General features: G+C 44.6%; 7 protein-coding genes across 9 annotated transcripts; 6 read left to right on the forward strand and 1 right to left on the reverse strand.

The window, feature by feature from the left end:
• The first annotated feature begins 817 nt into the window (after window positions 1-817).
• Window positions 818-105665, forward strand: Shrm (shroom). The gene is made up of 18 exons (XM_089591873.1): window positions 818-1038; window positions 71665-72000; window positions 72281-72614; window positions 72696-72944; window positions 73293-73447; window positions 73526-74326; window positions 74675-75214; window positions 75298-75484; window positions 75565-75864; window positions 75950-76290; window positions 94204-94860; window positions 94982-95523; window positions 97026-97161; window positions 100313-100321; window positions 102028-102230; window positions 102288-102322; window positions 102878-103144; window positions 103241-105665. The coding sequence occupies exons 2-18, from the start codon at window positions 71699-71701 to the stop codon at window positions 103493-103495; spliced, it is 5313 nt and encodes a 1770-aa protein (XP_089447999.1). The 5' UTR covers window positions 818-1038; window positions 71665-71698; the 3' UTR covers window positions 103496-105665.
• Window positions 105666-105989: 324 nt separating this feature from the next.
• Window positions 105990-109380, forward strand: LOC106641072 (chitinase-3-like protein 1). Its single transcript, XM_089592114.1, has 4 exons — window positions 105990-106017; window positions 107475-108145; window positions 108210-108505; window positions 108993-109380. Exons 1-4 carry the CDS (start codon window positions 105990-105992, stop codon window positions 109378-109380), a joined length of 1383 nt encoding a protein of 460 aa, XP_089448240.1.
• A 1458-nt stretch (window positions 109381-110838) lies between these two features.
• On the forward strand, window positions 110839-113149 carry LOC106641117 (chitinase-3-like protein 1). The gene is made up of 4 exons (XM_014355375.2): window positions 110839-110935; window positions 111002-111663; window positions 111744-112036; window positions 112363-113149. Exons 1-4 carry the CDS (start codon window positions 110875-110877, stop codon window positions 112799-112801), a joined length of 1455 nt encoding a protein of 484 aa, XP_014210861.2. The 5' UTR covers window positions 110839-110874; the 3' UTR covers window positions 112802-113149.
• A 24931-nt stretch (window positions 113150-138080) lies between these two features.
• Window positions 138081-403882, forward strand: LOC106638520 (Krueppel-like factor 6). Of its 3 annotated transcripts, none has more exons than XM_089591923.1 (6): window positions 138081-138331; window positions 393696-393881; window positions 393982-394257; window positions 394383-394591; window positions 394669-394904; window positions 403376-403882. In XM_089591923.1, the coding sequence occupies exons 1-6, from the start codon at window positions 138230-138232 to the stop codon at window positions 403549-403551; spliced, it is 1185 nt and encodes a 394-aa protein (XP_089448049.1). In that variant the 5' UTR covers window positions 138081-138229; the 3' UTR covers window positions 403552-403882. The 3 variants fall into 3 exon arrangements, with proteins under 3 accessions (XP_089448049.1, XP_089448047.1, XP_089448048.1); XM_089591921.1 differs by having other exon boundaries at window positions 394009-394257; window positions 394362-394591; XM_089591922.1 differs by having other exon boundaries at window positions 394009-394257; window positions 394380-394591.
• Window positions 403883-438618: 34736 nt separating this feature from the next.
• Window positions 438619-444027, forward strand: LOC106636262 (uncharacterized). Its single transcript, XM_089592115.1, has 3 exons — window positions 438619-440431; window positions 442066-442819; window positions 443283-444027. The coding sequence occupies exons 1-3, from the start codon at window positions 438619-438621 to the stop codon at window positions 444025-444027; spliced, it is 3312 nt and encodes a 1103-aa protein (XP_089448241.1).
• Window positions 444028-454699: 10672 nt separating this feature from the next.
• Window positions 454700-458179, reverse strand: LOC106637698 (farnesol dehydrogenase). The gene is made up of 6 exons (XM_089591997.1): window positions 458026-458179; window positions 456949-457344; window positions 455605-455731; window positions 455351-455504; window positions 455104-455247; window positions 454700-455010 (listed from the first exon to the last, which is right to left on the reverse strand). The coding sequence occupies exons 2-6, from the start codon at window positions 457265-457267 to the stop codon at window positions 454972-454974; spliced, it is 783 nt and encodes a 260-aa protein (XP_089448123.1). The 5' UTR covers window positions 457268-457344; window positions 458026-458179; the 3' UTR covers window positions 454700-454971.
• Window positions 458180-487737: 29558 nt separating this feature from the next.
• Window positions 487738-492223, forward strand: LOC106638235 (uncharacterized). Its single transcript, XM_014351315.2, has 3 exons — window positions 487738-487835; window positions 490911-491297; window positions 491990-492223. The coding sequence occupies exons 1-3, from the start codon at window positions 487814-487816 to the stop codon at window positions 492088-492090; spliced, it is 510 nt and encodes a 169-aa protein (XP_014206801.2). The 5' UTR covers window positions 487738-487813; the 3' UTR covers window positions 492091-492223.
• The last annotated feature ends 19625 nt before the right edge of the window (window positions 492224-511848 follow it).

The following is a 511848-nucleotide window of genomic DNA, read 5'->3' on the forward strand; positions in this document are numbered from 1 at the left end:
TCTTTGCTCAAACTTACGTTCGTGTCGTGGATTAACGCCCAAGGTGCTTACTTTTTTGACGCTCGCTGTGGCGCTGTGCGTTCAACGATCGGCAAAAATCGGTATGGATTGATCTGCCGATTCCGCGCACCAAACTAAGCTATTTTTCTCAGAGAGGTATTCCTCGAGCGTGACAGAGGCTCGCCAACAGTGCAGTGAAAACTAACACACGACGAGCAAAGTGGATAAAGTGCTACGGACGCCCCTGTGACTTGTAACTCACATACCTGCGCACGCGGGGCATACTGATTATCATTTTTTTTTTTTTTTTTCTTATTTGTGTCTTTTTTTTCGGTGCTCTGCTTTCTTTCGGCTCTTTCTCTCTCCCTTTCCGAGATCGGTGCAGCCTAGTGTTCTCTCTCTCTCTCTCTCCGCTGGACGCGAGGGAACGCGGATTAAAAGCCCCGCGCGTACCGGTTTTCCATCCCACGTACATAGTTACAACGTACGTAGGTACCCATATATATATACATACATATATGTAATATCGCACGTACGCGTAAAGGTACTTGCTACAGTGGTGCTGGTGGTGGTGGTGTTGTTGGTGGTTGTGGTGCATAATATATACGTGCACGGCCGGAGAGAGAAAAATCAGTGATCGGCCCGATAGGGTGGGGGAGGGATAAAAAGAAAGAGAGAGAGATATAACTACATGTATATTTATATATATATATATACATTGAGAATAAAGAAAAGGCCGTAACTACAACGGCAGATCAAGTGACTCGCGAGTGGAGAAAAAGACGAGGAGGAGGAGGAGGAGGAGAGATATAAAGAATAAATCGATAAGAGAAACTGCAGCTGCCGATGTTGCTCCACTTGTTGCTTCGGTTGGGTGTTTATTGTAGTATTCGTTGTTATTTCGCTGTGCCTCGGGAAGCTGCAACGTAGTGGAAGAAGCAGAAAAGGAGGAAGAGAAGAAGAAAAGTGCAATATATACCTCCGTATAGACGACCAACACACGGGGCTCTGAATGGAGCAACTTCCCTGAATCAACAGGTAGGTCACGAAAGCGAATGGGGAGGAGAAAAGGGCGTAGGGCGGCGCTACTGCGGGCAAAGCCGAGCTAGGACTCTTTTCTCCCCCCTCCCCCCGTCCCTCTCATCTCAACTCCTGCAGCGGCTTTTCTTCCCTCTTTTCCGCGTACAACAATGGTATATACACAAATATATAATGTTAGGTGTACATGATTATTGTTACACGCCGGAGTCTGCGTGGGGAATGTTTGAGGAACTAAACACGGTGTGCGAAAGTTTTGCCATGTAACGCGCATATACTTAGTGTGTAAGTAATTCTCGCGAATTTTTATGCTCTGATTGTACACCTACGCATGAGCGTTATGTACACGATAATGCTCGGGTCTACCGTCACGTCTGTGTGCGTTATCTGTGGGAATTTACGTTTCAGGAAGCAGGTGTATTGAAAGTATGATGTATATTCCACTCGTTAAGGAACATTTTTTTTTTTTTTTTTTTCGTAATGCGTGCCGTCTGGCGTGTAGTTTACTCGGCAGAGCTGTTACAAAAATAATGTGCATACACATTTGGATGAAACTCACGTAAATTATCGACTCTTCCAACATCGTGGAGTAAACTTTTTTTCTCTTTTTTTTTTTTTTGAAATCCTCATATTTGGTAGATGCTTTAAAATAACAAAGAAAACAAGACAAAAATCAATCCCTCGGTGCGGAGAAAAAACACACTTAAGGCCGAAATTTACGGCTCACCAGCCGTAATACTCGGCGACTTTGACAAAGACACGGGGCGCTCGTTTGAAAACATCACGCGAAAGGAAACCCGTGACTTTTTTGTCAACGATACTTTTGGGCGCTACAGCTGCTATATGATGTACACTGGTGCTTCCTACACGTGTGTATAATACCTGGAGCCTGGAGGCTGATGAAGCTCCACTGGCGGCCAAAGCGTATGTGGGCTCGGTTACGCAACAAGCCCCATCGTATAGAAATTAATCGATTATGGAATCCTTGGGGAGGTGCTCCCGAACTTTTGCGAACCCAACAAAGCACGGAGTCGTAATGTACAACGCATACATGTACAGAGAAAAGAGAGACGTATATCTTTAAAGATGAGATCGCGTATGACATGCAATTGGTGGTTTTATTGCTTGTGGATGGAAAAAAAAAAAAAAAAAAAACCAAAGTCTCGTCGATACTGCCAGAGTTTGACAATAAGCTTCGAGGCATGTACCGAAACCTATATACGTGTTACGTCTCGAAAAGTGGACTCCCACGCCAGGCGTTGCGCCAATATTTCCGAAGAACAGTCGTATAAATGTACATGGGAACAGGGGACCCGGAATAAATACATATTAGTTTGAGGACCGCTTGGAGCGGCGCTGTGTGTACGAAAAGAAGTGCATGGGCGCCTGTAGGGGCAACGCGGCTCCGTTTATAATGACCAACGAAGCGAGGGTCGGTGGTATATATATATATACACGGGGCAGGAGCAACAAAATATTATGCAGCGCGGCGATCCTGTAGAGCACCCCTCTCTCTGTGAGGTATATATGTGTGTACACCCACAATAGGGGACACAAAGTCATATATATATATATATACATCCTCCCCCTAACGTACATGTATATGCTCTGCTGACGACTTGGTGCTTCTGCAGCATCATGAGGCAGAACTGCATCAGCCGGCATATGGATGCAACGAGAGCCATACAGTCAGCATATCACAAGAGCTCATGTATATATACAGATACCTGTGGCTCCTCTCTCTTTCCTTACTTATATATATATATACCTCAGCTTAGAGAGCACACAGGCAGGTATAGGTATATAGAAGAGAAATACGTGTGTAAAATGTATACACGTATATATATATATATATACACACAAGCGGGTTTACACTCCAGGAGAGCAGCAGCCGCTCTTCTCTTCCTCGAGGCGGTCGCCAGTTTCTCACGCCTCGGGTGTATATATGCCCCCCTTCTCCCCACCCCCGCCCAATCTCTCTCTTTCTCTCGTTCCACGTGTATATGTATATATATCCTTTTCTCGCTCGTTCGCTTGTATACGTGCGGCGCCGATTTGATTTTTCGATTTTCGCGATATTGGCCTTTCCGCGAGTGTTTGGCACTCTTATCGCGGAAGGAGGGAGGCGGTGTCGGGCACGGGGAAAAGAGAGAGCAGATCCCCGCGGTTGGACCGGTGCGATTATACAATTTGTCGCGGCTCGGTTTTATTGGAGGCACGGAGAGGTGTTTTTCGTGGAGCTTTCGAGGACCATACCTATACGGAATAAGCTCCTGGAAGGGAGCTGCTTTCGTCGTCTCCGACTCGGTGGATGCACCGGGAAATTATCATATACACACCCACTATGGGGCACGTAGAATTATAGATCACGCGTGAGAGACACTTGTTTGCCGTATCGCGAATTCCAGGCAAACGTAACGTATAATGCATGTGTTCACAGTTGGCTCCGGTTGGCTCAGCTGTGTCTTACTTGTGAGTGCGTTTTCAACCGTTTTTGGATGATTTTGTGGGTTTTAGGTTCCCCTGCTTGTAAGTCCAATGAATTTTAATAGTTTTCCCGAGTGGGTGCAATTGAATCGTCACAGAGCAGCTTTTTTTTTTTTTTTTTTCTCCGCGTTGGGATTCAGTGACAAAACCTTTTGATTTTTCCAATGAGTATACCTACGTTGTCACAATCGAGACACTGTGATTGCGAGGCGAAAATCCATCTTTTCCGTGAGGACCGCCCTGTGGAACAGTACAAGATAATTACACGACTGCTCATCCACGTCCACTTTGCCGGCGTCGCCGTTGACCGCGTAAAAAAAGCCGCTCCTGTTACCGCTGCCGTATACACAACACCGGCAGCCGGTTTTCGCGCTGTATATACTCGCACGTCGAAAATGCCGGGAGAAGAGCATCAACCAAACAACATAAAGAACAGAAAAAGTGCCTAGCTCCGTATACATATAGGCTGATGGTGAAGTGTATACGTTGTACATATGGACAGGCGCGATAAACGCTCTACCCGTATAATATCCCGTGCATAAATATAATACGATGACTGAAGGTGGCGGCTTTGGCGCTCGTTAATGCACACGTATACATATTATATAGGTATAACCGTACATGCACGCGTTGGATGCGCCGGCTCGCGCTTCCGCCTTCACTCGCGCTATCACGTAATATGTATAATACACGTAGCCCCTTTACGTGGACGAGCTAAAATAGCTCAGCTCTCGTATATGTGTATATGTATACTTGATAATTTTACTTATGTGTATACGGTATTATAGGATGTACCTATGGGCGCAGGTGCATCACGTGTAATATTATGTATACAGGGGTTCCTTCCGCCCCCTTTCTTCCATTCCTCCCTTTTTTTCTGCTCTTCTGTATTCCCCCAAGAGTTGGTTTCTGTGTATGTGTGTGTGTGTGTTGCTGCGGTGCAGTGGGCGACAGGAAAGGGAGCTCCACCGGTGCTGAGTAACGACGCACCGTTACGATTCCGCGTGAGACACCCGGAACCTGAACTACGACGACGGCCTCCCTCCCTCCCTCTGTGTTGTCAGCAAGAAAGAGACGCGTAGGCACGGTCCGTCTCTCTCGGATTTCTCTCCCTTACCGGTTTTCGGGTGACGACAACCATCAGACGAGACGAAGAATTTTCGTGCACCTTTAACAGCAGGGGTTGCAGGCGTGCGGCTCTTTTCTTCGTTCCCTTTCCCTTTTTTCCCTTTTCCTCGAAAATTTTTGCAACCGCCGTGTACAGATACGGCACGTCGTCGATTTTTTTTTTTCTTTTTTTTTTTTTTTTTTTTTTACGAGCCAACGAACGAGTTTTCCACCGATTATCGGATTATGATATACTCGTATAAAACACAGCGCCCGAGGTGTGACTCACGCTGATAAGGGATATATTACGCGGACGTAACGAAAGGTATTTTCTTAGTCACGCGCCGTGTAACACTGTTCTCGCAAGGCCAGTTACATTTCATCGGTACATATATACATACACCTACAACGCTCCGGAGAGAGAGGAGTTAAAAAAAAAGTCTTGTACCTATAGCGACAGAACAGCCGAGCAAGGCAAAATGCGGTCGTTTCTGAAATAACGATCTAATTGCACGCGGGCGCTGATCTATACGTATTTTTGGGCTCCAACAAAAAAACAAAAAAAGTGGGGTTCCTTGGAAAAGGAAATCGAAATAATCAAACGGCACGTTGAACTCCAACGAGACGCGCAGCTAAGTAAAAAAAAAAAAGAAAAAAAATTAATTCCCGTCATCTCGGTTTTAATTATCAGCCATACGCGAACGGTATTTTTGGTTTCGCCGAGTACTCACACACCGATCCTCTCTTCTTTTTTTTTTGTTTTTTTTTTTTTCTTTGGATACGAGCTATCGGCTCACGCGAGCGCAAGAGACCCGAGGGAGAGAGGAATCCTTTCCGGTTCGCTGCTGCGGAGGCGTGCGAGGAGAGCGTTTCGTGTATATATGGATATATACATGTATATATATATCCGTGTATGCATTATACACCACCTACGTGCGCGCGTCGGGAAGAGGAATTCGTACGCTCGCGGAATCCGCTGGCTCGACTCGCTCGCGCTTCCTCGTCAGATGACTGACCTCCACGCCGCCCTGGCGATTTTTCCCCCCTTCCCTCGATCCATCTCTTTTGAACTGTTTCGGAAGTACGTGAATATACCTACACAAGTAGGTACACCCGTACAGCACCTTTTTCTTCTCTTTTGGATGATATTCGACATGGAATATAATACTTGACTGCGATGCCAATAAACTCATACATGTATATTATATACTTGTGTATACGAACGCGCGCGAGAAAAAAGGGGGAAGAAGAGCAGCAGGTGCTGAGCGGGGCGCACTGCATTACTTACGGCTGATGCGAACGGAGGAACGCTTGGGTATATCCTTATACCTACGTGTGCCTGCCCGTGTATATATATTTTGTAAGAGCGTATACATAAACGTTCCAAGGCGAGGAGTAAGTGTAGGATTCTTCGGCTGCTGGAGAAATCCAAACGATGCGCCGAGACACGTTCGTGATTTTAGAAGTGAATTTTATGCTGCCCGTGTGCAGTTGGAGGAATTTTTTGCAAGCTCGTTCCCCCTTTCCTTTTTTTCCGTCCAACTTTGGGCGGTCGATAGGGAATTCGATCTATAAAAGAGGCCAGTGTTATAGTTTTAGACCTATGTGTGGATCAACGGGGTTCTTTGATGCTTTTCGCGTCTGTACCAACTCGTGCGAACATCGGACTACACTCTCAATGGACCTAGTTGTAACTGGCTTTTTTTTTTCAACTGTACGCTTACGCAATAAAAATAATAATCTAGACGGTCTTCAATCTTAGATGATACGAGCGTACGTACACAACTCGGGATTGGATTGTTTTGGGCTGCCTTGGAAATGTCAAACGTCTCTTCACATAAATACGAGCGCCAGAGGCCGCGGATACATATTCAAACGATTGGAGGTAATTTTCTCGACAGATAAGGGAACTTTGACCGCGTCCCAGTAAACTCATTTCTTCACCGCCTAATGGACTCTCTGCGGCCAAATGGGTGGTAAATATCCTCCGATAATTACATGCAATTACGACGGCGCGTCTTTTCATTTCATAGCGATGTTCAATCACGTATTTCGCAACGAAAGGCCGTATTGTTTCGATGTACCTGGAAAAGTAATAAAAAAAAAAAAAAAACCCCTGACGTAACACTCCGTTTGATTATTATTTTTAGATTTTAGACGTTCGGCGAGCCTATTATACTATGTATGTATTATGCGCATAACGGACGATCACGGGGCCCATGGGATTCTCCATTCACGCGACCGCGCATGAATGAAAATCCGGCCGTTCATAAATATTTCGACGCATGAAAGCGAAAGAAAAGGAAAAAAAAAAAAAAAAAAAAAAAAAAAAAAAATATTAATCGTTAGAGGCGTGCGCTGTGTACGGTGAATATTTAATCGCCGAGGAATTCGAGGAGGGGGTCCCCGCGTGTACCTATTGAAATCGGCCAAACCCGTTTCTCCTCCGCGCAGTTTTAGGATTTTAATCAATTTTCGTTTGATCGGCCGAGCTATGCGCGTACGTCTGCCTTTTTATTCGCGAGAAATGTAATCGTCAAGATATATAAATAACTTGTAGGTATAGGTACTAAAAAAAAAAAAAAAAAAAAAAAAAAAGAAAAGAAACCGATGAGTAATCATCTCCGGGTGGTGGTGCGACTTTTATGCGTTTTCGCCTGTTTGACTTGGCATGACGAAAAATCCTTATTCGCCCGCAAAGCGTGGGCAGGGGATAAAATAAAATAAAAACGCGAAACAAAGACGGCCAATCCAGCCGATCAGGTTCCACAGCCGCACAAAGATCCGTAATCCAAGAGAGCGCGTGTATATATATACATACGAAAAAAAATCCGCGTGTAGTATCCTTTCATCCGATGGGTACATCGCACACGCGGCAGTGAATAACGTCCACTCTTTATATTAACATCTTTGTCCGCGAGCGCGCATAATTTTTCCCCGCCGACTCGACCATCGTGCGTTTGGCTGCTTTGTTTTTTTTATTCCCTCCTCGTCCTCTTTTCTTTCAAATGCAGGGGTGTACAGTTAAGCAAACACCTACGTGAGCCATCACGGCGCCGCTCGCCAAAAACGGAAGCCGGTATTTCCATAACAGTATTTTTCTCATCGATTGTCAATTACCCATTCTCGGGACGCTTTCAATGGGTTGGACCGACTCGAGAAGCTGTAGATCAAGCACAAATTTTTTTTTTTTTTTTTTTTCTTACTTGCACGGTCAGGCGCGTTTTGAGGTCTACTCTGTGATAGTATACACAAGGTGTGGCCTCTCCCTATACCCATTGTCCATCATCACCATATTTATAACTCGTGTGTTCGCGGAACACGGGCGCGCGTGTATATATAAACATATATATATGTATGTGACACGTGGACGTCTTGTCTAGCTTTGGATTTGTTCAGCGATTTTTAATCCGATTGTCTCGGGTTTCTTGCTCCTTGCATTTCAAAACGCATCACTTGGGACAGAAGGGAGACGCAAAAGAAAAAAGACCAATCTGTGAGTCTGATTCGTTTGGATTGAAGTGCACGTACCACAACCCCCGGGGATTGTCAAACAAGCCCTCGTTTGAAATGTTAAAACTTTGCTTTGCTCGCGTATGCCTTTACGTTTAGTTTTTGTTTATACACGTATATAAATACATATGTATACCTTTGGGACGATAAACATTGAAACGAAGGCGATTTCGCAATTTCCACGAAACAAAATTGTGTACGGGCACTTGGGTAATATCGTGTGCGCCATGCATGTGTACACAAATAAATCCAGCTGGAAAATAACTTTCAGGCCAAAAGTCTTAATTAAAACACACCTGAGAATCAGCTCGACCCAACAGTGCACCCCACAATGCTAAAATGTTGCGGAGGAAAAAAAAAAAAAAATTTTTAATTCTCCTTAAATAAAGCACCCGCGACCGCGCCGAGTCAATTAACCGATAACGTTGCAGTGCGCGGCGCGTAAGACAACAATGGAAGCCAGTAGGTTAGTATACCTTCTCTCTCTCTCTCTCTCTCTCTCTTTGGAAATTAATTCGTCGGTTACTGTAAAAATTTATGTTACATATATACAACGAGCACAAAAGACCGCACATACACACACACACCCACCTATCCCAATTTTAACTAATTGAATGCAAACGATACAAATTTTTTTTTTTTTTTTTCCATTCTCTCCCTGTAGGTATGTGCATGGCGGTAACCCAATTAGAGCTCATTATACCCGTGCACATCGGTGCGCGAACGTCTCAATTTTCCGTGATTACGAAACAAAGGCATCGTCGTAACGTGCACACTTGCGGGCGTATCGATGCCAATGGCCATCCGGAGATGATGATGATGAAGAAGAGCGTCCTATATTTTTGTGAAATCGAGAACTTTGGCGTACGAGATGCACAACGCGCTAGAAGGAGCATGTACCTATACTCTTTATTAGGGTATATTATGTACAACATAATACAGGGAAAAGGATATCATAATATATATATGCTGCGCGGAGTTACGATGCGTGGAAGATAACGGCTTCGCTCTCCCTCTGTGTACCTCCACCAGTAGTAGTAGGAGCCTGTAGGTATAAGAAAGGACGGTGTACACACGAAGACACACACACATGTGAGAAGAGGAGGCCCTAATTAGTAATTAACGAGCGTCTCGAAACGCTTGCCTGATGCTCTAATCTCTGGCGCGGCTGCATCATCGTGCGTTGCGTGCATGGGAGAGGTGCATCGAAAAGACGAGAGGCCGCCTACATTATGTACCTACCTTTTACTCCCTCGTCTCGTATCTCTTTTTTTGCACACAGTATACATACATATACATATACATATACCTACGCGCTGATGCGCCTATATATAGTTACATCATACACAGGGAGGCTCTTGCTCGCTATGACGCCAAACTCGAGAGGTGGACGAGACTCGCCGATGAACTTAACGGTCGTCGATCGGCCGTGGCTACGTACAAGCATATACATTATGAGCTTGCTTCGTTCACGCGTGGAGCCGCGGTGTACTCGTGCATACAGGCAGTACACGCGTAGTATAGTTGCCGTGAATCCTCGTTCTCACGCGCTACTCTCAGCCACAGCTGATGGTGACTCTCCTCCTTATATACACCCTGGGCTGAACGTATAATATGTATACATATATACAATGTGTATCCGTCTATATCCATACACGTTTACACAGTCTCATACGTACATCAGTAGATGAGGTATGGTTTTGGTACGCCAACACCATGGGAGCTTTTGGTTTCATTTTTTACCAGCTGGATCACGATTTTTCGCTCAAAGAAAGAGAAACCGCGGGACGTGGAGTTGTCGAGAGCGGCGCGCATCCGAGTGTCAATATTGATTTGTTGATAAGCCGATTATTGAGTTTTTTTTCCCCCTTTGTTCGGTGTAAATAATACATGTATATATGTGTGCGCGTCGATGCTTGCTTCTCTTTCGATCGGAACGTAAATTTTTTTTTCTTCTCTTTTTCTTTCGTTTTGCGGCGCTGTTCTTTGTTGCCTATGTATGTATAAGTTTGAATTAATTTATCGGTGTACGTTTGCCGGGGGAATTCAGTGCTTACACGGAATAGCGCTTAGAAAAATGCATAATTCACCTGTGCTGTCACTCCGGCATTTCCGAACGCGGGATTATTTTCGAAATGTATCGCGCCACCGCCGCTTGTTTTATAATTGCGGATTGTCCTTTTTTTTCTCTCTCTCTCTCTCTCTCTCTCTCTCTCATTCTCTCCTTCTGTTTAATTTGAAATTATTTAAATAATTAAGTTTACACGTTGCGCGAGTACAGGGTGATGCCGCAAGCGCAGTGTTGCGAGGCTCGTTTAATTTTTGCTTTTCGACCTACTTTTGCTCGAACAGCTCCAATAAATCCAACTTCGTTGCTGTTGTTGTTGCAAACGCGTGAGAATAATTACATGGGGAACTCACCAAAAAAAAATAGCCCCAACTACACGTTCCATTACTCGAGTCATTGAAATTGCGCAGTTTTCAAAAGTACGTTGATATATACAACAACATAATATATTATATTCAGGTAGTCAGGAAGCTATTATAGGAAAGAAAAATCCATTTTGATATGCATAATATCCTTTTTACATGACTCTCTTTCATCGCGTTTTCCTCACATCTCGTGCAACTTGCGATAAAGTGTTTTCAGAGTAATCTTTTTTTTTTTTTTTTTTTTTTTCCCTATAACAGACGAGCCGCTTATCTTTTGAATTCTCTTTTTCTTTTTACGACCCATAATTTCCAGATCTTCGTGGAAGAAGACCCTCCAAAAGACAAAGAGACGCGTATCACTGTTTAAAATGAAACAACACACGCAATTGCTGCACACATTATAATAATAGTAGTATTTTAGTGAAAGTGAAGTTATGCGTGGAATTTTATCGCCACCGCGTGGCTACGTACCCACCAATATATATGTACGTACACAAAATAAGCACACGCGCGCACGAGAATGTGTTACACATCTGGCGCAGATACATGGAACTGCGAGTGCGATCAGCTGTGTGTGTGTGCGATTCTTTAATGATTCGAGTAAAAATTACAAGTTGCGCAAACGAGCCTCGTTCGCTTGTGTGTGCGCACGAGCCATTCAGTAGTAGGTAATGAGGTACGGTCGTCGCAAATAGATCGTATATACCTACACTCCACTGGCCGGCTCCCGGTGGTACAGTAATGAATGCGTACCCGTACCCCGGATGATTGGGAGCTTGACGTTTATTTCCAACTAGTCTGCAGCGTTTTGGCTTTTTTTTCTCTCCCCCCCTCCCCATAACCCGATTAGATACCGCGGCGATGATGAGCTCGTTTCCATTTCAAGATTATTTACGCGGTGATGGATTCCGAGACGTGTGTACTTATGGATGCTCCTTGTTTCGCGGGAGCGCAGTCATTCAGCCTCGCTCATTTGCACAAAAACAAAAACAAAAAAAAACAAAAAAAGAGTATACAACAGCAAAAGGCACTTACGAAAAATAGCTTTGCAGAGCACCTGTGCCGTTGTATATCTATTTCAAAATTGACGTCAGCGATAAATGTTACTTGATTATGCACGCAAAAGGAATTACCATTTACTGAACAAAAAAAAACAAGTCCACGATATAATGTCTCACGGGAGAAAAAACCTGAGATAATCGTCGGAGAGAAGGCCCCTCCAAAAAAAAGGCTAGCTCCCCCCTCCCCCATAAAACAAGTGAGCGAACCGTGCCCGTATCTATACTTTTGGAGCAATATGCTTTATGACAACCATAAACATAACAACAATTCCATCGACATTGTTTCTCCACGTTTCACCATAGATACAGAGAGAGAACCGAGAAAGTCCCAAGAGCGCGCGTTTTACCAGAGACAAATACACACGCGCACATACGTGTATTACGTATATCCTCGCCGATCTTACGGTGTACAAGCGCAAGTCGAGAGGGCGAAATCAAACCCATAACGCCGATAGATAATATACGTTTGTGCCATATTTGCGATTTTTACCTCTTGATGTATTCACAACGTTGCATCACATTTGAATCTCTTGCGGTAACGGGCAAAGCCGAGGGTTGGCGAAACAATATCGAGGGCCCCTCACAAAACGATCATTATACTTACGTTTTCCCGAGGGAGCAGCGAGACAGACCTGGGAGACGCACGTATTTAGCCTTACACGTTTGCATGGTATAGCCCCAGATCGGTATAATGTATATATAGCGCGTGCGGACAAAAAAAAAAAAAAAAAAAAACTTTGTCGTCTTGACTTTCTCCGCAATACGCTCGAGAGAGATCTTTGGCCCATACGTATACACGCAATATCGTTGTGACGATCGAAAACTCGCAAGTACCAAACAAAGACCGCATTTGTTTGTTGTTGTTGTAGGTATACACTTATGTACTTGTAATATCTGTATCTTGGGTACATAATGCTTGTTACTGTGCGCGCATGATCTTTGAGAACGACAAATATTTCATGCGCCGGTTCTCCCCCGATTATGTTTATGTGCCCATACACGATTGTATCGTCGTTCGCTCGGTGCTTGTTTATTTTATTTATTTGCGAATTGGAGCATACATATATATATATATATATATATATATATATATATATATACATGCCGATAGATCGATTTGACTCGCTGCGAATGTAAATCATGGTATATTATCGTGGGTACTTGTAGTTGCTTTTTTTTTGCAACTTTTATACGAGAGTGGTCTCGTTTTGGTCGAGAGGTATATGTATTCAAATGACGCATTTTGTACTGTTTTGTTCAAGAAAAAAATAAAAACCTTATTTTTTCGTACAATCGCATCAGTTTATGTGGTCAATTATATACATGTCATACTTTTTTTTACTAAAATTACAGCATGGGGTTTTTATAATGTTACAATAATGGGAGTAATACCACCAGCTAACATAGTCCAATATCTAGAATAACTGGATATCTGAACGTGTGCTGTGAGTTTAAGACACGAGCTTCGTTATTGGTAAATTCTCACGTGTGATAAAATAAGTAATGCCATCAATAGAAATACTCAAAACAATGTCATACAAATATTTTATAAAGGAGTGACAACTTTTTTTTGTCTCCAACACACATAGGTACAATTTTTTTTTTTTTTTTCAATATAAGGAGTAAAATAAATTTCTCAAGTGAAGAAAAAAAAAAGCGTGCTGTAGAAAAATTGCTTATTCATCGATATCGAAAATAATTTTTTACGAAATAATTGAGTACTCTTTTATACCGAAACTCCCCCGAGACCCATACTCATAGAGCGAAGGACGCTTTTCCACACCAAGAGCTTTCACAACAATCGAAATTGATGGCGCCCCGTAAATTGCCTTTTTGACGCCGGCCTTTCTAATTACCCGTGCCCAGCGCGTTGTGAAACATCGCTATTAATTCGGAAACTCGGTGTATGCGAGCCGAAAAACAAAAATGAAAAGGGAGTCGTTATACGTTGCTACGCGTGCATGGTAGTTACACCTATCTGCCGACTCACATTTGGCCCCTGTCCGGGCCCCAGGAGAAAGGGGGTACATTGTTCATTAATTTGTGACACCGACAAATGGCCTAGCGCGCGTGATCGTAAGCACGTCCCAGATCACGGGGGCCTTGTAATTTATTATAAATACGTGGCACCAGCACTGTCGGGCGGGGAAACTTGCATGTACTCTTTTTGCCCCGCGAAATGCACGCGTTATCTGGAACACGGGCGGCGTTGCGCATCGAAACTGTAACGAGAAAAAGAGAGGGCGTCGAGTGTATCTGGTGCTCTCCACCCTCCCTCTCTTTGAGAAAACGAGAGTCTCGAATGGAAAATTAACATATACGAATGGAGGAGAAGAGGCGACGGGCTGTTTATTTTTACGTCTAAAAAAACGCTGGCTCACGCGGATGCGCATTTGTCCGTACGTGTATGTGTATATACGTTCGTGCACGTAAAATAAGAGTGAAGATTTCACATCTATACACGAAAGGATTGTGTGTGTCGTTGTTGTAGCTGCACCACCGCTCACCGGAGCGCGGCTTTTCTACCTCTAATTTATAGCGACGTGATTACGATGCTATCCGATGTAGTTTTCTTTTTTTTTTTTTTGGCTTTTCGAGAGAGAAGTATTATTTTTCCCGGCGTTTGACCTTAATTTTTACAGAGAGAGAGAGAGATGAATATTTATAAGTACATTTATTTTATTTTTTTTTTTTTGTCGAAATTTTTTAAGGCGTCCCGGCTACCTGAGCCGAAGTCGTAAGAATGTCATTAAACGCCACAAGTACGCTTTTGCTGCTGGCAGGTATGCGATACACTTGAATATGCAGGTACACGGTATGGCTGTATACGTTTCTTCGATATGGTCTCTGAATGGAAAAAATTTGATGCAAATGCGAAGCCTTGCACTGGTGGTATAATATAATGGCAGTGGTATCATCGTCATCGTTTTTTTTTCTTTTTTTTTTTTTTTCTTCTCTCGTCTTCCGTTGCTAGACGAAGTAATCCACTTACTCTGCACTTTTATTCCGGTATGGATGTACATCGACTTCAATAATTTTTATCAACGCGATGCGTTACACAGACTATGATATCCAAACTCTTTTGGATAACATTCATATATTTATTCTCGATTTTTTGCTGTAAATGCGATGCCGCGTCTCGAATTGCACTTCTTGGTTGCAAATTTTTATTAAAAAAAAAAAAAAAAAAAAAAAAAAACCGCCTCTGATCTCTAATATTCGTTCGATTGGCCACACACACACACACCCATATTATAAGGGACGAAAGAACATGCCCATTTCGTAAAAATGTATCATTACTTCAATTTAGCATACCACGTACGGTGTTGCACTTCTGCTCGTTCCATCATTCGATGGCCGATTCTCCTTCACGGACGTTTTCTGCAAAAAAAAAAAAAAAAAAAAAAGAAAGAAAAAAGAAAGAAAAGAAAAAAAAAAGAAAAATACATCTCACCTTTGCTATGAGCTTCGCGTCTGTTACGAGATGAAGAAAAAAAAAAGCAGTCCATCAAGCGACTCATAAAAACACAAAAGGCCTCAAGAAGAGGGCGAGCGAGAGAGCCCATATAGCGAAACTTCAGCTGTCAAAGCCCCTTGCGTGTATACTATATAGAGTCTCGTCTTTAGGCGCGGCTGTCTGGCTCGCTTGCATTTTCCACGGGGTATGCATATAAGCACTGCACACACAACGTGCAAGATCAGCTGCCATGCGAAGCTATGGTATCCCTTTACTCCGTCGAGCTACACAATACAATGCCACCCTGTTTGCTCTTATTTCGGGGCGGCTGCATCAGGAATGCAAGAGGAGAGTATAGTGATGCGTGTATAGGTACATACGTATACATATACATATATATGTAAGGTACGCGCGCGTGCGTCCTTGCGAACGGAGAGGCCGTGTGCAGCTGCAGTGACGCTCGAAGAACGGCCCTGAAGAGGAAGAAGACAGAAGAGGAGCAGTAGATCGAAGAAGAGCTTCACCTTCGAGACTCTCTTATGCACGAGCTTGTATATATATATATATATATATATATCCGAGTCGAGTATTCGCGCGAGCGCGAATTAATGCAACGTCTTATTCTACCTACGTGTATTTATGTGGTGCACCACCTTCCCACCTCCGTCTCGTGTCTCTCTTTCTCGTTCTTCTTTGCAGGAGGAGGAGCGAAAGAGAGACGTTTATGTATACAGCTCGGGACGCTCATTATCGTGGCTGGGCGCCGCTAATTACTTTCCTCTCATGGGACTGCACGCGGGGCATCGTAGACCCCAGGTTTTTGCATTTCAATTTTCTTTTTTTCTTTTGTTTTTTTTTTCCTTCTTGGGTTCTCTATACCGAGAGCGAAAAAGGGAGTGGAGAGCTAGAGATTCGGTCGGTGGATTAGTTATTCCATCACGGAGAGAAAGGGGGGGGGTATAAAGAAGCAGACTGACTGACACGGCTCTCGAAGGGAAAGTGAAAATGATCGGCGCGAGAGGGGGACTTTTGGTCTTTACTTTTGAACCGTACAAGCATAGCCGAGACCCTCGGAATGCGTCCCTTCGTTATTCCCCCCCTCCCCCCATCCTCCGGAAGGATCTTTTCAATACGAATCGATCTTGGATTATCATTTTTTTTTACCTCCGTGTCGGTCGATGAGATTACGATCACGAAGAGAGGATGAAAAAGCAGCTATGGAATTCCTATCTGGAGTAATGAATTTCGGAAGGAGGCCGATGATGCAATAAAATTCCAAAGGCAAGGCTCCCGGGTGGGAAGAAGCTCGTGGCGCTAGAAAAAAAAAAAAAAAAAGGACTGATTTTATTCACACGCGCAATGCACGGGAGGAAACAAAGTCGACCACAAAAGTTGGGGTGAAATAGTTAGATATCCCTTCGAGGAAGAGCTCGATGCGTGCGATGAAATTCCGCGCCTATACATATAGCTTATGGTCTCCCTCCCGGGAGCTTCATCCTACGAAGCAACCCATCGATCCCCCGGCAATTTCAGACGCCGATTTTTTGCGGAGAATAACTCCCGGGAGCCGCGCGCGTACACCTACTTACATTGTACAATGGACAAGTTGGTCGCGAGTCTTTTCGAGAGGAGGACTCACTACTCAGAAGTCGTTAGCTTCATTCTCCCGCAGTGGGTCGGTAATTACTTTCGATCGCGCTGTACCTATGGCGTACATAATATACACTCGCCGCGGTGACAGCATTATCGCACCCACGCTGTGTACATGCGCATTACGAACGTCTATCTCCCTCGAATTTTCGTCGAAGGAGACGATCAAGAAGAAAGTTGGCGAGGACGAACTGATTTGCACATGAATGGCTGCTGCCGAGGATTGATAGGGGAAAAAAAAAGAAGAAGCGCACGGCTCGATGTTAGCGCGGAGGAGGCAATTAGTTTTTGCGCCGTGATTTGTTTGTTGCCTGTCGAATAATGTTTGCTCGGTCGGCGAGTGGAGAAAACCAACGGGGCCGTGTTTACACAAGCACCGATGGATCATTGGGGGCCCAGGGAAAATACACCACCGCGCGTCTTTTGCCAAAGGAGGAGAGGAGGAAAAAAAATTGAGCACAAATTTACTTGTTGGCCGTTTCGACAAAAAGCCAGCTCAGATCTCTTAAAATAGTCGAGATGCACACAAATACACCCCATGCGTATACAGGAGGCATGGGTAGTTGCAGCCGTACCGTTTTATTTTCTATACATAGATTCTCTACAGGTATCGCGTACATCATCGAAACTATTTCTTGCGTCTCTTCTTCCCCGGCAGTAATACAGCATACGCATACAGGGGGGAGGGGGAGCGATTGTCGTGCAGCAACCCCAGCGATCGTCTCTCGTTACTCTATATCGTTTACGCGCCTCGACCGACTCTCGACTGACAACTGACGAAAAAAGCTCCCTTTGCCAGAGGAGGCTAATTTTCCGAAGAATCTTCACTCTGGTTTTATATTTTATTTTTTTATTTTCGGCGTTGTTCCTCTTGGCTCTTTTATTTCCCAGCGACACGGGTCTGGTGTAATTGGCCCAAAGGATATTTCAGGTCGTATACACGTAGGGATCGGGCTGCTGAACGTGTCAAAATGTTTTTCCACGAGTCAGACACGGGTGAAATGGATCGCGATGATTGAAATTCCTTCCTACACGTATACACCTTATACGTAACTACACAGGTGCGAGATCTTATGGTGTAGCCTATATACAGGTGCTCGGGATTCTTTTATGGTGCCCATAAACGAATGAAAAATATACGAATACCGCAGCGGCCAAAGGTTAATTATCCAAGTTCTGTGTGTGTATCCTATACCCTATGGGTATAATTACTACAGGTACCTATATAATATGTGGTATACCTGCGCGCGAGCATCAAAAGAAAGGTATATAGGGAGCGAGCCGCGCGCGCTCCACCAAACAACATTAACGAGCCGATCCACGTGCGACCCCTCGGAGGTACGGCACGTCGGTCTATGATACCCCTCCTAGAGGAGGAAGAGAGAAACAAAAAAAGGGGATCGGTAAGAATAAAAAAAAAAGAAACACGAGAGTACCTATATAATGCAACAGCAGGGTATAGTCAATTACGGGCCGTGAAAACCGAAGCGAGCGTCATCGACCGAAACCGAAAGTCGCCTCTTGAAGAACGAACGAAGGAGCAAACAAACGCCAGATCGCGGCCTTCATTATCAGGCCAGACTCATCGGCCGATCCTCCGTATAATATAACGTACACCGTGCGGGAACACGTATAAATTTCACTCGGTGCTGCTCGAGGCCCATACGTACGTATATAATAACAGAGAGCAAACAAACACACACGTGGCTTTTCAGTGGCAAGGGCATATCGCGCGTGCATCGGCCGCAACTTCGGCAGGATAGAGCCTTCAAACGCTCCGCCGGCACCGTATATTATACAGGAGCGATCATTGTCGCGGTTCGTTCGGATGGGTGAAAGTCTCCCCCCCCCGTTTTTTCCTCCCTTTCCCTTCCCATTGTTCGGCACGTTCCTCCTTTCCGCGGCTCCGTGATGAGTCGTCGAGAGGACAAGCAAGAGTGTCACGGGGGGAGTTTCATCGGCATGTCGCCTCGGCCCATTTTTTTCCCCAAAGACCTTTCGTGTGGGTAGGTGTATAACCCTTACACGTGGCAGTGAACAAAGAGAGACAGCAAAGGCGAGGACGACACACTTGGGATCAATTTCACTTTCGGGATGTTCTTTGCAAGAGCCGCAGGTAGTATACAAGGGGAACCATAAAGCTGCTGCGGGTGAAAGGGGTCGCATGTGTACAGGAGATGCAAAAATCGTGAACCTTTTTTTGTACACAGTCAAGACTATAGCTTTTCAATGAAAAGATTGGCCGAACACGTATACCCTGATGGCAAAAGGGGAAAAAAAAAAGGACAATTATTTGTATGGGGGCATTCATTGCGGAGGAGCGAACAATACCCCCTCGGCGATGGATGCGCGGATCGTTTTGTTCCGCCGCGTAACCTATATAACCGAAACCACCTCTTTCGCGGTGGCTCGACCCAGTAATTGCCCCGCCAGCTGATGACAACTGTACATTGTGTGTGCCTTTTAAAGCTGTGATCTTTACTTTTAATTGTGTAGTGGTCTATATCTATGTTGACTGTTAACTTAAAATTGCTCGTTGTATTTCCATTTTATTTTATTTATCATACTTTACTTGACCATTGCTGTTTTTATGAACTGTTTTTATTACATCAGTGTTGTTGTTATTATGCACATTTTTTATTTTCTTTAATTATTTTTTATCTTTTCATTTATTTATATATTTTATTTTATTATCTCTTTGTTTTATATGATATTTTTTTTGAGCGTTACCTGTGATAGCTGTTTTTACACTTTCAACGCTTGTACAACAATGTATCTGCTGTAATTCATCATGTCAAGCACTATACAGGACCTCTGAGTCCTTAGTGCCAAATAAAGACTTATAAAGACTTACTTACTTACTATACCACATAGGTACAAGTGTGTGTGTGTGTGTTTATCCCGTCGTTGGCGTTTTCCAAAGTGGAAAGTTCACCCGCGGTTATAAATGTGCACCGTAGGTAGGATGCACAAGGATGCTCGGCCACGGAGTTTAAGCGCTGTCGAAAAGTGTCGGCGGAAAAGATAGTAGATTCCTGGGGGCGATTGCAGGCGGGACGATAGCATCGGACTCTTCGTCACGGAAGAAGAAGAAAAAAAAAAAAAAAGGGTCCCGAGCTACCGTGTAGCCGCTCAATTAAGAAGATGAAATTATTATCAAAATCCAAAGGAAGATATACATGCCTATACCTACTTTTATCTCAGCGGATCTACCATCTCGGCGAATAAATATCGCGCAAACGAGTGAGCCTTCCTTCCTTCCTTCCTACACGTCTGTGTTGCATGGCTCGTGTGTGAGGGGACTTTTTTTTTTTTCCTCCGAAGATATGCGCAATTAATTAAAGACGCCGTCGGATCGCTATCTCTCGCTTCAGGTGTAATTGACCTAAGCGACGGAGACGGAGAAAAATTGCCGACCGATGAAGAGTTATGTCCTGGCTGTATATATATATTATATATACGTGCGGATAAAGTTGGATGATTCGAAAAAACGAGGGACAGAATATATATGTAACATTTTTTCTGATGTGTACAACGAAATCTACATTTTGAGCTGCGATTGATTGGCTTAAATGTCAACTCGCTCGTTCCCGGTGCGTGAATTTTTTCAAAACAAAGCGACAGCTCCCTACAGCCAGCCGAGATCTCATTAGGAGACACTCCTTGTATATTCTCTCTTTTTTTTTTTTTTCTTTTGCTGCACAACAGTATATTGGCGTACGCAATAGTATGCCATAAGACTCGCATCCACGCGTCGATCTCATTAGCAGCAGCGAAGTAGTGTCTAATATAAAAGCTACACACCTACAGCATAAAATATATAATAAACTATTGTACGGCAATGTTGCCGCGTAGATCTCAAGTCATTGCACGCGCGATGACACCACAGCAGTGACGATGTATACCATAAATATACTTATTTGTCGTGTCACATAAATTGCGTGTATTTTATAAGCACAAAAACATTTACGAGTGGGTATGGTATTGTTACACGATCGCTCGAAACAAAACACGTGTTCGTCCCTTTAGAGGAGCCAAAGAGGGATCGCGAGAGGAGATAAGGATTTCGATCCAGTCGTCATTTGTCAATAGGAAACGAGCGCACGCGAAAGAAAGAGCCACGGTAATCTCATCAGGTCCATGCGTTTGCTTGCCGATCGCGAGTATAGCATGTTACGCGGGTATTGCATTGTACGTATACACACAGCTTGGAGCTCTCTCCCACACTGCAGGTTGTCCGTTTGAGCGAAACGAGCCTTTCCTCTATTTTACTTATTTTATTTTTTTCTACTTTTGCAGACCTCTCGGATCTAATCTCCGAGCCGAGTAATTAGAGTATAAATAGAGTGTAGCTATATCACGCTAACGTGACGGCTCGACGGTTATCGTACAGCCAGTTACACGCAAATAGGTACTCGAGATCGGCGCGAAAGTTCTTCTCTTCCACCCGATGCTCTTTCTCCTTCGGCGCGAGTCAAAGTGCCCGTCCGTTTGTCGTGCGTTTGCATTGTGATGCCGAGGTGATTTTTACAGAAACGCATTACTCTCTCGGCTGAATGCGAAAAACGGATGACAACGAAAGGCTAAGAAAAAAAAAAGAAAAAAAAAAACAAGGCCCTCCTGATTGCATCACCGTGCGTCGTGTGGTGTATTGATGATGAAAGAAGGTGAGTGGACACGTCAATGTGCCAACGCGGCAATGGGCGATTCATGCAACCCTTTGCCGTCTCTCACGCGGCGGAGGCAAAAGTAAAAGACCCAGCCAAAGATTTGTAAAGACAAAATTTCGAGCCTCCATAGCTCTTTGTCCTTAAAAAAAAAAAACGGTCCGTGGAAACGGGATGTCCGAATGGTATCTCGAAAATGTAAATGACGAGCGACGAGGCGTCCTTTGGTCCTGGTCGCGTGCAAGTGACGTTGGGGGGATGGGTACAGAGAGAAACCAATCGCACAAAGGCCTCCCCCTCCCCGATAAGTATCTCTTGGCGTAAGGAAGGAAAAAAAAAAAAAAAAACAAACGAAAGAACTTTTTCCTCGCCAAAAGAGTCGCCCTGTTGCAATGCACGTATATATATATACACGCGGCACGTGTGGCTTTCGGAACGACGTATTGTCTGGGAGATGGAGAGGGACGCGTGGCCCATTAGTTCCCTTTTCACGAGACGAGAGATTTTCGAGAGAGTTGCCGGCAAGGTGAAAGTATAAGAGAGAGAGGGACCGGCTCGCGTCATCTTACCCCGGCAGGGGCATCAAGGAATATATAAACAAAGGGGGTAAAAAAAAAGAGCGAGCCTCCGATGACCTTGGCGGGTAAAACGATAACCTTAGACCCGCGCATCATACACACGAGATATACTATATGGAAATGAAAATAGAAAGAAAAACAAAAAAAAAAAAAAGAAACAAGGCAGCAGCTGATGGGTACAAGTATTCCGGAGAGATCGCACGACGGTGCTCTTTAATTCGCGACGTGACACGCTGTTGTTGCCGGGGTCGTGAGTTGTCGTTGGCACGGCTGAGAGGAGAAAAAGAGAGAGAGAGGACGGGTGCACGTGTTTTTTCTCGCTCTCGGTCCACGATCACGAACTATGATTTATGGATACCGCGGAGAAAAAGAATCCGCAGAGAGGAAAGTGTACAATATAATGATAATGTACCTTTTGTATAGCGCGTGTTAACAAAACGGGGCTATCGCCTCTTCTATTCGCCGGTGCATGTGCCAAAGAGGGAAAATTGCCGTCTAGGTCGATAAATCGGCTCGGGCATATGTTGCGGGGGGGTACATCGGAGCGAAAGATCGAAAAAGAGAGCATTGCTGGCTGTGCGGGTATATGTATATAAATTTAATTGATCCGACGGTGCGAGCCGGACACACTCGCGCGAGCGGAAATTCGAGAGATCGCTCGCGCGAGCCGGTTTGTGCGTTTTCGGCTTTATCGCGATTACTCGCGCTCGCGAGTTGGGGGGGGGGAAATAAATTTCGAGGTCGGATCGGGACCGGCGAAATTTACTTTTGGCGATTAAAACGAGAAAATCGCGGAGACGAGGAGGTGGAGGGCCTTTTTTCGCGTACCGTTAAATCGGCGTGCATTAAGGTGGCTCTTAAAACCCCGGTTGCGCGTCATTAAGCGCGCGTTTGATCCGAGATATGTCATATTTGAATTAACGATGCGCTCCCGTGCCCCGAAATCCCGTTTTAATGAGCCTTATTATCATAATAAATTTAAACACTTCATAAATTTCTTTTTTTTTTTTTTTTTCTCGGGAGCTGCGTGCATTCCGTTGCGCATCTTCGTTTACGGTAAATAACAATTATATGTCTACTCGCTAAATAATAATAATAATGCTCGTGAATCAAATTTTTCGCAACGAGTTATTGTTTTTTTTTCCTCTACAGATTCTTTTACGGACGTCTGACGTGGGAGTTCCGCGTAAACTTGAAAAATGATGCTCTTCAACTTTTACGGAGGAAAACATGTGTACGTTGTACGACGTACGTCTAAGACACATTCGTTTTGCCCGTATGACAGAATACACGCGTGTACGGCCGTGATAGTCGTAAATCATCGGTTTAACTTGTGAAATTCACTCTCCCAACGTAAACAGATTCCGGAACCGTCCTGTATGTAAATCCACGTATGTATATAATATGATACACACTCGAGAGACGAGATGAAATAATCACAATTTTTACGGATTTCTTCGATAAATTTTACTAAAAATCCATTACGCAACGAGTTCTCTCTCGTGGCATTAAAGCTCATAATTAATATAACTTAATTGATTCTGATTAATGGTCTTTTTGAATGCGTAATTTTCACTTTCAAAAATTATTTTTTCATCATTATCGTTACTACAACCCCCATAAAAGTAATTATAAACCGTAATCGCTCAAATTACACTCCCAACCCAACGTGGACAAAGAAAAATACATTTTTTTTTTTTTTTTTTCATCCCAAGAGCAAAAAAACACCTAAAGTTCGTGTATTCGTGTATGAAATACTACACCTTCCGCTGATTAATGGACACACGCACCGAGTGGAAGAGAAAAAGAAACACATCCTTCATTCCCAGCAACACTGTACTATTTCCTCGAAAGGAGAAATAAAAAAATCGCGTCCCCAAGAGAGAAAGAGAGAGAAAAAGAAGAAACGTCATAGAGATATAACGTGATTTAATAATAACAACAGCCTCTGCCGGAATCCATTCCTTGAACGGTGCAAAAATCGCGGCTGAGAAACAACCAAGGCACACCGAGAGAAGGGACGAAAAGCCAGCAAAAATTTCGTCCTCGAACCCAAACGACCAGGAGAGAAAGAAAATTGCTGCGTCCGTGCACTCGAGGAGGCCGTTTCGCCGTGAGATCCTTTTTACCATGCACAAAACGAGGGGCAAACCTATAGGTATATACATAGGTACGAAAGAGGCGCGAAGAGGCCGATACCGCGCACAATAGACGTCGACGGAGACTCCCCCTCTCACTTTGCCTGGAAATGTCATCGAAGGCTCGTGCGCAACGAGTGGGTATTACGCAAGGCATTGATACACCTAGAGACGCCATGAGATGAAAATTTTGCTCTCTCGATCCTGCTCTTTTTTTTTTTTTTTTTTTTTTTTTTTTCGCGTTCAAGGCGCGCACATTCATCCGATTATTGTCTGCGGCCGTACGGTTCTCAACAGTGTCTCCTTGCGTGGGAGAATTCCGATGTGCCGATGCCGTGGAGCTATCGATATCGATCGATCGATCGATCAACCGCAGCCGTTGTTTGTACACATTGTCCATTGAGCCGTGCGAGGCTCACTTTGTGCTCGCTTGTGTGTGTGTCTATATATATATATATATATTACGTAGATGAAAGACCATATTTTTACGGGCGAATATGTGCTACTAGTTCGAGTCGTGTTACTTGTTGCTTTTGCTTTGTACTCTTGGGATAAAGAAAGAAAGAAAGAAAGAAAAGAAAAGTAAAATCGTCCGAGAACTGGTTGTAATAATATACTTAAAAAATGATTTATCGCACGAGGGTGCTTTTAGAAAATTACGCCTCGTAACTATATTACGAGAGCGCGTGATTACGTGACGCAAGCGTCAATTATCACCGGAGATCTATCGTTCGTTGGGACTGGAAAAAGAGTTTTATTTGGACTGTTTTTTTCTTCTTTCTTTCGCGCGTCAAGAGAGACACAAAGAAATCAGTCACAGTTGAACGTGTGATTTACTTGCTTTGAAGGGAGAAAAAAAGCCGTAAAAATTGCCCACAGCCGTGGATACTCGGCAGATTAATCGAGGAAGAAAAATTTTATCGTCACAAGGCATATACACAGTCGAGATAGCCATCAAGCCCATACAACTTATGATACGCGATCCGGTATCGCTCTGCCCTGGCAATAACACATGTAACGTGTCGTGTTGGTACTCTTTTTTCTTTTTTATCTTCGAGCGAAGCGCAAACCTCACACTTGGCGAAATCACTGCGAGGTAGGTGGACGTGGAAAAAAAAAAAAAAAAAAAAAAAACGAGAAAAGTGCAAAGAGGGGCATAGGGTCGCATGTGCATGCAGTTATCCTATTAAACTTTTTTCGTTACCAACACAAACTTTTGAGGGGCTTCCGCAGCCGATCGCTTGGACTTTGAACACTTGCACTGCTTTTGCGCATTCGAAATGACCGGGGCATTCATTGGGAACGTGTTCGTAATCTCCACGCGCGAAAGATATACATGTGTACATATACCGATATATAATTGTTGACACACGCTCGTTAAAGTGTACATATCGATGCGGCAGATGTTCATTGTATGCAAAGATAAAACGCTCGTGAAATCGTCAACTACATCGGCTTTTTTACTCAAGGTCGGGTAAAGATTTCTGCGACTGAAGTGAACAATAAAAAAAAAAAAAAAAAAAAAAAATTAATTAGCGAGATATTCTTTTTCAAGGCTTATTCTCTCCATCTATTAATATACACTTTGTTCCGCGAAACATCGTCAAACGGGAATAAAACCGTAACATAAAGATACCATGGCAGCTAATAAAAATTGATTTACGCGAGACGAGCGCCCATACGTATGTTTAAAAAAATTCCAATATCAACGTAAGTGCACACAACAACGCCATTTGCTTCGTGATCATCGATAATTCATCCAATGAAAAAAGGCACATTACGTGTGTAAAATAAATAAATCAACTCGATGGTTCAATTTGTGCATGAGTATAGAGTACCTTATCGAAACTGGATCGCTTGGATACTCCGCGGTGCCGAAGCACTTTTAATAATATTTACATGCCACGTCACACCACCATCTTCATGGTACACGATTTATGTGCACGATAACCACGGACGTAGTCTTGTCCCCATAAGTTGCGAGGAAAGTACGGAAAGGCAACGGAAAAAGTAGTTGCTATCCATTCGCGCAAAAAAAAAGTATGTACCTATACTTTTGTACAGACAAACAGAGAAAACGAGCTTGGAAATTTTCGTGCTACGCATAACGGTAGGGGGACAAAAAAAAAATCTCGTGTGATTTAACTCGAGCTCGTATCGTGCACCTATACCACGGTACACGCATCAGCGAGGCATCATCATTACGTGCACAGTATAATACACAAGAGCTTGCAACCTTGCTGCGGGCGAGCGTAAAGTGCCGCTCTGTGTGTGGCAGGTATATAATATAATATGGGTGTAGGTACACAGGCCGATGGTGTATGCGGCAGCGACGGTGCGATGACTGCTAAGTGCTGCTAAAAAATTGCCAGCCGCCCGTCGACAATTACGCGCTCGACTTTCCTATTTTTCACTCTCTCTCTCTCTCTCTCTCTTTAGCGCTTACTTTGTCCAGAGTGTACAGTTGAGAAGAGAAAATAATAATGGCGCGTTTGTGAAAACGATTCATTTTGTCGTGTGTGGGTGGCTCTCATTGGGGGGTCGTAGAGGTGCCGATGGGTTTGACACTGTTGCGCAACAACGTATTATTATACCGCGGGACGGTACAGGGGATTGATGATTCGGATTCGCGAAGCGCGTACGGCTAAGGTCGTTTCGAACGATTCGAGGGGACGTAAAAATATTTTTTTACGACCCTTCGCGTATACCTACACCGAGCCGAGGACGATGATTGTTCTGTTTTCCATCGTGTGTAAATGTGTGCTGTGGATTGATGGCGTTGTGCGAGCAGAGTCGTCAATTGACGTGATGAAAGACACGTGGCACCCACGAGAGCCTCTTTTATTGCAACACACACTCATCGGGGAATAAATTGAGACTTTTTATTCCTTATAGCTCATCCAAAGTGATAAACTTTAAATGTTTTTTTTTTCTTTTTTTCTTCCATTTGTTCGAGTGGCTATATTTTTTTACAACAAACCTTCCATTGCTTGAATCACACGACCCTCGTCAGGGGGTCAGTAAGTCGTCCTCGTGCGCGAACTACTGGCCGATAAAAAGAAAAAAAAAAAAAAAAAGGCAACGCGTCTTCTTTCCATGCTTGCAACAGATCCCCCCGCGGACAATTTAACGGGGCCCGGCGACTGCACGAGAGCACTCACCTTCTTTCTAATACACACACACACACACTCGTGTATCCCTTGGTTCACGCGCGAATATCTGTTAAAGAGTATGAAGCTAGAGAGAGAGGCGCCTCTCTCCAGCGAGAGCTCGAGCGCAAGTTCGAGGGCAAATCGTTTAAGCAAATCGCGCCGGCGCGCTCTCTGAGCTTCCCACGCTTCGTAACACATTTACACATACACACACACGACACAACGACGGCGACGCTATATATATATTTGTACCCTTTGCACACAACGTGCACTTAACGAATCGGACACAAGCACGCCAGAATCTTTCCTTCTTCGTTCATCCTTTTTTTTTTTTTTTTTTTTTTTCTGTTCGCCTTCCCTTCTTCTTACCCCGATGCCTGCGTTCGATCGTTCCTTCGTTTGGCTTGCATTTTTTTCCCTCCAAAGGGGCTACGAGAGGGGGTGCCCGTCGGAATTACGCCTGTCTCTCCCACCTCCTCCGCCGCGTGTAGGACCGGGAAAAATGAGAGTGAGCGGAGAAAATTGCCCATCTGGACGCCAAGGCACGGAATTCTCTGGGATTTCTTTCTTTTTTTTTTTTTTTTTTTTCGTTTGGATGGCGTCTTTTGCGAGTTGTACCATTCGCGGGTCTTGTGGGAGAATACGAGGGATTTTTCGGTGGCGAGGGGTGTATTGTTTCCGTGTAGCGAACCATTTGGTGCCTTCCTTTTGCAAAGGGGCAGTATCGAGTAATGAAAAGCCGAGTTAGGTACTTATACTCACGTGCAGCAATTAGACTCGACCCCTTTGGTTGGTTGCTTCGCCGGTTGGTACATTACATAGGTATACATTTGCCTGGAACAGAAAGCACAAAAAGAGGGCTAAACGTTAAATATGCCTGTGTGTTTTCAATTGCTTGCGATTTTGTTTGGCAAGTTGAAAGGATAATGATTCAATTTCGCTCTTAGTGAGGGCCCCTTTAAACATAGTCCAGTGGATTAATAATCCTAAAAATCCTGGAAAGGACCGACCATTCAAGTGTGAATAATTGCTAAATGGCCAATCAATTAATGAACGGCTGAGCAATGGATATGTCATTACATATATGTGTATATTTTCAGGTATTTATCGATATTATTTATTTCAATACTTTTGAGTAGGTATGTAAAGAAATTATTAAGACATTTATATTATTAGAGATCATCCCCACGTCAAATGAGCACTTGTTGAGCGAACGTAATCGATGTACGAGAAACAATCCTTAGCAAGCTTATTGTAAGAAATGTAAAGGTAATATCATGTCGCAGTACTGCCTGTAAACCAACGTGTTCAGTTCACGGAACAAAGTGTCACGTTTCCGAGGTCATTGTGGGAATAAATTAATATTTATAGTATACAACGAGGGTGGTACACTTTGGCTACGGTTTCCCACGTAGGGGATTGGCCGAAGGCGCCAAAATAGCAAAATTTTCGCCAGTCAATTTTCATAAAACCGTGAGTTACGGTTCCGCCCAGCTCATCCATCCCGTAGCCCTCGACGTCACCGATCCTCGTTGCAAACGAGCTGCGAGACCTGTACAGTGCATTTACAGCAGCTAATCCTTATTGCAGCTGGAACCCCAATTTAGAGACCGACAACAGGGGGGAGGCCAGAAGGACGCAGGCCAAAACGAGAGGAATACTACCGCTTTCTTTTTTTCTTTTCCTTTTTTTTTTTTTTTTTTTTTTTTTCGTCCCAACACATTTTCCCTCCAGAGTCTCGGCCGTGAGTCATCATCCCTCGACAAAGACCCGAGCCGGACTTTTGGTCTCCGGTACGACACACCCACTCTGGAATCCTCTTCTTTCTCGTCCCTATGGTGAATCATACGCGGCGGCGCAATGTGTCGACACGCTGCGTGATTTTTGCACAACCGCGAGAGCACGATGGTCTTTACAATACGCGTCACGTCTTCCAACGCCACACTGCGCGTCGCTACTGCTGCCACTTGCGCAAAGACGACTTTTATTAATCGGCCGCGTCGCTCGGTACAGTGGCGCATTATAGGTCGCATTGGTGCCGCGGGAGTACAGTGATTAATGAAAATTTCTAGCGCTACAAGCGGCACCAGCTGCTCCCCCGGTTGCTCTTTACGTAAAAGCGTACGAGGAATGTGCTCTCTCCTTTTTTTTTTTTTTTTTTCATTGGGAATTCATTTCGAGACGCCTCAAAGTACCTAATATGAGATTGTTTTTTTTCTTTTTTCAAGTACTCTTTGCGTCATAATATCAAATGGTTTTTTTTTAATAGGAAGGTACAGAGATTTGTTTTCCGATGAATGCATAGTCCGAATATGTCACTGATGTTAGCTTGAGGTGGCGAAGATGTTGTCTTCCGAGGTACACGTGGATAAATATACGGTCGATCGTGATTTGTTCATGGCACATAATTATATTGAAATGCTTTGCGTTCAAAAAGTCAACACGGGCATTGAATGGATTTTCAAAGAATTGTATCATCGCGCATATTTTACAAAAGTAATAGCCAATAGTTTCGCTTATTCGCGGAATTATAAATAATACAACTTTATCGCCGAGAACGATAATTACGGTGTATCCTTCGCTGTGGGGGTCGGGGAAGATTGTAAATTTACATTGTACATATATATACCTCTCTCCCGCATCTAATTCAGGGTAAGCAGTCATTCGTTCGGTTCGTAATTTTTGTTTCACACTTACTGTCGGCGTTTTACATTTCTTCGGGATGAGCTCTGCTGCGCCTGTCTTTCTCTCGACACATTGTGTCTTTCAGTGGGTAGAAGAGGAAGGAGAAAAAAAAAAAAAAAAAAAACCATTTTATTTATTGCCGAGCATCGGCGCTCTCGAGCAGTGTACATTGATACGCGTTCTTTATTGCCGAGTCACAATTTATAGAGCAAAACGTGTGTAGTCATTACTTTTTATTGCTCGTAAAATATAAAAATCCTCCTACGAGTTGTTTTTCCTTTTTTTTTTTTTTATGACTACAAAAGATTTTATTGCTAAATCGTCAAAACGTGAAAAAGGAAAAAAAAAACACTGGTTCTGTGATTGTGCATCGCTATTGCGTAATAGTGTAATTACTTGAAATATAATTGAAAAAATAAACCCAAAAAACCCATGTACATCCGAAAGATGGTCAAGATAAAGCGCAGCTTCTTTGGCTCGTTGAGCGCACACACGCGATGTATACCGTATACATGTATATACCTACGTATCGTGCCATATATGAGATTCCGTTCGCGTGATCGATACGTGTATGCACGTACCCACACGGGAGGAAAAGGGGGAGGAGAGGCGCCGACCGGTTATGCATATCGTTCAGCCAGAGATAAAGAGAGAAAGAGCCAATCTATTTATAGTAGACGCTTTCTGAATAATAGCCGATCTCCGCCGACAGCCCCGTAACGCTGTGCGTCACGCACGTAATTAGTGAAAATGTGCTAAGTGAATCTGATGCCGCTCCCTGCGCTTCTTTATTTTGCGTACACTGAACCATTATTTTTTTCCTTTCTCAATGTTGCGCCGCTCAAAGTACACTCGAAATGACGATTTGACCTTGTTTTATTTTTATTACCATTGGTATATATATATCGCGATCTTTGATTCATCTAATAAATTCATACACGGTTACAATGAAAGACAAGCAAAACCTCACGAGACGGCAAATGGCCTGAACTATAGTGATTATAAAAAATCATCCACCGATTGGCCTGTAAAACAATCCCCCGGCAGCTCATCTTATCAATTTATCGAACAGTCGGGTGCGAATAATCAAAGCAAAACAAGCTCTTTCTCTCTCTCCGCTCGGATGTGGAAAACAAAAAAAAAAAAAAAAAATATATACGCACGAAGCCGGAGAGTCTCTCCAAATTCCTTCTTCATCCGAATGCAAATGCGAAATCTCTCTCTCGAGTTTATAATATATGCGACCCGCCGTATAATATATACTCGCGGGCTCCATTACGTTTTATCGAAGCGCGTCACTTCTGAAAAGTGTATGGGGGATCGACGAAATTGACACATCAAGGCGCGATACGCCGCGAAAAATTTCTTATACATACATGTATATATTATGGACGATGCGCGCATCGGAATCTTATATTTGCTCCCGTGCATGCAAGTTACCACATGTATATATATATACAGCACGCGAGAAGGAGCGACTTTCACTGTCATCGTGTATACGCGTGCGCGCGCGACACCAGTTAGTATGTATATATGAGAGATTCGCGTTTGCGCGCACGCGAGTAGCTATAGATTTATACGTGTAAGCGACACATCTTGTGGGTGGGCGTGCCGGCAAGTGTATATATAGCAGTCCCTCGTTTGTTTGTCCCTCCGCGTTGTATGTATATATATATATATATATGAACGATACGCAAGCTGATTACGTGGCTTTTCTCTCTTCCTACGCGCGGGATCCCAATCCTTATGGATGTTGTGTGTTTTTGCTGATGGAGGGAAAAGAAAAAAATAAAATAAATAGATTCGCGTGTCGCTTGATTGGTCCGCAGGCGATTCTTGCATTGTCTGTACAATTGACACCTCGAGCAGCGTGTTGTTTCGGGAATTTTTTTCTTTTTTTTATTTCTCAGGAAACGTGATTGTCTGCGTTTTTTCCCCGAGGAACATATACACCATTGGAAATTCGCGTGGGAGGGGACGCTTTTTTCGGGAGGGACGAATCGGAGCGGAGATTTTAACGAGGCTACTTCCACGCTACACCCCCGGGGTGGAGGGGGCGTGGTCCACGTGGGAGGATCTATTGTTGGGCATCGCGTGGTGTACTACACATGTATATATATATCGCTACACGCTCGAGAAGTTGGCTTCGGTTTTGGAGTTTTTGATTTATTTTTGAAAACATCGCTGCTACCGATCGACCCTCCGATGTAGGCGTGATTTCGTTCAAAGATATACATCGTGCGTGCATAGCAGCAGTGAAAAAACCCCGAAGAGTGATGGACACGCGATCGATCAAACCGTGATACCTACAATAATGAAAAAAAAAAAAAAAAAAGTTACATACCTACCAGTCACGTGTAGCACAATGTAATATAGTAATGAAGGAAAAAAACGAAAAAGGGTTGAGATGGAGAAAATTAAAATCGCTTATTACACTTTGCATCTTTAGGTATGTGCTTCGAATAAATAACTCGAGCGGCGTATCTTGCATCGCGTAAAAACTGAGGGGGGCCCCCCTGTATAGTATACGTGTAATACGCGCGACGGACACAGCGGAGAGACAGTCAATCGGATTCCGATGTCAATTACGCCGCGGTCTCCCTCCCGCTTGGTTGCAAAGTAAAATTAAAAAAGGAAAGAAAAAAAAAGCTCGAAACAACCGTACGCGCTCTCGATTCAGCTGCCGAGTTGAAAAACGTCAAAACTGAAAAAGGAAGGAAAAAAAACCAGCAGTATACAGGTACGGATCAATCGGGACGTGTACGCAGTGTGTATACCGAATGCAGGACGCGTTTAAAAGGTGGACAAGGAGGACTGTATGTATATATATATATGATACCTCGTACACGCGCAGTGGCAATTTACACGGTGGCACACAACACGCGAATGACAATATATTGTGTCGCTCTGTGCGTCTCGTTGAAGGAGCCCATCGCACGCCCGTATGTGTTTTTTCCAAGAGGAAAAGAGAGGCTGAATGAAGAGAGAAAGAGAACAATCTCATGAATGATGCATGGTGATTCATGCGAGGACCACGAATTACGCGTGTATGTATGCTTCTCTTGTCGGTGGGCATGCAGGTATAAATACGTATATGCCTAATGTACGATATGGCGTATGAGATGGGACAAAAAAAAAAAATTGCGATTTAATAACGACACGACGCGACTAGGCCACTGTACCTTGTGCTTTTTTTTTTTTTTTATTCTTCAAACAAAAGAGACAGCAAGCGCAGGTGTCCGAGTTTTGTAAATGACGCAAGTTTTCACGTGGATCAATGATACAGGGAAGAGGCTATGGTTTTCGATTTAATTAAGTCACGATACATCGGTGTATAATAATCACAAAGGCTGCGTGACACGTGCATTCCTCGAGACGATGATGAGCACTCGGTCTTTATTCCTTCCTCCTCCCATTGTGTCCGTCAATTTCCCCCTGTCACTCGGATATGCGCATAATGCATAATATATTTATATACATATACCATACCTTACATACCTACCTCTGATGTGTGAATACCCAACATGTGTTAGGTATATATATATATACGTATTGTGTGACAACACGTGCGTGCGCGCGACGAAATATTATGAATGGATGCGTCAGTCGTGCTCAAAATCAGTGAAAACCACACGAGCAAAGGGAAGAGAACGAGAGATGACTCACCGGGGCAAGACTATAATCCAAAGAGAAAATCAGAGGTCGCGCGGAGTAAAGCACATCGAGAAGAAAAAGGGTGAAAAAGAAAAAAAGGACACGTGTCGCCTTTTTTATACATATGTACAGAGGAATAAATAATAAGTCGTATACTAAATCGGGCTATAGATAGCATCGAGAGATCTTGCAACGAGTGTATAAATATATACATGTGACCCCCGTGACTCCCCGTCGAGGGACGAAAAATTCCTTGCACACCGGTGTTACTTCGAAGTAAAGGTGGTGTATACACACACAAACACACACACACAGCCAACACCATACAATTATACATAGACCATGTACAACGAAAACATTTGCACGCATGGTTTGATTTTTCGCCCATGTACAGCCGGCGGCAGTATCATATCCATCGTCGATCGAAACGGCAGCCGCATTCGGCATACCAGCGCAAAAGGATACATAATATATAGGTACCGAGAGGACCTGCGAGTTATAGTAAAGCCCCCTTCCCCCCCTCCCTCTGGATTATATATATACATATGCGCGTATCTTTGATCCGAAGTAATGATACCTATAGGTATGGCCCGTGGTAAACACCGGTGCGCCCCTGCGTTCGGCTAATTAATAAATCAAGCAAGCCGAATAAGCGGAATGAGCATACATCCTTTAACTCACGTGCACTGCGGTCGCCTCCACCCGCGCACGATATCTGTATAACCACATACATATATACATATATGTACGTGTCCTGTGTCTCTGTCTCCCGTGTGTGCGCAACAAGGGGGAAAAACTCGTTCTGCCGCTATGGTGTATATAGGACAGGAGCAACGCGGCGCCCTTCAAACCACGGTGCAACTATCCGTCGGCGTCCGGTATCCTAGAATGCAAAAAAAAGCCCCACGTACTGGACACCATGGGTGTACGTTGTTACGTGTGTGGGTGCGTGGTATAAGCTTACCTATTACATACACGCGCGCGTGTGTGTGTGTGTGTGTGTGTGTGCATGTAGAGTCCAGCTTGTGTGAATACACGTGCGTTGTTGCATGCAGCAGGCCACGGCGGAATTAGAGGGCGATATTGCTCTCGCTATACGCGGCCCTCCCCCTCGTCGTCCCTCTCTTGCGCGCCTACGCGCGGAATTTACTCGCTCTCGGCGGGGCGTTTCGCGTTCTTTCGCCCGACCACAAAGTCCTGGCCAGTGAAAGTGTGGGTGTGTGTGTGTGTGTCCGAACATTAACCCATATAAGTGGGTGAAAATCTTTAACCGAGCGAAAAAATACTTGTCCCCTCGCGCTCACTTGACTTTTGTTATACGTGCGTGTACGTGTACACCTAAAACACACCTCTATCGTGGAGTAAGAGTCGAGCTTCGATCAGTCGAGAGGATTGCGGCATTCGACACACACCGATTGAAATTACGCTTACGCTCCGGATGAGGTATATGGCATGGGAAAACCCTCTCCCCGTTCTCTCGTTGGTGTGTACAATAATGCTCCGCGTGATGCTCGGCTGTTTAGCGTTCCCTCCTATTTTTTTTTTTTTTTTTTTTTTTTTTTCTTCTCCTCCATCTCCCAGAAAAGCTTGAACGACGTCCGGTCGCTTAGCTATTGCCGCATGTGGCACAGTGACATTGCTCCGTTTCGCGGCTATACGTGGCATGCCAGAGATTGATCCTCGAGATTACCTCGGGTGCCGCAATTACGGAACGGGCGCGCGCACAGGGACCCCGAGTGTGAGAATTGCCCCGGAGGAGCTCGACAAACACTGCCTTTTGCCGTGTGTTGCGTTCGCGTGGGTATATATATTTACGTGGTGGGCTTGGATGAAAAAAAAAAAACAAAATAAAAAAATCGGCAAAGTTGTTCTGTATGTACAAATACCCTGATATCTCTGTACCGATTGTGCGCGAAATATTATAATCGCTTATGATATGCGCGTGGGCAAATTATCCCCCTCCCCTTGCAATGGTGAATCGATGTAAGGAAATTTTCGATGCAAAGGATAAAAATTATAAATCGACCCTATCGAGAAAATGCCGCGCGCTTTGAGAGTATAGGTATAGAGCGAGGAAGAAAATTTCTCGAAACGAGTGTTACAGCAAGTGTAAGGATATATGTAACACAAGCGCGTGCGCGAGTATACAATTATGTAATGGAAAAGAGCAGAGAGAGAGAGAGAAATCACGGTCGTGCAATGTATATATACGTGTCCCGTGTGTTATTAGGGAAATAAATTACTTAATTATATTGTCACTTTGTACTCCATTAGTGTCACATATCTCTCCTCGTTGGATAATATTCACTGTTGATTCAACACTGCTTTCGATCTACGTGTATGTGCAAAGGTATATTATATAGAAAACGGTGCATTAGCATAACTGCTATTATCTCTCGATATACTTATTGAGACGTGCAAGTGCAGCGTTGCTCCATTATTTAATGCATACATACAACTAGTTGCGATAATTGAAGAGTTTTTTTCTTTTCTTTTTTTTTCCAATGTTCTTGTGTTTAAGTACACAAATGGCTTATTTAAGGTGAAAAAAAAAACGGTATGTAGGTCCCGTTGCTCGCAAGACAATTAATTAGGCAAATAATGCACGAGCCATTGAAATAGGAAATAGCGCCCCAAGAGATTCGAGGTATGATTAAAATGTTGTGTACACACACACACAGCCCAACGATATATAGTATATACCTATACGGATAGCGTTACACTTGTGATGTCACTATCGAGTAATATGTAAGAATAAAACAAAGTGTACACTATTACAATCTCAGCTTGGAAAGTTATAGATGTACAGCAGTTACGTGTGCACACCGAGTATTACGTTATGTAGCTTACGAGAGTAAAAATGTTGATTCAGTGCGGAGTGTTTTTTCTTTCCTTCTTTCTTTCCCAAAGGCTTACGCGGGGGAGAGTCGCAAAGTTATGATTGTTCATATGCTCCGCGTTATGCAACTGATGATTTTATCAGTAGAGTTTTGGATTTTTTTCTTTCCTTTTGATTATTAAAGTAACGAGGACGCGAAATATTAATGAAAATTAAAAAAAAAATGCCTGTAACAATGGAAAGTCAAGCAAAGCCGAGGTAATGATTGCACCGGGACAGAAACTCTTTACAGATCATGTATCTCGAATGTCAGTCGGAACGTCTAACTCTTTGATTGAAAAAAAAAAGAAAAGAAAAGGCATCCAGTTAGCGAGAAAATTTCATAAATCTCTGGTTCCCGGAGCCCGCAGCGATAAATCTCTCGGGGCCCACCACATTGTACACCGCGGCGGCGTGCAACAACATAAACAAAACAAAAAAAAAAAAAGAAAAGTGCATGCCCCTCTCCCCGTTCCTTTTTTACGAATACCTAATTAGCAAAATACGAGGAAGGCGTGAAAATTGAAACGCCGAGGTCGAAAACCGGTCGCGAGCAATGCACACCCGTGAAAAATAATTGCGCACGTACGCGAAATAAATAAATCGCTAATCATTATGAAAGGGGGGGGGGAGAAAAGGCTCACCATCCTTAGCCAATAAATAACGACAAAGCCAATCAGCATTTGTGCACGTTGTACTCGGTTATACATACACGATTTTTCCGCTCGCAAAATAAATATTGTAGGTGTACACGTACATATATACGTACAATGCCCCGGGTGCCATTATATGAAGGCTAATAAAAATAATGATGATAGTAACAAACGCCCGGAGCCAAGTATGGGTTACACCGCGAACGTCTCAGCCCCGGTCACGCCGCCGGCTGCCTTTTTCTCTCTCCTTGGGCTCTCGTGGCTCGGGTATATATATATATATACACCACACACCCACCACCAATACGTATGTGTACACACGGGGGGAGGGCTAGAGAGGAAGGTTGGGGCTGTCAATGTTTATACTCTTTTTCGCGAGAAAGAGATGGAGAGTAACGCTCGGTGTTATCGGACCCGCGGAATCTCGTCGCGAGCGCGCATTGCCATATTACACACACACGCGCGCGCGCGCGCGCGATATAGCACTAAGGGACCTCGGGACCGGTATGGTGCCTCCGTACCCACATTACACGCGGGAATATTACGGAGGTGCAGCAGCCGCGGTCGTTTAGTATTTAGGCCAAATTGCGCAAGCGAGACACATAAGAGCTCTCTCCGGAGCTTGGCTCTGCAACGCCGTTGCCGATGGTGGTGTCCGGTGACGCGGCTCTCTACTCTCTCTATACAATGTATACAACGAAATGGGCTTCCTCGCAAAAATCCACACCGCTCGTTACGTTATACCTGCCCCCGTTTTTTGGTTTTTTTTTTTTTCCCTCCGGTCCAAAGCTATTTGTCATCGGACCGATTGATTTTCCGGGAAATCACGCCACGGCTGTTGCTGCAACGGCGCATACCCTCACTTTCTTTATTTTCCTTCTGTCGCACCAATGCTGTTACTTGGGAACGTCACCGCGCATCGATTGTCGATACGCTTGAGAAAGCGGCTGTGAAAAAAAGAATCCGACTGGAGCTCGGAGCCTTGGATGGATTCATCGGGAAAGGACACTGATCAAATTACGTTATTGAAACGAGCAATGGGCGTAAAAATGAATTAATCTTGTCGATGTGTGTGAATTTTGATGTTTTCCCCCGAAAGATGAGAAAAAGAGAAGAAAGGAAAAAACAGTATCCAACATTAATCATAGCGATTAAATCGCGAGACGGTGATATGAAAAATCGATGCTTCCATCCGGGGATATGTAAATCGCGCCGAGGATTTAGCTCGCCCACTCCCTTTTTCTCTCGCTCTCCGCACATCGTCGTATATACACATACACACGTTACACTCGACGGAATTCCATGACGACTTTATTCCCCCATCAATCAACAGATGCGCGTTTATACGAAACAGTTCATCACGTACTCACCTACATAATATATAGTATGTATAGCCCACGAGACAGGCCAATCGGTTTTTAGACCACCTCCTGAGCAAACGCCTCGTTGTTGTTTGCAGCTTATTTAATATTAACACGTCACTCCATTGAAATCCAAGGAAGAAAAAAAGAAATGATTTTGCTCGCTGGTTAGAGCCCCGGTCCCACTTACATGTATATAAGTATTTCTCAAGCTTCAACTCTCGAAGAATCAACTCAGCGAGTGACTAAAACAAACACCCTAACGAGACTTTAATAAACGAGCTGGTGAAAAAAAGGTGTCCCACCAGTTGTGCAAAGACCCGAGAAATCTTATCCTCTGCATCTTTTTTTTTCCATCATTTTTTGCTCTAGGCAATATACGTACGTATACATCTCTTGGCGAGATTGCAAAACAGCTCGAAGGGTGTGCGAGCGAAAAAAAAGAAAAAAAAAAAAAAGAATAAATGACCACGCAGCGTCCACTCGCAAACGGCGTGCATTTGTTTCAAACAGGTTTACTCCGATACCTTTTATTTTTTTGTCTCCCTCCTCCCCCCGCCGCCACCTACGCTCCGATACTTTATTTACACAGGCGCCTCGATCTTGCGCGTACAGCAATATGGATACGGGTGCGAAATAATTCTTTTTTTTTTTTTTTATTCGCGGCACTCGCGTAATCGATAAACATACATGGGCCCTCCTCTCGCGGGATAATTATGCAAATGCGCCGGGCGCTGCAATTGAAATTCCCGACCCCAAAAGCAGGGATTTAACATATCCTCGAGTTTGCTCGTTGTTCGACCACATACACGCGCGCCAAGTGATTAACCGCGCACATAGGGGGCATTTAAGGTGCTCGATAATCGCAAGTACATGTGTATGTATATCCAAGCGTGTACGGCGTATATGTTCGTTTATAACCATAACGGGCTTGCGTCACCTGTTGCCCGCGTGCTTTCGAAAGTTTATCCGATTAAAAAGCCTTTTTCGTCCATTTGCACGCTTGCGATCGGCGCGGGCGTGCGAACGAGCTGATTAATTAAGTTTTAATGAACCCCGCACGCGAGACTCTCGATCTTGGGGTGGAAAAAGGGGGGGGGGCGACAATAAATCCTCGAGGTGTTGATCCTAGTTGCGCATATGGTAAGCGTAAATTAATCGGGGCATGTATAATCACTGCGACCGATTAGATTATACGCTCTCGCGGTGGTTTCCCGGCAATCGATTATTTGTTTTCAATTGTAGGTGTATCTCGCGCTGAGCCGTGTTGTTTCACGACGGCTCATAAATCGCTGTGCGTTAACATTTATATATGTGTATGAAAATTTATTCACATTTTTTTTTCATCCGCACCGCACATGTATACTTGTGTAATCGCCGATTTTCATCGCCGCACACAATGGCTCGGGATACGAAATAACGAGCCAACGTGCACAGGATGCACATATCGTATGTATGTATATATATCCTTTGAAAAGACAGTGCACGCGTGTAAAAGGGCGTCTGGTTATTTTTAAATTCCGCAATAAAACAGCGCGAAGAAAATGCATGCGTACAAACGCGTACGCATGGGGCCAAGGAACGATGAGCCTCTTCGTGTACATTTATATGAGCGACCCAACCCTATGATTAATCACTATCTGTTTGCGCGCCGAGCTGCTGCTGCGCTATCGCGTATTATACACCCAAGACCCCCACACTCTATCTCAAAGAGATAAAAGACCATTTACATATTATACGCTGCACATCCGCGAGTGAGCTACGGGGAAAAAAAAAAAAAAAGAACAGCGAGGGAAGACGGAGGGAAAAATAAACCGGAAAAAGGACGATTTTCTTTCCCCTTCCTTCCTCCCTCTCTCGGAAGGGCTTGGCTTGTGTTAAAAGCCACGCGAGGCGCGTCATTTCATCCTCGGTGCGGATAAAAATCCGCAAACACTGCACATCCTCTCTCTCTCTCCGTCTCTCCCGTGCACTGACGCATGCGGGAGAAATTCCTTCGATTTGCTTCTCGGCTTGCATTGCAGGGCTTGCTGTGTATACATTGCACCGCCCACGCGGCCCCGAGCGCACTCATATTTATTACCTGCGCTCGCCCGCAATATAATACGAGCGTAAACTCGTCGTGCGAGTGTGTGTACATGTAATACCACCGACCTTGAGTGATTCCGAGAGAGAAAGAGAGAGAGAGAAGGACAGAAACGCACTTTCTTCGGCGTGGTTATTTCATGAGTGGTACTCGAAATCCTCGAGGTTCGTACGTGTAGGAAGCGAGAAAAAGTCGATCGCAATCGGCGGATTGAAAAATCTTCCCGAGATAATCGGACGAGCCGGACAAATGGGCCAAAAAGCCAAGGTACAAAACGAGCCACTTGATTAACAACCCCCGGCCCTACGTGGAAATACACATGTATATACCTAAGCCTCGATCGGCTCTTTGCAATATATGTGTATGTATAAGTTGCACGGCCGAACAACGGCACGGCTGATTAAAGATACCAGGAGAGCTCTATCAACATCGGCGCAATACATCAGCCGGCTATACACTGTTTATTTTTAATCAGACCGATATTTCGCGCGCCCGTACGTACCGTGTTACATATACGCCCAAGTATGTGCCCAGGTACACATGGGGGTATAGACGTGCGAAATATTTTATTGTCGCTCGTTGTTTCAGCCCCCCCTTAGCCCCCCTTTTCGTTTCATCATGGCTCTCCAGCCAGCGCATCTCGATTACCCCCGGCGGCTCTCGTGCAGTCGAGAAGGAGGAGTGAACTCAAGGTGTGTGTGTGTAATATGCGCGCGTAGATAAGCGGGAGTGCAACAATGATGGAAGAGCAAGGGGGGCTCGGGGGGGACTTTACCGCGAAAAATAACCTGCTCTATTACAACAAGAGCGCACGTGTATATCTATAATAGCAGTGTTATATACCCACCATACGTAATAAAATATTTGTATGCGTGTACGAGACATTTTGCTGTATTTATAGATAGGTATGGGTAGTCGGGTACTCGTTTGTTGTGCTCTGCTCTCGCATTTAATTCGACGGCAAGTTTCGGAGCACAGAGGGTCCATTTACTCGACCATACCCAGGGAAATACGTCATCTTCTGGATTCAACCTTTGGCGTGTTACAAAGAGCTATCTGTTCGCGTCTTCGATGTGTGCACATCGTGTGGATTATATATTATATCACTCGTGGCAAGGAGAAAAAGTAGAGAGATAGAGAGAGATAAATGGCAGTTCAAGGGGAACGGGAGAGATACAAAAGGCCGCTGTAATGACCGGGCGGCGAGGAGTTGGTATACTATATTGGTGATATAGTTTGCGCAACGATACACAGGGTACAGGGTAGTATAGACATACGATGGCGTACAAAAGGAGAGCAGTCACTCGGTCATTGGCTAAGCGAGCGTGTAATATGCCATCGGGTTAAAGGGTGAAAGGAAGGAGGAGGAGGAGAGGTCACGTACACCTATATACACGTACGTCGGTGGCAATTGATGGGACATACGAAGTATATATGTATACATTATTGCAAACGGCAGCTCATATTTTCGTTACCAACGCGGCGATAAATACCACGCGATAACAACGATGTCAGCGGTTTTAGAGCTTTTTAACAACAGCTAGCAGTGACATAATACCAACGACAGAAAGAGAACTGTCAACGTAATTGCTCGCGATTGTTATCGCCTTGGGGAAAAGGTGGAGCAAAAGAGTGGTCGATAAAGAGCAAAGTATTGTTTGAAGTGATACCAAATCCTCCATGTAGAAGCAAACCACCTACAAATTATTCATGAAAAATTCACCTCTAAATTCACCTAACGGAGTATATATACTTTTTTCGCAAAGAGTAGCTCTTTCGTACGTTATACTCTACGTTACACGGGAGGGGTCGTGTTGTTACGGATCAACGTATAAACGTATCCCACCACAATCCGAACTACAGTACAGAGGGGGAGCAGCTTCTTAGTCGTCGCCATCCCTGAAACCAATTGTTCTTTGATTCCGAGCGTCGGCCGGTCTTTGTGGTCGAATAAAGTGGAACGCGCGGGCGCCCGACGATCACAGGGGTGATGCAATTTTCGCTCTCTCGGCATCCTCTGTGTTACAACGGACGAGGAGGGGGAGGAGAAGAGAAACGGGCCGGCTCCGATGATGGTCGGCCGGGGAAGGTGTAATTGAACTGTTTCGTCTCGCCTAATGGGGTAATTTGGCGAGCCGAGGCGAGCAGAGAGAAAGAAACACACGTACATATATATATATATATATATATATATATATATATATATATATATATACGGTATCGGCGCGGGTGAAATTCGCGCTCGTGTGTGTATGTGCTCTGCATCCTTTGTGCCCACCCTCGTGCCCAGGTGCTACTATATCGTAGTTCGTGCTCGTGATATATAAAAGAGAGCTATGTAGGCCCTCTCGCGCCCAAGAGGCATGGGGGCGCCCTCGGAATGCCATGGCACAGGCCGATGATTTACGTTTCGAGAATTCCCCTGGCCTCCAACTGCATCCAGCACCTTTTTTTCTTTTTTTTTTTTTTTTTTTTCGTTTTTTCCCCCTCCAATGAAAACGCTCCGATAATTTCCCCTCCCTCGGTACGTGTGCTTAGGCATTTTTCGTTACACCTCGCGAGGGGGGAGGTCAAATTAAAAAAAATTCCCGTTGCGAGTTTGCCGATTTACCGTTGCCATCTTTCACACACGCCTGCAAGAGCGGTATATACATGGAATCGAAGAAGGGGGATGAAAAATCCAAGCCACACTTGCACATGGGTTATAGGATATACACGTACAACGTATACACACGGCTCGAAGCTCAAATGAGCGCGTGCACTGCGCCGCTACATGAAAACCCGATGGCCATCAGCCGGGGCCAGACAGTTTTATTGGGCCGAAATGAGATTTCGTGCTCGCCGAAAATAAAATCCATAGCTGATCCATCAGCAACCCGGACGGATGAACCCGACTCTCTCGGCGAGATGCCATCGGCCCATGTACGAAAGACGGCCCCTTTGGGTGTATATTATACACTTTGCGGCATTAGGGTGCGCGGGGGATAATAATTTGCGCTTTGTGTATATTAATCACGGCGGGAGGTGGTGCCGGTGATGGGGTATTATTGTAGGTAGCTGATGGCCCAACAACGGAAACGGCAACGAGAGCACACGGTCGGCTATCCAGCTGCAATCATCAATCTTCGTTGTTAACACCGCCAGGAGGAGGAGGAAGAGGATGCACAAGTCTGTCTAGCTGGAGGGGATCGACGTATCGGGAGCGAATGAGGAGGATGGAAAACGTGCGCATCGCCGCCGTGAAAATGAAGCTTTTAATAGAGAGAGAGAGAGACTGTTCTCGTGACCGGAGGCCCTTACGATGTACAATATATACCCATGCCCAAGTATCAACAAACACAAGCAGTCCTTTCCATCCCCATACATGGGTTATTCGTATATACAGTGGGTGTAAGTTGTATATATGCAGGAAGGGGGGGGGGAAGATTTCCTATCTTGAAGACTCACTTTACACCGCGAGTCGTATATACACACACACACGTATAGCCGCACAGAGCAGGGAGAGAAAGAGAATATAATCGTGACCCGCGCTCCCTCGCTTATTATGCCTCCACCTCCTAGGCTGTGTATACATATATCTACCTCCCTCCTTTGCCTCCTTTGTATGTGCATGTGTAGGTACACGTGCATAAACTGCTCGGGGAACAAGAGGAGCTAGCTTCTTTCTTCCCTATCGCTCTACTTCTCGCTTTCGTTTGTAAGAGAGCCCCCCCTTTGTACGCGTGTATATATATACACGTGGTGTCTATTGTATTGTACCTGTGGTGGAGGAGGATTCCTCTTGGAGAGGGGTGGGAGATCGCCCGTTGATTTCGCTCGGCTGTGAAAATAGAAAATAAAGAGCGGGAGGGAGGGAAAAGCCTCCTTGAGCGCCAAAGCCAAGGTTCTCGCGCGAGGGGGCAATTCACGTCACGAGTACTCGAGCATCGTGAGCGGAACCACCACTATATACACAGCATCAGAGAGCTCGCGCTTTCTCTGTCCGTATATATATATATATATATACATATATGTACCTGTACGACTACGAGAGGCTGCTGCAGTTCTAGCTGCTCGTGGACCAATGATCGCGGCCCGATAGCTCGGCAATGAAGTCCGGGTTCAACGGAAAGAACGGTCACGAAGGCCCTTTGTGTATACATACAATGTGGATGCAGGATCGCGCGCGCGCGCGTGTGCACGGCTATAAAGTCTATTAGGAGGGTATTTATTTCACGGGGTGGACGCTGGTAGGAGAGCTTATGTACTCCTTTGGGTGTCCGCGTGTGTACGTGAGCTTCTATATGGGACATTTTAGCCCTTAAATGGCCACGATAATGTTCGACATGCCCATACAGGTCTATCTATGTTACCTACGTACCTACGCGGCCACGTGCACGCGGTACTACATATTCTCTTCCTATATCCCCACTGTCCCCTGTGTACGTGTGATACACGAGCCTACTACTGAACCTTTTTTTTTTTTTTTACCCCTGTTTCCAATAAAGTCTCATTCACATATACGTACTTATGTACAAAGATTGCAAATTAATTTTTTTTTTTTTTTTTTTTTTAATAATTATTTGTAAGGAAATCAACTAATGAGCTTTGTTCTCCTTTTTCTGTTGCAGGTACGTACAGCAGCTGACAAGTATACCAACCCTAGACTTTCAAACGAGCCGCGTGTAAGTAGCTATACTTACTTTCAAACAACTTAAAATTTGCAACCCTTACATTTCTTGAATGACAAGAGTAGCGACGAACATACCTACAAATACCTGTATACGCGCACTATTCCCGCAGATACGACAGGCTGCGACAAAACTGTAGACACTTACCCTTTCGTCGTACAAAGAAAGCATTTTCAGTGAGTCTGTGATAAAAAAAAAAAAAAAAAAAAAAAAAAAAAAAAAAAAAAAAACACACCAGCACCAAGATACACGATACCCTCGACTGGCAAATTGCAAACTCAAGACACACATGCACCGTAGAGTTACAAAGCAAGAGAGAGGGACAACAATCGTGTAAACGGAGGAGTCGTTAATTCCCGGGGAGAGCGATGCGCAGGTGGTATTCCTCCTTCCACACTGGGCGCTACGGACGTCCGGCTCTCTTGTGCTTCCCCGCTGGCGAGCCTCCCTCATTTATATTACCCATATTACACACTCCCGCGTGACTTGTACCTTCTTTTTTTTTTTTCGTTGGCAAGATCGCGGATATTTATGCAATCGAGGTATAAGAGCTTGCAAGCTGCAACGAAGGGATTGCATTTGCACCGCGAGCTTCTCTTGTTTGCTTCTTTTCACGGGACAGCGCGCGTTTCTAGGGTTACATTGGAGGTCTCTGCGGTGTGAGGTATCAGTGGGGGAGAAAGAAGCATCTTCTTCTTGTGCGTCCGTTTGTCCCTCTGATTGAGTTTCTCGAGCTGGTATCGAGTTTTATTGGGTTATATATATATATATAACTGCGTCGATTGGGCCGGGGCGCTATCGCGTTGCCCGTTGCACGACGCACTCGTCGACGGTAAAACTTACGTGTAGGAAGAAAATATAACGAGCCATGAACGAGAAAAGAAGAAGAAAAAAAAAAACGAATTCATTACATTGGGTATCGGGTATCCCGTATAACATGCACCTTGCGTTTTAACGGAGCGCGTGCGTGATTCCTCAGCTCGCAAGGAGTTCGCGAAAAAAAAAAAAAAAAAAAAAAAAAATGCAATACCCACAAGAGATGCAACACAACTCGTTCGAACGATACTCTGGAGCATAGAATATTATGATGAATCCTGCCCCATCTCTCGCCGGTTAGCTCGTGCGGAATACAACTGAGCAACCGCGAACAATATATTCCTCGATGCGGGGTGCATTAAACTGGAGTCTCCGACGCAGTGCGCACCGCGTGCCTGGCGTACCTTTTTAAATAGGTATACGTACACACACGGGCCGTCGTTCCGCGAATAGATATAATCATCCCCCCGTAGTGGTATATACATATATATATATATTTATATATATATATATACACACGCATTAAGTGCTCGCGAATCGCACTAACCGCGGCTCACCTTTGTCGTCGTCGTTCCCCCGTGATGTCTCGCTGTAGTCCGCGTTATACTCTAGCTCTACTTACACGTGACGATGCTTTTCCCCTCCGAAGCGCACAAGACTCCAATTTCATAGCTATGGCACTCGTCGGCGGCGCATGCGACGTTTTTGCCGAGAGGCACGCGCTCGTGCGAGAAAAGCTGCTCCGTTTCAAGGTGACGCTCTTCCCCGACGATATATATATACACGCGCGCGGCCTCAGATATTTCATGGATTTCCCGGGAATGTATATAATTACCTGCACGGGGGGGGGAAGGCAATTAATGGCAGGTATATACACACAGCTCGGTCGGATATGCGGTTCGTATCGAACGAACGATGTATATACGCTGCTGGTTCAGTCCCATTGATCATCTATTCCTCTCTTGTCCCTAGCTTAGCTGCCATAAAAGTGGAGTAGAGGCAGTTAGTGCGGGATTTATGTAGCATTTCGTGCGCCGTCCATATGATTCATAAGGAGCGAGTTCCTTTGTGAAGTAGCAGCCATACCATGGGGGGACAGCTGTCCGTCCGACGATGCCGAGCTGTCAGTGGAGGGAGGGGGGAAAGTCCGCGGGGAATTCGATTTATGTGGCTCCGTGCACAGTTACATACGTGTACATCCGAGGATTCGCTTGCTCCTTCTTTTTTTCCGCCCCATCGTCGTCTCAGTCTCCCCTCGTTTCTTTAAAAACTACACGACGAAGGACATCCTCGTCCGTTACTGCTGCGCCAGGAAAAATTAATCGAATTCCGATGGGCCGCCTAATGAGCATCTCAATCGAAGCGACGAGCAAACGCGTATTAGCTTGGAAAATCAGCTCATACGTTCCGTCTGTGTGTATATATTATACCCACTGTCTATATGTACGTGCAGAAAATGACAATTTCAAAAAAAAAAAAAAAAAATTACTCGCTCGCGTTTTCCATCACCATATCAAATCTTACGGTGTAGCGATGGTGTATACACAATTCAGTAGCACCGATCGCTTCATCAAAACGTGATAGAGGCACAGCTGCTCTCCCAAGCGCCAAACAGGCCTACATATATATTAGACAAGCAAGCATTACACAGTCGGACCTATCCGCAGATGTGCCATCCGAAACGAGAAAGGCCCTGCATGGGTGCACGTATACGCCGATCGGCTCTCCCACGCCTCTCTCTCTCTCTTTTGAGCTTTCTCTGTGTTGTGTAATTTTAACGCTTTGGACGAGAATGAGCGAAAGGAAGCGCACAGCTCTTCCGTACAGTCATTAGGGGAAGAACAAAGCAAATCTTTTATCGAGCTCGCATATAATCACTGAAACACAAAAACCGAGTGGCTCGAGCTCCGTGACATGATCGATGCTTCTTTTTTCCCAAAACTATTGTAACATAGTAAAACAATACCAGCCAGACAACTCCACGCGGCTCGGAAATCAACGTCCACTCTATCAGTAGAAACTGACGTGTATGGTCAGACGCCGGCCCTGTAATGTGCACTGCATATGATATGACGCGCGATTGGCGTGAGCTGGTACACAATAAAATTCGCTGTCTCGATTCCAAAATCTACGAGAAACGGCAGCAGCTGCTTGGAGGTAGGGGGAAGAAAAAAAAAAAAAAAACCTCCTGAAACAGGATTCCGCGCACCCGTTTCCGGAACCCCGCCATGCATGGTGTATATATACTCGTCTGCTGTACGCGGGACCCGATAAAAGTACACCTACAACCGAAAGGTCTGGTCGCCTCTTTCAGGAAGCCGGTCTGCCTCGCTCGGCATTCTCGCGTTCGTTCGGGTTCCGCGTTCCGCCCCTGTGTGCCATGGCTACATCGAGCCTCGACGACACATCGAGAACACGCGCGGAGGAGATAGCCGCTCCTTTTACACATGCATTTTTCGAGAGAGAGGAACTAACAGGGCGGCGGTAATTAGCTCGCCGGAGCAAAGAGTACGTGGTGATGCCGATAATTCCGCGTTGGTGGTTTACTGTTATATAGGAGAGGAGAGCGATCGGCATTCCCGTTGAGATTGACTTTTCGAGTTGCGGGGGATTCCTCCTCTCTCGGCTCGCCGCGCGCTCAGATTAGGATTAATTAACAAATACGTGGGTTGGCTTTTCAGCATATATATATATATATATATATACACATTGTATACGTACTATCAAGAACTGAGAGGAGGAGGAGGAGAAGAAACGTCCGATCGAGGGGAGTGAAAAATCGGGTCTCCTCCTTCACCGAGTTTTGCGACCTTTTCAAACGAATTCTGTTACAACGGAGAGCAAAAACAAACAAGTACCCCGGTCGTTCCCATCAACGCCGCCGTGGAGTAATTAACTCACCGAGGATGGCCCTCTCTCTCTCTCTGTAGCACTCGCTCGGCGGCGTTTCACACGATACTATACTACACTCTGTGCACAAAGGTATATATATACACGAAGCAGCGCGTCGGGCAATCGATCACCGGCCGATCGATCGTTAGTCAATCTCGCGAAAAACACGCGCCCCGATGGACAAAAAAAAAAAAAAAAAAAAAAATGAACCGCACCGAAAGGGAGTTTTCATCCTCTCGTATCTGCATACCGCTGCACGCTCAATTAATTCAGCTGATGGTTCTTTAGCTCCTCCGCGGTCCGTGGGACGCAAAGGAGAAGGGAAAAAAAAGGACCTCAGCGCTAGACACGGCAAGAAGAAAAGAAAAGGAGGAACATCGTAGTCTGGCCGATGGACGGAGGTTTCGTAACGCCGGTAGCCGGATGGTATAACATATCACTGGAGGTATGGGCTCGTTCCAAATCCGGCGGAGAAAATTGGATTTACGAGCTCGGGCTCTGTATACGCGGCGAACGGTAGCAGCCGTGACACGACGACCGCGACGCTCGCTTGGCCCGAAACATACATATATATATTTCGAATGCACGGCTGTATGGATGGCGAGTACCAGTGGAGACGATGATGGAGAAGGGGCAGGGAGTATAACTGGTCCGTCATCGTCGTCTCGTCCTGCGCGAGAGACGCGGCTGGATAAGAAGAGTATATATATATACACGATGTGACGAGGAGAGGCTAAAGAGGAAAAAAAAAAAAAACACGGTGTATATATAGCGTGATGGCTGACAGAGGGAGAGAAAGAAGGGCGTTCGCCGACAACGACGGAGCCGTGCATTGTGTGTATACGTGAGAATCGGGCTATTTGTCGGGGAATATAAGGAGGAGGAAGCGCGTCGAGTGGTTGCTCTGAGGGGGGGAGGCGCTGTAATTGGAGATTGATCGGTTCAATAATTAATAGTATCTATTGCCGTGTATGTAGGTGTACAGTGGTGATGATTGTCGAATATCGTTTCGAGGAATGCGCCCAGAGTCGTGAATAACTGAGCATGATTATGTGGCACATGTGCATATATGGTTGCCTATACTTGAGTGGTTACGGGGGAGAGGGAGAAAAAAGTGTGGCTACGGGTAGGCAAAAGAGGACGAAAAATGGGGAATGTATAGTGTCCGGGGTACGCCGTGCGCGGGGTTTAATTATTTTCGATGCTTGGATTTATACATACGCTGCAGGCGTGCAACGCGCCCGAAAGAGAATCCAAGGGGCCAAAGGATGTAGAGATTAATTTAGGGGTCGACTGCGTCATCGGAGGGAGGGAGAGAAAAAATACCAGAGCGATTAATCATAACGCTGTATAAGAAGAGATACGTGTATATATGTATACATTTGTGACATATATCATATTTGACGGGCGCCCTACAGTGAGTGTGTGTAAGTGCTGCAGCTGGACCCGATACCTATATATATATATATATATATATATATATATATATATATATATATATATATATATAAACGAGAGGTTTTTCATCGTGAAATTTACTGTTAACCTTTCCTTTACCTGTTGACACTTGGATTTATACATGTATATGAACGCGCGTGTGTTTGTATCAATGCACCGCTGCTGCTGATGCATAGGTGGACTTTCTTTTTTTTCAAGGGGCCCTATAAATAACACCGTTCGGCATTCCGGACTCGCTCTCTTGTGGTTGAATTCATAGGTGGTTGTTGTTCTTTCTACGGTAAAAAATGGATTTTATCGTACCACGGGTTGATTGGTGGGGGAGGGGGGGGGGAAGAAAAGAAAAGAAAATACCAATATGGACCATGCACGTGGCCTATTTTGCAATGTATAGCGAGCGCGTCCAATTAGACGTCGTTCCGTCGCTCAGTCCCTCCATCCTCCTCTCTTGGCTAACAAAAAATCCATCCTTTTCTCGTTAACGGTGCCTACGTATTATATATACGGTATATAGGTATAGCCGGCAGTGTTGCCAGAAGGGAAAAACGCCTCGAGTATATAATATATATGTACGAGGAAGAGCATCAGCTGCAGGCAGGGAGAGGTCAACAGGCAGGCGCCTCAACGCCTGTCAACGCTGCCTATATATCGCGGACAGGGCTCGTAGTTTACCTACTTGCAGCTCCTTTTTTGCGCTCTACTTGGCATTAAATAAGATTATAAATAAAGATTTTTTTAAATCTTTTTTCACAAGACCAAAAAAAATAGAAAATAATTGTTTTTTCGAGTTTTATCATACGCGAGGAATCAGATATTGAGTAGTATTTAAAATCATCAAAAAGTTTATTAAATGCACTACGTAGTTTATTAAATGCACACGATATTACTCAGCTATTTGTATTTTACTATTGGAGCTTCTAGACATTTTATGCGAGAGTAATCCATTATCCCCTCGAGTCCGGCATATTGGATTAATAGAGATATTACTTTGCTTGGCTTATCGAACTCTGCTCATCGAAACCTTTTATTCAATACCCACGTCAAGCGGGTCGTGGAGAAACAGTTAATCTATACCATCATGGGGTAGTTGTCTCGTTGAATTTGGTATTACGTCACTCACCCCATCCTTTTTTTCACTCTTAAAGACCTTTTACACAATATATTCGATTACTATTTGTTGCATTGCCACTGTAGAACCAGCTATTAAAAAATCTGTTGTCGAATGCTTACCTGAAAAAGTGAATCACACGTGGATATAAATCGCTGCTTCTTTCATAATGCATAATAAAGCAGATTCTTGAAGTTTCAGGAGATAGGAAAACCCGTTATTTAAAAAAAGTTTATATACAACCGGAGGAATTAGCCATGAGTGCGCACAATGCACTCATGGATATATATTTAGGACGACGTGTGCTTACAAAGTAAAAAGGGAGAAGAAAACAAAAAATTGTTTTGCAAGCAGGTGCCGTTTATGATCATTTAAGGAGAGGACGCGGCATTGTCCACTTTCGAACTTCCGCCTTTCGCCGTTCGAATGTTTTATCTTTCATTTTACCTTTTCACTTGCGTCACAGCGCGCACACATTGCATCCAGAGTTTGAATTAAAGAACTTTTTCAACTTTATCAGACGCGGGTCCCTCATTCACACACGTCCACCGGCTCTCGAAAATATGTAGGTCTCCTCTTCCACGGACGTTTTTTCTCCACCAACTCTTCCGAACGGGCTATACTCATCATAGCTCACGTTTAAGTAGAGCAAGCCGAATCTGGTAAGACACGCGCCGTCCACGCAACAAATGTAATTTTGTTTTTTTCTATTTTTTTTATTATTCTAGAATCAGATTCTTTCGAGACGCATAAAACTGTTGCGCAAAACAAAACTTCCATACGACTCGACGCTCGCGATTGCACAAATATCGAACAAACGTAACTTTTTTACCCAAAGCGAGCAACAAACAATAGACCAGATGTACTTCCGGTATATGCTCTCAAGATTCCCTTGGTTTATTCACAGTCATCCACGCGATATTGCAATGCACACAAGACTTTTCTCGCAACCCGAGAGCACTCTTATAGATTGTTTTCAACGTCAAACAAACACATCTTCAAAAACCTCGATCGGACACCTCTTCCGCAAACAAATCATGGGCATATCACGCATGTGAAAAATCCTCGCGAGTGCGGTCCATTGTGCCAACCAGAAAATAACATATACACCACATGGCAGCACCACACAGGGTAGGTATACACAACGACGGAACAATAGACGTCATAATTCGCTTGCTCGCGTGTAAACACGCGGCGGTGAGCATCGATTCACTCGCACGCCTGTCTCTTAATAAGCGCATCTCCCGTATATCTATATACTTACCTAAATATGTAGGTAATATATATCCCCGCACAATGTACCGTCTGTCCGATCTGCGAGCGTGCAGCTGATGCTCGCGTGAACTCGACGATTTTATACACATGTAAGTATAACGTTATCCCCCTTTCGCACGCGTGTATATGCTATGTGTATATATGTATATACATGTGAGTGCACGCACTAGGTCGTACCTGATGCACGCGGAGGATCCGTTATATCTTTCTCTTCTCGTCCGCGGGCGCCGGTGCTGCATGAAGAGAGAGAGGAACGTCCCGCGCCCCTCGGGATGTGCGTGCTATTAATGGGCTTCTCTCTCTCTCTTTGCCCGAGGAGAAAGACTTAGGAGGAGGTCGAGGTATTGTCTTTACCGCTTGGAAATTTATGATTTTTTTTTCCACCATACCCCCCCCCCCCCAACCTCTCTGTATCTCGGTGCCTGCAAATTGCGAGCTTGAATAAAAGCGCACGAGCACTGATTTATCTCCTTGACCCAGGTGTGTACCTATGTACATTTTAGATTCTTCCTCCTCTTTTTTTTTTTTTTTTTTTTTTTTTTCTTGGACTTACCGATGGTTCAATTTCGTTTTGTACGTATAGGTATTCACGATGTGCGCGCGTGGCCAATTTGAATGCAATTATAATGTACTAGGCTCCGGAACCCGTTGTTATGGTGGTGTGCCGTTGATGGTCCCGGACGATACACATTGTAATGCCGACTGTCGCGTTTTTACAATGTATCCATGCTTTTCACCGATGAAAGTTCTATTCATTCGAGCGAGCGGATCGGCAAAGGTCTTTGGGTATTGTTGCTCTCGAAAAGATACGTGTATAACAAAGTTTGTCTATTTTTATGCGGTGAAAGAGACAAAAAGGGCCAAAGTTGGACCTTTCATCTGCGATCGACCGAAGAAAAAAAAAAAAAAAAAAAAAAATGCCCATAATACACGTATAAGTGGCCGATCGCGTGGAGTCAATGAACGCCGGCACGGACACATCACGCGTGGAAAATGCAATCGCCTCCCACTACCGGCGAGATAAGCCGATGCCCGTACGTCCTCTCCTCGTCATGGTGAAAATACGCGCGCCAGGGCTCTCTGTGCATCGACGGCTGGACCGTTATTATTATCATCATCTACGGTTTTTCCATATCTCCTCCCTCCCTCTCTCTCTCGGAACCTTCAAGCGATGATGGTATATACTCTCCCATCGTCTGCACCTGCACCCATACGCGTACAAAAATGTTATGTAGGAACAACGCATGTGTACCCATGTGGCCGAGGGGCAACATCATCCGAGATAAGACAGAGGGCCATCTCGGTGTCACGGACGAGCGCGTGTAATTGGAAACACTTTGGCCTGCGCTTTTATTTTTTCATCGGGGATCCGATGCGTCAGCATCTAAAGAAGAATATTTCCAATCGTCAATTTCAACTTGCCGCCCATATAATATATAGTTATGTAGGTACATTTGTGTACCGTTTCGAAACGTATATGCATATATGCCATTCAGAGGGAAAAAAGAAGAAAAGCCGTGCACGAACAGTTCATAATTGTACCTACGCGGCATCGGAGGCGCGCGGAGAACAGCTTCACGTATTACGTGCCATTGTGCTTCCGCCTGCAAATTTTTATAATATCTTCCCAAGCCCCCCTCCAAGTCTCATTTGCACAACTTACGATTCAGCGCTGATTTTATATGCTTCCAGCAATGGGCATCCGTGCCCGTATCGAAAGCGAATGAAGAGGATGGAGAAGAAAAAACAAAGAAAATCACAAACCAAGCTTCGCAATAGCAGCAGTACAGTTAATATGTTTTGCACACGAGGGGCATCGATGGCACGTCGCTAATGAGATGGCCGTACGGGACGACGTTTGTTGTTCTCTCTCTCTCTCTTGGCTCCTTGTGCCCAGCATACAGTTTGAAAAAGTCATTGCCAAGTGCCGCCATCGGACCCCCCCCCTTTCACCCTCTTCGATACTCTACTCGGTTACACACGTACGTTAGAAACGGGCGCCATAATACCCCAGCGACTCCACGCCGTATCAAGTCTGACAATGAGTATGAGCGGTCCGCGGTATGGGAAGCATCTCATTAGCAACATGTTTATATATCCGCCGTTGCTGCTTCATGCGCGCGCGCAACAACGGCAACTTCTCCGACAACACACGCCGGCTGGCATATACAGTACTTACGGCTTCTCTCCTCCTCAATGGTCACATTTACTCCTTTTTTTTTTTTTGTTTGTCCCAACGGCCAAAGACTTATACAATTGTCTATTATGCGCGCTCACGCTATACGAGCTCTCCCCCTCTAGTCAAATAAATTGTGTCTCGCGGCTCTCAAAGTATATACGTACCCACCACCAACCAAAGTTCCAGTCTAATGAATGTTCTGTTACCGGTGCCCCATGGGGAGGGGGATCGATACACTAATCGGTAATTTCCAGTCGATCCCAATGATATTACCTACCTCGGTGATGTTATAAATCTGCCGAAATCTGTGTGTCGGTGAATTACGCAACGACTCGGTAAATCGTTCGCTGCCAATAAAAGTTGGGACCAAAGTGCAGTGTACAATATGCAGTGCTAAAAATACATAGGGCGGCAAACAAGAAAAAAAAAAAAAAAAAAAAAAAAAAAAAAAAAAAAAAAAATAGCAAGAGCGTCGGACAGTGTATAACTCCGAGCGAAAAATATTGTAGGTACTACGTAACGTTACGTGCGGCAAGTACCACAATAAATTTGTAGGCTCTAGTGCGCGTGTAGGCCGGTATATGGGCGCCTGGTGGGTAAATGGAACACATAACCGCGTCCCGAGGAAGTACATCAAAAAGGCACAAAGTACGTCAGCAGCGTTTTGAGCTGCTGCGGGCAGTAATAAACTTTATCTCTTCCCATTTAATTTAAGTAATTACGTTCGCGCAAATAATACCCATATATATATACGTCTAAGATATACGTGTGTATATATACGTATACCCAAGAGCGCGTGATGGATATCAGCTACTTATGGAAAGTACACCGAGAGAAAATATCCATTTCCAGATGAATTATTGAAGTTATTTCACGTGCATATGGCGCCTCTGTGTTTCTCTACACACAGCCAACTCATATATACCTGCACGTACCTTGTTCGTACAACAGTAACAACAAAAAGCCTCTACACGTAAATCAACTGAAAGAGAGAGAGAGAGAGAGAGAGAGAGAGAGATTAGATTTTACAGATTTTCCCTTTCAATGGTGCAGAGAATTTTTCGGGGCATATTTATCACACGATCGCTTGATTCGCACGCCGAGGAAAACAAATACGCCTATGATAATAATAAAAATAATAACACCAGTACATGAATATACATACAACACGCTGTGTTTTCTCTTGTATACGTACATGTATAATGTATTATACATCGCAACAGTCAAAATTCATTAACACTCTCCGAGTGTACATGATAATACACGTGTATTAAATGTTATCAAGCAACACGTGTGAGTATAGGTACACACCTATACATATATTGTACATTGTATTGGGTACATTTCTCTACATGTCGAGCGCGTGTACCTACACGATGTCTAGCATTGACGCTTTGCAAAATGTACTTCACGTATGCATTTGAGTACTCTTATCTTAAGTAGTACAACCCCATCAATAATTCCGATGTAGAGACGATGGGGAAGCCGTGCATTAGCGCTCACGCGTCGAGACTATCATTTTATATATACGCGGGGAACGAAATATACTCGCAAACGCGTTGTTTACAAACGATAACAATAAACAAGAAAAATTGTATCATCGGTCGGTGATGGTACTTATTATTATACGTTGCATTGTACTCTGTATATATATGCGTGTGCATATAATACATGACGTGTGATGTGGGAATATATTTATCTATATGAACGCTGTAATAATGTACGTGCATCACACGCCTAGATGTACTTTATCCTCTATGTGTATACATATACATAAGAGCCATTGCCGTCAGAGAAAGAGAGAGAGAGAGAGAGAGAGAGAGAGAGAGGGAAGTTTCCATGAGAACAGGACACACAATCATAATAAATTCAGCCTGAGTAATTACGATATGAGGCTCGCTCTCCTTTTTCGCTGTAGTACACACATACATATATACATACGCATATACATGGGTAGTTTGCGGTGCACCTACTTGCATCCCTCTTCTCCCTTCTTTCCTTATACTTCTTTCTTTGTTCTCTCTTTGTCTCTCAGGACCCAGACTTGGAGTTGCTTTGGCTCCAGGTGCGCCTGTGTACGTGTGTGCACTGCTGCATACATACCTATATACGTGCTTCGATGCCGAGGAGGAGGAGGAGGAGGTGGAGGGAAAGGGGCCCATAACGGGGTATATAAGCTCACGGAGAAGAGCTATTGCACCCGACGCCGCGAGGGATCTATCTATCTGGTCCTCCTTCTCTTCCCCGTGTGTGTATATATATACACATAGCATGGCTGAAAATTTTTCTCTCTCTCATTCTCTCCCTTTGGCTCTGTGTAGGTACATATATATATATATATATATATATACCTATGCAGCAGGAGCAAGAGCGCGCAGACCTCGTCAATTGTCCCGGGGACGTGATTTCGTTAACGGGTCTGTTGCTGTTGTTGTATGGAGAGATATTGTGCGCGTCTACCTATTGGGGTATCCCACTTTGGCGCAGCTATAGCCGAGGCTGTGGCTATACTCGGACGTCAAGTTCGACAGAATGAGAAACGAACGACATACTGCACGTGGCGTTTCGATTCGCCTACATTCCTCCTTTGGCGTTCCTTTTTTTTTTTTCTTTTTCATTTTGTAGTTTCCGAGTCACTCTTCTTTCGGGTTTTATTTACGGGTAATTTAGCGCACCATTTGATTTTTGTCACATGGGCACTGTGTATCCAACACGGAATGGCACAAAGAACCCATGAGCACCACGTATAAGAAAAGTACAAATTGGGAGGAGGAGGAGGGAGAAGAGTGTAATAATGAAATAGGATCCAGCGAGTCGGCCGCGGTGATCTCTGTACAGCCAGTACTTGTGTACCGTAATTGCTTTGTCTTCTTTTCTGGACTTTCTCTCATGGGTAGGTATGCATATAATATATACATACGTGTCTGTACGTGTCAGAGGAAAAATAGTGCAGACTCGAGGGTGGGCGAGCAGATGCTTACGTGTATATATTATGGGTGTCTTTATTGGCGCAACAACAAACGAGAGTTGCACGCAAATCAACTCTACTACTATTTTTTGTCGGGTATGTATACGTCACGGTATAATATACGCTACAAATCTGGATATTTGATATTTTGCGAGCACAGTGTACCATGAGGGCTTGCATGACTTACGTCATTGGGGAAATACATATACCTACGTGGATAGGTGATACTTGTGCTTATGAGTATTGTAGGACGTGTGCACTCACGGTTATCCTGACGATGAAAAATTGCGCTCTAATGGCACAAACTCTGTTCGACATCGAGAAACAGAAAAATACATTTTTCCAAGTGGTATCAATGAATAATTTGTACCGTAGAAGTAAAGGTACATACACGAGGAGGAAGGTGCATTTGCAAGATACGAAAACTTTATCAATCTTCAGTATATTGTTGATAATGTAATTCCAACAAGATTGTTGCAAAAGACACCTTTTAGCCATTTCGATTGTACAGAGCTTTTCTTTTTAGAAGATAAAAAAAAATCATATTTTTGAAGTCGACTAGCGATTTTTTGTAAACTCCAAATTTTTATACGTGTAATCTTACTAATAGCTATAATACAAGGATTCTCCACCTATCCTCACCATTTTCTCACGCAGAAACGAAGACTCAATCGTCGTCGTCGTAATATATGATTTAAACTTCACTGTACCTACCCTATTTTCTTGCCAATCCAAAATAATACATCTACTCCAGAAGGCAAATTGCACTTCGCAACGAGAGCAGGGGATAACAGTCCGTACGAGCCATTAGCAGTATCAGTATTTCCAAGTGCACATATCAATTTCGCGGGTGTATAGAAAAAGGTGACCAGCAGCAGCATCAGCAGCGCACCGCTGCAGCAACATTACGGAGAAAAACCTTTCGATTTCACGGCTCCCGAGAGAGCGAGAGTGCATCACTCTTATTAAGTACCAGCCACCATTGTGGAAATTATCACCCTCTCCCCCCGTTGACGAGCAAAAAAAAAAGAAAGGCTTATCTGTACACGTACAACACGCTGTTGTTGTTGTTACAGCCGATCGGCTCTTTCGTGCAGTATCTCGTAGGTATAATATTATATTATATGCGTGCAGTGACTAATGGAATGAGTATATATTTGCAGCAATTCGGTTCCCAATAATGAAATCATATTGGATCCTGCCATTTTACGCGCCGTTCGCGCACACGGGTCCATTACACGCGTCAAATGATGTATTATCTATGTATATACCTTTGCCTCTTTCCCACAACCCATAAAGTATATGTCCTTACATGTGACTCGAACACGAGGAACTCAAAGCACTCGTGTGCTGAGATCGAGTTTGTAATTTCGACACGGAAGCACAAATATACATGGGATGTATAATGATCGCCATAGCGATTTCTTTATTGTTTTTGTCGTTGGGGCTTCCAAGCTGATTTACAAGTAAATGTAGGTACAAATGCCCATTTTTTGTACTCTGCACATAAATATGTGGTCTATTTTGTTGTTATATTATGTATACTAAGCATAGTATCAGTCATTGCAACACTGCAAGAAGCGAGAAGTGCGCTATACTCCGTATAGCCGATTGCTCCTTGGTATGGGGGGTTCGGAGGATGGAAAAAACCCGCTCGAAAATTCCCATCGGGAAATGTAGCGCAGTCGAATGAAATTTCGATCGAGTAGCAGGAGTAGTGCATCATCAGGCAAAGAAAGAGGCAATCTTGACGGACACCTCGCCGACGCTTATCATTAGCGTCATCAAAAAGGCTCATTTTCCGTGGCACACTGGCATCGCTTGTATACGGCTACCACCAATGTATACGTACGTACTTGTATATTATATACACGCCGACTTGGCTTCACGAAAGAGAGAATCCAAAGTTTTGACTGGCACCGGTGGAGCAAGTCGGTATATACACACATCCTCACATCTTTCTCGAGATAGAGGTGAAACCGTACACGCTACAACACGTATCTCTCGCGTGTGTGACTAATGAAACATCTAATAACGGGGCACCTCGTGTGTGCGCGCTCTATGTACATGGCAACAATCGGGGAAAGGGGAGTATGTATATATATATACATACGATGTCCAAGGGGAGACGTGTGTGTCAGTGTGGGCGGCCTGCCTATATACCAACCAGCCGGATATCTAGGTCTGTCTAGCACACGCCGACCCACAGAGAGCAGAGACGTACAAAAGCGAGGGAAAAGTGCACGTCGGACGAGGAGAGAGAGCAAATGATGCAGAAATGGCCCCGGCATTTCCCCGCGTGCACGTAAATAACACCAGCGGTGCCGGGACTCGCTCTTGATTTCTCTCTCCGAGAGGATGTGGTTCGAGGTAGCGCTGGCCAGCTGTGGCTAGTTGGCTCGACGCGAGAGGTCGATCGAGATAAAAGCCCGAGGTATATGTATACACAGGCTCGAAGCTAGGGTCCATCTTTCCCCCAACCCTTTTTTTTTTCAACACCGGCGATCGGTCGTGTCGAGGTAGTAAAAGATAAGGGCCAAAACGGGGGAGAGACGGGTGTACGAAAAGTATTCGGTAAGTAGGTGACGAGCGATTACTCCCTCTCTTTTTACGCGAAGGAGCAAGGATAGATTTGTAGGCAAAGCTCTCCGGACTGATTGGATTCTATATACTTGCCCTCCCTCTCTGGGGAAAAAGAGATTGGGCGCACAGCGTCTGGCTGTTACAACTATTACCAGTACTATACATGTACGAGTGATGGATCGGACGGCGATCTAGTTCCCTCCGACTGGCTTTCGGTGCTTTTCCTCACCTGGACGAGCATGTTTTCGACTTTTTGTTTTCTCTTACTCCACACTACAGCACGGTTCCGGAGAGGTATACACGCGGACCAACGTGTTATTCCGATAATTATTCACGAATAACATGACGTTCATATTACCGGAGCGCTCCGTAAGGAAAAAGCTCTCTCTCTCTCTCTCTCTCTCTCGAAAACGACCGGGAACATGCATCAGTCTCTTTCTCTCTTTCTTTCTTTCTCTCCTAGTTTTCCCGAGTTATTTACGAGTTCGGCCAGGAAGATCCGCTTAGCCTCTTCTCCTCCCTCCTCGTGTACTCGAGTGCTATTTCTCTCTCCTTTTTTGCTTAGAGGAGGCTTTGGTGCACCGGTGCTCTCCATGTACAGGTATTGTTATATACATCGTCTATTATGCATGCGGATGGAAATACGGTTCTACTGTATACGCTTGCACGAGCTCCTCGTGTATGATGTGGTTGGGCGGCGCTTTTGCCGGCGGCTTACGTAGCGCCGAAGGATTTTTGATTCTTTGAATCTTCCGCTGAGACAAAAAAGCCGCTCCTCCTTTTAAGCGGTGCAAGAGTTATAGCCGAGTCGGGGGGGTCGCATCGGTAGCTCTCCCTCTTTCTTTGGCTTCATTAGCCGCCACACGAATCGCATGAATATTCAAACTCGCGAGTGTATACACATACATAGCTTGGCTCCGCGGAGCTGGTTTTGCGCTTAAGTAGACTCTCCCTCCGTATCTCCATGCGCCATTGACACTAATGCAACGTGGCCAACGAAGCAGCATGAAAACGTGAAATTATAAATTAAACATTTGCCACACGAATGGATGCTGTGTATGCTGATGGTTTAAAAAAAACAATGGTCGAATTGCACGGCTAATAAGTATATATATACGTGTATGTACGAGTGATACCTGGACCAAAAAGCGGATGCATTGGGCTTTGAAGAAAAAGAAGAAAGGAAAGATCTGTCATTGGAAATTAATGCGGGATTTATTTCAGCGAGATCCTTTGTAGTCGGTCCGTCCGTCTGTCGAGTGTACGTTGAACAAGAGAAAGAGAGGGAGGCCGATTCCCACCGAGAGACAAGTTTGTCGTGACTGAAAGGGTTATTGGAGGTGATTAGAAAGGATCATTAAACAATATAAAAAGAGCCGCGCGTCTCATTTCGTACTGCACCCGGTGGTATATTATACATACGTATGTACGGACGAATGTATTATACATGCATGTACGTAATGCACAATGCACGTATATTTCTCACGCGGTGAAAAAAAAAAAAAAAACGCTACGCTTTTCGATTGATAAAACCGGCGCTCTTTTGCAGGCGAACAGGGAAACAGAGAGGGGGAGCGTCATTGGACTCTCGCGATCGTCTTTGGCAGGGAAAGAAGAAAACAATTCATATAAGCAGTTTGAATAATATACATACCCACGAAAGTTCGCATATAGGTATACGAGCCTGAGGGAGGGGGGGGGGGGGCACTATTAGCTTTGAATTTGCACGCGCGCGAGTATACATTGTTTCGTTTCATATACATACCTGTACGATATATAAGTATTGTACATACCTGCGCCTGCTTATACGAAACCGAAGAATCGCTGCGAGCGGACCGGTAACAAAGGAGCGTTCGAGGTATAAGGGGCGAGAGGGGACTACACCTTAATTAAAACGAAGCTGCGGCACGAATTAATGCCCCCGCACCGCATTCATTTGCCTATCTAGCTTATTGTGCGCGCGTGGAGTCCAACTATGTAATATATACAATGCAAGAGAAATAAATATACATGTATGTATACATATATTTGTATTAGACTCACGTGTGCAATTGTTGATTATTGTATGACTTGATTATCGTATATGCACCGCAAATTTGTATACCCGCGCACGATTTCAATAATAGATGCACAGGTATACAGCCAATGGCGCGGATGAGCGTATTATATCGAGAGCTCATTGTGATGATTTTCAATGGCAGAGTCGAATCAACGGGGGACTTTTACTTCCTGGTTTCTACATTTATTCGCGTTTGTGTATATGTACATCGTACACATACGTATATACCGTCGTCGAGGATAAGAAAAAAAAAAAAAAATCCCGAGTTCTTTCCTCTCCGCGTGCAGTACACGACTAACGCTGTTATCCTTATCGCCGTTACAACAGTTTGTGTACCTTCGCCCTAAAAAAAGGGGAATCGGGGAAAAAAATCACGCAACGATAAAGCCCGAAAAAATTCGCTCGATCGAAGGAATCCGTGGCTCCTCGTCGATAAGAGGAGCTCGGCGAAAGAAAGAGGAAGAAAAGAAACGCGAGCCAAAAATTCCCCGGGGCAAAGTTGCTGATTTAACACCACAAGGGGGTGAGAGAGAGAGAGAAGAGCCGGGAAAATATTTCGGATTCGAGGACACACGCGGTGCAAGAGGTCAATGGCTCTTCTTCTTTTTTTTTTCCCCCTCCTCTCCCCGGCACAATCGAGCTTTTGAGAAAAAAAAAAAAAAAAAAAAAAATCTGGCTGCAGGACCCAGTCGACGAAAAGGCGTTTCTTCTCTCGCGGAATCCTGCACGTACGTTGCATACAAACGCGACCGAGTATTTCTTTTTTTTTTTTCTCTTTGAGAACGAGCGGTACTCGCGCCGAAAATAAAACAAAAAAAAAATCCGCGCCGTCTCGCGATAAACGTTCGATAGCGATGCCCTCTGCTTTGTGACTTTTTCTCCGCGGTGCAAAAAATGAAGCGAGTCACACGAGGATACTTTTTCTTTTTCCCCACAAAGCAGCACTTTGCGTTGTGTGAACAACCAAATGCACCGCTATTTGGGTTTTTGCGCCGCAAACGTCAGACACACACATATACTTGCAAGTTTGCCTTTCGAGACGAGAGAGGAGCAAACTCCCTCTGATTTTAATGCGCCTTTGTGCAACTCTGCATTTGCAGACCGTATACAGCGTGTTGTACGTTTCCGCTTACGTAACTCTTCATTTTCGCGTGGAGGGAGTCCTCTCATCTAATTCATCCCCGGAGAGGCTGCACGCGTGTGGCGCAGCGCTATAATGGATCCCCGAAGCTTTCGCTTCTGTTTGCAACTACCACCCGCGGAGGTAGGGGGAAAGGAGATCGTAATGCACGTTCATCGAGGGGGAAATGGACGAGTGGCCGGCGAGAGACGAAAGCAGAGCAGGAGGGAGATGGGATCGAGCGGACGGTGTGTGTTGAATAATAATCGCGATTAATCATTCCCTTCTTCTCTGTGAAATTGCTTACGTTATACACCAGCCTCGTGCGATCCCGTGTTAATAAGAATCATGCAACCAAGAGCTATCGGAGATTAGTTTCTTCTACTCGCGGAAGCAGCCGCCTCGAGAACTTGCATGTTATTACTTTTGACCACGTGTTGTCATTGTTTTTTTTTTTTTTTTTTTTTTTTTTTTTTTTTTTTTTTTTTTGGGGGGGGGGAGGGTGAAAGGGTGAAAATAAATAAAAGTAAAACAAAGTAGGATACAGGTGTTAGTAATATAATCCCGTTTGGCTGTCGTAGCCAAATAATAAAAATGTCGTGATTCACAGGTACCAAAATGCTTCGATTGTACATAATACGTCGTACCGACACTCGAATATTATTTATGGACCCAATAAATAACCCCAATGCACAGCGGCACCGGCCACACCTTCTCTTTGTTTGCGTCAAGTGCACAGTTATTTCTCCCGCATTTTGTGAAACTGCAGCACAACATCATTATCATTATACCTCCATTATTAATCCCCGAAACACGTATAAATCAAATGCGACCTTATTTCGAAAATAATCTATTAATCAGGCGAATACATAGATACGTATGGTGAGTTCCGTCTCTTTCTTACTTGTTTACAAGGACACACAGAAGCGAAAAAAAAAAAAAAAAAAAACCATACACGCATACTCTATAAAACTAACCGATAAGCCCCTCCTATACTCTCTACCTGGCCGCACGATCTCGTCCAATGTATTACGCGAGCGGCCGCGGGGCACTCGTGGTCGAACTCAAAATATGAATTTCCCTCTCTCTCTTTTTTTTTTTTTTGGACGAAGAATAAACTCCTAATAAAAAAAACCCAGAGCCTTGAAATTAAAGAGGCGATGTGTCGAACCATGCGTAAGTTATGTATTCATACAGACGTTTGATGTATCACCAAAACAGGCCATTCGGATGCAAATTGCCCCGAGCGTCCGGCACTTTCTCCGTGGTATATTGAACCCAGATAAGTGTACACGATGCCCATCATCATCCTTCGCCGGCGACACGTTTCTAAGGCTTCTTCTTCTTCTTCTTCTCCTCGTCATATACACATCCTACAAACACCCGTGTGTATGTATGGACGGGCGCGTGAAATACACATTAATTGGTCATGCACGCGAGAAAAGGAGGGCTCCCCCGCTCATCTCGTTACCGTTACACTCTATACAGGTCCACGCGAGCCCATCGTCGATAGCAACGAACGATAAAGTGTGCTTCCTCTCTCCCCCTATCTTATTGCGCGACAGTATAAACACGGGCTCGATTAATTTCCCTTGCAGGCACAATCTGTGAATCTGCTCTCGCGTGTAGTGGAGCGAAGATAAAAAAAAAAAAAAAAAAAAAAAAAAAAAAAAAAGAAAAGTCCCACGCCAAGATGCTCGTTGTTCATCGCTGTGGGTGCGAAAAATTGACGCGGGAAAATTATATACCAAGGGGGGGGGGGCTTTCGGTGCATTAAAAAAATCCTGCGCGGTGTTGGCATACGTGCAAGAATAAGAGAGACTCGGTCGGTGAGCGCGAGATTACGTATCGGACGTGTATATAATAAATGAATTTGGTGTGAGATAGGGGGAAAAGAGCGCGCGGATTTCTCGGAAACGCAAGTCGTGTAATAATATCATTAGCGATATATAATATCACGATAGCGTTTGCTGTTAGTTCGGGTGTGTGTTATATCTGCCTGTAGGTGTGTACATACATATTATATATATCAATTCATCGCAGTGTACGTGTAAACAACGGAGAAATCTTGCGATTCGCTGTGCTAATAAATAACAAGTGCGTAGGAAGTGAACATCGAAAATTATTGTTGCGCGTACTTATACTGATTTTCAGAATTGATATTTGGCAAGAGATACAAAAGAAATAATTTAATCGCGTGAGAGTATATTGCACCTATATATATGAGGATTTTTTTGCGCGTATGATTATAATGTACATTAAAGATCACACGGAAGTCGGTGAAAGAGGAATTCGCTGTGTACATGCAAATTAAAATCGACGGACTCTCTCGCCACATTACGACTGCACTAACCAACGCTGGTATAAGGTGAACGCGCACAAATATAAATATGATCATTTTACTTCCTAATTTACACACCGCCACGCATTTATGTGTATATGCACGCGGTGTACTGCACAGGTAACACGAGACGACGTTTACCGTCTCGTACCATTTACTGTTATATACCCGCTGCTGTTAATTATACATCTCGACGAGGATCCTTTTTTATCAAGTACACGCTATTACACGTATTATATTATTATATACATATAACACGTTCGTGCGGCGCGTAATTAGTTCTGCCGTTTATCCGAAAATTCATAAAATATCAATTCCAATTCGCGCACGCGGAGAGCTCGATCGTGCGAAAGTTTACGTAAATGCGCGATCCCGAAGTTGCAAGGCGCCCTCGTAACGCGTTGAGATACGTATACATGCACGTGTAGGTGTCCCGAAGTTCAATCGTGTGTGGGTACGTATAAGTACGAGCGCGAGTAAGTATATCCAGTGTTTGTGAAATCGCCGATAAAGCTATCGGATCGCGAGCACGAATTCTCGTATTTACAGCCACACTTTTTTTCTTTGTTGACTTATCGACAATTCGACGGTCGACTCGTGTAATTCCTTCGACAGTACTTATCGCGACGCGGTTTACGAGCTTTTTTTTTTTTCTTTTATCATTTCCCTGCACACTTTTCGGTACTTTCTTTATCAGATGTCAATCAAAGGGTTTTGTCTTACGTGCTTTCATCACCCGAATCCAAATAACGTCGAAGGTGAAACACCACGAAAGTTTAGACAACAGGGGACCAAAGTACGTACAAGAACAACCTTGGGCCAATAAGCCAATAGCTTGTCCCCCAATGGATAGTCGCTTAAACACACCCGCACTCCGTAACAATACCAACGGAAGTGGGCCCCATGTTTTATATCCCACAAGCTCGACTGTCGCATTAAAGCACGCGCTAAAAAGAAAAAAAAAAAAAGAAGAAGAGAAAATTTCTTCGGCCCAGAGCTGCGATGTGCTGTTTTTGTTGTTGAACATACGTGTGTGAAAACGTATAATATATACGTATGGGTGACGCTCGCGCGGGTTACGTGCATCTTCTCCCATGGATATGCGTTATTATGCATGCAGTCAACGAACTCACGCATCAGCGCCGAGTCTCCGCACAGCAGGTAGCAGCCGCAGCATTAATATGATGTAATCTCGCGAGCGAGCTTCTCCTCTTCTTCCACGACTTTGTGTGTACATGGGTACATGTATATATATATGGGGTGCAAAGACACTTTTCCATCTTTCGCACGTTTACGTTGCGAGATTTCGCGGTTTCGGAGAAGCTTTTACGCGTCCGACCAAAGAGTAATTTTTTTTTTTTTTTTCATTGGACACTTTTTTCTCTCTTTCGAGGTGATGAAATGAAGATAGCTGCTGCACGCGCGTCATTATTTTTTGAGTGCAAGTACATAATAGGACAGCGGATAAATACACACGTATATCGCGCCAGAGAGAGCGAATATTCGTTTAATTTGAAAGTTATGGCGTGTTTGCGGGCAAATGTACACATGTGTACGCGCGTTTACGTGCTTAATCGATGTAATCTTCACTTGAGTAATCGACGGTTATTACGTGTTATTTACATTCGCTTCGCACATGCATCCCCACATAAATATATATTCCATACTATACACTTGTAATCCATCCAGCTAATATTTGTCTTTCGACACCTTTGGAAAATAATTGAAAATTAAATTATCCCTCGTATGTTTTAACACGGATAACTTTAACGGAGTTCAAAGTTGCCGAATCGCGCGTAATCGGTTGTACATTAGAAGCAATTGCTTTCAACGTGCATCGACGTTTTTTTTTTTTCATTCTCTGTAAAAAAAAAAAAAAAAAAAAAAAAAAAAACAAGAACACTCCGACCCAAATAATAATCACTAAATTCACAGCCTCCTCTTAGGTAGGCAATTAAAACGCTCGACAAACATCTCAACTCCGTTCGCATGCGTACATACTTATATCTACACGCAGAGGTGATGTACACCCCATTTCTCAGCGCATTTGTTTAACTTGATCTCGATGATCGTCTACTAATGGCTTATGTACAAGTACACGTCAGATACTGCCAAGGTACAAAGGATATACCCTACTTCCGCGCTAAGAGTATAATATATATATATTTATATACTTGTAGCCCCTTTTTTACTTCAAAGTGGTATCATACAGATTAAGAGAACACCACCTCCGTAATGGGGCGTAATATATATCGGGCGCGATAAGCTACATAAACTCGCCACTAATTACCATTACCAACGAACGGACCTTTCAATTAAACTAGTGCTATCGACAAACTCTTCTGCGTATTACACCTACCCTATATATTTACGTGTGCAGGGGGTATAAATATTGCTTAGATGCATTATATTTTAGGCGAAGGATAAGTAAAAACTCCTCTTGGGACCCACAGGGCGTCCAGTACAACCTCGAGTATACGAGGCGCGACTGTGAACTTTTCACCCCGATCCGGCGCAAGAGACCGGAGATCCGCGAATACGAGGACGGGGGGGAGGGGCCCACTTTGCAACAACTCGGCTCCCTAACGAACCACCCAAGTGCGCGCTTTTGTCTCTACGTACGTAAATATATATGTATAGATGTGCAGTAGAAAACTAACGGAGTTAGTTTTGCTGGCGATCACACTCGATTCGCGAATAATCCCATTCGGGAAAACAAATGCGGATCCCGACATTCACATGTGCGCGCGTATGTGTATACATATATGTACGTCGGATCAAGATGGGAAAGCCGCTCCGCCTGTCTCTAATTAATAAAAGGCTCCCGCTGCTATTTACCGCTGCATCGCCCCCAGAGAGATCCCGCCTTTGACTTTGGCAGAAAAATCCAAAGCTCGGTCTTTCCCTTCTTTCTGACGCGAGACGATGTGTGTGTGTGTAAGTACTGTATATATACGGGATAAGGCGCAGCCATGCGGGAGCAAAAGAGAAAGAAAGAAATAAAGAGAGATACGTGAGAACGATACGGAAAACGCGCCGGAGGAAGAGGAGAATGAATACATATGTGTACACGTGCAGTATATGTATACGCATTCGCGCTATAGGCCTAATTACCGAGCTAACGCGTTCCACCGCGCTCTTTAAGTCGCATATTATACCTACACGTGTGTATATACATATATACAAACTCTTCTTCCACATGGTGGCCGCGGGGTGCCCGATACTCGTCTCCTCACAATATTGTATACATACAATACCAACGCGCGCGTCTCGGGGTTTACATATACCCATCCTGTATAAGCACAGTATAACATGTACCGTTGCACAATTGCACGGCCTTGCGAATTGCACGCATATCTCTACATCCCCGATGGTGCGGACAAGTGGTGCTGCTCCCGGCTCTAATGCGCCCCATTATTTCCCCAGCCCGCAAATCGCGGGGCTATAACACGGCCGATGTCGCCCAGCTGAGGCCTTTTCTGTTTTCCCTCGCGTATATGGTATGACGCAATCGCGCCCGCTATTTGGTCCTGCGGTTTTGCGGATCGCACCCGTTCTTCATACCTATACATATATTGCATAGTGACAGCGTACAAAGAGACAAGAGGACGACCGGTAATTTTGGATCGGAGCGATCGACATTGCGAGGAGAATATATACTTTTTTTACGGTCAACACGAGTGTGGGTACCAACATGTATAAGGCACATTTGCAATTTGTCTCCTTCACACGAGCGGGCGTATGTATATACGCGTAGGTACACACTCAGCAACAGGCGCGGGAGGTAAACGCTCTTTGGTCTCTCTCGCAGACGCGCAAAGGAGAGATGGCGCGATTAAGGGTCATCCACCCACCGCGGTAGGGGGAACGGCGCACCGAATCCCAAGGCGACGCGGGACTGTTGCGTAGGTACTTTTTTTTTTTTTCTATCTCCTCGTTGCCTCCATATGCGCTGTTTCCGCGTAGATCGCGCGCATCCGAGATCGGGAAAGCGGAATTTCGCAGTCCTGTCCGCTGCTCGCCTTTTTTTTCTCCCCCACGGTAAATACAGGCGCATCAGGGTTATACCAAGAGTCTACGTGTATACACTTATGTGCGGGAGCTTTGGGATTTATTTCGCGGAGGATGGCGAGCGAGCTTGCGTGTCTTGTGTGTGGGGGGATAGTTTTCCATCCGACGTGAATTTGTGGGCAAGAAAGTGTTCCCGGATCCGGTCGACTCGAGCGGATTTATGCATACATCACGAGAGGGAGAAACATTAGTTCGGGATGAGAGCGCGAATGAAGGTCAGAACCGGCCCACAGAGACGCCAGCCTCGTTTGCATGATTTCCCCATTAATCCGTATTTTTGACACTCTCCAGAAGCGGAGATTAGAGAGAGTTCGTCGAGTGTGGCTGGGCCATTTGGGTAAATTTTACGAAATAAAATGCAGCCGGAACACACGACCGCGAAACGATTTAGAGAACCAGCCTGTTTAAGGATGATGTTGTTTTCCCGGGCTATGCCGAAAGAGGAAAGAAGAAAAAAAGGAGCCACAACAGCTCGCTGTATACATGTACTCCATGTATGATTACTCCGAGAGCTAGTACATGTAGGTACATATATAATATGTACGTGCACACAAGTGGGTAAAGGCGTGCGAGCGAATTCGTCCTTGTTACCTCGCGCGCGCTTACTTAAAACTTACACACGGGTACACCTATGTATACTCACTTGGTGAATTGCTGCTGCTGGCCCCTTTACGAATAACCGATTTACCGTACGAAAACGGAACCGACGTAATGGGCCCGGTCCTCCTCGTCGCCGTCGTCATCGCTCGGGCCACCTTTGCTTCCTCTTGCGCTCCTCCTCTTCTCCGATTATTTTTATTTTTATTTTCCTCCTCGCGCTCGCGGTTGTGTCGTTCGTAAATCGGTCGACGAGTGTGAGTTGTCGTGCCTCAAGAGCATCCAGGACTCTTTTTTTTTTTTTTTTTTTTTCTCGCAGCTCGGGTGATTTGCTACGACGGCTCGTCCAAGTATCAGAGGGTATAATATATGTTACGTTTGAGGTGGTACTGGAGGTGCTTACGTTTTTTGGACCATTTGGAGTGTTTTTCTTTCCTCTCCAAATTTTAATCAATAATCGACAAGATGGTATTTTTTTGATTACCATTGCTCGTCTATGTAGATCACGAGATGCACTGTACATACACATGTGTGCGTACACAGACAGACACATTGGTCAACGTGCAGTTGAGAAGGAGTGTTTATTTCGTACCACTCTATACGAGTCCCCCACCGACGTTCTCTCAGGAAAACCCACACGACTTGTCGAACAAGCCACTTTTCTCGCGTCTCAAAATCATAATAGAGGACCTCGACGACGACTACAACAACGTGGCCAACAACAAACTCGTTAGTCTCTCTTTCTCTCTTTCTATCCGAGCCAGGATCGTCCGGTACGCGCATAAATTCAATAAAACTCGCGCGCTCCCACAAACAGTTGACCCACATGTACGAGCGTTTACGTCCGAAATGAAAAAAAAAAAAAAAAAAAAAAAAAATTGTAGTATGTATGGCTTTGTAGCGTGCTAAAACTGCTCTTTGGCTTACAGGTGTTTCCCGGATGGCGGGGAGGTCGGTCGCAAGATGACGACGGAACTGCAGCCGTCGCCGCCAGGTTATCGCACAGCCCCAGGGCAGGATGACTGCCCGGCAAAGCTGTACCACCACCGCGGCCATCACCTCAATTACATCAGCAGCAGCAGCAGTAGCAGCAGTAGCACTAGCAGCAACGGCAGCAACAGCAGGGCATCGCCCGAGCGACCCGACAAGACGCAGATTGTCGCTGCCCCGGAGACTATTATTACCCCGACGAGCGTCGTCATCGACGCCTACGGCGAACAGGGATACTGCAAGAAGAAAGCTTCGGGGTACAAGAATGACAGTGGGTAAGCGAAGCCTTTCAAGTATACGCTTCACTGGTTATTCATGATCAATTTTGGTTTTTACACGTGGCATCTCGCACTTTTCGAACAATAGTTAAAAATGAGCATCACATTAAAAACTAACGGGGTCAAGGGCCATTTCAATTGACAGAAGCTATGGTGTATAACTTTAATTTTATAATCAATCAATGAAACAAAAGTAGCTCTATTTTTTTGCAAAATGTCGATCGTAACCTTTGCAACAGAAAGAATAATAATAACAATGATAATATTCATAATGCAGGTACAGCGAGAGCCTGGGTTTCGAAAGCTTCAGTCTGGCGCTCAGCGAGAGGGACGCGGCCTCGCCGCCGCCCACGCCACCGGTGCGGGACGCCTCGAGCCTCAAGGCGGTCTGTTACGGACCCGGACACGAGAAGTACCCATCCTGGCCCACGGCTCCCGAGTGCCGTTACGCGAACGGTGGTAACGAGGACGACGAGGGCTCGGCGGTAGCCCAGGCGGGCGGCTCCCACCGATCCAAGTCCTGGACCGACCACACGAACTACCCCAAGGAGAAGCCCGCCCAGTACACGAGACCCCACAACAAGAGGCCTAACGCTACCTTCACGCAACAGGTTGGTTTATTCTGGGGCCATTTTTTCCCATCGCTACTGCCGGACGGGGCAAATTAATTACCGTCCCGTTTCTCGTAACAGCTGAAAACGGTCATGGAGCGGTGCGAGAAGATACCGGCCGAGGCGTTCGAGTCGCGGGGCCGTAGCAGCAGCATCAGCGAGAAGGAGCAGCAGCCAACGCGGCTGTGGCCAAGCGTGGACCGCGAGGGCAAGGCGCTGGGCGACGCCGAGTACGTCGTGCCGTCGCCGCCCGAGCGGGAATCCCTCCAGGCCAAGACCCTCAGTCCCGCGGATCTCGAGGCTTACGTAAGGAGTTACCAGGATCCGCAAGTCTCCCATCAGGTGGGGATCAACATACGTATATGTGTGTAATCGTGTCGAATTTTGCGCGTTTATTTTGTGGTCAAGGGCGCGAGGTGAAAAAACATACCCAAGATGGGCACAAAAAGTATAGTACAATAGAAAAAAACATAACTCACCCTAGAAGATGTAGCTGCGTACATGAGTGTACATATGCACATCGGCCGGTGATGATAAGTTATTTGTTGAACCTGAAAAGATAATTAAAAAACATTACAACTCGCTCGTTTGGAGAAAAAAAAAAAGAGTTTGATGGAATAAAAAAAATGAAGATGAGGAAACGAGTGTGTAATGTGTTTTGGTGTGTATATTTTGCAGGTCGAACTGTATGGCGAGAACGATCTGACGCAAACTGGACTGGAGGAGTACACGACGGTCCAGCACTCCCAGCAGGCAAGTTACGCCCAGTCGGAGGGTTACCACAGCTACGTTTCTAGCGTGGATTCGACGACCACCACCCCATTTTTGGACAGGTGAGAAAAAAACAATTTAATGATACATCATCATCACTTTGTTTTTTTATTTACTTAATGGTAATTTTCATCCAACAGATTGCGAAGGGACAGCGAGGCCGTGGCCCAGAGGCCGTTGACCTCGTGGGAGGATGGCTCCTCGCGGGAGGGCCGCGACAGCGTAGTGACGACCTCGAGTGGGAGCGCCTCGAGCAGCGAGACCCTCAAGTGGCATGGCTCCATGTCCGACGTGAGCGTGTCGAGCGGCATGCCAGCCTCGAGGTCGTCGGGCATGACTCAGGATCGCTGGCATCACGGCTCGATGTCCGACATAAGCAGCATCAACGGGGGCGCGTGTCCCCAGATCATGGCCAACAATGGCAGTGGCATCAAGTCCGGCGTCGACGAGAACGACAAGTGGCACGCGGCGGACTCTATGATCGACGATCACCACCATCACAGCCACACCAAGAGCAACAACAGACTGAGCAGGGACAGCTGGCAGGTTTCGATGAACGACCGGAACAAGGAGCTGGCCAACGTCGCCGCCGACGACGAGAAATCGGCGCCCTGGGACCAGCAGCAACAGGGCAACCACTCGTTGTCCAAGAGCTACCACTCGGTGGCCGACAGGTCGAGCCTCATCGTCGATCAGACGGTGCAGGCCAACGACTGGGAGAACTCGATCCACAGCTCCATGTCCGACGTCAGCCAGACGACCAACGGCAGTTCACCCGGGGCACCGACCAGCAAGCAACTGATAGCCCACAGTGCCAGGGTTCAGACACCGCAGAGGCACCACTCGGAGAGCGTCCTGTATCTGGACAGGGAGCGCAGCCAGAGGAAGCTCTATCCCGTGAGCACCACCAAGCTGGATGAGAACAGCCATTCCGTCCCGAGGTACTTGACGAGTGGAATTAACATCTTTGGTGTCCCGGGAACTGTGATGGAATTCACTTTCTCGGTTATCACGCGAGAGTATAGAATAAGCTTATCGAGGATTGTCGTATCTTATACTTGTAACAGAGCTTATCAGCGAACAAGCATGTTTTATAGATGGCCTGGCTGATGCGATATAAACTCCTCGATTGCAAGAGGCGCGGAATCGCGTTAACTTTCGACGAATACATATACATCCACGCTTTTATTTCGTATCATTTATATAGTTTCCGCGTTTTCAAAACATCCACTTTTGAACAAAGATAAGCTGTGCGGAATCTCGAACATTACGAACACTCGTAATTCTAGATCACCGGCATCGGGGACGGTCCAGCCGACGGTGGCCGAGCGCATAAGCGAGCTGGAGAAGCAGCAACAGCAGTACCAGATGCGCTACACGTACCTCGACCCGGAGAAGCGCCACCGGGTCTCCGACCCCACGCTCAAGGCTATCCAAAAGAAGGCCCTGCTCTCGTTCTACGAGCGCCACCACCAGGCCTCCTGGCGTTCGGAGCCCCACCTGATCCAGCAGCAGGGCCAGCGCCACAGCCCTCCACCCCAGCCGCCACCCAGACCCAGGCCCGCGTCTTCGAGGAGAGCCTCGAGCGCCTCGGACTACGCGAGCGGGGTCTGGCGCGAGAAGAACACCGGGACGACCAAGTCACCACCAACCGGCAGCCCAACCAGCCCTTCTGGACCCACCTCGGACACATCCCTCACGCCCAGACATCAGCACAGCAATAGCTGCGGCAGCCTCTCGACGGACCTACTGGGCCCCGTGATCATCGGCCCGGCCATATCGATCGACGACTGGGTGCCCGAGCGACCGCCCAAAAAGCCCCATCTGAGGTGAGTACACCGCCAATGTACATACATCCCTCATGACCGAAATGGAAACAAGTACAAATGGGTTGTGCCCGTCGTTTCGTTAGGCACGCCTACAGCGACAGACTACCGAGTCCGGATCTACCGCCACCGTCCCCACCCAACGTCACGGACGTCGAGGTGCAATGCTTTGACGACCCGCTGCCACCACCCCCGCCGGAGCTGTCCCAAGTCTGTTCCACGGAATCGAGGCTCCCGTCGCCCGAGAACCCGCACCACGATGAACCGATCAAGGTAAGATACGACCCCATTAACTCAATTTTCACCCAATGGGATAGAGAAGATGATTAAAAATGGGCTCCCTTTTCTTTCAGGAGAGAAACTCCAGCTCGAGGCGGTCCTCGCGCAAGAAGGTGCCGGTGGAGGCGCCCCCGCTGAGTAGTCCGACCAAAGCCACCGTCGAGCCGATGGAGAACGGCTTCGGGTCGAGCAACCGGTCCAGCGGGCGCTACTCATCGGCCCGGAAGATCCTCATGAACGAGAAGATAGCCGCGATGCGGAGATCCTCGGACGAGCGGCTGCCCGACCTCGTGGCCCAAAAGTACAACGACTCCGGGAACCAGAGGCCGGCGCCCCAGGTGCCCGTCACCTCCAACGGCAGCTCCCCTCGCGACGTGAGTACCTCGTATGGTAGCTCATTGAAGCGCCCATCGTGTGCACACGCTAACGGTTGACGGAAACGGGTGACGTGTGTTGCAGATCGTACAGGCAGAACCAAAGATCAAGAGGCAGGACTCGTTCGGGCCGGAGGGGGCCAAGTCCCAGCAGCCGGCTTGGACGCTGGATTGTTCGAGCCGGCAGAAGCCCCGGCCGCAAGTTCCCAACGGGGTCGCGTCGGCTCAGCTCGGGACCAAGAGCTCCGCGAGGGGCGGCCTCTTTGCCAGCAAGTATCACCAGCAGCGCAACTACTTGGCTCTGCCGCCCAAGTACGCGGAGGCGCCGGTCCTCGAGGACTCCCCGCCACCGCTCGCCCCGAGGAAAAAGCTGTCCCCGCCGCCCAGGCCTGCCCCGCTCCACTCGGCCGCTGTTGTCCATCAGGGGTGAGTGGCATGTTTATTTTCGAACCGACGCTTACGAGTGGCTTGTACGTGGAACTGTACTTGATAACACGCAGAGTCGAGGCTTATGGTTTTTCGAGTGGATTTTACCAACGAGGCGCGGGTGGCTTTTATTTTCGACAATGGTATTAGAAAGTATCGTCATTGGCCGAAAAAAAGGAAGCACAAAAGTGTGAGATTGTCCGTCGCAAGGAGAAAGTATACATCCTCGTGAGATGTATACCACCTATCGCGGTCGATAACGCATAACCATATACACACGATATATCACGTCTCTCCTTTGGTTTCCGTAATCTGTCTGTCGAATGGAAAATCTCACAAACGCCAATTACATATACTTTTTTTTTTTCATTTCCCTATACTTACTTCGGGAGCACAAACACGCGCCTCTAAGCGGTGTGGAGTGAAATTAAACAATCGCACGCGCCGAGATGGCCTGGATTCCTCGGGTGATGCGTTGGCGTGCGAGCCAACGATATCGATCTCGCTCGCAGCTTCTCCTTTCGTTTTTCACGCTTCAATCGGACCGCGCCTTTTTTTTCTTCTTCTTCCTCGCTCGATGATCGCTCGGTCTTTTTTGACAGGTGCTTATAAACACACATGTACGAAGAATCGTGAAAAATTATTTCTCACCGTGGGACCTTTGCTGCTAAATTGAAAATTCATTTTTGACGTTACCCGCGCGAGAGATTATATTATGTATATACCCCCGGCATCAATCATCACGGGATCCGGTACGGTGCCATTCATCAGATATAAAACTCATCGCGCATTTATCTCCGATGCCAGAGTCCGATTTGGATGGCCAATAATGCCGATCGAAGGAAAAAAAAAAAAAAAAAAAAAGTTATACCCAAACAGTAACTACGGACCGACACTACTGCTTAGAGCATCAAATCGTGTACGAAAAACCACTCGTCCGACCTCGTAATCCATAAAATCGTTCACAAACTACTCAACGCAACGAGGTAAAAGCAACACACTCGCGCGCGCGAGCCTATCATCATCATCATCATCATCATCATCCAAACGTGTTAGGAGGAGCAATTCTCATCCGGTTGCACACATAACGAATGAATAGTTGTAATGCCGAAGGATGAATTATGCATACACACACACACACACGCATGGATCTCGGAGAGATCGCGGGCATGTATATATTATGCCTTGGTCTCGAAATCGCGCTCTTCTTCTCTCTTGGCGCGGCTATCGCGTTAGGTAAAAAAATGTATGTTTGTTTGTATACATGTACGGAGCAACTCTGTGTTTGTTGCACTCGCGTTAGCACGGGTATGGGTCGCACGTTCTCCTTTCCTGTGTACTTGCATATTATTGTACATCGAGGTGACACCAAAGTAGGAGGGAGGTATGGAGAGCCACTTTTTTTTTCTCTATAAATTACGAGAGATGGCAATTGTGTGTACTCTATACGAGTATACGACTGTAACCTTCGATACTCACGCGCGAGATGATCTTTTTTTTTTCACATGCGGGGATGTATAATTATACAGCTCTAATAAAAGAAATATGTATAGTTTCAGAGTAACGATTTAGAGCCGCGTTATAATTTTCATCAATCATCGCTCGCGAGGAGCAGTTCAGTTTTTTTCAGAGCTATTGTTTTTCAAAGCAATTGCCAATGGACACTTGTACCAATACACTTGCGAACCGAGACAGATTATAGGCTTGGCCCATTACGAGACAATCGGTATACGTAACCTACGCTTCACCGAGAGATACCGATTTTTTCGTCCGGTCGCTTCGACGAGTTGGCGAGACGCGTAAAGGTTTAAAAAGAAATTGGCTGAGAGCAAAGAGTCAACGCGAGAACGACAGAAAGAGAGACTCGCTCGTCACTAAGGAAGACATAAAATCAGCACTGGAGGAAGCGGTCGATCGGGGTGAAAAAAGAAAAAAAAAAAAAAAAAAAAAACAAATAAAAAAAGCGCAGAGCGCCGTCACTTAAAAGACCCCACCAGTTTGGCTAACTTGAAACAAGAGAGAGAGAGAAAAAAAAGAAGAAAGAAATCACTTAGAGAGAAAGAGGAGCGGTATATGTATGGAGAGGAGGAGAGCCATGTATAATAATTGCAAGGTTCGACTGGTTTTTGCATCGCTCGCGTATAGGTATATAGATGGAGGGAGAAGAAGAAGAGGTCTATACAATACATGTATATAGACAGGATGCTACGCATATATATAATAAACACAAGAAGAAGGTGCGCTCAGGTCTCCGGGCTGCCGATCTCCACGGGTCGATAAATTTCTTTTCACCTTTTCTTTTGTTTCCTCCGTGCTCTGATTGGGCGGGAGTTGGCCGCCCTCTCTCTCTCTCTCTCTCTGCTCTTAATCCAAGCACCCATACACCCAATAAAGGCTCGTAGAATAACACGCATACACTATTTATACATTATACATGTACAGCGCGACCGGTTGAACGTCTCCTCGGACGCGTGCTCCTATCATCGCCATGGTCGGTCTTTTTTACAACCTTTCCATCATCATCACCATCGGTAGCGGGTCAGATCGAAAAAGTAAGTGAGCGGCAGACGGAAATCAATCAGATCTCCAATACCCCTATACACTTATAGGTAATAATAACAATAATAGTAATATAGAGATCTCTCCTATGGATACTATTAATATTATTATTTCATCGGCGGCGAGAACTCGCGCGCCGATCGATCAAATCGAGCTCAACGAAAAAAAGTGAACCCCATCATCGTGCCGATTAGTCTTTCGGCGCTCAGATATACGTAACATATTGTATACACGTGTAGATAGAAAAAAACACGTACCACCTATACACCCACTTGGTCTCGGCTCGATAAGCTTGCCTGCTCTCTCTCTCTCTCTCTTTGCTCTGTAGCTTGTGTACTCCTCGCGTGACCTTCCCAAAGGAAGAGTCACAGTAATTTCGCCTCCCCTCCTCCCTGGTGTAACGGTACACCATCCGCAACATCCTCTGCCCCGCGCGGAAGTACAAGGACCCGAGCAACGTCGTCGAGCGTTAAGTTGTCTGTTATGTACATATACGTACCTATACCCGTGAAAATCGTCGCTCCAGTTTCTCTCGTTTCCTCCGTGTACCTCTGCACGTTCTCGTCCTTCCGCTCCGCTGGACATCTTGATAACTGCATATACATAGTGCCCAATGGAGATGCATCGCGATCGACCTTTAGCTCCGATGACCTCGCGTTTCCGGACGCTCTTCCCATACCATTTGCGATCCTTAAGAGCAGTAAGTAGATCACCCCCCCCCCTCCTGCATGTATCTACATGTATGTAATGTGCACTTGTCACGCGGATGTACAGGGTTATAGAATTACACAGTGTGCGTCCGAGGAGCAAACGTCCTCGGACATGCTCCGCGGCGGCGGAAGAAAAGGAACAACGCAAGAGCCAAGGCAAACCGTAATGTGCCGAGGACGCGTTTTCTTCTTCGTTGCTTGTATACACAATATAACTGCATGTACTCTCGTCTAACGCGATAAAGAATAATTTCGCGAGAGAGAAACCGAGCGCTGACTGGCTTCTTGTGTTTCCTCTCCTCGAGGAGGGCAGTGTATACACGTCTCATCTTCCGTCGGCTTGTCTCTTTATGCGGGTATATATTTATATACTTATCTGCCTTTTCTTCTTCGTATGCCGCGAAAAACTCGTTTGTAGAGCACTTGGACGGACGGGACGCAACCGCAACCTCGACGATAACCACGACGCACGACTCGCCCTGTTTATATATACACCTACTGTGCATATAGACGTCAGAGGCTTGATTGCTCTTTACGAGCTCGGATTTGGACACATATGTACGTCGACGAAGAATCCGCTAAAAAAGCTCGGATGGTTGGTATTAGACGCGTATAGGGTAATGTCTCAAGGATTGGAGAGCAGCAAGCAGCGGATATAGTTATTGGAGGCTACGTATTTACAAGTGGTGGGTTGTGTGATAAAGCTTTACGAGCTTGGCTTATAAAGTTTCGTTATTATACTGGAAAGCACGAGAAATATAAAAAAAAAAGAATCCGTCGACTCGTGCACCGGCTGTATCGAGTTTTCATTCGGTAAAAAATGACTGTGGAAGGTATGTCGCATTGGCGTTTATCCCAACACGTATACTCTGCAGATTTGACTGGAATAAAAATTCATTTATTCTCCGTCCCGAAAGTGTTCCACATTGGAGTTGGAGGGACTTCCGAAATAACGACAACTCGTAAAAAGCTCGATTGAATAATCCTGAAAATCGTAAAAAAAACGTCCTACCGCGAGCGTGGGGTGAATATAATGCTATTTTTACGTGCACCCACGTACATGTACGTGTAGCAACCCAGTCACCGTCACGTACATACAGTATAGAGAGAAGTGAGGTGCAGCAGCACGTACTTGCATTGTATAGGTGTACACGTACTTTGTTGTCCGCCGGAGCGGAAGAAGGAAAATGTGAAATTGCCCCTTGCGATGCTTATCTTTTTTGTCCCTCTCTCTCTCTCTCTCTCTCTTTGTCGGTGCACACGCAGTACCTAGGTTTGCCGTACATACGGTCAATTTTTTCGCACGGAAGGGCGGGAGGGGATTTCGCAACGCGAAACATCAAAGAGCCGGATTTTCGATTTTTCGCTCTCTGCCCCGGACAAAGATTTCGGGCTGGCGACTCGGCTGTTTTTTTGTTTTTATCTTGTGTTTATTTACGACAGCTTGGCTTTTGAGGAGTGGCTCGGGCTTTGGTGAGATGAGCAGCGCGATAGACTGGATTTTCGAGTGCACCTTTAATTGCACGATGAGTTGGCTGTCTAAGCCCCCTTGGACACGTAGCGTCAAAAATAAACGGGGAAAAGATTTTCGCGATAGCATTGAAAAGTGACGCGGTCAAAGATCGCGGGGTTTTTGGAGCTTCGATTGAATTTGACAAGGGATAGGTGAAAGACATGTTTGGAAACCGACGAAAGAACCGTAAATTTTTTTATTTTTTTTTTATTTTCTTACAACCTTGTAAATCTTGGGTAAAGTATTTTATCGCGGAGTTTTAGTTGACAGGCGGCGCGGCTTCGTATTGACACAGCTTATACGAGACGAATCACGATAACAACTTGGAAAAAGTCGAACGAAATTTTTTTTTTTTTTTTTTGTTAAGCTTCTGGAATTTCGAGTGACGATGTTTTTTCAAGAAACACGCCCGATGTACAGAAATCGGAGTGTTATTATTCGGCACACATGACGCGAGCAAAGAAGTATTTTCGACTGTTTGCCAAGTGTCCACAGTAATTATCATAACCAGTAGCTACCGGCGGGATACGAGCGTTTTAAACAAAAAAACGAGTACTTTATGCACTCGTCATCGTTGCGGTCGACCAAAAAATGTTTTTTAATGCAAAAAAAATCCAAAGTAGATCCGAGGATCGGAGCTAGAATTTCCTCGCGCTCTAAATAAGTACGGCGTACGAGCGCATAAACATTTTGTATTTACACGCAAGTGGGGAAAAAAAAAAAAAAAAAAAAAAAAAAAAAAAAAAAGGTTTGGTCTGAAATTGCGTCTTACATATCCCATTTTGAGGAAAATCTGCTTTCAAGGACGTTCCCCGACTCGGTCGAAACCACGCGAGCACATTAGCGGTGAAAGAAGCCACTTTGAATAAATCGCCTCTCTCGTGCGTGTTTCTCGACGCGTTTTCCGAAATTTCACTCTTGGACGGTTTTACAACGACGAGCCGCGGCGTCGTATTTTTTTATTCGCCTCTACGCAAAGTACAGCTAGAAATCGGAAAAACCCGCGATATAAGCTCGAAAAAAAAAGTGTTTAAGGACACACGCGTGTACGACGCAACGATGCCAAATAAAGAGCGTATATTGTAATGATGACACAAACCGGACTCGCACGAAGGATCCGGAAGATTGGGGGGGGGGAGGTCAGGAGAAAAATAGAGGCACTCGCAAGGTTACCCAAAAACAGCGGAACTACAGCGATATGCCCACCTACGTATATATAACACGTATACAGACTTATACTCTCTAAATATAATTTTCGAAGCTCCCGCTGGTTCCCTCTACTGTCCCGTGCATGGTGGTAACGGTAATGCAGCTCGCTATAGGAAAGGGGAGGAGAGGAAAAAAAAAAGAGAGACGCAGAAAGAAGAGAAGAGGGAGATAATAACGCCGTATACAATTTACCGGCCTCGCGACCACAAAAGAGAAGAGACACGGTGGAAGCGAGGAGGAGGAGGCCGATAAAGGTACCGTAGCGGGCGAGACGGTCCTTAAACTCGTGTCCGGTGACGTGAGCGAACCAAGTTACTCCGCTCTTTTCTCTCTCTCTCTCTCTCTCTCTCTCTCTCTCTCTCTCTCTCTCTTGGGTTGACTTTTTTCTTCTTCTTTTCGACCACAAGCGTGTGTGCATAATGTCACTGTCACGTCTCTCTTTCTTTTTATCTCTGAAAACTTGACTTTTCGGTCTTTTGTCTGCCGAGCCGCCCGCTTCATGTGGGTGAAGGATAGACGCTACTGTTATACCCGTTTGTCAACTTTCATGTAACGCGTCATCGTCCGCAAGTGTGAGCATATTTGTATCATCATAATTATGTCTCACGTCTATACGAACTGTATATATATTTGTATATATACATAACACGTCAGAGGCAGAATTCCTCCATTGCGCAATGCTTCATCATCATCCGTATAAGATTCGTATTTAGTCGATCTATCAATGACTGATCCTGCACGGTACACTTGAAATGTAGCACAAGATCGAATTGTAACACGTATCGCGTGACGATTAATCTGCGGGTCTTATCCCCCATTTTTTTTTTTTTTTTTTTTTTTTTTTTGTTCTTTTCAAAAGGCACGCAAATGCGGGTGATAGCCAATCGATCGGGTAACAACAAAAATACAAATCTCCAAGTAGATACTTATTATCGGTTCAGCAAAAATGGTACATCCGCGTGAAAAAATACAATGTGCCTACCCCTACAACCCTATACCGCTTTGGGTTGTCGAAACAACCTTTGCGCGAAAAATCCCCATCAAGAGCGTACTTTTAAAGAGTACAAGTAGTCGCCGCAAGCGAGCAGCCATTAGAAAAGCATATCAGGCGAAATGTGTCACTTTTCCTCTAGTTTCCAGCAGCTCGGTTTTTACGCGCAAACAGGCAGCTCGGCGTGCATACATTATAAACGTGCGATACGCGAAATGAAAAAGCTCAGCGCGGTTTTCCGAGGCGGGAGGAGCGAGCCGCAAAAGGCGCGAGATTTTCTCTTTGAGCGCGGGGTGGCATCTCTCTCTCTCTCTCTTGAGTTTAGAAAACTCGTTCGTTCGTACGTTATATTATACATTTTATCCGTACGTATCGCGGTTTGCCTTCCTTTGCGTTACTTTTATACTTGTACAGTGTACCGCTCGTTCGCGGTTACATCGACGCCGATTCGCGATGGACTGTGTTTGCGTCGTCTACAGGTATAATGTGTGTGTGTGTGTGTGTGTACCAACTTGCTCTCGATTTGCCTGCGCGTCTGTGTGTTTGTTTCGGCGAAAATTTTATCGTTTGTAATATATCTTGATGTGTACTCGGTCTCGGCACTTCTGCCGCTGCTGCCGAGGCCAAGTCAGATGTTATCCGCAGCCATACGCGAGACATTCAATGTAAATTTCATTTCAACGTTATTTGCTAATGGATTCACCCTATATGAGGCTTTTTTTTTCTTTTCTTTTTCTTTTTTCGGCTCACTTAATTAGGTATCATAGGATAATTGATAACCACGTGGATGGGTAGGCAACGAGCTCATACTTATGTTTTACCATGGTTTTTAGTGGCTGAAAAATCATCGACCTACTTGGAGTTCACGCTTCAAACGAACAGAATGGCTTTACTTAAAGTTTGTTTATTGCGTCGGTAGTTTTTTCATGTATCATTCGATGCATAAGTAATATTGCTCGAATAAAGGAAAAGAAAATCACCAGATCGAGTCGAGAGTACGTATATCCGCGCTCTCCGTGACAAAGATGTCATGCTCTGTGTGCAAAGAGAGAAAAAAGGAGAGTATATCTTTTACCTATAGGTGCGCTACGGGCTATCGCTACGTGTATCCGTGTGTACGAGCCACGCATGCGGAATACGTATCGCAAAAAAGACGGCAAACAAGGGAGATGTACTTGTATGCACCGCGCGCGCTTACGTGAAACTGGAGTGCACGTAAGTATTTTAGCTGCGCACGTAACCCGGAGAAAAGGGAACGAAGCCCACGTGATGAAGATTGAGATCTCTTTGGGATCTTGAAACGACGTGTCGCAAAAAGTGACATTTTTTTAGGCTTTCCTCGCGATTTCGTTTTACTTGGGTCGTATAAGAGAATTTCTGAAATTTTTATACATTTTATCACTTTCTCGTAGAGAGACCGTCCATCAAGCTGCTGGGCTAGAGTTACTAAAAATAATAGTGCACTCGTATCCTTCCACCAAAGTCATGCATATTCTCATTCGATTTGACGTAAATGCAGAATTGAAAAAAAAAAACAAGCTGATAAAAATTTTTCCCCCAACTCTCCGTACTTGTACATCTTCGGAGCTGTCAAAAACACACATACCTTACATACACAGGGGTCGTACTTTTTTTTGTACACGGTAATCCACTCTCACTGGTTGGACATCATCAAACTGCGTTTTTTTTCTCTTTCTCCCATTTGTCCCATAAAAATATACGACAGATCCCGACGATGCAGGTACGCACACACAACAACGCCGACCTGTCGCGCCGATCATCACTGGAATGCTTATCAGTCTTGTGGCAGTGTCGCTTTGACGCTAGACTGAACACTTCATCGGGTATCGGTGTACGCCCTTCTTCCCTCTGATGATTTTCCCGGTCCCCCCGACAGTTTTTATACGTACACGTGGAGTTCCAGAAAAGAAGCATCATCCGGGAAAAAGAAAAATCGGCTTCCCTGCATACTGCTGGTTCATTTTCCAATAAATCGATAGCGCGCGCCTTGTAATTATAATATCTGGGCAACGCGTGTCGAGAGCCATCCCTCGCTGCACGGCAAATAAGATCAGGAGGGGGGAAAGGGTTGATGCACTTCTTCCTAGTCTCGAGCAAATTACAATGTCATTAGGGCGCTTAATGTCACGTTAGGTGTCAATGGAGAGCCGGTAATCTTCTAGCTAAATCGACTCGTCCACCGTTCGCGCTTTAAACACGCGCTCCTCTCCTTCCAGCATCGTTTAACCAGCCCATAACTACCCCCCCCCCTCGCCCCTCATTTCGCTCCCTTTTCCTTCGTTCATACGCGCGCACCTTCCGTCCTTTCTTTGCCGCTGCACCGACTCTCCCTGCGCTCGTTTGCTCGGTGGCGGTTTTACGGCTGCCAGGGGGTAGGTACTGGCGATCGATACATCCATGTTGATTGGTACGTGAAAATGAACTGCGTCTCTTTGTGAAAAAAAAAAAAGGAGGAAACGAACAAAGCGGGACGAGTATTTGCATAGATAGATGCCAGTGGGATGATGCAGGTCGCGATTTCTTTCTCACAACGGTTCGTTCCTCGAGTACACTCACTTAATGTATGCCTACACACGAGTTTTCATTGTTATGAGGTTGTTTATATTATCACATTGACGATTCGATGACTCTATTTGCCACGTGAATCACGATCGAGTCGAGGCAATCATCCGCTTCATTTTAAAAAATAATAATAAAATATACAAGATTTTTTACCCCCCAGCTATTTTGTTTTTTTAATGAAGTAATAATAATAATAATAATAATAATAATAATAATAATAAAAAAAAGGTTTAGGATCGACGCGAGTCCGTGACCTCTCCATCTCATAAAAACTCGCGTGAACAGTGTACAACACCGCCCATTGTGCCCCTTCCCTCCACTCGAGCCCGTATAATATACCTATACACAGACTAGAGCTCCCCACATGTAGGGCCAGCGAGCTCATTGCACTTCTATAAGGTTTTTTTATGCCTCCCACCCGCGCACACCACATCATCACCGTCTCTCTCTCTCTCTCCCTCGTTCGTCCGTCCGCCTGTGTGTGTACTCCAGAAAATGTATATATACATATACCCACGTGCACGTACACGTACACAGGCGCACGACGCCGCAACAACGCGAACGAGAGAAAGAGCGCCCCGGAGCAGTAACATCCGAACGCTCGCGGCCGAACGTCGCTCCTCCACCGCTCGCTCGCTTGCCGCGTACATATACGTACACGTATAATAATACGCGGGGCTTCTTTTCCTATCATTCAACTTACTTTTGCGTGTTTTTTTCCAACAAAACAAAAAAAACGTACCGGCGTCGAGCAAAAAGTTTGATTATTTTTTATTTTGTGATGAAAATAAAAAAAAAAACAAAGGGGGCGTGAACTGTGCGCGAGTGACGTTAGAGACATGTGCAGGCTAGCGATAGAGTTCCCGTAGCAGCACCAGAGCCGAGGAGAGGTGAAACAATAAAAAAAAAAAAAAAAGGAGGCGATGTTGCGGCCTCGCGGGTGTACGCGTTACGTAAAAATACCTAGCGATCTGTCATGTGTTGTCTATCGAGGCGCAATAGCGGCAAGCCGTAGTGCATCGTGAGGCGGCGCGCGGAAAGGAGCGAAAACAATCGGTCCAGGAGAGGAAAAATTAGCCCACCGATGTTGAATCTCGGAGGCTACAATCTCTTGGCCAACTTCAACACGATGGTTTTCGGCAGCAATAAGTTTCACGTCAAGAGGTAACGACGGCTCCCCCACAGCTTATACCCATCCACGAAAGCGATCGTCTATTTGTTTCTTTTTTTTTTTTTCCACTCTTCCGAATGGTTATAGGGTGTCGCGAGGAAAAATAACGTTTATTTTTAAGTTTTATTAATACCACGGAGCGCGAGTTGTATACACGCGAGCGGCGCGTATCTAGGACAAAACGTTGACTCCGTCGTTGGGTTTGGAAATAAAAATTCCGAAGCGTTGGAAAGAAAGTACGAGTCATTCGAATGTAATCTCGAGCGAGAATAATATAATGCAAATCGAGCGTTTCACTGCACCGCCGTTCCTCCTCGGGTGTACAATGCACGAGTTGGCTGGTTATGGCGTTTGCATCCTCGCAGACGAAAGATTTTGGGTAAAAGTTTCCACGGATCGATCGTTCAGCGGCGGATGATGTTGGACGCAGCGACAGTGGCGTTCGAAACCGAAAGGATGGCGCGAAAAAAACCGGGGAAAGAGCGATACAGGGAGATAAGGTGTAGGAGAGACTCTCCGTTTTGCTCGGCCGATTGGGAAACGTGAGTAGTGGAGCCGGGCGGGGCCGATGTGCTGTTGTGTCTTCCCCCCATTGTCCGTGAAACGGTTTCGTTATTTCGCACCAGCTGCTCCTCTTCCTCGCCTTCCGATGGTTTTTACGAGGTCGTTGGTCCTGTGCGCCCATCCTCTCACCTCGGAATTTTTTATTTTCTTTTTTCTCGTTTTTCTCGTCGTTGAGTACACCGTAGAGCAAAGTTTCGTAACTTTGGGTCGTTTACGGTCTAGAAAACCTTGACCCTCGTCGTACTCCCGGTCGGACATACCCTGCGCAATAGCGCATTACATTTTCCGATACTTTGTTAAGAGTCCCCCGGCGCTGGGTGTATTTTTTGTTACTCCCTGTGCAACGAAATCAAAAGTTCCACGGATATTAGTTTTCCTTTCGTTCCCCTCGTCTCCGATTTCTCACGGTTACGAGTTATTTAATTGGAAAAAAAGCATTTTAATTCGTTACGTAAAAAAAAAAAAAAAAAAAAAAAACAAACGATCGAGTGTCGTGCGTATTAAAATGTTTTTCTTCCCCTCCTTCGTCTCGGCTGTACGTTACCAGGCGCGCGTAGGTATGCATTAGCGTGCCTTCGAGGAAAAATAATGAGAGATGGGAAAAGATTTTTCCGTTAGTTGATTTCATGCATTACGCCCCTCGACGTTTTCAAGGCTTTTAAGAGCAGCGATGCGCGAACCTGCAAAAACACGTCGAAATATGGCACAGCGTAACGAGAATTTTGCAAAAATACGACGATGATGGTATAATATACCTACTGCCTCCGACTTCAATTAGCCGGCACTGTTCTCGGGAATGTTACCGAGGAAACCAGCTATTCCCAGCTGCACCCGCACACACAAAAGCTCCAGATAGAGAGAGCTGGAAACCATTAAAAAAGCTCGCTTCGACAAGCGGAGCTTGCAACGCGGCACAAGTCTCGCGGAAAAGTTTTCTAAAGTTAGCCTCCCCCGTCGAAAGCACGATATCGGGCTCTCGTCCGCGCGCCACAGAGCTTGTAGAGCTTCCACCGACGTAATCCGATAGCTTTTAATCGAGTTAGCCACACAACCAGTCTATAATAAAAAAATAAAATAAAATAAAAATAAAATAAAAAAAAGCAACTTGTTTATAGGTACATCGGCGCTACGTGAAATATGGAACGATATTTTTTTTGTTTTTGTTTTGCGAACTCGTGATTAATTACTCCTCCAAAGGGTAAGGGAAAATCCCGGTAAATTAATTAAAGTATAAAAAGAAGCCCGTAAATGTATACATATATACCTTTATTCGTCAATTAGAGCTCGGAGTTTTTCACCGCTTCAGCGGACCCCGGGTTTTCGAGAACAACCCCAATCAATCGGCTCGGCAAAAATGCCCGAGCCGAAACGTGACTCTATATATATATGTATATACTCGTCGGCTCGCCAAATCAAATTAAATCACCCGGCTCTGACCCCCCCCCCTTCGCCATTGTATCGAGCGTATCAATCAACGCGCGTTACGTGTATCGGCGAAATTTCTAATACCCCAGCGCCGACAGCTCTCATAACGAGGTTTTCCCCCATCGCCATTATCAACGATAAAACTTTCCTGTACATGCGATGGATGATGATGAGCGTCCATCTGCATATAGGTACATACTCTGGTACTGGAGCGCGGTTGGGAAGCCGATACTATAGAGGTTGTAAGTCATCGGCATCACTGGCTCGTCCATCATCCTCAAGCACCAGCGTCGATGGGATGCCTCTTTGTACGGATGAGTTCTCGGATGTGTCGTCTCCTCGACGAATGAGGGCTAATTTGTCGCCGAGCGAGCCGATACTCGGGGGGGGGGGGGAGTCGTCTCTCCCTCTTCCAATACAGCGCCACGCGTCAATCGGTTCGGCGACAAAAGTTAATTTCTCCCGGCGTCCGCGCTAACGGATCGTCTGGCGGCAGATCTCCGATCGAGAGCGAAACGCACCTCCGACTCTCGGTTTTCTAAAATGAAAACACCCGGCCTTCTTTTTTTTCCTCGCTCTCCCGCATCGAAAGTAGCGCCCGGGAAATCGGTACGTTCGGTGGGAAATCTCGTTCGGTGCGCCGATCTTTGCAGACACCGCGAGGAACAATCATCATCGCTGTCGATTGACGCCGGCTCTTATACTATATATACGTATGGCACAGTTTACAATTGGAAGAAACAACATTACATCATTGGTCTTTAATTGTAACGATAAACTGTGTCATCCGTACAAAAAAATCTAGAAAAATATCTGCCCCAGTGGACGGAGCGGCATTACAAAAACGTGGCGCAAGAATAAGTATATACACACAAAAAAGGGAGAATGAACGAAGGCACTGCGGCATCTGCAGCATTATAACATGGTGGCAACGTTTCGACGTCACGCTCGAGCGATCGGCTTCGGACACCTGCTTTTGCCGCATGTGTATATGCGTGTTTCCTCTGTTAGGTATACATATAGGTATACGCCGATGAGCATCGCGTGCATGCACGGTATACCTATGTATGCATACACACATCGGTTCCAGGCACAAAAACGCGACTGTATACGACGGCACACGGGGAAAAAAAAAAAAAAAAAAAAAAAGTAAGCACCTACATAATAATACACGCGATAAAAGCACACATAGGGGTAGATAAGTCGATATTATTGTTATCATTACGTGTATGCTCGTTCTTATTACCATTTCCGCCGGTGCTGGTGAACGAGCGAGCTTAAAATCATCGACAGAGCCTCTGGAAGTATATTGCAATATTATATGCAGGTACACGTTTGTTGTGTTTCCTTTTTGACCTATTTTTTCTCGCTTCGGACAACAATCGAGCTAGTGTCGAGCAGGTCAGAATTTATTGGTCGAGCGCAGCTCGATCGGGAGCGCTGTAAGCATCGCAGAGGATGAGTTTGTTTTCAGCATTTTAAAAAGCGTTTCTTTCGACTTTCTCGCGATGAGTCGTGAACTAGAGAAAAAAACCGAGGGGTTGCCACCTGTGTTGGTTCAACGGATATCTTACACGCGCGAGAGGAGATTGATTCAACGCTGACTAACGTGGATGAGAATATAAATTTGTTATCTAGACGAAAAAAAAAAAGTGAGCCTCTAAAACCAAGTCGTCGTTCGGCGCTTGGAATGTAAATTGCGTATAGGGGAGGATCACTTTTATAGCGCCGGTGCCGTAGGTGCAGCCAAACCTTAAAAATAATCCATCGTCATTGCGATCCGTCTCGGACATGGGTACATACACACATTTGTTCAGTCACCATAATGTTAGCAGTACCCTTGGATTCATCGACAAGTCATTCCCTCGAATAGATTTTCACCTTGACGGGCCCACAAGCCCGGTAGTTTTCAAGTATATACTCATTAAATTCAGCCGGTGTCACGGTAGCGATGACAGCAGCCAAAAACAAGAGTCAATCACCAGAACGAGCCGGAAGCTACACATTGCGTAATGGAAACGTGTCGGGTCTCGATAAGTATTTTTTTTTTTTTTTTTCACGCGGAGCACGTGCGCCATTGGTTTTCGGTAACTGGGCCATTCACACGACGGCGATGACCATTTCCTCGCAAACGAGCGTGAAAACGTCGACGGGTACGCGCTCGCGTTAACAAATGCGCGTGAAATCGACCTACGCTCCCGATAAATCTTCCGACAGGATGTGTGCCCTTGATTTCCTCGCCCCGTATTTTGGTCACACCAAACAAAAGAAGAACGAGGCGTTCGATGATGCTGACGGTGAAGCTTTTGCGTATACATATATGTATGCGCTTGATAGCGAAGAAAGTTACGCGTGTGCGAAATCGCAAACTCGAGCCGATCGTTGCTGGGGGCAAAAATGTGCTGCGCGTGTTTGTATACTTACACAAAGTATTTGCCAACGTCGGAAAGCCAAACGAAAGTCATACCCATGTAAAACATATTATATGTACGCGGATGTGTGTTTCAATCGGGAATTGACGGGCAGTGCACAAAAAATCCATCCTCCTCCGGTGAATATTACGGCAAAAAGTACGCGTGCGAGTTGGAGGAGGAAACTAGATTTATTAGTCGTGTCGGGCTGTCAGCGACGGGAGAAAGAGATATCTTTTTATCGATCGGCCGCTCGCTGCGCCTTCCCCCGGCTGATCCGAAAAAACGAAGCTCGTAAAAATCCTGTCGAAAAATTGAGTTATGCGCCGCGCGCGCTCTTATAAGGCCATTAGAAAGTAAAAATGCCCCCTCAGCCGTGCGTATATATTTCACACGTATAAAAGCTCCCGACGGCGTCGCTAAATCGTAAATCCTCGAAAATCCCTGCGTTTTATTTTTCTTACCCCTTCGTTTTTCAACTTCGCGAAAAGCACACCAGCTGCAGTGTCTACTTGTTTGGGAGAAAATTGGACCTCCTCCTGCCGAAAACTGCTTCATTCATCAAAGCCAAAATCTTGAACCAAGTATTTAAGATGCCAGTTCTTGGCTGATGAGTCATTTTTTTTTTTTTTTTTAATGTACTCGTACGATCGTATGCATAAATTAAACAGAGTCCCTGTTATCGCGGTCGAGTCGTTGGCCCAAAGAATGCCGCTGAAGCATCGTTCAAGTATTTCGTGCTCTTGCGATAACATTTGCACGGACAAACAGTAGGAAGAAAAAATATACAAAGTTGAAAAAAAAAAAAAAAAAAAAATGCAAGCTTCTGTCGTTTCGCAATACGACGACTCCTCGCGAGTCTAAACAAACACACATATACGCAGGCGCGCACGCACTCGATCGGACCTACTTTTGTCCTCGCCGGTGAAAGAGGAGCACACTGCCATAATACCTACACACCACCACTGCTATGCCGCTGCAGCCGAGTGCGGGCAATAATAGTAAGTTTCACTGCTCGAATTTATCGGTCGAGGTCGTTCTTTCTCCTCATCTGTTGTTCATTGTTGAAATTCGCCTTGAATTTATTGTAATCTCCGAGTCTCTGCCCTAATGGACGCTAATGGGAATCCTCTGTACGCATTTGCATCGCTGCCGCTCTTACTCACGTTCGCCTGTCGCTGTACGCAATATGTCATATAAGGTACATTTATGCATTGGTTCGCACAATGGCAAACAAAGTTGAACCGGAAGTGAGTTCCATCACTGCTCGGTTCTAGTCATTTACGTGGGGGGGGACAAGTTCATCCAGCTCGTCGCACGTGATTGTCGTTACGGTCACCTGCAGGCGCTTGGTAAAATTTTTATTCGGCGTCATCCCCCACGGAGATAGAGAGAGAGAGAGACGATTTTGTGAAAGCAAATGCTTAAATAACCCGTTTAAAAAGCCATCCGATTGTGTTTACGAGCGCGATTTTTTGTTGGCAATGCCAACCGCTCCGGTGCTTCCGCTTCGTTGGTAGTACTTACAAAGTTCATTAACACTCGATGGAAAAGTCATACAATCGCGCCCAGGGTGAAACTTAAAAGTTACCCAGAAATGGCGCGAAATGCGTCGATTGTGTGTACAATTATTGTGCGCTCGAGGGACGGAAAACGCGAGTTTCCTCTCTTGAATTTTCACACAGCGAGCGTCGGGCTTTATTATTCCATCGTCGGAGCTAAAAAAAAAAATGTAAGTAGTTGAAACTCGTCGGGTGTACGTGCGCGGAATTTCTCGCGGCCAAAGAGCCGAGGGAACTCGATTCCCTGAGCGTCTCTTTTGTCGGGCACACGAAAGCGAGAAATTTGAGCTTTCAGGTAACCCGGGAAGGAAAATTTTACACGATTGGCGTTTTCCTTGCTTCCCTGGGGACTCTATCTCTATTTTTACACGCGTTTTGCAATAAAACATCGTTAAAAGTAGCGCCGAGGAGTGTTCAATTAAACTGCAAATTTATTTTCTTCCATAAATCAGTGCCTGTAATTACTTACTGTAATTTTTTTCCCTTTTTTTTCTCAACTGGAAATACGTATTTACATTTTCATGCACGTCTCAGTGAAGCCGTGAGTCATGGCACAGGCATCCGAATAAGTGTATGTTTTTTTTTTCCAAACCAAAATTTCACAAAACGCCTTGTTGTTGCTGCACTTTTTATTGTTGTTAGCGATTCTAGCAATTAATAACAACATGGGATTTTCTCAGATTGCGAAACTCTGGATTCACGCCAACTTCGACCTTCGACTCGTAATGTTTTACTTTAATTCATCCCCCCCTTGCTGCACAATGTGCAGTTTATATTAAAAATATCATGTATATTAATTCGCAAAGGAGTCGCTGTTGGAAATACTTGGAATGTACCTTTCTCATCTAAACGAAGCATCGTTCGGCTAGAAATTATTTCTCGTCAAACGCGACACCGAGAGATAACGAGTCAAACGAAATAGTTGGTGTCAAAGTCACCTTCTTTGGGGTCTACTTCACGGAAGTTCGTCAACCATACACCTGATCCCACATGCCTTATCTCTACACATTTTTTTTAAATTTTTCACCGCGTAGATGCAGATACACACTCACTGTTCAAACAACCCATGTAGAAGCGCTAGTCGACAGCTGTTCGCGGATGACTCAAGCTCGTAAACTCGCGCGATACACCGCCACCATTGTATACACACAATGTAGGAGAGATAGCGAGCTACTAATCTCTAAGGCTCTCTGCGTGTGCTTTTTTTTGTTTCAGGAGCCAGTCCAAGGCCTCCTACTTGGCTTATCGGCGCGAGCGCGGGGCCCCGGACTGCGAGGGCAGCTACAAGCGCACCATGTCGCCGAACGCCCGCCTCGACGAGCCCGTGCTCCTCACTGTCACACCGTTGCACAACAACAACAACAACAACAACAACAACAACAACAACAGCCACAACAACAACAACAAGAGTCAGTACCAGCTGAGGCATCACAAGCCGCACTCCAACAGGCACGAGCTGTCCAAGTCCCAGAGCTCGGACGGGCTGGAGCAGTACCACCAGAACCACCGGCTGGACGACCACCTGTCGCGCAAGTCGTTGCACAACGTGAGCACGACCGAGGCCCCGGCGCCGAGTCACCTGGACAACAACAGCAAGGGAAACTCGCTGCCGAATGATGCCGGCTCGCGGAGGCAGGAGCGCCGGGAGAGGCTGTCGCCCCAGAGCGTCGAGGTGCTCAACGACAGAAACAGACAGCTCGAGCGGGAGAGGAGGAAGCTGGCGGCCAGCTGCGAGCCCCAGAGCCGGCTCGTCGAGGACTTTTACCGGGAGACCGGGGTCACGACGATCGAAATGACCTCGCGCAACGTCGAGATCCTCAACCGGAGAAACGTCGCGGAGAAGCAGCGGGTCGCCGCTCTCGAGCCGAGGAGGTAATTTTCATACTCAGGGCCCCTAGGCATCAAGTGAAAAACTCTTCTAGCGCTATAATTTTTTGAAGCATAAATATCCATTAGTTTAATTTTCAACCGATCGTTGATACCGATTTTTCAGTACGATCGGCAGTTCGCACAAGTCCCGGGAATCGCCGACGACCCCGGGCTCGATGGCAACGACGACGACGATCGGCACGACGATGGCAGTGACGGCCATCACGTCCGAGCGCAAGATCTCGAGCCCGACGCAGACCGATCGCAGCGGCTCGAGTTGGGACCGTAAAAGTGGCTCCATCAGCAGTGCCGCGAGCAGCAGCTCGTCGAGTCCGGCCTCATCGGTGCGAATGTCGCCGAGCGAGTCGAGGATCGAGAAGCTATCGACGAGCTCTGGCTCGCCTTGCGACTCGCCCTCGCCGCTCCCGGAGGGCCTGACCCTCGTCCAGAGGACCGAGGTCGTGCTGAGGGTCAACGCCCCGACGAACGACGTGGCCTCGCAGACCGAGACGCCCGAGGAGCTTGGCAAGCAGGAGAGGATCAGGCACGAGGAGGAGAGCCTCGCCAAGCCGAGGAAGAAGCTCCGCGAGGAGATCGAGTGCGAGGAGCTCAGCAGGGACCTGGCCAACCGGCTCGGCCCCGACGACAAGCTCTTACCGATTTTGGGTGAGTTTGGCTTTTTTTTTTTTTCTCCCTCTCCTGTTGACCAATCGCCCAATTAGGTGGGTGATTTATCCCCGCGATAAACGCACAGAGTGTAGTCGTATAAAACTTGAGAAAAACTGCAGACATAACAGTTTTGAAAAATCACCGTCACTCGTTGAATTTCATTGCCGGGCAATCAAAATGTAATTACGCGTTTATAAAACTTGTTTTTTACGAATAAATAATTGTCACTAATTTGAAATTAATTAACACTGCGGAGAAGTTATGTTTAAAACGCGTGGGCTCTGTAAAATAAATTGAAAAAAAAAAAAAAACTTGATTGCGACAATCAAAATTACGCGTCGTTTCAGTATATAATCGAGCGCCGCGCCGATTCGTTTTGCAAAATGTGTGCAGTGATCGTCGTTACGTGTTGTTAGTCGAGGGAAAAAAAAAACAACGAAATCTAACGAGGATTGAAAAATGAAAAGAAAAAAATGTCATTTGTACGACTAAAAAAGACAGATTGCGAAATCCTTCGTGGTACGGAGGTATACACGCGGAGCGCGTCAATAAACAAGAAAACGTCAAAAGCCGGCCCGTCAATCGTTCCCCTTTCCACGTACCCAACAATATGATCCAATAGAGCGAATTATCCGGGCGTGCGACTTTTCTTGGCTTCTTGCCGGCCGCATTTTTCAAAAGCTCCTGTACACACAGAGGGAGAAACAAGGAAAAAAAAAAAAAAAAAAAGATAAGAAAAGAAATAGAAAAGCAGATAATGTGGTAAAGGTAATTGATACCAACATTAAAAACGTAGGGATCGGCGCGCGTTCGTACGGGCGAGGAGGTGCGGGTGAGAAGGTTAATGGCACACAGCGCGCTGGACGCTAGCGTGTCGTTGACCCGCGAGTGCCTTTATTTTATCCTCTCGCCTCTCCCTCCGACCCACCCGATGTACAGGCTCGATTTCTTTTCTCGTCGATGTCAATGGACGATTTGTTCGTGTCTCGCGAGTGACGTATTTTTTTCTTTCCCCTCCGCGACCTGCACGACTCCCCCCCGCCCACCTCTTTCGCTTGGCGCTCGCTTTGTGCATTAATACCGGCGTTCGGAGACAATCCCCCCGCGTTGCGATAGTCCTGATGCACGATCGCTCGATTGTTTCAGTGTTAAAAGCACGAGGTACTTGTTAATGATTGATTTGCAAAATTTGTACAGGTTGGTTGACCATTTGTCATCCATGAGTATACATGGGGATATTTTCGAGCTCAAGGTTAGACGACGGTGAAACGATGAATTTTTATCGCTCCTCACTCCGTAAGGGAGAATATGTCGGGAAACTTACGTGCAAAAGCTTTCGCGCTGTCGCAGTTTATCAGCGAGAGATTAGAAATCGGGTCACGGATTTTCGCGAGCAGCGGTGGATTATACATTTGAAAATAGATACTCTGTGCTTTTTTTTTTTTTGTTACTATCTTTCTCGATAAGGAGGAATTAAGTGTAAATATTTTCCAATTCAGTTCCAGCGCCGGAGCACAAAAAGTCCACGGACTACGTGGTCGACCTGTTCAGGGTGGAGGCTGCCGTCATCCAGCCACGACCCCGTCCAAGGATCGCGGCGGAGGAGCCATTGGTGTCCGACAGCGAGTCCGAAAAGTAAGTGCCTGCTATCGATCAATTGACATTTGAGTCACGAGTACCGAAAAAGAAAAAAGAAAAAAAATCATTCGACTCGCGGAAACAGAAGTAACCCACGTGTGTTGAAAAAAAAAAAAAAAAAAAAAAAAAAAATCACGTGCCCAATAGCCGGGATACCTGTATAAAAGCCCCATCGAACAATAGCTCGGATTCCCCAAACGAATTTCTAAAACGAAAAACCAACTGACGGACTTTCGAATTCCACTCGCGTTCTCTCCCCTTTTACAGCACCGGAGCTTATACGTATATAAATGTAATACACAAAAAAAGCACCTATACATTGCGTGGCATCATCGTACAAGCGCCGGAGACGAAAATTCGACCCCTACGCGCACTTTTTTTCCCTCCGCAATATGGGGTACGGTAAAACGTTATAAGGAAGTCGTGTGCGCCCATAAGCCGGTTCTTCGTTTTGCAAGTGGAACACTTAACTCTGATTATATGGCCCCGCGGTCATCTCTCCCTTTTTCTTTTTTTTTTCTTCTTCTTCTTCGAGCCTTTGCATGCGTGTTTGTATACACATAGCGAGTTACACGCGCGCACGCGTGCCCATTGTTATAATATGTACACTCGTTCGCGCGACGAGATGGCGCTTTCACGTCGGCGCTTGGTCTATAATGGTACCTATAACGCGTAATGAAATGCAGGGCGCATTGCGAGCGCGCTCGCGGGATATAAATCTCGCGGGAATTTCTTTTAAACGAGAGTCGGACGAAAATTATGCAAACGATCCCGCGAACGCGGGACATTACATTTAGAGCGGTTTAGACGCAGAGAGTACATAGTGTGGTGCATACGAGTTTTATCATCGGGGCCCGGGAGGAACTAATCTTTAACATCCAACTACGTCCGACTCACTTTCGGTGTAACTATAAGTTGACTGTTTATGAAAAGGAGGCAAAAAAGCCTTTCTTTTCCTTAACTGTAAAATCATTTTTTTTATTTATTATCATTATGATCTTACTCCTGTATGGTAGTAATTCAGATCAATTATTTTATTTACAATAACCCAATCACCCTCATTTTATTGCGCCACGATAATGCTGAATATATAGCTCGATAAAGACGAATTCAAATCGATCAGGTTATCCATCAATCACCACGCAATCATTTTCAATCAATACTTTAACGAGAACTAGCAAAAGCAGCCCCGTTTACACGTGCATACGGCCCGATAGAGATGCATAAATGAAACCTCACTGTCATTCGTCCCACGTGGACCGACTACGAAGGGACGATCAACGAGTAAACAAACGAATCATACGTAGGCCATAGTTATAACTTGCAAGATTTCATCAAGCTCATTTTCATTGAATACGAGTGTCGGGGCCGGGTCGGTTGCTCAAACTCTCGACGCTCGCCGGTGCGATAGTGACACTTGTGTCTCGAGCGCGCGGGCCCACTTGTGCAGGAAGCCATCACCCGTGATCATAATGATAGTTAAGTGCAGGCACACGGGACAACACGCTCCGGCGACGATTACGGGCGCGCGCGGACTCGCGGCTGCTGCACGACCGTACGTATTATATATGTATACATCGGCACCAGGACGGCGGCAAAGGAGAAAGTGCAGGAGGCACTTTAATACTCACTTACGCAAGCGTGTGTAACCATAAATGATGTTGTCAAGAGAGCAACTCGGCTTCGTGTGTATACTATATGTAAACACACAGACACACGTGGACGGGGTGGGCCGACTATTGTTGCACCAGCAGCCGGTGCCCGATGTCGCGAGAAAGAGAAAGAGAGAAAAATGTACACGTACTGCACGGATATATATACCGATATTATACGTTTCGCGAGCCCGGCCCGCAAGAGCCAGTAGCTTTGGATCGGCCATTCATGCTGCACGTCGTTCCTTGTGCTCGTTCCTCGTGCCCCACGGGGGATGATTCTTTTTCACGCGATCCAGTGATTCGAGCTGACGCTTTCACCCCCGCGATCTCTCCGATGCCGAGCTTGCAGTGAGAGTAGCTGCCGCCCCACGCTGAGCCATGTAAGCTCTTATTTCATTGTGTCTCTTCGGATTTTCGGTACGGGGCTTCTTAGAGCTTCCAATACCTAATTAGTGTCACGAGTACCTATATACCTATATCGACTAACAAAAAATATACTGTTTCCACATCGATGTCTATAACAACAACCCGTGTTGTGTATATACCAAAGGCTCGATTGATTCGAGTAAGCCGATTGAGCAAGCGCGTCCTTTATTTCAATCGGTGGCTATGTCTTTCTCAACACGTGAAAATTAATCACCTTTAAAAACGCACTGTAGCCGTCACGGCCGGACGATTTTCAATTTACGTAACGATAACAATGCGGATGATGCTCTCGATTACGTCTCTTTCGCAATCGGCGCGAGGGCGAGAGAACAAAAGCACGAAACATCACGATCTCTCGTTACATCTCGGCGCAGGGGCTAACCTTCTTCGGGTGTATACATATATATGACAGCGATGGTACGTGTGTTGGTTGTAGCCTCGCGAGCAACTCTGACACTTGTATATACTTAGGTGACGAATTCGACGACGAAAAAAGAAGCAAGTGCGTCCGTATAGTGCACACACAATGAAACAGATTAGAATCGTCGTATAGTGGTATTAGCAGTCGGAAAAGTGAAAGTATACGAGAGAGCGTGAAAACGCGGTATCAGAGGAAGGGTGGGAACAGAGGGGGATCATTCATTGTAGGTGTGTACGAGTGTGCGCGTGTGCACGTCATTGTGCTCGGGCCCGTGTGACATTAGGCCCACGCCGTGGCTTGCTCGCGTCTATATATACAGTGCTTTGATGAAAAATGTATTTCGGATTCGTGAGAAATTTTCCGATCAACTTACCGATTGTACGATTACAGGACTATACCTTCGTCGCCGCGAATCGGATTTCCCTCTTTGTCCTCTTGCATTTGAAAAGGAAGGGAAGGGATTTACCACGCCGCGAACGTTTTCGCCCCCATGAGAACTAATTAATCAGGCTGTGTGATCATTCGCGGATATGAAAGACAATCATCAGCGCGACTGAACATTTGTGTAAGGAATCTGGTCTTGTTAATCGTTACTTGTTAAAACGAGACTCAAAACAATTTGCAGGTGAAACTCGCAGTTTTCCAGAGACGGGAGGTTTTACTTTGCAATGTCATAAAACGACCCTACAATACATGTAGATGAAAAAAAAGGGCCTCTCTCTGTTCTCCTCCGGCGTCGTACAAAGGGCCCAATTATCATTGGAGCTGTGCGCTCGCCCCGATAAAAAAATCCGAAAAACAGCAGATAGCCATCCGGGGGAGGGATAATGCCCTCGCGCAAAGGGCTTCGCGGAAAATGAGCAAAAGCTCTCTCGAGCATCACGGCCATTTAATAACGACTTCCCTTCCTCTCTCTCTCTCTCTCTCTCTGATGTTCCTTCAGTCCTGCCTCTCTGCTTCGACAAAGAAGAAGCACGCACTCGTGCGGCGCCTCAGCAATATGTAATACCCACACAGATAGACAAGGAAAAAGGAGTAGAGAGAGAGAGAGACACGAAAAAAAAGAAGGAAAGAGAGGAATAATGAAAGAAAAGGCATAGAGCTGAGCGCTCGAATCGAAGCAACTCGCGTGTATACATGTAGGTATCTCATGTTGCCGTACAATACCGTTATCCGCGCCTTGAAAACGAGCGATTGATTCACTACTCGTAGCCCCAACGATGACTCACGACTGATGCAACGGATGATAGCCAACTCTGTTTTCAAAATATATAAGGTGAGATGCGAGCTCCCCGGGCAGTGTGTATACATATACGTGTATGTTTAGAGAAGCTATATATGTGTAGAGAGAGCGGAGGTGAAGGAGGAGCTGGTCTAGGCGACTCGCGATGCGCATTTTTCCGTAATTACCCGCTGCAAGCACGATTCGCGAACTATACAGAGCCGGTGCAATTTTCGAGGCGCTTTTTAACATTCCTTCGTGATGTAATTGTAATTATTTAGAGGAAGCGCGGGCTATATAGTCTCGTAGCGTGGATTTTTTTTTTTGCTGCGAACATCTACTTCTTATTTTCTCTCTCTATATCATACTCCGTCTCTCGAATGGTTGGACGTTACTTTTTGACGGCCACACAATAATGTAAATCAATGTGGTAACCCTAAGCTAAACATTGCAGAAGCTACTTGACTATCGTTTGGCTTTTTCATCGGTTTCTATTTTTTTTAATACTTTGCAAATCGATGCGAAACGTTTCGAAATTCGAGTCACAAGGCTACTTCTCTCGTAAATTTATCCTCCGAGCAGTCGCGGTAAAATAGACCCCAGAGAAAGTGAGCCGACTCTTGTGTGTATTTCTTTTTTTTCCTTAAGAAAGCGAAAAAAATACTTCAATACGTATACAAGTGGTGAATGAATTTATCAACTACGTAACAAATAGTTGATTTTTTTCATCATACCATATGGAGTCGTTGAATAAATGAAATAAAAATACTCAGTCTATTGTTGGGAGGTCTAATTTGTCTGATTTTTGTACACAAGCACAAAGACTCCAGATTAATTCATAAAACACACGTAAATGCGGTTACGAACTCCATGACCCATAAAATCAAAGCCGAAAGTGATCCACTACTAGATTTATCCCACAGGAGAGATTTGGTAATGTCTTGTATGATTTGATTGAACGATTATAGACAAGCCATTGAATAATCCCGTCCTTGACCGCACAAAAAAAAAAAAAAATAAGGGAAACATACCGCAAGGCAATACCTTTGTCCATAGAGTAAAGCCCAGAGCAATGCAAGACCACCTGTAGTAGAGCAACAATTAATCGAAACCGCAACAACGAAAACGTCTCGTTTCAGGATCGACTCGATACCATCAACGCCAGTGACGCCATCGGCCACCACAACAACGGCCGACTCCTCAAGCAGTCCGCTCTCGCCCAACTCGGTGTACTTCACGACTTCCGAGAGCAAGGCCCGCTTCCTAACGAGGTACTCGCAGGACGCGGTCGTCGTTGGCGAGCAAGTCACGGCTCAGCCGGCAGCCCCTCCCGCTGCTACTTGCACGTCAATCAACTCGACGTCGACGAATACGAATAATACGACGACGACAGGGGCAGTGGCACCGGACAATCTCGACCTTCGCCAGAAGAAGGTAAGGTATATTACATTTAGCGAGCAAGCGATCAAGTGTCTCTCTGATGTTTGATGGATCTACGATGGCAGATCGGCTGCCAGGATACGCATCTATTATTTCCCGTGCAAACAGAGAGGGGAAGAAGGAGGTCGTGTTATTTTTTTTTTTCCTCCCGAGGCTCGCGTAATACTTCATTTCGAGATTTATGTAACAAAATGAGTCTGCGGATCGGAACGACAAACGACAACGGGGATAAAAAGACGTTAGTTAAAGTTTACTCGCACTCGAAAAACAAGACCACGATTTTTTTGCTCGACTCGATATTTGGACTCGAATAATAGTTACAAGATAGGCCCTCGTACGAGCATTATACCTACGTGTCGTAAATTTATATGATTCTCCAGAGGTTTTGGTAGCACCAACCTTTAAGTACAATGTACAGATAGAATCGCTCGAAATAAAAATCCTTGATCGCACAATAGCTTGCAAAATCGTGGCCTTGAGTGGGCCAAGGTGTATATGTACGTATATCGCGTACGGGTATCAGTAATGGAGAAACCTGTTTGTTTGTAGGAGGAGTTGATGATCAGATTGGACAAGAAACTGGTCGTACTGAGGGCCGAGCAGGAGGCCGTCCGCGAGGAGGGCGAGGTGAACGAGGGGCTGGGCGCTCGAGTAGGCACACGGGTTACCACCGTCGCGAGACCGGCCGAGGCTTCCAAGTACAAGCTGCACGTCGAGGAGGTCGGCAAGATCACCAGTCTACTGCTCGGGCTCAGTGGTCGACTCGCCCGCGCCGAGAACGCCCTGTACGGCATGCCCGCCGATCACGCCGAAAGGGTGAGGACACTTTTTGTACTTGATATAAACATCGATGCAACAGATAAAAAAAAAACAATGTATGCTCATTGTATCGGGAAACGAATGAAATTTCAGAAAGTGCTCGAGGCCAAGCGAGACAAGCTGATCGACCAGTTGGAGGAGGCGAAGATCCTGAAGAGCAACATTGACCGTCGCAGCATCAACGTGTCCAACATACTGGCCAAGTACCTGAACGACGAGGAGTTCGCCGATTACCAGCACTTCATCAATATGAAGGCCAAGCTGATTGTGGAGAGCCGCGAGATCCAGGACAAGGTGAAACTCGGCGAGGAACAGCTGGCCGCGCTCAAGGAAGCCATCGACCTCTAGTTACCTAAGCTCCGAAGCAAATGGTGTGCTCTCCCGCCCCTTAAAGTCCCGAGGCGCGCGTATTCGGCTGCACGAGGATGTCACGGTGGACGAGCGATTTAAGTGTCGTATGCTGTCTGTCGTAATAGAAGGAACAAGCGCAAACAGTAAAATTTGTATAGAAAAGATGAACAACGAGGAAATCGCGTCCCCTGCCGTTTACGCAAGGTCGCGCGGGAGAGAGCCTAGTCCTTGCGCGTCGTTCGAGAGATGTGGCGTTGAGGAAGGTAATAAAAAAAAAAAGCGAGAGAAAAGATCGACGTGGAGTTGTGTTTAAAAAAATCGAAGAAAAAAAGAAAAAACAAACATCCAAGAAGATACAAGAGGAACGTCGTTTTGTGTATTTGGTTAATTTTACGCCTACGCTTGTGAATGCTTGTCCATGGCTTGGTACGCGTTTGTAATTTATTCAAGTGCACGCAATTTGTTTCGCTTTGGAGACAAAAAACTTGAAAAATTACCAGCCGTGGTTCCTCGCGTCCTTGGTTATGTAACAATTAATCTGCAGACAAACCGAGAGTTGTATTTCAATAATGTGTTGTACAGGTTTTTTTTTTTTTTTTTTTTTTCACAATTGATAAAGTGTCTTTTTCATGAGCCAACGACAACGGTCGATAGATTCTGTGTGCAATGAACGTAAATAAGCGAAATGAAAGCGCAGGTACTTGTGATACGAAAGTGAAAAGGACATTCTCTCAAAGAGAGGATAAGATGTGCTGAAAATAAAGGTATATCGAACGACGCTTGTAAATAGAAAATCCGCCCTTTCCACTTTTTTTTTTTTTTTAACTTTTAATTGATTTATTTGATAATAGAGAGTTTTTTACACGTAAGCATAGCCACGCAACGAGTGTGTATTATGTTATATAATTTTTTTTTTTACCCGGATGTCCTAGGGATTCCGTAGACGCTTGTGATCTTATTTACTTTGTGAATATATATTATAATCATTATCATAATAATAATAATTATTATTATTATCACTATTATTATTTTACGATGGATATTTTGTATAATGTAGGCGAACGCTTGAGTTGTTTATAAATTTCCTTTGAGCTTCCCTGAATCTGTTCTGGCGAAATTTTATGCCGTGGTCGGAAATGTTGTTTATCATGTCACGCGAAAACTACTCTCTTTGATTGTCGAGATCGAAGACGAGATTGTTTTTTTTTTTTTTTTTTTTTTTTTTCTTTCACACACAGAGCACAAGAGATCCTCCAAACTTTTGGATTTTGGTAATGAGACATTTACCGGATGCGCACGCAAAAGTCTTTCGCGATGGATCGTCGCTCTCGTGATGCAATTTTTGTTTTTTTTTTTATCTTGGTTGTCAATCGATGTAAAACTAAACTAAATTATTTAACCATCTGTCGTCTTCTTTGTTGAATATAAAATTTATAAATACTTATTCCATGTACTTAAATGTAAATGCGAGATCAATGTTGTTGTTGTTTTTTTTCCAATCCAAGAAAGTGCAAGAGCCTCACATTAAAGACTGAAACGCCAGGCATAGAATTTTGCGGTATAAATAGTCAATCTCTGTTCCTCGTTTCCTGACGCCTGCGAAGCGGGATGGCGAATAGTGTTTTTATTATTAATAATTTTTATCAATAACTTCTTACTCCTCTGTGTAATGTTTTTTCCTCCACGTTATGCCTACGAGTTTCTTAGCAAGACGAAATCTGTAAATAATTCGCGCAACAATGGTGCTCTGGAACGCAATGTTTTACCTTAGTGCAAAACGGCTCGGGGTATAGAGACGAATTTGACGATGTGGTGGAAAAGAATGAGGAAAACGCGCTAGACGAGTAAGAAAAGCAAAGAGTATATTTTGTAAACTTGAAAGAAAGTAATGTTTGGCCCGTTGTAACGTAAAAATCTGTCAATATTTAACTCCACCCCTTCACACGCATACAATTTATTTTGTAAATAGTTAAAAATTAGCTGCGACTTGCATGTAGGTAGTATGCAAAAAAATAATATCTCGTGCCTTTGAATGAGCATAATAACGCGTGTGCGTCCGAATGATATCAAATGTTGACGGCGCAACTGTTAACTTTGCGATGCATTGCGAATCACAATTTTCACTAAAATAGTTACATTTTCTGTCAAATCCGCTTTCAATAAAAATAACAAGTCATAAAAATTACAAGATTTCTCCTTATTTCCCTTTTTTTTTGGTGTAGTCAAGTTTTCCTGCTTTCAATTCATAATAAACATTAATGGCTTTGCATGAATAAATTTTTGTGTTGGTTTTCTTCTATTTTCTTACATTGACATTTACATTATTTCACACACTGACGACCATAAGAAAAATTCATCATTTAGTATAGTAGCGTTGTGACAATGTTTTGCAGAAATAGACTGTTACTAACAATATAGAAATATGTCTGATTAACACTAGATATTGCATAAATTAATGAAATACCTGTTTTTGCAACCGTCAACTGTAATTATGTTTTCGAATAACTACACTCGACATAGTAGAAGTTTACTTTTATCAACGCAAGATACTGTAAACATTATTTTTATTAGCACCAGATATCATACAGGTAAGAAACGTATGCTTTTATAAACTGTAGATTATTATTGATTACAATATTAAATAATATTAAAAAATTATTTATCAACTGGTAGCGCTGGTTCATTGAGATTATGATATCCGTTGCCAAACTGAATTTGATAGATCTGTTTTTTAGCCTTATACTACCTATGTAATATATTTCACTCATGGAATTATCTCGCTGAACTATTGAACGTACATAAAAATAATGTGGGGAATAATACATTATCTCAAGATAAGCTGGGAGTCGAGCGATTCTCAAGATTAAACCACTCCAATGATTTCATAACAATTGAGTTTGACTGAAGAACAAAAATTTTTGCGACTGAAACCAAGTATTGAAAATTCTTGAGACCATCCAGTACTTTATTTATCAACAAACTCACTAGTTACAACAATACTTTACATCAGATGCATATGTTTACTGTTATTAAAAAAAAAAAAAAAAAAAAAAAAAAATCATTGTTTTCAGAGTATAACTTGGTTGAAAAGACACGAGTGTGAGCAATCTTCGTAGCAATAATACAATTACGCATGTTTTTGGTCTTTATCAACGGGAGTGAAAAATTTGAAACACGAGCCTGGGTGAAACGATGAAATCCGATTAATCGAAGCAAAACCTTGGGTTCCCACCGAATGGAGCCAACATTTCATCTCTCGTGCAGCATTACAGCAGTGAATTTGCCCCAGCAAAGTAGCGATTTTATCGAATTTTCCACTTGAGTCACCAATGGAAAATCGACCGTTGAATGGGAAGCGAGGAGCGGGAGGCTTTTATCTGTCATGCGTTTAATTCGAAATGCTCTTCCTGACGATATGTTGCAAGATTGCATGTGCTGTGTTACCATCACGTTTGACATGTACATACCTAGTCTGGTGGAGGATAGAAATTCACGAATAAAAAATTTTCTCGGCAAACAAACTAACATAAAAACCATTGTACATATTATGTATAATGATTTATTTACTACTGATAATTTAAAAAATGTAATATTACAAACAGCGTTACATGCGCGAGAGCGTATTACTATTGGAGTCTTTCGCTCCCGAAAATTCAATTTTATTACTTATCCGAGCGATCGATAAAGAGTTATCGTAGACCCGTCTTTCAAAGTCTGATAACCAAATCAATGAAATCTGTAAAAAAAAAAAAAAGTGCTGTCAACAATCGAGGAAGGGCTCAGTTGTCGATAAACAACGGAATGAGTACATTACCGCGATGAGAGCCAATTTTTTGATAGCCGTATTGGCTCTGGTAGCTTACGTTACCGCTAAAGTTGACAAAAGTAAGTGCCACCGAAATTATTTCAATTTTTGAAGAAAATCTACCAAAGCAGGCTGACCACACAAAAAATTCTTATTTCCCCCGTTTTTTAGAAAAAATAGTGTGCTACTTTGGTAGTTGGGCCGTTTACCGTCCCGGTAATGGTCTGTTTGAGATTTCCGACATCGACCCGACTCTTTGCACTCACCTGGTCTACACGTTCATCGGGATTGAAGAAAACGCAGACGTAGTTATCTTGGACAGGTGGGCAGACCTGCCGGATGGAGGTGGTAAAAATGGCTATGCTATCTTCAATCAACTCCGAGGTACGAGTCCCGATACAAGGACCCTGATAGCCGTGGGTGGCTGGAATCAAGGGTCTCGCAACTACTCGGTGGTGGCAGCCGATCCTACGTTGCGCGTGAAATTGGCCGACAATTTGGTGCGGTTCGCGAGAAAGTATGGCTTCGACGGGCTCGACTTCGATTGGGAGTATCCCAATCAAAGGGAAGGTTCATCGAAAGCTGACAGACGGAATTTCGTGCTGCTGCTGCGAGAGTTGAGAAAAAGATGCGACCAGGCCGGGCTACTACTGACTGCCGCTGTTGGTGGAGCCTCGTCGTCGGCCAAAAAATCTTACATCATACCGGAAATAGTCAAGTACCTCGACATTGTAAGTCTAATGGTTTACGATTTGCACGGAGAGTGGGACAACAAAACTGGAATTAATGCACCTTTTTACCCAGGCTCTTGGGAAACAGGGGACGAAAGACTCCTTAATGTGGTGAGTACAAGTGGATCATGTGAAGAACCTTTGAGATTTTAATACGAAAAATTTGGCTTCACAGAACGAGTCGATAAATTATTGGTTATCCGAAGGTGCCACACGTGAAAAACTCGTCTTGGGAATCCCCACGTACGGACGAACTTTCACCCTAAAAGATCCGAAGAATAACAGGATCGGAGCTCCTACGACTGGACCAGGCAGGGCTGGACCGTACACAAGAGAAAAAAGTAGTTTAGGCTACAATGAAATATGCGAGATGCAGCTCAACGAAGAAGATTGGGAGGTTTATTTTCAAGAAGAACAACGTGTGCCTTACGCGGTCAAGGGCGACCAATGGGTTGGCTATGATAATGTCAAGTAAGTTAATGTGTGTTAATATTTGCTAATAATGAAAAAGTATGTTGATATTTTACCTAATCTACAAAATCAAGATTAGACGTTCATATTAAATCGAGTATTGCACAACTTTACGTGTGTGATAAAAAATTATTGTAGAAAGATTAGTGCTTACAGTGATTTGATACCAAGATTTTATAAAAAAAAGAAAAAGGGCTTTTCAAACGACTCTACAAATACCGTAATCACATTTGACTACAGTTACATAGTAAAATAAATATTAAATTGTATTGAGAATACTATGTACGAGTACTACTTGAGTACAATGTATATGAACTGCCTAATTTGAGAGAATATCTCAGCTAAGCTACTGTTTTCCATAAATGTGTATACAATCGAGGAAAAACTACACAGTTGAACGTAAACTGGCACAACAGTCAAATACACGTTTTGAGCGGCAAACCATGATTTTTTATTTTTTATTTTTTTATTTACATACTTTTTTTAGATCCGTAACTGAAAAGGCCGAATTTGTGAAAACTTTGGGGCTCGGGGGTGCCATGATCTGGAGCATCGAAACGGACGACTTCCGAGGAATTTGTGGTGCAAAGTATCCTCTCCTGAAAACCTTAAATCACATTCTTCGCAACGGACAGGCTCTGCCGCCCCTTCCAACTACAACCAAGGCTCCGCCTCATGCTGTTGAACCCCAGTGCACGTCTGCCGGCTACGTACGTGACTTTTACGACTGCGCTGTCTTTTACCATTGTATGCCCGACGGAAATGGCGGATACAACAAGTTCAGGCTACAGTGTCCAAATAACAAACAATTTAATGAAAAAAATAACTCATGCGACGACCCCGATAAAGTTGACTGCGTGCCAATTTTTTATTGATTCCTTAAGCGTCAACGAAGACTTGGTTTTTAATTAAACTTACTGTTAAAGCAACTATTAATGATGCATGCATTCTTTAGAGCATGGCTATTGGTTCATTTTTTATACCTAATGTTTTATCTGACTCAAGTTAGAAATTTCATCATACATTAAATGTCTTTACTGGCTTTGAGCAAATTTGCTTATTTGTCAATTTTTTTTGTTATTTCACAGAGTTAAAAAATGTAAAAAAAAAATTTCGTTGATTTGACAATGTATGCGCATCTAACCCCCTCCCATTTCTCTACCAATTCACTCTCATTCTCCCTCCTTTTTATTCGCCTCGCATGTACTCTCGTATATACGAAAAATCCAGAAAAGCAATACAGTGAAATCCGATTAATCACCCGATAGGCGTGCATTTCATTTCGATTACATCGACGGGGTGCACATAAGCCCTGAACCGAAATGGAAGGGTTGAAACAGACGCGTGATATGTGCGCTGGCCAAGTAGTTCCATCGAATTTTCCACTTGAGCCCGCTGATGGAAAATCGACACGCGCGGGAAGGATGAGAGTCACAACTACTGGGCGGAACGCGGACAGAAGAGATGTGGAAAGCGAGAGAGAAAGTGCGCGCTTTTAATTCGAAATGCGAGCTTTTTGGCCATAACTCCGGGCCGGCAGAGAGCAAAACAAAGATGATTGGGAAGAGCGATTTTTTGGCTTTTCCTGCGCTTTCATGGATATTCACTCCATGAATTTATTTCTAAAATTTGTATTCGAGTTTTTTTTTTTTTTTTTTTAATTTATTGCGTTTTTGTAAGGTTAATGATTCTTTTTTATAATGTTTCCTTTGTTAGGAAAAAATCGCATTACCACTAAAGGGCCATTCGAAGGCAACACAAAAGAAAATTGGCTGTGGTGGATATTATAAATAGAATCGCACAAGCTTCACAATTAAAATGTGTATAGGTAAATGTGATGATTGTATGCATGATAATTATTAATGCGATGACACTTATTTGTGCATACTTTAAAAAAAAATACTTTTATTGCTGATTCTAAATGGAAAGAATTTTTTTCGTTTTAATAAAAATCAACTTTTTTTCCATACCTCTATAAAAAGTTTAATTTGAGATAAATCGATGCCAATGCTCGTTGTATTTGTGATGTTCTGTGTTTCTTTCTCTTTCAATGATACTTCCACAATATATAACCATTATAATACTTTTTACAATTAATTTATACACGAAGAATACTGACAATTATAGAAAAATAATTTCAATAAATCTGAAATCGATATTGCATTCGTTAAAATGATAATTTTGTGAATAAAAATCGATCGTTTCACAAGACATTTTCAAAGGTACATTTTTCAAAAAACGTCTTTCCAAGATCTTATCAGGAAGTTTTTCTCCGCGGGATATCGGATAAGAATAGGTATAAATGATTACTCATTGTTGACCCGACAGTCAGTTTAAGTGATACCGTGCTATACAACAGCACAACGGAAATGCGAGCAATTGTTTGTGCATTGGCTGCTTTGCTAGTCTGCGCCAACGCAGCCAACGAAAGTAAGTCCCCTACTCGATATAATCGACGAAAGGAAACGTTGACAAAAAAAACCTTGTACTTTGCAGAAAAGATAGTCTGTTACTACAGCAGTTGGGCTGTTTACAGACCGGGCAATGGCAAGGCCGACATTGCCGAAATCGACCCGACCCTTTGCACTCACCTGATCTACACTTTCATCGGTATCAACGAAAACGCCCAGATCAACCTTCTTGACGCATGGGCTCACCTGCCTTCGGGCAAAAATGGCTTCAACCTTTTCAACCAGTTGCGCCAAAGGAGTCCCGGCCTCAAAACTCTCATCGCCGTCGGGGGATGGAACGAAGGCTCCATGAAGTACTCGAAGGTAGTCGGTAACCCCGCGTTGCGCAAAACTTTGGTCAACAACTTGGCGAATTTCGTAAAAGAGTGGAACTTTGATGGATTGGACTTTGATTGGGAGTACCCGAACCAGAGAGGAGGAGTTCCGTCGGACAAGAAAAATTACGTCATGCTGTTGAAAGAGCTGCGAGAGAGGTTTGACAAAGAAGGCCTGCTGCTCTCGGCTGCGGTGGCCGGGGCTAAAAAATCGTCAAGCTTGTCGTACATTATCCCCGAAGTCTCCCAGTACCTCGACATCATCAACGTCATGGCCTACGATCTCCATGGGTCCTGGGAATCGAACACTGGTATAAACTCGCCTCTATATCCAGGCTCGTGGGAAGTCGGTGACGACAGACAACTCAATGTTGTAAGTAGTAATACTATACTCTCTTGTAGGTAACAATTGTAACTTGTAACAATCGATTAAGGCCATGTGATTTGTTGAAGAACGCCTGTATCAATTATTGGATATCCAGCGGTGCTCCACGCGAGAAAATTGTGTTGGGAATCCCCGCGTACGGTCGAACCTTTACTCTGGACGACTCCGGGAACAACAAGATCGGAGCATCAGCGAGACAGGGAGGTAACGCCGGTCCCTACTCCCAGCAGACCGGGCACTTGAACTACAACGAATTTTGCGAATCCAATATGAAGGAAAAATGGCAAATTCATTTCAACGAGGAGCAGCGCGTGCCTTACGCGGTTAAAGGCAATCAGTGGATTGGTTATGACGACGACAGGTGAGTCAGTGGAACCGAAAAAAAAAAAAAAAAAATGATCGAGCTTTGTCCGCATCAACCGACTTATCAGATAAAAACGCGTTACGTGGAATATGGCGTTGTTTTTATTTAATATCCAGCTAGCTTATTTTTACAATGATAAGACTGAGACAATGAAATACTTTTTGCGTACCTGTTTCTCGATGATCGTGGATGACGACGATTGCTTGTTTTATTTTTTTCCAAACGTGAAAAAGTTATCATCGAAGCTTTGCAAATGTCTTGCTGGGTAAATAATAATATCATGATGTAATTAAATAAACATAAATCAAAGCAAATGTTTTTAGATCAATCACGGAAAAGGCGGAATACGTGAATAAATTGGGCCTCGGCGGTGCCATGATCTGGAGCATCGAAGCCGATGACTTCAAGGGCATTTGCGGGGACAAATATCCTCTTTTGAGGGCCCTGAACAAAGTTTTGCGCAAAGGTGTTGCTTTGCCATCAACAACGTCAAAAGCTTCGTCTTCAACGTCTGGCTCTTCCACCGCGACGACAGTCTCGTCATCAACGCAGAACTCGGTATCGTGCAATGATGCGGGGTACGAGCGGGATCCTTTGAATTGTTCTATTTACTACTATTGCCAGCCCGATGGCAACGGGGGATTCATCAGGCACAATTACAAATGCCCGGACAATCTTTACTACGATGAGGACCTACGCATCTGCAACTGGCCCTACCTCGTTCATTGTGCCATCGACAACATCGATGACTTTGAGAATTAAATTTATACTTGTAGTGCTAGCTTTGAAATACGGTGGGACTTTTTTTTTACCTGCACCGAACGATGTCACTCTGCTCTGTAATCTTTTAGTGAATTAAATATTATTCATTACCCATTACCAACAGCTCCAGTCGATAGAGTCGATGATCCATCTTTCATGGTTTGGTGGAAAAAAAAAAAAAAAAAAAAAAAATGAATACACAAAGCGTTGCACCGATGCACGACGTGACAAGCAGCGCAAATAGGGCGTACCATAAATACTTTTCACTTTACAACAAGACGTAGCGATCGTGTACAATGTAAAAACAAGCCGACAACCATCGGAATAAAAAGTCTCTTTTTGCTCTTACGTACAGGTATACGGTTTACACACCACCCACGCAACGAGAGAGCTCGAACCTGATTTCCGATTTTTAGCGCAGCCAAGCGCGAGTGGTATACATAGTAGCGCCGAGTTTTTCTCCGAAGCTCCTCTCGGAGTCCCTTTTCTTACGCGTGATATGTAAAGCACATCAGGAGGAGGAGGAGGAGGAGGAGGAGGAGCTACAATGGCGCAGTAGGTAAAAGCAGCAGCAGCAGTAAAAGAGCGCTCCGAGCGAACGATAAATTTTCCGGATACAGGCGGGTGGGTGCACTGGAAAGGGAGGCTTCATCCCCCGCGGGCTGCTACGCTCTTGCAACCAAGTTGGGGGAGGGGGGAGGGGGTAGTAGAAAGTGGGTGGTTGATACAGGGACGCGTGCTCGCGTATAGCGATTTCATATGCACGCTTGTTTACCGCTAGCTGACGACATATTTATGGGAGCGCCGATGCACCCTCTTTCTCTCTCTCTCCTTCTACTGTACGCAGGAGTTGAAGTATCGGTAGGAGGAGATGGTGCTTCGGTGGGGTTATTATCGGTTTTGTTTTTTGGTCACTCGGGGGATTCCCGGCACCCCCACAGGTTTTTACAAGCGAAATTTAAAATTTTTCCCTCCCTCGACCGATTAGACGGTGGGGAGCTTTCGTAGGTTTGTAATTTGTTTGATCCACCGTGGCTTTTTGTTTCCAACACCCATCCGTACGGCTGTGTCATTAGAGTTTTCACCAAATCGAACACCCATACAACTGGAAAGGGAAAGAAGAAAAAAAAAAAAAAAAAGTGTTTCCATCAGCAAAGGGGAGATTACATCTGTATACGGGGAGGAGAAAAGCAGCCCGTAACTCAGATACGCACGGATGATCGATCAATATTTCCCGCAACTCGCGGATCCATCCACTACGTGGGTAAAAAGAATCCTTTGACGTCTAGCTGTGACAGAAGTACATAAGAGAGATGGTAAGAGGGTTGGCAGGGGATCCAATTGTTATGCATCGTGCAGGGGCGAGAGGAGTCGAAAAATCAAAAAAAAGCGCGCGAGGAATTACGCCCGATGTCGCGAATGAGAGATTCGTCGCGTGTCGTCTCTGCGTCAAGGGGTGGTTTTTTTCCACCCCCAGCTCGCCCGCTGCTGTACATGCGCGGTACAGCTCCTTCCCCCTCATACGGTATGCATGAAAACGGGCTTATTCATCAATGAAGTAATCGGAACAGCGACTGCTGCTGCTGATGTACAGCGTATAGGGTATACGTAATGTATGCGCGAGGCAGCATTCCGTCGTCTTCGTCCTTCGAGTTTCTCGAGAGCGGCTCTCGAGGATGCCCGAGGCGCCGCTGATAAGTCACCCGACGGCAAAATGTGATGCTTTGGCTGAATTAATGCCGCCGGCTGTCGATTAATAATTTACATTAGAAACGCGCGGGCCGCGATTTATGTTGCGATTCAGTTGGACCGGTGGTTCATTTATCACGCGTGTAATGCGATTTTTCGGAAATTCGTCAATTTCATTGAAAAAAAATAAATTCAACGCGGATGGATGCACAAATGATAAAACATAAAATTGCAGAGTGTCCCGGCATGTTACAAGTACGCTTTACTCCTACGTGCCGAGCGAAAGGGGGAAAAAAAAGAAGAGCCGAGGTAGACGATCGAACGACGCGTATCCGGCTGATCGAGTTCTGTCCGGAGCAGCATCGGAACATCCATAAGCAATAATCCCGGACATTAGCATAACCCCCCTGAAAGGTATACGTGTATGCGTTTAGAGGGTACAAGGGAAAGACGAAAAAAAAAAAAAAAGAAAACTAAAAAAAATTTTTAAAAAAGTAGCTTACACGTGGTGCAACGCTGCGTGTATGCGAAACAGCCGAGGCTCGCTGGTACAAGGTACCCTAAATAGCGCCCTTCATACCCCAATACATACAGTATATGATATACACGGCCCAGGCACATATCCGTTATCCAAGTTATTTCACACACGAGTGGCGGATCGATGAGCCTCGCGCAACCTTTAGTTCCAGGGCTACCACGGATGCCGCCGATTATTGTGCGCCGCTCATTCTATCCTCCTTTTCTCCCTTTCGCCTCCGACCCCCTACATTATACTACTATCGCCCATCGTCCCCCCCCCCCAACCCCCGTCCACACGTTCTCCGGAGGGACGACTCCTGCTGGTGTATGCGAGTCCCGCGCTCCACTTTCCCGAACTATATGTGTATAGTTTACTAGCTGACCCCCCTCCTCCGGCTGCATCGTCCATTGGGAATCCGTAATTTTCGTTATCGATCAATCGCTCCGGATCGACGGACTATATAAAGGGCAGAAAAGGAGCGAAAGGGCCCGGAACGCGGTCGCCGTGATCGAGCGGCTCGCCGCAACAACTCTGCTCGACAAATTGACCGTTCTCTTTCACCTCGCGAAATAATGAACAGTTAAAAAAAAGGAGACAAAAAAGAATCATTATATTTCCGCCCATCGAGATATAACGATCCGTGCGATAAATCATCGGGCGGCAACAATGGTGTCGATAAGTCAACGATGATTTAGTGGCCCCCGTGTGTATACACGCACGAGGGATGGGGAGGGGGGGCGCATGCGCATCCATAAATTGAATTGCTCCTAAAGTTTCCTGTGAGATGAAATACGAGGACGACGACGACGACGATGGCTATCTCTCCTTGGTTATTAATCCCAGCAGCGGCGGCTTGAAGAAGAGGCACGATTATTGTAGCTGGTGTATCGACTGTTGGTGACTGGACCTACCCACCGAAAATGGAAAACGAAGACGGGAAAAACGTGATCCACCTTGGTATCGGTGTTCGAAAATAAAAGTGTCCGTCGCAGTTCGTTAATTGCCGAGCCTCGGAGAAAAGGACTAAAATCAATTGGAAGAAAAATCTAGTGGAGCGTATATTTATATATGGGCGCGGAAAATGGCACATTGACGCGGAACCCCCCGCTAGTCGTAAGTGCATTCCAGAACGAAGCGACGCAAATAAACACAAATTGCAGCTCGCGACAATCGAGTGGAGCTAAATCATGAACGACAAGAGAGAGCAGCGAATTAAAATACCGCGAATGGAAGATAACTTTGACAATAACAGCCCTGCATGCACTCCCTTGCCGTGTACCGCGCGGCGCGAGGAGCCCATCCATAAAGCGTCAGAGACACGTCGGAATTTATTAAGGCAAATTGCGCCAAGACCTTTCGCGCCGAGGAGTATTATTATTATACATACAGGAGGAGCAGAGACGGCAAACGACAACGACATAGTCCCCGAGAGCCATAACACTCGAGTTTCGTCTTGTTAGCGCTAGAGAGAGGAAAGGAGGCGGCTACCACTACCAGTTATAAATATATATATATATATACGCATGTACTCTAGTCGTAGCTCCCCCGAGTCTGTAATATATAATATCGAGTCTTACACCTGAGGCAAGAACGAGGGCCATTGTTAATAGGTCGCGTAGCTTGGCCTCTTCCGTCAAAACGAACCGGTGTGCTGCCCCTGACGTATAGTTCTGCGCTCTTCGTGTGCGGAGTGTAACGTATAAGGACCACGGCAAAGTCGAACGGACCAACGATATTTCATTTTCGCGTGTTAAGGCTCACCGGAACCGGAAGCGATGTTTTACAATTAATCCCGAGGTCGTTGCTTCGGGGGACGCTCAATCGGGACTTTAACTGTGGAAAAAATGATGAGGAGTCAGTAGGGCAAGTAGAGATTGAATTTGACAATGTTCTGGGTGGGCACGTGTAATAATGTACATCATAAAGTTGAGAACGACTCGTTACCGGTGTAAGGCAGCTGACGTGGATTTCGTACTCGGAGCCGATGGCGTGCTTCGGTGTAACTTTGGCTTCCCTCGGACGAGCGCATGGATGCGGGTAATGGGTGCAAAGGGGATAAAGCACTGGTGTATAATTTTCCACGGGAGCGCGAATTGTTTTACGACCATCTGGGACTGTATTAATTTTACAGCCCAGTATATACTTACGTGGTGAAATGTCACGGGTCGTAAAGTATCACAAATCGTGTAATTGAATCGTGGTTAATTGAATGCATTTACCTTATGTTAGTTGGTTTTTTACTCTCTCCGAAAGATCTACTTTTTTTCATTGGGTGAGCTTTTATGACGTACACGACGTTCGATCGATGAAAGCTCACTGGCTTGAATGAAAAAAAGATCATTCAAAGAACTCCGTAAGCAATAAAATTCAAATTAGTCCCGCAGTCGACGGTCTTTACGTATGGACGCATGTCCACGCGGGTCCATTAAATCATACTTTTCCATCGAAGCGCCATTATTCATCACCTATAAATGTTGTTCCATAGTAAAGGAAAAAAAATAATACCTACGTTACAAACAACGCGCGACATGATACACCGACTCGGCATCCAAGAGTCCATAATTTCTGCAATTAATTAACATCGCGATATAAATTACATCAACGCCTCTCTCTCTCTCTCTCTCTTCGTCCAGTTAATCCAGTTGAGCAACTCGACGAAATTCCGTGGCATTAATCAGCACCACCACCGTAATCAAGCGCATACCCCCTCCTCCGATACACAATTTACGAAAAAAAAAAAAAGAGCCGTTGCACCTACCAACAGAAATGGAGGTAAAAAATAGAGTATATAATACGCGCGAAAGAGTCGGCAATCGTTCAGTTGCGCAACAATGAATAGATAGAAATATAATAGATACATTGTGTCGCACGTGCGCGATTATTCGCCGACAAGGCCATTGCACGGAGTCAGCACGCGCACAAACGTTAAAAACGCGATTGTATATATATATACGCTTGGCTTTTATTACCGCGTGATAAATCACGGTTTGTCGAGAGAGAGAGAGAGAGAGAGAGAGAGAGACAGCCTCCAACAACTGTACTTACGGTGCATATTATGCGAGCGGTCATGTGGGCCCCTGCTGAGACACCCAGTTTACAAAGAGACGCATTTAGCGGGTATACACGCACATCATTACAATGCTCGTGTATGTACGGTGCAACTATGCGAATGATCAATCAGTTTGCCCGGCGCGCTGTTACACTCGATTTGTTTTGTCCGCAAGGTATACCCACACACGCGAGTTCTCCGTCGAACTGTATACGTATATATCAATGAGGAAGATTTTTTATTGCTGGCTTGCAAATCTCGCGAGCTGCGTGGGTCGGTATACCGAGTGGGACCTCTTTACGATCTCGTACCTGATTTTTCCACACGCGTGCAATAAACCTCCAAGGCAAGCAAAGTGTCAAGGAGCAGCGACGCTCGTCAATAGTGTCGTACCTTGTACCAGCGGAGGAAAGATTCATGGCCCCAAAACACCTTCGCGAGCGCGTAAAGTATACGCGTGACGAGCGAGATGCGAGTCGAGGCATCGACAGACGGGGATCAATTAGCCGAGGGTGCCCCAAACGAGAACTGACTGGTGCGACTGGCGTGTGTAGGGGGGCTAAGCCCACACGTCTCCGTGTCGGATCCTAGCGAAACCTATTTGCAGATTGCTTTTGCGTCGATGGGCGTGTGTCAGTGTGCGTGTTTGTTTGGGTGTACGCACTTTGCGAAACGAGCCACGAATTTCGTGTTGATATGCTCAGCTGCAGGCATCACCTATAACGTCGCCAACGCGGTGCGAACGACTGATTGCTCGATCGTCGGGAAAGACCGGCAGAGTGTACGAGGTGTACGCGCGATGTGCCTCTAGGTACGGTGAGTTGCGAGTTGTGCAGGAGACCGAGGAACGATTGATGCCGGGACTAAACGGCGGTGACGACTGTACGCGTTCGTTATGTATATATAGGCTGTCTTTTCGTGGGGCTGAGCCCCACCGCGTTTTCGGGGAGTTTCTGGGACTGACGGCTCCCATCAGCCGTGGAATTCTTCAAGTTAGAAATTTGGGGAAATCAGAACACGCTTGCTTGCCGGATTGTTGGTTTTGTCGGGTGCGAGTGGAATTTTCGATGGCTGTTTTGACTTGTTCGAGAGCGCGGAAGTTGTTTGCGTTTTTGGGCTCGTTTCGCGAGTGATTTGGAGTTACGAAGCGGATTTTGTTGGAATATAAATTTTGGTAAATTTTAGTATTGGTGCGTGGTGTATGTGTTTTCAAAATTATTTTGTATTTAAATATGTACTTACATGATCCTTGAGCTCCTGATGGTTGGTGAGCGGGTGTCTGCAACAGAAGAAGATCGAAAACTTTAATGGTTTACAGAGATATTACGATGAACTTAATAAAATATGCCAAGCCAGTCCCTCATATAAAACAAAGTACAATTAATTCAAGTGAGTTTATAGTTTAGAGTTAGTGTAACAAATTCTGCGGTGTGCGTACCATTAATACTAAAATGTATTGTAATATAATATGTCTTTAGAAATATAATTCTATTAGATAAGATGCAGTTACTCAGACAGGTAAAATGGAATGACCTATTATGTACATAACTGGGAGGTGTGTATATATATACATATTTTTAGTTGCAATTTTCATGAAAACAATAAAGTTTGAGCGATGCATTCGAAAAAAATGAAAATTAGAAGAGAGAGAGAGAGAGAGAATAGGCTACGTATGATTAGAACGTGTGAAACAGCCGATGCGAAAAGCTCATTTGCATTTCACAGTTTCGTAACTCGAAAAGAGTCGACAAAGCGTCAAAAGCACTTGTGGAAAAGAAAAAAGGAAAGAACCGCGGTAGATTAGAAAACCCAGTCATGAGTCACTCGAGCTCGTAGTTTTGTCATCAGCACGCATACGTGCAACCATTTGGCAAAGAAAACACACTTGGCCGTACATGCAAAGGGGGAAAAGTAAACCGTACGTGTGCAAAAAGGCAAGAGGACCAGAAAGACGGGACTCACTCGAGAAAGAGAGAGAGAGAGAGAGAGCTCCTGTTTAACACGTCTCGTATAATATAATACACGAGTTGCGGGGAGCGCGTTACGTTATCATGAAATTCGTCGGCTAACCATGCATTGACGCATACATGTATACGCGGAATGCGAAAGAGGTTGAAACAGTTGTACCTATACCTACTACGCGTGTGGCAGCGTATAAATACATGTAAAACTCCCAACCGGAGCACATTATTTCACAAACGAAGAACAAGTGCAGCAATTTGCTCGCTCTCCTGCTCACTTCTATATTACATATATATATATGTACTGCAGCTCACTCGTATATATATTCTTTAGTGCGCGAACACGCGTTCCTACTAATGTTTATCCACACGTATTCTTCTACGGCTGCTGTGCTACCCCCCTTTTCCCTCGTCAACTTGCCATTTGACTGATTTTCGTTAAAGTTATACACTTGCGTATATATCTTTTGCCCTGAGTTAACGTTGTTTTGTCAAATTCCTTTTTTTTTTGTTTTGTGCTCTTTCGTTGTTATTGCTTTTCAAATTATGCATCGTAAAACCCACGCTCTCCCGTGCAAAAAAGCAAAGGAGGTCAGCAAAAGAAAAAAAAAAAAAAGAAAAAAAAAAGCGCGAAAATTTGCGCAAGGGAAAAATCCAATCTCTCGTACCTGGTGTACCGAGAGCTCCTCGCAATTAACACTTTCGAAAATACGCGCGAGGCGCGCGGGAGACTCGAAAATTGCAGCTAACGTCTCTTAAACTAGTTTTGCCGCTCGGCTCTCGCTTGTGTACACACACACACACACACACACACACATTCGTGTGCACGTGTATATATGTATGCAAACACGCGCAAGATGGCAGAGCCATTGATTTCGAGGTCCCCGGTGGGTGCGATACAAATTGCGCCCGCCGGATGCCCCGACTGCACGGCGGGGGGAGAAGACAAAGTTGCGCAACTATCCGATACGTGCTCTCTTCTTCGCGTCCTCCATGTGTACACTACGGTATATACGCGCGTGTGTGTGCACTCTATCGCGACTCAATAATCGAGCCAGCTAATTGTCCGTTCGCGTTAGTTGGAGCCCACTCCACCGAGCGAGGAAAAAGGAGGAAAAAAAAAAAAAAAAAAAAATTAATACGCGCGACTTCCGCGGTGAATCACGGGTGTACGCGATACTGCGCCAATACCGTGAGACGTGCGATGCATATTTTTTTTTTTCCCCTTTCTTGCTTCATTCGTTTTTCATTGCTTTGACGAGACGGGTATTGATTAGTGCGGCCCATACGTTGGAGAGGGATTTCTTCCATCCTGCGCTTAAGCTGGATCGCAATGGTTGTCGATTCTTTTTTTTCCCCTTCCGAAGCTATAGAGTTCGCTTACAGTGCACGAGATGATTGTTGATTTTATTTCAAGATTTTAATTATTTCTGTACACCCGACCGACGATCTTGGACAAACAGCTGAAAAACGAGATCACATGAACAACGTACGTGCTTTTTGACAGTGATGGCACCGTAAAGTACAAGTACGTACATACACATACAGGGCAAATTAAAAGCAACGTAAAAAACGCACGTGTGCCCGAGCACGCGTTTAAAATTCAAATCCCCGACGACGAGACCCTCTACAGTAACGCAATAATGATAATAATAATGATACACGAGGCGGGGGCTTCTAATTTTCGTGACACTCGCGCGCGCCCGTCATCGCCAGCTGAGATCATCATATCACCATCACAGCGGCGATGAAGCTCGTAATTAAGGCCCCGCGCCTGCCAGATCAGCGCGACGTTACACGCCCGCGAGCTCCGTACCTCTCTACACTACATATTATATTATACAACACATTACAGACATATAGGAAGAAGGCCTCGTACAGCACGTGTAGGGGAGTAGGTAAAAAAAAAAAAAAAAAAAAATTAAAACTGATTTTTCTTATTTCCGCGTCAATTGAAGCTACAAGGGGCTCCAGTGAGCCTGGAATGCAGGAAGGTATACATCACACGCAGCAGTGTTACATATACGCGTCATACCCCCATCGACGACGCGCGCAACGTACGAGCTCGCTGACGACAGGTCTTTATCCTTCTGCCTTTTTTTCCCTCCTATTTGCTTTTGATTCGGAACTATGCGACACCGAATTCCCGCAACAGCAGCAGTAGTGGCTTTTGACCCCGTGCGTTAACCGGCAATTAAACTCATTGCTCTCTTACATGATGAGGAGAGGGAATTCAATTTACTTTTTCTTTTTTAATTTTGTTTATTTGGGACTACCCAAATTAACATATCAATGTCCATATGACGTACAAGTGGGTTTTTTTTGTCATTTACGATTAGTTAATTAACCTTACTCGTGAAATAACGGATCAGCATAAGTACGAGCTGAAAATAATTAACGAAAAAGACGTGTTTTTGCTCCGAGTGGACGCAGTAGCATACAATTTTACGTGTAATATATACAATAGACGAGGCTCTCGGTTCGTTCGATCGTTTCCTTTTGTTTGTATTAATTAACATTGCCCGCAAAATTATTTCACCAAGTGCATCGATTAAAATAATTAAAATGTAAAATAATCTCGGGTACTTGAAGTTGCGCGTTGTACGCGGCTAAGGTTGTAAATACACAGAGGTACTTCGTTGTGCATTTATTCAAACGGTAATAACGGTAATGTAGGTCACAGAGTTACACGTTATGGGCGTGTGAGGCACATTTATATTCCGCAGCGTCCTCGGGTTCGCGCGTTACTTCCCAAAGTGTGCTTGTACATACTCTTATACCAAAAAATTTTAATCCGTACATAATTATCCGTATAAAATGATTTCTCAAACACGTTTACAACAAAGCTCGAACGAAATTGAAATTTTCATCGACATGATTCCTTCAGCGGCATCACTATATACGCACACCAAAGCCCTTCTCTGCGATGAAAATAAATCTAAAATAAATTTGAAAAAAAAAGAGTTTAAAGCACACACTCGTTACGTCTCTTCGACCCTCCCTCTGAAAACGACCTGATTAACGTCCAGCTCCTGACATATTTATACATCGCGCTCGGCGCTTCGCCCGGAACGATGAAAATACAAAACCAAACGACCCTTTGGAGGAAAAAAAAAAAAAAAAAAAAAACCACCTATACACATGAGAGAGCTGATGAGGAGGGTCCAGCTGAATCATGGAATTTTTTGCGAGTCCATCGGTAAATACAAGCCAATTCGGTTCGCTGTGGCACCCACGATACTCTACACGAGCGCGTCATCGAAGCTCAATTTTCTCGAGCGTGTGGGTGTATGCACGTACTCGATATTCCCGGCACGTTTTTTCTTCTTCTCGATACCCCCGCAGCTCCGAGCTTCTTTTTCGCGCAGCTACACATATAACGCGGCTGGTGGTACAACTTTGGGATCCTCTCACCTGTTTGCTCGTCATTTCGTATCCGCACATACATATAGGCACCACTGTATTTTTTTCCTCACCACCGTCTTCAAACTTTTTATTTTTTTTTCCCCCTACCCCCTTTGCCTGTACATCCCCGTGGCACGTTACCCGATGCTTCTGCTCTGATTATTTATTATTACTTTCCATCGCCGGCTCTGTGTGTACGCGCGCCCGAGTCACGTACTCAAACGCTCGTATTTCTTCATGAAGGCGCGGACAGGGACGACGTGGGCTCAATAAGAAGCGCGCAAGCTTTTCAAGTCAAACCTCACGCCCTGGCGGCTGGTTCTCCCGCGCGATATTAAACTATGCGGGTTATGAATCGTCTAGCATACGCTGGTACGTCTATAGCCGAGACAACGGAAAGGGGGGGGAGGATGACAATTCAACTTGTAGATATTGTAACCGTATATTGTGTATAAACATTGTTTACTATATTATCGACACGTAGACTCATGGAGGTATAATAGCGGCAGTACAGCCATCACCTCTGGCTCGTCCAAATACACTTACTTCCCTTTTCTGTCCGTATAGCCAAATCCGATATTCCCCAATCCCGTCCGGGGGTTCTTCTTTTTTACTTTTCTTCTTCTTCTTTTCGATACATCCCGTTAGCGCGGGGAAAAGGACCGCGAGCGTAAACGACCGGGACAAAGAGAGATCGAGAGTCACCGTCTCCCTTGGTGACGTCAAGTGCAAAACCGACACTCGAGATAGAGGGTGGGGGGGGGGAAGAGGAAGGCAAAGGACCTTTACTCCCTTTAACGCGGCACTCGAGCCGAATTTACGTGCTTAGTGTTTACGGGCGAGAGGGGGAGATAGGGAGGACGAGGAGGTAAGGCGCTGGGTTGGCTCTCTCGCGGCTTATACGGCTAACCCACCCTCCCTCCTCCTGCTAGTGTGCATTAACGCTGAGGTATATAATAGGGAGGAGAGACAATGGCTCGACGCGGAACTACGTCTCTCTCTCTCTCTCTCTCTGCTCTAATGGCACGTACGACGTCCCAGTCGTCGTCGACGACGTTTCGGCTGACTATACGTGTGTACATGTGTGCAGCAGAAGCTGGACGTGATGGCGAACTGCTGTATAACGTTGGCAAGTGTCCTTGAAAATACGGCCAACGCTGCTGATGTCGTCTGGGAGGTTTTGATGCGCTGTGACGTACAGTATCTAGAGCCTTTGTAAGTTCGCGCCCAAGACTCACCTCTCACGGCGCATGAGCAGCGGATATACAGACTATAGTGTTTTTTTTTGTTCCCCGCGTTTAATCCTCTCCTGCTTTTATTCTACTTTTATGGGACCTACTCGGTACAGGAAGAGCCGCGTTGATCAACAGCTAGTTTACTTGGACTGTTTCGTAGGCGAAGGAAAAAACTAAGAAAAAAATATTACGATAGAAGATTATTGGATAAATATACAATTTACCTGCGCTATGAGCAACGTGTAGATATGTTGGATTTTCGTGGGTGAATGTCAGGACAGTGTATCTACACCTTATTTTAAGGAGACAAACAACAGTGATGATAATCGTATGAGTAAGCACGTTTATGATGTAATTAGAGCGTATGAAAAAAAAAAAAAAAAAAAAAAAACGTATTCCTCACCACTCAGCTATGACGATGAGTCGTAACATCAATGACCTATCCGACTCGCGATAGGTATATTCTTAGAAATCATAGTTGAGCCCGTTTAACTTACTTTGTTCGCAACTGGATGTCTAATCGGATCATAAATACGTATCTTACATATGTATAATATATCTATACATTAGAAAAACATTGGAAATGACTAAGCACCTCTGACTCATTGACTCTCGCTACAGATTTTGTATAGCCCTTGTGTCGAGAACCACAACCAAAGCTTTGCCAAAAATTTGCGTTCATCGGTTTTTCCCAAAACGCGTGGCATTTAGAAAGAAAAACGCACACGGGTACATATAAAACACACAAATGGGAATTCATTTCGTACACCGACTGACTAAAGGCTGCGTCATTCATTGGCTGGTGGGATTATCCGGGAAAAAATGGCTCGATATTCAAATCGCGTAACGAAAAGGCCAGTTGCACCGCTGCTCCTCCTTTGATTGTTCGTCCATTTTCATACGCGCTGATTGGAGCCGTGATTGCCGATGGCTGCTGATCGCGTACGCTCCTCCGCGCACGGCGTGTGGGTAATTTTAATTGGAATTACGCAGAGTATAACTCCTGCAAACGGAGATGAATGCCATTCGGGAAGGGGTGTATACATACATGTATATTTGAAATCGAGAAAATTTCTCGCATCACGAATTTATGGATGCATTATTGCCCAAAAATTTTTCTCTCTCTACAGTATATGCACAACTGCAACGAAAAAAATACCATAGGTCCAATTAACCGGATCCTCAAACAACGAGCCGAGAAAAATTCAATTACCGGACCGGTTAACCGGGTCTGTGTTTAACTTTACTGCTCCGATGGACGGGCACATATATTTTTAAAATTAACCTCTTTATTGGCGCGTCCTCGACTAAGAGAGATCCCTCGGCTCATCCTCTTCCCAACGTCTCAATCAGCAACAGCAGGGGGTAGAGTATTTTTCCCCCAAATGGTCCAGCTGAGAGTTCGATCGTACCCAGTCATTTTAACACTCGTAAAAAACCCGATAAGCACAGCCGGCCACGTATTGTTTCGTCTCGCAGGTCTCGAGGGAGGATCTCATTTTATAGGGTCCGAGGGGAAAAAAATACATCTCACATCCGGACGAAGGGAAACGTGAAAAATAGGGCTACGGTCGAAGAAACAAAGGTACCTATATGGCTGAGCACCGGTGCTCAGTGTACGCGTGAAAGATGCGACAGCAATCATCACGACACATCCACGTCGAGCATATTATCATTTAATTCGGATTAGCATCTGAGGGAGAAAAAAAAAGCCCTGTTCCGAGTTGGGTGGCAATTTTTCCATTTGCAGCCCAAGAAGAGAGGAAAACTCGATTACAGGCTCGGCGAAAGACGGAGAGTGTCTGAGGAAGAGCACGTGATAACGCGAGAGGCGGCTCTTTTATTTGAAATAAAGGAGGAGGAGGAGGGAGAGCATCGAGGCTCACGGTGTTACAAATGACTGGTCCCGCTCTGCATATTCAAGCGCTTGCACGTGCACCCGTATATACATTTACACGGTATCGAGAGGCGCGAGCTTACTTTTTTTTTCCCTCCCCGAGCTGGTGTATATATTTGTAGGTATAGGCGAACAAAGAAGAAGGCAAGGACGCAGTGCAAATGGGAAAATTGCGTCGCGTGTTATTTCTGCAGAGCCCCCCCCCACGTCTTCCGTGCATTTTTGTAAAAATTACGCACCTCCTCGGGCCGATACGTGTTTTCGCTCGAAACGGAGCGAAATTGAGACGCCGCGTGCATTTCTCTCGAGCGAGGAATTTTTTAAAAGGCGACCGTGACGATGCGCATCCGCGGTGGGAAGGAATTGTGTTGCATTTTTCATCGTGCGTGAAGATTTCTTTCTCGTGAATTATTGAAATTTATGCTCCATCGGGGCCACCCCCTTCGTATCGCTTTGGAGGAGGAAAGAAACATAAAAAGTGCAGTATAGAGCCGCACGAGTCCGTGATAGTAATACCTCGATAATATTTTGAGCCAAAAACGCATAAACCGTGTTTTCGCTGGGGGGGGGGATTTGTATATACACGTGCACCCAGGGATCGCAGTTGAGAGCACGTCCCACTGGCGGAGAGGACTACCCCTCGGGAAACTAATCGGGTCATTTTTCCGGCATCAGTCGGTGAATATCAACGCGGGCCTCCCCGTGGCGGGGGGGAAAAGAGGGCTCTAAGAACGACAAACGATCGCCGATCCATCTGGCTCAACGCTACCCGCTAACATCCCTCTCTCCCTCGACTTTTTTCTTTTTGCGACGCCACTTTTGCATCATCCCCCCCGTTCTCCGGCGTCACTGATCCGTAGGGGCCGTTCCCACCTTTTCAACGCGCCCGTGGACCTTTTTTTTTCGTTTGTTCCTCTTTCGCGTGTACTTTGGTGGGTAATTTACAACAGGTGTGTCCCTGTAAACAAGGGTAGAAGGGGGCCCGCGACTGTTTAGCCGAGGGTTTTATTGTTGCGCGCGGTTTTGCATTTTTGGGGCACGCCGTACCTAACGTCCCCCGTAAATCACACGGAGCTGGAAAACAAAGGCGTTCCGCTATACATTTTTACTTATCATTTGATTTTTTTTTCTAACTCGGTATGTGTACGACCATGTCACGAGGTGGACTCAGTTTTTTTTATCGTAGAACGACCAGATGATCGAGGATTGGGGAAGGGAACGGAGAAAAGTTGTCAAATAAATCGGCACGAGAAGAGATCAGAGCTTTGGGACTCGTCGCAAACAGCACACATTGTGTAGAAGCCGGAGCGAGGACGATTTCGTGGGATAATTGGAAGCGTATCTGCGTATGGGTGAGTATCGATGAAGTCGAACTCCTTTCCAAGTCCGTTTGGACGCGAAACTAAGGATGATTTTTTCTTATCTCGTCTCTCCTCGTTCGTGCGTTGTTTTTATTTCTTTCTTCTTTGGCTCGCGTGGAAAAACCAAGTTGGTACGCTGATGCTTTTCCGTTCGACTTTGCTTGTTTCCTACCGCAAGTTTCTTCTTCGTTTTGCCCGAGATGTTTTCGTCCGTGATAATTTTTTTTGTTTCCGTCGCCGAAATTTTTTTTACATCAGTGTTTTTGTCAGTGCTCTTTTTTTTTTTTTTTTTTTTTTTTTTTTTTTTTTTCGATGAATCAGAAGTCCACGAGTGTTGACGAAATTCAGTGAAAGGTTAAAAAGAAAAAATTAATTTAAAATGACTTGTTTATGAATATTCTAAGAAATAAAGAACTAAGAATAAAGAACATGATTATTTTTTGATACAATTTAATTGAGTAATGCAAAAATTAAAATTTTCTATGTAACAAGTAACAATTAATGAGAAATGTAAACTTAAGGATAATTTTATTGGTCTCGTTTCCAAATAGTTTCTTTATAAAAAAAACGCTCAAGTGTCGGAGTATTTTTTTTTTTTTTTTTTTTTTTTTTTTTGCAGAAATGCGAAGACACTTTTCTCCCACGCGCTTTGCTCAGCAGCGAAGAAAAAAAAAAGTACCTCCTCCCCGAGACTTTTTCTTTCTTTCTCGGCATTTCGAGTACATATTCGCCAAAAGTTGAAAAAGTTGCAAGTCTACGGCCAAAGATTGCTTTAAAATTGCCCAACAGTTATACGGGGGAGCGATATCCCCGGAATACGAGAAAGGGACGTGTACACGAGTGGATCTTAAGTCTCCGCGCAGCGCCGATGGCTATAAGTGAAATTTCATGCTTAGTTTTTTCTGCTTCCTCCCGCAACACACACACACACACATACACACCACTCGTTCCGTGCACTTTTCCTTTGCCGGCTCGGATATTATTTGCCCGCACACGCGCGCCCTCGGCCGAGAATGGAGGATCATCCTGACCAACCTATTTCTCGCTTTGCCCTTTTTTCCACCCTCGTCCCTGTTGTCCCTTGGGATGTTTTATGCTGCTCGCCGTGAGTGTACGAGAGACGCGCGAGACAAATAAATAAGGAATCAGCAATTTAAGCCAGACGCCACACACTCGTGCTGCTTCGCTTTCACTCGAAGGATAAAAATCGATGAAACAATTGCCCTACAGCTAATTTTTCATTGTTTTATTTTATTTTCACATTACGTGTGTCCTTTTACACGTTTCTTTTCAATTGAGACATGACTGCAATTTTTACGCGACAGAATGTTATCTATTGCAAGTATTTATCAAAACAAATCACGAGAAGAAAAAACTCGACGAAGATTGGTGTGGTAAAGATCGTCTCGATTGACTCCATTAATTATTTTCCCCCCTCGACATTTTTATCAGCTGCAAAAAAATGGAAAATTTGAATTTTTCAGACAGACGACAAAACGGCAAAGAAGACGCGAAAACCCTCCCCACGTGTCTTTACGACAAAGAAAATTTGCCGTGCATATCTTTCCTCGCGCCTCGAGAGAGAGAGAGAGACAGCCTTCCGGAAGTGGCTGTATACGTTTTCCATGAAAAGCCATCACAGAGAAGTGTGACGGGTATCGTCGTGTTGGGCTATACCGTCCCTATATACACGCCAGGATTTTTCCTCGTTCGCGCACGTCTCAGCTCCCATGCCACGATCCTACGGCAGAAAAGAGAGACAGAGCTGCGGGCTAGCTTTGGACGTATCCTCCTCTGCTTTTCTTCTTCTTGGACCCGTTACGTGACTCCCGACCGAAAAGAACCCTGTCTTTCTCTCTACGCTAAAGCCTTTTCTCCCTTTGGAGCGTGGATTTTTCGGTGCGCGCGCTACGTGCGTCGGAACTAATAATCGCGCGATTTTTACCTCCTTTTAGCTCCTTTTCCTGCAGCCGGCTAGCGATAATACCTCGGGGGAAAAAATGAGCAGGGGAGAGACGCTCGCAGCGTGGATTCATCATAATTAGAGCTTGACGCTGAGGGGAAGTTTTTTTTTTTTTTTTTTTCTTCTCCTTCGAGATCAGAAATTGTAATTGATAGCGAGTCTTCGGGAATTTGAATATCGGTATAGATGGTGCTTGGAAACGGAAAAAAAATTGCAGCGTGAGCTGGGGTGGGAATTTTTTAAAAATACGAGTACAGCGAGACGCTTTTGATGATTAGGATTTTTTAAAATCATCCCCGCGTAAAATTAAGTTTTCACAGAGACGTAGAGGTAAAAAGAGAGTGAGAGAGTTGGACGTCGCAATCAAGAAAATGACCCAAGATAGAGGCCAATTTCCTTTCATTTGGCCTTCCCTCTCCCACTTCTTTTGCCTCCAACTGGAAATTAATTCGGTCCCTGCCTTTTATTATTTCTTTTTCATTTTCCTTCCCCAAGATTCTCTTTATCTCTTTTGTGGTACTATATAATACTCCTTATCACACTCTAGTGATTTTTTTCCTTCTCCGCTTCTAATTAAAGAAACCGTGCTGTTTGCGTAATTACATTGTTAAAATTACGCAAAAAAAAGAGGAATATGAAAACGGAGCTGTTGTAATTTTTTTATTTTTATAAATACATATTTCATGAGTACATCACTTTTTACGCTGTAAAAAAATTCCTTGAAATCATAAAAATATTTACTATAATATAGTTCCAAGTAACTAATAATCTCTACAATATTGTTTAAACGAAATTTATATAATATTATTCTAGCAAATATTTTCTTGGTTCTAAAGAACTTTTTTTTTAGTGATATTATTCTTGGATTGCAAAGTTAAAATGTATACCACTTCCGCGACGAAAAAATCGTTACAAAACGTTGAGAAAACCGAGAAAAAAAAAAAAAAAAGAAAAAAAAAACTAGTATTCAGCACAATACACCTAATTTTATCGTAAGACGGGGGTGCGGAAAAAATTCCTATTTGCATTGCTAAAACCAATCAGCTCAGTGGTAGGCGAGGGTTACATTTCCCGTTTTGAATACTAGATTTTATCCGCTTTAAATCGTTTGAGCCAGTAAAAGTATCCCAGACTCTGTGAATGAGTGAAGAAAAATTAATTCAAAAGTTAAAAAAATGTAGATGATTCAAGGGTGATTTAATTTTTCTTACTCCAATCAAAATACAAGACGTTCCAGTTACATGTGCGTAATTTATACGTGAATCTTGTTATACAAATGAAACAGTACATAATAAAATATTACAAAAAATAAAAAATAACAACAAAACCTGAATGATGTGTTTTTTTAATGGTATCAATAATTAAAGTAAAAATTGACTGTGCAAATATCAAAAAGTCTCCAGACGATATTCAATGGTGAAATTATCATGTGGAGAGCAGTGCTTTCCCATGGAATTTCGAGATAAACTCCCGAGCTCCACCTCCCTCGGAGTAAAACCCCAAACACGAGCGAAATGTTACGCGAATATCATCCGAGGCAGACGCGCTGTTCGCTCGTCCGCTCCAAATTGTTTAACATGCAAAATCAGCTCGTTCGGCCATTGCATCGTGCACCCAGCAGGCACACGAGTATACATGGGTACGCTGGAGCAGGTCGGCGCATTTAGGCCAAAAAAGAAAGAGAGAAAAAAAAAGAGGAAGAAGAAAAAAAACATCGCTCAGTACAAGAGAACACTGCTGGGAGGCTCGAGTTAATTTCGTGCAGCACGACACACTCTGGTATAGCGAGGTATAGTAGCCATCACAGAGAAGGTAAGTACACACACTGCACGTCAGCTCATTGCGTGTCACGTACGTATTTCCCCACCCCACCCACCCAACCCCCCCTCTCTCGTGTTACTGACGCTGCGCTACCACTGCGTCCGTCCGTCGTTGGGGGGATGCTGAGGGCTCTCTCCTTAAATTGTCACTTTGTTGGGTCTCCCTCTCCCCTTCCGCGTGAACGAGCGAGCGCACGAGAAGTGTATGTGTAGCTCTTTCCCGCGTAATGTCTGCGTAAGAGGATTCGTAATGTAATGACACGTGAAAAGCACCGGGACGTGATGGCTGATGTGGGTCGACTGTCTGTAGGTGTATCGAAACATACATACACACGCCTGCAGCGCGTCGCGCAGTCGATAAAAGCTTGTATACGTGTACCTACACAATAAGTGATGCGTTATGTCACAAAAAGAAATGTATCGATACGCACCATCTCAAAAAACGGGGGTTTCTTTAATTTTCCAAGCTTTATGAAAAAAAAGGTATCTTGCTCTTATTATCGGTGTATAAAAAACATCCCAGACATTATAGTCTTTCATTTCATTGTCTAATGCCATCATCTTTCAACAGTCAAAACAGAGCTTTTTTCCCCATCAAGTTCTTCCCTCGAGCTGGTGGTGTTTGACAAGCAACGAAGATGGACCCTCATGCATCGGCTTACCCAATAATACTACGTTTACCGTGTAACTCCTTTTACACCCCCTCGTGTGAATTGTACGCACATACGTGATTCACCCCCCCCCAGCAGCTGTCAATTTTAACACGCGCAACAAACCACACGAGATATCAACGGTCCCAAATTAACAGTAGGCAGTATGATGTCGTCGAGGGTCTTGGAGCTAGGCAGCAATGATTCACATCACCCGTATTCAGATGTTACGACTTACTCACCACCGCGTGCTCTCCCCCCCTCGTGATGCACTAAGCAACAATTATGTACCTCCGGTGCATCATCTCTTGATGAAAATCTACTCGGGGGAATGTGGCGACAATCGCCAAAGAGAACCAACCGTGGAGATGAAAAAGGCCACAGGATAAAACAACGGCCGGCGGAAAAATCGATTCCACGGGGCGCAATGTCGCTCCAGTTGCACGCGGGGCATAAATTAAAGGATCGCTCGCGCGCTCAAACATATTGTATACACGAAGCTGTGCGAGAGCGACGACGCACTCGCGGCCTCGTCCCATAAATCCCTCGCGCTCGTCGTTTTATTTCTAGTCGCGGCTTCAAGGATGCAAAGGATACAAATGTGTACGCGGGCACAATAGAGAGAGAGAGAGACCTACTGCTGCGCGCACTCGCGAGATGATTCCACTCGCATGAGCGTAAGTATGGTATAGTTGTGGTTAAAACAGCGAGAGCTAGCCGATGTTTTTTTCGAAAAGTCGCGTAAGGATGGTTGCGCAATCTCGCGTCTGTGTGTGTGTGTGTGCCTTTAGGATTACGCTGGTTTTATGGCTGTTTTTGCATCGCGGCGACGATTTCTTTGACCGTGTGTTTGCACAGTCAGCGTTTGACGCTCTTTGGCCTGGATACATGTACGTGGTGTAACTTTTGCCTCTCTCCTTTTCTTATTGCTTATTGTTACGTATGCGTACATACACATTCAGTTATTGGGATCGCGTCGCAACCACGGAGAGGAGAAAAATGAACATTGCCCATAAAATAAATCAACTTCCTTACACTATATACGACAGCTTGTGAATAGCAGGGAAAAACAAAGTTGATTCTTTTTTATTCGTATTGAAATAATAAAAAAAAAAAAAAGATAACACGATAGTGAAAGCATCGCTATGTCAAATTCTGCGGAGTCGTTGTTATCGAGGGAATGTAGAAAGAGCTTTTTTCACTCATTTCCTTGATGCAATTATTTTAAAAGCATATCGGATGCAGTGTATTTATAGCTTACGGACAATATATACTAATTGCCGCATCGCAGCACCCGCCGAGTCAGCGCCTAATTTACATTTTAGAGCCGATGTATTAATTTTTTCCTTTTAATTCTACCACACGAATGGTCGAAAGAGAGAGAGAGAGAGAGAGAGAAAAAAAAAAGAGGTAACAGCTGCCGTGGGAGAGGGAGAGGAGAAGAATGTGGCCGGCGTTAAATAAGACAGATGACTATTTACACGGAGGAAGACTTTGAACGTCGCCTCGCGCATATTATGGAGACAATGAGTCAGTAAGTCGGTGACGAATAGAAATGTAAAAAAAAAAAAAAAAAAAAAAAATGAAGAGGGAGATAAAGAACACAAGTTGGAGCGAGAAAAAAAAATTTTTTAATTAAGAACTCCGCGAGCGATCGTTTCTCTGTCACGTATACACGAGAGCACGGCTCTCAATGAGTCTACACACGCAGTGACGTAACTACACTATAACGTGCAGTAAAAGAGGCATAAGGCAGACAGCACCTTATGTATACGTTGCGATCGTATGGTATAATATATAGATAACACCCGATAAAGTGGTACACGGACCAAAAGTACGTATGTATACGTATGTATGTATGTACATCTATTAACCATGCCATGTGACTCACGAGACTGGCTTGTGCGGAGACATGAAATTGTAATTACGTAAAAGACGTGGAACGATGTTTTTGTTTTTTATCTTTCGTTCCTTTTTTTTTTTTCTATTCCCCTCTCCGAGCCTGAATCAGCAGCGCGTCTCGGAATTACACGTACGTAGGTGTTTTCGACTGGCGAGGAGGAGAGTCAAACACGGTAACGCGCGGTAGCAGCTTCAATTGAGATTTTTCGTGCGAGATAAGGATGGCGATGATGACTATAAGTGTGGGAAACACGATCATCATCATCATCATCATGATAATAATTATAATAGTGCTGCAGAGAAAGAATTTGTAGTTCGATAAATTTTCAAATCGCAAGGGATCTTTTAATTACCTATTAGGAGTAACCATCGAGAGAGGTGATCGTGCTTCATAACTTTTATAAATTACATATTAAAATAAATCTGGTGTGGTTGTAATTGAAATAATGATCATATACAATTTTTGCATCATCGTTTTTATAAATTATCTTCGATTGTTAGATAAAAAATGAAAAGTTAATAAAATGATTAAAATCATATATAGTTTGGAGTGATTTCATGAAATTTGACGTAGTCGTGAATTCACGATATTTTTTTGTACTTATTAGTAGAAACAATGAATTAAAAAAAAATAGTGCTACAAGCAGTTAAAGTCTTCCATGAACTAATTTTTTTTTTCTTCTTCTAAAATTATCTTTAACTCATTCGTGAAAGCAAGAAATGTATTGACAATTTTTACGGATTATACGGTGCAATTAAAAAAAAAAAAAAAAAAACTTAACAAAGAAATGATTTTGATTTTCACCACATGAAAAACAAAACGTGTTTGTTCTCCAGAGAAAATGTTTTTAAAATACCCACGCGTCAAGTGTGAGTAAAAAAAAAAAACTAATTTCAGGATGAAACTTATCTTGTCCCTCTTTTGGCTTGGAGTGCACGGTGAGTCTCTTTTTCTTGGCGATTATCGCGAGTGAGTAAAAGGACGCTCGCCAAACTCCTGAATCATTCCATCACGTTACAACTATGCTGAACACATAAGCGCATACACATAGAGCGGAATTCCACGTCGAATGATGAGGCAGAAAATAGATACCCTCGTATATGATTTTGCAACCCGTCCCAATTCTTTTCAAACAGCAAAGATTCCTCGCGTTTGGATAAATCCATACTTTTGCCATCGCAGTATTTCCTAACTTAAAAAAAAAAAAAAAAAAAAAAAAAAAAAAAGCGGAACTCAGACGCACGTACGATATGCATATTCCAAAGTCATGCCGTTTCTCTCGTTTTTTTTCCTCCCGTTCATGCACACACTCGATACGACGACTGATATGAAATCCGTCACTCATGAGTCACACACGCACACGCGAGCCGTCATTGTTGTAATCGCGCCATTCCTCGGTATGGTATGTACACATGCACACATGGACGTTTCCTGCAATGCCGCGATTTTTTTTACCCTGGCTTTATTATTCAAGTGCGCCGATATTACGTCGATGAATCCCTCCGAATATCGATCGTATGGTTGTTTCAGACTTCCGACTGCAAGTGTCGACGAAAATGTTTGTTGAGTGCGATTATCGTCGCATTGGATAATCGCAATGTGTCTTGATAAAGTAAAAAAATTGCCTTCCACGAATAATCGGATAAGAACCGCGTATTAGGGAATAACTGCGTAACAAACTCGTGTGTTCTGATGAAAATGTTAAGATGAGTAGATAAAAGCACCCTCGTTGATGTCCAAAGGTGCTTTTGGGAACTATTTATTGCTCTGTCTAAGATTACAATCATTTTCTTTCGCTATCCGGAGAAAGTAAGAAAAGTGTCCCACTGAACCTTAATCGCGCGCAAGTCTTCAATTTTCAGCTCCAGCGGGGGTGAAAAGGGGGTCGTACACAGCCGTGAAAATCAAACACATTTAAATGAAGTTTTTATTTAACTTTGTTTTCCGTCATTTGACTTTTTTTACTCCGTGTACGTGAATCAACAATTCCACTCGATCCTCTTGTAAGTGATCATCATAAAATCTGGCGCAAATTTTGCCACAACTTAACATTGGCGTTTGGTATTTGTTTAGATGTGCCATACATGGCCGTGTACACAAATCGTGGAATTCCGAGACTCGAAGAAATTCGGATCAATCTAATCGTCTCTCCCCCCTCGAGACATCGACCATCGTGCCCCAAAAGACGAGAATGACAAAAGTAGCACCCAACGGGAGACCACAAACACCCGAGCAGTGCTGCCTCCGCGAGCACTCGCGGTGCACTCCTCAACTCGCGCCTCGTCGCTCCCCGTCGTGTATCCTCGGCTCGCCGGCGGCGGCGTCGGCGCCGGACGACGAGCGAGCGAGAAAGAGAGGGACGGAAAAACCGGAGCTCACGGAGCTCGGGCGCGCGGACAGGCACCACAGTCACCGTTGGGCGCTCGCGCGGCAACTCTGTATCTCTTTAAATCCATCCCCCTCCCGTTCATTCAATCGCCGATATATAGTGTGCACCCGTGCGCGCGTGTCAGTGTCAAAACACCTGTAATTTAATTTGCTTCTCCTTGGGACACCCCCACCCCCCTACCTCCTCCCTCCAACAACAACAACAACAGTCATCCCACCCTTGCTCGTGTGGACTACAGCAGCAACAGTTTGATCCAACCCTCACCCCCGCAGCCGATCGATCGATCGATAAAATAAGAAGAAAAAAATCTCGGAAAGGGAGAATAAGTGGAGGCAGAGTGCGATGAGGAGCTCACCCCTTGCGCCGGTAGTGCGTGTCACCACGTAGGAGCCCGAGAGAACCACCCACCCCCTGCGGTAGTCACGAGCCGGCCGGTGTACCCTGCTATCTAAATCTAGCAGCAAGGGCGTCACGGTACATACATATACATATACCATGCCAATCTGCTAGTTGGGGTAATAGAGCCGGTGTACATGTATACATATACAGATACGAGGGTAATATGAATAGTGAACGCGGCGGGTGCCGCACGTACGCCGCCGCCGGCTTTTCTCCCCTGTCACGGTTGCAGCAGCAACGACGGACGACGTCTTGTACTACTGGCGGTATTGCGCATCAGCGGTTCGTTCTACTGAGCGAGTGACACGCTTAGCACAGTAGTTTGTGAAAAAGCTGCACAGTGCGCGAAACCAAAGTGTCGAGTTGGTTGTTTGTTGGTTTTTCTTTCTTTTCTAAAATTCATCCAAATTATTGTCCTTGTTGTTGATGATGTTAATGTTGTTATTGTTACTGTGCGCGGGTGTGTGATAATAATAATAATTAAAAAAAATAAATAAATAAATAAAAAGAAATAACGAATAGTGTGCGAACCGGAGGAAAAAGCCATACAGGATTGGTGTGCCGGTTGAAAGTGTCAGCCCCTTATACGTACGGCTCTGTGGAATGATGTGCGTGTGGGAGCCGAGCACGTGCAGTATCGTCGTTGTGATCGTATGCAGCACTGCCTGGTTAGCCGGCTAATGCGGATATACGCAATCTCCTGCCCACGCGACCCAAGTATCCGCTGCAGCAGCTCTTCGTAGTCGTCGTTAACAGTCGTTTGGGCAAAAAGTGAAAGCTCCCAGACACAGAGAGCGACGACTCGCAGCAGTAAAGTAGAAAAAAACACGCACACGCAATCTTGCGAATGCAGTCTGCACACGAGAGTTTGCACCGCCAAAGTTCGGGAGTTTGAGATTCGGCTCATGGCTCGTTTCGTCACGCGGTCGTTCCGTTCTTCTGATTGTTCCTGTCACCAACGTTACACAAGTTTTGCAGTAGCATAACTACCAGTGCACCTTTTTTACAGTTGTTTTTTTTTCTTTTCATTCTTTTTTTTTTTCGCCTTAAAAGTGTGTGGTGTTCATGCTGTGGTAAAAAAAAGAAAAAAATATATATATACACATACATGCATGTGATATGTATTGAATACAGATAGTGCAAAAAAAAAAAAAAATCTCAAGTATACGAAGGATCACGCAGCAATCATGGATATCCTGCCGAGCGGAAATATATTTCGCGAGCTGCAGGACATACACGACACCGGCTACTTCTCGGCCCAGCCGTCGCTCGAGGATCATTGGCAACAGGTACAAAACATTCGCTTTTCAAGTACAATACAGGTACATCTTATCTCTTTTTCGTAATCGTACATCACGTATGCTTTGATTTGCCCTGAATTTCAAGAGTCGGTGATGCTTTAATGAGATGTGTGTGTGTGTGTGTGTGTGTGTGTGCGTAATTTTATTTTGACATCGACTGAAGACTGCGGGATGAATGATGTACGGTATACTCGCGCGATGGTGATTATTTCCGGGCCAAAAGTGAAAGTGACAGTAGCTCTCGCCTCGAGAAATTCAAAGTGACGCGTACCCTGAATTTTAATGGTGTTTTTATTTTTTTGTATACCCCGTTTATAAAACGGACGAATAGTACTGATTAGAAAAAAAAAAAAAAAAAAAAAAAAAAAAAAAAAAAAAAAAAAAAAAAAAAAAAAAACACAGGTGATAATATTATTGATTCAATAGCTATATACGAAACAGGTTATTTGGAGTCGTCTGTGCTGGTCTGGTTGTCGTTCTAATTATAGCGCGACGAGATAATGTAAACATTCCGACGACTGTTTTCTAATTCAAATGAAAGTAAAGTGTCAACTATCGCTTATTTTTAGACTTACATTCTTTAAATAGACGATTACATTTTTTTTTTCTTTTTTTTTTCTCAAGCTGTGGATAAAAGATTGTATTTTCGAAACTCGTCGCAACATATATAGGGTTACGCAACGATTATGTTGTATCTGCCAAGAAATTTTTGATAGAACAGTCACCTCCAGAGAAAGAGCGAAAAAACTTATTTACATTCTTATCACACTCGCAGTGGTATTGTGCAATTGGGGACAACATTTTTGTTGAAATCAAGCAAATATTTTTGCATAACTGCTGCTGCTGAATATTCCTACGACGAATAATAAAAACTTTATATCAACACCAGCTACATAAATAAGTGCGTCCGTGTGCGCAAGTATAGAGCGAAAAAAAACTCCGAGAAAAGTTCGGCATCGTCGGAAAAAATTTTTTATTTTCTATCCCACCGTTAGTTATGCGACAGGTTTAGTACAATGAGAACGTACGACTTTCAAAATAACTCGTTCAGTTCAAGGGGAAGTTCATAATTCGCGGGATAAATCACGGGCGGGACGAGTCGTCGTAATCGAATCACTGGCGTAATCGCCGAAGGACAACGCTTTTATTATTGGATCCGAGTGAAAATGGTGTTGTTGGTAGTAACGACTTTGAAAACGTAATTTGAGGCTTTTTTCGAATAACGAAAACAGCTAGCTGACGAAATGATCGCGGTATCTTATCTTCAACTCGAATTACATTCCTCAAATTGGTAAGATAATAGTAAAAACATTAGAAACAGGTTATCATGTCAGCTCGGAAATTATCCACGAATTTTTTTTTTTTTAATTTAGATAACACTCGAGCTGGAAAATGAAATTCAAATCGAGTGTAAACCAATTGAGCCCGTCGAGTTGTACGCTTTGATTAAACAATAACTACTCCGATCGCGTGGCGTTACACGGATAACCCGAAACCCGAAATTTAAAAAATAGCGTCCTGATTCGCGTGCATCGTTCATTCCATCGATGCAGCGCATACCTCGGATCCGTCACGTATGGCTGCCATGTGTGTACATGCCGATCACGACGAAAGGTAATAATTCATTCGAAATTAATCGGCGAGACTCCCTGTCCCTCTCTGCAGCGAGTGCGGGAATAACATTCAGCAACTTTGGAGCGGAAGCGATACGATTTCACCAGCGAAATTTCCCAACAATTATTTCGCGTTTTTAGCACCGGTATGTGTAGAATAAATCGGGACTTATCACGTACTCGGAGCTTTTCTTGGCCACCATCGGGTTCAATTTCGCCGAAATCACAGTACATCTTGGATGTCGTAAAAGAGGGGGAGAGTGAATATTTTCGTAGCGCTATGAAATAAAAAAAATAAAAAAATAAAATATCACAGAGCGGCGATGGACGTCGCGCGCTAATCCTAACACAGCGCAATGACAGGCGTATACTGTATCGACAAATATACCTGCGCTCGGTTTTCGAGGAATCGCTGCGATTGTTGGGTACAACAGCGTCGACAGCTAGAATCATCATCGGCGTGTCATCATCGGGGGTTTTTTTTTTTTTTTTTTTTTTTTACGCTTTTTATCAATCGTCGAGCGACGAGGGGAAGCTGAAAGAAACGTCCGCTCGCGCTTGTGACTCACGACGAGTCACTGCTGCTGTTGACACGTCCTCCCCCTCCCCCTTTGTCTCTCCTTCTCCATATTATACTCTTGTTTGATGCGTTTTCCAAGACGCACTGCGGCAGCTAGTTGTCGATACAACTTTTCTTTCTCTAGTATTTTTTTTTTTTTTTTTTTTTACTACTTACGCTATACCACCATCACTGCTGATGTGTTACTTGTTCTTCTTTCGCGCCCGGAGGCGAAGGACGTCGGGGATCGTTAAAAAGTATGGCACGTATCTCGAGAGAGACGTTGTTTTTCAGCGTAAACTTTTCTCTTTGTATCGATTTTTCTCTCATATTTGTGGAATCTTTTTTTTTCCCCCCTTTTGTTATTTGACAAACATGCGCTCGGACTTTTCCGAACAAAAGTGCAAACCACGCACAGCTGTTGAAATCGGGAAAAATAATTTCCAAAGATTTATCAATTCTCGATGTCCGCCCCTGGAGACGTGAGACGGTAGTTTGACAGGGAGGAGCGCAAAACTTTTTTCCCCCCTTCAAAGAGGCAGCGGTGGAGAAAAACAAAAGAGCCGGCCAATGTTTTTCACCGGAAAAACTTGGAAAATCACATATCGAAATGTGATTCAGCTCGTTCCCCCTTTCCCAAGCTCCTCCGAAATTTTCCGCTGAGCTCGAAAATTCATCGCTCGATTGTCCGAGTTACCCGAGAGGACGGACACGTGCAGCGTGCCTATACCCCCTCTGCAATCTTTTCCCGAATCATCTCTTCCACGCTCGGACTTTTTACTGCGTACGTGTCCCTTTGACAGTATCCCGTCTTGAAAGAAAAAAGCAAGCGAGAGATCGAAAAGAGTAAAAATAATAAGGACAGCGCGGATACCGTGACATACATGCGGGAAAACGTAAGATTTCCCCGACTCCTCCCTTGAAACATCCACGGGGAGTGTCACTTCGTACTGTTACTGCACCTATTTTGTTACGTACCAAGCCGCGCACGTGCATTCATATGGTTGCCGCTTGTATTTTACGATTTTTTTTTTTAGTATATGTACAGAGCCACGGGAAAACAGAGCATGATATAAAACTATAGGGGCAAGGGACCTCTGGCTGCCAGCTGGATATTATTTTCGACGAGTCGCGCGCGTGTATTTTTAAGCTTCGCGTGTACGGGTGTGTAACGGTACTTGGCGATTTCGGTCTACAGCACATGTACGGGTACATCGCGATTTTGAAGTTTCCATAGCGGTTTTGCGGACGACTTGAGTACACCGACCGAATTTCGTGAAGTTCGGTGTTGTCTCTCTCTCTCTCTGCGGTACGCATTTTTAGAAAACGGTGAAGAGCCAAAAGCGTACACGCGAAGATGGCGATAGCGCTTTTTAGCGATTTACTTCGGGACGTGTGCGCGCCGGGTGCCGTATTTAAACTTTCCGTGAAAACAGTGCTCTTCGTTTCAGCAGAGGAGTCGTCCGATGCTGCAAGCCGATACGAAAGTAGGTGCATCCTCGATTGTTGCATTTTATATTGGGTACATGCAAGCTTGCACGTGCAGTGTCATTTACTCACTTGCTCGTGACTGCGTTTTGTCATGTATTTGTTTATTCAACGCCACGTCGACTCACGCGCGCGTGGTTCCATTGTCATCTTTCCTCCGTTTTTTTTTTTTTTTTTTTTTTTTTTCCACTGGCAAAAGCTGCTTAGCATTGCAAGTGCATTCGGCGTGCACCTGATGGGCTTTTGGGGTCGTGCGTATGGGTGCACGCAATTTTTCTCGTAGGCGCGACAGGACGGATGTATATTGCGAGTCAATATTTCTCCTCAAACAGACTTTTTTCCTTTTCTTTTCCATTCGACGTTGCACTTTGGAAGCTAATTGCGGACGTGGCACGAGGCGACACCGATCCCCTTTGTTCGAATTGTTGTGCGAATTGTTCTTTCGAAAAGTAAGGACAAGAGTAGGATGTTACGAAGAGATAAGTTTCTAGGCGCACGGGATGTATATATGTTACATCAACAGAGCAGACAGATGTCGGCCACCTGGGCTGGACGGAAGGATCGCATACAAAGGGGAAAGAATAGAGAAGCCGCGCTGGCAAAAAAAAAACGACATGTGCGCCTAGACCCGATGCTCCATTTTCATATAATATACACGCGTACCTTACGTGGGCACAGGAGAATGAAAAAAAAAAAAAAAAAAAAAAAAAGTTAAGAACTCGTGCATTGACGTAATTTTTTTTCTTATACCTCAGCCAAGGTGCTCCGAAGAAAATACGACCCCGGCACACGAGACGAGCAGCTCCGCGGTTCGCCTCATTATTTTTTCATCTTTCTTCCAAACAAGACGTCGTTGTGCCACCCATATCTCTCTCTCTCTGCTGTATGTAGTGCAGCCACCACATCCAGCTTACACAGGGCAAAGTAACAGCGTCGTCGCTGCACTGCTGTCAATGAGGTCCCTCCCTGCCCCTCGTCAAAGATGCGATGGGACGTGAAACAATGGGACTGCCAAGTTACAATGGGGACGCCGCGCGGCCGGCACGTCGCATCGCCATCAGCGAGGGCGACAAAAAAAAAAAAACAAAAAAAAAAAAGACGCGCATTGTCGTCGCTCTGACGCCGTACAGCGAATTGTTAACCTTCGAGTTTGCGATGCTGTCGATATGCTGTACCGTTTTGCCAGCAGTTTTGTAAAACTGTATACACGTGCCGGTGTGCGCAGTGTCTCTGCTTTTCACGGAGTGTTGTCGTGTGGCTCGTACAAGTTGCTGTCGTCTCTTTTATTTTCGGGGGCAACGCGGGTGTATAGTTGCGCAACCCCTGCGTACGTATATATACGTTTGAAGTACGTACAAATGGTCCGGTAGTACGAGTAGTCTCTCTTTTTTCTCCGTATCTCTCTCGCTTGGTGGTTCTGTAATTTTGAAAACGAGTTAGTACGGGCTACAGAGTGAATTTTTGTTTTCCGAGCAGAGGAGATGACGGATACTTAGAGGGATGATTCTTTGGTCAATGGATAACGATACGCGGCTGGTTTTTTTTTTTTTTTTTTTTTTTTCTTTCTACAAGTTTTGGAGCTTTTGTTAGCTCACGCTTATTTCAGGATAACAACTTTTTAATTGGAGTTCTTCGTGTCGATGATTTCGTGGAAAGTGAATTGCGCCTTTAAATCCATTAAAATGGCGATTGCGTTATTACGTAGATAAAAAGTGGCTAATTATCATCAATATTTTGAATTCCTTCAGGCATGTATTTTTGTTTTTTTCGGTACATGTGACAACCGAGAAGAGACAATAAAATAACAAATGGCTATATAGACCGCTTGTTTTCATCGTGACACAATTTTTAATCTAATCACAAATTCCAGTGTAAGGCATAGACGACAGTCGCTCAAGATCTATATACTTACTATGTATACATCCGATTCCATGGCTAGTATACCTAGTAAACAATGTGCTTGCAGACGTTTACTTGTTTCTCACTACGATATCAAAGCGTACATAAATAAACAATCCCACCTTACCCACGTGTACTCTTGTAATTGAACTTTAATTATACCTACTATTTTTCTCTAGATAATTTTCATTAACACGTTAATTAACCAAGTTTTTAAAACAAAATTTTAGAAAATGTACCGTGAAACTACACTTTTTGCCGTACAGTATATTACACACGGGCTGTTTGAAAGGAGGGACAAAAACTCGGACAAAAAAACACGATGTGACACGAGCGGAAGAGCGAACGAAAAAAAGTATAGAACGTACAAACTTACACATACCCACACACGTGTGCGAACGACCGAAACAAAAGGCCGAAATAAAAACAAATTATCCGCTCGTCCCGTATCAGTCCGCTTCCGAACTCGGACACGGCTCATCGGATCCTCTGTCGGTTGTATCCCTCTTTGCCCTCTCGCGTCTTCCCCCCCTTTTTTTCTCGCTCTTCGGGAAACCAAAGAAAAGTTTCTTTACGCTCCACTGACATCGAGTATTACATGTGCAACTAGCTTACGCGCTTTCGGTGTTTTTCGCCCTCGGAACTTAATGGCATAAATAATACAATATCTCACTCGATGTGTACACATGTGTGGCATACATTAATCCGAGAGCCGTCAACAAAAAAGCCCTTCTTCCTTGTGCCCGTTCTTTCACAGACGCACATTATACGCACATTTTTTGCACATCCCGGCGGCCAACTCTCCCGGGATTTTCTTTTAATTGAGTTATTCAAGTTCACACGTGAAAAATGAAAAATTGCCATCGCGCAAATTGGAAAGACCAGCGGAGCGCATAGTACGGGAGGAGGAAAGGGCGAATTTCGCTAATTGGACGCTGAACGAAATTTCCCTGATATTATTCATCGCGAGCACGCATATACATATACGCCTATACATCTGCACACCAAGGGTGCAAAAATAGAGAGGATCACTCTGATTTTGGGTGTACCCGCGTTCGATTGTCGGGGCCACACTATTTTCGGCATTCGATAAACGTACACGCGTGTTACATGCCGTTACGGTAAAAGTACGAGTCGCTTTGTCGTTGTTATTAACGAACGCGCGCCGCCGAGCGTGTGTATTATTCGCCCTTGTGCAATAAAACTGATTTTCGTAGAGGTACAAATACACGTACCACGGAGATAACGTTTGTTTTACGCGTTCATTGTTCAGCTCTTTCCCTTCAACCGCAAAGAAGTTAAAATTTAATAATCAACCGGCACGCATGTACATGCCTCGCGTACCCGAAACTCGAATATACCCATCACGGATTTTGCGAAAATTCACGTATGTTTGTAAAACCATTGGTTTCGAGTTCCAAGCGAACGCGTGTCGAGGCTTTTTTTGGAAAAAAATAACTTAAAAAAAAATTCAGTGAAGCCAACCCCACTGTAAAATTAATAACCCATCGTTCGGATCAATGGCAAACGAAGCGCGCATTCGCTCAATTTTCTTTCGCCGTGCAATACCTACACAATTTAAATCTCTTTCAACAACCGTAGAGTCAACGCATGCATGTACACATAGCCGTAAAATTTGTATTTATTCGAGTATTCCCTCAGAAAAAAAAATCTAGTGAAATATGTACAGGTTTATACGAGCTCGTGTAACAACAAAAGCTTCGGAGCAAAGCCACCACAGAAATAACGGACAATGGCGACGTGGTGTCAGTTCAAGCTCTCCGTGACACCTGTCCCTTGCTTCGTGCGATTTTGATTCATCGGTTATATGGTTGCTCAACTTGTTGGTAATGAATGATTGCGTTGATTACGCGAATTAGCCTGCCCTCCATGCCCCTGGTGGGTTTGTTTGTTATTACACTGATGCCAACTGCCATTACTCGCTCGAGCACAGGGAAAAACGAGTGTGCGAGTGACATAAAAAAAAATCTCGCTTTGTTTTCCTTTACATTCTGCATTAGTTCCGGATGCTCGTGTGTGGGCTAAAAAACAAACAAAGACACGCACGAGATAAAACCCACCCCTCCAAAGTGCTGAAATAAATTTTACCTCTATATTAATTTCTCGTTGTTCCGGAACGAAACGCTGTGCTTTATTGTCAAGTTTTAACGTGATGTTGAAAAGAAATCTTGATTAAACATTTTCACCACTTTACTCTTATTCTGCAGCTCACGTCAAAAGAGACATTTAAATAATCGGGTGAAAAATAATTCTCATACAAATAGTTTTAGCATTCAAGTATGAGTTTTTTTTTTTTTGTTCGTACTCACGTCAATCTTTGAAGGTTCATGAAGCTACATTAAGGTCATTAGTTTGCTTTGATGCCTCAGTGATATTGTACGAGTATCGAGAGCTATAACGCCGACATAAATCATTAATAAAGACGACTACACATATAGATTGGCCACCATCAATACCCACCTACATGATTTTATGGTAGATTTGTTTGATTCTCTGTAACGTATTGGCGGTACATTTTTTCAAACAACTCGTCCTATTCTGCCGTGTTCCGAGACAATTTTCGTCCTGCCTGCTGTTACTCCTCTTGTACACTGCACGCACGGTCTCTCTAATACAAATGAATGGACGTTGATCCGAGCGGCCATTGATTTCGTATAGGTTATTAACGGCCAACTGTGGAATCAACGCTGCTCTGACTATTAATCTATATTTTCCGTTGCTCTGAAGTTTTATCGAGTGCGCGCGAAGTAAAAAATTGAAAAACAATCGAAGCCTCCGTTGTGACGAGAGGGGGTTTTTTGGGGCACATGGAGCGGAAGGTGAAATATACACTTTTTCTCCTTGACGCGCAACACACGCTCGTTTGCACCGTGAAAAACAAAATTTTATCGCTCGTAAAGATCACGCTGCTCCCCCACCCCCTTTTTATTTGTAAATTCGCGCCAATGATGGCCACGGTATTCTGTATGTGTATGCGAGCGTCGTGAATAAACTCGATGCTGGCAAGGGTAGATTTGTTTGCCGAAGAGCCTTGGAAGAAAGATGAAGACGGATCGACGGGATGGAGATTGATGCTGCAACACGTATGGCGCGTGGGTGTGTTGTTACACGCGTTTTTCGTGTACGCGCGAGAGTAGCTTTTTTTTCGCGCAAACGTATGCCCCGCTATATTCGGTTCATGGATTGAAAACTCGGGCTGTTTGTTATGTTTGAGCACAAACGTGTAGGTGCGTGGAGCAAGCATCTTTTCGATCATTTCCCCAGTCTATTTTTTTTTTTTTTTTATTTGTGATAATGCAAGGGTGACGTTTTTTTTCATACGTAAGGTGTATTAGGCCTAAGCTTTGGATAATAGCGTCTGTAAATTACGTGACGAAAAACTATACATATATTGGAGGAGTGTAAAATAAGAGCACACATTAAATCTGATGCTGATCAGGCGATGTTTGAGTGACGCGACACTTTTCGTGCCATGAAAATCGGTACCTGTGTCACATGAAAAAAAAAAAAAGATCGGTAAAAGGACAGACAGACACTGAATGATCGAAGGCGCCTGTTGAAGCAGGAGTTGCATGCGCCCTCGTGTGCATATATGTAACCAATGTCTGCAAAATCGTTCATCAATGTGACAACAATGGCAGCCAAAAATCGAGATAGCGAGTACAACGCAGAGATGAAAAAAACTAGCAAATGCATTGCGCAACTCAACGGAGTATTAAAATCGTATACGCGGCGGTGGCGATTATATACATATACTATTGTACGTATTTTTGTACGCGCTGGTACACGCGAGAGTGAAAGTTTACAAGCGCACGCTCCGAAACAGCTTTGAATATTACGAGTCTTTATATAAATTACCGGCGTACGGAGAAACAAAAAAAAATCTTCTCCATTTCCTTTTTGTTATTACTCTGTATACTGTATCCATACACCCCACGAACAGGCATACACAATAAGACGCACTACAGTTACGTCGACGTGAATTATCGATTTTAATTATAAAACTGCCTATCCGAGGCAAGTAGCCCCTACTTTTTTTTCTTCACCCTCCACTGATCACGTTGAATCACGCATACCCACACACGTAATTAGATGAAAGTTCAACACTGCACTTAATTTTACGAGGGCAGCTACATCACACGGGGTTTGTTTACGTTGGCGTGGCGCGTATATTCCGATTCAAGTATACCCACCCAAGTATAATAATACGGTGGCTGTGAGCGAGATGACCGCACCGCACCATATACATATAACGTAGTCCGATATATCTATAATATACACACACACACACAGAGGGAGATATCGCGGCTTGCGGTGACCGGTTTTTCTGGACACCATCTCAGAGCGAGCGAAGCCCCGAGCGGAGAAGCAAGCACACCTAACTTTAGACCACGAGGCTAGCCTCCCCCTCCCGCGGAGCCCCCCTTAAAAAGGTAAAGAGAGGAGTTGGTCAGCCACCGGTGGCTGCACTTCTGTCTCTCTCTCTCTCTATCTCGTGTACCCTGCATGCAGGTATACGTATCCATCGACCGCGTATATTATACTCGAGAGGCGGCCGGCTTTCCTTTCTTATGTCATTCATTATTCGCGAGCGACTATCTCTGCACTCGTGCAATGTTTATATGTATGTAGATACATATTTTTTTTCCACACATCTGTGCGCGTCAACGAGTCCGCTGCACTTTTAATAAAAATACAACACTCCCCGAGAGAGAGAGAGGATAGAAATTCTCGATGTGATGAGAAAGTCTTTCGCGGCGACGATGTCCCTCTTTTTTCATTTTATTTTTTTTTTTTCTTCACCTCCTCATTTTCGCCTGTTGGTTTGGCCGATGTCAAGTGTGGAGATTTCCCCCCCCCCCTCCCTCGCTCTCTCTCTCTCTCTCGTCACGCGGGAGAAATTCTGTGTAACGACGAGCCACGCGTGTATATATACGGAGGGAAAGGAGGTTACGCGTGGATCATCGCGCCCATTTACCCGCGCCCGGAGAAACGAGCCGCGCCGCGATAATGTGCGTCGTTTATTTATTTATTTTCTTTTCTTTTCTTTCCCCTCGCACACGCGCGTGCACCGTCTGATTTATCGGTTTTTAAGTACGCCGAGGAATCACACGCTGTATTATTACGGCAAATGGGCTTTTTTACCTCCGAATTTCGGAGAGTGTAAGAGCAACCGATTTTCACACGCCCCATTTGTACCCCGCACGAGTTGAAAAAGTGTTGTTGCTGCCTATACCGATCGAGAGTCGTCAAAACAATGACGATTACCCGTGTAAATGAAAGACGTCAAGGAGCGCTATTGGATGAGTCACGGCTAATGTTGCCTGGTCGCGTAATGGAACATAATATTATATTATCATAGGACAAACTCCCCAGTGTTTTGACAGATAGATCGACGAGCTGGTTTAACTATACAATAGCGAGCATATACATCAGCGGTGACCATACGCTCCATTCGCGGAAAGGCGCATGCAGTAACGCCGATTAACGGGGCCTTCCTCCCAAATGTATTTGCTAAGCTGAAAGCCATTAACGTAGTAGTATATAGGTAGTAGTAGAAACTCGTGCTCTGCAGCTCTACGCCACTTGTTAAGGAGAGTTGGTTATATACGCGGGCCCAAGATGCGCCCAACTGCATGTTCTTGCGCAGCGCCGCAGCCTTTCTCTCCTCTCGTGCAGTATAACTATGAGCGCGTGTGTATAGACGTAACAGGTATATACAACGAGAGAAACTGCAGCGGAGGTAATGGACGCCGCAGGAGCGTTCGATGTGTGCAATGGATCCCGCGTGTCGGAGTTTCGGAATTTTTGTTAATCCACCCCTTCCCCCCTTCTACCGCCACTCGAGGGATAATTGCGAAGGGGATCTGAAGTTTGAGTTGGAGCCTCTTGGCGAATAGTTTGCGGCTCCTAAGCTCATCATCTCAAGGTACGCGGAGCAAGGGGAGGCCAGTTTCAAAATTTGAGTTTCCAGTCTTGATATCCGATAGGCATCCACGTTATATATAGTTTCGGTTTTCCAAGGGTTTTGGGATGTATCCTCGAGCGGATGGTTTAAACAATTACGTTTCACGACAATTTTTTTCATTTTTGCCTGGTACTGCAGTGGACGTAGGATGTATTCATTATGCCAATGAGTCGGGGCACTTTGCCTGAATTATGTGGAAAAAAAGGATGAGCCAATTATTTAAATTATTTTTTGGGCCCCTTCCTCCCCGCCCCCCACTTTTGGTCGTCCGATGGTGCTTGGCTGTGGCAGGAAGCTCATCTTCCGAGGTATGGTTTTGTTAATGTACCCAAAGGAGAGCGAAATCATTTTAATCGCTTCAATTGGGAACGAGACCGAAAAAATATTTCGTGAATTACATAAACACCGTCGGCGAATGAATTATATACATCGCGGTGCGTGACTTTTGTGCCGAAGTATATACATTTTGAAAATACACCATTCGCCGTACATAGTTTTGCAAAAAGCCATCCACACCCACGGACGAAAAATCAAAGTTTCAAGCACGCGATTGTTTTGAGTTTCCTATTTGGGATCACGAGGTTTGTCGTCAATATATATATATATATACATCGTGTGCTCGTAAAATCGAACGAATCGACGCTTTTACGTTGCAAGCGTAGAGGAGCTAAATTTAGGTGAGCGGAGAGCCCGCGATTTTAATTTGAACAGCATCCCATTGTATCCCTCTCTTGTATATATATTTTACAATGGCAGAGATCTCGCATGAGTGAGTGCCTATAAACCATTGCCAAGGAAATCTCGCGTAAATTTGTATACCGATGAATGGGCTCGATTGAGCCACCATACACATATATTCACAAATGATCAAAATCGTTATGTTGATAAACATGACTTTGGCAAATGTTTGATCCAAGCTCTTATTTTTTCCCAAAGTTGACTACTCACAACTATGTAAACAGAGAACGTAAATCAAGTATCGCGCGAGATCGGTTGCTGCGATCGGGGATGGGAGGCTCTCGTTGAGCACGTCGACAGTCGACAAAGTTCAAAGAAGCAATTCCACAATAAGTCCGTGCTTATATATATGTATACACACACGCAAGCTGAGAAAGAGAGATAGCCATCGACTTGACTCGTCCGTTTAGGTCGTCACGCATGGAATGCTCGCTTCGGCTGCTGATGACTTAAAAGACGACTGTTGTGTTTAGCAGTGGTATGTTCATACGATGTATGTATAGTCCACTTGGAAGGATGTTTTGTACGAGCGAGATATCGCTGACTGCAATCCTAATTAGGCTGTCGCTCCCGGTCCCTCCGAGGCAAGGCATCGACAGAGACAGAGAGAGAGAAGAAGCAGAAGAGGGAACGAGAGGGTATATATTTAAATGAAAGTCGCACCACCACTGTCGTTGCTGATGATGCACGCGTATATATGCGGATTATGATTATGATGACGACTCTCCCTCGTGATTAATGTACATTTTTATGTATACGTATACAGTATACGTAATAGATTCCATGTGTGTCTATATATATATATACATGGCACGAGAGATATAATGCCGTTTATTGTTTCTATCTCTGCTTTCGGGCTTGCTGCTTATACGTCTTACGTCAGATTCAATGCCGTTCGCTTGATTGCCCGAACGGTTGATAAATATAGGCACAATATGCGTGACACAGACGATACGGTATATTGAAGGAGCAAACGGATTTAAATAATATTATTAATACAATTTGGTTGGTCATTTTTACCATCAGTTCTAGGTATACCTACATCCAAGAAAGATTTGGTGATGTGTCAGTGAAACTTGTTTGGGAGATTATTTTGGGGTGAGAAAAAAAAAAAAAAAAATCATCCGTTTGAAGTTATAATTAACATCGCGTGTCGATGCAGGTGTATGCGTACTCCGCATATTGTACACAAGATTCGAGGGGTTTCGTGCAAAGCGAATAATATACGAGTAGTTATTCTGTTTTACGGTAATTTCAGTGGCAGCGGGAGCAGTTCTCTAATTCACGAAAAATGGATTCCCCGCGGTGCGGCAAGTCAGTATGTGTATGTATGCCGTAATTCATTTTTAAACGCGGGTAATTTCCCTTGTTTGCGCGGCGAGAAATCCCACGGCTTGTACACTCTCGGAGCCAAAAATTTTCAATTCAAACACACAACCCGAGCTCGCGTTTAATTCGCGAGTAAACACACACCAGTAGCTCATACACATACCATCTGCTGTACACGCGAAAGCGAGCTTTAAAAAAAAAAAAAAAAAAACTCTGGGCTGCGAATATTTTTCCAAAAAGCCGAAAATAAAAGCTCCCCCGGGTCGGAGGAGCTTGGTGCATGAAAACCGATAGGGAGAGAATGAACGGGGCAGCTTTTTGCCGTCTTTTGTCTAAGTGAAAAGGTGCGAAAGCCTGTCTCTTCCAGACGCAAGGGACGTTCCGTTGATGCTAATTACAAACAACTGTGTAAAATAAAGATGATCACGTTCGAGAGTGTGGAGTTTCTTACGCACTGCTGTTTGCTCCCGTCGTGTTAGGATAACAACAATTGCACTTCTGTAGCACGTATATATATTGTACGCATCTCGGTAGGCATGGCTACGCGTTTTAATGAACGAAAGAGAAGATTTTCCAAGTTTTTGCTGTCAGCCGCGGGGATTACCACTAGATGCGAGTGTGCAAAGACTTTTGTGATGTGTACATATACAGAGAGAAAAAATGTATACCTACGTACAAATAAAATGCGGTCACTCGTGTTTGTTTGAGATTTTCGTAGCGCACTGGCACAGCTATCATTTTTTTTTTTTTTTTTTTTTTTTTTTTTCAATTGGTTTAAAGACAATTGAAATTAAATATTGAGCAAAGGGAGAGCAATTAATAGCGCCACCACAGTTCCTTTAACGAGCTACCATTGTACTTCAACGAAAGAAAGGGGAGCACCTCCTCGTTACTATTTTCTTTTGGTTGGTAAAAAAAAAAAGAAAAGATAAGTATAAAGTCTCAGAATCTTCACAAATCGAAACCGGCAGGAGGAGAAGCCGCAGTGGCATCGTGATCATCGCGGGTAAACGAAAAAGAAAGGAAAAAAAAAAAGTGAGAAGAAGAACGAACAGCCAGCCATCATGAGATAATAAAATAATTCTCCGCCACAATAGCCGCGCTCGACGACTCTCTGTCCTATCCTCGGGATGATGGTATATAACTCAAACCGGATGGAGAGCAACTCTGGCAGCAGCACAGGAGGAGGGAAGTGCATATAGCGGTAGTAGCGTGCGCCGATCGTTTTCCACACTTCCGCTGTACTATAGCACAGATATATATATATACATTATAATCCGAGCTCCTGTGTCCCCCTCTCTCTTTGATTTTTTTTTTTTTTTTTTTTTCATTTTCACACAAAAATCGTCGCCGGGACGGCCTTTATTTTACGCTGGAGCGCTTTGCGATGGTCGCGCCGTATATGAATCAAGGCTGCAGTTTTACGTGTGGTTGCGTTGGAAGTCGAATATTCCCTATATATACCGCCCTTTTTTTTCACTTTTGCGTAATTTTCTGCCCCACGGGAGGAACAATGGGGTGCGAGGAATACCCGTAGACGCTGGTTGTCGATGAAAGGGCCGGTCATACACATAACACCGCGAGTATTAAATTAAAATATTGGATCGAAGTTTCATGTTAATGCGGGCTTTATCCTTTTACGGGCGCTAAACTCTTTATTATGCACCCGTAGGGAGAGAGAGAGAGTGTGCACCATCTCGGTACTTTAAATTTGAAATTAATGCAAAAGATCCAGCCCAATAAACTTATGGGCGCGCCGTTTAATGGTTAACTGGAATAAATTACATTGTTAAATTCATTACAGAAGTTAGTTGGGCGCGAAATTTTCATTAAGCCGCGCATTACTTCTTTACCAGCCTTGGAGACGACGATTATACGACTACAAGATTACTTAATGCGAAGTTGGGCGAGTGAAATTTATCGCCTCTCGCTCGCGCGTTTGATACTTTTATTAATATCTACGTGCACAAGTACACATATGGAGCGCGACGAGTGAATTCCTCGGGACGCACTTCGGATTCATTTCACTCGCAAAGTGGTCCTTACACATGTATGAAATACCCACCACCTCGGGGACTCCTATAGCTATCGAAAATCGGGACCTCCTCTTGAGCTTCGAATTGTGAAAAGGGGCAAAATAAAAAAAAAAAATTACAATGAAAACCGCTCTCGTCAACCAGAAGGAGAGCCGAGCCCGCGTTTTCGGGAAACGACAGATCCTCCGGCTCGCGGTAATTCTAGCGTGAAGATGGAAAAAAAAAAAAAAATAATAATTCGGTGGAAATAAAAGCATAAAACCCGTCCCGCGCTTTATCTGTTGCCGCTCCGCGGAGCCGATAATTTTCATTTAGCGCGCATCGGTAAATCGCCTCCTGCTGAACGTGCTGTGTGTATTTTCTTTTCGCTGCCCATCCCCTGGGGTTTTTATATATATATTTAACGAGAACAGAGTCGACTCTGAAATTAATATACCGCGTGTTTCGTTGAAAAAAAAAAAAAAAAAAAAAAAAAACTTTTCCTAGCTGCTCGCGAAAGAAGATACTGCCACTACTACAATGTAATTGCCTCGGCGCGGAGCTCGTCTTCTTCTTTATCTTCTCGGCTCGGGTCAAAGTCGCCCTCGCTTATTAACGAGCTGAATTACCCTTCTCTCTTTCTTTTATTTACCATTCGCGAGCGCACCACGGCCAACCTCGACTTGTCGGGACTTGCAATTTTTGCCTCGCGGACTGCGATAACGACGACACCCACCTCCGGGACTGCTTTTTGAACGATCCTTGTACGACAAGGCAGCGAATCATCGGTATAAGAAAAAGGGATGCGCAAGTATATGTATGTTTTGCACGTGAGAGGCAGTTTCGAAGGAGAAGCCGGGAGGAGGTTGGACGAGCAATTTGACTCAAAGCTATACTCCTTTGGTTGTAATCTGTCGTTGATGCTGTTCGCTGGGGGTGGCAAAACGATATCGATTCGTTACGAAACTGATTCCCGCACATTGAACACATTTTTCCGATTCAGGGTTTTAATGTTTCTTTTGTTTCCCCCTTTGCGCGTTAAATCCGATCGTAATGAATGGACGCGGCAAAGGGGCTTTATTTTTAACGAACTCGCTTTTCCTCTCGCGAATACATTATATGAGACAACGAAATGACGTTTGTTCCGATGTTTGCCGATCGCGGGGCAGATAAAAACTCCGTACCCATGGTATATCAATTCATTCGTCGTTAACGACAATAACCCATTAAACGCCCCCAGGACTAAAGGGTCTCGAAGGGGGTCAATAGCTGAGCCAGCAAGTTCGTTCACCTCGCGAGGGGGCACATGATAACACACCCCGTGCGTTTTTCGGGTCGCACCAATTTTGCCTTTAACTTTGCTCGTCTCGCACGATCACCAGCTCCAACGTTCATTCAGCCCGAATTTCGCTCCAATGGCCCCACAGCCTCGCCTTCATACCTATACTCGCCGCTAAAGGAGGACTAATTAGGCTCGTCGTCGTTCGGTCAATTAGCTAATTAATGCGAATGGAAGAAAGAGTGGGTGAGACTGCAAGAAAAAAAAAAAAAAAAAAAAAAAAAAAAAAAAAAAAAAAAAAAGAGAAGGAAGAGGGGGCCCCGCTAAGTGGGTTATAGGAACACCCGGCTGGTTTGGCTCCTTTTCTTTTGTTGTTCGTCTACGTGCGAGGCTTGTCGCGCGGTATTATGGCTCGGGAGAATGCGCTCCGCCTGATTAGGTTGCCACTGCCTCGTGTGCTCGTCTTTTTCTTTCTTTTTTTCTTTTTTGTCCGATGCGAAGCGCGACAAATGAACGCGGCATCCGAAGCGGGGCACGAATGAGCATAAAATCGTCACTAGCTAATGATTCATCGTCCGGGGGAGTGATGCCTCCCGAGGGAGGATGAAAAATCTCGGCTGGCTCACCCTGTATCGGGGTGCAAAGGCGCTTACGCGTTCACGAGCCAAACATTTGCCTCTCGAAATACCTTCGGGAGCCCTTTGTGCGTATGGCACGCGGTGGGCCTGTATACGTGTGTGTGTGTGTGTGTATCATTTGTGCACCCACCGTTGCTCGAGAGACCGAGGGAAGAAGGGATGCGCGCCAGATGCGCATATAGGTATACAGCAGTCGAGCTATGCAACTGACGAGGAGTACGCCGCAGCGGTCGCGAGCCGATGACTGAGTTACGAGCCGGAGACTCTCGGCACGCGGCTGTTGTTGAAAACTATTTTTTTTTTTTTTTTTTTTTTTTTTTCATCAAGGGGGAGCTGGAAATAATTTCAAGTATCGTCCCGCGTTGGGCTGCCAGGGGATTATATTTACGAAAGCTCTCTGTTTCTCTTGTTTTGGGAGCGAGAATTTTATTTCGGTGATGCTTTTTGGGAAGTGCTTTTTGCGCGGCTGATGGATTTCCCGCTTCCGAGTGGGGATCCCTTTCTTCTGCCCCTGGGGCGGCTTTGTTTACAGGAAACATCGGCCGAAGCGAGTGTCTTTTGTTTTTGCGAAAATTCATGCATGGGTTGGGACTATGGATCGAAAAAACGAAAACAAAAACCATGATTTGTTATTATTATTATTTTTTTTCTTTCTAATTATTATATCGCGAGGAAAACATTGGAAAATGTAGCGAATGAGCGATATTTGGCGGTGTGTTCGGAACGAAGCACCAAGTTGAAAATTTACAGCGCAGTTGAAAGCAAAAACTCGTGGAATCTGTCTACGTATTTACAGAGCGCCAATTCGAGTTTTACGCTTCCTCTTTCAGCGCCCGATCCTTCGGACGAAATTTCCGCCAAAACGATGGGCAAACAAAAGAAAAGATAACCCCGGCGCGCGGTGTATTTCATACGCACGGAAAGGAGGTGAAAAAAAAAAACAAAAAACAAACCAAACAACGGGAAGAGAGAGAGAGAGAGAGAAAACAGCGTATCTGTCCTGTTCAAACACCCTATTGTGCACACGTCGTCGTCGTTAGTCTCTCATTCATCTCAGCGGATCTCGCGATTCGCGGGCGCGGAATAAAAATATTACACACACACACGTGCTGTATCGAGCTGTACAGTTTGTACACACATGCATGGCGAGCGTATAATCTTTACGACGAGGGACGATAAATAAGTACCGATGAAAATCGCTCGGGAACGAAAGAGAGAGAGGATATATGTGTCTCGCTTGCGCAACAACGCCATATACGGAGAGAGAGATACAACGGAGAGAGAGAGAGAGACAAACTGGAACGCGTTGCCGCGGCCGCTCTTTGAAGATTGACGGCTTGTTTGTGCGTGCGCGTGTGTGTGGGCTCAAATTTTTTGTCATTCTCTTTTGAGGTAGTAAAAGAGTCGCGCAAGACGGGAGAACTGATGAGATGCGCCGGCTGTGGAGCGCGCGCGTGTCACCGATAACGGTCTGGCGTGTATATGGGTGCGATGGATCGTGAGTTTGACGGATTAATCGAAAGCCACGTGTTTGCCGCCAGTGCGAGGATATCCGAAGGTGGTTCGATGAAAAACCAGCCCTACGGAGGTGCAATTCGTATAAAATGCACGCATCTCTAATTTAGTACATCGTGATCCCTCAGAGATAACATCTTGTAAATGTTCACATGAACAACCAAATAAGCTACTTTCAGATAATTCATTCCAGGAAACACACATTTATGATCTTTGAACCTAAAAATCTGTTGAATAGAGCTTTTGCCCAAATTTTCCAGTCGACTCGTGCCTCAAGCAACATTTTTTCTTTGCATTCCAATGAAATATTTCAAAATATTTGTCATAACTTTCACCCTTCACTTTACCACGTTCCAAAAATTTCGCACCGATCGAAGATTGACCACGGGATCATCCAGAGAAACGTCAGCTTTTTTTTTCTACACAAACCCACTGTTTCTTCTTGGTTATCCGACCACTGTACAATAGCACAAGCGCGTACTTACGTACACACACATACATAAGCAACGACGACAACGAGGTTTAATTTCAGCCAACGACAGTATAAGTCATCGCGCTGGTAGCTCTCGTGCATACCTTTACACAAGCACCTATACTCGGAACAGCCGTATATAAGCGCCGTTACACCCGCGTATGGGTACACGCGAAGAATGTTATCCCTCGGCGCGGAACCAAGTGTTTAGCAAACGCGACGTATGTAACATAGATATATGCAAATGATAATACGTCCCGTTTCTCGATTAGCGATTGAATTGTTCAAAAAAAAAAGTCCCCATATTATGTATCAAGGAATTAGGCGACGATTAATTGAAAAGGAAGAGGAAAAAAAAAAAAAAAAAAAAAAAAACAGCCAGACAGGACCTCGTTACAAAAACCTCCAGCCCGTGATGAAGAGAGTGAACTAAGCTCAGACTCGGAGCGTAATCAAAAAAACCACCACCGAGAGGTAGGCAACAAAAAGGAAAAAAAAAGGTTTTTTTTTTTTTCCTTTTTCTTTTTCAAAAGCAAACTCGTTGTGGGGAGACCCTCGAGCAAGAGGGGGAGCCAGCGGAGCGAGCGAATCCTCGCTGCATGCGTGCACCCACCGCGGCTCACCATATGTATACATACGTACATCATAACATGTACACACGTACACACGGGGATACTCGTTTGGTGTACCAGCGTATAACGCGCGAGGGCACCCCATTGCCGCATGGAGCTCGAGACTCGGGAGCAAAGGGAGAGAGGGGGATGAGTGCAAGCGCCACCGTAATACGCGCAGTCCCTGGCGCGCCTACTTAAACGCGCACGTGTACATCCGCACGCGTATATGTATGTACTCGCGGGAGGTAGGTTCTGCACGTGAAGCCGGTCGCATTAATCGCGAGGCCGCAGCGGCAGAGAATTTACGCACGGTCCGCGCGGTGCATTTGAAATTTCGCGCACAGCCAACTTCCGGCAGGTCGAAAAGCCTACCTCTCCCGGTTTGCGTCTGTGTCGAGGAGGAGCTGGTATGGGGAGAGGGGTGCACACACACACACACACTCACATGCACTAGGGAGCGCGAGGACATGCTGGAACGTTAGGGCGCAGGTGGCAAAATTTCTACGAGTGCACGCCGCGGGGGCTGCGTGTGTGCACGCCAGCGAAAAGAGGACGAGTGTACCAGCCTAGCGAGGGATGAGGACGTGGATTATTTACACTGCCGTGTGGTGCGGTTGCGATATGGATATTAGGTATTTTTTTTTCTGCATTTTTTTTTTATCATGGGTGATATTTGAAACGTGACGAGCCGTACGGTGTTTATTGGTGACGTTTCAAGGGATATTTTTTTTTGTTTTTTGTTTACCGGAACGATAAGTATGCGATGCTTTTATTGAAATTTCGATAAAATTGTCGTTTCGTACGCCCATACCTACTTATGCTTCCTTATATATGACTCGACTAACGACAACACACACACAATTGGGTGTACATACTTTGTACCCATACATGTTCAACGACCCGTGAAATTTGCCTCTCGCAAAGCTGGATACTTTATAATTACCTTTGTGCGCATCCGGCATTACATTAGCAGCTCAGCATTGTAACAACGAGGAACGTGTAAATGAAATTCGAGTGCGAGAAAAAAAAAACAACAACAACAACCTATTTCCGTATCTATATTATCCGAATATGCGATGGGTGAAGCGGTACAGCCAAAGCCAGAAAATAGTAAACAATAAGAACAAACTTTCAACAAAATTAATATGCACAATACGTATGATAATTAAATAGCCCGAGGGTTAGGTGGGACGGGGGATAAAATCATGTGTGTGTGTGGGTATAGATGCAACGAGCCAAGTTTGACGTATAAAATACATCGGAGCACCGCTAAACCTATGCTATATAGACACGAGTCCCCCCTCACCCCCCGTACGTATACACACACTTGGGCATACATATTACCGCAGGTTAGTTAGCGGGAGAGCTCGGCTCTTCATTTCATACACACGTGTATTATACATGCACACTAGACGAGAAGTAGGCGGGTAGGGGGTGGGGGAGGAGAGTCGCGGACGCCTCGTGCATATTAAAAATATTCAAATGGCTGTTGCACCCCTCGAACCTCCACTATCTACTCTCGGCTCGTGGTACCTGTACCAATGTATACATGTATATATATGCGCACTATGGGCTGCGGGTACGTAGGTACACGTAATTTACGGGGGATGCACGGTGCCGATAGCGCTGATAACTTCATTGACGTTAATCGATGGCTGCTGGAATCGAGAGGCACGCCGAGAGAGAGGCTTTTGAAGTGCCACCTATACGTATTGTTTAGTCGAAACGACTAAAATTCGTAGACCGCCTCGTGAGCGGTGGAGGATCAACCTCGCAGCACGCCGAAGGTGGCAGCACACCGAGTTCATACAAAATTCATCACAAATTTACATATGCAAGCGCTGGTCAATTTCTCTCTTACCTTCATCCTTTTTCTCCTTTTGTTTCAGTCGGTACAATTAATCGCTCTCGCGCCAATTCTCAGTATGTCTCTCTCTCTATACTTGCATTAGCTAGACATTTTCTCTCCTTCTCTATCATGCGCCTACATCTCCATCTCCTTTGCTCTTATTAAGTGTCCTCGGGTCATAGGTCTCTCCCCCCTCTCTTAATTGCTTACATCATTCTCTCTCTCTCCTTTCCTGGCTTTCCACATATAAGGTGTAAGGGATTGATGGGTCCTGACGACTGCAGCGGGTGGGAGAATTAAAAAGGGGAAGGGGGGTCTTGCGACTACTTTGGGTGGGCGCGCCGGGTCAGTTCCGATCTATCTGTCTATACAGAGCGGTCTACAGTTGTCAACTGCGATCTCGAGTATCTGGCATAGTTGGGTATTATATTCGTCCTACTGGTTTCTACATCCTTCCTCATCATCATCACGCACACGTGTATCTGGGGGTCACCTTTTTGGGGTTAATTTCTCTCACGCTTTCTTTTTTATCATCATCGTCATCTGCATCATCTTCGAGAAGCTCGGCGTGCTGCGAGTAAAGCACGGCGAAAATCCGCTTCACGGACCGTGCGACGTTTATCGATTCGTGAGTTTTTCGAGACACGTGCGGACGCGCACGTATACGTTTTCTACACACAATACACAAGCACACACTCTTCATTGCAGGAAGTTTATCTTAAATTTATTGTTCAACCTCACTCGTTTGTATTTTCATTAATTTTTCTTCTCTTGGGTTTTTCTCTTCGGAGTTTTTCCCTTGAGCCACGAAATATATCTTCGTTCGTGGCTCATAATCAGTGCATTTTAAATTTATTTCACCTAGTTCATTCCCATCCTCCGTTCCGATAAATTCAGCAAAATTGTCTTTTTTTAGGTGGATTTTAATTAATTATTTGTAAATTGAGTAGTATTTTTGTGCCGCGATCCCTCCTAAATTTTAAGTAACAAATTAGTTGACTTCGTCAAAATAGACGCAGCCAACAGGGCAGCAACACTCTTGCTACAATTCATGGTGCCTCCTGTGAGGTTGAACTTTTTTCTTGTCGTATCACGTATTCGATTTTTTCGCGTGTCATCGTCGAATTGTTGATCGTGTTTCTGAGGATTGACGCTTTGCCACGAGGACCACGAGGAGTTGGAGAAAATTCAACGAGGCCGTTGCCATCGGCGCCAGCAACGGGGGATCTCACCGCCAGTCGTCACGTGCATCTTCGTCGAGCAAAGATAAGTCGTAGAGTCGATAATTTTTCACCACCCGTTATATTTAAGTATTTACCGTTCAGTTTCCATTTTTCCTTTATTTTATTGATTCTTGCCCTCCCTTGTGCATTTACCGTATAAACCTATTTTTTTCTGTACCTTTTTATTTTGTTTGTTCGTATTAAAAATATTAATTAATTGAAAATTTCCCTTTTTTTATTTTTTTTATTATTTCGCATTCATTTAGCCTTTTTCTATTTTTTAGAGTCAATTTTTATTTTAAAAAAAAAGGTAGCATTAATTTCACATTTTACCCAACCTAATTTAACGTTTTTGTCGATTAGTGTCCCGTTACAATTAAGAATTCTTTATACTTTTCATTTTATCAATAAACAATTATAGTTTATAAGAAGTGCGCGAGTGTCGTTTTTGTAATACGCGAGTGTCGGTTCGTGCAAGCGAGAAATTCAGTGCGAACATCAAATTTGAATTTAGAGAATTTCTAGACAAACAAAGATTCGTTGGGAGACGTGATCAGGCGTCGTTAAAGAGCGGGAACGCGCGCGCGCGGGAAAGCTAGGCGTAGTAGAAGAGAATCGAGAGTCTGACAATAACAAGGGGGGCGGTAGGACGCGCTTGATCTTGCACGCCAAGTGCTGCGGTCGCGTGGCTTTTAAATATCTGGTCGCACGGGATTTTTCAGCATTCTAACCTTTCGATTCCATAGCATTTCACAATATTGTTCTATTCGCATTAACTACAATAATTGATTCGTGAAGGATACTCAATTCGGTTTTCCGTTATATTTGTTATTATCTTAGTATATTTAATTTCGAGTACAGTTAAGTTTATTAATTAGCTTGATTAATAAATTTCTTCCGTAGTTTTTTCGTTTATTTCAATACAATATTTAGAAAATTTAACAATAGTCAATTTTTTGTTTTTATTTTTTTTTAACAAGTTTAATTTTTTTTTCTTCAAGTTCATTTTTTATCAAGTTGTTATTTTTTTTTCTGTTTTTTCAAGTTTGTATTTTTTTTAAAGTTTTTATCGTTCTGCTCTGAGAATTAGTTTTACCTTTGAAAGGGTTACATCCGTCAAGTAAGGATGGCGCAAAATAGAGCCGTCCTTTCGAAACGTGCCGCCCTGAAGGGGCAGCTTACGTCGATCGTGAACGCTCTTGAACAAAAAGCGATCGACAAAACCAATGCGATGCTGCGACTCGAGCGGTTAAAAACTAGTTTTATTGCGTACGAGGAGTTGCACTGCGAAGCCTTCGAGGAGCTTGCCGAGCCTGATCCGGATGATGAAAATCACATCGCGATCGAGGATATTAGAGACCGTTATTATTCACTTGCGGCACGTATCACGTCCATGCCAGGTGGGGCCGTAAACAATCCCATGAACGGCACACAACCTCTCGGCTCGTCAACTTTTTTCGAGAAGCAAAAGCTTCTAAAACTTCCAGTTGCCGAACTACCCAAGTTTGACGGTCAGCACGAGAAATGGATCACGTTTAAAAACGCGTTCGGAACCATGGTAGACGCGCGTACGGATATCGATGACCTAGTTAAATTTTTTTATTTACAAAACGCATTACAGGGAGAGGCTTTAAACAAAATTTCAATTTTCGACGCGACCGCAGAAAATTACAAAAATGCGTGGAAGGTTCTCGTTGATTCATATAATCAGAAAAAAGTTCTCGCGTCAAAACATTTAGATGCTCTGATGAATGTTATCATCAAACCGTTAGAGGTTGCCAACGCACAGGCGTTGTCAAGATTAGTCGATGACACCCGTCAGCATCTGAATGTTTTGCATTCGTTAGGCATAAAACCGGATGAATCGATGATCGTGCGTTTTTTGGAGCGGGCCATTCCAATCCCCATCAGACATAAATGGGAAGAGTCGTTGGATTTAAATGTTCTTCCAACGCTTGACCAGTTTTTCAAATTCATCCACACGACAACTTTCCATTTGTCTACGATGGAGGACGAAATCAGGCGGGTGAATCAGGAAAAGGGGGCGAAGCGTCAAGGGGACCGAGAATTCGAGACAGCTGCGAAAAGGGCGAAGAACACGGGACAGGCGCGTGCGATGGTCACTAATACAAATGCATTTAAATGTTCGAGCTGCGGAGAGGCACACCGCATCTACTCTTGCCCGGAATACAACAAGTTGAGCGTCGAAGAGCGATGGAAAGTTATTCAACTTAAAAAATTGTGCCCAAATTGCGTAGGAGTACACTCAGGGAACTGTAGAGCGGGGTCCTGTAAAACATGCGGCGAGCGGCATCACACGTCTCTCCATCGGGACTCGAAGAATGCGAAGCCAAGCGCGTGACTTGGAGTGGGCGTGCTGGAGACGATCACCCGAGCGGCACAGTCACAGCTAATGATGAGCGCAGTTATTCGAGTCAAAAATGCGCAGGGTAATTTCGTCGAAGCACGCGCGCTTCTTGACACATGTGCTACGGCCCATTTTATAACCGAAAAATTCGCGCGTGAATTAAAACTTCCGTTGAATGCGTGTTCTATCCCCGTGGGTGCGATTAACGCATTAAACACGACTACGAAGTATCGGGTTGAGATTAATTTCCGGTCACGTACAAGCGATTTCGCGAAAACTTTAACTTTTCTCACCATCCCTAAAATAGCCGATTTCGTACCCGATGAGCCTTTTCCGCGGTCGTCAATAGCTATCCCACCAAATTTGAAACTTGCCGATCCCCGTTTTCACATTCCGCGTCCAGTAGATATGCTTATCGGCTCCGGAGCCACGTTATCGCTTCTATCAGTCGGTCAAATACGCGTTTCGAACGGGAGCGATTTAACGTTGCAAAAAACTCAGTTAGGTTGGGTAATCGCGGGCGGTATTGCGAATGACAACCTCGAAAAATCAGTAGTGACATGTAACTTAAGTGCTTTAACCGAACAGTTAGCGAAATTTTGGGAAATCGAAGAGGTTAAAAACGTAGTGGGCGTATCAGATCCGGAGTCTCTATGCGAGCGACATTATGTAAAAAATACAACACGCGATCGAACCGGGCGGTATATTGTGCGTCTTCCATTTAACGAAGAAGTAGCGGATTTAGGAAACTCTCGCGCACAAGCTCTTCGTCGGTTTCATGCGATGCGCCGAAAATTGCAAGCAGACGATGAACTCAATCGCGAATATACGAAGGTACTTGACGAATACATAGCACTCGGACATATGACGTTGTTGCAAAACGAAACACCAGACGGATACTACATGCCACATCATGCGGTCTTAAAATCGTCGAGTAATACGACAAAGGTGCGTGTAGTATTTGACGCGTCCGCGAAAACCGACAGAGGCGTCTCGTTAAATCAAAAACTACTTGTAGGCCCCACCATTCAACCGAAACTTTTCGAACATTTGATGCGATTTCGATCTTATGCGTTCGTCTTAACCGCAGACATAGAGAAAATGTATCGGCAGGTCTTAGTGCATCCCGACGACAGGCAATATCAGCGTATTTTTTGGAATCATGGGAAAGAGATCGCGGTATACGAGCTGAACACGGTCACGTTCGGAGTCGCCTCTGCTCCCTATCTCGCGATACGAACGCTTCACCAGTTGGCGGACGATGAGGGGCGTGATTTTCCGCGAGCAGCGAAAATTTTGAAACGCGACTTATACGTTGATGACCTGTTAACAGGTGCAAATTCGATCGAAGAACTTGCGATACTTCGCGACGAAATTATCGGTATCTTGGGGCGCGGAAAATTCAATATTCGACAATGGGCATCCAACCATCAATACGCGTTCGATACGCTAGATCGGAAAATTTTTGAGAGTGATTGTGCGGTAAAGACGGAAGCAGTTTCGAAAACACTCGGGGTAACTTGGGATTCACGAGCGGATACATTTATTTATACCGTCAAGGAAATTACAATTCCGAATAAAATCACGAAGCGCCATATACTTTCCGAAATTGCTAAGATTTTTGATCCACCGGGTTTATTGGGGCCGGTAGTTCTGTACGCGAAATTAATCATTCAGGAATGTTGGAAACAAAAGTGTGATTGGGACGAATCGGTACCGCAGGAGTTGTATTCGCGATGGGTGGAGTTTGCGAACCAGCTGTCTCTCATCCGCAATTTTGCAGTAGACCGAAAAATCCTTATCGATAGGCCTACGAAAATCGAGTTACATGGATTTTGCGATGCGAGTTTATTAGGTTATGGTGCTTGTTTTTATTTGCGTTCAGTAGATCGGTATGGAAATTGCGTTGTGCGTCTGGTATGTGCGAAGTCTCGAGTAGCTCCGGTAAAATCGAAAACGATCCCGCAACTGGAGCTATGCGGCGCCCTGCTCCTTGTGGGATTATACAGTGAAATGCGTCCATCTCTAGAATTTGAAATTCATAAAGTAGTACTCTGGTCGGATTCAACGATCGTATTGCATTGGCTTAGAAAATCACCGGAAACTCTTAAAGTTTTCGAAGCAAACAGAGTTAGAAAAATTCAAGCGCTGGACGTCGTTCACGAATGGATGCATGTGCGAACGAAAGACAATCCGGCTGATGCACTGTCCCGAGGTCAATTACCTATCGAGTTTTTAAAAAATCGAATGTGGCTGAATGGACCTGAGTGGTTGAAAAAATCCGAAAGCGAGTGGCCGAGAATGGCGTTAACGTCACCGAGCGAATTACCAGGTCTTAAGAGCAAAACGTGTCTTTTAGTAAATTCAGGGGTAGAAATTTTTTCGCGATTTTCCTCATATTCCAAGTTAGTCAACGTGATTGCGTATTGTCTTCGTATGCGTCGTTCAAATAAGTTCAAAGGGAAATCAATCAGCGTGGAAGAAAAACTTGAAGCGGAGCGTCGGGTGTTAAAATTAATCCAAGCAGAGCAATTGGCTGAAGAAATCGCGCGTGTATCTGCATCTAAAAAGGTAAAAAGTGCACGGTTAGCAGCGTTCGATCCATTTGTTGATGAGTATGGTATTTTACGAGTTGGCGGACGGTTAAAAAACGCGAAAATTTCCTTCGATCAAAGGTATCAAATTTTATTACCATCGCACCATCATGTTTCTGATTTAATAATCCGAGATGCGCACTATCGTACTTTGCATGCGGGAATCCAAACTACATTACACACTATAAGACAGCGTTTTTGGTTGTTCGACGGAAAGCAACAAGTTCGAAAAATCGTACGAAGATGCGTAGAATGCGTGCGCCATCGCTCCAATCCGATTCATAGTAAAATGGGAAATTTGCCATCAGCACGCGTTACCGAGTCAGGCGCGTTTACTCACGTGGGAATAGATTTTTTCGGGCCGATGTACATCAAAGAGAAGAAACTGCGGAATCGTAATCGCGTCAAGGTTTATGGTTGTGTGTTTGTATGCATGGCATCGAAAGCAGTGCATATCGAAATAGTGAGCGATTTAACCACCGAAGGATTTTTAGGCGCGTTTAAGCGTTTTTGCGGCCGACGCGGCATTCCCAAACACGTGTTTTCGGACAACGGCACGAATTTTGTCGGAGCAAGTAATGAATTACAAGAAATGTACGCTCTGTTTAACTCCGACCAGTTTCGTGACGATGTTGACCATTTCGCAGTCCAGAGAAACATCATCTGGCATTTCAATCCGCCGCTTTCACCACACTTCGGTGGGATTTGGGAGTCGGCAGTAAAATCGTTTAAACACCATCTTAAGCGAGTGATCGGCGAACAACTCTTAACCTTTGAAGTACTTAATACCCTCGTTATCGAAATCGAAGCCATTCTCAATTCTAGACCACTTTATAGTATATCAAATGATCCTAATGATATAGCGGCCATCACGCCGGCACATTTATTAATTGGAAGACCATTGAATTTTTTGCCGGAAGCTGACCTTTCTTGTGTTCCAGGTAACCGATTGTCAGCATGGCGTTTCATCACGAAAGCACGACAAGATTTTTGGAAGCGATGGCACCTGGAATATTTGCATGAACTTCAACGTCGACAAAAGTGGAGCAAGTCCAATCACGAGATCGGTATCGATTCCGTCGTCCTCCTCATCGATAAAAATCAACCCTGCATGCGATGGCGGCTGGGGGTTGTCGTCGAGATCCACCCGGGCGCTGATGGCATCGTACGAGTCGTCACCGTTAAAACTGCGCAAGGGAGCTTTAAACGCAACGTCACATCGTTGTGTCCACTACCGATCTCAGCGTCACAAGAAGACTAAATTTTCGAACGTGTTGTCTGTCTTGTATTAAACCGATTTGTGTAAACATTGCTCGAATTGTAAACACACTTCCACACCACTACACTCACACACCATCGTACGATTCACGCAGTAAGCATTTTTTCGAATACGCTACACATACGATGTTTTCGATTTTGCTCGCCTTCTCTCGCAACGGGGGGAGCATGTTTAGTCGAAACGACTAAAATTCGTAGACCGCCTCGTGAGCGGTGGAGGATCAACCTCGCAGCACGCCGAAGGTGGCAGCACACCGAGTTCATACAAAATTCATCACAAATTTACATATGCAAGCGCTGGTCAATTTCTCTCTTACCTTCATCCTTTTTCTCCTTTTGTTTCAGTCGGTACAATTAATCGCTCTCGCGCCAATTCTCAGTATGTCTCTCTCTCTATACTTGCATTAGCTAGACATTTTCTCTCCTTCTCTATCATGCGCCTACATCTCCATCTCCTTTGCTCTTATTAAGTGTCCTCGGGTCATAGGTCTCTCCCCCCTCTCTTAATTGCTTACATCATTCTCTCTCTCTCCTTTCCTGGCTTTCCACATATAAGGTGTAAGGGATTGATGGGTCCTGACGACTGCAGCGGGTGGGAGAATTAAAAAGGGGAAGGGGGGTCTTGCGACTACTTTGGGTGGGCGCGCCGGGTCAGTTCCGATCTATCTGTCTATACAGAGCGGTCTACAGTTGTCAACTGCGATCTCGAGTATCTGGCATAGTTGGGTATTATATTCGTCCTACTGGTTTCTACATCCTTCCTCATCATCATCACGCACACGTGTATCTGGGGGTCACCTTTTTGGGGTTAATTTCTCTCACGCTTTCTTTTTTATCATCATCGTCATCTGCATCATCTTCGAGAAGCTCGGCGTGCTGCGAGTAAAGCACGGCGAAAATCCGCTTCACGGACCGTGCGACGTTTATCGATTCGTGAGTTTTTCGAGACACGTGCGGACGCGCACGTATACGTTTTCTACACACAATACACAAGCACACACTCTTCATTGCAGGAAGTTTATCTTAAATTTATTGTTCAACCTCACTCGTTTGTATTTTCATTAATTTTTCTTCTCTTGGGTTTTTCTCTTCGGAGTTTTTCCCTTGAGCCACGAAATATATCTTCGTTCGTGGCTCATAATCAGTGCATTTTAAATTTATTTCACCTAGTTCATTCCCATCCTCCGTTCCGATAAATTCAGCAAAATTGTCTTTTTTTAGGTGGATTTTAATTAATTATTTGTAAATTGAGTAGTATTTTTGTGCCGCGATCCCTCCTAAATTTTAAGTAACAAATTAGTTGACTTCGTCAAAATAGACGCAGCCAACAGGGCAGCAACACTCTTGCTACAATTCACGTATATATACATCCATACCTGCACCGTAATCTAAGGGTTGAATCTAATTGTGGGAGGGGAGGGGACTTGGGTAAATGTGTGTGTACCTACCTTGGAAGGGCGCTACAGAGCGGAGGGTTTGCGAAGCGATGAAAGTGGATGCGGGTAGACTTGCGAGGTGAAAAGACCTGCACGCCGTGTCTTCTTTGCTGATGTGCTCGGGGGAGGCTGTGGAAATTATGCCAAGAGGATGATACCGCTAGGGTGTCTTTCCCCCTTCCCCCAAATTACGGGGTGTGACGTTGGAGCGGCGAGAAAAATATTTGCGATCCGTATCACCGCGCTTACCGAATAATGAAGGCTCTTGTCTATTTTTAGAAGCACTCGTGATGTTGCATTGATTTTTCAACAAAAAATGTATCGAGCACCACACGGCATGGGGAAACATTCAATTAACCCCGCGTGTTGTTTTTCCCGTGTTTCAGGTAAGCCGCGGCCGTGGAAGCGTTGTATTGTCCAACGGCTGAGATGCCAACTCTGCTCGAGGTCGATAAGAGCACAAGGTGGTGGTGAGCCACGGGAGAGAAACGCGTGGTTAAATAATTCGACTCACTCGACGTTTACATGATATACATGTTCCCCAATAATCCGTTCGCCTACTATATATATATATATATATATATATATATATATATATATTTTTTTTTTTTACGCACTCTTCGCCTCTCCTCCCCACATCTTTTAACACACTCGACAAATGGCTCCGAATAGAGGTTTGATTTAATGTCGGTTGAAACATTCGTTCGCACCTCTCGTGCATTACGTGCGTTCTTCTGTTACAAAACATCGGTCGTAACTGAATATCGTCAATTGCAATTTGCAGTAACTTGAATATTCCGTTTAGAAAATAAACCTCGGGTGCAGCATATAATAAGTACTGATGCGTAGGTATACATAGTTTACCGAAATTACATTGCACCGTGACGGAGGATTCGTTTGAGCTATATATATGGGGCTTGAAGATTGCGTGTGCGATGTAAACGGGTAAGCACATTGTATATTTGAATATAGTTCAGCTTAATAAACATGGGTTTGACGCTCGATTCGGCATACAACGTCATGTACCAAAATTGTTTTCCACGGCGGTACTTTGAGCGTCGTTGCAGTAGTCGACAACGATTATAATCTCCGAGTATCAATTTGTGATGATAGAAAATGAACATTTGTATCGGAAATAATGAGTGTATACCTGATGCGTAGGTGCATTACAATGTATTATACACCGGCACAAGTGGCGAACGTTGGCGAGCGATTGAAAAGCGCTTAGCATAATAATTATACTTTTCATTAGTGGAAAACTGCGGAAGGGCGACAGCAGCAAGTGCCGCCGGTAATTTTCGTATAATTAGATGTAAATGTAGCCCGACGCGTTGTTATCTGCTTAAAAGCTCGAAAGCTTTTAAAACTCGGGTCGATACTGTGTGCCAAGGTATATACTTGCTGTGTACCGTGATGGCGGTGTATGTATGTATATATATAGGGGCGCAAAAGTGGTGCTTGTGGTCATGGCGATGGCAGCTGTAGAGCGGGGACTAAAATGACAGATCCAAAGTGATGATGTTTGCAGAATCGCGATGGTGTTTGTTTAGTAAGAACAATAATAATAATAATAATAATAATAATAATAATAATAATAATAATAATAATAATAATACTAAAAATATAAAAAATTTATGGGGGCTTAATTGCGAGTAAACTGTAAATAAACCACAATAAATTTAATGTTCCTTCGAGGCCACATAAGTACATTTTAATCAGTTTCCTATTATCTCGTTCTCAGAAAAGCATCTAATGCAAGTTCACCTTTAACTTTTAGAGAATTTAACTTGCCGGTTCCTCGACGAGGCTTTTCTATCCATTTGTAGATGTGAATTTGCTCGATTCAATCATAAGACGACTAATAAAGTGGAGAATTGTCTATTACAATTTTTGTTCTCATTTCTGGAAATACATTTAATTTTACTTTGATGAAACCTTCGAAAAAAAGGGGAAGCTGGGGAGATTTAGCGGAAATAATGCGCCGTACGCTATAGTTGAATTTGAGCGGAGCTTACAGAGGAAGAAAGAGAGAGAGAGAGAAAAAAAAGATTTTTGCGATGTAAGCGCGCACTGGCACGGGTATTACGTTATTACATTCGCTGGAGCTCTTACGCTGAGCTTTCATCCCTCAAGTTGAATGAAAGTCCTCAAAAATCTCAGCTCAAGCACCATATACGTGCATTACAGATTCGCTTAAGAAAAAAAAAAAAAAAAAATCACATTTCCTCCATCGTGACAAAAGACCAAAAATAATAAATAAAAAAGTCTAGCGTTGAAGCAGCGGTATAGAGTTTACAATAGGTACAGTAAGTATTAGAACCCGGATCACGACAATCGCCGTAAATCCATTCGCGAAATCGGCTACTGTGTGTACATACACAAATGCCCACCTGTACACTAAGCCCAGCCGATTCGTGCCTTGGCGACGATTCGCGTTGCGCGTCGCTCCGTTTGGATTTACGATGCGGCGAGTCACGATTGCAGATGTAATTATGATATGTGCTAACCCCCCCCTCCCGATGCACAGCTATATTTCACTTATCGCCGCCGCGACGCCACCTCCGATTGTTGTTTCCCTCTGCTGCTACATATAAGCTGCATGCAGCCACTCGCCGGTACATCAACACCACCCCTACGCACTACCGTGCCGATCCCATAGGCTTTGCTTCGTCGGTATATTATAGATTTTATCGTTATACACGCGACGTGGTGTATTGTTAATTTGCTCAAGGATTAATTTTTTTTTTTCTGAGTGTGCGTATATTTCGTTGAAGCGCGTTTCGAGGGAAATTGGAAAATACCTTTTTTATTTTTTTATACGAGCCGTAATTTCAACTATGCGTGGTATTTTTGTTGAAGAGGAAAAAATATGGACACTGTGTTGGTACGGGAAATTTAGTCATTACGTCTTGATGTTTAATATTTTTCCCAATAATTGAGTCCAGGGCCATTGGGCCAGCCATTTACACGTAAAATATTTGACATTCTTTCAGCCTCTATTGGAAAATACTTTTCCAATTTTTCCATTTTTTTTCTCTCGAAAACTCGCAACAGTCGCGTAATGCCTAAACGATAGCCTTTGAAATATTTTAATACTATACATCCCGGGTAATCATACTGTAGATAGGCTTTCAGAAAAAAAACTTTTTATTTTAATTTCCAATCCACTTATCCTCCACAGAGTCTTCCTGTATACGGAGTAGGTATATCAAATTAAAAAATATTAAAAAAAAAAAGATCGAGAAGAAAAATCAAACCCCTCCACTGCTCACCCAAGAGCTCCACGGAGCTAAGCCTATGGCGGAATTAATTTTTCTCCTCCGAACCTCCCCCTTTTTCTCTCCCCAGGAGTGCCCCTCGAGACGCGAGGCCTATAAAGGTTAGCTCGCTCCTCCGTTCGTTTGTGATCGGAAGTTTAGCCCACGCAATCGAAAAGTTCGCCTCCTCCTGTACACAACTGTCACATATACACACACACACACACATATATATATATATATATACCTCCACTTCCGCGTCGCAGAGAAAGAGGGGGATGGAAAAAGTATCTGCAGAAGACGATTCGTCTTGCGATGAGCTTTCGATTAAATTTCCCTCCAGCGGACCCGTAATCCTCTCGCTTCCGTCCCCTCGGGGCGAAATAATTGTCGCGCCCAATTAATTCCGCGCTGCCAATTACACTCGAACAATCCAGCCTGTCTTGCGCGCGCTGCATACCACCGCCGATGTTTTTATGTATACCTACACGCGTAATAAGTATTTCGGGGCTCGTCCAAAATCTTTGATGCAAAGGCGACGAAATTCTCAAAGTATTCGACAGACGGTACATTCCGAGACTCCCAATGGGAATTAAATCATCCGCGAGACGCGTCGTCGAACACGATTCACGCTCCGTGACTATAAGTACTGCAGGCAATGGCTTCCTGCAAAGTAAGCATAGAACCAGTCGCGCAGCGTAAGAGAGCGAGAGAACTGTATAACAATAGAGGTATTCTGGTGGATGGTGTAGTCATCGATATTCGAGGATTACAGGGACGATTAGGGGGGCATTATTAGGGTGGAAGGGAGTAGATAAGGTCGTTTCCCCAACGGTGCCGAGAGAAAGGGACGACCTCCTTCTCCTCCACAGGTATACCCATATCTTCTACGTGTGCTACAAATACCTGCACCACATCACTTACACACACAGCTCCCAACAGAGAGCGCTACGCTATTAACGTGATTTATTTTTCGCACGCCGAGACACCCCCGGCTCGATCTTGGCCGTTCGATCTATCGATCCACCGTGGAACCCCCTCGCTAGAAATGGCACGAAGAACTTAATTTATCGTTAATCCGCGTAGAAGGGAGGGGGGGGAGCTCTTATTTATGCGAGAGCGCGCGCGAACTCGCGACCGATTTCGGAAAGGACTTCCGCGGAAGCTGCGCTCGAGAGCGCATAGATCTTCGGTCGACGTATATACACATATACATGCGCGTGATTTTGAAATTCTTGTCGCGAGTGCCGTGCCGGCGGAAGAGGAGGAGGAACCGCGCCAAGTGTTGTCGAGTGGGTAATTTATGTGGGTGTCGGGGGTAGACGGGGATCCATCTACTCGTGTAAGCGCGACCGTGTACTCGCCTCGAGTTGCTTTGAAATGATTTGTCAGAGTCGCTCTTTTTTTTTTTTTTTTTTCTTCATTTCCGGGGGATAAAGACCGGTGGAGAGTTGTTTTGTTCTCCATAGGAGTAAAAAGCCCGGACGACAACAACACACGATGGCGCGGCTAAACCGAGCCATTGTCGTTTTCCTTGTGCGCTCAAGTTTTTCTCGCCTCTCGAGGATAATGGTAATTCATGATATTTTCCCCGTCGAGGTCGCCGAGGCTGTTTCTCTCGACGAATCGGGAAAGCTGTCGCCGATAAGTACCCGCGTCGCGTTTTCTCGACGTTTCTTCTCTCGACTGCGGTGCAAAAAAAATTCCTTACGCGTGCCTTGGGTTATTACGTCGAATCCTGTTGACGGCTATCGACGCGTGTGTGTTTGTGTATTAGTCACGGAGTCGCGGTGAATCAGACTCTTGGAAGCCGATGAGTTTCCAATAAGCGGCCTTTTTTTTCCTTCAATTTTCATACGCAAAAAAACAATTATTGTGGTTTATAAATAAAAGTCCATGTGTCACAGTTCGGCGAATTTACGCGAAGGCTTGACTATACGTCGGATCTTATCGAAAGACGTTTGCTCGCTCTTTTGCAGGAAACATGGATGATTTTTTTTTTTAGCCTATCGAATCACTGATGCTAATTTTCTGGTTTATATCAGTAACGCGTTGAAGAAAGGAAAAGGAAAAATTATAATCGATGACTGCACTGCTTTGTTTGAATCAAGTGCGTGCGTTGGCGTGTTAATTTTAAATCAGTATTTCCCTATTTTGTTCATAGTTAATTTTAATACTGTTTCGTATTGTATGATAACAAAAAGAAAAAAAAAAAAAAAAAACTAATCACGAAAGAAACAGTCGATGCCTGGATTACACCGATTCTCATATCAATTTCAGCTAATTGACAAAACTAATCGACGAATTAGTACAAACGTGTAGTCGTGAAAAAAAGAAGTTTTTAATTGTCTCCAAACTTTACTGAAGAATACGATTAAAAAAGTATTAAAAAAAAAAAAAAAAAAAAAAAAAAAAAAATTATAAACCTTTCAGAGGTAGAGAAAAACACACATCAACACAGTGAAAGGAGAACGAAAACAAAGAAAGTACTGCAAACAACAGCGTCAACCTCGTCATTGTACAGTTTTCCAGCGCAAAAGATCGAGAGGGAGGGGGGAGTTCTACGAGTCCCCTCCTCATAATTCTCTTTTTTTTTTGCAGCTCTTGCCACTATCGGGTTATTTATAATCGATTTCGCGCGAGGAGCAATTATTCACTCTCTTTTCCTCGTCGCCCCATTGTCGATCTCGTACACTTTGGGCCGCTCTTCTCCTTCTTTTTCTCCGTCAAATCTTCGCCTCGATCTCTGGATTTTCTTATCCACGCCATCTCAGACACACGCTCACACACAAACACACGGATTAGGTTCTCCTCCTCCCACCCTCCTCCTTCTCGGGACCACGATGTATTACGAGTAATGAACTCGCAGGCGTCGTCGCACACGCACACCGAATAATCCGATTTTTCCCCCGCACCACCATCGTACCATACTCGCGATGGTAACTTACTGGTTGGCTTGTACGGCAATGACAACAAAAGCAGAGCACCAACTGAAACCTAAGCGTAGCTCTCTAAATTTGCAATTTTTGTCCAAACGACGCGCTGACCACGGGGTACAAACTTGCGTAATACCCTTACACGCGCCACTGCCACCAAAGAGAAAGCAGATACGTTCGAGTGATATAATATATTATACATCCTCGGCAAGTGGGCGCTGCCACGGATAAAGGAGCCACACAAATCCTCGAGATTTATGAGATGCTCCGATCTGTAGGAGATGTATATATATATATATATATGTATGCATGTGCACCTCTCCCTTTATCGGCTGCTGTAAGTCGTACCGAAGCACAGTACTTAGAGGAGCAGCTTGTACTCCTTCCTCGAGTCGCATTGAAAGCATCAGCAGAGTCTGGCCGCGGTGTAAGTGCCCTCTCACTTTTGGAGTGGGGGGTTGTCGAGCGATGAATGGAAAAGGGCACGATAAATCGGGGTCAACCTAAGGTTTTTCTCTCTTTTATCTCGAACGAAAATTTACAATCAAGTTTGGAAATGAAAACAACTTTTTTCGGACTCTCGACGCGTTTTGTAAACAGTAAAGGTACCAGAATGCACAATGTCACAAAGTAGATGCCAAACGGTTGTTTTTGACGATGAATCAACACGTAATTACAAAAGGACTCGGATTTAGACGTAGTTCGGGCATTTCGTTCTGGAGGGCTCCCGACTCGCCCCGTCGAGCTGTAAATCAGAGATCCGGGCGCGTGTAATTCCAAGCGTTCACCGGCGCTAGATTATGCATTGGAAAACGCAGCGCGACTCGGCAACAACGCGGAGCCATAAATTATCAGTTTGTTCGCGAATCGATTTGCGTGCGCGTGTATTTCCCGAAAATCCGCTCGCGTGGCATATTATTTTTCGTCGAACGCGCGCGACCGATGGTTATTATATTTTCTCGCGCGCACTGCAGAGACACGGGGTGTAATTAACGCAAATTAAAACCCGTAATGTACCTACCTTGGGAAAAACGAAGGTATGTATGTATGTATATATACCTGCACGCGAGTCTTCGAAAACAATACACCTGCAAGTGTATGAGTTATATGTTGCGCAGGAGCGCCAGAGTTAAATTAGACGCTTTATGATGCATACCATTAACTTTTCGGGGCGGCCACCGACGTGTACACATAAATTAAGGCGGTGAGGGTCCGTCAAAGTGGTTACACCATTGAGAGGGGGAGAGAGAGCCCGAAAATCCTGGGCAACGGTAACTCTGTTACGCTTATTACGCGGAGGCACTCATCTTAATAAAAGCTTCTGGCTCTCAGCCCCCGACAACAACTACTTCCGCGTATCCAAAGTTATACTCCAGAGCTATTTCGTTAATAAATACTACAATGTCGCTGTGCTCGTGTGTGCACGTATATCTATTAGCTACACGCTACCAATGCTCGATATATTATATACTCCACGTCATGGTAATATATCATTGTAAATCTTCAATGTGGATTTTTCTTTTTGCTTATCTAGAATATGACCAACAAATTGTCTGGAAAAAAAAAATAAGAGAAAAAGGCGAGGATCGAGGGAAGGCACGAAGTACAAAATAGAGCGATAAAGAGCCGGCGTTTGATGACAATGAAAATTAGTCGGGCGTCGAGGAGGAAAAAGAAAGAGGAAGAAATTCCGATGGTACATGCAGGGCGTGGGTCCGACGGGGGAGAAAAACTGGAGGAGCGAAAACGCGCGGAGTGTACATTACACGAGGAGAGTCAGTTTCACAAACAATAAAGGGAAGGGGGAAAAAGAAAAAAGGGACAGACGGAGGTCCCGATCCGTTGTCGAGGCGCAGCCACTTGCTCGTTATACACTCGGGAGGTCCAATGCAAGAGGAGGAGGAGGAGGAGGAGAGAGTACAGAAGTAGGAAGCGACGTTGCAGCGGCATCGATTATTCCCAATTATGATAGCGAATGCAAATCAGGAGTAACGACTTGAGAGCTGCAGCCGGACTAATAAAGTTCCTCGGGAAGCACCCGACTACGGTATACATACGTACATACATATGTATCTCCGAGTATAGGATACGTGTGTGTGCGCGTTTGGGGAGAGCTTGTTTGCAACCAAAGGACATCTGGAGGGATGAGAGAGAAAATACGTGTACCACCCAGTATAGGGGGGAATATGCGCACTGCTTGCTTGTTCGTTCTCCATTCGTGTGTGTGTTGTACATACCTACTATACATCTGTGATTGGAGTTATGGCCTACCTTGTATCTACATATACGTTATGTCCGCGCTGCTGATTGTTTGATCCATTGTTTTCGAGCGCGTGTGCGATTTGATACGAATGACCACACTGCGATTTCTCTCCAAATTTTATCCCTCCATGCGTTGAGCAAAATACCATTGACGAACGCGAAACAATTGCAGTACTCCTTTTTTCATGTAATTTCACGCGAACACTCGCTCGAATGATGTATAAAACCCACAACTTGCCGTATATTGTGTACATTTTACCTCGCATATACGACGCGCTTGATAAATATAAGGGGTGCACACGGAAGGAAGGAAGGAAGCGTAAGTGCGAGGGAAGGCAACTACACAACGTACACATGTGTGCACTATAGCTCCGGAGCGCCGTCGCTCCAGTTAACAGAGCCGAGCACTTATCGGAAATTATCAACGAAACGTAACATCTATCGCCCTGGTAAGCTGCTGTTGCAATATTGCCCGCGCAACCGTGTAATGGAGCGCGGCAGCGGAGAAGAGAGGAGGATGACAAGAGACGGCTGCAGCTGCACGTCGAGCGCGTCTGAGGATAGTTAGAGATCGATCTTGGGGAGGGGGTGGGGAAGGGGGAAATAAAATAAATAAAACGAAACAATTTCCACCCGGAGATGTAGAGCGTCCGATAATCGCGGGCCGCCTTCGTAAGAAGTCTAGCTAAAGGGGATTTCACGTACATGGACACCTGTTTCGGCTTGTGACGCGTTCAAGTTGGTTTATTGGCATGTACTTTGGTAAAAGACCAATTGTGCATGGGAAAATCTCAGAGAAATTCTTCTCGTTTGGCTGAATCAGTACACCTTGACTGCTGCTCACTTCCACGACTCGCTATTCAACCTCTGGTGCGAATTTCGCAAATTTTCTCGCACCTTCTCCCTCCTCCTCGGTGATGTGGGTATAGTCAGAAGAGTCTGGTGGTATGTGAACTGCTCAGTGAAACTTCTTTTTCACTGTACGTTTGTTGCTTTGAGATATACCTGATCACGTTTACTCGACAATGTTCAATTACGTGTTTGGTATGAAAAACAGGGAGATATTTAAAACACAAAAAATTGACGAACCATAGATTTTCTTTTACAAAGCAAACGAATTGCCCGTATCTCTCTTTTTCTCTCTCTCAATCTTCTGCAAGTAAGTATGCGTGAACAAGAGAAAGAAGAGACTCGGCTTCTCCTCATCTCGCATCTATAAATGCATACACAAATACGTGCACATTCGTCCGATGGTAAGTACAGGTGGTTCGAATTCGAGGTTGGCTCTAATGTGATTAGCCGAGCGTAGAGCGGAGCGAGGCTCAGTATATACTTTTTGCCGCTGGAGTGCGATTTTTATTCGTGAAGAGACCAAGCACCGGTTGTAATTGAATTAACGGATTTCGGAGAACGAGATGTTAAACGACGGGTAACGCTTAGTGTTAATATGTATAGAGCCCAAGTGCTACGAGGCATACTAAAATTACAATATATATATATACCTATACGTACATCAACGAGGAAATTTATCGATCATTTCGAAGCTTCGACGAAACACACGTTTGATCAAAAGTATTTTTTTTTTTTTCCCCTCTACGTGCGAGAAATCTACCGTCAGATATAGAAACGACCCCGTTTTACCCTAAAGTTAAACGCACTACACGCACTCGTAGATTTGAATAATCGTACGTAAGTCGATTCAAAAGGACGAGGGCTAAAAGTCGACGTCTCTGCACTTACGCCCTCGAAACTCTTGGGGGAAAAAATACAGTATATGGCATCCTCATAATCATTTTCGTAAATCTGAAACCCTGCAGAATTACTCGAGTCACACGAGTTGTATGGCTGCGTATGCATTAACCCCGTTTCTATCATTCGAAGGGATGTACATAAACAGTCTACCGATGCACTTTTGCAATTTACTTTTTAACGGGAGGAGAGTGATGTTGAAAACGAAAATCTCTCGTCGTGATGTATAACGTGTTTTCACGGACCATCGAGATCTGGCATCGCTTCGACTTAAAATCAGTCGTGAATTGTGTGTTGTTGTTCCACATATCCGAGGCTTATTTCATACTCAATGAAAACAGATTAGGTATTTTTGGTGCACAGTCAGGTACACCCTGTTGTGCACTGTACGGACGCGTTGCTTGTACCCTCTGGCTTTGACGAGGAGCCCCTGATAAATACACATATAACTTGTCTCGTTTACGTTTGTACAAAAGTCATAAGTGTAGCTTGACATTCATCCAGTCATTCGACTCTCATCGCTTCATCTTAAATAAGAAATTATAAAATTCACTGTAAACAAACTTACGAATGGTGTATACATCACAGGATCAGGGTGCCCTCGTCCACAGCAGCCACTGACTCGCAAAATTGATTTCGATTATTAATAGCGCTGCTTGCGCCATTATCAGGCTTTGTCCCGAGCTCCCGCTGCCGCTACTCCTGTACTATACGCTGCTGCTATACTTGTACTCGTAACAACAGACAGCTTGCGCATTATTATTTATATACCTGTACGAGGCGAGTCGAATAAGGGTGTGAATAAGTTAAAGGGTGTCAGGATTGCACTTGGCTCGAGTGTACAATATTCATTGCAACTGCATTGTAATTTTGACAATGATTTCCTTTGTGCGAATCGAATGGGCTGAGGGAAACGTAGAAGGTGTCCCGCTCTGTAATGGAGTGTACTTTTATTAGCAACTGTTAAATCAACGATAAAATTATATTTTTAGGGAGTGTGCGGTGAAGAAATAAAAAAAGTTAATCAACAAGGAAAACCGAAGCACTTGCAATACTTTCCCTACACGTAATGTCACAGTTGGATAATAAGAAGGTGGTTTAAGCCACCATAGACCAAAATGTACAAGACTCTAAAGAAGGAAGGAACAAAAAGGACACGGGTGGAGGTATCCCTTCCTGTATGTCCCTCCTATCTCCCAACATCAAAGTGCATAACGAATTGCCGTATCTCCCATATACCAAGTATACCTGCTGCTTCCGACGAAGGGCAAAAGTATAGTATATACTCAACTCTTAAAGGTTTCCGCCTCCTCTTCCTCCTTTCCTCTCCCTCTTTCAGCGGAGGAGCCGTAGGGCTCGAGAACAGGTGTATTAATCGTTAAGTCAAATATCGGGTGGTAGCAGTCTCCATAATATATAGTGCACCGCGCGCCCACCCTTACACTAGTGTGGGAAAACTTGATGTATATATATATACTACAAAAGCAGCAGCTGGGGTGTGTAATATATGTATACCTACCTGATGTATATATAGCACGAGTTCGACGCCTGTGTGTGACTTTCGACTTTCCGCGTGCACGTGCACCTATACCTATATATACGTGCGTGTGGGAGTACCTTTTGTAGTTGTTGCCCTCCAGTAAAGTAGGGGAGACTCGAGAAAGCGACTTTGGTGCAGAGCTCGCGGAAAATTACGGTTCTAGCTTGCAGCAATGATGTGCTCGTGTGATTGCAGTCTGACGTTCGTCCCCTCCCCCTCCGATAACATGGTGGATCTTCTTCCTTTATCCGACGATTCATTCATTTTTATTCTTTGTTAAAAAAAAAAAAAGGGACAATCTCTCTTAAGTATGTTGCAGGTACTTTGTACAGTTTCACCTATAACTATGGACACTTTAATATCGTCCCGAATCCACGCACAGCTTGGCCCTTAAATTTCTACAATCTGATTTTCCACTGGGAGAGAAAAAAAATGCAGAGATCCTCCGTGCTTTTTTGGATTCTCGAGAACACATACATTCTTTCAAGTTGCTAATTCCGTGGGAGCAACAAGAAAAAAAAAAAAAAAAAAAAAAGAACTCGTCCACCATCTATAGCAGGCAGAACGGAGAAGGTGTTGAGTAGAAGCGCCCCGCTGAATTTTTTTTTTTTTTTTGTTTTGTTTATTTACAACAACGTTTTCTCGCCACCAGCGCTAATTTCCCGCGCGTTTCTCTTTCGTTAGACGGTCACACGTGATGTTTCGAGCAAATATATGTATGCCCGCCTCTCCTTTTTTTTCCACGTCCCCCACTGTCTCTGGCTTCTCTTTCGCTCTCGCTTGACCGTGAAACGGTTACGGTACGGTGAGCACGTGTTAACCTGGATTTGCGTTGCCGTGAATACGAAAAAAACAAAAAAAAAAAAAAAAAAAAAAAAAAGAGAAAAGGGGAGGGGTGAGAGAAATGCACGGGGGAAGAGAACGAGCCGCTGAACGTCACACGGTCTGCGCTTCTCGTTCATGTAACCGCAGCGCCGTCACTTGCACTAGGGCCATTTGGTTGGGGTACTTGATGGGGTATAAAAAAAAGCACTGCGAACACGTATTGTTTTACTCTCCAAGACGTTGAACTTTTTTTTTTTTTTTTTTTTTTCATACGGCCGGTATAATACATACCGTTTGGTGTGCCACGTAATGATTATTCGCATGAAATATGGGTCGTCTCAGTAGCGATCAACATTTATTTTTGTTATTTGTTTTGCTACGCAAGAAGAGAAAAAATAAGAGCGTTAATGATTATTAAAAAAAAAAAGAAAGACTAGAAACTAAAATTTTGTTCACAAGCCATTACATAGAAAATCGAGCAGATTTCGCATATATATATATATACGGTTACATTCGTGTAAAAAGAAAATGCACAGAAAAGCAGTATATTTTACTCTCCTGGACCCCATTGTCATAGTCCCCGGCAACCGAGGTATGATTTACGACAACATTTTCCGGCGGACGGCAAAAATTAATGAGCGAATTAGCGCAGCCCCACGTCGACAGTCATCGGCCGTTATAGCCATTAGCCTAAACTACGTATCTAGTTAATAGATATAATGGCTTCGGGTACAGCCAAACGGCAGCTCGTGGCACATTTAAATTTACCATCTCGGATCGACTTCGTTAATTACGATTGGGAGGCATAACGGCGTCGCCCAAAACAAAAGACTTTGTGCAGCTTTCAAAAATATTTAATCAACAATTAACACACGATTCCAAGTTTTCTTTCTTAATTAAAAGTTGGGAAAAAAATAGCGAGATGGATTTAAAGGGGGGAAAATCCCCCCCGGCTCTGTATGTATAGGTACATAGTGGTCGAGAGAGAGAGAGCGAGGAAGCAAAAGTTAACAGAGAGACAAAAGGGGTGGACGGCTTCGGGGGGCAAACAAAAAATCCAATATCATTTTCCAGCCAACTCGACTGTTAATAAAACTTTTCATTGCGAATCATCCCCGTCGCCCGTACCACTGATGTGTAAAGAATAAGAAGAAGAAGGTCCTCGGGTTACTCTGGCGATCGTTATATACACCCCTCCGCGCTGGACAAAAACTCATTATACGGATGATAAATTTATAATTTGTCCCATCCCCTGGTGCGGGCGCTAAAGAATTCCGGATCAATTGTATCCGCGTGGCTCGCGGGCAGAAAGGGAGCAATCGGCAACTCGATGAGTAAGGGAAAAAAGAAAGAAGAGGAAGAAAAAGAGTTGGGCGCGAGTCTGAAATTGGAAAAAAAGGGGGCTACGGGGGTAGATATGAGAAAGAGACACAAATATGTATAGAGAAGAGAGCGAAGAAGGTGGCCCATTGTGAAGAGAGTCGCAAGGAAAAGGGACGAGGGAATATTTGCCGAAGCGATAAGAAGAAGGAGAACTAGTCGGAGACTAAGTACTCGGGCGAGGGGAGGTATGGAGGCCGAACTATCGATTCTCGTCATCGCTCGCGAGACCACGTTGCGTGGGTCCCTTCATAGCCAGGGGTGGAATCGAAGAAATCCGACAGAGGGAAAGTTTTGCTCCTCACCGAGTGGGACAACTTTCTCTCTCGGCTCCAAATATACGTGTGCGAGGGGGAGGAATACGTCTGCCTTCGTTGTAAATATAAAAAAAAAAAAAAGAAAGGGGGAGAGGAAAAGCAGTCGCGCCTCGTTTCGCCGCGACCACCGCGCCATCAACTCGCCGTTATACCAAAGTGCCTGACGTGGATAGATATAGGGAACCAACCGGCGACGCGAGGACGAGCTAGTTTGGTCCAACAAATGCAACGAACACTTTTTTTACCACCAGTGCTTTTGTATTTTCAATTTAGTATTAATATTAATAATTATTTTAATAGTAATAATAATAATAATTTATGCCATCGTCACGCGTTACTCAACAATGTTTTTCTCATGTTCTTCCAGGTAAGCTGTGTAGACTATGAATCTTTCTCTCTCTCTCTCCCGGGGCATATCGTAAGTATATATTTATTATCATTGTTATCATTACTTTGGCCATCGCGATAAAAGTCCACGCACGAGGAAGTTACAAATTACAGTCACGGGGAAATTGCTAATAGAAATACAGGGAGCAGCAACAAACGTGATAAATAAAGCCCCCGTTGCCGTATCGGCGAGATCTTCATCAACTTTCACTTGAAATTATTGCACATGAAGCTGAAACTAGCAGACAAGTTTCAGCAGCGATATCGTCAAATAACAATTTCTACTTGGGATACCCTTAAAAGAAAACCAGGTACCTTTCTAATTCAGTAAAATAAAAAGGTACCTGTCTTAGTTTTAAGGATACTCAAGGTGTAAGTTGTTATTTGGCGGTATCGCTGCTGAAATTTGTCTGCTAATTTCAGCTTCATTTATTGCACGATGTTGTTGACGAATGGAAATGATAACACTGACCCCTTCGGAATTTTCCCGAGATGTTACGGGGGTATACCCAAAGGTATGTAGTAAAAAAACAACCAATCACTCAATGGGGAGTAGGAGGAAAAAAAAAAAAAAAAAAAAAAACAGGTCTTAAACTACCGAAAGGCTTACATTGGGGTCCAGGAGTGAAAAATAACGCATGCATCGGACCTACGGCGCCCATAAAACTCGTCCATCCGGCAAAACGCTACTATGATCCACTCCCTGTGTATAAGCGCGTAAAACCGGCCCCCCGTCCCGGTTGCGTGGTCCCAAGGTAGATTATATGGAACTAATACGGGATTTTCCCTCGAGTAGCGGCTTATGTGTAAAGGTACAGGCGCGAAGAGGGCCAGTAAAAGGGACGGGGGACCCGGACACTAAAGGGATTTCAATAATAAATGTCGATAGCTCACCCAGGAATAGTGGCGCAACAGCGTGTCGTCCCTGTTTAGCCCGACACTATAAACCAGCTCTCACCTGCATGCACTCGAAAAACACGACAGAGCAGGAGCGTAAAAAAGTACTCGCAGGGAGAGCGACTCTAAAAGCTACTTAACCTCTCGAGAGGAAGATGCTCTTCTGTATACCGCGACGAACATTTTCCCAACGCATCGTGCGGTGCACTTGCTCGAGTGCGCCTTATTAAAAAAAAAAAAAAAAAAAAAAATATCAATCGAGCAGGACGGCCTCGACCTATACGTGGATCGTTAACGAACAAATATTATACAATCGGTACAAGCTCGGGCGCTCCCTCACTCCGGTACAATAGCTTTTAAACCCAATCTTCTTGTCCGTGAGGAGAGGCGCGGGGTAACGTAGAGATAGGCAAAAAGGGATTTCGCCAAAGGAGAGCTACGAGGGAGGCATCTCCTTCCTCTCCTCCGGCGTAATAAATGAAAATATTGCATTAGAGCGTGCAATTAAGCCTGTCATCGGCTGCATTAGTGCCCCATTGCCGGTGGGGCGCGGCGACGCTGGCGCCTAGAAGAGGACACTTTGCGCGACAACGTCGTTAATCATCTGTTTAAGGAGCGCAGAATCAAAAAAGGAAGAGAATCAAGCAGAAGAAGAAGAAGAAGAAGCAGAGTAAAGGGAAGAAAAGAGGAAGCTCTCTCGCCGATGCCTCTTGTGCGTCGAAAAGGCGCGCACATACACTTTGTATAGGTATATATGGTACACCCCGAGCCGCCGGCTTATCGTCCTTTGCCTACATCCCCAAGGTTTTCCTCCTCCGCCTCCTTCTCCTCATCATCTTATCTGCGAGGCAGCGTCGTCCTCTTGTATACGATTCGCGCGTATATACATATATATATATATACAGAGACCTCAAGCCACGCGTGTATGTGTGTATCGACGCTTCCTTTTACCGCCTGTAGCGGGCTCCTGCTGGTGTCATAATACGGCATTCTTGCGGCGAGCGCTACCATATATATAATATATACTCTCTCGAGCTAACGCGGCTCTCTCTCTCTCACTCTCTCTCTCTCTCTCTCTCTAATGGAGTTTGCGTGTAAGAGAGCGAGAAGAGAGAACGACTCGAGGCTACACACATGCATGTATATAACAACGCACCGGTGGTGTGGCTGGTGCAGTAGACCCGCTGGTATATATATATATGCGGCTAGACGCGTACCAATACCACCTTACACGAATACGACGGGGGAAATTTCCAATGGCAGGGGGAACGACCTGTGGAAATGCAGCGGAGACGCCGAGTACATGACATGTATGAGCCCGTATAGGTTGAGAGAAAAAAAATAGGAAAATATAGGTGGGTAGGGGGCCAAAGTTTTTAACGAAATTTCACGGCAACCCGGCGACTGTTGTTTTACAAAATATCGCGGACAAGTGAAAATGCACGCGAGAACCGATTGTTTCTAATCCCAACTTGAAAAGAACCAACGCGTATATTTATTATTTTGAATGGACACAGCCCTTGATTTAATGTGTATTTATTTGGTTCTGTCCCTCTCTAACCTCGGGAGTTTACAGTACCGTACGTATGCGGGTAAAAAGAGAGAGAGAGAGAGAGAGAGAAACAAATTTATCGCGCACTATAAAATACGTACGGGAGGAGTTCCGGCCTCGGGGGCACCCCAAAGAGGAGTAAGAAGTTTTAAGAAAGCAACTTCATTGCCCGCGTGCGAGGCAATACTCATATATATATACGTACACACTGGACCATACGTACACGTAGGGCCCTTTTTTTTTTTTTTTACTGCTACCGCGCGGGTGTACGACACAACGATTTTCATGCAGTAGCAGCAGCCAGCGCGTTATTATTCCTTTGTATAAGTTATGCTCCGACAGAGGGTATGAAAAAAAAAGGAGGAAAAAGGGGGGGGGGCACACGGATGCAATAAAAAAAGTCGAGGGCTGGGAGGGGGGTACGGAATGCGGAAAGAGGTCCAAAGAGTGTGGAGGGGGTCGGGCGGGAAAGAAAGAAATTCTTCCGCGGAGCTTTTCTCTCTATTCCCCGGGGGACGATAAATCATTGCGCGCTCTTACACGGGCAGCGGTAAAAAGGCCGAGCTGGTAAGTGAGTATATATATGTATATATAGTACGGGGGCGAGTACCTGCAGGTACCCGCGTAAACGCGTCCGCGGACACTCGTTAATTCTCTTGCGCTCCGCTCCAGCAGCCCTTCGCGCCTCCCCCTCTCGCGTACATATACTTGTACTATTTTATTGATGTTTGAAAGGAAAAGAAAAATCATTTCTTTGACTGGACACCTGATGTTTACTGTAACCTGTACCCCCACGAAGTTTTGGCCATCCATCACCGCCAAAGTTTGTTTCTTATTTATCATTTTTTCTGGTGATCAGATAGAAAAAAAAAAAAAAAACCTCACATAGCAATCACTCTATACACCCGGTATATATGCTTTTTCTGTACAGCTTGGGGCCATTTCGGTCGAAACGATTCGTCTCTGGGATTATTAGAGGCCATTATATCACAGCGCACGTAGCCCTCCTCCCCGTAAAAAGCCCACAAGAAAAATAACGTTTTAACGAATTAATCTCCATCCCCATCCAAGTCTCTCATTCCACATGGCCGTATAGACAACTCGACGAAAAAAAAAGCGCTCGTAAAAAATAGTACAAGTATGGAGGACCGAGAAAGCCCATCCTCGTTTTTCCACGTCACGAATTCTCCCTTCGTCCTGCAGACTGTACGTGCAGTGTTGGGTGTGTATGTGCGTACGTGTTCATGTAACGGGAGACAAAAGAAAAAGCGGAGTAAGACACCTCCTTGAGTGCCATTTTCCCTCCTCTCTCCCGCGCTGCAGCTTAGGTACATACGAGCTCGCTCCGTACTACATACTCGGCCCATCTCGTCAGCGCTGCTTTTGCGTACAAGTGTCCGAGAAGATTCCACCCCTCGCGCGTACGGTTTATTTTTATTTTTTTATATATTTTTCACTCCTGACGCGTTAAACGGGCGTCGAGACGGAGAAAAACTGCCGGTGGATTTCGCCCGGCGCACTAAATGCGCCCCCCTTCCCCGTCTCGCTCGATCCGACCTCGATATTTTTACGGGCAAAGTGCTATTATTTTTCCACTCTCCCCCTTCCTCTTGGCTCGCGTCCGCGAGGCTTTTTTCAGGAAGCGAAAGGGGGGAGGGAAAGAGCCGCGCTTACATGTACAGGGTGTGCGCCGCGGAAAAATAGGGTAAAAGTGGAAGAAGAAGCTCAAGCAGTAGGAGCTTATTGCCCCGACGGATATAACTCAGCCAGGGCGCACTCGCACTGAATTACGGCTTGTTGTACGCGTTCTCTTTCTCTCACATGTACGGACACGTGTACGCGTTGGTGGTGCCATTTTCGTCGTCGTCGCCACCGCGTGCGCGAAAAAACTCGAAAAGTGGCTGGCTTATTTCTCCACTTTTTTTTCTCTCTCTCTCTTTCTTGCTGCTGCGTTGCAAACGGGACACCCTATACTTCTACCATATACTTTTGGGTGATGTTTTTCTTGCATTTCAGGTAGGCCTGACACTGAAAACGATACCAATGTCCAAGCGAACGAGAAACAAAAAAAAAAGTACGTAAACGAGGGATCGGTGTGATGATAGTGATGAACTTGACTGGCGATGGCGTCACAGTTCGGACGCACCTTATATTGTATACTACTCAATGGGTATATAATATGCGATACAGACGACATTGAGGATTGACCACCACCAAACAAGTGTCGGGGCTTATGTGTATATAGTATTAGAGCAATTGATAACGAGTAAAGTACGCCGGGTGCTATATACACATGTACCAGTATGAGCGTGTTATCAGTTTACCGGACGCTGTATAGATGTATACCTACGGTGCACATCACCGAGAAGCTGTTATCTTGGGACCCCAAATTTAAAAATAGCGTCATTGTCGCGTCACTTTATCATCTACCGCGTGTGTATTTACATGGTTGAGCTAAAAAAATGTTTCGTTTGCCTCGTTGTAACTGTACGCCTCATTAAAGTGTACTGGGTTAAATGTACAAAAAAAAAAAAGAAGAAAAAAAACTCATTCGAAATGAGAAGGGTTTTTTTTTTATTGTTGATCATGTTTTATTTTTGAAAAACTTGATAAAAGCATTAAAAAATGATATAAAGGATAGAAAACTATCTCAACATGATATTTGCGAACAGAGAAGCAAATTTTATTTCCCATTATCGTGATTGAATTTCATCAAGTCAAAGTCTTTTTTTTTAAACGAATCTCTTAAGATGAACTTCCGACAAACAGATTTGAAAGAACGAAGCGATCGAAGCTTGCGACGATAACACTCTTGGTCTATATTTTCACCTGACCCCCGAGCGAGGTGCGCCTCAAACCCACCGGCTATCCAAAGCAAACTAAACATAAGGTCGACTCTAAGCGCACTTTGAGAAAAGCACACACGACTCAATACCCCTTCGGGCGATAAATATACGCTCACCGCTGCGGCTCCCTTTTTCCTCCAACGACGCAACACCAGAATTGACTTATCGACGGACAGATCAATCTCGGCAAGCTTCGCGCGTATACACATGCTCCGCGATACCTTTTTCCGGAGACACGTGTAAAAACAAAACAGATAAGACAACAGGTGCCGATCGCTCGCCTATCGGTCACCCCGTGCGAGGAAATCTGTGGACGCAAACAGTGCACGAGACGCAGGAACAAAGTACTAAGAACAACAGAGGATGGGCACTATGCGCACGTATGTTGAAACGATAACACATGACATTTTACATATATATATAAGTTTAAAAGCTCAACGAGTAGGTACATACATATTTGTAAAAACTCCTCGGACGCGTAGCTGTACGATGTATTCGCTTTCCATATGGATGCGTTATTTTACCAAGTGCGAAAAGTGTTTTTTTTTCTTCCGTCAGAGTCTATTTTTTTAATTTCATCAATGGACAAAGCTGATTGTTTAGTTTACTCGGGAGTGTGTTCATTCGGCAAATCGTTTGCGTTTGTCCGAGATAAGATATCCAAGCCCTCGAACGTGCTGTTTACTCTCGAAATAGATAGTGAAAAACACTTTTAGCTCTAAAGATAAAGAAAAAAAAGGAGGAGGAAATTCCAAGAGCGCGGGAGCATAACGCACCCCGTACGCGAGATATTATACAGGTCTCCGTTCCATCTGCGAGAAACAGAGTCTAAGAGGCACTTTGGCCTCCTCGCGCGGTATAGCGTATACAACGTCGACGTCACGCCAAAAAGGCACCTAAAGTCCGCCACTCGAAAAGACGACGACGCTCCCGTCCGAAATTGCTTTTCACCCCACCCTACGTAGCCCCTGAACACCCGTGTTATATTTTCTTTTTTTTCTCCCCGACTCCAGCGCGTGTACGTACGACGCACGCCTCTCCCCCCCCCCTCTCTTGTTGATTCTGGCGCGCGCGAAAACGAAGCTGCAGCGGAGTCAAATAGCAGCACGGCAAGGGCGACAACATGGGGCACTTTTGGGCAACGAGTTCGCTAAATATTTGCCGCTCGCGAATCGCTGCCCGGATGGAAACCTCGAGCCCATTCGGATCAAAGTACAATTTTGTTCATCGCAATCGATGGCCATTTAAATATTGAGTACGGGAAGAGGGTTGCCGGGGAAGCGCGTTTGATTAATGTTAAGTTAAAATTAATGACGGATTTGGCGATGTTCATTTTACGGAAAAAACTCCTTGTTGCTTGTATATACACGCACAAGAGCTGATGTGGGTCGAATTTAATTTGTATATCATTAAAACGATCCCCCCCCCCCTCGAGTAAACGACTTTCACGACGCGAGAGGCAGGATGATCCGAGCATTATGCAAGCGCGGCTACGCGTACAAAGATTTGGCACGTCTAATTAAATAAAAGCGTCGTTAGACAAGCGCTGTAACAGCCCTCGAGGCGTCGCGGCCCACCAAAGACGTGTACGAATTTTTCATTTTGCCTCCTCTCTCTTTCACTCCGCGTAATTGTATTGTGTGTAAACTAATGAAAAATTTTAATTAATGACAGAAAGCTCCCAGCTGACGTCGTTAGTTAATTAGAAAGCTTAATAACCGTAGTAATTTGAAGGAGGCAAGCCGGTCAGAGAGAGATACGGGGAGGCTTTGGAGGGAAACAAGTGTACTAAGTAATTAATTTGCATTTTAAATGTCATTTCGTTAAATATAAGAGGGAAAAAAAACAAATCAAAAAAATAAGCTGTGATTAGACAACTGTTTATTAGGCGTCCAGACGGATAAATAAATATGTTGTTCGAATCAAAACAATTTGTTTCTGACGCTTAAAAGACAAGCTGTCTTGGAGCTTTTTTTCTTTTTTTCTGGTTTCAACGTATCCAATTAGCGTGAAAAATTAATTAACAAAACGAGTAGACGTATTTTTCGGTAATTATACCCGATGCGTAAACATAATTAATTTCGCGATGCTAATTTTACGTTTGCGCATTTCTCGAGAGATATTATAATAATGTTGTATGAAGCGAGTAATTGAATTTGGACAAATATTCATTTATCGGAAGAAAACGTTCTCTCGATACAACGCCACGGCCCTCGATTTATCCCCCAAAGGGAATGATTCTGAAATCGTTAAAAAACGGCTGTTTTCCCTAACGACTATCGAGAGCTAAAAAAAAAAAATTTACATCGGCCTCTCCCGGAGCCGTCGTTCACTGACGCAATTTTTCTAATACACATTTCTCCCCCTTTAATATCGCGTAAAGCGCTCGCGTACACATATAGGCCGTCTGCAGAGGCCGTTTTTCTTTGCCTCGGCTTTTTTTTTTTTTTTTTTTTTTTTTTTTTCTTCTTGATCGCCAAGAGTATGGCGTCGAGAGAAGGAAAAGGAGAGGGTATAGAAAACTCGATGCAAGTGCTCGCACACGTGTATGAATGTGTGTGTATGTGCGGGCAGGCCGAGGTAATCTTGCGCTTATTGCTTTGAAGTTGACTGGCTTCTATTCTTTTGTCGCGGCAGCCGGCTCGGCTCCTTGTTCTTTCCACAGCATCAGCTTCGGCCTTTGCTTTTCTCTCTCTTTTTTTTTTTTTCTATACTCCTATACTACACGATCCCATAGGCTGTGCTGTTCTTTACCGCTTATTTTTTTTCCCCCTCGATCTTCTCTTTTCCGGCTGCTGATACAGACGGGGTGGCTTCATTTTTTGATAAACAAGCCCGAGAGGAAAAAATAAATACTTCCTAATTGTAAAAAAAAGAAAAAAAAAAAAAAAATGGTTGAACGCACGAAGAATATTGTACAATGAACAGAACCAATTTCCATAGCTTCAAAGATACAAGCAGGAGTAACTGGTAGCATCACGAGGGGAGAAGAACATTTTCATCAAAGCATTATCATGGTATCAATTTTGCTAATTTGAAAAATCAAGCATTGGAGAATTTAATTCAAAAAATTCAAAACGAGATACAAGTGAAAAAAAAAAAATAAATAAAGCGAAGGAGCATCCGGAGCTTTTCAACGCCGGTATTATACACAGCAAGTTTCCAGGCCCCTCCGAGCGAAGCGTTGTCGGCGAAAATTCACAAAACACGGGAGATTATTAATAATTTGTTTGCTCCTCTACTTTATCGTCGAGCCATGGAGAACGGGGAGGGCAGGTGGCCCGGCCAACGACGGAAATTAACTTTTAGAGAATAAGAAGACGAGGCGAGGGGCTGCGTGAAAGGAGGCGGGAGAAGTGTATGGAAGAGCGGCGAGAAATATATAAAAAAAAAAAAAAAAAAAAAAAAAGTAGGTGGATGAAGCTGCAAGCGTATATTTATAAGTACAGTGGAAAAGTGAGCGCGAAAAGAGTATAGGGAAGCCGAGAGTGGCTGTTGTGTATATTTATATGGTGGGGCAGTCAACGTAAACGGAGCAAAAGAGTCACGAGGAGGAGAGAAAAAAGTAGGTATACGTTACGACGATGTCGAAGAAGTGAGAGAAGAGGATCGACTTTCACTCCATTGTCACGTGCTCAGGAATTTAATTTTCTCGTAACCAGTATTCGTGTGCACAACGTAAATACCTGCTATTTTAATCCCTCTGGCCAACCTTGAACATGCGTATAATCAAGTGTTCTTATATTTATGGCACCGTATGCGTGTATTATGGTACTGTGGCGTACAAAGCAGCAGCTTTTTGTCGCAAGAAAACAAATTGCGCGTTCTTTCTATTTTATTCTCTGCGTCAAAGAGGGAGTCTACTCTTTCGGCTAAGTACTTTTCTTCTCTCTCCAGCACACATATTTATTACGCCAGAGAGAACGGAGAGCAAAGAAGAGAACGAGAAGACGGCGGGTGCTTTCGTCGACTTGACGGGGACAAAACTCGAGAGAGATCAAAGACACAGGCCATAGTGTCTAACATGTGTGTACGTAGGTATATGTGCGCACGATAGAGGGTGGAACGTGAAAGGGTGCAGCCATGGGGCTTGCACAGCGCGCGGTGAGAGCGATGACGGAGAAATCGGTTAAAGCTGCAAGGGACAAGTCGAAAGAAGTTGGGGAAGAAAGAGAGAGGGAGGGAGTGCATCGAAAGTTTTCGCTCGTTCGAAAACAGGGGGTGAGATGAGCGGCTTGTTGGTTAGTCGAGGGGCTGAATCGATTTTGAATCAACTCTGGCTTGAGAGATAAAATTTAAATGGGGGGGGGGGAAGGAAAAAGAGATGCGATCATCTTTGACCATTAAAACGGTTAATAAATGACAATGGCCGCTTAAAACAGCCGAATGATGAGGCATTTCGTGAAGCAGTGTGGTAAAGTATAAAGTGGATCGGCAGAGAGATAAGAAGATAGAGATTGGAGGGGCGGGGGAGAGAGACTTTGCAGCCCCGAGCGGCCTCTTCGGTAATACTATCAAAGACTTTTCTCTTTTATTTGAGTAAAACCGAGTAGGAGGAGGTGGAGGTGCAAGGCAGAAAACCGGGCGCAACGTAGGTATATCCGAAGAAAAGTTTTGGGGATATACTTGTGCTGATTCTCCTCGAGGGGTAGCTTCGTCGCAGTTCTACGTAACTACCATGCAGTCTTCCGATTCTCTACTTTGACTACTATAGATATACCTAGTTCACACTTGACTTGTAATTAGCTGGTGACTCTGTGACTGGCACTCTGCTTTTGTGGTACAGTCAACGACATCGCTTCCTGCGAGCAAAAGGACAAAGAGGAAGAGATGGAGCCACGGAGCTGTACAGTGGAGCTCACTCTTAATCGCGTCGTGAAAATAACGATTGCTAATTGGCTTGAAGTTGTTGTTGCAGTTGGATTAAACGTTCTTATAAAACTAAGTTCTTGTAAACATTTCGTGTACGCTGACTGTGGCTGCTGTTGTACTTGTTTATACTGTACCAGACGTCGACTACTCTTAAGACTATATTTGTCATGATACTTGCAGAGCTTATAATTATAGGAGCTTATAATAATGCTCATATGAAAGAAAAATTACTATTTAATTACATTTTATCATAACAATTGACGTTACTGACCTGTTGCTAATTGTATTTCAATCAATCAGGAGCTAAGCTGAATCCCATTCTACTGCAAGACGTGTAGGTACAATCAAGTTACCATGCCAGCCTATAGACAACAATCATAGATAAAATAATTTTTTTTAACAATCACAAATATTTTTTATTTTGTGTACTCAGTTTTAGATATTTGACGAAAAAACTACTCATTTTAAAATAAGAAAAGAAGTTTCGATCAACCTATGCAGTAAAATTATAGTTCTTTGACAACGATCATACTAACCTCACCGTCAGACAATAAGCTATAGTTTTTTACGAATCATGACTTTTTTCCTTATTTTTTAAAGCAAATTCACATTCACAGTACAGGAGCGACACAAAACATTTCGTATTAATTAAAACTGATCCACTCTACAAGTCTTTTAAAAGCAAATATTTGCCATAAACAACATGAATAAATGTAATACGTATATGTATACATATTCCGACTATAATCACTGATGCACTGACCTTTCGCCGCCCTTCGGGCCTTCGATGATCGTTGATAAGAGGTTTCAGGTTAGGTTGCCGACTTTTCTCTCATCACTGTACCTACTCCTCGACTTCGGCTTCCTCGTCCGGAACTCCTAGTGTTTCGGACTCTTCCAAAACACATATTCATCCACTCCAACTTTAGTCTGCTTCAGTTCACTGAAGATTTCTGTTTATTGATGCTGTGGCGACTGTGCAACAACTTCGAAATTCACTGTAGATATTTTACCTGATGTTACTACTTCCAATCATGTAACTGGAAGATCGTACCCCGTACGTGGTACCCGGCCGCCATGGTACTGCCAGTATACGGTGTTACAGTAACTGTTCTCATTTTCGTTCGTTTCTGCGCATCTTGTTTCGGGGCCAGAGTCGGCCGCCATGTTGACTGTTTCATATTTTAAGATGGTTCTCGGTCGGCCCCGCCGTTGTGTGTATACACTATTTCGGAACAATCGCAAAATCAGGGTGTTGTAACTGTTGCATCAAGGACGGAAAATCAGAGAATCACGAGACTTGTTCGATTAAAGTGCTCCGAGCGACCCATTTGACCATATATTTACTGTCTTGGCCATAAATACAGATATACACCTCAGTGACTCTTGGGTCGCTCGGAGCGCTCGGAGCGCTCGGAGCACTTGAATTGAAGAATACTTAACGGACATTACGGTATTTAAAGAAACTTTTCCAGTCTTGCCGTTGCTCATTGCTGTCCACTAATGTATTAGGTACGTCACCTAACCAATAATTTAATGTATGAGAATTTTCACGTTACTAACCGTAGTGATGTAATTAAGTTATAAACACAAACAACAACTTGGCAGAAAAATACACCCCCCGCCTTGATGTCGATGAACATCAGTACCTCTATAGTTAGTCAGTCGTAAGTATTTTTAACGAATTTGCATTCCGATTCTGAATTTTACGATTTTTAAATGCTTTGATTCTTATATCGAGTACACATAATTTATACGTAATAGGTATCTACTTTGAGCATCACAGAGGATGAGGATATTGAGGAATTGAGGATCAAGCTAAGAATAAGTCAACAAGGGCAGCTAAAAGTGGATTAAAAAGTTTGGGTGAAAGTGATCGATTGAAGTGTCTGCAAGAAAGACTTGGAAATTTAAAGAATGTTATACTTAGGATGTACTCAAGTACCTATCAGTTGTTTTTTTGAGCAACGATAGCGCGAGGTGAGATATAAAATATCAGTTTCTGTAGAAAATTTTTGGACTCTCTAGTGAAGTTATCAGACACTTTTCCCTTTCTGTGTCTGCAGTTTTGCATAAGTGTAGAAACTGTCATACTTAAGGAAAATAACCCCATTTTGGTTGAAACTGGTCAAATACATGCATCTGGCTGGTCTCATTCTTGGTGCACAGTCTACACAAAGCAGATGGCCCAAGATCTTTTGAGCATTGCCTTTGTGGATCCAGCTACTCGTAAGGTCTGAAGTGAACTTTTTAAAATTATTATTGTTCATTTTAACTTAATTATTAAAAGTGAAAATTATACTTTACTATTATTATTGACAACTAGTCCATATGTGTTGGGAAACAATTTTTCTCTGCTAGCTTATTATATCTATTTTTAATTTACTGACATCAATAATAGTAATGACGTGCTAAGTCGATTAAAGATTATTTACCTATCACAGAAAAAATTCACAAGAATGACATAAATGTTTCATCTGACAATCCAAATTGAGTTTAAAAATTTTTGGACCTTGGAAAAAAAAAAAAAAAACTGGCTGTAGGTATGGGGCAGTAGAGGTGGGAAAAAAGAGAGTGCGCAGAGCTTGTTCATTTTTCTCTTTGGCCCAGCAGTGAGTTTTCCCCGGAGGAATCGCAGCCGATATCTTGGCCAAAGCCTTTGCGGCTCTCGCGTAACGTGACGCGAGAATCTAAGCGCCATTTATCTTCCGGCTTGTATTTTATCTCTTTCTGTCTTCCTTTCTCTCCTTGGCTCTATCTTTTTTCTTCTCCCTTGCTATAAGAGATCCAGGTGCCTCTTAAGGCTTCAGACCCACTTTCGTCCCCAAACCCTCTTTCCTTTTACTTTATTTTCTTGTATCTTTTGTTATTTTTCTTTTTTCCCTCTTTTTCCCCACTAAAATGTGAAAAAGGTAGCAGACGTTTTTATCTAAATCTAGTGGCTGAACGTGCCCACGGACATGTTTATTCTCTCCTTGGGGTATCCAGCTTGCCCGAGGAATTAAATGATAAAAGTCGACCTGCCACTAAATTCAAAAAATTTCTGGAAACCTTTAATTAATCATCGTATCAATATTTCACAGCCTGCTCATTCCTCTTCGCACTTTGGCTCGTCCCGTCGATTCCCAGCAGTTCTCTTCCAAAATTGTTTCTCTCTTTCGTTATTTTTCTATAAAAAGAAAGAAACTCCCTGCAACCTACCTCCTTCATTTTTTTTCTTCTTTTTCCTACTTGATTCCCAACACGCCAAAGGCCAATTTCAAAAATTGCCCGCACCCCCGAACCTGCAGAGCTGGCGTCTATCTCCGGGTATAACATATAAACTTACACGATTCGCCTGGGATATAGAGTTGCACACGATTGCGCTCAGCTACATCCGAGAGAAAGAGAATATCGCCAGTATAGGTATGTAATAATACAATCTCCGCGTTTCCCCGATGTACAGTATACGTAAGGTGCACCCATACACCCATTCTCTGGTGGAGTTCCATTTCCACACTCGGTTGACGTGTTTTTCTTTCCTTTTTTTCGTACGCCATTCCTATACCATTCATATTACGTTGTGCATCGTAGTAGAGCCATATCTCGACAGCGGCATTTCAGAATTTATGATTTCAATTTTAATTTTATTTTCTCTGTCTATATTCTGCAGTGCAACCACTCAATTTTCGAGTCAATTTTGGTAAACCCAGAAAATGATGCGTATCATCCCCCTATGGTTTTGTACACATGGACGCACAAAAATCTGAAAACAAACCAAGGCTCGTCAAGGGTGGAAAATTCCGATTCCCGAAAAAATTGACGTGTAAACGCATCTTGAAAATCAAAAGCAATCACCTTATTAGAAAATAGTTTCAAAAAAGTTTCGTCCTCGAAAAGGTGGAGTCGTGCCATACTTTTACGATTTTTTCCCAAACACGGGAACATCAGCAGCAGTGACTCCCGAGATGAAAACGTGTATTAGATTTCTCGTCCCATCCCAGAGTGTCTCATCCCTCCTGTAAGTATTTTCTCGGCAGCAGCGAGCAACTCTCGCTCGCGCGGAAGAAGAAGACTCATTGGTCCGCAAGTTTCGCCCCGAATGGGTGTACCGCGTATTTTCGCGCGCCCCTACGCAGTATCGAGCAATTGGGTGTATACAAGGTGCAACGATTCCTCGGGAGAAATTCCCCGGCACGAAACGTATCGGCTTGCACCATTGCCTCGGAAACGAGAAAGGATACGATAGAGTGGCGGGGGGAGGGGGGGGTGACCAGAAAAAGCAACGCAGAGCGGAAAACCCCGTTGGAGTTGATGAGGGAAAAATCTCTCGGGGCTTGCAAAACAAACGCGCGGGGCGTTAGATTTTCGGGGACGTGGAAATTAACGAGGGGCAGTATATTTTTGCTCCCCTGCCGCTGTAATTCATTAAATTCATCGCTGCCACTGCGCAGGGATGAAAAAAAGTGGCGCGCCGTAGATTTATACAGCACTGGCCTTGAGTAACAAAAAGAAAAGGTAATGTAATATATTATGATATATTCATGTATATGTATATGGCCGTGTTTGCCGGCTATTCCTCTTCCACGGACGCAAAATTACCCCTTATAGGTGCGAGGTTCATCAAGCCCCGGGAGCTGAGAAATCTGGGCAACGGGGAAAAATCCGAACTAGTTAAACAACTCGAACTTCATCCTCGGCGCTCCAACCGCGTGTACTTAAGTTGTATACGCTGCATCGGAGCCGAGCGAGATAGTGCCCATCTATGCATATATATATACATACACACATTAGAGAGGGGGGGGGGCTTCGATTTGTCTCGCGTCGCTTGCGGAGCGCGAGCCTGTCCGCAATGACGGATCGAGGGGCTCCCTTTGCCGAAGCGAAACACGCCACCTTGATTTATTCCTCTCGGGGTATATAAGTAGCCGTATATACATGTACACGGTCTCTTTCTCTCTCCCGCTCCTCTGCATCGGCCGGTTGTTTTTGGAAGATTCGCAGCTGGGGGATGTACTTATATCGAGCGAGCGTGTAAATGGGTCCTCTTTTTCTTCCCCCCTCCCTCTTGTATAACCTTCGGGAAAATTCATTAAGCTGCCCGGTCGCCGGCTCGAGATGTACTTATTGTTTTTTTTTTTTTTTTATTCCCTCCCCCTTGCGAAGTAATTGTACGCCCTCACGGTGATCGATACGTATACCGTGTACATGTATATCTCGTGTGAAAATATCTCGAAAACAATCCCACATCGTGAAAAACTTGTATAAGAGCATAGTAAAAACGGTCGAAGCTGCAGTTGGTTGGTTGAAAAGAGCCTCGATCAATACCTATAACCGTAATTGAAAAGACGGTAAACACATAGGCACATATCTTTGCGGACGACACTCGAGCCCGTCCTCGCCGCTGTCATAACTCCGGAGTTAAATCATCGGCGGCGAGTAATGACGCGCGAGAGGGTGGGGGGCAGGCGACGCGCGCGATAACGACGCCACGATGCATCGGCGATCGATGCCATTCTGGCTCGTAGTTTCTATTTTTACGCGCGATTACTCGCGAGTTTAAGCGCTTTGGGGGGGGGGGATTCCTTGCAGCCGAGCATATATATATATGTATAGGTGTACGTGCACAGTCGCGCATGCACGGGTTATCGGAGTCGCCTGCAGCAGTGTATCTAATACGGGGATGCGCTTATCGCCTCTACGCGCCGTTACTCCTCGCGTTACCCATCCCCCACCCCCCCCCCCCATCCAGAACCACTGAGTGTACCAACTTTCCAGTGGGTACAGCAGCGAAGGTGCCGTGGCTACTGCGGATTATTTTTCACTGCACCCGTGTAGGTATGTATATATATTCTCTTTCTGCGTAGAAGAATCGTATCGGGGGAGTTTTAAAGGAAAGAGACGGTGCGGGTGGGATGTTCATGTTTATGGATGTGTTCGACCCATGGATTGTTGATTTCGCCGTTATATTCAGATTATTTTAATTAATCCCGATGACTTTGTTTTTTATTTGAACACTTAAGGGTTTACCCGAAAAACAACTCGTGAGCAAAAGTGAGCACCTCGAAAAAAGATCAAAGTGATCGAAAGGAGGAGGGACGGTCATTCACGCGCGGATGTGCAAATTCACGCGACAGCAGCCCCCACGGCCTATAACGCAGCGTCCAACGCACGAGAGCAAAGTTGGCTCGTAAATTTCGCCGTCGAGAAAATAACCCGTAAATAATGCAAAGGATCTTTATGCCCCGGAAGATATTTATTTCCGCGAGAGTGAAACGAAAGGCTGCTGAAATCATCCCCGCATGAGGGGATAAAAAGCAAAAAAAAAAAAAAAAAAAATGGAGCCAAACTCCTTGGCATTCCAGAGATTCTTTTCTCTCTATGAAATATAATATCTCCCGCATCGTTATTGTTGTTGTTACTTTTGCCGATGGGCTCTTGTTTCTCTTTGCTTCCGTATCACTTTTTTCCATCGTGCACAGAGTAAGTATGGATTACCCATGCGAAGGAGGAATGCATTACGCGCAGTTTAACGCGTGTTTTTCCCCATCTTCTCCACATCTATACTTTCGTGAGCTGGAATGGGTCGCCTTTGATTTGTTTGTTATCGTTTCTGCGTTGAAGCGCGCGCGCATCTATTTTGCTGCGATATGGAGGCACAATGTCACACATGGATCGTTCGGTCGAGTGTCCCTATACGTTGCGAGCATTTATTCGCGTAAACAGATCAATTTATTACGGAGAGAATAAAATTGTTACATCCCTACGGATACTATACGCGCATGACGCAGCTGCACTCTCCATAAGCCTCAATATAATCTCAAAGACAGCTCGGTCGAGCTATCGATTATAATATTAATGATTCATGTACCGTAAGAACCTCATCTCTCCTCAACCGTCGTACATCACGCGCACATGGGTTGTCTGATCCACCTGCACGTACACACGCGTATATACACTTCTTATTTGTTTGCAAAACAGTAGGTACTGCAAACGACGCACCGCACTCGTTATATTTCGCTCTTAACTTTTACATCTCACGTCACCGTCTATCTGCATACGGTATAACAGATAGCGCTGTCAAAGTACAAGCACTGGCATACCTTTCGAGATATTATTATTATTATTATTATTTCTCGTCCCCTGCATATATAATTTCACGCTCGTTCCTCATTTCTCGTGCCCCCCTCCCCCCTGCAACTATGCTCCCTGCCTCCCTATGTACCTCGCTTTTTCTTCTCCAACAGGAAGGAGCCTCTTCGCTTCCTTCCCTCGTAACTTTTTTTCCCTACCGCCGCTCCATCTCCCGCCCTATCCCTTTGAAGTCTCTAATTTTCCTCCATCCTTGAACGGGTGCAAGGGCTCTATATTATTCTCGCGAGATGGAAGGAAAAAAGCTCGCTCGGCTAGTGGCAACTTTTCTTTTTTTTTTTTTTTTTTTCCCAAGCAAACAATGGATACGTACATTTAACGAGATCCGATGGCTGCTTATATGCCCTCCGAGTTGGCACTTGCTCCGTGAAAAACATCCCTCCCCTTTGGGCGCGGTCCAACTCGGCTACGATGACGCATATACTTGTTCGCACGTATATAGCCATCGAGGAGGCAATGAAAATTTCACTGCCCGTACATATATTTGCACACAAATCAAGTGAAACACACGCGGTGACAAAGGAAGCCGAGATTTTGTAAAATGCTCCTCAGACGGGCTTAATTGCGTCCCGGGGACCCTTATTATCCTCCCAACCGTGCCTAAATGCTGCAGGTTCCCTTTCGCCCCCGGAAATTCATACATTTGCTCAGACAAGACAGCTCGTTCGCGCTCCTTGAAAGTTACCGAGCGACTCCGACCCACGTGCGCTCAGCAGAATATGTCTTTCTCTGCTTTTGCTGACGCGTCTCTCGTTTTTGTCGACTGTTTGACTTTTGGGCGTCCTCGTGGGGGATGGGGAGAGAAAAAAAAAAAAAAAAAAAAAAAAAGTTTCGCGCAATCGGTCGTTTGTTCTCGCGGGGCCCCATTAAAACTTGATACGCGCGCGTCGGACGATTTACTTTCCGAATAAATCACGCGAGAGACGCGCGCCCAGGGGGCTAGAGAGGAACAGGCAGCGTCTTTTCCGCGACGAAATCAGGAGGATGTATGCGTATAGGTGTACGCGTGTCCCCAACAGCGGTAAGTCAAAGGAGGCTGGAAATTGGATCAAACAGGGGTCTCTGGCATAACTCTGTTGGTAGAAAGGAGCCGAGGCTGACGAATTGAAAGGAAAGGGTGTCAGTTTACATGACTCTATGTGTAATAACCAGTCACAGGAACCGTGGTCTTGAAAAATCCAAAATTGGGTAGAAAATTGAGCTTTGGAAAAATAAAAAGTTGTACGCAGTTTCTGGTTTATTGCTTTTTGTCTCGCGAGTGGATGACTCGAGGGCTCCCCAGGTCGGAGCTGCACCTCGAAAGGGAAAGTCCCTCTCGCGCAGCGGCGTCCCCCTTTTTTTCCTTCCAGGCGTAACAGGATCCTCCTCCACCTACATCCATCCCTCTTATCTCTCTCTCTCCCTATTACATCGTTCCGTAGGATTAAGTCGGCGGTGCGCCGTCCCTCTAGTATACATATATGTATACCTGCGCCGTGGCGAGCAGCTGGTTTATTTTTGTGGGGATTGATGGGAAATGCGGCTGAATAATTGAATTCTCTCCTCCCCCCTCTGCACACCCTGTTTTATCTACTTTGCCTGATGGTGGTACATCCACTGCCGGTTTGCTAAAAGGTTGGCTTTAAAGTTTAGTGAGGAGGTGTAGGAGGCTGCGCCCGTGCCCTACCTGTTTTATATATACATACACATATCCACCCCCTCCCCTCTGGCTCGAGCGGGAATCGATTTGGCGCGCGCTAAGTGCTGTTTGTACGCGGGACGATAATTAATTCAAATGATCTAGGCGCGCCCTCCTTCTTTGTGTACGTCTTCCTACCAACTATAAATATAATACAGAGTGCATCTACTTCTTTCATTCTTTTTTTTTTTCATGCCTTCATCGTGCGCAAAAAAATCCCTCTGTCTTTTGCCGTTCTCTTATCGTGGCCGATGATCGACCGCGACGTGGCGTCAGGATTCAATTTTCGAAATCGGAATGCCAATCGTCGTAATTTAGGCGTCTGGCAAGCCCCTCCAGAACTACCCCTCCCCCCTGTCTCCTCCTCGCGCGTTTCTGTCAATTACACCGATAGCTGCGCTGCACTGCACTGCACAGGGACTGCACTCTCTCATCTCTCGAGCGATCGGTGCGCGATTGTTAAAGGTACACACATATAGGGTGGTCGGATCGCAAGCCCGGCAAAGCAAACGCGCCATGCCTAATCAGAGCTGCATCCGGGGGCGTTTGGTGCGTGACGTCCCCTCCCCCCTGTGTGCGCGGCGCGTCTGTATTATGTAAAGCGAGAGGGTGTATACACACACATATATATATATACACACGCATACCCTGCAGGTTCATCCCTCTGATCTGCTGTGCCCCCCGTGCGTGCACTCCGTGTACACGTATGGTGAACAACATACAGGTGGGCGCGGCGAAATTTTAGACGGACGCGGCGAAATTACATCGCGGCAAAGGGCTACGCCACGTTATAATACCGTAAAGCGAGGCCGAAGTGTCGCTCGCCTGTCGCCTCTCTGTGTGCCTCCCGCAACACTCGTATCTCAATTACACATACACACGTATTATACACACGGGCGTGCGGGTGCGCGCGAGTGGCGGAAAGCGAAATTGCCGACGCCTCCCGACTCTCGGCTTAATGCCGTGGTACGGCTGTGCCGGGGAGTGTGGATTAATAATTTAATGTCCTTTGCATGGAGAGAGAAAAATTTTGTTCGCCCTCGTGGTTCATTTTCTTGATACGCATATCACGTAATTTTGTTCATATTTAATTTATTACGTGTATTATGATCACGCCAATTACAACATACAACTTTTCTTTTTGTTTCAGGTGAGATTTACCCACTTTATTGTAATATACATGATTGATTTCCCGAAGGGCAACACGTGAGTATTCTCTCCAGATATTGTTTTGGATTTTTTAAATTATTTCATCGTTCAATCGATGAAAAGTAAACTCCCATTTTCGGACCATCTTAAATGATAAAAACAAATGTCAGACAAATTAGTTAAATGTACATGGTCTTCTTTAATATGGTGAGATAACCACTAGTTTCGTGAAAACTGCATCATAGGCCCAAAGTGAGGCAAAGTGTCAACGTTCTAAAAAAAGGGCAACTCGTCGTGTTCTCACGATTCGTATAAAATACACCCCTCGTTTTATTTTGTCCTCCGCGACTTGGACCTCCGCGTATACGAGGGGGGGGGGGGTTTGCGTATCTCCGTGGAGCGCGAAATTACCAAGTGGCTGGCAGTGCTCCCGGTCGCAGTAGCCGCCGGAAATGCACAATGTAAGCTCGCTGTGGCGGTTGGAGAGGCGAAAAAGAAGAGAAAGGAAAAATATGCGGTGTCTCACGGCACTTTGCGAAGATGCGCGAGTGCTCATCGGAAAAAAGAAAGAGCGCCACGTTACATGCGGGACGAAAGTCTGGAAGGGAAAAAAGGAAGGCGGAGACACGTATACCGCTTGTATAATGGTAAAGGGGCGGAAAATAACGAGGGGGACGAGGAGGGACTTAACTTTTCATTTGTCCCGCTCGTTTCCTTCATTTTCTTGAGCTACCTTGCAGCGGCCGGTATATATAGCGAGGGGCACTCTAATCGTTTTATGTAAAATTGTTCCTCTAATGTGAAATAAAAAGAAAGAAAAAAAAAATGAATGAAGAATAAGCGACTCGGCCGCATGGGGAAGTTTCCAGGCTAAGTATACAGGACAACGTGGTGTATATAGGTATAATTTTACCTTGGTATTCGTGAAATCTTATTGGAAATATACGCTCGGTACTGTTATTACTTTTTTTTTTTTTTTTTTTTTTTTTCCATTACGACCCATACGAATGGAGCAAGGATGGGCAGGATGCGAGATGTTTGGATATTAAACTACATCGAGGATTAAGTAATACTGCACAAGCGAGCGTGTAGCATTTCTCTCTCTTTTTTTTTTTTTTTTTTTTTTTTCATGTAGAGATCGACTAGCACTATATTGTTGTCCGAAAGTACAAAAACACATTGCACGGAATTGTGATAATTGCCTTACCGAGGAGTCAGTACTTAATTGCAATCAATGTTTTTTTTTTTTTTTTTTTTTTTTCACGCCAGTAAAAATGTCTCCCGCTTTCAATTACTTGATCAATTTCGCTAATGCACCAACAAACAAGAATTACTCTTCAAACTTTCGAGCTTGCAATCGGTCGTCTCTTTTTTATTTTTTTATTTTTTTCTTTCCCCAAGATCCACGCGCTCGGCAAATAATTAGCCTAATTGCCTTTCGTATTTCCATACACATACACGTGCGAACGACCCAAGTTTTCATCTTTTATCACCAGCTACATAAATATACGCACAGTGGCGGTGGCGACTGTACCGCTCGACCAATTACGTCTCCCTCGCTCTTCGCTTACACCATTCATTTCGCACACGCACTCATTTTTTTCAATTCGTCAGGTTGGACAAATATAATAAACGACGATACAATGAACATCGGAGTCGGCTCCTACGTACGCACGCCCGTAAAGACGAGCTCAATTAAAATTTCGTTGCGATCGCTTTCGCATGGTACACCATCTAAATATATTATATGATACAACACAGTGCGCCACGTATACAACTCGCTGGTGGACTATATTTGGCTGTGCAGTGTATATATATATACCGATACGCCGGTGAGCGGTTAGTCGAATATAATTGCGCCTTGATTGAAAACACATCAATTACGGCTGATTGTATCAAGCAAGTGCTCCGGGGAAATGTGTAATCGCGCACCCGCTCTCGTTTGCGCGTCAAGTCGTTTAATTGGTAAATTACATTAATCCACGAGTGTGCGTACAGGTATATGTATGTTTGTCGCGTGTGCGCGTAATGTTATTTTCAACGCACATCCCTTGTTGGTGGTGTATATAAATATGCATGTGATTTGTTTAACCACCGATCGCCCCGTACGTGCACGAGTAAAGGTCAAAACTGGGTGCAATCACCCTTTTACGTTTATTTATCAAAAGTAGAGACGTCGAGGTGAGGGGGGGGGGCACTCGAAATGATTTGCTCCAGAGTCGATTCGGGGAGAAGGAAAAACACGTCACCCCTGCGTACAGCCCTTCACGAAGAACATCTGGAATTAGTCAGCCATGTGTATTCCATTTTTTTTTTTTTTTTTTTTTTTTTTAATGTTGAAACAAAAAAAGGTAAATATTACATATGACGTAAGTCTCGAAAAAAACAGTAGCAGCAACCCCCTGCACATGTACAGAAACGCACGTGAGCCGGGCACCCGGCCATCGTCCTTCTAACCAAATTTCCCTCATTGATCGCCTACCACCGCCAACGTTGCTGCCACACGCCAAAGGGGGGACATTGGGGGATAGGAAAAATTGGGGAGTACAGACTCAACGGTCCTCGTCGAAAGGCAAACAGCCATACTACTATACCATAACGTACACACAGCGTAAAGAGGGAGGGAAAGAGCATTGCAGCGGGGACCGGTGGAAGCTGGATTTTCTCTCCCCTTGGACTCTATGGGAAAAGCGAGAGGCATGTATATTATGTGTATTACAGGGATGGGCAGATATAGGCAGATGCACGTATCTGTATGCGCGTGCGTGCGTGCTCTTCCTACAGGACTGGGCGGGAATAAATGCGGTTGTCACCCCTACGCGGCCTCCTCTTCTGTATAAGACTACCCCCCCCCCATATATACATCCCACTATTAATGGCTCCGGCTTGCTGAACTCTTCCCGTATATATAAGAGTGAGAAGACACGGCAGACGTGCACGCACGCACACATACATCGGTATATGAGCACATGGCCGCACGTGGGTGCTCCCTTTCTCTCCGATCAATAGCACATAGGCACACGCCAGCGCGCTTTTCCATTTAGGTATACGCGCGCGTGTTTGCCTCTTTTTCCTTTTTTTTTTTTTTTTTTTTTTCTCCCTCCATTATTTCCCTAACGCACTTGCCTATGGGCTGCTCTCGTACGCATATATATATATATATATATATATATATGTATACATCTACTGCGTACGATAAATATTACACACGCGCACGCGGATAGACTTTTCTCACAGTGCGTATAATACGTACCTATAGATGTGCATGTAGGGGCAGAACGAGCTGCGTTCGCTAGTCTCGCAGTATTCGAGTGGCTATACATGTGACTGTCTGCTGCTTATACGGAACATCCATAAAGGATATGCGTTAAAATTGCGTTTCGAGAGAGGAGTATTACATCGGGGTAGGCTTTCCCGGCTGCTGTTGCGTCATATACGCTCAGCTTATACGTGCACCCTTGTCTCACCCCCTACCCTTCTTCCTCCTTTTTTTTTTTTTTTAAAGCAGGGGGTAAGAAAGTCACTCTATATATTATGTCGTGCTCCGAGTAGCGTGCATGGGGAATTGTTCTTTTTTTTTCTTTTTCATTACTTGCATTGACGAGTCATTTTACAAAACAGCGCTCCTCACATGCGGTCCATTTGGCCCTTTGACCCGCGCTGGCTGACAAAATTCAGCGGTAAAAATAAACCTTCCACGTCCGCGATTAGCACACACACACACATACTTTGTATATACAGCCCGGCTGGCTCGAGCGCTCAAGAATGTGTAAACATGACTTCCGGTCTGTATATGTATAACGACTCGCGCGATCATGCGCGCAAACAAGGATCGTGTGTTATGTGTAGCGGCCACGGCACCGCCAGACCGTCCAAATTAAGTCCACATTGAAAAAGCTCCCCCCGGCAATTACGCTGCTGGTTTCGCCAACTTTTATTGCGCTGGTCGTCGCTGCGTCTCGGCGACTTTGCTGCCGATCGATATCTGTAAAGCTGCATATAGTAGCGATTTCCTTGCAAGCTCGGGAACGTATAAGTATGGCATATTTGATGTATATACAACACGTCGATGTTTTGCCTCGAGACTGTTTTTGGAATCCCGGAACTTGTGCGGATTGAATTTGGAATTTCGCAAGTGTATCTATATATTATATGTCTATCAGAGGCGACGATGGGCTCTATCTTTTCTGATTTTTGCAAAACATCACCGATAAACTTGGCATGTGGGTCAACATGAAAAAAGTATGCCAGATAAAATTGAATTAAGAGCAGAGCTTCGTTCCTAAATTACCACTGAATCGTGCCCTGATAACGATTATAATGATTATCTGCCGGGCGCAATTAATGCGCGAGATCGTCATCTGCGGTCGTTTAAAGATGTCTCGCAATAATTATAGAAGTATGATGGTTAAAAAATAAAAAATAAATAAATAAAAAAAAAAAAAACTGACGATATTTTGAAAGTCACCCGACGTCTGACCATAAGTAAATTTAGAGTTTTATGATTTCAAAGGCACATCCGCCTGTCTCTAACTATATTCTTCTTGAGTCTCGAACATCATTTTTATATGCATGTGCACGGTACACTGACCGAACTATACCAGGTAGGGTACTTTGGATAAAAAAGTTTGAGTTTTAATGAATATTATCATGAAATACAATGGATTCCACATGATAAAGGGGTACAAATACTTCTCGAGTATTTTGTAGTTGTTAAAGTCATTTATTTTAATCCTCGATTTGTATTTCTTTCTTTTTTTTCTTTAAATGAGTAAATTTTTCTTTGTACAAGCTGGCACGTAATAAATCAATTAACCAGCCTATCGTAGAGATGAAAAAAAAAAAAAAAAATCCATTGCATAAAACAGGTTTTAAACGCTCGATTAAAACAGTCTATGTAACAGCACTTTCTTCATTTTATTACGATATGCTTTTATCGCACTTGAAACTTTTTTACCGCCTCAACTATAATTTCTCAACAATTGCAGCTGTAATGTACATTAAAGCCACCTAATAGAAGGAAAAAAACCAGGTCAAAACCGCAAAATCGAAGCGAAGCGAAAAAAGAAAAGGAAAAAAATGGTCCACAGGTACGGGCCAATTAAACGGTATCGCAAGATCCAAAAATAAGCCTAAAACATGCACAGCGAACCCACAAAACAAAAACAATAAAAAGCAAATTATTTTCGCGTGTTCTCTCTCTATTTTTCCCCTTCACCGACGAGCGCGATACAATCACGTATCGGTTCGATAGAGAGCAAACGAGAAACTCACGCGCTTGTGTACAAGTACACGTTTATATATATAGATATGTATGTATATGCGAGGCACAAATCACATTATCTCGCTCTGTACAGGCATGCAATACTCCAGCTCGAATTCCACGTTAAATACATACCCACTGCAGATTACACACTCGCATGCACGTATAAACCTCACACGCGAGATGATTTTTTTTTTTTTTCCAATTAATCACAGTGCGCCGCGGCTCATTAGAAAATTGGAAAATAAAGGCAGAAAAGGGGGAGGGGTTCCGAGGCACGCGTCGAGGTAAAGAAGCCACGGCATTCCCCGGAAGTAACGGCACAGCCACCCCGTAAGCGCACGGCAGCGGCTCTGGGCTACACAGATTACCGCATCCTCTCTCTCTCAATATAACTGTGCCTGCGTGCTCCTATACTGCTCTTCGTACCCCACATCGTACGTCTATAACACACGTAACATTCAAGAGTGTCGTACTTTTTTTTTTTCTTTTTCTTTCGCATCGCCGTTAGCCGCTCCGTGCATGCGTATGGTACAGCCTCGTGCCTCGAGAACACGTGGCTATACGTGATTGTACAAAAAAAAAAAAAGAAAAAAAACTAGAAGAGTACAGCGTAGATGGGGATTAATTTATATACGGCGGGGCACTGGAAGAGAGAGAGAGAGGCAGCACAGTAAAAGCTTCGAGTCGCTTGTACAAGTAAATATATATATATATATATATATATATATACAGCTATCGGGCAGTGTTACGCTGCCCGGGAGGAGGTGACGGGGCTTGAATTGGAATTTATACATGTATATGTATCACGGCCTCTTCGCGTATACAGGATACATGTGGGCACCTGTCGTTGATAACCCGGGTTACGGCTTACGGTTACGGCTTACAGTTACTCGAGTACGCTTTGACCCATTTTTCGTTGAAAATGTATTTTTATTTCCTTCTTTCTCTGTTAACAAAAAAAAATGGGTTTATTATTGCGATTTTGTGACGCGTGGATGGGGTAGGTGTACGGGTGACACTCGATTCGAAAATATTGTAGCCTTGGCTCTCGTACGAATAATTGAGCCATCCATCCCTGTGATGTATGCATCTGGAATTCATCAAAAAGGCATAAAATGTGTAAATTTTTATTTCCTCTTTTACCAAGATGAATAAAAAATAAAATTGGCAATGCTCGGCTTAGTTTTCCCAATAAAAAAGAAACTTGCTCTCCAACCCACATGTGTAAATCTGCAAACGCATCGACAGCTACCGCAATTGAGAGGAAAAATTAAAAAAAAAGGGGGGGGGGCTGACAGCTTGCGCTGAAATTCGCCCACTGATCCTCTTCACACATCACACGCGTGTGAACCCAAAAACTCGAATCCCTCGCTCGATCGGTACACATACGCATAATATATTACATGTGCACATAGCACACGCAGAGAGAAAAGCCCGCCCGGGCCGTCAAGTTTACACGCACACGGACATACGAGTGTCCCTCCGCAGTGCAGGCCCGGTGCAGGACTACAGAGGGTGAAAATTGGATTCGCGGCTTTGCGAGCGGAGCCGAGGGAGGTTGGAAGAGCGGATGGACCAACAAACTGCATCAGACCGGCCATCCGTACTCGCGTGTACATACATACTACGTGGGCTCTCTCTCTCTCTCTCCGCCGATTGTTATTTGCGATTAGCCGAGTAGAAAACTCATACCAGCCCTACTTGTGCCGTCCAGCTGCAATTGTTGCTATTATTATCATAATAACAATAACCACCCACATTGTCCTCGTGAACAAAGTAGGAGGGTGGGAGGGCGGAAGGAGCCAGCAGCCAAAATTAATTTCACTGCAGCGTGCTCGCGGATACGTAAAATCGCGCCTTCCTCTCGTCTGCCTCTCCGTGGTGGCTTAGCGCTTCTGTTGTTGCCGGCATCATGTGTTTACCGATGGAATGAATAAGCTTGGAGAAACAGGCGCGATCTCTCTCTCTCTCTCTCGGCCCTGCAGAGGAAAGGACACGGTGTTATTAATTATATTCCTCGGCGTGTACGCGAGGGAAGAAGAGCCACTATACTGCTACTCTGTGCGTTTGTCTAACCGGCCTTGACGATTTTTTTTTTTAATTAAAAAAATAATGAAAGTTATTTGATTATTATTAATATTTTTTGACTTTTCGGCATTGTATTTTTTATATAACGATATCCATGTTTGCTTTTTTGTTTAAACGAATAAGTAAGTAATAAAGATTTCGGTTCGTTTATTTTTGTAGGACAAATCGCGTATCTGTATGTATATACGCGTGACAGTGTATGCGTACGTAAAATATAATGACCGCGAGGTTTTGTAAGAGCCGTCAAATTGTGGTATTAAATTTTCCCGCCTAATTGGCTCCGAATTAAAACCAAGTGGGGATTACTTTGTCGGCTGTTCGAATGCTTTCCGTGTACATAAATATTCCAAGGGTTTAATGCATGCACGTCCGATACTTCATTATTGGATCACTTGGTGAATAATTCAATTACAATCCACAGCCACTGTTACAACTGCAAAAAGGGGAGGAGAGAGAGAGTGGATTGTCAAATGTATTTCAGTTCCTCTTTTGTTCGATGCAAAAAAGAAGAAAAAAAAAAGGGAGGGAAAAAAGGGGCGCAATCAATTTACAATTAACGTGCGAATGCAATAAAGCTCGCCTTTTCAAAAATAATTGGAATTCCTTTAAACTTTATTACTCACAATCGAAGCGTTTATATTTGCTATACTCGATGGAATTTTTTTTTTTTTTTCTTGTTTTTTAATTGTATTTATAGGAAAAAATAAAAATAAAAAATTGAGGGAGCAAACTTTTTATGTGCACCAAAAAAAAAAATACATATAACATGAGCTCTAAGGAAAGTGCCCGCAACGAATTTCATGCGCTTTTGCTGTATCGTCGCGGAGTCATCGTAATTTAATAAACGACCGCTCGTATTTGTGTTTTTCGCGCACGCAGGCGTGAAACTCGAAGCTCGCGATATTATCATTGTACCCCGGCACTTACAAAAATCCAACTCGACGTGTTTGGCTTGATTCAGTTTTGTTTGTTTTTTTTCTCTATCATTTCGGCGACGAAGCAATTTCACCGCGTGCTTTCGATGCTAAAAATCGGCTTGAAAGACGACAGCAGCTCTGGTGGGCAACATTTGAGAAATACTGCAAGCGCAGCGGGAAAAAAAGCTACGACGGTACTCAAATGCTCGTCGATTGCCACCCAGGAAATTACGAGCGCTGCCGTGTATATATTGTATTGGCGAAGCGATCGCGTGACATTGAAAACTTCAAAGGAAAGTCCGCGGTGTAGCGCGTGCGTGGCGGGAATGTATAAATATCGGCGTCGAGAGGGAAATTGCGAGTGGCATTAGCTCTGCTGGTATATACGCGTGTGACTTGTTCATCCTCTCTTTGGAGAGGTCTGGAGTTCTCTTTGTTTTGGATTATTACTTTTTCAAGTACCGAAGAGCCGTGCGCGCGGCGAGCGATTCAATTCGCTTTTTTTGCGAACGAGTGACCGCCCGAATTTCAACGCGTGGACGTGTGAGTATTGGGGCCCCCCCCTTCCGCGCAGTTTTTCACTTTTTGCACGATTCTTTGTTAGATTGGAAAATTAATGTCCACTCCAACGCAACAGTTGATTATTAATCTTTACTTGTGTTCATCGCAACTCGACATTTAATTGTACACAAATTACTGAATTACTATACTTGATATCTACCATTATAATTCATTTTCACTGTTATACTGATACTCATATGCTCGGATGCCTCCGCAAAATCTTTGAAAAAAACGGACGGACAGTTGAACAGTTTTTTTTTTTTTTTTTTTTTTCGATGAATTACTACTTGGTTTTATGAAAAGGGGCTCATGGTTGAATTAGAAGCAAAGACGCTAGTATTTTCCAGCGCAAGGTCCTTGGAGCAATTATTATTAATAATGGAAATAAGTAAGGACTAACAAGAACTGACAGTGATTATACTTGATTTTTTTTTTTTTTTTTTCCTTTTTACAATTATCGCAAAGAATAATTAAAAAAAACAACAATACCAGCGACGACAGTAAAAAAAGAAAAAAATGAAATAAAATAAAATAGAGCTCACGCGAAAGGGGCCGGAAGATTTTAAAATTAATTTGCCTCAACACGATCGTTTGACACGACATGCTATATACACACAGCCATTCCATGCTCGTTGTCTGGGTTCTGTTACGTGGTATTATTACAGTGCACTGTATATACGTACATGAATGCAATACCATGAGGTGCGTGCTCGCGGAGGTCAGAAGATCTCTCTCGTGTAGCCGGCATTGCACTCGAGAGAGGTAAGGGGGTAAAGATGTATACTCTTACGTGCAACAAAAGCAGCCAGTTTAACGGGTGAAAATTGATGAGAGACAGGAGGGGGAGGAAAAAAGGAGGTCGAGAATCTCAGCAGCTTAGCTCGCGTGATTCTCCTCCCTATGGCTCTTCTTTCTTCGCTTTCACCCGCGCTGTTGCGATATGCTAATGCGTCCCCCCCCCTCCCTCCATCGCCACGCGCTGGCCACTTTGCTCATTTTTTTGCTCGTTCTTTCAAATGCAAAAATCTGACGTTTTTTCAGGCCCCTTCCCTCGCAGTCGCAACTTTTTACCTCGGTTATTTTATCCCCATGCAGGGTTAATTTGCCTTCACTCCCTTTTGTTCGTCCCACGTTAGCGTGGCTTGGCCTCTTGCTCGTACTCTTATCTTTTCCTGTCTTGTTGTTGTTGTTGTTTTTTTTTTTCCTTCTCTCGTTTCGCCGATTTTTCCTCCACGTATACACAGAGGGAAGCGTTTCTTGCCGCCGCAGTAATGCATATACATTAAACTCGCTCCCCTGAAATTACAAGCAAATCTTTCGAGAGGAAGCTGTTGTTTGGCTGTTGCTGTTTGTTCTCCTGGCCCTCCTTGTCTTGCAACTTGGCCATGGCATTTGCATATGCAAGGGTGTATAATAAGAGTTGCTTGTTTTTGTTACGTCCAATACTTTCTTTTTTTTTTCAGTGTATAGGTGCGGTGTAATAAATTCGTCAAAAAACCGAAAAGAGCGCGTTTGGCCCTATCTCCTCTTTGGCCGAGCGCGGGGCGTATCGGGTTCTCTTGCGACAGAGGAAACCACCGCGTGCGGCTTTAATCTCTAAAACGAGAGACTCGCCCGAGAGAGTTTCGAAATTCACCGAGAAGAAAAGATAAAAAACAAAAAAAAGGAGAGAGAGAGACACCGCGCGGTCTCTTTCGGTATACGTGTACACACAACACAGACACGCACCTCCGTTCGTTACTTACGAGTCCTCGCGCGCGCGCCATCATTTATTTTCATTCCTCGCACTCCGAATCGTCGTCTGCGTCGCTTCCTCTTCCTTTTCATCACCTTTTTTTTTTTTTTTTTTTTTTTTTTCTTTTTCTTCACACACCCATCCACAGTATGGCATATACAGGCCAGCGAGAAAGAAAAATCATCAAGCCCCACCGACGACGAGGCGTGTACCGTTGTCTACTGTCCCTCAAGGTTTAATGATCATCGCGCCCGAGAAATTGATTACGCCGGGGATGTAAGAGCGTCGCGTGAAAAATTACATCGAGGCCCTCCTACGGGTGATGCGCGCGTGTGAGCACAGGTGTCACAGGATATTACGGCGTGTGTTTGTGTACATGGGGGCGAGGGTAAACACACGCGCGCTTTTGATTTCGTCCAATCAGAGCGAGCGCGTGTGAAGTCGACGCGGATCAATCGGTCGGAAAACGTGGTAATCGGCCGGTACTTGATTGCCGGGCTCATTAAAATTCGCTGTTTTTCTTACCCCGGACCGTCGCGATAAATTCCCGGGCCGTTGATAAAATTAAAAAAAATACGCGATGGAAAAAAAAGAAAAGCAACATTACCGTGGATTCTGCGAGCGTTAATCAAAAGTGTTTTTCTCGCTGCACAGTTGGAACAAGATGGAAACGACGAGGACGACGAAAAAAAACACGGATACACAGCTGCCGGTGCGCTGAATCGGTGAGGGTGAGAGAAGGGGGGTGGGAGGCAAACGCGCTTGTTTTGCCCGAAAAATCCGAGCTGGAAAAAAAAGTGGAATTATATAAACCGGGAGGTCGGACGCCACCACCGCGGCATTAAACTTGAATTTGAGGCAAGAAGTGGGTGTATATATACATGTATTATGTGCTCGCTACTTTTGCCGCGCATACCGAGCGCATACATACATACAGACTCTCTTGCGAAAATCTTGCAGATTCTCTCTTTCTTCTCATCCCTTTTGCAGAAGAAGCAGCTACACTTGTACGTCCCATGAGTAATGAGCCGTGCCGGCGCTGAACGAGCAACGTATACGCTTCTCGTCCTGCTGCTGGCACAGTTGCTTTTTGCCGAGTTTCGCGAAAATGAAGCCGTCGGCGTAATTACCATCCTCGTTAGGCCAAAGCGAAAAAGAGAGAAGATGAGCAGCAGTTGGCGGAGGGAAAGGGCGAGGTGGTGGCACGAGGACTGCGTTTCAGGCGCTGGCTTCCTTTGCACGGAATTTCAGGAGAATCGAGCTGTCTTTGGGGAGAGGAAAACCTGTACTGTTTTACGAGCAATCAAATTTTTCGTTATTTTGCAAATGTTTTTTCATCCAATTGCTCAAGAAGGTCGTAGTTGTCCTGCAAGTTTCGTACAAAATCAAACTGCAATACATCGCTTAAAAACAACACAAAAAAATCTGGATGATCGGCGTCAAATTAATTTTACAATTTATAGGAAAATCAAGAAATTTGGTCAAGTTCGTTATTTAGCTCGTAAATATAAATCATTTGTATTTAAAATTGATCTGAAAAAATATATACACGCGTTATCCTGCATTTCTCGCGATTTCGACTTTGATCGCCATGTGTGCCACTTGATGGACTCCATACAAGTGATGCGTGGAATTCCCGCTCGATTCGAGTATCAGCCGCGTACAGTATAGAATCAACCTAATTGAGTATCATCGCCGGTCTTGCATGCTACACTTACCCTCCTCTCGGTGATCCTCTTTTTTTTTCGTGCTCACACACGCGTGTCTCTAATTTTTCCTTCATCCTCCTTCGACCCCCCCCTCCCTATCCCGCCCAGGAATGCTCTGAAAAAAATCGTCATTCTCAACGCGTGTGTATAGTTTCTCGTGCGAGCGTGAAATATTTCACATCGAGAAAATTCTTCGAGTCAGAAGATTAAGAGCCAGAGGGGGGGTGGGGCACGGACCGTTTGTTATCTGGTCGGGTATTTTTCGTTGCGACGTAGCTGGGACGTTTTTTTAATCCTCTCTCTTCTCGCGTCGGCACCGAAAATACGCGGACTCTTGCGAAAATGACGCAGGGGATGTTTAATGTAGCGGGGTGGAGGTCGCGTATTAATTATTCGCGAGACTCGGATGTTTGTCCTGTTTTTCTTCCTTTTCTAAAAAAAAAAAAAAAACAGTTTAATCACGTGAAACATCCATACACACGTGTGTGGAATCTCTACGGAGGAGTGCGAGTATTTTGCTGAAAAGAACCCTATGATAAAAAAAATGCCGAGACGTATAAGCTCTTGAAAATCGATGTGCACGTAATCTTCCGCGTCGCGTTCGCATGTGCACATATCAATAAAAAAAAAAAAAAAAAAAAAAAAGAATATGTACCGATATTTTGACGTACAAACGACCGAGGAATTACCAACGATGAACGAAAAAGAAAAAAAGCTTAGCGTTCGCGAGCGAGCGTCTGGCCCCTCGGAATAACGATTCGTCTGAGTGGAGAGGCTGCGAGAGTGGGCGGAAGAAGCCAGAAAGGGGGCACAGTTCTGTGTCTCGTAGTCTGCCGATGGCTGGTGTATCCTATTCGTATATATGTACGGCCGCTGCAATCGAAAAGCCTACATTGCCAGCGCAGACGACTGCTCACGCGTTCATTCGCGGATCAATCGTACGACGACCCGACGTTTTTCAAATAGGGACTCTTTACCCCTTCCCACCCCTCTTGGCTTTGCATGTATCTAGGAGGCAAAAAAGGCCATTGATAGAGAAGAGATAGAGAGAGTAATGAACGTCGATGGTCTCGTTCGATTTTTCCTTTTTCCTCTCTTTTGGGGGGTCCTCCTCCCCCCTTCCGATAGCTATGTTTTTCCTCCGTTCTTTTTTTTGTTTACGTACCGTGTGAGCCACGTGTTTGGCGTACGTTTACGCTACGCGGTATATGGCAAAGTCGTGTCAGCGACTACGAGCACTTGTACCTCCACCTGCTGTACATATAGGTGCGTACATGCCGGATCTCTTTCGCTCACCATGTAGGCATGTACATGTATATATATATATATATATATATATATAGATACGATGAGCGCAGCTTGTCGGAGCCTCTTTTGTTGTTCCTCATTGCAGTTTTGGCCCCGTAATATCGTCTGTATCGTTTTTTTTCTTTTTTTTTTTTTCCTTGTTTCCTCCATTGATTTTATTGTATTCATTAGATAAGTACCATAACTTTTGGCGATTTGTATAAATTTCCTTTAAAATTTAAAGGAACAATCTTGTAAATATATTCACCAGTCGTTTCACGGATATCTCGAGGTTTTACAAGCAATATAAAAAAAAAAGGTCCATCGCAACAAAATCAAATCATCCCAGTGCGAGAAAGAGGACACGCGTTTCGCAGTATAGCCGCTTGAGGGCAGAGAGAAAATGTGCAGGGTCCAGACATGCACTTACACAAATGCATACCACGTAATTAACTGTCCTTCTCAAAGTGCACAATACCCATACCTCGTAATGCCACGTTACACTCTACGCGCGAGAAAGAAAGTGAGCAGCTCCTGGAGGGAAACGCCATCATCACACCGGTGTACATGTACGTGCTTACGTGTGTAATTTACGTGAAGCGCAACGGAGCTTTTGATGTTTTTTTTTCTTTTTTTTTCGAGGGGGTCCGTTGCATGTACATCACCTCATTTCCCGGGGCTACCTCCGTCAAAGGTGGGCTGTACATGTGCGCGCGCCCGTGCAGTGTTTGCGCGGAGCCGTCGTCGTCGGGCTTTTCCGTGAGAGAGCTCCCCTTTGATTCGGGTGTGAAAAGTGCGCGGGAGGGAGGTGAGCTACACACCCCCTCCGTTTGCACAGAATTTAATGAGATAGAGCCGTCGGAGCGACCTTGGACGCTTTCTTTCTTGTCCCGCTATTTCTGAGATTAGTCGTGATTCTTGCTTCTTAAATTCCCTGGGGCTTGGTGGAATTTAAAAGAATGTACAGGATAATTTCACGGTTTAGTGGCGTTTATTGTCAACGAGCGCGTAATATTAGCCATTAATTTCCATTGATTGAATAGTCGCTTCGAAAGGCAATTTAATTTAAACATAACAACATTATTGTCGGCTCACTGTTATCAATAATCAGAGGCCATTTCGTTACAGTGTATTATAATTAAGCCAATAATATCGCACGAATAAGTTTTAACCCGGTGAACCGAGCATTTGCCATCGCTACAATGAAACGTTTGACGTTTAGTTTCGTTTGAATACGTTACACGTACCAACGGATTATGTATACATTTCATTCAAACGTGTGATTATATCACCATACGGAAACTATTCAATCCAACTCGTGTTGTTGGGTCATTTTATTTGTAAGTGATAAAAATTCAGATTATATATATATATATGTGCATTGTGCGTTCAAACGATGCGTACCAAGTTTTACAAGACGATATACAGATTAGAACAAGAATTTCCCATGGAATATCACCCCCTAAATGTACAAGGAATCCCATGCGCCCGTGTGCATATCAATCACAACGCGATGTACACATGCGCATGTGATAATAAGTAACACGTTTCTTTGGTACCTGTCTCGGGTAAACGCATGGTTATATACACGCGCGGTTTCGGGACACGTACCTTATACCGCCTAGCGGAACATGCAGGCGCATCAGCCTCACATCAAACGATGGTGAACAGAATGCGAGATCGACGTGTCTAGTATAGTTTAAATGAAAAACTCGCTGCCTCAGTGGTCGGTTTGATGAATTTATATCAAGTAGCGTATAACATTTTGTGCGCTTTGTTATATTATTCATGTCATCGATAAAGTACAGAAGAAAGGTACCAACGACGAATATTTTTTTTTCAACTTGCGCTTGAAAGTTCAAGTATTGTTCACAAACAGTATGCATGTGTGGATTTCACTGTGCGCTCTATCTCGAGAACTGATAATTCCACATGTACAGCGAGAGATAGCTTCGTTTGACTAATTTAATGCATTTTTTTTTTTTTTTAATTTTAATGGCTCTCTTCGTGCGTATTAGTGATATAAAAGAAACTTGACGAGAGCCTGTCGTGTAGATGAGACAACGGAAGCAAAAAAAGCATCGCGCACCGTCGAGATTGCGAAAATTGTTTGTCCACCGCAAATATAAACGCTAACTGAAATAGTCCTTGTGTAGTTTGGATGGTCTTCTCTTTTTTTTTATTGTTGCTGTTTTTTTTTTTTTTTTTTTTTTTTTTACTTTTTCATCCGATGCGGGTCTCTCGACAAATGTTCATTATGCGGGAATCAGTCCTCTTTTCGCTCCACGCACGTATACACGTACCTCCTCTCTCTTAATCGCCTCGTTACGTGAATAAAGTCTGAATCACGCGCCAAAGCCTTACGTCAGCCGTTTATAAGCGACTTGACTGTACGTGTGCCGAGAGAGGATAACATCTCTCTCTCTCGCCTGCAGGTAATTGAAATAAAAAGGCTTGACTCGATTAGGACTTGTTGTTTTTTTTCCTTTTCTCTCAATTTTTCCAAATTTATCTCTCATCAGCGGAATTTCAAAATCTGGGACGCGGTGACTTTTTTTTTCGTTCCTTATCTCTCGAGCGTGTGATATAATGTGCGCTATAAACGTCGCAGTGGAGCAGCTGAAATTGTAATCAATCAACGTTGCCAATAGCCCGAACCCACGTAAACTTGAAACTGACTCTTTTTCGCCAGATATCTCGAATAAATTTGCTCACCTCCTGCCCCTCTGATAAATTTATACATAATATAAGGTGTACCTTTGGCCCCAACTAATCTCGAATCAAACGATCTATTCTTGTCCTCGTCAGATGAAGGATTTTCTTGCCACTTGTTCGTCCATTCGCTTTTGATTCTCTTTGTTTGCAAGCAAACGAGTAACACTGTTATCCTCTTCCTTTTATTTTAAACTAAATATTTCCATGCGATATTTATTTTTTAAAACATCTCTAACTTTTGATTTTAAGCACTTGAAAAGTAAAATATTAAATCGTTAAAAATGAAACTATTCAAGTATTAAATCATCAAGTCAAGTCTAATCATTGAAAAAAAAATACAGTCGAATGAAGACAAAGACAATATTGAGCATGAAATAAAATATACAATCCATTCACCAATATTACTGTATAGTTACGTCGAGTATGAGTGAATTTATACTTTTGGAGAGAGCGCCTCGATGTTTATCGGATGGAACTTGTCTCGTACATTTAATCATCTCACCGTTTACTTCGACCATCAATTTTTGCCACTTGATTTACAGATAACATATACATTGGTACTCGTGATTTACAACACGCACAGGTGTGATTTACAATAATAGCATATTTCCGCGTTACGCGAGTGCCTCCCGTTATTTTTTTTCTTTCAACCCATACATTCTGTACACATTAATTCAAATGGGCATCCCTAAATCGTAGCAAATACAAATGCATCGAGATAACGTGCAGTAAAGAGAGAGCGAGAGAAATATTCAAAACATTTGCATTACTCAACTCTCTTTCTCTCGTAAAAACTAAAATTCATCCGCGCGCTTGTACGTTTGAATCACGAGCGACACACTGCACACACGCGTAAGTAAGACTTATCTTGAAAAATTTCGTAAACCACATACAAAGTACCAAAAAAGGAAGTCATGTTTATACAACACTGCACCATAATAGGCGCAGAGGAGCAACAATAGACGCCGGAAAACTCGCGTCCGATTGATAAGCATCAGCGCCGAGGCGAGAGCGAGCATCATCATGAGCGCCGGCAAAATGAAGCGTATATATGAAAGAATGGTGTCAAGCCTCTAATCTCAATTAAGCGATGCGTAGATACGCGCTTTTCGATAAACCCCCTTGCACGTGCGCCCACATTCAAACAGCACCTACGACGATATAAATAATTTTATTTGCGAACGCGCCTTTTTCTCTCTCGCGTGAAAAAGTTATTTACTTACCTCCCCGGCCAGATAAGCCTCTCTTTTTCTCTTCCACGCAGAATCGCATAAAGTAAGCGTGCCATCGGTGCGCACTCGTCGAATCGGGAATTAAAGAAACTTCGAGACGCCATATTTATATACCTATCCATTAGCTCGTATCTTCCCCCCCGAAACGTGTCGCATTTTGCAAAGTCCCGCGCTCAATGTATAAATTAAGTCTCGGATGCACTTGCACGCGGTTACTCTTGTGGCTAGCCATCGAACAATGCAGGAATGACTTGAGCCACTCCGCTCTTTCTCTCTTATCTCGTCTGCATGCGTGAGGGTATACATAATGGCATTATCTAGCTCGACGATCGCGCGGCACCGGCTTTGTTGCGCAAAATAGGCTTCGAAGGATATGACGATGTGCAGGAGAAACCAAGTGAAATATACATACCTAATCGAGACGATTTGGAAAAACAACGTGGATCCATAAACCGTTACCCGCAACCGCGTATTTTAATTTCGCGTGGATGAGGGTCGCGTGCGAGAATTCAGTTTGAGTAGCTTGTGGCGAGGCTGGATCATAGTGTGGGTACTTATACGTTCACCGGTGCGCGTGTCGTGTGCTAAGTTATATATACCCATATTGCTTCGAGGGACCAAGTGCTGCAAACCTGCACTCGGATCTTGCCCCTTTTTTTTTTCCTCCGTTGTTTTGCTGCAGTGGGAGAAGGGGATACTTTTAAGTCACTGCTCTCGAATTTTTCTCTTTTTTTTGCGTTTATCGGTTATTAAATGTACTCTGCGTCGATCGCGAGCGAAATTCATTGAAAGCGATTGCGGGCAATCAATTTGAAGGAAAAAAAATGTTTAGATCTCTGTGTGCCGATAGCGTGGAATACGTCGGCGATTGGAAAAATAAACGCGCGGTGTGCGATTATTGATGAGGCCCACATGGGCTGGCTTGATGATTTCGATCGCTGGGGTATATACTTCTCGTCGCCAAGTAACCGAGGCCCCGTTCAATAAAATTCCAATTCGTATCTTTCGTACGCGATCAAATTCATTTTTTGCTGTAACCATTGGGCTCCTTTCGGTGAAAGCAGTGGAAAAAACCGAGGAAAAAATACAATCGGAGGTAAAAGATCGAGAATTTTTTTTTTACCAATGGCATAAAATCTCAAAGTAAGAAGTCCAGGGGAGGTAAAACCGAGGCGAGCCTCGAACGAGCTTCCAAAATATTTATAGAAAGAGAAAAGCGGATGGGCACGCCGTCCTATATTTACAGAGGATCGTTTTTGTTACACCCGCGCGCGCAGGGCAACGAAAACATACGCGTGAAACTGTGAAACGGAGATGTATCAGCTTACCACTTGTACGTACAGTGTGCGCAGCACGAATATTTTCGGCAGCTCTGTTTTCCACCACACGCGCGTGTGGATGATTTTTTTTTTTTTTTTTTTTTTTTTTTTTTTTTTTTTTTTTGTCCATTGGTCCGGTTTGTGTTTTTCCCCTCCTCACGATTGCTCGGTAAGTGCCACTATACCATGTTACACACTTTTGTATCCTACATATACTCCAGTGTTTTGCGGTAAAGATCGTGTTTATGTTTTTCACCTCGTCCTTGACCGCATATAGGCAGGTATTTCGATCCGACAAAAAGTGCGCTCGGATTGGTTTACCCTGAAAAAAAAAAAAAAAAGAAAAAAATCCGAAAAATCTCTCCCCTATATACTTATCCCCTCGTGTACGCACTCCACTTTCCCCGATAATTCAATCGCCAACTTTCGTATCGGACCATTGCGCAATAACTGTACCAACACACGGCACGAATTTCGCTTAATCTACAGCTGTAAAGCAGGCGAGCCGCGATCCTTGCCTTTCTAAAATCCCCTGCCCCTCCGTTAAGAAGAAAGGAGCCGTAAATTAGCGGGTCTCCACGAGAGAAAACACGCTATAGCATAGCTAATTTCCGCAAAAATAGAGTCGTCCATACGCCGCGTGTTTTTTGTAAGCAAGTTGTATACATACAGTCGCATCCCCCCTTTTTTTTCCAACCCCCGTCCAGTGGCAGCTCCACGTGGATGTACTCCCATCGCGCACGGACAGTACGAGGGAGAGAGGAAAATAGAGTCGCTCGTCTCTCCTCTGTATACATATACATATGGGCGCACGCAGCGGCATTCAAATGGATTTGTTCGACTAATTGCGGCCGGCCAATAATCGTTACGCTAATTGCCTCGTTGCGGTGGTGGCGCTATGTGCCTCCCCCCTATACCCCCATACCTGTTACGACGGACGAATTCATTGGGCGCGTGCGTGTGCGCCCCTGGTTCGCCAAGATTCACATTCCAACGGGGGAAACACCGAGCTTTTGCCGATCGCCAGCCATTTTTCAATCAGATCGATCCGAATTGATTGGATTCGCGACTAAGGGCACACACACATGCACACGGAACGGGAAAACTCAAGCGTGTGGGGGCACAGCTCGGCCGTTGTAACTCATTGATTCATTAGCGCGCGTGTATGCACAATGGCACGGGCAAACATGCGCTCGCGAGCTGGTGGGGTATATATATATACACATATATGTGGGTTGGCCGGGCATCCTCGCGCGATAAATTATTCGGCGGTTCAATTAATCGGGAAGGGCTCGCGCACCCGTGCATATACAGCGCCCTGAAATCGCTGGAGAAGATAAAGAGAGGGGGAATAATACAGGACACATATACGGACTACGGTGTGTACTTATACTGGTGTGTTGTACCGTATAGTGGGCCATGAGGGACACTGGGGCGCGTAATTTTCAACGGATTACAATAATCATGATAACGGCAGCTAGCTCCGCGATTTTGGTCCTTTTAATGCAACCCTCGGCTTCTTCCTTCGGGATTATGTTATACGAGTAACGCCGACAGAGTTTCGACCCGCAATTTGACCAATTTTGCTCTCTATACCCCCTTGCCACCCCTGCACATATGTCTCTCTTATTCGAGAGTAGGTATACCTACCTACTGTGACTATTCAACTACTCTGGAAAATTCACAGTGCTACGAGTCTAATGAGTCTATTTGAATTGACCAGCGGCAACGAGTGTATGTGTGTGTGTGTGTGTGCATTGTCATGCTGGCGGGACTCTGCAGGTGCGCTCTCGTCCCTGATTCATGCGCTTAATGTGGGTACCTACGTGCGGTTTTTGCCCCGAGAAAATTTTACTCCTACGCGCGCGCGTATACCTATGTTATTTTTTTTTTTTTTTTTTTTTTTTTTGGTTTTCGACCGCAGGAGCAAAATTATATTCATGTTGTACCGGGCAGTTTATCTCTAGCTCCATTATTATTTTCCCTTTGAATTTATTCATCTTATTTCGTAGATTATGTACGTTTACCATCCGTAATAAGAGAAAATTGGCCCGCTGTACTGTGTAACCATAATGAAACGTCAATCTAAAAAAAAAAAAAACCAACATTAGCACCCAAGCGTCATTCAAGGGTCATCGGTCCAAGTCAACAGAAGCTGCAACAAAGTGGTTGGAAGCGCGAAAACGTATACCACCTCTGTAGTCGGAGAGGAAGAAGTAACAGGGCCAACAATTAACAGCCGAGCACGTAACTCGCCCATCTGTATTTTTTCTTTCCCTCCTCCTTAGACTGCCGATCCTTACAACGCGATATCGATCAGTGGAGAGGTTAACGGTCTTTTCTCTCCCTGCCTCTCTGATATTCCATTTTACGTATAAGTATACTTATCGCAGACGTATACAAGCACGACAGGTACAGAGTCCACTACATTCGCCTTTTTGAGTGCGAAAAAAAGGGGGCCAAAAGTTGGGAAATCCTGTTATTTCGGTCGATCGCCTTTGGATTCACTTTTGGAAAATTCGCCACTTCTTTCCCTGGGATTTGTTCGAACATTGATTTTCTTATCAAAACCCGCGTCCCTACCCAAGAAGAGGTCGAACCGGATTCTCCTGGAAGTGGAAAGAAAAGGAAAAAAAAAAAAAATCCCGCTTCAAAAGTGAGGATCGAAAAATCCAAGATCGCCGCGTTACATCGGCTTGCCTCCGTAATCACTGGTTCGCCGCCCCGAGAGCCGCAGCGAAAGAGACAATCGAAAAGCTAGAGTGGAGGAGGAGGAGGAGGTTTTGTAAGAGGGAGTTTGGATACTATAACCCACCTCTAGATTTTCCAGGGGGGGGGGCGACCGCAGTGGTCTCGGGGGGTGGGACTTATCGGGCATTAGCCGAGGATTACCCACGAGCTTCGGCGATCCGAACTTTCAGTTCTGGCCCTTCCATAGGACCTACTCTGCTTCTTCTTCTTCTTCTTCGCTCGCAAACACACGTAATTTTACACCCCCACACCCCCCAAACACACACTTTGGTATATACACTTCGGACGTTATTTACGCGCCTGTGTAACAAAGTTTCGCTCATTATCTTGCAGAGGAGCATCAGCAGCGTAGCCGGGCCGCGATGCAAATTAGCGCGTTTGTTATTTTAATTCGTAATTTATGGGAGCCGCGAGAAGCAATTTTTGCCGGCTGCTGCCCTCCCTCTCGATCCGTTGTTGTTTCGCGGTGGCGCGCTTCCCTTGTATTTACGAGTGCTCGCTTCACTACAAGTGTTCATATACCTGGGTAGCACGGGTTTAATGAAAGAAATGAATAGTTGCACGCGCTTGGCGATCCAAGCTGCCACCCTTACCTAATATCTACCGCCGAAAAACGGCTCGCGATTGCAAACCATGCACATTTCCCACTTTGTCGGCGAATCGGAGCGTATTTGTATGGCAGAGGAGAAAATAAAACAAAATAAAAGTAGCAGCTGGAAAATCTCTCTGGAATCGGCAGTCGAGAAAAGGATCGACCCCTTTCCTCGATATGACGGCGACAAAACGACGCTCCCGAGGTGCGCTCGAGAGATGTTTTCCGTAAACGAGTACTCGAGAGAAAAGAAGGAGGAGGAGGAGGGTGTACAAGTAGACTAGGGGAGGAGCTGCTCCTGCTGTGGATTTCCGTCTATCACAACACCTGTCGATGAAAAGAATGGGCCAACACAACTCCTGCGCGTATACATATCTCGATGGAAAAAGCCTCTCTCGAGGCGCATGTGCTTTTCGAGGCGAGAGGAAAAAAAAAGAGAGAGAGACAGGTAGTATGTCTCCGGGCAAACAACCTGCCTGTCGGGGTGAAATGTTTCTATACGTTGTGTATACATACATATATATGTATGCGCGGTGTGCGAAGACAGCGCAGCTGGGCTGGAAAAATCCGAGCGGACAAGCGAGTTGGAAAAATAAACTGGTAGGTACTTATCGGAGCTGCGTGAATTGGTTTGCTTGTAACGAACGGGGAGTGAGTGTAAAAATGTACTTGATGGTGATGCACTCGGGTATCAGTGGCAGCCGTGTACTCCCGCAAGTGGCGTAAGCATCGTGCTGACGGATGGAGAGGAAATTTCGCGCCAGCCCGTGTCATCCCCGTTACTTTGAGGTTGTATATATACGGTGTATCTTATGTACTCTGCGTATATTTACACGCGGGAGCGCTTCCTACGATTAAATGTATACTTACCTGGCACACCGAGTGCCGTGCCGCGACGTGTGTGTGATGTTAGGAATCGCTGGGACGAAACGAAGGGGGAAAAAAAGACGCGTGGACAGGTGTGTGGATGCTAAGAGACGTGGAAAATCGACTGATGAGCTCTTTGAACGGGTTGGGACATCAATCTACTCGGACCGAATAATGGAAAAAATGTGCGCTTGGAGTCAGTCGAGGTAAGAACAACACGGTAGTTCACGCGCAGAGTTCATGTCTCACAGAGAGAGATAACGCGGCAATCGCGCTCGAACCTCCTAATGAAATATATCATTGGACGTAAGCAGCAGATAAGATGGCCTCTTTGATTTCAATTATTACGACGTTGAATTTTTTTCTTTTTCTTTTTCTTTTTTCGTCAAAAACATTTTGATCGGCTTATCGAATAATGTATATTATACTCACATAGGTGAGAGAGAGAGAGAGAAAAAAAATCGTCCGATTCTCCAAACATCGTCGCGAGCGACTCAGTAATTTGCCAATCGGATCGCTCGCTTCAAATTAGGTATTTAATTGTTGAAGTAATCAGACAATGAAATGGGAAACAAAGACAAAGGCAGAAAGCGTACCCAAATAATACACCTAACACACAGACGAGGAGGCGCATCGTCAGGAAATCTCGACGTAGCTATACCTCATAAATATATATATATATATATATATATATATATGAAAATACGCATGTATATATACAAGGAGAGGGAAGTCGGCGTGCGTTGTTCCGCATCGCCGGCTCTGATTTCGCACCTCCTCTTTCCCCCTCGGTGGCACCACGGCTCTAGCACTGCGCCTTATCAACTCGATCCGATTCCCCCGGCTGCACAAAAGGTCGTTTGTGGTAGTGGTAGTACAGTCAGACGACATCGACGCCCGTCTTGGATTTTCTCGCGAAATTTCCCACCAAGCCCCGGACACTTGCACGTCCCCCGTTTGCTCCTGCGAGTAATTACATTACGCCACCCTTTTTTCGCCCGATTTCGCGCCCTTTCTTCTATTCCCACCGTTAAAACGTATAGTACACAGAGATACCTTTGGTTCGTTTGATGCTCCCTCCCCCCGAATCCACTCTTTCATCCGTGCATTGGTAATCCGAGCGGACTTTTTAGACGAAAAGCGATTGCGCTCTCTCGCTCTTTGAGCCCGTCGGGGAAATTTAGGGCTTTCAGTTTGCTCGCTATATTTTTTACACTGCTGCTGTTTTGCGAAAGGGATTACAGATTAAAATTGGCCTCTGGAGCCGCGGGGCGAAGCGAAATTTGCGCGTTTCAAGAAATTGCGATCGGAGGGAGAGCTTCGAGTGGTGTTTTTCCACGAGAGAGTCGGGATTTGCAAAAAAAAATAAATAAAATAAATTTTCCTCGAACAAACTGTTCTATATTTTTTAGCCGTGGAAGTTGCGCTCAATCACGGAAGATGGGAAAAAGAAAAATCTTTGCTGAAACGTGAGTTGTTGAACGCGATGCGATTCAAAGGGCAACGAGAGAGATTCTTCGAGGGAATCGGAGAGAAAAAAAAGGATCGCGCGGTGCTCTCCTGCTTTCCGAGCTTCGGAGACGTGAAATAGAGTGAAGTTAAAAGGGGCAAAATTACGAGCGTAGATGGTGCGTGGACCAAGGAAGAGAAAAAAAAGGAAGAAGGAGGAGGAGGAATGAAAGACGATCGTTCGTTCGTTAAGGTCGCTTCACATCCGGTGAACTGGGATTTTTCCTCCTTTTCGCTCGGACACGTGGTAAATACCACTAAAACGTCTAGAGATTTTTATTCGGCTTTAACAAGGATAACAAAGATATTTGCACCTTACCATATTTCATTGGCAATTTATTTATTGTAAATTTTTCTTTTTGTTTCAGGTGGGTTCATGATACAATTTGATTGGCGTCCTTGACTATACTATTTCCTCCCTAAACCGTAAGTATTTTCTATTTGATGGTAAATTAGCCAATGTCCTTGATGTGTTCATGGTAAATTAAACTAGCCCAAAGTACCCGTAGAAAAAATAGATACCACCAGTGTTAATTGCAGGCTGAAACTTTGCGACATCGATTTCTCGCAGGCCACCCCACCAACACTGCAGAGCAAAAAACATTGTGCAACTTTGGTCACCCTCTTTTTCTTTGTTTAAATTTTATTACTTTCCCGTGGACCAATAGTCCGTATCGCAGCAAGCAGCAGTAAAAACATCGCGGTGTGTTTAAAATGTATCTCTAAAGCGAGAAATTTCTCTGATACAAAGGGCTCTGAATTGAAAGGCAAAAAAGGATGATGATTCAAGATGAATTTCTCGAACTTTATTTTCGCTCGCAGTAAAAGCAATTCGGTCTCAATAAAGAAAAAGAAAAATTACCTCTCAGAGGCGTCCTGTACCTGATTACGAGCCTAAAAACTCCTGGCACCCAAAGGAGCCAACTACGCTCGCCCTCCACCCCCGCAATAAATACGTCCCGACATCGACCTTATTTCCGAATTACAGCGCCCATTCTCGACTCCATATAAAATCCTGCAGAGCTTTTTTCCCCCGCCCCTCCGAGAAGCACAATATACCAACTCTTTTTCTTCCTCTGAAAACCTCCCCCCCCCACACCGAACCCTTCGTTTTCCCGTTACGTCGCCGTCGTCGTTAAATTCCGCGCTTCTCTCCTTTTTTTTCCCTCATCCTCTTCCCTCCCCCCGGTCGCTTCCTTCCGAGCTAAACTCTCTCGTCTCTCTCTTCGCTCCGCGTTCGCACCGACGTCCAATGGAGCCTGCCTGTTTGCTCTGAAAATATTATTACGTCTTTCCTGCCCCTACCCCCCTTTCGTAGCCGATCTCTCCTTACGCTCTCTCCCCTGTACAATATAAGCTCTAATGAAGCCGTAGCTTATTACCGTTGCGTCTGGAAATTAATGAGAAAGTAAATTTCCAATTTAACGAGAATCAGCGCTGCTGCTCCTACATGTGTCCGTACACCACCGCGACTGGACCTTGGCAAAGGCACAAATTGCGCCCCTTTCCGTTGGCTCGTTACTTTAACAGTCAATCGACTTTGAAAAAAAAAAAATACGAAGCAACTCCCTCCTCCTCCCTTTGGGTATATACAAACACCCCGCGCCCTTAAGCGGCAAAGGAAGCCTCGCGAGTGCGGCCCACCAATCGGGCGTAAGGGTAATCTCCGTGCAGAGCTTGCACAGAGAGCTTAAGTATACGTATATGTGCTTGTATACGCAAGAAACTTGAGGAGCGGCTCGCGCGCGTGAATACGCCCGAGCGATAAACGCGAGCGCGACTTGCGAGGGATTCCGTAGCGCGCACTACCTCTGGAGAGAGAGTCTCCTTTGGCGTGTCTAATATATATATATGTATCTCATTTCCTATGCGTATAGGTGTATACAGGGAATTATGTGCCTGCACTGCTGCTGTGCGCGACGGCGATGAATTTTCGCGTCTGTTTGCTCCCGAGGAGGGGGACCCATAGCTCGGGGCTATTGGCAATGACGCGCAAGAAGAACCGAGTCAGAGGAAAGTTTTGCAGGAAAGTTCCTCGTCCCGCGTTGCCGGTGGTTTGGCGAATAATCATGTCCTGACTTCGCGACGCGTTGTATTCTTAGGATCTCCTCGCGGAGGGGATATGCCTGATCCAGTGGCTAATCAGCCGCGAGTATATCCCCGGGGGAAGAGTATAGAGTTTGCCAGTCGGCGTGTGGCGGCTGGGCCAAGTTTTAATGTCGTTCGCGGCAACCGGCTTGATTACCCGATGATTTATGAATTCGAGACGCGAGCGACACTTTTGCACTTTTATTTTTTCAACCAGAAGGACAATTTCATTCACAAAATTTCGTTCAGAGTTACGGAGTTTTACAGGAATATCGAAACTAATGTCCTTTTATTTATTTATTTTTTTTTATTTTTTTTCTTCTTGTACGAAACTTTTATTCAGCGCGAAGAAGCGAAAGCAACTTACTTGCAAACTCGCTTCCGCGTGCTTTTTTTTTTCAAACCAACCGACGAGAGGCCACTATATACCGTACACGCGCATCAGTGCCAAGGACCCATTCCCCCCCCCCCTCCCGAGCCATTGTTGGCGAGAGTCGCATGAAAATCATCATCCGTGCACTACCCGCGCACCCGAGAACTATACAGAGGTATATCCCGACGCGACCGTGGAAAACAGAAATGTAAAATACGGCAATTTCCAAACGCGCTCCAGAAACAGCTGATCGAATTCCAAAGTTTCGAGGAGAGCAGAGGCGAGTTTGCTAAGTGCACATCGACTGTGAATAACGTAGAATAATGGCCTCTCGCGCGAGCGCTACATGCATATGTATATACATACACACATATCCGGTCGGATTTCATGGTTCTACAGTCGCGCAATAATTCATCGGGATCTGCGCAAACTGTACGCGTGTGGGGTATATCAAGTGAAAAGGATTAAAATTTTGTTTGCTTGGGTTCTCGTGAATCGGCGTTTCTGAATCTTTGTAAATCTTCCTTTTGTCATATTATACACACTTATATGTATACATATGGGTACCGTTGAAAATACGTCGAATTTCGTCAAAACTCATAGACACCAAAAATAAAACTCTTTTATACACTTTATACACGCGTGCAGCAGGTAAAACAACAGATGATGATGATGATGATTGCCTGAGCGAAACGAATCAAAGAGATCACGAGCGGCTTTGTTGCTTCTTTTTTGGGTGAGCTTATACAGCCAGCTATTGTTATATATGTACATGTATATCTCTCGAGAGCGATACAATCTTGCGCAATATATACCCCGTCGCTCTTTTTTTGTCCACACCTCAGAAAAAGCTGTTATACCTGTATGTGTACAAACCGTACAATGTCGTGTGTATAATTTATGGTTTAATGGTTTTACGAGGCTCGCCTTTCTTTTTTTTTTTTTTTTTTTTTTTTTTTTTCGACAAAATAGTTGTAACAACAGAGTCGCGGCGATCGGTCTCTTTACGAGTGTATGTGTAGGCGAAAATACTTGGGCTCTGGTGTTTTTCGGACAACGAGAGTAGGCGCTCGTAAACGCCTTAATTCACGAGATAGACCGTCGCAAGAGCAATTGGCACTTTTCGGCTCGTTTTTTTCCAAACAATTGCACTTTTTCTTCTTTTTATTTCTCCTCCAAATCTGGTGTACAGCTGTGGTAGAAACTCGCTGAGCGAAAGTAGGTACACCTACATCACAGTGAAGCAGAGAGAGGCGGGGCAGAAGAAAAGCGCGAAAACAAAATTGGGTCGAGGTAGCCCCGGCAATGATCCACAAAGCCAGTGACTATAGAGTAGAGGGAAAAAAAACAAAAGACAGAAAAATTCACACACACACAGCGTTACATCCGCAGCCATACACGCAAGAACAATGAAATTGTACAGTGGCATTAGCACACCCACGCAGAGAGACGAGCCGAAAAGTTGATACCACACGCTGAAAGTGCATGTTATATACGTACCTACTCGTGTTGCTCGTTCTCCCATGATATTCACGCGTACCTACATACATATACGATATCCGAGCATAAGCTAGACAAAGGAGGGCCGGTATATTTTCGGCGAGCCCGCGTTTCCCGTAATACAACCACCACGTCCCAGCCGAATAATAACAAAGGCGCGCTCTCGCGTAACCCACCACCCACACCCGCGGAGTGAAAAAGTAAAAACAGACAGAGAGAGAGAGAGAGAGAAATAAAAGAGGCGCAACGATGTTGCTGCTATGCAGGCCCTGTGGGGATATGCCGGGGACAAAGGACCTATAAGTATATATACATCCACGTGTACGCAAGGGAGTACTATATATACTCCTCGTGCAGGTGGATAGATGTACCGCAGACGCGTTGCGGCTATAACAGGTGCACGTCACAACGGTTTCGCTCGCGTGCCTCCACTGGAAGGTCCCTCTCTTTCCCCTTTCGTGCGATAGCGGAAGGTTATACATGAGTCCATGCATGCCCGTGGTACGAGAGCTACCATATACCTATACCGCCATATATATATATATAAGTACGAAGATGGGTCGGAAGAAGGGGGGAGCACACGGGAATGTGTTCGGGGGTATCGGTTGAGGGAGTATAAGGGGTCGTGACGTCGAGTCAGCCGAGGGTGCTGACCTACTTGCGACGAGAGCCGGGGAACGACCGGTTTCGGGTGTCGGGTTATTCTTTTTTTTTTTTTTTTTTTTCCTTTCTTTCTTTTTCGTCTCCTCCTCGTGTGCACGAATGTAATTTTTCCAGTACAGGCGTGTATACCTATAAGGAGGAGGAGTTGTTCACCCCTAAGTAATAGGATTAAGACATGCTTATACATTCAAATTGGAAATTTCCAGCGCGTCGGGCGATTTATGATTGCTTTTTGAATATTACGGGCTGCGGGATATGGAAAATCGGGAGCAGGGAGGAAAGAAAGAAAAAAAAGAAACGTCCGTTCGCGTGTATATAGTTACGTCTTGGGTTTTGAATTTGCACGCGTTTGCGCCGGGGAAAGGAGACGGTTGAGTTTGACGAATCGAGTACAGGGGAGAGAGCAGCCTCGGAGCTCGGAAATCAATTCGACCCGGGAAAATCACCCAACCGATCCACCCCCCATCGCGTAACAGCCAGATGCGGCCCTCTCGAGGAATTAATTAGAATCATCGATCAGTTGGTCTCGCGCGTCGTAAGGAGATGTCCATGACTTTGGCCTTTTTCGTATACACGTACCTCCACCCCGCTTCGATGGACCGATCGGTCTCGAAGGAAAATTGTTTCCTTATCGAGTGGATGGTATCGCCGTGGGGGTCAGGTGATAGAACCGCTCTCGCCAATCATACACGATCGTCCCTGCAACAATCAAACATATACACACATGCATATCCTCCAATTATCGGATCGGCCGAGCCGGGGTTTATCATCCAATCGAACGAGATTTGCTCGCACGATACGGGGGATGCGATTTATTTGTTTATTTATTTCGACTCGCCTCATGTGGTCCCGAATGAAAAGTGCAAAATTAACGTTTGAGCAAACGCACTTTTCAACGTCTCTAATTTGCCGGTATCGTCAGCTCTGCATGCACGTGTGTATATACAGCAAGAACAATTGGGTTTGTAGGGCTGTCGCTGCTGTCGAGTAAGAGGGTACGCCGCGCGGAGGGCCCGTTCATTATTCTTCCATTGTGTATCAGCGTCCCGGCTATATGGTACAGCAGCTCGCCCGAGAGACATAAATCATGGACTCGCCGTATTTTTTTTTTTTTTTTTTTTTTCATCCTCTACGACTCACTCGGCTCTTCTGTCGCGCGAGCGTGTAACACGTATATAAACTGCTCCGGAAATCCTCCTCGCCGATTTTACACGCGAGGATAGCAGCTGCACGTACTATCTTCCGCGCGTATACAGTATACCGGCCGAACGGCTCGTCCGTTTCGTGAATTATCGCGTACGAGAGCGTTTGTTTTGTACCGTCTCTATACACAGACACACGTAACCCATGCATGTACACGTGCAGATGCATCGGAGCCGCTCGTCCGTGAAATCATTTGATGATTTTAGCTCGTCGGGCTCGAGGATGACATTTGGACGGCCCGACAGGTGTTCGGTTGTCCGTCTCCCCCTATATAAGCATGGGAACCGTATCTTTTGTATTTCGAGTTTATGATGGCTATCTGCTGCATCGACATTATACTAGTGAGCTTTGACATTAAAGGTTTTGTGGCTTACCCGGAGGTATATAGCGCTCTGCCGATTTTATAGGCAAAAAAGGTACTTGTTGACGATATCGTTGTTCATTGACAAGAAAAAAACAGTCTGTTGGCATTGGTGTGTATAATATACGGTGACGAGCCTCGCAAGTCTAACAAGGTCCCTTGAAATCACTCAAATAAAAACACAAATTAGTTTGACACCTCGACATTTTCTATTTTCTTTTTATACCTTATAGGAGAGGTGTACAGGGGGGATGGGCGCTCGGGTTACACGTTCTTAAGTGCGTCGGAGGCGTTCGCTGTCACGATCCATCTTTCGCCGGATCTGTAATAGACGGGCTCTACGGCGCTTGTTGCACGGGCAGGCGAGTAGATGGAGGAAAAAAAAAAAAAAAAAAAAAAAATTTTGTCGTCCTTGTTGTCAACGACATGGATGGAGAGAGAGCGGCAGCGCTTGAATTTTTTGGCCCTGCCGCTGCGGGCTTAATTTGAATGGATGACGCGCGCGATGAAAGAGGGAAAGGCCTTTTTCACTGTAGGCGTGCACGCATATACATATTCATACACAAGAGAATGAAGGAGGGATCGGACGGTGAGGTTTAATTTTATTTTCCACGCAACGCGCGCAGTTGGATTTAAATTGAATTTTCCGGGAACCGCATTGGCATTAGCGCGGGAAAAGCGATCGAGGGAAAAAACAACGAGATTTTCTCATCACATATACCGTATATATGGTGTGGCTCGTATGGTCGCATGGTGAAGGACTGACGCGCTTTTGCAGGGGTGTGTGTATTATGTATAACATGGGTGAGATAGTGGTGGCTGCGTATAGGGCGACGCAGATTGATAGGATGCGATTTCCCGATTTTCCTGTTTCGTCCCTTTTTTTTTTTCTTTCCATCCGTCTTGTGCCACGTATGCTCGAAGGAGGAAGGGAAAATAAACGCCGCTCGGGGAGCAGCCAACACTTGGGAAACGTCACGGAGAAAAGCTCAAAGTGGACGCCTTACATAGAGGCGCTTGGACATATTATCGTTCAAGTTTACTTTATCTTAGCGAGTTTAGGCCATTGTATTTAGTTACGCTTTTTTGAGCCGTAGGTATATACGCGAGGAGCATGATTGAACAGGTGCGAATGAAGAGCGCCACGCTTACACATCGGTTTCGTTGATATCGGCTGATTAGTCGTGCCGGGAGGCGTCGCGGTTATTCCGAGCGAGCTTGTCATCGCTGCAGGAAAATTAATTGTCCGTCGGGTCGAGCACCTTTGGCTCTCTGCTGGTTTAATTTTGCGCAGAGCTTAATTTAGCCGCGTCAATTATTGCCCGCACCCATCACATACTTGGGGGAAAATGAAAATAAAGTTACGTATATACTACCGTGGATGGCCAAACAGGGAGAATCTTTGAGAATTGCGCGAAGAGAAAAAAAATAGGATGTACGGTAATGCACGAGTACAGATTTTCAGCCGATGCCAGCGAACCGATAAGCTGCGTCCTCCTCTGTATCCGTTCGTTCGTCTCTCTCTTTTCAGCGCTTGCGAATTTGTCAGAGGACTGCGAACGCACGATCGATTTGTTGTACCGATAGGCTCGTTCCGTCGTCGTTTGGCGTGGGTTTCCTTTTTCTCCTTTTTTTTTTTTTGTTTTTTTTTTTTTTTTTTTTTTTTTTTGGCTCCAACTCTGGGCTTTTGTCGTTCTCGCGTGGAGAGTTGCTCGAGAGCTCGGCTTCGCTCGAGTGTCTGCTCTATATACACCGCACACCGATGAATGGCAGAGTTTTCTGTCATTTTGTTCGGAAGTACATACAAACACTTGGTTGCTGAATTCTTGGATGTTTTTTTTTTTAGAACAATTAAATTTTATCTTTTTGGATATTCAAAGAGCCATTGTGTCCCGCGTCTGTGGTGAAACGAGTTTCGAGTTAGTCTAAAAAGACAGCCAATACCCGCTCTCTTCCTCGACATTATCTATTTATTAGAGGGATTGCATCGGCCAATTAGACGTAATTGGCAATTAATTTGCCGTGAGACCCTTGGCGTGCAGGTTATACAGGTACACAACTCATCTCGAATGCAGCTAAATTAATTTCTCTCGAAAACCAGTTCTCGCTTGTGTTGTACGAGTGTATTTATATGTATATACGTTGCACAGGTATTGGTAATAAAAAAGGCAAAAAATCAGCTGCCTAATGAATCATCGTTTCAGAATTTCCCATCAGAAGTGTTACGTAACGTATGATACCTACCGCACTTGGCGTGTGCGAGGAAAATATCTACGACAAATTCAGTGAACAGCGGACAAGCGACACTTTTACTCATTGGAGCCTCAAAGCTCCTCTCAGCAATTAGTGGTCTCGTTAGCTGGAAAACAGTGATTTTCGCGCGCTCGTGTCGTTGTTTCCGATTGGAAAAATTGATTTTTCCTTCAAATGGGTCGGGGGTATAAGAATTTTTCCCTATTTCTTCTCCAATATTTGCTACGGGAATGTTAACTGTAATACTTCCCTCTTCCATCGTATTAAAATCGAATGGAAAAAAAAAGTAAACTGGTTTTTTGGCGCAAGTATTTCCAACCGAGCTTCTCGGAAGGAAAAAAAGCCCAATTTTTCCCCCTTGGGCGGATTCATGGAAAGTTTCCGAAATATTTCCGCTCCTTTCCGTCCATTCGACCTCTAGCAGCGCTTCCTCTCGCGAAAAAGTCCCATCTCCCGTTCCACGAGTCTTTGGATAGAAAAAAAACTACACGGTGATCTACGGGCACTAAGCAAACGCAATCGCAAAATTTACGCCCCAAGAGCTCACCATTATAACACCCTGCACTCTTGAATCTCGACGTGCATCCAGTGCACGCGTCGCGGCCGCGCTGTCCGACTTTACGATTTAACACTCGGCTTACATGATTTAGCATCCTTCCGCCTTCCCGAACCCTCGCTGCTCCTGCAGCTACCGCGCCGACTTGTGGTGGTTCACGGCTCCTGTACCTTCACGTGCGGGCTATATACATGACTATGACTCGAGGCCACTCCTATATATACATAGGATATGGAGTTTATTAATACACGCTTCTGCGACAAAAGTCGTTTCGATAGCTTTTTTTCTTCTACCCCCTGCTTTTTGTACATTATTTATTGCTCACGGCCATTTATAAATCATCGATCCGACTCCTCTGCGTCGATTTGATTGGAAAAAGTTGTCACTATAGGTTTGTGCATCAATTTCTTTTCGAGTGAAAAAAAAACGAGAAACATCTGTACTAACAATAACTCGATTTTACCACCCCTTCCTAGTCCACAATGAGAAAAGTACAAGACGGTGATGTTACTATTTATAGAGGTGTACTGCAAATGTAAAAAAAAAATAAGGTTGGTCCATTCGGGATTAGTAACTAATAAAGTAAGTTTTTGTTTACTCACAAATAACTAAAAAAGTATGATCTCTTGAAAAATAAAAGAGAAAGAAACGGAGAAACCATATACGTATATATACTTATTGCTAACGTCGTGGTACAGTTTCAGGTAATAACATTCCGTACCTCCGGCTCGTTTTACATACGCTACGAACCATTTGTTTCCTTTTTCTTTGTTCTTTCGTAATCCCCTGCTGAATCCAAACTCTCGAGCAAAAATATACATACATCAATGCCCCAGTGGCGTGTACACGTGTACTCGGCCGGAGGGAGGAACCGCACGAGAAAAAGAAAACTGTTTACCTATGAAGCACAATCATAAAGATTCCAGCGACTGATGAAAAATTACCCCACACGAGATACTGCATATTTTTATGCCGGCAACCACGGCGTATACACATATCCATCCCTACACGGAGAGAGGGCGGAAAAATTTCGACATTTTTTTCCCTTCGCCTCATCCTCTCGTGTGACACACATACACGAGTGCCCATGCGCGCGTGGGGTCCCGGGGAATCATTTTTCAGGATCCTTCGTCGTCGACCCTTCGTCCATCTTCCCTCTCGTGTGCGTTAGTGTCTCTTTCTCTTATTTTTTTCCCTCCCCACTTGCGGTTAACCACCGAAAAAAAAGGTGAAATCCACCGGGTGGAAAGCGAGTCTGGAAATAACGTCGGCGCGAGAACACGCGTACAACCCACACTACCGCTTGGATGGACATTAAAGGAGAAGGACTCTTATGGCACGATATTAATTCCCGAGCGAGAAGAAGAAGGAAGAAGCTGACGAGTAATCCCAAGCTAAATACGAGGAAAAAAAAGGAGGCATTTCATTTCGACGAAATATTTATCCGAGTACACGTGTACACGCGCGGATGTATTAAAGGCCACGCGATCCCTTTCTCGTTTTCTCGCACAGTCCTGTATATTATATATTTTTTTTCCCTCAACAGACCCGGTTTTTCCATCTTTCCTCCATTTCGTCTTTTTCTGTTTCCGCGCCCTCGTTTGCTCTTCCCCCGTCTCCTCATTCTCTTTTCATTCTACTCGAGATTTCCTTCCCTACGGTGTGCGCCTCGTTCTGCCCTTCTATATATCTCTTTCCTTTCTTTGCTGCACGACTTTTTCTTTCTTTCGTCGTCATCGTATATACCCCATGCCTCCAATATTTTTAATAATCAATCCGTCAGAAAAATTCTCTTTTTTTCCAAGTGTAACAATTTAACAATACAATAGCCAATCAATAATATAATCTATACTTCATTGGACGAAACGACGAAAATTCGTATAATCGAGCATCCAAGTGGGCGTGCGACAATTTTCAATCAAGTTTTTTTCTTTTCTTTTTATTCTTTCCCCCCTCGTTTGTTCCAACAACACGTGAATGAACTCAAGAGGACTTTAAACTTGGCACGATACACTGGCTCGATAGAGTCCATTTGGAGGGAGGCTAAAAAATGCAGACGAGCCACCACTACTGCACAAATTTCGTCTGTCAGCCGCGAACAATTCGCCCCCCATCCCCCCTCGTTTTATACCCCCGACTATAGGGCCATAAACCTCCTCGACTCCCCTTTTCTCTTCCCCCGGCGCCATTGTATATAAGAGGCCGCTTTAAACGGAGCTTGTTTAGGAAAAGCGTCTACTTTTTTTCTTCATCCTGATGCAAATTGGAGTTCCTTTGCAAAACAATATGGCAATGACGCATTTTTCGATATTGATGCCATATTTTCATACCTCGGCCACGTTTTTCGCGCATAAGTAACGTAATAGTAAGTGTAAGCACACATTTTTAATCCAGAGGAGCTCTCGAGTAAGCGCACAACTCGTTCACGCAGTTTTCGAAGATTCTTGAGCCCCATTCAGCTCCAGCGAAGCAAAAGCAAAAGCACAGGCGTCGGCCGTCAAAAATTTTAACGAGCTCCAGACCGCGTTTTCGAAAATGAGTCCCGCAGTCTTTCCCGGTGAAAAAAAAAAAAAAAAAAAAAAAAATCGATCCCCCAACTCGCAAATGAGCCGACGAAAAAGAATCCCTACCGCGCCGCCATTCTTCAGCCTCAATTTCGCAGAGTCGGCCTCAACTACCCTTCCCCCGCTTGGAGTTTTCCTCTCGTTTTTTCAAGCGCGAATCGATTCGGCTCCGCTCGTCTGCCCCTCGACTCGGAAAATTCAAGTCGAACACGCGCGCGCGCTCTCTCACGTCTGGACCTCGCTACTTTGCTCTGCAATTCAATTTATAATTGCAGAGCCAAAACAAAAGAAGGAGGTGAATGAAAAAGGAAAAAAAAAAAAAAAGAGTCACGGTGGCGACATCGCGTCTAGCCATACGTCGAGGTGTATCGACCGCGTTTGCTCTGTTATACGCTCCTCCCTTACCTCCCAGCCCCGCTTTTCCTGCCCAGTTCTCTATATACATGTAATACCCACTTGTGCCCTCTCTCTCTCTATCTCTTATTATATTAGGATATATAATAAGATAGGATTAGAGTCCTGGGCCATAACATTGAGTATGAGACGAAGATAAAAAATTTGGGAGTTTGGCTGAGCAACGATCTGTCCTGGTCTGCTCATATTGACCATATCTCCACACAGGTGTATCGCTCTCTGCACACGTTACGACAGCATCGTCACACTCTTACACTCGATCTACGCAAGCATCTGGTGGAATCTATGATACTGCCCTATTTTGATTACGCTGCTGCGGTCTACCATGGTCTTGACGAAACTCGTGAACTGAAGTTACATCGGTTACTTAATGCATGTGTATAAGGTTTGTCTTCGAAAATATTGCGTATGATGCACATGTAACGCCTTATCGTCTAAAGCTTGGATGGCTCAAACCCAAGCACAGGCGCGAGCTTATGTTAGCATCGTTCATGTGCAATTTGATAACTCTCCAAAATCCAGAGACGCTTGCTCGGCGCTTTACTCTTCGGTCGGAAATTGATTTGCGTCACTCCGCTAGACGGCAAAATGAAATCTTCTACATTGGTAACCATCGTACTCAGGCTTGGACAGACTCTTTTGTTGTCGCTGCAGCTTACCTCATGAATGGCTTACCTTGCCCTGACTTTGTGCCTGACGGTCTTTCTAAACTCAAAAGTGATATCTTCCAAGAACTATTACGTCGTGACACTGGCGAGCGGAAAAATCGGGCTGTGACACTTTGACTGGTCACACTGTCACGTGCATATTTATTATGTTTTATTAATTTATTCCATACTGTATTACATTATATTAGCTTGCTATACATACCTATATATTAATAATTTTTTATAGCTACTGATTATGTTTATGTTTATTTTACTGAAGATATTACTGCTCGGCAGCTCATAGTTCGCACAATCTTTAATCTTTAATCATCAATAAACAAATTAGAAAAATTGTTAAGATAGTGATAATGATGTATATCAAAATAATTTTTCTCAGTATTATTGTTTAGTGACTCTTAGTATATTCCAAATTGTTACTTATTGAAAGTGTTATACTGTCAGTTGTAATAAGCCACTTTTTAACAGCTCACCTAAGGAGTGATACTTTTCAGTTGTCATGTCGCTATTGTTGAAGAGAGAATTATATTATTATACTAGTCTTCTGAACCTTTAATCAAATTTTACATGTATTAATGAATACTATATAATTATTGTTATTGGAATACTTGGCAAATGTAATTTTGATACTGGCCAGGTAGGGTTTTACCCAATGGCCCAATAAATATATCTAATCTAATCAAATCTCTCTCTCTCTCTCATCCTTCTGCCGGGGGACTTCCTACTCCCACAAGCGTGCGGAGCACGTATATAACAACTGACAGTCATTAGAAAATACTCCCAGAGAGTCCATCCATTCACCGTGCTTCTGACGTACCTATACGGTATATGCACCCACTGCTGTTTATATGCTATAGTGGTGGACGTGCGGGACTCTTTTCTCTTCTCTTCTTTCTCCACCATCCTCGCATGCACGTGGCAGTGTGGCACTGCATGCGCACGCATACCTATCCTTCGTGTATTTAAATATGTGCACATGCGTGTACGTATTGCATATGGTATAATATATATGGGCATGGGCTTTTGTACCTGGCGCACGTCCGTATATTATAGGTATTGTGTGCGTCTGGAATCTACATGAGTGTATGTACCTATATGTATAGCGCGCTCCCGCGAGCTCTCGTCTTTCTTCTCTCCAATGCCTCTTTGTCTTTCAAGGGGATGTATCAGACGGCACTTTTCGATTACCGATGCGCCAGAGATGTACAAGTATGTATAAGACATCAGCCACCTCGTCGTGTAATTACAGTCACGTTGTTTTGCGCACAGGAATGCACATCTACAATACGTATATGCAAAATAATGACTATAGGGTCACAAAGCTGGTACCTACTTTAAAAAAATTAGCCAAGCCCAAGTGTTTGTTACAATACATTGAGAATCGAGGTAGAAGAGTTTCAACCCGTGATAACAAAAGATTAGGTTACCGAGGGTATTGTGGTATAAAATAGTCATGACAAACTTTTACCAGAATGATTCCTCAAAGTACCATTTTTGAGTACTATTAGATGCTGGCTGTGCAAGGGAGAGGCAATTTTTGATCTGCAATTGAATCATCAAAAGAAGAAAAAAAAAAAGGATCCAAAAGGAAGAAAAAAAAGCAAACAAATGGAAATAAGATACGGAAAGAAACGCGCAGTGTAACAATTACCCGGACATGAAAGAAAATGGCGCGCCACCTAGAGCTGGGCATAATACCCGCGCGCCTATAAAACCGAGCATCCGGGAATCAAGGGCTGCAGTTGTTTTCCCCGGCCATTGTTATACCTACGCGGGGGAGGGAAACGACAACTGCGCGGCAAATCCGAGCTAACTCGCACCTCGCGCGCTTAACGCAATTTCCCCTTCCTTTTCTGCGGCAGCGATACCGAAACGAAGAGCACATCATACCGCCCCCCCCCCCCCCCATTTGCGCGGAATATGTATACATTCTTATCGGATGCGCGGGATTGCCTAATTCCCGGAAATAGGGAAGCGGGGGTGGGTGTGGATAGGGGTGAGAGAAAGGGATTCTCACGGGGGTAGGCATATATATATACACATATATATCCAACGCTTGGAGGAGTGAGAGAGAAAGGGCCCACATATATATGGCTACGGGAAAGTAACGCCATTTCGTAATTTCCGGCGCGAAAAGCACGCAAGTATAAAAATATAGTCCCTCTTCCTCTGACTTGACGAAAGTGTCATCACTCTTTTCCCGCTGGCGTGCATATGTATATTCGCTCATGATGTAGCAGTATACCTGCCATGTATCTCTCTTTGCGGGGCTTTTTGCGTATAAAGCGCTGCATCACGCACCCGGTCGTCATTCTGTCGACGGACATATTATATACACAAGTGCACTTTTCGGGTACATGCAGTCGAGAGGGGAAAGGGTGGATTTTCCGCGCTGCGTTAGTGAGGCAAAATGAGAGTTCCGACAGCCGATGAGCCGAGTTTAGCTGCTACTGCTACTCTATATAATATGGACCATTGGAATGTGGAATTAATTTTCTTACGAGTTTAAAAAATAAAAGATTGTCTCTTTATGGGAGGAAATTGCCATAGGGCGTTTGTTGATAAATAATATTATAAACCCTACGGGAAAGACCAAGTTACGTTTAGGTATTTCTTTGTTTCAAGGCGTTTCGTTCGCCAATGAGTTGTGGTAAAATTACTCACGCTTCATTATTAGCGTTACTCACCACTTGTTTTTCTTTTTTTTTTTTAACTTTTTTTTCTTTTCAACTCTCCCATCGGAGATCAAAGTTGACACTAGTATTTTTATTTGTGTTTCAGGTGAGTCATCCTTCAATTAATTCAAAGAGTCCATTGCAATGCGACGTGTCGTAAGTACCATCTGTCTTTCTCACGTTGTTTGTATTTTTTTTTTTATACCAGAGGTAAGATCTTGTGATTATCAAAACTCCAAGTTATTCCTCGGCATCTCCCCCCCGCTCCGGAAATGACAATTAATCACGCGCATCGATGATCGGACATTATCCTTGGCTCGAGAGTTCCGCATCGGCGGTATACGGACACTCTTATGTATAAGTATAGATAAGTAGGTTTACGTAACGATCGAGATGCAGCGGCAAAGTGCCGCTACGGCGGTGCTTCCTCTCCACGTATACAACGTATATGGGTACGTAATCTCTCCCTCAACGGCAATGGCAGCAGCAACCTACAGACCTAGTATATGCTTCCTACTTGCCGGGGCTGTATTATATACACATGCGGCTTGTTAATTGATTCCGGATGTGATGTCACGACCATGCTTGTAATATACAACGCGCGGCATTGTAGCTCGCCGGGGCATCGGGGGAGCTGGCAAAGAGCGCCAGCCTCGCGGAACGCCGCGCAACACCTTCTTCTTCTTCGTCTTTATATTTCTTTTTTTAGCCTCCCACGATCTTATCGGCAACGCACATACGCGCGGTGTGCTTATACGCGCGCACCTATCGCGGTCGCGATCGCGCTGCCGGAGCTAAACACCTGTTGAGTCGTCATTATAACAGCGCGCACCTTGGCTCGTTTATTTTTCTTATTTGTATTTGCTGCCGCTGCGAGGCTGCATTGGGTAACGGTGTGAAGTTTTAGTGATACCGCTTCGGGATGTTGGCTCAGGGATACTGAAAATCGCGATATAATGGCACGCCTCGATCGATTTGCGATTGAGAAATTCATTTCTTTTTTTTTTTTTTTTTTTTTCATCATCTCGTGATATTTCAATTGAAAAACTGTCACCGATTGCAATGTATTTTTATTGTGATTTTAGGGAGATCTATATATAGGTGCTGGAGATCTCGGCGAGTCGTTTCACGACCCAATTCGTACCTCCTCGTCATATAGCCCATCAGGACTGTAAATCCGAGTCTGGCATCCCCTTCCATCTACACGGGTCCCTCCACTTAACTCCACGGAGCGGCAGAGCTCTCCCGGCCTGTACCAATATCGGGATATAGAACTGCAATTCCGTGACCAAATTTCGCTGGCTAGCTCCTGTTAATTGAAACCTGCACGACTGCACGAGCTGTGTGTGGTGGTGGCGGGCTCGCACACGCGGGAGCACGATATCGCTCTCCCTTCCCCCCCCCTAGCTCTTATCAGCTATTGTGCGCAAGTTATGAACTGTCGCGCCACTGCACGCCGCGGCGACGCTGCTCCCCGGCTTTTTGCGCTGATTTATATCTCTTTGCGGCCCGAGCTCTCTGCTGCAGCTGAAAACTAGAGTAATGGCTGGCGTAAAACTCGCGTTCCAGCCTGAAAAAAAAATCGTCGTCGCGCGTACTCTCTTTTATTTGTTTTTTTTTTTTCTTCTTCTTTTTTTTTTTTTTTTTTCCTCTGGGTAGGCAACACGCTGGCAACGTATAGCCTGCAGCTCTGGAAAGCGTCGAAAGAGGGATGGGCGTACCGTTAGTTGGAATCATTGTTTTCGTCGATGCTCCGTTTCAACGAGCCCCGACGATGCATCATCCCCCAAAAATTTTACAACAATAAATTTAAAAAAAAAATGTCCTCCGTCCAAAGTTGAACCAGTTTGCTTTTATTGCTGTCCGGAGAAACGATGTCAAACATAAGCTTTCAACACATTTTGGCCAGTGTAGCATAATAAGTCGAGGAGGAGGAGGAGGGAAAAATTAATTGTTTCGAAGAACGCGAGAGCAAGAAAGTCACGGGGGAGTTAATCGCTTCGCGCTAATTTTCGCGCTCGCAGCTATGTGTGCGCGGGTCCTTGGAAAACTTTCTTCATAATCGAAAATTCTTGCGCACCCCCGTGTCCCTCCTTCTCGCAGTGGGACTCGTTAAGAACTCGTTAGCTCCGGAGGTGCTCGATCGATCGGCGTAGGTATAATCATCGGAGCGAAAAATTGCCCCAATCGGCTCCGTCATTTATCAACGGGCCAGCCGCGAGGTGTCTCTTTCAGCGCTTCTGGGTGTATATGTATACGTGTGGGTGTGCAGTGCGGAGGCGATTAATTGGGGATCGATTGGGGATCGAGTGGCACCGAGTTCCACTCCGGCGATCTTAAATGGCCGAGAATGGAGTTGCCGGAACAGCGGGATATTGTGCCAGGGGATTATCAGGAATTCTCCCCGATTGTTCGGATTTTTTTACTATTTTTGGTGTTACAATATCGTTGTCTGTAGAATTTTTAATTCAATCGCTCTTTTCTCGGCTACCACTTTACAGTAAGGAACATCAAAAAGTGCCAACATCATAACACATATTTTTCCTTGGGAAAGTATAATTCAATGGAACCTCGATTCACGAGGTTTTATTATTTTTATTTTTTTTCTGTGTCACCGCGATGACGAGGTTGCCCAATTGCCTCTACGAGAAAATAAAAAATGATTCTCACGCATTACGTCGTAAAATAACCATTTTTTTTTTTTTTTTTTTTTTTTTTTTTCAAGCAACGTACAATTAAGTCCCAGAAACCATGTTGCGATCACAATGGCTACATCTCCCTTTCTTTTTCCTCCAATTTTTCGACAAAATAGCCAGAAACTCGTCATGCATCCCCGATGAGATTAATCTGCGGTAATTGTCGCAATCACAATACCCCAACAAAACGCGTTTCACACAGGTGAGAAAAAAAAAAAGAAAAAGAAAATTCACAAGTCTTACAAAAGTGCAACAACAGAAGATGAGGATTTTAATTTGAGGAAACAAGGTTGGATTTGTTTAACATTAATTTAACAACTTGTCAAGTGATATTATCGCTCGTTATTGTTATCCGAAGGGATATTCCACGGGGCTAAGCCGGTCTTCGATAATACATATAGCTTCCATGTACACGTATACGTGTGTATGTACAACCGCGGCAAACTCATCGTCTATGTAAATACAAGATACGCGGGTGTATATTATTATACCTACACTTGCTCGCCCCGAGAGTTCCTCGGCCCAACTAAAAGCCAAACACGCTAATGCGCTTAGCCGTAGCCGACGATCTTTTTCTCCGTCTCTCTCTCTCTCTCTCGCACGCTCATGTATAGGCTCTGCACCACGAGAGAGAGAAGGAGATCGTCCCGAATTCTTCAATTAAGAGTAAAATGCAAATGAGCGGGAACTCGACCGGCCGCGGACAAAACCTCCCCCGGAAAATCCGCCAGTTCTCTCTCTACCCTCGTGTATTGGCTTTCTCTCTCGCGATGCTTCAACAACCTGTGGAGGTGCAGCGCAGCCCGGCTCGTTATCGTCTCCGGAAATCTTTAATATTAACGCCCCAAATTACCTCCTCCCGCAGCGGTGCTTCTGCGGGAACCGATCGATTTATTGGCTTTTCCCTCGCATATACTTTTCGCCGGCGACCGCGTACACGTATACGGAAACTTTGCGTCGGACTTTGCTCGTATCTTTTCCCCACCTCCCTCGAGAGACGACCTCGTTATTAGCTGGCCGATGTTTTTTTTTTTCTCTCTCCTTCTTCTTTATCAGCAAGGACGAGAGCTTACTTACACGACTATTTCGGGGGATCGTGTTTCTCTGCGGCGCGTGGCCGGGCCCCCGCGGTCTGCGGCTTATCGGACGCTTCTCGATGCGGAGGCAATAAATATGGGAATTACACGCTTTACCGCTCGTATATCGTCTGACTTTCTATTATGCTGTCAGGCACCACTCTGTGTGAAACCTATACAAGTAATGCTGTATGGTGTTTTTGTGCGTTGTTTGTTTGCATAGGATTATTGTTTCACGTTGCTCGCAATAGTTGTTTAAAGCATACATTAGACAATTGTTTTGCACCGAGATTTTCGTCATAACGCAACATAATATTTATGTCCTTTCATATCCTTTCTTTCCCACATGTTTGAAACCTCGACCCAAGTGCAATCCTGATGAAAGAAATAAAAGGTTTGACAAAAGATTTCAGTGCCCGAACGATCTTTGACGAGTTTCCTTGGACGCGTCACGTTTTATCTCATGATCTCGCGTCGAATCGCTCCCAAGATATCATATACCCATACGTATTGGTACTCGTATCGGGTGACGATAACAAAAATATTTTATAGGCAATAAATAACAGTGTTGTTGTTTTTTGTTTTGCTCGTGTGCAAAGCTGTAAAGCGTTTGATGCCCCCAGAGAGATCTGTAATCACAGCATCAAAGGATCGGAGCAACGACATGACTCATCTCTCCCCAACCCCGCTCTATTTTCCCGTAAAATCTATACAAGTAAAAATAACAGGCATTAAATCCGTGATGTACAAGGCGAGCGCGTTTACCTACTCGACTCGCGAGAAGAAGCGCACTGCGGAAAAAGGGGCTCCAAAGTATTTAAAGCCGAGACACGTGGCATCGATACGGCGCGTAATTTTCATAAAGTACTTTATACTCTGCGCACGCATTTGTGCCCCTCTAGATGGAGAAAAAAGAAGGAAAACCCAGCTAAACACGCGTGCATCTCGTGAATATGGGGTTAGGGGGTACATATGGTAGGTATACCGTGTATGAGTACCCCGGGCTATAACGGGCCCCCACGATATATATATATAACGACCCATCTCGGGGAAGGTATACAAGGTACTGTGTACATAAATCCGGCCGCTGCGCGTATACCAGAGGTAACATATATATATAAGTCTCGGCGGGACTATGTACACATATACACACACACACCGGGGTTATAAATATCCGCGCAACTTTTATGCCTCGCGTAAATCACTTTGCGCGGCCAATTATAGAATTAATATTTACGCGAGCGCTCTCTTTCGCGTCTTTGCATCCGGTGTCTGTGTGTGTGTGTGTGTGTGTGTGTGTATGCGTACTTGTGTGTACGCGCGTTTTTGAGTGCCGAGAGGTTATAAGGGGGGTGAATAGCACGATCTCTGAGAAGAGTCATTTCTTTTTCTTCGCCGAATTTGTGCTTGCAGGGAAATAGTTTCTTCGGACCGCCGCTTCTTTGGGAGAACAACGAGTCACGATAATGGTGCCATTTGTTTTTCAATAACGAGTCTTTGTTTTGGATCCCTGATCACTATCCGAGTGTTGTTCAGTTGGTTGGTAAACTTCACGCTATCGAATACTTGAACAATTGTGACGTCGAGGTTCAAGGCACATGCTCCGGCACAATTGCTCATGCAAAAGGGGGTAGTTGCATTGCTCGTAAAAATGACGAAAGTTGAAGATAACATTTTCAGATGGAAGTTGCTGCATTATTCGTTGATTGTTAGAGATGAATTTTTTATTTTTCTACTTTTGAGTCCTTACACGTGATAGATAAAGATAAATTACACCCACAAACATCAATCCCAATGGAAATTTTGCAAGCTCGACTTAACAACGACGAAACAAAACGTCATCTAGTCTTTGAAAATTATTCCATTACATACATACATGTATATATATATACATGTACTTTGAATATTAACGAGACGCGTAGGGAGTGGTTATTTTATTAAAACGACAATAAATATATGAGAAATTGAAATTTAGCGAGCACAATACACGGCCAGCTGCTGATGGGAAATTGTTCAACCTCCCGCGCAGAAATACAATATCATGGTATTGTGTTTCCAGGAATAAAAGGTTATTACAAGTTACGGGTACGAGTGCGAGGGGGTGGGAAAGGGGCGAAAAGCCCGGGGGCCAGCGTAGGAACTTTGCGCGAATGAACGTCGAGTTTTCAGCGCCCGGCACTGGTACATTACACCCGGTAGCAACACTCGGAGGCGAGAGCGAAGAAACCCGAGTATAAGAGCGAAAGAAGAAGAAGAAAAAAAGGGGCGCGCGAACGGCCTTGTTTTCGCAGTTCTCTGCGCGGCTGTTATGAGAGAGCTCTAATATTTTATTGGCCTCGCGCCGAAAAGTCACCCTTACACATACGCGTACCCTCGCACGCGCCCATACGGACAGACATGCAAAACTTTTCTCTCTTCCCGTCGTAGCTTATACATACATCCCGAGCCCCAGTGCCACGCTGCCGGCGTGTGCGTAAAGTATAGTGGGTGGCACATGTGCTCCGGTAAACTTTGCGAAACTGGGCCGTCGGTCGTCGCCTCCTGTGCAGAATTCCTCGGGTACGGAATTTTTTCGTCTCTCAATCTCCGTGCTGAAATTTTTCCCGCACGTGTAATAAAATCCTCGCTCGCCCGGAAATGGAGAGTTAATTTTTTTTTTTTTTTTCCTCCATACCTACAGTACATGGGGAGGTTTTCGTTACTTTGACAATTCGCAGTGCTCTCGATAAACTTTCAAACATCATCCGTATATAAATGGAGGAAAATGTACCTAATTGTGTTTTCGAGTACACGAGCGGTGGGGGCTTTTCCAGCGACTAATTACCAAAACATCACTCGATCCCTCGATTGTCGTGTGTTTGAGCGAGAAAAACAAACCATCGGAATGAACGAATCCCTTTGTGCCGATGACGGCAAATCAGCTCACGGTTGGTCACATAATGAGGTGCTCGATTAACGCTAATAAATCACTGCGATCAGTGGATTTACCCACTCTTTTTCTTTTTTTTTTTTTTTTTTTTTCCACGTCACACTGTGCACTCTGATTCCCCAATGCGATGCGTCAATCTGTCGCGACTTTGCTTACCTTTGGTCAATTTAAATCCTGGCATGCTTAATTGCAAATTCGTTCTCGCGTTGTTGCTGTATCGCAGGCTTTGTGTTTTCCTCCATTCGTCAACCGGTGCGTTTGATTATCTCTGAATTTCCCCATTTCGGTGGGTACAATCATGATTGGTACGATCAAAAAGTGTCACGTGTAAGCTAATTGGTTTTCTTGCGGAGCTTTGGTACAAAAGCATCATGGGCACGTAGCGGCGCGGACCTTGAAACCGAGGTATTTCCATCCGCTTCCGCTGTAAACGGCGGGGAACCGCTGGCTTCTATTTTTGAGCCGTGCTCTCTGAGTTTAAAGGACGAGGAGAGGGAGGGAGGCTCGCGTGTGCCTAAATACGTTGGCGTCTCTCTCCCTCGTGGAATACATGCGATTATCTCGAAGCTCCTTACGGAAATTACGAGCAGCCGCTCGGAGACGCTGGATCATTTTTCCCTCGTCCTTGTTATCCTCGCTGTCGTCTAGGGCTTGCTTCCCCCCCCCTCTCACTAATTGGGTTTTTATTTATTGCCTTTATTTTTTGTCCTTCGCCGAGATTCGGATAGTATTCAATTGCTGGGTTTTATTGATCACGGGCAATGTGAACGTTGCTCTTCGTGAGGGGTTATTGTGCGGTCCACCGGAGACAGGAAGAGCGGGTTGATGAACACAGTCGTGATTATTTTTCAAGATTCAAGGATTTCAATGTACATGATGATAGTGGGAGTATAAAGGTATACGAGTTTTTAAATATTGATGCGCCCTCCACCGCCTATTGCGAGAGCGTTTTTGTCATGCTCCGTTGTTTGCGCAAGCCCCTCCCTCCCTTCCGATCCACTTTTCCATACGTGGTAAGAGAAATACCAGAACGCAGTGTGCTTATTATATACATACCAAAACTTGAAACAACGGGTGAAATGGAGCATGTGAGTTTTTTTAATGCGTATGTCGAAGGGAAATAATGTTTGACGCGATGATGATAAAAATGAACAAATAAGGATGATGAAATGAAAAACCCACGAAAAATTGTCACGACGTTCAATTCTCGTAATGACGCACGAGTATGTGTATATATATTATGTATACTACATCGTGGTCATCGGCGATGAGAAAAATTAGAGCCTCGACGGCAAACAACTGCGCCACTGCAGAACGGAGAGAAAACAACGACGCAAAGGGGGAACAATCAAAGATCGGGAGCACAAGCGTAAATAGTTGACGGCCCACGCAAGCGTACAATATATACATATATATATATACCCGACCCATGCACGTACGAGCTGCTATTTGCTCCGGTTCTCCTGCACATATACCTACCGATATGGTGGTAAAAGCCGACTGACCTGCAGCGACGCACATGACGTTGTTGTTGCTGCTGTTGGTGATGTAGTAGTTGACCTGCCTTGCTCCTCTCTCTCCTTGTCGTTTCACGTCGTTCGGTTACGTAATCGATTAGATCATTAACTAGCGGATAATTGGGAGGAGGAGGAGGAGGATGACGAACCATTTCGCCTCGTGTTGGCGCGCGCGAGCGAGCACCAATCTTCCGAGCAACTTGACGATGCTTACCTCTTATCGACTGGGAATTCTAGCTAGATGATTCCGATGCCGTTGTTTCTCAATGTTGTCATTGTTCTCAAGTGTTTTTTTTTTTTTTTTTAATGCAAAAATTTCCATCGCTGATCCCTTATTTTCACGTCCCATTACGTAACTTTACCATCTTAACGATTAGTACCCTATATCGATTAAAAGTATCGATATCTATGAAAGAAGAAACAAAAAAGTACCTATAAACCTGATCCAGATGAAATAAAGCAGAAAACCCGATAAGCGTTAAAAAAAAAAAAAAAAAAAAAAAAAAATCATCGCCATGAACCCCGCACCCTCTATATTTAGCATCGCGTCAGGATAAAAAGTCCATCTGTCGATGCTCACGTCGTCGAGTGCTCGCTCGGCGTATGTACCTATACATCGAGCAACTCTCGCGTGCGCGTCCGTAGAAATAAAAAAAAAGGCTCTCGTCGCGCGCGGCGGCACGGAATTTCGCGGCGCATCGGGGATTTTGATTCAAAGCTGGCGCGCACGCACACACACACACGTAACGCCAAATGGGGACTGAAAGCCGTAGAAACGCCCGGAAATTCGATGGTCGGGCTCTATCTATCTCTCCCCGTATATTTGTATCAGGCAGAAGCTCGCCAAAGTTTCCGCTCTTCTCTCACGGAGTGCCGAGAAGTGTATATATTATACGGGAGCAGCTGGAGAAGCACGAGGGGGGGCAGAAAACCACCCGAGCGGATTTCTCTCTTGGTCTGCACATGTGACTGGCACGTGAGGGGCTTATCGCTAGTGATTATTTTTACGTGTGAAAAATTACCTACGTACTTGTGTGCGTGGCTTATGGTATTTCGAGCGCACCAAGAGATAATTGAATGTCGAGAATACATGTAAGAGTATTCTTTCTCCCTTCGTATGAAATAAAAAGCTCTGCGTACCACCTCAAAGAGAAAAAAAAAAAAAAAAAAAAAAAATCAGAGAAACGCTCTTCCCCTATATAACGTGAATCCACGAAATGAACTCTCTGCCGGGTGCGCGTCGGCGTGACGAAAAAATGTCTCTTTCACCGCTGCAGCAGCAGGTATACCCCCCTCGCTCTCTTGTGAACTCGCGGGCTTGCGGAAATGAACTGTCACGCAGCTGCAGCGGCTCGTCAGACGCAGACCGCGACGTGCCAATAGCACCGCTCTCTGTGTATGTCTGTGCAAGCTCACGTGTGTACGTTCTTATGTATATAGGCAGAGACTCCTGGTTGACGACGAATTAACACCAGCAGAACGAGAAAGAGGGAGTCGGAGCGCTACCGCGTTGAGATATTACATCCGAGGCAACCAAGTACTTTCGTAGGTTTATATGTATACCCACCACCTACGGTGCGCCTCGCACTCGTAAAATATGTACCTACATGTGAGTATATACACGCGTAGAGTTTACTTAGTTGGCGCATCGTTTCTGCCACTAAGAAGGTGGTGATTATGCGACACTCGCCGAGTGCAGCAGCGCTTGCACGCCCGCCAGAGAGAGAGAGGGAGTTTTAAAGCTCCCCCCCCCTTCCTGTGTGAGACCCCCTTGACGGCAATTGATTTAAAGCGCCAGGTGCTGCTATATACTCCGTGCGAGTGCGCAAAATTACGCGCCCGGCTAGGATTTAATTCCCGTCTCTGCTACTCCTCCTCCTCCTCCTTCTCCTCCTGTCAGAGTCAGGATTTTTCCGCCTCCGTCGAAATTAGCGCTCATTAAGAGCCTTATGAATTGGCTTGCGCTTCTACTTCCCCTCCTTCTTTTCCTCGGATCGGGGAAGTGAAATTCAGATCGACCCAGAAAGCGCGGCGTATACAGCGCTCGCCGGGAGAAAAGAAAGGAGCTTTTGCTCGAGCTTCCTTCCTTTTTATCCGCTACGCTGCTTCCCTCCGAGCGATCCGGCAATCAAAGAATAATGACTCTTCTTTCTCCTTGTCCGCGATCGCTTAGCGCACGAACAATATTCGAGGAAAGACAATATCGCCCACTTTGCCCCCCCCCCTTTTGCCTGAAAAGAAAATTAACAGCCAAGAAAAAGCACCCCCCCCACCCCCTAGGTATACTATATACATTTTGTGATAATACCACAAAAACAAGCTTCCGTGTCGTCTCGGTTGGCCAATTGAAAATAAAAGCACGGCTTTTTTTGTACATTATATACATTCTGATTATACTCTGCCAGTTGTTTTTCTTTCGGTCCGAAATCCAGGTAATCCATCGCCTTACCTCGATTATGTACATCGGAGGATACTTACTCTCGAAGGGAATAATGAAAACTGGATCCCTCTATAGCGCACGCGTGCATTAATGGTAAGGACGGTCAAAAAGTCATTTGTCCACCGGGGCAAAAAGGGCCAAGGGGGGAGGAAAAGGACGCGAAATGTGCAGCCGCTGTATCGCAGATAAGAATCTGGCCCATTAACGTTATCTAATCTACAGCAGCAGGGGCACCGTGAGCGCATGCATTACACACACACACAGCGGTAGCTGGTCTCTCGCAAACTCGTTCGCCGCTCGCTCCGCGTATAATTTAATTCTCGTAAACTGTTCTTACGATCTTACATGCTCGTTGAATACATATACATCGCTGTGACTGGCCTTAATTCACGGGCAGCTTCCACCTTATGTACACCATCTATGTACTGGCGTTCACTCTGTGTGTGTGTGTGTGTGTGTGTGTGTGTGTGTGTGTGTGTGTGTGTGTGCACGTGTGTTTATTCGGAAAAACAAGGACTTTTCGCTGGCGCGCTAATCGAAAACAGACGGCAGTTTGATTGCGGACGACGAAGATGATCGGTGGTTGCAAAGGCGCTAAAAAAGCTAGTGTATATACTGTTATGGTCTACGTATAAGTATAGGTACCTATGCGCGTGTTGGTGTGCAGTTGTAACGTTTATTTTCGTCCGCGGGTGGTGCAGTAGTAGTTGCGGTGAGCAAAAAAAAAAACTTGTCGAAGGGTCGGTAGGGGTCAGCAGCCCGGTTTGGTTTTAAAAACACGAGCAGCGGCGCCGGGGTTGTGATTGAGTGGTCGTGTTTTTTCTTATTATAATAACTCGCTCTCGGGTCTACGGGAGTGCAGTGATTATCATAACGAGGTCGTCGCTGTCATTTCGTAGCTGGACGACGAGATTGGATCGCACTGCTCGATCTTAATTGTGATTTTGGAATATATAATTCGCGAATACTCGGCACTTGGGCACAATACAGGTCTTTTACATCGGCACTGTTTCATTTTCATCATTATGAGTTTTCCACGTACAATCGTAAATATACCGTAAAAATTCCACTGGACGCGACTGTTCGTAAACAATGGAAATAAAAATTCCCGTAGGCGAGCGCTAAGTGACTTTCCTGATCACTTACCGATTTTTTTTTTCTTCTTTTCACATCGGCAAATTGGCGGCCTATGGCGCAAACAGGTTTCGCGTGCGATGGAAATCTTTTCTTCATTCTCTAACGAGAAGGATAAATAAAAAAAAAAAAAAAAAAAAAAAAACCTAGCACCATTGCCATCACATACAAATAAACATTCTCTCCCGGTTTTTTTCTACAAATCTATAGGCACATCCGAGCTAAGAGAAAAATTCGATGGATCTCGCGCTAAACAATAGGATCTCCGAGGATGGATGTACGTCTAAGTGTATGTATACACCGAGTACGGTACGAAGGGAGAATTGGGGGGAGGTCGAGGAAAAAAAAACAGCAACAGCAGGACGACGGCGTGCTGGCTGTCGTGACGTCACCCTCAGATGGAGATCTGTGCCATTGATTAATGATCCTCGTAGTCGTTGTGGTGGTGGTGTGCCTAGACCCGTGTTTTTCCGCGAAATTTCATCTCGAGATCGCTACCGCTCGAAATTACCTTCCTGACTGCTTGTGTGTGTTACTTTTTTTTTTTTTTTTTTTTCTTCATTTCATTCTCAGGAGGACCCGCACGTTGCACCCGAGCCACAGCTGCAGAGTATCGTAAATCGAGCGCGCACGCGACGGCACAAAAAAAAAGGGGGTAAGGGGTCGCTGATTAATAGTTGCCGTAAAAAATTAAGCGCGTAATTTTTCGTTGCTGCCGATCGCGTGATACTTTTGAGAAATGGATTTTTTCATTTCGCTCGAATCCCTCACCCTCTTTTTTTGTGCCAAGAGACCGTTCCTACGGTACGGAGCGGTTGGATAAAAGTTCTTGACCATTTATGCGATGTGCTCGAGCAGCGCACAATTGTGGAAAAAACAATATAGGAAAAGCGAGAAAAAAATGGTTCAATTTACGTCACCACTATGATGGCTGGAGAGGATCACTCATCGAATGCCCCAATTTTTCACGCTTAACGAGCACTTTCGATACAAACCATCACGCGGACGTAAGTGTAATTTTGTGTTTTTTTAGCTACTCGTTTCAAAAAATTCCAGAGCGCGGGTTTTGTCGAACAAACCGATGGCTAATTAAGTCCGTTTGTCCCCTTTGATTTATAATTCACCGGCAGGGAAGTGCATTTCCGGTGGGCGGTGGCTCTTCCGTTCCAGACAGAGGCTATTGTACAACCCCGCGATTTTCCATTCCGGCCTTTTCATCGCTTGTCGAGCTTTTTAAACCCATGCGAGTAAGTCTGTACGAAAACTTAGCACCCAGTGACTTTTTTTTTTCCTTTCTTTTTCAACATCTATATACTTACTTGTACCACACAAGCGAGTGTATACTTATACAGCAAAAGCCTGCGTGACGCGTAAAATGTAGTGCAAAGTGCTATATTAAAATCAGCTGCGCACGCAAGCTCCGTGTTTTTTGCACACACCTCATTGGCCTCTCCTTCATCGAGCGAGTCTTTGAAAACTTTGCGTACACGCGAAAACTCTAACGCGCGCAATCGGTATGCATATAAATTAAAGCCCGTTCTCGTTGTAACCAAATGGAATCGCGTCCGCGAAATTCACACATACAGAGGCGCCGATTCTTGCCGATCGATCCTATATATTGCGCGTGCACGCAAAGCTGCGATAAATAAAGCCGCTCTCTCTCTCTCTCTCGTATTGTACATACACCTAAAATATATATACGTATATGTAGCAGCCTGTACGGTTCGGCCGATCGTAATCTCTCCCAGCCTTTTCTCGGATAACACTCCTTGGAAGAAAAAACGAAACGCAGCGGCGCACAAACGGACATAATTTCGCGACTCTCGGCTCGTTCTCCCTTTCCATACGTATATAAGATTACATGAGGGCACAGTCACGTTGGCAGAAAAAGCGTTTTCTAGTCTCATCGATACATATACCCACACACACAGACGCATAGTCCACGTGATGGAAAATCGAGTTAACGAACAAACGAGGGCCGATAAGCGAGCGCGAATTTATCGTTCGTGTGTATATACATATATACACGTGGTTCATATATATATATATAACGGGGCCGAAGGAGAAAAGGGAGGCGCGCAGCAGGTGTGCCCCACCGATCGGGGCGCGCGTGGCTGCCTCTACATGAACGGTGATCGGATTATTTGCTCGATAACGGGCCGGCGCTCTCATATCGCTCTCGGGGTATTTGCTAGCGAAGCGAGCCTCCCGTTTTCTGATCGCCCAGGCATTCGTTGGTACAGGTCCACGTCTATACCATGCTTCTATATTATATATATTATACCTATCAGTGGAAATGGGAAGACGACTCTGCTGTACATATAGCTATCGTGTTTCTATATATATTTGTATATTATGGGAGATTGAAATTTCGGCTTGGTACAATATACCTATATATATGCGCCGGTATTAATTTCACGTTTTTTTTTTTTACTTTGACTGGTTTTAACGACGCGCGTTTTGCTCGTTTGTAAATACACCGTGTTGTAGGTACAATGGACTCATGAGACTTATATGTACCTATCAACAAATTTCCCATTAACGATGTGTAATTTTAGTGAAGGAAATCGAAGGAAATTATCCGTTGTTGTAAGCTTCCTCTCTCTCTCTCTCTCTCTCTCTCTCTCTCTGCATCAGTGTATATTATAATAACTTGGTTGCCAAATAAGTATATGTACATACGTATAATATCTCGACTCGACGTAGCGCGAGAGCCATCGCGCCGTTAAAGCTCGTCAGAGAGCCTAAATTCAGAGTTTGTTTAGCTGTTGGTGCGTAAGTGTATACCTTCCACTCCCGGAGATCCGCACTTGGTTTTCACCCTCGTCCGACACACACACGCACACACAAACGATTCGTGCGTGTAAAGTTGTTGTTAGGGACTACCCGAGCTTAGCAAAGGGCACATGTACATGTATATATATAAATACGAAGAGACAGCCCCTACGCGTACACCCTCGCACGCACGCGAAACTCCTCCATTCCTCTCCCCCTGTGTGTGTCAAAGAAGCTCTGGAGTACAAAGGTGGCGATGGTCGAGAGTACGAGAGGGTCGAGGGGGTGATTTGTGTATGTGTGTGTGTGCCGTAACAGGGTCAAGTTGCTTTTGCGACGTTGCCACGCCATAGCCAAGCCGCCGCCGTTACCATGCATGATGTTGCACACTTACCGTGCGTGTTTTTGCCCCTGCAGTGTGCATGGCTGCTCTTGGATGTATCTATATAGGTACCTATATCGTTTTCGCGGTCGGAAGTCGCACGTGCACGTTTTTTCTTTTCCACCTGGTTTGTACCCTCGATTCTGATCTCTCTCTTTCATTTTTTTTTTTTTTTTTTTTTTTTTTTTTTTTTTTTTTTTTTTTACGGTACACCGTGAGTTTTGAAGGAACCGAAAACCGCATGCTGGTCGTGTTCCCGGTACGGTCGCTTTGCTCCCGTAATTCTCAAATTTTAGGGTGTACTTTCACGCGCGTGTTTTTGGGTCTTCGAAAAAGCTGCTTAGACCATGCTAAGATCGCCCCACGGGCAATTATTCGCACTCACGTCTCTTTCTTCCTTTCCTATAGTATTGACGATCTTGCAGTCAAAGGAGCGTGAGAAAGGATCATTTTCGGAGCCACTGCAATTGCATGAGCTTCCATAGGAGAGGGAATTTCTTTTGGTAAAAAGTTTCTTTTTGCGTTGTTGACTGTATTTTTTTAAAAGTATTTAAAAGTTAAAATTGGTTACTTCATAGAGCTTATGTAAGTAAATTTTTTTTTTTTTTTCACATTATATATGTATGTACTGAGAGGTCTCATGATTTTTATCGAAAATTGCTCCATTTTTTTGTTTTTTTTATTTTTTTTATTAAGAAACCAATAATTTTGTACCCCAATTTTCAGCGTTGCACCGCACACACACACATCAATTTCCAAGTATGGTCTACAGTAACGAAACAGTTCACGTTACGTCCGAGCGATCGCCGTGATAAATATATACACAGGCTTGGAAGAGCGAGATGGAGTCGTGTGCGTGTCGCACGCGCCTGCCTACACACTTTTTTTTTCTCCACCCCCCCGCTTCCGTTTTTTCGTCCCGTTGTTCTCGCGTGTATATATATTATCTGCGAGTATTACGTGCCGGCTGTGCTCTAAATGCCTTTTTTTTTTGCCTCGTCGCTCGTGTTGTCGCAGCAACATAAGCCGAAGGGAGAGAGGGAGAGAAATGCTCGGTGAAAATGAGCACAGCGACTTGGGGTCGGTTTGAGGCCGGAAAAAAAAGAGCTCGCCGAGGGAACGGGGGAAAATTTATTTTTCGTTTTCACTTCAAACGCAGTTCGCAAATAAAAAAAATAAAAAAAATGAGCCTCCGAACAATAACGACGGGTTGTCGCATTATCGCGCGCGTGCATTCACAATTGCTTCCTTTTCCCAGATATTTGAGAAAAAAGAAGAAAAGCGCATACCAAAGCGCGCGTGACTTTGTTATTTTTGCGTTTAAAAGGGAAAAGAGAAAAAGACGAGTGTGAAGAGACGCACGTAGAAAAAAAAAAAAAAAAAAAAAAAAGAGGCAGAAAGCCATGGGGCTGCCTTGACGCGAATGGAAAAAAAAGAAGAAAAGAAAGGGGGGGGGGACTTATAAGATTCGTTATGCACGTTATGTATGTGTACGCACGTGCGTTATTGCTTGAATGCTGCGCGAGGCTTTTGCAATTTCTCTCTCCTCCGTCTTGTTGTTGCATAAGGTATTTTACGCGCGTAGTCTTTTTTTCATTTTTTCTTTCTTTTTGTCATTTTCTCTTTCCCGCACGGCGTGTGTGCGCTCGTGTGTACATATAAACGAGACGGAGGTGCGCATACATGTAATGATTATTTAATTACAAAGGCTGAATAATGGGTGGTCGGCGTTGGCTGGCGTGCCCATGTGGCCGTCTCGGGCGAGTGGGCGTATACGGACACAAGGCATAGTCGGAATTCAATAATAAAAGGAGGAAACGCGCTTTTTTCCCCCTATCGGAGAATAGCGGAGGAAAACAAATTTCGAGGCGTAATTACGTTTTCTCGTTGTTGTAGCAGTTGTTGCACAACCGAGTAGCTGTAACAATTACTGCATGGAGGTCAAAGTAGATGTTTTCGGTCGTCTCTTTCTTCCCTCTTTAACTCACCATCTAAAGTTGAAAGCATCTAGAGGTAAAAAATGTCATCTAAAAGTACAATCGTCTGCATGAATTCCATTTCCTTGAAAATCACTCGATGTTATTTTTGTCTCAGGATTTTAACGCAAAAATGTTCACGACGTCGTCCCTATAGTATTTTATCCAAAGGATGATCCAATAGAGAAAAGTATCTGATCCCGTATTTGTAATAATAAAAGTACTGATCAAACGCAAAAAAGAGGGATGAATAGTAGCGCAAAAATAATTTAAGCTTCTTACGGGTGTGTCAGTGCATAGGCGAATTTTTCAAGGTTTAATTTAGAGTCGCACGAGATTTGCTCAGTCCCAGTTGGAATGCGAGGGATCGCGCGAGGAGAGAGAGGAAGGGAGGGTGGGAGGGGAAAAAGGAAACAAGAAGAGAGGCACAGAAAGACAGCGCAGAAAAGGAGTCCCGAGTCGCGTCGCGTCGCGCAAGCATAATGCACTTGGCAGCTCGCGTTTCGCATTATGCCACCACCGCGCGGAGGAAAGAAGAGTCCCTCGGTGCGACGTATGTGTGTGGATGGATCCGTATATGCACGAGTGACTCTCACTTCGTGGCAGCAGCGGCCATTGTCGCGAAAGAGAAAAAAAAAAAACCGCGTTAAAGTGTGTCACGTGCGCGAGGAGTCGTATCTTTTTTTTTTATATTTTGTGTCTTCTTCCACCCCCTGCCCCTAGTGCCTACCATTTCCGGAGAGCGCCGGTGTCTCCTATCGCACGGGGTACTGTACGGAGCTGTTATTTACACGGGGTCGTAATCAATCGTCCATCAGAGAGACGAGAGGTGGAGAGAGGAACCCCCAGAGATCGCTGGATTTTCGAGTCGACTCGTCGGCAATTCGTTAACGAGGAGCGATAATTTCAGCCCCGGATTATTCCGTTCCCTCCCTCGCCTCATTGGCTCCGTGCGAGATTTCAAGCGTGAAAAATGCGAGATCGTTACTCTGTCTCTGTAAAGCGCGTAAATTTTTTTTTTTTTTTTTCCTTCTCTCGCAACGATGATCGACGCTCTCGTAATGTCAGCGATTTAATTTCCGATGAGGCAACGAAGCGCTGCGCGATGGTGCTGCGCTCGAGTGACAAAGTTGTATAATTTGCAAGTCGCCGGGCTAGTCCAAACTCGTCGGAGAAATCGTAATTTTGAATGAAAGAGTCATGCAATTGTTTTTTTTTTTTTTTTTTTTTTTTTTGCCATAAAAATATACGCAATTGTTTAATTGTTACGAAACAAAAAACGCACTGTTGGAGAAAAAAAAATTCACAATGTTCGACATCCACCATGTGCATGTATACAGTAAGCACCATACTTCGAAATTTTCTTGCAATATCCGTCCGAGCAATTTTCTCAAAGCTTTTCCTCTCCTCCATACAATAAAAGTATGTACATTCACGATTACACTGCTACGTTAGCAGAAAAAGGGAAAAAGTCGCCTCGAAAAGTACAAATCGCCGTCTCGTCGAGATTTCACGCACGCGTTTTGCAAAATAAACGCGCGAGAGCAAAGAAGGACGAGCCAGCTAGGCAAGAGAAAGAAAAAAACCTTCGCCAAGAAGACCAAGGGCAGGAGGGGGATGGGGGGAGTTAACTTGTTGTCTCCAAGATTCGCAGGGTCCCTTCCTCCTCCTCGTGACGGCGACTTGGTAAATAATGCATGGTCCGCGCGCTGTATGCGCAGAGTAAACACGAAAAGTTTAACTTTCTCTCCCCCCCCACCCCGTGTTTTGTTTTCGCGCGAGGGATGAAAAAAAAAAAAAAGAGGCAGAGAGTTTTCATTATTTTTTGAACGAGGTTTCATATTAATGTCCCCCTCCCTAGTGCGCGTGTATTTCAGGCAAGAGGCCGACTAACCAACCTACTGCTCTTTCTTTCCTTAACTGTAGTTTCATGATAAATGCAGGCGGTCTACCAGCAGAGAGGGAGAAAGCACAGGTATACACGGGAAAATGAGTCTTGCTCTCGCATTACTCTCGTGCTTTCCCTCCTCCCCCTCTTTTTTTTTTTTCACGTAACACTGCAAATTTTTTCCGGTCCCTTCATTTTTCTTCCCCCTCGTTGCCTCTCTCTCTCTCTTTTCCTTGTTTTTACACTAAAGACTTTGTTCCTCTGCTATCTCAAAGATTAATACCACGAGCTGCGTTTTGCGTGTGTTTTTTAGTGTGATTTCGCGGGACAAAAACAAGTCTTCTTTCTCAGTTTTAATTGGATCCAGCACTCATTTACGTACAACTCACAATACCGGCCCCTTCCCCAACTCGATCGTGATGTATAAGTAGACATCGTGTTGTACTTCACCAATCATCAATATCATCACTCAAGACATCTTTGGTTCCTTTTTTTTCCAACTGTATGCCTATTGTGCTGGACACAATGTGCAGTGTCAACATATATATACACATGATACGAGAGCGACCGAGGAAAGAAAAGGCAAACCCATTAATTTCCATCCATCTGTCCCAAGGTATATGCATCCAAGGCTTTAGACGTGCCCCAGAGTCAAAATCGCCTGCCGGGAGGGAAAAGCAAAAGCGAATATAACGTACATGATCCGCACGCGCGGCTGAGCAAACGAAACTATGCATATATATATATGTACCAAGTGACAAGGTCGTGTATATATACAAACCCGAGGGCTACGCATAAGGGATACCCCACGTAGACGCGGCCAGAGCCCCGGTATTATAAGATTAATGAACAAATAGCTGCGTCCTTCGAGATGGGAGAGGTCCCCTACGAGAGCGCGGGATCAAACGTGGCGGCGGCCCCTCGATGAATGATGCAGCGCCAGAGCGGGAGATCCACGTGGACGGATATTACGTATTCGGGAGCAGCTTGAGTCGTTTATATACGCGACTCTTCCTATCTGGGTGGGGAAAGGAGTTTACCGATCGATCAGGGCAAAGGAGTCGGATCGGCGATATGTGGCTGCTGGCTCTGTTGAGGTGACGGACTTTTTTTACATCTCCTTTCCAAGGGTAGGAACTTTTAACCAGAGCTTAAAGATGAAACGACATGGTTTTTGTCTTTTTTTTTTTTTTTTTTTTTTTCTATTGCACGTGTAGCTCAGTACATAATTCCTACCTGACGGTACTGGACTCTGATAATCCAAAAAAACTTGAAAATTTAAAAAAAGTGCCCATAAGTATACGCTACAGCTTGAAGTATACTGCGATCGATGTGTCATCATCGTCAGATTGGCAACTCTCGTCTACTGCGCGCACAACATATGTATACAAGGGTCGAGCGTTCGTTAATGCGGGCTCGATTGCATTCCCGTGGGGTGTCCACGCGTACGGTCTATCACACACACGGTAGCCATATATGTATATATATATATATATATATATATATATATATATATATTGTGCGTGGCACGTAACACTCTCTCGCTCCATCGTTTGGTTTCGCCACGCATGGCACGCACCCACGTACACTTGACGGCCAGAATATTCCCGACCCCCATCCGCGGGTTGAGAGACACTGAAATCATGTACTTCAGTGTCACTCAACTCGTCGGAGGGGGGTCGGGAATATTCTGGCCGTCTAGTGTATTAATGACGCGGCAAAGGCTAACGTCCACAAGGATTGCCTATGAACTATTCACGCGGCGGTGCAGGGGCCAATGACCGGACCCGGGTCGATTATGATATGCACCGTTGTGCCCCGCAGGAAGGAAGCGTGAGCTTTTTGATCCACGGGCCTGAGCTGGATTTTGATTTTTTTTTTTATCGATACTCTCACCGTACCTACACTTATAGGTATCGATTTGCCCTTTTTGCAGGTGCGAAAAATTGAATTGGGCGCGTTGACAGTGATAAAAGTTGGATTACTCGGAGCACTATGCTCTTTTCGTTTCAAGGGTATAACAAGGGAAAAAAGAAAACCACGATATTATACTTAATTCAGAGTGTTAAAAGCTGCAGAGCGCATAATATATACGTATAGGGGCAAAGTTCGAGTAAACAGTACAAGTACATCCGTACAAGAGTTTCGTTGCAACTTTGACACTAGCAGCAGACCGCAAAGAGGGTGAGAGGGAAAAAAGAGTTGTTTGAAACACCACAGCAGCACCGAGGAAAGGAAGTAAAAAATAAGTGGCGGTGGCGCGGGAGAGAGGGAAGAAAAACAAAACTCTCTCTCTCTCTCTCATGCTCTTATTCCCAGTAAGCGTAAACAATGGGATCGATTGTGGAAGGGACCGCATCCGGTGGTGGGTTGTTTCTTCTCTCTTCGTTAGAGCCCAAAGAGCTTTTTCAAGAGCCCATGCATCAGACACTGCGTTCATTATTCCCACCCCCCCCCCTTTGACTATACGCTGCTGCTGATGATGCTCTTCTCGTCGTTTTCCCTACATACGACCGTTGAAAACGTTTCTTGTATATTTACCTACACGCATATACCTACATACACGTCCGCGGATACAAAGCCAAGCTCGCCGGAATCTCTGCACTTTTTTCCCGGTATATCGAGATGTATATTTATCGCGCCACATACCGAGAAGTTATCATTAGCTCCTTTATCCCGAAATTCTGAATTTCTTCTTCTACTCCCCATCCTTGAGCCCCTACACGTATCGCGAGCTGCACGGCTCCGATTGGGGATATACCTTCTTATATGGTTGTGCATCATTGTGGTTCGGCCGATTTTTTTTTTTTTTTCTTTCCACTCGCGAAAAGAAAAGGATCAGCACAGTCGTCAGTGGCGAGCTAATCGGGTTTGAATTATATACAGGTAATCCGACCGATGAAAAGGAGGACGCTCGCAATTCATTTTCTCGGCGGCCGTGTCGACTCGATAAATTCCCCGCCGAGCACTGCATATATACTATAATTATATAGAAGAGAGAATCTGACACAATCGCCGACTGCTTCATCCAATAGCCGAGCCATAACTCACCGGAATCGGCGGAAAAACTTCCTCAAATCCCCTTTAATAAATATCAACGGGGATGTATTGTTCTCCTTGTTCTTCTCCTCTCGTTGGGTCTTGTACATTTGCACGGGACACCTGTACCCATGTATATTTATATACATATACCCATGTCCTGTGGACGTCCTTGCGACTATTGTTGCGTGTCTCGGGCTACAGGGCGCGTAAACACGCATGACGAGGTCTCGCGGGAGCCCTCGGTCTGTCTGGTGTACTTATACCTTTGATGAAAAGTAAAAGTGTACTCTTACATATACTTACAAACAGCCTGCCAAGTATAAAGGTATGGGGGTATCTGTGTATGAATGAGCCCGTGTGTGCACATATATGTATACGTCTTTGCCGACTCTGTGAATTAAACGAGGTGGAAGTAGCTTTGGGACGAGGAGCAGAGAGAGATACAGAGGATGTGCTCGGCTAGTGGGCCGGAAGCGGGCGATTTGTCGGTATTGCTTCTCACGCGAGAGCTTTTCTGTTCACTGTCTCGGTGCACGCTCGCACGCGCTATGCCCATTGCTTATAGGTATACATACATACATATATATATATACACCAGCCGGGTAATCGAGGCTCGTTTTGACCGGTGAATTACGCGTCTTTTCGTCCACGTTTCTATCACCCATTGTGTTTGCGTTAAAGTTTTTTTTTTTTGTCGCGCGACTCTTTCTTTTCTTTCTCTCTTTACTTTTTCTCCCGACAATATTGTGCAGGCTATACGTATTATACAAATGACTTCGAAGCCAAGAAATAATGTACAAAGACACGTGTTCGAGGGTTCGACTTGAGGTGCTGGTTGTATAATATGTATTCGTATAGTCATGAAGATTTATGTCGACGATGCCTGTAACATGTCCAAGGATATATTTGTTCTAGAAGGACTGGGCCGATGCAATAATACACAATTACCTACGGGACAAAAAGGGAAACGTATTAAAGGATTGATGAGGAGATGCACATAATATGTAGGTATGATATAATGCACGCGCGGGTGTGTGTAGTATCAACTCGGGGAACTTTTAAGTTTTTTTTTTTTCTACCATTCAGAGGATGAGACAAGGAGCACTTGTCCGTTGCCGCGTGTGTTTTTTCTCTCCTCTTCCCCCTTTATGGGCGCGAGACGAGAAAGAGCGAGCGAAAGGGTCGGCTGTGCTCTCGAGCATGATATATACCTCCTCCTCCTCCTCTGGCACGTACGCGAGAAGGTCAGAGGTTGAAAACGCATCGACCATCATCTTCATCTCGCGATGGCTTTTTTTTCCCTCCTCCTTCTACGTCGCCTCGCCACTTCGAGGAATCAAACATACGACCATATTTATCGCGTATGCGCGTGTGTTTTTTTTTTGGTTTTCTGGTGGCTTTCCTCTTAGTCGGTTATATGTTTCATGGAATGGATATAAAAACCAATGATACCAGCATCCGGAAGAGCTTTGAGCTTACATGGTTCGAGCGTATAATGGCACTTCCGGTGATCATTTGCGCGAAAATGGTGATGTAATCAAATGGCGTGTAATATCGGAAAAGCTCCAAACAAATATTACCAAATAAATGTTTCATGTTTGTTATTTCTTGTTTTTTTGATTATATGAGTGAGGATAACACAATATCATTAAAATTTGTGTGTGGACGCGAGCAGTATAAACAATAGCAGAATAATTGTTGTTACACCAACTCGTGGTGAACGAAAATTCATCAAATAATGGTCCTTTTGGGAAATATTTATTTTGGTGTATCAAAAAGTGATAGGATTTCTTTGTGATTGTCGGGCAGAAGGAGAAAAAAAAGCACAAAAATTTCAGATGGGCGATCGATCTCGAAAGCTTACACATACAGAGAGAGAGAGAGAGGAGAAGAGAATCGTTCAATTACTCGAGAGATCAATGTTCCGTGGTAGTTGTACCGTAATATAGGGGCCTATATACATATACCATACACTGCAGAAAAAGTTGAAGCTCCGTTTCGCGGTGTCCGTGGGCAGAGCTGAACACACAGCGCCGTCGAGCGCTCGCTTTTATATATACGTTGTTGTACCTGTACTACCTTCTTATCTTTCAATTTACTGTAATACGAGATCGCCCCTAATGACACGCTTCTTCTTCTCCTCTCCTCCTCGACTCCTTTGGAAAGATCCTTCCTTTTTTTCGCGTGATTGTTTCCCCATTCCGAGAGACCCAAGCATCGACCGCCTCGATTGCGGTAGTTGTAGTTTTTGCACGCAATTACAAATACATATAGGTGCGTCATGTAAGCCGTTAAGATAATAATACGCAACGCCCCGTACCCCATACCCGCAAGAGCACGTAGTTTCCACTATGTATACGATTCGATACAATTTTACGATATTGTGCGCAAAGAAACTCATGATACCGTTTTCCGAGTTGTTTTTGTCCATTTAAATAAATCGCGTTGGCTGTCCGATGAACAAGCGCGCGTTCAAACGTGCAGCAGATTCCTTCCCTCTGCACCATCGCGGTTCTGTATATACGTATACTCGCTTCGGGCTTAAAAAAACCAATTTTGTCTCAACAGCTTCAAGTTTATCATTTGAATATTGCAGTACTTTTCCCACGACCGTCACTGTATAGCCTTTCGTCCACCGATTCATTCGCAGACATTTTACTCATTGGGCAAGCGCGTTATTATATACGTAATTAATGTAAAATGGGACCGCTAATAAATGCGCGAAATGTCCTTACGGGCTGCAGGGAAGTTTAGTTGATTTTTTTTTTCTTGTGAAATTAAAATTGAAGTAAAAAAAAAAAAAAAAAGTTGTGTCGTTGCTTTCGAGTACCACGACGCTACTAGAGAGGGAACGAGTTACACAAGTACTGGAACTACGACCAGTGAGATAAACATTGCAAGTCGTAAAATTAATTCCTTCGCGTCCCTCTGTTTGCGTCGCGCGTATACAAAATGTACATTTTTCAATAGCTCGGACGCGAAAGGTATACGTACCTATATTCCCGCGCGATCTGTTTCAATTTGCGAAATGCATCCTTTTTTTTTCGCAATCCGGCAAAAGCGTCCGTTATTTCCGATACTCGCGCTATAAATAGCAGTTCTTTGCATTTTGGCTTCTATCGTAATTAAAAAGTGTATACGCACGCGCTGCAGAGTTTTTCAGCGCGAGGAGATCCAATAGTATACATCTATGCAACGTAATACCCACCGGTACACGTGAAAAAGTGCACTCTAGCTGTTTTCAATAAAATTGCATTGCACGTGTATTCATAGAGAGAGAGAGAGGGAGACTGTCTAGAAGAAGAAACAATTTTAAAATAGAACAAAGGATGTCCGACCGCTATCTCTCTTCCTCTTTTTGATCCAAGTGATTGTAAATGATTGCGGAGGAGGTGGAGGGAAGTTGACGTTCTTTGAGGACCTCGACCTTTCATTGGCTCAATGACTGGCTTAACGAACGGAACTACTTGCCCTCTGCGCATTGCATCGACTCGCATATATACATTGTATGTGACCGAGAGATGACAAATTCCACGGTGCAGATGTGGTATTCCTTCATTTTTTTTCCTCCTCGAGTAAAATTGTAGTCGTCTCGGGAGGGAAGAATTTTTTTCAAATTTCATAATGTATGCACACGAGTTTGCAAATTTTCCGAGCGCAGAGTATACGCAAAACCTTTGCTAACGGAACAAAAAAAGGGGGGGGGGGCAACTGGATGACGAAACAGATGTTTTTTCAATTCATTAGTAATTACCGGGGCCCCGGATGTATGATAATACCCTACTCTTTCTCTGCTGCGGTAGCCGACGTCAAATTTAACTCTATTTTAATTTTTTCTTCCAGCACGTGAATCCGAATTAATTCAACGTACGGCGGAGCCGCGATTCTCGCCTCGAAGCTCCTCTCTCGAGCGCAAATTACATTCGGCATCACCTGCGGCAAACTCCCCCTGCGAGATCCGATTACGGCCACTTTGAGATAAAACCGCGCGCTGCTGAATCTCCGCGGAAATAAAATACACATACACCACACCCGTGCCCCAACGCTCAGCCGTTGTTTTGCAAAACTTGTGCAAAATGCTCGACAGCCGCGCGCAACCTTTTTTTTTTTCTCCCCCAGCTCGGGAGATAGCATCGCCCGCTCGCAATCGAATGGCGCGATGATCGCATTTCCGATACATGCGCGCGGTTACAGCAGAGAATTTCCTCCGGCCGCCGAAGGGAAAATGAGAGAAAAAAGAAAACGGAGGTGCGCCCTCAAGATCATCAGACCCGTCCGAAGGATATAGTCGCAGCGTAGATTTGACGAAGGAGGGGGGGAGCTTATTCCCTCGGCAGCGGAGCTTAATTGAATCTCGCTCGTTCAATTAGAAATTCAAATTCGACTCGCGCGTCCGAGGACGACCAAACGGTCAGTCGGCCGTGGTGGGGGTTTTTTTTTTTCCTACATTCGCCCCCGTCTCCTCTTCCGGTGGTGGAATATTTTAGGAAAAGCTCCTGGAGGAGCGGGTAACCTCTAATGACGACGACGACGACGTCGGGGGCTTTTAATTAAACGTACGGATCAGGCGGCGCATGTGTGTACAAGAGGGGGTGCGGATCCACTGGTCGGGGCTTTCGATTTTCGGTAATCGGTTCGCTTGAATTTTACATTTTCGAGTGGAGCCGGGCAGCGGCGATGCTGGGGATGAGAGCGGATCAAGCGCTTGGGTTCGGGTGGCAATGAATACTTCATCTCATCCGTCTGGGAAAAGAAGGAAGGAAAATATTTGCGAGGAAATATAATCACGAGGTCCGATCGCTGCTGCTGGATTTGTTTAAATTGTACGCAGCTCATCCTGTAACGAGACCATCAACGGGTTGTTTCAGCTCTGCACATTTATGTACAGAGGGGCGATAATGATCGCTATGTTACACGCGGTGCTTCCTCTCTCTATTTCAGAAATTTATTTCGCGATGAAAAAAAAAAAAAAAAAAAAAAAATCTCTGGGACGATGTTTAGGGGTTCTTGCGTGCGTGGGTTTCATTATACGCGTTTTTTCCCGGTTGCCGCGTACCGGGTAGTTAAAACTTTTCGGCGTTAATGCGGACAGTCGCAGGAGGAGGAAAAAGAGCTCGGTTTTTATTTCCCGGACGAAATTTCCCTGCGCGATAGACAGTAAATTCTCATGTCCGTTGTGCGACCGCCGTAATTACTGTCGTTGTAACCGGAGGAGAGCGCGAATTTTTATTTCGCCGATGCACACGCTCGGATGCGTTTTTCCGTGTCGAGTCATCCGGACGTGCGTCGAGTTTGAACAATATCTCCCACGGCTTTCGGAAGTTCGGGGATTTAACTCTGTGCAGTGGAATATGTATATCAGGTGGGAAAAATTTCATTGTGATTGTCGTTGAGTGTTAGTTGAAGGGGTGTAGTAGCTAGTCAAGCGCGTGTGTTTTTTCGTACTTGATTAACTTGTGTCGGTCCTACAAATAGGCCCCCCCAATTGTTGAAAAAAACGCTGATAATCAGGGCAAGTTTGCTCTTTTCTAAAAGTTCACAAGGTCTGAATCCGAATATTTTGTATTATTTTAATATTTGTATTTCCTACAAGTCACCGTCTTAAGTATAAAAAAAAATAGAAATGATGGTAACTTTGTTCACGTATTCTGAAAGCCCTCCCTGGGAGCACCTCGAAAGCGATTAATCCGATTAATAAGCGCAGCAGTGGCTGTAATTAAACTTCCATAAATGAAATACCATGCCCAAATTGGTCGCTGTTCTTTTCGTGTTGCTCAAACATTATGCATCCGCGAGAATGTATTACCACCCATACGCGTGCATCACCTACATATAAATAAAGCAAGCCCCCGTGATTTCATTTACATCGCAAGAGCCGTCAAACTTTTTCGATTTCCACGCGTCCCATCCCCCGTGTATGTCATACGCTCGCTATTTTTTCCCTCCCTCTCCGGGGTGTGTCCCCTGTGATATTGCTTGGGAGTTTATAAATTATACACACACATGCATACACACAGGACAATCGTTGCGCGGACTGTCGCAAAGTTCCAACGCCCGCAGAGCTGCTACACTGTCGACTTTTCGCATTGTAATGAAGTCCGATATTTCTTTTTCCCTCCGTATATGCAGCTATCGACTTTTCCGAACCTTCTTCTCTCGATCCAGTTGTCACTGATTTTTTAAGTTCATAGTTTTTATTAAAGTATATAACTCTGTTTTTCGATTCCAGCCGGTGAGTAATAAATTCACGGCTTAGTGGCAGTCAACTTCATCGCGCATTTGACAAATTGCACGGCTTCGCGGAAGCTACATGAGTGCATATGTATGCGGATGGTGATAAATTAAAAGTTCGACTTGCAAATAATGGCGGAGGGGAGGGGGTGGGGAGAAAAGCGACACACGTAGAAGAACGAAGATGATGGGCATCGTTTATATACAACAATGGGAATGGAAGTCATCTTAACGCAGGAACATATTTACATCGTAATGTATACATGTACGGACGGATGAACAACCTTCGCACATTTTTCTTTGTTTGGATCCTTCATAGATCCCTTCCAACCGTAGTACATAAACGCTATTGCTCGAAGGACATCTCATGGATGTACTCCAAGCGTATATATAACTGCAAGAGACACATTTGTACCCATATTACCCGTACAACAGTCATTCCACGTTCCCTCCTCTGGTGGCGCGTGTTATTATGTATACATATAGGTAACGCGTATATCACTGGTATACGGTGCAATAATCGTAATAAATGTGATAACAACGAACGCCCTACTCGTAACTCTCGAACAACAACCGCGATCTAGGTGTATTACATGTACTTATGGGTAATCATATGTACGCGCACGAGTGAACTGTCGATCGCGAGATGTCCCACGCCGCCATAAGCGCGGCAATATAATATGCAAAGAGACAGAGAGAGAGAGAGAGAAAAGTGAGTCATTTTGCCTGTGAACTGGCTAGTCGGCACGCCGGTCTAATTAGCGATTATGTCGCACCCCGACGAGGATCAAGCTTTTCTCGTCGCCTGCTGCACTTCATATTATATATGTTATACGGAGGCACGTCGATTTCCACTCGAATCGGCCTGAAATCGCGAGTGCATGCATTACCGGTACATGGCGCTCCTCCGTCCGTCGACATCCATCCATCGGTTCTCTCTGTTATTTTTTTTTTTTTTCTTCCCTCCATACTCTCATTTGCCTGTCGAGGGGAATAAAATAAAAACACGGCAATACGTGCGGTGGGTATCTCTTTCTTTTTCCAAGAGCGTATGCATAAGTACACAGTCCCACCGGCTTGCGTAACAAGGTGCAGCCAAAGAGCGTCCCGTCCCTCGTCTCATGTGAAACGGAGGTGGAGGAAAAACGCCGCGGACATTTAAATAAATATCACTCCACTTGGTTGTAACCTGAGAACTTTTTAATTGGGTCGATTCAACGTGAAACATGTATTTATAAACTTCGGCTTCTGTGCTACACGCTTCTTTCGATGGCCTTTTTATTTATGATTTCAAAATTGCCGTCGTAACGCGACAGGTTCGCAAATTATGTTTTTTTTTTTTTTTCTTTCCCTCTCCTTTCGCGTGCAATCATCGCCAAATAATCAATATGTATACATTATGTTGCAGTTACGAGTGTGGGCAAAACAAATCTTGGTCACGGATACTTTATTTCTTGTAGTAATGAAATCTTCTCTCTCGTAATTGGACCCGATTCGAATATTCGCTTCGCCGTCGCATTAACCAGTTCAATGAGCGCTTGGGGGAAAAAAGGTCCCTAATTAACAGAAAGCGCGATAAAATATTTTTCGAGAGACCCCCCCCCCCACTGTCCCCTTCGTTTGGCGAGGGTATATTTTTATGCCCCGGTGGCGCATTAAGGTTGCCAGATCGAAGCTGCTCTCATATTCATTGGGTTTAACAAAATTTCACGCAACGCATCAAGAGTATAGTCTCGCGGCAGGGACAATAAAATTTCACGGACTCCGTCGTCGCTGCCAGATCGCTCGATTCGCGTGTGTTGATATCGATCGAGTTCAAACGGAAACATAGGTATACATATATATACCAACGCAGAACTCGAGTTTGTACAATCAATACTCGTGAAAGAGAAAACCTCCACTTCTATACACACGCGTGACATATATATACACGGCGGCACTTAACACCTGTGCAATCGCGGAGCGGCATTTCACGTGGATACGCTTCATCGACGCGCTTGTGTGTATAGTGTGTCCGAGCGCCTTTCACGTGTATTTTTTGTCTTGTTCTTCCCCCCCCCCTCGCGGCATATTACGAAGCTGACAAATCCGCGGATTCCTCGGTCGCTCGAATAATGGTGAGGTTGTGCCTTACACTCGCGAATGAGCGAGGTTTCCTGTTTTTTTTCTTTTTTTTTTTTGCTCGCAGAGTCGTTGCGAAACAACGCCATGTTATCACGTAGCGTCGGAGAGACAATAAAAAGCGATGAAAGGAATGCTCTTGGGCAGATTTATTCAGCTGTAAATTTATAATACTTTTTTTTTTTTTTTTTTATCGAGCCTATAGCGTTTGTATACCTATGTGGTCGGGTCCACTTGCCGAATACAGGATACACAGCGATGGAGGACGAGTAAAGTGGCTCGAGAGTGTCAAGTGTGTAGCTCGCGGAGGCCATCCTCCGTAGATTTTGACGAAGGGGAGTTTGATTAAATTACGGTTTTACGGCACCAGCTGCACTTACAGCACTCGGATATTGAGGAGTTTCGCTTTTTTTTATGATTATCTTGGGTGACTACGGGGATAGGCAAGGGCGTCGCGTGAAAATTAAAACTCGGGTGTAAAACTTTTTATTAGCCGTGCACTCGTAATTGGGCCCGTATGATACTTAATGGCTCAGGATTTGTCGTTGCAAAGTCCTAACTGTGTGTATGATGTTACATATACGTGTACTTGTGCGACCTCTCCTTGATGTTTCTCGCTCATGCAAACAGTGCCATTGTGATTTAAAAAAAAAATCTATTCTTCGCGGTTGAATGTCTCTGGAGTATTTTCGTGTCCCTCGTATCCTTGGATGGAAAGCTATGATTTTTTTTTGCCAGTAAAAAAATGTACGACAGCCACTCGTGGATAAAAGAGTCGCGGAAAATTTCCGTTAGCCCAGAAGTGGTTTTCCAAAAGAAGCAGAAAAAACTATCCGCGCAACAACAGCGTGAATCATCATTCCCGTAATAGATACATACCTACACGCTCATTTGTAGTCTCTGTGGAGGTTTTTTTTCTGTCCATCGCCGTATACCGGTTCAACGTAGAGTCCCCCTTGTTATACTGTACGGTCTTCAAATAAAACTATCGGCAAATAAGCCTTTAAGTACACGTATACGCGCAAGAGAGAAAATGAAATTACCCATTTTACTATGGATATATATATTATTTATTATTATCATTGTATGGGCCTCCAGCGTCCTTGGCGAGAAGAGAATGTTATATACATATAGTTGGCATGTAACGGGTCGAACGCATGTATGGTACAACTCTCGAGTCTCATCTTCTCTTCTGTATGTCTCGAGAGAGAGATGGATGTACAAGCCCATTGAATATGCATGTGCTTTTTATTCTTTGCGCTCTCGCGCGCACACACTTGGAATGGAATAAGGATGTACATTGTACTCATGCACGTGTAATGTAGGTAAAAGCCGCCGGCGTATTTAAGTCCTACATTGCATGCGGTATACGTATATATTATAGTATATAGACGACGGAACGGCTGACTTGGCGATAACGCAAGATATTTGGCGAAACGCGCACGCATCTGCATTGCACATCGTGATGTTTGACTTTCCTCTCTCTCTCTCTCCCTCATTCACAAAAAGTATAGTCCTTTCTACTTGCAGTCCAATAGTAATCGGATATCCTCGGCAATTTGTATACGTGCTTGTACATCGCTGTAAAGATTTTCGTAGCGTCTGTCGATTTAAAAAAAATGAAAAGCTCAATCCCAAGTCGTTGGCTCGCAAATATTCATCCGTCTTCTTTGGTTGTACGTGAAAGGATGCATCTTGTTAAAAGGTATACCAGGGCTGTCGGTGCAGTACATACACCATCGGTGTCATTGGAAAGAGCAATACACCACGCACTGCGAGCGGCTCACAGTTACCTCTCTCTCTGAAAAAAAAAAAAAATAAAAATAAAAAAAAAGTAAAAGAAAAGATGAGGAGGAAGGGAAAAAACAGGTGAAGAAGAAAAACATCTATCCGTATACACTTACGAGCAAGTGCACGTGCGCGTACAGGAGTACAGCGGCAATTTGCATTCTCTTGCGAAATCTTTTCTCTCTTTCTCGGTCTTTCGCTGTTTTTCTCCCTGTGCCGCTACACTGCAGCTCTCCCCTGTACCCCCTCGGAGAGCCACGTTGACAGGGGCCAGTTTAGCCGACCAACCTGTCGGAATGCGAACGCTCTCTAATTAACTTGTACGCGTTGCGTATTATATATTATGTATTCGTACGCGCACAAGCACTAGCAATGTGTATAAAAAAAGTGAGGTGTGTGTGTGTTTTCCCGCACGCGAGGATTTTATGTAACTCTTGTAGGGACTCTTCGAGCTTTTCGTGCATCACACGTGCACCTGATGTATATATGTACAATGAAACGCGTTGTGCGCGTATCGGAATGCCAATGCGCCATTGTGCGATAATAGCTGAAATCGAAGGTGCATTGGTAAGTATACGTATATAAAAGTGTAATTTATAAGCGCGGAGATTTTTCGGACCCAACAACAGCCGATAATGGCGCTGTGTATATATGTACACGCGAATAAGGATCGTAAATTTAGCATCGTAATACGCTCGAGAGAGTGAGATTGAATTCTCATCGGTATTTTCGCGCTCGCTCGTATATATATATGCTCGTACACGTATATGTATGCACACGGGCACTAAATTATTGTTGTTGCTGTTATCTTGGTTGCGCTCGATGTGTATACCCGTGCAACGTGTACCCACCCGCTCGGGGTGAAAATGGAAAAGACCGTTTTAACACGCGCGCAAAGTTGCTTCAAAAGCGTTTTACGTAACGTACAACCGCGTCTCGAGGGGAGAGCGCATGGGAATTCGAGGGATTTCAAAAATCGAGAGTACAATCGCAACGCTGTGTGTATACATATCTAATGATACCCCGGAGAGGGAGCCGGAAAATTGTTCGATTAACATATCAGACGTCGACTCGCCCCGAGAATTCGCATTCCTTGTCTCGAGTGATAAGCCCCCCTTTTTTTTCCTTTTCTCCTTGAGAGTCTTTGTATATGAGGGGTGTACCTGTAAATCCACGACCCCACGATTTGCACTACCGTCCGTCATCCTTACGTATTCGGTGTAAATTCTTCTCGCGCTACAGCTATGTGTACCCGGCACGAGGAGCATCACCTCGCATTCAAAGGAGGACGCAAAAAATAAATACACAGCTGATTTAGTGAAGTCGATGCGCCGCCGCTGGTATATGTACGGGATTTTGCATTTTTATTATAAAGAACGAAACGAGGGATGCCCTCCGAGATACCCGCGCATAGATCTCGCGGACGATACAGCTAAGAAGAACCGAAAGAGCGCCCTCGCCAAGTATAGGCACGGTATATATACTATTCGCAATGCATATCTCTTTCTCTATGCTTATGTATGTATACATACAGGGAAGCAGAAGAGGAAGTGGTAGCCCGCAAATCATATATCTCGAGCACGCCGGCCATTGTCCGGCTCTGGGTTATTTTTTTCCTTACCCTTTTCGCCGGGAATCTATACCTGCCCACGCCGAAAAAAAAAAAAAAAAAAAAAAAAAAGTTTTATTATATGCGCGTGGCGGGAGAGAAAGGATTCTTTTTTTCTTCTTATCGCCCTCGTGCAAATAATAACAACAATGATAATAACGCGCCGGCACGTGTGTGTAACGTAGGTAACGGGCTTGTAAACGGCGTTGTTCGCACAGGAGGGAGGTCCTTCTCGCGCGTGTTTCACAAATTGCAAAAGCTAGTGCGTGTATGTATATTTTTCGCGCTACAACACCGAGGGAGAGAGAGAGACTGTTCTTTTCTCCCGCTTCGCTTTAACGCTCGGACGTTCAAAGAATTCATGCAAAGAGTGGCCGTGTGTGCGCGGCAGATTCGAGATCGGTATCGGGACGCGATTTCCTTGTTCTATGCAAAGCAAGTGTGCTTTTGTTCCCTGCTCTCGTAGACATGTACGTGTATGGATTTCTGCAGTTTTTTTACCAGGTGTACAGTACATATATTTTATATACCGAGGGAAAAAAGGAGGGGAGGGACAAGACGAGGAAATCGCTTATTACAATGAAGACCGCAAAAAAATGAAGACCGCTAGATGGTGCTGATCCAAATAATTATTACTACTTATAGCAGAGCCATTTTATCAATTATAAACCAGCCGCAACTAAAACAGATGGGAGATGAAAAGTTGACATTGTTTGTGCTATTAACGGCAAGTGTACAATTTATCTATTACTCGAAAATTGACCTCCTAAAGTATAGTTTTTGTGCTTGTTCTTGAGTGTGCTTAATTGCTTATGCGTTTTTATGCACTTGGCCGTGCTATTTTATAAAACTTCAAACGAGCGCTTTTTCCTCCCTCGGGGTGCTTAATAAATACGTATTATCGTCATTGATATTAAATTTAATTAGTAATTGTACGGCTCTCGAGCTCTAATTGCCACGAAAAGCGGCTCTTGTAATAACCTCGAGTATTATCACGACTACCATGTTCTAAAAGTTCATGTTGGTATTGATGACGCATAGAAGTATTGTAAAAAAAAAAAAAAAAAAAAAAAAACTGGTTGTATTAAAATCCTACTTTTGCGCGCAGCGTCCCATTAAAACAAGTATACTTAATCCAAACAATTCAATTGCCCCTCGTTCGCTCGCTTCGGTTTCTCTCAACAGTAGCAACACCGGCAACCACCTGCGGCCTTTAGCGCACACATCGCAAGTATACGACGCATATATATGTATGTATACATATACCAGTACCACGTTCCTGCACTCGCGTGTTATTGTCAGCAAAATACCTACACAGGCTGGCGTCTCTCTTCACCTTGCGTGCTTTTCAGCTCGTAGTGTATGAGTATAAAATATTATACTCCTGGTGCACCGGTGGGGTACATCGTACGCTTGGTGTCTCTGTACACGGCGCAGCATCTCCGCGACTGTCACGAGACCCACGAGCGACCAAAGCGAGAGACGGCGATCGCGAATCGGTGGCGTGACACGATTTCCATTTTTAGAAGCGAGCGTCGATCCACATATTTATAATTTACTCTCTGCCTGATGTGCATCGCGCGTGCCCTTATTTTTCTACCTCCTCTGGTTGTTACAACGAAAATAGATCCTCGCACAAGGTGTACCGTGGTATATATAAGGTGGCGAGCTTTGAGGAAGGGCCGTCGGTTTTTTCAAGAATAATTAATCACCTGCCGTTGGATTTGCCCTGGCGCTACTGCTTTTGCCTGCCGCGGTTGTGTAGACGGGCTGTCGGAGGCGAGCCGATGATTGATGAAATTTCACATTCAAATTAATGAACCCGTTATTTTACCTCGACAAGGTTTTCAACGAAACTTTGCTTTCCTCCCCCTCCCCCCCCTCCCTTCGCTAAAATCCTTGTACCATGGGATGTACGAAAATTCGCGCTTTTTCTCCTTACACTGCACATCACGTACAAAATACAAGTTGTATACTTACCATAACCATATAACCATACGCGAGCACATGGGGTAGGGAAAGTAAATTCCTTGGAAAAAACAGCTGTATGTATATGTATACTGACTTTTATCGAGTCACCCTCTTGAAAGAGCGTGTATTATATGTACGTGTAGGCGTAAGGTACATCGAGAGCGCCCGAGCAGCAATAAATTTGTCGATTTTTATCGGGTCCAACTTGTCAGGGCGAGCAGGCAACGTAACTATACGCCGGCAAAATGTTTAGGTTACAAGTATACATTATACACACCGATGTATTTTACGTAGGAGTACTTTCCCTCTCTTCCTTTCTCTTTACAATATGATATCTTGCTCCTCGCCAACGCGAGCAGAGGACCTTGGCGCACTTTTTTTTTTTTTTTTTTTTTCTTTCATTCTCCTATATATGCCACTGTTGCTTCGATTTATATGCTAAGGGATGATCCGATAGGATCTCCTCGATTTTGCGAGGGAAAGTGTCGGAGGACCAAAGGGCCATTTCACCTTGGCGCGCGTGCGTGTGCGAGAAACGTATATATACGTACAGCTGTTAGTATGTGTACAAGAGAAAAATATTTTTACCCCCTATACCGAGCTTATCCAACATGTATATATATATATTACATCCCTCGAGAGCAGGTGTGAGGGAGGGGGATAAAAGTTTTCGATTCCTACTGTCCTCGGATTGATAAGATCGCCCGCGGATGTTCTTCTCGTTGTTTCGAGGTTACAAAACCTCCCTCGGTGACCCCGGCAAATTTGATGTTACACCCTGTACATGTGTATACTTCGTTCTTCCGAGTATACACAATACAATACAGAGCCGTTTTATTTGTGGATGTACGGACAATCGTTGCGTAAAGACGTCGAGAAAATGTTATCCCCGTCAAGGTATAAACGTTATACAATCATCCCCTTGATTCATATAATTCATCCGAAGATTCGCATACGAAAGAGGCACTTTCCAACTTTACGAGCGCGTAGGTATACAAGCTGTCCAATAAAACTTGTGCAAAAAAAAAGAAAAGGGCACCGCATACCAACTGGATAATTTGAAAAACGTTTTATCCGCGCTCGCTATTCCAGCGCAAACTACGCGCCGTAAAAGGTAGGTATGTATACATGTTTGAAAAATACTGGCGAAAGAGAAAAAAAAAAACCCGTAGCTCTTTGGCTCCTTATGATGCGTTTATCTGTATAATGTATATACAGTTGAAATATTCACTTGACTTTCAAAGTGGCCCTCCCCGAGCAATTTGCAGTTTTCTTCGGTCTGACGGGATGTACGAGAAACCACCCGTGTATACACGTATGTATAGGCTCTTTTATGCAAGTTTGGCTCGTGCATACCTGTGCCTCGTGCGGATCCGGAGACAGGGACTATCTCCGATAAGCCGTCGAGATTTGCAAAATCGACTCGGGAATTAGAGGGTGGGGTGATGATCGAGAGGGCAATTAATGCGCAGGTCGTTTGCAGGGAGAGAGAGAGAGAGAGTCTCTCGATCGAGATATCCTGATAAGGGAAAAGACGGAAGGAGGGGGTGGATGGGCCGTCCTGTGGTAATCAGTCGCGACAACTAATCTCGGCCCTCTCTCTCGTTTAACGAGACGCGGCATCGAGATTTACCGAGCCCAGACGCGATAGCTCCCCATATCACACACACAATATACACACACATATTTATGTGTATATATACCTGAGAGGATTTTACGAGTGTGTGGGCACTATGGTGTCACTTCGCACATGCACAGAGACAGAAAGAAAGAAAGAAAGAGCCACAGAACTGCTATATGTATAGGAGTGATCGGTGAGTGGCGCAAATTAAGTCGCGCTCGAGTTTCTCCCTCTTTCTTGTCTCCGTTATAAAGGTTCGAGTATATAATACATACGTAGCGGCGAGACTTGTCCCTTGTCTCTCGGGGAGAAAGAATTTGATCGAGAAGCAGCGAGGAAGATAAGGGGAACCGAGAGACGCATTTTACGGCCTCCTCCGTATTATACAATATTTTATATGTATATACTCGGACCTCGTATACGTATACTTTATACGTGGGTTGTGTGTGAGTAAATATGCATACGTACACAAAATATACACAGAGGGCATGTATAGGTATATATATATATATGTTTGCTCCAAGTGAATTCAATTGCGAGAGACGGAGAGAAGTGCTGGCTATGCATACATATACGTGTATATTAAGTATTATCTACTTGTGGCGGTGCCCCGTTATTGCTCGAGTGCCTTATTCTCAGAATGGAATTATTCATTGTTTCTCTCTCTCTCTCTCTCTCTATTATATATACACACACACATATAATTCGTATACACACATAAAGAGCTTCTTGGATGTTATTTTTAATACCAATACCGTCCGTTTGGTATTAGTATACACCATAAGAACATCGGTATACATATATATATATAAATAAATTTTAGTAAAAATAATAATGAGCATCAGTCAAATCTGACAGATAGGATTGGATATCCATACAAGTGCCACGAAACATATAGGTACAATGTATCGGAATATATATATGTATAGCGTAATTACGATACCTGCTAATTGGGCGAGCAAACAACAGATACATGTCTTATTGTTGCGCGTCCATCAGCGATGACGCTTTATGAACTCCCCGTGCGCGGGATGAGCGGACGATGTATACGTCCATCTGTCATCGTGAAACGTCGGAACGCTCGATCGAACAACGCAATTTTGTTTTTCCTTCAACTACGTGTATATAGCATAACGACCGTAGGTAGACGCGATCATCCTCTCTGACTCGCGGCGGTCGGAGAATAAAAGCTCGTTCGACGTGATGAGCATCGTCCACTTGATTCACCATACGAATCAAACCATCAGCCACAAACACTCACCTGCACATCGGATTATCTCTTGGGCGTATAGTGTACATACGTGTAAAGGTGTATATAATTATATCACCGGTAGTGGTGGTACGGTATCATCAGAGCGATATACTGTCGTAACAGCGAGGGAAGAGCGGATGAATTTCCGCTCGGCGTCAGTCGTCGGCCCCTCCGAATTTCCCTACGCGAAACAGCAATGGGGCTGTTATCTGTCGTGGTAGGAAAATTATCAAAATTCCCTGGCACCGAAACAGAGGGAGGGAGCAGCCTGATAGGGAGCCTCCGAGATGCGTCTAGCCACGTAATTATCTGTAGGTGCGCTTGTTACGTATACGTATACATTGACCGGAGCATCAGCAAAATCCAATTTGTCGCATCAGAGATGTACTTATAAGAAGGGTAGAGGACGTCCAGTGTGGATTTTTTTCCTCCATCCTTTTTCCCCATTGGCTTCAAACGCCGGTCCTTAAGGAAGGATGAGCTGTAATAATGTACGGATTTCACCAGCTCGCCCGGTGTGTCTGTCAGACAAAAGCACCAGTTGAATTACGTTCCGTTGGTCCGACATCGGATGATAGGAGGTGCATTGCGCATTACATTACATCATCACATGTATGTACCACTTCATTCGATAAACGCCTATACCCGGAGGAGGCTCGTCCGTGCACTGTACTATTACAACGCAGGTACATGCATGCATACATACGTAACATATCCCAAGCCCGGAAACTTGGACGTTCGGCTGACTGGACCATAAAAGTCGGGAATAAACGGGCCAGATGGATTTTGACGGACAGTTGAGGTATTACCCTCCGGCACTGACGATGATATCGAGGTATCGCTTGCTCTCTAATTGTTCGTCGGATGTTGGTTTAGGGGGAAAGGGGGGGGGGACACGAAACAATACACCGTAGTTATATACGCACATATATATAGACAAATCACGGATTCCCACGATGATTGACTCGTGCAGCGATATACACTATACGCTCTGCAGTGCACTTCGATTTCTGCGTATTACCCATGTATAACCCGCGAATTTGGTTGTTGATGCCGTGGATCTTCCTTGTCCGTCGTTTGCTGTGATATTCGTGTGGGTAGAGATGTACGCGCGTCGTTTTCATAATTTTCAACGTCAAAGAGGGACATGCGTACATATAGGTCTATATATATATATGGATTTTCCATCAATCACCCACAACAGTGGTGTTTCGCTTGGATCGCATCGCGGTGATCTTTGAAAAAAAACACCCCCTGATTCGACTTTGTTTATTCATGCGTATTATACGCTCGCGATATTTAAGCAATGAAATTCGAGCTGACCGAGGGGACACACGAAAAAAAAAAAAAAAAAAAAAAAAAAAGATAATACGCACGCGCTGCCAACTGCGTCTTGTTCAAAGGTGAAACCGCAGGCCAATCTCGTTACGCTGATAATTATGTGTACGTATATGAGAGAGAGCTCACCTCGTGGAGGAGTGTATATGTATGGGTGTGCACTTTGCAGAGCTGACAGGGAAGGGGGGGTTCATCGTACCGACTGGAAAAGTATATGTACACACGGACGACGGCGACAAGGTCGCGAAGGAGTAGCGTGTGCGCGTCGTCCTTATTGATATGTGCAATCGATCCGACGGCTGCTGTGTGGCCGATACCTTTTTTTTTTTTTTTTCTTCTCTTGTCGCCACGCTGCAACGCAGAGACGTATCCAATGACGGTGATGACGACGATGGATCCATATCTTTTTTTAGACTCTTTTTTTTTTTTTTTTTTTTTTTTTTTTTTCGCAACTGCGTATAGATAGTGCGGAGGTGCACGTTTGTCGAAGCAGCGTTGAAAACTTTGAGGTCTCGACGACTCTGATGGGTATACATTGTCCGACTCGAATTGCCGTTGGTAAATACCCCAGTTTAACAAAACATATTGTCCATTGAAACTGATTTAAGTGAACTCTGGTGTAAACGCGCGCGAGGGTAATCGCGTCCCAACTCCCGACAATTTAAATTTGTTTTTAATCGGACGAGCTCGTAATTAGGTGCCCCCCTCCCCCTAAAGCTGTAAAGTACAATTTGATGTTCCTCCTCCTCTTCTATTCCGTTCCGATCGTTACCTGCAATCAAAATTATATACGTACGATAATAAACCCATCGGCAAACACAGAGGAAGGGAGGTGGACAAAAAAACAACGCCGCCGATTGCACAACGCCAAGCGGTGTATATACACAACATAGCTGCACATCACGCGCAGAACGCGTTATTTAACTTCGTTAGCGGGGACACGGGGAAAAAAAAGAAAAAAAAAAAAAAAAATTGAAAAATAAAGCGCGAACGAGAGAGGAGCCCGTAATGGATTCTCCGGGTAATCCGGGCACAGGAAGAATCAAAGAGAAATAAAAAAAAAAATACGGTGTAACGCGCGCTGCAGCAAACATACACACACGGTGCTGAGCTTGCTGCTCGTATTTACAGGTAATTACAAGGTGTGTGTATGCATACCTCTGCAACCGATCGCCTAGTCGCGGAAAAATAAAACGCGCGCTTGTGTGTAAAGCCATCCGCTTGGCTTTTAATTGCCTATGTACCTATACATTCGAATGCCTTTCCTTGCGACACGCTCGGGCTTCTCCTGTCGTACGGCACATATTTTTATGTACGTGTAATGCGTATACCTTGCGGGACGCATCTACGAGAGAGTACGAAAATTAATTTGGTATATACACGTACTGCCATTACCCAGGGAATCCGCATGGCACCGCGTAATTATCTCTTGGTCAATTCGAGTAGGTATACATATATTTGGTACTACAATCATATATACCTACGGTGTTGTTTATTATATATCCATTGATGTTGTTTCTCGAGATTTGTACTTTTGTGGATGCTTCGATCGCGTCGATTTTAAACATCCGTGCAATCAAGGGCTTTCAGGGGGGTAAGCTCGACGTTTTTCAGCCACTCGATTCCTTTGATTTGCACGGCGCTGCGTGTTTCTTTTGTTCGCCCATGGATCCTCCTTTTCTCTCGGTTTTTCGCTCTGCATCGTCGCGACGTTCGTCCAGCAGTGCTCCTCCACCCGTGAACTTTTCCCCGGAACAACGGGACCTTCGTTACAATGTCCACCAATGCAGTTGAAAGTTGTACGTTTTGGTAAACAAACGTAAAAACGCGAAAGGAAGAAAACAAAGATGCAAAAAGGCATCGCGCGAGAAAAATGATAAAGACAGCATTGTGTCGTCCCGCTGCGGTGGAGGCTATTGTTGTTATTGTCATTATTATATCGTGTATACGACGAGCGTTGAAAAACTTTGGCGCCGACGTGGCCACTGGTCACGAGTGGCAGAGATAGCGCAACAATAAAAACTGGATGGATACAACCTACCGCATCGGGAAAGAGTATAGACGGTGGATTCACATCTACGCGGTCCCTCTACGCTGCGCACTTTCCGGCAGTATAGATAAAAGCGGTTGAACCCTTTCGTCGACTGGCCCGTCGTGTGGGGGGTGTTGACATTTTTTTTTTTTTTTTAACATTTAATCAGGTCCCTTTTGCTTTGCGCGCGAGAGTCGAGGGGGTGGGTTTCCGCGACCGCCGCGAAACTCGAGGTATTCATGCCTCGCTGGCTTTCTCCTGGCACACGCGCTTGGAAAATTTGAGCTTTTCGCACGCGAGTGCGCCGCGGCGGAGGGAGAGAAAATTCGCGCCCCGATAAAGTTCGGATGTATCGAATTAATTACGGCAAAGCAGTTTCACCGAGCGCCTCTTCCACGCGGGAAATATACATACGCGCACATATTCAACTAATTGCACGGAGGGGAGAGGTTGGATTTGCCGTGCAAGCTCTTGTTCAAATTATATCGTGTGTGTATGCGACGTCGACTTTTATTTGCGTTTACGCGCGACTCTGTTTAATAATTAATGTACGTGGGTACGAGTTTTTAGATTTTTTACACGCAAGGGATTTAATTATATATTTCGCCGAGTTGTGCTTTCCGGTTTACAGCAAAATATGTTGTTGAATTACTTGTGGCGGAGTGAAACTCATCGTAAGGACGTTACACATGTAGATGGACTTGCTTGGACAATGCTTCGAGAGTCAAGTTACATTTTGTTCAGTCATTTTTTTATTTTTTAACAAGTTTACCTGGGAAAATTTTTTCAGTACTCATATTAATGTAAAAAAGCTCGCAGAAGTCGAAAATTAGTTCGTTCACCACAATTTTTGCGTGTACCTATTTGTAAAGCGAGAATTGTCGAAAAGAGAGGTGTATCAACAAAATCGTTGGGAGAAGCTTCGCTTTGCTCATATATACTTCGGGTTCTTTTGAAAAAATCCTCGCAACAGAGCTCTTTCGAGGACTTTTTTTGTTCTACCACCAGACGCAATTAAATGCAAAATGTGAAGGAAGCGAAAAACGAAAGCACAACTTTCTTTTTCCCCCAAGTTCTTCTGCTCGCAAAAGCATGAATATATATGATACGTACACGCGTATACAGTTTGAGCGACAGTAGCCGTGAGAAAAAGAAGCCACGCTCTGCTACTGCTTTCTGGGCCGCGACGGAGAAGACCAGAGGTGAGCTCACTCGAGCAAAAAGAGGCAAAAGGAAAGGGATGCAGTTGCCATCGATCCAGCCCAACTTCGTACTGTACACGCACATATTATTTATACATATACATTCGCATCGAACGAGAAAAGGTATAATGGTGATGCGATAACCAGCGGTAGCAGAATGTGTTGGATGCATATACCTGCTGTATATCCCAGTCGTTGAACTGCCTTTCGCTTTTTCTCTACCTTATTTCCCGCGTGCTGCCTCATCACCTTTGTGTCCATGCTGTTTATAATTTGTTTATTTTTGTCCCTACCAAAATAAACAATAATTAATATTAGCTGCTGAAATTGAAAAAACTTTTTTTTTCACCCTCAATTACAAAAAGCTTCATATTTTTACACAACGTGTAGTTGGGTGTACGAAACAGCGATGACAATGAGATTTTCATCAATTAGTGCTCGGCTAACGATATTTGTTCAACAAACGCGTTGAAACGTAAAATCCAATTATTATTTTCATGCCGCTGCAAGCTCGGCGCATACCGGTTTTCGTTCGTTACACATTTATCATTGACCGACTACATTTATATATACATTTTTTTTCACCTCCGTCGCCATATGGTACGTGTTATTTAACAAAAATTGAACGGCAAATCTCCGGAATGAGTTGACCCTGTCAGTGCGCGGATGTAAACAATACAAACACCGATTTTTACTCGATTTCGAGATAAATCATTCCTCGAGCGGCATATTTGCATAATTAACATCATTTATCAATCCACGTATCTATAGCTCATTTACGATTTACCATTGCAAGAGAAAGGAAGAAAAAAAAACCAATCAGTCAAGGGTTTTGTAATAATGTGGGTATAAAATATACTATGTATTAAACATCGGCCACCTCACTCGAACACGAGGTGTCCGATACATTCCCGCTCGTCGATTCGCTCTCGGTCAGTCGTGTGAGATACTATTTCTGATCTGGAAAACTTTTCTCCCACCGGCTATTTTATTCTTCCCCTTCCTGCAATACCAAACTTACGTATATGTACATACGAGTTGAGAAAATCTCATTTTCCACGGAGGAAAACGCGACACGAGTATAATCCAACTTTCAAGGGACAAATTTCATCTACCGCTTCCACCAAACTCCTGAAAATGCAGTTCGTCGGACGGGACAGTTCGATGTACATTTTTCCTTCCTTTTTCATGCATTCGTTTACTGGACCAGTTGTTCGTCTTTCTTCCCTCCAGCGAACGCTCCACAGGAGATGACTGGTCGACAATTCGGTCTTTCTGTACGTAAATTTGTCGGTAAGAAAACAAAAAATAGAAGGAAAAAAAAATATGACAGTGGGAAGAGGGAACAGCGAGGGACTTTACAACGAAAAAACTCATCACTTGTCTGGGCATATTTATATACTTGTAGGTAGTTGTAGGTCACTTTTCTTACAAATGCATCAGCCGCTTCTGTCCGTAAGTTCTTTATTGGTATTTTTTTTTCTTCCTTTGTGTCTATCTTTGAGTCGGCAATGAGGTAGAAATAGCTGGCATGGAGGGCAAGACAAAAAAAAAAAAAAAAAAAAAAAGACTAGAGTGCAACAACAACGAGCAATCGAGAGTGCCGATTGGAATTGAAACTTTGTCCTGATAATAATCCGTGGAGTCGTGATCGTTATAATGGGAATAATCGAGTTTTTAATGAGCTCGCAGGTACGGACGGTGTGGAGTGGACGAGGAAAAAAAAAAGAGAAAGGAAAAACGAGCGGCGGCGATGGACACGGGCACCGATCGAGTCGGGGATCGTCGGGAGATATGGAGGATCGTGCATATATAGGGAAAACAATCAGCGAAGCGCGAGAGGGGCATAGACTCGAATTTATGGATATTGCTTGTCAGCGCTGGCGTTTTGTTTTATTTTTTTTTGTCTTTCCCGCTGCCGGTCATTTCCCTCTCGCGCGTACACACACATTCGTCTTTTCCGGCTGCCGATTTTTTTTTGTTCACCCCTCCCCGGCGTTCACGAGTCGCCTACCAGGATTTCCTCCTACCCCGTTTGTTGTACTACCTTTACTAGTTGTGTGTGTGTGTTTTTTACGGGTTTTCGTCCCGTCAGTTGTAAGTTAACTTACGAGCCAGATGAGAAAAAATGCACGATTTTTTATGGCCAAAGGGGTGCAAAGGCCTATTCCTTTACAAATTGAACTTTATCCTCTCGGCTAGTGAAATTGCCCTCTTTTATGGGTCAGTGGGAGTGATGCGTCACGTGGTGACTCTTTCATCAGTCGGATGACTCGAGATCTTTTTTTTTCCAGAAATTGTTTGTCACGACCGTACATTTTTTTTTTTCACGCTTCACTGAAAATTGTGTTTGGTACGCTTTTTGCGGGCTCGTGAGTAATTATCATTGAAGTGCCGTTGAACGATAAAAACGCCGAGTGCTCGTTTCAGCGGTAATTAAATTTCGTAAAATAATCTTGCCACTATTGTGTGAAAAAAAAAAAAAAAAAAAAATGAACTTATAAATAGAAAGATTATATGAGGTCACATTTTGTTATACGAGCTTATTTAACCCCTTCCCACCCCATCTTTTAATATTACACGCGTATTATTATCAAATGTAGTAGTAAAAATACTAATTTCTTTTTCATTTCTCTGTTTCAGGTATGTGAACCGGGATGGCTTCATTTCACCCGATTAATCGTAAGTGGTTTCATATTATGCGACTCAAAAAAGCCACGACCATAATGGATAAAAAAAAAACTCGTTGAAAAATTAATAGACCTTCAATAAATAAAAACCACCTCGACGCGCGTTTACAACACCATGAGGCCCAATTTGTTTCACAAGCCAATACATAATATTATATTAACGTCGTTCGCGCATCTCGTTTTATGTACAGAGAAACACCGGGGAGGCATAATTATATACCTATACTTAAGTAGGTGGATCATCGTGCGAGAGCGAAATTTCAAGGCCACAGTCGCTCGCACACGACGAGAGAGCATAATATTTTACACTTGATAGCGACATAGCCGAGGGAAGAAAGAAATTTTCACACTCGTACACACGTAACGTCTCTCTCGGCCTCCACGTCGTCATCACCCGTACGTCCTTTCTCTTTCTCCTCTCGGCGAAGCGTGCGATAAGTACACGTACAACTTTATACCCATACGTGATGTATATATATATATATCGAGGAACCCCCATCGAACTCGCACACACACACACACACACACGTATGTTGTAAAATAATACATACCTCCCGGCTCCCTTCACGCCGAGTCATTTGCCCGCCTCCCTCGTTCCTCCCTTTCTCTTTCGCGCTCACCCTCCTCCTCACCTTAAATGCATGCATCATCCATTCACTCGCCGCGCGGTTATTCACTTATAATGATAATAATAATAATATGTACACCGCGGCAGCCGATCGCACGAGGGCATAAAAGATTTCTGCAACCGGCACCCGAGAGAGCGGCTTACACACACACACACACACACCCAACGCTCATTATCGTTATTTACTGTTTACCTTTGCGCTGTCTCGCCGTTATCGTCCGATTCGTATTAAAAGGCTCTCTCCTTTCCAGCCCGACCGATACATTTTCTTTCGTCTCCCCACCTCTAATTGTACTTATATACCTTTTAACCGCGGTAGGCCATAACATGCATACGTACACTTTATATAGTATCAAGTATATACGTATACAAGCTGCTCTCTGCAGCTCTCGGTTTTTCTTATTGTCTCCGATGATGCAGCAAGTCGTAACCATCGGTATGTATATATATACACACATGTCATTTATATTGTTCGCCGTGAAAAGACTCGAGAGATGATCATCAACCAGCGTGTACGATTTACCTGTTGTTGCGAAACACGGTGTATTATTACTCACACTCACCCGTGAACTCTTTTATTATCACGCGTATATGCATGTATACTTATACACAGCAATAAGGTTTTACGCCGAGAACTTTTCATTTTGCATCTCTATGTCATGTGTATAAAGCAGCTTCTTTCACGGTGCACTGGTCGCGCTCTCGCTTTTTACTCCAGACAGCAGATGTAATACAGCACAGATATAGAAATTGTTCGCTTATGAAAATTAAGGCAGAGCCTTGCTCGGCATCCCCCGTCGATATTATTACACGACAACGCGCGCGTCCCCCCCGATCCCAAAGTACGCGCCCAACTATCTCCGTTTATCCGTCATGCATATGCATAAAATGTGCTCCCATGAGATCGGCATTCCGTTCTCCGCGCGAGCATGGCTCACTGTAGGTATATATATATACATATAAACCTATCCCTCGCGGAAAGCGCGACCTTCTCTCTCTAAGCCACGTGTGTGCAATATCACGTAAATCGTGCCTTCCTTCGTGGAAAATGAATTGCGAAAACTCCTCGGCTGCTGTATTGGTATACGCGGCATTACTCGCGTGTAATTCACTTATACGTGCATCCAACGAGCGAGAGTGTTAATATTATTACACGCAGTCGTACTCGCGTATCACGGGGGGAAAGGGTGGGAGAGACATAACTCCAGGTGTATGTATACATATACCTGTGCATTCCAACATAATACGAGGATGGTGATAATGACGTGCCTACAATATAATACGCCTACGCGTGCATGTGGCGCGCGACAGAGTAATATTCAATATTCTCCGGTCGCCGATAACTCGCGGTCGGCTATACCTCGATCTGAATTCCGCGCGGGAGAAGCGAGGGGATGAGGCCTCATCACGCATACCTCGGACCTCAAGGACCATGGCGTGTCCTTCGGATTGCCGTTGCTCGCCCATACCGGTTAAACTAATATTGCGGAATGTTTAGCCTCGGTGGAAGGGCGCGAGGAAGACGACTTTCGGAGGACCAACTGTCGGCTCGTGTATAGTTGGGCGACAGTTGCGAGAAGGGGGATTGGGGGCAGGAAACGCTCGCGGTCTAGATTTTGATTTACAACTCGAATGTATATATTATTACCAACACTCGTCTCTTGTCGTTGTTGTTTTATCGTTTGCTGAATGAATTTCTCGAGTTGTATCTCGGACGCAACTCTCTCTCTCTCTCTTTGCCCAAAAAACAAAAAAGCGCTCGTTTACAGCAGATGGGTCGGCAATGTCTGGATGAATCGAGATCGATTTATCTGCACCGGGGGCGATTCCAACGTACCACATACGCAGCAGCGCTTTGAAACTCCGAAATCCCCGGAATTTACAATTGTAATGGCCATGGATACGCTATAGCTCCTGTATGGTTTTTATCCCCTCCTCTTCCAGTATAGCTTTGCGCAACCATCATAGTTTACATTGGAGGATAGCCGGTGCGTACACACACGCACGACGTGAAATGAAATATCTCTCCGCGCTCCGGACAATTGACTCGCTTTCGACCACGTATATACGTAGCAGGTATATATACTTGGGTTGGAGCTGGGCCTCTGAATAATGAAACTGCTCGTACGCGTATATTATGTACAAATTGCTCGTCGATGGTCCGCGAAGAGAGTAACAGGTTTTAGGAAAATCGCTCGCTGTGCGCTGCTGCGTCGACAAACTTTGCACGCGGGACAATCAAGGTTGGACGCGTTGAATTTCTCCTTAAGTAGTTTTATTTAGTACGCGGATTTTCTCCCTCCCCCCTCCCCCTCCTCGGGCTATTTCTAGTTGGGGCGGGTGGTCTGGATTATCGAACGAGTCGAGTGTAGGTGGGTGGTTTTTTCTAAACAATCGATTCGCATTACGAACCCAACGCGTGCAATGAAACGACACGATACAATAACAAGATACATTTCGCGATGCCGATCTTCTTTTTCCACTGCTACCTAACTGCAATTGGCTCGATGCGAATTGACGTTACGAGCTCGCGTGTATATGTATATATTTATATACTGGACGCGCACAAGCCTTACATCACCCGAATACCAATTGGAATGTTATTTTCTCACGGTATCTCGCCAACCAATGCCCCACATATTATATGCACGCATGTATGCAAGTATGTACCGCGTGGACGCTCTGATTACGTGTTTATGGATTAGTAAGCCTAATGGCACGTCCGAGCATCGATGAGAAAAATCTCCGCATGATTATCGCGAGCGCGTACAACTTACAGTACGTAACTACGATATGTGTTTGCGTGTACCGGTGATTCATGGAAAAAAAACTAAAAAAAAAAAAAAAAACCCTGTGTATACTTAATTGCTCTCGTGTGGTAGGGCATTGCGTAACTTCCTCTTCGTCGATGTGCAGAACAGAAGAATTCGAACAACATCGAGTACAGAGCTCGAGCATATACATTTACCTGATGTGTATATAGTCAAGGAGAATTACCGAGCGGCGGCGTATATTAGCACGATTCACACGGAATCAGCGGAGCCTTCTCTCTCTTGACTCTTATCCAAAAATAAAACCCCCTCGATCTCTCGTTTGTAGAGTACATATAGGCACACGAGTGTACGCGCGTACAAATATTTTATTTTTTCTTTGAAGAACGATCTCTTCGACGAGCCGTGGTGGCAGCTTTTCGCACGGCTCGACGGGCTTTCGACGTGCAAGTGTATACATGTGGGCCGCGATTGTGAAATTCGACAAGAAAGCATCTTGGGCATTTTTACGGGTGTGCGCTGTGTAGTCGGTACTTCCAGAGAGAGAGAGAGAGAGAGAGAGCGAAGGGAAAAAAAAACGTATGCGATGCGCGAGGTCTGATTGACGAACTTGACCCTGGGGCGAAATTTCGGGTGTAGCGAAAGAGAGAAAAAAAAAAAAAAAAGGAAAATAGAGAGTGTGAGAGAGAAAACGAGCTGTACCGGGTACTACTTATATGCATACTCCCAAGATATCTAATGACGGTCTATAAATAGCCGCGGAGTCGAGAGCCAAGCCGCGGTTGTAAGTTTTGATGTCTACCGAGCGCGTCTCTATATCTATACTCATATATATATATATACATGTGGAGACTCTGGTAATGCAAACTCGTGGGACGTTTCGAGGACGCGTGGGTGTGAAGCTGTGCTGTATACCTCGCGCTTACTATTATATCATATTGACACGAGCGTTGGGGTAAAACGAGGCTCCCAGCATCTCTCGACGATGGGATGGATTGTACAGTCTTTCGCGAAAAATTTACAACTACACATTGTTGCTCTTTTTTTTTCTTTTTTTTTTTTTTTTACGCATCGTGGCACAAAAGTGCATTTATGGCCAGAGCTCCGTAATTAGCTGTTTTGTAATTATGCGAGAGTACATGTTTATCTCCGTCCCTTTTTTTCTTCCTCTTTATATTCGCGTCAAGTGCGTGAATGGCTCTTGTGTGCGCCTCTGGGAGACTGAATGCCTTGTTTGTACATCGTAAGTATGAAGGTTTTTGGACGCGCGTATGTGCAGTCGCTCGGCTAAATATAACGTGAGAATGGTACAAAAAATTGTAAGACGCGTTGGACAAAAAAAAAAGAAAAAAAAAAAAAAAACCCGTGTCGCAAGCTCTCCGTCTGTTTCTGACAGTTGTTTACATACGCGACACGGTGTTTGAAAAATGAAAAAAAAAAAAAAGTACTTTTATTTTGCAATTGGACCGAAACGAGGGGGCAATTTACATTTTAATTCGTTAAGAAAAAAAAGGGGGGTATGGCACTGTAACGCTCATTAAAACCGCGTTTTCGCACGAAATTGAAATTTTTACGAAAAGCACGTTATTCATCAAACACAAGTGGAGGAAAAAAAAAAAAAAACCATACAACGCACGTCCCTTTGGATCGAGCGCTTTCTCTTACGCACAGACGGACGGACCACATCCACGAGAGACAGAGAGAGAGAGAGACTCTCGACACTACACACTATACGTGCAGCCTGTGGACGACAGAAAGCCGCTTAATTGTTTCCGTCACGTGACTTATCGTCGTTAAAGTTCACACCGTCCAGGGCACGTATGTGTGCATGTATATAACCTTATACTCGCCACATCATCACGCACACGCGGTCGTCTCTTCGTATACGTCCGGCCCGTTTCGGGGGCTACTTTAAAGGTCGTTAACTTAATTAACGGACGCACGTAATGCCCCTCCAAGGCTCCATGGAGCGTATTTTATTCGCCCTGCTTCTCTCTCTCTTTCTACATATACGTATGGGTGTGTGTGTGTGTGTCTCTCTTTCCTAAATATCCGAGGGCTCAAAAGCTCTCTATGCAAAAAGTGTCCCGACGAGAGGGGGAGCGATGAAAAGGACAGAAGAAAGAAAAAAAAAAGCCTCGTTAAGCTCTCCCGGGCCATTGTGCAACAATCGAAGAAGAGCCGGACGAGACGGTGAATTATTTTCCTCTTTTTTTGTCTATCTCTGATAGTACACTCTGTGTACGCATGTATGTGAGAGTTGGTTTTTATTAAAAAAACAATAATTATATTAAAAGTGGCTGACGGTACACGATACTTCAAGATGCGTAATTTTTGGTGTTTCCAACGATGAGCCGAGCTCTTGGCACCCGTTGCTCCGTAATGGCACGCTCAAAAACATCCGAAACTTGAGACGGGAGGTGATATGGTATATAGCTTTAATTTACATTCTCAGGAGATGCGATAAATTATACAGGGACCACAACTTAGTGTTCGAGCTAAAATTATCTCTGCGTAAGCGATCGAGGACCGGTTCACCATCGGTTATGAAATTCGCATTTTCGTCTCAACGTGTATTCTGTGAATTTTCATTGTAATGATTGAGGGAGAAATGCAATTCCAGACGTAAGTTAACTTCAAATGAATTAAATACTCCTTACGATTTAAATCCACAAGTGCAGGGATTAAAAAAACTTTTGTCCCCGCACGTGAGATACAAAAAGCCGCGCAAAGTGCGAAAGATTCGCCGTACATGAAACAGGGCGCGCATACAAGTACGAGACCGTGAAATATCGCCAGACTTTATACGTATAAGGTATAAGGTCCCCTGTAACTGTCGTCTTAAAATCCTTGGCTCGGAAGCTGCTCGTGATACATTACTTATCTGCCGCCTCCTGCCCCTCCTGCGGGTTGTGCTGTATTCCACTAGAGGCGCGAAAATACGAAAATCTTGCGCGAGTTTGGATGCCATCCCCGTCAGGTGGACGAATGTAGGGCTCCCTCTCATTGTTCTATCGACGCAATGGATAGCATGGAAACAAAAATTTACGATTTCTCTGTAATCAGATAAGTACATCATCGAAACGAGACGTGTCACAGCGATCCGTGAGGAATTCTCGGGGCGGCGAAAATTCCAAATCCATCGTTGGAGGGCCCGAAAGGAAAAAGGAGAGAGAGAGTCGACTCATGCCTGCGGAGGGATGGATTTGTCGGGAGGATTACTACTATCCATTTTCCATTTCTCCCCCCTCGGATGATCCGAGCCGCGTCACGAGCGACTGTTGTCCCGAAAAACTTCGATCGAAGAGTCAGATACAGCCGCCCCGCCGCGCGCGTGTGTGAAGCCTCGAGCCTCTTCTTCTTTCTTTGCGCGTGTAGGCCCATACCGCGTAAAATACCTCGACCGTAAAACACCACGCCCCTTCGTAACCCCGTAGCTGTCTCTTCTCCCTTTTGTAACCTTGAGTCGAGAGGTGGTAACCGGTTCCTCCGTCATCTCCCCCGTGGCTTACCCCCCCCCCCGTGCATCTTTCGACTTCGTTTTGGATTTTGAATGACTTTGTACCATTTGAAGCCTTATGCTTCGTGTAACAATACAACCAGACCCATCGGAGCACGGAAGATTTTCTATATTTCGAACCTCGAAATGGTTACCAACAAACTAAAATCCAAAAACAAGTTTTTTTTTTTTACAAAAGCTTTTTTGAAGAAGATGTTGTTTCGTAATCGTGCAGTGACAAATCAGTTTCGCTCGCGGCATCGGATACTTACTCATCGCGTTGTATTACGTGGGATGAAAATAAAACCGCGTCTATTGAGGATTCGTCTGCTGAATCACGACGCAAACACAAAAAAAAAAACATCGACTGGTATCTTGCCTAGTAACCTTACACAAAAACTTTCTCGAAAAAAAAAATAAATAAAAAAAAAAATAGGAGGATGAGCTACAGGAAGAGAGAGAGAGTTACGCAACGAAGCGCTCGCCCGTTTGATTATTTTCCATAGTTCTCCCTCGCTCGTGGTTCTGGAATTTTTTTTTTTTTTTTTTTTTTCAATGGCAGTTCAATGAAACCGGTTGTGTTGTTGTTGGTGTTCCGTGGCGGCTATATATATAATGTATATGTATACACACAATCAGCGGTACCTCGTACAGTACAACTTCCTCCGCTCGGCGCGCGTTTTACATTCAAGGAAGCATCCCGCATCGCTCGTCTCTCTCTCCCACACACGCGCGAATGTGATCACGCTATCCCCCCCCCCCTCCTATGCCCATCCTCTCGATCGCCGCGGTACGTTTTTTTGTCCCTCTTTTTGGCGCACAAAAGAATTCGATATGATCGTCTAGTGGCCAGCCGAGGCTCCCCTCGGAGAGTCCCTCCGTATGTAGTCAAGGACGATCGCTTGATTGAAAATATGCTAATTCCTTGTTCGCAGGCGATGAGCGTTTTGCTTCTTTTGCAATTTGGCGCGAGCGCTGATTTTTGCTCGTATACGCATATAGGTATATACATTATGTTGCACACGCGTGTATAGGACTACACGAGCTTACGAGGATGGGATTACGGTATAAATTGTCAGATGTGTTTGTCGCGAGATTACGGGGGATTTGTTTGGAGGGAAAGGACAAAAAACGAATAAATAAATAAGGTACATCTGCGACAGCACATAGTACATTATGTATTATTGGCGAGAAGCTCAAATGATACTACATTTTTTGGATGTCCCCATCTCTCTCGTGGATTTTAATACATTCCGTCTGGGGTACCAAGCGGTACTGGCTTTGTTTTTTTTACCATAACTTCCGAAGAGACAGTCGAGTCGTGGTCTGACTACGTTGATTTTATTTTATCCCAAAAAAAAGGAAACAACTCTCATTGGTAGGTATATATACGTGTATCCTCAGAATTTTAAATATATAGTTTTGGTCGTATTCGAGGTGTATTCCCTTTGGGGATAAAAAGAAAAAAATGCAAGACCTTTGCATCATCCGAATGATAATATTCGATAAAACCGTTGAAGTATACGATGGCCTTGAATAATTTCATTCGTCATCTTGGCAAGGGCAGTACCAACTATAGAGTCGTGTATTGGTGAATCCCAATGACTCCATACGCATTTTATACATGTGCGATACACGTGCGCAAGACGGTTTCTCTTTATCTTTTTTTCCCCCACAAGAGACGGCCGCGGTTCCACGTAAGGGGGGACCAAAGCATCTTCATCCATTAGTCGAAACGAAGCGATGAGTACCGCCGGGAACGCCGATACCAAAACGCGGAGGGAAAAATCCCCTCGCAGGGGGTGAAACGCAAACTTCGCCTTTGAGAGACAGAAAACAAGGTGTCTGCGGGTGTACACGTCTGGCTGGTGAATTTTCGTGAATACACGATGAAGTTTTGGGCTCCGCGGCAGTCGAGGTCAAGGAGCGAGAGTAGCTGTTCAACTCGCGGTAGAGAAAAAAAAAAAAAAAAAAAAAAGATCAATAAGTGGTCGTGGGGAGAAGAGGCTCCGCAGAGAGAGAGAGAGAGAGAGGAAAGACCTGATTAAGTTATTTGGGAGTCGGCTTACAGTCGACGGCTGCGAGCTACTTTCGAGGGGTTACGGACTCCCGAGAGAAAGAGAGAGAACTTTCGAATTGCGCTTCGCCGCGAGGAGGAATAGACAGTTTCGAGTCCTCCGGGGCTTCACTTTGGCCCCCCTGTCTTAATTTCTTTTATTCGAGCTCTCAAGTTTTGGTAATTTTTATTTTTTGAATCAACATTAAATCATTTAAGTGTAAATCAAACGTATTTCATCCGTGAGTAACAATGGAGATTCTGCTTTTCCCGTGCAAACTACAATAGCGTCACCTCCAAGTGCGCAAACCCTGGGCTGGGAAGTAATGTGTATACAAGTACAGAGCTTTACTATCATTTTATTTAGCAGGTGACACTTTTTCGTCCCTGTCGAGCAGGGTACATACCTCAGGTAGGAGGAACGCTAAAAGTTTGGGCAAAAGGCACTTCGTCCTGGTCTCCCCCTCGATCCCTATTTTTGCCTCGACTCATACGTACACACCCATAGGCCGACATTTCCCATCCCGAATATAAAGTAGAGGCGAAATTCTTTGGCCCGCCCTTACGTGTATGTATTGGGATGTAATATGGGCCACTGGAGGGAATAAGAAATTCAACATGGCGCGGAAGAGTCAACGCATACACACGCGCAGCATAGGACTCGGAGGCTATTTTTCCTCCGTATTTAAATTTTTGATGACTATGAGGCCCGTGCGTTTTTCTAAACTATATTTACATCAGGAAGCAGCTCCCGGTGCACTTTTTTTATACTCTAGAGCTGTGTAACTCACGAAAATCCGAATTAAAATACGCAGCTGCTGATAGAGTGCTGTACCTATATGTATACGAGCACTGCTGTAGATATATGTATACGCGGGAAAGCTATCAGCAGCTGCGTATTTTCATTCGGATTTTCGTGAGTTACACAGCTCTAGAGTATAAAAAAAGTGCACCGGGAGCTGCTTTCTGATGTACTTAAATATAGTTTAAAAAAACGCACGGGCCTTATTGTCATCAAAAATTTAAGTACGGAGGAAAAATAGCCTCCGAGTCCTATGCTGCGCGTGTGTATGCGTTGACTCTTCCGCGCCATGTTGAATTTCTTATTCCCTCCAGTGGTTCATATTACATCCCAATACACATATAATGACATTGTCGAGCGAGTATCTCTCTCTTTCTCACTTTTGCTCATTTTTTTTCTCCTCCTCCCCGTGTATCCGTGCCCCTTACATTTTTTTTTCTCTTCTCCGCATTTATCTGCGCAGCTCCTTTTTCCTCTTCCACAGCGCATGGTGTGGAGAAGAGTCTGATTTAAAATATGCAATAATCACATTTAAAATGGTTCATACTAATCCACTGCAGTGCAAACGCAACCTCTTTTGTTCAGAAAAAAGAAGAAAAATCCTCGCACGGTATTTCAAAAGAATTCAGCCAGCGGCAGAGTCCTGACCTGCTTCCCTTTCTGACGGTCGTCTCGCATGCCGAGCCGAGCAGCGAAAAAGAAAAAAAAAATTAAGCGAAAAATCAAAACGAGTCAAGGAGCTGTGCGACGCAAAAAAAAAAAAAAAAAAAAAAATGAGAAAGTACCATGTACCTACAGCGACGAATTTCACGTGTGGGTGCGTGTCCGTGTGGACTGCTTTGTCGCAGGGTTGCCGCCACAGCCACTGCAATGCGGAGGACAGAGAGTATTGTCAGCTAGCATAGCTTTTGCCCTTCCTATGAATGTATGTATATATATACATACATAGAGAACACCTACCTGTTGGATGCTACTGCATGTGTGTGTATACCATCTCGCTGCAGGGGGTCGGGGTATCATATACACAAGCACGCGTTTCTACCTCTCTTATTCCTCTGCATCGGGGTTGTTGAGATTACAAGGGGTGCAGGTATATATATACACACCTCCTCGGGTATATACATATATATATATTTATACCCATTCCACTCTGTCTTCCCGCTACGTCTGTTTGATTACTTTGGAATAGCGAGGTTTGTTTTCTTCCACCCCCCCCCCCTGAACCCCACTTGAAGGTATACACTACGCGAAGACCGATGAGAATCGCATCGAGGATTTATTTCGCGGCCAAGAGGGAGAAAGCCGGCGCACGGTTTTGCGGTCTGTATCCATATGTACTCGTACACGGGACTGGAGTATTGATTTTTCGAGTTTGCCCGCACATGCCGCTGCTGCTCCCGGTGTCGCGTACATGTATGGAATTGCATTTGGTTTTGCGAAGCTACATTGTCTCGGTCGCGCGGCATGTACATACCAATCTATAGTTTTCAAAACAATTTTTTTCCCCACCTCCCCCCCTCCCGGAATCGGACAAGCAATAATATCAGCCGTGGGCGCGTGGCCCGGATTCCGCATGGTTAAAACGACCCCCGGGGGCTCATAGGGTTATTGAATTTAATAAGCGTGTCCTTTCGCAAACATTTAGGTGGTTCGTCCTTGTACCGCAACACAGGGATATTGCAGTTTTGTTTCACCAAAGCTGATTAAATTGCCAAGGCGAAACCTTCTTATAAAATACAGAGCCCCGCAGAGTTGATCGGTATCGTGTACGTATATATACCTATATATAATTTATACCTGAAAAGCGCGAAACGCCCGAGCGGCAATTTCCAAAAACAATGGGCTATTGAAAACTTGCCGAAAACTCCCTTTCCAATTTACAGTCCATCATGCCCCCGCTGCCAATTAAAAAACCCCAGGGTAGGTATTGCAGTACCGATCCCCGCTAAAAACCCCAATCGATTTGCCGATTCCATCAGTCATCCCAACTCTCTCTACTCGCGATCGACATATATATATATATGTATATTGAGCCTGCATTATTCCTCCCGGCCCGTCGGGGCGATATTTCACGAAACTTTACGCTCTCTCGATTATTCCCCCGGAAAAAAGGCGTACACGCCTCGAATGAGGGAATAGCTCGCGATAAAAGCTCTCTTTTCCCGGGCAAGATTTACACGCGGGCCCGCGTAACTCGCCCGGGCGCAAGTACAGCCTAGCCGGCGCTAAATCGATTCCGCACTTAGAGAGAGAGGGTTGCTTGTTGCAGCAGCAGCAGGGACGATTATGGCACGAGACTTGGGACCCACGTGGACGTGGTTTTTACCCTAATCTCCGAAAGTCGCCAATACTCCTCAGGATGCAAGTTACGTGGGACGGAGCTGAAGGCCCGTAAAGTTCATCAATCGCAGTTGCGCGTGTATGTTTTACACGTATACTTATGGACGTGGTTAATAATGGCACGTCGAGGGTGTTGATTTATTTACGGTTATGGCCGTGCCACACGTATAGATCGAAAGCTCCTCTCAACGCGCGCTGTAAATCTTGTTTGGGTTAGCGCTCCCAGGTGCCATGGGAAATGATCGGACCCCGTGATAAATTATTTTTAGGCAAAGTCTTCGTGCGTTGACCCCCTGGAATTCCAATCAAGCGGCCGTCTCTGATGCAATCGGGATACCATACAGGTAGTACACACGTCGAAATTACACTTGAGCCTTTAACGTGACGTGTAATTTCTTTGAAATTCGCGACGGTCCTCGCACGGTGTAGGAGGGCCATTAAAAATTCAGGCGCAAACGACTGTAACGGCTCGCGTGTGTAATCCCACGTACGTCCAAATGGCCCTTTTTTTGTAGCCTCCCCCGTTCACTGCTCCAGCGGAGCTGAATATTTTTTTTTTAAATCCTTTTTTGCTGCTCATCAAATTTGCGGTCCGGGGTAAAACCAAGCTGCCATGCAATTGGGTGTCTTTGAATGATAATAAAAGCGAAGCGGAGAGCACGGCCTTTATTAAAGCGGCGCTGCGCTAATCGCTCGTTACGATAACGTCGGCAAATTGCGTCGTAACCGGCTACGTTCGTATTGAAAAGCCCAGGGAATATCATATTCAAAGTACGGAAGTACGGAAGATCTTTTCTCGGAGCCGTGTATAGCAGAGCGCTGTTTCTTTTTTCCTTCCCCCCCCCCCTTTTTCATCCGAAAAGAAACGCAGGGACGTCCATTTATGCGGCTCCCTCTGCAACATTGCTGATTCGGATGAAACTTTACTTTGCAACCGAGTGTAATGTATAGGCATGTACCAGCGAGCAAAATTAAATTATTTATTTTTATTTTTATCAACTCACAGGGCAAAAATATCCAAAGCGCCAATGCCGCTGTAAGCGGTAGTGATAATTGGGCAGCAAGGAAGGGAATTCTCGCGAGTTAAATATTGAATTTATTCGTAAAATAAAACGAGCCCTATACCGCTAATGGCTTTATCCTTCAAGAGTACATGTAGATATACCTAATGAAGCGCGTCCAAGACCCTTGGAGGAATGCAACTCGAGAATCCACACCGCCTCCCTCATACTACTCCCGATAACGTCGTTATCGTCGCGGCTGGGCTCCCTTTGTCGTCCCCCACCCGATTCTTCCTGCGTCGTTCCTTGAGCCCTTGCACCGTGAATGGCTGGAAAATCCCGCAGAGTTCGCTTTTGTCGCGCTTCAATGGGAAGAGTCTGCCCTCATCCCTCGTATGCGTTACTGTTGCTGGCGCTGATGGTTGTGCTGGTGGTTTAGCTCTGAATATGCATTGTGCGCGGTTTCAACCGAGAGTTTTCAATGCCGCGGCGCAGCAGATTCGCGCGACTCTTTTCTTTTTCTCCCGCACGACGTATATTCTCGTGTTTTTTTTTTTTTTTTTTTTTTTTCTCTTCTTTCCTTTTTTCCCCCCGAGTCTCGATAAAAGATGCTGCTCCATTGAAAGAAAAACCACTCGATACAGTGTCCCCATATTTTTTTGCAACGGTTGTTTTGTTACGGAGTGTTTTTCACGGAGGGTAAAAAACTGATAAGCACAAAAAAAGGAGTAAGATGCGCGTGAATTGGTGCGTCGCGCGAAAAGAACAAGGCAAGGGAAACATGAATTTCAAAAGAAAGCACGTGGGTGCATATTGTAAGAAAGCCGTCGCGCCGCGTTCAGGGCTTCAATTGAGAGAACTGAGCAAGAGAGCGTCTCCTCGTTGTTCGGCTCGGAATACACTTTTCATTATCGCGACCACTCGAGTCGTCTTCGTTTTTTTTTTTTCTCCATTAACGTGCCCAGTCGTGGTGGTGTAATAATAGTCCGACGAGACCAAACCTCGGTTTTTAATTATTGCGCTACTTTTTTTTGTCCGTGCCCCCTCGCGACTACATATAAAGTTGCTCGCACGTTTTCTTAAAAACCCGCGAATCACTGTCGTCGACGTACGGTTTAAAAATCATCCCCCCCTCGCGGGGAGAAAAAAAAAGAAATGGCTCGAGGAGGTAAGGGCGGTCAAGAAAATAAAAAAAGGCGCGACGTGGTAATGAAAGGGTATGAGATGTAAATTCACACCTGCCTCTGTAATTGCTCGCTCGCTCGCAATGATTATTCCCATACGTACATATGTATTTCTCTTGTCGCATCGAGTCAAGTGTGCGCAATGCATATGCGTGCCTCTCGTGTATACCATGTACATATTATATATTCACGCGTATGGGTGTTATTTGTGAATATGCTCGGCGAATTAAGGTATAAATATGCGCTGCATCAGAACTTGCGCGTCTCTCGTACAACACACGACGCGTGCAGTTTAACGCGCGAATCAACGTATACTCGGGTCCGTCCGAAATTCCGGGATAGGCATCATACATACTCGTGTTACAGCTGTCACAAGCAAACAACGCGATATTCGCACCTAACCGCTGCTTGTTTGCGCTGTCGCGAATTGTTAACCAAACGAACGCGATGAATTAGAAAGTTTGGTCATGAAAAACGTATCGATTGTGCTTACGTTTTATGCAAACCGTGTGATTTCGTGGTTAAAAGTTTGTTTGCTTGCCCAGTTTTTCCCTACCGGGGCTGAAATATGTAATAAGGTACTCGTGTGCGTAGCCGCCGCGTTTATAACGAAGAAAAATCAAAGGCGGCCGTTTGCAAAAAAAAAAAAGTAAATAAACAAAATAAAAAAAAAGCAAGCATTAACCAAGAGGGGCGAGGGAACTGAAAAAAAAGAGCAAGCAGGAGAAAAAGGTTCGGAGGAATTGGAGCGAAAAGAGTGGCGGGATGAAGTTTTTCCTTCTCCTCTGGCTTTGGTGTGCGTATATGTGTGAGGCCGACGGCGCGCCAGCTGTGTGTATATATACGTGTGGTGGACTCCCCCTCATTATACCCGCCCTCTCTCTCGCGAGCACGTGACTCGGAAGTTTCAAGAAAGGTTAATGAAGGCCAAAAACTCCCTTTGCTGGGAACTGTGTGTGTGTGTGTGTTTGCTGTATGGCCGTGCCTATGGCCCTTTAGTAAACCTTTACTACTTACAGGCGCGTATATTTTCTTTTTCCTTTTTGTTTGTTTGTTTGCAGCGATCGTTAATTGCGTATAAACTCGAGCTCGAGCGTTGATTTTTTTACTCAGTTGCGAGAACGTTATAACGTTTTTTGCAAACTTTTCTAATTAGTTTAATGAAAAGGTGTCAACTTTGGAGCAAGCAAAATAAAATTTTTTTTCATATTAATTTAACGTCAAAGAGTAATATACTGTCCTAAAAATCAACGATGGGAGAGAAAAAATAATTAATAAAAAAAATAATTGAAAAAACTTTGCCGAGTCAATAAAGAATAAATTAAAGAGTGGACTTTGTCTAAAAGTTTGTCAAATGAACTGTTTGGCAGTTTTGTAGATCACTATGTAGCCGTTTAGAACATCCTGTTAAAGACAAAAAAAAAAAAACACAAACAGGTTCGACAAATGAGCAGAAAAAATTATTAGAGCAGATATTATTCTGAATATTGTCGAACTCTGTAATAAAGAACGAAGAAAATCTTTCAGTAACGGAGAATAGTAAACACAAACTTTGAATCCAACATACTTATTTAACTTCGTATATCCTTCCAATTCGATGCTAATTGCGTTCTATGTACTACATCCCAACTGCAGCGGCAACAAAAAAAAAAAAAAAAAAAAAAAAAAAAACTCAAGATCCGCAGCATATAAACTCGCAAAAGCTGGCCAAGAGTGGGGGTTGGGGGGCGACTGTTAAAAATTTCGCATCGCGTCCGAGGCGCATATTACTGCGGCACGTACTTTCGCGAAGTAGAAGAGGATGAAGGTGTTTCTCCCGGCGATTTGGCAAAAGGTACACGTCGGCCGAGCCGGAGTTTCCTCCTCGCCGCGGGAAACTTTGGCGTACAAGGGCGAAGCTCGGCGGAGGCGGGAAACAATGCGGCGCAGGGCCAAAGGGAAGAGAGAAAGAGAGAAATCGAAGATGAAGAAAAACACACGGGAAGGGGGAGGGGAGGAGAAAAGTTTTTGCCGAGGCTGGAGGAAATCCCTTCTCCCAACAGCAGCAGCGGTACACGTATAGCTAAAAATGCACTGATGAGCTCGCGCGCGCTTCGTTGATTCGCGAACCGCTTGATTTCGACCAACTCTCTGCAACTCCTCAACAGAGGCGAATTAAAGTTTTCGTTTGCCGGTGGCTCTGGTGTAACTTTCTGATTTACTTATACGTGGTGGGGGTGAGGAATAAAAAATTAAAAAAAAAAAAAAAAAAACCAGCGTGTATCGGATCGGTGCAGCGTCGAGCCTTTGAAAATCAAATAAAAATTGTTGGCGATTCTGTATTTAATTAGAAATCAAGTTATGAACGCGCTTCCCTCAAACACAAGCGCTGCGGGCGAAAAAACCTGTCCAGAGTTGACTTTTTAATTAATTTCCACCCACTCGCGTCCTAGCTGCCTCTGGCAACTTGCGCTAAAGTATGGCTCAAAGCATCGCTCTCTGTGAAAAATATAGCGAAATGTTTCCACCGCTAATGTGGAATTAAATTTCCGAATATCCAAACACCGGTAAAACATACTTGAGAGAGTAGGTGCATGCGGGGTGTGGAAAAGAAGAAGCCGCAAGGACGAAAAGCTCTCTGGTTCGGAGGAAAAAGGTGTAGAGGTACGGAGAAATCGATACCGGGCGTCTCGAGCCTCGTTTATTTTTTTTCTAAAGAAGATGTGTACCTCCGAATGCGGAAATAAATAAGACCGGCCAAAATAAAAAATAGTGGGACCGGGTTACTAATGTGAGCAACTCCGCTGTAATTAGCGAGCTTTTTTTCATATTTACGTAGTTTTGTTAAAACAAGCAATGTAACGATTTTCAATAGCCCAATCGTACGGGGTTGTTTGTTTTGGGGGATGAAAATCCGCGGTACCACGTGCTAATTTTTTTTATTTACGTTTCGCCGATTGGCTTTCACTGTGATTTGTGTTTTTTTACAATCGGTTATCGCTCGAAAACAAATCCATTCAACGATGCGTAGAGTCGCGCCCTTGGCGAGTGAAAAAAAGCGAAAAAAAGTTAATTTGCAAGTTACTCGACAGGTCGACTCCACGTTACCGTACAACGAAAATCGAAATGAGCTGTCGGGCCAAGAATTTCAATTACTCCTTCTAATTTCGAAAGCTTGCGAGCTTTTTTACAAGGGCTGGAGAGTGTGATCGACATTTACAAGCCGCGGTTACTTGGTAGGAAAGAAAAAAAACGGGGGGGGGCGGGGGGAATTCAATCGACCCAAGCGAAACTGAAACGCGTAGCGGTCGCGGGAACCGCAAGCAGGAAGCGATAGTCGATTCCTTTGATCCCCCCTCTGGGCGTCGGACAATCTTGCACTGGCCCAGCTGCCATCGGCATCCCTTCGACCTTCGGTGGTCAAAGCTTTTTCGACCCCCTGTCCGTCTGTGTACATGTTTTCCCTCCTCCCTGTCGTTTTTTTTTTACCTCAAATCGTCCGGTAAAAGGGATAGGTGTGTATATATGTGTCTGCTCGAAAACGTTCGCTGCACGCGTACACGGCGGCCGGGAGGGCGCAGCGATTGCCATCGAATGGAGCTTTCATTTTCGAGGATGACTCGAGGGCTTTTATCATTTCCCTTTCGAGTTTTCCCGTCCAGACGTGCGCGCCGAGCTTATCGAATCAGTCGGGCCGACCGTGTCGCGCGGGAAACGCTTATTGAATCGGAGAAACGGGCTTTGCGGGTGTGGTTCTTTCCCTCGGATGGGTTTTTTATTTAGGGAGGAGGAAGAGCTTATACACACGGCTCCTCGGGAGGAGTCATTCTCACGTTTGCGAGTACAGTCGGCGTCGAGGCTGGGATCAGGACTCGACGAAATTTTCTCGTCAACGGACCAACAACGGCGGGAGGGTGGCCAGGGGATCGAAGAAAAGCCCGCCGCGCGAGGCTCTTACCGCAGCTGCGGCAGAGTAACAACCTCGTTTTACGCGAAAATGGCGCCCGAGAACGAGCTTTTCTCCTTCGCTGAAAGAGACGTTTCTCGCTCTCGTCGTCCTTGTTGTTGTCTTATTTCTTCTCTTTTTTTTTTTTTTTTTTTTTTTTTTTTTTTCTCGGGTCGACGGCAGGTTGTTACCACTACGCACACACACACTCGGCCGATCTTGGGCTTCCGGGGAAGGGGAGATTCTTCGCTTTCGCGCAACAATAACAGCAAGTTGTTTTCGCTCTGCGCCGCGAGAGTGGACGAGACAATGGAAGACGGAGAGAAGATGGCGATCTCGGAAGCTCTCGCTTGTATAAGGAGGCTCCCGTTGTCGTTAGGCTTTGTTTTTCCCAACCTAGGTATAAGGTATCCGTGTACTGATGTGCGTTTGATGCGTTTGGTGAAGAGAAAGATAAAAAAAAAAAAATTAAATTCACTACGTCCTTCAGGGAGGGGAGGATCTTTTCTCAGCCCTAGAGCTTCCTCGAGAAAGTCATCGCGTGCACACACACACGCACATTCGAGCTTATCAACAAATCCCACGGATAAAAAGTCACTCGAGAACTTCCGAAGGAGGGTACAGGAAAAAAAAAGTCGAGTCCCCAGCGATTGTGTTCGTACCCTACCTAAGAGAACGAAGCGCGGGCGCGGAGCTATTTGTCTTGGCGCATAAATTTTTGAGCTTCCAGCGCAACGGGAGAACACGAGAGCATGTAAAAAAAAAAAAAAAACGTCAACCGCACGGGGACAAAAGAAAAGACAGCTCTTGCAGGATACGTGGGGCGGGGGGGGGGTGCAAAAGTTTTGGAGCGCAAAGTTACGTGCAGGACAGGACGCGCGTCCGCGGGGGGTTCTCCTCCCCTTTCGAGGAGCACTGCACTGTGTGTGCTATATGTATAGCCACTAAAGAGGTGCAAAAGGAGCTCTCCTTCGCTCCGCGATTTTTTTTCCTCTCTCCTAACCCTGCAACAACCGCAAATACGTTCGAGCGTCATTCCGGGCGAAAAAAGGGAGGACTCTCGAGTACTCCACTTTTCGGTGGGAGGGAGGGGGGGCTCCTTTTAAACTTACCCCTTAGGTACTGCGACGACTTAATAAACTGGCGCTTGGAGAGGGCGAGAGCTCTCGATTCTCCTCTCTCTGGCAGGCTCCTTTTTTTTTTTTTTTTTTTATCCTTTTGCGTCTTCGTCTCTCTCTGGTGCGCGTACATCCGTAGCCAGGAGTGTACTTTACATTATAAGAAAATAAAAATAAATGGCCGGGCAATTAAGGCGCTGAGAGGCTACCCGAGGAAAGTACGGTAGTTGGGTGTATACGAGGAATCCCGCAAAAAAAGAGAGGTAATTTTGAGGTTCCGCAGACTTTTTTTGTTTAGTTTTGTAATCACTTTCCTTTTTTCTTTCACATGACCCAGAGATTGCAAGAAAATTTCAAAAAATGTATTGTAAGAACTAATCAATACATTTTTGCTTCAGTTTTTTGTACTTACTTTTTATGACACGATAAATTATTTATCACCCTGAATTGAAAAAAAAGGATCAATTTCTTTATTTTTAATTGGTGCCAATTACAATTAAATATTAAAAAAACGTCGAGAAAAGTGTGTCATGAGACTTAGGAAAAGCACGTAGGAAAAGTTTTTTGAGAAGAAAAAAAGCAGTTGTTGTTGCAAAAGTGTGCCTCGTAAAAACATTTCAAGCATTTCAGGACCCTAAAAACAACTCTCCCCTATTTTTTTTTTTTTTTCACGTAACTCCTCATGTACAAACCAGAGAGTTAGAGTACACGGAGTTTCTCCTTCTATACACATTCTCCCGCGTGTTTGCTCTTTTTCGTAGAGGAAAGGAGGGTACAGGGTAGAGCTCTCCTTCCACCCATTGTCCTCTCCACCTCGTAGTTTTCGCGGAGGCCTCTTTCATACTACACCCCCCCCCCCGGTCTTTATTTCATATTTTTGTTTTCCCTCCTTTTTCATTATTCTTTGTACTCGCGAAACAGTCGTCGACGTCTTTTGTTTTCTTCCCTTCCCCCCCCTTCAAGTTGCTGCTCCACTTTTCCCTCAAACAGAGTAAATAATATATAATCGCGAAATAAAGCGTTCGCTGGTGCTGCTCGCCAACAAAAACCGGAAAAAAGCCCTACCTTCCTAAACAAAAAGAAAAAAAAAAAAAAAAAAAAGAAAGAAAGAAAAATAAAAATTAAAGCAGTACCTATTCGCAGTTAAAGTTCGAGCAACTGTACTCCATACACGGAAGCGGGGAGAGCACGGCAAAGAGTATTCTATTGAGTCAAACTACTGATACTCCCGATACGCATCATTACGTGTGTACGCAAAAGCGAGAGATCGCGGCAACGGTATAAAGCCCCAAGAAAGAGGAGAAGCAGCGGCTCTTTAAATCAGAGGGAACCAATCGTTATCTCGGCCATCGTTGGACGTATACAGCTCGCAACAATACCAGCCGTAATTACAAGTCCAGGGGGGGGGGGCAAAAGAGCACCATCACCTTATTTTCTTCTTTTGTTCCGAATGGCGTAAGGTACAGGTATATACTCTCTCATCTCCGTCCAGCTCTTCCAACAGGTACATACGGTGCCATTGTGCCAATCAGCGACTTTGGCTGATTTCGCAAGTTCAACGTTGAAAAGATTAACCCGAAACTCGTAGTCCATGTACCGTATATATAGGTAAGCGCGTAATCTGTCCGGTCGTTTCCGAAGGCTGTAACCGAGCCAAGCGAAGCTACATGTCCCGTAGGCGTGTGTGTACGACAGATAAAGAAGAGACGTACATAATGTACGGAGCCATATTCGTACACGGCCAATCTGGGCCAATGAAACGGCTCGTCGCCCATCGCCGCCGGCTAAAGTACACACACACACACACACCACAGTGCAATGCACAACAGGAATGCGAGTAGATCAGACTGTCCGACTGCTGCTTCTGTGCTCCATACACACATGCTATCTGCGTTACATATATATGCGCGTGTGAGTGTAAGTATGCTCTAATCAGTGCCGACGGGATGATTTCTGTTTTCCCGTGCGCTGACGCGAAAAAGTAGGCTAGCTGGAAGTGGTTCTGTATACTACATCTGCAGTTGCAGCGCATCCGAGATATATATATATATATATATATATATATATATATATATATACCTATGTGTGTCTCTCTATGGCACATTCATCCCCATACGTACGTATTTCTCTCGCGTTTCCGCGGCACTTGCGCTCGTACGTATACTTCATTGTATACGTGCTCGCGTGGATCGAAACGGGAGTGGATTGATTTTCCCCGATACGTGCACCCTTTAGCAAATGTGCTTCTGGTATATATGTGTATGCATACGTGCCTCACAGGGGATGTGATGAATATTGGGAGGAAGCGTCTAGAATGATGATCCAGTTGATTGACGAAAACATATATATATATGAATTCCAACCCCCCGCGAGAAAGGGTAAGGGGTAAATACTCTTTAAAACCACGGCAGCCAAGCTCGACAGCGTCTAAAGCTGAAAAAACCGCGGAGGGAAAAAATTTTCTTTTCATTCTTCTCTGTATGCCGTGCAACGTATAAAACCGACACCCCCTTCGCGCGCGCTAGCACCCCAACGCCTGTGCACACCGTCAGCACGCATCAACGCGCTCACGCTGCAGCTGGAATAACGAAACCCCGTACGTGTACATATACATGTATATAAAATACAATTGCCGCAGCTTTCGCTCTCTCGTTCTGCCTATAGCTGCTAAATCAGCAGTATTTAAAATTTACCCACTCTCCCGCAGTACCTGCATATATATATACACTGCGCGCCATCGGAACGACTTCACCAGCAGCAATTGTTGCAGAGTAAGCGCACAGTCAAAGCTATATGTGTATGTAGCGAGGGAAAAGCTAGCTGGTACATGTGTATGTGTGCGAGTCCCGCGAGTATCAGAAATCGAATTTCGCGCCCTGGCACACGAGCCTTTTTGCGACGACTCTACTCCACCCTCGAGAGCACCGTTTCCCCAGGGGCTTTTCCGTCCTCTCTATGCTCGTACGTATGTATATATACATGCTACACACACACACATACGCGAGGGGTTGGACTTCTGTACGCACCTCCGTATACGTGCGCACGTACTTTATGCGTTCATGTATCACGCCTAGCTCTTACTAATAGCGCGTCAGTCGTGTCTATATACACACATATATGTATACGCGTCTACCATGTGCCACGCTTATATTGTATGCTTTTCAAAAAGAAGAGAGAAAAGGAGCCCGAGTACCGGTGGGAGCGCGCTAGGCAGCACAGGCCTCTCTAACAGCCTGCGTGTTTTTTGCTGTTAAATTGTTTATCATGTACGCAAATTTTGATCTGTAGTTTAAAAAGTGATAGAACAAGCGCCCTGCGCTTTAAGTTATTTTTACTTCACCTCTTATTGTGCAAAAAGCAGAAATTTCTCTCGCAGAAATGACTGCTACCCAACTCACTGAAAACATAAGCTCACCGAGACGTGGCAACCAACTTTACTCTGCTGTAGCTCAGCAAAACCACTTTCCCACTAAAGAAGATGCTATTATTCTCGACTCTATCGATTGGAATTTCTATTCACTCATACACAGTAGCTATAGGTGAACTAGTTGAACCAAAAAATGTTAAATTTTCGTCTCGTATATCACAAAATCGAGTGTGTATATATACCTCAGCTCTAAAAGTATCGTTAATGAGTTAACTGGTAAAAAAGTAAATGTTGAAGGGCATGATCTTACAGTGAGGCCCCTATGGCAACGCTCTCTTTATGATAATCATAGGCAAAAACTTATAAAAAACCTCGCTCAGATAAATATTCATTTACCTAACACGGTGTACAGTCTTGTAATATAACCAAACATTAAAGCTTGCTATTTTCTGTGTAACTTTTTGAATCAATGTAATCTTAATATTTAGTCATAGGTATACTTTAATGTAAGCTATATTGACTTCTTTATGAAGTCAGAAAAAGCTAATTAATAAAAAAAAAAAAAAAAAAAAAAAAAGAAAAGGAGCCCTGCAAGGGTGAATACCCACGCGTATGTCGTCTATGTATGTAATTTCGGCGCGATGCCTGCAGCACCAGCGAAATGACGGCACATCGGAAATTTCGCTCCACCCAGCTTTGCACTCTGTCGTGGAGGCCCTCCAATGTGACGTGCCATTTTTCTTTTCTCGTTTCTCACCCCCTTCACTACCGAGGGTAGTTTTTTGACATTTCATACAAAAACCACGTACTCAATTTTAATCGTTACAAGCTGTAGGTGTTTCTTCATCGTCCCCCTTTCACCCGTGCAAGCTATGCGAGTAAAACGTATATCGTTTAGAGGTAATGATCAAAAATGACGATATCGTGTAGCGAAACAGCCGTGGCTTGATTCCTACATGGAGGAGAAGCCGTCGAGCTGTTTCCAGGCGCACGTATCATCCCGTGCTTCTCTTCTTACACGGCGTCGTCACCCTTTGCATGTACGAAAGACACGCTTTACAATGGCAACAGTAACAACGTTGTACCCGAAGGAGGTGCGCCGCATTGTTCCTCAAAATCCAGTCGCCCGGGATAACCCCTCGGCGCGCGGCCTCGCGCCAAAATGACGACGACAGGGACACGCGGCGACGGAATTAATTCGAACGGCTGTTGTACGTATATATATATATATATGTGTTTGTTTGTATTACACAACGCGCCGAGTCAAAGGCTGAAGCGCGACTCAAAGGTTAATTAAATCGTGTCTTGACGTGTAAAACGCGGGGGTGTGCCGGGAGGGCTGGATCAGACAATAAACGGATATCTCTGCGCCTGACGCGCCCCTGTCACTTCCCATCGACCCCTCATCCCCGCGCGTCCCCGTGTGCTTACAGGAGCTTTAGATCGACTTTCGAATGTATGTATGGACACAAGCGAGGGAAGGAGGATCAATGACATCTGCGTATCCCTTAGTCACGAACGTTTGCTCTTCCTCTCTGTACTCGATCTGCTGGACGACGCGCTTGTTCCGCCAGCTTATGCACGCGAGACTGGGCTTCCGAGTGACCGCGCGTGTGTGTGTGTGTGTATGCAGTGCTGCCTGCTTGTTGTGTTGTTTGCCGTCCCGATGCAAACGAAACTCTGATTGCTTTTCGCTCGCGGCTTTTTCGGATGTCACTGCGCGCTCGAGTGCTGTTTTTCCTCCCCCTCCCACTGTGCACTGCACCGTGTGCGTAAGTAGTAGGTACATACCGGGAGTTTCCGAGCGGATCGATTTGAACTTGTTGTATCAAAAGGTGATGGTCTGTGAGCTTTTGGGCCTGACGTATTACATATATGTAGGTTTACAGGGTGCAGGTGCAATCTCGGCCCGGGGGTCTTATGTGCCCCGTGTAAATGGACCTTCTCTGTTACGTATGTACTCCCTTCTTCCTCTTCCTTCTCGTAAATCTTTCGCGACTCCTGTAAATCCTTTCCTGCGGTGCCTTTCCGCCCATCTGTTTCTTCTTCGTCGTTTTCCCATCTCACATGCGGGAGGGTACGTGCTTTTTTTTTGCGCAAAAAAAAATTCCTCGAGCAGTTTAGCGGTAATTCTGACGTCGCGTGCCGGGGGAGAGAACGTGAGCTGCGGGCAGTGCACGGCGGTGCTGGCGACTCTCATGGGTATTCAACAGTCGTTAATTAACCTGACCCCTCGCGAGGTTTTCGGTCTCCGTTCGCTTCCCCCCCTCTCCCCTTTTTGATTCGTATAGAAATGGTGTGTCCAGGGGTGATTTTTCCGACCTCGATTGCCGGGAAGAAGATTCATCCTTTCGAATCATCGCTTTTATTGTACGCCCATCGGATGCTGTGGTTTCACGTCCTGTAGGCGCTCAATTAACAAGACGGGCTCGGTTGCAGTGCAGTTTATTTCAGAGCCACCGGAAATCGTCTTGATTTGATCTGATTATAAATTAATGTACATCACCAGTGCAAAGTGATGCATCTGAAAATAAAAAGCTTCAAACGTAATCAACGTGTAAGGATTGTGTACAATTTCACGTGTTTCTTTGTACATATGTAAAGAAAAATTACTTTGCACATGGGAATGAACGAAAGATGTGTGTTCAACGCTCGCGGATATGCGAATAATCCATATTGGTGCTTGGGGGAAAAAAGAGAGAGAGAGAGAGAAGGGTAGGATTGAAGAATGAGGATATTTCCCTTGAATCCACGAAAAAAGCTCGGTAGCCAATCAATCACTGCCGATATGACTTCATAAGAGATTCCGGGAACGTTCGACCGCCACTTCCGCGTTTTACCCCTTCGTTGTAGAGGTACACACACACACACGCATACTACCCTTTTCTCAGCTTCCCCAAATCAAATATCCTCCCTCGGAGGGAAAAAAATGACCGACCATTCCCTCCTCCTATATCCTCCCTCGTGCGTTACCATACCGCCGTCTATACCGGTAATACCGGGGCTCGTTCGTTGCATAAGGTCTCGATTTTGCGGCCGCGCGGAAAATCCGGTTTAATATGCCGGGACACGTCGCCGTCTTACGAGGTTACATTAGCCGTCCTCCCCCTCTTCTCTTCGTTTCCTTACTCTGTGCGTACCGGAAAGACAAAGAGAGAGAGAGAGAGAGAGAGGAAAAAGAAATCCCTGCCGTGCATTCAATTTACCCCTCCGCCGATCTCTCTCTTTGGGTCCTCGCTCGTGTTTGCTGTCCTGTGGAAAAGCCTTTTTTTTCACGCTCCAATATCCCCAGCGCTCGGAGCGAGTGAGGGAAATCGTAAATAAAAAGTCTGCCGCCGATCGACAAAAGTGGCCCAGATAATACACCGATTTATGTGGCGTAACGAGCCCCCATACGTTACCATCAGCACCAAAAGACGAAGTTTTCCAAAGGACACGTCTGATTATGTCGCGTCATCGAAACGACCAAGCACAGGCACGCGAGAGGGGGGGGCTCCGGAATCAGCTGTACCCTACACCGTTCATTTTCCACGGCTCTGCCTCTCATTCGGGAGGTACCCGCACCCCCCCGACGTATGTACGCCTCCCCTTGTGTCGCACCTACCCTCATGACGTACTTTTCCCCTTTGACCTGAGCACAGCTTGGCTTGAGGGTATTTTTCTTTCAACTCAGCTGAAAACGCCAAGCGCTCGAGTCTCCTTCCTTTTGATTTCGTTTTCCCGCCGCCCTATTTCACTTTCGACGTGACAACTTTTTTTCTCGCAGGCCGAAGAGCGTGGCTGGATTTTCTCCTCCGCGTGGGCGTGAAAATTATGACGAGTGCCCTTCCGGAGTGGCTTTATTGTTTCTTCGGGCAAATCGAAACTTTGCAGTTTGCCCCCCGTGTGATACGCGGAGGACGAATCGAGTGAAAACGAGAAGAGCCGGCAATAACAATTCAATCTCAGCCGAGCAGGACGGGACACATACTCGATAGATCAAGAGGGATAATGCAATTTTCGATTAAAACGCGAAACCCATTCGGCGGCGATAAGTCATTCCGCTTTGAAAAAAAAGAAAAAAAAAAAAAACGGGGGCGGGGGGATCTTTTTTATTCCCTCCCTTTTCTCTGCACACGCGTGGCCTGAAAAGCGACTAAAAGCAATGCCCCATAATCTTTCCGAGTTTCGCGAATGCGAGCGCGCTGGAAAAACCTTTCACAGCCACGGCTTTGGGGGGGAGGGGGTAGCGAACGTCATATGCCGCTCCATACCCATATCGTATACGCACGTACACACGTATACATATCCCTATAGTCCAGGGGGGAGGGCTCTCCCACCAGCCCCTGGGCTCTATTCATCTTCTTCTTTCTCCCTCGGGAGTAATTTACCGTTCTCTTTTCATGATTCCGATGCTCTTTCTTTCTGGCGCGCGTATAACGCCGCTCTCCCTCTTTCTCTCTCAGAATTTTTTTCTCTCCCAATTCCAGATGTATCTGCATATGTGTATCGTGACGTCGGGATGCGTGATTTTTTTTTTTTTTTTTTTTTTCTCGTTTGCTGTGCCCCCAGCTTTTCTCCCGTTCCAGCGGCGCCCTTTCGCTGCGGAATTTTTGTTGTAAAAATCAAATTTCGATGGTATTACCGGGTGAAAGCAAAAATGTCTCAATGTGTTCCGCATGACTTTGACAGTACTTCACGACACACCGTCCCCTGCGACACGGCCGCAGTGAGTTCCCAAGCGCGGGTGAACCTCGACCGCGTAACCATCAAGATCCGCAAAACAACGCGATATCGTACTATCGCCCCTCGCTCCGCCGTTCTCCTCGCCTGCAACTCCGATCGAGATAACGCGCTTTCCTCCCCCTGAAAGCCACTGGGGTTAATTAAAGCCCGTTCCGCTGAAATCAAGGATATCTTCCGCTGCCGGTCTGTGTATCTCGGTTGCTTCTCTCACTCTCGTCTCGCTTTTGGTACAATTTCACAGGGTTGGCCCATGGAAAATCGATTTCCGCCGTACGGGGATGCTAGCTGGCTGGCTCTCGATACGCGTACGTGTACCTAACGGAGAGTGTGTGAAAACACACGACCTTCAACTCTCTGCGGTGCTTCCAGTGGGTCGCTTATCTCCCTTTCCGATCGGGAAATTTCTTCGGCCCAAGAGATTAGTCCATCTTTCGATCTTTTTCTCCCCCCCCCCTGTACTTATGATTTCGATGTTTCCGGAATTGGATGGTACTTAACGACGGATACTTAGCTGGACGAGAGACGCACAACATCATCCCTCCTCGGTGATACTCGTAGTTTTAATTAATTTTTGATAAGCGGTCAGCTTGCATTCACTTCTCGACTGAAGTGTTTTTTATGTAGAAGGATAAAGTAAGCTGTAAGCTTTTGTGAGAAAAGACGTATTTGATAGGATAACGTATGTGTTGGATAAATCAATTTGTAGGTCATAATGAAAAATAAAAAAAAGCTTTTTGAATGTTATGATAAACTATCAATTATTTGGTCGTTGAGATTTTTTTTCATTTTAAAAGGAATAGCAGTGATGGTATTGCAAATCAAAAGAATGATCTGTTCTTTTGTAAAAACTTTGTGGTATTGTATTGCCAAAAAAAAAAAAAAAAAAAAAAAAAAAAAAAAAAAAAAAAAAAAAGGGAGTAGGTTCATGATATCCTAATAAAGAAATAAAAAGTCAATTATGCTTGTTTGTAGGTACTTTATGCATACGCGTTGCAGGTATATTTCGATGGTATTTTTAGATTCACTGGCCAAAATAATAACGTTAATAACAGCGAAACTTTCGAAACACGAACCGATGCAAAGTTTCGAGATGCTTTTCACAAAATTTTTCGCTCCACCCATGGCTAAAGAATAAATTAAATTTCCAGCTCGTAAAATAAAATGCCAGGCGGTAGCAGAAACAGCGGTAGCCCTCAATCAAAGAAGTTTGCGATATCTTACTATGGAAAAAAAAAAAAAAAAAAAAAAAAGGCCAAAGAGTGAAAAAAAAGAAGCTGACAAGGCATGCAGGGCCGTACTCGGGGGGTGAAAAGCAAAGTTTTTGCCTTCCGCCTCGTTTCTTCCACTTCAGCATCTATCAGAGCCTCAACTGAGTGAGAGTAAATCTACCACTTTGGCTGTTGTTTTGATGCAAAGAAAAAAAAGCACAAGGGAGGAAAGGGGGCCTAAGGTTAAAGGCTCGCGTGTGCGGATAAAACAGTTGGACTGCCCTATCCCGCGAGATCAGCGCGAAAATCCAAAGTTAGCTCGAGGGCAAGAGGAACATAGAGAGAGAGAGAGAGAGAGAAAGGGGAATGAAATCACATTTCACCGTCTGGTCTTTCGTGCGTAATACTCCCTTTCATCCCTCTTTTTTTCATATCCGTTCTGCCCACGGGGTTACTGTGCATTACGCACACGCGCATCGGAAGTATACAACAGCAGTATGAAACGCAACGCGTGAAAAAAAGTCGACGTATTGGTAAAAGAAGCGAAACGAGAGCAGCGGAGAAGCAGCAGAGCGGAGAAACGTTATTATCGAAAAAAAAAAAAAAAAAAAAAAAAAAAAACCCGGATACCCCGACTAATGTGTACCCAAAGAGCTGCGGGCTGCTCTCCCCCTCCCAAGCGTGTCGGAGCTGTGGAAAATGACAAACGCGGCCGGGGAGAATCATTTACCTCTTCGATCCGAAAAATTTTCACGGGGCACGTGCGCCCGCGGAAAAAATACCCCCGAGCGCTTGGTACATGTTTTTTTTGTCCGTCCCCTTTGCAAAGAGCAAACAGGAAAATCGGTCGCCGGTGTGGCGTTTCGTGCATCGACACATCGGTTCCCAATCGAAGGCTACGCAACTGTTGTTTTTGCCGAGCCGCAAAAAACAATATTAACGATCCGGACCAACACTGCAAAGCACAAAAGGCTTTCTCCATACCAACAGCTCGAATTAAACCTTGAGTCACGCTCTTGTCGCTTCTATATTACGGAGAGTTGCGCTTCGTGCTCCCATAAAATACACACACGGCGCAACTTCACGGAATTAACTTTCCCCGCGTAAGAAAAATACAAGCCTGTTTACGGTTCTAGAACAAAAAGCACTCTCAGCTATGCTTGAAGGGCTCGTTCGTCCTTACAGTCCTGGTTTCCACCCTTCCCCCTTGTGCGACTGCTCTCAACTGTACTACAAGGGAGCAGAATTTCCCGGCGCAGCTGAAAATGAGAGAAAACGTGTCAGAGGAACTGTCTCTCTCTCTCTCTCTCTGTCCGTGTGTTACAGTACGCGGAGCCAAAAGGACGACGGCGACTTTTAAGGTCCCATTCGCGCTACGACCCTTCCCGCTCTACTCTTCCACTCCGTGCGCCCTGACAGACTTATTGTCCTCCTCGTTTTTTATTTCATCCCCGTACCTGAGCAAAAACTGACAAATATCAAAGTGGGACCCCCGCTGCAGTGAACTCTATACGGTTGAAATTGAAAACGGAGTAGGCCCACGATGCTTAATCAGTCGAGTGCCTAAAAAAATTGGGGGGGGGGTAAAATCTTTTGCTCTCCGTATTGCTAATTAAGCTCTCTTTTGCTCGCTCGAGAATTCAGCAGTAGCGCGAAAATCAAATAAGCGAGAGGCTTTCGTCAAAAGTACCCATAAGCGCCAGTGTTGAAATAGGAGGGAGGAATAAAAAAATTAGACCCGGTGCGAGGCCGGGGCTCTAGAAGCGGATGAGGAAACTCCCGTAATTACGCGTGGCAATTATTTTTCGTAGACGAGGGTGCGGAGGCCTCGGCGCCGCGGTCGAGATAGTGCGGGCGCGCGAGATTCAGAGTTGCCCAAAGTTAATTAAACGCGGATGGTTATTTTGCGACGGAGAACCCCCTTTTTTTTTGCTCAGCTCCTGGTCTCCGTCTCGCTTTGACGTTTTTTTTTTAATCATCACAAAAAAAAGTGTCGAGCTCTTTTTCGAGTCGCCGTTTCTTACCAGGTGGTCGGTAGCGAGAGAGAGACTCATTAAACTCGAGCTGGACGATAAGAGAGCATCGCTCCGCGGCCTCACTCGAATCTCGATATATATATATATATATATATTTTTTTTTAACGAGCGACATTTAAAAAGAACCTCGTTGTCGTCAAAGACAGGAAAAACAACAAACACGAAAAAAGCCCTGGAGCTGTCGAAACGTTTATCCAACAATGAGACCAACGGCATGTAGTTTGCATCGGCACGACCTCCCGCAATCAGCGTATACAGTGTATGTGTACGAGTCAAGTGTCCTCTTTGATCTCCAGCCGCCCGAAAATGCACAAATACACAGAGAGAGAGAGAGAGAGAGAGAGGGTTCCGCTACCGCAGAAGCGGTGCAAAGAACAAGAGGGAAACAAGGAAAAAAAGGGTACAAACGACTTTCATTATAGCGATAGCTGCTTTCAGCCCTTTCTCCGGTGCAAAGTACACACGATCACGCGGTCCATTGTTTTTGTCCCGTGATTGCGTCAAAGGGTGATGGCGTCGACAACGAACCATCCACACAGGCACGCACATACATATGATACGTGTGTACGCTGCACTCGTCGTTTTGTTGCGCCCTTGTGCACGTGCACCCAACGTTGCATCGCTTCCACATATATAGGTGCACATTCATAATCGCACGCACTTGATCGAGCGGTGAAATTTAATTGTCGGCACTTGCCTCGGCAACTCCACGTGCACGCTCGAAGGGGGTGCAGCCTTTACGTAGTCGTCGCACTACGGGTCACATCCCCCTCCCCTTTCCGTATACCTTGGAGCACTTTGAAGGAGCCGAGCTCGCGCTCGCTTGCCTACGAGAGTTTACCCATTAGGCCCGACTTTTACGACCTTGACTGATTGGGTTAACGATTCTTGGAGTCGTCGCTCTCGAGAACTTTGTCTCTCGTCCCCCCGGTAGTGGAGGCACTTCAAACTCCTCGTCGCGGTTGTGTAGTTGGCGCCCTTTGCGCCTCTTTCCACTCATCCTTGCAGATTCTCCCCACCCCTCTTTGCTTAATTGTATCAAAGAGTCTCGCTTTGACGAGGTCGTTGTCAGCTCGAGAGATCGTTTGTGCGAGTCCCTGATGCTTTTGCTGTCCCCTAATGAAAAAAATCATAACCCACACCGGAAGGGATAGGCCAAAGGGAGAGCTGTTTCGGGCAACTGACTCTTTGATTACGCGAATATTACATGGCAAACTTGGGCCGCTCACGTAAATGAAGAAGCTCAGGGTGGGGTAAGAAACCGCACGCCAATGCGCCGTAGCTCGCATGTGTGTGCATGGAAAACAAATTTAGAACTTTAGCCCAAACTTTTATCAGCCCAAGCGAGCGTGTACGAGCGCTTGTTATTCCCCGGCATCTTCGAGATTTGTGCCAAGTGTACTTGTGCGTGTGCGCTTCAAACTTATTCCCAAAGTGCATATTAAGTCTAATGCCCCCACCTGCATTCCCCGCGCGAGCCTTAGCCCCCCGACCACATACAAAACACGTTAGCGTTAACCTGATGCTAACCCCGTTGTAAGGGATCCCTTCGCAAACTACTTATGCGTTGCGCATGGATTTTCAACTTTCCCTTGTTATTACCTACAAATATACTAAAATCGAGATAATCAATGAACCCGGAGCTGATAACTTTTTGCGTACATGTGAATTCCCTCTTGTGTAATTATGAAGCAGTCCAACTGTGGAGGAGCAACGCAAAGTTACGCAGGAAAGTTTCAGCTCCTGTTCGTTCCTCCTCCCGATTTTTTTTTTTGTTTTTGATTTTTTTTGATTTTTGTTTTTCACCCTACGCGTTCCAAATTATGTCCTTCCGGCGCGGCAGCTTGTGCGACTTCTTACCCCTACGATGTTTCGCTCTCACCGGGGGATGAACTTTCTCGGTCGTCGTCGCTGACTCCCAAAGTTTTCCCAAGTGGTCCCGGAGAGGAAAAGGGCCTCCTCTCCCCTCCAAGTTTCCCAAAAGAGTAGATCGACCCCGAGGATGCTTCCCGATCTTTGCTCAGTCGAAGAATGAGGAGGGTAAACATACACGACGCGCTGTTCGTTAAGAATGTATCGTCAAAGGTGGCGGATGAGTCGAGAGCTCATTGCTCTCTGTAGTTTGCAAGCTAAGATCTCGTATAAACAATCAAGATGGAAATAAAAACAACTTTCTGACGTGTGCAAAGTAATAAAGTCAAAGTGTACGTATATACCACCAGGACACTGGGTGCAAGAAATTTTCCAACTACCGCTTTTCAAGGGAAGCTCCGCGGCTGGATGTTTTCGCGTGTGCAAAAAGCGAAGATGGCTCGAGAAAAGTACATCTACGTGTATACGTGCACGGAAGCAGTGGGAAGCAGCGGCGACAACCACCCCCGCGGCGAGAGTGACTTTATGGTCCACGACGAGCGGAAGTTCGTCCCCCGCTCTCTCTCTTTGGCCTTACTTTTCGATTAACTCTACGCTGCTGCTCCTGCAAGTAGCTCGAGCTTGTACACGCCGCTGGTGTGACGGAACTTTTCGATGAGCAACTTTGTCGCCGAGCAGGAGGTGGGCAAAAAATTCGGGGGTACAAACATATTGTTGTTGTTGATGATGATCTTTCATCCATCTCTCATCTATAGCCACGTGGTTGGACGAGTCACGGTATCGATTATATAGTGCCTACGAGAAAAAAAATCACCGTGTATAGAGGGTGTCCTCTGATTGCCAGAGTTTTGAGCGAACGTTGTCATAGGTACCTGTGCCACCCGAAATTCAAGGAAAATCTCCTCATCGTGGTTTTCCTCCTATCCTTTGGCTCGTCTCTGCCCCGGCGCGTTGAGCGCTCCACGGGAGGTCCCCCCTCCCTCCCCCCAAGCATTTAAACTTTTCAAATTAAAATTGTTTTCGATGATCCAGCCGAGTACCCTCGAACGAGCTGCCGCGGATGATAGAGACGGGTATAGACAGACGAGGCGGGTGTGCATCACAGGAGTGCCCGAGACAGGCGGGAGGGTGTTCTATACAGTCGGGCAGAGACAGGCAGTCGGACGCGCAAAACCAGGCACACCATCGTCGCGTCGCGTTCCTTTGAGAACCGGAGCGAGTTTTCGGCCAAGCGCATGCGATTTCACTCGCACAGTTGGGTTTGATCCCCGGGAGGAGCTTTTGCTCCGGAGCTCCCATTCAAGGAATAAGCGAGAGTCTGCGTTGGCCTTTCTTTGCTCCGTGTGTGCTAATCTTTTATTTATTTATTTTTTTCTTTCATTTGCTGCTCATTAAGCCCCTGTCTCGATTCCGTGGAGCCTAAATGCTCCAAGGCCGTGTGTGCGAATTCGTGCCGGAGCGGAGTTTCGTTTCAAGTTTTTCGCGGGGAGCTTGAATGCTGGATGGGTTTTCTTTGGACTCCACGCTGCACGGCGTGTGAGTGGCGCAGAGTTTCATTTATTTTTTTTTTTACCCTTTCAAGCGCGAACTTGGCGGAACTTGACTGGCGGCTCGAGTGGAAAAAATTTAGATTAAAGGGCGCGCGAGGAGTTGATGTGGAACGAGTTCTTTGCTCGGGGCTCGACGGTATGCCTCGGTGAAACGGCTGTTTTTATGACCTTGTTTTTCTGTAACTTTTTTTTTTAAATCTTGGTTCTTGCACCCTTTGACGATAAGTGAAGCCTAGAGTCAAAAAAAAAAAAAAAAAAAGAATAACAGCGTTTGCGAGTTGTCACTGAGTCATTTGCAGCTCTATCACCTCGAGAAGCTTAATGGACTTGGAAATTCGTGATCGAGTTTGACAGTCACACCCCACTTGCGAGGGGAGAGTCCGTAATCAGAGCCAACTTTGTGTAGCTTCTTGCGACCTCCTCCGTCTCAACTTAGTATATTCTCTAGGTTTCATTCTTGTGAAAGACTGCCATGCAAACCATTTGCTGTGTGGATTGGTTGGTCGGAGTAAAAAAGAGCGATGAGCAACGCTAGTTTTTTTTTTTTCTTGACTTATCCTATGCATTTTTAAGAGCGTATTTACAATGAAGTTTCGAGGATGAAGTATGCAAAATTACTTTCTTGGTTTTTCTGTGGCTGAACAAAACAACCCCCCCAAACTACTGCAACAACAACATCTTATCATCCCTCTTGGACTTTCGATCCCTTTCTCGCCACGTAACCGCCGAGTCGTTAATTTTCGGTGCACACAAAAAAGAAGAAGAACGAGAATAACCAGAGTACAGGAGAGGGGGATCTAATCAATGCCGCATAAATAAGTAATTTCAAATCACGGCTTATCGGGGAAAACTTTGATCAGTTTCAGGGCTCTTGACCCCAAGCTTGGGGCGAGAAAATCACCTCCCAGCTGCTGCACCGAGCCCTGAGCAGCAGATACCGACGGTTGTCCGATCACATCCACCTCTGCTCCCATGCATACTTCATAACTCCGTGCCCCCAAGTTTCTCACCCACCGCTAAATCACTCGACGCCTTATTCACCCCCCACCTACCATCACGTGTGCACACGCGTGTTTTTACATTCTAACTATATATTCAGCGATATCTCGTTTTTCCACACTCAGGGCCAAATCTCGTCACGAGCGCAATGTCCAAGTAGTATTGCCCGAAATTAGTCAGACGCGGCCGTGATCTCGACCCACCCTCTCCCGAAACTTCCCAGTCCCGCGTTGGTATGGATCTCCCAATGGGAAACTTTTGAAATGATCAGCCTCCGGGGAAGAGTTACGCATCGGGTCACCGCGACTGTCTTGCGGGTCCTTTCTTGCGTAATTGCAAAAAAAAATGGGGGAGAAAAAATACCGCGGAGTAGGAAGCTCGAGTTAAACGCGCGCGCGAACCCGTTCCTCTCATCAGCCATAAATTCGTCGAGCCGGAGGGTAAAAGAGGGCCGAGGCATTTGAATTTCATGACGCCATTTGGCCCCGGCAAGGGAAGCAGTCGGTGTATAAGAAAAGCGGAAGGAAGGAGACGAACGCGCGCAGCTTCCAGAGTGAAAAAAGAAAGGTCGGGGTTTTGGAGAAGGGGTGGAGGGGAATAAAAAAGAAGACAGCGTCTGGCCGGTGGCCAAAATTTGCGGGAAATAGAGAAAGGACGACGGGGGCGAAAATTATTCGAGATATGAATTTACGGTGCGCACACGGTGCCTCTGTACGCGTGTGTACCTTTGCTGTGGGCGAGAAAGAAAAAGAAAAGAAGCTGAGCCAGGGCAGGGGAGGGGGGGGGTACAGTGGCAGAAAGAAGTCGTCGCTACGGAGATAAGGCCAGAGAGAGAGAGAGAGAGAGAGAGAGAGAGAGAAAGGGGGGAGGGACGCGGTTGGACTTAATAAAGCCCGAAAGCTCCTCTCTCCCTTCCCCCGGGCTCTATCTCTCGGTGCTGCTCCTTCGAACCCTTTATATATGGTTATCCCCGCTTTTAATTCCCTGTAACACCGTCGTTCGTTTTTTCTTCGCCTCCTCCCCTGGGATACCGTCTCTATCTGCACCTCTGCTTTTTTTCCTCCTCCTCCGCCTTACTTATCTCTCTATTTCTTTTTCTACTTAACTTTTTGCCCTCTCGCTTCGCCGCTACCCATGTTTTTCCTACTTTATTTTTTTTTTCTTCCCAACCGTTGGTTGTATCCATTTTCGCTTCCTCTCATTGATTTTTACGCCTTCGCTTTTTATAACATGTAATTCTCCAACAACTGTAAAACACCAACTGTATAATACACGGGGCTCCGTTCATTCTCAGCTCGCTCGCAGTTACAACTGCGAAAAGGGCGCCGCTGAGTCGTGCAGCCGATCGTAACAGGTGACACGTCCTACTGGACGTTAATGCCTATTATACGATCTCTACATGACTACCCATTTATACATATATATAACTCAGTTTAGTCTTCTTCTGGTGCTCGTGTATAAAGACTAACGTATATATACCCTTCATTCCTTCCTTACCTATATACCCCAACCTTTTCTTCTTGGCCGGAGACTCCGGCAGTCCCTCTTCTTTCTTTTTTTTTTTTTTTTTTTTTCTTATTCCCTCCGTTCTTTTATTATTTTGGCGCGTGCACGTGCTGACCGAATTGTGCGCGCACGTTCGATTGTAATGAAATTTATTGCCAGCCGATTCTTACGCTCGTTATGCCTATCGACCCGATAAACTTGCCTTTTTTACTTGTTCTCTCTTGTTTCTTCTTTCTTTTTTCCTTTTTTGTTTTCCCTTGGAGGCATGAGTTATGCCCGGGGCACGGGTACCAATGGGTCGCCAACTTGACACTTACGAGGCTTACTTGGACAAAAATGAGCAGAAAGTACGTAAGATACAATTTTACCAAACGCACCGATTCCAGTAGAAAACGATACACTCGACCACACGTAAACCGTTGGAAGAAATAGCCCTGTACACTGGACTACCACACTGGGTCTCCTTGCAACTATTTTGCTCCAGCCGCGCGCACACGCGACGAGAAGGGAAAGAAAAACTTACCTCCCACTCCTCCTATGGCTGGCAAAGAAAGAAAGGCGGCGGAGATAATGCCCGGGAGGGGGTCATTAAAAACATTAAAAGTTCGGAATACCCGTGAAGAATATAGCAGACACGCGGGGGAGTCGGGATTTGTCTTCCCCCGGCCTCTTAGCCGCTCGTTATTACTGCCACGCGGGAACGCGTCACCATTATGCGAAGGAGCCCGCGCCGAGGCGAAGAAGGGCACTGCTCACGTGGAACAAAGTTTTCAAGGGAAGCTCGTTAAAAAAACCTTCCGTGGTTAATTCCTCACCTCGAGCGTATACACACGGATGCTCATCTTACATTGACGGGGTTGTTCGCGCCGAGAACAAACTCGCTAATTGGCGTCAATATAGCTTTAATCATCATTTCTTTCTTTCTTTTTTTTTTTGTTTTTTTGCCTAGTAGGTGAGACGTGCAAACGAGTAGATACATATACAAGCTTTTCATAAATCAAGACAGACGGGCGTCGACTAACGTCCCATTATTGAATTCTTCCTCGTATTCCCCAATAGAACGATGAATCATCGAATTTTCCACCCTCCCCCGGTGGCCCGCGGTGGGATTCTTCCTCGTACGTCCCATCGTCCGAAACTCGGAAGTCCATCCAGAATGTTAACGACACGTACAAGGGTATACATGTACGTATACGTGTATATATATGTATTCCCGAAGGGAGGGTGCAAAAGTTTCACTTATTATGTCTCTCGACACGTAAAACCGATTCTTTATGAAAACGGACGTAACAACAACGTGGCAACACTACGTTGTGTGCCACCCTCGTGATGTGTCACCCGGTGGGGTTCTCGCACCAAACTATTGATAATCGATTAGTCCGAAAGTAAGAGAGAAAGAGAGAGAGAGGCTGGGCCGACTCTGCTATTATTAAAACCTGAAAGTGTATAATGTGTACACGGTAAAGCTGCTCCGAAAGAACGTGTCCTGGCTTTAGTTTGGAAAATTACAGCGCGCACCGCACACATTGGCAGTATCAGCAGCGGAAAGCCGATCGAAACTTGTGACTAGTTTGGTAATTACGTGAGCCCCCCACCTCCCCCTCCCTTACCCTCCGCAGTTGTCGTAAATTACAGTCGAAAAACGTGCTTTGCAACACACCAGTAGACCGAAGCGTGAGGGAGGAGGGGGAACGAAGGTCGTCCCCAAGAATTTTTTCGCCCTCCTCGTGATGAACTTTTGGGGAGTCCATGTAACACATATACTCGAGGTATAACCGTGACATTGCTGGGGGGCGTAAATGTAGGTCTGTCGTTGGAAGTTCATCAAATTAAAGGGACGATACGAGGACACAGCTTCTCCGGCAACACCAATCTTTCTTTTCTTATACCGGTTGTGCGGACATTTATTATACATGTACCTATATACAAGCCATGCGTGGGTCTCTTTAGTCACACGAGCTCGTTCCCTCGCCTGCGCGTGCCTCGTAAATACATTCGCGCACCCATCCACTTGCATTTATAAAACAAGGGTGCACGACTGCTAAGCTTTTCCCCGAAGCACCGTACGATGTACAATGATAGTTGGCGCGTGAAGTGCACCCCGAGCCCAACATATACGGAGAAGGGGAACGTAAGGGTGGATTGCACGAAAGTGCAGCGTTTCTAGGAATAAAAAAAAAAATAATAACAAAAAAGTAGAGTCAAGCCGCAGGGTAAGGTGCTCACCATACGTGAGTCATGAATGATTGCTGCTTTCGTGCTGTTAACGGAAGTGCGCAGACCGAGTTGGGATTTTAGTAGTTTGGCTTAGGTATTACTGTACCTCGGTGCGAGTGTGTGCTCTCGACTTCCCCCTCGCGTGTATACCTACTGTCCGTTTCTATGGCAGCAATTTGTTGCGAATGAAGTTTCACCTCTCCCGTTGGATCACCCGTTTGTTTTGCATAAACGGAATCCCCTCCCCACGGAGATACTCTATTACCGTAAGAAAGAAAAAAGATACAAGTGCCCCCGTGTCTCCTGCTCTAAACTGTATGAGCTCGAAAAGCTCCCGCTTAGCATACATCAACCCCACGGCCGTGTGTACTCCATCGATCCCCGGCTCGATACATCGAACTCTCCCCCCGCTCCCTTCCTCCTTCCCCTAAACGTCGACCCGTGCGATCATCATCATCTTCTCCGTGCCGTGGCATATGTTGCCGATAGCCTTGGCCAACGGCAGTTGTACCCCACGTATACCTATAGGCAGATTTGAGCGACCCCTTCACCAACTCCCCGTGGAGAGACCCGCGCGGTCGGTTTCACGTACCTGTCATGAATATCATGCCCTCGTATAATCTGCAGTTTGCGTACGTGTTCTGTACACGATTCGCTCGGACGCGAGTGAGCGAAATTTTATTTTAATATTAATATTAATATTTTTTTTTTTTTTTTTTTTTTTTTTTTTCATACAACAAGCACCAATCTGCCGATGATTCCCCAGTGATCACCACCGTCGCCGCAGAGGGAAGTCTCGCGTCTTGTTGAAAAACCACGTGGTCTCTTTCGACGCAAACAACAACGCGGAGCACGCATAACTAATGAACCTCGCGTGATGGAGCGGTGCAAGTACGTGTACATAGCTGGACCGCGTTTCAACGCATCTCGGATGCGACGCGAGGAAGTAAAAGAAGAGGTCGGGGAGGAGCTGGTTGCGGCAGTGAGAAAAACAAACAGAGAGTTGGACGGAAGGGAGAAAAAAACGGTCCGCGCTGGAAACCCGACGGTGATTTATCACCGTGTTGCTTGCCCCCGCGCTCGTGGCTAATCGATCCGCATCGATTAGTGCCCCGGTGCTCGTGTTTTTTGTTTTTTTTTTTTTCTTCTCTTTCCTTTTTGTTTTTTCGGTCGGAGCTCGAGTTTTCTCGCGTGGCTTTACTTGACGAGGATCGCTGTTTCACCCCGAGATCGGTCCGTCCCGTTTAGCATCGCGCGAGAGAAGAAGACGTCGATTCACTTGTCATTCGGTATCACAGGTACAGGGTGGACTCTATCGACTGACCAAAGAAGAAGGGAAAAAAAAGGAAGAAGAAGAAACGAGGGAGTACGGGGAAAGGGAGCCGAGCAGATCGTCGTTCCGGGGGACCCTGTAACGCCAAGATAACAGCCGTCCTTCGATTTTCCATTTTCCCCACCCAGACGTGTATACACATGCACACCCTCGGGTTTCTCGAGACGAGGAAAAGATCGTCCCGCTTTTTTAGGTCCAAGGGGCGGAAGGGAGGACAAAAAATTACTTTCCCCTGCATCCTTCTCGCGCGCGTATATACACACAAGCGTGTAACGCAGGATAGCACACCCCCTTAGAGATGTTATTGCCCTCGTCCTCGTCCATCTTAACCCATACGGCGTGTTAGGGAGACTACGTAGGATTGAGCCGGAGGGAAAGGAAAAAAAAAAACAAAATGGTTTGTGAGTGTGTGTATTCTATTCCATGTACGATGAGAGGGAGGGGGTGACTCCCGAAACGCGTTCCATTACGCTGTTGCTTCTTTTTCTCCGACTGGTCGAAGGACGACCCACATATAGAGAGAGAGAGAGAGTGGCAGTATAGTTGCACGGACGATGGAGCATCGATATAAAAACCCGCTTTGGCGTCGTATCCTCTTCGCGTTAGTCTCACTGGCCCTTTTCTCTCTTGATTTTTTTTTTTTTTCCTTCATCTCTTACCTCTTTTCGCCCAGCAGCTCGGAGCCGATCCGGATTCTTTTCTCTCCGGTTTGTTGCCACTGTTGTCCCAGAAAGGAGAATGATTTTCCGGCTTGTACTCTGTTTCCGCTCTCCTCCTTTACCCTGATGGCTCGAGATTACCACTTTTTTTGTTCCTTCCTTCCTTTATACTCGCTCCGGCGTCATCGTCTTCTTCCTCGACTTGTTTCCTGTCACGGCTACTCCACGGTCGCTCGTCTCCGGCGTTACGAGGAAAAAAGCCATCGGCGAGGGGTTTATACTTTGTTTCGAAAACTACATTGGACGCGTCTCGCGGATTACAGTTTTTTTTTTTCCCCCAAAGTACAAATGGTACAATTATCATACAACTGTCCCGTGAACGACTTAATTGACGGCTCGCTCCGGTGGAACATCGAATTTCGTGCACTAATTTGCAAGAGAGAGAGAGAAAAAAAGCTCGCTCAATCGGTTGAAGAGCGACAGCCTTGTCACAAATCAAGCGTCCATTAGCTGCGCCGTTACGTACACACTGCAGTTGAAACGCGAAAATCCACTTGAATAATTAGCTCCCGACAAAGCGCGGAGAGAGAGAGAAAGAGACCGCCGAACGAGCTTGTAATCGATTTCGATTGACCGTGGCAGCCCCTAACGCGCCCGACGGACGGGGGGTGGGGGGATAACGAGGACGTAATTCGCCGTTACAGCATCGCCCGATGAAATTTCCGCGCTTTACGAGCACCTCGACGCGCGCATAAAAAGAACCCCCTCCCCCCCCGATGATTAGAGAGATACCCCTAGGTGTGTGTATATGCGTTTATTTCTCTTTTTGCGCGCGCGCGCGTGTGTGTATATCGCGTGTAAGTACTTTACGCGGTCGTTTGCATGCGCGAGCCGTGCTTGCGAGCGGAGAAAGGAGCTGAATAAAAATTGAGTGGCGCCGCGAGGGGGGAAAAGCGTTATGAGGGCCATTGGGCTCCGAGGGGGGAGTGTATTACGGAGAGCCGAGGCTGAATTAACGACGGTAATAAGCGGGGCTGCTCTTGAATAATGAAAGGTGCAAGATGAATAGTATAGGTGTTATAGTGTAGGCGAGGGAGAGGGGCTTTTCGTACCGCCAAACAGAGGCGTTTCATTCGGTTTTCTTCGTTAATTCAGTTTCTTTTTTTTTTTTTTTTCTTTTTTTATTTACCCGCAATTTGCAAAATCTACTAAAAGTGGGGTAAGCTCGAGTGCGATTTTATTAAAAGCACACGCGAGAGTGTAATTTTGAAAATTGTTGCTACCCCACTCGGGAGGGGCTCGCGAATTCATACACTTTTCAGAGAGCACTTTTGTACATTTTTTTTTTTTTTTATTTCTACTCCATGCTCTTCCCATTTCTTCCTGAGCACCACCGCTGTGAATCTTTGTGCTCTTGAAAAATTTTTTTTCATCTCTATTGTACTGCAGTTTAAAATAAAAATAATTAAGTTGCACCTCTATCTAAATCCCCGAGATTTTCCTGTATCGAAGATTTTTATGTAGTTGTTATTGAAACGTTGATACCCCTTGGATATTCATTTGAGCGTTTGCTGGAGAAGTTGCATGAGAGGCGCCGAACGAACGGATGATAAAAGAGAGAGGGTCGTGAAAATTTTGAGAAAAACGCGATCGGAGGACGAGCGTGGACACGACAAACCATAAATTTCCCCTTTTATTCGAAAGAGAGAGAGAGAGAAAACAAACGAAAGTGAGAAATAGAGGGAGTTTGGCGTGATTTATTGTAGCTCGGGGCGACGTGTGCCATTCGATTCGGAATTACGTGCCGCACGCGCCAACCGCAATCCAACCCACCGACCGACAGATAGAGAGAAAGCCCTGGACATTGCCAGCTCTCTTTTCGGACAAAATTTCATTTCATACCTGCCCCGAGTGTCTATCTTTTCGACTGAAATTCGCCGTTAGAGCGCGCGCGAGCGTGTTTGGCGTGCGCGTATGGGGGTGTCGTGCGAAACGTACGCGGGGGTGGTTCGGTGAGTCACATGACCCTCGTTCGTTCCTTCCTTCTTTTTTTTACAATGATACACCCACTCGCTGAAATATTCAATGTAAGCTCGCCAAGTGATCCATCTATACGCGTGTGCTCTTTAATTCCTACAGCACGTGTGCTAAATTATTTACGTATAATTTATGTATATATGTATGATCCATCGTGGGTTAAGAAGTTACGCTATCAAACAATCACCGAATCAGCACTGGGGGTGATATTGCTATTGGTTGTCAACGTGTCGGTAGACAAAATGAAAAAAAAAAATAGAATAAAAAAACAAGGTTGAAGATGTACGACGTCAATATTTAATCGATGCTCTGACTATTATTTGACGTTACGTAAAAGCTAGGCATTGGCTCTTTTGATGAGTCGTGCACATCATGGATCTTTGCCTTGCATTATAAGACACGAAATCAAGGGCATTACGAATCCTGCATTGTGTTGACCGACTGATCTACGTGAACTATAATATTAACACACACAGCTGTACCTGTTGTCAAACTATCATCTAGACGTACAAAAAGCACGAGTCTTGACGCTTTTTTCTAAAAAATAATGTTCCGTCAATGTTCGCTCTTGAAGAGCTTTTTGTCAATTGAGACTCTTTTGACGCATAGCTGTACGGTATCCACTATAAAACATGTTGTACACTAATTTTTTTTTCATTTACAAATAGTAAAAAAATCGGAATGAAGAAGGGGAGTCTCTCCTATCGATCTTTTTTTTTTCCTTTTGTTTCTATAAACACACGTCCTCGCTCGTATACACGCTCTTGGGCGCACGCGATCACGAGTTTTGCCTGCGTAGGGATCGCGAAACTTCAATGTACACCCAGTAGTAGCCACAACAACTAACCGGTTGGACGTAAAAACACCAAAGGAGAGAGAGAGAGAGAAACCAACTTCGCGTGCCCTCCTCACCTCTCTTCCGCTGGCAATTACGCTTCGCTGGTGGAAGGAAAGCGAAAGGGGCCCTTGCACACCCTCCCCCCTATATACCTATATATGTAGTTTTATGAAAAACAGTAAAAACTGCTCCCCCCCCTTTTTTACTGTCGTTGATTATACTCCCTACCCACCCACATCATCCACGCGGTCACCGCGCACGCGAAGTTTATAAAAATTCCCCCTAGCCTTCCTGACTCACGTGTCATGCATACAGCTGACACAATGAGCATCAAAGGCACAACCGAAGGATCCATATCGAATTAACTTAGCGGCCACGTCAATTCTGTTAATTTCAATCATCATAGTTCGTCGCATTATCAGTTAGTCAAAGACAGACAGACGCGTATAGACATCAGCAGCGATGCAACTTGTGCACAGGAGTCAAAGTTTTCATGGGGTGCACGTGCGCGGTGGCACACCTCTGTCTGAATATCTTGGCCAAACAGACGCGCTCCCGTGGCAGTGTGTATACATATACGTATATAAATGTACGTAGCAGCGCGGGTGAAAGATAGGAAAGAGAAAGGGGCGAGAGAACACAGAACGCAGCGGAGCGAGGACACGAGAAAGAGAAAGGGGCGAGGCGCGTATCAGTGCCGACCATATGCTTCCCTCCACCCTCGGCTCGCAGTCTGAGCAGTGCGAGTCTCTCTCTACGTCATTGGCTCTCGCGTCTCCTCGTTTTCTACCTTCCGACGACTTTGGGGAAACTTGCGGTAACGACGCCGCCCGGCCCTTGAATTACCTCTTTGAATTCATCTCTCGCTTCACTTGCCAACGTCTCCCTTCCTCCGATGTAGCAGCTTCCTTCTTCCTACTGCAGATGCTCGTCCATACCACCACTATCTACTACTGCTGCTGGCAAGTCTCGAAATACGCTCCCGGTGCATTATTTCGCGAATATTCTGCTGATTTTTGTTGCAGGGGTATGTGTTAAAATCAGCTTTTGTTGGTTAAAAACGTTATCTACAGGGGAGATGGAGGAAGGACTCGAGTGTATAGGCTGGATTCACAAAAATCTTCGAGTTGCTGATCCATTGCGAGACGTGTGGGGATGCATGTAATGCATGCAATGATTTTCATCGGGGCGTTGTTGCCTACCGTTCCTATATACCTACTAGTTCCGATTGACCCCGAAATAATTGTACATACCAATAGTGTAGCTCATATGATTTGCACCCATCAATCCATGCGAGAACATATTTCCAATGAAAAACAAGACAATTAATCTTATACCTGTTTACTCAGCCATTTCGAGACACGGCACGCGTGATGTTTCGTAATGATACATCACTAATGTTAAATTATTTCTTGTGGCAGTTGTATAATCCACTTTACTCGGTGACATTTATATGATGACACGATACACATGTGCAAAGTCCAACGACAGAGATCAACGTTACAACAGCAGAGTCCATATACGGATGTCACCTTTGTTGCGGTAAAAACCCCGTTCGCCGACGAAATTGGTGTAGGATTGTTTTCATTCATTAGGATTAATGGCAAAATTGTTTACCCACTACTCCCGTGGACACAGCGAAAACGAAAACATGACGTCTGGCAACGCGGCGTAGCAGCAACAAAGCTCGGGGCTTGATTAATCATCCACTTTATCATCTCAAAACAGGAGTAACTTCTTTATTAGCCCAGTATTCCTCTGGTGCACAGTTCGCGGTCTTTCCCTACCACGCCCGAAAGACGAAGGGGAAGATCTCTTAATTACAGCAGCACCGGCCTACACCCCACGCCATAATTAAAAGTAAATGATCGTTTGTGTTTCCGCGCGTATACTCGTTTCTCCTTTGAGCCGCACGAGCGCGCAGAAGACCCTTTTTATCTCAACATACCTCAACTCTCTCCCTCTTTTGCTCTTTACGCCCATTGCACGGAGAAAACAATTAATGGAAGAGCAAGAGCCTGGTTGGTTTTAAAAAGTAATTTCCTAACCTGATTTTTTAAACCTCGTGTAGAGTCGCCGAAACTCGCGGGTGTTACTCGAGAAAATGAGCGACGGAGATCCAGTCTTCTCTTGTTTTTCACATTTGTCGGATGGACGGAAGTGATATCTCGATTGCTCTCGACGCAAACTCGTGCAACATTTCCCGGTGTGGAGTTTCAGGAATTGGGGGATTGCGCTGCCACTGCATACGCGATTGAAATGCATCATATACCCCCCTTTTGCGGATCATGCCCATGTATTTTGGGAATGGATAAAAATAGTGGCCCGAGCTTTGTGTTTTGCTTGTGGAGCCGCAATGATTGATTTTCGCCAGATTTCAGTGTATGAATTTTTAATACGTTTTTCAAGTGATGTAATACATATATACGGGCTCTCTGGTTGATCGGATTAAATCTACCAATTTCGGCGCGATGAAACCCTTTTTTCATTAAAAAATAATCAATTTCCCAGCTTCAATTACAATTAAAAGCAGCACTTGAGCGCAAACCAGATTAATCCCTCTCACCCCTTTTTTAATATCTTGCGACCATCGGCCCTTGATATCTTTATCGTGGTACTCTCTTGTAAAGGCCGCCCTATAGAAGTAGGGATTTCCTTCCAGGGCCGATCAAACACACCGTGTATTCTCAAGAGGCTCAAAATTGTGTTATCGGGTGCGTTTGGGCGTAGGAAGCCAGGAAACGGGGCAAGGCAAACAAAGCCCCGTCGTGTCCCTCTGGCTCTCCCTTTGACCTCACGGCCCGTCGAGCAAAACAATAATTAAGCACCAAAGACGTTACTTTCAATCCCGCGCGTCAAGTCCCGGCTCTCCTCGAAATTTCCTGTGCGTGTCCCGACTATGTATATAGAGACCCCCTACTCATCTCTCAGCCTCAATTTCACGCAATTTCAAATTACGCCCGCTCCCGTCGTTTGTTTTCGTTAACCCGATGATGCGACATATATCTTTTCAAAGGCTTTTTCGTTTTCATAAGCCATCACCAAGACGAAAAGCCACTCCGGCTTTTGAACTTTTATTTTTTCCCATCCGTCGACTTGTAAGCGCGAGCGGCCGGATCCTCCCGGCCCGCATCTTTGGAAATCGATAGCCGTCGCTTCGAATCGGCCCCTTTAAGACCTCCGTCGCCCGTTCCTCTGCACTTTCCGCGCCAGAGGCTCCCCTGCTAATGAATTTTTTTTTTTTTTTTTTTTTTTTTTTTCCCCGCGCGCTTCTTTTGCATCGGACTGAATAATGCATATCGAAAATAACCCGCCGGAGTGCGCTGTCCGGCTTAATTACCGTTTGTCGGGGCGGAAAGCGCAGGAGACGCGGAAAAGAAAGCCGTAACGGGAAGGGATTAAGAGTCGAGTCGATGCATAACGAGATGTATTGAATTATTTATCCCGGACAAATCCGGACTACTCTTGTACTTTTATATTTTGTTCTCAAATACGCATCCAACAGCCCTTTTATGTTCGAGGGTTGAAAAAAAAAAAAAAAAAAAAAAAAAAAAAAAAAAAAAAAAAACAATTTATTCGCTTCCATCTCATCCCTCTCGTTGGTGAGTTGTATGTAATGCATCTAATAGCCCCCCCCCGATTGCCAAAGAGTCCTTCCTCGCTTCCTCCGCGGTTGTGCGGCGCACTCCAATAGCCGTAACAAATCGGTTCGACGAGGCGTAAATTATCGCGGCTCCGCGCCAGGCGCCGATGGCTGCTGTATCCCCCTTCTCCTCCACGCTCGGCGATATAACTTTACATCGGACGCTACCGTGTAGGGGCGTGAGGGTGTGTGCACGCTCGGCACAACGTTTTGGCATTCGGCTTGACTCTGCAGGAGCTTCTTCCCACCCCTCGGGCCGCGTAATGAATTTTGTTAGTTGTCTCGCGGGGTAACTTTGTGTGGGACATTGCACGTCACGGTCCCCCTTTTTTTGAGTGGTGGGGTACTCTCCTGCATTTCATGGGGAGTAGTTTCTAAGTTTTATTTTACTGGCTCATTTTGGTACCACTTGTTTAAAAAAAATATACGTTGCTTCCAGTGGAAAACCAGCAAGTATACGTACGTGCATTATCATAATTCATACGTTACACGTTGTACAACAAACTTGTACGGTATGATCTAAAAAATTTATCTAATTCTAGTGAGGAGTTTTATTTAAGTTGCATGTATGCGTTTCATACGTGGTATCAGTTGAAAGATATCAAAATACATGGATAAATCATTAAGGGCACCGCATGTACAATAATACTTACTGTTTTGGTGTCTTACGTAGGATAATTTGTATAAAATATATTAGCTCATCATTGTTAATTCTTTCAAATGTGTACAATTAAACTTTGTGGCGAACACGATACATGTATACTTGATGAAAGTTAACTTTCACACGTACACGAGTATTGTTGGGTGATGAAAAACGTCATATCCACCATATAATGAAAATATGTCCAATAAAAACTCATGAAACGTAAACCGTACGCGGAATAAAATTTCGGTGTTTTCTTTTTGTTGCAGGTAAGAGCCCGCGGCGACGGATACGTATACGTATATATATATATATATATACACACCCATCCAGAGTACGGAGGAAAAAAGGGGGAGAGAACGAGAGCTAAAAGAGAGTCTGGAATATGCTAAAGGGTAGAAGAGCAGGGGGAGGGGCGAGGCTGGCAGGCAGCGCAGCCTGGGGTAAGTAAAGAGAGCCCGGAGGGGCTGCTTCCGTTGCAGTCAAAGGGGCAGGCGAGAGCGCTTTTATTTCTAATTGCATCTCGAGATAATGTAATATGCTTAGGGGGGGGATGGAGACGTGTATATCTTTTAAAGTCAACCGTACACCACCCTCCCGCAGGGCTCTCTGGAATTGCCCGAGGAATGAGAAGGCCGTACTTGCGCGACTCCGAGGGAGACACACTCGCGATTAATTTTTACCAGAGGGATCGCTCGCTCGCGTAGACGCGTTTGGTTTAACGCTGATGACAGCCCCATTGCTACTCATACCTACCGAGACTCTGCACTTGGAATGCATTTCCAGGCCATTTGTATGTTGCCACAATATGTGTATAATATCAGTATGGGGGACCAAGAAATTTTTCAAAAAACCAATCTCCTTCCGTATCATCTACCTTAAAGTCTTGAAAGTCTATACAAATGTATATGATCACAAAATTGTAGCGAGCATATATCAATGCTAACAGGTTTACCTCGAAACTAGACAAACCTTGATCTCGTCTCAAAGTTACTTTGAGTAAATATTGTTTTATTTTTTTCTACCGAATTGTCATCAATATACAATTTTCAAAGCGCTTACGTTCACTTTGGCGTGAAACCCCATCAAAAAATGCTCGTTCTCACCATTGGTACGTACGAGCCAAAAGTTAGGGGTAGCACCACCACGTAATGTCCTGCCGCCCATACGCGAGGAGGGTTAACACCGCTGTGTACGCAGTTCTCAAAAGCAGCGTTAAATCCGACTGGTCTGGCTGCTCTCATAACCAAATTGCATAATAGCGATTTGGCGAGTGAGAGAAGGAAGGGAGAAAAGCGTACAAGCACCGCAAGAGAGAGAGAGAGAGAGGAGACGGAGCTTAATACGCCAAAAAGAGAGGGTGGAGGAGGAGGCGCGAGAGCCGAAACCACGCTAATTCTAAGCCCTCCTTCTTCTGCTTCTCTCCCTCGGGGCTGTGCGCGTGTACACGAGCGCCGGACACCAGATTTAATACGATTACCGGCGCGAATTCCTCCCTCTGCGGTGCACGAGCTTTTGTACTGATGAGGAGGGGGGGGTGGCTGGAAGGAAAACTCCGATGCTCTTTACCTCGGCCCCTTTGTGCAGTTGCGGTGGTCGTGGAAATGGATGACAAGGAGTGGCGCGGGGGCTCGAGGTGTCTGGAATTTTCGGCTACTAATGGCTGGCCGGCGGTCGCTCACCACAGCGCGAGGCAGGAGCTTTACTCTCCCCCCTCCTCGTCCCACACCCTTCCTCCGCCTCTCTCCGACGGATCCTGTCTCTTTGCTCTAACCTGTTGCGAAATTGCATGCTACGATCTTTTTCGTCCTTTTCGCGCTCCTCTCTTTCGTGCTTTTATTCACAAGGATAACGGGGAGGACTCATTTACGCGTGTGCATTTTAATGTCGTTGTCAAAGCTGATTAGCGTTTTTTTCTTTTCATTTCAAAGAGAGATACTTTTAACCCCCCCCCCCCTCTTTTTTTTGGATCAACAGTACTCGGCGTCTGACCATATTTGGCTTTTTCTACTTGTCACCGGCATAATTATTCGCTGTTCGTTTTGAAACCTCCCTTTTTCTCATTGAAATTTTACGTTTGTCTAAAACTTCATAATGTAAAAATATCCGACCCAAGTGTATTGAATAACAGCGACGTTTCTGAATTTGAAGGCTAAAAGTCACTTTCTCAAAAAAAAGAAGAGGAAAAAAAAAAAAAACATTTCTTCTCGCACTTTCAGTGCTCCTTGACGACATTGCGGCTCACCACTCGTGATTAACTCGAGAGCTGCTTCATCTCGAGAGAGAGGGACAGGAAAAAGTAACATCAGCTCCGTATAATTATTGCGCGTGTCTGCGTGTTTTTCTCCGTGAAATGCGCGTGTGTAACGTGTATAAAATCTCGTACGTCGTTAAGAGAAATATATGGCACGACTCGAGTGAACTTGAATTACCACCAGCATAGATTCCCATTAACGATGCCCGAGAAGGACTCACCTGATTACGACGATGACGAGGATGACGTTGACATAAGAGCAAGAGAGAGAGAGAAGAGGTTAGTCAGTCTGGAAGAATAAGGCTCGTCCTAAATAACCATCGTCGCATGAAATTCGCCTTTTGCGGCGATTTTCCATTGAAAGTAGGAACAATGACTCCATGGTACCTAAAGAGAAAGGGTATACCTGTCGAAAGAGGAAGGAGGGCGGAAAGTAGGAGAAAATCAAGTTGAAGGGGATCCCTCCCTTCTTCCTTTCTCTCACTTTTTCATTGTCCCGAGGTAGGAATAAAACATGGGACTGGCGAGAGGATGTAGAGGTAAGGAGGGAGGCGAGAAGGAAAAATGAGCCACGCATTTATTCTAGCCTTTCTTCGCTGCGGCGCTTCCTCCCTCCTTTATGAATCTTAATTTTTCAACGGTCACCTGGAAAATTGTAACGCGGCAAGTACATCGAGTGTGACATTTTCTTTTCATTCGTGAATGAAAACTTTGCCACGAAGGAGCTTACAATTTTTATCCAGTACACGTAAAAAAGTTAATTGAAAAAAATTCCTACCTGTGTCAACAAACCAGTATCCTGGAGATGTAATTGTAATGTAGTCCTGTCGCCATAAAATCAAGAAAGAAAAAAGAGGGCGAAGGATAAAAACTAAACGTGGCCTATAAACACGTCTGCAGAGCTCAACGCGGCAAAGAACTATAAGATAATTTTTCTCACTTTGCAAGTTGGTCCATAAATCATCCCCTCCTCCCTGCACGGGTCACCTGTACGCAGCGACCTTCCTTTTTATTCTTAGCGAGGGGAACTCGTGATTTCCGCGTATACGTACATGTATACATGTATACTTGGAGTCCACGTGAGCTTCCGCAGCCCCTTCTTTCTTTTCTTCTCGTGCTACATTACAATTTGCCCGCGGTGTCGCCACCCCGAGGAGATACCACCACCACGGCTACTCCTCTTTATTTCTGAGACACCTAAATTTCGCGACTTTCCTCGAAAGCCCGTGCCCACCTGCCTCCGGATAACCGTGAGGTAGGTACAACCCCGGCGAACTTCTCTTTTATACGAAGTTAAAGCGCCGGGCTCTGGAGTGGATTATTTCGGACGACGAGGAATCTTTACGGTCAAAGTTTTCTGGGTCTACGGGTCGAAAAAAAAAAAAAAAAAAAAAAAAAAAAAAAAAAAAAAAAAAAACCACACCATCGCTCGTCTCGCGTCCTTTTGTACAATAATGTGCACCCCCTTCATTATTTTACACCGCACTCGTGGCATACAACCAGACGAGCGGGTTTTTCCACACCCTCCCCCTGCGGCAAATCCAATTTCACGAGGGACAAAATACAAGGATCAATTCCTATACGTCGTCGTCCTCGTGTTCCTCGAGAGCGGCGCGATAGTAGCTTTAGCAGCGAGCAGAGAGAGACCCTCCCCGGCATTCCCAAAGGTTAATTAGCGAATTCGAGCTCTCTAATTCGCTGAATGGATTCGACTCGACACTGCAGGTTTGTCGGTTGGGTGGGGGAGGGGGCGTCCTGCTCTGCTGGCAAACTACTCCGAGACAATCGTCTTGGTCGTCGCCGTCGGGTAAGAAGAGGCTACAGCAGCTGCCTAGACGCGCTCGGATTAACCGGCAAGACAATGGGAGCGCCAGCCTAAACCCCCTCCCCCCTGCAGTCTGTCTCTTGTTCGCGCAAGACCGCGAGAAACGCGCTCACGAGTCAAGGGCCGTGAGGAAAGATAGGAATGGTCCTCTCTCGCTGTGTTATGACGTCGGGGCGGTTGGCGCCTCGGGAGAGGTTGGAGATGATCACTGCGACGCGGGGATCGCACGGAATCGCGGGGAAGGGGGATGATGAAAATAATAGTGGCTGTCGATTCCAACAATGCGACGTATATACATACATATACATATCCCGAGTAGTTTCCGAGATCTTAGCTTCCCCCGCGGTTATAATTAATCGTCTGACTTCCCCTCGTCTCTGCTCCTTCGCGGAATTTCCAGGTGCAGGGGACGGGGGGGATCTAAGCTCCGTCGCAGCCCCGGAGATATATAACCCGAGCTACCGATGCGAGTCCTGTTTCCACTCGCGCTCTGAAATGGAAAGGGGGAAAAAAAAGGTGTTTGCGTAAAATTAAATTACAAAGATCGTACAAAGAGAGAGGCGCAAAGTGCAACAAGCTCGTTGGGCCAAGCAGTGGTGGGAAAACCGCGATAAGTACCGACAACGGCAACAGCCAAGCTAGTACACGCGGATAACGGCGTCGCCCTCGTTCAGGAGCAAGGTGACGCTTAACAGCCTCCCCCCCTACACACACGTACGCGAGGCACTTTGAGTAAAAGCCAGAGCTAAAAGGGGGGATAAAGGGTTCCCCGGGGGGAAGGGGTCGCGCCTAATTAAGAACCATCCGATTGTCGCGCGAGAGACAAATTAGCCGCGATGCACTCTTGCCGCGAAAGGAAGGGAATTAAACTTCATCGCGAACAAAATTGCCCCTTTTCTCGCTCGTTATTTCTCGCACGAGGTGGCGCCCGCAGCTCCGGCTAATGGAGAGTACGTAGATAGGTTGACGTAAGCAACCATGTACCTACCCCTCGAGCACATAACATCACGTATATAGACTGGCGCAATCTAAGCCCCTGCGGCCGGATATGACGTCATCAAAGGCCCGGTTGTGTCTCCTCCAACCTGGTGCTTTTGTTCGCCTTGCACGAGAACGCATCTCGGGGGTGTACTGGATATGTCGTACGCAGGCGGCCTTATCAAGAAAGCGGAGGGTCAAGCGCTCCCGTCGATGGCGACGGTGGCAAAAGTATACGGAATATAGGCGCTTCAATCGTCTTTTGTGCTTCCACCGAGCTCGTAAGGCGTACCATTCGTCGTTGAATGTGCTTTAATGTCGATGCAGATACAAAATTTTGTGATGAATCAAAGTTTAAGTGAAAAAAAAAAGAGGACCTTTGGTGCCTCGAAGAGACAACCCGCGGCTCGTTGGAGCTTCTTAAGAAGACCGTCAGGTGAGAAGCTAAAGATGCTCTCCTGTGGGTATGAGAAGGAAAAAAAAAAATATAGAATTTAGTTCGAGATCGACAAGTTTCCACGGGGGGAAAATTTTTTATCGCGCCTCCCGAGAGAGTGGCATGAGAGTATAAAGTTCACTCATTATTGGGAGGAAGAGTTTGAAAACTTCGGGGCCCCTTGTCACCCGTGTCTGATCCGCGAGTAAAAAAAAGGGTTCGATGAGGAGATTCCCTGGGAAACGATCGAGTGATGGATCGCGTCGCGCGCGCACTTTAACGGAGAAAACGATTTTCATCAGAAAACGAATTAACAAACAATCGAGGCTATATCTACCAATTATATGCTGTACCGAGATGTTGCAATTAGGGTTATTACGCGTCTGTGATTAGGTACATGAAAACACAATCACAGTTGCATTTTTCCGAAGGTCACCCGGCATCGTAGCAATCGACCAAGATTGCGAGAGTTGCGTCAACGCAATCTAGTTATCCTACGCAGGTAGGTACGTAGAAAAAAAATGATCAAATGTAAAATTGTTCTCTGGTAACGAAGACTAAAATAATGACCAATGAGATGGCACTCGAAAAAGAAAAGAGAGAAAAAAAAAGTAAACAAATAAAAGCAAGTAGAAAAGTCCGAGTCGAGTCAGACGGTGAGTTTCTTGGCCTTTCAGCCTTCGCTTAGCACCCCTCTTCCACGGAAAATGAGGAAGAAAAAGGAGAAAAGAGTAAAAGTGAGAGTTCATTAGCAAGTATTCTCAGACGCTTATTAATTGTAGCGTTGCCAGGGGTAGTCTCTGGGGAGGCAGGGAGCAAGGGGGCGGACTAAAAGGACAACGCTCCCCGTGTACAGCGGGAAAGGAAAAACTTTTTCCCAGCGCATTTCTCTCTCCTTTTTTTTTTTTTTTTCCTCCCCGCGCACGACTTTCGCCACCTCGACTGACACCCAAACACCCACACACAGCGGAGCTACTTAAAAGTTTTTAAATGGCCCCTAACTAACGTTACGAGGCGATTGTTCGCGTTTGAGATTCACCGGAGAGCCCCTTGAAGTGTCCGCATTTCAAAACACACAGGCACGTGATATATATACGCTTTCACGACTCCTCGCATAGCTAAAAAAAAAAGAAAAAAATCAAATTTCGCGCCTCAAACGAACGATCACTCCGTAGCCAGTCCGTCGAAATAAACGGGGGGTAGGTGCCATATTATTATACCCGTCGTCGTCAGCGGGCATCGCGACAAGATTTAAATAAAACTTTTCCAGGACTTGCCCCCCTTCGCGCGTATGCTCGAGCAAAGTAGTTCTCTTAATTGCCGAGCCATCTGCATTTAAATTACAAAGTTAGCGCACGCCCGGCCGCTCGCTCGCGAGAACTCGATTAGAAAGGAGCCCGGCAAAACGACGCTCTTACCTCGCCTGCTCGTTTCTTTTTTCATTTTTAATTTTTTTTTTTTTTTCCACCCTCCTGCTGTGCTGCACGTCTCTCCGAGGAGTCGTTCCTCTTTTGAAAAGGTGTATCGCGCGGAGACGGCGTTTAATAGCTGGGCAGCGAGTTTTTCAAATTTCTCGAGAGATTCGCTCTGCCCCCGTGATAATCTCCGGTCTCTCCTCCTCCTCCCTTTCATTATTATTCAAATGCGATGCCAAAGGGGCGGAGATGACTCGACGATTCGAGGGACGAATGTGATTCTTGGGGAAGGAAAAAAAAAAAAGAAATGTCCTTTGACGCTATGCGTGCGACAAAAGTGGCAACGCGTGTCGAGAGGAGCAGGAGGAGGAAGAGAACAGTAAGTTGTTGAAGTATATATAGGGAGAAAAATAGTGATAAAAATCGCGTGGCGACCGGTCGACCGGGAGGCAGGCAGGAAACGGTCGCCGTATCGGAGCAACACGTGGCTCCTACCCATTCGCGCGCCTCGTTGTTGTGGTGACTATAGCCGCTCTTTTCAGAGATAGCGCGCTAAAAGAGGCACGAGGAGGAGGAAGGGCAACGGCGCCGTAGCCCCAGGCTGTATAATTCCAAGCGTGCGGGGGTGCGCGTCGAGGAATCGATATGGAACATATCGCGTGCGCGAAACGCGTTACCCACCTGCCGCCAACAGAAGGTCTGGCGCCAACGTGCCGGCTTTCGTCGTCCCGCGCTTTCCTTTCTTCCCTTCTGATCGGCACTGACTCTTACTACCCCTCGGCGTTTCTTTTGAAAAACGCGGCAAGGGGATCGATCGGCCCCCAGGACTAAATTAAAACTCCCTCCGGTTTTCGTCACCCCCCTCCCGTTGGCTCCAACAAAAAAATATGGATGCCCGTATTTTCAATAAAACAACACGTAAAAGGTACATGGTATATAAACCAACAAGGATAAGAATCAAGGACAGTGGTGGTTTTTTTTTTCTTTTTTGAAGACGAGGGATGAATCATTGATTTTTAATCATCCGGTTTCTCCGCAGTCGGCAAACATCGGCAAATCGAAGGCTGGCGTTATTTTCGTCGATTGTTTTTCGCATCTCCCGCCACGCGGTTGTATATACAAAGAGGGGGTGGGTTTTCCGTATCGAAAAGAATCCAAGTGGGAAAAGCCGGCAGAGTCCCAGGCGCGCTTGGGCCATATTCGCCAGGGAAGCTCCTCCAGACGACGGCTCTTGGTTTCCAGCGGTGGCTCGTGTATACCCTCCACTCCCGGCGAATACCCATTAGTTACAGCAGCACCCTCCTCGCCGCTCTTGTTGACGAAGCACGTTATTTCCCCTGTGTGCACGACCCTCCTTGGTTTGACGCATGGGTTGTTTATACACACACACACACACCTTTCTTCTCTTTCGTCGCTGCTCCTTTCGCTGTACTCGGTGGCGATGCCCGTATTGTGTACAAATATACGGATACACTCGGCAGACCGCAAAAACGACACCTGCAACGCTTTGGGCTTATACTCCGTAACGACTCGTGAGAGTATACCGTGGTGTTACACCGGCACCACCTCTTTGAGGTTTTTGTCTGTAATTTGTACAGCCTCTTGTCCACAGGTACCAAGAGTCGTACGATCGAAAGACGACATCGAGTATAGGCTACTGTTTTTGTAAGAAACAACGGGCCCGGGGTGCAGGCATTAGCAGGGTGACTTTTAATGCAAATCGTGAAGGGAGGATTCGGATCGACGAGCCATTGGATCCGACCATTTACTTAATCCTATCTGGGAGAGCCTCATGGTTCTGCGGCGCATCCGAGAGTCCAAGGCAGCAGCGAGTAATGAGATTGGTGCCTTGGTATCTCGTGGGTCCCGATACCTTTGCTCATATTGCAGAAGATCAAAAGCGCCGTTCGGGAGCTTACTTTTCCGAATAACCACGCGGGTACGTCTTTGCGCCCAACCAACGTGTACCATCCCAAGATATAGGGAGCGTCAAGGACAACTTTGGAGCTTTTACCTGTCGGCTTTGCTCTCAAATTAGATCGGACCGGCCAAGGGAAGGGCGTACTTTCGCGGCTTATGGGGAAACTTCGGCCCCCGCTCTGTTGATGTTGCGGTCGGCTCTTCCTCCCTGAGAAAAACCAGACGAGAAAAAAAAGCTTGTGTGCTTTTTTTTTTCTCCGCACGGCACGGAGAAACTTTCCTCGTTAATTAGTCGGACATCGTCAACGTTTTGCCCCTCTAGCGAACACTTCCTTACCTCCGCCGATCGATAGTACTCGGAATAGTTTAATTTCAACGTAACCCATAGGTATACAAAGCCCCATCGTGGGGTCTCGGTGGAATCGCGTCCGTGCGCAAAAAAGCTCCGGAACAGCCAGACGGCCATTTGCCATCGATTCGGAATCGCGTTGAAATTCGATTAGCCGTAGTTTCCGCAGAGTTGCCAGTCGCTCGACTTGTATAAGAACGAGTCAACGTGCTTCCTCCCCCACCCGCTCTTCTTACAAGGCCCCTCTCCCCCCAAAGAGGAGACGCCGCATGCATTATCCCCCCGCGACGCAGTGGCAGAAGCAAATTTGGCAGAGCTCGCCAAGTGGAGTAAAAAGTTTAGTACTCTTCCCTCCGGTGCCCCCCACCCTCCCACCTCTGTTAATGCAGTTTCCTTGCCAGAGCCGCAGAAGCCGGTCGAGCTGTATACGGCGCGTCCGTACGACTGGCCCGGAAGTCGTTTTGCCGCTCCGTGGGCAGCGAATTCTTTTCCCCTTGCCAAAATTGCCCCCCTCCCCTGGGTACCCTCGGAAGGGACAATTATGCCCCGCGCGAGCTTCCATCTTCCTACATCCACTTTTGTACTCGAGCTTTGCGCAACTCTCGAGAGGAGGAGCCGATAGTTGCCAATTTTCGCGGGTCGGCATCCCTATACCGTCGTTTTGACCCATAATCGCTCGCTATGCCCGATGCCTGAAAATTCCACGCCGCTGTTTACGCACATGCGACGCAACGCGTTCTCCCGCGGCCTCACGAGACTTACCAATCATGGTAACTACCTACATTTAATTACAAACCGGTCGCATTAGCCGCCCGACCCGCACATCATTACATTACCCGAGAAAGGACGACGCCGTGCAACGTGTAATAAATACATGTATATAAATAAATCTCCATGCCTCCGTCCCTCTACTGCACCCCCTCGAAATCGCGTTCCGCGTAATCTGACCGTACATATAAACGCGGCCCATTAACAAAATTGGAAATAATAACTTGGCGCTCTCGTTGTCGTCTGCGTGCGTACGTGTGCTCGTGGAAAAGAGAATTAACCGGCAGGGACAACTGGCTCCTGAGCCACCCTTTCGCCTCGCAAACAAACGCGTGACGCAAAGAAAAACGGAAGTGCCGCCCAGCCCTTTCGAATTGCAGGTAACATTTACCAACGTGCGTATTATATACACGTATATGCGGTTCCAACGACAGCGAGCAAAAAAAAACCCCACGGTGCAGGACAAACAATCGGGCACAAAACACCAGTGCATACATAGAGGAGGCCTCCCCTCGTGCGTCAGCCAAACTAAATAATATTCCCTTTCCCCCCGTTTCTCCCCTGTGCCCGTACATGGCGCGTACACGTGATATTTACGACACACGTCACGGGTACACATATACAGTAATGAGCGCCGCTCCACTTTCGGCTCTCGGCGCCCCGGCGCAGCGACCAATTACCATAAGTTTATTAGTGAGTAACTGCACGTATATACAGATAAACTTACAGTGTATACATGGAAACTCCCGGTGCTCCGGAAACGGACGGGGCTGTGGAGTCCACCGCGAAAGTATATCCCGCGTTAATTTTCCAAATGCACGGAAATCCCGTCGAGCTGCGCTCATTTGTACCGTAGGATATACAATCGCGTGGTTAAGAGGGACGCGACGAGAAAACTTACCCGAACACGGAGGGGTAGGTAATTACAATCAACGTAAACCCTCGATGCATCGAGCATAACAAGTGTTCCGTATATCTTTGAATTTTATTTTTATACTCAATTGTTCGTCTCGCTTGCAATAGTCAAAGTGCGATAACCCTTTAACTATATGTATATACCGTGCCGAGAGTGTAGAGGGCAACTTGAACACCCGACGACGAACTCGTGCAACGCAAAGTTTCTAATCACGAGCGTGTGCTCGCAACCGCAAACAACAACACGACGGAGGAGCAGCCAAAAACACTCGAGATATCAATCTTTGGCGTTCACCTGAGCTCTAATGAATTAGCCGGCAAGTATATCGTTAAGGGGGTACAGGGGAAAACGAGCTCTTGTGCGCAGAGAGAGTGAGAAGGCGATCTTGCCTCGAGCAAACTAATCGGACGCGCGTTACAAAGGGCTTGGGTTATTACGAGCTCACACTGTTATGTTATCCGCGGAAAGTGAGGGGGGGGGGGTAGAAAGGCGCGAGAGGGGCAAGAGCAGCCGTGTAATATTGCGCCAACCACTCGCGAGGGTCTTTCTCCTTCCCCCTCCAACTCATCCCCTGCAACAACCGTACTCCCGTCTCGAGCTCTCTGGAATTATTGTTGATTAAAGGCATTGTCGGACCTGCTGAAATTGCATTTAGCCCGGCAGCTACATCGTGCTGTACGTGCCCCCCCCCCTCTTGCTGAATTTCTTGTCCATCTCGGCGGTACATCCCCCTCTTTTGGGGCGGTGAGGGTGGGCCCTCTCTGTGTCCACTCACCTGTTTGCCGGTTGTGTGTGCCGTTGTACCCCGTCGTGGACGAGGGACTATGATGATGACACTGGTCGCATTGGAAATCGGAACGTGCGGGCAAGCCAGGGGGTGTCTTTTTAAAGGCACTGCCGGGCTCTCCTGCGTTGTTTGCTTTCGAAATTGCGTATGTATGGGCGCCAGCGCTGATTGAATTGCTTGTTTATGGAGCACGAGCCTTTTGGGACGTTTTTGAGGCCGGCGCAAGGGAGCCCAATTGGTATTCGCTTCGAGGGCGCTTTTGTTTCCAAATGCCGTGCTGGTTCGGGGGACTGCGATTGCGCTGGTGGTGCGTTGTTATATCCACGTTGAAAATCGCACACTGCTCTGTCCGCCTCGTTGTTGCTGATTTTGATTATATTAAAATAAAAAAACTCCAAACCTTTTTCCCTTTGAGTATAAATTTTTTTTTCTCCAACTGGTCACCGTAAACCCCCCAACCATATCGCGACACTTTGTCTCTAACGTGACGACCATGTATGTGAATTCTTGAGAACGAACCCTCAACGGCCGTCGAGCCGGGTGCGTAATCCCGATAAAATCCAGAGCCGGGCGTCGGAGTATCCGCAGAGCTCCTCGACGGGTACGTCCATTTTTTAAAAAGACCGAGTGCTTCCAGATGCAGCTCCACCCCCTCCTCCGTTGGTGCGAATAATTTTTTTTTCTTCCTCCCCCCTCCAACCACGCGCCTCTCGAAACGCGTCTCTTTGTCCGTATATTTTTGCTCGATGATGACGGCGTGCCGGGATAATTCATGGCTCGCAGGCGCGAAGCCGAGAGATAAAGCGCATTAGCCGTGGGCTTAACCAAGTTTATACACACCCGGTCTGTGGTGCGTATAGTACTGTACGCCTCAACCTCCTGTGTCGTATACGTATACGTGTGGGCGACGATACCACACCGATACGCGTATCGATGCCGAAAGGCTTTTATTCGCGCTGTTGGAGTTATTGGCACGGAAAATCACACCGCGCTGTTGTCGGGATTTCGCGCGCGTCGGGCATCCTTGTTGTCGCTGTTGTTTTTGGGGGCCGTGTCGCGGATTAATTGTTTTGATCGCGTGTGTACCACTCCGTACATTACGACGCGCGCTCGCAACGATTGAAAAAAAAAATCCCCTCGAGCTTTCATGCAACGAATGATCGACAGCACGCTGTGTTGCGCGTGTGATCAAAAGCTTACATCGCGAATCGGCGACGCCTCGTCGTTTTTCTCGTACACGCACCCGTAAATCTCGTTAATGGAACTCGATTCTTTAGCCTCCCTCTCATTAATACACCGCTTTTTTTCCAGCCACCACCTCCATGGCCATTGTTTGTTCCTGCAAGGCTGCTCTTACGCGAACGTTTTGTTTACTCCGCAGTCGTAGGGGTTTCGGCTGTACCATTCACTCGAGTACGGGTTTCTTTCGTCATTCACCGTGTGCCGACTGATTATTTTTGCCTCGCGTCCAAAACTGTCGAAAGAAGTGCCTCGAGCATCCGAACGTAGTATCATTTTACGCTTTTTCTTTTCCCGTACAAGTATTCGAAGGGGGGGGGGCTGGAATCTCGAGAGCCATTGATTTTGCACGCGCGTATACACAATGTATGTTACAAAAAACACGTGTTACGCCGTCCCATCCCCGAATGCCTATATACTCGTGCCCTTGAGGTATATGTCATTATGTCTGGAGTTTGCGGGAGACTTTCGAGTTATTTAGCCCTTTCGCTGGCTTATTCCATTGAAGGTGATCCAGCACCGGCGGGCCAAAAGTGTATATGTATATAAAACACTGCGCGCTCGCCAGACCTCCGAGCTATCCGCGTGTATAATGTATACAAGCCAGGCGAAGGATGAGCTTCGGTGCTAGTATGCGTCATCCTGCGTGCCCCTGCCGTTGCACCGTCAAAACTTTGGACGCACGACGCGATGCACGATGAGTTTGCCTCCCCTCCCCGCGTCGTCCACCCACCTGGATACATCCCAAGGCCCGCGAACTATGCGCCCGGAGGAGCATATCCTCCCCCACCCCCTCTGCGAGCTTATGAAGCCGCAAGCTCCGCGTAATGTCTCCTCTCCGCGGTATGCCGTCGTCGCCGAGGAGACGAGTCCCCGCTCTCTGCTAACGACGTCGTTATACTGAGCGTGGCTGTGCTCTATATACACTTGTGGAGAAGCGGGCTCGGCTATACACTCATAATGGCCCGCTAAGGTGGCACCATCAAAAATGAAGACGACTGCGACTTGATGCTCGCTTCGTTGGCCACGTTGCTGCTGTTCTTTTTTTCTACACGCGCGCGCGGGGAAATCTTTCCTTTTTTCCTTTTTTTTTTTTTTTTTTTTTTTGCAGAAGCTCGTTGATGAGGAGGGATCGGGTGGATCTTCTAGACCCAAGGAGTTTACCTTTTAAGCCGCGATGGGTCGCGTTTTATTTTTCATTTGGCGTCCTGGGGAGCTCGTTTTTCGCGAAAATTCCCATTTGTTTTCGTAACATCATGACTCGTCGTAATACGTAAATAATAGAAGTATGTATAGGTACACGAGGCATCGTGGATTTTTTCGTTTTTAAGACGGCAAATTAAATTTAAAAAAAAAAAAAAAAAAAGGGTTCACCTCTGACAAGTATAATCCGAAATTATCCACCGATAATTCACGAGATCTCGATTTTCTGTCCAATTGAACGGGATTTGGAGCAGTTCGACATTTGCCGTCTGACACACAGTGAGGGAGAAAGAAAAGGACGCGTGTATGACAACCCATACAGATGTCAATTTAACGATAGCTGACCGATATACCCGAGACTGGATTTAACCCTTGTGCTTTTTATTTCAGTCCCACCCTGTGCAGACGTGCTATAAATGTACGATCTCAAGTAAATCCCTGGTGTCCGATATGAATAAGAGAAGAAAAAAAATGTTACCAAAGAAAGGAGAAACAGACATTCATCACGCGAAGTAATAAAGTGTATAGAGCATCTGCCATGTTATTCTTTTTTTTTTTTTTATCAGCAGCAGCTTTCGCATAGAGCGTTGCGTGATGTACACGTGCCCATCAGAGTAAAGTGGTAAGAGACGTTCGTCGATGAGAAATGTAGGTCAGAGGATGGGGCGTCTTTAGACGTATTCAAGACCACGTCTCGACTGTACGTGTCATACATGTACACCCCTAAATCCCACCCCCTCTAACTCTTTCTTCCCACATAAGTATAAGTACGTACATCTACCTGTGCATCGTACAACAACGTGGTGGTACATAATTTAGATGGAAAATGCGCGGGAAGTGGCAGAGCACCGTGCCCTGGCTTTTCGCAGCCTATGTACACGTTGCCGTGGCAACTCCTGATTACGATATGGGAACTGTGAGCACGTGTGCCCAATACAGGTGTATTTATACTTGGAGGTACATTTCAAATTTTATTCGTTTGTCTGTGTTTGGATTACCCTTAGACTGGAAAAGGTGCAAAACATGCTATCATACTTTTTGAGCTATTAACGTTGTGATTTAAAGTCCTTCTCTTTTTTCTCTAAAAATACCAGCTGAAAGGGGTAACGCGTTTTAATTAGTTATAGCGTTGAAGGGGCAAGAAAATGTCTGCACTGGGTTAAGAGTTTACATTATTAACTTGAATCTCTCAATCATACACACTATATATACTGTACCTACTGTGAATTATCCTCCATATAATTAAACTTCATTGATATTTAATACCTATGCATTGCTTGTGGAGGCATCGGCATTGAATTTTACCTTCGACTTTTTTTACCTTCCAATACGTAATTGTACTTACTTAATTTTACTAAATTTTTAACTAACTTTCGTCTCGCAATTTAAACTATTACGGGATAACAGGGTTTCTCGAAAAAAAAAAAAACATTCTTTGATATTAGAAATCCCAGGGTCGTGATTATAAGTAGATTGGGGCGATACGGGCAACTCCAAAAATAATTGTGTGTTAGTTATTTTTTGCGTCACGGTTTGTACATGTCAGTTTAAGTTTTTCTTTTATTTTTACACCTGCAGTCTTTCGAGAGCACCTTTTTTCATATACTAACGGCTGCTTGAGCTCAATTTTATAGTCTTTTGTGCACCTAATGATTCGCACCGTAGTATCACGTAATTAAACATTTTCCCAAGACTCGTACAAAAAAGCTACACTCGACTTTATTCAAACAAAATTAGACGAACGAAAAATTGTCATACTCGACCTTTTTATCAATTTTCCGCAAAATTAAATCTTTTCATCCAAAGCAAACCTCCACTCTGCGCAACAAACCCTGCCAATTCTACTATGTAAGTGTATAATGGCACACAAGTTTTTTCGCACTTGAGCCAAAATCCTTCAAAAAGAGAGAAAAAAAAGAGGATCCTTCAACCAGATCGAGCGCAAGCCTTTTTAATTCACGCCCTCGTTATCTAACTCGCGTGAGAAAGAAACTTTGCGTCATTTAGCGCAGCACAAAGGAACCCCGGCACGGCTCCTCTTTTTCCCCCGTGTCTCCTCGGGGCGTTTCCAAGTAGGCGCAAGCCTTTTTCCAGCCAACTCGCGAATCATTAAAAAAAAAGGAGGAGGAGGAGCAGAAGAAAAAAAAACCCCGGGAGTCAGAAGAGAGTAGAAAAGCTCGCGAGAGCAGAGCGAAAAAATAAAATTCACTCGACGCGGCATCGCGTATACGTACACTTGGGCGCTAGAGCTCGATGTGGGTCGAGTGGAGGCCGCGTTTGCGTTCCAGAGTATAGGTACAGGGGAGCACTCGAGCGTGTGCCTAATTGCACCTGCGCATGAACGAGCAATCGGCAATTAATGCGAATTAACCCCTCGCAGGTTCGGCTGCGCCAACGCGTATACATGCACACTTATCTCCGGTGCACGCGCAAGTGCGCCTCTCGATCCGTTTCTCACGCTATGCTCACTCGACATCCGACTTTTCCGAACCACGCGATTTACTCACTCATTCCTTGGAAATTTTTTTCTACTACTTTTGAAGGTATGTCAGGGCTCGATGGTAATTTCCACCCAACCTTGTATAAATGAATGAAAAGTGTTAGGAGAACCATCACCCGATTGCTTGTAATTCATATCTCCCAAATAATGAAATTGAAACCCTCAAAGCCACGTTTGGAAAACACAACCAGCGTAAAAATTTTTAAGTGTGGCCGAACTTTGTCAAAGTTTGCGTTTGGCCGAAGTTTGCCAAACTTTGCCAATGAGACTTTCCCAAACTTTGGCTTTTCCATCGCTAAAGTTTGGGGCAAGTTTGGCGCAAGTTTGGAAGAAACCTTTTTTAGTTTGGCCCATGTTTTATAATAATTGTTACTGAATATTGTTAAGATTATTCAAGGTAACATAAAAACATGAAATATTCACTATTATTTATAATCAAACTAATAATATTTATTCAATTTCGTTAGTATTACAAGGAATGATTGTGTAATATATATTATCAACATGAAAACTGTAACATACATGCAGGATGGCTTCAACACGAAGTAACAGATAATCATTATCAATAATTTGTGTACTAAAACTTGTAGAAATATTACTGTCAAATTGGAAGATTTTACGCAAGAGGTTTAAAAATTTACTATCTTGTAATTAGACTGGATCATTGTAAGAGTGCAGCTGTGAGATCGTGTGTCCCGATGAATAAAACGTGTCACTCAGGCATTACATCCGTGGATACTAAAAAAAAAACGAAAAAAATCCACAAAGATCAAATATCTTTTAAATAACAATACATTTCGAAAATTTGGAGTACAAAGACAACTTATCTGACTTGGCTTCATTGCAAAATCGATTGAAAAACCCGTGGTTCCGTACTGCAGTCTGCGAACACCTACCAGCACACGTTTGTCTCTGTACCTAGCAGCATTCAAGTAAATATATCCAAGACAGCAAAAATCTGAAAATAATTTTTGGTTAATCGATGCATCTTATCATCATATTTATTATAAGTTTAGCGTTGAGCATGTCAAAATTAAAAATATTAACAAAATACAATTCCAATTTTACGATTTACACTGACCGCAAAGTAAAATTTGCGTTAAAAGGTGATGCAAAGGAGCCGTCAAAGATTTACTTTTATTTCAGAGACATTTACGTATATTAAAAAAAAAATAAATTCAAAAACGAAAAAGTTTAGAAAAACTATCCTAACCTTTTGTCCACTTACGCTTCATCCAACAAAGAACTGCTTTCCACCGTCAGCCAACAAATCAATTCAACCCGTAGAGGAGCAACATACGCAGAACTCAGCAGCGTCCCCATCAGCAATCCCAGCTTACACGTTTGTTAAAAATGGCACGATGGAGGTTTCAAGACTGCAGATTAAAAAAATATGAGGTAATGTTACAACGTGAGGCACTTTAAAATTAAACATTACTCTCCAAAATGTAAACAACATCTCGGTAGGCACTTTATTTTGCACGCGTCAACTTAGCCTAGAGAAGTTATTAACAAGAACAACTACAACAACAACAATACCTGGGAATTATCATTTTTCGTCATAAGCGACATCAGATTCTCCTTGAGCTTTTCTTATTCCGTTGTATTACATCGCTGAGAAGAGGAAGAGCTATTCTAAGCTGATCTACAAATTGAAAGGCTGTCGAGACGCTGTAACGTGAAAATTTTTCTGACATCATACACCGATTGTCAACATAAAAAATTCGAGCGTTCGTTTATTAAATATATATAGCACACAAAGTGACTGTTTGTATTCCCTTTAAATTTTTGTTTCCCCCCAAAGTTGACCAACTCGATGAATGATAAATTGGGCGCGTGTAAATGTTCAGCTTCAAAGGGGCTCGCGTGGGCCGTGAACTTTGGCGTGTAAACAGCCGAGCGGGCCCCTGTTGACTCGGTGACTCCCAAACTTTCGCCGGGCTCGTTAATCATTGAAAAAAATCCCCTGCTCGGTTGCTCCGTGCGTTGCAGCCTTCCCTGCTCACGGGACGCTAAATAATTCCGCGGTAAAATCAGCTGGTGGATAGGTATAGCGAGGGGGGGGGGGCTTGTTTTAAAATCCCGTTAAGGAGAATTTTCGGCCGGTTGGAATAATTCACGCGAGATTAGCTGGGTTTTTGTATATGTATACGTATGCGCTTGAGCCCGCCTCGATGCGGAGGCATATACCTACACCGTGACAAAAAGGTTTTTTTTCTTTCAAATACTCGCGAGGACTCGTGGAAACGTTTTACCGGTTTTTTTTTTTTTTGGGGGGGGGTGGTTTAAAATTGAGTGGCTTATACGTTTGGAACGACAAATGGATATCTTTTTTACGATAGAGGTGTTTAACAATTTGCAACAAAAAAAAAAAAGAGCAAATGTACCACTGTATTAGAAATCCAATGCATGAAAATTTATCCAAATGGAACGCAGATCCAAAGTAAAGAGAAGAAAAAACTGTTAACGCCGTTTTCCAAAACTCGCTCGCCCAGACATTCCTCAGCTGACGTTACAACGAAACGAGAGAGAAAAAGCGACCTTGGGATGCTGAAAATCAGCTGCGATCGCTGCATGTGCTCTCGCATTTTGGCGGATGGAATGCACTTTCAGGATTGGCAGATCCTGAGGAATTTCGTTCCCCGTATCTTACAGACGTATTGCATCGAAATTTTTTGGAGCGCGAGAAACGTATATACCATAATGTGGACCCGTCTCTCGGATTGAACGTGCTTTTACCGAATCTGCTCGCTACCACGGACGGACAATTTCAAAGATTTTTTTTTCGCAAGAGCACTGGAGTTACACATTTTTGTAAGCACAAATCCAGCGTAGTTAGTTTACCAACATGACGGGTATATCTATGTTTAAATGCACGACGAATAAACGCGAAAAGCTGCCAAGTGCAAACTTGGTGAAAACAGCCCCTTCGTAGTCGTCATCTGCATCCACAAAACTTTAATAACAACCATCAGTTCGCGCTGAAGGGTATAGAGCCGAAAGCAAAGTCGTGAGAAAAATAAGCCATCACCCCGACTGTTTGGCAATGTTAATTTGATGGTAAAAGGCCGTGCGCCTTTAGCGAAAATTCGTTTTTCAAGAGCTTAGAAACTGACTCGGCGGTGGGGTGGGGGTGGCCGCGGGCACACCGCCTATTCCACATTCATAGAATAATTTGCATTTTCAGCTGAAATCTGAATGGCGCGACGACGACACTGCCGGAGAAGGTGGAGGAGACGGCAGGAAGATTCGACGTCCGGAATTCCGATGTCTAGAAAAGTTTTGACAGCCCGCCGGCTCGCGGGACACCCCCCCTCGAATTAATGAGATTTCTTCCCCGCTCGCTGCCGTCGGAAAAATATTCCGCGCGCCGCGTCACGCGCACCTTTTTTCTTTCTCGATTTCCGAGTTGTGCGAAATTCGCGCGGGAGAGCAACAGCTGGCTTATGTTTTCCAACACGTGTGCGCCTTTTCGAAAACCAGAGCTCCGCTCCCGGGTGTTTTTTTTTTTTCTCCTCCACCCGAAATGATACGTCGTTGCCGACTCTCGAACTCCGCCCAAGTTTCGCTCGGTGCAAGTGGCCCGGGGTAATTTAACTTTGCTTTTGTTGTTGTTCCTTCCCCTCTCCTACGGGTGGACGTGAAAAATCGTTCGTTTAGCCGGGGAAGAAGAAAAATAATCCCGGGACGCTCTCCGTGTGATCGCTATTGTGTTTTATTAAAATGCGTTCGGCTGCGGTGCCGGAACTCTCGGACAAGTTTCCGCAAGTTCTTTCGGGGCCGCTGAAAGTTGAATATGTCGCGCGTAAACAGTGCGAGAGGCATTTTTTCGCTCCGCGTTTTTTTTTTTTTTTTTTTTTTTTTTCGAAAAGCAAACTTTTTCCCTTCGATTTGCAGAAGGACGATTTTTTTCTTCTCCTCCTCGGCAAAAAGAGTTTTTGTATTTTCCATCAGCACCGCCAGTCGTATAATGCAGTCACGAGCTCGGGGGACGGGGATGAAACGTTCCCTGACACAAATCCGGCAAGGGAAAGAAAAGCCGTTCCACCTATTTTTACCATGTACCCCTGCGCTTCGCACTGCTGTCAGACGAGATACACATCCGGCTAAATCGGGTTATCGTTGTATAAAAAGGTGCTCTGTGGACTGTAAGCGCAGAGTGTTCACACGAAAATGGAAACAAACTAAAATCCAAAAATGGTCCCGAGAACGGCAGCGACAACGAGATTGTACAAGCAATGAACAATATCCCATCAAACTTGGTCAGGGTGGGAGTATGGGGGTGTCCTCCCTTGTTTGAGGAACATCCGCGAGTAGACGCACGTCCGCGCGATCGAGCTAAAGTTTTCCCGTGGAAACTGTCGCGCAGTTGGGCGACAGCTCCACACACACCACCGGCATTCCGATAAATGCTTCGAGAAACGTATAGAAAAGGGGAAACGGCCAATCGTCGCGGACAGTCGTGATTTCATTCCCGTCGCGTCGTTTCCTGTCTTGGCTCTCCTTTTGCCCCCCACCCCGTACTCTACTTTCGTTGGACTGAAACAAAAGGACAGCCAGAAGGGGCTCGAAGAATCCGGAAGAATGGCCGCTTCCAAGTTTTCCGGGGCGCGTGCCATTGGGACTCTGGAACGGACGTTTTCCAGCGGGTCGGACGCGCTCGGGATACCGAAAAGTCTACTTGGATCGGCCTGGAATGCCTCTAATTCCCGCGATCCCTCTCGAATTGACAGTAGCTTTTCATAAATCGAGACGCGGCGTACCCACACCCGGAATGAGTGGAGGACAAAGTTTTTGAGAGCTGGGTTGTACCCCCTGATTGTGCGTTACCTCCAGAAATCCATAAGGTGTCATATAATTACTTGATGTATACATAGCATAAAAGTAAACTTTGGCACGTCCCTCGCTTCGATCCGTTAAACCGATGAACCTTCGTTCGGATGCTTCCGCAGTGCAACTAATTAATTCGAGCGAGGCACCGTTGCGCACTGCGATTTCATAAAAATCCCTCGCGTCGGGACGAACGCTGTGGGATGTATAAAGAAAAAAAAAGAAATGACGCGAGAAATTTCATTGAATCCACGTTTCTCTCTGTTTTTTTTTGTTCTGCTCTCCCTTGCACACCCCTTTCGCGACACGACTGACGCGCGAGGAAGGAGGGGGAGAGACGACGTCAAGGGCCGAGGAACGCGACACGCTCCCGAGCGGCAGGAAGTTTTAAATTGGAGTTTTGACTGGGAGCGTTGAAACGGACTTAATATGATTTCAAATTGATTCGGAGTGTACGCGCCACCTCCCCCTTCTCCGCTCGAACGTGAATCCCAAACCTGCGAATGGAGCCGTTTTTTTTTTTCTTCCACCCAGTTGGCGAATGTATACGTGAGCGTGTATACGAAGCTGCCGATGAATTACACGATTGGTCGTATTACCGCTCGAGCGTAAAATCGAATATTTAGAAATTATCCCAACGCAGAAGCTATATAATATATACACACCGTATACCTTGGAGTCGGAAGGGCGCGATCGATCGTACGCGTCCCTGTTGCGTGCACAGTCGCGTTAATTTAACGGCATCGCGCTGGATGCAGGCTGTTATGGGAAATTCGTTTTCGCAAAAGCCGCACTCGGTTTAATTGCCGAAGCGGATCAGCGCCGGCTGTATATATACGTTATACCTGCCGCGTGTGCCTCTTTCCCGTTTCCGTTCGATGAAACACCACGGGGCGCAGCTTTTGACTTTTTAGTCCTTTTTTTTATTTTTATTTTTTTTATTTTTATTTTATCGTCCCCTCGTGCAGCCGCATCCACTCGATAGGTTTTGGAGTACGGATAAGTGCCTCCGAACGAACGCCGCGTACACCCGCACGGTTGGCTCCGAAAAAGTTCGTTTGGACGCATTTTCGAGCCAAAAGGGGTGTATCGCATCTAGGCTGCGAAAGCGATGAGAGGTCGAGGAAGGGGGGAGGGGGGGAGAAAAACAGATTAAATAAACATTTGCGCTCGGGGAGGAAAGCGAGCCTCCTCTGATACGTCGGCGAGAATCCTTTTTTTTTTTCTCTTCCTTCCTCTCTCGCATCCGCCGGTAGACAGGTGCGACGCTCGTGACTCTTATCTGCCGAGCTTTTTTTCCCCCTCCTCTCTCGTCAGAGCACGAGGTGTTGGGGGGTTTTTTTTCTCTTCAAGAGGAAAGCTCGATAAGCTCGCCCGTGAGCTGGTTCCTCCGGCGGTACGTCAATTATGCGATAAGGACTCCCCGGGTGCCGTATATAGATGTAGACGTATACAGTCATATTATTTGATGATTGTCAAACTCAAGTCAGATGTGACGTGCCATTAGTCCGTGGAATAAAGGTTTTGCAAGAGACGAAGCGAAGGAGCTCACCCCGGCTATTGTTATTCCAAGGAGTGTACACTGTATACTGCAGCAGCTACTTGTCGAAGGAAGTAGGTCGAGAGATATCCCCAGCGTGGAGTTCCGCGATCAGTCATCACGTGCGATATTCGAGCCAAAACGGGAGTAAAATAAAGCAATGGCACAAACTTTATGCGAGTATTATCGGGGGCCGAATTTTTCTGGCTATACATGGAATATGATTTTCTCTATTTTCTCGTCGTATAATATGTTTGTAAAGCGGAAACGATAAGTTTTTTTTTCTCCTCTTCCCCGTGCATGCGTGCATACATATATACAAGGGATGAAAGGGAGGAGGGTGGAGCAGAAAAACGAAAAGAACCTGACTGGAAAAAACAGCGGATGCGGCCGGAGCAGTGAAGGAAAACGACGCATCACCTCTCACTCGTGTCCACTCGTTTGTTTTTTTATTACCACATGTGTGCGTAATATCATCATCCTCTCCCTTGTTTGTTTTCACTTGAAAGCAACGTGTTTACAAGTTTCGGCAGATTATTTATTGTTCAAGTCACCGAGAGTCGAAAAACAAGAAGATAAACACAGCGTGTGTTTACCGTGTTCCACCCCAAAAAAAAAAAAAAAAAAAAAGGATTCATCGATATAGCGAGTAAACAAAACCAACACCCACGTGATAGAGACTTGGCTACTCTGTGTCGTGTATATACGCACGAGAGTCAATAGGCGCTAGCTCGCGCTTGTCTTCGTTATAGGCAAATACGTTCAGGTGGCAGGTCATCTTCGATAGGCCCGGTGTGTGCCTTTGCATCTCGGATTGAATAATCGCGTGTGCTACCTCCGTTCCATGGTCAATATATATAGAGAAGGATACTGTAATCATCGTACGCTTCGTATCCCCATCACTGTTGTTACCAAATATCAGTTTCCCCCTCCCCCTCTATAAGCTACGGAATAACATTAATTCGCGTTACAATTGGATCTTTTGGAGTGGTAGTCGGACCCGAGATATACCCTGATTAATTCAAACGAGACCCCCTCCAAGATACGTACTTAGCACCCCAAGCAGAAGCAGCATCTCGGTCATTAAACGGAAATCGGCTTAAAATATATATCCCTCCGGAGCGTACGTACAACAACCCCTAAACTTTTGGCAATCACTTCAACTTGTACACGACGTTGCTTGCAGTCTCTCCCTCGGACTCCCTCTCTTTGGCTGCAAAAACGCTGGTATATACTCTGTCAAATGACGCCCCTGTGTGCCATAGTCGTCTGGTTTGCAAATGAGTTGGCTCTCGCGTGTTGTAAGTATGCACATATATGTGTATGCGATGCCGAGGCGATTAAAATCACCTGAAACAAATTGGTCGATAAACGCGCGAGCGTAACTACGAATCGCCGGCATGAATTATAATCCCTGTGGTTTTTCATTGCTCGCCGTTACACCCACAACCGTGTCCTCCCTCGCCCCTCGCCAGTCGGCTCGAGGTTTAACGAGACCGAGACCTCTAATGAAGCCGTCGACGTCGTTGTCCCTGCCATTCAACACCAATGAAACGGGGAGTTTATAGGGCACTAGCCTCACCTTTCCTCCGCCCTCCTCCTCCCCGATCTCGAGAGGAAAAGATCGCGTGGCAATGAATTTTTACGCTGCGTTTGATGCGTTCTGCTCCTCCGTCCTTTGTCTCCTCTAAAAATCTTGATTGCAGTGAGTGCACTGCTCTTTTTTTCTTTTTTTTTCTTTTTTTTTTTTTTTTTTTTAACAACTGTTTTTTTGTTTTTTTCCGTCCCTCCATCCGAATGCTCGTGCATGTGGGTCGTACGCGGAGTGATATTTACAACCATCGGAGGACAAAACGACGACCCATCGGGCATAATCCCCCTTTTATGATATCTCCTCGTCCTCATCCGCGCGAGTATAGTGGTTTTGCATCTCGATCCACTTTGCTTACGTTATATATGTGTGTGTGGCGGTAAAACCTCGCTGTGTGTACATAGATTACCGTGTCGCGATAGGCGCTTGTGCGTGAATTTTTTTTTTTTTTTTTTTACTCAACCTTCCATAACGAGTAAATGCACAGTCTCATCCATTCACACGCACGGGGTGAATGGGAATCCGTATATGTATATATGTAAGACGAAGAGTTTGGGGGGGGAAAGTGTACGAGTATATGTTGCGCTTTGCTCGGCTCTTCCATTTTCGAGTATTAAGTTGCTCTGCACTTATCGTTGCTCGTCGTGTTCGCGAGACGCGCGTGCATATAAAACGTCGACGATTGCGCGGAGGGAGAAAAATATATGGGTCGTATGAGTTTTTTTTTTTTTTTTTTTTGGTACATGTGTTGGTACAGCACTCAAGTGTACTGGGTGTACTGAGTTTTTGTTTTTAATTTTATCCAAGTATGCGTATACTCTTGATGACAATTTTTACTTTTTGCCCTTTGCAACTTCTGTTTTTTACTCTACTTATGTATAGAGATGGTATCTGTTTCGCAGAAAGTTGATAATCTCGAAGTAATCTCCGTTTATACGTTTTTATTTTCATTCGCGTAAATGTTTTTCAAGAGGCTTTTTGTCCCCCAAGTACGTAGGTACTACAAATTTGAAAGAAAAAAGGGCACTGTTTCAAAATATTTATTTTTTTTTTTTCCTTCAATTGGTGTACAGAGACAACATTGGTCTTGAATAAAATTTACTTCGAATAAAGTCTTTTGGGATTGAGCGTAAAACAAAATTCTTTCCTAAGCATACATTGTAACGTTAGACCGGATAAAAGTTGGCCGTTATCCACCAGTTCGGGGTGTATTACGAGAGCTGATAGGACACGCGCACGGCAACTTCATGGTTACCGCCGTCCATACGGTCGCAGGCATAAATACAGTACGTACGGTATTCTCGCTCGAAAAATTCGCACACACGATCCATTTTTCGCATGTTCTCACTCTTCTACACGCGAAAGAAAAAAAAAGGAAAAAAAGGGTAGCGTCCTAAAAATAAATTATTAGTTCGTCAAGCGGGAAAGAAGGGGGTTCCGCGAGTTTCCGCTCTCAATTTTTACGCCCGCAATTTATCACTTTACGGGGCTCTTTAATAATTCCGAAGCGCCCTCTCCCCTGGCGATTAACAAACAAGCGCCAACGACGCCCCCGGTCGGCCCTTATCTCCTTGCCGGGCGGATCCGTCCAATTTCCCTCGGCTTCCATCTCCTCGTATTTTGCTCAACCATCAGCTCGCTTTCTCTCTCTTCTCGCCAGCAGCAGCGAAACAAAATCCGCCTCTTAAACGTCGAAATTTTTTTTTGTTCGTCGCGCTAACGAGCACCCCCCGAGCTGCATCGAGGAAAAAGGACGAGAGCTTGGTTGTAAAACGAAGCGTTTGTCGTCGTCGTTGCTCTCTGCCTTTAGTTACAAGGTTCTCGTGCGCAAAAAAAAAGAAAAAAAAAAACCAACAGAGGTAGGGACTATAATCCCACTTTTTTCACTCTTATTTCGCACCCCATCCCCTGAGGGTTGATATCAAAATTAATAAACGCCCCGCGACACGCGTCACTTTGACCGGATTAAATTTGAAAGACAAAAAAAGCCCGCACGAGGGTATATGTTTGTCCTGTAAAAATAATGTCACGCGCATAAACTTGAAAAACGGCATTTTAATTGTATCCGAGGTGAAGGAAAAATAAAAAAGAGATCAAAGAGTTGAAGGAGAAGAGAAAAAAAAAGAGAGAGAAAAAAGCATAATGGAGTCCGGAGGTGAGGCTACAACCACATGAAGCGAGGCTGGAACTGGAAATGGTAAAAGTTACGCCAACTTTTAATTACCCTCGCCCTCGTAAATTATATCGTTATCTAGATAGACCACTTGGGAGGAGAGAGAGAGAGAGAAGAGACGCGGGCAACCGGGAGGTCACGATCCATAAATCACCATTCACGCCAGCGGTGGCAAGAAATTTTAATGGCCCCGGCGTTCAGGTATACACGTACACCCACTCCTCCTGGACAAATACACGCGAGATGGAGAGAGTCCCCTTCTTTCTTTCTTTCCTTCGTCTTTCGCGGCTTCATTCATAAATTCATGATATCAGAGAGAGAGAGAGAAAGAGGGGGGGGGGCCACCGAGTTTACATTTCAAATGTCCCGAAATGACTCCGCGGTGAAGGGATGCGCGGAAAAAGAGAGACCCCCGGATATTAGCTCGCGCCGCTTGATGTCTGGCTCGAATAGTCAAAAAGCCCAAAGAGACAACTTCTCTACTTGTATGTACATAAATACAAACACAAGATTGATCGGTTCGTCGATTGATCGATGGTTAATTCGCGAAGAAGAAATCATTCGAGTCGGGAGATAACAAGAAGAGACACACTTTGAAAGGGGAATCCGCGCAAAGGAGACCAAAGTCATGTCTGACTATATTCCTGACGTGGTACATAACTTGTCGCTCATCAACCCAAGCACAGTGAATCGAAAGGAGGCTGGCGACAAGGAGAGGGAAACGTCCCGATACGTCTTTGAAATTGTCGCACCAGCGCCTCCTCGGTGTAACCACAATATTGTACACCCGCAGCACTTTGGCTGGAGAAAATACAGTCGGAGAAGTAGATGTATGCGCGGCAGAAGCCTTAACTACCTCTTCAATTAAAGGATGAACCGAAGTGTGCATGCATTTACATAAAATTCAATGCATATTTGCCCCTAGCTCAGCCACCCCCCCCACCACCAGTTAGTCTAACTCTGTTTATGCGCGCTTCCTCCTTCTGCAACTCTCTTCCTCTTGCGTGTGTATATATATATACGTGTACACACGCGTATACGTTATCCACACACATTCATCTTGAGTAGCAGCAGTCACATGCACACGTGCATACATATATATATACACGCGAGGGAGCTTGCAGTGGTGGCGCAACGAGGGCACATCACGCAACGGTATTTTGTATACGGTAGGAGCGAGAGATGTAAAATGAGATGCAAAATACGTGTATGCATGCGCTTGAGCGAGTACCAGTAGCGAAGGAAGCGGCGAAGGAGGAGGAGGAGGAGGAGGAGGAGACATAAAGATGAGGGAGTAAGAGAGGGTGGGAGACGGGGGCGCAGAGGTTTCCGGGGCTGCTGGCCCAGTAGCTGCTCTAAGAAGGAGGAGGGCTCCGCCAGTCAACTCTCGAGTATACGAACGGCTTTCACGGTATAATCAAGATGTTTGTTGATGTCGACTCTCCGACGGGGGAGAGACGAGTCGAAATAAACGCAAGACGTACGCGCCGGGGGAATAAGACTTATGGCGCATACCGTGTGTGTCTACGTATTATATATATATCTATATATATATTGAAACAACGGTGCAGCTTTTTCTGGATTACCACCCATGTATACGTGCATTGTATGCTATACCGTACGCATGGGGCATGATAGTCGTAGGGGGTGGGTATTGTACAAAGTATAAAATGTTGATGGACACGGAAGGAGGATTCACGGTGTAATTGCTGTGAATGGACGGCGAGGAAAACATGACTCGTCGTCACCGCCGTCTGTTACCCACTGCTGCGGAACGAATTAGTCGGCTTGAGGAAGATTTGCATAAGTGTCCGCAACAATTTCTCGTCGTCCTCGTCGTCTTATCTCTGCGTGTACGGTATTGTTGCTGCTGTTACTGCTACTCTGAATACTGATGCGAGGCCTCTGTATCGACTATGACAGATACCGTTTATTGTATTGTATTGCGTTAAAAGTTTTTATTAACCCTTAACATTTTAATGATTGACGATAAAAAAAAAAAAATAAAAATAATGTATGAATCAACAAATCGACTAACTCTTGTTTTTTTGTTTCTTTTTTTGTTCCAGGTGAGGCTCTCGTCGCATACCACGTATTACAAGCGCATCTGTAGCTGCAGCGCAAAAAAGTATACTTTCGTTGCAACAACCGTAAGTAAGACACTCGCGCGTAACAAGCGCGTGCCCCTTGGGCTAAAATTCAGAGTCCTTATTTCCCCCCCATTCGCTTACAACATATTCAGGCTTTTCCAGTGGAATATAAATAAGCTTTCACGACATTTAGGAGGAGCACGCGCGCGCGCCCACGGCAAGAAGAGAAACGATTGTCCCGCGCTGAATACGAAAACGATCGAGATTTACATGTATATATATTTGCAGTGGGGCGGGGGGAAGTGATTATGTCGCATTAACCGCGGGATGACGAGTTTCGGCCGGGACGGGATTTATAGGGGGTATGAATATATTCGCGCTGGTCGTAAAATTAAACGCTCGAATCGTGCACCAACGAGGGATTCGAGGGTAAATAAAACACGGAAGTAAGTACTTAATGATCCGAGCGCTTTGCCGAACACACGTTCATCGGTTCCACTGGCGGAGACACGCGTGTGTTTGTATTTCATACCGAGAAAATACGCGATGTTAAAATTGCGTGAGCAAAAATCCCAATGAGCTACGAGACTGAAAAAGACTGCACTTTGGATGGTATGACCAACGCATACATATGATATACCAATCCCCAGTGAGCCTCTTTTATTTCAAATCTTTACAACACGCGCTAAAAATCGTTTGCTACGGCAGATTGTACAAGTGCAAAAATACACCACCCCTGCCTAATCAAACAGCAGTCAAGTCCAATGAAAAACAAAGTAAAAAATAAAAAAAAACACATGCGTGACTATATTATATAGTATCCGTACAAGCTGACGAGTTTGTAGACATGCGTGTCCACACGGTACAGTGTACTTACAGGGCGAAATAGGTCGTAAAGTCGAGAGCACGTCGCAGTTGTATGCGGCTGGAAGATGGTTTTACGATCGACCCTCGAGTTTGGACTGTACCCATCGTTCGTTCGTTTTGTCGTCGTTAGGGGTACGCCCATCCACAGAGCATGTCATCTACTGTCGATCCTTGAATTCGAGTGTGAGCTTTCGAGGTATCGATAGGTGAAAGCTCTCTTGGAACGCATCGATTCAGTTTTTAATGAAGAGGAAAGCTTGCGACGTTTTTTCGTCGAAAAATCAAGCGGGCCTGGAGCTTTGGAAAAGCAATATTTCTGCGCAGAACCGAGTCGAGCACCAGTGATGTGTTTATTGAAAAAGAAAAAAATGGATAAATGGCGTCAAGTTTTTTTTTTTCCCCCACACAAAAAGCTCGCAAGCACCTCTCGAGACCGGGCGTGGGCGAGAAAAATCGTCCCTTAATAAAGAAGCCATCGAGCTTTCATTAATTTCACATTGTCAGCTTGTCACCGGCCAGGCCCTATCGGCATCAGCGCCAGGAAACAAAAACGAAAAGCCGCCACGTGAGCTGCTGGGTGCGAAAAAAAAAAAGGGCAGGGGGATTGTTTTAAAGACAACTCCAGCACGGATCGTTTATCTTCGGGCCGTAAACGTGGCTGATGGCAACTTTTCGCGGCCGACGAGAGACATTGTAGCGCGTGTTCGGAGTCACCCCCCCCCCCGCGAGATACCGGCTGCAGCAGAGGTGGGGGCCGTTACGGCTGGCCGTAGTTAACCCTTAACAATCCCATAAAAAGCGGCAGCTTTCGATGCCCGTGCGGGGCCGTCGAAAACGAGGCGCTGAAATCACGAGGCCGGGGGGAAGAGTGAAAAAGGAGACGCAAGTACTGTATATAACAGCTCGCGAAATCCGATCAGAGGCCATTGGGCTCGCTATGTGTGTGTGTTTCTGCAGTTGCTCGGAGGGGGAGTCGTAAAGGAAACAAAGAGGGCGGAAAAAAACGATGAGTAACGGCCCCTCTGTCTACAGAAATTTTTAAGGGCGAGGTGTAAAGTGCGCGGGGCAGGTTGGCCTTGCTTTTGTGGTTTTATCGCGGGAAGGTGGGGGACTTTCCTCGTTACGGCTCGCGAAGATCCGTGTTGATTTGACGAGTAAAGCTCGAGTTTGTGGCTCTCGTGATTTTTACGCTCTCGCTCGATTGCGTTTTAACTCTATACACGTACCAAGGTGCAGCTGGTGAAGATGAGCCCCTCACCCCTAGTCGGTCGGGTCCGAGACAACGTAATATACCACACTCGCTCCACAATTTTCATAAACGCCTCGTGACGTTCCCGATAGCCGGTCTTTTATCGCGAAGCAGTACGGGGGCGCGCGTCTCCGGCGCGTCTTTTTACACGCTCGAGCGAGGAAACGCGATGCACAAATGCGAGGCGCTTAGGAAGATGGGAAATGCGCAGCTCTCCGGAAAAGGGGAAGATGGTGGAAGGGAGGTGCTTTTGCGATGCTTGGACGGCAGGTACCGAAATTCCAAGCGCTTGGCAACCACACGCGGAATGTCGTTGAAATTTCTGAGCTCATTGCATGTCCCCCTTTTTTTCCACGATCCCTTGATTGCAGTGAATAAACTCAGCCCTTTCGGCTTTTTACATTCGTTCTCGGGTTGATCGATTCGGTGTCCCCACACTTTAATTTCAGTTATCGCTGCCCTCGAAATAATCACGCACAGTAAAAAGATACGGGACACTCGATACGCCACAAAAAAGCTTCAATGAGGACGTAAAACTCCATCCATACCGAGTCAGCGAAATTCTTATAATTTTTTTTGAACCAAGTGCCGTGGCGGGTCTGCAAAAAATTTCACTCCATAAAAACGAATAAAAAATCAAGATTGCGCGTAAAACCCTCGTTTTTCCCGCAGACAGTCGTAGAGAGTGGGGGGGGGGCGTTCTCCCGGGGCTCATCAAAAAAATAAAGGCCCAGAGCGAGGGATGTAGAAATAAAAAGAGGGGAGGAAAATCCTCCGGGGCGTAAAAATTAAAAGCGCTTTCCCGAAAGGCGCGTAAAGTTCGACGGTGACGTTGGTAGTTGACGGGGAGAAAAAAAGGGGAGGTCCGCGTCCAGTGATGTAATTTCGTGGATTCCGAGGCATAAACTGCTTGTCGCCTGGAAATACCGCAGCGTCTCTTATGACCCCCTCCCACCCCCTCGACGGAGCGGGCGGCGTCCATAATATAATGGACCTCAGCTCTCTGACTCGACTATTTTTCCGCTCCTCGCCTCAGCTTTTTAAACGTCCTCCCTCCGTCCCACGTATATATACATACACACGCATACGCGTACAAATGGTACAAGGGACAGGAGGAATTCGATATCAAATTCTTCTTCGGGGCTGGCCGCCGATCCAATCGAACTCGAGTGGAGCAGCTTTGCCCGGCCAAAGGGGAAATTGGAACCGCGTCATACGAGGAAACGGCTCTCGGGCGAAGATCTGCGGGAATGCGAAAGAAATGCCGATCAGGGGCAGGGGGGGAGTGACTCTGCAGGGATGAGAGGAACGAATGTAAATTTGCCGGATGAGAGCTGGGCCGATAAAAAACGAAATTGCTCGAGCGGTGGCGCCGAAGCCTCCTGTATGCTTTATATACTTGGGACTTCAGGGCCGGTGGTATCCATATGTATGTAACAAGCAGAAGTTGGTTCGCTTTTATGGTTTTTTTTTTTTTTTTTTTTTCGACAACGAGCCTCGGGAGAAAATCTCGAATGATACGCTGCGAAGTATATAGTTTGGAATACTCGCTGTCGTTGCTCGCGAGTGATAATTTTATATATTTTATGTATAACGAGTAGGGCGGAATATTAAATTTTACAGTCGTATTAATAAATTTACCATTATTATTGCGATGGTTATTTCGCCGAACATTTATTTGTCATTCCGGTCGTCGTGTGGTGCTCTCGTCGCGTGCACGGAACAATAGAGTCATAAATAATTTATTTTTCCGTCTCGTAATTTATGCGCGACGAAAACACGCACTGCAAAATTAATGCTCGAATTAAAAATTACTCGACGATCGGGCAAAGTGCGATGATTAATCCACAGATCCGAAACTATAATTATTAATTGTATCGGCTTTGCAGACACGGTATGAATCGCTAATTTGAAAAGATAAGAAAAAAAAATGAAGATTACAAGAGTATAAATTATAGCGCAATTATTATAAATTAATTAACAACAAAAGTAACAATAATAACGTTACAACGTGCCTGCATTCGGTAAAATCACGTATAAGAGGACATTTCAATTGACACGCGCAACACCACCCTTTCCCCTTTAAAGTATCCTCGAACCCGTTCGTTTACCCTCCACCTTCTCCATTCCCTTCTCTTTCACCTCCACCGCTCATTAGTCCCGATACACAACTGGAAAAGCTACAAGGGACACGCAACACCCCTCCAACCTCCCCCTTCCCCTTTTCTCACACCCATCGATTTAATACTGAATTACGTGTATTCGCGCATACACCCTTTTACCTCCAAAGCTCTCAAGAAGGTACAACTGTCCGCACGAGATTATGGGATTACGGTATCGCGTGTGACGCCACTTGGAGTTGGAACAACTTAAAACTGCTGCCCGTTGCGATTTAACAATTCCACAACAGTGGAACAACCCCCTTGCTGACTACGTACAAGATTACACATACTCGTGTAGTAATGGGCTAAATACTTGTTTGCGAGTTTTTTTTTTCAAAAATTAGCCGCTCATCCCGAGAATTTGGGCTCACGGGAATAGTATCGGCGGTATGCACCGGACGATGTTGGCTATGTTGCATGGGTTTTTCAAGGACTAGTTGATGGAGCTCGAGGCTCTGAATATTTTCAAAAGTTTCGAGCTCCCTTCGTTTAGGGAACGCTCGGAACTTGAAACTTTCTCAGTAGGGGTGAGTATACGTGTATGTATATGCCTGTAAGCGCTCGCAGGGAAAACAATACGAAACAATCCATCGACGCACCGGAAAAGTATTTGACGAGCAGCTTCGAGTGCTTTCGTGCTTTTACCGACTCCGAAGGGCCATCGTTGTTACTTCAGTTATTTGGAAATACGCGCGTGCATAACATCCAAGATGGACAAAAGTTGGAGGTCCCCTTTGCGTACGTTTTTTGCCATCGATTTCGCCATAGATCAGGTGTCTTTGAAGCTGGATGAAAATTGAAGCTGCGTGTCTCCGAACTCGGAGACGAGGAAACTTTGGAGTCGAAAAAAAAAAAAAAAAAAAAAAAAATTGTACCCTGGGGAAACTTCTCAAAGTCTTTCCATCATCTCGAGCGTATACATATTCGCGGGAGGCCTCAGAAAATAATGCTTTCGAGTGCAATCTATTACAGGTACCTTTGCCTCTGAAAACTCGCTCGACTCGACGACCATTAAAAAAAAAAAAAAAAACAAGCATGTTCCTCAAACTCGATGAAAATTTCTTGACTTCAAGGTCTTCGTTTCCATTTTTCAACTTGGAGGGGTGCAGTAATAGTAATAATAATAATAATCATGCATCCACGATATGAGTGACGCACAGGTTCCCATGAAGGGGACATTTTCTAGACTAGTTGGAAATTGTCACAAAACTCACAATCATCTCCCATTCGGACCTTGAAAAAAAGTAGCGCATCAGACCTTTAATTTTTTTTTCCTTTTTCACAAAGAAAAAAAAAAAAAAAAAAAAAAAAGTAAAGTAACGACCGTCACGACCACGGCCTCAAAATGGTCCACGTCTCGTTAGAGGCAAGAGTCAACGAAAGGCACGCGCGGTAGCCTCTCGCCCGTAAAGCGTCTTTATGGAGCCTAGGTACGTAGGTAGGTAGTGCACCCCTGCGGCGATTCACCGCTCATTCTGGCCCCTGTCTCTTTCTCTCGGCGCGTGCACCGCGTACCTACGTACCCTCCTCCCCCCCCAGCCCTCGTAATGCGCAACCCCTGTGGAGGTGGCAGTCTTTTTTTCCCTCTCTCCTCTTCTCTTGCTGGAGTCGTGCTTAATAGAGCGGTTTTTTTTTTCAAGGGTAGTGGTTACGTGCCTCGGTGTAAGAGAATTAATTTTGATATGGGGCGGGGGGGCACTGTTATTAAGATCGAGGATAGCAAATTGAAAATTATTGTCTCTTTCATCATATTAGTTTTCACGATGTTACGATACGTGTATGTCACGTTTCTTGGTATTAACTTTTGCTTTCTGTAACGTGTTGGGCTGATAATTTACCGTCACCCCTCGGTTATTGGATGAGACTTTGTGATTGTCTGTAGGGCAATTCATACGTAGACCCTTGGAAAGCAACTATACGCGAACTTATCAATTACTTCATCGCTAGTCCCCTCGCAAACTCATCGACGCTGCAATAGGAAAGACGGAATGCGCGCGGAAAAAATCCGATAGCGCGAAGCATTGCAAAAAAAAAATAAAAGAAAAAAAAAAGAAAAAAAAAGAAAAAAAAAAAGGATGAGAGCTCGGCAACAGGCAGTTCTTTCCGATACGTATACACACCATCCATAACAGAGTTAGCGATCGCGCCGCGATAACTGATTAATCCATAACAGGGAGCGCGCTTGTCCGGTGTATACGCAAAGCGCGCGCCTCATAAATCGCCGCGCGAGCCGAACGGTCGGAAAAAAAAAAAAAAAGAAAAGTCCAACGCAACAGTAGCAGCAGTGTAAAGAGAAGAGAGGAAAAAAAGGACGCTGCGCGAGAGCGTGGGTTCATTAACCCCCTTCCCTTTGCGATTGAACGACGCGAAAGGAAAAAAAAAATTGAACGAAAAAAAAAGGAGACTGGAAACTAAGTATGTCGCGCGCAAGCAAGATTGAAAAGAAAATAAAAAAAAAGAAACAAAGGATAGAAGATATATAACGATATATAACGATCGATAGTGCAAAAAGCTATGTATAGTGCACGTAATGCATACATCGCTGTGCGATATAATGCACTCAGACGCCGGCGTCCCTTTTACCCGCGGATAAACCCTCCGCCTGCCTCGCATCTTTGAAAAGAAAGAGAGAGGGAGTCGCCGCTACCGGTGCTGCATTCGAATGAGCGCGAAATCAGCTTAAGGACGCTGGCGCAGCGTGCGCGCGCGGTTAATCAGCGGAACGTTCCTCCCGGGGGGAGGGGGGAACAATGCTAATTTGAAACAATAAAGCGATCTTGGCTCTCTTTCTCCGCTCGAGAGCCGCCGCGAATGTAAATCGCGTGTTTTTGCTTTCCCGGGAGGACTTGCGTGTTTTACCGAACGAGAGGAGGAGCTTTCGCGCTCAATCGGCTGCGAACGTCGATTTTACCGGCGCTACTCTCGTTACATTGTTGTTGTTGTTGTTGTTGTTGTTGTTATTGAAGGTATACGGGAAACCTTTCGAGTACACTTTTTTTTTTTTTTCTTTTTTATCCTTGCAAGGAACGAGGATGCGGTGTACCCACTGAATTCGTTTTACATAGCGGAACGGTATTATTTGTGCACTTGGAGCAAACAACGACTTGCCCGAGAAGTAATAAAAAGCGAGCGGAGAACAAAGCACCCGTACTTATTGTGCGTAGCTGTATCGAGACACACAAGTCGCGGGTTTGACTCGTACAAAATATACATAATACCCCTGAACCCAAAGTAACAGCCAAGTCCTGCCTTTTTTTAAAAATTTTATTTTCCACCGACCGAAAGCTCGTGAAAAAACACACCTGCGTATACCCGAACCACCCCGTGTGGGGCGAAAAAATTTGTTCAACTGGACACTAAAGCGAGAGTCCCGATTTTATCATCGTCCGCGTTTCGGTATATAATAATGATCGTCGTCGTCGCGTAACTGCATCGTTCGCCACACGCAAGCACACACACACACACACACCTATTAGGTACATACATATATGTATTTGTAGAGAATCAAAGGAGGGAGCCGAGAGTCGACCTCGGCTGAGGCCACTGACTTTTCCAAGCACGCGTTCTCTCTCTCTCGTAAGCCTGTCCCACATTTGCTCTCGCTCGTAAAGAATCGCCTTGGCTATTTGCCGCTCTCTCTCTGTTTTTTTTTATCTTCTCTTCTGTGCCTCTTACGTGTCGCCTTTACACACGACTGGCGGCTCGCAGCAGCGGAGAACCAGGGATGAGAGAGAGAGGGAGTCCGTCGAACTGGAAACTGCAAGGAAAAAACGTTCCAAGACTACTCCTCTCGGATGCATAAGTTGGCTCTTATGTACATACACGTAGGTATATATGCCAGCCGGGGTATGCGTGTGTGCGCGAGGCTGTCCCGCATTCAATCCCTACGTAGAAGGGAACAAAAGTGGAGGATGAGAAAAGGTCGGAGGAGACGATGAGGAGGAGCAAGAGGAAGGGGCTCAATTGATTTTTCCTCAAAGTTATACGTACATCATTGTACCGGCTTCTTTTCCATCTTATTCTTTCAATTCATCTATAAAATCGTATTCAACCCTTGCGCTGCGGTATGCCAATTTCTACCCAATTTATTTAGGATCCCTCCTGAGCCGTTATAAAAATGTATGCGCCTATCTTCGAGAGTATAGTCATCGTTACACGAACAAGCTCATTGCGCGTGCAAGTCCTTAAAGCTAGTCCATATAGATTTAAATTGAAGCATTGGTCTCAGGCACTTTCCGTACCAAAGAAAGAACGAGTGCAAGCTATAGTGCTGCGAGTTCCTGCATTACCACATGCACAGCATCGCAATCGTGGAAATTAATGCGCTCGACCGTGTGCGCGTTGTAAATCGATAACGAGGCGTAGCACGTAGTGCAAACGGAAAAATCGCGAGCATTAATTTTATGCCTGCGAATTAAAAAAAAAAAAAAAGGTAAACCCATCGCACCCGCTTGCACGTTCGAAGTAAAGAGAAAGAGGGAGTAAAAGCAACAGCGAGCGATTAAGCAATTGGAGGAATTTTTTTTTCTTCTTCTTTTCCTTCTCTTTACGGAACGGCTACACGTATACACAACACAGGGGGTGTGGGGGGGGGAACAGTCAAGAAAAAAAAGGAGGGTGGGTTGGGAGCAAAGGACAGCTTATCTAGATTGCCATTCTCTTTTACGCCAATCCTCTTACGGCACGCGTGAAAACGTCAAAACAGATCTATCAAACGACCCTCCCTTCGACGCGTGCCCCTCCATGTGTGGGTGTAAGATGAGGTACCCGTACCCGAAGGAGGATGAACAACCGTGGAAAACCCCACAAGGACAAATGTTAACCTTTTTTCGCTCTCTTTCGCGCCTCTTCCTGTGTGTGTGTGTGTGTGTTCCGTCGTCGCGTGCGAGAAAAAGTTTTACGGACGACACGGTTCGAGCTACCGCACCTATATACATCGCGCTTCGATTTATCTAGTCGTTCCGATGATTCATCGCCTCCTCCTGGTCTATCGAGGCTCTTAGCGTTGCTACGTATATATGTACGGTGCACAGGGGGAGGGCGCGCACACGTAATAATTCTCCGGAGAAAACTTGCCGGCGCTACTTTTCCAAATTAATATCGGAGCTCGTTCCTACATGTATATGTAGCTGCTGTCGTGTTGTTGTAAAACTGTATCTCCCCGTATACAGATACGATCTCCCCCCCCCCATTACCCACCGATAAGCGCAATAAATAATACCTATACGTCTATCAAGTAAATGGTACACCGAGTATCGACGACAAATCGCACAGAGAGGGAGTTACATATAATCAACCCTGTTTTTGGTATACGGACAACGGTAGTATATGTGACCCTGGAATAATTGCTGCTATTAAACACACAAGTTTTGCCAGAAAAATCGTTTGTTCGAAGATTGTTATCGACACGAATTGCGAAAAATACGATGTTCAAAGAAAATATCGGATCTCAGCCCCAACCGCGCTACTCTAGGGGATGATCCAAAACTGTACCGCACCCTTCAGTGTTACGTTGTTTGCAGCGTCATAGTCCTGATTAGCAGACGTTCCGACAGACGATGCACATGTTGGGCGACGACAGCAAAGTTGCCTTGCTTTGGTCAGTGTAGTACATGTATAATATATATGATAGACATAGACCCATATATAAATAGACACAACGGGCTTTTCATCGGGTATATAAAAGTTTACCAATACGTCTTCCCCCTGTGTATGCACGGGGCTTCTATAGTTTCAGTTCTTTTGTGCAAGCCTAATGTGAATGTGTACCTGTGTGCACGTATACGCGCCCTCTCGCCGGCAAGAGGAGTCGCGTAAGTGAGCTTGCAATCGAGTTAGAGCGATCGAGTTAAGTTTCGATCGAGCGCTTCGTGCAGCCTCCCTCGGGCCCGCTGCTCCTCCTCCTCCTCTCGACACCCTCCTCCCAATAGACCCCCTTTCTTCCTCCTCCTTCGTCTACCTATATACGTCTTGCTCTTCTTGCCCCACAGGGAAATGTTACAAATATACATTGTGCGCGCGCGCGTGTGTGTGTATACGCACACTTGAGAGTGTGTGCATCGGGTAGCGGGGGTCTATTATATATAGGTGTGTGTACACGCGAATGGTAACACAATACAAGGTGGGAGAGATGAAGATGAAATCTGAAGCCTTTAATGGAGAAAACGGAGTACAGTATACATACACAATGTGGGTATACATGTATACATAGGCATACATAGGATAGTATACACATCGGACGAGGAAGAAAAGGAGAACGCGTGGCTGCGGGGAATTACAGAATGGTGATGATGCCTATATCGCCGTCGGGCTTCAAATTTTAGCCAGGGCTAATAGGTACATACCGAGCTACCCTCAGGTGAGATGAATGTCATTGCGATTGATTACATGAATTTTACGGACGGATGGTTGGGAGCTTTGCAAACTTTATTATTATTATTATTTTTTTTACAAGTTTAACTGATTTTAATCCGAGTTGAATGAAAGGTTACGGCTATGCAACAAAAGAGTCCTGTATGGGTAATATGTATTCCTCCGAAAGGAGGAGCTTTCGAGAATAAAAGAGAGGAAAGAGCCGGTACACGGAAATGAAAGACAAAAGCGCGACAGCGAGAGAGAGAGAGAGAGAGAGAGAAAAAAAAAGACAAACAACACGGCGTGTGGACACATGTAGGCGCGTTCAGCAGCGCGTGGCGCCCAGCTCCGCCTTCGCTCGAAGGGATAATTCGATATTTCCGTGACCAAGAGCCGAGAGTCCGTCCTTGCTGTATCTCTCCCTGTACGCGTGTGGCTCCGATGTCCGGGACAAAACGCTAGCCATCCGAGGAGGGATACACATAGCTGTAGGCCGCGCTTGAATTATGCATCGTCGCAGCCATGCGATCGCTATCCCATATATATATGTGGTGGTTTTGTCCATATATGTATATGTATATATAACCGCTGTAGTGCTGTTAACGAGCCGAGGGTTGTATACACCTCGAAATTTAAACGACGAATTAACAGCACGAGTGCAGTTACGAGCCGACTTTGCAAGACGTGTATATATTATATTGTATATACAGAGGCGTCGGGTTGCTTCTTGCGAATTACTTTGTACACGGGCCTGAGCTTAATTGCCTTTCCCCGCTGTATATCGTTACTTCGAGTGTTGCGTAATATGTACAGGGGAGGTGTTGTGAACAACAGCAACAACAACAAAAAAAAAAAAAAAGACATTTCGCACCGAGGGGATGTGAAAATGTAGGTGGTGGGACTTTTGTGAAAACGCGAGTGGCAAAGTTTGATGACAAACTAAAGGGGGTGAAAAAACGATGACAAACATCCCGAAAAACTTTTCGCGCAATCCGCGCGTCTCTCTCTCCCCCCACGGTCGTTTAATACCGCGCATAAATCACCGGGATAAAACGAGCACTCGGAGAGCTAAAAGGGAAAAAGACAGTAGGAATTACAATCCGCATTATCTATTAGTCTCCGGCTAACTATCTATTAATCTCCCACCTGACATTTTTTTTTCTTTTTCTTTTTTTTTTTTTTTTTTTTTTTTGGTTCTCTCTCTCTCACTGCAGCTCCAAAAAGCAAAAATGAGAAAGAGAGAGAAGGAGGACCCTCCGTTGGAATTTATCGACAAACTTTTTAATGAAATAAATTACGCGCAAAAAATAGCGCGGGAGAGTTGGCTCCCGTTTGCCCCTCCTTCCGCGGCCGTGCGTTTAACTGCCGCGAAAAAGTGTCGCTGAATTAAAACTGGCGGCGAATGGCCGGCCGTACGTTTCCGCACAGGCCCCCGGGGGGAGGATAAAAGTACTTTTGCACCGTCGCGTCCAATCCGATAGTTGTTGCGATTCCCGAGTGAAAAATCGTTTATTTCGCTGTCCAACGTTGTTTTCCACCAAGCGAACGAAAAAAAAAGGTTCAAGATCACACCCAACTTGGTATTTTTCCCCATTGAGAATCCATGGGCTAAGGCGAAGGAAAAAGAGCCAAGGCCAGACGCGTCCCACGCTTTTCGCGCATACCCTACTTTTATACACTCTCGCTTTTACGCGTGTGCCCATTACATGCACCAATACGTAATCCCAAGCCACGCTCGACTGCCTGTACTTCTGCATAACATACATAAATGTACTACAGAGCATGTATGGCCCGCGGCTCTCTTTCTTTCTCCCCTCCTACAACTGTACAATGTGTGTACTATATACAGCGAGGGTAAAGGCGATACGTTTATGCACAGTAGTGCGTTTCCACGTTGTGTTACGCAATGTGTATAGGTATATATATGGTGCAGGATCATGTATATTTATGGGTGCCACTCGGGTCCTTCCTTTTTCCCACTGTCTCTCCTGTGCCTGTTGTTTGATTTTAGCTTTGGAACAAAGTGGCGGGACTCGTGTATTCATTTACTCGTCGGGAAAAATTATTCGGCTTGTTTTTGTGCGTTACCATACAAGTTGTGACAAATTGTCAGTAGGATTTGATGGAACAGTGGCAGAGAGTTGCATTGAAATTTACTCGCAACCGCATACGATGATAATCTCGGCTGATATTCGATATTTACTACGGTTCTTGGCCCAACAAATTGTCTCCATCGTTGGTGATGGTGCTCGTGGACCATTGGCACTGAAATAAATACCAACGAGTCCCAGGGCAATTTATTAACCTTCAGTTTTCTCAAAGTGTAGTGAACCGGCAGTGATATAAAGTTGAGCGATATTTGCTTCGGGAGCTTCGCTGCTTCCGCCAAAGGACACATCACTACTGCTCCACTGTACCGGAGAACAAAAAGTAGTACCAAATCCAATTCCCTAAAAGTGTGTGTCTACCATCCCCCCTCATCTCTCGTTTCCCTGGTTGTACAGCACCAGTAAATTCTCGTCAACTCCCGAACGTCATTGAGCATTTATGAAATTCCCTCCGACAAAACCCACCCCCCCCCGGCACTCTCGCGCGAGAGATTTCCCGAAAAAACTTCCCAAATTGGGGTTATTTCGCGAAACTGCTCGTGTATGCTTTTATAGGTGTACGTACGAATAAATTTACGCACAGTACTTTCATTTATTCCCTTCTCCGCTTAACATCGCAAGTGTATACACTCGCGCGTATACGTAAGGCCGGAAGTCAAGAGGACCACGTATACGCGCCGCGGAAAGTAGATCTCTCGTGACCTAAAATCTAGCGTTTTCCGGCAACCCCTAGCGGATAATATATGCCCGTTGTGTTTGTATGTACGTACTTGTGGTGTACGAGAGCAATAGCGGCGATAATGTAAACCCAGGAAGCATAGGAAGGCAAAAAAGACGCACGTCCTTACACATGAAACAAAATGTACGTCGTAGGATTGCGGTACATTTTGTAACGGCTGCGTCTTATTTAGTTTACTGTAGCCGTGGGCATGTATAAAACTCCACCGGAGAAAACGTAACTTGTAGAATAATAAACAAAAAATTGAACAATACTTATACACGCACCCACGAGCTCTTCGGGCAATGTATACTTGTACATCGCTAACCACTCAGCCATCGAATCGCGGGAGCCCGGCCAAGTGTAGCCAGTAGCGAGAGAAGCTCGGCGTCGTGCTCCCCGGCATAAATCAACGGTCCCCGAAAACCTGCGCGTTATATGGCCTGCAGCCACCCTTGCAAGTGCATCTCCTGCAGCGGCCCAAGGTGAGACGCGGTGCAGGGACAGGAAGGGGGCGTGCTCGTCCGCGGTCATAATTCTCCCAGCCAGCGGGTCGCCAGCGTCTTGTAACGATTCGCGCACACTTTCGCCCCATTTGCGAGAATTCCCTTCTACTCGGGCTATACGAGCAACTTTACGCGTATACTCTACATCGGCGATTTATGCCTCGGTGTGCTTTGAACATTTTCCACTTGGTGTATCACCGCTGATTGCACCCTCAGTTGTGTAAAAATAATTGTAAAAAAAAAAATTTCTCCCTCCCTTTTTTTCAAGGATGTGCCCTCTACCCCGGTGCATATAATCTGTAAAAAAAACGCTACGGCGCGCAGTCCCCGGTGTATGTATATGTATGTGCGAGTGATTGATTAAATTGTACTTGCAGATTTATGGATGACGACGCGCGAGGGGCGAAAGTGTGACTTTATTGAATCCGATCGATATTGATTAATTCCTCCTCCCCTTGCCCCTCACTTTTTTGTTGTTCCTACCTCGCTGCTCGAGCACTGTATTATACTCGGTTATTTGCACGTAACACCATTACCCGTTGTTCTTCGTCTGTTTTTCATAGTTTAACCCCCCAGCCGATGTATACTCGCACAGCGGCCGTATTTGACAAATACATTTTCGCGAGAGCACAAAAGTTTGAATGAAAATAAATTGACGCTGAAACGGGTGTAGCGGAACATGGTCCGTGGGAGGAAAGAAAAAAAGGGGGTAAGTAGAGTCCATTGAACTTTTTCGCGACAATTACCTGCAGGGTGTCCGACTTAAGTTCCGTAACGAATGAAAAATTCAGCGTTACGCGGCTGTTAAAAGTTTTTTCTCCCTCGCTGTACGTATACATATAATATATAGTACATCAACCCGATCTCCGCGTGTACTTGCCGTTTTACGATGATGAGCAATTTATGCGCAAACTTTTCAATCTCTCCACGTTAACGGGGCGAGTGTAATTAAAAGCAGCATTTTATTGGGTTTGAAAAAAAAGCCATCTCCGAAAGTTAAGCCGTTATTGCTTTGTACATACATTCGCAGAGAGTGAATTGGGATTAAATTTCCGAGCAGATTGAGGGACGCTCGAAAAAAAGATTTTTACGCAAATGAACCTCGACAATCGTGTCTCTCCATCGAGTGAGGCGTTACAGACATTAAACATAAAAACACCATCTGCCTTGTATACCTACGTTTTTCTCAACAAATTGCCGAGTACGTAAAAGGGCACCGCAGTACGTGTGCTCACGTAATCACACTGCAGATGCAGAGCACGTCTCATTAAGCTCATCATGCCCCGTTCTTTTTTTTTCTCGCTCCTCCTTTTCGAGTTTTCCGCGCATCTGGGATACCGAAACCACCTAGTCCGAACAAAGCGCGCCGCAGCTCTCTTTGACTCGTAAACTAAGGCGCTTGCCCGTGTAAGCTATACTCGTGCCCCTCTCGGGCTTGTCTTCACGCGCGTGTGCTCCACGGGGGTAGGGTTGGTCGTTTTTGCCAAGCCAGAAAATTATACCTACTGCTAACCTTCGGTCTTTGTGCTCCGGAGCTTTGAGGACCGTGTATTTTGTGATTACCCCTCCTCTTGGTGCCCCTCCGCGTGCAACCAACTCGTTCGTAGATCCCGCGACAAGTGATTTTGCATAATGTTTCTTTTCTTTTTTTTCTGCATGTATAATCATTCGGAAGAAAAGGAGGAGCCGGGCTTGAGAGGAGCTTTGATAAAAATTAAAACGAAGCTTGATGAAAAGCTCAGGGCAAAGGGAGAGCCAGTACACCCGGGGTAAGGGCTACATGAATAACCGACGAGCCGCTGGAATTGCCAATTAAGCATTTCACTTGTTTTAGGGATTTCTTTGTGCCCCTTTACGATTCGTTAGCCGTACCAATGCAGCCGTTTGATTTTTCAATACGAACGATTTCTTCATCCTTCCCTTCGAGAAAGTCTGTTTGCCCTTGAGAGTCAACCATCGTTATTATCTTCGTTTTCATTTCCCGCAATCGTCAGGTCGAGGTCTACATATTTTCCGGAAAAACCAGAGGGCAAAAAGTTCCACTGGGTTCGTACACCCGAAAATTTCCAACATCAGCCCGAAAATGCGTCCGGTGCAGGGACAAGGGCATGAAATTCCTCGACACCGTCATTACGGCCAGACACCGCAAATCCCGTGCCGGCCCGAGCTGATCCCTTCCCGGGTCGTGAAAACTCGCTGTGGCGGGACACCCCGCGCGAGCTGAAATCGCATTTCGCGCGCTCAAAGCTAAACTCCATCGTCAACGTGGTCACGCGTGTAAGTACATTAGGCCAAGGGAAAGGGAGATAAGCAGAGGGCTTGGAGCACATTACACATTACTCCCATAGGGAGTGAGGTATTATCACATGATGCACATTATTCATACACTGAAAAAAATACACGTTACCTATTAGGTTCTGCTATCATATTACGCTGTGTGAAACTGACCACGTAACTCTGTAACGTGAATTGGTGAAGTAATAGCGATATACCTTAAGGTAGATGCTCTTTTTATCGTACGTGTGTTCGCGTAGCTCTGTTTGTTGTGACACGCGTGACAAATGAGGAAAATTGACTGTCGCTTAGGCTCGAGGGTGTTTATTTCCTTATACCAAGTAACCCTTACTGAGAGATCCCGAAAAGCAGGAGTTCTGTATTAGCAGCGCCATGTAAATAATATATACCATGCACACGTACACGGGTAGGTACGGGGACCCTGTCCCATTCATCCCTGCTCCGACAGCCCCGTCTTTCTCTCTTCTATGTGTACCTACGACGTGCATACACGTACACCGGTGTACGTACACGGTACGTCTCTTCCAGGGTGGGTGTCCCTGACAGGGAGAGCCGCGGGTATGAATTCCGGCGCTGAATGTGCATTGTCGTCGGCTCCCCCGAATGTTAATGCACGCGCGAAAGAGGACATGCCTTCCCTCTCGTACTATTATACGCCCCCCCCATCCACCCCCTCTCTGAGTGATTTAACAGCAGACAGTGCGTGCATATAGGTTGGGGCTCGGGGTGACCTCGCGTGATGCGAAATCAGAGCGCTGGCTCGTTGCTTATTCGTAGCTGTGTAGGTGCCAGGTGACTGTATCAAGCTAAACTCCCGGGTTTAATAGATGTGGGCTCTGTTTACTATTTTTTGGAGCTTCAGCTGCGCCATATGGACACGTGTGGGGGTGTCCTTCTTATTTCGTTGTTGGGAATTCCACGCGCACGAGCGTCAAGATGCCAGTCAGCGCCAGTGTATTTCCCTCCGTTGACGAGGCGTTTTTTTTTTTTTTTTTAACGCAATATGACAATGCGAAAACTCGTTTGGGTGTAGCATAATGTCTTAAACTAGAGAGAGAGAGAGAGAGAGAGAGAGAGAGAGAGAGATTGAGAGTCCTGTGTAGGAGATGAAAAATTCAAGCTGCCTGGGAGACCCGAGTCCTTGGAGGAGAAAAAATAGTGTCACTTATATACAGTCACGTGCCGTCGCGTGCGACTCGGTGTCCTTCCTTCTGTATCTTTTTTCCATTTGACGCCGACCGACGGAATGTAATTTAGGAATATCCTGTCGTCGCTCGCACGCGCATCCACTTGACCAAAAGGAAAAAAAAAAAAAAAAACAGCGTACCTGCAACACAAACACGTATACGAAATTCAGGCCAGTAGACGAATTCTCATACGATATTCATCTCGTGGATGTGTATTTTTGCAGTTATCGGGGCAAGGACGGCCATCTGCAATATCGGAATATGATTAAGAGGGTACAATCAAGCACCGCACTCTATCCATTAACTCTCTTTTAATGGCCACCTAACTAGACGTGATTTGGGACTTTTAAAGCTTTTTTTCTCCCCCCCCCACCCTAGTTATTATTGTTATTTAGTGCCCCGTTAATAATTTCACCTCGAAGAGTATCCTTGATTTCGTTGCACAATTTTACGTGACGGGGTGGGGGGGAAAAAAAAGCAATCGAGCCAAGTGTCAAAGCGCATAGAGGCACAAACAGTAGCTCGTTGGGGCTCCCAATTATCAAATCCCGTGGCCGAGCCGAAAATTTAATAACCCCGATGGCGCCTCTCCCTTCATTAGCATCATCCGGGTCTGAAAACAATATACCTTGGCTCTCGCCGTTCCATCTTCTTCTTCATCCCAGGAGACAACGAAGGGGTGATACGGAGGGGGAAGGTTGTAGAGTATACCGACGTCCTGGTCTCGTTATCGAGCTCGGAGCTTATATACATATACGTGGACACGAAACGCGAGAAGAATAAATCGCCGGGGCTTACAAAAAGAAGCTGTAAAACCATACCGCCCTCGAAAAAACCTCCTCCTCCTCCTTCTGCGCAGGTGCGTGCGTGTGTATTTTTTTTTTGCACCCAGGCGTGCTCGTTTTTTTTTTTTCGTGTCACGCGTGTATGTGTGTCAACACGGCCATTTGTTCCGTTATATAGCCATTACGTGCGTACATAACGTAACCTCGCGTGGAAGTGGAAGGTTTTAGAAAAAGAAAAAAAGAAAGAAAAAAAAAAAGGTTGCATGCGGCGTTTTGATGACGGCTGTTATGTGCATACGTACGCGTTGTACTTGTCCCCTTGCGTGCCGCTCTTCGCGGAAAATCGAGAGTTGCTCAAGAGCAGGTAAGCCCGCGTCGTTTAATGTGCGTGTCGTGCCTCACATGTACGATGCTTACGAGGCTTACACGTGTGTTCAACGCGAGTGGTGTGGGACAATTTTATTCCACACGCGTTACGTATAATATACTCGCGATAATTAACCAACGCACGAGGGACTTGTCGATGGAAAGAAAAAAAAAAAAAAAAGGAAAAGCGCTCGGTTTTACGTCCCTTTTGCCGTTCGCTGCAATGCGGTAGGTACATGATGGAATGGTGTCGGCTAGATATGTCCTGATTTTGATTGGCCATTAAGGCCGATATTCCCAGCTGTACGGCGCTCTAAAGATCCTCCGTGGAGTGCCAAGTGTCTCACAGAAGCGGCGTCGTTTCTCACTTCCGCACACGCCTGCATTCGGAGGATAGATGGGGTCGTGCACGTACCTATATAACGCCGCCAGTGTGTACCCTGCACGGGCGCTTCATTTTACCGCTGACAGTAAATTTCATTGCTTTACGAGGCGCAGACTGCACCGAAGTACACGATATACGCGGGGACATCAGTGCCGATTTATTAATATCGACGAGATGGCCGTGTCGACGCGAATGTAGCAAAAAACGCTCGACAGTCCGATGGTTTTTTTTTTTTTTTTTTTTTTTTTTTTTTTCCTACCACACCCCGCGATCGCACTTTTTTTTATTCGTTTGCGCTAAAATTAGGACGCGCCAGCGGGGAGTTATCACTGGTGCAGCTCGGGGGTTTTTTCTCCCTCTAAAACTCTTTTTTACGCTCAGCTAGGCTGTGTAACTTTTTGTTACGCATTTTCAAAAAAAAAAAAAAGGGGGGGGGATCGGAGCTTCGGTGAATTTTGATTTCTCCCCCTTTGTTTTCCCAGCCGGCGCCGCGTCACGTGCACCGCGTCATCCGTATTGTTGTACCTATACACCCGAGGGTACGATTTTTCTTTTTTTTCCTTGTCGATCGACAGTTTGGCCAATAATATCGTACTATTAGATCACGGGCTCTCGATGTCGGTGAGGAGCGAGCGCTACTATTTCTCGACATATTGACGTTATTTATGCACGGACGTGTACTCACCGATGACTGTAATTACGTATATTTTCCCTCAGTAAGAGACTTTGCTCTTTAGACGCGGAGTAAAAGGACGGACATAATTTTACCCATCAACCACGAGATACGTACCTATACGCATAAATAAAGGCTCGTGAAATTATCCGGGGGTGCGGAGGAACTTACTCGTGTATCCAATGTAGACATTGCGCTGTAAATTTTTACAAAGGCTCTCTCACACACAGCTACAAAATGAAAGCGCATCCATACCGCGAGCCCTTGATTCTCCTTGGTTGTACAATGTTTCGCGATCGCGAGGAATGAAGTCGTAAACGCTTAATTGGCTCGTTCTAGCGTCCCGACCGCGGGCAAAAACTTTTTAATCCTCTTTACGCCCTCCCGCAAAGAGGACGGCCCGCGATAAGCAGAGGCTAATTAAATGCACGCCGGGACCTCTCTCGAGGTGGCCTTTACGCTGATGCGCGCATCCTTGAAACCCGAAGGCAAACAAACAAAAAAAAAAGCACTTTGAAAACACGCGGCCGTAAAAAACAGGAGCCGAAAAGCACCGAGAAGAAGAAGAAGGAGAAACGAGTGCGGGCTGTGATGCACCGGGCGTGTACACGCGAGTGCTCTCTTTCATCTTTCTCGAAATTCCTGGCGAAGGGTCGGCGGGACGAGCCGCGCGAAGGAAGGACGAGATATAAATTCGCGGCTTTACGGCACCCCCCGACTCGTGCACGTGTACGCACACCCATGCGCTCGCCCGGAAAGTGGAGGCGGAGGAAAAAAAAAAAAAAAAAATAGGCTAGCGCGCGAGGGAGGGCCCGGAGGTGGCGAGTGTGTCAGGTACAGCGCTCGGAGGCTCTTCTGCCCGGCAGTTATCATTCATTTTCTCACGGCCGAGCTTTCCTAGGAGACACGCGTGCTGTCTCTCTCTGCTAACGACAGCCGGGATTACATCCTCTCCTCCTTTCGGCCAAGGAGAGGCAGAGGGACACTCTCGCTTCCCGTGACGTCTGCGCCCTCGAGATTACGTGCCCCACGCGAGTCTTGTACGTTTACATCTATACATGTACCGACACTGCTGCCCTTGCTATACTGCGACTGGTTTATGTGTTGTCGCGCACAGTCGCATTTTTTTTTTTTTTTCTCTCGAGAGCCCAGCCGCGCGAGCTTTTGAAACGTAGACTGCTGTTACCTAATGCTCGCCGCGCGGAAATCGCATTAGGAGACGCGACCCCGTAATCTCGAGAGTTGGGCGAGAGCAGGCCGGTTGGCGCTTCTGTTTTCGCTCGAGGTGCTTTTTCACGCGCCGGATGTGTACCCTCCTCGTTTTTGACGAAACGAAATTCCAGACAAGAGCCGCGGAGCGTCGAGCCAGTTTTTTTTTCTTCCCCCCTCTCTTTTGCCCACCCCCCAAAAGCGTGCGATTCATCGCGCGTAAGGGAGGCGCAAAAAGTCCGTCCGCGAGAGCGTGCTCTTTCCCTGAGAAATATTTCAGTTTTCCAAAAAAAATAAAAAGGATGAGGGTAGAGAAGCGCTTCCTCTTTCCGTGCGTGTCCATAAATTCGGTCGCGGGTGAAATTTCCAGCGTTCCGTGGGAAACGCGATTTTTGCCTTTTCGGTTTTTTTCCCCCCCTTCCCCCTCGGCGATCCGATGCATAAAATCTGCCGCGGGAAAAAGCGCGCGGCTCTCAACAATACCGCGGGGCTATCGTTCTTCCTCCCTTTCACGTAAAAACGCTTGTTTTTGCCAGCCAGCCCGCACCGGCGGTATCGTCGAGCCACTCTGCGGTGGCCGAAAAATAAAAATCGGCACGCTCCTCTATCGGTGCTTCCTTTTTTTTTTTTTTTTTTTTCATCCTGACTCCCGGCGCCGCTCCGCGTTCGCATCCCTATTCACGTCCAGTTTCCGCTCGGTGCGAGATTTCGGGGGACAGAGACAGACGCTTCAAACACGATCGTGGCGAGGATCACAGCCCCCTGCAACTCGAGTCTCGTCCCCAACTCGTGTAGGTATGGTAGGGCAGGGGTGGCGATAAGAAAGTTCGAGAGAGCCTCGAGAAATTCCAGGCGCTACGGAAGGGACGTAGAGGGACTCGGCTCTTCTTTTCATCCCCTTTCGGTACTTATTACTCTCCTCCGGCGCTAAACTTCCCCGGGCGCTTGTGGTGCGCTTCTGTAGAGGTGTGTGTATATATATATACGAGGGATGGATAGGGGGATGAGGTGCCCTGGAATTTTTAATGGATCTGGCGGTCGAGGGTAGTTTGGAATTCTATTACCGGGAGAGAGGGACTGAAACAATCGAGATAATTAAATATCAATCGGACCACTCGCGCACACCCCCTCTTCCCCGCTCTTTTCTCTCCTTTTCTCCCTAGTCGTACGGTTGCACTGGTACCTAGCGAATCGAGCTACTCCTTTCGAATGAGCTTCCCCCTCCTTCCCTATTTTCTTGCGTTACTCTGTCATGCTATCGGAGGTCGGAAGAATGAATTGGTAATTGCTTTCCGTTCGTATATACAATCATTACAAGCCGCACTGTTTCAATGAAATACAGCAAAAGCTCCACCCAAAGAAATACCCCCGCGCTCAGGACTTTGTGTTCCCGTTGTGATCACAAGTTTCAAGTTTTCTGCGAAAAGGGAGAAAAAAAGAAGCAGACCAAAGCTAGAGCGCTCGCAGCTTTTGGAATTTATAACTTTGATAAAGTTCCGAAAAGGGGGTCACCGATATGAGGCATGGGGGAGGGAGGGAGATACGTGACACACCTAAATCATACAAGTTAGTTATAAATATATGTATACATATTCTTCTCCCACCCTCCAGAATCCTTGAAACAACACACAAAATTCAATTAGATATATTACACCCCCCCCCCCGTAGCACGAGACCACTCTTCGCTCCCTCTGTTTTGTACCGCGCGATAAATCCGCGAGCAAACGATAATATATACCGAAAGTATGTTATGTATGGACGCGTTCTTTGATTTATCAGTGTTTACGGTTGATCCATTAAAAAAAGAATAATAATAAAATAATCGCACCCGTATCGCCCAACAAATTATACCCGAGTTATCAACGTAGGGGCTCACGGGAATCTCGCAGCGTTGGATCGTCAAACTCGCGACCTTTTAATAAGCGAAGCGAGCCTCGGTCGAGTACAATAGGGTATGGCTGGCTGCTTATGACTCTTTTTTGATCGTCACCTGTACGTACATATACAACATCGTGCATCGCTGTTAACAACAAAGGGTGGGAAGCGGGTGGTTGTTGTTTTACTTGGCTCTTGGCGAGGTCGATGAGGGATTAAATTGCGCTTCTTCAAAAGTTGGGCGTTGAAGTATATATTATCGCCACGCGAGAAGTTTAATGAATTTCTCAAGTACTTGGTCGATTGTTTTTGACTCCGCGTAACGTATATTGTATACGCGATACCTAACGATAAAGGTTAATTATCTTTATCTCGAGGGTGCATGTATTGCGAATTTTCGGTAATAGCTTTTGTATTTTCCATCAACTGGTTGATGCCCGTGTTTTCAATTTTAATACCGACTACCTTCGCTACGCGTGTGGCTGATAATATCCGTGCATTAAAATACCGATTGATCATTCGCAGGTAAAATCAAGTGCGTTTGCGTCACTGCTCGTTTATTCGCGTATCGACAAACTATGCGTATACGTACAATATTAATTACTCGTGACTGCCGATATTTCCAAAATTTCAATCCGATTTTGCATCCGATGGCTGCCATCGAATTCGACGTCCATTTCTTGTTCGTACATACCTCTGACATTTACTTTTTACTCGGGTAAAAATTGAAATACATTATTCCCCAATTATTGGCACTTTCGAGTTTTGTCCCCCAAGTACGATGCACTCGTCCCGAAAAAAGGGGTAAACAAACTAGAGATGCACCCCTTTGGAGATGCGAAACTCGAAATTTCTCAGCGCCACGCACCGGATGATAAACCCGAGCAGTATAACCCCCTTCGTCCGGGCAATTAAGGCGCGCGCCCGGGCCATCACCACCGCGGATAAAATGACGGCTCGAAACGGGAGCCCCCTGGTCTGGCCGCCCCCGTAATTGCAGGGCCAGGGGACAAAAGCTCCTGCCAGGCGCGTCGTCGCTTCGGCTTTCCCCGGGTACTTTTTGGAAATTTCAGCTGCAATTATTCCCGGCCGGGGCGTGAAAAATTTCGCCGAAACCGTTTAATCAAAGGCCGAATTAATGAAACGTCGAGGGAGCGCAATTTGTTAAGCCGTACCTACGGATGATACAGAAAGCACGAAAAAAAAAAAAAAAAAAAAAATAGAGTCGACGCTATCAGCTCATTATCTCGGCGCTCCCTCCCTGAAATTATCTCCGTGACTTTTATGCTGGAAATTAATCTCGCGACTTCGGGGGGAAGGGGGTTGGGTGAATTTATTGCTTCGAATTAATTCTCATTACGCGTTATGTAACTCCGGACGTGACTGAAAAGCCTCATCAACCTACATTCCGTATCCTGTCTCTCTCTCTCTTTCTCTTCCCCGATCCATCAAAATTAACAAAAAACCAGAGAGCACCAATAATAGGTATTCCCCTGTCGTGGGAAAGATAAATAAAAAACTGCACTCGATTTGGGGATGCGTTTGGCCTTTAAAACTCCCCGGGAAACAGGGCCATCGTTTATTTTTTACCCTCTGCGATTATTAAAGCCGACCTCATCGGTCGCTTCCTCGCGGTGCTCGTGTGCATGCACGTACACGATACGCGGTGTTGGCTCGCGGTCTATCGCTGCTCTGCCTGTACACACTCGCAAAATTTCACTTTAAATTGCGTGTACGACCGCGCAATATTCCGAAGGTTCGGCCGATGTGGGCCATATCTACTGTCAACGCTCTTTAGAATGCGCTACTGCGTGCATGAGTATTTTTTTTTTTTTTTTCCGTTCCTGGTATGCAGTTGTACGAGTAAAGTATTTGCTTCAAGGGCTTTACGAATAAATTGGACGACATCGTGTCATTTCTCTCTCTCTATTGGTGTATCTTTGACTAGGTTCGATGTTTTTTTAGGTTTTTAGAGATTTTGCGAGATTATTATTTTTTTTTTAATTTGCGTCCTCTACGTACATATTGACGATGACTCGGATGACGTTTGTTTTCATTTCAAGGAATTTCCTTGCTACGCCGCAAAATTGTACAACAATACAGACTGGAAAATCCAGAAGAGATGTTCAAAGTACGGCATTTGTATATGTATAGCGTTTGCGTTTTCTTTTTCATCTCGCTACATTTCCATACGATACGCGCACGCCTACGTTCACTTTCTCCCTCGTCGAATACATAACATTACGCAAAACCGAATAATGCTCTCATATAAAATGCATTAGACTCGACGAAAAAAGTAAGAAGGAGGAATATAACACCCTCCCCCGGCTATAGAATCCGAATTTCGATTCAAGGAGCCTCGGGAAGCGTCCTCGTGTTAATCAATTTTCAATCGGCGGTCCGTCACTGCAGTCCCACCACCTCGACTTTATATTCCCCCCCGTGGTCCTTTGAAGGGAAACAGAGAGTGGGCGGGGTGAGGAAAAAAAAAAAAACTTGGTCTCTCCGACAATCCCTTTCTATGGCTGTCGCTGCCCATTTTCATTACAAAACTCGTGGGGGCCGAGGGCTTCCACTGCAGAAATTTCTCTTTTTGCCATCGTCAGTGTGTACAGTAGCCCCAGCCCTTTCTGATTCAAATGAGAATTGAAATTCAAATTTGAATCCGAATGATGCGCTCTCGTGTCCTCTTTGGCTGACCCTCTACTGTAGAGGCCGCGAAAGTTGACGGAGGGGATGGAGACGAGTGACAGAACCACGCGTTGTTGAAGGTGACGCCTGTCGTGTTTTTGATTTATGCGAGATCGAGCGAGGGCCGAAATTACGGAGGGAGGACTGAAATTGGCCCTTCGGCCCGACGCTTCGCTGTACACCGTGCCATTACCCGGATGCGTTTGCTAATAATGCAAATTGACGCGTGCGCTTTTGCTCTCCCCTACGTGTATAGCGTCAGCGTCGATACACCCCCCTTGACTATGTGCTCGATTATTTATTCCTCGAGCACTTGAAGCGCACGTAGAGCTTTCCAACAATCTATACTCGAACGCCCTCACGGTCCATTTGTTTTGTCGTTAACATATTTCGAACACCTCCCGATGGATAAGTCCCTGGGAAACAAAGCAGGCGCTCGAGCCGTAAAATTTTCCTACTCCCTGGCAGGTAAGTATATAATGTGTGGAGGGAGGAGGGAACCGCGTGAATAATGGTCCAACGCGATGACTTCACTCGGCGTGACAATGAGGTCTCGACTCGATTCTTCCGTCGGTCCCCAATCAAGCCGCACCGCACCGGCGCCGATCCAATCGAACTTTTTCTTCCTCTCCGGCCTTTTGTTTTTCTCCTCCAAAAGGGCCTCACCTACAGCGTACAAAATGATTAGCCATTTACGGGACGAGGAGGCGCTGCCGAGCGTCATTACCGAGTTTGTTGATCGAGCCCCTTTTCCTCGCGGGGTGGAAATTCATTTTTAAGAAAAGCAGAGCTGGACATTGCGAGGTATAACGTAGATACCAGCGTCCAAGGGACACCCCCGGGGGAGCGGAGCGACGGGTATACTGTCAGCCCGGAGAGAGGGAACGAAATGGTGTTCCACAATGGGTAAGATAGGTACAAGGTATAGCGCCCAGAGACGGCATAACTTTGCACCCATTCCGGCCTACGGAGGACACACAACTCCCCTCTAACTCGGCGGAGTCTCCAGTAGAGAGAGACAGGGATGCAGTTGGGCGAGATGACATTGTCGTCGGTGGTGTGCATCTAGAGAGAGAGAGAGAGTGCAAACCTCCTACCTCTGCCGCTTTGCTTTGCGGAAGCTCGGCCCGAGTAATTTCCGCATTGTCGTTAAGTTAATAGGTCCTAGCCCTCGGGTCCTATCTAACCTCCTCCTTCCCGCCTTTACGTACCGCCCTGGGTAGATATCATTGTGTGTGTGTGCGCGCGTACACGTCGCTTGCGGATCGATACGCGAAATGAATGCCGAGAGCCTCTGCGGGGCTGTCTTGTGTTGTACGAGGGTGTCCAATTGTCGTTGTCGGGTGATTGGTCGAGCCAAGAATCGGGGCTGCCGGCACAGATTTTTCTTCCCGAGACGAGGAACGTCACTCGAGGTAGTTTGCTCGGAGCGTATAGTGTATAATATATAGCGTATATATATATATATATGTATATAGACAGGGTCGAGAGGTGATGCCGGTGGCTTGGGTGGACAGGGTAAGAGAAGGAGTTTGCGGACGAGCGAGGCTCCGTCAGTCGAATATTTAGATTTCACTCAAACTTGAGCTTCGAGGGCGCGGAATCCAATTTTGATGGCGATCGGCAACTTTGATGGCCCGGGAGAGCCTAGCTCCTCCCACTCGCCCACGACCGATGACCATCCCCCTCCCACCTCTCACTAAATTCTCTATTACCATACGCGAGTTTGATTCGATTTCCTTCCCGGAGGCTCCTTTGACATAGTTTTAACCCAATCAAGGTACTTTTTGCGCTGCAGCCTATGTATACATATGGAATAACCGTATTTGTTGTAATTGTTCAATATATCACGATTGTTAACAATATGTGTGTACGTGTGTTTTTGTTTTGTCGATCGACAACAGACTTGCTACGAAATGGAAAGGTACCTGAAAGACGAGCCAAAGCTGCAGTCGTACAAAAAGCTCCCCACGGAGCTCGACTCAACGGCACCGTGGAATTTGTTCAGGGCACCGCAAATCTGGACCGCCAGTACCGCGAGCGCGCCCTTCGAATCGCCAATCAAAATCGAGCCCACAATCAAAATGGAGGTAAGCCAAAAAAAAAAAAAAAAAAAAAAATATCTGATTTCATCGTAAGTAGTAAAAGCGTGGATTCGGTCAGACGGCCGACCGGTGGTTTTTCGAAAAGTATGTGACAACGACGATGCCCCAACAGGTGATGGACGACAGGGAGGCGCTTTCGTGTCTGGAGGACGAGCTGAACCTGAGCCCGAGCGACCTGCACCACAGTCACAACGGCCGGGACAGGGATCTGCTCGACCGGCACCTCGACTCGTTGTCCATGTCCTCGGCGAGCTCGGCGTGCTCCGCCCTCTCGTGGGACGGCTCGCCCTCCATGTCCTGCAGGGCGCTCATCATCAAAAAGGAGCCCAGCCTCGACCTCGAGGAGGACGAGGAGCACGAGGTAAGCACCATGACTAGTTCAAGCCTACAGGAGTACCTATTGGGTTTTATCTTAAAAGAAAAAAAAAAAAAAAAAAAAAAAAAAAAAAAAAAAAAAAAAAATAGTTTGCGTTAAATTTGCAGGAGATCGAGGAAGAGGAGGACAGCGGGTGCGAGGGCGAGGGCCAGATACTGACGCCACCCTCGAGTCCGGAGTCGGGCCAGGGCCACTCGAACTCGAGCCACTCGTCGACCGGCAGCTCGATGCTCGACGTTCACAATCTCAACTTACACGGGCCCCACGGCAGGAGCGCCATCGTCAGGGTTACCGCGGCCAACGCGCAGAGCGTAGCGAGGTACGTGCGTCCTTTCCTATTCCCACGCCCCGTACTCGTTAGACCCGACGATTAACCATAACGGGACGGACCCGCAGGCTGATCTCGGTGACGACGAGCGGCTTCCAAGCGGCCAACGGAGCCTTGGGCCAGGGCTCGGTCGCGGGGACGATGTCGAGCGGGAGCCACGCGGGAGTCAACAGGCACCACGCGAGGAGTCACGAGCACAGTCCGCCCGACACGAAACGCAGGATACACAAGTGCCACTACGACAATTGCAAAAAGGTCTACACCAAAAGCTCCCACCTGAAAGCTCACCAGAGGACGCACACGGGTGAGTGACGCGTTATAGACGTATATGTTTTTTTTCATCAACTGCCCCACCCACCGCTGCGAAGAGTCGGGTATCGTATCGACGATTGAATGGAAAACAGCGGCTATTCATCACTGCCGGGGAAATTCATTTCCCTGCGTAACGAATCCGCAAGATACAGTTAGTTGGGAACGGGGAGAGGAGACAAAAAATAAAACAACGCGGGAAAGAGTCCTTATCGCTGCACGCGTTACGATGCATAATTAATCAAAGGAGAAGCAGGGGTGGAGAGAGGGTTGTTGTTGTTGCCCCAGAGACCCAAAGTGCAGGGGGACTACAACAACTTTCGGCATACCCGTGGTGGTGTATACGCAGTGGCAGTTATCTTGGGTGCGCGTATGGAGGCGCACGCGTGGGGTGGAAAGCTTACAGCGACGGCAAAGGAAGACAAATGCGATATTAATGGCCCCGAGCTTCGAGAATTGGCAGCGAAAAAGAGGTATGGAGGAAGGGAGGAACTGTATCCCCGCCGGGGGGAGCCTCCCAGAGGGCAGGAATTATTCAAAGTCAGATTGTGGTCGGGTCTACGTACGTGTGCGCGTATGCGCGGGGGATGATATTTGTTACGGGGACTTGGCGTTTACCCTCTCCCTTGAGGTACTTGTGTTCACGTGTTCCTTTGTTTTTCATTCGTTCGACAGAAACATCTTTATCTTTGATTAAGGAAAAATCAATTATGCTGTGAAAAGTGAGACAAAGCTGCTTATTTGATTCCGAGGGTGGCCAATAGGAATAACTGCGGTTACAGATGCCAACAAACAGATGCCAGAGACAACCAATAAAAGGGACAATGCTTGTTTTTTTCTGTCTGTACATGTGGATGACTTTTTTTTTTTTTTTTTTTTTATATAGTTGACATTGCTATTTATAAACTTTTTTTTCTCGTTAACGCTACGTAAGTTTTTCCCAACTGCACTGATAATTAAATATTGAATCATATATTTTCCCCCATTGTCTTTGCCTGCGACATTCACCCCTGTATTGACACTCACTTTGGCCCATTGTCTCATCTATCAACTGACGCATCTAAAAAGTATTACAGCGGTGGCTGGCAAAAAAAAAATCCTGAAGTAATCTAATCCATAAAAACGGGGATGAATCAAATTTTCCTAGCCGCCCCTTTGCCCTCGATTGTCTCCCAACCCCCCTTTTGACCAAAATTTTTTTTGTTTACGACCCCATTATCGCTCAGCCCCGATCTACGAGCCCAACACAACGACCGACCTCTCCGAGCTAAGCTCCGGCTAATTAATTTAGGACACTCGCCACAAATCACATCCCTTCGTCCGCAATATGGCTCGTAGATGCAATCTAATTGTTTGCGAGCGCGCGCATGCCGTCGTAAAAAGACTTTGGTAACATCCTCTTATCTCCCTCTTTCTCGGTGAGCGATCAAAAAAGCAATGGGGGCCGAGTAAAGAGAGAGGGAGGGTAGATTGAAAGAAAGTAACGCAGAGCCGGACTTTGATCTCGAGCGTCTCTCGAATCGAATTTCGGCGGAGCCACGGATTCTCGTCCCTCCTCCCACCCCCCCCGGCTGGATCTTTCTTCGGATGAGAGAAAAAGGGCGGAGACCATCCCACCCCCTCCCCCGCCGTTGGGCTTGGGGTCAGCAAGCCGGCAAGCGAAAAGGCTCGTTACGAGTCCAAAGACTTTCTCTCTCTCTCTCTCTCTCTGTGCGAGTGTGTGCACTCCTCTCGGTACGGTGCAGCGCTCCCGCGGATCCCTCCTCCCTGTGTTTACCTTGGCGCGAAATCACGGGTATATTGGTCGACGTTGAATTATTCGGGCTGGCCAACTTTTCCCTTATTTTCGATGCTCCAATTCCGTCGAGTACCAAATTCCATCCTTTTTATTTATTTTCTTTTACTTTAATTGGGCACACTATGTACATCGGTCCCTTTGGAACGTTCCGAGATATAATCCTCACATGTATAATGCTCGTCTCTAGTGCACACGGTAGGTATATTCCATCAAGTAGTAATAGTAGTACCACCCGCGGCATTAACGCAAACATGAATACGTTATGTAGATTAATGCGACTTGGCTAGCCGATAGAGCTGCTCGTTGAATGTTAATTGTGAGCCGATCGGTGCATCTGGAACTAGATGCGAAGCCTTTGCCCCCCGAATTGGAAGGCATGGCCCGATACCACTTTAATGAGCCATCAATAAGCGATCTTTGATCAAGTGTGTACAGCATATTATATAGTAACGTGGCATCGGACGGTCAATGCGCTTCAAAATGACATGTATACATGATGCTACGGTGCAGAGTTTGTAATGAGGAGATTACATTGGTTGTCGTGGCTGTGTATGTTATACGTACGTGGCTCGTGTAGAAAAATGCCTACTTTCAATTTTTCACGCCAACAGTTCGATCAGGGATACGTCGGAGGGAAAAGTTTTTTCAGGCGTGTAAAAAAATCGATTCGAGTGCATCGCATGTATGAGTCGTGGGACGAGTAAATCTCGATCGAAGGAGTAAGGGAGAGAGCTGTTGTATGGCCGAGATTTTCATTTACCGAGCGTTTTGGTGCACTTTGGCTGCGATGGAAACGACGACTTTGATCCCACGGACGCGAGAGGTCTTTGGTAAACAGCGAGAGCGAGTGCCAAGGAAATAAAAGAAAAAAAGTCTAGGCGATCGCCCGGACGCGAGGAATCGTGTGTATATATGTATACGAACGAACGGAAGGAGGTGAGCAAACAGAGGGTCAGGAGCGTGTTTCGTATGGCCACGTTATTTCCAACGCGTTTGCCCGTCCGAGAGCATCGGTTTTTTTTTTTTTTTCTTCTTCTTTCCCTTCATTCATTCAAGATCCAGCGAGAATTAATTCACGAGGAGAGCGCAAATTGAAAGTAAATATGCTCCTTCCCGTAATTTTTCTCCCGGCCAGCATTATTAGCTCGGCTGTTGATTTTCACTCGTAAATTTCAAGTAGTGGGTGTACACAACAACAATGGCAAAGAGCATCAATTCTCCCTTGGAAAGGTATATACACGTATACACAAAAGTAGGACTCGGGCAATTGTGCGAAAGTTAGTATAAATAGTTCCCGGCGCGCCGATAAAAAGTTTGCGTTAGTTTGCCGATTGCGAGAAAGAAGGAAGGGGAGGGAGGAAGGTTCGTTTGTTTCGCGAAAACTCGGAACGATGCACCGGTGGTAATGCGATTCGTAAATAATGGCCGGGCGAGAGCTCTCCTCTCTCTCCTCGGAGGTGGGGGGAGGGGCTTTGGGGTGAAAAATACAGAAATAAATAATCGAAGCGGCGGCGGCAACAGCCGAGGCGGAAAATAAACGATTATTATCGCGCGGTGGGACTTTTGTTGGGGTAGCTTGCGAAATCAAAGTACCGATTGTTTATTCAACGCGGCAGCTGATTTTCATTGCTCCGCTCCCCGAGTTTTGAGTTTTGTTAGCTCGGGAGTGGCAACCACCAACCATAAAGCTTCGACGATGCCCGCGTTGTGAAACTCTCCAAGAGACGTCCGATACTTACCACAGAGCTGCTTTTTTTTTTCATACTCGGCAACGTGTCAATTACATCGAAAGCAAGCCTCGTACAAATCAGAGAGAAACGAAACACGGTCGCACAAATCCTTTGATCGCACATTCAAAGTCCTCTCTCCATCTAATCAACTCGTACTGTCGTTGGCCAAAACCTGCGGATGAAAAAAAGGGGGGGGGAGACGAAGAAGCAGTCTGTGGGAAATCGGTATCGCATCGATGGATCAAAGGCTGTAAGTTAGCCCAACAAAATTTTAATTTCCCCGGCACAACCCCACTTCTCTTTCGCGGGTCTCCATGGAATCAACAACACTCGGAGGAGCCGACGAAGAAGCACGGCCAGGGAAATTGATCGCGATAAGCAAAGCAAACAACATTGATTTACAGCATCTTCCTCCTCTGGTACGGCCTACACACGCCTCCACGGTCGCGCCGGCCAAGAAATATCGCGGCGCCCCACCCCCCTGTGCGCGAGAGTCGTCACCTGAATCTTAACAAGTATGGTAATCCCCGGGGAAAAATTCACCTACGCCGGCGCTGTGATGAAAAAAAAGAAGGGGCAAAGTATGCAGAGAAAAATCGGGGCCCGCGTAAATGATATTCCGATCTCGCGTCGGGTCCACGAGTGGGGGGAGAAAATAACGTGTCAGGAGGATGGGGGGAGGGAAGAAACGCGGCCAGGATTTCTTCGCTTTCCCGGCATAAATTCCACGTCTGTCCGTGCGACGCGCGGAGAGTAAAAGACGCGCGCGCGTGCATGTATATTGCGTCGCCGCGGACTTAATAAAATGCAAAGGCGACGAGCAGGGGTTGTTGGCTCTCGAGAGTGGGAAAAATATGCGGCACGACTCTGCTGCCGCGCTTAAACATATACAAGGGGGGGGGGACACATGTGGTTCTGTTGCTGGAAAAGGTTCAGAATTGCCTCTTGTCACGCGGTGGCGGAAGGTCCTTTGACTTTTTCACGCTGCGAGCTGGGGTTTTGGATTTTCCATGCTCGCTGTAGTTCGTAAATGAAAGCACCTGCACGTACTAACGACTCGTCGGATCGACTGACGAGTAAAAGAAGGAAACAGCCTCATGAAAAATTCATCGGTTCCGTGCGTCCAGATGTGGTGAAGCCACGCGATATACCGTGACGGAAAAGTTTGTGAAATACATCCATACGCATCTCCGAGCGCCGACCCCGTCATATCGAAGGAGAGCGCCGAGAAATGCAGTCGCTGGATGATATTGCTTCGGTCTGTCACTGCGAGCGCCGCTTCCTCTGACGGGATTCTCATACGTGCCCCCCCCCTCTCTCTCTCTCTCTATCTTTTGGAATAAGAATTAGGATTTCGCCGAGGGATTGCCTGTCCGTCCGTCTGTCTTTCGGCGGTACGTGTACGATTGACTTTCGTATCTCACGCTCGTAAAGTTTCCCCGATCTGTTTTGATTTTTTCCCTGGACGCGACGTGCCCATCTGCTCCCGCAATTCGGATATGTAACGTGCAGGATACCCCTTCGATTTCCCCCCCCCCGTGCCGAATAGGATTAATTTTTTCATCAATCATCGTGGGGAAATTCACGAGGAGTCTCCTTTGGTACAACGTTTTCGCCAATAACAAGAAAAACACACCTGCGAGTGCATGAAAGACGACTCATGTATAGCAAAGACTTAACAAAAGCACGCGCGAACGAACAATAATAACGACAACGGGGGTACAAAAGGCATCGCACGACCGCAGTCTGACGCGACGCTGACCAACTCCCCTTACAATTAAGGTACGTGTGTACGTACGAGCAGCGGGTCCGGCCTATACAAGTTGGCACGTGTATATTTCGGTGCATTAAGCCCGTCCTGTTTAACGTGGCTTTCGCTGCTTTGCACCGCGCGTAGCTCCTCGTACCACCTATTTTTTTACCTCCTCGGGCTCGTCCTGTTGCGTTTGAAAATGTCATTGGTTTGGTTTTCGTAATCGACGACGGATTTGTTTTTTTGCTTCGGATGCAAAACTCAATTAGAAACCCTCGTAGGTATGGGATATTGTAGAAGGAGCAGTGCGTGGAGATATGAAAAAGCTGGTACTCGCAACGCAAAAGAGAGCAGCGCGAGGCGTGAAAAATGAAGGACGGCGCTCGGGTATACGGTTACCCGGGGGCCTCGGGATGCGCGAAATAGGGCGGGCGACGAGATACGAGCGCGTCAAACGAAATTACATCCGAAACTGGCTTCTTCTGCTGCAGGCGTTGAAGAGTAGCTTTTACGCGGCATGGGGAAAGGAAACAAAGTAAAACGAAACAACAACTCGTCCGTGTAGTTTGGAAGAGCAAAATCCAACGGCGCAGCAGAGATAAGGCGAGCCGCGCAGTGGACATTTTTCCATTAGCATGGTAAAAACAAAGGGAAGGACTTTCGTCCTTTTACCTATACCCATAACCGCTCGCTCGGCCATTTTTCTCGTTGGCTGTACTGCCGCGCCGTACACAGTGCGCCAGAGGATTTCTCTCGAGTCGTCTACTGACGAAAAAACAAAAAAAGAAGGAGAAGAGTGAGGATCTTCGCTCGCTCTTCCTTACTTTTTCACGTATGCACGTGTGTACGTGCGCCATGTACACGTATAGCTCGGTCGTTGCATTTCCAACGTCGGGGAGATCGCCGCGTGCCCGGAATTTAGGCCGTTCATCCTGCCGGCGTGGATTTGGTTATGCGCCGCCACGCGTCCCTCGGATTTGTCGGCGTCGCGAAAAGACGCTTCTCCCGCGCGCAGTGGGTGTGTATGGCGTTCCTTCGCGTGTGTTTTTCGGAGCGTCGCGAAACAATTTCCAGATCGACGCTGACAAAGGGCCGAGGGAGGAGGAGGAGGAGGGCTCGGAATTTCGGTGCTCCCGTGACGTTGCCGAGGGCAGAAAAATAAACAGCGCACCCGTGAATAATTCGGCCCGCTGCCTGCAGCTGATAAATCGACGAGATACGCGCCCTTTCCCGTGCGAGAGGCAGACGGATTCTTCCCTCCTGCCTGGCGTCTTTAATCGCTGAATTTTGTGTTTGCCCAACAAATGGAATGGAAATTTTTCAGCTGGATTGTTTGCCGCGCGCAAACTCCTCCACCTCCCTCCTTGCAGCTGATGCTGCTTCGTGGCAAAAAAAAAAAAAAAAAACGTGCAAGGAGAGGGAGATAAAAAAAATCCAACCCTAAAAACGCGTGGTCCCTAAACTCCCCAGAGATTCCATCAAGTTTTTTCAAAGGGTACGCTAAATAGGCACGTGAGATGCACGCTATCTCGCGGTTTCGATTAATGGGTCGATCAATATGGAAAGCTCTTCGATACGCGATCGTTTCTGGACTTAATTGCCGCCTTACTTGCTCAGAGGGTGGTGTGGGACGAAAATGAAATGTACAGGATTTCTTATACGATTATTCTAAAAATGATGATTTACCATCACTCAACGTGTGTCCAGCAGTTGTAACTGGACTTTGATACACGCGACCGTAATATCAGTATCCAAAGTCACCTCCTACTTCCTAAGCCGTAAAGCTATGCTCGGAGGTAGTACCATATTGCAACCCAATCAATTCGAGGCAGAGCTGATTGTCCAGTAATTTCGGATGCAGGTGCATTAATTCCATCGCACATCATCGGTAGACGAGTCCCGATCGGATACGTCAAACGTCCAATACCCGAGGTGGAGATGGAGATGGAAAGTAAAAAAAAAAAAAACGGGGAGGTATTGTGTTCGAAGTGTATACAGATGAACCCGTGTAATGGAGACCGAGACGACATCGCGTGTTCCAACCACTCGGCGGTCCGACGACGGGGTGCATATATAGAAGCCAATCTCGTGCTCGGGCTAACCGCGCGTTTGTTATTACGCGCGAGGCTGGTCGGGATAGATGGATGAGCGATACGCGCGGCTGCGGCCCCGTGCTTCATTAGAACACGCGAGAGAGGAAATCGAGCCGTTGCATACGTCCGTAGAAAGGAGGAAGGGAGGCTCGAGCTCCCTCGGCTTGTTAAGCGCGCAGTAATGTCGCGCCACAGGTGGTAACCCCGTATTGTCTCTTTCTCTCCCTTGCACCGCGAGGAGAAGGAGGGGAGGGCACGGCCTCGTCAACGTCAACGGGGCTGTGCTTGCCTACATACCGTCGAAATGGATTATTTACGGCTCGATAGGGCCACTGCCGCCGAGTTTACGTAGAACCATGTATTCTACTCATCCTTACCTCCTCTGTCTCCGATTGAATTTTTTAACGTTGATGATTGGTGTTTTTAAATTTTATACCCGCGTTGACCAAAGATAAAATGAAAACGACAATCTCACCCGTTACAAGTGAAACATCGAAACTAAATTATCGGTGGATACTTTTTTCTGATCATTTGCTTACAAAAAGTCCACTTGTGTGTTTAACATATATACCAAAACATATAGATTTTTTAGTCAAATTTGCGGAAAAAATAAACTCCGAGCGAATGGAAATAAAAATCTTATTTTCGTTCCCCAAAAGTAGGTGTAAAAAAAAAAGAAAAAAAAAAAAAACTCATTTTATGCTTAGTGTAGTGTATCTGTATAAATAAGCACACGGATGTCGAGTATAGGTACTCGTACCAATGGGGCCCATATACGTATCCACGAGGATTAATGAAGCTCTTCACATCCTCGGCAATCATCAATTAAACGCACAATAGGAGTACGGATGCAACGGTAATACCCTCCAATTATCGCATCATAATGTAGCGTTGACCGTACAGTGCCGTTTCACATTTCCGAGCACCGGTTAATTCCCATGGAAAATAATAACGCTGATCCCCCCGACTCTCCTCGTACTACTTCGCAACGAAATGGCCCATAGTGCCCCATACCTATATGCAAAATAATTTAATATCAGCATCCGAAAAAAATGTAATGCTAAACGGGTCGTTTTGTTTGTTTGTTCACAGGTGAAAAGCCGTACAAGTGCAGCTGGGAGGGCTGCGAGTGGCGATTCGCCCGTTCGGACGAGCTCACGCGCCATTACCGCAAACACACGGGCGCCAAGCCGTTCAAGTGCAAGCAGTGCGACCGTTGTTTCTCGCGCAGCGACCATCTCGCCCTCCACATGAAGAGACACGTCTGAAAGGCCTCCCGCTCCTGATGTCGGCGGCGTCGCCGTCGTCTTGGCCTTTGTTTCGCGACGCGTCGCCCCGACACCCCGACATGACGTGCCACGGCTACAGCAGCTAAGCAGCAGCCGCGTACCACCCTCCGACCCCGCAAATGATAAAACTCAATCGCAACGCAACAACAAGCAACTCTCGCCGACCCGCCCCGCCGAAAAAAACCTCCCGCCGCGCGATCACGCTCCCCCGAAGAGGCGCATCGGCGTAGGTCGCGGGTAAACTTGTATACGTCCCCCCACCCCCTCCTCGTAAAATTACTGCGTCGTGCGGACACTTGCTGCTCGCCGTCGTCAATCAAAGCTGCTGGTTCGGTTTTTGATGCAGCAGAGGAGAAACGAAGGAGCGTCTGGTTATTTTTTGTTTCCTCCTTTTTTTCCCCGATCGGACGTTCCTTCCGAGACGGTCGACGGTGAGTGTCGGTGCGCGTGGATGATCACTGCCAATGGTCGAAGCGCGAGCCCGTCGTCTACTGTTGCACGGGACGCCTCCAAGGCCCTTTTGGAGCTCACAGGGCCGTGGCTTAGTATACGAAATGTTGAACAAAAGTACCTAGGGCATCGGAGGTCTATATGATGAATTCGTTGATTTTGACACTTGGAGGCGCTTGGAGTTCCGTTTTCGTTCCTCATTGTTTCGTTGTTTTTCATTTATTCATCCCTTCGCGAGAGGGAAACGTATAAGTGATAGTGACTGTTTGATGTGTACCGAGGATAGTTGCAGCGCTACCGATTCCATGTGGATGTACAGTTACCAAAGCGGAATTCCAAGTAGGGATTGAAAAAACCCCCCTTTGCAAAGGTACAGGGAGAGAGAATACTATTAGCCGTTGAATAAATTAGTTGGTTCGACGCGAGAGGGGCGCCGTGGAGGTGAGCTCGTTGAATTCGCTCGACGCGCCTGGGCCCTGTTGAGAAAGAGAGTCCCAAAAGGGTCTGGAGGGATCTCGTTTCCGGAGCGAGGTTGGATCGCTGCGCGCTTGCGTGCGTAAAAACTAACTCGCGCACAAATCGCGCGTGTACACAGCACAGATATGAAAAGAGTAACGAGAATGGACTGGGAAGTTCGCAGAACTTTTTTTCTTTTTTATACTACGAAAGAGAAAAGAATCCCACACACCCTTTCACGCGGAGATAACGAGACAAAGAGAGTAGAGGCGCGTTTAATGAAAAAATAATAATAATAGTAGGGTCGACTAAAAAAAAAAAAGGGGGTGGGGGTAATTTTTCTATTGTTCTTTTACACGTAGACACGGGGTGGGGGATTGATATCGTAATACGTCGCCAAAACCGCGCGCAAAGCGTAAACGCACACTCTGTACGCGTGTACACAATCATTCGACGGAAAAAAAAGGGACGGACGGTAGACTCGTGGATTCGTTCAACGACAATGGAAAGCAACTTTTGAAAGTTTGTCCGACCTGGGTGCCAAATGTCGCGTTGTTTAAGCGCTTTTTTTTGTGCTCGCGTTTGTTTATCACCTGAAAGCGTGTCGTTCGCTGAATCGAGGGGGATTAGAAAAATTTAAAGGGACAGCACGCTTTGGCCGGCGGGAACCGGCAAACGAGCCGAGCTTTTAGCTCGAATATCGCAGTGGCATATCGATTTCCCGGTGACCGTGTGGTTCGCGCTGTGCTTTCATTTTGCTGACGAAAGCATTTTTACTCGGCACGCGATTGATTGTTGAGTTTTTTTTTTTTTTTTTTTGTTTTTTGTTCAAATACACTCTAGTAGACTAGTGAAATTGTGTTTTATGAATTTTTACTTTTTCAAGTTAATAAAGACCAATTCAATTTTAGGCCGGAGTGCCAGTGAACTTTTTGAGAAATTGTATTTTTGCGTTGGTCAATATTTGGTTTGAGCTTTTCCGATCGGTTTGGTTTTATCTGCAACATTTTATTTTTGTTATTACTATTTTTTTATAACTAGTCAAACTTTTACAAACAACTTTTACGATATTTAAAAAAAAAAAAAAAAAAAAAAAAAAAAAACAAACGTGAGTGAGGAAAAAAAAAAGTATAAATCATCGAAAAAAGACTATCTTTCGACTTTTGATAATCAAGCGAATACAAAGTAGATGAGAAAATATAAAGTTAATTACAAAATAATTTTATTAAACATTCAGTGGCCAAAAAATAAATTATAACTCCATCTATGCGTGAAAGGGTGACAAATTAAAAAAGATCCCACGTTGGTACCGTGAGCTTGTGCGTGCGTGCAAACAAAGGCGATCCATCTCGAATGTGTTGTATCATCTATGTGCGATTACCAATCCATATGTACGTTTATTATTTCGAACGATAATAAACAGTGGACAAAAAAAGGGAAAACAACAGTAGATCAAAGCTCTTCTTCGCGTATTGTACACGATTATTTTATTTTTCAGTGTTTTACTACAGTTTAGGCGACGCAGTAGAGAGAAAGGTTTGTGAGATTCTGTTTATTTTTATTTTTTTATTTTTTTTTTTTTTCTAAAGAGAGTGCAGAGCTCGAGCCGTGATTAAACATTCCGTTACAACATTCGGTGCCATTCATGCAATGCACAGCGTACCGAATGAAACTGAACTTTTGACAAAAAGGAAAGCAAATAAAAAAAAAATAAATAAATAAAAATAAAAACAAAAAAAGGAAATCAACAAAAGTGAGACAGAAAACAGGGCAAGAATGTGCTTGTGTGCGTCGGTTCTCGTGAAGTCGAGGCCTATATGCGACATTCAAAGATAAAATAGATAATGCAGAAATTTAATAAAAAGTAAAAGTAATTTATGTATGGATAATATAAATATATATATTTAAGCGTCAGAGTCACGAGACATTGAGATAAACTTATAAACATAGCGATGCCCGATTTACGCGGGACGATCGACTAATCTTCCAACCCAAATCGAGTCAGTCTTACACGTATAGTCACTCCAATTAAAAAGCCATCGACAACAAATGAAAGAAGTAAAAATTCATAAAGATACGTATACACGAACACACCGATTTCATAGTAGGCTAGTGTTTTTAGGAATTTTATACAGGCATGCAACAAAGATTTAGGAAAAAAATAAATATTACAAGAAATAGTATGAAAAAAAAAAAAAAAAAAAAAAAACATCAACAACAAATGTTTATAAATATAATAGATAAGACAGAAGTAAATGGCAGATCCAAAAGCGCATCTATAATATGTTCTTAGCCGGCGTCAAAGATTTAAGTATATAATAGAGCCACGATTCACTTTTACAGAGTTTAAGAATAAAATAATGATAATAAATAATACGATCGTTCAACTTTTCGTTCGGAGGATCATCGCGACCGCGACGATTTTTCGATCACGACGACTATGACGATTCGATTATTATTATTATTAATGCGCGAACAAAGATGAAAATAAGTAAACAAATAGATAAATGAAAAAGAAAATTAAATATAAACAAATAAATGACTAAGATATAAATAAATTAAAAGTTGATTAAAAAAAGAAAGAAAAAAAAAAAAGAAAAAAGCATACAAAAAAATAGGAGCGCGTGTCTAACACGGCAGAGATAGATTCATTTTTTCATTTTTCACATTTCGGAATAAGTGCAACGGCGTATTATACATAAATATTATAAATGCAATTTAACGGATCGATTGGCAGCCGTCTTCGTGATAAAATAAGCGTTTAAAAGAAAGAATTTAACAAATAGAGTTCACACCTATACCCGAAGACGTCGATCTGAAAGAAAAATCCAAATGAATGCAAAAAGAGGAGAGAACTAATGGAAAATAAAGACTTTTTCGTGCGAAAAAGCCTAAAAACACACTCACCAGGTGCATAAAATAACACTAAGGGTTGTTCTTCATACGTGGTTTTCGCGCCATCCCAATCAAAGTCGAGAGGGTCATAAAAGCAAGCACTGCAGAGATACAAAGAATTAAATAAACACAAGAGAAATTACATACCTCGTTGTATAAACATCATCTATTTGTATAGTTGTTAATATTAAAAAAAAAAAAAAAAAAAAAGGCGTATGATAAATGTAATTTGTTATACGTGTGATTTAACGGACGCGAAAATTAAAGCATTAATAAGCCACACTCTATTATACGAGAAAATAAACGAAGTAAAATTCAAAAGACTAAAAAATAAAAAAAAATAAAAAATGAGAAACAGAGAAACGCGATTTACGTAATTTTGTACTAAAGCATATTATACGTATGAAAAAGTGATGATATTAGATACAAATTTAATTATGATAATTATAAAGAAAAAAAGGGAAATATTGAAGAACTGGATTTTACAAGATTTTACGAGAAATATAAACGATCGCAGCTCTTAGAAAAGGGAAGAAGTAAGCCTCGTGCAACGAACAGAACAATATTTACAGATATTAAATACGGAAAATGAAAAAAAAAAAAAAAAAAAAGAAAAAAAATATTAATTATTATAATAATGATAATGATAAGAAAACATTAATTGCAGGGATTCCTTTTTTTCTATGAAGTACTATACAGGAACGCTTCGCTGCACTGACATTCATCGCGCTTCCTTCTTCTCTCCTCCCTTTTTCATCTTCTTCTTTCTCGACCCGCCGTGTTTTCTCCATCTCAATTTATTCACGCAGTGTTTGCATTTGCAGCTTCGGTCGGACCTTCCCCCACCCCTTCTCGTTCTCCTTCTGATTCGCCGGGCCTTGCACTTGATAATCAAATCGCCGTTATTCCTTTGATAAATACTCTTTCTCATACAAATTCATGAAATATGCGTGCCAAAAAGCATACAGTGATCCATCGCTCGTATACAATATTCAATAGTTGATATTTTGAAGGACAATATTTAAAACTCGGGATTAATAAGATGTTTGCATTAAAAACTTTTTGTTTTCCAAAACTGCCGGTAACGTGAAACACATGAGCACCCTTTTTTTTTTTTTTTTTTTTTTTTTTTTTTTTTTTTTTTTTTTTTACACAATGCCCATACATTTTCTCATGATGAAAACAAAATGAGACATCAAGTTTTATGTGTCAAAAAGTAACTATTGATTTTAAGGATTAAAAATCAAGTCTCCTATCTTTTTTTACGATTTTTTTCGCAACTATTCAATAGCCTTTGCCATGTTTTACTCGTAATATTTTTATCGAACTCGAAAATATTTTTTTTATCTATTCTTACAAATGCGTATATTTTGAAAAAAAAAATTTATCATGTATATTAAACGTCATCCGGCACACAAAAGGCATGTATGGACAAAGCGTGCTTCGGAAAAAAAAAAAAGCTGCCGTGAATTCAGTATTACGCGAAAGGGCTTCTCGTCGTCCTGTTTCGACAGAGTTAAGCAGGCACAAGCATAAAATATATCCATACGTGCATATGTAAATGTTGCCCGTGAGTTTTTCAGCTGCTGTATAATACATACATGTTCGTATTTGTTTAAACTAAAACTTTGTTTTTAAGTAAATCATAAGTGGCTCAACTAATCGCGGTAGTTCGTTGTGTAATATTATTTTGCTTTCCGAATTTTTATCATGCCATCGTTACAAATTATTAATCTGTGAATAAATTATCAAAACGTATTTTGAAACAATCATTAAGTGCATAAAATCATTAATTACACTATTCAGAAATCTCATATTGATTCGTGAATGAGCGTCAGGCCTACACAGTGGCTCTAAGCACGATACAACAAATTGTCCAACCAAACGGATAAATAAACATTTTGAAAATAAACGGAAAAATCTGAAGTAAGATAGGCTGCAAAGCAACAATAATTATGTGACGGCATGCACATTTATTCGATTCTATCAAGCTAATTATCTGCTGTCTGCAAAGCACAAACATTAATTTGCAATCGCCATAAAAAACAAGGGTAAGACAAACGAGGTTGAAAGGCACACGATTACAAGCATACATGCGAGACAGTATTGTTCTAGTACTAAAGTACGTAAGTTCAATAGCCAATACATCGTTTAAGCCTTGATTTTCAAGCAAGAGATTGAAAATTGAATAAAAGTCGTCGTCTTACCGCGAAATCAGAAGGTAAAATATGATACTTTGAAGAGTCGTGCGCGAGCGACATCATTTTTATTACATTAAGTATAATACGAAGTCACCTACCAAAGATTCGTACAACATTGTTTACTTGGCGATGTTTCCCGAGTTTAAAAAGAGAAGATAAAGTAAATTCATTTTATATTATATATAATATAATATATTTTATGTTGTTTTATTTTAAAATCTATATGTACGTTTTTTTTGTAATGCATAGCTTTTACTTTTACACAGTAGAGCGCATATTTAATTTTAATCGTCACAATTATTATTATTATTATTATTATTATTATTATTATTATTATTGAAAATAAGAATCTGCGGATTTGCTTTTATTTGCGTTACTTTTTCTTTTCTCCATGCACTATGAGTGATATGATTCATCGCGAAAAAAACGGGAAAAAAATCCGGAAAAATCATACGCAACAAAAACTGGTAATAATAAACAAAATATGGAGGTGATGAAAATTTCTCGAATCTTCATGTGTGTTTACATATGTTTAAAGAAGGAGAAATATTACAAAAGTGTTCTCGCTTGAAGGAAATTGTCTCCACGATTATTATTAGGCAATTGTCATTGTATGCGTGTTTTTGTAAAATCGTGCGAAAATTTTAGTCGGATTAAGTGTGCGTGTAGGTGTGTGAGGGTGCAAGTGAACTTGAAGAGGAGAAATGATTAAATTAAAATATAAATGAATAAAATAATAAAATAAAAATCAAATTTATGAATGTCTAAAAGTGTTAATAGACGAAAGAAGAGAGTGGAAACGAGTGTGATTAAAAAAAAATATATATATATATATAAATAAAGTAAAGCGAGGAGTAAAAGTTAAATGTTCAGATTATATGATTTTTAAGACAAATTATCGACTCTATAAGGCTAACGCTTATTATTGTCATTGTCATTATTAATTATTAATTAATTGTATTATGATCATTATTGTAATTCTAATTATTAATTATTAACTCGTTATCGATTCTGTATTACCACTCTAAACTGTTTAACTGTACAAAAGAATCAATTAGATGATATAAATTAATTGTAAGTAAGCTTAACCAAGTAAAGAAAACTTCGTGTCGCTTGTAAGATCAATGATTATTATACGATTCTAAGAAGAATGACGAAAAAAAAAAAAAAAAAAAAAAAAAAAGAAATGAAGAAAAAGTGATTATGCCGTTATAGCGCGTGGAATTAAAATGAAAATGCAAGTGATAGTAAGAGAGTTGGAGAGAGATGAGAAAGAAAATTATTAATGTCAACCGACGCCAAATACGTTCTTCCGCATTTCTTCGGCGATAATTCGTTTTTATTTTTGAAATGGAAAAAGAGTAAGCGATAAAAAGAAATTTCTTTATTGTAAAAGAATATATGGTAGATGAAGTAAATGAAAATATACCAAAAGGAAAAAAAAATCTAGGCAAAGGCGAAATATGAAAATAGTTTGAGGAAGAAATTGAGAAAGTGGTAAAAATGTGGGTCGGTGCAAACTGTACATAGCGATGATGTTGATAAATATATATATATAATTATTTCGTATGAGAATTAAAAAAAAAATAATAATAATAATAATAAAAGAAAGAGATGGATAAAAATGATTATATCTATTATTGTAAGCTCGCTTCTGAAGCTTTGATGTCGTTTCACTTTATTATTTAAATGAAAAAATAGGAAAAAAAAAAAAAAAGTTAAAGAAAAAATAAATCATAACGATGGAAGTTGTTTTTAAAATACATGATTATTTTTTTATAAAATGGATAAATTTAATTTACGAACACACTCCGCTGTTTTTTCGTGTATTGCGCATATAGTATACATTTGTAAGTAAAAAATAAAATAAAAAATCCTATCTGTATGATTATTGCAAATATAATTTGTCTGTAAATATTAGAAAGTGACATGTGACACGCTCCAAATGGCATGCGAAAAAAGACTCGAGAACCCGAACTTTTTCGCTGCAAAGAAAAGCTTTATCCATGCACAGTAAAGATAGAAAATTAAAAATGAAATGAATAAAATGTCCTTATCACGGCAATACAAGATCTTTTTTGCGTCTTTGTTCGTTCTTTTTCCTTATTATTATTTTTTTTTCACATGTACAATTTTTAGGCAAAAATTACGCAGCGATTGGATCTTGATCGTCATAGGGAATGAAAGACACTGTTGAGATTTGTATTAGTTAGAAAATTAAAAATAAAAAATAGAAAAAAGTAAAACATTGAAACGGTGCACGATACTAGTGTATGTTACGTTTCGATTCCAGGTTTATAGAGAAAAAAGTGTAATAAAAATTAAGATTAAATAGATCCTTGGTTAGTCGCATGACCTCCTCGAGATGCTCGTTCGTCGCATTGTATAAGAAAAGCGTTACAAAAGGAAAGAAAAAACTATTTATTAAAAAAAAAGCTTGAAAAACAGAGTTTAGGCGTGGGTGAAAAAAGACACGAGGAAATGGAGATAATTATCGTGTATATGATACTCATGTTTTTTGCATAAAAAAAAGTTTTACTACTAAATAAAAGAGAGAATGTACATCAAATTAAAAAATAAAAATATAAAATGATAAAGTAATGATAAAAAAATAAAATAAATACGAAAACAACGAACGAACGAAGCTTTTCCTTCCTCTTGGACACTTGGCTTGTAACTGATGTGAGCGTGATTGTACTTTCAAGTGTGTATGCGTGATAAAAGTTGAAAAAAAAAACTTTGGATTCAGTCTGTAAAAAGCTTCAACTTTGAATAAATGTGTAAGATGAAGAAAAAGTGCAAAAATTCAGCTGCAGCGAAAAAAAAAAAAAATTTTACAAACAAATAAACAAAATCGAACTGGAGACAAAAAAACAAGTGCAATATTCGTTGAAGTTTCTGAGAATGTCATCGCTACCCATCGATTGTAATACATTAACACTACGAAATAAAAATGTACGCCATCCCCCACCCATAATCTCAGTCACCTCTACTACCACGTTGTTTTGGTATACAAGTGCGATAGCCGTATGTATGTATGGGTTACGTTCTTTTCGTCGATTTTTTACACTTTACGTTTTTGTACATTAAAGCAAAGAGTGCGGCTAACGATCGCCTGGCCCCTCCTTCAATCTCCGACGAAAAAAAAAAAAATCAAACACTAGACTACGGTGTGCCCGTAACTTTTCGCATTTTTAAACGTGTACGTGTCACGGGGAGTTCCTCATCCCTTTCCGCGAGCGACAAGACCAAGCAAAAATTGAATGGTATAAAGAACGAAATCTCAGCCACACTCAGTGAGAGAAAGAGAGAAACTTTAAGTGAATCTGCTGTGTAAACGAGCCTGAAAGGACTTGAAGAAAAATTTGATACCCAAGCTCATTTGATATACAACTCTTCAGAGCGAGCGCGACCTCCGAATGTTTCTTGCTTTTTGTACGATAAGAAACAGTGCTAATTAATTTTTCTCATGCAAAAAAAAAAAAAAAAGGAAAAAGAAAAAACCCTGAAATTTATAATGTTTATGTACAACGCTCTAAGTTTAAGTGTAATTTTTGTTTCGTTTTTTAAATAAATGTGAAATTTATGAATAAAAAAGAAAAAAGAAAAATAATCAGTCCTGTGTCGAAGCATTTATTTGACGCGCTCGTCCGTTCCGTACCAAGTAACCATGTTGTATCTTTGCACAATGAATCATCGGTGATTACTAATTTTCCAGAAGCACGAGTACATAACTTTGCTGTAACCCGAAATGCCGCATGAAAATTCACAATTTCTTTTCCACCAAACGAAGAGAGAAAGAGACAGAAGGAAGAGAGAGAGAGAAAGTCTGGAGGAGCGGGGCTTATACGTAAACGTAGAGAATCGTAAAGAATTCCGTCGAGTTATATGCACCTACGAAATAAAAAGTGGAGTACGGAGTAAAGGGAACGGGCTATACACGCTAGAAAAAAAAAAAATTAAGAGAGAGAGGTACGTGGGGGTGGGTGAATAAAGCATGGCTAAAAGCCACAGCCTTTATGTTCGGCCCCTTTCTCGCTCTCTCCTGTCCTTTTTTCTCCTTTGAAGGGCTCTTATATTATTTATGAAGATAAACACACGAACAGCAACTTTTTGTGTACGCAGAGAAAAAACACTCGAAAAACGCACAAAGGGAATATAATACGCATCAGTTCGCCACCCCCTCTTTTATCTCACTTGCTTTTTCTGTTCGATGTAAAGAAACGAAGGAACGTTATTTTTCGAGGCGTTTTGCGATCACATAATTTTCAAATCAAATTTCACGAATGTTTTTGTAAATTTTCAAATATCGAATTGTTATAACCATCATCCCAATCGTCATTTTCATAATTCATTACATATTTTTTTTTTTTTTTTTCAATGTTTTCAATCTCTGCTTACTAATTATGATTAAAAAAAAGGCTCGTTCGAAGAAAAAATGAGATAAATGGAGAGAAGACGAGCATGGAAATGAATAAAACAAAAAGAGAAAGAGAGAGAGAGAGAAAAAAGAGAAGAAGGGAAAAAAGGCAAGTAAGCCTTGTTAGATGATCGTAATAGGCTCGCCGAGGAAAAGAGAAGCGCAACAGAATAGGGATGAAAACAAAAATGTGAAAAGGTTTTCCGAGGCAAAAGAGGCAAAGGGCTTGCGGCCGGCTCATCATTCATGAATAGCTTGTACTTCTGCTCAGTGCAAAATAAACGTACGTTCCTGTTGAAAATGACGACTTTTTCTTCACTTACCTTTTTCTACCTGACTTATTTCCTTTTTTGCTTCTTTTATGCCACCGCTCCGTTTTAACTTGGTTTCCTATTCCTATGTAAGTACTCCCCCCAACAATGTCCTCAAAAAGGCGTGCTTTGGTTCTTTCTTTTTTTCCAGCCTCTCTGTGTCCATTCAGTCATTTCAGAATAAATTTGACGTTTCGTAAGGAAAAGAGAATTTTCCGCATTTTCGTTCCTTTTAGTCTTTTCAGTTTTACGAATCGTATAAATTGTCCTTTTTTTACAAAATTTCCTTTTTTTTTTTTTTTTTTTTTTTAAATGTCTTTTTTCATTTTTTTTATGACAAGTGTAAAGTATTTTTTCTTATTTTCATTTGAACCGTACATCATGATGGTGAATATTATGTCAACACCCAAGTTGGAAGCAATAACCACTAAATGTACAAAATATGAGGTAAGTTGCAACAAACGAGTTCTCTCGATCTATTGACCAAACAGATCAACAATTGTTAAATACCACTTCGAATCCCCGATGTAAGTGCTACCACCTGCTTTGCACAAAAGTAACAATCAGCTCGTGGAAAGGATCAAAGAAGACACAAACAGCTGTAAAGTACTCCATGACTAGTTTGGATGAGCCATCTTTTTCGCAAAGCTTCTCCGATGTAAGAAAATATCTTCACCCGCGCAAAAACACACATGCGAACATCCAAACTATATATTTCCACCAGACTGTCAAAACGTACAAAAGGAAGTGAGAGCGCCTTTCACTCGATCCGTAAACGCTCCCTTTTTACCGCTTTTCCGCGCATCTCCTTCCTCCCATGTTTCTCCCCGTTACGCGCGTGAAGCGCATCGCCAATGCAACCGGCGGGCCATGAACCACCGACCTCCTTGTTCTTTCAGCTGCAATTTTCACTCATTCACCATCGCTTGTATCTCTTGATTCTCAGCGAAACTCGCGCTCTCTGGGCCAAAAACGTCCTACCCTGGAAATTTTCGGGTGATCTCTGAGCGCAGTCGTTGAAGTACACCGATGCGACGGAAGCCCAAAGGATGTTTGTCTTTGCCGATGGAATTTCGAGGGGCCCAAAAACCACGCCGATAAAGTATTAATGGGATAAGCCGGAGCGATAATTGAAAGTCGTCAGGTGGTATACGTAGCCGCGTGGAGGCGCAAATGGAATTTCTAATCTCCTCGTCTGCGCGTCCAAAGTTTTCCTCGGCAAAGGCTGCCGCTCTCCCCGGCAGCGATGGGCGGCGAGGCAAATTCTCAGGACCAACGGACCATGAGCAGTAGCAGAGGAGTAAATAAACCTTTCTTGCGCACACGCGCCCCATACTGCCAACGAGGGATGCTACCTCCTGGAGGTAGGAAGCTCCTTCTTCCTCCCTGTCGTCAAACGAACTTGCGTGTATATATATATACACGTGTAGCCGCGGCTACTCGCGTGAGCCGGAATCTCTCGGTTTTCGCGAGAGAGCGGCTCCGGCCAAGCCAACCGTGAGAGAAATATATCCCCCTTTTTACGCCGAGGTAAAGAGCCTTCCTTCCTTCCAACGTCCCGGTGAAACGTTCCTCACCCTCGCTCGCGTGCTCCACATTTCGGGTGTGCATGTGTCTGCAGCCTAAAAACAGACTACCGGTCTTGCAGACGTGCGTGCAAGCACAAACAATTTTATACGAAGAAAGAGAAGACAATTTTTTCGGAGCTCTGATTATTATTTTTACGAAGCACATATCACTCCCCTTTGAATATCCATAGGCCCGAGATTTCGCGAAATCCACCCCTTCAATTCCACGAGAATCGGGGAAAAAAGAAACATCATAGCCGATGAATTTATCATGTTCCTTTTGATCCTTGGTAATCCTTTCCCCCCCCCCCCGATATATATCGAATAAAAGCGGTCAACATCAGCTTTGGCGTGATTAAAAAAAGTGGCCGTTACATCCCGCGAATTGAAAACAAGAGACGAACCCCGAGCTGTACCTTTAAACATTTTCGTTAATGGCAAGAGTCTCCCCCTCCCCTCTCCCCAACCGAAAAAAGCTCGACCGTGGCATGGAAGGCGGAGGAGGAAGTAGAAGAAGAAGAAGGAGTACAAGTGACACGAGGAGAGAGAGAAAGAGAGAGATAGGGTAGTCGTCGAGGGAATTTTCGGCTGCGCCAACAACGCTCGGCGAGGGAGGAGGAGAAGGGGGGTGGGAAGAAGAAGCGCAGCAGAGTGTGCGAAAAATATAGCCGAACCTGCCGCGGAGATAAAACCTTAAAACGGCTTCCTTTCCGCTGAATCAAGGAAGAGCAGTATCTCCTCACCGAGAGAACGGGGGGGGGGGGGGTGAGCGCAGTCGGCTTAATCTCGGGACACACTTCGCGATCCCCTGGAAGATCTTTTGGAACTGTGTCGTTGGGGCGCCCCACCCACCTCCTCCGCCACTTCCAGCGAGCCCGTAAAGTATATATAGCGAAATCTGGAGCGGACGGCTATTCCTTGGCTGCTCCTTTTAGCTCCTCCACTGCCGTCGTCGTCGTGAAATATCGCGCGCGGCTGGCGAGATTAGTGCGGCGATCATTAGAAGCAATGGAGAGAGGGGGTAGGGGGGGCTCATCGCGTGTCTCGGGGGTTTTTGTGGGCTCCAATGAAAGTTAATTTTCGACTCGGAAAACAAAAAAAATAAATCCCCACCATCGTTCGATAGTAGTCGTATATACCTCGAACGCGGTTAGCGAATAAAAATGCAATCTGCCGGGGATTTTTAATCTCTCCGAGGGAGCTTTTCACTCTTCCATGCGCTGGGTGAGGTATGCCGGTGTGTAAAGCGTATACCTACGTAGTGCAGGAGGGATGGGAAAAAGACGAGGATCGAGATAAGGGGTAGAAGACGCTTCAGCTCAGTCGTGAGGTCAAGCAGTTGGCTCTCGGGTATCCCCGAGGAATTTAATTCCACGTGCGAGCGCCCACTCCGTCTCACTCTTTCTTTCACTCTTTGCTTCGCTATTTGCAGAAACTGATATCTGATATACATCCTTGCGCCTATATTTTCCCTCCTTCCGGGCTTTTTCTATTTCTACTTATTCTTCTGCTCTTTTCTATTCACGCGTATAAAAGTGCCGCTGTGCACTTTTTCTTTTTTTTCGTGTATACGTAGGTACTCGTGGCTCGTATGAGTTTCCGCTTACTTTGGACTGTGCGTTGACGCGAAGGATATACAATTTCAAAAGATGATAGGAGCTTTCCTTATTTTGGTACTCGTGTCTTCGGGCAGCCAAGTTTTGAGGGATGAGTAGAGATGCTCTGTGTTGATTATAAATTAAAATTTTCAATAAACATAGTCTACACAAAATCAACATATTGCCATATTAACAATGGATACGTGTGGATAAAAATGTGATCTCAGGCTAAGTTGTGGTTGCGGATGAATTTTCTCGGAAATAGCCCAATCGATCGCCACCCCACACAACTAGAAAGGCCAAGTGATTATCCGGGCTTTCGTGAACTCGTTTTCACCGGAAAGTAAACTAATTACCTCAGCAGTTAATTAAGAGTGATTCAATATTAAAAATAGCCTCAATTAAACGCAATTGTATATTTATTCAAGCTTTTATTGTTAAAAAAGAAAAAAAAACTTCCACTATGTCATGATTTCAATTGATCATTGGCCTACTCCCGAAACGTGGGTAAATTAGTTTTTATTAGTATACGGCTTTGAATAAATCATTGTCCAAAGAGTACTGTCAATTAATTTAAGAGCAAATTTTATTGCTAACAATGACCTATTTCGATACACTCGAACCATCCCCAAAATCGGCCGAACTGGTCTCCAATCAGTGATTAAGTAGAACGAGTCAATGTCGGTCAGACGAACGACGTCACTCCGTCCTATATCGCCCGCTGCATCAGCACCTACTGTTCCCACAGCCACCGAATGAATATTATATTAGTTCTTAAGCAGCGAAAGTACTATAAAAAAAGAGTTTTATCAAATCACGTACACGTGTGTAGTTACAACGAAGAACTACGAAACACCGACCTCCCGGATCTCCTTGGCCACCTCAAGATCAAACCCGCGACTTTGCAAGGAAAACTCGGGAGCGAAGCAGAGAGGACTGCATACCCCAAATGGAAGCAAATCAGTGGAGCAAAAATATTTTCATACTCTGGTCAAAAGGAGCGCCATCGCCAGCGCGCACTGCTCTTACCTCGCTTTTCCTCGCAAAAATGAAATAAAGGAAGTTTCATTCTTCCTCCCTCTGCGAGAACCCCCTTCTCCCTCCCCTCTTTTCAAACGCATCTCCCATTCTCCTGCTCCAAGAATATCTAAAGCGTGACCAGTGACCTATGCTCCCCTGCCCTCCGTCCACCTTTCGGACAACAATGGCAGCTGATCAGTCGGCGAGAAGTTGCCCCCCCTCCCCCAATGTATCAGCTCGAAAGTTTGATACCCCCGAGGCTCCCACCGCCAATACTCTTACAAACACGCCGATACAGCGCGAAAAACGTGACCCGATGCTCTTTTCTTGCGATTCCGCTCGCGGACACTTTCCCCCTTCATATTTATTGCCACCGAGTGTAAATTGCGCCCCCCTCCCCAACCCCCGCGCGCGCGCGTCTCTCGTGTGGTTTTTGTCGCTGTTGCGTTTGTTCGCCCGCGTCCGGTGCTCCGTGCCAGGGAGTTGTATATGTTGGCGGGGGTGTCGTGGTTTTGCATTTCACCCGAGGGACCGAACCTGAGTGTGAATGACGAATGGAAAAGCCATCCCCCCCTCGCGTAAGTTCTTGGCAAAGGTCATTTCGAGTTTTCGCTGAAAGAGCGGCTTCGTGGTGGCGCGAAATGAAAAATCGCGAAGAAAAGGGTATAGAGCGCGGGGGACGGAAAAATTAGCACCGCTCGGCTTCCTTTCAAAACACCCCGGTCCTCCTGGCTCTCTCCAAAAAGAACTCCTCGTCGTGGCAATCATCTTACCCTCTGCCACCCCGCACTAATAAGCGGGAAACGCTTGTGCAGCTCTCGACGTTCATTTCGTCCGGGGCAAGGGTAAAAAGAAGCTCGAGGCCGAGGGAGAAAAGTCGCGCGACACCCAACGTGACCCGAGGGCATGTACCCGCGTAAGTATGTATAGCACGTCGCAGGAGTCGTGTGGTGGTGTACACTTGGATTTTTTACGCGGTCCAGCGGTCCGTTTCTTGCCACCGCTCCGTGTATTAAGTATGTAGAGGCTCGAGGCACCTGCCACCCTTACCTACTCTCTCGCCTCCGGGAATCGTATTAGGGGAGCACATGCCTGGCTGGCTCGACCTCTCTCGCGCCCCCTTTTTCCTCTTTTAGTTTAATCTTTTTCTTCTTTTTACTCGCACCTTCCAACGTTATACGAGAGGTGTGTTTCTTCTCGCCTACATCGTTTTCCCTGGCTGGTTTTACCTCTAGAGGGATACAGATGAATATCTCAAAAGTTAGCATTTTTACATCACTCAAAAGGACCCCCCCGTCATACAACTGTATGAAAACTATTATTTTTTAGAGAAGCGAAGGAGACAATAAAAAGCGTACACCAGTTAAGGGGTGAATCCAAAAGTCGCACGCCGTGCCAAGTGTTTGGCTGAAGACGTATATTTTTACGTGCATGCATAAAACAGGGACGCGGACAATGGCACGTACGTTCGCGCCTCGGTGGGTGTATAGGTGGCGCGAAACTTTCAATCCGATCACTCGTTTGTTTCCCGAGTCGCTCGATTTACCCCACCCCGTCTCTCTCTTGCCCCGTGCCGGTACGAGGATCCCGAAAAATGGGCGGAGGAATAATAAAAATCGACGGAGCGCCCGCACGGAGCCAAGAGCTAACTGTTTCGGTATCCCGGGAGTCCCTGAACTTTGGCCAAAGTTTTTTCCAAGCCCCCCCCCCCCCCCCCCGGTGTACTCGACCAACTCAAATCTGGACCGGGTACTCTTAACTCTCAATTTTCCACGTGAGTTGGAACAAAACAAAAAAAAATTGGTACAGTGTGACACGAGAGTATACTTATCGATAAATATTGTGCCTCGCTTACGTTTTAATTTTCCCAGGGTGCCAGGGAGACTTTTCGGGCTAAAATGGAGAGAACAATATCTCGTCTGCCGGTGCAAAGCCGGCATCTTATCGCTCGCAATTCCGCATCTACACCGCACCGCGTACCCTCTGGCCCTTATCTCCCTCCCGGCTCTCTGGGTGAAACTTGAGAGAGAGAGGAGGGGACGGATATTATGGCCAAAATTTGCGATAGGGGGAGAAAAGGACGCAAATTCCCGCCGAGCTGATGTGTGCGAGAGAGTCGCGTGAATTTTTTAAGGCCACGTCTCTTGCGCTCGTGGCTGGGAACACCTGCTTTCCGTAACAAGACCACCGCTTTGGCCTTAAATTTATCGCTACTGCCTCCTCGCGGTCGTCGCCGTTGGGTGTTGTCTCTCTGATAAATTTATCGACACTCGCGTTTCGTTTCGCGCGAAAATTGGGCCCCATAGACTGACGTATAACTCATCTCGTGGGTATTCTTTTTTTTTTTTTCCTATTTAGCTTTCAGCAAAGAGAAGATAGCTCCGATGAGCTGCGCTCCCAGCTCAGGAGAGTATTCCCAGGCTCCATCATTTTCGAAACAGTATCCACCCCAACGCGCTCTGATACACACGCGTTTATATACGCGCTGATGATGATGCAGCTCGAGGGGGTAGGTTAGTAACAGCAGCTCCTAAGGGGTAACCTCGAGGGGATCCTAGAGAGCGGCGAAGGCAAACGCAAAATTAAGGACGACGTAGCCATATCGGGGTATGTTCAGCCGAACTTATCGCAGCGCGTTCTCTTGACTGCGGCCGTGTGCGCGTGTATACGAAATTGAAACGCCGAGTGTAATAGCTCATGTGTGCGGGCGCGCGGGAGCGAAGCACTTCCATTGTCTCTCGTACTTCTGTCTGCACACATTACGTACCATCTCGTCTTGCGGAACAAGCGGTTTCGGGAGACTCTGTAGCCGGAAATTGAGATTGAGTAACGGTCGTTTTCGATTATCATTATTACTATCGGGTATTAATGCTGTTTCTGGATGGGAGAGCTTTTGAAATCGCTCTCGAGGTCTCAATGGAAACATGCACCAACGCGGAATGGTAGAACGGTAATTGCGGTGGGAATTAGGGGGGTGCCCGAATGGTAATGAGTCCAAGAGTCTTGTTTTCATCGGACAATGTCATTGCTTTGTTTTCTCGTGGATACCAGGACAAAGACAAAGGACCAAGGTGGTGCAAAAAAAGCCGGTGCGCTTGGGCGCGGGCAACAAATTGCGGGCTCTATTTTCGTCGAAGCTGTCGAGCGCCCGGTGGAGACTTTGTTGCTGCTGGGTAAATAAGGACACCGCTATGGGGGGAGGGGTTTCAAAGCGGTTAGTGGTGACATTTTTAAGGGGATGAGAGCGGGATTTCGGGCTTGCGCGACATTAGGGACACCGAGGACGTCGTTTTTTTTCCTTTCTCTAATCGATTTCGAGCAAACGATCGGGTTACTTTGGTGAATAATCCCATGGGGGTCCGGACACGCTGTAAATTTACCTCATCAATTGATCGTGCATCCTAACAGCAGATAATCAATTAAAAATACGGCAGGGGAGGCAGGAACGCGTCATTATGAAAATCTCATATACATCCCTCGTTCCGAGGAGGGGACGTTTTGTTCGATGAGCACATTCCGCGATATTTTTTTAGCCGGAACGAGACTGGGTTTTAAAAATCACGAAGAGCGAGCAGCGAGATTTTTTTGTTCTTTCATCGTATAATCGCTCGAATCGCGGTAGTGGATTCTGCTTTTGCTGCTTCAAAAAGTCTGAAAGTGGATTTCTTCAAGTCGACGCGCGTCTTGAAACTGTAGACAGACGAGAGGGTGGCGTGGTAATTTGTTGGAATCGTAAAAGTTGCAACGACAGAGTTTAAACCACTTTTGCCAACACGGGGTAAATACATCTGAAAAAATATTAAAAGTTTTCGAGATCCAAAAGTGTTAGTTGCCGTAATAATACCTATTTCGCGGTAAATTTGACTAGTTGACATTAAAAAAAAAATAATTTACAATTTTTATGTCCACAGCATTTAACCTACAAAATAATGATCTATCTGACATTTAAAATTGATATAGATCTAAAGCTCTTTCATTGAAAACTATAGGGTATTTGTTGAAAATATTATTTATTACAATTACGTGCAGAAATAGCCGTACCCCAAAAAGCAACAGTGTAAATGTTAGAGACGAACTTTGAACCTCGTATATTCGAAAAAGCTCGGTATTCTCGCCCGAACGAGCTGAAAATACGGGAGAGAGACAGGGAAAGAGAGGTAAGTATAAATAACTTTGGATTAGCGATTTCACGGTGGAAAAACTTTGGCAGCAAACTATCGTGTGTAGAGTACCGTAGAAAGAGAGAGAGAGAAAGGGAGAGTGGAAGGTATTCGAAAAAGCGAGAGAGACAACGGAAGACAGGCGAGGCTTTCGAACTTTCCTCCATACCCGTCCCTTTTTTTTCCGGGTGCGTACTTATTTCGTCGGATTCTTTCGCCTCGTCTTACCAAGAGATCTTCGCGAGATTCCAAACTCGGTGAGATTTCGCGAGATACGCGCTCACACGTGTGCATGTGCTTGCACGTCGACGCGCAAAAGACAATATCGATATCGAGCCGGGAAGCTTTGGTTTTTTTATACTTTTATCGCTTGCGCGAAAGCTGCGTTAGGGGGGTAGAGTGAAATTTTCGCGAAAGCCCGACTTTCTTTGGATTTTTCAATTTTTCCCAACTTTTATTCTTACTCACTCACATATTTGTTTATTTCTTCTCGAATGACGATTGGGCTTTTATTATTAGCTCGATAATAGGTTGGTTGATCAAATCTTGTTTCAAATTAACTAAGAAATGTCATCCGAAAATATTCAGTGACGTAAATGCCTCTTGCGTCAACGCTTCTTCGAAAAAATAGGAGGGCGTCGAATAATCCGCTTATTTCCGAGAGCAATCACATGACCCTGGCGCAAGCTACTCTCGGAGCAATAATGCATAAGGATGAAGGACGAAGGAGGGAATCCTTAATTGAGACGCGGTGGCGCGCGGATTTTTTTGTTCGCGCGCCCCTTAATTAAGGATTCCACGGCTTTGGAATCCAGTGGCTCGAACTTTCGAGCCGTAGGTGAATTTCCCTAAGCTCTGCGCACGTGCTCTGGCATCGTAATCCGACGATCGAGGAGCCCAAGGAGGAGGGAAACTGACGAAGACGGGAGGGATGAGGGACGCTGGGGGATATGATGGAAGAGAAAAATCAAAAGTCTCGGCAAAGCTTCGCTCCGATGATTGATAGCCAAGTGCACTTATGGACAGAGTTTCTTTTTTTTTATTCCTTTTCTCTAAATGATACGTTATAAAATGAAATAGAATTATAAGACCCTAATAGTATCTGTGAGCGTATTTTTTCTACAAGTAGTACAACCACGACATGGTTAGCCGGTGCGAGGTTTGATTGTAAATACTCTATAAACTCACCGTCTAGGGTGCAACTTAGTATTTTCTTTTCAACTTTACTACAATACGATCAAACTGAAGGCTAAAATGTTTAATCCACTATTAAAAGTACCTATGAGCGTTTTTTTCAGTAAGTAGTACAACGACGATATAGTCAGCCGGTCCGAGATTTGATTGCAACTCAATATTTTGTTGTCAACTTTACAACAATACGATCAAATTGAAGGCTAGAATGTTTCATCCACTATTAAAAGCACTTGTGAGCGTATTTTTTTCGGTAAGTAGTACAACCACAATATGGTCAGACGGTCTGAGGCATGATTGGAAATACTCTATCAACACACCGTCTGGGGTGCAACTTAGTATTTTCTTTTCAACTTTACTACAATACGATCAAACTGAAGGCTAAAATGTTTAATCCACTATTAAAAGTACCTGTGAGCGTATTTTTTTCGGTAAGTAGTACAACCACGATATGGTCAGTCGGTCCGAGATTTGATTGCAACTCAATATTTTGTTGTCAACTTTACTACAATACGATCAAACTAAGGACTAGAATGTTTGATGTGTTATCGAAAGTACCTGTGAACGTATTTTTTTGATAAGTAGTACAACCACGGTATGGTCAGCCAGTTCGAGATGAGATTGGAAATACTCTATTAACACACCGTCTGGGATACCACTTAATGTTTTGTTATCAATTTTACTATCGTACGATCTAGCTGAAGGCTAGAATGCTTAATCCTGTATCAAAGAAATGTATGAAAAGCAAAAACGAGTAATCATATACGTATAACACCTCTGGCACATAAATAATGACGAGGGAAGATTTTTAATGTGAAAATTGATAATAGCTAAAATAACAATAGTCGATACAAAGCTGCTGATCGATGAAGTCGAAAATAATCAATTCTTCACTCCATTTCGGAAAAACCATGTTCGCAATCCATCTGTCTTTCACGATCTCCGAATCCCACTAGTCATTTATCACCCACACGAGTACTCGTGCGTATAACAAAACACAAGGGTGCCAAAGTCCGATAACCCGTTTTCCGGATTTTGACTCTATCTCCCGAAAACTGGATTACCCACTGCGCCCCAAAGATCTCACCCACTGCGTAGTACCGAAAACTGGCTCAACTTCGACGAGCTTATTTAAAGAGAGGGAGGGAGAGAGGACGAAGACTGATCCGCTTCCGATCGGCCGATATGTAAATCTCGGGGAGTTTAGGGACGATCCTCGTGGATATGTATACTGGCTCCTAGGATGAGGAAAGAGAGAATTCGAGATGAAAAGGGTCTATTTAGTTTTGTTATGTTAAAAAAAGCCAATTCAGGGATCAACTCGTATCTGTTGGGGAAAAAGGAACGACTTGGCTAATACAATTATACGAGATAGGTGAATTGAAATGCTACGTCACGTGATAGTGGCACAGGGTTTAAAAACTGATGCGATATTCGACTGCGTTGCCTCTCATTGTGACTCAATGATTTATTTATCCTCAACAGATCCCCTTTTACGTGGCAAAGAAGCACTACCCCCTCCTTCTTTCCTGGCTGTAGTCAGACTTGGTCGCACTTACTTCTATGGATTTCCAAACACTTGGAAAGAAAGTCATTCTTTTCTAAATAAAATACACTTTTATTGGACAACAAACTTTTTTCATAAAAATAAATAAAATTTTTTTTTCTCACAGATAAGTGCAATTATTTTTAAGATATTCAAGTTAATTGTTGTACAGCGTTTAAAATACTATTTCCAATTTTTTCTTTTAAATTGTAATACTAAACTTTTCAAAGTATTATGTTACAAGTAGTGCCTTAAAAAATTTTTTAGCACATGTAACGTATTACACTCTCAGCAAAAAATTATAATTAAAAAAAATAAATAAAAAAATAATCCGTTTGACGTCCGCCATAAGTATACGCGCTAGATTTGAGAGAGAAGTTGTATGTATCTTTGGACTACCAATAAGTACATCTAGATAGGAGACGGAAACAATAACCAGGAGGTTTTTAAATTCGGTTGAGATAACACGCGACTCTACGTGATTAATATTCTTTAAGATCTCGATACAGATGACTGATCAAAGACTGATCAAAGCAAAAAAAAAGGAAAACACCAAATCGTCGTATCTAATCTCGACCAACTCGCACAAAAAAACACATTTCAAGCAGTCCGTCCTAAATACCACGCCATTATCAACGAAGCGACGATCTAAAGCTCGCGTATTGGAACAATTTAACAAATGTGACTGAAACGCAGGCAATAACGCGAGGAAAAAAAAAACTTATCGGAATTTGTCTCGTCTCCCTCCCTCTCATCCTTGCGCCCGTGAAAAATACTTTCCCGTCGTCTCCTGCCGTTGCGTATAGCCCAAGGACTCGGGGTATTATTCATACTCTCCTTTCTCCTAGCCGTCATTTCTCGGCTCGACTGCACCCTCCCAGTGATCGATCGGCAATTCAACGCCTCAGGGCCTCTATACTTGAGACGAGAGAGGATCGGTCGGCTCTTCTCGCAATACGCTTCTTTAGAACGCTATACACACGCGGTTGAGATTTATTTTTAGTTCATACGTATACGGCATATACGCAACGGTCGGTCTAATTGAATTTCCATCCCGCGAGACTTTGACGAAAAGGCACCTTTTGTAACGCGTTAATGGCACGTGGTCGAAATTTAATAGACGCGCCGCGCATCCAATTAATACCGATTCTAACGCGCGTTGAATACGGCTTATACACCTATCATGCATACTCCCTTCGTACCCACGAATGAAACTTTGCCGTGCACGTGTGCGCGTCGATGTGTTTTAATTATTGGGTTATGGGAGCGGAGGGGCCTTTTATTGCCACGGGAAATTCGATTAACTAAGTTCGAAGGGAGATACATGTATATATATATACGTGCGTGTGGTATAAAAGAGGGACGCATGGGTGCTCTGTTGGTAGTTTCGATGCAGTTTCACGGGGGATGGGGGAAAGGGCGACTACGAACATTCGGACAATATCGTATTACTGATATGGCGATGAGGGGTGGTGGTGTATATACATATACATATACATTGACTCTTTATTACTTCAAGTTTCCCCGATAGGCTATTACTTATTTCGGTGATTGAAAATATAAAGGTCTGTGGTAAATCAAGCAAACGCGCGTCAAAGTTTGGCAAAAAAAAAAAAAAAAAAAAAAAAAAAAAAAAAAAAAAAAAAAGCGTCACCATAACCGTAAATATTATAGCCGATCGAAGTGTACATTGACGCAGGAGAGGGATTCAAGAGCTCAACGCGCGTGCGGCACACATGGGCACATGCGAAAACAAAACTCAATATATATATTTCCACCATCTCACCGCTCGTTTGCTTCTTTTTTCCCTTCCCAGCTTGGAATATCCTCGTGGCACTGAAATTTCGTCGTTCCGCAGCGCGTAAAAAGCCTCGGTCCGAGACCATGTACTGTACTATAAGGGTGCAACGTTTATGTATACGTATATGCAGGTAACGGGTGCACCTTTGCAGCCCCAGCCGATCCAGGGAAGAAGAAGGAGGAAGAGGCCTTTTGCTCACGACACAATTCCAGTCCGTAAACACGACAGGAGAGAGAGAGAAAAGGTCGACAGTTGTTTTCTCCCTCCCCTGTGCGAGGGTGCGCACCGGAAATTGAATTTCTCAGGCTGCCAGCTGCCGCGAGCTAGCCCTGCGACTCTTTTCTCCTCCCCCTTTTTCCTCTCTCTCTTTCTTCTTGAGATTTTTCCATCTCGCATCGTCCAAGCCTTGGATTTCCCCCCCTTCCCTCTTCGTGGAACAGAAGGCTGCGCGTAAAAGGGGGGTGGTTGCGCTGGACACGCGAAGAAATAGGAACTTTTCGGGGGAGGAAGGGATTACTTTGCTTTGCATGCAGGACGCTTTTCGTGATGTTTGACTGTTGGTGTAGAGGAAAAGGCACCCTTTTGACACGGCCGGAATTGGCTTTTTTTTTTTTTTTATTGGATCCCAATGCTCGGATGATTCATTGAGGAAAAGCGTACACCCCTCCCCCCCTTGTCGGCCGTGAATGATGGGCTCACTTTGCTCGTCCGAACTTGGTAATGAGGAAAGCTTACAGCAGCTGAGGACCTTTAATGACGTGGACGTTCATTTAAGCAAAATACACACACACGCGCACGAGTGATTGATTTTACCGAAACTCGTACATTAGCTTGTTGTTTTCGCTGTATGTCCACACGTGTATTATTTAGGATCGGGGGCAAAAAAAAAAAAATTTATCCGAGGGGATCGACGAGAGCTCGAATCGGACGAAAAAAAAGCACAGGGACACAAAAAAAAAAAAAGATCGATAGGCAGTTCGAGTACGAGCGTGATAAGGGATCTACGAATTTGGACCTGAACCGCGTTGCCCCTCGATGAAATGTATTTGAGCAGCACCTCGAGGCCACAGCTTTGACATCAATCTTGAAGGTACGGATGAACAACACCGGAGATTCTCTGTTATTTTTTATTTAGGAAAACCATTCCGTCCTTTGTTTGCTTTGTTTACTTGTGACAACATTCCAGTGGTAGCGAAATTGTAGTTAATCCGTACGTTTTGTTTCCACTTGATGATGTTAGGGAATGCGTCATAAAAATAAGTATAGCCATTGAGAATGACAAGATCTGGGTTAGTTTAACTACGCACGAAATAGTAAATATGAGTAAAACGTTTGACATACATTGGGTAAACTTGGAATGGATAAAATCTTAGATTCGTTACCCCAAGCACGATATGATTTACCCACCATTTTGTCAAGATAATGCAAAAATAAAAAATATTATCTTAAACGATAACAATTTTTTTTTTTTTTTTCACGAATATATGTGACGAAACATACTAAAAAAAAAAATTACGTGCGATTTTTAACATCGATAAGACAATGATTTACGACCAGGCCGATCACCTTTTAATTGAGTAATAAATAATCTCGCGTGGATCGGTGCGTTATCTGGGGACAAGAATCACCGGCTTTGTGATAAAAAAAAAAAACCACTGCTCGTACGAAAAAAAAGATCCGAGGCAGTGATTCTAAAAAGCAGATATCCCGTTTAAATAGCCGTGTGTTGTATTCTCGGGCTGCAAATTACGGATTCAGGAATAAGATAGGGGTAGGGGGGATACTCATCGACCCGTGAAATACAAACGAGCTGTCCAAGTGTCAAAATCAAAATGCGCTCAAAAGAAAAGCAACGATAGAGAGAGGAAAAAAAGGGTACCCTATACCTGGTAAGGACAAAGGACGCGAGGAGCATAGGGAGGCGGGGGAATAATTTACTTGCAAATATAGGACGTCAAAGCGAGAGAGAAAGAGAGAAAGGATCACGGGACGTAGGGTGGAAAGGCGAAGGTTTTATGCATGTATACGGACGTCGTTTGCATCGTGAAAAAGCTATTGCCGCGCATTGACGAGAGGTACACGTAGAGAGAGAAAGCGGGACGGAGGAATTAATTGAACTTTTGATTTGCCGGTGCTATACTGCTCCTGCATTTATTTCACTGGGTTTCTCCTCGTTTCTTTTAACGTAGTAAAATCATCGTTAAAAATCACGTTTTCGCTAATGGAAGCAGCTTGGTGATGAAGTGCACTTGGAAAAAATCGATGAACGGAATAACAGTGCATTGCCTTACCGTGCAACCAAACGAGAGCTGTTATTGTGGCAAATCTTCGAATTCTCGTCTTGCAGGATGCTCCCCTCAAAATCAGGAGCACCGGCAAATTGGAAATAAATAAGGGATGCCAAGACATTGGCAAGGTCTATGCTGCCGCGAGGAAGGAAGCGAACCAAACCGCGTCTAGTCTGCGGTCTGGCAAGTCTAGCCCTCGGCCTTTGACTGAGTGACGTCTGCTGTACGCGGATGCAGGATATCCCGGGCTTGTCTGTCGTATACAACTTTTGGGGGGTACCAGGTCTACCGGGTCTTTCCACGTCTTTGGATGTTCTGGACAACCTCGAGACACACAAAAATAGGAGGATCGAGGGTTTTGATCCCTTTCGAATTTAGTATGCTCCACGATGAATCGCGGAAAAACTTGACATCGAGCAATATTATTAGATATCCGTGTCAAGCCTTAAAGGTATGTGCTCCATCTGAATTATTGAATTACCTCAACAGCTTGTTGGCACGACAAAGTCTACATATCATTCCATCGCATCCGGCATGTGCAGGTGTTGGCACTAGGATCAATATCAAAATGTCGACTCTTGTTACCTCGCATAATACGCAGTGTCAAAAATCTGAAACTCCAAGGAAAGATTATGCATCTCTTACCCCCCCCCCCCCCCCTTGTCATGATATTATAGGCCGCAAGCTTTGTCGCGCCAAGCTGCGATTTGACTATCCCAGAAACCTGTAAGCAAGATCCTCTCCCCCTGAGACTTTGATCCGTGAGTGGTGTTGCAGGACCTTCGCCTAATCGAGTTATATATATAATATATATATATACATACTCATGGAAATATGCCAAACTTGTGCTGTGATTGCACTCGTAAGTATAAGGGACACGAGTCCCTCTCGACTCGAGCAGAGCAACGCGAGTTTCCTGCAAGCATCCAAACTGCTTTTGCGAGATCGGGACGAAATCTAATCAGAGGGACGAGAGAGGGAGCGTAGTGCGACGAAACATTCGGAGCTCTCGCGCGTTAATTTTACACACCCACCTACTTGAGCTGTATACTTACGCGCGTTTGGATTTGCCCCCGGAAGAGGGAGGGAGAACGGTATAATATATGTGTACCAACGCGTGTACGTGTATCCACACTGCACCTGTGCGATTCGATTTAGCGCGCGCGCAGGAATTAAATGAGCGCTCCTACGGGGTAAACAGAAAACATAGGAAAGTTCGTTAAAGGGAAAACGAGACGCTTCGCTCCTGGCTGTGTGTGTATACAGTCGCGGGGGGTGGGTGGAAGGGGGGCCGAAGCGAGGAAAGAAGAAGAAGAAGAAGAAGAAGGAAAAAGAAAGCACCGGCAGCGAAGCCAAACAAGATTCTCGTTTTCCACGCTGCAGCTTGCGTATCCTCCCGTGTACCCTGCATTGTACCTATACATGTATATATACACGCTCGCCCGGCATCGAATCCTTCCAGCCTGCGTGTCCCCTCTCTCTCTCGGCTCGCACAAAGGGAATACCTGCGTGCAATCCGACTTTCTTTCTTTGTTTTTTTTTCTTTTTTTTTTTTTTTTTGTTTCTTTTCTCTCGTTGCTGCGACGCTTTTGTTTTTCCATTTTTTCTTCTTTTCTCATTTCGAGTCCGTGCGGCTGGATGAAATGGAGCATTATTACGAAAATAAAAAAATAAAATAAAATAAAAAAACGACGGCCAAAGATAATAAAAATCACCAAGGCACACGCGGTACGCGCACCAACACCTGAGCCCCGTGTACATATATATAATATATGTACGCTTAAGCGTCGCGCAATAAACTCCGAGAGGAGCGTCTCTCGGGCGTCACGTTTACCTTATATATACACGTGCAGTTATTTCTTGCTCTTCTACCATGTACTTTTTTTCTTTTCAACCCCCTTAAGCATCCGTACACGCGGAAGAAAAGAAAAATAGAAGAAGAAGAAGAAGAAGTAAAAGCGCGTAGAAACGAGCTCGAGGTAATGCGGTTTTGCTAAAGGCAAAAGGCAAGAGCGTCACAGTCAGTGATGGTAGTATGTATATATGTATATAGCAACAGAGTGGGTACAGAAGAAGAAGAAGTTCGTTGGGAAATTTATTGCGAGCCGGATGACTGAAAGCGCATAAATTTAATAATAGAGAAGTGACGAACGCCCGCGAGGATACGGAGGCGAGAAAAGTCTCGTGGAAAATTGGCTTTTATACCCCAGCACGGCTTTTTCATTTTGTTATTCACGGGTACCATTACGATTGCAAAATGTCATTATTAATTTTTAAAATTTCATGCCAATTCAATCGTAAGGAATTTTTATGCTCCTCCAATGTACTTCGTACGAGTGATTCAAGGATTCAATGACCAATCAATCGATTGCACTGTACATTTTACTCCCAACAGCAACGATGCAGTGATAGTTGCGGGGACGGTTATTGTTAGAAAATCATATAACGACACCGGGGATGGGGTGAAAGTAGCGTGCTATCGACATAATGGGCAAAGAGAGGATACGGCATTAAGGAAAACAGAGGAAATTCGCATACTGTACACTCGCGTTGAAGCTGTTAACGAGCACATGTGTGTGCAAGAGTCGGGGGTGGTATCGAGTATACTACGTACCGTCGCGGAGCCGATTCTCGGAAGCGAAAGCTCTACGCTAGAATCACCGAGTTCGGCAGACAAGAGAAACACAAGGCTAATTGAAATCCATGTTGAAATAATTAAGGAAGGATATCGTAGTTTTCTACGGCAACTCGCGAATGGGGAAAACAACACGAAAAAGCTTTCGCGTGTGGAGCGAGAAAAGATAGCTAACGGAGTAATTTTTTTTTCGGTGAAGAGATTCAAGTGGAAAATTCGTGCTGTCGAAGTAATGTATTGAAAATGCTTTCTACAATTTATTTTATTTTTTATCAGTTCCCACAAAGCTCCCTTTTATTTCGAGTGCAAAGTACTTTGAAAAGCAGAAAACGTAAATGTAAGCCAGGGTACGATACGCCCCCACTTTACGGTTCATTCGCTTCATTCGGTGCGTGTGTGTAAGCGCACCAATACAATATAGCATACAATACTCGGGAGGGTGCACTACATTTCAAATGCAGTTTTTTTATTAGCGCGTCGTCCCGCTGCTATCTCCGCATATTATACACCCTATATATATGTATACACGGGTACGCGCACGCTTTGCGCTGTGCGTCGCGTTTCCTTAGATTTTCCTTATCCGGGGTAGACGGGGAAATGGATTTTTGTTTCGATCGTGATAAATTTTTACGACCCTTTGAAACCCGATGAATACGTAAGGATCCCATAAATCCGCTACCATTATGAATATTTCATTTTGATTTCGGATCTCTGCAACAGAGCGGGGGTGCCTATACATTTTCTTTCCTTATTCCTCTGTATTCTTTGTAATAGCTACAAATTTGTTTTCGTGCATTCCAAAAATTGTATGCGAAAGATGTATTGGTTCGATATATTTTTATTTCTTGTTTTTCCTTGCATGACGCGATATTAATTGCAAGCTGCAAAGAAAATTTGCCGACAATACTGGGAGCAGTCGCTTAATACGTGGGAAATTGGAAGAAAACAAATATACATACTTCAGGACGTTTCGCAGCATATTTCAAGACTTTCAGCAAAAAAAAAAAAAAAAAAAAAAAAAAAAAGTTCGCTACAATCTTGAGAAATTTTTAAAATTGCAGACGTTGCAAAGAAAAAAGAAACAGTTATTGAGGAAAATACAGTTATGCAAGAAATTAGCAGTATCGGATGAAAAATTTTTCCCTCTCATAACTGCAAGGAATTGGAGCTTCGCAAATTCAGGGAAAATAAAAAAGTACATAAGGAGATTTATTCTACATTATAGGCTTAGAGGTTCATTCTTTCAACGCGCATCTCACCCTATAGACACTTGGCCTGGATTAAAAATTATCCTCGCTTATTTAGTCGTAATAATAGTTTTTTCAACCTTTTCGAGTGGTCGGATCTGGTGGAAGTAGAGTGAAACACGCAACGTAAAAAAATATTTTATACTCTCTATTTTTAATCAACCCTTAAGGTAGTAACGTAAAATTTAATAAAAGCCGAGAAAAATATGTAAACGATGGTTTCGTAATAGCACACTCCACGTACATTTTAAGCTAGCCCAAAGATAATTACCCTCACAGGGTACAGCGAACCTTTCAAAAATTTTTTCAACGGCTTACTGAAAATTAAAAGACATTTCGCATTAATTATCTCATTTCTCGTTCCCCCTAAGGAGGGGAACATCAGTATTGTCATACAGACAGATTAATTCACTTTTGTTGATACAAAATGCCATTGCATGGAAAAGTGAATACGTTACTTGGTTTTTCAATATCACAAAGCGTAAAATTTTTGTAATAAAGTAAGCTCTTGGTGGAAAAAAAAAAAAAAACAATGATTCTGAGAAAATACATCCTAACCAGCTTAATTTGAGCGTGCAAATAGCCAGCAACAACATCGTCGACGCCACTTGTCGTTCAGCGGTGGGGCAAATTCTGGCCCCCACCTTTCCCCCCGAGCTCTCTTATAGTTCATTGTCGTGGAGGGTGCCTCTCAAGACAGACCCTCTCTAAAGTGTAGGCGTGCCCTGCTGCTCACAATAATAACAGCACGTGGTGCCAAGCAGATAAACGAGGCCCGCGACACAATGGACTAGGCAGTGGGAGCACGAGGTGGTTGGGTCTTCCCTGTACATCGTATGCACGTACATGTATGGCTTTACAATTGACTCGAGGGGCAGCTGATAATCTACCGCTCATCTCGACCAAATTCAGATCCAATTTGAGGGTGTAGTGTCGTAATGATCGATCCTGAGATGGAGAGGGTGCGGGTGGGAAATAATTTTAGCTCTCAAGTGAGTCTACGCTTCTCGTAGAATGTGACCCACTATAGTCAAGTGTCAATTTTTTACATGCGCGAATTTATATATCCCTCGTGTAATCCAGACGCGTGCGATGCAAGTAACAAAAATCGAGTTTCCTCGTTCCTCGTCGTAAAATACAAAATGGTTATTGTACCGCGGAGTACCAAGAAAATCGGGGTGGGATGAAAATACGACACGCGTGAGCCAAAGTTATTTTCTTAAAACCATAGATTCGAGAGGATCACACGTTTAGAAACCCAATTTATCACACGAAAAAAAACAAAAAACAATGGTTTTTGCAAGCACACTTCGTACCTGCAATAGTATCCTACGAAAACAAGTAAAGAGTACGAACGTAGAGTCGTATGGACGGAAAGATACGCGATAGCTTTTAAACTTGAGTACGAATGTATGTGTGCACGGTATCGTTCGCGAAATCGCGAAAACATCCCTCGCGCCCCTAACGAAACGAGCAGCGAAACGCAACAGCGGCCCCTCCCGCGAATAGAGAGCCGCATTAATTAATGTAACTCGATGAGTAATACGAGCATAATTACTTTGCTCGAGTAGCTGCTACTGCTACCACTACTACAGTACTCTCTCCCTCTCCCCTATAGCCTTCCTTCCTTCCTTCCTTCCTTTCTTCCTTCCATTCTCGCTTGTTCTCCGCCAAAAGTTTGCTCGTTACCTATACATCGCGTGGCAGCCCGCGCTATTGCACGCACCCGAGTGGGGGTGGGGGTAGACAAGAAAACTTACACATCGATTACCTCGGTGTATGATAATGTACGACGTGGCCTCGAACGTATACATGGATGAATATGAAAATAACTTTTTTTTCAGATGACTTGGACAAGATGCTTCAGTTCAAGGCAAGGAAAGAACATTTTCTTCCAGGATAAAATATGTAAGATTCGATTGGGAATTAACGTGGTGACTTTTCCAGCGTACAATTTTTTATTTTTTTATTTTTATTGTAGTCCCTCCCAGGGCTCACTTCGATCTATGGCTTATCTCGTATGCGCGCGTGTGCTTGCGTGCGTGGTTTGCCCCAGGAATAGTCAGCTATCACTTTTGTACGCAGCTTTGGACTCAGCAAACAGACAAGGCGGTAACCGACCCCTTGTGTTTCTCTCTCTCTCTCCGAGTGAACTCATCCGCACAGACCACATCAGTCTAGTTAAGCCTAAATGCATGTGTTATATGTGCAAAAACTTACATCTACGTGCATTGTGCTCGTAGCCTTTGTCTGGTATAACCTTAAAGGCCTACCGCAGAGGAATAATATTGCGTAATGCATACTGTTTATATATTCGCTATGGTTACTATGATTTCCGAGAGACTTTTTTTTTTTTTTTTTTTTTTTCTCTCTTTGGGAGCCGATCGATTTTGTTTACTTTCTTTGAGTGTTTGATTTACCTTACGTTCAATGTTCAAGAAATACTATGCTCAAGTGTTGTACAGTTACAAAAAATGTTTACTCTCAAATGACGTGCATATATACGCACACCTGTCGTAAAGCTCACCTCCCCGTTGGGTACAGGTACGTTTTATTGCGTCTCTTGGTAATAAGACCACGTAGATGGGGTAAGAAAGTCGATCAAGACATCGTAGAGAGGTAGGAGCTTAAAAAGCTCGAATGAAAGCGAAAAGGAAGAAAAAAAAGAAGAAGAAGAAGAAGAAAGAAAAAAAAAAAAGAAAAGAAAAAGAGTGGAAGCAGGAGAGTGCGATGCGAAAGTAGGAATCCAATCGCAATAGAGTTAAGTGTTCGGAAGTAAAAGCTAGGAGGGATTACCGTGGCCCGGGATTTGTTGCACTACGACTCCGGGCACGTTCCTTAATTTTTTCTCTCCCATTCGAGCCTTCACTGCAACGCTCCTTATTTTTTATTCTCCGTCAATTTTGTTTCTCGCATTCCACCGTCTTTGCTTCATTTTGTCGTCCAACGACAAAGTTTTTCCCTGTCTTTCCTTTTTCTATTTTCTTTTTCTTTTTTTTTTTTTTTTTTTTTTTTTTTTTTTCGTACATACCAGTCAGCAGGTACACGTCAAACAAAACTAGTCGCTCGCTCGGAGGGAGAGAGAGAGAGAACGAAGGCAACCTTTGCACAGCTACTTCGAGTGGGCTGGCAAATACCGTTTGCACAAGTGTATATGAAGTTCTCGATTGCAAAAGGAAGAGCTTTTACTTTGTACAAGCGACGCAGGTACTCGCACCAAACTCCTCTCTCTCCACCTTTTCTTACTTACTTTTCGCTCGATGTTTCCCCTCGATCGCACGGATTTAGTTGCTCCAGCGCAAATAAATATTGTTTTGCCATCGCATTGTAAACACGAAAGAATCACTCGTATCGTTTTTCTTTTTAAAGAAATGTTGGCTACAACGGTTGACTCGAAGCAACATTTTATCCAAGCCACTTGCGTGTGTTTTAAAAATAATCATGTTGCCACGCAGAGGAATTGGACGCCAAGGGTATCCATCTCACGAGAGAAACACAATGGAAACTTTATTCGCTCTTATCTCCCGTGTAATATCTCGAGTGGCTAAGCACACGCGCGACGAAATCTCGTTCAAACGCATATCGTCTCTTCACGCCCGATAATCACTCCCCTACAGCACATCCGTCCCGATCTCTCGACTCTTCTCCCCGACCTTTCTTTCTCGTTTTCGTAGAAAATCCTTGGTCCTTCGCCGAACAAGAAGCGTTGCATCGTTATCGGCACGTGCCGCCCGCCCGGAGTGCAATATCGGAAAAAGTTTGTCCACCGTGAAACAGAAGAAGAAGAAATAACAATAATGCCATTCGCCGTCATTGCCGTCATCTCTTGGTAGAGGGTAAAAATGGCCAAACTCCGATCTCTGTTTGCCATCGCCCTTTTCCCCCAAAGGCCACTTTGAATGCTGACTTTTCTTTTGCCGATCCAACTGACTTGGAAATCTTGTAAATGTAGGCCATAGTTGATTCATCGCCTTAATTTATCTTAAAAATCTGGTTGTTGGATCTGCTCATCATCGAGTGTTTAGTCGACCAATCACACGATTGGGAACAATCACTTTGATGATTCTTTGAACAATTTCGATTTAGCATATTGGTGGGGAGTGGACCAAAATTCCATTGCCATGAAAGTGTAATAACATTGTCTTGAATATGATCGCGTGGAGCAATGCATCAGGAAGATTTCATTTCTTCGTCGGGGCTGTACAATAAAAGTCACATTAACTTTGGATCGATGCCGACCTGCACTTGACTCCTTTATGACTTTTTCATCCTTCCCCGGGCGAATGCAACTTTCGCTCCAGCGCTAAAATTGCCGGTCTTTTAATCTTTTTTTTCCCCCCTCCTTTGGAGGAAGCTTCCTTTCTCCTCCGGCAGCCAAGGCCAAGCAGCCAAGAGCGAGTGACGTAATATCATTTAGCATTCATGTTACGCGGCCCTTCCGAGCCCTGAAATTGCGTTAAGTCTTCTTCTTCTCCTTCCGCGAGCAGGTGTATTCCATATTAAGTGGAAAAGTTGCGACGAGTGTCGCTGCTCCTACAGCGTCCGACGAGAGAAGCAAAGGCGACTCTTAAACGCACGCACCCGCACTCAAGACAATGCTCTTCCTTATACCGGCGGCCATGCCATTATTGCCCCCTCCCTCTCCTTTTTTCCTCTGGCAAAAGGAATCGCGGGGCTTACTAAATTGTAACAATTTCAATTAGACGCTCCGAGTATCGGGAAATAGCCCCGGAGAGGGAGAAAAAGAGAGGAGTGCCGTTCGTTTATTCTTTTAAAAGTTGCTGGGCACGCACCACCTGCTCGAACATTGCCCGTTTCTTATTTATCGAGCGCCGAGGGCTCGTTCCCAACACTTGCTTCCAAAGCGCGAAACTTCCCTGGTACAGCCCCCGCGCCGAGTTTCAAGCACCTTATACGCAGCCCGACAATCGCCAAAATCATTCCGAGCTCTTCCGTACCCAGTTTACACCGTCGTATATTTGTTTTATTATTTTCCTTTTCAAAACTAAAGCAGATACAAAATAATATGTTGAAACCGACGAGATTCTTGCTTATCGTGCATCGGTCAACACGGAGCTCCGTATCGCTATTGGAGATCGAAACGGGCCCCCCTGCTATCGAGTTTTGGTGTATAAATCAGCCAACCGATAACGCCAGTTAGCTAGTTCGCGAACGCACAGCGGTAAGTAAGCACGGGACAATAATTTTTCAACTCGACAAAATCCCACGATTGTTGCTATTTCTTGTTTTGTTTAGGAAATGAAGCTCACGTTGGCATTGCTCGCGGTCTTCGCGGTTGGCGCGACCGTCCACGGTGTACCGGTCGCGGGGAAAAATGGCCTTGAGGAGCACATCATGGACTTCCTCAAGATCCTCCCTATGGACAAAATAGAAAACCTCTTCTATGATTACTTGTCAGAGGACGAGGACTTTGCCGAGAGTCTGGACTACCTCCAAAGCGAGGAGTTCAAATCGCTACTCGTTACGTTCGAATCCACCGCCGAGTTCAGGGGCTACCTGGACTTTTTGGAGGAATCCGGGCTCCCGGCTTACGAATACGTCAACAAGTTCAACGAGCTCCTTGGGGTGGACCCGATCGCTGCTTTGTTCCGGATGAGATCCTCCAGGATCTCTGGTGGACTCACGGGCTTCATCAACGACCTGAAGGCCCTGCTGCCCGTTGATGGGATAAAACGATTGTGCAACGAAAAGATCGCCAATGTTCCGGAATTCGCCAAGCTCATGAAGAGTCTCGAGTCCCAGGAGGCCTACGACCGTTTTAAAAAACTGTTGTCCAACCCCAATGTCGTGGAGGTGCTCGAGAAGTTTCGGGCCAAGGGAGTTGACATCAACGCCGTACTCGAGTTCGTCGGCTCGATCTTTAATTTCAAGTTTCCCACGTATCCAGTGCCTATGATCTCCAAGAGCCTCATGGAGCACTTCAATGACTTCTACGAGCGGCTGAAGAGGGAAGAAATGGTCAGTCTGTTTTATGAGTATGTGGCCAGAGACGCGGACGTCCGCATGACTTTTGAGTACCTCCGGAGCCAGGAGTTCAAAGCCAAATTCGAGTCCATCGAATCAACGCCCGAATTCAAGGAGCACCTGGACTTTTTTGAAAGTTTCAACATCCCAGCCTATGAGTTCGTCAGGGAGTTCAAAAAGTTCTTAGAAATCGATTACACGATTGGCCCCCACTATTTCTACTATCCCATAACTGGAGGACTCCGTGGATTACTCAAGGACCTCAAAGAACTCGTGCCTTTCTACACGATTCGAAAAATTTACCACGAGAAGTTTGAAAGTGCTCCGGAATTCGCCGAGTTTATGAAAAAGCTCTTGTCCGAGGACTACCACCACATTGTCGCCAAGCTTCTCAGCAACAAGGACATCCGAGAGTTGATCAGCAAAGCCGAAGATAGGGGGGTCGACTTTGAAGCTGTGCGTCAATACTTTAGATCCATCATCGAAGCTGAACTTCCGCCATTAGAATTGTACGCAAGTGAAGGTCTTGTGCAAGAGTTGAAAGATTTCGTAAAGCTGATACCGGTTCAGGAGTTGGAGAACCTCGTGTACAACTACTTGGCGGAGGACGAGGACTTTGCCGAGGCCCTCGACTTTGTCGTGAGTGAGGAGTTCAAAGGTAAGCTCATCGCGGTCGAGTCGACTCCCGAGTTCAAAGGTTACCTCAACTTTTTGGAAAAGTCTGGCCTGCCCGCCTATGAGTACGTCAACAAATTCAACGCTTTCATGGGCATCGAACTCATAAAGCCATTGCACCGTCTCATGACGAGCGACATCTCGGGTGGATTGCCCGGCTTTGTTAAAGATGTCAAGGCTCTTCTTCCCATCGAGGATATCAAAAACCTCCAGGATGAGAAATTGAGGACTTCCAAGGTTTTCGCGGAATTTATCCAGAATCTACAATCGGAGGAAGCTTACGGCCTTTTCACCAAGTTGTTCGCCAATCCTACGATCCAAGAAACCATTGTCAGAGTTGAGTCCAAGGGGGTCGACGTTGACGCCATCCTTGAACTCGTCTCCTCGATTTTTGGATTCAAGTTCCCACCGCGTCCTTAAATTTCGTGAATTTGAATCCTTGAATTTTATTTCCTCTAGCGATTTCAAATGAATTGACATTATTTATTCCCTTGCAGAAATCAACGGAAGTACCAAAACTACCTTAGTCGGATGATATTTGTTGTGTCATCACGTGTAAATAACAATATGTAGACAAAAAGGATTTGTCGTCTTTATTTTTTTTTTTTTTTTTTGTTTTTTTGTTTTAAAAATCCACCTGTGACTATGTATAATGTAATTGATGTTTTTGTACTTATTGTTCCACGTAAAGTGACATTTTTACATGGAATAATCAAAGATTGTTAAAATATGGTAAATCTGATAATTTGTTGAATAAAAATATACTAACCATTTGATATTTCAACTCGATCATTGTTTTTCTGTCATCTGCAACAATGTGAAATGCAATTAAATTAACCAATTTCCGTAACAATTGCATTTCAAACCAAAATAATGTTACTAGGATGATGATGATAAAGCATCACGCTCAGCTGCATCGAACCGCGGTCCGCGCAGTTTCAATTTCCAGATGACGCGCAAAGTTGCGGAAACGTCGACTGACGGAGAAATTGCCTCGTATCTCCCGTCTATTCCCATTCAACGAGTTAATTAAGGCCTAGTCACATATACTATGTACGTAGAGATCACGCGTTGTTTGGAGGCACACGTGCCTTTCAAACCGCCACTTGGGAGTTGGAAGTCGGCATCACACAGCATATTAAGTCCGAATGGATACAGACTCCATTACTCTTTGACTTGTTGACTCGTAAGCGCCTATGTGCTGGAAAACGCCGTGTGCTCTCTTGCTTGATGCTCCTCCTCTCTCTCTCTCTCTCTCTCTCTCTTGAATGTTATAGAATTAATTTCACGGGACTCCTACTCCGTGTACGTAAGTGATATGTGTTGCTTCATCGCTCGTTGAGTCGCTTTGTCACTCACTGACTAGTTTTTTAATCATTTTTTAAAATGTTTTATTATACATCTTCACATCGGCAGAAATGAATCATATTGCACGTTGATTAAGATAAAAACCTTACCAAGTACTTATTAGATGGACTGAAATTACTACCAGCGTAAAAATAAATAATGATCCAATCTCAAAGCTAGTTGCTTCGATAAACAATTGACTCCGAAAATAGTAACAGAAAAAATCAGCATTATCATTCTGGCCCTTGTATAGCATATTTATCGTTGAATGCGGGTTGTTTGGCGGTAACGAGGATGCAAACTGATCAATTAAAGATGACTTTCTAAGAGTCGATAACGCTGAATTAAAGACATCAATGACAAGGTGTTCTCGTCACTTTGAGTCTTTCTATGCATAAAATACTTGATCACATATCGTGTAATGAGTTTGATTTAACTATGTAAAGTAATCTTATCGAGCTGGTAACAAGAGATCACAGAAACGAGAACGTCAAACTTGATGTATCACCACCTGCAGAATCGGTATATAAAGGACGAGATTGGCCGTTTGGCGCAGTTTCCTACAACGCGACAGCATCGCTGTGAGTATATTATAAGAAATTTATCGATCCGCGTCTCGTCCCGTACTTGTATTTACACCTTTTTTTCAGAAAATGAAGCGCTTTCTGGTGATACTTACCCTGTTTGGGTCGTTCCTAGTCGACGCCGTGCCACTCGACAGTTACAGCGCACCACAAGCGTCCGAAGATCTTCGGGACGATTTGGAGGACTTTGTGAGCTTTGCGCCTCGGAATGAAATGAAATTTCTTTGGTCCGAGTATTTGAGAATAACTTCGGCTTCGAGGCCCGTTCTCGCGAGAGACGAGGAAGTCATTGACATTTTACGGCAGATTTGGGCCAAAGTGCCCATAGACCGCCTCGCGGACAAAATTGTCGACTATTTGCTCGGAGACCGAGACTTCCAAGACGTCGTCAAGTACATGTTGAGCGACGAGTTCAGAGATACCCAAGCGGACATAGAAAAACTCCCCGAAATGAAAGCAGTCCTGCAGTATCTGGAGAGCGTGGGAATGGACGTGTACGAGTGGATCAACGCGTTCCACGAACTGATTGGACTGCCACCTATAGAAAAATTGAGCGGAGGTGGTTATATTACCGGTGGAATCACAGGACTGATTATGGACATAAGGAGGATCCTACCTCTCGTTGAGCTGCGCAAGTTGTACGACGAAAAGCTCAAAACGTCGAGGAAATTCAGGGAATTCATCGAGCGACTGGAGACCAAAGAACTTCAGAATTTTGTGAACGCGCTTGGCAAGCACGAGGGATTCAACAAGTGGCTCAAAAAACTGCAGGTCAAAGGGGTCGATTTTGACCAGGTTTTAGAAATCCTCGGGGCAATCATTGGCATCAAATTTCCACCGCCACCGCCACCGTCGCGGCTTTTACTTTCGTAAGTTGTTATCCATCGCAGCGCTCATAAACATAAAAACACTTTTTTTCAATACCTTAACAAACATCCAAGTGCTCGTAAATAAAAGTACTTTTACTCGAAAGTAGAAAAAAAAAAAAAAACCATTGTTGTTTTTTTTTCTCCCTTTCCTAACTTCACGCCACTCACGTAACCCCAAATTAGAAACTTTTTGAAATCAACACCTCAAAATTCTTGCAAGTTCAAAAAAAAAATTTAAAAAATAAAAATAAAAAAAAAAAAAAAAAAAAAAAAAAGGTAACAATGACACCCACAGAATAAACCAGACGCCAATCATCTCGACTCGCAAAATGACAATAGCAAAATACGTTCCTCGAGGATTATAAGGTACGAAATTTGTCGCTTCCCGGGTATACTTGCACGTAGTCGAGCCACAGCGTATCGATTCTTTTTTCCAGTTACTCGAACAAATTTCAAAACCCAGGGAAGATGAGCCCACAGATATGAATCGCACGTCGATTGGCTTGAGTGTCTTTGCCGCCTGTTCCGCCTTCGCTCTAGTGTTTGCGTACCGCAAGTACGGCCCGGGCCTTATGGAAAGCTTATTCGACGACATGTATTACAGCTGCAAGGACGAGGAGGAGGAGGAGGAGGACGATGGCAGTTCGCTCGAGCAAGATTTCCAGGACATATTGAAAATCCTGCCGCTGGAGAAGATACGCTTGGTCGTGGAGGACTTTGCGCAACACGACAAGCAGATCGCCGACACGATAGCCTTCGTCAACGAGCAGCAGAGGTTCATCCTCAAGGAGCTGAGCGCCATTCCCCAAGTGCAATTTTACACCTTCGTCGCGAAGGAGCTGAACCTGGACGTCGATCGCTGGCTCGATGCTTTCGGGGCGTTTTGGAAGTCCATGCCGAAAACGAGGGGGGACAAATCGGCCCGCGAACGCGGTGGCCTCACCAACATGATCCGGCAAGTGATGCGGCTGATACCGAGGGACGAGCTGCACGAGCTTTTGTGCAAAAAGTCGAGGGAGTCCAAGAGTTTTCGCTCGCTGCTCGTGGCCCTGCAAATACGGCAAATGTACGAGCTCGTCGAGGCCATTCAGAAGAGCGCTGGCCTCCAGAGGCACTACCACTGGGCGATCGAAGCCGGCCTCGAGGTCATCTTCGCCGTCGAGCTGCTCGGCGAGCTCTACGTGTATCTCACGCAAAAGGTCTCTTGAAGTAAAAAAAAAAAAACAATCTTGCCAAGCGATCGAGCGTATTTTTGTTCTCTTTATCGCCCGTCCATACTTGCAAGCGTACAATCATCGCGCAGTTAAATAACAATCGCTTATCGGCCATCGCAAGTTGTGGGGGGGGGGCTCGGTGAGATCCAAAGGTACGATGGAAATTGTTTGAGCCTCGGCTGTCGAAAACCGAAAGAGCAATTTCTCTGGGTCCATTTGTCGTATAATAATGTAAGAAAAGCCAAGCTCCCGGGTTCAGTGGCGGCTAAGTAGACAATGGCAGGCGCTGCTCAGATATTGAAGACGCCCGAAAAGCTGCTGCCGGGGAGTAGGTATACACGCACCCAATGTGTACCCTGTGTCTGGGCCGGCTCTCTACATTATTAAATCCCGCTCTCCCGTCTCTTCTTTCATTCCCCCGGACAATGAGCTCCTGCACGACAACGACGGCGTTGCAGTCGGCAAATCGAGTTGCGCCTCCCCGGCCGGTACACAAGACCTCAAAGACAGGGGGGGAGGGGGGAGAGTTTACACGATGAGCCAGCGGAAGTTCGTTGACGGTGGCCGCAAAAGTGTTTTTCTCTCCCCTCTGTGGGTCATGGCAAAGCACAGGTGATTGCCCCGCTGTTTTATTTAGGGGGCTTATTATTGCGCCTCGCCGCAATACAAACTATACGTACGGTACGTACCATGTGGTGGATGAGATCGGAGGAGAGTCGGAAGGCCATAGAAAATTGGTACATTTGGGAAATCGGTCATTCTAACGCGTTAATTGATAGTAAAGTCGAGCCAGTCTACCTTATTGGCGTCACGCCTCATTTTTCCGTGCAATTGCTACAAATCTAATCGTAAAAATGTGGCATCCGTCGACAACTTTTTTTTTTTTTTTCCTCGTACTTGTGATTAACATCGAGGAGCCGTCAACAGCAGAAGTATCTCTTTTGAAATCTAATCTCTCCGTCGGCATATATATATGTACTAGATGTCACCACCCATATATATATATATGTACGAGCCAGACCGATTTGATCGTGCAAGCGTGCACACGCGTCGGCGTTTAAGTGCCAGCCGGAGATATCTGTAAGCCGAGCGATTCGACGATAATTGTCAGGTTGAAATCGGTGGTATCTGCACCTACACGCGCGTAGGTACGTACATAATATAGATGTTTTGGAGAGAGAGAGAGAGAAAAATATATTTTCCAAGGCCGTTCACGTAGCAGCGCGGTAAACGAGATTGGCACCGTCGTTAACCGATCGATTGCAGCCTCCGAGCGGCAGCAGGTACAAGTTTTCGGCTGCCATACGTACCTTTTCTATGAAATACTGCTGACGCTTTTCCTCCCACGTACACCTTCATTACAGCCCCTTTCGCTCTCCCTCCTTTTTTCCTCCCGTGTACCTACCCATCCGCGGTTGCAGCTTAATTTTTCCTTTTTCGTTCCTCTCTCGCGGACAGAGGCGACTTTTTTCCTTTTTTTCACTTATCTTTGGACTCGATGACCCAAAATGCTCCGACGCGCGACATATTTTATTCATGGACAACCATACGACTTCTTTCGTTGCGAATCATTACTTTTTTTTTTTTTTTTTTTTTTCCAATCGTGTCGATAAACGTTCCGTTAGCGCATGAAAACTAAAAGCAACTCGTGCCAAGGAGCGCTGTTTCGTCAAAAATACAGGCAACAGAGACACAAGGGGGAGAGAGAAAAGGGAAGGGAATTGATGATTTCGTGGAGGGACGGACGGAGAGAGCTTTCGTCCCGTACCTTCGAGTTTGAATTTTCCACGCGATTTCTCCTCTTTGAGCCTATCGAGCGCTTCAGTCTCTCGATGATCACTCCCCCTTCCCACCCCTTGGCTTTTTCCATATTCAACTTGCGTACCTACGAACCATTCATATGTATACGTATGGAATAAACGATACCGAGCTTTCATAAAGTATACAAGGAGGATGGGTGGGGGGGGGGGGGGAAAAACAATCGTCGATGTATATTTATAGTGGTTGGCAATTAATTTTTCTCGCGTATGAAATTCCCAACCTCTGGAGTCGAGAGGGGGGCGATCGAATTATACTCCGTGAAGAAAAAAAAGAAAAAAAGAGAGTGAGCCTCCGTGTTCGATCGTTATTCATTTCCAATGCGCTCGTCAAGGGGTGGACTCCTCTCGCGGCAATTTTCCAAGAAAAAGCCGGAGAACGGTCCCGACGGTTTGTCTCTCCGCGGAGAAGAAAAGGAAAAAAGAAAAAGTAAAGAGCGGAGAAAGAAGTCCGGTACCCCCTCCACGCCATTATGGGAATTCCAATAGTTATTGCGGCTGGCACGCGCGAAATTCATTCGTGGAGGGACTCCCCTGTATATACATCCTTTCGTTCCATTCTCTCTCCGTTTCTGCGGAGCGAGGGGTGTGGGAGGAAAAAAGCGCCCTCCGGATGTGTATGTTGTCGATGGCTTCATTAGAGGGAGGACGCTATTTGTCGTCCGTTCGTTCGGGACAGACGTACTTCCTGGGCTCCGCCTCCTCTTTTTCTCTCTTCTAAGGAACGCCGGGCTCTCTGTAAACGAGAACCGAGACGCGCTGCGAGTTTCCTATCGATCCCCTTTTTTTTGGACATTACCTATACCTACATCGAGAATTATTGTTCACTTTTTTTCCAAAACTTAACTAAAACACAATTGGTAATATATAGAATGATTGCGATGCACATAGGGTCACGGCAAGACTTTGTGACGGTGTGAATGAGATAACAAAATCATACTTTTTTTTTGTAAGAAGATGAGGGTAAAGTATGGGGCGAAAAACAAAATTTTGACGAAAATTAGGATGTATACGTAAGTATGACCGATCACGGGGATTCATATGGACATATGTGATTATGGACATTTTCTTAGACGATTTTCCCGTGACCATCTTCTTCCAAAATCCCACCGATGGCGGAAAACTAGAAAAAAAAAAAAAAAAAAAAAAAAAAGGCTCAAACAAAAGTGCTCAGCAAAGATCCAAAAGCAGCGCCGACTAAGGAAAAGGACAGCTCGTAAGCGCACGTGCGTCCAAGGGGCCAGGGAAAATGCGACATGCCGGCGACACGCGAGCGGATAACGCCGGATAAGCCGCAATAATGCAGTGGCAACCCTCCAGCCGTACAACTGGCGTACGTATATGTATGTGCGCGAGAGGAGGGGCAACGGGGGGGCCGGAAGTCGGGTCGGGGTAATTGTCACCTTATTAGCTTCACGCGCCCGATCCCTCGATCGCCATACAAGCCGGACGGGGTTTGATTACCCGGAATCATGTAGCTCGTAATGTTTTCCGGTTAACTGTATGGTAGCATGGTTATCTTTTTTCGCGATTCCGTCGTTTTTAGATGGTGTACTCCCGAGAAATGGAGTTGAATTTCTTTTTCTTTTTTTTTTTTCTTGCTCTCCTCGAAAGATCCTGCGATTCGATGTGGAGGTGGTTTTATGTTGTTGCTGGTAAAAATAACAAGTCCGATTGAAAGATGTAATTACAAAGTTAATTGGTTTCGTTGTTGTGTTTCGAAGTACAAAGTCTCCTGTTGAGCAGAAACGCGGAAACAAGTCGATGAACCACCAAGGATTTCTGTCTTAAAGAAGAAACGATAGGAAATAGGTTTTGTAGACAGGAAGAGCTTGCACGTCCATTTATGATCCACAGCTCAATATTCGGTTTTATAACGTAGGATGGTAAGTTAAAACAAAAAAAATTATCTGCCTAATTAGAATTATATTTAATTACGCGGACGCCTATACGTATTCATATTTCCAGTGGGACTCTCCTTCTGTTTCCGACCATCCTTTGCCTCTGCTCTGCCAAGATGTATATTCATGCGAAGGCTCGCTTGCTTGAATATTATTTGAAACCTCTTTTTCCTGCTAACACTGGCACTGAAAAAAAAAAAAAAAAAAAAAAAAAAAAAAAAGCTAGGGTGAAATAAGTGAAAAAGCTCTCGAGAGCTCATATCCCGTGTCTTTGTTCCGATTTGCTCGACGCCTCGCACGAATGCTTGCCTAAGTGTGCTTTCAATTTATACGTCAAAATCTACGAAAAAATTTGAGATCTGAGAATCTTTTTTTCGTCTTTATCGTCGAATTAAAACGTTTGTAGTGCGACCTTAGTTTTACTTGGAATAAAGAACTTTTTATTATTTGCAACGCAAGTCAGCTTAAAAATTTTTATTAGAGCTAAAATAATAGGTGTAACATTGAACAAAAAGCATCAACAAGATAAGGAGTCTTCCATAAGACAAAGGAGTGGGCGAAGCCTAAACCTTTGCTTCTATAGTTTTCTTTGTCTCTTGTTCATGATTTTTCAGAGATTTTGATACGTATGCCTGTTATCCCTGAGAAGCTCACCTACGATGAGTATTTTTTCCCGTGCTTGGCGTGATTAAAATTCGCAGGATTTTTAAGGCACTTTGAGCCACTAGTCCAATTCATTTTTTATCTGCAAAGTACGGTCCAACATAATTTTCCGAGAGAGTTTTCTAATGAGTTTCTATTCACAAAGATTTTTTTTTTCACGCAAGCCTCGACAATATTAGACACACGTATATACATCGATAAAATCGTACAGGAAAAATGTATTAAAACCCCGTGATGTCCGGTATCATTTCGCGATTGCAAGTCAACAAAACCACCCCCTCGGCCTGAAAGCTCATTACGAAAGCAAACCTCCCTCGTGGAAACTATATTCGCAAAAGGATAAAAAGCAAGAGTGGCAGTAAGTATATGGTCTCGGAGGCTTCCATCGGACTGCAATTTTCATCCGAAGAAAACGCGCGTGACCGCGCACCCGCGCGCGCACTTACGTCGCCGACCCGTTGGACTTTCTTCCGGCGCACGTCGCACTCGTCGGGGGATCAAGAGCGAGCGTCGCGAAAAATGCTCGGAAGCGCGACTAAGCGCAGAAAAAACAATGGGGAGACCCCCCCGGAGGGAGGAGGACGCCCCCATGGGTAATTAGAGCCCGGGGACGGGGCAATTTCGCTGGCCATTTTTCACGCTAATCTGCGGTCTTCCGTGGCTCGTCCCTGCACCCGTGTAGCCGTATTACCGCGGCGGGACGAGAGTTGAAAAATCGAGTTGCGCACTTTGATGCGACCAACTTTAAATTTAAAAGCCAGCTGCAGCTCTGATGCACATTTTTGCTCTTCGCTCGTCCATTTTCCTTCATCCTTTTCTTTTCCAAGGATGCCCTCAGGATTTGTAGACGGTCATTACTTGTGGGTACAAATTACGAGAGAATATACAAGTACCCACTACATCTCCGCCTGTGTAATTAAAACTCAAACACGGAAGTGTTCACCTAAATGCACTACAATCATTCAAGGAGGTGAATGGACATCTCAAATCTATCAGGGTATCGCAAAAGGGAAATGATAGAAAAAAAAGACCCCAAAGGAAGGCCGATCTTGATCGTCCCTCATCTTGCGGGTCCAGTATAGTGTAAAAGTCCTTGCAAAATGAGCGATTGGATACAAAGCGCCGGTCCCCGGGTAAAATAAGGAAAAACGCAATTTCCTCATTGAATTAAAAAGTGGAGAGCTCGGGTAAATTAGTCGAGAGAGAGAGAGAGAGGGGGGTGAGGGTGTAGGGAGAGGATGGGGCAGGGCGTGTTGCATCAGGCCGGCGTTAATCCAGTCTCCAAGTTCGAAATCGATCAGAACAGCTCTCGCTCGCTCCATACAACTTTAACAAAAGTTTCGCTACCACGGCACAGGGAGAGAGTGAATTGGACGCGCCGGGTAAGGGGGAGAGGAGGGTAATTTAAGGCCGGGGCTCGCTTCGGCGCAACGCGATTATTCGGTATATCGTCCCTCTCCGCGCGGCCTCTAATCGAATGGAGCGTATTTCAATTAAGCTCCGTCAATCACACGAGCGACTCTTTCGCGCAAACTATCCTGCCTCCGTCCATCCCGAGCTTTTCAATAAATGTCATCTTTTTTTTCTTTTTCTTGTTTTCCAATGCTTCGACGCCAACTCCTTCCGTTAGTTATCCCCACGAGATGTTCAACACCGTGTCAACAAGTCTTTGAGCCCTCAATGACTCGCAGGGCGTTAATTGTTATCATTTGGATCGCAATGACAACAAGTATCGAGGAAAGGCAAAAATGTCCTCTTTCTCCTTTAGGATTTAATCCCGGAAGGATCCTGTTTCTGTTTACTGCAGCTGTTCCGGCGTGGACCGGGGATCCTCTCTCAATTTATAATCACCTTCCGGCAAATCAACGGCTCGAGCCTCCGTCTTAATACCCCGCCCCTCCTTGCTGCGTGCTCATCCGTCTCGCTTTTGGCCTCCGAATCCACTGTCCTTTTCCTTCCGTGACTTCCGGAGAGCAACAGCAGCCATCCTCGTGGATAATCCGGATTTGTAAGCTATTGATTTTCGCTCCGTTGGATGTAAATACGACGCGAGCGGGACGTGCTTTTTGCGCGCGTCCAGGCAGGGGAAATGATTTTGTTTTTTTTGAGGAACTGAGCTGCGTGCTGTTTTTTTTTTCAACAATGCACTCTAGAGTATACAAAGTACACGGTTCGCAGTTTGGTACTTTCATATCGGGGCCCGTCAGGTCTTTTCCACCGATCTCCGTTTTAACGCTACGCTCGAAGAATGGAGGACAAATAAAAAATACTCCAACGCGGGGCATCGAGAGCATTTCCCGGGGGGGGGGGGGAAAGAGCCAATATCAATATTGATGTATTATAAGCTCTCGCGAGCGTCTAGTTTGAAAGAGAGAAAACAAAAAAAAGGAGTCGATTTTTCACTCAATCGAGGACGCGCTTTTCGTACTCGAGGCATTTTCGTCGCGAGCTAGTAGCAGCAGCCTCTCAAGTAAAGAGCTTGCATACAGAGTCGGTGGCAGTAGTAGCGCGCCACTACTCCTCTTCCTTCTCCGCTTCTGTTGTACGGCGAATTTTTCTCACCAGCTTTTGCGTGGTGCACTCCAGCAGCGAGAGGAGATGATTTATTCCGGAGAAGACGGGGACACTCTTGCTCTCTCCTCTCCGCCGTGTTTACAAGCCCAGGGGGCTTTGTACCTTGGGTGTTACACTCCACTACTCCCCCATCTCTTCCGTTATATTGCACAGCGTACATGCCTTTTACTCCATTGACAGCACAACGAGCTTCATATTGCTCGAAAATGTCTATCGGGGCTCTTACTCGAAAGGAATTATATTTATCCCAAATTCCTCAGCAACGTTCCCAAACTTTGTGTAAAAGCTAAAAACTCGCCAGATAACGGTCATCAATTTTATTTTTTATTCATAAGTTTAATATCAAAGATATCAGAGTGAAAAAAAAAAAAAAAACAACCAAACGCTTGTGTCTGACCAAAATCGACCCGTTCTACTGGAAAAAAAGTCTTAATTTTTGTTTTACCTGCAAATTAGTTGTGTTTCTCGTTTGATGCACAGTCAATACAAATAGTTCCACGTGCACGTGGAGTCGTCTCACGTCTATTCATCACGGAAAGTGTACAAAGGCCTTGTCAAGCCAAGTGAGTTACTATCTCTGCCTCTATTTTATTCAGCGCACGAATACAACACAAACATCGGAGAGACGCTCCGCTCTTTGGATCCTCGGTTTCTAATTCGGATACGTATATATATACATATATATTTAGCCTAACTTTTGATACTTTTCGCTCTAGTTTCCCACCACCTAGGGTACGTGTGTTTACGGAACCATATAGCAGCGAGTGATGACGAGTGGAAAATTGAATTTCTCGCAGTTGCGGCCTAATTAGGATTTTTGGTCCGGCCCGTGCAGCCCCGGTTGGGCGTTCGAGGAGGAAGAAAGTTGTGTTCCCGAGTTCTTAGCTTAATCCGGGAACGGGGCTAATTGGATTTTACACCGTTCCCTCTCGTGTGGCAACGGCTCGAGAATTTTGAAAATTTATATGGAAATTCGCTGCGAAGTGGGGAATCGCGGGTTTTAAACTCTTCGCATCAGCGACTGAGAAAATTTATCGAGCGTTAACCTGTACCTTGTCGCCGTGCTGGAAGAATTATTTCACCCAAACGATGTCATTAAATGAATCGTCGATGGCAGAGGTTTCTGTATACGAATGTCTTGTTCAACTATCGTCTTAAAGCTTCCTTCGGTACATCAATATTTTTCGTTGAAGAAAATATCCAATGCGCAATAACTGTGTGCAATTTTTTTTCTAAAATCTATGCAACGACTTACCCCACACGTACTTTGGTCTACTCATCATCTCAATACAGCTCATTTTTTGTTTACGGATACCTCGTGTTCGCAATTTTTTTAATGGTCCTTTTTTCCATTTCGAAACTTCGGTTTACATTATGCGCTGAAAATTTCTTAACGCATCGCTGAAAAACTTCTTTATTGTCACTTTATTTTATTGCAAGTGTTTCCGAAAGTAAGTATACTTATATGGAGCTCCTCTTACCCCTTCCTCTGACATATGTTACACGAACATTTAAACTCTTTTTTAACCAAATTTAACACATAAAAATTATCCACCTACAGATTGTTAAAACAAAAAAATTTTTTTTAAAAAGGCAGAAATGTAATATCACAAACCTTCCAATTCTGACTTTAAAATTTCGGAACTGTGATTGCGTGCCTCGAATATACAAGATCTCTCTATTACACGTATATGAGTACACGCGTACTCTTGTGGAATATCGTATTTATTATGTAAATCAGATATAAAATGATATACCGTACGTTGCGTGAAACAGCTGTCCAACAGACGGATTGACAAATATGAATGATTAATTTGTTCTAACTTGACGATATTGCGCACCGCACTACCAACCAAAGCAATCATTTTAACTCGCATTTTACAATTTGACCCCCAAAATTTCACGATACAATCGTCTGGCTAATCTTTTATTTATTTATAAACGAGGGAAGCCCTAAATTAAATACGAAAATAATAACATTGTGTGAAAAAAAAAAAAAAAAGCATAAGTAATGATTAATAAAAAGGCATCAAGTGATAATAAGTATCAACAAGTTACTTAATCACTAGACAAAAAGTTAGTGATATTCAAATAGATCAGGTGAAGCAATCCTTGTATAGTTGCGGATAGTAAATTATTCCACTCTCTCCGAAGTCTGTATACGTCACACTATGAAAAAATGGAGCCATTTAAAGAGGAGTGGTCATCGAGCCTTCCTTAGGGATGACCTAGTAGTTTTCTTTTTTACAAAAAAAAAGACTAGGGACGGAGGACCTATAGAAATTGAGTCTTAAGACTTTAAAGGTAAATATTAGATCGTTGTAAGTATGAATTGACTTGATTCCAGGTAGATTAAACTGTTTGGCACCCTTACTGTATTATCATGAAAGAAGTAACGAAGAGGAGTATCCGATTCATTAATTTATAATTTTTCCACATTAGAATGTCACAATTTTCATTGTGGAAAAAAAAAAAAAAAAAAAAAAAAAAAGAGTCACGTACCATCCGACTAATACATAGGTATACGCAGCCTCGCGTTCCCAGCAACCACTTGCATCTCCATGCGCCAGCGAAAATATCTCCAATCTCGTCGTTTAAATTGAATTTCCCGAGAAGGGTCGGAAACGTAATCGTCCCGCAGCCATCCAAATTTGTAACACTTCACGTACACGATAATACAAGCGATTGGCTAGACAATCTCCCTCCTAGCTTTTAGACCAAGGCAAGAAGATAGGTACAACAGTAGCGCACACACCACCTAAGAGAACAAAAGTGTATGGTCCAAGGGGGGGGGTGGGATGAGAGCTTGCAAGCTCACCTTAACACACGCGTGTAAGTACGCACGTACGTGTGTGTGTGTGTGTGTGTGTGTGTGTGTGTCCTTCGATCCTCGTGAGGTGGTTACGAGAACGATCGGTCGTTACGTGGAAACGTGCCTCGAGAGCAAGCACATATATATGCACCCCGTGGTACACACGTACGTGTACGTTGTACACATAAGCGCGTGGAAGCGATGGGCTTTCCTTCCCTTCTCCGAGCCGTCTCCGTCGATTTTATGCACTGTCGGGGCCCTCCCCCCTGCGCTCTTTGTCTTCGTCCTCGCGTTCTTTTTCTCCTTCTTTGTTTCCGGCACTATCCGAGTGCTGCTGCTGTCAGTGGCTGCGGACTCTTTCCTCGAGCTTTTTCCCTCGGCCTCCCGAGTTTACTTTTCTGCACGAAGGACTGCCGGGACGAGAGCTCGCCTTATACGTACTCTGGTGCACCTGATTTTAAATTTGGATCCATCCGTTGTCTTAAAGGTGAAATTTTTTGAAAAGATGTACTCTTTGTTTTTAGTACGAGGTTCAGAGGACTGTCCTATTGCGGTAGAACAGTTTACGTTATCACCAGTTTTCCTGTAGCCGTTGATAGGCTTACCTGGTTGAAACTTTTGGAGCTGAAAAATCTCGATTTAAAACATACTCTTTTAACTGAGTTTGTACATTAATGTGTGCTACAAGTTTTTTGTATTATCACCTCTGTACCCTCGTTACAAGCTATGCCAATGGATTTCAGCTTTCAAACGAACAAACCATCGAAACTCAAACAAGGAAAAAGAAAAAAAGGAATAAGACAAAAGCGATCAGTGAGCCATCCGTTAGTTGTATCGTTTGTACCAGTCGATTATCGAACATCCATTTTATTCGCTGCCACGTCACACTTGTGAAATTCTGATAATAATCCGACATTAAAATATCGATACGGGCGTTACAGAGAAAGAGAATGTCCGATGCCGAGTGGAAGAATATGAGCGCTTGGCTCTCGATAATGAAATGTACACAGACGCTTTATTCGCGTGTACTATTTTATCTATTGTAACCATTTTTTATACAAGTATTGCAAAAAAAAAACTTTATTTGTAATGAGAAGGTAACGTCTTTTGCAATATTATGGTTTGAATCTTGATTCATCTTTAATCTTCTGAACAAAAAAAAAAAAAAAATTCATAGTTCTCCCGTGGATCTGACAGTCATTTCCGTGATCTAAAACATAAATTTAGAGCAACAATTAAGTAACTCGCCATGAGATATACACCTATACACCTAAGAAGCGAATACATAACGTAATTATCGTACCTGAACGTTCGGTGGAGTACCCAAAGCGTACAGAAGGGCATCGGCAACGTCTGACGGTTCGAGAGCCCGAACTTTGTCAAACAAATCGCTGAGTGCCTCGTTGCACTTTGTTATTTCGGTTCTCACGATACCTGGACTGATGCTCTGCAACAATAACACACCCTCCTATGATAAACCAAAAAAAAAAAAACAAAAAAAAAAAAAAAGCATTGTTCTTAAAGGTGTAACTTTTCTTTTGCACACTCACGGTGATTCTTATGGGGAGGGACAGACGACTGATTTCCCGGCGAACGGTGTGGGTCATTGCAACGGTCGCGTGTTTGCTGGCCGGGTAGAGACTCCAGCCGTTAGCTCCAGCTTGCTCGGAAAAAACTCCCTCGGGCACTTCGTGGCCTAATATGCTGTAACGTGGAGGTTTTTTTTTTTTTCTTCCATTTTATCCACTCGTATTTAACCTCGACAGTTTAAGGGGTGGGCGGAGAAAAAGAGAAAACTTCAAACCTGTTGATGTTGAAGATGTGTCCTTCAACTTTGTGATTTCGCATCGATTGTACCGCCTTGGAGGTGCAGCTTGCCACCCCGAGCACATTGATGTTTATCAACCTCTCGAAAGATGCTCTGTCGCTCTCTGATTCGCATGTGCCCATGTGTATTGTGCAGGTACAAGTGCGTACGTGCAAAGAGACAAAAATATTGACAATATTATTTAATTTAGATGCATTTTTGTTTGCACTCGTCTAATTGTTGGTGATGAATGATTATGATACAGTGGGACAATCGAGTATTTATGATGGTCATTTGTTAATATTTCAATGCGAACTCTTCGCGAATGCTAATTCCTATACAAACACCACAAGGTGAATTTTATCATGGGACACAATCTAAATGTGTAAGCATATACATCAAGAGATATTTAAAAATTATTGGCAATAGTTTACCACTTAAAAAAGACAAGTATTGTACCGATGGAATTTTTACGATGAGAAAAAAAAATGCACTAGAAATTTCAGTTCACATATTCATTGGCTCTTTCATAGAAAACACTATGTTTACTGAGAAAATAATTTTTTATCGTGACTTATTAAAGTGAGTTTACAAACTTTTAATTGGAAAAGTTATGAAGCAACAGAAAATATAAAAAATTCCATCAATACACACCTCGTTTAACAAAGTTTCTTATTCGCAAAGGTTGAAAAAAAAGGCTCGACATCACGGAGCGCGATTTTGTTTGATTTCCATCAGAAATTAAAACATTACTTTTCCATCGGGTTCTCGTAAGTGTGCTTATTAAAAATCAACAAGCCCGTTGGTACGTGATGAAAACGAAAAAAATAACGTTTGACCGACAAAGTTGAAAAAAAAAAAAAAAAAAACGAGTCCACTTAGAAAGGCAAGGACTCAATTAGCCTTGTCGATTACGAAACCACTCGCACGGATACAAGTGGCAAAATTAATTTAACCTGCTGCATTCAAAGCCAGAGAGGGAATCAATAAACACCAGCCTCACGGTAAATTACCAGTTGGACGCCTCGTAAGTACAATTTTTTAGGGTGAGCTGTCTTGAAACATGTGCAAGTATGTAACGAGGGGTCCCCTCGAGGGAATTTTCCAAGCGACAAAGAACGAGGACGCGCAGAATCTCGGGGAACGCTACTGCCACTACTGTGCACCTACGACATAATGATCACACGCAGTTTTGCTCCAGGGCACTCCCGCGTTGCTAAACTATTATTTCGCCAAGCAATTTTTTTTTTATGCGAAGCAGCACTGCTTGAATCGCACGTACATATACATTTACATACGAGTGTACGTATATGGAGGCGTAGTTTTTAGAAAAATCCTCACCAACAAGGGGCGTGTAATCAGTGACTCCGGCGTTATTCACGAGAATATGTGGACAGCCGACATTGAGCTCAATCCAGTCAAAGGCCTCGGAAATGTCCTGCTCGCGTGAAACATCACACTTGACGGCGTACATGTTGCCCAGCTTGGGGTCGCCTATGCGTAGTTTCTGGTGCTCCACGGCTTGACGCTGCAAACGCTCGATCTGCACGTCAAGTCCAACGACGTTGACGCCGGCGAGGAGGAGGCTTCTGCCGATCGATGCACCGATTCCCGACGCAGCGCCAGTTACCACTGCGGTTTTGCCTATCCAACGATCCATTTGTTTTTTTTTTTTTTTATTTCAAAGTCACTCGTAGGTGGACTTGGAGCTGCTTCGATGGTTTTCAATTAATTCAGCTGTGGAAATAATTTTGCTTTTTAATTCAAAAGTAAGATTATTTAGTGATTATTATATAAACTGTCGATAGCAGCGAGAAAATTTTTACACTTATCGCATATTTTGCATTACTTATTGTTAATTATAGTGCCCGTTACACTTCACAGTTCATTGGCTCGCAGATCAACTACTATACTCGACGACGTGAATTTTTCAAGATTGCGAAAATCAAACCAAAGGTACGTTTAAGTAGGTTGGACATGTGACATTTTTTTTTTCTTATAATTATCTTGAGCTACTGGTCTTGCAAGCTATAAACACTATAATTACATACCAGGATGATTTATTACAGCATAACGTACGGATAAAATTTTTCTTTAATTACCAAGGCAAAATATGATTCTCATTACTCGAGTAAGCAATTTTTTGAAATACGTAATTAATTTGTTTTTTGCTTTTTTTTTTTCACCTACCACTATAAGTGCGTCCATAATAAGTTCATGAGTGTAAAAATTAAAGTTTATCTATGTATCTCTTATCAGATTTAAATTATCGTTATTTTAGAATGTTTGTTCACCATTATTTTCTAATGAAACAAAAACTAAGAATTTAAAAACTTGAAACAAAACAGACTGTGTTTTTCCACAACACTTAAAAAACTAGTATCAGCTTATCTCGACACTCGTGAATTCCTAACCGACACAACAACGATTGGCGCACAAAAATAAAAAATATCCCACTCAATGATGTAGAGATGATTGCGTAACGTCGAGCGAAATGTGTAACTGCTTGACGCACGAGCAACGACTAAAGAGCACAAAATGATTATCAAGCTGAAACTGGATCGAGTCTCCAAGCCCCACTACCTCGTATACGCACGCATACGCTCTCGAAGCAATGAATATTTATTACTCGAGCTCAGAAACAGATTACAGCTGCCGATTTGCGAATGTTGTGTGCGACCGTTAGATAAAAGTTCGCTCGTCGCCTCTTGTATTTTTCGGACAAGAGGTAATGATTTTTGATGGATTGGACGAAACGCCAATACAGCGATACCTTCGGAAGGAGAAAGCTCTAGTAGCAGTGGTTTACGCCGAGGATGTACGAGAAACTGGTAGTGAGGGAGAAGTGCATATAGATACAAGGGAGTAGATATATGGTTGGGGCGAAGAGGAGAGAATGAGGTATCCCTTGGTGGATTACGCGGCTGATCCGTACGCCCCGGGGCTCTCTTTCTCTTATATCCTCCTTAAATTGCTTGCTTGGTCTTTGCTTGTGTGTGTGGTGTGTGCGTGTGTGTGTTCTTCGAGGGGAGCTCGATGAAGAGCGAAAAAAGGAAAGTGAACGGTGCAGTCGAGCAAAAGTTGATGCCTGCCTTGATTCTCGGGTAGTTATCTCTCCGACTGACTTATTGACGAGCGTTGGCGCGTGGTTTTTAGGTACGAGTGTTCCTCGGTAGTACCTCTTTTTTTTTTTTTTTTTTTTTTTTTTGCAACAAAAAATCCTGTACCCTATTAAAAAGTTGTTATCGGTTTGACCTCTCTTTTTTTATATGTGGTATCTCAATCTTATGGTGTCAAATACAGAAAATTGCATGGGAAGGGAAAATTTTACCTGAATATAAACACCCGCAGGTAATATAATTTTTTTACAACCAACACGTGTATTTCGGTACTATCTTTATGATTTCAAAACTGAGTAGTTGCAAATGTTACTTAAAAAAAAAAAAAATAATCTGATAGTTTAAGTGGACAAAAAAATCAAAGAGTCACAAAAAGTATGGTGGATTTGAATTTCGTACCAACACCCCGAGACGAGGGATAATTTGCACAAGGATGTACAATAAAAAGAGAAAAAACTAGAAAATCCTGGGAGTTGTTTTTTCAATCGATAAGCACGAATCCACGTCCGTAGACCTACACGAATGACAAAAAAAACTAGATGTGGGAGTAGCAAACGTAGGTACGAGTTTTCCACCTTGTAAAACGAACTGTCGACTAATCGCGTCGGTGCGTGTACGCTTTTCTCTGTAATCCTTGGCACCAACAACAGTACCAGCAACAACAACAGGAAGGCACGATATTCATTTCGAATTTTTCACCGCCCGGCTCTACTCTCCACTGTACCCTCGCTCCTATTTTTTTGTTTGTCTGTTTGTTCACCTACCCCCTGCATCGCAGTATAGCATACCGGAGGAATCGGCCGTAATTGAAAATCGCTGTCGCGAAAGGCGAGCTGCTCTTTGATGCCTCGATGCGTGTAAAATACTGTCGACGCTCGTCGAACCGAGGCCTGGGCGGAGAAGCCGATAGTACATGCCGTGCAGATGCGAAACATCCTCCCCACCCCCTCACTTTTTTTCGGGTAAAGGAAGACGCAGTCGTTATCTGTGCTCTACGTTGCTCTGATGTACAGGTTCAGTTGTTTGGATACGTATACGGATGTATACGTGTGTAGGAAAATCGCTGATACTTTCCGATAGTTTGCTCTCCATCGAGTGCAAGGATGTTCCTTACGACAATTCAAAATATTGCAGTTGAGTAACAGTAACATTGAAAAAAACAACTCACACAGAGAAATTTTTTATTTTATTTTTTTTCTACTTTTTACGTGATTAGACAAAGTCATCCTGAAGTACAGTTTAAAATGTTCATAAGTAGTTTCATCATCATTTTCACCCAAGAATTTTATGTTAAATGGTTACAAATTCTCGGATTCGTCAATAATCCTTGGAGCCATTTGATAGTCAAACGATACTCAGCAATTGGCTTATCTTGCAATTATAATAGCAGTACTGCAAATGTAAAAAAAATACCATCAAATACTTTTAATGCAACAACTTTTTGTAGGGCTGATGAGGACTGAAACGTTGTTTTTTAATAAATTCAAGGATATGACAGTACCACCATTGGACGTTGTTTTTAATAAAAAAAAAAAAAAAAAAAAAAAAAAGAACCAGTCCAAGTTATTTTTCTTCCCATGAATTTTGAGTTGGCTTTATTTTATTTACGGAGACGGTCGACGATTAATTTCGCCAACACGAGCACTCCAGCAAAATAACTCATCACATTCACATCCGCGTGTCCCCACCGTACACACACACACACACACACACACACACACACACACACACACAGAGAGAGAGAGAGGCTCGAATACTTTCCGATCGGAAAAACAAATGAATCGACCGGCACGGCGTGAGCCTGACAGTATACACACCCACGCACCCATCCGATAATGTACCTCCGTCATTACAATAAATATCGGTGCTGCTGATCGCCCATTACATACCGAACCGAGCATTATCAAAACTACTTTCATTATTTCCTTTGACATGCCTCCTCCCCCCGTACAACTCGCCCGTCGATTCCAGGCTGTGTGTTCTCTCTCGCGGTGCGGCGGTCGACCATAATTAATACAAACAATTTCGTACGTGCGTTACACCCACCCACACGAGACAAAGTGCGCGGGGACGAAACATAGCCCGCGTATATAAACTGTATAACCCCTGCATTTGACAGAAAATCCCGGGTCCACCGCTGGCATTACCACCGAAAAAGAGGAAAACAGCGAGAGAGAGAGAGAGAGAGTGTTTGCGCGAGCACAACGTGTCACTTTGTTTTCAGCTCCGATGGAAATCGGTGGAAGAGCGTAGAGGTATCAAACGAGAGCCTCCCGTCGCGTTCATCATCACCCCCGTATGTATCCTTTTCCCGCGGATCGCGAGCATCATCCAGCTCGATGTTTCCCGACAGCTGTCAAAAGAAGAAGAAGAAAAGCTCGTCAATCGCAGTTCCACCTGTTCTTACACCGGGCAAAGCAACACGTGCACTCGCAGAGCTCTTCCAATCGGTGTATGAGTATACAAGCTCGAAGGGGTATGTATGTTATGTGTGTATAGGGGGCTTCCGAACAGCTGTAGACCGGCACAATTACAGCAACGATACCCAAGGGATCGTGTAGTATGGAGTAGCGCAGGGGAGAGCCGGGCGCTTTGGTACAGGTACAGATGCAAGCTCTGCAATGGACAGGTACAATAGGTGGTCGCCGCCGTGTGCAGGTGGGTACAGAGCCCAGCTCGCCCGTTATAATATACCAAGGACTGCAGGCGAGTATCGGAGACCGAAAGGGAATCCGCTCGCGCACCACCCAACCGTGTACGCGTGTGCGTACGTATATATATACATGCGTTTTCCTCCCCATAGCTCCGATGGGTAGCAGAGAGAGAGAGAGAAAGAGCTGGGTATGGGGTGCGAGTTAACAGGCGGGCGTCCGGCGGTGGCGTAATTTGCTGTATGCGATGCAGCGAGATGGATAGACGGGCCATCCAGCCTCCAGCGGTGGCTAGTCGGCCATCCCCCATCCCTGAACTCCAGTCCAGCAGCTCCCCCAAGATCGATGGATTTATGCAAATGCAGGCAGTTAGAGTCCCGTGCAGGACTACTTCCTCTCTCTCTCTCTCTCGCTCGCTCTGTGTGTGTGTGCGTGTGGACTACATACAGGAGGGGGGGGGACCACCACCTCGTCCTCTCATACGCTTTCGTCGTCTGAATAATGCCTCGATAAGATAGGCGAGCTTGCACGAGGCTCTACTACTACAACCACACCAACCAACCCCCCCATTGATTTGTCGCTCCCCCCTCCCCTCTTTGCATGTCCATATAGTCCCTCGCTCTCGGCTTTGGCTTCATCTTACAAGCTCGAGCGCACGTGTGTCTCTCTATGCGCATTCCTTGCGCTGCTGGGCTTCGTACGAACTCTGTTGCCGATGCCATTCTCTCATCGTGAGTGTGTATTTACGCGCGCCCCCACGGAGCGAGTTTCTGGAAAGTGGGTCTTACCTTACTCGGCCATCATCTACTGGTGGGTCGTGATAGTACCGCTACCACTACCCCCCAAGTCAAATGAGGTACAGGTGACCATAGCGTTACTTCTACCAGAAAGTGCGTGGACACGAGTCATGATTTTTAATCGATGAGGAATCAAAAAAAAAAAAAAAAAAAGTACAGCACGTACTGCACCAAACGAGTTGCATGAGAAAATTTTGTCACGTGTATACCCGCAAAACGTGTAGTCGTACACCCGTTGGCCATCATCGCGGGAGCCGGTCCATTTCGAAAATTTCATTCAAAACAATGGTCCGCGCGCGCGGCCGTACAATAACCCAATAACCATCAGCGATGGCGCCGAGAGCGAGTCGGGAAAGAGGTCGAAAATCACATTGCGCGCGTCGGGCACGTCAACTTCCATCACGTCCACATCTCGTCCGGTGTGGCGCGGGTGGGCAAGAAAATACATTATTCAAATTAAAGCCGCGCGCGCGTGTGCGTCACTGCACATATTATATACAGCATTGTTGCGCCTCAACCCTGAAAACTCCCGCAGAGGGCACTCGTCGTCATCACCGGTGCATATACGCGACGACCGGGTAATCGAAAAAGCTGGACCGGCAGGAATAATTTGCGCCGTAAAATGTCCGGTGCCATCCTGACGTTTATGCATGTATTTCACGCGCGACGAGGAAAGAGAAAAAAAAATCAAAGGGGGGAAAGCCGCGTGTAGGGTGTATATGTACCTATTACGCGCGACGGAAAATTTGGCCGGCGGAAACTTTATTAGGGGACGTATATATATATACAACGTTGGCCGGCCGAAATGGCCCCGTGACGTTTTCGCGGCTCATCAAAATGCGGGGTCGGCGGGGATGACGAGGAGTTTTGCCCAACTGGCAACGAGGGAACTGGTAATATATACGCGTAAACGTGTGTGGTGCTATACGAGGGGGAGGTGGGGTAGAGGTGCACGTGTACGGTATTGGAGTTGCCGAAGACGTTGAAGCCGGGGTGCAAGAACGAGGACGTAATTACTAAGAGAAACAGAAGGATTGGCAGGGCCCGGGTGCTTCGTTAGCGGCAAAACGAAGGTGTAAATACCGGCGACTACGTGTTTCACGTGCAGCCTCTGCGTTTTCGCGCCGTGCCATTATACATATATATATATATATACATACGCGTGGGTGTGCGAGTGTGCAGGTGGGAAGAAAATTTTCGGGGCAAACTGCTGCAGGTGGGTTTTACGCGGAGCTGGAGTAGATACTCGCGCGCGTGTGTGTATGGATCGCGTGTCGTCCTCTTGATTAGATTGAGCTTGATTTTAACTGGGTTTGCTAAATTGTTGATGGATGTACACGTAGGTACATATACATATCACTACATATATATATATATATACATGCATACACCGAAGCGAGACTTAATTGAAATAGTTTGGTAGCTCGTTCATGGGACGGGATCCTCATTGCTTCGGAGCAACGCGTTGGGTAACAAGTGTCTGACTATACTCGGGTTTTTCTACTGACAAGCATTTGTGCCGTATGCTTCTTTTAACGAGTCTTGTGCGATGTGCTGGACTTTTCTCTCATAATAACCTTGTTGCCGAGTGACTTGTTTTAACTCATACGTATAAAAAATAAATGATGAAATCCAGAGTAGAATTAATAGATGAAATAAGCATTTTTTCCTCCTTTGCAATCGCGGAGGTCCTCCACTGCTCATTTATGCGTCTTTGTTTTGAAACAAGCAATTAAGAAAGTGACCCAAAAAAGCTTCAGCTCCGTTGGTCACGTAGAATAAACAAAACAAAAAAAAAAATAAATAAAAAAAAATAAACCTACAAATAAGTAACCGAGCAAACTGTCGAGGAGCCACGATATTGAAATTTCCCCTTCTCTCCGACCTCCAGGTTAAATGTCTTTCCGATGCGTATAAATCAAAGATATACCGTCGGGGTAAGTACTTTTCAATCGAATGATTCACCCGCATCTCGACGGCCCCCCATGCAGATACCTTCAATTTACATTGATATTCCAGACAAATGCTCCCCCCCCCTTACTCGGCATATATACACACGCGCGCGCGCGAACAGAAAGAATTTGCGGAGGTTCTTCATCTTATCTCGCCTGAGAGAGGAGTCTCGCTTAAAACGTCGTTTGCCCTCGACGTATTAGCAGCAGAGTATACGTGTATATAGCTGTATTATCGCGCTGCCTGTATAGCGTATATCCATGTGTGCGCGGGCAGATCCGTGAGGCAGGTATAGTTATGAGCGTCGATCAAAAATCGATGCTGGGGTGCACAATCTATGGATAAAAGTTATTGGGGAATAGTAGAGGGTCGCGATCCCGTATATAACATAGGTAGCACATATCTTTTAAGTGTACATCGCAGTTCTCACTTATTTCCGGTCTCAGACTTTGACGATGCATCAAGATGTTTTTTTTTTTTTTTTTTTCAACCTCAACCGTCCGTGTATTTCCCTCTTTAAGCTCCGTTGGCTCCCCCCTCCCGCCATTATATGTACGCACAACAAGGGCTCCACTGCAAAATACGAAGGCAAAGAGAAAGGAGGGAGGAGTCGCGCTCTAAATACGCGTTAATTGATCAAATTACAGAGAACGGCTGCGGTCGTGCGAAGGTGGTGGTGCGTTGGATAGGCACATTGGTGTTGCAACAACAGAGGCACAGTGTGGCACGGGCTACGAATCGAAATTGTAGGGAAGGGCTACGGTCGGTTGAGCAGTTCCCAAATTTTGACCATACGAGGGGGGGTTCCAGTGTATCGTCATACCTCTCGTTCCAACTTGGACGGGGCGGGGAGAGGGTTGGAGGAGGTTAACGCTCAAGTGTGTTCGTTCCTGGTTCATTCGGGCGCGAATTTCGGTTTTAATTAGTGGACCACTGCCGCTTCTGGGGAGCAATGATTGATCGAGAGAGAGAGTATCGCTGATTGCCAGTTGCGTGCGAAGCTTCCTCGGTTTGTGTCCAAATTTATCTAGCGTGCAGTGTTTGTTCTGGTGGTCAGCCATGAATATACATGTATATACATGTGTGCGCGTGCTTCCGTTGAGTGTTAGGGGCTTGGAGTGTTTTTAAGTGGAGCGAGTAAGTTGGGGCTATTCAGGATTCGGCATATCAGAGTTATCGGTGTGATGACGTTGAATCATCGTGAGTATGGGCCACTTTTCACTTCCCTTGTTTCTTTTATTCCAAAGTGTCTCGTCGTTTTTAACAATTAAAATCGTGCTTGTACAAGCTGCAGTGGAATATGATGTGTAATTAAACGTATTGTCATCGTTTTGTGTCACGTATGATTAAAAAATTCAAGTAAGAGTTTTACCATAATTCAAAAATGCTTCAATATTTTATTCGAAAAATTTCCAAGCGTTTAACAATCCGTTCAGATATTTACTCAAAAATATTTGTAAACGATATTTATTATTATTTTGTAAATATTGTCATTTTCGATTTTTTCTAGAATAAATTTTAGTTTTCGTACAAACTACTCTATACTCGTCAATAAAGACTCAGATCTTCTCATTTGAATCGTGTTCATAGCTGTTGATTATACGAGTGCAGAAAAATGTCTTATTATAAACTTTTATATTTATTATTTTATCATGGTTATTGGAAAAAAAAACTACCACACCCAAAAACTCAAGATCAAAAGCAACAGTATCAACTTTAATTTTTTCCCGTAAAAGTCTCAATATTTCATTGCAAATTATTTACCAGTTTCGTGATGAAAGTAATGAAATTCTCAAATTTAATTTGATGGTTTTTCCATGTAAATTCGTCATACAAATTTCATTGGTCATCACACGAATTATCAATATGAAGTGAAAAACTACGCCAAATCAAATTGATAAGTCCCAGTTGTCGAGTGACCACTGAAATTTATCACACATAAAGGAATTGATGAAAAAAAAAAAAAAAAATTATAATTTTAGTTTGAGCAAGCACGTTCTTTGACTAAAATGCGTTAATAATCATAGGTAATGATTAAAAAAAGTGTCAGAGCAACGGTGTCCGCACAAACCATCGCACCCCACCTGAAACCTGTCTGTGCGTGTATATATATTATATATACCATATTGTATTAGCACAGGGGTCAGAGTAAAGCAGCATCAAAGCGCGTTTCCCATACATATGGAGTATATATGACATGATATGCGTTGGCAAATATGATGCAGAGTCGGACGAGGGTGATGCGTACGCGTGTTTCCATGAATATGGCCAAGAGTACAAAGAGACGGCCCGAATGAAAGAGGGGAAGAATTCGGGGGAGAAATTAACGGCAAAAAGAGCTTTTTTACGCCAAAGTCCCGGTCTAACCGGCTCTTGTTCGACGAGTTGGATTTTAAACGAAAAGCTACAATTTTGTAAACATGTGCAAATTACTCTGTAAAAGAGCCCCTTAAAATAATTAAAAATATCAAACTGATTCAACATCGAGATCGCGGTGCACGAGAGCGTGTGGTATAATTATTTTTCGACCCCCTCTAAAAGTTCGGTTTGCTTTTTAACCTGAAATATAAAATGGACCAATAGCGTCGAGGCGTTACGGTCGATTTTCAGTGCTTTCCGTACAACGTATGCAGAACAAACAAGAAACAGCGTAGCTGCAGGAGGCAGCAGAAGAGCGAAATCTTGGGGGGGGGGGAATTGAAATTGCAGGAAAAAGAGTCCAGGGCAGCGAGAGAGAGAAACTGGCTCGCGAGCGACGTGACGCGGGTTCGAGAAAAGGAGCCCGCGGACCAGTTTTTTTTTTTTTTTTTTTTTGTACGTAGGTACAGTCCTTGCCAAAATAAATAGGATATTCCAGAATAAATGCTTAGCTACGTGCTTTCGAAATGGTTATATCGAGTGCCAGAACTGTCTCTCCGGTGCTGCTACTACTCCCCCCTTGCATGGGAGAGCGAAAAACGTCTGTCGCAATTTTTCACGTTTCGCGCTTCTTCCTTTCCCCTCCCTCTCGCGTACGCCTTTTTCTTTCCGCAGTATTTTGGCATCGCATCTCTGTGCACACTTTTTCATTTCGATGGATCGTATGGAGTTGTTTTGAAGGGTAATTTTTACAAGCTGATTGATCCAAACGCCAATAAAGTATCCACTCGAAACTCCACCGGGTGGTAAATCTAGTCACTTTGTGTTTACGTTTCGCGATAACGAAAGTATCTTCAATAGACGCGAGAGTCGGGATTATTCATTGAAAAAAATTTCAGCAAAATCAGCAAAATATCATTGGATATTTAATAATTGAGGAGCAGTTGGAAATAAAGGGGGAAAAATAAAAAAAAGAAAGTTCGGTGAGCGTGTATACGAAGCCGGATTGGTGCAGGATTAAGTCACGTTTTGCACGTTCGACTCGGCAGTTTTGCAACGCCCCAGGGTTGCACGAACTTAACACCCCCACCCCCATCCACAGCTCGGGTTTCCCTCTCTCCCCCTTTTTTTCTTTTTTCCCACCCGGTCTTGATCATTTTTTCTCACCCGCCCCTAAACTCTCGATAGGGATCCCTTTAATATCGGTAGCTCGTCTATTTGTTTATTCCTTCGCTCCCCTTTCACAATGTTCCTACGGATGTCACTTGCACCTACCCATCTGGCCCACGGACGAAGACACCGACGAGCAAAGGGTGGAATGATCGGTAAAGGAGCTTTGAGCATACTTACGCACATACCAAAAACGAATGTTTCCCCACCTGCCGCAAGTCAAATGTAAAATCTCAAGTTGCACTCGAAAGAAATGGATAAAATTAATCAACACCTGTCTCCATACTTGGACGGGCTGCTGTAAACGAAGGAAAAAGATACCTTACACGGGGTGGGTCCGACACGCAAACAGTTCGCAAAGCCGTTGCGGCTGCATAGGCACCCGACTTCCCGAAAACTCGCACGAGAGGGCAAACTCCCTCGGGAGGGATTTTTCACTCGCAAGTATACACGAATATTTATATACATACGTATGCATGCACACCGAGAGAAAAAGAGGGGCGAGGGGGGGGGGTGAGGTCCCATCCGGTTTTTCACGCCCGAGTCGATCGGCCGGAATTCGTGCGACGAATGCAGCCGCTCCGTAAAATATTTAGAAGCCAGCGGAGCAGAAGAAGAAGAAGAGAGGGCCTCGAGGAGTGTGGGAGGAAGGAAACGCACACACACGCGGCGTCCAAGACGATATGGGAGGAGGTTGCACGTATATATAGCACGACGGCGCTGGCTCGTGAATATTTTACAGCTGCCGGAAACTGCGGCTGAAAGGACGCGCGCGCGTGTGTGTGTCCGACACGTACACGCGACGAGGACGGAAGGGGGGATGTAGCGGGGGGTGGCTCTCTTTCGTGAAAAATTCGTTAAACGCGAGTTTCATGAAAGAAGCGCCGGTAGCCTTTGTCTCCTCCTCCTCCCTCTTCTTTAGCGGGTAATGGGCATTACGCAGCTGTCGATGCGCGTCTCCCTGCATGCCAAGAGCCGAGGGAACAATTGTTTTCGCGTTTCCACGGGCTCCGGTGAAAAATCGACACCCCACACCCTCCCCCCACGAAATGGATCCTGTGTTTATATAGGCAACCACCATATTTTTACGCGGCTTCGCTACGAGCCCCTTTTTTCCTCCTTTCTCTCCTCCACACCCGCGAAAGACGCGCAAAATTTTTTTTTCGTTGCAGGCACAAAGCAACTAAAACCAAAGTTGGTAAAAAGCAAACTCGAGAACTGCCATGTATACGATACACCACAACTGCAAAGTTAACGAGCGCGTACAAGTTTGGGAGTAGACGGGATGTCAGGGGAGGGGGCTGAAAAGTACAAAAAACTAATCGAAGCCCTTTATTCGCTCCAAGCTATTGCGGTCCTTTTTTTTTTTAACGAGATAACGAGTGGTTGTTGGGCGAGTGTAAGTATGTACACCTAGGCAGGATAAGATTGTAAGAGAGAAGAAAGCGTCGATGCAGGGCACGGGGGGCTAATAAAATTAAAATCATCCCTTCCGTGTTTGCTCGCGCCCTCTCTCCCTCTCGCCATGGCAATTAATTAGGTGTTATTGCCGTTTTACCTTCGTAAATATACATCCACAAGGAGCGCGACAAGATGCTCGCTCGCCTGGCTTGTGTACGAGTGAGCCAGCCCCAAACGTAAATCAAGTCGAGTTTTCGCAAACTTGTGCCAGCAGCACGCGCTGTGTAAAACAGAGGAGAAACAGGAGATAAGAACCAGGGGAAGGGGGTGGGGGAGGGGAAGCTGTGCGTGCTCCCTCGTCAGCGAAAGAAAGGCTGGTTGGGGATGAAAATAATATTTGCCCACAAAGTTTGGGCAATCGTCTACTCTCGTTCGTTGTAAATTGTAAGATCATACACGGCAAAGAGTGTGCGTATTGTATACAGGTACAGGTACTATACGAGCCACGAGTGTGTCTTATTCGTTAATTACGAGCGTGGAGTTGTGAGAATAAACTTTTGGCTTCTCGGTCTGGTCGTTGAATCTTACTTTCTCCGCGTTGTTTCAATAATGTATACAACGCTGTGGGTGCGTGAGAAAACTTTGAAGAAAAAACTATGGTAATTAATAAAAATAAATAAATAAATAAAAAAAATAAAAAAAAACAAATTAAAATAAATGCGAGTACGAGTACAACGACCCTCCGACCTCGTCAATTAAAAGCTTCATTCACGCGAGTCCCTTCCAAAAACAATCGCGCCCTTTGGTAAACAATGAATTTCGTACGTGATTGCACGGGCGCGAGAACTGGCCCATTGTCAAACTCGGCACTCGTGCAACCACGTACCTATGTCTACATGCGCAGCCCAGCTGATAATGATTGGCCCACATAACTGGGCTGCGGTAATGCAAGCACGTACATTTTGATGCTGCACGGCAAACGACGACCAAGCGACCCCCCGCGCGTGCAATTACAGTTCTCTGTGTGTACATAATACATCACGTATATACGGATGATGTATGAGAGCAAAAACGGGTAGGGACGTTTTTGGCGTGTAGGTGCGCGAGCGCCAGTGGCACGGGTGAATAAATAAATAATCGACGAAAGAATGAACACGAGTGTGTGCGTATATATGACGTAAATATGTGCTGCGTGGAAGAAGAGCTGACCAGTGCGTTGCTGGCTGGTTGAATAAATTAAGTAGTGCATTTGTATTGGTCGTAAAGAGGGTTCATAATGGACGCCACTGGAACTAATAAATGGACGATTGCAACAATACCTGGCTCCAGGAGTCGGTCCTGTAACCGGACAACATTGATTTATCGATGACCAATGAGTGATGTATACCTACCTGGGTTACCTTCATCACGCGAGCTTGAGTATACACTTTTGGTATTACACGACGCGCTCCGTCAGCGATGGGATGACTCGATTTGAAGCGAAGCTCGTCGAGATGATTGATCGATTGGTAACCTGATTTTGTGTGCCAAAGTTGTGAAAATCGACCGTGTACCGAGTAACGAAATCGCAAAGTTTATGCAAAATGATGAGCACGCAAAAATGGCACCCCCATAGCTTCACGCGCAATGAGAAATACAAAAGAGCCGAGGCTATCTCTGAAACTGTGAGGAGATAGATCAGAGGCGAATCCTTCCGAAGAGCAATTCATCAGTCAATGAACGATCGTTAAATGGGTACTGCTACAGGCATGACGTCCGATTTTACTTGTTGCGCGAGACATCGATAACTTTGGTCCAAAGCAAAGCTCGAAAGGGTCCCTCCGAAAGACACACTCGTTTATTTCTTATCAACCCTCGATCCACGTCTCGAATGGACCCGTCGATCCATCCCTTCCCAGACCTCGGCACACCGCAATCCCCAACAGCATCAGCGATGTATATACACACGTACACGACACATAACGAGAGGAGGTGTATAGTCTTGTCTTTACCCACCACTGGTTGCGTCGCTGTCGTCTCGCTCGATTCAAGCGTCAAGTGACGCAATTACGTTCGCCGACAGGTCCTTTCTTCCCGCTTCCTCTGGCCCGTGTACAGTCGAGATGATGGTCGGAGGGAGAGAAAGAAAAGGGAAAGGGTATCCCGTCCCATCTACAAGGTTTGCCACTGACCGATAGCGGCTCCTTTCCTCCCTCCCGGTCTAATTGGCTTCTCAGTCTCCCAGGATGCAACTACCACCCCCCATCCACTCCTACCACTCGCTATTAACGGATGAGACCTCTCTACACCCGCTGCCCCTTCCACGCGCTTCATTACGCAAATTGACCCCGTACGGGCACACAGCCCGAGCCTTTGCGGTCGAAAACCACTGCTCGCGTGGACTACATGCGCCTCCTTTCTCGCGACCATCCACTCGCCCTGCGCAGTGTATACGAAAAAAAAAAGAGAGAGGGAGAGAGCTTTTTCGTGATACCTAGCCCTCGTGGCTTTGGAAATTCTTCGGGAACGATGAGCTTAACGAGGTCCCTCCGAGCCGGGCTCGACGACTATATAAATATCGACCCCTTCTTTCCGTACTAATGGGATACTCTTAGTTTTTCTTCAAAATCAGCTCATCCAATTAACCAAACGTGCTCCCATTTAAATGGCTTTGAGAAAATAAATAAATTGTCTAAATATATATATGTGGGTGCGAGTTACTATACCACCCAGTAAATATATACAAAGATCCAGCAGGTGGCACGCATAATCCCCTCACCGTCGCAAAGTACAAACGCGCGCGCGAGCTCTGCCTCGTTGGTATTTCAACTTTTCTCATATCGTTTCGCCAGCCTCGTTATCATCCCCCCCGACCCTCACCCTCTATACAAGTCTCGTTCGCGCTCGGCGTGTGTAGATGAGTAAAATTAACGACATCCCATTCCAAAGTATTTTCATGTATAGCCATTATTACGTGTCTATGTATATATGTGTGTGTATGTGTAGACACAAACGTTGAGGGGGGAAAAGTTTGCCGAGTGCGTGTATATAATATTACGCTGCTCTGCCGCGTCACTTTTGCACGCCACGGGAAATTCGTCCTCCCCTACAATGTGTCCGTGTGTGTTATGGGTGTACGTGGTTGATAAATAAAAGGTGCGACGATGCGACGTCACGGTGTGTACGTACATCATATCGCGCTGGGCCAGAAGAGTTTGTAACGAGCGTCTCAGGCAGCCGTGCGATATTGTTTGTCGTTCGAAAAGTTACGTCGTTAAGCTTTGCCGGTGGATGCACTCTGGTGGGAAAAAAATTCCGCGTTTCACGTGGACAACGGTTTATTAACTAGAGTCGACGCACCCGCCACTTATAAGGAATTAATATAAACTACAAAAAAATACTCATCTCGGTACATTTTGGTAATACGTTGACTCCGCAACGCTTTTACCGGGCGTCCATCTTGAGCCCCGTTAATTATACCCTTTCTCGTGTCACCATCATCGTATTACCACATATACCCCTTACACTTTCTCCGGGCGCCCGTGTCCTCGAGGAAGGAGCACGTCACGATCCTCACAGCAGCGAGATGGCAGTGGGGCTCTGCTACATATTCATGAGGCAATAAGGCTACCCCTGGCACGCCGATATACCCGTACGGAAGGGGGGGGGAACAACAGCCCCTAGAATGGAAAGTAGGGGGATGAGCTACCCCCACCCCCAATCTACCCTCTGTCCTTGCTTTACTCGACTCTTTCGGGTCTTTGGGTCTTCTTTCTTCCTTTTGATCTTTGAGTTGGCCGGTAAGCAGCTGGCCGATCGCGATTGGACGGATCGAGACGTAATACGGGCTGTGGGCCTTTGTCGTCGGCCGAGAGCGCTCTGTTTTAATTTTCCTCGAGATCCGAGATCTCGTCCAACGAGGATTAGGCATGCGAGAGAGAGGGAGGAAATCGCGGCTTTACCTTTGGTCGAACGATATCAATTTTTTCAATGAAAAAAAAAAAATAATAAGAATGGTTTTCGTGCTTTTTCGAATCGAGGTAGTTCCAAACGAGAGTTGCCTTTTCGTTGGCTCACGAATTTTCAGTGCGTGAACAAAAAAAAAACAAGTCAACGTTAACTCCTCGGGGCAGCTCGAATGAATATCGTCATTCGCATTGTTTCATAAAATATTGTCAAGCGTATACCACGCGACGCTCCAAAAGAAACGAGACGAGAAAGGCACTGCTACGCGGGATCGAGAATTATTATTTTTTTTTTTTTTTGCTTTTCCTCTCGCCGTGGAGAAATTATCGCGAGCGAGGCGCGCACCATGAAAGCCCGAGGAATCGTGGGGGTGCATAGCGTACGAGTGAGGCTAAAAAGAAAAGCTACGGGGAAACTGGAGGAGGAACTCGACCATACGCAAGCACGCGTGCTCCGAAAGCGATAAACAAACAACACAGCGGAGTTGAAGCTGAGCGAATATTCAGAATGCGGTGAATCAAAATTTCATAGTGTATATGTATCGTATCCACGGGCTATTGGTTTTCGTTACTTTCTTTGACCTCTGGGGCCCTCGGTACGTCATAATAACACGAGCGAACTTGTCAAGCTCGATTTTTTTTTTCACCTTTTTATTTTTAGGAAAAAATGTATACGAATGCAAGTGGACTTCGAAGAGTGGAAATCGGTGCTACGAGCCGAATCGATCGGTTGTTCTCATTGTTGCTCCGATCTTTGCGTGGAAGTGACGTGATTAGATGACACTACTCTAAAAATATTGCGTGAAATAAGTATATTTCAAAGAGATAATTTTTTGAAAGAGTCAGGACACCTTTTGAGAACTTGATTACGTTGGCACAGTCTCACGGAGTCTAGAAGGTGTCTCGTTTGATTCATGTTTATATGAGTATTATCCGTATACCGATGCTGGCCTTATTCTTCGGGTGTACAAGTACAAGAGAAAGTTGAACTAAAGCTTGGCGACGCAACAAACTGCCGTTTGTCAATGTCGACTGTCCTGGCACATTTTGGTCGTTACCTGTATATACTGCAAAAGGAGTGGTGCAGCGGTTCGTAGCACAACGGTAACCACTGCAGGAAAACGGACTAATTAAAACTTTTTTTCCCGACCGGATTGCCTCGGCGAAAAGGCCCACTAATATTATTTTACTGTCTACGCTGTACCTGATGTTCGAAATCCGATTTTATTATCGAGCCTCTACTCAAGACACCAGTTTGTGCTTTTTATGAGGAATCTTGGATTAATTAATTTTTCCAAAGTATAACAATAAAACAAAGTATTATAACATCACTCGGAGTGTATTTTACTGAATTTCGAGATTTTTACGAAACATATGAAAAAGAGAAATAAAATCTCGCAAGAAAACGCACAATCGTCAGGTTTGGGTATTAGTTTTTATTTCGTGGTTCTGTATTAAAATTTTTCCGGACTCGAGGATTATAACTCGCAATAATAAATTTCACGTAACGTCCCACAGTTCACGTACAGTGCAATCCTGCATCCAAAGAGTTCTACCTGTACTTCAATGGAAGTAAAAAAAAAAAAAAAAATTTGTATCAGCTCACAGTCCATACGAGAATCGAGTAACTAAATTGGATTTCCGCCGCCATAGATTTTGTGTCATCTTCAAAAGGAAGGAGGGGGAAAAAAGCAACAAGAGAGGATAAAGACTTTGGCAGACCAAGGTGCAAAAAGGGAGAAAAGAAGCGAGCATATGATTGACCGCACGCTGATTTGTAATTCCCATTCGCTCTTTCTGCTCGTAGGAATCAAAGGGATCGAGAAATACGGGAAAAGTGGGACTTGATTGTTTGTCTGGTAAACACACATAGCCGCCTTTGCCCAAGAGCGGACTATTTGGAATTTCCTATCGCTCGTATATGGTGCAAGATAAACAAGTGTGAGAAACGTTTAGCCTCTCCTTATTTTCTTTTTTTATGTACTAGCTGGCTTAGATTTAATGTACATGTGTACTCGCTGAAAACCGACAAATAAAATATTCGATGCGATATTGTATCCGACAAAGGCGATACTTGCGGTCTCAATTTATACAAAGAAATTCTCTTTGTATAAATTTATTTTTTATTTTTTAAGACAGTGAAATCTTTTTTTTTTTTTTTTCAAGATAAAAGCACTTTTTTGCACAATGAAACAATGTGCAAACATTACACAGACTTGGATTAATCGACACCTCAGTTTGATGTAAAAAGCAAACTTTTTCTTTTCTACCCTCATCTACGAAATCGGCCTGTCGTAAGTTGAATCACGCAGGCACCTGTAATTCCGACTCGAGCAGTCGGTCCACCAGTAATTGATACAAAGTTGGCAGAGGAGAGCTTAAACTCCCGTGGCATAACGAGATTTCCCGCTCAGCCCTCGCACACGCACTCGTATAAACGCGAGGAACACGGCTGTAGATCGAGCGTATCGCCAAAGAGCCAAATGGGGGAGGAAAGCAAGCCCCCCCATGAGCATTTCAAGTTACGCCAACGACTGATTTTAGGTGTTGATTTTAAAAAGTCATTCGCTATCAAAGCCAAGGTGTCCGATGCGGTCGAAGCGCCTGAACCACGCGATTGGCGAAACAAAAGAGTTCACGCACCCTTGGAAATCCCTTAATTGCCCGTGAAATTCAACACCTTCTGTTGCTACGTGTACACGGTCAAGCATAATGCGTGTGCGGGTCATCGGCGATGTATAAGCGTACATATAATTGCACGGTGGAGCTGGGATGGAGGAAGGAAAGTTTGTTTCGCGGAACTCGATTTGCGAGGGTCCAACTTTTCGGAACATTCTCGATTAGCACCGGTTGAGGGAGGGCGCGTGAAAAGCTGGGACGACCGCGCTTTATTCGCACTCTCTCTCTTCGCACCTCGACGGTCGGAAGGTGCACAGGCTTTTGTTCAAAAGATCGAGTGCTAAGGGCGCTCGGAATACTAGTTTTGACCTCGAAAACAAAACTATACATATCCAGAGTCCAAGTCTGTATATTGCACATTCATCCCATTCACAGGTGAATATTGATGATACCGCGCTTTCAACCTCAGCTGATTCGAAGCGCCAGAAACGAACAAATGGTGTAAGTGCAAAGACGTAATGGCCTGCGGGTCGGGCAATCGAATAAGCTCCTTTTGAGGCTAATGCGCTTACGACACGGCTCGCGTTCACCCGTGGTCGCGTGGTTACACATGTGCGGTAATTAAATGCCTACTCATGGACAATTTGTGCTTTCAATTCTTTGCGCAAAGGATTGTTTTTTTTTTTCTTTTCTGAAAGTTTAATATTTCACATGTGTAATGAATCTACTTCCGAAATTCATCAGCTTTCAATCCCATTATTGGCCTGGCTGAGCTAGTTGGCGAACAATTTCAGTTGACTTTGGAAGATCATCCCCCTGTGCAATCACTAAACTACGTTCGTACAGGTACATGGACACATTAAACATACCTACGCGAGATATGTTACAGAGTTGGAGTTTGTATTGATCTTTGGACAAACCAACATTACTATTGTTATTATCATTACTATTATTGTAGTTACTATAGTCTTCCGAAAAATACTCTCCATGTATTGTTCGCGATTCGTATCACTCGAAAATCCTTTCAGGGATCATATTCGATACGATGGCCGACAGATAATGTTCCGCTGTTGTAGCGGGTATTGTTACAAAGAGCTGAATTTCAATGTTCATTTACTTCGAGGAAACGACCCACCGAAAATGTTGGAAAAAGTTCAAAGTGATCCTATACCAAGGGACTTGAAAAAAAAAAAAAAAGAGATTTCGAAAGTTTAACGGTGATTTGTGGATTTTAATCCAACTCCTGGACATCCTTGAGCAAAGTTACACTGCAGCATCGGCAGCAGATTCTTCTTCAAAAATCAGCTGCGCGTTTGCTCTGCTGGCAGGAGGAGGACCCGCTTTTCCCTCTTGGTAAAATACTCTGTGTACACGCGCAGCGGAAATCGAAACCCATTCCCATCCGATTCTCCTCAAACTACTCCGCGCGCCGCTCTGTCTTTCCCTCAAAGAGTTCGGGGGATTTCTGTGTTTGAAGCACGTGTCGTACTTAAATCCGGGAGAGGAGGAGCATATACGTACGTACGTGCGCGTTGGTTTTCTCCGTCTCTTTGGCCGACGGGCGGAACTTTTGCATTCATACGGGCTCCGCGGAGGAGGAGGGAAAGGAGCGGAGGCAAATCAGAGTTCTATTTCTTTGATGGTGCTTTTATTTGACTGAGTGCGAACGCGCACGACGACGCTTGGGTTCTCCTTTCCTCCCCGAGTTTGTCTCTCTCTCTCTTCGTGTGTGTGTTAGCGAGATTTCCTCTCGGCTCTTGCACTTTTTTTTGCACGAGCTTTCGCTTCCCTCCCGTCTTTCGTTTGCTCTCGTTTGCGCAGTTCCGAACATCCCGTTGTCGCCGGGGCTCGTGATCGACTACTTTTCGTCTGTTTACGATAGGGGATGCACATAGGAGCCCGAGACTACTACGGAAAACTTAATGACCAAGTGGAGCTTTCGGACCACTCGATATTCTCCTCCCTCCAGGATCTTTCCCTATACGTATGTACCAAATAATAATAAAAAAACGCCTATACATCCGGTCCGTGTTTCTCTCGGTGGGCGCATATAAAAGCTGATTGAGCCCGAGCTCTCCGACGTAAGGAGATAAAGAAAGCTGCGCCAGACAATGCGGAAGCTCACGGGGAATCACCGCTCCGATGATGAGTAAGCTCGTTTTGCTTTTGATGCGGTACAGCCGCGGTCTTACGGACTCTTTGGAAGATGGGATACGCCAGGAATCATCTCAAAGAAGCCGCCGCTCATGATGATGATGATGATGATGTTGATCGGAGCTTGCAAGCTCGCGTGAATTATTCATGGGGAAGCGGGCTTTAAAAAACATACATGCCGATCTCTGGGGGCATTTTTATACACCCCGGAGCTCTCGAGGGCGATCAGCAATACCATTTCCAATAACAAACGGACCGAGCTGTTGGACACTCGGCAGTGCCGATAAATCCCGCAACTAACAGTCCGAGAGAGCAGACAAGAGGGGGTGGGGGAGGGAAAGAAACGGGCGCGTTTAAGGCTGCGCTCGGGCACCCGTGTACGGATAATTCGCGTCTATTGCGTCGTAAAGTGTAAGTATACGAGCAGAGCCTCCGATCCAATTAACACCGAGGAAGAAAGAAGGTGCTCCGTCGATGGCTGTACGGCTGCACGTATATACCGTGTGAGCTTGATTGAACCCCACACCGACGCTGCAGCTTCGGCGGATCGCCGGATTCACTGGCACGGTGTGGTGGGGCTTCTTTCTTTGTTTTTTCATTCCTGAAAGTCCGTGGAATGCAATTCCAAGAGTCGAAATCATTGATAGTAGTGAAGATATTTCGAATAAACTTTCAAGTAATCGTGAAAATTCGGAATTTTTTAACTCCACTCGAAGGCAATGGAGGGACTGCGCACTTTTAAAGTCATTAAAAAAGACTTCCCAAGTCACTCAAAGTCTTTCAATGGCTCAAAAAGACTTGAAAGTTCACAGCCCCTAGAAGCCAGTACACCACCAAAGTACTTTAAAATTTTCACCAGAACAAAGTTCTCGGCTCCCGAGTATCACGTTATTTTTGCAAGCTTTCAATGCACTACTGTATAGGAAGCGAGTGTAAGATTCGATACACGCCACGTCTTCTGGCACGCGACGAGTAGCAGTGTAAGGTCTTTGCTCGAAGCGAAATCTTTCGGCAATGCCGCTGGTGTAAAACGGACGGGGGAAAAAAGGAGAGGGACGCATCCGAGGTTACATCAGGAATCACGAGCTTTCTTTTCTCCATCGTGGCTCTTCCGGCCGTCCTTTCCTTCTCTCTGCAGCGGGAGCGGCTATCACGTGCATTACATGCGCACACAGAGCTCCTTTCCCGCCTTCGACCTCTCACTTATTTATCCTCTTTTTTCCCCTCCTCTCTAGACTCGGTTGCTCTTTTTTCTCCCACAAGATCGTTAATACTGTCTCGTTCTACCTCGGCGAGCACACCTAGCTCTTTGATCCCCTCTTTTTCTCGGTACGCCCGATTTCGCTTCTCGACCTGTGCAGTGTGCGGGCCAAGGACAATCGCACGACAGAACAGATAACACTGAATTTCGATAAGATACGTGTCACTGTACCTTGTCTTGGCTCTTCTTTCGGATGATTGGATAGCTGGTGAAAACTCGACGCTCCGATGATCATTCAAGAGCTACAAATGTCATTTTAATCCGAGTTCCCATTCATATCGGCTTAATGATGACTATTTTGTACCATGTCTGACTAAGTACAGACTCTTACTACTTAATACTGTAAAAATGTGTCATGTATTATGTCTTAGGTATAAACTTCCACACTTTTCATACCAGCCTAATGATGACTATTTTTTACTATGTCTGACCAAGTACAGACTCTTACTACTTAATACTTTAAAAATGTGTCACGTATTCTGTCTTAGGTATAAACTTCCACACTTTTCATACCAGCCTAATGATGACTATTTTTTACTATGTCTGACCAAATACAGACTCTTACTACTTAATACTGTAAAAATGTGTCATTTATTATGTCTTAGGTATAAACTTCCACACTTTTCATACCAGCCTAATGATGACTATTTTTTACTATGTCTGACCAAATACAGACTCTTACTACTTAATACTGTAAAAATGTGTCACGTATTCTGTCTTAGGTATAAACTTCCACACTTTTCATACCAGCCTAATGATGACTATTTTTTACTATGTCTGACCAAATACAGACTCTTACTACTTAATACTGTAAAAATGTGTCACGTATTCTGTCTTAGGTATAAACTTCCACACTTTTCATACCAGCCTAATGATGACTATTTTTTACTATGTCTGACCAAATACAGACTCTTACTACTTAATACTGTAAAAATGTGTCACGTATTCTGTCTTAGGTATAAACTTCCACACTTTTCATACCAGCCTAATGATGACTATTTTTTACTATGTCTGACCAAATACAGACTCTTACTACTTAATACTGTAAAAATGTGTCATGTATTATGTCTTAGGTATAAACTTTCACACTTTTCATACCAGCCTAATGATGACTATTTTGTACTATGCCTGACCAAGTACAGACTCTTAATACTGTAAAAAAGTGTTATCCTCATCATATTTCTCTGTGAGACAATCAATTCCGTGGTGATGATACCCACTAAGACGTATGCGTACAACCGTGTGATGCAATTGTATAGGGCTCAAACCGGATAATGAACCAAAACTGTTGGTAAAAATGTTGTTCGGCACAATTGGACACTTGGAGGACACGGTGTGAATTGGCAATTCCTTTTGAAATCCTCTCAGTCACCGCCAACCTCAATAAATACGAAAAATTTTCACAAACAACTTTTTTCCACCGAGCCACGCGCAACGCAAAACTTTTCAAATCCTTGGCGTCCTTTCTCGTGCAAAACTTGGCGTTGGTGAGAAAAAAAAAAAAAATTCCCCATTCAGTGTATTTCTCGCTTTTACCAAGGAAATTTCAAATACAAACCCCCCCCCCCGTCCATTCCAGCAATCCCGTGGCACTCAAACGCGAAAATATCAGGCAGCAGCTAGCTCTTAATCTGTTTGCCTGCCTCCCTTTGCTTACACAACCACCCATACATACCCGACTCTTACAACGCCAGCCCGCGCTCCCGCCGTCTTTTTTTTTTTTTTTTTTTTTTTTTTTCTTTTCCCTTCGCGCTGCAGGCAGAAAGACGACGCCGAGGGCTCCTTTGGGCCGCCGCCGCTGCTGTTGCTCTCGTCACCGGCAGATTGTCACTCACTCACCATTTTCCGCGTCGCCTCGCCCTTTTCGCCACACCTCCCCCCTCCCGCGTTCTCCCTCTTCTTCTTCCGGGAAATTGCATTTTAAAGCGAGTGCCGCCCTCCTCGCTCGGCTTCTCCCGTTGATTTTTAGCCATACAACCGGAGAGGGGGAGGCGCGAGAGAGTCAATTGAAACCGCCCGTGGAAAATAAAGGAGGCCCCCTTTAAGCCCGTATAGGCTAGTTTCTCTTGCAATATACTTTTGCCCCTCGTCCTCGACAACGAGACGCTGCGAGCGTGCACTTGACGCGCCGTAAGCATCCCCCCAACCCTCCTCCTCCTCCTTTATCGTAAAGTTCAATTATACGGCGATATAAAAAGGCTGTGGAACATCTTTTCGTGTTTTTACTTTAACGAAAGATTATTCTTCATTGGAGATAGCCTGACTGCAGTAGATTAAGCCTTACTTCTTGGAAGCTTCGCTCGTAGGTGGATCCCAGGGAAAAATCCTCGATGGAGCCCTTTACTTCCATCACGTACCTCAACATTATTTTCCCAAAGTTTTTCAAACAGCCTTTGCTCTCTAATTGGTACAATAAAAAAAATAATCGAGTAGTGTCCACACACTGACAAACCTGTGCCCCTGTCTCTCTTGTATACGCAGCCGTATAGCCTATACACCACCATCAGGTGGCTCAGTGAATTTGCCGAGAGGAGGGAGGCGAGCTGTTATCACCAGCCAGACACGTTGTGTCAACACACAACGTTCCAATGCAACCCTACCATCCCCCTTTTTCTCTCTGCTGCTTCGCAATCTCTACACTTTAACATCATTGCTGACGACGACTGCCTGGTCGAGCTGGACAATGGTGTTGCAAGGGGGGGTTAAAAGAAGAGTGGGTTTGTCCAAGGTTAAGACTATGTAGTGACTCTGGCTTCTTTTAAGTTTGGGTACATGGATAACCTTCCCTGGTTAGTAAATTGCATAGGCACCTATTACTCATCAAGCGATTACTTTTTGTTCTCTAGTGTATTTAAGTGTTCGTACTACTTTCTTTTGTTGTTTTTTTTTTTTTTTTTCTTTTTTTTTAATACTACTTTATAAGTTATCTACGATAACTTCGATTCGCTGTTTCTTAACTTTAATACACAAAAAGGGAAACTTCTATTTTATTTTTGAAGCAATATCTTTACTTGTCATTATATGTGCATTTGTATCAAAATTTAGCTGCAACATATAATTCATAGTCTTGGAACAAAAAGCTCTTCACATCTTCACGTTATCTTCGTGATCTTTTTAGTTCACCACAAGCTCGCCACGAATTGCCGTAGAACAAACGCTTACGTATTAATTACCGGCAACAGAGCGACGAACAAAGAAACAAAAACAAAAAAATGAATAAACGAGGTGGAGGTCGAATTAATTAACCGGCGCGCGTCCCCGCAACTTCGTTTCCCCGGCCCTTACTTCTGACGCGCCTCTAATTTCAGAGCTACACTTTCTCTCTCCTGCAACTCCTCTCGCCTCCATTTATTTTCTTCCGCACAAAAAGAAAAGCAGCAACTCAACACTCGGTGCCTCCCTCGACTAACCCCCACCTTTGTGTCTTTTTTTTTTTTTTTTTCCTTCCCTTTCAGTCTCGCATCGGGGGTGTGCATAAGCCAATCTGCGATTCTCATCTCGTACGACGGCCGTTGGCCCGCTCTCAAGTCTTACTCTTTTCGCAAAAGCTGCTCCAAGATTAGTCGCTAACGACAGAGAAAAAGAAGAAAAAAGGACATTGAGAGACGAAGACGGAGCTTCAAGTGTGTTAATCGCCTTTCGTAATTTGTTTTGTTGTCGTGTGTATATTTGCGAGTATGACAATCGCTGACAATTCTTTTAGCCCAGTCAAGTTTATCAACAAGTTTTACGATTAGTCAATTTTTTTTTTTTTTTTTTTCTTTACAACTTTACAAGTTTGGTATTATTGAACGAAGGGACAACCTCAGTAAAAGGACTGATCAGATATGAAGCTGACACAATAGCCGATCATAGCCAAAAAGCCCGAGTAGCAAACGATTTGTTTCTTTGGTTCTCGTACATGTGTGGTTTGACATACGTAGTTAGTCGGGGGCAACCCATAGACAAAGAAACAGAGCTCAATAAAAAAAAAAAAAAAAAAAAAACGACACGGACCAGTGGACAAAAATATTGTCCTGCTGTTTCCCATGTCCCGAGTTATACGGTCCGGTGTGCGATACATCAGCATACCCCATGTACGTAGTCCTTCGTTACCTTGGACGTGCAACATTTGTACTGCATCCAGGATAAAATACAAGCCCGGAGCTTAACGCAGAGTCCGAGAGCGAGCGCGAGATTTAAAGGGCAACGGTTCGATCTCCGAGAGGGAAGGTAGTGGCTTCTGGGTGCTGCAAGCTCGTGGCCCGTGCCAAAAGTGGACGTGGGAGGGGGAAGCGGCGCCAACTGCAATCGATGCAAGTCGGCGCCAACTGGCCGGCTGGCTCCCTACACACGTGTGCCGTTGGTCGGTGAGGAGTGCGTGTGGAGGATATGTCCCGGTGCTTGCGAAATAATGGGGGATTGGAGTCGCGGGGAAACGAGGCCACGGGTACGGGGGTCACGCACGACACGGCTTTCTGGGATTTTTCAATTTTGGTAAGGGCTCCTCGGCGCTCTTTCAATCGCGGCTCTCTCTCTCTCGCTTTTACGGCGGATCGTCGTGTTTGCTTAAACCTTTTGCACGGAGGTCGAGTTGAAGCCAACTGTCGACTGCAAGCTCTCCAATTTGGAAATAATTATTTTTCTTCCCAACGACAATTTTCTTCGTCTTTGGAATAATTTGTATACGTTTACTCAAGATTTCGAGCTTTCGAGCGCCACGACTGAACATTTTGTCGCCTCCTCGCAAATTTGCAAAAAAACGCCAAGAGCTATTTGTTCGTTTATTCGAGTTATCTTGATCGCGTCGCCAGTCCTTCTCGGGTTATTGTAATTCGTCTTCAAGTTTTTCATTTAAGAAGAAAACTGTCGACAAACATCAATGATTGGTTCTTGAATCGGAGAAGGGATTTTAGTCTGAACTATAGATGCATAATTCAGTTTTTTTAGAAAGATATTATTAGTATATCCTTGTGATCGTTTTAAAAAATTATTAATAAACATACACGAGCTTTCACCCTTTTTTTTTTTACCAAACAAGTTTCAGCAAATAAAAACAAATAATTTCCGTGAGCTAGTAAAGAAACCAATTCAAAATTTTACTACAGTACTCTATACTCTTGTTGAATATGTTACCACTACTTCCTTCTATCGTAATACAGGGATGTGCAAAATATTACACAATTGTGTGGGAGTACGATGTGAAGCTATTTTTTTTTTTTTTTTTTTTCAGTCACGTCTACATACAAAAGCCTAATTTCCATTAAATTGAGCTATCTAGTGCTAGGTTTGATAACCAAAATTAACATAACGCAATAAAGTTGGTAATAATTTTCCCCCATGGACACGCAGTCAAGCCTACATGTATACAGTTACGTCGGCAAACAGTTTTTCTCGCGAAATCGTGAAAAATTAATCGTTCTCGTCAAACGCGAAACAAAAATTTCGTACCAAGTATAGCTGTGAATGAATAATTGGTCTAACCGTCGTTTAAAATTCTCGTATGGAGTGGAGGAGAGTCTTGTGTACAATGGTATGAACGAAATGTCAATTTTTTGCTAAAAAAGTTCAGACAAGATTACAGTCCACTCGAGCCTCGAAATCGCAGCACAGCGAGAACTGTAAGTCTATATATATACATCACCTACACCTATACATTCCAATGATGGGGACAAGGATGCCCGTGTACAAACACCAGGCAAGCCGCTCGGCGTCCCCGGCAAACGGGTTCAGGCGACTGCAGGGGCGCGCGGGCGTTTCTTCTCTCGCGGAAATAAATGGACTTTTAAATTGGCCTCCCGGAGACAAAAAAGTGAACCCGTTCACGTGTCGAGGACGAAGGCGAGGGATGCTCGTGTACAGCTGGTTTTCAAATGTCGGATGAAGCAAGAATACCCCGTACGTTTTCGAGGATATACTCGCGCGAATGATGAAAAAAAAAGAGCTGCGCGAGCGAGCAGGAAAATCTGGTGGACCTCGAAAGTGGGTCAGTGAGTCAGAGAGCGTGTCGCTACTCGGCATTTTTGCAACTGCACGTATACAACGTGAACAGGTGGACGATCGTGCGACCGACCATCAGTGCACTTTGCTTGCATTAGGCTACCTCTATTGAGATTAATCTCTTCTTTGATTCGCCACTCGTGACAATCTTACCGTGGCACCTACGTGAATACCCAAGCGTCGAAACAACCAAAGGAGGGAAAAATAGAGGTGTCCTTGGCTTCGTCGCATAGCCAAACGAGCTCGAGGCCACTGCGCACACGAAAACTAAACAAACTAAGCGGTCGCTGATCGCATCGACAGAGTATAGGCTATTACTCACTCGTTCGACGCCGCACCGAAGAAACTCAGTCGATGACTGTATGAACGTGTCTTGTACGCGAAAAAAAAAAAAAAAGGGGGGAAAAGAGAAAGAGATAATCATGACGGCGATGGGGCGAAGCGTCTCCCGGTGTATAGCGAGGTATGAGCGTGCCACACGTTTTCTTGTAAAAACAGCGATCGCCAAAGTTTCGTCGAGCGAATGTGCCCCGCGAAGAAAAGACGGCTCTTTGTCCGATTGTAATTACGTTTAGCTCGCCGCAAACATTACAATATTACCCACAATTCAACGGCACTCTCCTCGGTTCCTCCTCGACTTTTGTTTTTTGGGCACAATGGCTCTTAATTGCCGGCTGCCCGGTCCAGCTTTCGTTTGCAAGCTCCCGGCCCTTCATTCTCGCGTTATTAAGTCGGGCGCTCAACGTATGTATGCAGGTGGGGGAGGTAAAGGAGAAAAGTCGAGCGTTTTCTAAACGAGTAGCCAAAGCGCATTGCTCTGATGAATTTCCCCAAGTTTTCGCGCCGGGGTTTCAAAGGGCCGGGCCGCCAAAGTTTTTCAATTATTTTCAAACTCGGTGCCCCTTCTCTCCCCGGAGGAGCCGACTTTCGGCTCTTGCGGGGGAGATTGGGCCGAGGAGACCGCGGGAAATATGCCCCGTTCCCTCTTACCCGCCGGAAGAGCCAAAAATCACCGCCCATTTCGCGCTTTACTAACACTCCGCGGGTATAAATGCGTGTTTCGTAAAAGAGTACAGCGCCTTTACTCCAAAGTGCGTTTTTCCAGCTCTTTCCTCTCTCGATTTTGCGCGGTGAATCTCCCTGCCCTTCTCTGCATCTTTTATCATCTCTTTCCGCACTTCGTATCGGCTCCGGCTGCAATTAAGTTCTGAAAAGCAAGACTCGGCGTTCATCGCTCTCTTATCGGCTCGGTGTGATACTTTTGTTTACGAATGGCGTTGTAATTATCATCAGCAAGCGGAGCGAGAGTTGTTGAGCAAGGCAGACGCGGCTCCCGAGTATATGGTCTTCTTCTTCTTGATATCAAGTCGGTAACGGCCAATGAACAATGAGTAGACGTGCGGGCGCTTCGAAGGGGGAAAAGAGAAAAGATTGTACGTTGTTGCAGCAGCGGCAAATTGACAAATAGCGCGAGCCGATAATTTTCCCCGTGGAATCACGCCACGGAAATTGTGCCATCCGACGAGCCGTTGCTAAACATGTCCCCGCGGTCGAGTATCCAAGCACTATGGTATGGATCGTTCGGTTTACGCAAAAATATAATTCACCGATAGACGCGCGCAATATCACTCGATAATACAAGACGAATCGGATCGATTTCATCGGCTGTTTGGGCTTACGTAATGCAATTCACCCGCGTATGCGTACGATGTAAGAAGATCGAGGTGCTACGTCATAGTTATATGTATAATATTGAAACAGTCTCCGTTGCCGGAAATCAACTCGAGTGCAGGACCAAACCTTTTTTTTGTTTCATTGTTCCAGTTTACGGTACAAATAAAATAACCATACGATTTAGTGTTCCAAAAAGAGATTTTTGAAGCAGGCTGTAAAAATGGCACGTACAAAATTGCGCAAGATAAAAATCTCGACGATGTGTGTATCCTCGCTTGAACTCCCATGTATTTAGGTGTTTCGGAAGTTACAATACCGCAATTTACAAATTCCATTGAGTCATATACTATTAGCGGGGCTGTAATAAAATTGTTGGTAAACTTTACGTAAGTACGTTATAAGGTAAAAGTATCGCTATTAACGCGCACGAGGCGCGTATACGTACATGTATATGGAGGTATTGCATAAGTTGAAAACTTACGTATTACCCACTTGTTGCGCGCAGCATCACTAGAGCCCGAGATAGGAATTCTTAGTTGTTCGACTGTACAAGATTTTACTGCAAATAAATTTTACAACCGACGCTCGTATATATTATATATACATGTAAAACTATTTTCCAATACCTATATACTTGGACATGTAATATAATTCTAGTCTGAGTTGTGATGTGGGGTATTGGTAGCGCCGAAATTAAGGAAGGACATTCGGCGAAAAATCTAGGATTGATGTGTAAGGTATTAAACCTTTGCAAGGCATCGGCAGTAAAAATACAAAGTTGCGCGGTAAAGCCGAGGAAAAAGTGTCAGGGAGATATAAACTCTCCGACCCGCGACTTTTGTGCCAAAGCGTAATGCAACTACGTATACAATACGGGCACATACAGTGCAAGATCGAGCCTATATGTATAATAATAACCCGTGTGCACCAACTCTCTCGGTCAGCAATAATACCAGTAGCGCGTGGACGGGAGCACCCGTACATAACATTGCTGCCTCGCTCCGGCGGTATATATGTATATACAAAGCTGCTCCTCTCCCTCCCCCCCCCCTTCATCGGAGAGGCACACGCTGTGCGGCACAAGCGACGGCAGTGGTAGTCGGCCAGTCGTGCGTGGAATGGACACATGTCGGACGCCACCAAAGGAGGTACAGGACACCTATACACGTACACATTGTAAACTATACGCACGAGCACGCGGTTAATAAGCCCGGCCACCCCCTCGGTTTTCGCCGCCCTCCCTTATCCACCCTCCCAAGTGATTGTGCCCCCTTCCTTCCGTGTACTAAATTTTTGTTATTCGATGCCTCGACCTACTTTTTCACCCTCGGCCGGGAGGGGTGACGCTCCTTTGAGGACTTTACGCGCAGCAAGGGGTGACCGACCGCTTCGGGACCTTGAACTTGCGAGTTTCGGGTTGTCGAGCGAGTGGGAAGGACGTGGATTTTTTTTTTTTTTTTTTTTTTCTTACCTCTACATCCTTCGTTGGAATATTTTATTCCGAGAGCTTACGCGATTACGTGCAGTGATCGGTAAGGTGATGATGCATGTGCTGGAATTTCGTTTTGGCGAAATGTGCAGTGTTGGGAGTTTGCAGTGATGGTTTCGTATTTTTTTTTTTTTTTTCTTTTCTTTTCTTTTTTTTTTTTTTTATTGTGTTGTGCACTTTTGTTCCCGAACATGTGCACTACTCTTGGTTTTGTGTTCAAATATGATGTGTTGATGAACGTTTGGAAAACGCCAAAAAATCAAAGGATCATCGACTAGTTTTTTCTGAAACAATTTACACAGATAGACGCTGTAAAAATCGTGTGAAACCTGTGTTGGGATGTTATAGTTTTTTCTAATAAATCGAACGATTGGATGCAACCGGTCAAGTGGTGTAGTCGGTAAAAAATCGGTGTCATTATTCTTCATATATGTTTATAAAAATTTCTGCGATGAATTTCACAAAGTTACCGATTAACACGATTTGGATTTGCGGCAAACGAGATGCGCGTAAAAACGTAGAGTCCTAAAAATAACCCTCGCGTCGTAATTGTCTCTGATCTTATGGTCAAGGAAATAATCGACGCAGTTCTCAAAAACATCAAGCGCATTCCACAATGGAACCCGGCGCTCGTCCGTGACAAAAAGTTGGCGAATTTGCATTTCATCCTCAGCAGCACAGTTCACAGGACGAAAACAAGAAGAAAAAAAAAGAAAAAAAAGAAAAACTGCATTTTAGTGCCAGAATGATGTGGAACAAAAGTTACGAACAAGCATCGACGCGCTGCTAAGTGAAAATAAAAAGCGGACGCCGCAACGCAAATCATGCAAATTGTTTTCTATACCTTATACTCTTCCGAGTTGCGAGCAGAAATGAATTTTCGCGGTTTAGTCTCAATCGACGACGTGCGGCTCGTTTCAACCGTCAACTCCTCGGTTTATTATTGTTATTTTTTTTTTAATTTAAGATAAAAAAAAAAAAAAAAAAAAAAAAAAGATTCTAACTGAACTTAACTATATAGGTGCGAGTCGTTGAAAAAATTTCCTCGCGCTATCTCCGAGCTCGCGTCGGATTTACATAATCGAATTACAAAACGCCAATGAAATTTCATAAGGCCATCTCTCTCTCCCGTGTCTTTGATATACAAGACAACGCACGTTGCATAACTAATCCACATAATATATTATATACGCGCTCGAAAGTGTTGTATACGTATATATACGCGTATCCTCGAAAACGTTTGGAAAAAGGCATATATATATATATATATATAAATACATATACATTGTGCAGCTGTGTGTGTACACACGTGAGGTTCTTACGAGCGCGAACAGCTAAAAAGTCGATGACGACGGCTGTTACGTTGGTGAAAGTTGTATGCGTTTTCATGGGAGGGAAAAAAAAAGGAGGAGGAGGAGGAGTAGGAGGTACAGCGCGAGAGGCCCGCAAAGTAGCCGCGTTAAAGTTTACGCGACGAATAAAATGAGCTTATGATCTCGGTATTTTTGTAAGTACGGAGCTGCTTATGCTCGGCTGGATTATGTAATTTTCGCAAGAGAAGTGAAGAAAGAGCCAACGAAAGGTAATGGAGTGTTGCGCTCTTTGGGGCTCACTTCCTGCAAGTGATATCTAGGAAGTCAAAGATTTTTTCCTTCCTTTTCTTGTTTCTCTAAATTCATTTTTTTTTCCTCCGACGGTAACGTCCACAGCGCATACCTGATAATTGAAAGGACCATGCGAGTATACGTATCAATTGTGAAATGAAAATTAATCAAATTATTGAGCAATTTTTCAATGGTACGCGTGATTGCAAGTCTTTTTTATTTATTTATTTATTTTTTCTCACCACAATCGTTCGGAGTGATATGAAATGAATTACGCTCGCGCGATGTTCGTTTCGCGATAAGATTAATTTACAGTGTATATTCATAGAAATGACGATTAAAAGTGCACTGGTGTACTTGCCGCAGCGGAGACTCGCTCGTATAAGATTTGCATGCGACGAACCGGTTTTGCTCCGCAATTGTGTGTGCACGTGCATGTGTGAGTGCGAGTACACTTCTTTTTTTTTTTTTTTGATCGCTGCACCGGACAGAAAAATTCAGAAAACCCGTGACGCGAGGGCAAAGAAAAATATTGCCGATGGTGTGGTTCCCCTTGAACTATTTCGATGCTTGGGAAAAAAAAAAAAAAAAAAGAGTGTGACGTGCAGGTGTGCACTCAAATTGTGTCATAAGCTTGAATTAAACGTAACGTGCCTTTTGCACAAGTACGATGCAGATATATTTACGATAAACTCGAGAAAAGGAGCATGGGTAGTCCACAAATAATGGGTTTGAGATATTTTCAAGTGAAACTCCCCGTGTTTGCACTAAAAATGTTTGTTCTCGCGTCCAGAGGATGGGGTATGTACCCATTGTGCGTCAACTCTCGAGTTTTTCAAGCTCCCAAGGGAAACACGCCACAACACCCCGGAACCCGGAATTCAATATAGTTCCTCAAAGAGTAGCTACACACGAAAAATAAATTTTATCAATGAGCGTTACAAAACGTCCGAGTCGCTTGAAAAAGACAAATATTTCCTCCCGTGTAAGCAGAGCGAGGGTCGGAGTCACGCTTCTAAAAATAACCCAATTGTCATGGTACACGCGAACTATCTCCCCCCCCCTCTTCCCAATTCCACCAGCATCGAGTGTCCCTGTATGCGTAACGCGTGAATGTATTTTTCCTGAAGCAGGCCAACCAGGTCCGATGACCTCAGCGTCGTCCTCGGGGCTGCAAACGCCAATGGCGGAGCAGCACACGTACCACTGCAGCTGTGCCTGGTCGTGCGAGGACGACCCGCCGCCTTACGCCTCCCTCGTCGACCCGAGCCCCGAGCACCACCACCACCACCAGCAGCAGCAGCAGCGATTGCCGTGGTCGTACGTGTTTCAAAGGTGCGAGACGGACAACCGGACGATCGCCAGGCCTCTGGTCGCCATACCCCTCACCAGCTACGGGATCTTCAAAATCGAGCCACCCTCGTATACGGCGGCCACGGCCCAGGCGCCACGCCAGCAGTCGAGGATCGTGCCGGAGCTCGGGCCCGTCGTCAAGTCGTCGTCTGGCTCCAGCCGGAGTAAGTTCGAGGTGACGATATGAGTCATCGAAAACTTTTTGCTCCCTACGAGATGAATCGCCTCGATGAATATTTATGGGCTGTCCTTTTTTTTTTTTTTTTTCTCTCTTTTGTTTGTCAATACGAACGCGAGACTTGACATTCGGATGCATAAATTACAATTGTTTACCAGCTCATTCTATACAAACAACATTTACAACAGGTGTACATATATATACATATGTGTGTACGTCACTTTTAGACTTTCCTAATGGTGTCTCTCTCGGATGGACCAATGGTTTTTTCGTACGACGGATCGTGAACGCGAGTTTTGGAGGGGGGGAACAAGAAAAAAGCCAAGCAAAGGAGCGATAAAAAAATCTCGTCGACCGCGAACGATAGAGTTGTAAAAAATTTTCTAAGGAAATATGATAATCACGCTGGTGTATAAAAGCGCGAACGGGATAAAAAAAAAAGTAAATAAAGATCTTTCTGCGAAGATGGCTATTTCGGGTTTTTTTTTTTTTATCGAAACGCGAGAAAAAGATAGAGACTATCTCTCGCCAAGACTTTATTCGATGTTCACGCGTCGGGGGTTTTTTTTAAATGATTGAACCGTTCGTTAATCGAATCTAAATTTAGAGCTGAGCAATTTTCGGGGATGTAAAGTTTGGTGCATATTTGTGACACGAACCATGTGTATTTGTCCACAGAGTACAGCGCAATCCTGATCGCCGCGACGGTCATCATTTTCCTCATGGCTCTGTCGCTGATGGTCAGACTCGTCACCGAGAAGAGCTTCTGGAGAGGATAAGCGCCGTCCCTCTCCTCCTATTTGTCTCTCTGCTGTGATTTATCAAGAGAGTGCCTTCGAACGGACACTTTTATTTTTCTCCTCCAACACTATAAATTATAAGCGAGCGTTTTTTTTTTTTTTTTTTTTTTTTTTTTTTTTTTTTTTTTTGTTTAATGCATACACGTACACGTGCTCACTCGGAGGCTCGAAAAGAAAAGCAAAATGTCTGGATTTGTCTTGCATCGGTCGTAAGATTGCGTTAGATTTATACAAAAAACAAAACAAAAAAAAAGAGTGATGGATCATAACATGATACGTTACGTGTATGTGTCCACTAATCGATAGATCGGTAGGTGTGCTCTATAGTTTCCTAAGTTTTACTCGATTTTTGATAAATGTATACTTAACCACGATGCCATAGATAAATTATCTACTTCCATCCGTCCATATACGCATACGTATATATTTATACAAATACTGATAAACAATCAACCGTATACGGTAAAAATGGTTATACTCAACTTTTTGACTCGTATCAGGGAACAGCAAAATAAAACACACACAATTTCGTCAGACTGACACGATTATCATTATATACATGCAATTAGCCGGTAAGTCAAGCCTATATAATAACGTAGCTCGTAAGATATATATAGGTATGTATATGTAATAACGTATCGTTATCGCACTGTACTCGTACGCAGCCCATTGTTGAACAAAAACTTTGTTATTTATAAACCATTTTGTTTCGTTTTATTTTTCTCTTCAATCCTACGTATCTCAACAAGCCTCGTCTACTCATTTGTTTGACCATCCCTCCCAGTCTCGACGAAAAACCACTCCCCCCTCCGCCGCTGCCCCCGTCTCATTAATTAAATCCCAACGGGGGCCTCGCTTTCGGCCCCAATAATTACCCAACAGGCCAATTAAATATGACTCGAGCGTCCCCCCCCCCCGCGAGGGAACGAACTTTCGGAAAAATATCAAAAACAGAGCGGAACAAAAAAAAAGAGAGAGAGAGAGCATCCGATCCCAATTGCACGACACAAGAGCCATCATCCCCCCCCCTTCTCTTTCCCAGCAAGAGCAGTAGAGAAGAGATCACCGAAACGGAACGCGCGCAGAGAGAGGAGGGAAAGGAACGGGAAAATCGCTCGCCCTCGGTGTCGCGCAGTGTCCGGATGAAGTAATTTTGAAACTTAATTAGTAGACTCGTCGTTCGGGCGGGATCGAGTGCACGCTGTACACCCGAGGCTCGTTGCTTATGGTTGTCACCTCGAGTCAGCGAGACGCGAAACAGAGGCCCTTCCACACCCACCCCCTCTCGACGTACAGCTAAAACTTTTGATGGCTGCGTCCCCGCTTGTACACCCCCCCCCTCCCTCCGTCTTCTCTTTCGCGTTTCACACCTTCTCCGCGCCCCGGGAATGACTCTCGCCCCGTTGTTTTCTCGTTGGACCACGTGCACTGCATACGGGCCGACGAGCCTTGTTTGGGGCTGAACTTGTGCCGCCATTGCGCTGGAAGGTGGTGAAAGTCGACCCACGACGATACGGTTGTAACCACCGAGATTAAGAACTTCGAATGCAATCAAACGAGATTTTTTCGGACTCTCGTGTCTCGCGGTACAACCAGCACTTGAAAGTTGCCGATTTGAGAAAAACCCCCCTCCTCTTCGCCGAAACCGTCGTTGTTTTTCTTCTCAGCGATTGAATAACGACGAGAGTACTCGCGTGTGTCTGCGACATTTCAGAAATTTGCAGTTGCGTAGCCAAATACAGGGCTCTGGCCAGCTTGTTCGAGGCGAGATCGGTAATGCGATAACAATTTATTTATGCCAAGGACACTACAGTACGAATGACAATATAATGCGGAGCAGTTTTTATTTATAATGTCACATGTATGTATACTCGATAAAAAAAAATTACGGGGTATCGTTATGTACGAGGCCACTGGCACAATAGTCTGCTAGGTATAATTTTTCTTTTTTCTTTTTTTTTTTCTTCATTCATTTCATAAGATAACCGAGTAATTTAATTTAATTTAATGGTACCGAACAAATTACAACGATGCAGAAGAGGAGGGAGAGAATGGCATACGTAGGTCAGATAAGAGCTAGAGCGTGGAGCCGCGAGAGATAACGGGAAGGGTCGCACGTGTATATACCCTCTGATTCGCAACTCGAGCCCATCAGCTCCAAAAGGGTCGCATCCTCTTTTATAAATGCACGCTTGTACTTGTACATACATGTATAGCGTCTCGTCTCGTTTTACTTCCGCCCTGAAGAGACAAACTCCGCTGTAGGGGGGTCCGAGTCTAACGGGGGGATAAAGTCCATTCGTCTCCCGCGCGTGGATATGTATAATGTGAAAGGAGCAAGAGAAGTATAGGTACAGATGTTTCGCTCCAACCACGCGTGTGAAGCCGCAAATGTGACGCGGGTGGGACAGCGATTTCTGCTTGGACGTGCACACACTCTGTTCGGCTATTTGTTTTTTTTTTTTTTTTTTTTTTTCATCATCATGATTACTGTTGTATCATTGGACTGTGGCTTTTCAAGTTGACGAGCATCCGTGTGGTCGGGGTGTCGATATCGCTGATGAAAATCGCGATGCTGCGTAGAATATTAACAACAACGATAACTTTAATGATAGGCGCTATTATTTCATGATACGAACAATACTGCCAATACATACGTACACCACATCCTTCCCTGATAGCGTAAATCGTTTTATGTCAACATCGCAGTCGTTTCGTAAAAAATGTATTTTTGGCTTTTCTGGTCTTTTCGGACTACGTTGCATGATAATGAACGATAAAACAACAACACCCAACGATCGTGGATAAATTGCTCGACGGTGACTCATCGTTCAACTATAATTTATTCATCTGCGTTGTGTATCCCGGTTGATCACACTGTCCGGGCGATTGTTCCCAAAATGCAACTAATGGAAACTTGCGCATTTGTAACATAATTAACAATCAGTTAATCAGCGATGAAATTGAAATTAATTAGTCACAGGTGTATATGACGACGGCGTAATTTGTGTATTCGGTTCGGTGCGTGCACGCAAACATGATGAAAAATAAATTGCAAACGATAAGGCAACGGTGACGCGGGAAGCAAATTATTGCGGTTAGAATTATTTGTCTCTGTTCGTCTTCTTCTCCGGTAAATTCAGTGCAACCGAGGCGCGCAAACCTGAAAACTGTACCGCGCGTTCTCGAAGCGGAAAACGATGTACCAAAACTCTGAGATTCGCGCGTTAGTTTGCAAGCGTCGTTCGAGGAAGTGACGAAAAAACTCGAAACTATCCTTCAGAACTTATCCGCATTCGTCCGACCGTCCACTCGTACGAGCATTGTAAAAGGAGTGCATAAAAATGGAATACGTTTGGCGACGCTTCTTTTCTCCCAACTTTTACAGTTCGGTGATAAAAAAAAAAAAAAAGAAAAAAAAAAGTTTAAAAAAAAAACTCGCCGAAACTATGCTGTTGAAGGAATCTCGTTCTCATATTCATACGTGCACGCGTGCTCTACGACAATATTATTTTTACAACTTTGTCGGACTTGGGCGAGGATGCTTTTTCAATGTTTTTCAAACATGATTTTTCACCAAAAAGTGACTAGTTTTTTTACTTATATTCAGGAAAAGAAATTTTGTTTCAAAGTTTAGAATAATCCATAAAATAACAAATTGTGTTCAAACCCGAACTCTGTACTTTTATTTTTACGCTCAGCTCTTGTGACGCGCTGTACACGCACGAAATCCTTGAGGCGACCTGGAAATTTCGTGCAAAAACTACAAGTGCCCACTTAAATCCTGCGAACAAAAGAATGGACTGGGGCCCAAAACGTTACACTTTGTTCTCGGCTTGCAGCTTAAAAAATTAACATTCACGAGCCACAACGCGACAAAAATACGGTTGTTTGGCTTAAAATAAGACCGTCGAGTTTACCAAGTCCGAAGAAAAATCCAGAATTTAAAGCAAACCCCAAAACTGGCCACCTAAATCCTTACAATCCTACGTTTCCTTTCATTTAGCGAAAAGGGAAAATCAATCTCCATCCTTTTTGTCCCTTTCACTTGTGCGTTATACCTCGCTACAAGAGAAAAAGAAGGAAGAAGTTTGTTGCGGTAGAGGGGGGGGGGAAATACTCATCCTTGAGACGAAAGCCCGTTGTCCTTGAGCAGAAAAACCGCACAAGCGCTCGCAGAGGGGGACTCCCAGCACACATTCACATACTTACGCACGTACGCACGAGATAGAAACACACGCGTGTACATACATACGTACACACTTTGAATATTTCGAAATACTTTGAATACTCGTACGTGTCGGGTTTTGCCAATAGTCTCCGGCCATGTATACACGCAGGACCCCCTCCCCCCTCACCCACACACGTACACATATTATACATATAGACATCCGATAAGAGAATTCCATCGCGCATAGCCATACGATGACGACCGTACACGCGTACACGCTTGATGATCGTATTGGCGCCTATGGTATCGCGTACGTGCTATTTCCCCCTGTATCGCCTCGCGTGCGTCTTCTTCTTCTTCTTCTTCGTTTATACACGTACATATACGTGAGCGGAATATTATTTTCTGAATCTACACTCGCTATGTATATTGCCTATACATGTGCTTTGTTATACATGTACCTACATGTATACATAAAGTCAAGCGAACTCTTTCATTGGTGTTTGCATCCGCCGGGGAGGTGTACGTGTCTCCGTATGTATTGTATGCTGCAAAAGTTGCCGGGCGTGTGCGAGTCTTGCTTCAAGGGATGAGGTGCTGCCCAAAGGGACGGTGGAAAATGGTTATTGGGTTCGAGGAGTTTATGCCTGATAAAGTGCCAATGATGTGTCGTCGATGTCGCATACTCTTCCGGATCTTGTGCTTTTGTGTTGTCGTTGATTCTCGTTCTGACAACTATTGTTCCAAGAATATCAATAAAGGTATATCGCTTAGTAGCAAATGATGAGTCCATTGTTCGAGGATTTAGTGTGAATAAATAATTTATCAAGGCTTCGTTGGTTTTTGTTTATTATTTTGTTCATACGTGTACGCGGGGTATATCCGTTGGAAGGAAAATCTATAAATAATTTATACCTATCCACGAGAACGTGATGTAGCGGAGAGAAAAAAAAAAAAGTCGTATCTATTGTCACTCACGTTCAGGTGCGTGTACGCAAGCGGTATTGGCACATTCGATGGTTTTTTTTTTTTTTTTTAAATCCTCATATTTTTTTACTTATTTATTTCACTACACTAACATTACATTAAATTCAACATAGCGTAGTACCAATTTTTCAATATTAGATCATTGTGTCGTAAATTACAAAAAAGTGGTAGGTGAAGTTTATTTTCCAGTTGGGTAGCACCTTATGTCAATGAAAAGGAAAAAAAAGGAAAACCATTGTAACATAAAAAAATGAATGAAAACAAGAATGAATTCTGCTTAAGCTCTAAATTAGCGTGGATAATTACATTTTCATTAGTACAATAATAGTGGAGCATTTGACATGAACCAGAGAAACTTTGGTACAGTATCGATAAGCTTCCCTTGAAAAAGTCAAGCGCTAGAGCACTTCGTGTGTATATTCACGCGTATATGTAAGTATGTGTATCAATCGGATCAAACATTTTTCTCTTACGTTTGTACCAAAAGCTTAAAAAAAAAGGATTTAATCGATTAAAATAAACGACTTTTGTATAGATTGAGTGTAAAAAATAGAATAGTAGAAAGTAATACAGGTCCTCCACAGTCCACAAACAAATAGGCTTTTACCATCTATTTTTTGTATTATTATTAAAACTATTATTATTTTGATAAAACGCACCTCGTGTACATTCACTCTTTAACCAAATATTCACCGTCCATATACATGTGCCACCACTGACCATCAAAAACTGTGCGCTCCGATGCATCGTTTGTTCGTGTTTGCTGTGCGATTGTGAGGGGGTGTACATCACACACAGAGAGAAGAGTTTTTTGATGGATGAGCGATGGATGACGGTGAAAAGGATTTCATATGCGCGTGTTTTTATTTTTTAGGAGACAGCGTGAACCTTTGGCGACGATACAATGATGGAAAAAAAAAAGAAAAAAAAACATGTGGGGTCATTTGACAGAAAACAAGATTATTCGTGTCCCAGTCGATTAAAACGACATTTGTAGAGATTTGATTTTGAAAATTGTTCTCAATACCCGTACTATTGGAAAATCTTTTTTCAGTGGATGTTTTGGGCACAAACAATAAAAAAAGCATATATATATTTAAAAAAATTAAACGCTCATTTATCCTTTAAAACACGTTGGTCTTCGTAAAATGATCCACATACACGTAAATAAAATAATATCTTTTGATTCCCTGAAAGTTCATCATAGAAAAAAAAGAAGTAGGTATATCTTGTAGATATCCAAACGTTCGGTCGCACACAGCAAATTCTCTCTTATCACTTGTATAGAACGAATAGAGCAGAGCTATCGTATGGCCACGGAAGTATGGCCAGCAAGGTTTCCGGTGTACCTATGCATGTATACGCATGTATAAGCCCTATCTTGTACTGTACATCTCCCTTGGCCCCCAAATACCGTCGTTGCCGTCTTAATTGGATGTGTATATACACCTACACGCGCAATCGGCAAGCTCCGACCGTGATAAGCTCGAGGAAGTAGATACGCTTATGTAGCTGACTGTTTAAACGACTGACTGTTTGAGCAGAAAAAATGGAAATCAAAATCAATCGCCTGTTGGTGAAAACAAGAACGCAAGATGTTGGCCATTTCAAACCTTTGCGAGCAATTGTATTTTTCAAGAGGTAAACAATTTGAATAATTTAATAGCAATTTCGTTGAGATAAATCTTGTGAAAAAATTCAAACGAATATTTTTGGTAAAAAAAAAATACTCAAAAATATTGGCCCAAAAAATTATGATTATTTCTTCGAGTCACGATGTGCATTGTTCATTATTACTGTTGACTTTGTAAACAAATTTATTTTCAAATGTTACATAATAAACAAATCTTTGTTGTTGTAAGTCATGAGCAAAACAATTTACCTTGTAAACAAGAGAGACGTGCGACTTTCCTTACCTTCGATATGTCTTACCATGTACGACTGTATCTACTACGAGCCGCGCAAAGAACACGCGCCAGCGAACAGGAAAAAAAAGCCTGTGTTTGGTTTCGCAAAACTTAAACTTCAAAAACAACGTACACACGTGCACAAAGATACAACAGTAGTTGCTGATTTTTCCGATAAATCACACACGGCAAACGTAATTTACTTGCACGAGCGCGACCCACGATTCGCCAGACATCCGTCTCCCGGCAGCGCCACCCATGCGAAGACTCCCTTGATTCGCGCGTAAATATCAAAAGGCGCGCCGTGAAATTTTCCAAACGACGCACCGGCGTGTATAAACATTTTTTTTCGCCCCACAACCACACACGCACACACGGCACTGAAAAGAGAAACTTTCACACCCCGGGCGGGCAAAGGGGCGCGCGTGGAAATTCGTGTTGACTCGATGCGTCGCTGATTCTGGCTTCACCCGTTTTTATACAACAGTTGTGGTAAACATGTTCTTACCCTTTTTTCAGGGCATTGGCACATTTACAAACGTTTTAGAAAAAATGCATGGGCATCTGCTTGGGGGGAAAAAAAGAAATGGGCGTTAAGGAAAAGCCGATTTTTAATAAGCCATCGTCGAAGGGGTTGAAATGCGAACGAGGTAATAAAATTAAAAGGCGCAAAAGAGCGAGGTGTAGGTATACTGTGAAAGTTGAAAAAAGAGGGAATCGTGCTCGAGGGTAACAATGCAGCCAACAGAGGAGGAGAAAGTTGGCGAGGCGGAACGCGGCTACGGAGTGAAAATGAAGGATACAGAGATAGAAAAGGAAAAGAAAAAAACGAAGGCAAGTAGAAAAGAGGAGTCAAAGAGATTACGCGACGAATTTCAGGGAGAGACGTGTTTCCCCCCCCCCCTCTCCCTCGCAAAATTCCACCCCACCTTTTCTTTTCTCGGGAATTGAGTTATCCTTTTCTCGCTCGGGGAGATTGCTGGGCTTTCAAACTTTCCGGGCAGCGTTTCGCGAATCGCTTCAATGAAATACTTGTTTGTTGTCGCACACGCCGCGAATATGCGCCTCCGCGAGCCGGAGATTTCAGTTGTCAGCAGCGTTGCCTGGAAATTATCATCCTATACGAAAAAACGCTCCCACAGCTTTTGCGCCGGTGTCCTCTTTTTAAAGACACGCAAAGATTAAGCGAACGGAATTTACGTGCAAACTGTGGGGGGGGGGGTTTCTTCGCACTCCTGGATGCTGCATCGAAGCAGTAAAAAGATTTTTGGAAAAAAATCCGGAAAAGCGAAGAAAAGTAATGCACGCACGTGACAGAGTTGATGAAAAATTCCCGCTCTTTCAATAACCCTATATACGTCAGAGTCGTGTGAATAAAACATTTCACGAAGGAAAGAATGCCCGGTTGATCGGAAAAGGGGAGGATCGAATAATGAAAAATCGATAAATACAAAACATCGAGGACACAATACCGGCTAAATTGTATTGAATGAGGAGCACAGTCTCGTCAAGGCTCCTCACGCACAAAGTCATCAGCATCAGACAACCAAATACATTAGGTACACAACACACCCACTTCCCCGCGCACATCGTACATATAATGTACCCGGTTGCAGCCCGCGCGCGAGTGCGTTAAATTCAGAGCCCCTTCATCGTCTACGCGCGCACACGCATCCCATACAACGTGTACCAAACTCGAGACATGCTTTTGATGTCGAGGAATGCCTATGGCTCCCGTGAGTTATACTTAAAGGGGGTGGGGGTGGAGTAGGGATGAGGGAGCCTCTTAAAGAAACTCCCCATCCTCCCTCTGGCACACACCACGAACCTGTATACACATAGTGCACCCCCTTAGCTCTGCACTGTACAGTATATAGCTTCAAGTAAACTACTACTGCTGTTGTTGTTGCTGCCGTTGTTTGCACTGCGTGACTTTCGTCAGGCTTCTCCGTGGCCGTGTAGTATAGCTGTACGCGGATGCACGAGAGGTCGAGGGAACTCCCGAATGTGCAGTTGCTTTGCTCCTTACTAAGTCTATAGATATACATACGTAGCAGCAGGAGAATGCACAGCTAAACAGAGAGACGAGGATTCGATTAAACGTCCGAGGGAAGGAGAGAGAGAGAGAGAGAGAGAGAGAGAGAGAGAGAGAGAGAGAGAGAGGAGTACATGTGTATATAGTCGGGGAAAAGGAGAATTCCAGCGGTTCCTCGGGCTTGGGATGAATTTTATACGAGGTTGCGTTGTATACGTAGGTATACATATACCCCACATCGCCGTGATTCGACGCCAAATTTTGAGATATCGCGTGCACGGGCTAGATCTCGAATCGTCGACGGGACCACGAGTTCCTCGCGAGTGAACGCACGACAACGAGAGATGAGTATGAGTCTCCGTTTAATTAGTCTATCTGAGGTAACCAAAAACAGTGGGTGCATGCCTATCTCTCTCTCTCTCTCTCTCTCTCTCTTTTGTTACGATTAATTATTACTTGTCTTTTTCAAATCTAGGGTATACTGTAAATGAAACTAAAATTAAGTGCGACCAAATGTAAATTAACGAATATATATATATGTATAGATTGCTATGTTAAATTGTCGCCGTTCAAACTACCTTATCAGTATTTTTCCTAGTATTCTTTCTTAATTCTTGATATACTGATTATCACCTGTCTTTGTTCATTTTCGCTTGGCTCAAGGCCAACGTTTCATATTATGTTCTGTCCCTACCATTTAATTTGTATACACACTCTTTCATAGCTTACTATATGTTGTTTACTTTACATACGTCTCGACCGTTATATTTTAAGATATTAATAAGTGTTTATAACTTCATGTACTACTACAAACTTTTCCTAATGTCCAATTTTAAGCGTTGTGTAATATTATGCGTAAATATCTGCGCAAATCGTGTCTAGTCTGTCGTCGCGCTACTTTTACAATTGGGCAAAACGAACGCCTTATTTGTTCTATTTGCTGTAAGCCTTATCATAGAAAGTGTATTGATCCCAGCTGGTTTTCAAATTCTGCATCTAATGTCTTTCACTGCTGCTCTTTAATACCCCTACGTCCCAGTCCCCCCAATTTTATCTCACAGCATCATTCACAAAATTGTAATCTAACAATCCACCACACAAATCTTCCTCACAAGAAAAGCTTGAAGCGTTCAATCCCAACCGACATACTTGACAATAGTTATTCCTTTCCCTCAGCAGCTAAGGCCCCTAGACTTTTTCTCTCTCGTCCGCATTTCGTGTATTTTTTGAGCAGTATGAGCGATAATGGTGATCAAGAAAATAATTCGGGCATGATGCTTCTTCGAAGTCTTGTCAAAAATTTCGAGGATTTCCGGAAAGAAAATCATGACGATATGATAAAACTTCGAGATGACATGAAACAATTTCATACTGATATGAGGGAGTTTCGTGATAATATGACAGAATTCCGTCAGTCATTGTTGTTAGTCAATACACGTATCGATAATCATGAAACTACCTTAAACTCACAAGTAGCCAAGATTAATGACGAATTAATTACTGCCAATGCAAAATATAATGCGATCTCTGATGCCTCTTTATACAAGGAAACTGCCGAATTAATTATCACTAACATCCCTTCATCAATCAACCTTAATAATCAAGATATCATCAAAAGCGTTTTTCAAGCAATAGGCTGTCAAGAATTTATCAGTTATGTTACACATACACGCGATTGGGCACCGAAAGTACAATCTAATCAGAGCAATCAAAGACCATTACCTCGCGCCGTTTACGTTCGCATGAACTCACTGGACATTCGAGATCAAATATTAGAAAATTCTAATAAACTTTCAAAATCTAAATCTTCTACTCTCTTCGGCAATGGAGGTGATACAGCGATTTATCTACGACCATTACTCCCCCAGCCTATTTATAATCTATGGCGTAACGCTATTAAGGTTCACAAATCTATTAATTACTATTTTCCTGTAATGAAAAATTTAACGGTTTGTATGCGTAAAACAAAAGATTCAGCATTGATCCCAATTCGATCTGATAATGAATTGAAGGCCCTCGTTAATAGTATGAATAATTCTCAAAATTGACGCCAATTAAATAATAGTAATCAAATTTCTATCCCCAACTTTTTTAAAATAGGACATATTAATGCGAACCGCTTAAAAACGCACTTTAACGAGATTGAACTCAAGTGTATCGATTCTGATTTTGATGTATTAGCAATCACAGAAACATTTCTTTCGGATCTTGATGATGATTCAGTCATTCAAATAGCTGGATATCGACTTCTTCGAAACGATCGTCTAGGCAAAAAAGGTGGCGGCGTCGGAATCTATTTACGAAATTTTTACGAGGTCAAATCGCTTGCTCAGTCAGATTCAATTTTTAATAACACACCTGAATTTTTAATTATCGAAATTGCCTGGCATATGCACACCCTGTTATTCGCAGTCATTTACCGACGGCCTAATGCAGCACTTCCACATGCTTTTTTCGCAACATTATCTACATTTTTGCCTAATTACAAAAATGTTGTAATCACTGGAGATTTCAATGTAAATATGCTATATGAAGGCCCAGCGTCTACTTTTATGCATACAAGCCTGAGAACCTACTCTCTTTTCTTGATACCATCTGGCCCAACACATCATACTATGTACCAAGGCCGTCCATCTCACACTCTAATTGACTTATTTATAGTTCACAGTCTCTCAGCTGTGAATTCGTACTCTCAATCTGATGCTCCATTTATTGCAGGCCATGATTTCATAGAAATAAAAATCAAACTTGAAAAGCCTCAACCAACACTCACTAAGTTTCTCTCCCGTAATTTAAAAAATATCAACCACATACAACTTCATGAAAATATTTCCCAATCAATGATAGACAATTTTGGATTTAGTGTTAACACCGATATTAATTCTATTACTGGCCAATTTACCGACACTCTCATATCTGTTTTTGATTCAGCCGCCCCTGTACATACCATTGTCTTAAAATCATCTCGCAAACCATGGGTTACATTAGAAGTCCGTCATTTTATGAAGAGACGTAATAATGCATATAAACGCTTTGCCAGAACTAGATCACAGATTGATTTTGATTCTTTTAAACACTGGAGAAGGGAGGTGCGTAGAATGCTCGATTCTTTAAAGAACAATTATATTGCAAACAAGTTAGATTCTGCATCAGATTTAAAGGCAAAATGGGCAGAAATTCGTCGACTGGGTCTGTGTGGCTCTAAACTGCCCTCTCTTTTGTCGCGTTTCCACCCAGATGACCTCATAGAACACTTTACGAGTATTACTTGTCAAGGACCACCCCTATTACCTGGAGACTTGGCTGAGGTATTAGAAATACCTCTTGATACCACTAGACCAGTTTTTAAATTTTCTTCCATCACAGAAATAGATGTGAAGCGAGCGATTATGCGTGGCAATTCGGGCTCTTGTGGGGTGGACGGCATCTCTTCTGCTATGCTCCGAGTAAGTGCTGAGTCGATTGCTGGACCACTATCATCCTTGTTCAACATTTCTCTATGCGACGGCAATTTTCCTGAGATTTGGAAGCGGGCATTGATCACTGCTCTTCCAAAAATCAAAATACCTACTTCCATGTCGGATACTAGACCAATCGCAAAACTGCCTGAAATCTCAAAAGTGTTAGAGCGACTTGTACATTTTCAGCTGTCGAGTTATCTCGATGAATACGGCCTCCTTGATCCAAATCAAGCTGGGTTCCGAAAAGGCCACAGCACGCAAACCGCCTTGCTTAGCGTCCTTGACAGTGTGAGATCTGCGATTGATTCAGGTATGGTCACATTACTTATACTTTTTGATTTCTCTAAAGCTTTCGATTGCATCTCCCATAGACTTCTCTTACACAAGCTTCGCAAATTTAATTGTGATAACATCGTGATAAAGTGGTTTCATAGTTACCTATCTGAACGCAGACAAGCTATTTCGCTAGATGGTGTGGCTGTTTCGGGATGGCATACTCCTTCGACAGGGGTCCCTCAGGGGAGCGTATTAGGTCCACTCCTTTTTCTAATATACATTAATGATTTGCCGGCTCTTTTCAACAATTGCAACTATAAGATTTACGCTGACGACCTCCAAATATATCTCTCATGCCTTCCTAAAGATTTGCCCACTGGGGTCGAAGACGCATCCCGGAATGCAGAGTCTGTAGCACGTTGGTCAAATGAGAATCAACTTCGCCCTAATCACAAAAAGACTAAAGTCATGATATTGGCTAGCTCCAATTGTCTTCGCACATTTGATCTCAGAGATGTCTCGAAGGTTACGATCAATGGGATGGAGCTTGAATATGTGACTGAGGTCAAGAATTTAGGTCTTTGGCTTACTCCTTCACTAAATTGGGACCGACATGCTACATATGTCTCCGGAAGAGTTTTCCGTTCGCTCTATTTACTGAAACATTACACACATGCACTCTCATTCCCTAATCGAAAACAGCTCGTTGAGAGTCTTATATTTCCACTGTTCGATTATATGTCCACAGCCTACCACTCCATCGACTCAGTGTCTAATCTCAAGCTTCATAGGGCATTAAATGCGTGTGTTAGGTTTGTATTTGGTAACATCAACCACTCCTCGCGTGTTACACCTTTTCGTATAGCATTGGGCTGGCTATCGGTTGGTCGTCGACGCGACTATTTTCTAGGATATCAGTCATACTCTTTTATATCATCTTCTCACCCACAATACTTATCATCTCAATACATTCATACAACTGACCTTAATCATCTTCGTCGATCTGCCCGGCAGCCCAAAGAAGCCCTAGTGTGTCCAAGATTCCACACTGAAACCTACAGGCACTCATTTCTCATTCAATCCACTCTCCTTCTAAACTCGCTGGGCATTACAGTTTTCGACACAAGGTTAAAAAATAAATTTCAAACATTTCTGTTTAATAAATTGCTTGATTCTGATTCTCAAGATTGGAACCGCGAACAAGGCATTATCTCATGACTCTAAAAACTTTTAAAATTATTTTTAATAAAAACAAACTTATACAATCTTACAATAGCTACAATAGTGTTAAAATAAGTCTAATCAATTACGTTAAATTTATTTATTGCCAAATTATACGATTATTACTATTACCAATTTTATTAATTATTTTGTCAATTATAATTATATGTATTCTACGAACTATTACTTTTGTCATCTTCACTGTATTCTTATTCCATTGTTATTAATTATGTTGATAATTTGTTATGTATCTTATTACTCTATTAATTATCTGTAAATTATTTGAGAACCATACGTGGTTATACCACAAGGTTTGAATAAAGAATTAATCTAATCTAATCTAATCAAAATCTGTAAAAATTCTGTAACTTTTGTTTAATACCGTCGATAATAACATTATCAAAAAATCTTTGTACTTCAAAAATTGCCATTCGGGTGTAATGCCCTTGGCATGAATAAATTAGCTTTCAAATCAAATCAAAATCTCTCTCTCGGGACGCGAGTTTAGCATCATCCAAACATCGTTACTCTAATTACGCGTACAGCCGAGCTTTTTTTTTTTTTTTTTTTTTCCTACTCCGCTGCATTTTCCGTTCTCGTGTTATTATTAGTATGAAGTACGCGTTGAATGTTAATCAAGTAATTACGTGAAAAAAAAATACGCGTATTCCTACACGCCCAACAAATTCGACACGGATCGGATGATATATTAATTAACCAACGAAACAGGCGCGTAAGGGTAGGTATATACGGAGGTTGGTGAAGGCTATATAATACACGCGTATACAATACGTACAAGGTGTAGGGGGTTGGTAAGCCGGCGGGCAGGGAGGGCGCGTAAATTATTTGCCCGTCGATCCAGCCGCCTCGCAAAATCTTTAGGTGTACCGCAAATATTTCCTTTGTAGCCTCTTGTGCAAGCTCTCCCTATGCCCGATGGGGTTTGTACGTATATATATGAGCAAGAGCTATGGTAAACACCACAACGGTGCAACTAACTGTGCGCGTGTATGAATTACAACAACAGTGTGAGTCAAGGCATTTACGTGCAAATAACATATGATATATATATAAGTACACTTGCGCCTACATTTGTCTCTATAGTATCGTTCGAAACTAGAGTTGGCAGCAGTAGAAAAAAAAAAGGGGGAGGATACGGGCGACAAGGCCGAGAAGGAAGAAAAGTATGTGCTTGTCAAAAAGTACGATAATATAATAAAACAAGACTGCGAGGAAATAAAAAATCTCTCTCCGGTGTATATATACATATATACCCCCTCTCTTAGCGAAAGAATCTTGCCACGCTCGGGTGAAAAGGGGAAAAGTCGATCCGAGGAATAAGGAATCTCGCCCGATGCTTTTTCTCTCCCCGGACTCCTCCTCCTCCTCCTCCTCTTACTCGCAGACACAAGAAACTTTTGCTTCTTACGCGACGTACGTGTGTGTGTGTGTGTGTGTGTGTGTGTGTGTGTGTATACACAGTAGTCGGGTGAGCGGTGGAGGAGCGAGGAAAGTTTTGAATATTCAATACTAGCCGGGGCTGTTGGAAACGAGAACCGACGCCAAGAAGCGATATCGCGCTCGTGCGTTTATCTTACATATTGATGAGCGAATCTGGGGAAAAAAAATCTTTCGCCGAGTGGTGCGAAAATGCGAATAAACATTTCTTTTTTTTTTCATTGTTTTTTTTTTTTTTTGCCAGTGCACGCGTTTTAGGTTATTGGTAGAAACGTCACTGTAGTAGCTGGCACTTCTTCGAGGAAATTCATGACAAAGTGGTGCGTGAAACATAAGCTTGAGATGAAAATTTGGTTTTTAATCATGTTGGATCTCGAGAAGTCTTGCATCAAAAGATTCCCTTGCGTCGAAGACTCAAATTTTTCGAGCACAACAAACTCACCATGGTCGGTTTTTTAAGTAAATAGTTACGCCAAAAATCGAAAAATTTTCATTTGATTTATCGACCATCCAGCGAAAGGGCCTTTTAGCAGATCCATTCTCTCATGTATGCATAAGACGATGCCGCGGCATTACCCACGAACGTTTTCATTTCCTCGCATCCCCCCGACGCTCACGTACATTCACGTACATACCTGTACAACCGCCCTTGTTATATGAATTGCATTTTATGCTTAGCTCTCCTTTTTTCCCCTTCCCCGGCATGTAGATGTATAACAATACGGGCTACGGTCTCGTACGACCCTCTTCATCCCCCCTTGTTTTTTTACATCGCCGAGCAAAGCAATACATCAGAAAATGCACTCGTATCGTGATATTGCATACCCGCCTGACATGCAAGGGATGAGGAGAGAGCAAAAGCTCATTTCAATTAGTTACCCTTTCGGTGAATCCTATATCGTTTTATTGTCTTTTAATTTGTAATTTAAATTGCACGATAAGAGTAGGAAAAAAAATGTGCATCTTGTGCACAATGTAGATGATCAATGTAGATTATGGAAAATCGTGAAAATCGTGAAAATCATGAAAATGGCTTTTCACCGTAATTTTCCTCTATGCGCGCGGATGCTCGGCTGAAAGGGCTGCTCTTTCGCGCAAAGATATCGAGCAAAAGTAATCCATCAAGCGGAATAAGAAGGTACAGAGCCCAGACAGACAGACAGACGTATAGATGTATATACTTTTATATACGTACACGTCCTCCTCCTCTCTTTCTCTGTACGCACACTACTTATATTTTTGGACTCTAGGTTTATACGTAACGTATGCGCGAGTTGTACGTGTACAAGCGTGCATGTTTTTCTATCTCTCTGTCGACGTGTATGTACATATGTGCGTACGAGAACCTCTTTAGTATCCATTTTCTCGGGTCTCTTCCATCCGTGGAGGAAAGGAAGCTGCGGAATCTACTCGGCAAAGAAGGAAAAATCATCCCCCTAGGGGCTACACGTTACTCGCGCGCAAAGTATACATGGCTGCTCATACATACATATACATATATGTATAATATAAAGCTGCCATTGAATTGTTCAAGCTATGATGGGCCTTGATGAACTAAACATTGGGTATTAGCTCACGTGTTGCAGAGAGTAGCAGTTTATTTTATTTGGTAAGCCAATGAAAGTATGAGTGCATACGAGTGCCTTATCTCGAATTTTTTTTTTAAGAATGTATCGGTGTTACCAGATGGGGTATAGTTTTTTTTATGATCATTCGAACGTGTATATCATATATGTACAATGTATGAGCAAAGTAAAAAATTATTTGAATTGTAGTTTTAGTTTTTAAAATAAAGCGCTTAATGATTTTTCACCGAAACGTATTTGACGGGAATCATTATACGGTTGATATGAAGCGTATAATAACTTACAATGAAACCAAATGTGTTGATCGCGTCATCGTTAATCGACTATTGTCCTCCTTGTCGTTGGACGATTGTTGAATTGCAATTTAAAACACATTTTTGACTATTTGACGTTTTTAAATTTGATTCATAAAACTTCCAATAAAACTCAATCAGCTACTCTATATACGGTTTGCGTAGTGAAAAGTCTAACTTTTCGCTTCACAGTCATTTTTCAAAAAATGTTGTTTTTCAACGGATCTCTAGCTACATCTGTGCAAAAATGTGATAATTTCTTCAAAAAAAAACTTAATTAACGCTTCAAAAAAGGTAAAAAACAAAAAAAAAAAAAAAAAAGCTAATCGAAACATTCCGAAATACATCAAAGAAAACGTATTTACCCGCACTCTAGAGAGAGGGAGAGCTCGGCTCCTCTTCTAAATTGCACAGACCAGCATTCGGCACCCGTTTGCACCCAACGTCTTACGAAATTCGCAAAGTAAAACGCGCGCCCCTGAATTTACGATGAGACCAACGTGCACTTTTTGGAAAACGCTCTCCCGCGTGTATCTCTCCCATCAGGAAAAGGAAGTAACCCCCGAATCTCCATTTCTTCCGAATAAAACTGTGTACGCGTTTTTGCTGAACACGGAAAGAGAGATGCTTGCACTTGCTTTGCCCTCCTTCCCCCTTCCTCCATGAATAACGCATATTAAGGAAGTGTGCATGTGATGCTTTCTAGTCTCCCTATCCCTGTGTACTCTTCGAAAGGAGGAAAAGCAAGGGATCTCGAGTGACGAATTTTCGTGGCTCCCCGTTTGACGTGGGTGTGTTTTTTTATGTGGAAGTTCCATTTGTGCGTGTGGGTGGGTCTTTTACTTGCAGCCAAAAATTTTCGAGTACTGTATATCGGATGACGCAGGAAGCTGCGCTTTAGGGGCTTGTTTTTGCCTTTTTACTTTCGCAGAGAATTTTATATCGATCTGCCGATTTTCGACGATTCGCCAAGACTCGTGTTTTTTATTTTTTACGACTGAGACACGTCGTCCAATATTATACTATACGCATATTATTTGGCAAAATAAATAATAGTGCTTTCAATATTGATGAAAAAAAAAACATTCATAGCTATCGGGATAAACATTTCTGTAATTGGCAATTTATCAATTTATGCATTTAACTTTATGAGAGAAAAAGTTGTAGCTAAAAATATATTTTTTTTTTTTTGCATGCCTCGCAGTAAGTTTTCAATTATTTGAAATATAAATACGAATTCATTTTGAAGTAAACGTAAGAGATTTTAAAAAACGTAACGAAATCAAACAAATATTCATCGAATATTATTGGATTTTGATGAAAAAATAAATCGATACTTGTTCGTAAACACAAAACCTCATATTTTTTGTTACTTACTGTTAAATTCTGGTACAAAGACAAAAGTATCGTAGTTTGAGCCCTATCGAGTAAAAATCACTTGAAAATTGCAGTAAAAATATGAGGCACTCGTGTGGAACAGTCATGCCTACAAAAAACAAACAACAAAAGAAATCAGGCCAAAACTCAAAAGCACTCGAGTCTGACAACTGTATATGTATGAAAAAAAAAAAAAAAAAAAAAAAAAAAAAAGATGTGAAATTCGCATCCGGCGTTAAGTACGCCAGGCCAGTCCTTTTAAAATGATTAAACCTCGAAAATTTCGGACGAGACGGTGCCGCCATGAACAAGTTAATTCAATTTCGCTGAAAGCTCCTGCGATCTCCGACGCGACACACCGGTTGAAGTATTTCCGGAGGACCTTCTATTAGATTGATGAAGAGAGAGAGAGATAAAAAATATTGCGACGATGTTGACCGATCGGTTATTAATATCGTTTGCTTTGAAACCGATTTCGAGTGACGTTAATCAGTTTGGCCGTATCGAGCGAGCCACCAAAACAAAATGGCTCTTGAATTTAAAGGGTCTAGAGTGTGGACAAGAGAGAAAAAAACGTACAAACTGAAAGTTAAAAACACGCGGAAACACAGCGGGCGCTGGTTCGTTAATGTAATCGGCAAAGCTATGGCGTTGTCGAAAGCACGAGAGCTGAATGGAGAAATGTTGATTAACCCGAACAAAAGACGGTAAATGCAGTTGAAGGCGAGAGACAAATTTGTTCCGCCCAAGTTTTGATTGAGTGCAACAGCCGTGGATTAGAGGGAAGTGATATAAGTGTACGAGTCACTTCTCCGTGAAATCCCGAGAAGTGGGAAAGCAAAGGAAAGCGGTGAGTAAGATCCGGTTCGGTGTTACTCGGGACCTCTTAAATAAAATAGAGCAGGCAATCCAGAAAGTGTGGGTGATAAAAGTTTTGAGACAAGCACTTTTTTTATTTATTTATC

This window comes from Copidosoma floridanum, unplaced genomic scaffold, assembly GCF_036245765.1.
Source record: "Copidosoma floridanum isolate Cflo_tuat_1 unplaced genomic scaffold, Cflo_Japanese_pri ptg000014l, whole genome shotgun sequence".
In the NCBI taxonomy this organism is placed as follows: Eukaryota; Metazoa; Arthropoda; class Insecta; order Hymenoptera; family Encyrtidae; genus Copidosoma; species Copidosoma floridanum.

Excerpts from the sequence above, each read along its gene's own strand:
- LOC106638235 (XM_014351315.2), top strand. The coding sequence starts at position 487,814 with ATGTCGGACGCCACCAAAGGAG. Across the intron at positions 487,836-490,910 it reads GTCGGACGCCACCAAAGGAG|CAGGCCAACCAGGTCCGATG; the intron begins GTACAGGACACC and ends TTTTTCCTGAAG. Across the intron at positions 491,298-491,989 it reads GTCGTCTGGCTCCAGCCGGA|AGTACAGCGCAATCCTGATC; the intron begins GTAAGTTCGAGG and ends ATTTGTCCACAG.
- LOC106641117 (XM_014355375.2), top strand. The coding sequence starts at position 110,875 with ATGCGAGCAATTGTTTGTGCATTGGCTGCTTTGCTAGTCTGCGCCAAC. Across the intron at positions 110,936-111,001 it reads CGCCAACGCAGCCAACGAAA|AAAAGATAGTCTGTTACTAC; the intron begins GTAAGTCCCCTA and ends TGTACTTTGCAG. Across the intron at positions 111,664-111,743 it reads ACGACAGACAACTCAATGTT|AACGCCTGTATCAATTATTG; the intron begins GTAAGTAGTAAT and ends GATTTGTTGAAG.
- LOC106636262 (XM_089592115.1), top strand. The coding sequence starts at position 438,619 with ATGAAGCTCACGTTGGCATTGCTCGCGGTCTTCGCGGTTGGCGCGACC. Across the intron at positions 440,432-442,065 it reads TGGATTCAAGTTCCCACCGC|TCGACGCCGTGCCACTCGAC; the intron begins GTCCTTAAATTT and ends GGTCGTTCCTAG. Across the intron at positions 442,820-443,282 it reads CCGTCGCGGCTTTTACTTTC|GGAAGATGAGCCCACAGATA; the intron begins GTAAGTTGTTAT and ends TTCAAAACCCAG.
- LOC106637698 (XM_089591997.1), bottom strand. The coding sequence starts at position 457,267 with ATGGATCGTTGGATAGGCAAAACCGCAGTGGTAACTGGCGCTGCGTCG. Across the intron at positions 455,732-456,948 it reads TGATTACACGCCCCTTGTTG|AGAGCGACAGAGCATCTTTC; the intron begins GTGAGGATTTTT and ends CATGCGAATCAG. Across the intron at positions 455,505-455,604 it reads CACATCTTCAACATCAACAG|CATATTAGGCCACGAAGTGC; the intron begins GTTTGAAGTTTT and ends TCCACGTTACAG.
- LOC106638520 (XM_089591923.1), top strand. The coding sequence starts at position 138,230 with ATGGATATCCTGCCGAGCGGAAATATATTTCGCGAGCTGCAGGACATA. Across the intron at positions 393,882-393,981 it reads AGCCCACAATCAAAATGGAG|TATGTGACAACGACGATGCC; the intron begins GTAAGCCAAAAA and ends TTTTTCGAAAAG. Across the intron at positions 394,258-394,382 it reads AGGAGGACGAGGAGCACGAG|ATCGAGGAAGAGGAGGACAG; the intron begins GTAAGCACCATG and ends AATTTGCAGGAG.
- LOC106641072 (XM_089592114.1), top strand. The coding sequence starts at position 105,990 with ATGTTTTCGAATAACTACACTCGACATA. Across the intron at positions 108,146-108,209 it reads ACGAAAGACTCCTTAATGTG|AACGAGTCGATAAATTATTG; the intron begins GTGAGTACAAGT and ends TTGGCTTCACAG. Across the intron at positions 108,506-108,992 it reads GTTGGCTATGATAATGTCAA|ATCCGTAACTGAAAAGGCCG; the intron begins GTAAGTTAATGT and ends TACTTTTTTTAG.
- Shrm (XM_089591873.1), top strand. The coding sequence starts at position 71,699 with ATGACGACGGAACTGCAGCCGTCGCCGCCAGGTTATCGCACAGCCCCA. Across the intron at positions 72,001-72,280 it reads GGGTACAAGAATGACAGTGG|GTACAGCGAGAGCCTGGGTT; the intron begins GTAAGCGAAGCC and ends TTCATAATGCAG. Across the intron at positions 103,145-103,240 it reads CCGCCGATCACGCCGAAAGG|AAAGTGCTCGAGGCCAAGCG; the intron begins GTGAGGACACTT and ends ATGAAATTTCAG.